At 40.6% G+C, this 469,742-nt stretch overlaps 9 protein-coding genes, 1 long non-coding RNA gene and 2 pseudogenes across 29 annotated transcripts; 7 read left to right on the forward strand and 5 right to left on the reverse strand.

Annotated features, from left to right (window-relative positions):
- Positions 1-1,556: 1,556 nt before the first annotated feature.
- On the reverse strand, positions 1,557-18,607 carry LMLN (leishmanolysin like peptidase). Of its 3 annotated transcripts, none has more exons than XM_070730551.1 (17): positions 18,445-18,607; positions 17,521-17,618; positions 17,306-17,336; positions 16,225-16,307; positions 15,881-15,998; positions 14,904-15,082; positions 12,507-12,612; positions 10,962-11,056; positions 10,595-10,712; positions 9,648-9,755; positions 9,279-9,355; positions 8,553-8,663; positions 8,264-8,333; positions 5,576-5,735; positions 4,183-4,313; positions 3,508-3,721; positions 1,557-3,188 (listed from the first exon to the last, which is right to left on the reverse strand). In XM_070730551.1, exons 1-17 carry the CDS (start codon positions 18,577-18,579, stop codon positions 3,088-3,090), a joined length of 1,935 nt encoding a protein of 644 aa, XP_070586652.1. In that variant the 5' UTR covers positions 18,580-18,607; the 3' UTR covers positions 1,557-3,087. The 3 variants fall into 3 exon arrangements, with proteins under 3 accessions (XP_070586652.1, XP_070586645.1, XP_070586660.1); XM_070730544.1 differs by having other exon boundaries at positions 8,264-8,396; XM_070730559.1 differs by lacking the exons at positions 17,306-17,336; positions 17,521-17,618; positions 18,445-18,607 and adding an exon at positions 16,805-16,891 and having other exon boundaries at positions 8,264-8,396.
- A 2,374-nt stretch (positions 18,608-20,981) lies between these two features.
- LOC139155445 (protein mono-ADP-ribosyltransferase PARP14-like) lies at positions 20,982-61,998 on the forward strand. The gene is made up of 18 exons (XM_070730583.1): positions 20,982-21,365; positions 22,849-22,988; positions 25,346-25,379; positions 27,885-28,082; positions 30,529-30,786; positions 31,843-32,079; positions 37,332-39,589; positions 41,256-41,492; positions 43,263-43,484; positions 45,730-45,826; positions 48,163-48,312; positions 50,679-50,741; positions 51,226-51,393; positions 53,092-53,316; positions 53,411-54,013; positions 55,797-55,945; positions 58,011-58,185; positions 61,113-61,998. Exons 1-18 carry the CDS (start codon positions 21,176-21,178, stop codon positions 61,400-61,402), a joined length of 5,694 nt encoding a protein of 1,897 aa, XP_070586684.1. The 5' UTR covers positions 20,982-21,175; the 3' UTR covers positions 61,403-61,998.
- An 11,872-nt stretch (positions 61,999-73,870) lies between these two features.
- On the forward strand, positions 73,871-123,829 carry LOC139155454 (protein mono-ADP-ribosyltransferase PARP14-like; annotated as a pseudogene).
- A 7,539-nt stretch (positions 123,830-131,368) lies between these two features.
- LOC139155463 (protein mono-ADP-ribosyltransferase PARP14-like) lies at positions 131,369-207,310 on the forward strand (annotated as a pseudogene).
- Positions 207,311-211,790: 4,480 nt separating this feature from the next.
- LOC139155472 (protein mono-ADP-ribosyltransferase PARP14-like) lies at positions 211,791-260,012 on the forward strand. The gene is made up of 17 exons (XM_070730612.1): positions 211,791-212,020; positions 214,417-214,556; positions 220,753-220,786; positions 224,344-224,604; positions 227,674-227,910; positions 229,970-232,203; positions 234,681-234,917; positions 236,062-236,283; positions 241,524-241,599; positions 242,741-242,863; positions 243,611-243,673; positions 244,954-245,121; positions 249,164-249,370; positions 249,473-250,081; positions 253,576-253,721; positions 255,141-255,315; positions 257,599-260,012. The coding sequence occupies exons 1-17, from the start codon at positions 211,831-211,833 to the stop codon at positions 257,883-257,885; spliced, it is 5,409 nt and encodes a 1,802-aa protein (XP_070586713.1). The 5' UTR covers positions 211,791-211,830; the 3' UTR covers positions 257,886-260,012.
- A 969-nt stretch (positions 260,013-260,981) lies between these two features.
- On the reverse strand, positions 260,982-280,392 carry DTX3L (deltex E3 ubiquitin ligase 3L). The gene is given in 6 exon segments (XM_070730681.1): positions 260,982-262,230; positions 264,337-264,554; positions 269,393-269,941; positions 269,943-270,929; positions 271,995-272,215; positions 280,133-280,392. Coding segments are annotated over 6 exon segments (2,235 nt in total). The 5' UTR covers positions 280,323-280,392; the 3' UTR covers positions 260,982-262,160.
- A 76-nt stretch (positions 280,393-280,468) lies between these two features.
- On the forward strand, positions 280,469-304,299 carry PARP9 (poly(ADP-ribose) polymerase family member 9). Of its 7 annotated transcripts, XM_070730639.1 has the most exons (11): positions 284,746-284,830; positions 286,299-286,335; positions 287,717-288,534; positions 290,000-290,230; positions 290,322-290,540; positions 292,202-292,277; positions 293,698-294,060; positions 294,584-294,729; positions 295,785-295,956; positions 298,067-298,371; positions 303,386-304,299. In XM_070730639.1, exons 1-11 carry the CDS (start codon positions 284,807-284,809, stop codon positions 303,404-303,406), a joined length of 2,412 nt encoding a protein of 803 aa, XP_070586740.1. In that variant the 5' UTR covers positions 284,746-284,806; the 3' UTR covers positions 303,407-304,299. The 7 variants fall into 7 exon arrangements, with proteins under 7 accessions (XP_070586769.1, XP_070586754.1, XP_070586740.1 ...); XM_070730668.1 differs by lacking the exons at positions 284,746-284,830; positions 303,386-304,299 and adding an exon at positions 280,469-280,510 and having other exon boundaries at positions 298,067-298,507; XM_070730653.1 differs by lacking the exons at positions 284,746-284,830; positions 303,386-304,299 and adding an exon at positions 280,487-280,744 and having other exon boundaries at positions 298,067-298,507.
- On the reverse strand, positions 300,720-313,213 carry FAIM (Fas apoptotic inhibitory molecule). 6 transcript variants are annotated; one of them, XM_070730735.1, is made up of 6 exons: positions 312,807-313,213; positions 309,771-309,825; positions 308,709-308,832; positions 305,367-305,595; positions 303,697-303,746; positions 300,720-301,680 (listed from the first exon to the last, which is right to left on the reverse strand). In XM_070730735.1, exons 2-6 carry the CDS (start codon positions 309,809-309,811, stop codon positions 301,531-301,533), a joined length of 594 nt encoding a protein of 197 aa, XP_070586836.1. In that variant the 5' UTR covers positions 309,812-309,825; positions 312,807-313,213; the 3' UTR covers positions 300,720-301,530. The 6 variants fall into 6 exon arrangements, with proteins under 6 accessions (XP_070586836.1, XP_070586795.1, XP_070586813.1 ...); XM_070730694.1 differs by having other exon boundaries at positions 312,811-313,158; XM_070730712.1 differs by having other exon boundaries at positions 309,752-309,825; positions 312,807-313,115.
- Positions 313,214-314,438: 1,225 nt separating this feature from the next.
- Positions 314,439-335,692, forward strand: CEP70 (centrosomal protein 70). Of its 2 annotated transcripts, none has more exons than XM_070730751.1 (17): positions 314,439-315,014; positions 317,233-317,295; positions 320,925-321,021; positions 323,195-323,324; positions 323,742-323,922; positions 324,202-324,371; positions 326,680-326,739; positions 327,228-327,330; positions 328,030-328,118; positions 328,430-328,501; positions 328,897-328,999; positions 330,412-330,576; positions 330,919-331,065; positions 331,363-331,531; positions 332,652-332,766; positions 334,090-334,169; positions 335,543-335,692. In XM_070730751.1, the coding sequence occupies exons 2-17, from the start codon at positions 317,287-317,289 to the stop codon at positions 335,602-335,604; spliced, it is 1,752 nt and encodes a 583-aa protein (XP_070586852.1). In that variant the 5' UTR covers positions 314,439-315,014; positions 317,233-317,286; the 3' UTR covers positions 335,605-335,692. The 2 variants fall into 2 exon arrangements, with proteins under 2 accessions (XP_070586852.1, XP_070586844.1); XM_070730743.1 differs by having other exon boundaries at positions 314,751-314,954.
- Positions 335,693-336,079: 387 nt separating this feature from the next.
- Positions 336,080-400,485, reverse strand: ESYT3 (extended synaptotagmin 3). 4 transcript variants are annotated; one of them, XM_070730763.1, is made up of 24 exons: positions 399,865-400,416; positions 393,028-393,069; positions 390,292-390,426; positions 388,929-389,005; positions 382,372-382,438; positions 382,181-382,270; positions 378,459-378,514; positions 376,470-376,590; positions 372,946-373,113; positions 371,102-371,184; positions 369,049-369,097; positions 366,670-366,759; positions 366,296-366,358; positions 364,819-364,887; positions 363,584-363,649; positions 360,616-360,702; positions 358,203-358,352; positions 351,519-352,012; positions 350,148-350,252; positions 348,992-349,090; positions 342,009-342,140; positions 338,972-339,077; positions 338,111-338,160; positions 336,080-337,133 (listed from the first exon to the last, which is right to left on the reverse strand). In XM_070730763.1, the coding sequence occupies exons 1-24, from the start codon at positions 400,213-400,215 to the stop codon at positions 337,097-337,099; spliced, it is 2,787 nt and encodes a 928-aa protein (XP_070586864.1). In that variant the 5' UTR covers positions 400,216-400,416; the 3' UTR covers positions 336,080-337,096. The 4 variants fall into 4 exon arrangements, with proteins under 4 accessions (XP_070586864.1, XP_070586870.1, XP_070586878.1 ...); XM_070730769.1 differs by lacking the exon at positions 350,148-350,252 and having other exon boundaries at positions 399,865-400,485; XM_070730777.1 differs by lacking the exons at positions 336,080-337,133; positions 338,111-338,160; positions 338,972-339,077; positions 342,009-342,140; positions 348,992-349,090 and adding an exon at positions 349,275-349,419.
- Positions 400,486-400,533: 48 nt separating this feature from the next.
- On the forward strand, positions 400,534-406,030 carry LOC139155593 (uncharacterized). Its single transcript, XR_011557097.1, has 3 exons — positions 400,534-400,833; positions 402,084-402,707; positions 404,421-406,030. It is a non-coding gene; the product is annotated as an uncharacterized lncRNA (long non-coding RNA).
- A 4,855-nt stretch (positions 406,031-410,885) lies between these two features.
- On the reverse strand, positions 410,886-452,142 carry CFAP221 (cilia and flagella associated protein 221). 3 transcript variants are annotated; one of them, XR_011557098.1, is made up of 26 exons: positions 452,030-452,142; positions 447,247-447,408; positions 445,740-445,840; positions 444,440-444,526; positions 444,215-444,310; positions 442,228-442,328; positions 438,368-438,471; positions 436,745-436,904; positions 434,165-434,297; positions 433,965-434,076; positions 432,750-432,861; positions 431,350-431,437; positions 429,024-429,113; positions 426,659-426,754; positions 423,732-423,831; positions 422,592-422,728; positions 421,795-421,875; positions 420,768-420,875; positions 420,531-420,671; positions 419,224-419,376; positions 419,044-419,144; positions 417,960-418,065; positions 416,967-417,059; positions 416,703-416,807; positions 415,150-415,215; positions 410,886-411,655 (listed from the first exon to the last, which is right to left on the reverse strand). XR_011557098.1 is itself a non-coding variant. In XM_070730803.1 (25 exons), the coding sequence occupies exons 2-25, from the start codon at positions 447,383-447,385 to the stop codon at positions 411,532-411,534; spliced, it is 2,628 nt and encodes an 875-aa protein (XP_070586904.1). In that variant the 5' UTR covers positions 447,386-447,408; positions 452,030-452,142; the 3' UTR covers positions 410,886-411,531. The 3 variants fall into 3 exon arrangements, 2 of the variants coding, with proteins under 2 accessions (XP_070586904.1, XP_070586912.1); XM_070730803.1 differs by lacking the exon at positions 417,960-418,065; XM_070730811.1 differs by lacking the exon at positions 417,960-418,065 and having other exon boundaries at positions 444,215-444,336; positions 452,030-452,124.
- Positions 452,143-469,742: the final 17,600 nt, after the last annotated feature.

The raw sequence follows: 469,742 nt of genomic DNA on the forward strand, positions 1-469,742 counted from the left end.
CCCCTCACACACGGCGTCTCCCCGGGGAGCACGGCCTTTGTATGTACTTACACAGGTAGCGGGAGATGAGAACGGGCCCCCGGCCACAGCGATCCTTCCCCCGTAACCCAACTCTCCCTGTCCAGTCCCGGAGCATAAGGGGGGCGGAGCAAAGTGGGGAAGGCGGCCTGAGCGATACTGTCCCTGCTTCCTCCGATTGGATGACTCCGTGCAGGAGGTGGGATTGGATTGAGAGTAATACTTTTTCTTCTCAACTCCTCAAGCACCAGGCAACATTTTCTAGGCGCCAGACAACATTTTCTAGGCGCCACTGGCGACCAGGCGCCTGGGTTTGTCGATCCCAGGTCTAGACTGCCTCTACTGGAACATTTCACAAGAAGTTTTAGGAGCCTTCCTAGTCACCATCTCTATAAGGTCACAGCTTTCAGTGAATATGAATCACCATTAAGACTACATAACATTTGCTTTCCAATTGGAAAACAGCATCAACCAATTAAAAGAGAATACAGTGGTACCTCTACCTAAGAACGCTTCTACTTAAGAACTTTTCTAGATAAGAACTGGGTGTTCAAGATTTTTTTGCCTCTTCTTAAGAACCGTTTTCTACTTGAGAACCCGAGCCCGGAAAAGTTTCCCAGGAAATTTGAGAGCAGCATGAAGGCTGTCACCTCCAAGAACACATCCTTTCCGTTAGTGGATTGTAAATGATTTTACTACTGCTCTGCGCATGCATGGTGCTTTCCTGTCATTTTTTTTAAGCTTTAAAATTTTAGATTTTTTTGATTCTCCTCACCTCACTTTCTTCCTTTGGCAGTGACTGTCCTCCTCCTCTTCCTCCTCCTCCTCCTCCCACCCAAATTCCAAGCTTTTCTTTCTTTCCTAATGGGTTGCACGCATTATTTGCTTTTACATTGATTCCTATGGGAAAAATTGCTTCTACTTACAAAGTTTTCTACTTAAGAATATGGCCACAGAACAAATTAAATTCTTAAGTAGAGGTACCACCGTACCACAACTTGGCCCTTGAACAAGGAACTGGATTATAAAAGTTTTCACTACATTTTTATATAATGTGCAGTTTTCTGTGACACAAAAATTAATCTGTGCCCTGTAAACAGTATATATAAGTTCCAATGAAAGAGAATATGTATAATCAGGATTGAATGGTGGAGTCCTTGGTGCTCTCTCTGTTTGGTTGTTTCTTTGCAGTTATTTCATTACCTGATTACCCTGCCTTCATCTGTGTTAATGAGTATGGGGTTTGCTCCTTGTTTATACACAATTTATGTGTAAGAATGGTAACAGCCACTATTTAGGATAGACCGGTAGACAGCCACTATTTAGGACAGACCAAATGTGCAGAGCACATTCATGAATATCGACTAGCAGACAGAAGACATGATGAGCACTCCTCAATCTCACAAAACGTGAACAAACTCAACCATGGTTTCAACTAGGAAACTCTAAGCATCCTAGACCAAACTAAAACCCAAAAGACTGGAGAATTCCTGGACGCTTGGCATTTAGACAAAGCAGACATCCAACAACAAACACATAAAGATAAGCCACATTTATATACATTCAAGAGATTAAAAAAAAAAAAAGCTAAAAAGGAAACATGTCACTTCCAAGAACACATCCTTTCCGTTAGTGGATTGTAAATGATTTTACTACTGCTCTGCACATGCACGGTACTTCTGTACATGCGCAGAAGCATCCCAGGTGGGTGGATGAAGCCTCCTGCTGATGGCGCTACCGGTTCTAAGAACCGGTCCGAACCAGAAGCAACCCACACTGATCCTTTCCAATAACCAACACCTTTCCAATAACTAACACATAAGCAGGAATTAATACCAGACAAAAATAAAGCGGAAAACAATACCCTACTCAAGGAATTACCAAGGAGAGAAACCCCCCACACACACACACACCTTGTAGGAAAAGGTAGTGCTTATAAATAGGGATCAAACCCCACACTTTCTAGCACTGATGATGTTATCTAATCAGATAATGAAATGTCTTCGAGCAAGCAATCAAGGTGAGAGAGTACCAAGGACTCCATGATATATTTAAGCTATTGTATTCCCTAATGTAAATTTAAAGTTAACTGTTCTTTCATTCAAATGGGCTTCCTTGATAGTAAAACTACATTTTTGCTACATTGGAATCCATTTGTTACCTGTAACATTTTCCAATTGCTATCACCTTTTTGCTAAGCATTATGCACTATGGGGAAATGTGTCATCATTTCAATCTTCAAGTCAACTGGGATGGGATGGGGTGCAGATTACCAATCGTTGCATGTTTCGTAACACAATGGAAAAAGTAATTAATTCCTCAAATTACTTGGTATGAAACAAAGTATGGAGCTCAACCAAATTCAGTTACTCAGAAATATTGTTCAACTGACTTACATCCCAGCAGACATATTTTGTTTCTAGCCTTTGAAGAAAAAAGCCATTAAATAATAGTTTTGCTTACTGTTAAAATGAAGATATAAATATTTTCATTCAAATATTCTAAAAGTGCATATTGTGCAGCTATTGAAAAACTCTTTTCATATTTTGAGCAGCAAAAGCTTCATAGAAGAAATAACCTGGAATCATCAGAGTCTACAGAGTAACTCTGGAAGCATCTTGACACCAAAGCCAAGACACTTCTTTTTTTAAAAAAATGCTGAGTTGTTCTTAACAGTAATGGCAACTGATTTTATGGCTTTTGACTGAGGAAACTGAGGTATATCTCTGTCAAAAGAGGCCAAAACAAAAACCCAACTACCAAATTATATCATAGAGAATTGCACATAATAAAAAGTTCATCCTGAATAATGGCACCCGAAAGCATTCAACTACACTGACAAATTCGTTCCTCCAAATTTGTTGTCAATGTAAAAATTACATATTCCGGTCAACACTAGCTCTTCACTGAGATAACCTTCTAAATGTTGTCTCTATCTCTCTAGAAACTTTAATCAGCCTTTCCTAGCTGGATTCTTTCCAAAATGTAGACAATGTGACTGTCCTTCTGGATAGCTGCCTTCAAGATGTGGCTCAGCTGTAGGGGACCTTTGAAAACAATATGCAGATTTTAACTCCATGCACATAGAAGAAATCCAGCTAGTAGTGGAAACAAGTTCACCATCAGTAGCCATAGAGTTATTACCAGGCTGGGCGAACAAGAACACAGATCTAAAATAGAAGCAAATAATACAAAGATGAGAAAAATAATAATTGCACAGATGCTTTTTGTGTACTTTGAAGAGCATTTAAAATATTATCTTCTGCCTCTAAAAAGCGTTAGAAATTGAGATGCTTCAGGAATTTAGGAATTAATTTATGAAATGAAAGACTGAAAAAAATCATAATAGGTTGTGTGAATGTGTCAGAAATATTTACAGCAATGAAAAATAGCTACAATATTTCTTATCCTTTGCCTAAGTGGTTGAAAATCAGAAATAAATATAATTAAATGGAGCAATTCTAAAAGTTTTATTCTGATTTTACTTACCAATAGGTACAACTCTTGTTAAATTAGCAATTGGAGGGGGATCTTGTTCAGGTGGACAGAAATCGCAGAAATCCAAGCAGGCTGGGCAAATTAGATTCCCCATATGTAGCCATCCATTCATCTGAATATTCACTGTGAGAACTTGACCAAAGTGACTGCACAAATATGCTTTGTCCTTGATCCAAACGGTCAGTCCATGGGGAGAGCAAGAAACCTTTGGGATAAAACCAAATATGATACGTTTATAAAATAGATTGCATATTTCATTATAGCTTTTGAACCTTTCATGATGTACTTTTGATCGCAGTATATATTAAAAAAATGCAAACTGTATTGGCATATTCCAAATTTTTTTCCTAAGTAATGAATCTGCTATATCTTTTCACCTTAGTATTAGTAGCTACTTTTAAATTCTTACAAAAGTCTGATGATCCAAACACATTATCTCTATATGCATTTGGTACAAGGTTTTTGAAGGTTCAATGACCATGTACATCTATGTGAAGAGAAAATCTATTACAAATTATTTAATTTATAAATTGATAATTGTGTTTTTTTTTCCTTCAGCATTCTTGGAAATTCTAGTCATATAACACTTCACTTCATTTACAGAAAACATGGAACAAATAATTAAATAATCTAATTAGTTTAATATAAGAGAGTGGTAGCAATTACCTGATAACAGCCACTACCCCAATCAGGATAACTAAGTTTCTTTCTGCACTGTTCCATAATGAAAGCTGACTTTTGAATGAGGCAAATGGAATTTGGCCCATATTTTTCTGCACCATAGTTTCTGAAAGGATCTAGAAAAAATATTGGAATTTTCTGCTAAGATATATCATATTATAGAGACAACAAAATTATCAGATATTGCTAGGATTTTTACATCATAAGCAGAGCTGGCAGTAAAATTATTTTTCTAACTTGTTCACCAACTTTATCATTTATTCAGAGTATACATCCACCGGGCAAGCAACTCAGAAAAAATGTGACATTTTAAAGAATGTATATATAATTTATGATTGGATATAGCAAATTTAAAATCAACAGCATTGTACAGTTATTGAAGTAAATATATTCCCATGGAGAGACATGTTTGGCATGAGCAGGCATTTCTATGTAATGATCAATAGCCATTGTAATCATGCTCTCTGTTAATGCTAGCACTAATTGATAAATCAGGTGTTAGTATTTGAGCAAGCAGTGCATAAAGATCCAAGATATATGCATTTATTCAATTTCTGTTCAAGACACTGAGAAGACATATTGTTTTCTGCCTCATCTGTATATAAAAATAATTTTAATTAACAAAGATTGGTATCAGACAAATACTATTTTCAGGTTATCCCATCAGTGGTGCTAAAAGGGTTTGACAGAAGCTAATCTATGATGACAGAATGTGAGATAACCTCAGACCTGATGACAGAATAGCTGTTTAATCAGTATACATATATGAATTAGGGTATATATAAAATAGGAAAAACTCATAACAAAGCATAGTGCATTCTGTATTTTGGGGAACCAGCTGTCCTTATAGCTGCCATAAACAGCATAACTGTTTCTCATTTAAAAAAAAAAGAAGCCTTGTTCATTTCTGTGCACAGAATACCTGATTCCCCTTTCCAATTCAGGTTCACATCACCCAAATACAGATATTCTACCCACACAACAGCTCATGCATGAACAATTGGCACCTCCCAGGTTAAGGAATGGTTAGGATAGGGTGAGAAGGTGTGGGCAAAGTAGTGCAGGATAAAAGAACACTTCTGCCAAATTCTAAACATTTCAAAGGCAGTGCTGGTAAAAGAAATCTCAACTACAATTTTCAGGGAAGGGAAAAGAATTAACAATTCAGGTCCCCTAAAGATCTATGTAGCCACCATCCATTGACCATAAAGATTATTACAATTGAAAGAGCATATATAAGTTGAAGTCCAGGCTGTCTCGTAGCTCTAAGGCTTCCCTCGGTGTGACTTTGGATCACCCAGCATATTGTGTTAAATATGAATCAAGCTTACACTACTGGATGTGATGAAAGGTAGAATCAAGAACAAACTCAACTGACCTGGTTGGTTTTCCAATATCCGACAATCTGAACTGCGCTGAAATTCGCCGCTTAAGTGCCAACTGAATTCTTGACTAAAAGGGCAGTAGTCAGCAATTTCAACTGACCCACCATAATGAGGCAAATCTTTTGGCAATACTCCATGCAGACTATCAAAATACTGCAAGTAAAAAAATAGTAGCAGATGCAAGAGCAAGGAAAATTTAAATTACAGTAACAGTTTTTGGCAATAATTGCATCTTTGTCTCTAATGGAGATATTGTATTCACATGCAGCAGCTTCGAATGAAAGGAGACTAGATAACCTAGCTGCAATTGTTACTAGAGTTAAATCTGTCTCAGGATATGCGTTTTGATAGTTAACAGCTGTTGACAAATACATTGTATTTAAAAATTCACAAAAACACAAAATCATTTAAAACTGTAACACACCCCAAGAAATACATTTTTATACTAACAAAACAGAAAAAGAAACAAAGTTTCCAAAGAAGTAATATATTTAATTGATATATGTATTTAACAATATACCAAATTACATATAAAAATTCTCTATTCTTATGAAGTAGTATGTAATCTTTGCCAAAGGAGAACATACTGTGTCATATTATGATTAAAATTATCATTTTAGAAATTATGTGTTGTGACATATAAACTTGAGCTGCACTATGCTTTGGAAATGACAATTTGTTTACTGTCATCCTATTAAAATGTTTTCAAGAAAAATATCAAAGGTATAACATTAAATCTATATAAAGCCATACAGTGAGAAATATGATTTTACAATACTGTACAGTGCAGCTCAGTTTGCCCAGTTTGTAACTCTATGTCTGCTTATTGTGAAATACATGTACAACCATGATGTTTCCTTGAAAAAGACCCTGTCTTATAATTTTTTGAACCCTGAAATAAGCAGTTGAACTTATTGCCAGGCACTCAAAAGCCCATTTGGGCTTATTATCAGGGTATGTCTTATTTTGGGGGAAACTATACTATTTTACCTCTAGCTGTGATGTGCAGCCTGCGGCTTGTGGATTAGACATAACCCCAGAGCACTGAGACTTGATTACTGAAATTCAAAATGTCCTCATCTCAGTTGACCAATTTTATAGCTGAAGTGGAATAAGGGTTGAAATAAAAGTTTCCCTACTACATTTTTTTTTACTTTAAACCCTTAAAATAGCCCCAAACCAGGATGTAATATTGAAATCCAAATTGTAATATTGATTTTTAAAATGTCTCTTTTCTCAATATTAAAAGCTATCTAAATAATAGATTTACTTTAAATATACTATACAAACAACAGTGTATTGGAACAACATAATGAACTAAGATTTATAAACATAATAAATAATAAATATATAATAATCAAGTATTATTGTGTTGCCCAATGATCTGCCAGAGCCCTCCAAAAGTTCAAGAGCCTGAGCTACCCATCCCTGATCTCACAATCATATATTGCATTAAAGTGTGTATTGCTTAGTTACAGTGTTGAACAAGAACGAACAAGTGAATTCCTCTGACAGGATAAGCGAAACCTGACAAATCACAATATGGTTTACTTTAGTGTCATGCATGAATTCAGCCAATGATGTTTTCAAATATAATTCTAATCATGCTTGATAGCTCCTACCTTATCTCTCCTATTACTGCTGGAGCTACAAAGATGCTTCCATAGCTGGCTGATCTTTAGATAAGATTAACTTATATTTAAATGCAGTTTAGGTTTAATAAGATTAAGAGCTAATTCATGAAATATGTCTGGTGCAATGGTAAAGGCATCAGGCTAGGAAACCGGGAGATGATGACTTCTAATCTTCCTTTAGGCACAAAGCCAGCTGAGTAAACGTAAGCCAGTTCCTCTCTCTCAGGTGTTAAGAAGAGGCAATAGAAAAATCCTTCTGAAAATCCTGACCAAGAAAACTTCAGAGACTTATTTAGGCAGTCTCTTAGAAGTAGACTGAATGGAAAAAATAAAACACTGACATTTTTAACCTGATATTAAGATGCTTGTAAACTTTCCTTCAGGTATAATTTTACAGATTTCAATTCCTTTTAAGTTCAAAGGAAGTAAATTGGATTCATTAAAAAACACTGATCTAAACTCTTCCTTCTGCAATGCTGAAAGAATAGCCAAGAGGCAGGGATGATAAAAACAAAGGTTGCTTTTATAATTACCGGTATTAGAAGACAAAAGATGCCCTTGTAATATGAAACTTGGATTCACACAAACATGGTGAATGATGATGCATGGCCTTTCACCATGGGTTTAAACCTAATAAATACAGTTTGTAAAGGAGGAGATGCTCATTATGATTTACTATTACATTTTGTCTTCCTGCTCTTTGAATCATCAAGGTATCTCTCTGGGACGTTTTATTTCCTAATTTGGGGATTTAGGTAGTTTTAAGAGGCAAAATGGGTATCCCAAATCTTGCAGAACCTTAAAGCATCTATCTTGCCTCTTAAACCCTTCTCCACTAGACAGAATTAGTGCAACCATGAGTATAGGGAAGGGTACAAGGGAGGCTTTAAGTCCTTGCAATGATAAACCCAAAGTAATTATCACCTAATACATAACTCCTGGTATAGCGCATTGAGGAAATACAGCCTTTGGTTTAACTTTGCTTCTGAATAAGGTTCAATTTAGAAGAATGAGACATATTTTTGTTTCATGTGTCATACAACATACCTGATATTCCTGAGGCAACTGTTGAGGGAATTTCTGTAAATTGCACACTGCTACTGCTCTTTGGTCCTGCCTGCATGTTAATTGTAATGGATTACTTCTCAGAGTGTCACAATATGGGGCTACTGGTTCTTTTCTTAAGATTAAAAACAGAACAGCAGTTAACATGTTATATATATGTTATATATATATGCTTTGGTGTATTAACACTACTCATTATTCACAATAGTTAATGTGTAAACACAATTATAGGGCCATCAATGAACATGCAGCTCACATATATTATTCTTACTTTCTCCGTTGCTGATTGATCCAAAATTTGCAGCTTTTCATCACAAAGTCGCATCCTTTTCCTCGGCCCCATTCTAGTTTTTCTGCCATGCTATAATTCACTTTATACCAGCTGTAAAAATAAAAAAAGTGGAAACAATTCTTTAGAATCCAACTTTTTTGAACCATTAACAACAAAGAAATCAAAATGTTAATAACCTTGGGAGTTATTAGGTTGTAAAAAAGACATTCCTGGCCCTCCTTTCCAATACTCAAGCTTATTCAATATATACTGTAATAAGCAAATGACAAATATGATTTGCCTGCTTTTTTGGGCTATAAACCAAGAGTCCCCAACCCGTGGTCAGTGGCCCAGTACCGGGCTGCAGCCCATTCAGAACCAGCCATGGAAGTGGTGGGTTAGTGCATGTGCAAGTGAAGCTGCATTTATGAAAGCAGTGTACATACACAGAAACCATCCTCTCTCCACCTCCACCCTTTTATTGCTGCCTCCACAGATCCACTGAGCCAGAAAGGTTGCTGCTATAAAGCATTGGGAATGGGTTGCAATATACAGCACAAAATGCACCACAAACACCATTCACTTCTATCTGACTAGGCACCTATCCACCAGCTTGCTGCTATCCTTTTCAATGTCTTTTTATGCATTTCCAATAATGCAGTAATTTAGAAAGCATTACACTATTGTTTAAATAATATTATGTAACTACAATGTATCTTTTATTACCCCGTGTCTTCCATTAATGCCAGAGTAATCCGGGAGAAGACCCTGTTCTGTGTTTGTGATCCAGTCATTGCTTCATTCTGGAATTAACCAACATCAATAATAGTTAATTGCAGTAAAGTAACCGAACAGAAAAACAGTCCTGCCTTTTGTAGAAAGCAAATAAGTGTGAGAGAAAAATAATATTTTTGCCAATAAGGAAGCATATTTCATTACATTAATAGTCACAGAGAAATTAGGAGTCGCTCTTGGGATCCAAATTATATCCAGGATTATTTTCTTATAATAAGAAATAGAGCAATAGAGTAGCTAAATGGAAGAGTGGAGATTCCACAGGCTAAATGTATATGTATATTAATTGACTATACTAACCTCTAATAACCGTTTCTCCCAGTGATTAAGCTCTGTGCCTATGCCACCTTGATTTTCCAGTTCCATTCCTTCTAAACGTGGACAGTCAAAGTGTTTTCTTGCCTCCTCCTTCAGAAAGGTTATTAGACAAATCTCAGCATTTATTTCAAAATAAGAACTGCTTCATTTTACACACAAAGTTTACATTATATTTATCCAACAAATCCAATTTCTTGAAGTCAAGAAATTTCATTTTAAATTAATAGCACTTGGAAACCAGCAAAAGTGTATGTACATCTATGACAGATCACACCACCTCATCCCCTGCAGTACATTATTATGGAGCATTTAGCAATGACTCAATTCTTTAAATCATTACAAATTACAGAGAGCAGGAAAAATAATTTAAACACAATTGGAACCTTCAAGAATTTCCCATAAAGTGGAAGAAGCAGCAATAGTGTGGTACCCAGCATTGGAAGTGGAATAATTTTCCCAGAATCTTTTTCACACACAACAGTGTGTGGCAATTTGGATGTTCATCAATTTAAGTCCCAGGAGCCCTAGGAAGGAACATGCAATAAGGGATGCTGGTTGAACTAAATTAACACCTAAAAGATTGACAAATTTGCTTGTCCTGCTATAGAGAATTGAGGAGGGCAGAATATTGAGGCATTATAATTCTTCCCAATTCTGTGGCAGTGTTTGAAGGACTTTGGGGGTTTGGAGAATAAGCATCGATAGGTACAATATATTTCCTGGTTAATCTTCTCTTGTCATTCAGAGGACCCCAGGCATTTGTTTCCAAGTTAAACTGATTTCAACAGTAAATTGACAATATGTGGAAACATTTTGTCAGTTTGAGCACCAGGGCTGAATCTTAACATGTTAAACATTGCTTCCATCATTATTTGCCACTAAGGGTCTAGACAACCATTTTTGTGAAAGAAAATAAAAATAATACTTACAACTACCTTAGGAGTTACCAAAAGGAATACATTATGAGGCAAAATGTTATTATCCCGCACATCCCATAATCTTACTGCTTTACGTATAACTTTATCACTCCACTGATACACACCAAGGCTGAAAGGAAGACAATTCAGTTGTTACAACTGGGAAGCAGGATCAGTTCTTAATATGATCAATAAGCTGCCTCAACTATTGAATATAAGAGTAGCAATTGTATCTTCAATTGCCTCAACTGACTTCCACTGCAACTACCACTGAAAACTAGGATGCAGATATGCTACTTGCATAATAACTATTTTTAATCATATCCACAGTACTGTTCAGTGAATCAATTTTGTAAAAATTGCAAAAGTCAGTATATACCTTTCATTAAATAGTGGCAATCCATTTGCGTATCTAGCAGTCAAGGGATTTCCATCGTCATCATGATAAAATGCAAAAAGTCCAGCAGAGAAACCCTTAAATAGAACCCCAAAAGTATTTTACGTTATGTTTAACAACTTGACAGAAAATTGCTAGGAAGAGAGGAAGAAAGACACAAACCCACACCAAAGTAGTCCTCAATTAATGATTGCAATTGGGACCAGTAACTGCAAAACTAATGACATAACTAGCATACAAGATATCACATGACTGCACCACACTTATAACCTCACTTTTGCCACTGTCGTTAAATGAATCATCATCAGTCATTAAGCAAGGACGACAGGTGACCACCATATGTAACTTTACTGACAGCTTCTTAATATTGACTCTATTTGTCAGAAGCTGACTCTGACAATGGCAACCACAAAACTTTGGGACACAGCAGCAGTCAAAAGTATGAGGACCAGTCATAAATTTACATTTTCAGCATTGTTGTAACTTTGAACAGGACAGTCATTAAGCAAAAACACAACCATCACAAAAATTCTAGCATAGTCACAGAGAATATGACTAATTATGTTAAATTCCAAACCAAGTATTAGAGCAACGTCTTATTTAGCCAACCTGAAAATAAGACATTGGAAAAAATGCTGAATGAGAAGATATAAAGAGAAGTTGGGGAATTGGACAGGATCAAAAAAATATGTTTATAAGCAGAATTGATTATTAATCCTTTTCCTCTGGTGAACTACTGCCATCTTTTCTTCGTCTTTTAATATTGTGCCTGCTATAAAGATCTAGAGATTATGGCATATGTTGTGGTCATGTCCTATGATACAAAAAATCTGGAAAACAACTCATACCTGGCTTTCAGAGATTACGAAAGAGGAAATAGAATTCACTCAGGAAGCTATGCTATTAGGAGTTTGGAGAAAACACTACTCGAAACAAACAATGCTTCTTACAACACACAAACACCGCAACGAGAATTGCAATAGCACAACTCTGGAAAAATGACCAGACCCCAACGGAAGAATTAATTATAGATAAGATATATATATGCGTGGAGATGGACGAACTCACTAACTCAATCAAGGGAAACAAAATCACAGAATCAAAACGAACATGGCAAAAATGGCAGGAATGGGTTCAAAAGAGAATATAGAAACAATACAATGAGAAGCAACACTACAATGGAAACAATCTACAGCTACCTTGTAAAAAGTTTTATTTACCAGTTATTGAATATAACAAATATTAGAATATAAAAGTATGAAATATAATGTATATAATGGAATGTAACAGGTAAAAATCTATTATAGGAATTTTAATAGAGATGGTTTATAATCTGTAAAACAGAATAATGTGTGATTTGAACTATATGTGAAAACTCAATAAAGAAATTAAAAAAAAAGATCTAGAGATTATGATCTTGTATGTTTTATAGTATTTTTGAGTCCCAGTACTAATTTTTATAAATATTTAAGAAATCTTTTTAAAAATAAATTTTAAAAAACCCCAGCATCAAATACCAGCTCTTACCAAAGCATGAATGATTTCATGTTTTACTGTAGACAACATGCCAATAAACTCCTGTGGTTGGGTTGAAATCATATTTGGACACAGATTAGCATATCCTGCAATTGGTCTGGAAAAAAGGTGATATATTATACAAAATGAGGAATTTAAAAACGTTAAGCTTCACTATTACATGTAAATACTTTGTATTATCATAGTTTTAAAATGTCTTATATACAAAAATGTCCCTGGAGTAATCTTTTCTCATGCAAACATTAAATCTGTGCAATATAAACTCAGAAAAAAAATGTTCTCTCTGAATTAGTGGTACTTATGCATGGACAACTATAGTACCAGTACAGGTTTCATCTATGGAGCTTCCTATTAAATATCAATTTTTTTCTCTTAAGTTGACTTGAGATATTCACTTTTTATTGTACGTAGAAAAAACTCAGTACAGATCATATAACTAACAACACAGGTCATACAGAAGTAAGTTACTCTCACATTTGGGATTTTCTCAGCCATGGATACAGTCTACGATCCTGAGAGGATGACCCTTAAGTAAAACATTTCTCGCTTCAGATTACAGATCTTTAATAATTAATGTGTTAATATCAGGTCTTTCCTCAAGAAGCTTTAAATTATTTTCACACACTTGTTTTTGATTTATTTTTCTTGTAGCAACTCAATGAAGATAGGAAGGCTGGGGGGGGGGGAGTCCAAGTGCAAGATCACAATCATTCTATCACTAGGTCTTAAACTTTTTAGTCTGTAGCAGTCTTTAAATACTGACCGGTGCTTTTGCAACAGAGTTACCATAACTAAATTGATAGTTTGTGGGATATATAAAGCTAACTGAATATAGCCTCACTTTGCATGATATGTCTTATCACTTTTGTCCTTTTCTAGACAGATGAGTATACAGTGTTCCCTCGATTTTCGCGGGTTCGAACTTCACGGAAAGTCTATACCACGGTTTTTCAAAAATATTAATTAAAAAATACTTTGCGGATTTTTTCCCTATACCACGGTTTTTCCCACCCGATGATGTCATATGTCATTGCCAAACTTTTGTCTGCATTTAATAAATATTTTTTTAAATAAACTTCAATAAATAAACATGGTCAGTAATAATCTGAATGGTTGGTAAGGGAATGGAAAATTGCAATTTAGGGGTTTAAAGTGTTAAGGGAAGGCTTGTGATACTGTTCATAGCCAAAAATAGTGCATTTACTTCCGCATCTCTACTTTGCGGAAATTCGACTTTCGCGGGCAGTCTCAGAACGCATCCCCCGCGAAAAGCGAGGGAACATTGTATTTCTAAGCAAAGCCTGTGTTGCAGCAACCATTATGCATACAGTATCCATTTGAGGGTCAGCAGATTCTGGGAATAAAAGTTGGTGTGCTGTTTTTTTTTCATATTTAAAGCAACAACCCCCAAGTGGGATAGGAAGCATGAAAGATATCATTTATTATTTATTTATGTATTATTTAGATTTGTATGCCGCCCCTCTCCGCGGACTCGGGGCGGCTCACAGCAAAATATAACAAATCATAACAAATCCAAATAAATTTAAAATATTTAAAAAAGATTAAAAAGAGAGATTATATAGGCCAACTGCCCACCCCTCCGGGGCACCACAAGGGGAATCACTGTGGAACTACACTATTAAATGTAGCTTCCTAGGAAAGCCTTCAGACCATTGCAAGGATGTTATTCTCCTATTATTCTCACATGGGGAAAAATTCAGCCAGCAGGACTCACTTGGAATCCTGTTTCCTGCTGCTCTCTTCACTGAAGGTTTTGTGTGACCTTTCCTGCAGTGTAATCACAGAACAGTGCATTATCAACTGAAGATCAGCAGGGAAAAAGTGAGTGGGGTAGGATATTTATGTTTGATTCCCTGGCTACATTGTCTTCCCCCTCTCACTGCTCAAAACACGGACATAGATCTTCACTGGAAAGGGGGGACCGAAGTCCCCACAGTATCTACTCTTCACCATACTTTCTGAGATTGGGAAACAATAACTTTGGGAAATGTAGCCAGCTGTGAAAACTAGTTTTTCAGAGTATAAGATGCACCTTTCCCCCCTAAAAGAGGTTGGAAATTTGGGTGGGCCTTATACACCAAATGTAGCCCCGCCCAGTCTCCCAAACAGAGGTTTCACAGGCTGGAAAAGCAAGGCACAGAGCTCACAACCAATGTACCTGTTGCTAAAATTCACCTCTGGAAACAGCTGGTTGAAGGTATTCAGGGAGGCCATCCATCTCCCAATAAGCTTTTTTCTTATTTTCCTCCCCAAAAAACTAAGGTGCGTCTTATACTCTAAAGCGTCTTATAGTCCAAAAAACACAGTAAGTCTTTTAAAAACATTTCATCTGATTGTTCATCAATTTAAAGTGAGCTTGGAGATTACCTGTCCATATCTGCTTCTAGCTGACAATATGCTGCATATGCGATGATGTTTTCTTGGCCACATCTTTCAGTAGTCAGAGCACTAACATACAGTATAAAATCAGCATCTCTAATGCCTTCCTTGTCTGCTTCGCCAACAGTTTGACAATTCCGTCCATTCGTATTACATACCCTACATTGCTAAGACATTAAATTTTAAGAAATCAATGCCAAATAGTTTCAAATACTTTATTTAAATTACATCCTGCCTTTATAAGGCGAGGAACATACTTAATTCTCTTTCCTGTTTCTATTTTTCCCCCAACAATCACCCTGTGAGGTGGGTTGGGCCAAGATTGACTTGTCCAAAGTCATCCAACAGTCATCATGATTAAGGTGGGGTAAGAATATTTGATCTGCTGGCTTCTAACCTGATGCTTTCACCACTAGACCAAACTGGTTTCTCTCTTTTAACGATAAAATGTACATATTTCCTACTTTTTTTTCTTAGGCTGAAGAAACCTTTTGAATTAAGATTCTATTCTAATTATTTTTAAAGCTTTATGCTACTTCTTGTGGTAAAGAAAAAGAGCTTCATAGCTTTCAAAATATTCTAGACAGCAACATTTACAAATCCAAAAGAGCTCTGAAAAGACCCAAAGTTCATAAAGAAATTTGAAAAAGGAGTGTAATATTCAAATATAGATTTGCCATATTTTTTTCTGGGTTAGATTTGCATTTTTAAAAAAGTTAAAAATTTTCAGATGTTGTGGCACATCTGTCTTCCTTTTTTCTTGTGCAAAAGGTAATTGTATGAGAAAATTGCTATTCAAAGCACATCAGGCAAATTAAATTGATATACAGTACATGCTTTAGCATTTTTCTTAGCAAGTTTTGCCAATAAGAAGGAAATGTAGTGGCCACTATATTTGTATGTTTTGTTTATATATATATTCCTGTAAGATCTGAGGTACAAATCATAAAATAAGTCTTAGTTACCTGCAGATGTTCTTCAGGGACTATAACTGGCCCACACTTGGTATGTTCTGCACAGGCTTCTCGACAGTATCTATGAGGATCATCCTTCTTCCTTAAATACTGGTTTGTTACACACTGTCTTCAATTAAATCATAATCACATATTTATGAGTGAGATGAATGTGTATAACAATTCCACATAAAACAATATCCTAATTATAAAATCTATTAAGCATTCTCAGAATATTAAGTTGCTTTATTAAAATTGAATTTTGAGATGAAAATTAATATGCTGACATATGGAATGCATTTTTAAAAATAAATCTCACTGATTCTCTGTGAATCAGTGCTGAAAAATATACATACCTACTTAAGAGGACAATACCCATAGGTTTCCGAACTTGAAATGCCTTCTCTAAGTAAGAAATAGCTTGTGGGAAAAGCTTGTTCTAAACAAAAGAGAAATAAAACAACAAAAAAGGATTTGACACTTTAAAAAATTTCTTTTAAAGACTTAAGTTAAAACTCTAATGACCTTGTAATCATTTTCACAGCCATGAACTCAATGTAATAAGTTATCTTTATTTAAACATATATAGGCCCCCACCAATTGTGAGAGTTCAATTCTTGAAAACTATCATAGTTGGATAATTTGTGGTTAGTAAACTTAAGATCTTAGGGAGGGGAAACAATTCCACCTGATACAAGACCTCAAAGATATTATGTCAAACTTATAATAAAGTAATACAGTAACAACATAAAATGAGAAGAAATTTTAAAAAGAAATAATAACCAGAAAAACATATATATAATTTGGAATACTGGCACTTCTGAAAAGATTATTACCTTTACTGATGTATCTTTTTATGCTGAATCTACTAGTGGATGGTTGAGGCACAGATTCTGGTGTTGAAATAAAAGTTTTGAAGAATGAATAGCTGCCTACCTACTTTTGTTCATCAGCCGAACTAGCTGCATGCTGCAAATATGTAAGGGCTGAAATTGATTGAGGTGAGGATTCACTTCTTTAATCTGGCAGGTAACTTGTTATCTCTGGGATAGAAACAAATTAATCCTAACATATTGTGACTTTTGCTAAATCTAGATTTAAACAAAATGGAATTTTCAAGGAGATGTAAAGAAAGGAAATGGGAAAATGTGAGCCTGTATCTTATTTTTGACATGTTAATCATGATTAAGGAAATATTATATTTATGCTTTATTAGTGACCTAATCCATGCATTGTTTTCAATCAAAAGTGAAAAAACAACATTATGGCTTAGCATTATGGGTGAATTATATCTGCCATAATTTCCTAGAACAATTATAGATGTTAGGCAACTTAGAATGCAACCTTGAAAGTATACATCACACAGATCTTTTAGCCTAAAACAATTAAACCAGCATTTCATGTAAGGAAAGATGAATGTGAAAATAAGTAATTTACCTTTATAAGGTGTTTTTTTTCAGGGAGCAATCTATGAACAAAGACAGCAGTTAGTAGACATTTTTAAATCTTCATAAAGCACCATTACTATACAAATTACTTCACTTCTTATAAAAGCAGCTGAGTTCCATACATTTGTTTTAGCTATTTGCTCAGGTAGGGAAATTGAAAGCTAATCCTGTTAACAATAATAATTTTGGAATTATTATACTTACTCTTCAACACTTCTGTCATATACCGTCTTAATTCTTAGCTGTTCATTAATGTTTCTTTTCGTAACTCGACTTTCTTTAAGATAAACTTTGTAAATAACCTGTTTGGAGAAGAGGCATATTTAATAAAAGTGATTTTATAAGTCTTAAAATCTATCACATTTCCATCTGAATTGAAGCATAAATATAACTGCTTTGTATTCTGTTCCTAATAACCTCAATTAGCCTTATTCCTGAGTAACATTTGAGAAATACAGAAAGAAAGGTAAACATATTTATTCTGATAGATTTTAGTTTTTTTGTATTTTATCATTTGGTTGCACAGCCTTCTATTATTCACCAAACTATATAGACAAAGTTTCTGAAATAGATGGACGAACTAATATCAGGTGTTTTTTGCTTTCACAATTTTCAAATTACTTGCCAAGTTTCTAAAACGCCTCCTTGCATTTTCAAAGTATTTTTCTCTCTCTGAAAAGCCTCTGCCAAATCTTCAGAAAAATAGCCTGACCAATAAAAGTATTGTTGGAAATCCTATTAGGTAAGATGTAAGGGGGACTAACTTCCAAGTAAACCGGATTGGGATTATTATTTCAATAAGCAATTGAGCAAGGATCGCGTTGGTTTTAGAATAAACCGTTTAAAAAGCACCGTTTCAGCCTTTTCTTTCGCAGCCCATAGGTAATTCATGAACCCCAAACGCCGTTTTTGAAATGTGGCTGGACTTCTATTAGTGACACACAAACACACACACATGCAATTTGGCGCAACAATCTGTGGTTCAGTCAGCGAGCAAGAGCGTGGAAAACACACACACACAAATGAAATGTATGGGTTAAGCCCCGCAGGTTCAATCCATCTTTTTCCCTTATTGGGGATATTTTGCCTCCCTCTCTTTCCCCCCCTCCTCCCCCCCAGGATCCTCACCTCCCTGGCACTGGGGATGTGGTGGTGACAGAAGGGAGAGGCTTGAGCCAGCAAAAGTAGCTCAGCCAAAAGAAAGAAAGCCGAGAACGGGCTTGAAAAAAGGAAAACTTCCCGAGCCGCCGAAGCGGCCGCCATCTTGGCCTCCTTCTTCCCGAGTCCCGTATCACCAAGGTGTCGGAGCCGAAGCGAAAGCGGGTGGCTCCTGACAGCCAATAGGAAATCACGGAATCGCGGTAAAATGAATGCTATTGGTCACTCCTCGGCACAGAGGGGCGGAGATAGAAAGGAGCCGGGGCTTCAGGGTACGCGAGGAAAGGCCAAGGTTAAGGGCCGTGTCACGCGCGCTCCTGTTGCCTGCAGGTTGCTGGCGGTTCGATTGAAACGATAGGCAGAGATTCCCGTAGCACCAAATCCAGACAGGAGTCTTATTTAATACTGATAGGATGTTGAATTTTTGAATTCAAAAATTCTTCTTTGGAATTTTCTAATCTTCCAATAAATTAAGTATTGTACCTCATGAATCTTGACAAATGTATCTTTTTCTTTTATGTACACTGAGAGCATATGCACCAAAGACAAATTCCTTGAGTGTCCAATCACACTTGGCCAATAAAGAATTCTGTTCTATTTTATAAATTTGATTCTGTGCCTGCTGAATGTTAAAATAAAAAGGCTTAACGTCTTGGAGACGGGATACTCCGCAACAACTTTTTCAAATCTAAGGCCCAAGTACTACTGTTTCACTTTTGTGTTATGGACCTCTTTTAGATGATGATGATAATAATAATAATAATAATAATAATAATAATAATAATAATAATAATATAATTATTAATATAATAATAATATAACAACAACAACAACAACAATAATAATAATAATAATAATTTATTAGGTTTGTATGCCGCCCCTCTCAGAACTCGAGGCGGCTCACAACAACAATAAGATGCTTTCCTAACCAAATAATAATAATAAGATGCTTTCCTAACCAAATTTTGGAGAGCGTTATTTCAGTTTTAATAAAATCAGATATCCTTATATTTTCCCAACCCATCCAGAAACATCTTTTTTAAAAAATAGGAAGCTTCCTCTTCAGGTTCTGATTCAAACAGCAGATGTTTGAAGTGGCATATAGACAACGGTGGGCTACTAGCTGGAATGCTAAATTCTGCTCGCTGCCGCGGCTCATGATTGCAGGGCCAGCGCAATTTTGCTTCTGCACCTGTGGGAGGTAGCGGCCAACAGTTGGCCTTCTCCAGGTCCCGTCTGCCAAACAATGTTGGTTTGTGGGACTGCAGGGAAGAGCCTTCTCTGTGGCAGCACTGACCCTTTTGTAACTGCTTCCGGAGACCTACACCATCCCTTCTTTACCAGCCTTTTGGAAAGCTGTTAAGACCTGGCTTTTCCGGCGGGCCTGGGACCATGAATGACTGAGAGTATGTATGTTATTTTAAGGCAGTGGTTCTGAACCTGGGGGTCGGGACCCCTTTGGGGGTCGAACGACCATTTCACAGCGGTCACTTTAAACCATGGGAAAAGACAAATTCCCCATGGTGTTAGGAACCAAAGCTTCCATTCTGGCTCCTTGGAACATTTTACAATCTGATCAATCAGGCATTTACAGTGGGTGTATCCCTGTGACCTTCCTGCCAATCAGCTTAAAGCTCTGTTGGGAGAATTGGCACTACACTTATGGTTGGGGCTCACCACAAAATGAAGAACTGTATTAAGGGTTTGCTGCATTAGAAAGGTCAAGAACCACTGTTTTAATGGTTACTGTTTGTTTCTATATTATTATCTTGACATTGTAACTTTTTACCCTTGTTTTATATTTTGTTAGCTGCCCAGAGTCCACTGGAGTTGGGCGGCATATAAATCCTGTTAAATAAATAAAATAAATAAAATATGCTGCTCAAAAAAATAAAGGGAACACTCAAAGAACACATCCTGGATCTGAATGAATGAAATATTCTCATTGACTACTTTGTTCTGTACAAAATTGAATATGCACAACAGCATGTTAAATTGATTGTCAATCAGTGTTGCTTCCTAAGTGGACAGTTTGATTTCACAGAAGTTTGATTTACTGTACTTGGAGTTATATTGTGTTGTTTATGTGTTGCCTATATTTTTTTGAGCAGTGCATATGTATACATGTGTATCCCTCCATCCATCTATCATCAAATGTACACACAGTTTATCTCAGTCAGAAAGCTTATATACTGCTCAAAAAAATAAAGGGCACACTCAAATAATACATCCTAGATCTGAATGAAGGAAATATTCTCATTGAATACAGTACTTTGTTCTGCACAAAGTTGAATGTGCACAACAGCATGTGAAATTGATTGTCAATCAGAGTTGCTTCCTAAGTGGACAGTTTGAGTTCACAGAAGTTTGATTTACTTGAAGTTATATTGTATTGTTTAAGTGTTCCCTTTATTTTTTTGAGTAGTGTAAAACAAAACAAAACAAAAGGAATTAAACAGGACGGTGTACTGTAGTGCCCAAAGGCAAGCAACCAATGGCCTGCCCGTGATCTGGAACACAACTCCCATAGGCGCCATTGGCTGGAGAAGGGAGGGGCGTGGATGAATTGAGCGTGCCTAGAGGGCGCTCGGTCGGAGAAAGCCGGCGCTTAAAACTCTCGCGAGGCGGCCAACTTCCAGCGGAGCAGGGAAATCGAAACTAGAACTTGGGCATCTGTGTTGACTTCGGAGCAAAGGAGGTGATGGCCGAGGCGGCTTGCGGCTTTCCCCTTGTGGTCGAGGGAAACTGGGGTTGCAGCCTGAGCAAAACTCTGAAGAACAAGCTCCTCTGTTACTTCCAAAGCCCGAAGAGATCGGGAGGAGGGGAATGCAAGATCCAGGTGGATCCCGGCAGAGAGGAGCAGATAACGGTGTATTTCGCTCAGGAAGAGGGTAGGTGTAGTAGGGTTGGGAGTCGTTTTCCCGTGGGGGGAGAGGAGAAGAGATGCGATGCGGACCTTTTTCGGTAGAAAATCGGGAAATCAATCCCACAAACTCATACAGCCCGAGCCTAGGGCTTGGATGAGAGACGCCGATTAGAATGAGAAGCAAACAGTGTAAGGTAGTCCCAAGGGTGCTTTTTTTTCTTTTCCTCCCAAGAGGCAACTTGGATTTTCCTTGTTTTTCTTTGAAGTCCTTTCGCTTCTCAGAAGCTTCTTCAGCTCTTGAATGAGAAACGAAACTTCTTCAGTGAGAAATAAGGAAGTCCAGTTGCCTCTTGGGAAAAAAAACAAAAGCACCTTTGGGTCAACTATGACAAGGATGACTTTAGAATGATTTCATAGACAAACCGTAAGGTAGACAGTGCATAAGTGCACCAGCGTACCTACCGTCCCTGTCCTAAGTTTCTCTCTTATTGGTACAATATCATGTATATAAACAGTGTTATATATAGTACCAATACGTACTTGACAAATAAATAAAATAAATATAAAATAAATAGATGACACCAAACCAGGTTCTAAACGTGGCCAAGCATACTTTTTTTTTACCTTTACCTTAAGATTTGTTACATGCCCCCTCTCCCCCTTAATCCAGAATATTATAGTCATCAGAAAAATGTGTGTGTTTCATTTCATTTAGTAGTTCAGGTACCAGGCTAGAAAGTGGGTGACTGAGTTCAAGTCCTGCTTTAGCCATGAAAGCTGGCTTGGGGGACTTTGGACCAGTTATTCCCTCTTAACTCACTTCACAGGGTTGCTGTTGTTGAGAAAATAGGAAGGTATGCTGGCTATGTTTGCCTCCTTGAGTTATTTGTAAAAATAATAAAGGGAAATAAATATACATGTGAAAATGTAGCGGCTCAAAATCATCCTAAAAATATAGTAAACTTGAATGCTGAAGATGTTTGTACACTTCTTTGGGCCCTTTCTTTTATTTCCTTGTATTTGCTGCTAATAAACTGAAACTGAATTCCAGGATTTGTATTTAGTCTTCCAAAGTCTATACAGTATTTACTGCTATTCCAGCACATCTACTGTGTAATCTCAAATAGGGATTTACCTACTTAAGTGATCTTGAAAGCATACTATTATTAGAATATTCTGTTGTTAACTGTAATCCTGAAGTATTACTGAACTTTGAATTTGTTTGAGAGTTGACGTAGTTCTAAATATATTTTGTTCCTTCTAACTAGAAAATGTTTAAACAAAGTTCTCTCCGAATGTAGTCTTATCTGCTTCCACAGATTGGAAGTAGAAAGTAGCTGTATTCAGCCTGGTGTAAACCCAAAGTCTTAGGGGATTTCCTAACCGACTGTACTATAATGTAAACCAGCTTGCTTTCAGTTCCTGGATTCCAACCAATACCCCAGTAGTCCACTTTTGATATAAGATTAACCAGGTCAAATGACACCTATTCCTTTTCTACATTTCAGTGAGAGAGAGTGTCCTTAATATTAAGAGCCATGAACTCAGTCTGCCAAATATGGAGACATTGAAGCTAACTGTCTCACTGCCTCCAGTAGAAGTAGCACCTAATAACAATATGCCTCTGGAAGAACAGGATCCAAGCCAGGTAAGCATGCTAGTATAGTCCAATTACATAGGCATGGGGGAGTTGAGATATTCCTTCCCCCTAGGCCATTACAAATTATGCATGGTATGTTTGTGTGTATGTTTGGTTTTATAATAAGGGTTTTTAGTTGTTTTATTATTGGATTGTCACATGCTGTTTTTATCGTTGTTAGCCACCCCGAGTCTGCGGAGAGGGACGGGATACAAATCCAATAAATAAATAAATAGTATCTGCTTTGTATCCTCCACACATATTTGTTTTGGAGACTACGGCTGTGCTAGTTCACATGTCTCATTCATGATGGTTTGTAGTAGCCTTATGCATGTAATAGAGAACTAGTTTGGTGTAGCGGTTCAGGTCCTGGCCTAGAACCCAGGAGAACTGAGATCTAACCGCCATCCCAGACATGAAAGCTAGCTGGGTGATTTTGAGCTAGTCTCTTTCTCTCAGTCCAACCCTTTTCACAGGGTTGTTGTTGGGGAGAGGGAAAATAGGAAGTAGGAGTATGAAGGATCTAGCTCAGTGGTTCCCAACCTTTTTTTGGCCATGCCCCACCCAAGCATCTCTAAAGTCCTGGTTCCCCGCACGCACACACCCCATGATGTATAATTATTACTATTCAAAAAGTGAACACCTTCTCACACGGAGGAAGCCTAAAAGGCCATTAACTTGGTTTAAACAAGGTTTTAATTGCCCCCATTAAATATCAAGTCCCCCCCCCCGTGGGGCATGGGGCCCACATAGGGAGCCACTGATCTAGCAAGTTACAGACAGAGCGACAGAGGTTAAAAGATAAAATTTTAATAATAACACTAAGACTTATATTGGTATACTACACAGGTGCCAAACTAGATAGAGTCACAGGACGTATACGATATATCATGATGTTTTTTCCTTTTGGGAAACCAGGTTGGGCATGGCATGTGTGTGATGCATTCGGGGCATATTTGGGTCCATACCCCTTTCTGAATTAAACTCACACAAGCTGCATTATGTCACGATATAGGAATATGATGGCAAAGCCTTTATAAGTATGCACTTAGGCCACTTACTAATTCCTGTCATTTTGAAGCCAATAACCATTACTTTGAATATCCTGGTTACACTGTTAAGAATCATGATTTGTTAAAGAAGATATTGTGGCCTCATTTGGACACTAAAGTACAAATATATTATGCTTTAGCAAGATATATACAGTGTTCCCTCGATTTTCGCAGGTTCGAACTTCGCGAAACGGCTATACCCCGGTTTTTCAAAAATATTAATTAAAAAATAATTTGCGGTTTCCCCCCCCTATACCACGGTTTTTCCTGCCTGATGACATCATATGTCATCGCCAAACTTTCGTCCGCCTTTAATAAATATTTTTTTAAATAAATTTTAATAAATAAACATGGTGAGTAATAATCTAAATGGTTTCTAAGGGAATGGGAAATTGTAATTTAGGGGTTTAAAGTGTTAAGGGATGGCTTGTGACACTGTTCATAGCCAAAAATAGTGTATTTACATCCACATCCCTACTTCGCGGAAATTCGATTTTCGCGGGCGGTCTCGGAACGCATCCCCCGCGAAAATCGAGGGAACACTGTACATCAAATCTTGAAGTGGCAAGTTTTGAAACATTCTACTGGAAATGCACAAACCATTGCTAGGAAAGTGAGATGTATGGTCCATAACTTAGCAATACCAATAACATTTAGACTTATACTGCTTCAGAGTATTTTACAGCCCTCTCCAAGTGGTTTAGAATCAGTGTTTTGCCTCCAATAATCTGGGTCCTCATTTTACTGACTTTGGAATGTTGGAAGCTTGAGTCAACCTTGGGCCGGGGAGAATTGAACTGCTGGCAGTCAGCAGAATTAGCCTGCAATACTTCATTCTAATCACTGTACCTCCGTGGCTCAAGATCAAAACCCACATTTAAGATTCCTTGAAAATTTACTGGCGAGTTTGAGTGAAAATGCCCAATAAGTAGGTTTTGCAAAGGAGGAACCTATATTATCCCAAATGAATTGCCCCACCAGTTTGCAAATTCAGGGAACTGTTCTAGAATAGTTTTATTTCTGAACTAGAGGTCTGATTTGGACCTCTTGCAGTTTTTAAAGTGAATTGTATATGTTTCCATTTTGGGAGCCCTAATAATAATTTTGCTTATTTTTTTGAAAATTTATTTGTGTTGGTTATTCAGTTGTTTTGGGCAATATTGTTAGTAATAGGGGTTTTATTTTTTTAATATGGATAGACAGGTTATTTGGTCTTAGTTAAAATCAATAGGAAAAGTAAGCAATGTCATCTTTATTTAAAAAAAAAAAATTTTATGTCATCTTTCTAATGGTTACTTGTTGCCTTACTTTCAGAAGCCCATCATAGCTAAAGAAACCCATCAGCTTGGTAAGTGATATTAATTGTTGTTTCACTTGCTAGCGAAATGCTGGTTTGGTATAGTATAGTATAGTACAGTGATGGTGAACCTATGGCATGCGTGTCACATGTGAAACCATATCTGCCGGTACGTGATCTGTTGCCCTAAATTAACTTCAGCGAGCATGTGCACGCCAGCCAGCTGATTTTTGCCTCACCCAAAGGCTCTGGGAGGGCGTTTTTGGCTTCCAGAGGGCCTCTGGGTGGGGGGTGGGGCATTTTCACTCTCCCCAAGCTCCTGGAGCCTGGGGAGGATGAAAAACGGGTCTAGTGGACCCACCGGAAATCAGGAAATGGGCCATTTCTGGTCTCCAGAGAGCCTTCAGGGGGGCAGGGGAGGCCATTTTCACCCTCCTCAGACATTGAATTATGGGTGTGGGCACTTGTGTGCGCAATAGCGTGCACGCACATGCTTTTGGCATCTGAGGAAAAAAATGTTCACTATCACTGGTATAGTACAGTGATGACAAACCTATGGCACGGGTGCCACAGGTGGCACACGGAGCCATATCTGCTGCCACGTGAGCTGTTGCCCTAGGTCAGCTCCAATGTGCATGTGTGTGCTGGCCAGCTGATTTTTGGCTCTCACAGAGGCTCTGGGAAGGCGTTTTGGGCTTCCAGAGAGCCTCTGTGGAGGATTTGGGAGGGTGCTTTTACCCTCTTCCAGCTTCAGAGAAGCCTTTGGAGCCAGGGGAGGGCAAAACACGAGCCTACTGGGACCACCAGAAATTGGGAAACAGGCTGTTTCTGGCCTTCAGTTTGCAGAGTTTGCGGAGAGGGGCGGCATATAAATCCAATAAATCTAATCTAAATCTAATCTAATCCTTCAGAGGGCCTCTGGGAGGTGGAGGAAGCTCTTTTTGCCCTCCCCAGGCATTGAATTATGGGTGTGGGCACTCGCACATGCACAATACCGCACGCACATGGTCTTTCAGCACCCGAGGGGAAAAAGGTTCGCCATCACTGGTATAGTATATTTCTTCATGATAGAAAAGACAGCTTAAACAAAAGACAGCTACAGTGTTAAGTCGCTCATTTTAGCAAATGTCAGATCTCCAATCAATGTAGTAACCATTGCTGAAAAATCTCCCAGTGACCATTGCTGAAAAATCTTTCTGAAAAATCTGAAAAATCTTTCTAATTCAAACAAATGTTTTTGTTTATGTTTTATATAGCGGAGGTCAGTGATTGCAAACCTTTTTTGGTTTGCGTGCCAAACCAAAAAAAGGGGTTGTTTGTGCACACCGGTGAGCGTGCACATGCCCATACTCATTCCTTTCCCCCATGCTGCCCATGTGCATGCACACAACCCCCTCTGGCCCCTGCACATGTGCACAGGCCTCACTGAAGCCTGAGGTGGTGAAAAAATGGGCAAACTAGAAGTTCAGAAAAACGGACTTCCGGTTTCCCCGTTGAGCTGTTTTTTGTACTCCAGGGCAATGTTTCCCAACTGTGGCAACTTGAAGATATTTGGACTTCAACTCCCAGAATTCCCTAGCCAGCAAATGCTGTCTGGGGATTTCTGGGAGTTGAAGTCCAAATATCTTCAAGTTGCCAAGGTTGGGAAACACTGCTCCAGGGCTTCAGGAAGCTTCCCTGAAGCCTCTGAAGTGCAAAAAACAACACAACGGGGAAACTGGAAGTCTGTTTTTGCTAACTTCTGATTTGCCTGTTGTCCGTTTTTTTGTTTTGACCCTGAAGCCTCTAGAGCAGTGTTTCGCTGGCTGGGGAATTCTGGGAGATGAAGTCCAGATATCTTCAAGTTGCCAAGGTTGGGAAACACTGCTCTAGAGGGCAAAATGGCCTCCGCAAGGTTGAAAAATCAGCTGGCCATCATGCACATGTGCGCTGGAACTGACATAGGGCACTGCCTCATATGCCTTCTGATGTGGCTCTGCATGCCACAGGTTCACCATCACTGATGTAGGTGAACTGAAGGCATGCAGCCCTCCTTCAGTGGGTCGCCCTCTAGGGAGGCACAGCATGCCATGATTGTCACATCAGAATGAAATGACAGAGAAAGTTTTCTCGATGGGAGGACGACCTTGAATGCATCAAGATCTCTCCTAATTATTGTGTATTCACAGTTCTGACATGTACAGAATAACCAATTCGCGAACGCCACATCCTATACCATATAAGGCTTCCCTTTGGGTAATAAACAGAAGCTACATTCCTTGCCTTTTCCCTAGATTTCGTGTTAGCAAAGGAATGTCAGTAATGCATCCTTATATTTCCTTATATGGAAGTTCTATAGGTTTTATACCAAGTCCATACATGACCTGCAGCTTGCTTACTGAGCCTAGACTTTGTTGCATTTCCATAGAGGAAGAATTAAGATTTTATTCAGCACATAATTTAGGCTTAAAACATCACTCTCCAGTAATATTTTATTCCCAAATTCCAGTGCTTAAAAACCTATGATTACAACAGTGAACAGTCTTTTTGTAAATTACAGTTCATATGATGTTTCAGATTGCAGAGAAAAGGAATCGGGGAAAATGGCTGTCCAGGAGGGATTCAGTGTTGTGGTAACAACAGATCCAGGCAGAGAAATTCAGGGGGACATCCTGGAGCTATTCTTTGAGAATAAGAGGCATTCTGGCGGAGGGCCGGTGAAGTCCTGCATTAAAGATGGAGAACAATTCATTGTCACCTTTGTAAATGAAGCAGGTAATTTCTATAATGGCTTTTTATCTGAGAGATACTGTATTTTGAAAGGATGGACAATTCCTACTTTTCTTGCTCTTGCTATGAAGATCATGTCACAAGTACTTGAGGAGGTGCATTTTCTGGTCTTGAACAAAGCACGGCTCCTTAAAAAAAGAGTCAAAATCTCACTCCCCTATTACATGCAAGTTTATAGGAAAATGTTGAGTTTTCACAACATTTGGTCATCTTTCAAGGTGAAAGCCACTTACATTTTGACAATCATTACTGTCTACAGCAGGGTTTTCTAAGTTTTTATCCTCACACCTTCCTTTAGTGTACTTTAGTCTTAATGTACACACTTCACCTAAAAAGTTTGATCACCAAAATGATCCCAAATGAACAATGAACAGGATATAATGAAATTTGGAGAAAGATATATGTAGGTACGTACATACTTTATTATTATTATTATTATTATTATTATTATTATTATTATTATTTAGATTTGTATGCCGCCCCTCTCCATAGACTTGGGGCGGCTCACAACAATAACAAAGACAATGTAACAAATCTAATAATTTAAAAAACACTAAAAACCCCATTATTAAAAGCAAGCATACACACAAACATACCATGTATAAAATATATAGGCCCGGGGGAGATGTCTCAGTTCCCCCATGCTTGATGGCAGAGATGGGTCTTAAGAGCTTTACGAAAGGCAAGGAGGGTGGGGGCAGTTCTGATCTCCAGGGGGAGCTGGTTCCAGAGGGCTGGGGCCGCCACAGAGAAGGCTCTTCTCCTGGGTCCCCCCAAACGACATTGTTTAGTCGACGGGACCCGGAGAAGGCCAACTCTGTGGGACCTAATCGGTCGCTGGGATTCGTGTGGCAGAAGGCGGTCCCGGAGATATTCTGGTCCGATGCCATGAAGGGCTTTATAGGTCATAACCAACACTTTTAATTGTGACCAGAAATTGATTGGCAACCAATGCAGACTGCGGAGTGTTGGTGTAACATGGGCATACCTTGGGAAGCCTATGATTGCTCTCGCAGCTGCATTCTACACGATCTGAAGTTTCCGAACACTTTTCAAAGGTAGCCTCATCTAGAGAGCATTACAGTAGTCGAGCCTCGAGGTGATGAGGGCATGAGTGACTGTGAGCAGTGAGTCCTGGTCCAGATATGTATATGTATTTGTGTGTACAGTGATCTCTCGATTATCGCGAGGGTTCCGTTCCAAGACCCCTCGCGATAATCGATTTTTTGCAATATAGCGGTGCGGAAGTAAAAACATCATCTGCGCATGCACGCCCTTTTTTCCCATGGCCGCGCATGCGCAGATGGTGGAGCCGGGGAGCAACGAAAGTTCGGAAGCCGACAGGTTGCTTTCAATGTCGGCTGCCCCCGCCCCCCCAGCACCCGCTCGCCTGCAGTTCGCCGCTTGCCTGCCTGCCCGGCCACTCACTCGCCGCTCTCCCGTTCGCTCGGCCGGCCGCTGCCCGGCTGGCCGCTGCCCGGCTGGAGAGGTGGATTCGCCGCCCCCACCAGCACGATCTCTCTCCGGTGGCTGGGGGGTGGATTCGCCGCCCCCACCAGCCCGATCTCTCTCCGGTGGCTGGGGAGGTGGATTTGCCGCCCCCACCAGCCCGATCTCTCTCCGGTGGCTGGGGAGGTGGATTCGCCGCCCCCACCAGCCCGATCTCCCTCCGGTGGCTGCCGCCCCCACCAGCCCTATCTGGGGAGGTGGATTCGCCGCTCCTCGCCGCCTTCGCCTCGCTTCGCCTCAGCTGCTGCCCGCTGCCTTCATCTTCTCCCCAAACTCCTCCTTCCCTGCCAAAGCAGCCACCGCAGTCGAGCGCATGAGTGATGCAGGGCAGCCGAATGCCGCCGGGAGGGGAATCCAAGCCGGTGGCTGGGGACACGGATCCACTGCCCTCGCAGCCCGATCTCCCTCTGTGTGTGTGTGTGTGTGGGGGTGACGAACCGACGATCGGGGGCTGTCCGTCCCTGTTGGGTGGTGCAGGGCAGGCACAGGGAGGGAGGGAGAGAAAGGAAAGAGAGAGAAAGGGAGGGAGAGAAAATTAAATGAAGAAGGGAGAGAAAGAAAGAGTAAGAGGTAGAAAGGATAGAGAAAAAGGAAGAGAAAGGGAGAGAGAAGTGACTCTTGGTGATGACGTATGACGTCATCAGATGGGGAAAACCGTGGAGTATTTTTTAATTATTATTTTTTGAAAAATCGCGATATAGCGTTTCGCGAAGATCGAGATCGCGAAAATCGAGGGATCACTGTATACTGCATATACAAAGAGGATATACATACAGAAATCTGAGCTTTCTTTGACTACACACCACACACACACACACACACACACAGAGTTTTGTGAGAGTGGAAGACTGGTTAGCTTGTTTTTCTATAGTTTGTAGAATGATCTTTTTTTTAAAAAAAAAAAATCTTTCTCTTCAACTAGATGCTCAAGAGGTTTTGCAACGAGATTGTCACCAAGTCAGTAAAATTGTACTTCATGTCAAACAATACCAGCAGGAATTGAATCAAGAGCTGTCATCTTCTCTAGTGGTTCTTGAGAATGTGTCGGAAACTACAATTGAGTGCATGCTCATTCTGTTAGTAGAGACTGTGAGTGGCCTCTCAGAAGAAGACAAGGATTTTGATGTGGAACTGATGCCTGAGTGCAGTGCTGCTGTCATCAGTTTTTTAAAGCCAATTGGTAAGAAAGCATCAGGAATAAAATAATAATAAACATGCCTTGCACACCTTCTTTACAGCCATAGCAAGATGTAAAAAAAAAAAAGGAGCTTTGGGAAGACATGACTAATTTAATCATTAAAATAATCACTTTTCACACAGCTAAAAGTTTTAAGAACACAGAAGGAAACTAGGAATTTGCATTAGACTGTACAGATGAAATGAATGCTTCAAGTTGTATTCCTTAGTAGTGATAGAGTGAAGAAACAATCAGGCAGTGGTTGAATTCCAGGCAGTCCTGTATTATTAAATGAGGACACTCTCTGGTTTTCTATGATCCTTGTGTACTACAATATCTGGACTAAGCATTCATGCTTTATTCACAAATGAAATAAGTTTGAAGCTTTAGGCTAAGTTTAGATACACTGTTAATAAATATTGTTACAGCCATCAGACATTGCTTACTCAGAGTTTATACAAAATAGTTTACTCACAAAAAGATTTGATTATCTGAGGGGGTCTTTTGGAAGATACATATGTATTTTATCTAAACCATTGTGCTCACTATGATTTTGGAAGTGGCTCTGTTTACTCTGGTTGTGGTTGGTGGTTATCCAGGGCTGCCATAGTTTGCTGGCAAAAATCCAGATCCCAGAGGACAATAGAAAGATTCAGAAAACTAGTGACTTGTCTGGATTTTTTTAGCCGCCATCTGGTAGCCTTTGTGGCACGGTGAGGCTTTATCTTGTGTAGAATTCCAAAGTTGAATAGTTGGCATTCCAGTTACGTTTATGAGATAAATTGTGAAGTACTGCAAGTACACAAAACAGTGGGATAAATGGATAATTGGACTGATCTGAGCCAAAGTGGTTTCTTGGGTTTCACTAATTTCAGGAAATATTGGTACATGCATGTAAGCAAATGTCAGTTGATTATTGTGAGTTATGTAGACTACAGTTGAGCGCACTTGCCTGATTAGAACAGAAACTTTTACAGGAAAAAATAGAATGAACAGGGGTTAAGCAATCAGTCACATTATCTAACTTTTTTTTTGTTTATGTTTCAATTTTGTTTGCAGAAATAGACAAATTTATCAAAGCATTCAACGAGTACCATAGGGTTCAGCAACTGAAGATTTCAGCTCGATCTTTGGAGATGCCTACAAACATCTTGGTTGAAAATATTCCCCCTGAAATTCCTGAAGACTATATTATTATCTATTTTGAAAGCAAGAAGCATGGTGGCGGTCTGGTGCTGGATGTCAGTTACACCCCTGAAGACAATTCTGCCATAATTAAATTTCAGAAGAACAAAGGTAATCTGTGTGACACTCACTAAATACAAGTGCAAATACTGGATGAATGCAAAAGGCAAATAGGATCCAATTTTTCTTGGCCCTGATGTATGTTTTAACGCATAGTCATGGAACAAAGAGGTATACAGTGTTCCCTCGCTTTTCGCGGGGGATGCATTCCGAGACCACCCGCGAAAGTCGAATTTCCGCAAACTAGAGATGCGGAAGTAAATACACTATTTTTGGCTATGAACAGTATCACAAACCTTCCCTTAACACTTTAAACCCCTAAATTGCAATTTTCCATCCCCTTAGCAACCATTTAGATTATTACTCACCATGTTTATTTATTAAAGTTTGTTAAAAAATATATTTATTAAAAGCAGACGAAAGTTTGGCGATGACATATGACGTCATCGGGTGGGAAAAACCGTGGTATAGGGAAAAAACCCACAAAGTATTTTTTTATTAATATTTTTGAAAAACCGTGGTATAGACTTCGCGAAGTTCGAACCCGCGAAAATCGAGGGAACACTGTATAGGGCACATTTATGGAATACAGTGGAACCCCGACATAAGAGCTGCTCTACTTAAGAGCAACTCGAGATAAGAGCTGGGAGGGGAGAGATATTTTTGTTCTACTTACAAGCCCAAATTCGAGATACAAGCGCCAAGGAGCTGTCTCCTGAAGCCGAACGCTAACTTCCGCGTTCGGCTTCAGGAGACAGCTGCGAAGCGGCGCGCGTGTTTTAAAAGGTTGCAGCCGGCCTGGGGGGCTCGGGGGGGTGCTTGCAGCTTTCTTTCTTGCTCTTTTTCTTTCTCTCTTTTACCTTCCCTTCCTCTATTTCTTCTTTTCTTTCTCCTTCCCACCTTCTTCCCTCCCTCCCTCCCTTCACTCATTCCTCTCTTACTCTCCCCTTTCATAAGTTTCCTTGCTTCCTTCCTCTGTTCCTGTCCCTTCCCTCTTTCCTTCCTTCCTTCCCACCCTCCGTCCATTCATTCACCCATTCCTCTCTTGATCGCTTAAAGCCGGTCCCTGGTGCAAAAAGGGTTGGGGACCTCTGTCCTACAGGATTGGGTGGCAGAGAAGTTGAACATATGTAAATTTAAAAGTTTAAGAAAGTTTACAAGTTAAGTGAAAGAAACTTCATTATTCATTTATATGTACATGTACATTTCTTCATTAAAAACATGTCTTTCTGCATAATTTAGACTAACTTTGTGAGTTTTTTGAGGGCTGGAACCAATTAAAATTATTTACATTAATTCCTATGGGGAAAAGTCGTTCGAGATAAGAGCTGCTCGACTTAAGAGCCCAGGTCCGGAACGAATTAAACTCGTATCTCGAGGTACCACTGTATATAACTTCCTGTTTCAGAAACAGTTGGTCTCTCTTAAGATCTTTGCTGCAGTGGTGGGTTCCTACCAATGCATTAGGGTGCACCGTTCTGGTAATGGCCTGTCGATTGCGCAATTTGCGTGCGACTGCTCCAGTGCCTTCTTCGCTGGTCCATCTCTTTTTTTTGGAATTTTTGGGCTTTCCCCCCCTTCCTGTGCATTCACAGGAGCAAAATCTTGCGAGGGGATGCTCGCACATATGATATTTCGGTGATTTTTTGTTTCCGCACATGTGCGGAAGCAAAAGAATCACCCAAACAACATGTGCGAGAGTATCCCCTCATGAGTTTTCGGTAAATTTTTGCTTCTGTGCATGCTCAGAAAGCAAAATGGTGTGAGGGGACACGTGCATGTGCACAAGCGAAACGTGATGATGGTGCACCGGTAAGCAGGTAAGGAACCTGCCCAAGGGTGGGCTACTGGCCGGACGGCGGGGAACGCAGTGGGATAATGAAAATGGAGCTCCACCCCAGAGCACCCAATTTGCACTGAAAGATTTTGAAAGAAACTGCCAGGCGTCCTGCATAAGCCGCGGCTACAGTGTGGTAGTAAAAATTTTGCTTGCCCTTCATTGGACCCGCCCCTGATTTGCTGGGTAACAACTGGGAGGAAGACATACTGTTATTTATTTATTCATTCATTTTTTTTATGCCACCCTTCTCTTTAGACTCAGGGCGGCTTACAACATGTTAGCAATAGCACTTTTTTTTTTTTTTAAACAGAGCCAGCCTATTGCTCCCACATTCCAGGTCCTCTTTGGTTTATGAATCCTTGTGGAAATAGAAAAATAGATTAGGTAGGCCTTTTGTTGAATCCGGAAAAGATGGATTCAAAGTTTGTTTTTGGTTGTTCTTAATCGTTGATTTCTGTGCGAGAAATGTTTCCAAGGACGGTACTTTCCAATTCAGGGAAGTTTGACATCTGCAAAGTTTTATGGTGATTGCTTTATAGGCAGTCATTGTGAATATTGAAAAGCAGGGAGGTACTGGCTGCCCTTGACTAGTTCCAGTAATTGGATAAGAAGAGAGGGAAGCAGCAACAAGGAAATAAGAAAATTAAATTTCTAATCATACGTCTGGGGAAATTTCCCAGTTCTTTTGCAAAACTCACATTTTAATTCATAATCACTTTATCTGAAAGACTAACAGTGTATAGAAGCCTGCTGATCCTATTCCTGATCTGTACCCTCCATCTCTCTAGCTCAGTTCTGGGCTACAGGTAGTTCTTGACTTATGGCCACAATTAAGCCCACGAGTCCTGTTGTGAAGCCAGACAATTGCTAAGTGAGTTTTGCCCCATTTTATGACTTTCCTTGCCACAGTTGTTAAGTGAAATCACTCCAGTTGCTAGTAACATGGGTGTTAACCGAATGTGCCTTCCCCACCGGCTGGCTTGTCAGAAAGGTCACAAAAGGTGATCACATGGCCCTGGGACAGTGCAACCATTATAGAGGGACGGCATATAAATCCAATAAATAAATGCAAATCCAATAATAATAATAATAATAGTAATAATAATAATAATAATAATAATAATTTATTAGATTTGTATGCCGCCCCTCTCCGAGGACTCGGAGTGGCTCACAACAGGCAATACAAAATACAAATCCAATATTAAAAACAGTTTTAAAACCCCTATTAAAAACAATCATGCAGCCCCAAACAAACGATACATAAAACAAAACAGCCAAGGGGTATATCAATTTCCCCATGCCTGGCAACATAGGTGAGTTTTCAGGAGTTTACGAAAGGCAAGGAGGGTGGGGGCAGTCCTGATCTCCTGGGGGAGTTGATTCCAGAGGGCCGGGGCCACCACAGAGAAGGCTCTTCCCCCGGGTCCCGCCAGACGACATTGTTTTGTTGACGGAACCCGGAGAAGGCCAACTCTGTGGGACCTAATCGGTCACTGGGATTCGTGTGGCAGAAGGCGGTCCCGAAGGTATAAATATGAACCGGTAGCCAGGCATCTAAATTTTGAGGATGCTGCAACTGTCGTAAATGTGAAAATGGTCATAAGTCATTTCTGTCAGTGTTGTTGCAACTTCAAACAGCCACTAAATGAATGGATTGTAAGTTGCGGATTACCTGTATTTGAGTGTAACCGGTTCTGCCCCCCTCCCCTATTGAAAAGTTACATAGGAGCAAGGTAGCTAAATTGCTGCCATCTGTTCTTCAAAGGGAATGTATCTCCATGGGTTGGAATCTGAATGGGGCATTCAAATAAATGGCTGCAGGCTTCTCTTTTAATTAGGCTTACCAGTCCCATGTGATTTGGGGAGCATCTGGTATGCATGTGACAATGGGAGTAACAAGGAATAAATAATGTTTATTTTATTAACTATAAAGCAAGGTCAGCACCTCAGAAAGAAGGCAGTTAAATAAGATAGCAGGGAGCTTAGATCTAAGTGGCGGCCATTAACTTGTAAACATATAAGCCAAACAAGCAAGCAAGCTGAAAGATACAAAAAACAGAGAAGGTAATGCTGAGGTTTCCCATGGGAAAAGAACATGGGCAAAGAAACATGGAAAAGAAATCAAACACATCCGATGCTTTTTTCCCCCCTTGCCAACTTTAACTTCCCAATTCCAGTTTTCCTCAGGATTTGGGGGCAATCTAGCTAACAATTTACCTCTGTAGGGACAAACAATGATAACACACACACACCCAAATCAGTGATGGGCTTCTACGGGTATGGTCAGGTACGCAGAACCGGTAGAAAAAATTTGATTTCCCCCCCCCCCTTCTTTTTCCTTCTGGGCTCTAGGTATGTTTTTCCTCTTGCAGTAAATGAGGTTGAATGTGTATAATTTTAGAAGAGCTCTGTGTGTGTGTGTGTGTATATATATATATACATTTGTATACACTTTATATAGTAGATAATGTATATTTTTGTGTTCCTGTGTGTAATCTGTATGTGCACATATGGCATATATACATGGAATTAAATAGTGTATTTTGGATGTTCAGTAATAGTAAATAGATAGGGAAATTGTTTCTCTTTGAGGCGAGAAGAGTCCAGGCACCCTAACTCTAACCCTTGATGTGAGTGACGTCAAGTTGGCCACCTTTAAGCTAGTCACATGACCTTTAAGCCACCCCGGTCACATGATTGTCAAGCCACTCCCACCTGGTCACATGGCCAGCAAGCCACACTCACAAAATAAGTCACGCCCACAGTGGGGTAGTGAAAAAATTTGCAGCCCTTCACTGCCCCAAACGCATACCAATGTCCTCTTTCTGAAAAAGGATGAAGGGGTTTAGAACCAGTGTTCCCTCTAATTTTGGGGGGGGGGGGGGCGGGGGCGGAAAAGTATAGTGTCTGAGCGGCAGTCCCTTTGGGACTGGGTGGCACAGAAATAATAAACAAACAAACAAACAAATAAAAAACCCACCCTGTTTTGCCTCAGAGAATTTCAAAATAAAATACTGTACTGTGTATCTATAACAGTGAGCTCATAATACGGCAACTCTATCAATATCAAAATGCCACTTAAATAGTTGAGCTAGTTTCAAACTAGATTTTGATTTTCTTTCTCTCTTCCTTACTCCCATTCTTTTTCTTTCTCTTTTCTTTCCTCTCTTTTTTCTATCTGTTTCTCTCTTTTCCTCTCTCTCCTTCCCTCTCACTCTTTCCCTCCCGGCTTCTGGGCAGGTTTGGAAAACTCTGAGTTGATGATGATTTTTAAGTGAGCGATTGCTCTCTGCTCAGCTTAGAGGGAACTATGTTTAGAACTGTAGAAATCTTACTGTTAACAATTACTCAATGCCCTACAATAAATCCAAATGTATTTTAAGTAAAAATTGCAGGATAGGTTTTATGAAGGGTTTATTTTTCTAATTATAGTTTTCCTCTCCTTGTTTTTTTTTTTTTAAAGTTGTAGTTACCGTCTTGCAGCAAAAGCATTCTTTTATGAATGTCCCTGTTTCTGTTTATCCTTACTATGAGTCTCTGGGAGCTGCCGTCTATGGAAAAGGAAGGCTGCAAAGGAAGATGCCCGATCCATTCCCTGTGCCTATTGACCCCTATCACTGGAGATTTCTACAGCAGAATTATGGTTTACTTCAGGATGTAACACACGAAATGGCAGGCCATTGTTGTGAGGTCAAATGGCCTTCCGAACTCTGTGGAAATCCAGAAATCATGGTGCATCCTTCCCTTAACTTGTCAAAGAGAAAACGATCCTTCGTTAAAACGTGGAAAGAAGAAGCGTTAACTGTTCTTACACAGATCCTGTCGCGGCAGAAAGTTGTCAAGCGTGAAATGAATTCTGAACTGTGGGAAGCCATAAGAAACAGTCTAGTCAGAGATGACATTTTGACCATGACAGATGCTTCCAAGAGGGAAGTGGTTTTGGTGGGGGCAGCAGGCAAAGTAAAGGAGGCAGAGGAGGAAATGAAGGTGGTCATAGAAAATGTTGTTAGAAAGATGGAAAGAGAGAAGTCGATAATAGAGGAAACCGTATCAATTCCTTCTTGCAAATATGCCATTTTGTGCAATTCTGGATTAAAAGAGAACATTTGCTCTGCATATCCAGAGCTAAAGATTACTTACAACGCTTCCAAGGAACTTGTAACTCTGCGTGGCTTACCTGCTGAAGTGCTTAAAATAAGAAGTGACATCCTGGAGAGAAAGTTCAGCATGGTTCAGAAGTCTGTTGATATTCATTCCGATATTCTTGCTTTTCTTCAATATGTTGATAATGAGTCTCTGTCTCAGCTCTTATTCTGGACCAAAAAGATAAATGCCCACTATGAACTCAGTGATAAGACTGTGCTACTGTTTGGAGGAATTCTTCAGGACCTTCACAGAGCTGAGGAGGAACTCAAGGAAGATCTGACTCACCAAAGTATTGAACTGGAGGATTGCACCATTACAAAAAAGAAGGAATGGCTGGAGTTAACAGAACAGTTGCACAAGGCATACAATTGTTCTGGTGAAACCATCTTAATTCAAGAACAGGAAGGTAAAATAGTCATTGCAGGTTATTTCAAAGAAGTGACCACTGCCCATCAGAAGCTCTCTGAATTTGTTGACAACCATACATACATTCAGAAAGATATCAAAGCTAAGTCTGCTGCTGTTGTAATGTATATACAACAGGAAAAGAGCCCAAACTGGAACAATTTAAACCGGCAAGGTGTAAAAATACATTTTGGGATCCTGAGAAGTCACAAAGTGATTTCCCTTGAAGGACCCAGAGTCGCCGTTCTGAAGGGAGTCGAGCTTTTTCATAACATCCTGTCTTCTCTCCATGCTATTAGCATAGCCATTGATAAACCAGGGGCCAAGTCATTCTTCAAAGAACGAGAAGAGTTGTACATTAATGGAGCAAGGCAAAGGTTTAACTGTTTGATCAGGATTCAGGAAGGCGCAGAAGAGGTCAAAGAAACTGGAGATGATGGGAACGGCTGTAGGGAGGAGGAGGAGGAGCAGTCGTACTATAAAGTGAAGCTAAGAAATGGTATTCTGGTAGTTCTTCTGAAAGCCGACTTGACCCAGTGTTCCGCTGACGTTGTAGTCAACGCATCAAATGGAGATTTGATGCATATTGGGGGCCTCGCGAGTAGGCTGCTGGAAGCAGCGGGTCCAGAGCTACAACAAGAGTGTAAGGACAAAGTGAGGCAACACGGACCTTTGGAGCCTGGTTGTGCAACAATCACAAATGCTTGGAAGCTGCCTTGTAAACAGGTGATTCATGCTGTTGGGCCAAGGTGGCAAAGCGCCGACAAAGAAAAATGCATACAGCTGTTAAAAAAATCTGTGAGGGAAAGTTTAAAGCTAGCAGACCGCTGCCAGCATCGCTCCATAGCTATCCCTGCCATAAGTTCTGGAATTTTTGGGTTTCCGTTAAAAGAGTGTACCCATTCCATTGTAACTGCCATCAAAGAAAGCTTAGAAGATTTTTCTGAGCACAGCTGCCTAAAACAGATTTTCCTCATGGATATAAGAGATGATACTGTTCAAGCTTTCTCCGAAACCCTGAATGAAGTATTTGGGCCCTCACCTTCTACAGCCTCTCCATTTCCCAAAACTAAGCCACCTCCTGCAAAAATCCAACCAAAACCTAAAATGTTGATGACAGCTGAAGGCTTAAAAATGCTGCTTCTGAAGAAAGGGATTGAAGAGGCAGCAGTAAGTAGACTAATGTTATTTTAATATAGAATTGAGGAGATACGTGTGATTAATGTGACCAAGTCTATCCACATGGGGTTTTTTAAAATGCAACAAGCCAGGATTAATGGTTTGCTTATAGTTAAGCTGACAATAATGTTCCAGAAATATGAGAAAGCATGAAGGAAGATGGAGAAGAACTCTTAACAAACTGCTGTGCAAACATTTGTTTTGTACAAAATGTATTCAGAATGATATGATAGTAGAGATGGAGACAGTTAATATCTCAGTAAGTTCTTCTACATGCCGAAGAGATCTCTTTCTTTTATTTATTTATTAGATTTCTATGCCGCCCTTCTTGAGACGACTCAAGGTGGTGGACAACATTAAATATAACAATATACAGTGATACCTCATCTTACAAACGCCTCGTCATACAAACTTTTTGAGATACAAACCCGGGGTTTAAGATTTCCCCCCCTCTTCTTACAAACTATTTTCACCTTACAAACCCACCACCGCTGCTGGGATGCCCCGCCTCCGGACTTCCGTTGCCAGCGAAGCACCCGTTTTTGCGCTGCTGGGATTCCCCTGAGGCTCCTCTCCATGGGAAACACCACCTCCGGACTTCCGTTGCCAGCGAAGCACCCGTTTTTGCGCTGCTGGGATTTCCCTGAGGCTCCTCTCCATGGGAAACACCACCTCCGGACTTCCGTTTCCAGCGAAGCACTTGTTTTTGCCATGCTGGGATTCCCCTGCAGCATCGCAAAAACACAGTAGTCCAGAGGTGGGATTTCCTATGGAGGGGAACCTCAGGGGAATCCCAGCAGTGCAAAAACGGGCGCTTTGGCTGGCAAAAGGGGTGAATTTTGGGCTTGCACACATTAATTGCTTTTCCATTGATTCCTATGGGAAACATTGTTTCGTCTTACAAACTTTTCACCTTAAGAACCTTGTCCCGGAACCAATTAAGTTTGTAAGACAAGGTATCACTGTATAAGAAATCTAATAACTATAAAAATATGAAAATTTCCTAAAACATTTTAAAAGACCCCATGTACACTCACACACATTCATCCAATCCAATCATATCTCGTATTGGCCAGAGACAGTCTCATCACTCACGGCCCCCAGGCCCGCCAGCAAAAGTAGGTTTTTAAACTTTTATGAAAGACTGGAAGGGGCTGGTACGTATCTCCGGAGGGAGTTCGTTCCCGAGGGCTGGGGCCGCCACAGAGAAGGCTCTTCCTAGGCCCTGCCAGTCAACATTGGCCAACAGGACCTGGAGAAGGCCGACTGTGGGACCTAACTGGCTGCTGGAATACATTTGTATCCTCTTTGAGGGCTAAGGTGGTACAACACAAGTTGTCACTCTCTTTATTTATTCTTTTAATTCCAACAATCTTCATCTATTTACTAAAAAGATCTTTGGGTGTAAACTGGTAAAAAAAAATATATTAACTAGAACTGTATAGTTGAATCTGTAGTGGGAGAAAAAACAGGTAGGTGGGTAGATGCATCATTGGACAATATCCTCCATGTTGATTGATAAAGTTTTGGAGATATCTGTTGAATATCTCAATTATAAAGTTATGCATAATATTTGCATGTGCCTGTGTTTTGTCAGATTAGTACATGTTTCAGTCCTTTCAGTTTTAAATCATCTATTCTATCGTATCATTTTTAGACTGATGTGATTGTCAATAGTATTGCCAGAGATTTGCAGCTGGACAAAGGACTACTTTCCAAGGCCCTTCTGGCCAAAGCAGGAACCGAACTCCAAGTGGAGTTAACCCAAGAAGGTCAAGGAAAAAATATCAAGGAAGGCTGTGTGCTCATAACTGGTGGTTATGCTCTGAGCTGCCATTGCGTTCTTCATGCTATTTTACCTACTTGGAATCGAAGAAAGAAATCAGAAAGCAAGGTAAAGGCCTTTTGTGATACCTTGGACACATAACTTGGCATACTTATCACTGACCTTCACTAGAAATTTTGATAGCCTTTGATGCATTTTTGCATAACTGTTCAGTAAGGCTGCTGCAGCATCCCCCTGGTCACATGATTTATATTTGGATGTTTGGCAACTGTCTCGCATTTACAACGGTGCCAGCGTCCCGGGGTCATGTGATCCCCTTTTGCAACCTTCTGACATGCATAGTCAATGGAGGAAGCCAGATTCACTTAACAGCCATGTTATTAATTTAGCAGTGATTCACTTAACAACTGTGGCAAGAAGAGTCATAAAGTGGGGCAAAACTCGCTTTTAATGAATTTCTCAATTAGCAAATTAAATGTTGGGCTTAGTTGGGGGTCATAAGTTGAGAACTGCCTCTACCTACGTTCGTCCATTTGGGTTTGGAGGTCTGTATCCTCTATTGGTTTGCGATAGTCCAGCATGATAACACAATGTGCTGACAAGTATCCATTTCATTTCATTTTCATTTTATTGGATTTGTATGCCGCCCCTCTCCGTAGACTCGGGGCGGCTAACAACAGTGGTAAAAACAACATGCGACAATCCAATACTAAAGCAGCTAAAAACCCTTATTTTAAAACCAATCATACATACAAACGTACCATACATAAATTGTAGAAGCCTAGGGGGAAAGAATATCTCAGTTCCCCCATGCCTGATGACAGAGGTGGGTTTTAAGAAGCTTACGAAAGGCAAGGAGGGTGGGGGCTATTCTAATCTCTGGGGGGAAGAGAAGGCTCTTCCCCTGGGTCCCGCCAAACGACATTGTTTAGTTGACGGGACCCGGAGAAGGCCCACTCTGTGGGATCTAATTGGTCGCTGGGATTTGTGCGGCATTATTATTATTATTATTATTATTATTATTATTATTATTAATTACATTTGTATTTTATTTATTTATTTATTTATTTATTTATTTATTTATTTATTTATTTATTTATTTATTTATTAGATTTGTATGCCACCCCTCTCCGTAGACTCGGGGCGGCTCACAGCAACAATAAAACAATGTACAACAAATCTAATAATTTAAAAAACACTAAAAAACCCATTATTGAAAGTAAACATACACACAACCATACCATGCATAAACTGTATAGGCCCGGGGGAGACGTTTCAATTCCCCAATGCCTGACGGCAGAGATGGGTTTTAAGGAGTTTGCGAAAGGCAAGGAGGGTGGGGGCAGTTCTAATATCCAGGGGGAGCTGGTTCCAGAGGGTCGGGGCCGCCACAGAGAAGGCTCTTCCCCTGGGTCCTGCCAAACGACATTGTTTAGTTGACGGGACCCGGAGAAGGCCCCACTCTGTGGGATCTAATTGGTCGCTGGGATTCATGCGGCAGAAGGCGGTCCTGGAGATAACCTGGCCTGGTGCCATTAAGGGCTTTATAGGTCATAACCAACACTTTGAATTGTGACCGGAAACTGAGCAGCAACCAATGCAGACTGCGGAGTGTTGGTGTGACATGGGCATATTTAGGAAAGCCCATGATTGCTCTCGCAGCTGCATTCTGCACGATCTGAAGTTTCCGAACACTTTTCAAAGGTAGCCCCAAAGGTAGGATGGTTACATCCTTTTTCCCAATTAGTGCAGCTCTATCCATGTACTAATTTTTTCATTCATACCATTAGTTTAATTAACACAAAGGCATACATATTTTAATTGTAGGCTAATCATTTTAAAATATTCTAAGACAGTTTTGTTTTGTGATTCCCCCAGGATTTAGGGAGCATAATTGAGGACTGTCTGAAAATCACAGAACAGCTCTCTCTGAGCTCCATCACCTTCCCAGCTATTGGAACTGGAAATCTTGGATATCCCAAGCAGTATGTGGCTAAAGTGTTTTTTGATGAAATTTTCAAATTCAGTCAAACTGAAAATCCAAAGTCCCTTAAAGAAGTTCATTTTGTGCTTCATTCCAAAGATACCGCCACCATTCAGGTATTTTTTAAATTTTATTGTGCTGCAGATTTTTGAAATGTGTTGCATGGCTCCAGAAGGTCTTAATTCTGCTGAGAACAATCTCAATTTTTCTCAGCTTTTCTCAGGCCCGTCTCAAAAAACCAAAATATAAAAATAGTCTTGGACGTTTAGCAACGCAATAGACGTTGGCCTTGGAGAATCTACTTGAATAAAGTTCTGTTTGGAGTAGAAAGCAATTCCTCTCTCAAGTTTCATCTCTTTTCTGCAACCTGCCCTGTATTGCTTTTCCTTCCCCCCTCTTATTAGATCTAGGTTGTTTCTTTTAACCATCTGGTCACTGTTCTGTCTGGGTTCCCCCAGACCTCAACACCAACTGGAAAAAACAGCCAGACACGCTGGTAAAAGCAAAAGTACTTTATAGCTTGAAAAATAAACACAGAGAAAAACCTGTTCTTCCCAACAGGCAGGCTAGGAGACTTTACAGCAGAGTCCTGATGTCCAGACAATACAGCAAACTTCTTGCTGGCACACCCACCACTGTAGAGCATAAGACCCCCACCTTTTCCCCCCAAGGTTTCAGTAGTCAAAGTCACAAACCAGAATTCCAAGACGCCAAAGATCACAGCCAGGTCCCAGGACTCCCAAAGATAATACTCCACAAGCCAGGAAGGGTGGGTCTGCCTTTTAGCCTTTCCAGAGAGCACCACACCCAAACCCAGCTGTTGCCTCTTTAGTGCTGAAAGTACCTAGCCAATTGGTCCCTTCTTTGTGTTGCTCTTCTCTGTCGCAGATCAATTATTGCTTGTGCATTTTCCTCTAAGGAATCCAGGCTGCTTGCTGGGGAGAGCTCCCTCTCGGGGGCCTCTGACTGTTCCCCCTCTTCCTCAGCCTGGGATTCCTCCTCCTCGTCTGCCTGCACCTCCTGTTCCTCATCCTCCCCCTCTGAGCAGGAAACCGACAGCCGTTCCCTGAGGGGCCTCGGACGGAATCACAACAGTCACAATTCTAAGAAAAAGATCTAATCATACTACAGCTGTACAGAGCACTGAAATAAGTGGCTTTGCAGGAATGGAAACAGTGTACAGTACCTCTTTTCAGGCTATTAGGTGGTAGGAAAAGCAAGTAGGATGCTTGGCTGCATAGCTAGAGGTATAACAAGCAGGAAGAGGGAGATTATGATCCCGCTATATAGAATGCTGATGAGACCACATTTGGAATACTGTGTTCAGTTCTGGAGACCTCAGCTACAAAAAGATATTGACAAAATTGAACGGGTCCAAAGACGGGCTACAAGAATGGTGGAAGGTCTTAAGCATAAAACGTATCAGGAAAGACTTAACGAACTCAATCTGTATAGTCTGGAGGACAGAAGGAAAAGGGGGGACATGATCGAAACATTTAAATATATTAAAGGGTTAGTTCAGGTCCAGGAGGGAAGTGTTTTTAATAGGAAAGTGAACACAAGAACAAGGGGACACAATCTGAAGTTAGTTGGGGGAAAGATCAAAAGCAACATGAGAAAATAGTATTTTACTGAAAGAGTAGTAGATCCTTGGAACAAACTTCCAGCAGACGTGGTAGATAAATCCACAGTAACTGAATTTAAACATGCCTGGGATAAACACATATCCATCCTAAGATAAAATACAGAAAATAGTATCAGGGCAGACTAGATGGACCAGGAGGTCTTTTTCTGTCGTCAGACTTCTATGTTTCTATGTTTCTATTAAAATAACTGCATCCTCACAGTTTCTCTAGCTCAGGGGTGTCAAACTCAATTTCATTGAGGGCTGCATCAGGACTGTGCTTGACCTCAGAGGGCTGGGGGCGTGGGCGCGTGGGCGTGGTCAGCTCATGTCAGGGGCACCTGTGGTGGCCAAGTGGTAAGGCAGGACTTCCCTAAGATACTCCCTCACTCTCATTATAATCTTCCTTCCTTCTTACTCTTCTTTTTCCTTCCCTCTTCTCTCCCGCACACCCCCCCCCCCCCAGCTCCATTTTCTCTGGCTGAGGCACTATGGGCTGGTCCTTTGCTGTTTCCAGGCCGGCCTCATGGGCCAGATTTAATCACCCCATGGGCTGGATCCACGGGCCTTGAGTTTGACACCTCTGCTCTAGCTGCTTCAAAAGTTGGTCCTGGCTCTCTGCAATTGTATGCATGTACAGCCAGCCATTTCATTTCTGCCTAAGGGTTGTGAAGTTTTATCTTTAATTTGCACTTGCTTTGTAGTCTGTTAATTGTGTTTTCCCCTTTTCTCATTAGGCATTCACGGATGAATTAAACAGTAGGTTGAGTGTAAGCCAAACAAGCTCTTCTGTGTCCAAAGCTTCATCTGAGAATTTTCAGCAGGGAAGTCAAGGTAAAACTTAATTGTGGGTCTTTGGAGGTCTCTGAGCTTGGGTGGGGTTTTTTTCTTTAGTTTTTTTAAAGCAGACAGTTCATTATCAAACTAGATAACATCATCAGTGCATGTGTAATTAAGAAATAGAAATCTTTTGTGAGAAATGATAAATAATAAATATAGTGTGCCAGAACATTGTAAAGCCTTAACTTGGATAAAACAAAAATGACTAATAAGTCTAAGGAAAGAAAGGATATTTTATGGTCTTCTGTTGTGTGTGAGAAGAGTTAGCTTTCCCTTGACAGACAGCTTCTTGCTATAGAGCAGTGTTTTTCAACCAGTGTGCCGTGAAACACGGTTAGGTGTGCCATGAAGAAGGAAGCTCAGGTTCTGGTCTCACAACTTTTTGCTGAGAGAGAGAGAGTGAGTGAGTGAGTGAGAGAGAAAGAAAGCAAGAGAGAGAAAGAGAGTGAAGAGAGAAAGCAAGAGAGTGAAGAGAGAAAGCAAGAGTGAGAGAAAGAGAGAGAGAAAGAGAGAGAGAAAGAGAGAGAAAGAAAGCAAGAAAAAAAGAGAGAGTGTGAGAGAGAGAAAGAAAGAGAGAGAAAGAAAAGGGAGAAAGAGAAAGAAAGAGAGAGAGAAAGAGAGAAATAAAGCAAGAGAGAAAGAAAGAAAGCAAGCAAGAGACAGATTGAGACAGATTGAGAGGAAAGAGAGAGAAACAAAAGAGAGAGAAGTGACTCTTGATTTAAAGCATATGATAAAAGCACCCAAAGAATAAGAGAGAAAACCCCCCCAGCTCTCACCTGTTTTTGGAAATGGTTCAAGATTGTGAACACACACACACACACACAGGTGGGGAGAAGACGGGTGGAAAAAGAGAGGAGAGTGTCTTAGGGTGTCATTTTGTGTCATTTTGGTTGGTGGTGTGCCCCAGAATTTGACTGGCATTTATTTCTGGTTTCTCGCAAAAAAACCGCTCCATGGCAAATAATGAATTCGCTTAACATCAACAACTGTTGCAAAAAAAGGATCATAAAAATTGGGGGCAGTCACATGGTGAACCCATTTAGGGCCGTTGCAGGTTATGACCAATATCGTGGGCTCAGTTATGGTTGTAAATCAAGGACAGTCTCTATTACAGTGGCATTGGGCGCTTTGGAGAATATTTCAGACATTTTCATGCCACGGAAGCATGTGCAGCTCATGGAAGAGGCTTTGATAGAGGGGCTGCAGCCAGAGGTGGGCTGCTAAGGTGGAACGGTGACGTGTGCTCGCCCCCGTGGCTCTGAGTGCTAGCGGAGTCCAACGCAGTTATGCTACTGCACCTGTATAGATAGCAAAATCGCGCACGGAGCGCAGGTGCAGCCGTGTTTCAGTGCAGTTTTTTGCTTCTGCGCCTGGGTGCATCTGCATCTCTGCACGTGATTTTGCTACCTGTACAGGTGCAGTAGCATAATTGCACTGGACTCCACTAGCACTCAGAGCCCCGGGAGCGAGCACACGTCACCGTTCCACCTTAGCAGCCCACCTCTGGCTGCAAAGTCACAGAAACCGCTTCCATTTTTCAGAACGCAAGGTGGGGGCAGCAAAGCACAGCAGAACGCAGTTGCTTCTCTTCCCTTTTAAAGATGTGTGTGTGTGAGGGTGTATGCAGCAGGTTGGAGCAGATGAGATGAGTCATCAAATCAAAGTAGCTCTTTGGAGGTTTGTGCAGCTGCCTCCTCATATCTTTGGAGACTTCTGAGATAGGGGCCAACTTGAGACATGAATTAGTAGATGTAGCTTGGAGTTTAAAAATAGAAAGCAGGTGCTTCCAACAGTTGTGGCTTCAGCAACACTAAATAAAGAGGATGAAAAGGGGGGGGGAAGGTCACATAAGCCTAAAGTCTGTTCTTGCTGGTTTATATACGCCAAAACCCACGGCCATAATTTAAGGCCTCAAGCCACATGTGGCCTGGAACTCTTGGGAGGTTTCATCTCAGAGATTGCCAAATATTCACATACAGAAGAAAATTATTAAACGTCTAACCATAGTGAAATTCAGTTAATTTTATTTCATGTAATTATTGTTCTTATTCTACTGTTAGTTTTTAGGATAGGACACCCATCGGGGCACTTCAGAGCCAAGAAAACGTTATGATTTGCCCTAAATTAAGTGATGTCTAAATTGGACAAACATTTATTAAAATTTTAATTAAATCTTGAAATTTTGTCATCATGTTTAGCGTTCTGAACTATCAGCTGAAACTATATTGAATTGATGAACTTGATAGAGAGAGCCGCAGGTGTTGGGGAGCAAGAATGCAGAATAAATGGATTTGTCTGTCCCAACCTCTCTATTTACCTCCTTACAGATTTTCTTGAGCCGAGTTCAACTCTGAAGTATGGAATTCTCAAAATGCAAATTGACTCAGTTGAACTTCAACTGGAAGAGGGCGATCTTACCGAACAGACGACAGATGCTATCGTAAACATAACCAATCAAACGTTTAATCTCAGAAATGGTATGTTTTCAACACTATAGGTCAGTGATGGCGAACCTATGGCACGGGTGCCACAGAAGGCACGCAGAGCCGTATCTGCTGGCACCCAAGTTCTCCTAGTTCAGCTCCAATGTGCCTGTGTATGCTGGCCAGCTGATTTTTTGGGCTCGCAGAGAGGCTCCGGGAGGGCGTTTTTGGCTTCTAACGAGCCTCCAGGGGGATGTGGAGGGCGTTTTTACCCTCCTCCGGCTCCAGGGAAGCCTTTGGAGCCTGGGGAGGGTGAAAAACATGAACCTACTGGGCCAAGCAGAAGTTGGGAAACAAGCTGTTTCCGGCCTCCAGGGGGCCTTTGGGAGGTGGAGGAAGCTGTTAATGCTCCCCCCAGGCATTGAATTATGGGTGTGGGCACTCATGCACGCACAATGGCATACACACCTGAGGAAAAAAAGGTTTGCCATCACTGCTATAGGTGTTCTCCCTCAAATGTTGTCCTAAAATTTGACTTGTTTTCTAGCTTATTTCCTCGTGTTTGCTGTAGTTAAGAAGTGTGCTCAGTGGTCCAGTCCTGATGGGAGGGGTACAAGGAGGGTAACATTATTTTAAAAAAGTAATAATCTGTTGAAAAAAGTCGGTCATCATATCAGAGGACCTTCTATGGTTGTACAGATAGTTCTTGTTTAATGATCACTTATTCAACAACCATTCGAAGTTGAGTTAGGACCAGTCCATGGAGTTCCCGCTGTCCCAATACGTCTGAGATCACATGACCACAATCTGGGCACTCAACAACTGGTTCATTTTTACCACGGTTAGAACATCTCTCAATCTCGTCTTCCATTTGCAAACTTCCCTACCGACTTCCTGTAAGCAAAGCCAATGGGAAAGTTGGAAGAAAAGATCATACTAGTAGATCACTTATACCCTCCCCTTTCTGGCAGCAGCCACCACTGGCCTCTCCATATTCACGTGGAACTCCCGCACACCCTACACCAGCCCAGCAGCAACTTAACTTGCTGGCATGCTGGCAGAGACTTGCATAGCGGCCTGTGACCCCTGCTTAACAATGGTAACGGAATGCCATTACTAAGCCATTACATCTGCGGTCAGATGCTGCTGCATTATATGACTCCCATCATTTAATAATGGAAATTCAGGTCCCAGATCCTATACTTAACCAAGCGGTAGCCTTTTTTCTTATTTCAGTTGCCGCCCCGACTTTTCAGAAAAGTGAGGCATAAAAATCAAACAAACAAACAAACAAACAAACAACAACCACAACAACAACAATAATAATGAAACTAACAAGTGATGCAGATACTTTAAAGATGGGGAACTATCATATATAGCAAGCGTGTCAAACTCACAGTGTCATGTGACATATTGTGACTTTTCTCCTCTTTGCTAAACTGGGCATAGGTGTGGCCAGTGTGTGGCGCATCTGGCCTGCGGCCCGCGAGTTTGACAGCTCTGATTTATAGGAATAGCCATGCTGAATTATGACAAGGGTCATTTTAGCCCAATATTTACATGTAACCCCTCCTACTGTAGTTCCTATAGCAATATTTGGGGGCAGAGTGGAGGTATAATTGAATTGCAAGATTAATAACCCAGATAAAGCTGTTCTCCTGAAGTGTAACCATTCCTTGTTAACATCTACCCAGATTAGTAGCCATCATTATTTCAGGGAGTAATAATGCCTACAGGTGAATTATGCAGCATGTGAAGAACTGTTTTCTTTTGTCTGCATGAAAACTTGATATTTCAGGAACTGGATTCTCTTAGAGAAGCTTGTATGCTGACCATTTGCATCCTGTTTTCTGAGGCCTGGGTGGAGATCTCTCTTCCATTCCTGAGAGCCAAAGTGCTCCTTATCTCTCTGCACAATAAAGGAGCAAACTCTGAGTAGAGAAAGGCACAAAATAATTAGCAATGGACAAAGAATGATCCTTTATTTTCTCGGAAGGGGAGGGTTTTCTCTATGCCAACAGGAGGTCTTCAGGAGCTAGTGTGAGCCCCTCCGAGTCTCCAGAGAGGGGCGGCATACAAATCTAATAAATAATAATAATAATAATAATAATTATTATTATTATTATTATTATTATTATTATTAATTCACCATAATACATCCATTCTGAATCCTGTGGATTTTGAAATTGGTTCAGGCCTCATTAAACTCTCCCCTTTTTCTGTACGATCATTATCAAGAAGGCTTTTTCTTCCCAACCCTATAAATGGAATTAAATTCTGGGTCTTTATGGACTCTGAACTGAAAAAGATTGTCCATGCCCTCAAGAAAAAGGATGGAGTCAGAGGTTCAGATGTTGAAATAAATGTTCTATTCAATGTAAGTTATCTCATCTGTCCAAACTGACTTTTTTGTTTATAAGGTGTTTCCAAAGCAATTATGGAAAGTGCTGGTCCAGAAGTAGTGAAAGAATGTGATGATCTGGGTAAGCAACAATGTTTTTATAGAATTTTTATGGCTTAATTGATTGTTAATCAATTTCAGGATACTTCTAAAAACAGTTGTGGAAAATCCAATACATTGGAATTGTTTGTACACTGTTCTTACATTGTGAACAAGGTTTCATACTAATCACATATGCCTAAAAATTTATTAATTTTAAAATGTGTATTTGCAGTAAATAAAGTAAAATAAAATTGGAGATATGGATTATGCAGGTAACAAAGGAAGGCATAAGCTGATTCTATCTATTGACTAAACCACACTTGGTTTGAATTAGTCATACCTGTCTGGCTGATACTTACTAACCATAAACCTGTAGTTTGGGGGTTTACTCTTTGTTTTCAGCCAAAACCAAAACAACTTATATCTGTTGCAATATATAATCTAGCTGTTCTCAAATATGGAAATGTGTGTTCCTATTGATTCTGGGCTTGTTTGTGCCTTAGCTGATTTTTGTTTTCATTCAGCTTCCCAGGCACAAAGTAATCTCATATGCACTCAAGGAGGAAATCTACCTTGTAAAAATATAATCCATCTTGTGCACAGTGATGATATCAAACAGCAAGTCTTTCAAACACTCATGGAATGCGAGCAGAGGCAATTTACATCTGTTTCGTTTCCAGCAATTGGGACAGGTCTGTATCGCCTCGTGAAAAATTGTATAAGTAGGAAGGGCTGTAATGAAAGTTCTAGTAATAATAATAATGTTGTAGACTCACCTCATGTTGCATCATAATCCCAAATAGCATCACTGAGAGTTGCAGCCCTATTTGGACCGGGACTCACTACTCACAGTCACTCATGCCCTCATCACCTCGAGGTTCGACTACTGTAACGCTCTCTACATGGGGCTACCTTTGAAAAGTGTTCGGAAACTTCAGATCATGCAGAATGCAGCTGCGAGAGCAGTCATGGGCTTTCCCAAAAATGCCCATGTTACACCAACACTCTGCAGTCTGCATTGGTTGCCGATCAATTTCCGGTCACAATTCAAAGTGTTGGTTATAACCTATAAAGCCCTTCATGGCATCGGACCAGAATATCTCCGAGACCGCCTTCTGCTGCACGAATCCCAGCGACAGAGTCGGCCTTCTCCAGGTCCCGTCAACTAAACAATGTCGGTTGGCGGGCCTCAGGGGAAGAGCCTTCTCTGTGGCGGCCCCGACTCTCTGGAACCAGCTCCCCCCAGAGATTAGAACTGCCCCTACCCTCCTTGCCTTTCGTAAACTCCTCAAAACCCACCTTTGTCGTCAGGCATGGGGGAATTGAGATATCTCCCCCGGGCCTATATAATTTATGTATGGTATGTTTGTAGGTATGTCTGCTTAAAAATGGGGTTTCTTAACTATTTTAAATTTTAAATTGTAAATTATTAGATTTGTCATGGACTGTTTTATTGTGTTGTGAGCCGCCCCAAGTCTACGGAAAGGGGCGGCATACAAATCTAATAAATGAATGAATGAATGAATGAATGAATGAATGAATGAAAAAATAAAATAAAATAAAATAAAATAAAATAAAAATGAAGTTTATATGTGAGCTGGGTTCTTGACCGCTGAAGACTAATTTAAATTTGGCAGTCTATTTAGAAAATTGAGTGGGACTCAAAACTGAATTGCAGGCCAGTAGTTGGTAGATTATATCAAGGGAACAAACATAATGGGCAATCACAGTAACTAACGAGAAGTGTGAAGTTGTATAAAAGTGAACACATCTCTAAAAGCTAAAACCATAAGACTATTTTTTTATTTACTTTGGCCATGTCAAGCATGCAAATTCATTGGTGAAGGCAACAATGCTAGGAATGGGTAGTGGAAAAAGAAGGGGCAAGCAGAGAACACGCTGGCTTAAATAATATCAAATCTGACCAATGATTGAAAGAAGCTATACTTGAGTGCTTCCTTTTGAAGACACCAAAAGTCGGACATGACTAAGTGGTTAAAACGGTAACAATGTCAAGGGAATGGGTTGAGTATGTTGGACTAAAGGCAAGACCTTGTCAAGGAAGAGTAACAATACCTTTTTAAGACTTGTGATCACAGGGAGGAATCTCTTGTTTTCCTGGTCAGACATTTTTGGATTGCAATTCTCCCAAACTTCTGATAATTAGCCATGTTTCCTAAAATTGTTGATTGGAATCCAATATTTGAAGTGTCAACAATTCTTCTCTCCCCTCCCAAAAAAGGAAGTAAAGAACTTTTAGGTCAAATTTCCATTGTAAAGATGTACAGCATTACAAAAATTTTGTCTTCACAAAGAAAGGTGGGTTTTAGTAGCGACCAGTGAAATAAAAGAGTTGGTTTGAAACACCCACTTTTTATTAACCCCCGCAGGAATTGCAAAACGGGATCCGGTTAGGGCAGCGGATAGCATGATTGATGCTGTAGTGGATTATGCAAGTAAAACATCGGCCCCTGGGGTGAGAGAAATTAAAATAGTCATTTTCCAGCCGCATCTACTAGATGTATTTTATGAAAGCATGCAGAGAAAAGAAGCCACGGCTAATAAATCTGGTGATGGTGTGCGTACATCGAAATCCTTTTTCTCAAAAGTAGCAGGTAAGATAACGTCTTCCATTTGGGTCTTAAAGATTTGGCTGGCAAACACATTAATCAGAAGCACTGAATCCTTGAATTTGTTGATTTGTTACAGAATTCTTTACCACCAAAAAACCTGCTGTGGAATTAAAACCTGCCTTATTTTTGGAGCGAACAGTTGAGCCGGTCATTTTTCAGATTTGCGGTGACCACCAGAAAAATGTGGAAAATGCAGCAGCATGGATTAAGAGCCTTGTTTTAGAGTCCCAGAATGAATATATTATCTCGGACGAATGGATCTCAAACTTTGGAGAAAGCGAATATAAAAACCTGGAAAAACTCCAGAAAAAATTGCACATTGCCATTAAACTAGATAATAAAGCTTCTCCTCCCTCTCTTTGTATTTGTGGGATAACTAAAGACGTCTTGCAAGCCAATACAGAAATACAGACAATGATCAGAAGGATCCGAGAGGACAGAGAAGAAAAATCCAAGGCGGATCTTCTGACAAACCTTGTAATGTGGCGGTACGAAGACAATGGGCAATATAGATCTTTTGACAGTCTGACCAATATGCAGATAGAAGCTGCAGCACAACATCACAGTCTGCATGAGCTGACCATAAACAACAAGTCTTACAAAGTGGACCTTCATAAAATGCAGGCTGTCGACAATCAGGGAAGGTGTATTGCCCTTCGGCGAGTTGCAAAAGTAGAAGGTGTGTTCTATACCTTGGCCAACCTTCCTTCCTTCCCTCCTTCCCTCTCTCCCTCCCTCCCTCCCTTTCTTCCTTCCAGATTCAAGTCATGGTTGTCCTGAAGGTGCTTTTCCAAAAAGCAACTGGACTTTTCTTGGTTTCTTCATTGAAAGTGTTTCACTTCTTATTCAAGAAGCTAACTCATCCTTCTTCCTTCCTTCCTTCCTTCCTTCCTTCCTTCCTTCCTTCCTTCCTTCCTTCCTTCCTTCCTCTTTCTTTCTCTCTCTCTTCTTCCTTTCCTTCCTTTCTTTCCTTTCTCTTTCCTTCTTTCCCTCCCCCCTCTCCTTTTCACCCTCCAATTACATGTCCTCTAATTTACATAGCCCTTGATTTTAGTTCCTCTCCACTAGATCAAATTGGCTGCCTACTAGCATCCAAATTCTGTCACTGTGCTATAGAGGTAGTCAGAGGCTCCAGGTGAATCTCTTGTAGTGGCACTAGAACACCTCTGAACACCATTGCTAAACGTCAACACTTTCTTTCTCCCTTTTGGAGATGGAAACATGGCTTTCTAATAGTAGTGGATAAAAATCCAAATCTTACCTCCTAAAAATATAAAACCTTGACCTCACCCACATTCTTACAGTGCATCACTCTGCAATCTACAATCATCAAAGATAGCTCTCATGGTGATGTTTGGGATTCTCCCTCCCTACTGCATACTGATGGACATTTGAGACCAACATGTTAGGGTTTCAAGAAAAATAGTTTCAAGACCAAATAAAAGGGACAAAGAATATGGCATAATTATACCTACATAAAAGCAGTCAAAAATTCTGCATATTTTAAAATATGATTGCTTGTTATCATAGCTTATTTTGGCATGCTCTATGCTGTTGTTTGAGACATGCTTACTACCTGTATTTGAGTTTTGAGGGCAAGGAACTAATGGTGCTTCATCCTTAAATGAGATAGCAATAACAATGGCACTTAGACTTATGTACCGGTTCATAGTACTTTTACAGCCTTCTCAAAGTGATTTACAGAGTCATCATATTGCCCCCAACAATCTGGGTCCTCATTTTACCAACCTTGGAAGGGTGGAAGGCTGAGTCAACCTTGAGCCGGTGAGATTTGAATTGCCGAACTGCAGCTAGCAGCTAGTAGTCAGCTGCAGTATCCTGCAGTACTGCTGAGATAGTTTCCTTCTGTGATTGGTGGCTTTCAGTAGACATCCTTTAAAGATCACTGCCTCCTTTCTTTGTTATTTTGCTTCAGATTAAAGTAACTACCCTTTGTTGTATTTTAATGCCAGGTATAATGCAGGTAATACGGTATTTTTACTTGGTCCATTGCCACCGCCACGACCCCCAATTTGTGAACAGGCAAATGGCAAACAGGTCATACAGGATTGTACCATCTTGTCAGAGGGCATTGATTCATGCAACCAGACATAGCGCTTGGTATTCATTCAGACATAGCTCGTAGAACTTCATAAGGATTAGGTATCTTGAACTTTTCTATCCTGCAATTGAGATTGGCACTACTTGGTAGAAGGCAGTCAGTCAGGTAGCAGCACCACTATTGAATTAGGCCAATTCCTTTTCGCCCAGACCCAATAGATAACTTGCTCTTATTTTCCATTCTCCCCCATCCCAACTGCATGTTATGTTGTAATCCAAGTTGTAAGAGATGTTAACACTGTTTATACATTTGGCCTAATTTCTGTACTTAAAAAAATCAGAATTGGAAAGTGGCGATTTGTAAAGGCTTACGGAATCGTCTCCTTATTCCTTTTACAAAGATAATCCAGCAACCGCAATTCCTGAAGAGTGGGATGCCATGAAGGAAACAACGCGTGTTAAAGTGGTAGAACTAAAGCCAGAAACGAAAGAATTTAAAAAAGTCCAGGATATGTTCAACCTAACATGCAAGGAATGTACCATTCAAAAGGTATGGGGAAGTGAGATTCACTTAACAACCGTGTTACAAACTGAACAACGGTGGTGATTCGCTTAACAATGGCAAGAAAGATATTAAAATGGGGCAAAACTCACTTAAACAATTTATTTATTTATTTATTGGATTTGTATGCCTCGTTTTGTATGTCTCGTTTAGGAACAAAAATTTGGGGCTCAGTTGTCATTTGTTGAGGACTATCTGTACTAAAAGAGGGGAAGGCTGTGTAGAAAATTAGATTCCATGGCCAAAATGCATGCATGGCATATTCATTCATTCATTCAATTTTTATGCCGCCCTTCTCCTTAGACTCAGGGCGGCTTACAACATGTTAGTAGCATTTTTTAAAAATAGAGCCAGCATATTGTCCCCACAATCCGGGTCCTCATTTTACTGACCTCGGAAGGATGGAAGGCTGAGTCAACCTTGAGCTGGTGATGAGATTTGAACCGCTGAGCTACAGATCTACAGTCAGCTTCAGTGGCCTGCAGTACAGCACTCTACCTGCTGCACCACCCCGGCATATTCACATCCATTCCCGATATCTTCTACCAGTCATGGCGAACCTTTTATCCACCGAGTGGCCAAACTGTGCACACATGCCCAAATTAAAAGGTGCATGTATGCGCGAACATGTGCATGCGTATGTGTGAACCTGTGGGGGGTGCAGCAGAGACCCAAAGACCAGTTGGCTGGCAGGAGGTTGGGCATCCCAACACCAGCAGCACAGCAAGAGGTAAGATATTTTAATTTTGCGAGCTTCTGTTTCGTCGTTTGCAAGGAAACAGAGCTCACGAAAGAAAAGCCACAGAAATCTGACCTGTGACGACAGTGCGCGGGCCAGCAGAGAAGCTCTATGTGCCACCTCTCGCACACATGCCATAGGTTCGCCATCATGGTCTTGCGCTCTTCAAATCCAGGCTGCTGCACAGATCTAGAAAGGATCTCAGAATTAATATTTTTTTCCATACTGTCCTTGGTCGAAGGAATTAATATTTTTTTCTATACTGTCCTTGGTTGAAGGAATTACAAAAACGTAGTTAGCATTCTTGCTAGGTGGACATCCATGCATGACTTACATTGCTTCTGCAAAAGATGCTCCATCATTGAAGTACACACCTTTTCCCTGACAAACAGATTGACATTAGGAAATAGTTTGAATGCTTCATTGAAATCTTCTTTATTTTGCAATCTGAGAAAATCAGTCTGTCTCCTCCGAGAGAGTCTTTCTGATAGTAAATAGCATACTTTTACTGAATGGGTATGAGAATATTTTAATTGGTTCTTAGGTTTTTTAGATTATCATTATAGATTATAATCTATTTTATGTATGAGTTGTATGGTTTTAATGATATGGGTTTTAGATGTTTTTAAGTATTGGATTTGCCACGTTTTATCACTGTTGTGAGGAGAGGGGCGGCATACAAATCTAATAAATTATTATTATTATTATTATTATTATCATCATCATCATCATCAATTTTAATTAATTTGATTTAGGATGTATATTGTTTCCTACATGTTGTAAGCTGCCCCGAGTCATCGGAGAGGGGAGGCATATAAATCAAATAAATACATACGTACGTACGTACATACATACATACATACATACATACATACATATGCACGTACATACATACTTCTAAATGATCTAGAAGGGGCTGCCTAAAGAATTAGTCAGGCTCTCTACAATTCCTACAAGTACGACAGTAATCAAGATAGGATTAGAGAAGGGATGTCAAACTCACGCCATCATGGCAGTGTCATGTGACATATCGGGATTTCTTTCCCCTTCATTAACCGGGCGTAGGCATGGCCATTGTGTGACACATCTGGTCTATGGTTTAGAAGTTTGACAGCCTTGGACTAGAATGGGTGATGCCACAGCCCTTTAATAGCAACTATGATGAAAATAAGCTATTGATTGTTTTCAACTTTTTAAAAATTCATTTTAGTAAAGAAAAGTACCTCTACTTGAACTGCAATTCTCCAAAGATCCAAATTGGGTTTTTTTAAGAACATGGCTTATTACTAATTTTTTATCTCTTTTCATTTGCAGATTGAGAGGATACAAAATCCCTACTATTGGCAGGCATACCAAATAAAAAAGCAGGAGATGGATGCTAAGAATGGCAGCATAAATAACGAGAGGCTCCTTTTTCATGGAACATCCAGTACATCCGTAACGTACATAAACAACACTGGCTTTAACAGGAGTTACGCTGGATTGCATGGTAAGTTGTGCGTTAAGGCTGGTTCTTGGTCACAGCTGTTTGTCCTGTTTGATTTAGCTTCAGCTGCCTGGGGTTGTGTATGCAGTGCTTCTGAAATAGTGGGGTGGGCCCCCCTGATGGGGGGACATGAAGCCATGCCAGTGGGGGGGGGGGTGTATGATCCCGGGGAACATGTGTGGCCCCTCTCCATTGATTCCACCAAACTGGGAGTGTTTCCCAGTTGCACGCTGCTCCAAACCCGGAAGAGAAAGCGGCCAGGCGTGGCGGGGCAGCTGCGTGGGTTCTTCTTGTTCTCGGTGTGTGCTGTAGGAGGCATGAATGGTGTGGTGAACCTGCTGCTGGACAAGGAGGAGCATTGTCTAACCCAGGGATAGGCAAAGTTGGCTCTTCTATGACATGGGGTCTTCAACTTTCAGAATTCCTGAGCTAGCATGATTGGCTCAGGAATTCTGGGAGTTGAAGTCCACAAGTCATAGAAGAGCCAGATTGCCTACCCCTGGTCTAACTGAAAACAGACTACACTGAGTTCAGTGTGACTTACTCCTAGGTAAGTGAGTAGAGCAGCCTTCCCCAGCCAATAGGTTGCTTGCAGCTTTTAAGTAAAATAATAAATATTAACACTAAAATTCCATTGGGGCCCAGATCAGAGTTGGGGGGCGCAAAATGTTTACTTCTTCTTAGGAGGGGGGCATAAGAGAAAATAATTGAGAATCACCAGTATATGCTAAAGTGTAACCGTGATTTATGGACCACTGCAGCAGGGGTAGCACAACATGCTAAGCCAAATCTAATCAAGCCACATTACATCACAGCATAATTTGTATACCTCCTGGGGCGGTGTGGTAAGAACAAAAAAAAATTATCCTGCAACCTTTGCTAATCTTGTAGAAATTTGGAAAAAAAAATTGGAAGAAAAATTCTGCCAGGAGTCGAGCAGGACACCTGTGACTTGGTCAGTAGTGAGTCAATTAGATGCCTGGACACACCATGGGTGGGGTCCACTTACCTTTGCTACCAGTGCTCATCGCAACGTTTTGTGCCCACGCACTTGTGCTGCTCGCACACAAGTGTCCCACATGAAATTTCATTTCCGCTCATGCTCCGTAGCGGGATTCATCCCAAAACACAGTTGAGGAGTTCATCAGTGTGCTTCTGGTGAAGAAGTAAAGGTGAGACTATTAGGGGTGGGCAGGAAGGCTCTTTTTGAAGCCGAGAAAGAAGAGAAGCCATCCAAAGATGTACAATTCTGCCGAAAGGTCCCAAAAAAAGATGGCACCCATCGACCAACACCACCCGAACCAGATCCGTGATGCCATTTTCATGTCACCAGCAACGGGTGATCTGATCTGAACTGGGAGGAACCCACCTCTGCTGGACACTAAAGATAGGAGAGAGGAATTCCCATGGAAAAGGAATAATTATTATGACTCCTGAAGGGTTGTTGATCTCCAATTAGTTGTAGTCCAAGCAGGTGGAATGGGCAGGAAGTGCTTTCCGTATGCAGGAAAACCTCTTTGTAAATCTGAGCCCAGAACTCTTATGGGTAATTCTCACCCTAACAACTACAATTGAGCCCAAATTTTTCACTGCTAAGCAAAACAGTGGTTAAGTGAGTTACAACCTCCCCCCCTACACAGTTGTTAAATGAATCACTTCGATAGTTAAGTGAATCGTGCACTTGTTAAGTAAATCTGCCCCCCACCCCCCAATTGACTTTGCTTATCAGAAGGTGGCTGGGAAGATTACAAATGGCGATCGCACGATTCCCCAGGACATAAATGTATTCCCACAGTTGCCAAGCACCTGAATTTTTAGCAGGATACTGCAATGGTTGTAACGGTGAAAACTGGTCATAAGTCGGCTTTTAGTGCAGTTGTAACTTTGAGTGGTCATGAAACAAATGGTTGAAGGCTACCTGTACATTTATCCATTCACGGTGGAAAAGTCGGGTGCTGAGATAAAGTTTAAAGGGAGGAGCCACTGGAGAGTAATAGCACTTAGCAATAACACTTAGATTTATGTATCTCTTCATAGTGCTTTACAGTCCTCTCTAAGCTTTTTCCCCCCACAGTCAGCCTATTGCTCTTAACAATCTGTGTCCTCCTTTTACTGACCTTGGAAGGATGGAAGGCTGAATCACCCTTGAGCCACGGAGAATCGAACTGCCAAATTGCTGGCAGTCAGCAAAATTAGCCACAATACTGCATTCTAACTACTGCATTCCCCCCATCGTAATGCTCAAGATGACATGATGGAGTCCCATCTATTGTAGATAAACTTGGCTTACATCCATTTGTTCAGCGATCGCTCAAAGTTATGGTAGCACTGACTAGTCATCAACCATTGCAGGGTCCCTGTGGTCACGTGAGGACAGACCAGGCACATGGGTGCCCAGGTTTGTTATTATTACGAGGATTGCAGCAAGATGCGTCACATAATCGCCATTTGCAACCTTCTCTGCTGGCTTCTCATGAGCAAAGTCAGTAGGGAACCTAGCAGGCAAGGTTGCAAGGTAGCCCACTAAATTTCCTTTTCTCCTAAGGAATATACTATGCACCCTCACCTGCCTGTACTTTTGTAGCAGCTTGCCCGTATGCCAGTAGCCCTTGCCATCCTGTCTACAGTCTTTAGACTTCTTCTCTTATCCCCCAACCTATGTAACCCTCCTTCCTTTCCTTTCCTCAGGCTCCTGTCCCTTCCCACAGGGATCATTATCACTAATTGATGCATCATGCAATGTCATTCTTTATTATCGCATCATTTAACCTCAGCCATCCTATTCTCAGATTACCCGTACTCAGAAAGTTTGTTTTTATTGAGGTCTGACTTTGGTATGACCAATGTATTATTGGGCAAAGTGCCTTAAAGAGTGAAAAGATAGAACGCTGGTTGTTGCTGACTCTTTATATGTTTTCTTCCTTTTATAGCTGCCTGTTTCGGAAACGGAACTTACTTTGCTGTAAATGCCTCTTACTCTGCCCACGATACCTATTCGCAACCAGATGCATCTGGGATAAAATACATGTACCTTGCCAGAGTGCTTGTGGGAGAATATTGTGTTGGGTCAAAAGGATTACTTCTCCCATATGAAAAAAGTGTGAGCGATCCCACCGATTTATATGACAGTGCAACTGATCACCTAACAAAACCCACCCTTTTTGTAATTTTCAACGACATCCAAGCATATCCAGAGTATCTCATTGCATTTAAAATGTAACTAACCAAGTTTCCATAACTTGGTTAGTTAAACTAGTTCCCAAAAATGTACTCTATATTCATGTGCTTTTGTAAAAAAAAAAAAAAAATGTCACAATGAATTTTAAAAATGTGCTATTCAGAAGATATGAAACGTTCTTCCTTTTCTGTTAAAAATGACATTCCAGTTTTTTCAGGAGGTGCCAAACATTAGTGATAAACTCAGACAAAATAGATGCAAGAAGTTAAGAAGGTTAACAATAACCGTATCAGCATGCTAATAAATAATCAAGAACAGTATCATGCAAATCTTAAGGTCACTAACTTTTATACGGCATCAATCACTTTTAGTGCTGTAACGAAAAGGGAGGCGGGAGCCTGTAAATGGATCACAGACAAGTGGGCCAGTAAGGAGGCTATGATGAAGATGCTGAATTTGATGGAAACCTTCACATTCAGAATCCCCCTGCCATTGTCGTTCAACTCTGCCTACCTCAAGGTGCTGTTGTGAGGGTAAAATTCATGGAGATACTTATGAAAGCCTCTTCAGACACATGGATGAAGGACGGGATGTCAATCTAAGAAATTAATGAAAATTAAACCAAATGCCTTGATAAATACTTTGCCTTGCTTCTTTTTCAAAAATGAATTCATTCAAGTGGCTGAGGTCCATTACTATAAGCTTGGATTTAGATTTTGCCTTTCTGCATTGGATTTTGCCTTGAATATTGAATAATAGTCTTGACTGTCCCCACCTCACCCCCATGTCCATAATTCTTAATAAATTTCAAATGATGGGGAAGGGGGAAAAGCATGTGTACTTTTGACCAACAGTGCTTTCTTTTTTCCTCTTCGCTCTCTCATATATTGATACCTTTATTTGTCAAAGAATGGGGAAGACCCATACACATGTAATATAAATATTAGACTAACTTCATTGTCACTTAGGAATGTACATTAATCGACATATATTAAAATGAAATTCCATTGCATCTAGCTCTCAAAGGATCATTACTTCCAATATACACTACATAAACATGACAAAAATGGAGAGGGGTGTGGCCAAGCACCACGGTGACATGGACTTCCCTGCACTCTGCAGGGGAATCCCGAATTCCTATCGCCTAGGGACCTGGTTTAATCGAAACCAGGTCGGAACTGCCCTGGAGGTTCAGTGAAGAAGAGGGATGCTGTCAGGAATTTGGTAGGGGTTGGCATACCCCACAGAGAACCGACTTGGGATCCTCAATCAGTGGTAGTGGAAATCTGCTTGCAAAAGCTGTTCTAAGCCACAGCGGCTGCGAAACGCAATGAGCGATAGTTTTTGAAGTTTGAAGTCAGCTGGGAAGAGGAACTAAGGAAAAGTGCAGGAGAGACGAAGAAGGTGATTAAAAGTTGTGCTGGTGAGTTTGCCATATTGAAGATTGGGACTTTTGTTTTTTCCCAATCTTAATGGGAATAAAAGGATAGACAAAAAACAAAGACAAAGCAGCAACCTAATATTGAATGTCACTGGAAAAACATTTTAAGAAGGCTGTAAAAGCCCAACTATTGACAACCTTTAATTTGGATTACTGTATTGATTTAACTTTGAAGTGAATATCTGCTTTAATAAAATAAAACTGACTTAAATATAATATAAAAATTAAGAGAAAGTAAACTTTTGGAACTGATGGGGGATGCCACCTGCTTGTTGAAGGAATTATTGCTGTGGAGGATCTCTGGGAGATTTGAACAGCTGTTGGCCTTGGATCTTGAAAAAGCAAAACAAAATTGTCATCTGTTGGAGTTGTGAACTTGGAACGAACGTCTATTTACTTGAAGCTTGCAAGTTGAAAGGAAAAAAAGCTGAAAGAAAAGGACTACTTCAAACTATAAATTGGTGAATGGCAGCTTCAGCAATATGGCATTAGAGCTGAGGCTCTTACAGTGTCTATTAAGGATTACTTTGCAGAATTACAAAGATGCCTTTTGGACTATGAAGAAAAAATTGGACTTTGCAGGTGTTTCGAGCCCTTGTTAGTACTGCACATCCCTCCTGGCTTTGTCCCACCTGCCATAGCACCTGCCTCCACCTGGATGGCGCAGTGCCTGCCTTCCCTCCTGAAGCAGGTGGGGTAGGAGCCCACCCCCAGCCTCTGCCGGCTTGCCACTGCCATCCCTCTCCCCTCTGCCTGAGAGCTGCTTCACTGCCACATCGCCAGCTGGCGGGGAACACAGTGGTGCCAGCAAGCCGGAGCCTTCCCGGATTTGAACAAGGAGACACCACTGGTGCTCCCAAGGTGTAGCGATTTCAGGACCTCCTCGGCAGCACTTCTGTGTCCTATCTGCATAGAGGTTGGCCAGTGACATCATGGCGGCAGAGAAGGTGCACACCCTATCTCCTCTGCTCTCACCGGCCAGAGGTGGGGCTATGCAGCACTACTTCCCAGCTGGAGCACCATGTTAATTTGCTGGCCATCTCTGAGGAAAGAGGGAGAGGGAAGGGTGGTGTTTGTATCCCTAACAGGATCCTGGTTAAAGTTGCCTTATTTTGTATGGATCGCCAACATTTGGCTTTGCCTGCCAGCCTCCATGTCTTTTTCACAGCCCAAGTGGTTGGATTCACTTGACACATGAAGCTGAACAGGAGACCATGGATGGATGAAAGGATGGATGAAAGGATGGATGGATGGGGAGGGCGGGAGAGATAGATGAGACAGACAGAGACACAGAGAAAGAAGAGAGACACAGACATGCCAGTTTCCCATAGAAAACACTGGGAACCACAAAACCCGGGAAGGGTCATGTGACTGGTTGGGAGTGAGTGATGTTGAGTTAGCCATGCCCAGCCAGGTTTTGTGGCTCCTAGCATTTTCTTTGCTCTGGAAAATGAGTCCAAATAGCTTTTGAGTGTTTAAGGCTGCAGATCTCTGGGTTAAACCAACAAACAATGATTTTTTTTGGGGGGGGGAGGGAAATCCAAAAGCAGAGGAGAGGATAAATGTTTGCATTTTCATGGTTAAGAATTTTGAGAACCAGAGATCTGGTAATAGCATCACATCCATAGGACATTTCCACATGAAATCTGTACTATTGATCCACTCATCTGTAGCTTTTTCAAATCTTGGTAGGTAACACAAGGTCAGTGTTGAAAGTGAAAAGTTATTAGCCTTATTAGCAGTTGAGCAACGAATCACCTGGGGATTCCAGTGCTTTGGCTAGAGGGAGAAGTTGAAAAATCATTCTAGAAAAAAGCAATGACAAATGATTTCTGAAACACCGAGAAAACTTGGGTGCAGAGTTGAATTTGCGTCAAAGACATCTTTAGCTTTTACCTTCTCAATTAGATGGGATTCTAACAGCATAGATGGTGTGATGGATCAGTGGTTAAGATGCTGAGCTTGTCTGCTGGAAAACCAACAGCCCAAATTCAAGACCTGAGTGTGGCGCAACAGGGCGAGGTCCTGTCCTTGTCCCAGCTGCTGCCAACCTAGCAGTTCAAAAACATGCACATGGACTTCCGGTTTCGCTGAGGATCGCAGCGGAGTCTCTTGGCAGGGCTCTGCCTCGAGACCCCTCCAACCCTCCCAGAGGTCGCCCCAGCGCGATCGGATCGAGTCCGGATGGCTCGATCCTAGAAAAGGGGATTCCCCTCTGCCCGGGGAGCCATCGCCGAGGCTCCAGGACAGAGGGTTCATCCTGCAGCTCTGGTGCAGGGAGCACCGGTCCTCTCCCAAGAGGACACGGCCATTGCGATCCCACCTAACCAGTGGGAAGCAAGAAACATCAAGAGAGTAAAAAGCAGAGAAACTGAACAACCCTAATCGAAAAAGGAATATTGCCAAAGAAGCTACAATTAAGGTAAAAGTTTTTTCTATGTTCCATGCTAAACAAGAAGTTTAAAAAAACAAGAAAATTGAATCGGAGTTTAAACAAAGGCGAAAGAGAAAGTTGTTAAAACAACATTGTATCCAGGCGCGAATTAACAGCCGGAACTTATTCTAACCACTTTCACTTGTTTTGAATTGTTGAATTTTTGCAAACAAGGAGATCTAGAAGATTTTAGAATGAGACATTAAAGGATTTATTATTCACAAAATGACATTATTTGGTTGAAAAAAAATTTTTTTCCTCTTTTGAAACATTTTTGAAACATTTGGTTACCGAAAGTTGAAAAATGAAGTCCGGGCTGGGATTTTTCTAGCGGAAGGACCAGACTGCTCACTATTTTCCTACAAATTCTGAATAAACATTTATAAAGGGAAAAAAACCTCTTTTCCTACATTTGAGAACTTTAAAATTTGGATTATCTAATCGACGTTTTTTTTGGATTATTCTGTTGGACTATTTCCATTGGATTTCGTTTGGATTAATAGCGGTTTGTGGATTAACAGCATTTTCGTTGGATTTACTGCGGAGAGATTTCTTCCTGGGCTGTGAGAGACGGACCGACTTCATTTTAACTTCGTGAGATTAAACTGCATTTGCTTGGAAAAAGTTTTATAAATTTTCTAAAGACTATACCCTTCTTCAAAAAACGGAATACCTTTGCAGTACTCATTAAGGTGTTTCTGACAACAAATTAGATCTTCAATCAATTGTTTTTTTTTTCTTGCATTTTCCCTTTGATAATTTCAATTTTTGAATTTTAATTCTATATTACATTATATTACAATTGGTTTTGTTTATGCATTGCTAAATTTTCTTTTGGTCTTTGGTCCCCTGTTCCTCCTAATTGAATAATAGTCTTTAACTCTGATTGTCCCCTTTCTTCACATGCTTTTACCCTCCTTCTCACTTTGCTGACTTTTTCTCCTTATCTTTGCAGCTGTGCTAAACTAATCTCTTCCCCTTTTCCCCCTCTTCTTCTTCACATCTTCTTGATATAAACTTTGACTAGAGTAATAAGAATAAATAAGTTGAGCATTAATTAGATATATTTTAAATTTTAAGTGTATTTGAAATTTAGCCTTTTATTTGAATTAGAACTTTTATTGCTATTAATTAATTGCTATTGATTTAGTATAACTGTTACTGTGGGTTTGGAATTTATAGAATCTCTTTACATTTTGCTAACATAAAATACCACTAAATTTAAATTTGAAAATGTCAAGTTCTTCCACCCATACTAAAACAATCAAGAAGCAAACAACTGTCATTTCTTCCCCGCAAAGTTCACCACATCCATCTCCCGCACAGCAGACTTTATCTGCAACTATGTTCACCAAGGAGAAGGACAGGGAGAAACAACCATCTCTGGCTTCAATCCAAGAGACATTAACAACATTAAATGACTTTATGCTAAAATCTCAACAAGACGCAACACAACAGAGAGATGAAATTAAAGCAGAGATGGCGGAAATGAAAGTTGACACAGGTGAAATGAAAGACCAGATGAAGGAGATTAAGCAAGCCTTGCAAGATAATGAAGTACGAATGAAGGCAGTGGAAGAAAAGGCGGAAAAGGTGGAGAAAAGAATTGGTCACTTGGAGGACAAAGCTGCTTCACGTTACAGAGGGTATGATGAATCAATTACACATCTGGAAATGCAACGTGCGTCATATGGACTTCGATTTCAAAACGTAATAGAAGAAAAAGATGAAGATTTAAAGGCCATTATGGCTGACATTATTGGGAAAATCCTTCAGATGGACCCAGATGACATAAAAAGAGAAATCGATGAAGTCTTCAGAATTTCTAACAGCTATATTCGCCGTTTTAATCTTCCACGCGAGATTCACATCAAATTTGTAAGAAAAAGCATGCGAGATGATATATTGCATTGGTCAAGAGCGGGACAACTACAACACCAAGGCAAAGAAATAAAAATATTAAAACAAATCCCAAGACGTGTTCGAGAGATTAGAAGAGACTATCATTTCTTGACCAAACTTCTGATCAAAGAAAACATAACTTTTCGCTGGCTTATTCCACAAGGTCTATCATTGACATGGAAATCAACGAGATATAAATTGGAGAATCTAGACCAAGCAAGAGACTTTTATGAAAACAGTGGAATATGCGAAATGGAACAGATAACAAAAGAACTGGAAGCAATGCAGGCCGAAGCCATGGGGGCACTTGCACAAGTGGAGGACCAGGACCATGGGGCCAGAAGAAAGCAACCTCAACGCGAAACCAAGAAATACAACAAATGACTACATTGAGAGATTTAAAAATCTTTTCAGTAAATGTCAATGGACTTAATGAACCAAAAAAAAGAAAACAAATGTTTTCCAAAATCAAGAATCAAAAAGCTCAAATTGTGATACTCCAAGAAGTGCATATAAAAAAAAGTAATCGGAATTTATTGTTAAATAATAAAATTGGAAAGATGTATGCTGCGTTAGCAGACCAAAAGAAAAGAGGAGTGGCAATGTATGTTGAGAGTTCTATAAATTCCAAACAACTATATAGTGATGATGAAGGTAGAATTTTGATTGTCCAGATAGATATTGAACCCAAATCGCTTGCTATTGTTTCTATATATGCCCCAAATGATGACCAAATTGCATTTTATGAAAAATTACATCAAAAAATTTTAGAATTAAATTTGGAAAATATGTTAATTATTGGAGATTTTAATGCCATAACAAATAGACAATTAGACCATTCGGGGGTGAAGAAAAGTTGTAAAAAGAAAAAAAAGAATTTACTGCCCTCAACTTTCCAAAAAATGAAAGCAGAATTGCTATTGAATGATATATGGAGGGAAAGGCATCCTCATAGCAGGCAATATACTTTTTACTCAAACCCCCACAAAATTTGGACTAGAATAGATATGGTGTGGGCTCCCAAAACAACAGCAGAGTACATACAAGACGTAGAAATAGATGTTAATACTTGGGCAGATCATAATCCAGTTATAGTCTATATGAGAAATATTAAAAAACATCGCAATTGGCAAATGAATAGAAATATTTTGAAAGAGAAAGAATATAAAGAATGGATGGAAAAGGAATTAAAAATATTTTTTGAAATTAATAAAAATACAGACACCACCCCTCAGAACTTGTGGGATGCAACCAAAGCATACATAAGAGGATTAACAATATCCTACACTGCAAAATATAATAAAGAAAGAAAAAGAAAATATGAACAATTAATAAATGAATTAAAACAACTAGAGTTTCTATCACAACAAAATGTGAAAAATAAAGATTTGGGGAAAAAAATAAATTTAATTAAACACAAAATTAGATTACAAGAACAAAATCAACTATTGGAAAAAATAAAGAAAGCTAAGCAACAGTATTTTGAGCATGCCAATAAATCAGGTAGATGGTTAGCATATAAACTGAGAAAGCAGAGACAATCTAAATTAATTAGAAAATTAGAAGATAAAGATGGAATAATAAAATATGACCCAGAGGGAAAAGCAAATATAGTTCAAAACTTTTTTAAAGAATTATATAAAGATGATAATATTGAAGAAGAAGCCGTATTTAAATACCTAGAGAGTGCAGAGTTACCACAAATAACAGAAGAGCAACAAGAAAAGATGGAGAGTCCAATAACGATGGAAGAACTCCTTATAGTTATTAAAAAGCAGAAAAACAACAAAGCCTCGGGACCGGACGCTATCCCGGCAGAGTGGTATAAAATAGAAAATGAAGTATTAAGAAATAATATGCTCCAAATTTTTAATGAATGTAGAGTAGATGGTAAAATTCCTAAATCATGGTCGGAATCTTTGATAACTTTAATTCATAAACCAGATACACCAAAAGAAAAAATTAAAAACTATAGACCAATATCTTTATTGAATGTAGATTATAAAATTTTTATAGCAATATACGCAGATAGATTGAAAAATGTGATAAACAGCAAAATTCACTCAGACCAAAATGGTTTCCTTCCAGGTAGACAAATTAAAAATAATCTTAGGACAATCATTAATGTATTAGAGTATTATGAGCAACATTCAGATAAAACATTATCTTTAATGTTCTTAGACGCGCAAAAAGCTTTTGATAACGTGAATTGGACATTTATAAAGATGCAATTAAATAAAATGAGATTCGGCCCCAAATTTGTTAATTTAATAGACGCTATTTATTCAGAACAAACGACAAAAATTATATTAAACAATGAACAATTAGAAGCGTTTAAAATAAATAAAGGAGTGCGGCAAGGATGTCCCATATCACCTCTTCTTTTCATTATGACTTTAGAAGCACTCTTAATAAAAATAAGATCAGATCCAAAGATAAAAGGTTTAACAGTTAGAAAAGAGATATACAAAGTCCAGGCCTTTGCAGATGATTTGACTTTTATAATGGAAGATCCGTTAGTCACAGCACCAAGATTAATCCAAACAATAGAACAATATGGCAAGGTGGCAGGTTTGAAAATAAATAAAAATAAAACAAAAATTATAACTAAAAACATGAGTAAAATACAAGAAAGCAATTTAGAATGTATTACTGGAATGCAAATAGTTAAAAAAGTAAAATATTTGGGAATATGGCTAACAGCCAAAACAATAACATTAAAAAATGATAATTATATAAAATTAATTAATGAAATTAAAAAGGATCTAGAAATATGGAACAATCTAAAAATATCATTTTTGGGAAGAATTGCTACGATTAAGATGAATATCTTACCTAAGGTATTATTTTTATTTCAAGTGATCCCAATCAATCCAGGGGCTAACTTTTTTAAAAACTTAACAAATGTGGTTAAAAAATTTCTATGGCAAGGGAAAAAGGCAAGAATTAAGATAAATATGTTAGAAGACATAAAAGAGAGGGGGGGTTTTGCGCTCCCAAATTGGAAACTATATTATCAGGCAGCCGCCTTAACATGGATTAAAAACTGGATAACTTTAGAGGACATGAGAACATCAATATTAGAAGGACATGACCTCATGCTTGGTTGGCATGCTTTTGTGTGGTACGATAAAGATAAAAACCATTCTTACTTTAAAAGACACACGCTGAGAAAATATTTATTTGATGTCTGGAAAGACATAAAGAAAAACCACTTTTTAACAATTCCAGATTGGGTTACCCCCCTGGACGCAATAATACATCCAAATTCTATTAATGACTCAAGAAATATAAGATATAAAGATTTGTTAGACAATCAAATGAAATTAAAATCTAGAATTAAACTACAAGATGAAGGGATACAAATTGATTGGTGGCATTACGCACAGATTAGATCCAGATACCAGAAAGATAGTACACTCTATATATTTAACAAAAGTAAAAACCTGTTAAGTGAGTTAATCACTAAAAACCACAACAGAGTAATTGGAAAAATATATAAATATTTGATTACCCACAAGAATATTGAATTAACATTAAAAGATAGTATGATACATTGGTGTAGAAACATAGGTAAAGAAATTGATTTAGATACATGGGAGAAAGTTTGGATGTGCAATTGGAGAATGACTAAATCAGTTTCTTTGAAAGAGAACCAAATAAAAATGTTTTATAGATGGCATCTCCCACCAAGTAGATTAGCAAAAATGTTCCCAAAGACATCACCTTTGTGCTGGAAATGTAAGAAAGAAATAGGATCCTATTATCATCAATGGTGGACATGTAATAAAGCTAAAATGTATTGGAAAATGATAGAAAAAATGACAAAAGAAATTACAAAGCAGAAAATAGATTTCACCCCGGAGTTTTGTTTGCTAGGAATTACTAACCAAAATTATAAAAAAGAAATTTTGTACTTGATTATACATATTTTTACAGCGGCAAGGATTATATACGCGCAAAATTGGAAAGGGGAAGATATCCCCAAAGAAGAGGGAGTTATTGCAAAAATATTAGACTGCGCGGAAATGGACATGATGACAAGACGCTTGAATGAACAGGAAGAAACCAAATTTTACGCAACATGGAACAATGTTTATGAATGGATAGATAAGAATAAAAAAATAAAGAAAGAAGAGTAGTAACAAGTATAGATATTTTAGATGATCTTTTCTTATTAAGATTTATCTTAGATTTAGTTTACATAGATAGAATAGAAATTTGTTTTTTCTAAAGATTTTTTGACTTGAAATTAATTAGAAACTTTTATATGACAGTTAATTTTTTTTTTTACTAGATATTTTTTGTATTAGTAGCATTGAATTAGATATTCAATTGTGTATTCCTTTTTCTGTATCTGCAATTATACTTTTGAGAAGAGCAGGGATGTTACATCCCTACAATGTATGTTAAATGTTTGTAAGTTTGTTTGTCATTTTAAAGAAAATTAATAAAAAGATTTGTTTAAAAAAAACAAAAACATGCACATGTAGGTAAATAGGTACCACTTTGGTAAGAAGATAACCGCTCCATGACTTCACGCTGGCCAAGTGTCTTCAGACAGTGCTGGTTCAATAGCCCTTGAAACAAAGATGATGTACTTTCCCCTAATGTCCACCAATCCATAAGGAGTCTCTTAACCCCTTTTTTTAAACCTAGCATTGCATCAGTGGTCTGACAAAAATCAGATGAGCTTAAAAAGAAATCCCATTTCCATTTGTTGAAATCTTTACAGTACACAAGTCACTTCTGCAGATGGGGAAAATTATATTGATTCACAATCAGATTTACTTGGAGTACTTATGAAGTGCCACCTTGGGCTAATCATGCTGTCAACTAATTTTAATTTGGTTGACCTTGAGGGCAGCAGTGACTTAGAAAAAGCAAAAAAAAAAAGCCTGGAGTGTCATCATATCCCAAACTGCTGTAGCCCCATCTTTTTCCTTAAATATAGTCAGATCCATGCAGAATCATTGTCTGTAATTTGCTGTTCCAAACTTCAGTGACTTTGACTGATTTTCAAAACCAAAACCAGGACTTGGATGGGAGATGAGCATGAAATGCCAGAGATATGGACTGGAAAATGGAGTCGGTTTGGGGAAGTAACAGAAGAAGACAGCAGCAAAGCCTTTTTGAACCATCACCATATTGATCACATGTAATATTCTAATTTTCTGAGATGGGGGATTTGAGGTTTTCATGAGCTTTACCACATAATCATCACAATTATGACATATCACAGTTTCACCTTTTATGTTGCATTACGGAAATAAATGAATGTTTGCATGATATTCTAATTTTTTGAGTTTTACCTGTACATGGAAAACCAGAAGACAACTTTGCATCAGTCCAACAGAGATTGAAGCCTTCTCCACCCAATGAAATGCTTGATGTGAATAAGCAGGCTCTCCTGCTTAGAAAGATCAGGCAGGATTGCCATGTTCTAAACTTTTACATTCTAAACTTTCAAGCACTTCAGTAACTTTCCTTTACATGGAAACTCCCCGAAAGACCTGATCATAGGAAGAAGCTTGATTGATGCTTGCTTGCATGCCTTTGAGAGGGGATAATACTGTACTATAATCTCGGGAATCCACCAGTTGACCCTGGTAAACTGCTGTTTGGAAAGATCATCCGGGCCCGCGTTAATGCTAAATAGAACAATTTTTCCTGCTGCTTCTTTTCAGGATTGAGTGGAGAACAAAACTCAGAATAATTCAATAGAGCAGTTATTGAGCGAGGCATTTACCAGGAGGAAAAGAAAGGGAAGAGATAGGAAGGGGTAGGAAGGGGTGTGCATAAGTGCACCAGAGTGCCTTCTGTCCTCTGTCCTAATGTTTCTCTTTTACTAGTATTAGTTTACTAGTTTCTCTAGTATCATGTATATAAATATTATTATATCTTTGTATACCACCAATACGAATTTGACAAAACAAAACAAATAAATAAAATAGGATTGGAATATGATTGGAAGCAAGCCACACAGAAGTGAAATAGAATAGAATAGAATTTTATTGGCCAGGACACACAAGGAATTTGTCTTTGGTGCATATACTCTCTGTACATAAAATAAAACATTTGTCAAGAATCATAAGGTACAACATTTAATGATTGTCATAGGGGTCAAATAAGCAATCAGGAAACAATGTTAATAAAAATCTTAAGGATACAAGCCTACCGTGTGCCTACCGTACCTGTCCTAATGTCTTTTTTATCTTTTCTATCTCTACTTTATACTGTACTTATATTATGTTAAACATACTACAATACAATACTATATTTGTATGACAAATAAAATAAATAAATAAATAAGCAACAACGAGTTATAGTCATAAGTGGGAGGAGATGGGTGATAGGAACGATGAGAAAAATTAGTAGTAATGGTAGGGGTTTTCTTTTAATCGATGCGCCTATGCGATTTTTAAAAAAGCTTTTTTCCCCAAACCTCCCCAATGTCAAAGGCAGGGGAATGATCTCAGGCTTGCCAAACCTGTTTCGGAAGGGGGGAAAAGGGAGCGCGCTCGATCTGACTGGAAAAAAATAGGATTATCCAGCGACTCGGGGGTGGTATGTTCACCCCGCAGGGAAGCCAAATCCCCAGTTGCCGCCTCTGTTGGTCGCGAAGTGTCCAATAAAGAAATTCGGGGAATCGCGTCTGTCGTGCGAAAATGAAAGCGAAAATGCTACACGGTCGAGGCGGACTGCTGGAAGGGTTTTGCCATAATCCCGCAGGATGGCGGAGGGAGCGGGGGCGCCCTCTTTTCCTGTGCTGCTGCAGGGAGCCTGGGGGAACCCCGATCCCCCCAAAAGTGTGAGAAACAAAATTCTCCGCTACTTCCAAAGCCGGAAAAAGTCGGGAGGGGGAGAATGCGAGATCCAGAAGCAAGGCGGGCAGATCTTGATCTGCTTTGCCCAGGAGGAAGGTAAGCGGATACCCCCCCTCAATTCGCGATGCCATTCCTTGGGAATTTTCACCTCTCCCCCTCCATTTCTGCTCTGCTGGTTTTAAAGGCGCCGTGAGCGGGGAGGAGAGGAAGCTGGGGTGCTAGTTTTCCGGATCACGGTGCCGGGTTTGCTGAGTTAAATACTGTTCTTCTGACCACTGTAGTAAGTCAGCACCCACCCTCCTAGAAAATGAAATATTTTTGGAAATATTAAAAAAAAAAGGCAGGAAAAATAATATTTCCTCTAAAGGAGAAATGTGGAAAAAAAATATTTAATGTTTGGGATTGGGCGGCATAGAAGTAGAAAGAGAGAGAAAAAGAAAAAAAAGAAAGACATAATACACATGCTAAGCAACTATAACAAAAAACTAAACAAGCAACCCCAAAAGAAAAAAAAACCTGAACACTTTAAAAAGAGAGAAATATCCCATTCCTCTCATGACTACCATACATTTGACATATTTCATTGCATATCTTATGCAGTTATGCTGTATCTTTTAGCATGTTAAAGTTATAGAATAGAATAGAATGGAATGGAATGGAATTCTTTATTGGGTAAGTGTGATTGGACACAAGGAATTTGTCATTGGTGCATATACTCTCAGTGTACATAAAAAAAAAAGACATTTGTCAAGAATCATGAGGTAAAACACTTAACGATTGTCATAGGGGTCAAAGAAGCAATGAAGAAATGATCAATATTAATAAAAATCTTAAGGATACAAGCAACAAGTTACAGTCATACAGTCATAAGTGGGAGGAAATTTGTGATTGATGGTAAAGTTATTCAGATTAAATAATAATAAGACTAGTTCTCTTCACATTCATGCAATGGTCAGTTTTCAGTTTCTTTGTCACCCTTCTCTACTTATCACACACTTTTGTCTACAAATTGTTCTACATATCTATATTTTCTCGTTGCTACCTCCTCTATACTACTTATATTATTTTATTTTCTGCTTCTTATGCAACCATTTATACTGTTTTTCCAAGCTTTTGTAGTACTGTAGTCTGTTTCTTCTTTTTCTTTTACTGGCATTGTTAAGGAAGGTAGAAACCAACCCAGTCTCCCTGACCCAAGCAGAAACTGAGGCTGCCAGCTGTTAGAAATGCAGATTTGGTAATCCATTCAGAAAGACTGGGTCAAGACAGAAACTCAGATAAGCAACAGACAAAAGGTTGACAAAATTAGCTCAGAAAAACACCTAGGATTTGCATTTTCACTTTTGCCTTGTAGAGCCAGTCATGACTCCTACATGACTCCATAGGAATCCAAAAGACGTTAAAAAAACCCCACCCACTGGGGTTGCATTGCTGCCTGTTTGTTTTTGGAAGTAGAAATGTTCTAATGATTCCTGCAATGTATTTATTTTTGTGACACAGTGAGGCAAAGAGTTCTCTCCCAGAAGATCCATGAACTTGACTTGACAGGAAAAGGAACAGTAAAGCTGGAAGTCTCCCTGTATGAAACCAGAGACCCAGCTAAAGATAAAGATAAAGAGACCCATCCTTCCAAGGTGGGTAAAGTGAGGACCCGGATTGTGGGGGCAATATGCTGGCTCTGTTAAAAAGTGCTACTGCTAACATGTTGAAAGCCGCCCTGAGTCTAAGGTGGCATAAAAATCAATCAATCAAACAAACAAATAAATAAATAATGCACCCAAGAAGGAAATAATTTCTAAAAAGGTAACAATAATAATAACAATAGAGTTGGAAGGGACCTTGGAGGTCTTCTAGTCCAACCCCCTACCAAGGCAGGAAACCTACACTATTTCAAACAGATGGCCTGGAGAGCGGCGGCAAACAAATCCAATCAATCCAATCAATCAATCAATCAATCAATCAATCAATCAATCAATCTTCTTAAAAACTTTCAATGTTGGAGCACTCACAACTTCTGGAGGCAAGCTGTTCCACTGATTAATTGTTCTAACTGTCAGGAAATTTCTCCTTAGTTCTAAGTTGCTTAGGTGTTTTGGAGAATAGGGTGACTCCTTCTTTGTGGCAACCCCTGAGATATTGGAACATGATAATCATGTCTCCCCGGTCCTTCTCTTCATTAAACTAGCCATGTCCAGTTCCTGCAACCATTCTTCATATGTTTTAGCCTCCAGTCCTTTAATCATCTTTGTCGCTCTTCTCTGCACTTTTTCTAGAGTCTCAACATCCTTTTTGCACTGTGGCGACCAAAACTGAATGCAGTATTCTAAGTGTGGCCTTACCAAGGCCTTATAAAGTGGTATTAACACGTTACATGATCTTGATTCTATTCCTCTATTAATGCAGCCTAGAACTGTGTTGGCTTTTTTGGCAGCTGCTGCACACTGCTGGCTCATATTTAAATGGTTGTCCACGAGGACTCCAAGATCCTTCTCACAGTTACTACTGTTTGAGCAATGTACCGCATATACTGTACCTGCGTTTTGTTTTTCTTGCCTAAATGTAGAACCTGCTGTTTTTCATTAATTAAGGTAACATTAATTCTCATACCTTTCATACCTTGAAAGAGAGATCAACCGAAGTTCCAGGCAGTCTATTGACATGCTAATGTTCTCCTCCACTTTTTATTTTTATTTTTAGGCTCCGAGAGAAGAAAGTCAAGCAAGAGAGATGGGTAAATCCAACTTTTAAACATAGAGAAAATTTTACTTTGGCACCAAGGGGATTTTTGAAAAAGGGAAGCAGTTGCTGATGATAACAAGTTCTTGGTTTTTAACAGGCCAAGAAGCAGATGATCCACCAGGGCAGATATTTTACAATGATCTAGACTTTGAAAAGTATAGAAAATAGCAAATCAGAGGATCAAATTCTTCCAAGTTTCATTGTCTGGAGCTTGTTGGCCTAAAGAAGAAATCAAGAAAAGTGGGGCAGGGTGAAAGATTACTAGTGTGCCGTATACATAAAATGACTACAGAGAGAAATGGTCCATTCAGAATACAGTGGTACAACTACTTAAGAACGCCTCTACTTAAGAACTTTTCTAGATAAGAACCGGGTGTTCAAGATTTTTTTGCCTCTACTTAAGAACCATTTTCTACTTAAAAACCTGAGCTGGGAAAAATTTCCCAGGAAATTTGAGAGTAGCACGAAGGCCCGGCCAGTTTCCTGCCATTCCCCCTTTAATCCCGGCCATCTGGGCTGCCAGAGGAGCCTTTTGGTGGCGTTTAAGGAGGATTTGGCAGTCCAGAGCGAACAAAGCATTTTCCTTTCTCTGGGCGCTTGGAGAGGGAATAAACCTCTGCCAGCGCCCAGAGAAAAGAAATGCTCCCTTCGCTCTGGGCAGCCGAGGAGTCACCACAGTGAAAGAAACATGCCGACTCCAAAGTGAGCGAGCGAGAGGAGAGGGGAGCCCTTCAGCATGGGAAGGAAGAGGCAGCAGCAACAGCCAGTGTATGGGAGGCAGCCTCGTGCCTGGTGTATTGGAGGCGTGTGCTCCTCCTCGCTGCCTCAGAGTCCCTCTTTTTTTTTAAGCCTTAAACTTTTAGATTATTTAAAATTCCCCTTACCTCACCACCTTCCTTCGGCAGTGACCGTCCTCCTCTTCTTCCTCCTCCTCCCACCCAAATTCCGAGCTTTTATTTCTTTCCTAATGGGTTTGCACGCATTATTTGCTTTTACATTGATTCCTATGGGAAACATTTCTTCTACTTAAGAATGTTTTTACTTAAGAACCTGGTCACGGAAATAATTACAGTAGTCCCTCACCTATCGCTGGTGTTACGTTCCAGACCTGGCCGCGATAGGTGAATGGGGAATTTATCGACTGATAGTACTTATTTAAGTATTTATATTGTTATTGTTTGGTAAGTTTTCATTGTTTTAAGTGTTTATAAACCCTTCCCACACAGTATTTATTTTAGATACAGTATTTAAATACAGTATTTACAATTTTAGATTATTTTTTTTTTTAAACCTGCCGATCGAGTTCGGCGGGCTGTTTAAATCTGCCGATTGACTTCCTCAGAAACCCGCGATGAAGTGAAGCTGCAGTAGGTGACGCACAGTATAGCGAGGGACTACTGTAAGTTCTTAAGTAGAGGCATCACTGTATTAGCATATAGATAGTCCTTGATTTACAACCACAATTGAGACCAATGTTTCTGTTGCTAAGTGAGACATTTGTTAAATGAGTTTTGCCCCATTTTGCAAACTTTCTTGCCACTGTTGTTCAGTGACTCACTGCAGTTGTCAAGTTTGTAACAGAGTTTTTCGGTAGATCTGGATTTCTCATTGACTTTGCTTGTCAGAAGGTCGCAAAAGGTGATCACATGATCCTGAGATGCTGCGACTGCCAAAAACACAAGCCAGTTGCCAAGCATCTAAATTTTCATTGCGTGACAATGGAGATGCAGCAATGGTCATAAATGGGTAGGAAATATCAACGTTGCTTTTTTCAGTGTCATTGTAAATTTGAATGGTCGCTAAACAAATTGATGTAAGTCGAGAACTATCTATATATAATTTCCCGATAATAGTGAAAGATGTATGAGAAAATAAAGGTCCTTTTGCAGACAATACACAGTCAACCTATAGAATTTTTCTACTTCAAAATGACTATGTTGTAGCCACTGGCTTGGGTAGCTTGAAAGGAAAGTCAACAAATTCAGCATTTATTTTGATGACTTTTTGTGGATTATGTGCAGATGTAGTTTTTTAGTTGCCAGTAAGAATGAGTAGAATTGAGTTAATATCTCCTACATCAATACTGTATCTGATTAATCTTAGACCAAGAGAATGATAAATAAGCTTGAATGCTTGAAAAAGAGTACTCTGGCATTTAAAAATAAAAATAAATAAATGTAACTTCAGTAACGTGAATAAATTTTAAAGTACTGTGGGTTTTTAATGCTGCCTGTTTAGATACAATTCAGGAGTGCAAAATCAGGATCAGTCCTTCTGTCCATCCATTACTTTGGGGGGGGGATTTTGACCCCCTCAGAGCGGGTCCACAACTTGGAGTCCTCCTAGATCCACAGCTGAGGCTAGAACATCATCTCTTGGCTGTGGCTAGGAGGACTTTTGCACAGGTTTGCCTGATGTGCCAGTTGCAGCCCTATTTGAATAGGAAGTTTCTTCTCATAATCTCTCATGCCTTCATCACCTCAAGGCTTGATTACTGTAATGCGCTCTACATGGGGCTATCCTTGAAGACCGTTCAGTGACTTCAACTTATCCAGAATGCAGCCACGCGAGCTGTTATGGGTGTACCTAGATAAACCCATTTAACTCTAGTACTCCGTGGGCTTCCAATTGGCCCACAAATTCAATTCAAGGTGTTGGTTATTACCTATAAAGCCCTACATGGCTTAAGACCAGACTACCTGCAGGACCGTCTTCTGCCCCATACATCCCAGTGGCCGATAAGAGCCCACAGATTCAGCCTTCTCCAGGTCTTGTCAGTCAAGCAATGTCTCCTGGCAGTGCCATGGGGAAGGGCCTTCTCTGTGGTGGCTCCAGTCCTATGGCAACAACTTCCCCTGGAGATTCGTATGGCCCCCACCCTTTGAAATCCTTAAAAACATGGTCTGCTGGCAGGCTTGGGGCGGTTGAGCGTTACACTCTGCTCTGGCTAGTAGCTATGAATACATGAAGTATGAATGTTTATTATTGGGGGGTTTATATTGTATTTTTATAATTGTATTTCTCTGTATTTAATTGCCATAAATAAATATACCTAATTCTGCTGTCCCCATTTTCCCTTTCAGAACAGCAATCCTAGTGGGGGGGGGGGGGCTGGGAAAGAGGGCCCAAAGTCAGCTTTCAAGCCTAAGAGAGAGTTAGGACTCACAGTCTTTATTGGCTTCTGGGCCAGCCACTTTGCCACTATACTAAACTGACTCCCTGCTATATTTTAAGTAACTTAAAAATATAAATCAATCTTGCACAGCTTGATCTTCTTTTTATTTTGTCCTTTTTGAAATTAGAAATACAAGAAGACTGCCAAACAAAAAATGTTACCCCAACAAGTTGGGTAGCTGAGGAAGTTCCTCCACAAGCTGAGAAGAATATTCTTCACTATCCTCAAAATTTTTCACAAGTACTTCTTGAAAATGTTGAAGAAAATATCCACTTGGACACATTAACGCTCCTAGTAGATAACATCAATGCTCTTTCGGGAGATAGCACCTTCCATATTGAACGCATAAACGAGAAGAAGGCTGCAGTAGTAACCTTTCAGCAAAGCACCGGTAAGATCTCTAAGCTTATTGCTCAGATATTTAATATTTGGAGAATTCTATGGTATACAATATGCTTTCCTACTCAAGTATGTTTCTGATATAATGAACTGCAGTCCCTGTCACCTATAGTCACCTGGGGGGGTCACAGGAGTTTGAACTCCATAAATCAGCATTCTGATTCCTATATTGAAATGGCTGAAATAAAGGACATGTCTCCTGAGTGTGGGGAAGTTCGATAGGAAAATGTCTTAACTAAAACTTGCTATAAATGCTTATTGCTATAAGAATATGGCCATGATTAGTTTGGTACTTTCTTTATCTGCTGTTTAACAACTGTGCTTCCTGCTTATGGAACCAAGTAAAGTATAAAAGCTTGCTGAAGAATCCCCATCCCAATCTCTTAAAAATCGATATTGTAGTTTGAATTATGATCACATGCAACAGTTAATTTTTTTTAGCTTGACCAAATTTAGTGTACTTAAACTAATTTTCCTTTCCTCTATTTTTTATTTTATTAATATATTCATTTAACATAAATGAAAGCCATAATTTGTGCCTTAAAAAAGACAAAGAAAAGATTACATCTCCTTGAACCCCAACAATTTGAATAAACATCCAATTCAACATTCTAATTCTAAAGGAGGAGAATTGATGGTGGATGCTCTTTCTCTCTTTTTAAAAAGGCATCCATAATTAGGGAGATACTGTTCATCACTACTTTTTTCCAGTTCTATGACTTGGTGGTCAAAAGTTTGACAGCCAAGGGGCCCCCTGTAGTCACATGACTGTATTTTGGGCAACTGGCCTGCATTTTATTGTTTTTGTATTTATATTGTTATTATAAGCCGCTCTGAGTCTTTCGGGATTGGGCGGCACAGAAGTTGAATTGAATGAATGAATTGCAGTATCCCGTGGGGACATGACCGCAATCTATGACATTTTTGCTGAAAACCACTTTTCAATTTTCTCAAAAAATGCTTCATAGTGAACAATGGGTTTACGTAATAACTGCAGCATTTGCTTAAAAAGTGCAGCAATCACTTGACAAATCATGATGATTCTCTTAATGGCCATTAAAAATGGATTATACAATTGAGTCGGTTATGACTTATAACCATTATGGGGAGACTTATATATGGTTATAAGTTGAGGACTACCTATGTCATCTGCTAATTTATTCAATTTCTCCAGCCTTTTTCTCAAAAGAGCATTCAGTTCCATACAAATACTCCTGATCTAAGAATTCAGGCTACTTTTAATGTGCTGTGAAATTCCTGGTGAAGGCTAGGTTGTTGGTTTGAGACCAATCCCTGAATACAGCTCATCTGTCTGGAACCCACACCGCAATTCGGACATAAATACTTTAGAAAATGTTCAGAGATACTTTACTAGAAGTGCCCTCCACTCCTCTACTAGCAACAGAATAGCCTACACAACTAGATTTATAATCCTAGATTTAGAAAGCTTAGAACTATGCCGCCTTAAATACGACCTAAGCATAGCCCATAAAATCATCTGCTACAATGTCCTTCCTGTTAATGACTACTTCAGCTTCAACCTCAACAACACATGAGCACACAACAGATGCAAACCTAAAGTAAACCGCTCCAAACTCAACTGCAGGAAATAGGACTTTAGTAACCAAGTAGTTAATGCCTGGAACTCACTATCTGACTCTGTAGTATTATCACCTAACCCCCAAACCTTACCCTTAGACTATCCACTGTTGACCTTTCCCGATTCCTAAGAGGTCAGTAAGGGGTATGCATAAGTGCACCAGCGTGCCTACCGTCCCCTGTCCTCATCTTTCTCTCTTACTAGTATCATGTATATAAACATTGTTATATCTTTGTATACAGTGAACCCTCGATCATCGCGAGGGTTCCGTTCCAGGACCCCACGCGATGATCGATTTTTAGCGAAGTAGCGGTGCGGAAGTAAAAACACCATCTGCGCGTGCGCAGATGGTGTTTTTGCTTCCACTGCCGCCCGCCCTTCGCCCGCCCACCCCGTTGCTCGCGCCTGGGGTGCGCGCGCGTTTGGGGACTCCCTAGATCCGCTCCCCAGCTGGGGAGCGGATCTAGGGAGTCCCCAAACGCGCGCGCTTTCCCCAGCAACGCGCGCGCTTTCCCCAGCAACGCGTGCGCGGTGGGGACTCCCTAGATCCGCTCCCCAGCTGGGGAGCGGATCTAGGGAGTCCCCACCGCGCACGCGTTGCTGGGGAAAGCGCGCGCGTTTGGGGACTCCCTAGATCCGCTCCCCAGCTGGGGAGCGGATCTAGGGAGTCCCCAAACGCGCGCGCTTTCCCCAGCAACGCGCGCGCTTTCCCCAGCAACGCGTGCGCGGTGGGGACTCCCTAGATCCGCTCCCCAGCTGGGGAGCGGATCTAGGGAGTCCCCACCGCGCACGCGTTGCTGGGGAAAGCGCGCGCGTTGCTGGGGAAAGCGCGCGCGTTTGGGGACTCCCTATATCCGCTCCCCAGCTGGGGAGCGGATCTAGGGAGTCCCCACCGCGCGCGCGTTGCTGGGGAAAGCGCGCGCGTTTGGGGACTCCCTATATCCGCTCCCCAGCTGGGGAGCGGATCTAGGGAGTCCCCAAACGCGCGCGCTTTCCCCAGCTGGGGAGCGGAGCTGGGATGTCCCCAAGCGCGTGCCGCCCGCCTGCCCACGCCGTTGCTCGCGCCGCCGCTGGGGTCTTACGGGGGCAAGAGGGGGAAGACCCAGGGAAGCCTCTGCCCGGCGGGGAAACTCCACCATCTATGCATGCGTGGAAGGGCACGCATGCGCAGATGGTGGAGTTTACTTCCTGGTTGAAAACTCGCGAAATAGCCCTTTCGCGATACTTGAACACGCGAAACTCGAGGGTTCACTGTACTACCAATACGTACTTGACAAAATAAATAAATAAAATAAATAAGTTGCCAACAACTGTCGTAATTCTATTAACCACTGTGGCAAGAAAGGTTGTAACCTGGGGAAAATTCACTTCACAATCATCTCATTTAGCAACAGAAATTTTGTGCTCAATTGTGTTCGTAAATTGTGGATTACCTTGTACTCGAATGTTTAAATTCGATATTCACATATGTGCACAGAAATGGTAAGCACATATTTAAGAGCTTCTGATTTCTGTTTTTAGCAGCTGCAAATTTTCTCAAGCAATGTTCCACGAACTACAGATTCCAGCAGTATAGACTTACAGCCAGACCTCTCGAACTGACTCATGAAATCAAAGTGGAGAACATCCCAGCTGCAACATCCATCGACTACCTAACACTCTACTTTGAAAGTCCAAAACATGGAGGAGGACATGTGTCTGATATTCAGCTGTTACCCACAGAAGATTCAGCTCTCATTACATTTGATGACTCTCAAGGTAATGGTTCTATTTTTACACAAAAAGAGCTTGCTACTGCTTGGCTAGAAATAAAAAAAATGATGTGGGAAGTTTGGGCACATAACATCATTGGCCTTGGTGTACGCATAACAATAAAATTTTGAATGGCCCAATTGGCAGAGAAGACACAATAGCTGCAGCCCAAAACTGATTATTAAATCACAAGAGAAAAATTGGAGTTTGTGAGACAGGCGATGTGCATTTTGTAGGATTCTGCTTTACTCCATGAATGTGGTTTGCAGTGTAAAGAAATATGGGTTCATTTATGGAACATTGATTGCAGAGATGGAATTGAAAGTTGTTTGCTGAACGATATAAGAGTAATATGTGGTGAAGGTAAAGTGATAAAAGATAGAAATAAGCATAAATATTCCCAAATCTAGGTTAGTATCTTTGTGGAGCCCCATCATGTTTTACTGTGATGGTTAAGTCTGGACTGTCAAGTTTTGTTTCATGTTTTTAACTTTTTTAAATTGTGTATTTGGATTTTGTAAATTGCCCAGAGTAGGCAACCATAGTACATTTCATTAGTAATTATAAATGGTTCTATTTTGATCAGATAATAAATAAAACATGTATAATGTGAATGAAATACAAAGAGTACTTGCAACAATTAATCTATCAAAGATATATTAAGTAGTTGTGTTTGATGAGAAAATGGACTGAATAATTGCCTTTGTCATGGTCAGATCATTTTCTATTGCGCCTTGATTTTAAGGCTCCAATCCTTCCCCGCAGGGAGGCGGAACCGATTAGGAAGTTCTGCCCCAGATGCCTGATGGATCCAGAATGTTTTCAAAGGGCGCTTGGGGTTTTGCGCAATTTGCTTGTACACAGTTTGGCAGAGTCTCTTGCTGCAGCATGGAATATGGCTGCGATGGACACTCTAGACCGAATTGCGCCTTTGTGACCTCTCTGTGGCAACAGACCCTGGAGATCTCCTTGGTTTACTGAGGCACTCTGGGGAATGAAACTCCAGAAGAAAGGTCTAGAGAAGCGTTGGAGGAAAACCAGATCTGACCGAACACTTGTAAAAGCTCAGGTCGACAAGACATGCATACAATGTCGGCCTGATTGCGTCTGCAGAATCCCACCCAGCCGCCCTGTTTAGCGTGACTCATTCCCTCCTTAACCAGGGGGGAGTTGAGGAACCCTTGCAGGCTAGTGCAGAGAAAATCACTCAGATCCGTACTGATCTTGACTTCAATTGGAATGCAATGTCGGCTGACAATGAGTCAGTTGAGGGGACGGGCTCGTCTTACTCCACCTCTTTTCAGCGAGTTTGACCTGGTGACACCTGATAAAGTGGACAAGTCCCTCCTTGCCTTCCGTAGGAGTCTGAAGACTCATTTATGACACTAGGTCTGGGACCATTAGATCTTTGCCCCCTGCCCAATGAATGTGCGAGAGAATGTGGAGTGCATGGAATGATTGTTTTTTATGGTTTTGGAGGGAGGGAGGGAGGGAGAGAGAGAGAGAGAGAGAGAGAGAGAGATAATGCAAGCTTTGCACGAATGGCAGAGAAATTAGTTTATTATGAGAAATATGATATATCAACAATGAGGAAATGAATAAGATTTGATTGTTAAAAAATGTTGGTGAGGAATCGTTACCATATTTTTCAGAATACATGATGCCCCTTAGTTTTGGGGAAGGAAAATAGGGAAAAAATAATCTGCCTACCAGGTATTCATCTGGCTAATCTTTAGTCTGACCAGTTTCAGCACATTAGTTTGCTGATTTTGAGCCCAGGTGCTTTTTTATCCCCCGGGCTGGGGATTAAAAACATTTTCCAAAACACTTCACTTCTCTCTCTCTTTAGAAAGAAACAATGAGAAAAGTAAGCAAAGAGACAATCACTTCACTAGCAAACTAGCAATGTGATCACTTTTAGCTCTTGTTAGGGCTAAAAATAGCTTAGTAAAAGCTACATTAGGGGTATAAGACGCACCTGAAATTTCAGCCTCTCTTGGGGACGAAGAAGGTGCATCTTATACTGTGAAAGATACAATAATCGATTGTCCCTGCTGTGCTACATAAAATTCAAAAATCTGTATTTGTTTTGTAAATAGTGTACATGGTTTGACTGTTCACTGCATGGAATCTGATTTGTATCTGCTTCTATTCAACTTCTGATACAAATTCTCACTATGTTCTATTTGTGTTTCTTTGGTTTTAGCTGTCCTGACAGTATTGAAAAAGCAACACTCATTAAATGGTCAGTCAGTCCTGGTTTATCCCTTCTACAGTTCATTGGAAACTGTTTTGTATGGAAAGGAGAAACCACAAATCAAGATGCCAGAATCTATCAGTGTTCCTTTAGATCCTTATATATGGCAGTTTCTACAAGAAAAGTGTAAATTAATTGAAGAAGTAGAGAAAGAAATGGCCAATTGTTTCTGTGAACTAATATGGCCCCAGGCAGCTTGTGAGCAACCAAAAGTTGTACTGTCTCCCTCAGTTATCTTAGCTAAACAAGGAACCGCCATTAAAAAATTGGTTAGGTCTTGGAAAGATAAAGTTTCTCAGGAGTTTGAATGCATTATGTCAAAATTCAGAACAGCTGAATGCAAAATCATTCCAGAAGCATGGGAGACCATTGAAAACAATTTGTTAAAAAATGTGTTGGCTGTGCCGGATGACTCAAAAAATTGTGTTACTCTAGCTGGTTTTGCACTCACTGTGGATAGTGTGGCAAAAGAATTGAGGGAATACATAGAACATTTGATGAAGGATGCTGAAATAGCCGGGCAAACATTACAAGAAACATTATCAATTTCCCCAGTGAAGTATGAAGTTTTGCAGCAGATCTTGCTAGAAGAGAATATCTATGAAGAAAGCACTGGGCAAAAATGGTGCTACGATACTTCAGCAAAGCAGTTGAAACTGAATGGAACAGCTACAGAGGTTTACAAAATGAAAGGTGACTTACTAGAGAAGATGTTCAGGATCGGGGAGAAAATTGTCAACATTCATCCTTCCATTTTTCAATTCCTACAATGTGTAGATTCTGACAAGGTGTCAGGGAGCCTGTTTAGGGCAAATAAAATTAATGCTGCCTATGAACTTACACATGATTCTGTAGCATTGGTAGGATATTGTCCTGAAGGTCTCTTAAAAGCAGAAGAACAAATAAAGAAATGCTTAACTCATGAACGCATTATATTGAAGGACCGGGAACTCATCCACAAAAAGCAATGGAAAGAATTAACTAAGCATCTGAAGAAGCAAAACAATTCTGTTGAAGAAAGTGTAATAATTGAGGACTGGGTTGATTCGGATGGAGATGCTGAAATTATTGTGGCTGGTTATACAAAAGTTGTAGCAGATGTCTACCAGCAACTTTCCAATTTTGTTGAAAGAAATACCCACATGCACACTGTAATTCCTGCTAAGTCAATGGCCATGGTGCAATTTATAAAGGAAGAAAAACAGGATTTTTTTGGTGATTTGAACAAGAAAGGCCTGCAAATTGATTTTGGGCTCCTGCCAAAACAGAACATTGTCTTGAGTGGACCCAAAGTAGTAGTGACAGAGGCAGCGGTGATGGTGGAACAAATGCTGTCTTCACTGTACTCTGTGAATGTAGTATTCGATAAACCTGGAGTGAAAGACTTTTTCAAAAACCAAAAACATCACTATGTTAACCTAGTAAAAATGGAATTTGGCTGTTTAATCAGATTGCAAAGAGATGATGAGCAAAATGTAGGACACCTTCAAACCAAGGTAAACTTTAAAAATGGTGTAGTGATAGAGGTCTGTATGGGAGATCTGACCACTTATAAAGCTGATGTTGTGGTCAATGCCTCAAATTAAACACTGAAGCACATTGGTGGCCTTGCCAATGCTTTGCTAAAAGCAGCGGGCCCACAGTTACAAGATGAATGTGATGATTTCATAAAGAAACATAGAGATTTAAAACCTGGCTGCGCAGTAATCACAGGAGCTTGGAACCTGCCGTGTAAACAAGTGATTCATGCTGTTGGGCCAAGGTGGACCAGTTCCAACAAAGAAAACTGTATACAACTATTAAAGAAAGCTGTAAGAGAAAGCTTAAAACTTGCAGAAAAATCCAGTCATCGCTCCATAGCTATCCCCGCCATAAGCTCTGGCATTTTTGGATTCCCAGTAAAAGAGTGCACTCATTCCATTGTAACAGCCATTAAGGAAACCTTAGAAGAATCTTCTGAGAATGGCAGCCTGAAACAAATTTGCCTGGTAGATATGACCCCCCAAACAGTTCAGGCTTTTTCTGATGCTTTACACAAAGTGTTTAAAAGTGGACCAGCCCAGCCCACACCGCTCCCTTCTCCATCAGTCAGTCAATTTTTGGAGAGTGAAGAAGATCTTGTAGTGACTTCTGATGAAGGTCTGAAAATTATTGTAGAAGAAAAAAGCATTGAAGATGCTACGGTAAGCATTTAAATTAGAAGAGAAATTTAAATTTTCTTGTTTTAAATTTATTCAATTTATTTTATTACATTCCTCTTTTTAAAGTGTTTATTAAATAGGCATTAAAACATTGGACACAGTTTAACCGTCCTGGCAATTATCTTTGCCATTTTCCCTATTCAGTATTTACATATACAGTGGTATCTCTACTTAAGAACATCTCTACTTAAGAACCATTCTAGATAAAAACCAGGTGTTCAAGATTTTTTGCCTCTGCTTAAGAACCATTTTCTACTTAAGAACCCGAGCCCAGAAAAATTTCCCAAGAAATCTGAGAGTGGCATGAAGGCCTGGCCAGTTTCCTGCCATTCCCCTGGGTTTCTCTCTCTGGTGCAATGTATGGGAGGCAGCCTTGCGGCGGGTATATGGGAGGTGCGTGCTCCTCCTCCCTGCCTCAAAGTGCCTCTTTTTTTTTAAGCCTTAAAGTTTTGAATTTTTTTTTATTCTCCTCCTCCTCTTCCTCCTCCTCCTCGTCCTTCCACCCAAATTCCAAGCTTTTATTTCTTTCCTAATGGGTTTGCACACATTATTTGCTTTTACATTGATTCCTATGGGAAAATTGCTTCTACTTAAGAACTTTTCTACTTAAGTACCTGGTCACGGAACGAATTAAGTTCTTAAGTAGACATATTTCATTCTATTAACATCCCGTATTTTTTCGCAATATAAGATGCACTGGAATATAAGCTACGCCTTTGTTTTGGGGGAGGAAAATGGGCAAAAATCTGCTTCTGAAATCTACCTCCCAGCAAACGTCACAGATGATGTACACTGCTTGTATGTGTGCCTGACCCATAGAAATAGCAAAGTATTAGAGAAATGTACATTATGGCAGTATATTAATGCTAGAAAGTTTTCTTAATGTAGTCACATTAACTCCTCCAAATTATTTAAATAGATCTACTCCAAACATGACTAAGTCAGGCTTTAACTCAGCTGCCTTATCTTAATACTAAAATGGGACACTGTTACATTTTAGGTTATACTTTTTCAGGTCTTTAAAATTAATGTGGCTTTCTGGAAGTATTCTCTGCTATTTAAAAGAAGATACAATAGCACTGGGCCTCTTCAGATCAAGCATTTATTTTAAAAAGCTTCATCATTTTGTTAAGTTTACTAGAACAATAATAAAGCAGTCATTATAAAATTAGTCTAATAATTTGAACATTCTATAGACATTTATAGTTATTTACTTACCTCCTTGCATCCAATTTCAGCAACAGATTAGCACGTGAAAATAAAATTCTGCCTCTGCCTCTCTCTCCCAGCACTTTGCCTCCTTGCAGTTTTAGTTTCACTTTCATTTTAGCATATGGGCCTGCCTGCAGCTCAATCAGCTGGTGGTTGGGAGGCTAATAAGCAGTTGCTTGTGCTAATCAGGCTCTGCGCTGTTTGCTACAAGGTAGTAAATTGCTGGGAGGCAGAAGCCAGAGGGTGGGTGTGGCTGGAGGGGCTACATTCGGTGTATAATATGCACCCAAGTTTTCACCCTCTTTTGCGGGGGTAAAAAGATACATCTTATACTCCAAAAAATACGGTACATAACTTTAATTCTCCATTCTATAAATTCTAGTTATTTCTTGTTTTGAGTCTCTGTTTTCCATTCCAACCATTGATAAAATTTGTTTCATATCTCGTAATATTCTGTGTCGCCTTTGTTTTTCAATTTCAAAGTCAATCTATCAACTTCAGTGCAACTCAGAATTTTCTTAATCACTCCATCTAGGCTAGGAGGATCTCTAATTTTCCAAATTTTGGGTGAAAACCATTCTTGCTATTATATTCTTAACATGCATTAAGTAGGTTACCTCTTGGCTTCAATTCTCATTTAAAATTCCCAATAAAAATAGTTCTGGTGTGAATTCTATTTTCTGTCCAATTAACTCTTCCAGCCATACTTGATTTTTTTACCAATATTCCTTTGCTTTTCTACATGACTATCACTTCCCTATTTGCTTGGATTAATTCCCTGCTAATTTCATCGATTTCCCTCTTTCTCCATTCTTACTTCCATTTCTTTTAATTTTTGTTCATTTTGTTGCTTAAAAATTTCAAATTTTTAAAAGAATTATTAATAAAAATCCTAAAAAACCCCATATACAGTCATTCCCATTCATCCAATTCAATCATTCACAACATCGGATGGAGACAATCTCATCTCTCACAGCCCCCATGCCCGCCAGCAGTGGTAGGTCTTCAGAACTTTACAAAACACCAGGAGGGAGAGGGTGGTATGTATCTCTAGAGGGAATTCATTCCCGAGGGCCGGAGCAGCCACAGAGATGGCTCTTGCCCTAAGCCCCATCAGATAACATTGTCTGGCCGACAGGACCTGGAGAAAGCTGACTCTCTGGGACCTAACCGGCCACTGGGGTGCATAGCCATGTAGGGCTTTATAGTTCATAACCAGAACTTTGAATTGTGCCCGGAAACCAATTGCCAGCCAGTGCAGCTGGAGTGATGTTGAGATGTGGGCAGATCTTGAGAGCCCCACAATAGCTTGCGCAGCTGCATTTTGCACAATTTGCCATCTCCAAACACTCTTCAAAGGTAGCCCCATGTAGAGAACTTTTTTTAAGTTTCTTCACCAAATCACTTTTTAATAAACACTCCCACTTTTTCTTCACACTAATATAAACCTCCATGTCTCTAGCAATATTAAATTATTAATATTATAATCTGTTTTTAAATATATAATTGTCTCTTATATAAACATATAACAAAGTTAAACAACACAGTCCTATGTCAATATTGAGAACAATAATAGAATTTACAGCAATTACAATATTTCTCTACCACTAACAGCCTCAACACTATTACTATTGTTGTATTGTAATGATGTTGGTTTTGATGCTATATTTTGTGGGTTCTGTTAATGGAAAAGGCATGCTTAAACCTTGAAAATGGAAGGAAGCGCTAGTGATTTATCTGCCCCTCTTGAACTAATAATCAGAACCAATTCATTATAATACAAGTCACAGAGATGGGAGTTGCAAGGAATTAGCAATCCTTTTTCCATACCATACGCATTCCCAACTGGAGTCTCCAGTGGACCAAAGATGTCTCATTTGCTTAGGGACTGTTTTCTCCCTGTGTTAAAATAGCAACAATAGGTCAAAGAATACTCTGTAATATGCATTTCACACTCCTAGGCAGTTGATCTTCTAATATAGTGATGGTGAACCTTTTTTTCCTTGGGTGCCGAAAGAGCGTACGTCGTGCATGCTATCACACATGTGTGAGTGCCCACACCCATAATTCAATGCCTAGGGAGAGTGAAAAGAGCATCCCCCAACCTTGGAGGCTCCAAAGGCTTCCCTGGAGACAGGGGAGGGTAAAAACGCCCTCCCCCTTCCTCCTGGAAGCCAAAAACGCTCCCCCAGAACCTCTGGGCGAGCCAAAAATCAGCTGTCTGGCACACACATGCACGTTAGAGATGAGCTAGGTAACGGCTTGTGTGCCAGCAGATATGGCTCTGCGTGCCACCTTTGACACCTGTGCCATCACTGTTCTAATACATAAAATCATCTTGGAAGTAATTTAATGTGGCTTTGATTCCAGACAGATGTTATCGTAAGCACTATTGGTGATGATCTAAAGCTTGGTGTCGGCCCACTTTCAAAAGCTGTGTTGCAGAAGGCTGGAGTTGAGCTTCAAAATGAGTTCCATCAAATGGTCCAAGATCAAGGATCCCAACAGAACTGTGTAATTCCAACCTGTGGGCATAACCTTGCCTGTGTTTTCTTGTTCCACGTCATAGTTCCACAGTGGGATGGTGGAAAAGGGAATTCAACCCAGGTACTGGTTCATTTTGCTGTAATTGTCTTGGAATGTAATGTTCATGAATTTTAAAAAAAAAATTGTTTACAACCTTTGTTTATAATCTTAGGCAGTTTCAATGGCTCTTATACACGGTTTTGGTTTTAACATTGGTCTTTGTGTGCCAGTTTATACTGAAGTTACAAAGCATGTATGCAAAATTGTCTCTCTTATTCCTGAGTAACTTTATATACTTGCTAAGAATTTTAGTTACAAAGGTGCTTTTTCTTTTCTTTTTTTCTTTTTTTTATTTTTTAATAAGTGCACATACATCAAAGACAGACATACAACGAACATTTGGGTTTCTGTCAGAAGTTATTATCGGATATATACATATCCACATTATACATTACTTTTTAAATGTTTAGATTGCACTTTATTTATACTGCAAATAAAATTACTACTATTTGTTAAATTCCTAAACAATATCCTTGTATAATTTTACTTCAATTCTCGTTTCTTTCTTTTAAACAATTATAGAACTAATTCCATATCATGTAATAATCAGAATCCTCTTTTCCTTTCATTTTCCTAGTGAGCATGTCCATTTATGTGCAATCCATAATTTTTTAAATGATCATTTCCTCTCTTGGTGTCTCTTTGTTTTTCCATTGCTGCACATAAACCATCCACGCCACTGTCAAAATGTGAAACGTCTTCAAAGAAAAACTAGAAAGTCCAGTTGCCTCTTGAAAAAGGTGCAGAAATGTACCTAAAAATTAGTTTGGCTTACCTGCAGATGGATTAATTTATAAGGATTTATTTACAAGTTTTTAAATTACTTGTATATACAGTACTTGTGAATTAAGTTCATCTGGAAAGGCGAATCCTCAAATTTTTAACTAAAATTCCATGACAAATTTGGAACAGTTTATCTAGGGTAGCATGTTTTTCATCGTACTTTTGTTAAAAATGTTGAAGGTTGGCTTATCCCCCAATGGGCTGATACCAGAATATATAAATTATGTTGCCTAATTTTTTTTTTAAAAGGTTTGTGTTAATATTTGGCCTTTTAAAACATAATAGTGAAATATTTCTTTATATTTTACAGAAACTTAAAAATATTGTAAGACATTGTCTGGAGAGGACCGAAATGTTGTCGTTAAAGTCTATCTCATTCCCAGCCATTGGGACTGGAGGTTTTAATTTTCCAAATTCTGAGGTGGCTAAATGTATATTTAACGAAATACTAATGTTCAGTAGAAAGAAGAATTTCAAGTCCCTTCAGAAAGTTCATGTTGTTATACATCCAAAAGATAAAGTTAATATAAAGGTAATGTTACTTTTCGTCCAAATAAGAAACTGCCCTTTGTTTTTAAGAATCCTTGAACTTTAATTTTCAAAAAATAATTGTAAGTTTTGAAGTCAATTCTTACAAAAGTAGCAGGTAGACTGTTGGATGGGCATCTGCTTCCCCAGATACAGTATATTCAATGGTGGGCAACATATATTTCGAAGCTACAATGTGATTTGCTTGATTTGGGCTAAATTCATTCATTTACTATTTTAATGCATAACTTGAGACAACAAATAACCAACACACTTTCCTTGTCCCATTTCCCCCCAAAAAACAACCCTGTGAGGTTGGTTGGACTTGGAGAGAGTGATTGGTCCAAAATAAGCAGGTTGGTTTTTCACGGCTAAGTTAGGACTTGAACTCATGACCACCTGGTCTCTAGCCATTACACAAAACTGGTTCTCTCAGGAAACGTAACATTCAAATCCAGCCAAATGTGGCTTATCCCTTTAACCATGTTTAAACATTCTATGAAATAGTGCACATATGACTCTCATCGTATTTGAATGGCAATATCTTCCATTCAATCATCTCTTCTCAAAGATGAGGATTAGTGATGTCTTTCAGGACAGTTAAATCAAGTAGTTTTATCCAGAGTCTCATGGTTTTGGGGGAGTAATAGTATGGGTAGCAATTTTGCCATAATGTTAGTAAATTTTAGAAAAAACAAAATTAAAAGCTTACTGGCTTCCCCCTATTCTGGCAGCCATTATATTTTATTGAAGAAGTTGGATGCGCCTATTTTTAGTAGTGAAACTCATTGTTTCCAGGGGCATTTAATGACACTGTCCATCAGGATCCCCAAATGTGCAAGTTCACTACCCTCAGTGCCCTTATTGAAATGATTCCATAGTGCTATTGTTCCTTCTTTGCATAGTTTTGGAAATATGTGGATAACTTTTCTCCCTCCAGGCATTTACAAAGTTTTTTCGAACTTGGATTGATGATAATCTCAAGGCTGGGCCAAAGAAAGATGAAGAAAGAGCAGGTAATGGGTGGGCTTAATGGGTCAGACTTTTTTCTCCACTTTTTTCTTATCATGAGTTTTAGAACTTTATTAGGTCCAACTCGGATGTAGCATGAGAGATATGTGGACAGGCCTTCCTTTAAATAATATTGGTAATATCTATTAGATGAATGGAAGGACTACATTTACAAAAGAAGTTTTATACCGGGGGTTCCCAACTCCTGGCCAACTACTGGGCCTTGGCCTATTTGGAACTGGACTGTGGGAGTGGGGTGAGTGTTTTTGCTTGCTTGCCACTCATGTGTAATCATTCTACCTCCCCATTGCGCCATTTGGCAATGCCGAAAAAAGGTTGGGAAATCTGTTTTATTTCATTTCACATATGCTAAGCCAAAGCACGTTATATATCTCCCACTTTGTATTGTGATGCCTTAACCACTGGACCAAACTTACGATTCACAAACTAGGCTAGAATAATTTGTTCAACAAATCCTTGATTCTAATGTTTTATCTGAGTTATTTCAGGTGTGGGGTTTTTTTCTCCAAGAAATGTCCACTTCCTCACTGGCAAAGAACTGTTCCATTGTAGCATCTGCAGTTTAAATGGCCCTTTGTTTGATCATGATCATAAATCTTCTAATTTCACCCTTTGGTGGCCATAGAAAAATCAGCAGAGTTCAGTAGCATGTTCAAGGTGCCACGTTTAAGAGTAGCATATCCCAGATGTGCAGGCCTTATTTCCTTTAAATACACAATACGAAATTGAAGGTTTTTTAAAATGGATCTTGAAATAGGTATTTATATCTTTTACAAAGAATAGAAGGATAGTGCTCAGCCCAGGGATTCAATGCTACAACTCAGTCCTAGTGTTTCTTTTCTCAAACACAGGTTCCTTTGGATCCCTTTCTACCTCAGCTTTAGGGAGTAATGAAATGCAGTTTGGATCCATTACCTTCAAGTCAGTGACTGGAGATATTGTCATGGAAAACACAGACGTCATTGTAAATGTGACCAATGAAACCTTTACATCCAAAGCAGGTACTGAATTTCAAATGGACATCTTCTGAATCTCCTAATAAGCTATGTGCTCATTCTTGGCGAGACAAAAGGCTATTTGGATATATAAAAGTCTGTTTGCATGCGTGCGAATGAATAAGAGGCAGAAATGAAGCTACATTAATTTAAATATTTTCTTGTAACCGGAAACAGTATTTCAGAATATTGTGGATCAATTCGATATAGTAATGCAATATCTAACTCAATCCCCACATCAAAAATAATTACGAATTTTCTTACTATGAAATGTTTACAAGCAAGCAAGGGTTGTGTTTTAAGTTCCTTTATGTTCATACATATTCCTCCTTTACAGGTGTCTCCAAGGCAATTTTGGAAGCTGCTGGACCTCAAATTGAAGCAGAATGTGCAAGACTTGGTAAGATGCAACAAGAGGTCCCATTGGGTTAAGTAATGGAGGATTTGGGGAGTTTCAATTGCCAAATATAGTTTGGATGGTATTTTCTAAATTGTTCAATCACAGTTCTGAATACATTTGTCAGTACAATTCTGTAAACTGGCTGCTGCTGCTGTTCTAATAGAGTGTTGTTGAGTCAAGAAAGACAGGATATAATTAAGCAGTAGATAATTATTTCTAAATCTGACAAGCTTAGGAAAGGTAGCAAATAATATGCAGTAATACCTCGTCTTACGAACCTAATTGGTTCCGGAAGGAGGTTCGTAAGGCGAAAAGTTCGTAACACGAAACAATGTTTCCCATAGGAAACAATGTAAAAGCAATTAATGCGTGCAAGGGGGGGGGAATCGCAAAATGGCGCTCCTTTGGGCGCCGTCGCCCAGCTGTCACCTTTTAAAACAGCCGGAGGGCTTCTCGTCGTTCTCCCAAACCTGAACCCAAACTTTTCGGGTTCGGGAGGCCGCCGAGAAGCGCCGCCGCCCAACTGTCACCTTCTGAAACAGCTGGAGGTTCGGCAAAAGTTCGGGTTCGGGTTCAAATTCCGGAGGCCGCCGAGAAGAACCCAGCTGTTTCAGAAGGTTACAGCCAGGCGCCGCCGCCCAGAAGAGTGCCGTTTTTGCGATTGACAGCGGCGTTTTCGGCAGATCTGGAGGCTGAAATGGAGGTGGGGAATCCCAATAGGGAATTCCATGGGCAGAGCTTTGACGTCACGAAGACGTCCTTCCTGGTTGGCCGAAACGTGGCCTCCAGGAAGGACGTCTTTGTGACATCAAAGCTCCGCCCATGGAATTCCCTATTGGGTTTCTCCACCTCCGTTTCAGCCTCCAGATCGGCCAAAAATGCCACTGCCGATTGCAAAAATGGCGCTCCTCCAGGTACTGCCACCCGGCTGTAACCTTCTGAAACAGCCGGGCGCTTCTCAGTGGCCTCCGGAACCCGAACCCGAACTTTTGCCAAACTTTGCCGAAGCCCCCCGGCTGTTTCAGAAGGTGACAGCCAGGTGGCGCCGCTTCTCGGCAGCCTCCCGAACCCGAAAAGTTTGGGTTCGGGTTCGGGAGAACGCCAAGAAGCCCCCCGGCTTTTTAAAAAGGTGACAGCCAGGCGGCGGCGCCCAGCGGAGTGCCATTTTGTGATCTGTGGTGGGTTCGCAAGCCGGAAAAAGTTCGTAAGAAGAGCCAAAAAATTTCCAAACCCCAGGTTCGTATCTCGAGATGTTCGTATCTCGAGGGGTTCGTATCACGAGGTACCAGTGTACTAGCTAGAAAGTTAATGTAAAGTAAATGTGGTCTTGCCACGGTCAATAAATCTAGAGACGACTGAGGAACACTCAAGAAATATTTCTAGACTGCATCGTAACCTCTTTTAAGGGTTGCAGCTTCATCTCAATTAGTCTTAACCTCAACCCCAAAGTCTGGTTTTCTAGCAATATCTCTTGTTTGGATTTAGTTCTTTCTTTCCGATCATCCCATTATTGGAAATAGGTTAAATTTAAGAGGATCCGATGGTTCCTTAGAATTAGATGATAAGGAAGGGAATGTTGGTGTCAGAATAAACATTCTGATGGCAACATTTCTAAAATGCCAGATACCTTCCTGCAGCTTCTGAAGGTAACTTCCCACCAGAACGCCAGAATATTTATGAAGAGGGAGGAGCAGATTTTGGAAAGAGTGAGAAACTACTTCTCTAGCTGGCACTTCTGATGTATCACAGTCTTTAACGTTCACTGTGAAAAAGGTTTTAAGATTTTAAGATTTAATTGGATTTGTATGCCACCCTTCTTCGAGGACTTGGGGCAGCTCTCAGCATGTACAAAAAACAGAAAACAGCAATCCAATTAATAATACATTAAAACAATCTTTAAAATCTTAATTAAAAAACTATCTACCATTCATTCGACAATCATACTAAAAACATTGGTCGGGGGCAATGTTCCCTCTAATTTTTTTTCGGTGTGGGCGGAAAAGTATAGTGTCTGACCGACAGTCCCTTTGGGACTGGATGGCATGCATGAATGCATGCATGCATGCATAAATAAAGAAAAAAAAATTCCCTTCTTTTTTATTAAAGAAATTAATAATAAAACAAAACCAAAATCTATTTTATTACTATCTTCTCCTCTTTTTCCATCCCTGTCTCTTCCCCCCTTGTGTGTGTGTCTGTGTGTGTGAACTCTTGAACCATTTCTAATAACAGGTGAGCTATTGGAAATGGTTCAAGAGTTCACACACACACACACACACACACACACACACACACACACAAATGGCTGGGGTTTTTTTCTCTGTTATTATTTGGGTGCTTTTTACCATATGCTTTAAATCAAGAGTCATTTCTCTCTCTTTCTCTCCCCCCCTCTCTCTTTCTCTCTCTCTCACGTTTTCTTTCTCTCTCTATATTGCTTTCTTTCTCTCTCACTCTTTCTTTTTATCTCTCTTTCTTTCTCTTCTCTCTCTTGCTCTCTCTCTCTCCCCCCCTTTCATCTCTCTCTCTTTCTCTCTTGTTTTCTTTCTCTCTCTCTCTTGTTATCTCTCTCTCCCCCCCTTTTCTCTCTTTCTCTCAGCTGCAGCATTGGGCAGTAGCCATGGGGCGGCGGCAGGGTGATCAGCTGTGAGGCGGAGCTCCGGAACGGAGGCACCGACGGCGAGGGGGCTGTGAGAGCGCTTTCTCCCAGCGCTTTGGGAATGCCTGCCCTGCCTCTACTGCAGCCCCCTTGCTGGAAGTCTGGGACGAAAGCGCTCCCAGCGAAGGGGCTGTGAGAGGGGCAGGGCGGGCATTCCCGAAGTGCACAGAGAAAGCCCTCTCTCACAGCCCCCTGGCTGGGAGCGCTTTCGTCCCGAGAAGCCGCCGCCGCCGTGGGAGATGTCGCGGCCCAAGGCAGGAGGCGGCGGAGAAGGAGAGGGGCGGATCAGGTGGGTGGGGGGCAGGGCCGAGAGGCCAGGGGCGCGAGGGTGCCGGAGGCACCGTGGGGAGGCAGGGGCGGCCGTGGCTTCCTTCCCTTCTACTGCCGGCACTTCCACGCCCCCCCCCCACGGGCTGGCAGGGGTATGGGGAGTGCGTGCCCGTGGAAAAGGGCGCACGGGGGGTATTTGGGGGGGCGCGCACAGCTTACGGGGAACACTGGTCGGGGGTGGGGTGGGGAATCTAAAAACCCCAGACCAAGTTTTCCTTATTTTCTCTGCATGTGCCAAATGACTTGTAAGAGGGCTATGTTTCTATAATTTGACTTTAAAAAGAACACCCAATTTTTCAGGCAGGCATTGTGCCAAATATATCTGTGCAGTAGGCAACAAAGGGTGAGCAGTTGTCAGACAGAATGCATAGTTGATGCTCTCCCATAAGAAATGTATTTGTAGATACTGTACCTCCAATACCTGTAGTACACTGTATGCCAAAGACAGCTAATGGAGAAGTTATCATTTTCATTTTTACAGCCTCACAGCCTCACAATGGATTTGTAACCACCCAGAATGGCAAACTAACCTGTAAAAAAATTATCCACCTGGCTCCTTACTCCAGCATCAAAACTAGGGTCACCAAAGTGCTTCAGGAATGTGAAGCCAAACGGTATGCCTCGGTAGCCTTCCCTGTAATTGGAACAGGTTTGTATTTTTCCCCCAGATAATCATTTGTGCTTTTCTAGAATAAAGTTTTCATTAACGAGGAATATGTGTCCTGAATCCTAGTGATAGTACTGTATAACTCATTGTTTGAAAATGTGAACTGTTGCAATGGATTTGCTACACTAAGCTAGCATATGGCCAAGTTCCAGTATTCTGCTATGTGTGAACATGGCAAAGGAGATGAAATTCTCCTATATTCCATTCACAAAACAAAGTAGGATTTTTCCATTTCTCTTTCATGACTTCTGTTCATTTGCAGACATCGGCCCCCAGTGTGTTAGGGAATAACAGAGTTATAGACTATGCTTAGAAGTAGAAATAATAGCTTAAAACAATGCAATGGCAAGCTCTTCCTCCATTGTTCTTAAGAAAACTTCATGAAGATGTCCATGAAATCAGTGGTAAGCAGCAAGTAAAATCTCATGTGAAGACACTCTTACACATGAGATTTTGGCAATTTTCAGGAGTGTTTTGCTTCTGCGCATGTGCGGAAGCAAAGAAATAGATGAAAATTGCCAAAATCTCACGTGTGTGAGCATCCTCATGTGAGATTTCACTTCTCTGTGCATGCACAGAAGCCAAATCTCACACCGGGGGTACACACCCACCCACCCACACTGCCAGGAGTGTACCGGTAGTGCTGGTAGTGGGCAGCCCTTAGTGAGCAAATCATAGGCAAACTGAGGGGGCAAGAGGACAAAATGATGATGATACATCATGATAAGGGATGACTTGCATTAGATATGTCGTAACCTCATGAAGTGTGTTGTCAACATTTCATGTCATTACATATTAATTTGTTATTTATTATTTGTTTATTTTGTCATACAAATATAGCATTGTAGTATGTTTAACATAATATAAGTATAAAGTAGCAATAGAAAATGCAAAAAGACATTAGGACAGGGACGGTAGGCACGAAGGTGCACTTATACACGCCCCTTACATACCTCTTAGAAAAAGGGAAAGGTCTATTGTAGATAATGTAAGGTTGAAGGTTTTGCATATCATAGCCTTATTTGAGAAGTTTAATTGTTAAAAATCAGGGTCCGTGTGGACAGCCCAGTATTACAGTTGCACAAATCCTGTACTGTAATTCATGAAACATGGTAAAACTAACATGGTAAACACGTGTCCAAGCAAAGAAGTCCTCGGAGAAGAAAAAAGTCTTACAGATTTTGCATGCAGAATTTGTAAAGGTGTCTGCTGTCCTTGGAGATTATGTTAGAATAACCCAAAAATCTGTGCAGTGATGTTGCAATCTGATCTTCACTGCTTGCAAATGTTTGTGCAATATCGTAGTGGATTTATAAAAGGGATGGATTGGGTATTGCAATCTAGATTTCAACATTTTCCCCAAGTAGATACCCATTGCCCCCCTTATTTTGAATCCAACATACTGCATGATTGTATGTTGCATTGAGGTCCCTAGCCTCTCATCCTGAAAACCATAAAAACTGAGTTCTTAACTACAAAATAATTGCCCATTCCTGTAGAAATATATAGGGGGGCTTTTTTTTCCTTACATGTTTTTTTATTTTATTTTTATATTATTTATAAATATGTCAACATCAATATGAATAGTATGACATCTGTAGTATCATTCATTTTGATACAAATGATACCAATATCAGTTATATTGGTTAAGCTTATATACTAGTATTAATATATAGTTTATAAGATTTGTATGCCGCCCCTCTCCAAAGACTCGGGGCGGCTCACAGCATAGCAGTAATACAATACAGTGGAACCCCGACTTACTAAATTAATTGGTTCCGGAAGGAGGCTTGCACGTCGAAAAGCTCGTATGTCGAAACATTGTTTCCCATAGGAAACAATGTAAAAGCGATTAATGCGTGCAAGCCCGAGGGCTGAGGGGAAAAGACGTCGGCTGAAGCGGGGAAGTTCGCCAGGAGTCAGCAAAGAAGCCGCGCGCGTGTTTTAAAAGATCGGAGCCGGCATGGGGAGGCTTTCAATCAGCCCCCGAGCCCCCAACCCGGACTCGGGGGTTGATTGAAAGCCTCCCCATGCCAGCTCCGATGTTTTAAAACACACGTGCGGCTTCTTCGCTGACTCCTAAAGCGGGGAAGTTCGCCAGGAGTCAGCAAAGAAGCCGCGTGTGTGTTTTAAAAGATCGGAGCCGGCATGGGGAGGCTTTCAATCAGCCCCCGAGCCCCCAACCCGGACTCGGGGGTTGATTGAAAGCCTCCCCATGCCGGCTCCGATCTTTTAAAACACACGCGCGGCTTCTTTGCTGACTCCTGGCGAACTTCCCCGCTTTAGGAGTCAGCGGAAAAGCCGCGCGTGTGTTCTAAAAGATCGGAGCCAGCCTGGGGAAGCTTTCCATGCTGGCTCCGATCTTTCAAAACCGGCGCGTGGCTTCTTTGCTGCTCCTAAAGCGGGGACGGCCCCCCCCCCCACCCCCAAGCAGAAGCCAAGGACCCCCCCACCTCCAAGCAGAAGCCAAGCGAATGCTTACCAAGTGGGATACTACGAGCAGAGAGGAGCCGGGCGCTTCCTTGCCTTCCTTCCTTCGCCGAAAGAGTCAGGGAGGCGTGGCTCGTATCCCGGATGTGAGCTCGGGAGGCGAACGGAAATGACGCTCCCTCCCAAGCTCTTATCTCGAGTTGCTCGCAAGTAGAGCTGCTCGTATGTTGAGGTTCCACTGTACATTACAAATCTAACAATAAAAAATTAGATCCATTTAAAAGACATTAATAACATAATAAAACTCCTAGCTATGCAGTCACACACATTCAACCTAATCTATCATGCAGTAAGGCCAAAAATATAATAAAAAGGAACCAGAAAGGACCCTCCCCTCAAGGAGGCATTGACAATCTCCTGGACCCAGCTCTGAGTCACCTCTCTGCTGGCTGAAACCAGCCAAGAGGGACATGGATCCAGCAAACAGGTGACAGAACTCACAGCTCCAATGGCCTTGTCCACTTCACCAGGTCAAACGCCACCCAGAGAGATGGACAAGGATGGGCCCCAGTCACTCAACTGACTCGTCAGTTGACACTGCTATCCAATTGGAGTCGAGGTCTGTCCGGATCTGAGCGACTTTATCAGTGAAAAACGAGTTAAAATCCTCGGCATTGCTCTGTAAGGGTTCCCCAGGCCCCCTCCCTAATTAAGAAGGGAGCGGGTCACCCTAAACAGAGCAGCTGGGCGGGATTCTGCTGATGCGATCAAGGTGGCAGAGTACGCAAATCTTGCCGCCTTGAGTGCCACTTTGTAAGTCTTAATATGAGTTCTTACAAGTGCTCGGTCAGATTCGGATTTACTCTTCCTCCACCGCTTCTCTAGATGTCTCTTCTGGTGTTTCAACACCTGGAGCTCCTCGTTGAACCATGGAGCTCTATGGGGTCTAGTGTCACAGAGAGGTCGCAACGGCGCAATTCAGTAAAGAGCCTCCGTCGCAGCCCTGTTCCAGGCCACAGCAAGAGACTCCGCCGAGCTGTGTATGAGTGAATCTGGTAAAACCCCAAGCGCCCTCTGAAAGCCTTATGGATCCATCAGGCATCTGGGGCGGAACCACCTACTTGGTTCCGCCTCCCTGTGGGGGAGGATTAGAGCCATGAAGTCAAGCCGCAGCAGAAAATGGTCTGACCATGACAAAGGCAACACTTCTAAGCCCATTAATCTCAGACCATTACTCAACTGCTCTGAGAGAAATATCATGTCGGGTGTGTGCCCCCCTCGTGAGTCAGACCTTGAACTACTTGGGTCAGGTCCATGGCTGTCATGGTGGCTATGAACTCCTGCGCTAGCCCAGAGGATTTGCCGAGCGACAGCAGGTTCAAGTTCCCCAGGACAATAAGTCTGGGGGACTCCACCGCCAGCCCGGCTACCTCCTCAAGCAGCACAGGCAGGGCCGTTGACATGCAGCTGGGAGGCAGTACGTGAGCAACAAGCCCACCTGAACCCTTAGGTCCAACTTCACAAGGAGACACTCACAACCCACAATCTCAGGAGCAGAGAGCCTGCGCAGGCTAATAGTCTCCTTGGCTATAATAGCCACTCCTCCCCCCCTTCCCTGGGGTCCTGGCTGATGCTGCACCTGAAACCCAGCTGGGCATATCTCAGAGAGGGGAACTCCCCCCTCTGGGCCCAGCCAGATGTCAGTCACACATACCAGGTCGGCCTCCTCCTCCAGAATCAAGTCCCGGATGAGGAGAGCCTTGTTAACTACCGACCTGGCATTGAGCATCAGCAGCAGCCTGAGTCCAGGGGCCGGATTACACTCATCACCAATTAATATTTGTATTAAAATATAAACCATTATTTAATTATTCACTATTTCAATGTATCATTCTAATGCCAGTTACAACATTGTTCAAGGATGCATAATAATACTATCTTTCAAACTTTATTCTTTCCATTTAATTCTTTAATTTGTTCTATTTAATCCGGCCATCCTTACTAATCCTAGTATAGTACACATATGGTATTAAAATCTAACACCCTTACCCCATCCTGACAACAATCACCATATTATTTAAACTTACATATTAAATCCATCTTTCAACCGCTAATTTTCCATCTGTTTATTACTTTTAGAATACAGTGATCCCTCGTTTTTTGCGGGGGATGCGTTCCAAACGAATTTCCGTGAAGTAGAAGAAATGTATGCATTTAACGAGTATTTGGAGTTTTAAAATCCACCCTTTGCATTTAACAGTCATTCTATGATGTTTCCCAGCTGGAACTACATGTGATATCCTACCAGTTTCTTTAATAGAGTACAGTAGTACTGTAGAAGAATTTTATGGATTTTTAATGGATTTAAATTTTTTAATGGATTTAATGGATTTAAACCCCCTTTGAAAACCCGTGAAGTAGCGAATCCGCCAAAGATGAACCGTGAAGTAGTGAGGGATTACTGTATGTGTATCTTTATTTCTACTTCTGTTCTAACTTTTAATCAGGCCCCAATTATATTAAAGAAAGGAGGAAAAAAATAAAAATATTTCCTTTCTATCCATCATCTCTTGTCCATTTTATTATTTCAGTTTGTACTTCTTTTTTGATATACCTCCCATACTTCTCTCTTCGATCTTTGTCTCTATCTACCTCTGCATCTTTACTGTTACTCAAAGTATTCCTCCCATCTCTGTTGTATTGTGCTGCCAAGCTTCCAGGGTTTCTGCCCAAACCCCTATCTCTTTTTCAATGCTATCTTTCTATTCCATTTTTGAATATCTTAAAATACTTTCTCTGATTTGTTTCCTTAATCATTATAGTCTTTATTAACTTCTCCATAGAGGGTGGAGCTAGCATCTAGCCATGGGGCATCCTCCTCCATCTAATAGGACTGAGTGTTTTAAGGTTGATTATTCCTGTCTGTGTGCCAGGAACCCTAGCTTCACTTAGTCCTCAGACAAAGACAAACATGTGGTGGTTTGCTCCCCCTCTATTGAGAATTTGCTATTTTTTTCTACTCGCTGATTCTATCCACCTCTTTTCTATGAACTGTGAGTTGTCTACTGATTCCTCTCCACTGGGATCGCTGTTCTCCCTAACTGTTTAGAGGCTGTTTTAAACTGGATAAGCCGATTGCCTCTTTGACCTGTAGGCAGCCCTAATTTTGCCTGATGGACTGTTTTAGCTTTCTGTGCTGTCGCCTGAGTCAATCTCTCTGATTATCAGCTGATGGAAAATTACAGGTTTTTCCTTATAGAAGGGAGCCTGGTGCTCTCGAGCATAGGCTAGAAGAGTGGCTGGAAAGGTTTAATCAGACTGGGAGCCTGATTAAAAGTTAGAACAGCACACACATGCTGTATGTGTGGCAGCTAGCATTCCAAGTCTGGAGTAAGGAGGAAATCCAACTTTTGCAGCTGCGGTCCTGATCGAACTGCTTAGCCACCAGAGTTTATCTTACAAGCTAAAATTGGCTGGGGGTGCAGGCAAATATTTGTTATATTGTTGGAGCTGTGTTCACCTTTGGACTGAGCATTTGGGTGCCATTTTGAGGACCATTGAGGTCGTGGATGCCATTTTAGGAGCTACTAAGGTTGCGGGCACCATTTTGAAAGCCCTCATCGTAACGAGTTGCTGCCATATGACACCAGGAGCCATTTCAGGATGACAGTGCTATCTGTTTACTCCCTTGCCTATTGTGCCTGAATTTTGGGGGGTCAGCTTGGCTTTGGATCAGGATTTTTTCTTCGCCTGGCGTGGCTAGTGCTGGCTACTGAATGGTTTTACAGAGGAGCATATTTTGCCAGGCACCATTTTGAGAGCTCCCATGATAGGCTAATAGGGAGAGGGCCCTATTCTCACTGTTTACTTTGCCCCATCATTGCCGATGGCAATTTACCGGTCTACAGAGCAGTTTGGAGCCCATCAAGGCATTAAGCACTACGATAGCTTAAGGCTCTTATGCCTTTGCCATGACTTTGAATTAAATTTGGCACTTCCTTTTGATTCACGTTAGCTAAAATGATCATTAAAAAGCTAAAATGATAGCTTTTTGAACCAGGTTTATAGCCCACAAACCTGAGCGTTCTAGCCTATGGCTGTCACTTTCTTCTAATTGCCATTGGAATATGCACCCACACAATACTTCCAAAAACTCTTAAATATGCCAGAGATGGTTTCCTCCCATATAGCACTGCACATGGAGTACCATTAATGGCTGAACTCCACCACCTATTAATTAAATAATTAGCAGTCAATATGGCTTCACCCCAATATGACCCGCTCATTTGGTGTTTTTCTCTGCAATCAAACATGCCTTTAATGGTTCCAAACGCAAGTCCTGCTCTTGTTTGCATTCAAAATATATTCAAAAACATATTAATCATAATTAGTACTATTTATTTTCCCATATTAATCCTCCTTTGATAATCATAGCTTTATTATATCCCTTTTCTCTTTCCCCCATTTTTCTTTACCATTATAATTCACATAATAATCTTATAATTTAGTTAATAAGTTCAAAATTATCTCTACCAATCCAATTAAGAACCTTATACAGTTATAAATTTATCATTGTCTAAGTCTTCTTCTACCTGCTCCTTCTCCTTTCAATATTACAAATATAAGCTATCTCACATTTCAATTAGTAGTTCAATTAATAATCAAATGACCATTTATCAGCCTTGTAAATTTGTAGCTTTATCATTGTCCAAATCTTCTCTTATCTGCTCCTTCTTATTTCACTTCTTTTATTTTCTTGCTTTTATTTTTATTATTATTTTAAAATGTTTAGTCTCCTTTCTCAATTCAATTTCTGTGCTGCAGATGAAATCTGTAATATCCACATGTTTCTGCAGTTCTATAAAATAATTCTTGCAGAACAATAGAAATTTTCCTGCAGACACAATAATGTCCCAAGTTTCATCAAGGCTCTTTAATGCTAATAACTCCTTCTGGGACTTGGGAAAATTCATTCTGAATTTGTTGCAGATAATTAATTTCCAGAAGCACACACAAATGACTGATTCAGCTGGATTCATTCATTTATTTATGAACATAGAAATATATTGCTCAAAAAAATAAAGGGAACACTCAAATAGTACATCCTAGATCTGAATGAATGAAATATTCTCATTGAATATTTCATTTGCACGACTATTCCATTTGCACAACAGCATGTGAAATTGATTGTCAATCTTGTTGCTTCCTAAGTGGACAGTTTGATTTCACAGAAGTTTGATTTACTTGGAGTTATATTCTGTTGTTTAAGTGTTCCCTTTATTTTCTTGAGCAGTGTTTGTGGTGTGTGTGTGTGTGTGTATATATATATTTGTTTTCGTATGTATATATATATATATATACGAAAACAAATATATATATATATATCTCTACGAAAACAAATATATATATATATATACAGTGATCCCCCGGTTATTGCGTCCCCGACCATTGCGAACAGGGTAATTCGCGATTTTTCAACCCGGAAGTCAAAACACCATCTACGCATGCGTGCCCTTTTTTCTATGGGCACGCATGCGTAGATGGCACCCGGCAGATCAGCTGCTGGGCGGCTTCCCTGGGTCTTCCCCCTCTTGCTGGCGGGAGGGCGAGCAGCGGGCATCAGCAAGGAATTTCCCCACCGCCCACGCAAACTCCTCGCTGCCGCCCGCCCTTCGCCCGCCCACACCGTTCATTCTCGCCGCTTTGGAGCTGAGTCCTGAAGCGAATTCGCTTCAGGACTCAGCTCCAAAGCGGCGAGAGCGAGCGCGGACAAGCCGTTCGCTGGTGCTAGCTCTCGCCTGCCTGCCCGCTAGCGAGGAGCCGCCTGCCTGCCCGCTAGCGAGGAGCCGAAGATTGGGGGCAGCGCGGCTGTTTTAAAACGTCCCCGCTGACATGGGGGGCTCGCTAGCACACCCCCAAACCCGGGTTGGGGGTTCGGGGGTGTGCTAGCGAGCCCCCCATGTTGGCGGGGACGTTTTAAAACACACGCGCCGCTTTCCAATGAGTCCCGAAGACAAACGTCAAACTTCCCCGTTTGTCTTCGGGACTCATTGGAAAGCGGTGCGTGTGTTTTAAAACGTCCCCGCCGACATGGGGGGCTCGCTAGCACCCCCCCAAACCCGGGTTGGGGGTTCGGGGGGGTGCTAGCGAGCCCCCCATGTCGGCGGGGACGTTTTAAAACACACGCGCCGCCCCCAATCTTCGGCTCCTCGCTAGCGCTGCGGAAGTAAAAACACCATCTGCACATGCGCAGATGGTGTTTTTACTTCCGCAGCGCTACTTCGCGAAATCCCGCTCGTTGCGGGGGGTCCTGGAACGGAACCCTCGCAACGAGCGGGGGATCACTGTATATATATATACACACACACAAACACTGCTCAAGAAAATACGAAAACAAATATATATATATATACATATATATATATATATATATATATATATATATATATATATATATATATATATATATTACTACAAGTAGATTATTTTATGTTTGGTATGACTGTGTTGTTTGGTTTTTTAAATAATGTTAGGGTTTTATATGTTTTTTAATATTAGATTTGTTCTACTACTATATTGTTTTTATTATTGTTGTGAGCCGCCCCGAGTCTTCAGGGGCGGCATACAAATCTAATAAAATTAAAATAAAATAAATAAATAAGCAGAGAGTTAGTTTCATTTCAACAGCAGATAAGCACAGAGTGGGCTAGAGAATATGGAGTAGGCTGAGCCATGCCCTGTCTTCAGCTTAAATTGTCAGTTTCAATTCTCTGCACAGATTTAGAAGTGTTTAGGTCCCATTAGCTGACTTAGTTTTCCTACGTCTATTCATTGGTTGACCTTGCTAACATGGGCTCTCCCAGTTCATGAATATCTTAGCAATGGGTTGTCCATCTTTTTGAGTCCCTCAGCGTAATAAGTACTAACAAGTATATTTTGTTGGGTTTTCTCTGTTGCATCTCATACAGGTCAGAAAGGAAGGAGTCCTGACGAAGCAGCTAAAGAAATTATCGATGCAGTTGCTGACTTTGCAGGAAAAGTGATGCCTGGATACCTGAAACTTGTTAAAGTTGTTGTTTTTCAGCCACATATGCAAAAATCCTTTTCAACCATTTTGGAAAATAAAAAAGGCCGGGCATTGCCCACTTCCGAATCTATATTTTCTAAGGTTAAAGGCAAGTTTAAAGTATTGAATTCATTTACTGTCAGTGTTCTTCATTTCCCCCCACCCCCCATTGAGTGTGCATTTACAGAATTTCTCTTTTGCTTACAGAGTTTATAATGGGTACGAAGTCACCTGCTAAAAAGAATATTATGGCATTGGAGAAGAAGATTGAGACATCATCATTTGTGTTATGTGGCGAAAACAGAAAAAAAGTAGAAGAGGCTGAAACCTGGCTAAGGAAATTGGTTTTAAATGGACAGATAGAAAATCTCATTGTTGATGAGTTGATAGGCATGTTTACTCATGCTGAAATCAGGAAACTGAATGGTCTCCAGAAAAGATTGCATATTGTCATTCATCTGGACAAGATGGAGTCTCCTCCTTTTATTTTGGTATCTGGTGTCCCTAGCGATGTCGTCATTGCTTGCACAGAAATTCAGAACCTCTTAAAAACACTTAAAGCTGACCAGGAAAAGAAATCTAGGGCAGAACTTGCTAAAGTTTTAGTTGAGTGGCAGTATTGTGCAAACAGAAATGTGTTTGTAGCTTTTGATACATTAAGTAACCTTGATTTAGAAGATGCTAAAATCAGCAAAAAGAAAAAAATTCAGGTCCAAATTCAGGGACAGAACTACACAGCTCATCTGGACAAGATGTGTGTTGAAGATAGCCAAGGAAACAGTATGAAAATTAAACGTGTTGGAAAGGATGAAGGTAATGAACATCTTAAATTGAGATTTAAAGTGGCTAGACTACTGTTTTGGTCTCAAAAATGTCTTACTTAGGATTTAAAAAGTGTTTAAAAGGGGTAAGGGCAAGGGTACAAGGCAAGTTAACATGAGTGTATCACAAGGAACTTCAAAAATAATTAAGTGAACAGACCATTTGTATGATTGGCATCAAAACATGACTTTCAATTCAACAATACTGGATGTGCAAGGCTTGTTCATGTGTAGGGCAAGTGTTCCATCTATTCATTTCCCAGCTAGAATTTTAGGCCTGTTTCTACTTTTTAGTAGAAATTGGCAGCACAAGAATCCTTTGCCCAAAAGTGGAAGAATAATTAATAAGTTGATGCAATGGTGGTGACTTCTATAATGTCTAGAAACATCTTTCCTGGCTCATATCGGGCATCCTTTGTCATCTGAATTTGGGTCTTTTTAACTTTTTCTTCAACAGGAATAAGAATAAATAGGAAGATGATTTGTCTTCCAGACTGTAGAATTGTCTTTATTTCTGAAAAAGTATTTTATTGTAAGCGCTTTAGTTATATTTGTAGTATTTAAAAATGGGGACAAGAAGCAGTGGCTGAGAGCAGATGGCTGTTGAGTACATCTTTTGAAGTTGAACATGTCTACTAAGGTAGCCAATTTCTGAAAAAATCTATAATTGAATTGAATTTAAATTTATTAGATTTGTATGCTGCCCCTCTCCAAAGACTCTAATACATAATGTTTGCAAAAACATAAATTATCTTAATTGATTAGTATTTTAAGGACCAAAAACAATTTCTTACCCTAGAAGCACTCTAAAAACATTTGCAATTTGTAAATTGCTCTGCTGAGCAGAACAGAAACTTCCAAGTTTACCAGTAAACTGGTAAAGAAAGGGAAGATGGTCAGTTATTGGTGGAAAAGAGTCAAAAGTAATGTGGTTTATTGAGTGAACAAAATGAAAAGATGGGGATAGTTGTTTGGAAATAACACTTAAGACTCCTGCTATTTAGTTTGTGAGTGCTGACAGGACAGTTGTAATGATGAAAGAAAGTTATTCTGTTCAGAAATGCCAAACTGTGCTGAGGATTTTAATAATAAATGTAATGTTTAAAGAAGAGGATTGTGCACGGTTCTGTTTCCTGCGGGTTATGTCACAACCTTTGTTTATTTTGCAGGCAAAGTATTAGAACGTCTTCCTGAACAGTGGCAAGACATGAAAGGAAGCCATGCCAAATTAGTTCCACTACAGCCTACAGCAGCAGAATATAAGAGCGTTGAAAAAATATTCCGGATTGGCTGCCCTACGTTCAGAATTGAAAAGGTGATGATTGATCTGAGTTTAAGGAAGCAAATAAACCCAACATACTTTCCTTCTCCTTTCTTGCCTAAAACAACAACCCTGTGAGGGTTGGATTTGGCTGAGAGAGAATGACTGGCCAAAATCAGCCAACTAAAAAGGGCCAGTGTTGTGTTCTACTGCTTTATATCCTGTAGAACATCAGTAGGGTTCTGTTTTGAGTTCTTGAGTGATGTTGAGCATCAGTGACTGGCTATAAGATTGGCTCAAGAGTTGGTAGTACAGTGGTGCCTGTACTTAAGAATGCCTCTACTTAAGAACTTTTCTAGATAAGAACCGGGTGTTCAAGATTTTTTTGCCTCTACTTAAGAACCATTTTCTACTTAAGAACCCGAGCTGGGAACTGCCTCCTGCCTTCCCCCGCTTTTTTGCTGGCCACGGGCGATGGGTGGGACAGAGGGGCGGGGTTAAGCCTCCTTCAGCGGCTGGGGAGCTGCCCGGCTTTGCCTTTTTGGCTGGGAGGGCAGGTGAAGCGCCGGACCTCCTGCCTTTCCCCCCCCCAGCCAAAAACCCAAATGTCTCCGCTGTAGCAGCTGCTGCAAGAGGCTTCCCCGACCGTTGCCCGTGGCCGGCAGAAGAGCGCTCTTGCCCAGTGGGGAAGCCTGTTGCAGCAGCTGCTACAGCGGAGACATTTAGGTTTTTGGCTGGGGGGGAAGGCAGGAGGTCTGGCGCTTCACCTGCCCTCCCAGCCAAAAACCTAAATGTCTCTGCTGTAGCAGCTGCTGCAACAGGCTTCCCCACTGGGCAAGAGCGCTTTTCTGCCATTCATTTGTCCCTATTTCTATTGTAGTTATCAAGTTTAGTAACTTTTTATTTGCCTACACCATGTCAATTCTTGACCAGGATTTGTGTGGACAAGAACAAAAAATCTTGTACCTCTGGATTATGCTCTCACCAGCAATCATCTAAATTAAGCTCATAACACATTTCATGGAAAGTTTTTGGTAAAGCGTTCCTTTTTTAAATAATTTTTTATTATCTGTTTTATAGTCTTTTATGGAAGACACAATCCCATTGAAATCTCTAATTAGGCACATATCCTGGTAAATTGTTTCTATTATTTTTTGGTGCAGGTTTTGAAAAAGTTTTTCCTGCTCTTTATTTGGAGCATATATTATTACCAGAAGTATGTGTGTGAAATGAATCTTTATTGAAATAATCAAAATCCTACCTTTATGATCCGCATAGATTTTTTTCCTGCTTCTATCTCTCTCTTAATATAGCTAGCAATTTTTTGTCCAAGGCAATAAACAATTGGCTCAGTTTTTCTTGTTTCAAAATTTTCTCACTTGGCGATTTATGTGGAGTTCCTGTAAACAAACAATGTCCAAATTTTGTTTCAAAATACATGGCAAATACATTTTTCCATTTTCTGTCCAAATTCAATCCATTAATGTTTATTGATATAAAATTTATGGATTGATCCATTATTGTTAGTGTTATTACTTGTGTAGCTGCCTACTATTTATTCTATTTTCTTTCTGAGCTTTTGTTCTAATGCCTTCTATCTCTTGTTCCTTTTCCTCAATATTTTCCCTTTTCTCTGTTTTGGTGTCCTCTGAAATTTGTTCTTCTTGACCTTTACTTTCCAATTCTTCCCATTCCTTTTATCTCTAACATAGGCTGTTCATAAAAGTCTTTTGCCATTTCTATGTTCTCAATCTTAAATCTTTTTCCCTGCCATGTAATCATCATTCCTTCCGGAATCAACCATCTGAACAGTATTTTTTGTTTATTAAGTTGGTTTGCTAATGGGCGGTAGTTCCTCCTGTTGTCTCGCAATCTTTTAGGTATTTGCATCAGAATCCTTATTTGCTTTCCTATATAGGTTATGTTATAGTCTCTTCTTTTGTTGCCTTAAGTATTTCATTACAAAATCCTTTTTGTGTGCATCTTACATGTACAGTGATACTTTATCTTACGAACTTAATTCTTTCCATGATGAGGTTCGTAAGTAGAAAAGTTTGTAAAATGAAACAATGTTTCCCATAGGAATCAATGTAAAAGCAAGTAATGCGTGCAAACCCATTAGGAAAATCATAACTTTAAGATTTTTTTAAAAAGTGGCAGGTGGACAAAGTGAGGGCTAATGGAGTGGAGACGGACAGCGAGGAGAAGCTAGGAATGAAGGTCCTAATGAAGGCTAATGCCACCCCAAATTGCTCCCAAAATCACCTCTGCAAAAGCTTCCTATGCACCAAATCACTTCTAAAATCACCTCTGCAAAAGCTTCCTATGCAGCAAATCGCTCCTAAAATCACCTCTCCAAAAGCTTCCTATGCACCAAATCGCTCCCAAAGTCATCTCTCCAAAAGCTTCCTATGCCACCTCAAATCGCTCCCAAAATCACCTCTCCAAAAGCTTCCTATGCCACCCCAAATCACTCGTTTATCTTTGCTGCCTTTCTTCACTCCATTTGCCTTTGTTAGGACTTCAATTTGGAGTGGCATAGGAAGCTTTTGGAGAGATGATTTTGGGAGCGATTTGGAGTGGCGTAGGAAGCTTTTGAAGGCATGATTTTGACAGAGATGGGGCGAAGTAACTGGAAGGCTAGGGGGGATTTTGGCAGCAGGATGGGGTGGCTGCAGGGAGCAGAGGAAGCGGAGGGCTAGAGGGGAAAGTGGCAGGGAAATGGGGCAGCTCCAGCGTTCCCCGCCTCAGGATTGCAGGTGCAAGCAAAAGGAGGCAGAGAATCCCAGCGGGGGCATCAAACAGTGGCAGTCACAAGGCAGGGGAATCCCTGCAGCAGTAAGAGAGCACATGTGCAGTAAGAGAACCCACACACCCGGGCTCAGGTTCGTAAGGTGAAAATGGTTCTTAAGAAGAGGCAAACAAATCTTAAACATCGGGTTCGTATCTCAAAAAGTTCATATGAAGATGCATTCGTAAGATGAGGTATCACTGTACCTCCCTTGGTAATTTGTTTCATCGTGCATAGTTTGTGTATATTCTGTACACTTCGTTCAGCCCATTCATTACCCCGTTTGTCCTTCTCTAATATGTTTGCTATTATCTCAGTCATATTATTTCACCCAGATTTTCTTCTTTGTTCTCTGTAATGTTCTAAAAACGTAGATAGAATGCCGCTCTATCTAATTCCAGGTTCAGAATTTATTCTTCCAGTTCGCGGTTTAGCATCATCACTTTTTGGTCTACTGCTACTACTGCCTTTTCAGTCTGTTGTGTCTTATTCTCCACTATTTCTATCCTTTGTTCATTTTTTTCCAAGATTTGTTGCAGGTTACTAATTCTACTGTCAACTTTCTGTATGTCCTCTCTCACATTTTCATAGTTTCGGTCCATTTTTTCTTGCATCTTCATAATTGTTTCCTGGATTGCCAATAGGGTCGCCTGCAGTGACTGAGTTTGACCTCCCGCCTTTTCTGCCGTCAGCATATTATCTAATGATCTTTGTGTTGAGGGGGAAGCTGTTGAAAAAACTGGGTTTTATGTTGTTTTCTTGGATAGTTTTTGAATGGTTGCCATGTTACACATCTTGAAGATATTAAAGAGGTCACTCAATTCTACCATTCAATTTACAATAATTTTTTTTCTTTTCTATAGCAAGGTCTACTTAAGTTTGTCTTTCTTGGGGGGGAAATTGGTTATGATGTTATGTTTGTACAAAGCTTAATAGTAATACAATAGGTTATCCAAAGGGAATATGAATTTCTTGAACAAAAACAATATCAACAATTAATATCAACAATTTATCTCCAAATATCTCTATATAACTCTATTACAGTGGTACCTGGAGATACGAGTTTAATTCGTTCCGGACCTGGGCTCTTAAGTCGAGCAGCTCTTATCTCAAACGACTTTTCCCCATAGGAATTAATGTAAATAATTTTAATTGGTTCCAGCCCTCAAAAAACTCACAAAGTTAGTCTAAATTATGCAGAAAGACATGTTTTTAATGAAGAAATGTACATGTAAATATAAATGAATAATGAAGTTTCTTTCACTTAACTTGTAAACTTTCTTAAACTTTTAAATTTACATATGTTCAACTTCTCTGCCACCCAATCCTGTAGGACAGAGGTCCCCAACCCTTTTTGCACCAGGGACCGGCTTTAAGCGATCAAGAGAGGAATGGGTGAATGAATGGACGGAGGGTGGGAAGGAAGGAAGGAAAGAGGGAAGGGACAGGAACAGAGGAAGGAAGCAAGGAAACTTATGAAAGGGGAGAGTAAGAGAGGAATGAGTGAAGGGAGGGAGGGAGGGAAGAAGGTGGGAAGGAGAAAGAAAAGAAGAAATAGAGGAAGGGAAGGTAAAAGAGAGAAAGAAAAAGAGCAAGAAAGAAAGCTGCAAGCACCCCCCCGAGCCCCCCAGGCCGGCTGCAACCTTTTAAAACACGTGCGCCGCTTCGCAGCTGTCTCCTGAAGCCGAACACGGAAGTTAGCGTTTGGCTTCAGGAGACAGCTCCTTGGCGCTTGTATCTCGAATTTGGGCTTGTAAGTAGAACAAAAATATCTCTCCCCTCCCAGCTCTTATCTCGAGTTGCTCTTAAGTAGAGCAGCTCTTATGTCGGGGTTCCACTGTATATCTAATAATATAATTATCTTATATAAAGTTTGCCTCACTAATGCTTCTAATAATAACCCTAATATACTGTTGTTACTATATTTTCTATATGGTCTTATTTTATAATGATATTTAAATAATATCTATCAGAGAGAGGAGAAAAGAATGAGGAAAAGTTAAAAAAAATTGGATTTCAAGGCCATCTATTAAATGTGTTCAAGTATAAATTAATCTAATTATGCAATCGAGTTATTCATATACTTATATGCTATTTAGTCTGGAAATCATATCTTAGATATCCACAAAATTTTTCTTCCAGTTGTTCCTTGGAAGTAGGAGAAGTTTAAATGCTTAAATAAGTCTAGTTAATTTACGTAGATCAAAGTCAAAGTAGGAAAGGTTTAAATGCTTAAACAACAAATCTAGTTAATTTATGTAGATCAAAGTCAAAGTAGTCCATTAAATTCTTCTTCCAGTTGTTGTTCTTCTTTAGAAGTAAGAAAAATTTGAATGCTTAAACGAGAAGTCTGGTTAATTTACATTACAATTTAACACTTACACTCTATTAAGTTTAAAACTGAGTCCATTGCATCAGCTGGATCTGACGTTATTTTAGGGAGGGGGAGTACTTTCTTCTTCTCCATTTTCCCTCAGTCTTAACTTTCACAATATACATCCCACTTTCACCAGCCAAAACAATCCAGTCTCTCTCCACTTCCCTGCTTTTGTTCTGCTTTATTCCGTCTTGCCTGTTGAAAGTCTTCCTTTTACTCCACTCTGCTCCACTCGTTCTCAGTTATTGTAGCTGTCAGATTTAACAATATGCACCTCCTTCCTCATCACTTCGCTCCAATCGCAGCCATTAGGCATACAGGTTGTGAATATTTTAATGACTAATATAGTTACGTTGTTTTTGTAGAAGCTTTTTTTTAATCTTAGCAAATACAGCAGTGATATAGACAGTTAATTTAATAAATAAACAATAAAAGTTAATATGATCCCACACTTCTTGAATAAAGGCAATGCAGGGGACAACAGGATCTTTGTGGGAAGTAGTATCACATAAGAGACTCTCCTTGCCAATTCTCCCTTGCGACCTTTTCTTCTCAGATTGTTTATTTTTAATCTCAGCATAGTTGCCAAGGGAAAATGTTAAAACTCACAACATATGAATATAGATATTGTACAGCAGGGAATGATACTGATAAACGAATAATAATGTTTTACATTTGCAATCTTTGTAGATTGAAAGGGTACAGAATCCTTACCTCTGGCAATCGTATCAAGTGAAGAAAAAGGAAATAGATACACAAAATGGCCATGAAAATAATGAGAAGATCCTCTTCCATGGGACTCCCCATTCCAAATTGGTGCCCATTTACCAGACTGGCTTTAACCGCAGTTATGCTGGCAAGAATGGTAAGATCCTTCAAAGCAGATGTTAAGGGAATATTAGATATACAGTGGTGGGGGGAAATATTTAGTCAGACACCGATTGTGCAAGTTCTCCCACTTAAAAAGATGAGAGGCCTGTAATTGACATCGTAGGTAGACCTCAACTATGAGAGACAACATGAGAAAACACATCCAGCAAATTACATTGTCTGATTTTTTACGAATTTATTTGAAAATTATGGTGGAAAATAAGTACAGTGATACCTTGTCTTACAAACCCCTCTTCATACAAACTTTTTGTGATACGAACCTGGTGTTTAAGATTTTTTTGCCTCTTCCGAATTATTTTCAATTTACGAACCCGAGCTGCCACTACTGGGATGGCCCGAAGTGCTGGGATTTCCCCTCGCCTCCCCTCACTGGGAATCCCCACCTCCAGACTTCCGTTGCCAGCTGAAGTACCTGTTCCTGCATTGCTGAGATTTCCCTGAGGCTCCCCTCACTGGGATTCTCTTCATTTTTGCTGGCGCTGCTTTGAATCACAGCGACAAACTCCCCCCTTCTAAACTGCATGGCCAAGTCTCTTTTTTCCCCCTTCCTTGGCTTGGGAGGCACTATAATAGCAGAATTTAAGGCAAGCAAAGGGGATATCCCGACAGTGGAAAGGATAGATCCAGGAGGATGGGGGGCGGTCGTTTGGATGCCGGTGAGGAAGAGAAAGAAAGGAGGAGGGGGAGAAGGAAGAGGAGGAAAAGAATCCCGTAATTGTTCTGTCGGGCTCTCTGATAGAAGCCTCCCGAAAATTCAAGGGTACAAATTTCAGACACACGCACGTTTGAAAGTTCAAAACAATGTTCTTTATCACAAAATTCAAAAGAAACAAAGCACCCTTTTTGTATTGCAAAGAGCACTCTTCCCCAAAACAACCTTGTAGGCTGTACAAGTCCCTTAATCAGTCCTTAAATACTTAGCTAGTAGCTGTAAAGAAACGTCACAGCCCTCCTTCTTCCAACAAAGTGAAACACTCACACACTTTACTCTGTTTTGGTGTCAAAGGCGTGAAAAATCCACAAAGTTCAGAAACAGCGAGGCACGATTCCTGAAGAACTGCGATCAGATAATCTTCCACAACGGCCAAAGTAGCACACTGCTATTTATAGCAGCAGCCCTAATTACTGGAGCCCCACCCAAACACAGGTGGTCTCTCTTATCTCCTGTAATATGTCCTCAATTGGTCTTTTCTACGCATAACTCTGTGCCTGCATGGGTCCAAGACTTCCTCATCCGAAGCGACCAAAGATAAGGAAGATTGGTTTCCTGGGCTGTGTGCCAAGCCCCCCTCTTCCAAGTCACCCCCACCTTCTTCATCCGAGGAAACTGCACTTCCTGACTCTGCCGGCAACAAAAAAGGCCAAGAACATGTTGATGGTTCCCCTGCCTCCACCTCCACATTCCCTGGGGCAGGAGCTGGGCCAGAGCCAACCACAACAGTAACCAACCCCTCCACCCCCTCCTAAAACCCCTTCCTTCCCCAAGCTGTGCCAGCGCTGCCCTACGGCGCTCCAGAAGACAAAGCGATTGCCTTCCCAGCCCTGCATGCCAGTGAACAAGTGGGGACAGCAGAGGGACAGGAAGAGGGGCGCAGTCATTTGAATGCTGATGAAGGAGGAAGAGAAAGAAAAGAGGGGGACAAGGGGGAGGAAGAGGAGAAGGAGGAGGAGAAAAGAAGGGGGTGGAAAAGGAGAACGAGGCAGCAGGGCTGTCAAGGAGGGCAGAAGCCAAAGTGGGACTGTCAAGGAGGGAGGAAGTCTCTCCCAGGGACCCAGAGAAAAGAAGCCCTCCCTTCCATCTGGGCAGCCTGGAATCAAGGAAGCGTTTTGCATTCTCTGGGCGCTGGGGGAAGGGATAAGTCTGTCCCAGCGCCCAGACAAATGGGAGGCACGGATTCCTGGAGCTCAAGAGGAAAGATGTGGGGGAAATGAGCACAGTGGGATGGACAGAAATGGGAGGCAAAGACTCATGGAGCTCAAGAGAGGAGAAAGATGTGGGGGAAATGAGCACAGTGGGATGGACAGAAATGGGAGGCAAAGAGTCATGGAGCTCAAGAGAAGCTCTTTTCGCCTTGCTTCGTTGGGACTGCCACCTCTTACCACCTCTTGCTGTCCCTCCCCCACTCCGTTCGGCTCAGCTTCGTCCACCCGCCGCTTTTTTTTAAAAAAGCCTTAATGTTTTGGATTTTCCTAATGGACTTGCACACATTATTCGCTTTTACATTGATTCCTATGGGAAACATTGTTTCATCTTACGAACTATTTTTCTTATAAATCTCGTCACAGAACGAATTAAGTTCGTAAGACAAGGTACCATTGTATTTGGTCACCTACAAACAAGCAAGATTTCTGGGTGTCATCGACCTGTAACATCTTCTTTAAGACACTCCCCTCTGTCTTGCACTCATCACCTGTAGTAATGGCACCTGTTTGAACTTGTTATCAGTATAAAAGACACCTGTCCACAATCTCAAACAGTTACGCTCCAAACTCCACTATGGTGAAGATCAAAGAGCTGTTGAAGGACACCAGAAACAAAATTGTAGCATTGCACCAGGCTGGGAAGGCTGAAGCTGCAATAGGCAAGCAGCTTGGTATGAAGAAATCAACTGTGGGAGCAATAATTAGAAAATGGAAGACATACAAGACCACTGATAATCTCCCTCAATCTGGGGCTCCACGCAAGATCTCACCCTGTGGGGTCAAAATGATCACAAGAATGATGAGCAAAAGGGGGGATCTAGTGAATGACTGGCAGAGAGCTGGGACCAACGTAACAAAGGCTGCCATCAGTAACGCACTATGCTGCCAGGGACTCAGATCCTGCAGTGCCAGATGTATTCCCCTGCTTAAGCAGTACATATCCAGGGCCATCTGAAGTTTACTAGACAGCATTTGGCTGATCCAGAAGAGTATTGGGAGAATGTCATATGGTTGGTACCTCTACGTAAGAACTTAATTTGTTCTATGATCAGGTTCTTAAGTAGAAACATTCTTAAGTAGAAGCAATTTTTCCCATAGGAATCAATGTAAAAGCAAATAATGTGTGCAAACCCATTAGGAAAAAAATTAAAGCTCTGAATTTGGGTGGGAGGAGGAGGAGGAAGAAGAGGAGGAGGACAGTCATTGCCGAAGGAAGAAGGTGAGGTGAGGGGAATAAAAAAAATCCAAAACTTTAAGGCTTTTTTAGAAAGGGGGGACTCTGAGGCGGCGAGGTGGAGCACGCATCTCCAATACACCTGGTGCGAGGCTGCCTCCCATACACTGCCTCCCATATGCTGGCTGCTGCTGCTGCTGCTACCTGCTGCCTCTTCCTTCCCATGCTGAAGGGCTCCCCTCTCTTGCTTGCTCGCTTTGTAGCTGGAGCCTTTCCTTCACTGTGGTGACTCCTCGGTTGCCCAGAGCGAAGGGAGCATTTCTTTTTTCTGGGTGCTGGAAAAGGTTTATTTCCTGTCCAAGCGCCCAGAGAAAAGAAAGTGCTTCGTTTGCTCTGGACTGTCAAAGCTTTCTTAAGCATCACCAAAAGGTTCCCCTGGCAGCCTAGATGGCTGGGGTTAAAGAGGGAATGGCAGGAAACTGGCCGGGCCTTTGTGCTGCTCTCAAATTTCCTGGGAAATTTTTCCCAGCTCAGGTTCTTAAGTAGAAAATGATTCTTAAGTAGAGGCAAAAAAATCTTGAACACCCGGTTCTTATCTAGAAAAGTTCTTAAGTAGAGGCATTCGTAAGTAGAGGTACCACTGTACTACCAACTCTTGAGCCAATCTTATAGCCAGTCACTGATGCGCAACATCACTCAAGAACTCAAAACTGAACCCCACTGATGTTCTACAGAATATAAAGCTGTAGAACACAACACTGGCCCTTTTTAGTTGGCTGATTTTGGCCAGTCATTCTCTCTCAGCCATATCCAATCCTTACAGGGTTGTTATTGTAGGCAAGAAAGGAGAAGGAAAGTATGTCTTACGAACGGTTCTTCTAACGAACCTTTCGAGATACGAACCTGCCTCCCTTCTAAAGTTTGGGATTTTCCTGAAGGATTTGCACGCATTATTCGCTCTTACATTGATTCCTATGGGAAACATTGTTTCGTCTTACGAACTTTTCACCTTAGGAACCTCATCCTGGAACCAATTAAGTTTGTAAGACAAGGTATCACTGTACTTATTTTCCATCATAATTTACAAATAAACTTGTTAAAAAATCAGACAATGTGATTTCCTGGATATGTTTTCTCATGTTGTCTCTCATAGTTGAGGTCTACCTATGATATCAATTTCAGGCCTCTTTCATCTTTTTAAGTGGGAGAACTTGCACAACTAGTGTCTGACTAAATACTTTTTCCCCCCACTGTAGCACTATGTTTCAAAAGTGCATAAAGATTTTTAAAAAGCAGCCTAACAGCATCCCCTCCTTTCTCCTTCTTTTTCCCTTCCCCTTCCCTTTCAGTGGCAGCTTGCAAGGTTTAGTGAAGAATCTGGCTTGGTTATTTATTTATTTTCAAATTCCTATAGGGAAAAAAATTCCTTTACTGATGTTCTGTCGGGCTCTCTGGTAGACTCCTCCCAAAAATTCACAGGTACAAAATTTAGACACACACACGTTCGAAAATTCAAAACAATGTTCTTTATAATGAAAATTCACTTAACCTAAGCCCTCTTTTGGTATAGCAAAGAGCACTCGTCTCCAAACAAACTGGTAATTTGTACAAGTCCCTAATCAGTTCTGTGATACTTAGCTTGCATATATGAGGCCATTCACAGTCCTTCTTCTTTCACAAAGTGAAACACACTTTGCTCTGGTTTAGTTTCAAAGCGGGGAAAAATCAGCACACAAAAGGTCAAAGTCAGTAAAGCAGTCATGAAACACAACGATCAGATAATCCTCCACAATGGCCAAACCCACAGGCTGCTATTTACCACAGCCCCACCCAACCACAGGTGGCCTTATTTTCTTTGATAATAATCTCTCAGTTGTTGTTGCCTATGCATCACTCTCTGCATGCGTGGCTGTATCATTAACTCTTGTTCTGAATCCAAGGAGGAGCTAGATAATTGATCTCCTGAGCTGTCTGCCACACTCTCCTCCTCCCTGTCACTCATGTCTTCTTGGTCAGAGGAGCCTTCATCATCAGATTCCACTGGGGGCAAAACAGGCCTGCAGAATGTGGATGTCTCCCCCACATCCACGGTCCTTGGGGCAGGAGCTGGGCCAGAGCTAACCACAACAACTGAAAGGAATACACTGTCAAAAATAGAGATTAAATCCTAAGAGAAGAGTTTTATACTATCACATTCTTCTTTAAAATGCAATCAAAGTGCATTTAGAATCCAAGTGGCTGATATACTGATAAAATAGATACTTCGTGAAAGTATTGAAACTGACATAAGAGAAAAAAGATACAAAGACTGTTATTAAACACACTGGGTTGGTTTGAGTGACTCCTTTCTGTGAACTGTGCAAACTCAACACACAGAGAGAAAGACTCGCACAATCAGCTGCATTTTCACACCAGCCAATCTGATGAGAAGAGTTTGTTTGTTTGTTTGTTTGTTTGTTCGTTCATTCATTCATTCATTCATTCATTCATTTTTTATGCCGCCCTTCTCCTTAGACTCAGGGCGGCTTACAACATGTTAGCAATAGCACTTTTTAACAGAGCCAGCCTATTGCCCCCACAATCTGGGTCCTCATTTTACCCACCTGGGAAGGATGGAAGGCTGAGTCAACCTTGAGCCGGTGGTGAGATTTGAACAGCTGACCTTCAGATCTACAGTCAGCTTCAGTGGCCTGCAGTACAGCACTCTACCTGCTGCGCCACCCCTTGGTTTTCTTTTCCCTCAAGGGAATCTTGGGTCCATCAGGTTGACAGCTCAGGGGAAAAAATAGTTTGACTTTTTTGTTCTCTTGAGTCAGTAGGATTATGGCTGCTGAGTGGATGGATTGTGGGAACAAAAGGCGGCAACATCTTTTTTCAGTTCAGTTATGTTAGCATTCCACACTGGGATTACAACCAATGTTAGAATCCTAGATTTAGAAACAGAGTATATGTGGCAGTGGTGGTTGTTCAGCCAATAACACAGACTAATAAGACTACTAAGTGGAGTATAAATATTATTTACAATATATACAATAGATTAATCAGTAAACAGTCAACTACATACATATCCAAGTCAGCCGTAGCCCTTAAAGTAACATACTAATTCCTCCAAACATACATTGCTGGTTAGTTCAGATATTGACAAATCCAACTGGTGAAGTATGTAGCACTGACGAGTTGAGGAGAATGGGAAAAAAACTAGGCTGTGGTGTTCTTTTTTTCACGAAAGTGATAGTGGTATCAACTCAATTTTATAACTTGCTGCTGACAATGTTTTGTTCACTCTTCATAAAATGAGGTTTCAGATTCCTTTCCACCAATGTGGTGTTACAGAATAAGCAACACAAGCAGTGGCTTTTTAAGAAATAGAACTGGCTAGATAATCTTACAATTCATCACTTAAAGCTGAAGTACCAATATTGGTGGTTTCCACTTTTTTTCTCGAATATATTTTAATGTTTAAACCCTTTTTTTCTTGATTTTCAGCTGCAATGATTGGTAACGGGACCTACTTCGCTGTCAACTCAAACTATTCTGCGCAGGACAGATACTCCACTCCAGACCAAAGTGGCAGAAAATATATGTATGTTGCCCGTGTTCTGACTGGAGATTATTGCCTTGGCCGATCAGGACAGATTACACCACAATCCAAAAATAAAGGTGGCTTTGATTTATATGACAGTGTAACTGACAACATGAATCGACCATCGATGTTTGTTATCTTTCATGATACTCAGGCGTACCCAGAATATCTAATTACTTTTAGAAGATAAAATAACAGGCAAAAGATTATTTATTTTCTTTCCTCTCATATTAACAGCAAGTAATTTGTATGAACCCTTTTAAAATAGTTGTTGCTTGAATCACAATTCAGTATTTAGGTCTTCTCTAGAGCAGCAAAGAATAAAATAAGAATAAATTCCAGTGGAGATCAGAAAATGATGTTCAAGAGAGAGCGGGAACCTGAAGACTTTCTCGATTGAGAATCTAGTTGAAGGAAATGGTAGAAACTAAGAATTCCAATCTTGGAAATACACTGCTAAAAAAAAAATAAAGGGAGCACTTAAAAAACAGAGTATAATTTCAAGTAAATCAAACTTCTTTGAAACCAAACTGTTCATTTAGGAAGCAACACTGATTGACAGTCAATTTCACATGCTGTTGTGCAAATGGAATGGTTGTGCAAATGAAATATTCAGTGAGAATATTTCATTCATTCAGATCTAGGATGTGTTATTGAGTGTTCCCTTTATTTTTTTTAGCATATGAACGTATATAGATAATCTTCAACTTAAGGAATAGTTTGAAATCTACTTAACTAACACTGATCAGATTTTCAAACTGTCCCTTTCAGTTTCAATGAAAGTCATTTTGCAAACCAAATAAAACAATGGGTGTTTTTTCTAAGGGAGACACTGATGCTTGAAACTGCCAAATCAGTATTTTCTCTTAATTTTTTTTCTGGTGGCTCTACCCATGCTTCTGAATTCTGCACTTTGCTTCATGTCACTTTCCCTGTACTCCATTAATTTATTTGCATTTGCTAGGAGCATTCAGCACCTATTTCTGCATGCTCAAAAACTGTGTTTCCCTCTGGTTATAAGCAAGTTATGAACAAGATTTTTAAAAATTATTTCTGGAGAAATGGTTAGCAATTACCCATCAATCAAATATGCCTATTATTACTTGACAAGGTAGTAAGAAACCAACACTCAACTTTAAAGCTGAGACAACATCTTGTTCTTAAATCTTAATTACTCATGTTATGCAGAAGAGAACCGCTTGTAATGTTACTATCAAAATGGTGTCAAAATAGAAGTTGTGCTTTATGACATTGTATCACCCTGAAAAACAGTGGAGTCACCCTACAGCCATAAATTGGTCACCTCAGTTGTAGAAAGTTGGTGGCCTTTTTGAAAGGACTTGGAGTTCACAAAGTAGCCATAGAACCTCAGTTGTTTTCAGAAATTGCCAGGTCTACCTGATGAACTTCACAAGTCAGAAAGTATTAGCCAAAAAGAGCCAGAAAAATCAGTTTCCCAACTTCAAAGGAGCTGCCAGCTCTGATTGATTTTCCTCACCATTTAGAAATATAACAAAGTGATGTCTGCTATCTCATCCTGCCAGATGATGCCACATCTTTATTAACTAGGATTATCTTATCCTATGTACTGAAGTGCCTGTATTTATAATATTTCTAAGAATTACCTCTTGTCATTTAGTCTAATAAACCTTTTCTGGAAAAAGGTGTGTTTGGTCTTCATGGTTATTCTTGGGCTACATATGACAGCTTCAGGGGAGCTTTAGGGGGTTAAACCAGAGTTTAGTTTGGATTCAGATTTTTCCGTTCCTTAATTGGCCATGCTGATACGAACTGGAATTCATTGGATTAGTGAGTTTGGGGAAGCTTACAGAAAACTTGAATGTGTTTCATCTTACACTTGTGCTAATGGTTCTTTTGCATGCAATGTAAACTATGCCTAATCTAATCTGATAATCAGCACAGCAGAAATGATTTTCCTGAAATCATGTAGTTTGAGTAGAAAAAAACATCAATTTGCCATGGAAATTAGAAATTGCCCTCATTGCCTTGTCAAATTCAGGTAGTCCTTGTTATGACAACTTGGGCCAGAATTTCAATTGAGCAAGGTGGTAGTTAGGCAAGAAATCATGCTAGATTTTACCACCTATTTTTTGCATTGTCATTGTGAATGCCGTAATTAAATGGCTCATTACTGTTAAGTGAATCTCTGGTTTCTCCAATGGACTTTGTTAAGCTGCTGGCTGGGAAGATTACAAACAGCACTCACGTGACCCCGTTACACTTTGCCAAGCACCTGAATTTTGATCATTTGAGCATGGGTGAGACTACAATGGTTTTACAGTGGTACCTCTACCTAAGAACGCCTCTACTTAAGAATTTTTCTAGATAAGATTTTTCAAGATTTTTTTGCCTCTTCTCAAGAACCATTTTCCACTTGCAAACCCGAGCCTCCGAAACTGTAACCAGAAAAGGCAGGGAGAAGCCTCCGTGGGGCCTCTCTAGGAATCTCCTGGGAGGAAACAGGGCCTCCACCCTCCCTGTGGTTTCCCCAATCGCACACATTATTTGTTTTTACATTGATTCCTATGGGGAAAATTGCTTCTTCTTACAAACATTTCTATTTAACTTGGTCATGGAACGAATTAAGTTTGTAACTAGAGGTACCACTGTATTAGGTCTAGTCATTTTATTTTTCAATGCCATTTTATTGTTAAAGGAGTGGTTGTAAGTTGAGGACTACCTGTACTTGGCAGTTCATGGTCAAAACAAGGCATGTTTTCTCTAAATCATTGCAAGAGAAAGTCAAAGTCTGAAAGCTGAAGGAGGAGAGTGGTGTAGTGTTTAAAGTGCTATATTAAATAAAGTTGGCAGACTGAGCCCACTGATGCTGGAGAACTTTGGATGCCCCTTAGTCTGAGCTACTGCACAATATTTGTGCTCATGGAGAAAGGCTTGTGATACCAATTTGTACATAATGGCCAAATCACTCCACACATAACCAGAATCAAGATTTTTATTGTTCCTTGATTATATTTCACAATAGGCCCTGGAACAGCCAAACTGGCTGAAAACAAATGAGCCATATAGGACATCATTGTCTGAAACTGGAAATCAATGATTTTGCTTTTGAAAGAAAAGCCTGCCTAACTTAACACAAGAAAAAAAAATCATTTTCTTCCAAATGGTGCTTTAAATGAGGGATTGAATTAGGAAATGCCTCTTCCTGCGTGCCTGTAAGAGAGCGCTATTCAAAATTGATTGCAACTGCAGTTGGCAACTTTAAACTGACTAGTTAGGGAAGCAAGGCATTGAGCAAGATTTTCAGCTGCCCCACTACTCTTTAAGTGGGAGAGAGGCAGGGCACTAATAATGCAAAGCTCTCCAGCCACCATCCCGTTTTAGTATATTATCATATTATAGGTCAGTGATGGTGAACCTTTTTCTTCTTGCGTGCCAAAATTGGGAGTGCACGCATGACTTGTGTACATGTGGGTGCACATCCCCTTCACGCATGCCACTGCGCATGTATGCATCCCCATGCATACACCCCCCCTCCCGGTTGGGCCATTTTTCACCCTCAGGCTTCCCCCTGAAGCCTCTGGAGTGTGAAAAATGCTCAACAGGCAAACCAGAAGTTTGGAAAAACAGATTTGCACTCAGGGAAGCCTCCTGAAACCTGGGGAGGGTGAAAACAGCCTTCCCCAAGGCCGAAAATCAGCTGGCCAGAGTGCATATGTGCGCTGGAGCTGACATGGGCCAATGAATGCCACAGGTTCACCATCACAGTTATAGGTACTCTATTGTAATCCAGTCTGCTGAAATTTAAGACTACACAACAGCTCTCTTTATTTTGAAGATTCTCAACATGGTAAAGATTTCAGATTTCATAAAAGGAAATTACAAGCTGAAATTCAAAACAACATCAAATGTAATCAAAGAGACTATCCCTGCATACAATCATATCTAGGCTTGACAATAACATAACTGCAATGAAGACAATGGAGTTTGTTTCTATTATAATATTTTTGGATTGCAGCTTTGATCAAAAGTATTAACAACTCTTTCAACTCGCATCTATAATTCTGAATACAACACCATTACATCCCTCTGCATACACTGCACATCCCTCCTGGCTTTGTCCCACCTGCCTCCACCTGGATGGCTGAGCCATCCAAATGATGGATAAAAGGATAACTTTGGATAATGAAACTGAATTGAAACAACTGATGGGACGGTGGGACAAAGTAAGAAGATATATGACGAGTAGAATCCGAGACCAAGCTACAAGAAATAAATTGGAATCACACTGTAATATGTAATTAGATATTTTACTCTTGGCTTATAGTGGTTTATATAAGAAACACCCCCAATATGGTGGTGGGGTATGTGTGTGTGTCGTCTGGAAAGATAATCCGGAACAATTTCTTCTGCTGCTTCTTTTTGGGATTGAGTGAAGAACAAAACTCATAGAAACACAGAATATTGACGGCAGAAAAAGACCTCATGGTCCATTTAGTCTGCCCTTATACTATTTCCTGTATTTTATCTTAGGATGGATATATGATTATCCCAGGCATGTTTAAATTCAGTTACTGTAGATTTACCAACCACGTCTGCTGGAAGTTTGTTCCAAGGATCTACTACTTTTTCAGTAAAATAATATTTTCTCATGTTGCTTTTGATCTTTTCCCCAACTAACTTCAGATTGTGTCCCCTTGTTCTTGTGTTCACTTTCCTATTAAAAACACTTCCCTCGTGAACCTTATTTAACCCTCTAACACAGAGGTCCCCAACCGCCGGTCCGCGGACCGGGCCCGGGCCGTTGGGGTTTTCCAGCCGGTCCGCGGCGCCGCTGCCCTCCCGGCAGAGGACATTATGCAGGACAGGGTGGGGCGTCGGGCAGGGCGGGGAGAATCAGGAGGCTCCTTTGGCGGCTGGGGGCTGCCTGGCTTTGTGATTTTGGCTGGGGGGGAGTTAGGAAGGTCCTACTTCTCCCCCCCCCAGCCAAAAACTCAAAGCCTATCTGCTGGATACGGGCGATGAGCGGGACGAGCGGCGCCGAAGCCGGTGGCTGTGGCAGCTGCTGCAAGAGGCTTCCGCGCCGCTCTGTCCCACTCATCGCCCGTATCCAGCAGATAGGCTTTGAGTTTTTGGCTGGGGGGGTGGGAGAAGTAGGACCTTCCTAAGTCCCCCCCCAGCCAAAAACTCAAAGCCTATCTGCTGGATACGGGCGATGAGTGGGACAGAGCGGCGCGGAAGCCTCTTGCAGCAGCTGCCACAGCCACCGGCTTCGGCGCCGCTCATCCCGCTCATTCCCCGTGTCTGGCAGAAGCTGCTTCCCGAGTGCTCTTGGCTGGCGGGATTCAAAGTGCTGGGGTGGGGGGTGTCCTGACAGCCCCCCCACCCGAGTGCTTCGCCTCCCGCTGGGACACCCCCCACCCCAGCACTTTGAATCCCGCCGGCCAAGAACACTCGGGCAGCAGCTTCTGCCAGACACGGACAATTAGCGGGACGAGCGGCGCCGAAGCCGGTGGCTGTGGCAGCTGCTGCAAGAGGCTTCCGCGCCGCTCGTCCCACCCATTGCCCTTGGCCGGTGGGATTCAAAGTGCTAGGGTGGGGGGTGTCCCAGCAGGAGGCGAAGCACTGGGGTGGGGGGGCTGTCGGGACACCCCCCCACCCCAGCACTTTCAATCCCGCCGGCCAAGAGCACTCAGGCAGCAGCTTCTGCTGGATACGGGCGATGGGTGGGACGAGCGGCGCGGAAGCCGGTGGCTGTAGCAGCTGCTGCAAGAGGCTTCCGCGCCGCTCTGTCCCACTCATCGCCCGTATCCAGCAGATAGGCTTTGAATTTTTGGCTGGGGGGTGGAGAAGTAGGACCTTCCTAACTCCCCCCCCAGCCAAAATCACAAAGCCAGGCAGCCCCCAGCCGCCAAAGGAGCCTCCTGATTCTCCCCGTCCTGTGGAGAAGTGTGGAGGGCTGCGTCACTAAGCTCCACCCCTCCATAACCCCACCCCCATATGACCAAAGCCCCGCCCCCCGGGCCGTGGAAAATTGATCTAGCTTAAAGCCGGTCCCTGGTGCAAAAAAGGTTGGGGACCTCTGCTCTAACATATTTAAATGTTTCGATCATGTCCCCCCTTTTCATTCTGTCCTCCAGACTGATTGAGTTCATTAAGTCTTTCCTGATACGTTTTATGCTTAAGACCTTCCACCATTCTTGTAGCCCGTCTTTGGACCTGTTCAATTTTGTCAATATCTTTTTGTAGGTGAGGTCTCCAGAACTGAACACAGTATTCCAAATGTGGTCTCGCCAGTGCTCTATATAGCGGGATCACAATCTCCCTCTTCCTGCTTGTTATATCTCTAGCTATGCAGCCAAGCATCCTACTTGCTTTTCCTACCGCCCGACCACACTGTTCATCCATTTTTGAGACTGTCAGAAATCACTACCCCTAAATCCTTCTCTTCTGAAGTTTTTGCTAACACAGAATTGCCAATACAATACTCAGATTGAGAATTCCTTTGCCCCCAAGTGCATTATTTTACGTTTGGAAACATTAAACTGCAGTTTCCATTGCTTTGACCATTTATCTAGTAAAGCTAAATCATTTACCATATTACAGACGCCTCCAGGAATATCAACCCTATTGCACACTTTAGAATCATCAGCAAATAGGCAAATTTCCCCTACCAAACCTCCCCCTATATCACTCACAAACATATTAAAAAGAATAGGACCCAGAACATACCCTTGTGGCTCACCGCTTGTAACCTGCTCAGAATACTCACCATTAACAACAACTATCTGATGTCTATGCTTCAGCCAGCTGCAAATCCACTGAACTATCCAGGGATTAAGTCCAATCTTCACTAATTGATCTATCAACTCTTTATGTGGAACCATATCAAAGGCTTTGCTGAAGTCCAGATAGGCAATATCCACAGCACCACCTTCATCCAACACCTTTGTGACCTTGTCAAAGAAATCAATGAGATTAGTCTGACATGATTTGCCTTCAGTAAAGCCATGCTGATTTGGGTCCAAATCAGCATGGCTCAGAAGAATTCAGTTGAGCAGTTTCTGATCAAGACATTAACCAGGAGGAAAAGAAAGGGGAGGGGTATAATTGGAAGCAAGCCACAGAGAGAGAAATGGAATAGAATAGAGTAGAACAGAACAGAATTCTTTATTGGCCAAGTGTGGTTGGACACACAAAGAACTTGTCTTTAGTGCATATGCTCTCAGTGTACATAAAAGAAAATATACATTTGTCAAGAATCATTAGGTACCACACTTAATGATTGTCATAAGGGTCAAATAAGCAATCAATTAATGTTAATAAAAAGGAAACAATCAATGTTAATAAAAATCTTGAGACAAGCAACAAGTTATAGTCATAAATGGGAGGAGATGGGTGATAGGAATGATAAACAAAATCTAGTATTAATAGTAGTGGTTTTCTTTGAATCGGTGCGCCTACCCGATTTTTTTAAAAGCCTTTTTTTCAAACCTCCCCAATGTCAAAGGCAGGGGAATGATCTCAGGCTTGCAAAACCTGGTTAGGAAGAGAGGGAAAAAAACGTGCGAGGACCACGCCCGATCTGACTGGGAAAAAATAGGATTATCCAGCGACTCGGGGGTGGTATGTGCACCCCTGCAGGGAAGCCAAATCCCCAGTTGCCGCCTCTGTTGGTCGCGAAGTGTCCAAGAAAGAAATTCGGGGAATCGCGTCTGTCGTGCGAAAATGAAAGCGAAAATGCTGCGCGGTCGAGCCGGGCTGCTGGAAGGGTTTTGCCATAATCCCGCAGGATGGCAGAGGGAGTGGGGGCGCCCTCTTTTCCTGTGCTGCTGCAGGGAGCTTGGGGGAACCCCGATCCCCCCAAAAGCGTGAGAAACAAAATTCTCCGCTACTTCCAAAGCCGGAAAAAGTCGGGAGGGGGAGAATGCGAGATCCAGAAGCAAGGCGGGCAGATCTTGATCTGCTTTGTCCAGGAGGAAGGTAAGCGGATACCCCCCCTCAATTCGCGATGCGATTCCTTGGGAATTTTCACCTCTCCCCCTCCATTTCTGCTCTGCTGGTTTTAAAGGCGCCGTGAGCGGGGAGGAGAGGAAGCTGGGGTGCTAGTTTTCCGGATCACGGTGCCGGGTTTGCTGAGTTAAATACTGTTCTTCTGACCACTGTAGTAAGTCAGCACCCACCCTCCTAGAGAATGAAATATTTTGGGAAATATTTTTAAAAAGGCAGGTAAAATAATATTTCCCCTAAAGGAGAAATGTGGAAAAACATTTTTAATGTTTGGGATTGGGCGGCATAGAAGTAGAAAGAAGAGAGAGACATAAGACACGTGCTAAGCAACTACAGTATAACAAAAAACTAAACAAGCAACCCTAAAAGAAAAAAACCCTGAACACTTTAAAAAGAGAGAAATATCCCGTTTCTCTCATGACTACCATACATTTAACATATTTCATTGCATATCTTATGCAGTTATTCTGTATCTTTAAGCATGTTAAAGTTATAGAATAGAATAGAATTATTTATTGCCTAAGTGTGATTGGACACACAAGGAATTTGTCATTGGTGCATATGCTCTCAGTGTACATAAAAGAAAAGATACATTTGTCAAGAATCATGAGGTAAAACATTTAATGATTGTCATAGGGGTCAAAGAAGCAACGAAGAAATGATCAATATTAATAAAAATCTTAAGGATACAAACAACAAGTTACAGTCATAGGTGGGAGGAAATGGGTGATAGGAATGATGAGAAAAAACTAGTAGTAATAGCGCAGACTTAGTAAATAGTTTTACAGTGTTGTGGGAATTTGTTTAGCAGAGTGATGGCATTCTGGGAAAATCTGTTCTTGTGTCTAGTTGTCTTGTTGCGCAATGCTCTAGCAATGTTTTGAGGGTAGGAGTTCTAATAGTGATTGATGGTAAAGTTATTTAATTAAATAATAAGACAAGTTCTCTTCACATTCACACAATAGTCAGTTTTCAGTTTCTTTGTCACCCTTCTTTACTTATCACACACTTATCTACAAATTGTTCTACATATCTATATATTTTAATTGCTACCTCCTCTATACCACTTATTTTATTTTATTCTTCTTATCCAACCATTTATACTGTTTGTCCCAGCTTTTGTGGTAGTCTGTTTCTTCTTTTTCTTTTATTGGCATTGTTAAGGAAGGTAGAAACCAACCCAGTCTCCCTGACCCAAGCAGAAACTGAGGCTGCCAGCTGTTAGAAATGCAGATTTGGTCATGCATTCAGAAAGACTGGGTTAAGACAGGAACTCAGATAAGCAACAGACAAGGTTGACAAAATTAGCTCAGACAAACACCTAGGATTTGCATTTTCACTTTTGCCTTGTAGAGCCAGTCATGACTCCTACATGACTCCATAGGAATCCAAAAGACATTAAAAAACCCCCACCCACTCTCAATTCCATTAGGCCAGCTGTCCAAGAACTGCATAAACCTTGTTGGTTCTGTTCATCAGTAAACCAATATTTCTTTACAATCATCCTCCATTTTATTTGTGGCTTGGAACGGGGCCTGGATTTTTTATCCAACACTATTTAGGGAATTGCTAGAAAAGTTGTAAGAAAAACTAAGTTTTTGGTCCTCGCAGTCTTTTGCACGCTCTCTGCCTCTTCCACATTTCCAATCTTTCCAAAGCAGTTTAAAAACTTTGTATCTTCAGACCCACAAATTTTGGAATCCCGAGAAAAGAGATCTAAACATTAGTACTTTTTTGGGCATTGTACAAATAGTTTTAAAGTCCAGATCTATAAGTACCATCCTGATCAAGTTTAATATTTAACTGGTTGTTTAAAATTTGGAAAATTGTTTAAAGTAATTAAACTAAAATGCTAACCTTAGATTAAAAATGCACCTCTTAATTTGTACTGATGTAGGAAAACTATGGAGAGAAAGGATTGCTGAACTAATCTATATTAAGCATGATGGTAAAAAGGTTGCATTGCTGCCTGTTTGTTTTTGGAAGTAGAAATGTTCTAATGATTCCTGTAATATATTTATTTTTGTGACACAGTAAGGCAAAGAGTTCTCTCCCAGAAGATCCATGAGCTTGACTTGACAGGAAAAGGAACAGTAAAGCTGGAAGTCTCCCTGTATGAAACCAGAGACCCAGATAAAGATAAAGAGACCCATCCTTCCGAGGTGGGTAAAATGAGGACCCAGATTGTGGGGGCAATATGCTGGCTCTATTAAAAAGTGCTACTGCTAACATGTTGTAAGCCGCCCTGGGTAAGGAGAAGGGTGGCATACAAATCAAATAGATAGATAGATAGATAGATAGATAGATAGATAGATAGATAGATAGATAGATAGATAGATAGATAGATAGAGCAAGCACCTAAGAAGGAAATAATTTATTAAAAGATAACAATAACAATACAGTTGGTAGGGACCTTGAAGGTCTTCTAGTCCAGCCCCCTGCCTAGGCAGGAAACTTATACTACTTCAAACAGATGGCCCGGAGATGGACGGTATACAAATCCAATAAATAAATAAATCTTAAAAACTCACAACTTCTGGAGGTAAGCTGTTCCACTGATTAATTGTCAGGAAATTTCTCCTTAGTTCTAAGTTGCTTCTCTCCTTGTTCAGCTTCCACCCATTGCTTCTTGTTCTACCCTCAGGTGTTTTGGAGAATAGGGTGACTCTTTCTTCTTTGTGGCAACCCCTGAGATATTGGAACACTGCTATCATGTCTCCCCAGTCCTTCTTTTCATTAAATTAGCCATGCAACCACTCTTTATATGTTTTAGCCTCCAGTCCCCTAATCATCTTTGTCGCTCTTCTCTGCACTTTTTCTAGAGTCTCAACATCCTTTTGGCAACCAAAACTGAATGCAGTATTCTAAGTGTGGCCTTACCAAGGCCTTATAAAGTGGTATTAACACTTCATGTGATCTTGATTCTATCCCTCTGTTTATACAGCCTAGAACTGTGTTGGCTTTTTGGGCAGCTGCTGCACACTGCTGGCTCATATTTCAATGGTTGTCCACTAGGACTCCAAGGTCCCTCTCACAGTTACTACTGTTGAGCAATGTACCACGTATACGGTACCAGTGCATTTTGTTTTTCTTGCCTAAATGTAGAACCTTACTTTTTTTCATTAATTAAGGTAACATTAATTCTCATACATTTCATACCTTCAAAGAGAGATCCACTGAAGTTCCAGACACCCTATTGGCATGCTAATGTTCTCCTCTGCTTTTTATTTTTAGGCTCCGAGAGAAGAAAGTCAAACAAGTGAGATGGGTAAATCCAACTTTTAAACATAGAGAAAATGTTACTTTGACACCAAGGGGAATTTTGGAGATTTTTAACAGGCCAAGAAGCAGATGATCCACCAGAATTTACAGTTATCTACACTGGATTGGATTGCTTTAAAGGAGAGTCAACAAATTCAGAATTTACTTTGATGACTTGTTGTGGATTGCGTGTAGATGTAGCTTTTTATGTAGCATGGGTAGAATTGAGTTAATATCCCCTACATCAATACTGTATATTATTTATTTTAAACCAAGAGATTGATAATTAAGCTGGAATGCTTGAAAAAGCATTTTAAAATAAAAAATAAATAAATGTAACTTCAGTAACGTGAATAAATTTTAAAGTACTGTGGGTTTTTAATGCTGCCTTTTTAGATACAATTCAGGAGTGCAAACAAATCAGGACCAGTCCATCTGTCCATCCATTACTTGGGGGGAGGGGGGGAATTTTGATGCCCTCAGAGCGGGTCCACAACTTGGAGTCTTCCTAGATCCACAGCTGAGGCTAGAACATCATCTCTCGGCTGTGGCTAGGAGGACTTTTGCACAGGTTTGCCTGATGTGCCAGTTGCAGCCCTATTTGAATAGAAAGTTTCTTCTCATAGTCTCTCACACCCTCATCACCTCGAGGCTTGATTACTGGAATGCACTCCACATGGGGCTATGTTTGAAGAATGTTTGGAGACTTCAACGTATCCAGAGTGGAGCCGCAAAAGCAGTCATGGATGTATCTAGATAAACCCATGTAACTCCAGCACTCTGTAGGCTTCCGATTGGTCTACAAATGCAATTCAAGGTCTTGGTTATTACCTATAAAGCCCTACATGGCTTAGGACCATATTACCTGTAGGACCGTCTTCTGCCTCATACATCCCAGTCGGCCTTCTCCAGGTCCCGTCAGCCAAGGAATGTCCTGTGGCGGGGCCCCAGGGAAGGGCCTTCTCTGTGGCAGCTCTGGTCCTATGAAACCAACCTCCCTGGGGATTTGTATGGCCCCACCCTTATGGCCTTTTGAAAGGCCTTAAAACATGGCTCTGCCAGAAGGCTTGTAGTGATTGAGCGTTACACTCTGCTCTGGGCAGTAGCTATGAATGCATGAAGTATGAATGTTTATTGGGGGTTTTATATTGTATTTTTATAATTGCATTTATCTGTGTTTTTTATTTTTGTAAGCCACCTTGAGTTCACTCGGAGAAGGGCGACCTATAAATTTAATAAAATAAATAAATTTAATTAAGCAATTGTGCCCCCTATTTTTCCCCCCAGAACGGCAATCCTGTGTAGTGGGCTGGGCTGGGAAAGAAGGCCCAAAGTCACCCCATCAACTTTCAAGCCTAAGAGAGAGTTAGGACTCACAATCTTTATTGGCTTCTGGGCCAGCCACTTCGCCACTATGCTAAACTGGCTCCCTGGTATATTTTAAGTAACTTAAAAATATAAATCAATCTTGTGCAGCTCGATTTTCTTTTTATTTTGTCCTTTTTGAAATTAGAAGTACAAGAAGACTGCCAAACAAAAAATATTACACCGACAAGTGAGGTAACTGGGGAAGTTCCTCCACATGCTGAGAAGAATATTCTTGACTATCCTCAAAAGTTTTCACAAGTAGTTCTTGAAAATGTTGAAGAACATATCCACTTGGACACATTAATGCTCCTGGTAGATAACATCAGTGCTCTTTCGGGAGATAGCACCTTCCATATTGAACGCATAAACGAGAAGAAGGCTGCAGTAGTAACCTTTCAGCAAAGCACTGGTAAGATCTCTAAGCTTATTGCTCAGATATTTAATATTTGGAGAATTCTATGGTATACAATATGCTTTCCTACTCAAGTATGTTTCTGATATGTTGAACTGCAGTCCCTGTCATTTATAGTCACCGGGGGGGATCACAAGATTTTGAATCCTACAAATCAGCATTCTGATTCCTATATTGAAATGGCTGAAATAAAGGACATGTCTCCTGAGTGTGGGGAAGTTTTTTTAGGAAAATCACAAAACGTCTTAACTAAAACTTGCTAAAATGCTTATTTCTATAAGAATGTGGCCATGATTAGTTTGGTACTTTCTTTATCTGCTGTTTAACAACTTTGCTTCCTGCTTATCGAACCCAGTAAAGTATAAAAGCATGCTGAAGAATCCCCATCCCAATTGCTTAAAAATAGATAGTGTATTGTGTCATGTCCATAGCAAGAGCAGGGGGCAATATTCAGCAGGAAAAGAGTACCATCCTGATTGGTTAGCAGGGCAGTATAAACCTGCCATTTTGTAAGTTGTTCTCTTTCTGTGGTAATTGTTCTCCCAATAAAGTTGGTTATTGCATTGGCTGTCTGCCTCTCTTGAATACACTACATTGGGGACGAGGATGTTCTTTGATATCGAGGCTCAGTTTTACAATCAGCATTTCTGAAATAGAAGAGAACTGTGGGGTAAATAACAATGTCTACTCAAATTATGTTTCCCCCATTTGACCCTCAGGCCAAGTCATGGGAGGCATACCTCACCTGTTTTGAAAGTTTTTTGATTTCTAATGAATATAAAGACCTATCGGGGGGGATCGCAAGAGGAGCTATTTTCTAAGTTTCTGTGGCTCTGATATGTTGGAGAATGCTCTCTTCCTTTTTGCCCCTCGCTGCATCCATGATATTCCTTGGGAAGAATTCCTTTCCACATTAGAAAATCACTATGCCCCCCCCCCCTTCTAAATGTGCTAAACAGTATGCGTTTTATCACCGGAATAAGGCAGAAGGATAAACAATTAATCAATATGTGACAGCCCTCCGCCGGGCTGCAAAATCCTGTGAATTCCAGAACTTAGATGATTACCTCTTGGACAGGCTTGTTTTTGGAGTCAGAGACACCCGCCTCCGTCGCCGGCTTTTGACAATGTCAAATTTAACGTTTTCGGCAGCACTGAATGAGGCGAGAGCTGTTGAAATGTCTATTCAATCACTGCTGAAATGGATCTACCAGTTGCTACAGTCTCCACCCACAATACAGCAGCCACAGCCGTTTTGCCAGCAGACATAGAGCAAAGTTTGCGGCGTGAGGAAGAAGAAATCAATAGAGTGGCCAATGCAGTAAAGACAAAACAATAGGCAGCATACAGAGACGCCCGTCCTATTGAAGACAGCCTTTCGGCATGCGGGGGTTGTGGTGACGACCACCCCTGGTTGGCATGCGGGTTCCGGAATGCGTATTGCCGCCATTGTGGGAGGTAAGGGCATATCGCCTGGGTTTGCAGATCCCGCAGGAATTCCTCTACCTTTCAACAGCCTTTCCAAAGGGACCAAGCCGCCCCGCAGCAGAGGGGTTGGCAACGAGATGTTTCTGCCTGACGAGATTACTGCAACACTCCGTCATCCACCAGACTTCGCCTGGCCAGCAGGGGGAGCTAGCTTCAAAGATTTCTGTATTCATTCATTTGGGAGGTTCCTAATGCTCCATGGAGATTGACACTGGGTTGTCAGTCTCCCTCGTGTCATGGAGCACCATCAAAAGGCTGTTTCCAAGTTTTATCTAAAAAGCGTTTGGGGCCGTGTCCTCTATTCCTTAAGGACTACCAGGGACAATTGATTCCAACTGTTGGCAAGGGTTATTTCCCGGTACAATACAAACAATTTCAGGGACGTTTGCCGCTGATTATTGTGGATGGCCCAGTTACGAGTCTATTAGGATTAGACTGGTTTTCTGCTCTGGGGTTTACTATCACAGGTATTAATGCTATAAGTGATGACGATATGTGTGCACAATTAGCTAAAGAATTCCCCTCAGTTTTTGACGGTACTTTAGGGAAATACAGGGGCACTCCAGTGTCTTTAGCTCTTGACCCCTTGGTGCCACCAGTCTGCCTGAAGCCACGCCGCGTACCATTGGCCATAAAACACAACGTAGATGCTGAGCTAGATAGACTGCTCAGCCTGGGCATTCTGGAACCGGTGGACCAGGCGAAATGGGAAACCCCTTTGGTCACGGCCATCAAATATGATCGGTCCATGCGTTTGTGCGGGGATTACAAATGCACCGTCAACAGGGCACTTGCCCACAACTCATATCCTGTGCCCATGGTCTCTCATCTTCTACATTCTGTGGAAGGGGGAAAACTATTTGCAAAAATATATTTATCTAGGGTGTACCAGCAGTTGCCCGTTGACTCTGAGACTGCCGATATTCAAACCATTATTACCCATCGGGGAGCTTTTCGCTGTACCCGCTTACAGTTCGGAATTAGCTTTCTCCCGGGCATTTTCCAAGGGCTTATGGAGCGATTGCTATATGGAATTCCAGGAACCTTGCCATACTTTGATGATGTCATTATAGCTGCATCATTCCACCCCAAATTATTAGATAGGGTCAGGGCCATATTGAAGAAATTTAAAGAAGTGGGGTTAAGAATCAAAACGGAAAAATGCATGGTTGCTTCACCTAGTGTAGAATTTTTAGGGTACTTGATAGATGGAAAGGGGATCCATCTAACCCCAACAAAAATCCAGGCAATCACCGAAGCCCCTGCAGCTAGGTCCAGGGCGGAATTACAATCCTTTTTGGGCCTTTTAAACTTTTATGCAATGCTCCTGCCACATAAAGCCTCTATAGTTGAACCACTACACAGGTTACTCGCCAAGGGAGTTGCATCGTGTTGAGGAAAGATTGAGGCAGGCGCTTTTATGGCCATAAAATAATTGCTAGTCTCCCTTGATGTTTTGATATAATATAGCCCAAGTTCACCATTGACCTTAACATGTGATGCATACCCATACAGGGTTGGGGCCTTTTTGGCCCACCGCCTGCCATCAGGAAAGGAGGCGCCTGTCGCTTATTCAAGAACCCTTGGGCGTCCGGAACGTAATTACAGCCAACTGGACAAGGAGGCTCTAGCATTGGTCACTGGGGTTAAGCATTTCCACCATTACCTGTATGTTCGGAAGTTCCAGTTGGTCACGGATCACCAACCCTTATTAGGCCTCCTCGCGGGGGACAGACAAATTCCTGAAATTCTGTCCCCTAGGTTAACCTGCTGGATAATGTTCCTGTCAAACTACTCCTATGAGTTGGTTTATCAACCTGGGCGAGCTATTCCGCATGCAGATGCACTTAGCCGCTGCCACTGCCCATTGCACTGATTGACCCGGGACCTGTATCTACAGTCTTGGCAATCGATAGTTCCCCTTTTAATATATCAGCAGTTACAATAGCCCAAGAAACGTCAAGGGACTCTCTCCTTTCTTTAATAGCATCCTGGATAATGCGGGGATGGCCATCTGAATGTACTGATCCAGCTGCATCCCCTTATTGGGTTCGCCAGAAGGAACTCACAGTAATGCAGGGTTGTATAGTTTGGGGGTCAAGGGTGGTGATTCCAGCCTCTTTGCAAAGGAGGGTTCTAGCAATGATTCATGTCGCCCATCCAGGAATTGTACATATGAAAGCTTTGGCTAGGGGGTACGTTTGGTGGCCAGGGTTGGACAAGGCAATAGAAGTTAAAGTTGCCAATTGCCAGTTATGCCAAGTGATTAGGGCCGCCCCGCCAGCTGAAAGCCCATCACAGTAGGAAAGCCCCAGTGGACCATGGTCACATATACATATCAACCTTGTGGGGCCGGTCTCTGGAAAAATGCTGTTCATAGTGGTCAATGCGTTTTCTAAATGGCTTGAGGTAAGGGTTATGCGTTCAACAACAACCGCTGATATAATCCAAGTTTAATCACCTCTTTTTGCAACCCAAGGATACCCTGATATTGTGGTGTCTGACAATGGGCCTCAATTTGTTTCCGGGAGATTCGAGGCCTACCTGACAGGGTTGGGAATAAGACATGCAAGGACAGCCCCCTGTCACCCTGCCAGTAATGGAATGGCCGAATGAATGGTGCACAGTACAAAGGAAACGTTATGCCTCCCAAGGACAATTCCATCTGTCCGTCCATTACCCTGGGGGGGGGGAACTACTGACCCCCTCAGAGAGGGTGCGCAACTTGGGCGTCCTCCTCGACCCACAGCTGACATTGGAACATCATCTTTCGGCTGTGGCGAGGAGGGCGTTTGCCCAGGTTCGCCTGGTGCACCAGTTGCGGCCCTATTTGGACAGGGAGTCATTGCTCACAGTCACTCATGCCCTTATCACCTTGAGGTTCGATTACTGCAACGCTCTCTACATGGGGCTACCTCTGAAAAGTGTTCGGAAACTTCAGATCGTGCAGAACGCAGCCGCGAGAGCCATCGTGGGGCTTCCCAGATTCGGCCACGTTTCTACAACACTCCGTGGCCTGCATTGGCTGCCGATCAGTTTCCGGTCACAATTCAAAGTGTTGGTCATGACCTTTAAAGCCCTACATGGCATTGGACCAGAATACCTCCGGAACCGCCTACTACAGCACGAATCCCAGCGGCCAATAAGGTCCCACAGAGTTGGCCTTCTCCGGGTCCCGTCGACTAAACAATGTCGTCTGGCGGGCCCCAGGGGAAGAGCCTTCTCTGTGGCAGCCCCGGCCCTCTGGAATCAACTCCCCCCGGAGATTAGAACTGCTCCCACCCTCCTTGTCTTCCGTAAACTACTTAAGACCCATCTATACCGCCAGGCATGGGGGATTTGAGACACCTTTCCCCCAGGCTTATTATAATTTATGTTTGGTATGTATGTGCTGTTTAGTTTTTAAATTGATAGAGTTTTTAGTTTTTTCTTAATATTAGATTTGTGCCTGTACAATATTGTTTTATCGCTTGTTGTGAGCCGCCCCGAGTCTTCGGAGAGGGGCGGCATACAAATCTAATAAATTATTATTATTATTATTATTATTATTATTATTATTATTATTATTATGCAAAATTACACAGGGAACCTTGCAGGAGAGGGTGGACAAGTTACTGTTAGCACAGCACTCTACTCCATGCGTAACAACAATGAAGGCCCCTTCAGAGTTACTAATGGGCCAGAAATTAAGAATTGCACTGGATAGGCTCCATCAGCTATATTCCACCCCCGTGCTAAGCCTTCCAGAACCAACTACATGTAGTTTTAAGATAGGAGACAATGTGTATGCCCAAAACTTTGTAAGTTCCCCTCGATGGATAGCAGGTACTATTGTTAACACCCGGTGGCCCCTCGCATATACTGTACTGTTACCCGACGGTAGAGTGTGGCATCGCCGCATAGATCATTTAAGGGCCAGGGTTTCTGCATCCGTGAAAACAGAGAAACCTAGCCATGAGTCTAGTTCCGTTGATAACGAATCCAAGGTTGACCCCGCAGGCCTGCTACCAGGATTTTATCAACCACAATTTCTGAATAGCCCGCCGGAAAGTAGTTACCCAAGCAACGAGGCCGGAATTACAGGGTTGCCAGTGCCTTGCGGAGAGGCCTCACCTGGTGGAAATGGACTTAAAGAGGGAGGGGTCCCGACTGGCTCTGCTGTTGGTTGTGATGGGTCGCCCCGCCGTTCGGGGCATGACCGCCAGAGACCAACGTATTTAGAAGACTACGTATGCGCCCCGTATGATAAATGGGTGTCATGTCCCTAGCAACAGCAGGGGGCTATATTCGCCACGAAAAGTGTATGATCCTGATTGGATAGCAGGGCAGTATAAATAACCTGCAATTTTTTAAGTTGTTCTCTTTCTGTGGTAATTGTTCTCACAATAAAGTTGGTTATTGCATTGGCTGTCTGCCTCTCTTGAATACACTACATATTGCAGTTTGAATTATGATCACATGTAAAAGTTAATTTATTTTAGCTTGAGAAAAATTAGTGTACTTAACTAAATTTCCTGTAGTCTTTTTCATTTTATTACTATATTCATTTAACTTAAATGAAAGCCATAATTTGTGCCTTAAAAAAGAAAAAGAAAAGATGACATCTTTTTGAACCACAAAGATTAAAGATAAATAAGGCAATGGGTCCAGATGGCATCCACCCCAGAGTTCTTAAAGAACTCAGATTTGTCATTGCTACCCCCCTGACTGATTTCTTCCTGAGGATTGGAGAATGGCCAGTGTTGTGCCTATCCACAAGAAGGGCAGTAGAGAAGAAGCTGGTAACTACAGGCCAGTTAGCTTGACATCAGTTATAGTTAAAATGATGGAGACTCTACTCAAAAAGAGGATAAATCAGCACCTAAAAAACAATAACTTATTGGACCCAAATCAGCATGGTTTTACTGAAGGCAAATCATGTCAGACTAATCTCATCGATTTCTTTGACTAGGTCATAAAGGTGTTGGATGAAGGTGGTGTGGTGGATATTGCCTATCTGGACTTCAGCAAAGCCTTTGATATGGTTCCACATAAAGAGCTGATAGATAAATTAGTGAAGATTGGACTTAATCCCTGGATAGTTCAGTGGATTTGCAGCTGGCTGAAGCGTAAACATCAGAGAGTTATTGTTAATGGCAAGTATTCTGAGCTGAGACAGGTTACAAGCGGTGTGCCACAAGGGTCTGTTCGGGGTCCTATTCTTTTTAATATGTTTGTGAGTGACATAGGGGAAGGTTTGGTAGGGAAGGTTTGCCTATTTGCCGATGACTCTAAAGTGTGCAATAGGATTGATATTCCTGGAGGTGTCTGTAATATAGTAAGTGATTTAACCTTACTAGATAAATGGTCAAATCAATGGAAACTGCAGTTTAATGTTTCCAAATGTAAAATAATGCACTTGGGGAAAAGGAATCCTCAATCTAAGTATTGTATTGGCAGTTCTGTGTTAGCACAAACTTCAGAAGAGAAGGATTTAGGGGTAGTGATTTCTGACAGTCTCAAAATGGGTGAGCAGTGTGGTTGGGCGGTAGGAAAAGCAAGTAGGATGCTTGGCTGCATAACTAGAGGTATAATAAGCAGGAAGAGGGAGATTGTGATCCCGCTATATAGAGCGCTGGTGAGACCACATTTGGAATATTGTGTTCAGTTCTGGAGACCTCACCTACAAAAAGTGACAAAATTGAACGGGTCCAAAGATGGGCTACAAGAATGGTGGAAGGTCTTAAGCATAAAATGTATCAGGAAAGACTTAATGAACTCAATCTGTATAGTCTGGAGGACAGAAGGAAAAGCGGGGACATGATCGAAACATTTAAATATGTTAAAAGGTTAAATAAGGTTCAGAAGGGAAGTGTTTTTAATAGGAAAGTGAACACAAGAAAAAGGGGACACAATCTGAAGTTAGTTGGGGGAAAGATCAAAAGCAACATGAGAAAATATTATTTTACTGAAAGAGTAGTAGATCTTTGGAACAAACTTCCAGCAGACGTGGTTGGTAAATCCACTGTAACTGAATTTAAACATGCCTGGGATAAACATATATCCATCCTAAGATAAAATACAGGAAATAGTATAAGGGCAGACTAGATGGATCATGAGGTCTTTTTCTGCCATCAGTCTTCTATGTTTCTATGTTTCTAATTTGAATAAAGATTGGAGTTTCTGTAAATGCTGCATGTATGAATGTTTTAATAAATACTTTCTTGAATATTTATGTATGTATTTATTATTTGATTTGATTTCTATATTTTTAAAAACTACATGTTGCACTAATAAAAGAGATTATGCCACCAAAAAAAAACACGGTGAAGAAGTTGTTCAAGTTTTCTTTCTAACCTTATGGGCGGACCCATCTTTGTCTAGATCTGAATAACATGTGACTCAGAGAGAGTTGGACTCTGCCTATTTGTCTGTGCTGGACCAGACCTAGTGCTCCTGTTTAACAGGAGCACCATCACCCTTAGATCTGTGTCGTTTAATATTTTTGTCTTTGTTCTTCTCAGATCTGTGTCCCTGAACTTTTTTGTCTTTTTTTTTTTCAATTTTTTTATTATTTTTCATAAAAACAAATACATACAAACAATAAACATAAAGTGGGGGTGTGTTTCCCCCGCTTCTTATGAAAGTATACATTCAAATATAGAAAAAGAATACATAATTAAATATATGTTAACTATTATAAAAAAAAAAAAAGTTAATAAGTTTGAGTTAAAGTTTTGCAAATCTTAATATGGGTGTTAGGTAGGGTTAGTGTAACATAATTACCAAAAAAAAAAATACCTTTAATATAATCCTAATTGCTATAGTAAAATAGTATCAAACCTTCAATCCGAACAATAAAACTAAATTCAACTATTATGCTTCGAAAATCTTGGTATGTTGCTTATACTTATACATACACTACTATATCATAATCATCAAAAAGTCCTTTTAAACTAATATTAATATTATTATCACCTAGGTAAAAACTAATACAAAAAAAAAACAACAACTAAAGATATATCTTATTTTTTCTTATCTATCCATTTATAAACATTGTTCCATGTTTCATAAAATTTAGTATCCTCTTGATTGTTTAATCTTCTTGTCATCATATCCATTTCGGCGCAATCTAATATCTTAGCTATAACCTCTTCTTCCTTGGGGATTTCCTCTCCTTTCCAGTTTTGCGCATATATTATTCTAGCCGCAGTTAATATGTGTATAATTAAATAAAAAATTTCTTTCTTATAGGTCTGGTTTGTGACACCTAATAAGTAAAATTTCGGGGTATTATCTATATCTTGCTTTATTATTTCTTTTAATATTTTTTCAATCATCTTCCAATATATTTTTGCTTTGCCACATGTCCACCATTGATGATAATAAGTTCCTATATCCTTCTTACATTTCCAGCATATTGGGGATGTTTTGGGAAACATTTTTGCTATCCTATTTGGTGGGAGATGCCATCTATAGAACATTTTGATTTGGTTTTCTTTTAGGGAAACTGATTTAGTCATTTTCCAATTGTTAATCCACACTTTCTCCCATGTGTCTATATCTATTTCCTTACCAATATTTCTACACCATCTTATCATAGTATCTTTTAAAGTCAACTCTATATTTTTATGAGCGATAAGTAATTTATATATTTTCCCTATCATTTTTGTTGAATTAGTGGTAATTAAAGTAGTTAAAGGATTCTTACTTTTATTAAAAATGTAAAGAGTTTTATCCTTCTGATATCTAGATCGGATCTGGGCGTAGTGCCACCAATCTATTATTATCCCTTCTTCTTGTAGTTCAATTCTAGATTTAAGCTTCATCTGATCATTTAATAGTTCTTTATATCTATAAGTTATTTTCTTGTCCTTTATAGACTTTGGATGCGTTATTGCTTCTAAAGGAGCTAACCAATCTGGGATGCTTAAGAAATGATTCTTCTTTATGTCTTTCCATACTTCTAATAAGTATTTCCTTAATGTATGCCTTTTAAAATATGAATGGTTTTTGTCCTTATCATACCATAGAAATGCATGCCATCCAAGCATTAAATCATGTCCTTCTAGGTCAAGTGTTCTTTTATTATCTAAGATTATCCAATCTCTAAGCCATGTTAATGCAGCGGCCTGATAATATAGTTTCCAATTTGGAAGGCCAAATCCTCCTCTTTCTTTAATATCTTCTAAACAATTCATTTTTATCCTTGCTTTTTTACCTTGCCATATAAATTTTTTAACTAAGTTTGTTAAAGTTTTTAAAAAGATACCCCCTGGGTTTATTGGTATTACCTGAAAAAGAAATAAAACCTTGGGTAAAATGTTCATCTTAATTGTTGCAATTCTTCCTAAGAAAGATATTTTCAAATTATTCCACATTGCTAAGTCTTTTTTAATTTCTACTAGTAATTTCATATAATTATCATTTTTTAATGTTATTGTTTTCGCTGTTAAATTTATTCCTAAATATTTTACCTTTTTTACAGTCTTTATTCCAGAAATACTTTCTAATTTAGTTTCTAGTGTTTTATTCATATTTTTGGTCAAGTAATGTGTTTTGCTTTTATTTATCTTTAGACCTGCTACGTTTCCATATTGTTTAATGGTTTGTAGTAAAGTAGGAACTGTTGTAGTCGGTTCTTCAATTATAAACATTAGATCATCTGCAAAGGCCTGGAGTTTGTAGGTTTCATCTCCTACGGTTAAACCTTTTATTTTGGGGTCCGCTCTTATTTTAATTAATAAGGTTTCAAGGGTCATAATAAATAACAATGGTGATATAGGGCATCCTTGGCGAACTCCCTTGTTTATGTCAAGTATTGGTAATTGACTGTTATTCAGTATTATATTCGTTGTTTGTTTTGAATATATGGTATCTATTAGGTTAACAAATTTTGGACCAAATCTCATTTTATTTAATTGCATTTTTATAAATATCCAATTAACGTTGTCGAAGGCCTTTTGAGCGTCCAGAAACATTAGAGATGCCGTCTTGTCTGGGTGTTGTTCATAGTACTCTAGTATATTTATTACAGTTCTAATATTATTTTTAATTTGTCTCCCTGGAAGAAACCCATTTTGGTCTTGGTGTATTATTCCATTTATAACTCTTTTGAGTCTCTCTGCGTAAATGGCAATAAAAATCTTATAGTCTACATTTAATAATGATATAGGCCTATAGTTTTTAATTTTTTCTGGTTCTGTACCCTGTTTATGTATTAAAGTTGTCAATGATTCTGACCAAGATTTGGGGATTTTTCCCTCAAGTCTACATAAATTAAAAGTTTCTAACATATGGTTTCTTATTGTTTCATTGTCTATCTTGTACCATTCTGCAGGTATGGCATCTGGGCCTGTGGCCTTGTTGCTTTTCTGTTTTTTAATTGTTATTAGGAGTTCCTCCATTGTTATTGGTCCATCCATGGTGGCCTGTTGATCTTCTGTTATTTGTGGTAAATTTGAAGCCTCTAAATAGTTAAAAACTTCATCTTCAATAACATGATCTTTAGCATATAACTCTTTATAAAAATTATACACAATGTCTGCCTTACCTTCTGTATCATATTTTATTTTACCGTCTTTATCTTCTAATTTTTGGATTAATTTTGATTGACTCTGTTTTCTAAGTTTATACGCTAGCCATCTGCCAGGTTTATTTGCGTGTTCAAAATATTGTTGCTTTGCTCTTTTGATCTTTTCAGTTAATTGGTTTTGTTCTATAACTCTAATTTTATGTTTAATTACATTTATTTCTGTCTTTAGATCTCTGTTCTTAATGTGTTGCTGCGATAAGGATTCTAATTGTTTTAGTTCGTTTGTTAATTGTAAGTACTCTAATTTCTTTTCCTTATTATGTTTTGCTGTATAGGATATTGTTAAACCTCTTATATACGCTTTAACTGTATCCCATAAATTCTGTGGAGTAGTGTCTGATGTTTTATTAATTTCAAAAAATATTTTTAATTCCTTTTCAATCCAATCCTTATATTTCTTATCATTTAATATATACCTATTCATCCGCCAGTTGTTCTGTTTATTATTCATCGTCATATAGACCACTATTGGGTTGTGATCAGCCCATGTATTAACGTCTATCTCGACCTCTCTTATTTGTTCTGCCACCGTTTTTGGTGCCCATAACATGTCAATTCTCGTCCAAATTTTGTGAGGATTGGAGTAGAAGGTAAATTGCCTTTTGTGAGGGTGTCTTTCCCTCCAAATGTCACTTAGTAATAATTCCGCTTTCATTTTTTGAAAAGTGCTAGGTAGCAAATTTCTTCTTGTTTTTTAACCTTTTCCCCTTTTTTTATTACCTCCCCCTCCTGAGTGGTCTAATTGTCTATTCGCGATAGCATTGAAGTCACCTATTATCAATACATTGTCAATAGCTAAATCTATTATTATTTGGTGTAAATTTTTATAAAATGTCATTTGGTCTTCATTGGGAGCATAAATAGAAACAACCACTAGAGGTCTAGGTTCAATATCAACTTGTACAATCAGTATCCTACCCTCTTTATCCTTATATATTTGTTTGGAATTTATAGAATTCTTAACATACATCACTACACCTCTCTTTTTTTGGTCTGCTAATGCAGCGTACATTTTTCCAATTTTGGGATTCAACAGTAATTTTTGGTTATCTTTTTTAATATGAACTTCTTGTAGTATTGCAATCTGAACATTTTGATTTCTAATTTTAGAAAAAATTTGCTTCCTTTTTCTTGGTTCGTTAAGTCCATTAACATTTACGGAAAAGATTTTTAAGTCTTTATTCGTTGTCATTTAATGGGTTTTTTGGTTTCTCGCTGAGGTTGAACTCTTCTAGCACCTTGGTCCTGCTCTATTACTTGAGCAATTGCCCCCAAGTCTTCTTCTTGCTGAGTTGGTAATTTTTCCCCTGGTTGCTGTTGAGCTGGTTGTAGTTGGACCACTTGTTGCTTACTTGCGTAGTCGGAGTGGCCAATACCACTCTGTTCGAGAAAGTACATGGCTTGTTCTACGTTTTCCAATTTGTACCTTGTAGAACGCCATGTCAGAGAAAGTCCTTGTGGAATAAGCCAACGGTAAGTGATGTTTTCTTTGATCAAAATTTTAGTTAGAAAGTGATAATCTCTTCTGTTTTCTCTGACACTTCTTGGAACTTGTTTTAGTATCTTTATTTCTACTCCCTGTCGTTGGGGCGGGGAGTTTCTTGAATAATGAAGTATCTCATCTCGCAACGCCTTTCTTGTAAACTTAATATGTATCTCTCTTGGGAGGTTGTGCCGACGGATATAGCTATTCGAGATTCTGTATACTTCATCGATTTCTCTCTGTAAAGCTATAGGGTCCTCTTGGAGTATAGCTCCAATAATTTCCGCCATAGTCACTTTTAAGTCTTCATCTTTTTCCTCTTTTATATTCTGAAATCGAAGTCCGTACGAAGCTCGTTGCATCTCCAGCTGGATGATGGATTCATCATATCTTCTGTATCTCTCATCGGCTCTCCCTTCAAGATAATCCATTCTTTTCTCATTTTTATCAGATTGCTCTTCAACTTTTTTAACTCGGTCATCACTTTCTTGGAGTGTTTGTTGGATCTGCTTTATCTGGTCTTTCATCTCGCCCATATCAGCTTTCATTTGGGCCATATCCACTTTAAATTCTGCCAAGTCAGCTTTTATGGCTTCTCTTTGTTGCGTTGCCTCCTCCTTTATGGCTTCTCTTTGTTGTGTTGCCTCCTCCTTTATGGCCTCTCTTTGTTGAGTGGCGTCTTCTTGTGATTTGACCATGAAGTCCTTCAAAGTATTCAAAGTCTCATGTATAGTTGCAAGATTGGACTGCATTGTTTTGTCTTTGTCTTTGTCTTTGGTAGACATGGTTAACACCTGATGCGAGGGAGAAGAATGCGGTGACACTTGTGGAGAGAGGGTAGTTGGTGTAGTTTGTTTTTTTGTTGTTTTAACAAGGGTTGAGGTATGGGACATTATCAAATTAGAATCCACTATTTCAAATTTTAAAATTAGTTTCAATTTTATATGTAGTGAAAAGGAAAAAAATTATTATAAATTCCAAATCTGTTCAATATATTTTGTTTCCCTTATAATATAACTATACCAATTCAATAGCAATTCAATTAATAACAGAATTCAAAAAAGAAGAAGGGAAAAAAAAAAGAAATATTATTATTTAATGCCACAGGAAAAAAGAACAGGTATTAGCCTTTTCAAGTAAAAGAAAGGCAAAAAATAAAGGAAGGGAAGGAATATCAACTATATGTAGAAAACAAAAGAAAAAGAATTGGAGGAGAAACTTTAGGAGGAGGGAAGGAAAAGGAGAAGGGAAAAAAAATAAAGTGAAAAGAGTTGTTCAAAAGGGAAAAGAAGGAGGGTAATATTTTAGTTCAACTATTTAAAATAGAGCAGGAACCCAAGGGTTATTAACAATGCATATAGTTCAAATCAAACTTCTTCTTATAATAGAAATGTCCAAGAGTAGGGAAGAAAGTCAAAGAAGAATCAGGAAGAAAACAAATAATTATTCAAAGACACAATAACAGTATTATATACTTAAGTTCTTCTTATAAATCCTGTAATTTTGCTAGGAAGTAGAGATGAAAATCCAAGTCTCAAAGGGTAAAGTTATATTTGATTTCAATTCAAAATTCAAAGAGTAAGACAAATCCAAGGCTTGCTTGTATTCAAAATGAAGTCAGTTTATTTTCCAAATTCAAGACAGGAACAAAGGAACAGATCCCAAGATGGAGTCAAGTTAATTTCCGTGCAGCAGGCAGATGTTAAACAAAAGAATTCTCAGCAAATAATCCAAAAGGTGTCAGCAAATAATCCAAAAGGCTCAGCAAGTAATCCAAATAGGTTAATCCAACAATAAGTAATCCAAAAAAGAAGTGATTTCAATCTCTTCTAGATTCCATTTAGTTCATAATTATTAAGTTATTTCATGTTATGAAAAAGAGCAGCAGGAAAAAAAAGGCAGCAAGACTGTGTTCCTCCGCTTCAAAAATTAAGTCCAGAACATTATGATTTTAAGAGTCTATTAACAACAAATTCTGATCATCACTAGGAATTTCCTTTAGCAGTTAAAATTTTCTAAATAGTCATGTCAAATTTAAGCTATTTTGTTAAACCATAAAGTCAGAAAATTATTTTATAGGTTCCAAAGTTCACGTTCAAGATGGAAAAGTAAAAGTGAAAAAAGAATTAGGTCCGGCTGTTATTTGCGGATGAGTTTAAACAAGAGAAAACTTTCACTTTCGCCCTGGAGAAAAAAAAAACTTTTACTTAGAACTTTTACGATCTTCTGGTTTTAAACACGAAACACAATGGAAATTTTTACCTTAGGTCCTTTCTCTGCTATATTCTTTTTCAATGTAGATATTTATACTTTCACTTCTTTGATTTTTGTTCTTCCCGCTGAGTGAGGGGAGAAAGCGCTGGCCGGTCCTCTTAAGCAAAGAGGAGCGGTTCTCCCGTCTCCGAAGCTGCGGGGCGAACCGCTGCCTCCGGAGTCCTGGCGATGGGTCCTCGGGCAGAGGAGAGCCCCCTGTTTATGGATCGGGCCATCCGGGCCCGATCCGATCGCAGATGCGACCTTCGGAGGGGGTAGAAGGGATCGCCTGGCAGAGCCCTGCCAGACACGTCCCGCCACGATCTCCACCAAACCGGAAGCCCCCACTTTTTTGTCTTTTAATGCCCATGTTTGCTAACCATTTTCTACCCTGACAAGTACCAATGAAAATCTTCTGCAGGCACTGAAACTGAAGAACATTTCCATGTTATCTATGGATTTGTTCATATCTCAATTGTTTCTCGAAACTTTGTAAAACGTGAGCTCTTCTGCTCCCATACTTGCAGATTCTGAAATGCTGCTTAATCCACTCTTTCTCATTTCAAAATGTCACTTCAAACGGTTTTCTTCTTTCATTTGTGTACCAGCAGTTCAATAGTCCTGCATAACGTTTGTTTATACTTTATATAGGGGAGGAGAGGGCCATGTTATAGATTCTTTTTACATTGCTAAGCCATCTGAGTGACGGCTAAAGGAAAATGTCAAAGGTAACCTGCTGCCCCATGACATCATTTGGCCCTCTACTTAGTAGATGTGTTTCTCATAGGTAGTTATGAAAATGAGCTGCCTTTTTCTACCAGAAAACTACCTAGCTAATTCAACATTCTAATTGTAAAGGAGAAGAATTTATGGTGGATGCTCTTTCACTCTTTTTTAGAAGACATCCATAATTAGGGAGATACTGTTCATCACTACTTTTTTCCACTTGGTGGTCAAAAGTTTGACAGCCAAGGGGCCCCTTGTAGTCACATGACTGTATATTGGGTAACTGGCCCGCATTTTATTGTTTTTGTATTTACAGTAATCCCTCGCTACATCACAGTTCATCTTTCACGAATTCGCTATTTCATTTTTTCCCCCAAAGGGGCTGATTGCCGCTATATCGCGGATAATAAAGGAAAACCTCAGAAAACTGTGAAAGATGAATATCAGAAAAAAATTTTCCACACCATCGGATGCGACGCCATAGTGTAAAGTGCGTTGTAACGGGCTGTGATTGGTGCGAAAATGATGAATCATAGACTCCCATTTTGAATTCTGGCCTGTGATTGGTTATTGGTGATTGGTGGTCGTATTCACTGTGCAATGGCTCCCAAGCATCCTTGTTTATCGAAGGCTGGTAATGAGGCTAAATGCAAACTAAAAATGATGACGATTGCTGAGAAGATTCAACTTTTAGATATGTTGAAGGGAGGGAGAAGCTGCGCAGCCATGGGGTGCCACTTTGGTGTTAATTAATCCACCGTATACTCCATCAAGAAGTATGAGGCTAGCATCAGGAAGATTGCTACTGTCTCCTTTAATAAGACAGCAAAGAGGGTGGTTACAGCTCGTAATAAAACCATCATCCGTATGGAAGGTGCTTTGGCTTTATGGATAAACAATTGCCAAAAGAAGGGCATAGCCTTGAATTCGAACATCATTCGGAGAGGGGTGGCATACAAATCTAATAAATTATTATTAAATTGTTATCCAAACCAAGGCTAGGCGCCTGTACGAGAGTTTGGCAGGTAGCAAGCCTGAAGAGATCGATGACAACGAGGAGGAAGAAGACGATGAACCGCAACCAGGAACGTCCAGTGAGTCTCAATATTGTCATAAAAAAACTTTCACTGCTAGCAAAGGGTGGTTTGCAAAGTTTCATCGACGCTACGGCCTGAAAAATGGTATGGAGAGGCTTCCTCTGCTGACAAGGAAGCTGCTGAAGCATACATGAATGAAAAGTTCAAGAAGATTATATCAGATGATGTTTATAAGCCTGAACAAGTTTTTAATATGGATGAGACTGGCTTATTTTGGAAAAGAATGCCATCAAGAACTTTCCTGTTTAAAGAAGAAGCAAAAGCATCTGGCTTTAAAGCCTTTAAAGATCGTGTAACCCTCGTGATGTGGGGCAATGCTGCGGGATATTTGTTAAACCCAGCGCTTATTTTCAAGTCTAAAAATCCAAGGGCCTTGAAGAATAAAAACAAGAATTTGCTATCTGTACATTGGATGTACAATCCCAAGGCATGGATGACAAGGATGCTGACCTCAGACTGGTTCCACTAGTGTTTCATCCCACAAGTGAAGGTTTATCTATTAGAGAAGGGTTTGCCTTTCAAAGTTCTTCTCCTTATGGATATAATGCTGGTGGCCACGCTACTGATTTACAGTATGAAGGTGTACAGATTGAGTTTCTGCTGCCCAACACTACATCGCTTATTCAGCCAATGGACCAAGGGGTTATCAGGGCAGTGAAGACCTTATACACAAGGAATGCCATGGACAACATTGCTGCCTATGTCGATGCCGCTCAAGTAAACGAGGAAAAGGAAGAGGAAAACATACAATGTCAAAGCGGTACACAATTGCTACATGCCTTCAAAATATCCAGAAGGCATTAAAAGACATGAAGTGTGCTACCATTAATGCGAGCTGGAAGAAGTTGTGGCCGGATATTGTTGACAACGACAAGGACTTTACACCTGCCGAAATCCAACACTCTGCCTTTCAGAAAGCTGTGCAATTGTCATTTATATTGCAGATGCTGGATTTTTGGACATGACAACGCAAGACCTTGATGAGTTGTTGGACTGCCATTCCCAACTGCTAACTGACATAGAACTTGAAGAATTGACCAATTCAGCGAGAAAGAAGAGCAGCAAGAGACCGAAGTTGTCGAGCAACCTGGCTTGACATTGAAGCAACTCTCTGAGATCTTCAGTCATATTCAAAGAGCAAAAGTGGCTAGCCAGGAATGGGACAAGGATATGACTCATTCGTTGCAATTTGCAACAAGCTTGATGAGGTCTTGCAACCCGACAAGGTGCTCTTTGAGCGCAAAAAGCTACAACAACTTCTGATCACAATGTTTTCCATCCTCGCAAATAAGATTTTTAAAAATGTTATATGGCTTAGACTAAAGTTTTTTGTGGTGCGTAAATGAAAAGTGTTTTTTCTTTACTGTATTACTGTAAATAAAAACAGTTTTTTCTTATGAGGTGTAAATTAAAAGTATTTTTATTATTATTTTTTTATTATTTGCATATACAGTGATACATCATCTTACGAACCCCTCGTCATACAAACTTTTCGAGATATGAACCCGGGGTTTAAGATTTCTTTGCCTCGTCTTAAAAACCCTTTCTGTCCTACGAACCTGAGCCCAGGTCCGTGGGCTCTCTTACTGTGCCTGCGCTCTCTGACTGCCGAAGGGATTCCCCTGCCTTGTGACTGCACTGCAGGGATTTCCCATTTGCTTGCATGGGAATTCCCCGCCCCCTTTTGCTTGCACCTGAGGCAGGGAACGCCGGAGCTGCCCCATTTCTCTGCCACTTTCCCCTCTAGCCCTCCGCTTCCTCTGCTCCCCGCAGCCATCCCATCCCGCTGCCAAAATCCCCCCATGCCTGCCACTTCCTTTGCTCCATCTCGCTGCTAAAATCACCCCTCCAAAAGCTTCCTACACCGCTCCAAATTGCCCCCAAAATCACTCTTCCAAAAGCTTCCTATCCCGCCCCAAATTCCCCCAAAATTGCCATTCCAAAAGCTTCTTATCTTGCCCCAAATTCCCCCAAAAATCACCACTCCAAAAGCTTCCTATCTTGCCCAAATTCCCCCAAAATCACCATTCCAAAAGTTTCCTAAGCCACCCCAAATCACTTCCAAAATCTTCCAAACACACCCCTCCTGTCATAATGCCTTGTTTCTCCTTGCTGCCTCGCCCGCTGCCTGAGCCTGTTTACAAGGGGCTGGTGGAAGATCCGATGTTACTTTTGCTCTTTTTTTTGCCTACCTTTAGCAAAAGCGACATCGGGTCTTCCACCAGCCCCTTGTAAATGGGCTCAGGCAGCGGGGCGGTGGAAGAGGAGGCGATGGAGGCAAGGGGCTTGCAAGCACCCCCCCCCCATGGCACAAGGCAAGCATGGTGGTCAGGGCAGCTGGGGCCCCTTGATGTCAAGCCCTGCGATGGCCAGCAAAGCCGCCCGCCCAGGGAAGCAGTGCGCTTTTCAAACATGTGGCTTCCCTGGGCAGCTGGCTTTGCTTGCCGCCGCTGGGCTTGATGTCGGGCCCCCTGCTGACAGCAACCACCCAACTGCTGTGCTTGCTTTGTGCCGGGGGGGGGGCTCAGACCGTCCCCAGGAACAGCGCTTTTCGCTGTGAAGGAGTCTAAAAAGCCTCCTGAGGGGATTTAAAGCAGGGCCTGGAAGATTGCCCCTCTCCCCCGCATTTTGAAATGGGGAATCCAGCAGTCAAAAGATACGTGAGCTGTTCAATGTGAGTGTTGAGACAATGGGAGGAGTTGTGAAATTTTGGAGAGGGGTGTTGGAGAGGGAGGGCAAAGCTTCAGAGAGGGAGGGTAAAAAGGCAGGAAGGGCTGGAGCTGAGTGCCTGGCAGTACGTCTCTTCCCCACCCCATTTCCCTCCAACACGGCCGGGTCCGTCCCCCCTTTGGAGCCAATGGAATCTGCTCCGGGACGATCCTTCCTTTATTTCTTTATTGGCCAAGTGTGATTGGACACACAAGGGAGGAGAGAGAAACAAATGAGAGAGTGAAGGGGGGAGAGAGGGAGGGGACGCAGAAATGAGAGACCTGGAAGGAGAGAATGAGAGAGAGGGAAAAAAGAGAGAAAGAAAAGGGAAAGAGAAGTATAGAGGAAGGAAGCAAGGAAGGAAGCAAGGAAGGAGGGAGGGAGAAATGGAGGGAGGAAGGAGGAAGAATGAAATGAATGGAGGGAAAGAGGGTGAAGGACATTTTTTGGGGGTATTTTTTTTTCTTTCAACATACATTCAAACAATACAGTGTACCATCTAATTTTCCATGAATAAAATGCAGTATTATTTTAGTAACTAATATCAATCATCCCAAAAGTTTTTTTTTCTAATTTTGTCATCCAGTTACATACATTTTCTTTTAGTTAAATTCCCTCCTTAATATTCCTTCAAAAAGTGCACCAATTATATTTCTAACTTATTTATTTATTTATTATTATTATTATTTATTATTTAGATTTGTATGCCGCCCCTCTCTTATTAACCATTATGCCAAAGTGCTAAATTCAATTCCATTTATGCATTAATCCAAATCAGTATCACCTACTGCATATCTTATTATAATCAATACTTCTAACTTTATTAAAACAGATCAGCAATTCCTAAATTCATATACAGTGATCCCTCGATTTTCGCGATCTTGATCTTCGCGAAACGCTATATCGCGATTTTTCAAAAAATATTAATTAAAAATATTTTCCCACCCGATGACGTCACTCTCTTCCTTTCTCATCTTCCTTTCTCTCTCTCTTTCTCTATCTTGCTTCTTCCTCTCTCACACTCTCTTCCTCCCTCTCTCATCTCTTTCTTTCCTTCTCTCTCTTTCTCTATCTCTCCCCCTCTTGCTGGCGGGCGGCGGGCGAGCGGGGGCATCAGCGAGGAAGACCCAGGGAAGGTTCCTTTGGCCGCCCAGCAGCTGATCTGCTCGGCAGCGCAGCGAGGAGCGGAATCGGGGTTTCCCCTTTGCGTGGGCGGCGGGGAAACCCCGATCTTCGTCTGCTTGCTGCTGCTGCGCTGCCGAGCAGATCAGCTGCTGGGCGGCCGCAGCAGCAGCGAGCAGACAAAGATCGGGGTTTCCCCGCCACCCACACAAAGGGGAAACCCCAATTCGGCTCCTCGCTGCGCTGCCGAGCAGATCAGCTGCTGGGCGGCGGAAGGAACATTCCCTGGGTCTTCCCCGGGTCTTCCCTGCCGCCCACGCAAACTCCACCATCTGCGCATGCGCGGCCATGAAAAAAGGGCGCGCATGTGCAGATGGTGTTTTTACTTCCGCAACCCTACATCGCAAAAAATCAATTATTGCGAGGGGCCTTGGAACGGAACCCTCGCGATAATCGAGGGATCACTGTATCTAAATAGAAAAAATAATTGAAGTTTAAAAAGAGCAAACAAAACAATACTCCAAGCTTAATCAACCCTTCTCAAACTCCAATTCCTTTAATCTGAGCAGAACTTGGAACCAAACCCTTTTCTTTTTTATTTTTTGTATCCTTTTAATCCCCTTTTTCATTTTATTCTTTCTATTCTTCCTTCTAGGAAGAAAGGATTTTGTTAGAAAAATAAAGGGGTTATTGGATCAAACTTTGGACACTTGACAAGTTAGTTATGATGGTGGCCATGTCCCAGGGACAGGGTTATGTGAACATCTTTTGGGATCTTCTGACAAGCAGCTGCAGGAATTCACTTAATGACTGTGGCAAGAAAGGTGGTAAAGTGAGGCAGATCTCACTTAATAACCATCTTACTCAGGAGATAGAAACGTTGGCCTCCATTGGGGTCAGAACAGAAGTCGAGGATTACCTGTCTGACCAGTGCACTCTTTTAGAAGCAGATCAGCAGATCAGGAGTCCATTTTGAAGCTCCACAGAAAACATCTAGGGGGGAAGGCAGGTTGTCCTCGACTTACAATGGTTCATTTACTGACCGTTCAAAGTCACAACGGCTCTGAAAAAAGTGACTTATGCCCCTTTTTCATACCGATGATCACAGGATCAAAACTTGGCTGCTGTTTCATTTTTATGAGCGTTGCTATGTGTCCTGAGGTCACGTGACCCCCTTTTGTTTCTAACCGATCCACGCCCAGGCATGGAAATGTGCCGCTCAGACATTATACTTTTCTGCTCACACCGAAAAAAAATTAGAGTCAACTCTGGATTTGGGGCGGCGTTAGCCTTCGTTAGGACTTCCATTCCTTGCTTCTCCTTGCTGTCCGTTTCCACTCTGTTAGCCTTCACTTTATATGCCTGGCGCTTTTTTCTTTAAGCCTCAAAGTTTGGATTTTCCTAATGGGTTTGCACGCATTATTTACTTTTACATTGATTCCTATGGGAAACAATGTTTTGTCTTACGGACTTTTCACCTTACGAACCTCGTCCCAGAACCAATTAAGTTTGTAAGACAAGGCCTGTAGGTGACAAAATATATCATTTACAAGTATTTCTTACATACAGCATGTTTTAAAGGGTTTTAAAAGTCCACATACTTGTTAAATACATTAAAAAATAAATTAAAAGTATTTTTAATTATTTTTTATTATTTGCATGTATTAGACTAGGCCTGTAGGTGACAAAATATATCACTTACAAGTATTTTTACATACAGTACAAGTTTTAAAGGGTTTTAAAAGTCCAAATACTCGTAAAATACATTAAAAAATACATTAAAATATCTTTCCTCTACTTTGTGGAAATTTGTTTTTTCGTGGATGGTCTTGGAACGCATCCCGCACAAAAAACAAGGGATTACTGTATATTGTTATTGTAAGCCGCCCTGAGTCCTTCGGGATTGGGCGGCATAGAAGTTGAATTGAATGAATGAATGAATGAATGAATGAATGAATGAATTGCAGAATCCCGTGGGGACGTGACCGCAGTCTATGACATTTTTGCTGAAAACCAGCTTTTACTTTTCAATTTTGTCAAAAAATGCTAGTGAACAATGGGTTTACGTAATAACTGCAGCATTTGCTTAAAAAGTTCAGCAATCAGTTGACAAATCATGATGATTCTCTTAATGGCCATTAAAAATGGATTGCAAAATTGGGTCAGTTATGACTTATAACCATTATGGGGAGACTTATAAATGGTTAGAAGTTGAGGACTACCTATACCATCTGCTAATTTATTCAATTTCTCCAGCCTTTTTCTCAAAAGAGCATTCAGTTTCAAACTCCTGATCTAAGCATTCAGACTGCTTTTAATGTGCTGTGAAATTCCCGGTGAAGGTTAGGTTGTTGGTTTGAGACCAATCCCTGAATACAGCTCATCTGTCTGGAACCCACACCGCATTTCTAAATACTTTAGAAAATGTCCAGAGATACTTTACTCCTCCACTAGCAACAGAGTACAACAGAATATGCAACTAGATTTATAATCCTGGGTTTAGAAAGGTTAGAACTATGCCGTCTTAAATACGACCTAAGCATAGCCCATAAAATCATCTGCTACAATTTCCTTCCTGTCAATGACTACTTCAGCTTCAGCCTCAACAACACATGAGCACACAACAGATACAAACTTAAAGTAAACTGCTCCAAACTCAACTGCAGGAAATACGATTTTAGTAATCAAGTAGTTAATGCCTGGAACTCACTATCTGACTCTGTAGTATTATCACCTAACCCCCGAAGCTTTACCTTTAGAATATCCACTGTTGACTTCCGGTTTGGACCGGGGCTGCTGCGGAGGCTTCGGGACAGGGCTCTGTCTCCAAGGCCCTCTTTATCCCTCCAAAGGTTGCCCCCAGCGATCGGATCGGGCCCGGATGGACCGATTCTAGAAAAGGGGGTTCTCCTGTACCCGAGAGGTCATCGACGTGGTCCCGAAAGGGACAGGACCATCCTGTGGCTTTGGAGTGCGGAAAACCGATCCTCTATCCAGGAGGTATCGGCCATAGAAGCCTGACCTCACCAGTGGGAAGTGAAGAAGATAAAAGAAGGAGAAATAAATCTAATCTCATCATTGCAGGAAAAGGAGACATCTGGAAAGAAGAATTCAAGGTATAAATTTACTTACATGATAAATCTTTTGTGGAAAGAAAGAATAAGATAAACTTTAAAATAAAAGGTGAAAAGAAAAGTTTGTAAGGAAAGGAAATCATATCCTTACGCTGACAAGGTTTTGCGGCCGGATCTAGTTTTCTACACTTTCATTTCTTTGAATATCACAGTAGAAACTAAGACCTAAAGATTTAAAGACCGGAAAAAAAAGAATCTCACCCCTGAAGAGGCTTCGAGGGGGTGAGAGCGTAAGGCGTTAAGATTTTGGAACTTTTAAATTGGCTGTGAGAAGAAAACGAAGCTAGAAATCTAGGCTCTCTTTTTCTGATTCTGCAGTGGAAGGATTATGATCTACGTCTTTACTTTTGGAGATAATTAAGGGGAAAAAATCAATCGAAATTGGTGGTTTACAACAGTAAAGGGAATAAAAGAATTTTGCACTGATTGATTTCTTCGTTTCCTGCACCTCTTTTCTCAATTAATTGGTGTATTTGTGATATTACCGGCATTTTTAGCAAAAAAAAAAAAAGGGGGGAAGGTTTCTCTCTTTGCCATTTATGTCACTCGGGGGGTTATACTTTTAAAATGGATCAATTGGATTACAACTTGGAACTGGATCATAAGTAATTATTTCATCACAGATTAATTATTGGATTATAATTACAAACATTATACCTGAACTTTGATGGATTAATTGCCTTTAATTTTTTGCTTTGGAATTTGGAATATTTTTTTTCCAGGACTAATTTGCAGTATCACAGACTGGAGAATTGATGGATCCTAGAAGAGAATTTCATACTTAACCTGCAATTAACAAGAGACTCGCTTCATTTGGAAATTATAAGTATAATCTACAAGTATAATATTGATATATTGGTTTCCCTTTTTTGGTTTCCTTTAATATACTGATTGGAGGATTTTATTACAGTATTATTATTAATATAATGAATTGCTAATTTTTTCTTTTACTTCCCCCCTCCCCTTGGTGTGGTGATTTTACGGTTTTTAATTGTATTTTGAATATATTCCTTAATTAAGGGTGTGATAGAGTGAATAATCTCCTTTTCCTTTTCTAAACTTTATTCTGTACCTAAGATATATTGGCTCTTCTTTTTCTCTTCTTTTCTTTTTTCTCTTTTCCTTTCCTAATTATTATTACAAATATAATCTATTGAGTATTTAGTATTAAGTTTAAAAATTCCTTTAAAGTATATATTATATCATACACTTAAAGTATATTGATTGATAATTATAAAATAAGCTGTCTTTTTTTTAATAGTTTAAATACCACATTTATAGATTTTAAAATTAGAAGTTAAATTTTTACTTTGGATGAATTACTGTTGATGAATTTTTCTAAAATTAAGGTGATTTAATAATTAATTTAGTATTAATTACGAAATTTTCGATTGATTCAGAGTTTATTGGGTTTTAGTAAATTTTTAAAACAAGATTTATAATATTGGTGAATTTTTGAGAAAAGGATACACGTATTTGATTTCTATACACAATTAAAACAACATCAAACAGATATCAATCACTTTTAAAATAGGATGTCGAATACTTCTACATACACAAAGACAATTAAAAAACAAACTTTAACTTCATCAACATCTCCACAAGTTTCTCCCTTGCCATCACCTGTACATCAAAGTGTAACTGCAAGCATGTCTGCTAAAGAAAAAGAGAGAGAGAAGGCACAAGCACAACCATCACTTCAGACGATACAAGAAACACTAAACGCAATGAAGGATTTTATGTTAAAGTCCCAAAATGATGCCAATCAACAGCGTGAAGAACTAAAGGCCGAAATTGCAGAATTAAAAGTAGATACTGGAGAGATGAAAGCAGATACAGGTGAGATGAAAGCGAAGATGAAAGAAGTTGATGAGAAAATTGCCAAAATACAACAGACTTTGAAAGAAAATGAACAAAGAATTAAGACCGCTGAAGCGAAAATCGACAAAGTAGAACAAAGAATGGACGACTATGAAGACAGATCAGACTTTTTCAACAAAAGATATGATGAATCCATCACACATCTAGAAATACAACGGGCTTCCTATGGTTTGAGATTCCAGAATATAACAGAAGAAAAAGATGAAGATTTACAAACAAAGATGGCGGAAATAATTGGAGGCATTCTACAGATGGATCCTACAGAACTAGCAAAAGAGATAGACGAAGTCTTCAGAGTGCAAACAAGCTATGTACGAAGGAATAATCTACCGAGAGAAGTCCATATCAAATTTGTAAGGAAGACCATAAGAGATAATATTCTGAAATGGACAAGAAATGAAAAACTACAAGACAAAGGAAAAGAAATTACGATGTTGAAGCAAGTCCCAAGGAGAGTGAGAGAAAGCAGGAGGGATTACTACTTCTTAACCAAAATTTTAATTAAAGAAAATATAACCTTCCGTTGGCTTATCCCAGAGGGACTTTCTCTGTACTGGCAGACACAAAAGTTAAAATAGAAAATATTGAACAAGCCAGAAAATTTTATGAAACAAGTGGAATTCGCAATTTTGAGCAACCAATGAAGGAAATATCTATAAGGAAAGAAGAGGAGGCGAGCAGCGCCGCCCAGTGGAGGGAGGAAGAACAAGGAGCAAGAAGGAAACAACCGCAGCGCGAATCCAAGGATCCCAAGAAATATTATAAATGACAGTACCAAGAAATTTGAAAATCTTCTCAGTAAACGTAAATGGAATTAATGAATGTCTTACCAAAGATATTGTTTTTGTTTCAAGTATTACCGATAAACCCAGGGGGGAATTTTTTTTAAAGATTTAACAATAATCGTCAAAAAATTTCTGTGGCAGGGTAAGAAGGCGAGAATAAAGTTAAGTATACTAGAAGATATAAAGGAAAGAGGTGGGTTTGCTCTACCTAATTGGAAATTGTATTATAAAGCAGCCACATTAACTTGGATTAAGGAGTGGGTTACTTTAGAAAATAGAAGAATATTAATTCTGGAAGGGCATGACCTGATGCTTGGATGGCATGCCTTCCTCTGGTATGATAAAGAAAAAACACACTCTTATTTCAAAAGACATACAATAAGAAAGTATTTACTAGAGGCTTCCCACCTTCCCACTCACCCTTTAGCCTAGCCTTGCTTCTTCCACCCGCCCCCTTTAGCTGCTCCTCCCTGCCCTCTGTTCGCCTCCCTTCTAAAGTTTGGGATTTTCCTGAAGGATTTGCACGCATTATTTGCTTTTACATTGATTCCTAAGGGGAAACATTGTTTCATCTTACGAACTTTTCATCTTACGAACCTCCTCCTGGAACCAATTAAGTTCGTATGATGAGGTACCACTGTATTTAATAAGAGCAAAAAAATTTGAGTAGTTTATTGACCACAAACTCAAAGAAATTAATAGGGAAAGCATATAAATACATGATTGAACATAAAAATATAGATTTGACTTTTAAAGATAATATGATAATTTGGTGTAAAAATTTAGGCAAAGTGTTTGATGTAGAGACATGGGAGAAAGTTTGGATTACAAATTGGAAAATGACGAAATCAGTCTCTTTAAAAGAAAACCAAATTAAGATGTTTTACAGATGGCATCTCCCTCCGAATAGAATTGCCAAGATGTTCCCAAATACCTCCCCACATTTTTGGAAATGTAAAAATGAAATAGGTTCCTATTACCCTCAATGGTGGACCTGCAATAAAGTTAGGACATATTGGAGAATGATAGAAAAAATGATAAAAGAGATTACATTACATGAAATAGAAAAATCCCCAGAATTTTATCTTTTAGGTATAGCTAAACAGAAATATAAAAAATATATTTTTTATCTAGTTGTACATATCTTAACAGCGGCCAGGATAGTTTATGCACAAAACTGGAAAGGGGGAAGATGTTCCCAAAAAAGAAGATGTAGTTAAAAAAATCTTGGATTATGCAGAGATGGATATGATGACAAGAAGGCTGAATGATCAAGAAGAATCTGACTTTTATATTATCTGGAATAAAGTTTATACATGGATAGACAAAAATAAAATTAAAATTAAGGTTACGAAAATTGCATGGATATATCAAAATGTTATTGAATTTTTTTTTGTTGTTGTTGGTTTTTCTTTTTTATTAACTTAATCCTAGGTTTATTAGAATATGTAAACAAAATTCTTCTTTTCACTTAGAATACTATGTTGATTTAAAGATTTAAGAATTTATCCTTTTTTCTGTATTAAAAATTGACTTCAAGAAAAGAGGGGTAATTGTAACCCCTACTATGTGTTTAAAGATTTGTGAGTTTGTATGCCCTTTTATGGAAAAATTAATAAAGTATATTTAAAAAAAAAAGAATATCCACTGTTGACCTTTTTCGATTCCTAAGAGGTCAGTAAGGGGCATGCATAAGTGCACCAGCGTGCCTACCGTCCCCTGTTCTCATCTTTCTCTCTTACTAGTATCATGTATATAAGCATTGTTATATATTTGTATACTACCAATACATACTTGACAAAATAAATAAATAAATTAAATAAATAAGTTGTCAATAACTGTCGTAATTCTATTAACCACTGTGGCAAGAAAGATTGTAACCTGGGGGAAAATTCACTTCACAATCATCGCAATGGAGATTTGCGCATGCGTCGATCCAGATAGACGCACCGAAAGAAAGCTCCCTCATGTGAAGGAAGAAAAGTGAAAGTTAACCCCCGACAACCCTCTCTAGCTTGGTGAATAGCGGATTGAGAGGAAGCGAGTTGAACAGAGCTGTTGAAAACTTTACAAGAAAGAGTGTAAGAAGAAGCAATTAACAGTTTTAAACGTGAGTAAGGGGGAAAAGTGAGAACAAAGGAAAAGATGGCATCTACTTCGGAGCTGGAAGGAAAGATGGATTCATTGCTAACGGCATTTGCCAGTATGGGACAGCTACTCCAAGATATGAAAAAGCAGATAGCGGCTGTCGGAGCTGGGGTGTCGGAATTGAAAGAGCAGTCCAAAACACACGATCAAAGAATTGGGAAACTGGAGGAGGGAAAGTCTCGCCAGGAACTACGATAATTAACTTGGAGGACAGACAAAGGAGGCCCAATCTTCGCCTGAGGGGATTTTCTAAAGATTTCGCGGAGAGTAAACATCTTATTCAAGCAATTTACCAGTGGTTCAGTGACAACAATGTTAAATGTGACCCAGAAGAATTTGAAAGAACGCACTGGGCTTTTGGATCTCGGAACCGAGGTGATCAAAAAGATATTATTGTAAGGTTTACCTCGGAAAGGAGAGCGGCAGAAATATTCAGAGAGTTGAAGCAGATTCCAAACTTACGTTACAAGGCTATTCCAATACGCGTTTTAAAAGATTTGTCTGCTGAAACCCTCAAGATGAGAAATCAGATGAGAGAAGTGACCTCCCAACTTTACGAAAATGGAATCAGGTTCTCATGGCGTTATCCAGCTACAGTATTTGTTTTTAAAGACTCCAAAGTTTTCCAGGCGAGATCTTTGCAGGAGGGAAGAAATTTGCTTCATCAGCTGGGGATAACTCCGGAGGGAACGTCCCAGGCATCGATATCGAAAAGCCAGCCAGAAGCAGGAAACGGTGAGGCGAGACATGAAAGAGGGGAGGATGAGTTGTTTACACTCCAACCGATCCGTGCAGCAGAACAAAGCAAGGAAGAAAAAATTGCAGCTCTCCAGAAGGAACTGGAAATTCTCCAGGAGAAAGAGAAAAAGAAAAGAGACGAGCCAAGAGTTACGCACCAGAAGAAGAAATAATGAACTGAACTGAGCTGATTTGCTAATATGGTACTATGGCTTTTAACTAATTAATCTCTTTTTTGTGTATTTTTTTGTCTTATTTCGCTATCTAATAAGGGGAGAAGAGGGAAGGAGGGAGGAATCTTTTGATATGGTATTAAATGGGGAGAGACGGGGGAGCTTTCTGGTGGAACGCAAATCCAGGGGTGCCTCTCGATAACGAAAGGTTTTTTCATTGCCCCCCCCTGGGGGGGGGTCAGGGAAGAGGCACTAGGGTGGGGATTCATGGTAATTAAAAAGCATTTTTCCGGTAGGCTCTGTTTTGCAGGAGGGGGAAATGTATTTAAAATTATGTAAATGGGTGATATAGGGTTATTGTCGTTGAATGTAAATGGTCTCTCATCACAGAAAAAACGTTATAGAATCATGAAGCTGGCTAGCGGTAATCTATGCCCCCAATGTAAATGCAAAACAATTTATAATGAATGTAAAACGGAAACTAGATACTTTTGCGGAAGGTACAGTGATTTTAGCAGGCGATTTCAACTTGGAATTAACAGCAGGGAGGGGGGAAAAGAAAAAATTACATTTAAATAAAATCAATATGACGGATTTACATGAAAATACAGTAAATAGGGACACCTTTTATTCTGCAAGACATAATAAATTTAGTTGTATTGATTATATGTTAATTAATAAGACAGCTGAGGCAAAGCTCAAGAAAGTGGAAGTGAAAAGTATTTGGTTATCAGACCATGCGCCTTTACTAGCAGTGATTGAGTTAGAGGCTGGCAGGAAACAAAGGATTTGGAGATATAACCCTGTGGTTTCAGCTAATGAGGAAAATAGAATTAAATTACAAAAGGAACTGAATGGATTCTTTTGTATTAATGCAACAGGTGAAATTAAGCAAACAATAGTTTGGGATACACACAAGGCTGTTATGAGGGGTAATTGTATCAGTACTGAAACTTTTATTAGGAAATCCTGGGAAGCTGAAAGGAAAAATTTATTAAGAGAAATAGATTTAATCCAAGAAACTTTAAAAATTACAAGAAATAGAGATTGGAATTCACTATTATTATTTAAGAAAAAGAAATTACAATTACTTGATGAAGAAAGATGGAATAAAATGAAGATGATTATAAAACATAGAATTAGGGGATGGGGGAACAAATCAATGAAGCAAATGGTACACTATTTGAAAAAAAGAAAAGAGAAATCCCACATCTCTGCTTTAAAGGATAAGGAAGGTGTAATTAAACGTAGTAATGTAGAAATGGAAAAAATAATGAGTGACTTTTATGGGAATTTATACAAAAAAGAACATATTACTTTGCAAACCATAGAGGTCAAAGAGAAATTAACGGAAGAAGATAGACAAATGCTAAATGCAAAAATCACAAATGATGTGATATCTAGAGTTATTAAAGGGTTGAAACCTGCTAAAGCCCCAGGTCCAGATGGTTTTACTGCTGAATATTATAAGACGTATATGAATGAATTATTACCGCATATGGAAAAATTGTTTAATGATGTAATTAAGACTTCTGAAACTCCACAGACGTGGAAAATATCAGAAATTATAACTATCCCAAAACCAGATCGTGATTTAACTGATCCAAGTTCTTATTGCCCTATCAGCTTATTAAATCAGGATTACAAAATATTTATGAAAATATTGGCAAACAGGGTGGAGAATATTTTACCAAAAGTAATTGGAGAAGACCAATATGGATTTGTTAAAGGAAGAAAGATTTACGAACCAATAAGAAACATGGTCAATGTTATACACCATGCTACCAATACCAAAAGAAAACTAAGTATTCTAAAGTTAGATGTCTACAAAGCCTTTGATAATGTTAATCATGATTACCTATTTCAACTATGTAAAGATTTAAATATGGGAGATTCATTCTGTAGAATTATAGAAACAATATATAAGGATAATATAGCTCAAATCAGAGTAAATGGTAACAGAACAGAAATGATTAAAATTCAGAATGGAACTAAGCAGGGTTGCCCACTATCCCCAATGTTATTTGTATTAGCAATTGAGACTTTAGCAAACAAAATTAGAAGCGATAAGGAATGGAGAGGTTATCAAATAGGGAAATTTGAATTGAAATTAAATTTGTTTGCAGATGACGCTATAGTGATGTCTGAAACCCCAATCGAAATGATGAAAAGAACAATGATATTGCTCCAGGAATTTAAAGATCAATCGGGACTTATGGTTAATATAGAGAAATCAGAGATAATATGTTTAAATACTGGCCCTAAAGAGCAAATTGAGATACAAAAAATATCAGGATTGAAGTTAGGTTGTAAAAAAATGAAATACCTGGGAATTTGGTTGTTCAAGAATCCAATAAAAATAGTAACGGCCAACTATAATTTAATATGGAAAAAAATTCAGAAGCAGATAAAAAACTGGAAGGGAAAAAAGTTTGGAAGAATTGCCAAGATTAGGGCCCTTAAAATGATGATAATACCAAAAATGATGTATCTATTTCAGGTTCTACCGGGTATCTTTCCTGAGGCAAAACTAAGAGAATGGGACAGCAAATTAAATTTTTGGATTGAAGGAAACAAAAAGCTTAGAATAAGAAAACATTGGTAGTTTGCACAAGAGAAAGAGGGGGGTTGGGGCAGCCCGTGCTTAATACTGTATAGAGAAGCATTTCAAATAGAAAGGTTAATGGAATTACAGTTATGGGGGGGAAAGAAATGGGTAAAGTTAGAAAAGGAAATTAATAATATAAATAATAAAGAGTTATTATTTAAAAATTGGAGTAGAACAGAAATTAGCAATTTAAGTGATCCTCTCAAAGCATGTTTAGAAATATGGTCTAAATGGCAGAGGAAAAGTGGAATTAGGATCTCCAGGCTATCAACGTTATATGTATTGAATATAGGGGATGATGTTAACTTAAGCAGAATTATCAAAGTATTAAATAGTAAAGGGATAACAAGAATTGAACAATTATATGAGAAAGATGGAAGAGTTAGTAGAACTCGATTGGAATGGTGGATTGGTAAACAGAAATGGCTGCAGATTAATGCAATAAGCACATATTTAAATAAAAGTGAGAATAAAGAAGCTCTCTTACGAGAAGAAAATTGCTTAGAAAAAATAATAAGAGAAAAGATAAATGAGAGTAAAGCACAAGCCGGCAATATATATAGAATGCTATTGCAGATGGAAGAGGAAGTAATAAAAAGTTTGACGATGCTGGCAAAATGACATACAAATAGATGAAAGTGAAATGAAAGAAATAATAGAAAATATATATAAGATTAAAAACACAAGAGTTGGAGAGATGAGAAGGAAAATTTTACATAAATGGTACTATACACCAGTACAAATTGCACACTTCCAGGGGAAAGAGAAGGGTAATTGTTGGCATGGGTGCCAAGAAAAGGGAATCTTTATGCATATGTTCTGGGAGTGTGCAGAAATTCAGAAATTCTGGAATGAAGTACAGAATGAAATTAATAAAATGTTAAACATTAACTGGACAATTACAAAAGAAATAGAAATTTTAATTAAATATAGGGAACTAGGAGAATTCAAGGAAATTAAAGCTGCAGCATTGGAAAGTGCTCAAGCGGTAATGGTATTAGGTTGGAAAGACTCTACAAAATGGACACTACAAAATTGGTACTGGTACATGGTGGACCACATACACTTCGAAATTATGGAAATAAGATTAAATAATTTTGACGAGAACAAATTGGAGAAGCTGATGGTACGATGGAATAAGGTAAAAGATTATATGTTGAGTAGAATCTGTGATGTAAATGTGAAAAATAAACTGCAATCACTCTTTTAGTAATATTCGATGCAAGATAGAGCCAAGGAACAATAGATAAACAATTTAAATTCTTTGAATCCTCTCATATGGGTGGTGGGGGTGATGGGGGGTGTCTTGTTGTTAGGTGATGGGCACATGCACTGTGCACTGTTGTATGTTTGTTTTATGTAACTATTTTATAAAATCAATAAAAAAATTTATTAAAAAAAACAATCATCGCATTTAGCAACAGAAATTTTGGGCTCAATTGTATTCGTAAATTGAAGATTACCTTGTATTTCAATCTTTAAATTCAATATTCACATATGTGCACAGAATTGGTGAGCACATATTTAAGAGCTTCTGATTTCTATTTTTAGCAGCTGCAAATTTTCTCAAGCAATGTTCCACGAACTACAGATTCCAGCAGTATAGACTTACAGCCAGACCTCTCGAACTGACTCATGAAATCAAAGTGGAGAACATCCCAGCTGCAACATCCATCGAATACCTAACACTCTACTTTGAAAGTCCAAAACATGGAGGAGGACATGTGTCTGATATTCAGCTGTTACCCACAGAAGATTCAGCTCTCATTACATTTGGTGACTCTCAAGGTAATGGTTCTATTTTTACACAAAAAGTGTTTGCTACTGCTTGGCTAGAAATAAAAAAAACGGATGTGGGAAATTTGGGGACATAACAGCATTGGCCTTGGTGTACGCATAACAATAGAATTTCGAATGGCCTAATTGGCAGACAAGACAGAGTAGCTGCAGCCCAAAACTGATTATTAAATGACAGGAGAAAAATTGGAGTTTGTGAGACAGGCGGTGTGCATTTTGTTGGATTCTGCTTTACTCCACGAATGTGGTTTGCAGTGTAAAGAAATATGGGTTCATTTATGGAACATTGATTGCAGAGATGGAATTGAAAGTTGTTTGCTGAAAGATATAAGGGTAATATGTGGTGAAGGTAAAGTGATAAAAGATAGAAATAAGCATAAATATTCCCAAATCTAGGTTAGTATCTTTGTGGAGCCCCATCATGTTTTACTGTGATGGTTAAGTCTGGACTGTCAAGTTTTGTTTCATGTTTTTAACTTTTTTAAATTGTGTATTTGGATTTTGTAAATTTCATTAGTAATTATAAATGGTTCTACTTTGATCAGATAATAAATCAAACATGTATAATGTGAATGAAATACGAAGAGTACTTGCGACAATTAATCTATCAAAGATATATTAAGTAGTTGTGTTTGATGAGAAAATGGACTGAATAATTGCCTTTGTCATGGTCAGATCATTTTCTATTGCGCCTTGATTTTAAGGCTCCAATCCTTCCCCGCAGGGAGGCGGAACTGATTAGGAGGTTCTGTCCCAGACGCCTGATGGATCCAGAAGGTTTTCAAAGGGCGCTTGGGGCTTTGCGCAATTTGCTTGTACACAGTTTGCCAGAGTCTCTTGCTGCAGCATGGAATATGGCTGCGATGGACACTCTAGACCGAATTGTGCCTTTGTGACCTCTCTCTGTGTGGCAACAGACCCTGGAGATCTCCTTGGTTTACTGAGGCACTCTGGGGAATGAAACTCCAGAAGAGAGGTCTAGAGAAGCGTTGGAGGAAAACCAGATCTGAATTTGACCGAATACTTGTAAAAGCTCATATAGAGATTTACAAAGTGGCGATCAGGTCGACAAGACATGCATACAATGTCGGCCTGATTGCGTCTGTGGAATCCCACCCAGCCGCCCTGTTTAGGGTGACTCATTCCCTCCTTAACCAGGGAGGAGTTGAGGAACCCTTGCAGGCTAGTGCAGAGAAAATCACTCAGATCCGGACTGATCTTGACTCCAATTGGAATGCAATGTCGGCTGACAACGAATCAGTCGAGGGGACAGGGGCTTGTCTTAGTCCACCTGTTTGGAGCGAGTTTGACCTGGTGACACCTGATGAAGTGAACAAGGCCCTCCTTGCCTTCCGTAGGAGTCTGAAGACTCACTTATGACACTAGGCCTGGGACCATTAGATCTTTGCCCCCTGCCCAATGAATGTGTGAGAGAATGTGGAGTGAATGGAATGATTGTTTTTTATGGTTTTGGGTTTTTTTTTAGATTTTTAATCAGTTGATTTGATTAAAATATTATGTATTGTATATTTATATGTTGTGAGCCGCCCCAAGTCCTCAGAGAGGGATGGCATAGAAATCCAATAAAGAGAGAGAGAGAGAGAGAGAGAGAGAGAGAGAGAGAGAGATAATGCACGCTTTGCACGAATGGCTAAAACCTGGAAAAGGTAGATGATTCTGTGGAAAGAGAAAATGTTCACAGATATGTATAAGATGTACAAATGCTGGTAGAGAAATTAGTTTATTATGAGAAATATGGTATATCAACAATGAGGAAATGAATAAGATTAGATTGTTAAAAAAATGTTGGTGAGGAATCGTTACCATATTTTTCAGAATACAAGACGCACCGGAATATATGATGCCCCTTAGTTTTGGGGAAGGAAAATAGGGAAAAAATAATCTGCCTACCAGGTATTCATCTGGCTAGTCTTTAGTCTGACCAGCTTCAAAACATTTTCCAAAACACTTCAAGAGAGAAAGAAACAATGAGAAAATTAAGCAAAGAGACAATCACTTCATTAGCAAACCAGCAATGTGATCACTTTTAGCCCTTGTTAGGGCTAAAAATAGCTTAGTAAAAGCTACATTAGGAGTATAAGACGCACCCGAAATTTCAGCCTCTCTTAGGGAGGAAAAAGGTGCATCTTATACTCTGAAAGATACAATAATCGATTGTCCCTGCTGTGCTACATAAAATTCAAAAATCTGTATTTCTTTAGTAAATAGTATATATGATTTGACTGTTCACTGCATGGAATCTGAATTGTATTTGCTTTTATTCAACTTTTGATACAAATTTTTAGTATATTCTATTTGTGTTTCTTTGGTTTTAGCTGTCCTGACAGCATTGAAAAAGCAACACTCATTAAATGGTCAGTCAGTCCTGGTTTATCCCTTCTACAGTTCATTGGAAACTGTTTTGTATGGAAAGGAGAAACCACAAATAAAGATGCCAGAATCTATCAGTTTTCCTTTAGATCCTTATATATGGCAGTTTCTACAAGAAAAGTGTAAATTAATTCAAGAAGTAGAGAAAGAAATGGCCAATTGTTTCTGTGAACTAATATGGCCCCAGGCAACTTGTGAGCAACCAAAAGTTGTACTGTCTCCCTCAGTTATCTTAGCTAAACAAGGAACCTCTATAAAAAAATTGGTTAGGTCTTGGAAAGATAAAGTTTCTCAGGAGTTTGAATGCATTATGTCAAAATTCAGAACAGCTGAATGCAAAATCATTCCAGAAGCATGGGAGACCATTGAAAACAATTTGTTAGAAAATGTGTTGGCTGTGCCGGATGACTCCAAAAATTGTGTTACTCTAGCTGGTGTTGCATTCACTGTGGATAGTGTGGCGAAAAAATTGAGGGAACACGTAGAACATTTGATGAAGGATGCTGAAATAGCCGGGCAAACATTACAGGAAACATTATCAATTTCCCCAGTGAAGTATAAAGTTTTGCAGCAGATCTTGCGAGAAGAGAATATCCATGAAGAAAGCACTGGGCAAAAATGGTGCTACGATACTTCAGAAAAGAAGTTGAAACTGAATGGAACAGCTACAGAGGTTTACAAAATGAAAGGTGACTTACTAGAGAAGATGTTCAATATAGAGGAGAAAATTATCAACATTCATCCTTCCATTTTTCAATTCCTACAATGTGTAGATTCTGACAAGGTATCAGAGAGCCTGTTTAGGGCAAATAAAATTAATGCTGCCTATGAACTTACACATGATTCTGTAGCATTGGTAGGATATTGTCCTGAAGGTCTCTTAAAAGCAGAAGAACAAATAAAGAAATGCTTGACTCATGAACGCATTATATCGAAGGACCGGGAACTCATCCACAAAAAGCAATGGAAAGAATTAACTAAGCATCTGAAGAAGCGAAACAATTCTGTTGAAGAAAGTGTAATAATTGAGGACTGGGTTGATTCGGATGGAGATGCTGAAATTATTGTGGCAGGTTATACAAAGGTTGTAGCAGATGTCTTCCAGCAACTTTCTGATTTTGTTGAAAAAAATACTCACATGCACACGGTAATTTCTGCTAAGTCAATGGCTATGGTGCAATTTATAAAGGAGGAAAAACAGGATTTTTTTTGTGATTTGAACAAGAAAGGCCTGCAAATTGATTTTGGGCTCCTGCCAAAACAGAGCATTGTCTTGAGTGGACCCAAAGTAGTAGTGACAGAGGCAGCGGTGATGGTGGAACAAATGCTGTCTTTGCTGTACTCTGTGAATGTAGTATTCGATAAACCTGGAGTGAAAGACTTTTTCGAAAACCAGAAACATGACTATGTTAACCTAGTAAAAATGGAATTTGGCTGTTTGATCAGATTGCAAAGAGATGATGAGCAAAGTAGAGGTTCTGCAGAAAATGTAAGACACCTTCAAACCAAGGTAAACTTTAAAAATGGTGTAGTGATAGAGGTCTGTATGGGAGATCTGACCATTTATAAAGCTGATGTTGTGGTCAATGCCTCAAATGAAACACTGAAGCACATTGGTGGCCTTGCCAATGCTTTGTTAAAAGCAGCGGGCCCACAGTTACAAGATGAATGTGATGATTTCATAAAGAAACATGGAGATTTAAAACCTGGCTGCGCAGTAATCACAGGAGCTTGGAACCTGCCGTGTAAACAAGTGATTCATGCTGTTGGGCCAAGGTGGACCAGTTCCAGCAAAGAAAACTGTATACAACTATTAAAGAAAGCTGTAAGAGAAAGCTTAAAACTTGCAGAAAAATCCAGTCATCGCTCCATAGCTATCCCCACCATAAGCGCTGGCATTTTTGGATTCCCAATAAAAGAGTGCACTCATTCCATTGTAACAGCCATTAAGGAAACCTTAGAAGAATCTTCTGAGAATGGCAGCCTGAAACAAATTTGCCTGGTAGATATGACCCCCCCAAACAGTTCAGGCTTTTTCTGATGCTTTACACAAAGTATTTAAAAGTGGACCACCCCAGCCCACACCGCTCCCTTCTCCATCAGTCCGTCAACTTTTGGAGAGTGAAGAAGATCTTGTAATGACTTCTGATGAAGGTCTGAAAATTATCATAGAAGAAAAAAGCATCGAAGATGCTACGGTAAGCATTTAAGTTAGAAGAGAAATTTAAATTTTCTTTTTAAAAAATTATTCAATTTATTTTATTACATTCCTCTTTTTTATTTTTTATTAAATACGCATTAAAACATTGGACACAGTTTAACCGCCCTGGCAATTATCTTTGCCATACATACTAAATTATAAGATAAATATCATATATACCTTACTACTTATATACATTTGCCCTATTCAGTATTTACACATACAGTGGTACCTCTACCTAAGAACACCTCTACTTAAGAACTTTTCTAGATAAGAACCAGGTGTTCAAGATTGTTTTGCCTCTTCTTAAGAACCATTTTCTATTTAAGAACCTGAGCCCGGAAAAAATTCCCAAGAAATTTGAGAGTGGCACGAAGGTCCGGCCAGTTTATTGCCATTCCCCCTGGGTTTCTCTCTCTGGCGCATTGTATGGGAGGCAGCCTCGTGGCCGGTGTATGGGAGGTGCGTGCTCTTCCTCAACACCTCATAGTGTCCCTTTTTTTTAAGCATTAAAGTCTTGGATTTTTTTTTATTCCCCTCACCTCATCTTCTTCCTTTGGCAGCGACTGTCTTCTTCGTCCTCCTCCTCCTCCCACCCAAATTCTGATCTTTTATTTCTTTCCTAATGGCTTTGCACACATTATTTGCTTTTACATTGATACCTATGGAAAAATTGCTTCTACTTAAGAACTTTTCTACTTAAGAACCTGGTCACAAAACGAATTAAGTTCTTAAGTAGAGGTACCACTGTATACAGATTTCATTCCATTAACATACCGTATTTTTCGCATTATAAGACGCACCGAAATATAAGCTATGTCTTTGTTTTGGGGGAGGAAAACAGGCAAAAATCTGCTTCTGAAATCTACCTCCCAGCAAACGTCACAGATGAGGTACACTGCTTGCATGTGTGCCTGACCCATAGAAATAGCAAAGTACAGTAATACCTCATCTTATGAACTTAATTGGTTCTGGAAGGAGGTTCGTAAGGCGAAAAGTTCATAAGACGAAACAATGTTTCCCATAGGAAACAATGTAAAAGTGATTAATGCATGCAAGGGGGAAAAATAGCAAAATGGCGCTCTGCTGGGCGCCGCCACCTGGCTGTCACCTTTTAAAACAGCCGGGGGTCTTCTCAGCATTCTCCCGAATGCTGAACCTGCAGGTTCGGCAAAAGTTCAGGTTCGGGTTCCGCCGAGAAACGCCTGGCTGTTTCAGAAGGTTACAGTCGAGCGCCACCGCCCAGTGGAGCACCATTTTTGCGATCGGCAGCGGCGTTTTTGCCTGATCTGGATGCTGAAACGGAGGTGGGGAATCCCAATAGGGAATTCCATGGGCGGAGCTTTGACATCACGAAGACGTCCTTCCTGGAGGCGAACCCGAACCCAAAAAGTTTGGCAAAAGTTTGGGTTCAGGTTCGGGAGAACGCCGAGAAGCCCCCCGGCTGTTTCAAAAGGTGACAGCTGGGCGGCGGCGCCCAGTGGAGCGCCATTTTGCGATCTGCAGTGGGTTCGTAAGTCGAAAAAAGTTTGTAAGAAGAGGCAAAAAATTTCCGAACCCCAGGTTCGTATCTCGAAATGTTCGTATCACGAGGGGTCATATCACGAGGTACCACTGTATTAGATAAATGTACATTATAGCAGTATATTAATGCCAGAAAGTTTTCTTAATGTAGTCAGATTAACTCCTTCCAATTATTTAAATAGATCTAAACATGACTAAATCAGGCTTTAACTCAGCTGCCTTATCTTAATACTAAAACGGGACACTTTGGCAGAAGCCAAAGGGTAGATGTGGCTGGGTGGGGCTACATTCGTTGTATAATATGCACCCAAGTTTTCACCCTCTTACCAATAAAAATAGTTCTGGTTGGAATTCTATTTTCTGTCCAGTTAACTCTTCCAGCCACACTTGAATTATTTGCCAATATTCCTTTGCTTTTTTACATGACTAGCACTTCCTATTTGCTTGGATTAATTCCCTGCTAATTCATCTACTCTTTTCCTCTTTCTCCATTCTTACTTCCATTTCTTGTAATTTTTGTTCATTTTGTTGCTGAAAAATTTCAAATTTTCCATCCTTCATTTGCATCTTCTCTTTTAGTTCACTTGTGTCATTTCTTACTTCTCCAATCTCTTTCTTTAGTTCATCGTAATTTCGTATCTTCATTTCCTGCATGCCATGTAGATTGGTTGTAAGTCTGTGAATGAGTTCGACCTCTCCCTTTATATGATTTCCTAAATAGAACCATGGCCTGATGGGCAGATGATAACCCCACTTCCTGCATGCCTGGTTTTCTCCCTGTTCCAATCTTCATTAAATTTGTAACATTCGTCATTTTTATTTATTTATTTATTTATTTATTTATTAGACTTCTATGCTTTCTCAAAGTGACTCAAGGTGGTGTACAACATTGTAAATGCAAACAATATGTATGAAGAAATCTAAGTATTTTTTGAAAGAATTTTTCGCCCAAAACACCCCACGCATACCCTTTTTTGAGGCCGCACAAGTAGTCGGGCATTGGAGTTGGGGCTGGGGAGCAACAAAAGTGCTCCCCAGGCCGGCTGCGACCTTTTAAAACACCCGCGCCGCTTCGCAGCTGTCTCCTGAAGCCGAACGCTAAAGCCGAACTTCCGCGTTCGGCTTCGGGAGACAGCTGCGAAGCGGCGCGGCTGTTTTAAAAGGTCGCAGCCGGCCTGGGGGGCTTGCCAGCACCCCCCAAACCCCGAACCCGGGTTCGGGGGGTGCTGGGAAGCTCCCCAGGCCGGCTGTCACCTTTTAAAACAGCCGCGCAGCTTCCCAGCAGTCGCCGAAAGCCATTTTTTTGCGGGGGTTTTTTGGTTGCACGGATTAATTGACTTTACATTGTTTCCTATGGGAAACAATGTTTCGTCTTACGAACCTTTCGTCTTACGAACCTCCTCCTTGCACCAATTAAGTTTGTATCATGAGGTATTACTGTACTTCTATGCCGCCCAGTCCCAAAGAGACTGCCGTTCAGACACTATACTTTCCCGCCCACACCGAAAAAAAATTAGAGGGAACATTGACTCACACACATTCATCCAATCCAATCATATCTTGTATTGGCTGGAGACAGTCTCATCACTCACAGCCCCCATGCCCACTAGGAAAGGGATGTTTGTAAAGTTTTACGAAAGATGAGGAGGAGGGGGCGGTATGTATCTTCCAAGGGAGTTCATTCCTGAGGGCTGGGGCCACCACAGACAACATTGTCTGTGCCCCACCAGACAACATTGACTGGCCGACAGGACCTGGAGAAGGCTGACTCTGTGGGACCTAACCAGCTGCTGGGGTGCATAAGCCGTGTAGGGCTTTGTAGGTCATAACCAGAACTTAGAATTGTGCCCGGAAACCAATTGGCAAGCAGTGCAGCTGGAGTGATGTTGAGATGTGGGCAGATCTTGGAAGCCCCATAATAGCTTGTGTGGCTGCATTTTGCACAATTTGCAGTCTCCGAACACTCTTCAAAGACAGCCCCATGTAGAGAACTTTTTAAGTTTCTTCACCAAATCACTTTTTAATAAACACTCCCACTTTTTCTTCCCACTAATATAAACTTCCACGTCTCTAGCAATATTAAATTATTAATATTATAATCTGTTTTTAAATATATATATAATTGTCTCTTATATAAACATATAACAAAGTTAAACAACAAAGTTAAACAACAATTTTTGAGAACAATAATAGATAACAATAACTTACAGCAATTACAATATTTCTGTACCGCTAACAACCTCAACACTATTACTATTGTTGTATTGTAATGATGTTGATTTTGATGCTATATTTTGTGAGTTCTGTTAATGGAAAAGGTAGGCTTGAACCTTGAAAATGGAAGAAAGCACTAGTGATCTGCCCCTCTTGAACTAATAATCAGAACCAATTCATTATGATACAAGTCACAGAGATGCAAGTTGCAAGGAATTAGCAACCCTTTCTCCATACCATACGCATTCCCAATTGGAATCTCCAGTGGATCAAAGATCAAGTGGGTCATTTGTTTAGGGACTGTTTTCTCCCTGTGTTAAAATAGCAACATTAGGTCAAAGAATACTCTGTAATATATATTTCCCGCTCCTAGGCAGTTGATCTTCTAATACAGTGATGGTGAACCTTTTTTTCCTTGGGTGCCGAAAGAGCGTACGTGCATGCTATCACACATTTGTGAATGCCCACACCCATAATTCAATGCCTAGGGAGAGCGAAAAGAGCATCCTCCATCCCCGGAGGCCCTCTGAAGGCCGGAAACAGCCTTTTCCTGATGAGCGCAGTAGGCTCATGTTTCACCCTCCCCAGGTTGCAAAGGCTTCCCTGGAGCCAGGGGAAGGTAAAAACGCCCTCCCTCTTCCTCCTGGAAGCCAAAATCGCTCCCCCAGAGCCTCTGTGCGAGCCAAAAATCAGCTGGCTGGCACACACATGCACGTTAGAGCTGAGCTAGGTAACAGCTTGTGTGCCAGCAGATATGGCTCTGCGTGCCACATTTGACACCTGTGCCAATACTGTTCTAATACATAAAATCATCTTGAAAGTAATTTTAACGTGGCTTTGATTCCAGACGGATGTTATCGTAAGCACTATTGGTGATGATCTAAAGCTTGGCGTCGGCCCACTTTCAAAAGCTGTGTTGCAGAAGGCTGGAGTTGAGCTTCAAAATGAGTTCCATCAAATGGTCCAAGATCAAGGATCCCAACAGAACTGTGTAATTCCAACCCATGGACATAACCTTGCCTGTGTTTTCTTGTTCCACGTCATAATTCCACAGTGGGATGATGGAAAAGGGAATGCAACCAAGGTACTGGTTCATTTTGCTGTAATTGTCTTGAAATGTAATGTTCATGAATTTAAAAAAAGATTGTTTATGACCTTTGTTTATAATCTTAGGCAGTTTCAATGGCTCTTATACATGGTTTTGGTTTTGACATTGGTCTTTGTGTGCCAGTTTATACTGAAGTTACAAAGCATGTATGCAAAATTGTCCATCTTACTCCTGAGTAACTGTATATACTTGCTAAGAATTTTAGACACAAAGGTCCTTTTTCTTTTCTTTTCTTTTTTCTTTTCTTTTCTTTTTTAATAAGTGCACATACATCAAAGACAGACATATAATGAACATTTGGGTTATTTACAACCCCGTTTCTGTCAGACGTTATTATCAGATATATATACACATTATACATTACTTTTTTAATATATTTTTTAAAAAGGTGCTTTTTCTTTTCTTTTTTTATTTTTTTTTATTTTTTAATAAGTACACATACATCAAAGACAGACATACAACGAACATTTGGGTTTCAGTCAGAAGTTATTATCGGATATATACGTATACACATTATACATTACTTTTTAAATGTTTAGATTGCACTTTCTTTATTTATACTGCAAATAAAATTACTTCTATTTGTTAAATTCCTAAACAATATCCTTGTATAATTTTACTTCAATTCTCGTTTCTTTCTTTTAAACAATTATAGAACTTATTCCATATTATGTAATAATCAGAATCCTCTTTTCCTTTCATTGTCCTAGTTAGCATGTCCATTTATGCGCAATCCATAATTTTTTAAATTATCATTCCCTCTTTCGGTGTCTCTTTGTTTTTCCATTGCTGCACATAAACCAACTAGAAAGTCCATTTGCCTCTTGAAAAAGGTGCAGAAATATACCTAAAAATTAGTTTGACTTATCTGCAGATGGATTAATTTACAAGGATTTATTTACAAGTTTTTAAATTACTTGTATATACTTGTGAATTAAATTCATCTATAAAGACCAACTCTCAAATTTTTAAAAGGTTGGCTTATCCCCCAACGGGCTGATACCAGAATATATAAATTATGTTGTCTAATTAAAAAAAAATGTTTTGTGTTAATATTGGGCCTTTTAAAACATAATAGTGAAATATTTCTTTATATTTTACAGAAACTTAGAAATATTATAAGACATTGTCTGGAAAGGACCGAAATGTTGTCATTAAAGTCTATCTCATTCCCAGCCATTGGGACTGGAGGTTTTAATTTTCCAAATTCTAAGGTGGCTAAATGTATATTTAACGAAATACTAATGTTCAGTAGAAAGAAGAATTTCAAGTCCCTTCAGAAAGTTCATGTTGTTATACATCCAAAAGATAAAGTTAATCTAAAGGTAATGTTACTTTTCGTCTAAATAAGAAACTGCCCTTTGTTTTTAAGAATCCTTGAACTTTAATTTTCAAAAAATAATTGTAAGTTTTGAAGTCAATTCTTACAAAATTAGCAGCTAAACTGTTGGATGGGCATCTACTTCCCCAGATAAAGTATATTCAACAGTGGGCAACATATATTTCGAAGCTACAATGTGATTTCTTGATTTGGCCTAAATTCATTCATTTACTATTTTAACGCATAACTTGAGGACACAAATAACCAACACAACTTCCTTGTCCTATTCCCCCCCAAAAAACAACCATGTGAGGTTAGTTGAACTGAGAGAGTGTGATTGGTCCAAAATAAGCAGGTTGGTTTTTCACGGCTAAGTTGGGACTTGAACTCATGACCTCCTGATCTCTAGCCATTACACAAAACTGGTTCTCTCAGGAAACTTAACATTCAAATCCAGCCAAATGTGGCTTATCCCTTTAACCATGTTTAAACATTCTATGAAGTAGTGCACATATGACTCTCATCGTATTTGGCAATATCTTCCATTCAATCATCTCTTCTCAAAGATGAGGATTAGTGATGTCTTCCAGGACAGTTAAATCAAGTAGTTTTATCCAGAGTCTCATGGTTTTTGGGAAGTAATAGTATGGGTAGCAATTTTGCCATAATGTTAGTAAATTTTAGTAAAAACAAAGTTAAAAGCTTATTGGCTTCCCCCTATTCTGGCAGCCATTATATTTTATTGAAGAAGTTGGATGCGCCTATTTTTAGTAGTGAAACTCATTGTTTCCAGGGGCATTTAATGACACTGTCCATCAGGATCCCCAAATGTGCAAGTTCACTACCCTCAGTGCCCTTATTGAAATGATTCCATAGTGCTATTGTTCCTTCTTTGCATAGTTTTGGAAATATGTGGATAACTTTTCTCTCTCCAGGCATTTACAAAGTTTTTTCGAACTTGGATTGATGATAATCTCAAGGCTGGGCCAAAGAGAGATGAAGAAAGAGCAGGTAATGGGTGGGCTTAATGGGTCAGAATTTTTTTCTCCACTTTTTTCTTATCATGAGTTTTAGAACTTTATTAGGTCCAACTGGGATGTAGCATGAGAGATATGTGGACAGGCCTTCCTTTAAATAATATTGGTAATATCTATTAGATGAATGGAAGGACTACATTTACAAAAGAAGTTTTATACCGGGGGTTCCCAACTCCTGGCCAACTACTGGGCCTTGGCCTATTTGGAACTGGACTGTGGGAGTGGGGTGAGTGTTTTCGCTTGCTTGCCACTCATGTGTAATCATTCTCCCTCCCCATTGTGCCATTTGGCAATGCCGGAAAGGTTGGGAAATCTGTTTTATTTCATTTCACATATGCTAAGCCAAAGCACGTTATATTTGGTTTTGGTAGTTAATGCAGCGTATAAATACATCCAATGTTGTTTGTGAATCATAGCTTAGTATGGTTTATTTGTTTGCATCCTGCCTTTATTAATAACCCAAGGAGGTGAACGCCTCTTTTCCCAACAACACCTACCCTGTGAGGTGAGTTGGGCTGAGAGAGAGCGATTGGGCCAAAATCACCCAGCTGGTCGTCAGGCCTAAGGTGGAACTTGAACTCACAATCTCCCACTTTGTATTGTGATGCCTTAACCATTAGACCAAACTTATGATTCACAAACGAGACTAGAATAATTTGTTCAACAAATCCTTGATTCTAATGTTTTATCTGAGTTATTTCAGGTGTGGGGGTTTTTTCTCCAAGAAATGTCCACTTCCTCACTGGCAAAGAACTGTTCCATTGTAGCATCTGCAGTTTAAATGGCCCTTTGTTTGATCATGATCATAAATCTTCTAATTTCACCCTTTGGTGGCCATAGAAAAATCAGCAGAGTTCAGTAGCATGTTCAAGGTGCCATGTTTAAGAGTAGCATTTCCGAGGTGTGCAGGCCTTATTTCCTTTAAATACACAATACGAAACTGAAGGTTTTTTTAAATGGATCTTGAAATAGGTATTTATATCTTTTACAAAGAATAGAAGGATAGTGCTCAGCCCAGGGATTCAATGCTACAACTCAGTCCTAGTGTTTCTTTTCTCAAACACAGGTTCCTCTGGATCCCTTTCTACCTCAGCTTTAGGGAGTAATGAAATGCAGTTTGGATCCATTACCTTCAAGTCAGTGACTGGAGATATTGTCATGGAAAACACAGACGTCATTGTCAATGTGACCAATGAAACCTTTACATCCAAAGCAGGTACTGAATTTCAAATGGACATCTACTGAACGTCCTAATAAGCTAAGTGCTCATTCTTGGCAAGACAAAAGGTTATTTGGATATATAAAAGTCTGTTTGCATGCGTGCAAATGAATAAGAGGCAGAAATGAAGCTACATTAATTTAAATATTTTCTTGTAACCAGAGACAGTATTTCAGAGTATTGTGGCTCAATTTGATCTAGTAATGCAATATCTAAATCAATCCCCACCTCACAAATTATTAGGAATTTTCTTACTATGTTTACAAGTAATCAAGGGTTTTATTTTAAATTCATTTACGTTCAAAATATTTCTCCTTACTTTTTCACTTCTTTACAGGTGTCTCCAAAGCAATTTTGGAAGCTGCTGGACCTGAAATTGAAGCAGAATGTGCAAGACTTGGTAAGATGCAACAAGAGGTCCCATTGGGTTAGGTAATGGAGGATTTGGGGAGTTTCAATTGCCAAATATAGTTTGGATGGTATTTTCTAAATTGCTCAATCATAGTTCTGAATACATTTGTCAGTACAATTCTGTAAACTGGCTGCTGCTGCTGTTCTAATAGAGTGTTGTTGAGTCAAGAAAGACAGGATATAATTAAGCAGTGGATAATTATTTCTAAATCTGACAAGCTTAGGAAAGATAGCAAATAATATACTAGCTAGAAAGTTAATGTAAAGTAAATGTGGCCTTGCCACTGTCAGTAAATCTAGAGACTGCTGAGGAACACTCAAGAAATATTTCTAGATTGCAAAGTTACCTCTTTTAAGCATTGCAGCTTCATCTCAATTAGTCTTAACCTCAACCACAAAGTCTAGTTTTCTAGCAATATCTCTTGTTTGGATTTAGTTCTTTCTTTCCGATCATCCCATTATTGGAAATAGGTTAAATTTAAGAGGATCGTGTTGTTTTTCAGTAGCCTGCGTTTTTCTTTTGATATTTGTTATTTTTCTTTTTAATTATAGCTACCAAAGATTTTTACACAGCTGAGAGTCATGAAAATTAAAGGATATTAAGAAATTGGATGATTGATATTGTTTTACTGATCTTAATCTGCAGTAAAGAAATTTTGGTTTTTAAAAAACCCACCATATTTTGCCTCAGAGAATTTCAAAATAAAATCAATATCAAAATGCCACATAAATAGTTGAACTAGTTTCAAACTAGATTTTGATTCTTTCTCTCTTCCTTACTCCCATTCTTTTTCTTTCTCTCTTTTCCTTCCCCTCTCTTTTTTCTATCTGTTTCTTTCTCTTCCTGTCTTCCTGTTTCACCCTCTCTTCTTTCTCTCTCCCTCCCTCCTTCCCTCTCACTCTTTCCCTCTCTTTCTCTTCCTCCTTTCCTCTGAATTTCTCTCTCTCCCTTTCCTTCTCTCTTCCGTCCTCTCTTTTTTATCTCTCTCTTCTCTCTTCTTTTTTTTCCTGCCCTGCAACACCACTCACGTGCACAAACACGTTTTCGGAGCCAAAAATGCGGGGGCTTCCTGGGAAACTTTCCCTTTTCCCACCCGGGACCGAGAGAAGGCAGCCGTTGGATTCGGGGCAAAAAGGCTGAGGCAGCAGCAGGAGCCCCACCATCAGCCCGAGCAATTTGCATGACAAAGTAGGAGTGGGAGGGTGCTGGGCACTAGGCAGTAGCCATGGGGTGGTCAGCTGCAAGCGGGAGCTCCAGGACAGAGGCACTGATGGCAGCTACAAATGCTACATTGCTGGCTCTGCGCTGAGCATGGGCCCAGTCTGCCTGCTGCAGATTGAGGCGGCAGAGTCGGCCCGGAAGATACCCTGCCAGCACCTCTTCCCCGCCGGCTGCCTCCTGCCCTGGCTTGGGAAGACCAACTCCTGCCCGCTCTGCCACCGTGAGCTGCCAAAAAAAGCCACGGAAGTGCAGGCAGCCAGCGCAAAGCATTTATGAGGAGGAGGAGGATAAAACCAGGCCGGAGCCAGAGCGCGTTCCTCCCATCAGCCAGGAAGGGAGCATGGCAATTGCCTCCCCAACAGGCGGCAGGAAACTTTTGCAGCCCCTGGAAGAATTGAAGCGGCGCCACCTCTCCAAATGGGGATGTAGCTGCTCTTCACTTGTCCTGCTCCGGCTTGTCCTGGCACCACCTCCGAGCGCTCGAGTCGGCGCACTCTTCAGACCTATCCAGGCACTTGATCTGGAAGCCTTCCACCCAGCCGCCCTGTCCCGCTTCCCTGCCCGCATCGTTGCTTTCTCACTGCGCTTCATCCCCGCCACCACAGGGGCTCAGCACTGATGTCAAGGCCAGCGGCGGCGAGCAAAGCTGGCTGCCCACGGAAGTGGTGCATTTGAAAAGCATGTGTTTGAAAAGCGCGCCGCTTCCCTGGGCAGCCGGCTTTGCTGGCCGGCACAGAGCTTGATGTCAGCGGGCCCTTGCTGCCCCGACGGGAACCTCCCGACCGCCATGCTCCCCTTGTGCCACATGGGGGGGGGGCGGCTGCAAGCCCCTCGCCTCCACCGCCTCCTCTTCCAGCACCCCATTGCCTGAACCTGTTTACAAGGTGCTGGTGGAAGATCCAGTGGGAGAACCTTTTGCAAAAGGTAGGCAATCTGCTTTTGCAAAAGGTTGGTGATCGGCTTCTGGGCACGTTTAAAAAACTCTGCGCTGATGACTATTTTTAAGTGCGCCATGGCACGCTGCTCAGCTTAGAGGGAACATTGGTCAGGGATGGGGTGGGGAATCTGAAAACCCCAGACCAAATTTTCCTTATTTTCTTTGCATGTGCCAAAGGACTTGTAGGAGGGCTATATTTCTATAATTTGACTTTAAAAAGAACACCCAATTTTTCAGGCAGGCATTGTGCCCAATATATCTGTGCAGTAGGCAACAAAGGGTGAGCAGTTGTCAGGCAGAATGTATAGTTGATGCTCTCCCATAAGAAATGTATTTGTAGATACTGTACCTCCAATGTCTGTAGTACACTGTATGCCAAAGACAGTTCATGGAGAAGTTATCATTTTCATTTTTACAGCCTCGCAGCCTCACAATGGATTTGTAACCACCCAGAATGGCAAACTAACCTGTAAAAAGATTATCCACTTGGCTCCTTATTCCAGCATCAAAGCTGGAGTCACCATAGTGCTTCAGGAATGTGAAGCGAAACAGTATGCCTCTGTAGCCTTCCCTGTAATTGGAACAGGTTTGTATTTCCCCCCCAGATAATCATTTGCACTTTTCTAGAATAAAGTTTTTATTAATGAGGAACATGTGTCCTGAATCCTAGTGATAGTTTATCTCATTGTTAGAAAATGATAGTTTAGCTCATTGTTAGAATTTATACATGGTATGCTTGTGTGTGTGTATGTTAGTACAGTATAGGGTTTTTTTAAAACTTTTAATATTTTAATTAATTGGATTATGTATTGGATTGTTTTTCACTTGTTGTGAGCCGCCCCGAGTCTTCGGAGAGGGGCGGCATACAAATCCAAATAATAAATAAATAATAAATAAAATGTGAACTGTTCCAATGGATTTGCCATGCTAAGCTAGCATATGGCCAAGTTCGAGTATTCTGCTGTGTGTGAACATGACAGAGGAGATGAAATTCTCCTGTATTCCATTCTCAAAACAAAGTAGGATCCATCTCTGACCTTCCATTTTTTAATTTCTCTTTCATGACTTCTGTTCATTTGCAGACATCAGCCCCCATGTGGGGAGGAGTTTGATCAGAGGCTTTTAGGGAATAACAGAGTTATACACTATGCTTAGAAGTAGAAATAATAACTTTTAAAAATGCAATGGCAAGCTCTTCATCCATTGATCTTAAGAAAAGTTCATGAAAGTGTTCATGAAATCTGTTGTAGGCAGCAAGGACAATCTTGCGTGAGGATGCTTGCACATGCAAGATTTTGGCAATTTTCAGGGGGGTGGGGTTGCTTCTGTGCATGTGTGTAAGCAAACAAATCAATGAAAATTGCCAAAATCTCACGTGTGCGAGCATCCTCATGTTAGATTTTGCTTCTGCCACGCATGCGCAGAAGCCAAATCTCATGCCGGGGGCGCACCCGTGCTTCCGTCTACCACCAGGAGTGTACCGGTAGTGCTGGCAGTGGGCACATCATGATTAGGGGTGATATGCGTTAGATATGTCATAACATCATGAAATATGTTGTCAACATTTCATGTCATTACATATTGATCTGGATCATGCTGGATCACACAGCCTTATTTGAGAAGTTTAATTGTTGAAAATCAGGGTCAGTCTTTGCGTGGACACCCCAGTATTGCAGCTGCACAAATCCTATACAGTACTGTAATTCACCTAACATGTTTAAGAAACAGTGGGGACTAAAACTAGCGTGGTAAACACATGCCCAAGCAAAGAAGTCCTCGGAGAAGAAAAAAGTATCACAGGCTTTGCATGTAGAATTTGTAAAGGTGTCTGTTGGCCTTGGAGATTTTGTTAGAATAACAAAAAAAACCTGTGCTGAGACTGACTCAGCTGGATTCATTCATTTATTTATAAACACAGTAATATATATATAGAACAAGGACAAGCACCAGTCTGAAGATGACGAGGGGATCTCGTCGAAACGTCACCAGAAATTTCTGAAGCCTACACGGGAAGAAACCCGAATATGCCAAGACCGTCATACCTGTACCCGTGAAAATCTACAAAAACATATGTGCGTGTGTGTATCACATGTTTTTGCTGAATATTTAAAATTAAGGGAGACTATTTTGGCCTTGTTCTGGCCTCATCAGCTAGCCATACCCTTACTGGGATTAGATCTTGTATGTATCTATGTATACATACTTACTTACATACATACATACACACACACACACACAATACCACCAGTAGATTATTTCTTCAAGTAAACATAAGCAGGAGAGTTAGTTTCATTTCAACAACAGACAAGCACAGAGTGAGCTAAAGAAAATGGAGTGGGCTGAGCCAAGCCCAGCCTTAAGCTTAAGTTTTCAGTTTCAATTCTCTGCACAGATTCAGAAGTGTTTAGCTCCCATTAGCTGACTTAGTTTTCTATGTCTATTCATTGGTTGACCTTGTTAACATGGACTCTCCCAGTTCATGAATATCTTAATAATGGGTTATTCATCCTTTTGTGTCCCTCAGTGTAATAGGTACTAACAAGTATATTTTGTTGGGTTTTCTCTGTTGCATCTCATACAGGTCAGAACGGAAAGAATCCTGACGAAGCAGCTAAAGAAATTATCAATGCAGTTGCTGACTTTGCAGGAAAAGTGATGCCTGGATACCTGAAACTAGTTAAAGTTATTGTTTTTCAGCCACATATGCAAAAATCCTTTTCAACCATTCTGGAAAATAAAAAGCCTCAGGCATTGTCCACTTCCGAATCTATGTTTTCTAAGGTTAAAGGCAAGTTTAAAGCATTGAGTTCATTTACTGTCAGTGTTCTTCATTTTTCTCCAGAGTGGGAGGAGCCAGCAGTCAGGATGGGTTGTCCTTGCACGTCAGCCAATAGAGACCGAGTCACAAAGCTTCCAATAGGATCCACTCTAGCCTGGCCATCCCAGTTAGTGTCTCAGTCCTCAGCTTTAAGACGTGGCGAAAAGACTCTAACTGCTGGCTTCATTGTGTAAATTTTTTTAAAAAAAATTAAAAAGAAGGAAAGGAAAAGAACAGCCTTTTAACCATTCAGACTGATGGCATAGATGGCAGGGCTCTCCAGCCAAGTCTGCCACTAGGAGAATAAAGGTTTCGAGCTTCCTCCAATCAGTCTCTCACTCCTGATCAGTGAGTGAGAGTCTTATCTTGCTAATTGCTTTCCTTTGTTTGTTTGAATAACTTTTTGCTCTCAGTTTCAGCCCTGGCTAATTAACTTGCTAGCCTTCTTTCTCCGAGGAGTTCTTTTCTATGAGCAGAAGCACCCTTGCTGAGAGCTGTTTACCAGAATCTTTTGTGTGTGTATGTGTGTTTTATTTTATTTTGGTGGAGACTCAGCTGAAATTCACCCAGGCAGTCTGCTGGCTTTATTTAAAGGGAAAGCTTGCAATTAGCATGCAAATTGCAAGAGAGGTTGCAGCCTGCCTTCACACATTTTCCTCCCCCCTCCCCCCCTTCACTCCCTTGTTTGCTGGATTGTGGGGGAGGAGCCGTTTTGCAGCCTGGTGCCTTTTTTGCATTCTTCTGGTGGCTGCTTCTCCATTGTTAGATTACACTGGGAGGATCCAGCCTTTAAATTGATTAATTTGTGTGTGTGTGTGTGTTTGTTTGTTTTGTTTTGTTTGTTATTTGCCAATGCATCCTGTGCACTATTTTTTCCTTTTTTTGCTTAATCTGGTTACATTGCAGCTGAAATCATGTCTGAACTGTCCATAGTCAAGGCTGCAGACAAACGCAAGGCTAAAACAAAGCATCTAAAATATAATTCTGTTACTAGACCCCCTAAGGCAGAGGTCCCCAACCTTTTTTGCACCAGGGACCGGCTTTAAGCTAGACCAGTTTTCCATGGCCCGGGGGGGGGGGGGTTGGTCATATGGGGGTGGGGTTATGGAGGGGTGGAGCCATGGCCGCCATCAGGAATTTTGGGGCTCCATACAGCCTAAGTGTCTGGGGGCCCCCCTCCCCGCCATTTTAAAACTACTTTATTTTGCGACATACCAATTATGTATGAAATTTACCTTCTTTGGGGAGGGGTGAAAGGGGAGAGTAAGAGAGGAAGGAGTGAAAGAAGGGAATGAGGGAGGAAAGAAGGGAGGAAGGAAAAGGAAAGCAAGAAATGGAGGGAGGAAAGGAAGGAAAGAAAGAAAGAAAGAAAGAAAGGGGGAAGGGACAGGAACAGGAAGGAAGCAAGGAAACTTATAGGGGAGAGTAAGAGAGGAAAGACTGAAGGAAGGGAGGGAGGGAAGAAGGTAGGAAGGAGAAAGAAAAGAAGAAATAGAGGAAGGGAAGGTAAAAGAGAAAGAAAAAGAGCAAGAAAGAAAGAAAGCAAGAAAGAAAGAGAATGAAAGAGAAATAAAAATAGAGAGGGGGAATGAAAGAAATGGAAGGAGGGAAGGAAGGAAAGAAAGCAAGAGAAAGAAAGAAAGCAAGAGAGAGAAAAAAGAATGAAAGAGCAAGAGAGCAAAAGAAAGAGAGAAAGAAAAAGAAAGAAAGGCAATTTCAAAGAAAGGCTCACTGAGCATCTCTCACTCTCTTTCTATCCCTCTTTCTTTCTCTCTCTTCCTTTCTATCTCTCCTCTTCCTTTATCTCCTCTCTCTCTCTCCCTCTCTCTTTCTCTCCCCCCTCTCTCCCCCTCTTTCCCTCTCTTGCTATCTCTCCCCCCTCTCCCTCTCTCTTTCTCTCCCTCTCTCTCTTTCTCCCCCCTCTCTCCCTCTCTCTTTCTCCCCCTCTCCATCTCTCTTTCTCCCTCTCCCTCTCTCTCTCTCTCTCTCTCTCCCTCTCTCCCTCTCTTGCTATCTCTTTCTCTCTCTTTCTCCCCCCTCTCTCCCTCTCTCTTTCTCCCTCTCCCTCTCTTTCTCTCTCTCTCCGCCCTCTCTCCCTCTCTCTTTCTCTCTCTCCCTCTCTTGCTATCTCTTTCTCTCCCCCCCTCTCTCTCTTTCTCTCTCTCCCTCTCTTGCTATCTCTTTCTCTCTTTCTCCCCCCTCTCCCTCTCTCTTTCTCCCTCTCCCTCTTTCTCTCTCTCCCTCTCTCTTTCTCTCTCTCCCTCTCTTGCTATCTCTTTCTCTCTCTTTCTCCCCCCTCTCTCCCTCTCTCTTTCTCCCTCTCCCTCCACTCACCCATCCCGGGGGTCTTTTTCGGACTTCCCAATCCAAGTCACGCAGCCTTGCGGAGCTCCTGGTGGTCTCTCATCCCCGAATCAGCCAGGTAAACACGGCCCCCTCTTCCCTGGCCCGAAACCAGCGAAGGTTGGGGGAATTTCTGCGCAACCCCGGCCACTTTCGGGGTTAAATTCCTCTCCCCGCCCTCTCCGCACCTCCGAAGGGAGCAGGGCAGCATTGCTGGGCTGGCCAATTCTGGGCAGGGGGCGAATTCCTCCCGGGGGGGTGGAGGTGTGGATGTGTGCGTGCGCCCGGAAGGCGTCCGAACTTTGCCCGGCGGAGCTCTGCAAACACGAGGCAGGGAGGGAGGGAGGCCATTGCCCGGCCGGCGGGCACCAAACAGGGCAGGGCTCCATGGGAGGGGAGGGGGCACCTCGCGGCTGGGGGCTGCCTGGCTTTGTGATTTTGGCTGGGGGGGGGGGAAGTTAGGAAGGTCCTACTTCTTCCCCCCCAGCCAAAAATTCAAAGCCTATCTGCTGGATACGGGCGATGAGTGGGACAGAGCGGCGCGGAAGCCTCTTGCAGCAGCTGCCACAGCCACCGGCTTCGGCGCCGCTCGTCCCGCTCATCGCCCGTATCCAGCAGATAGGCTTTGAGTTTTTGGCTGGGGGGGGGAGAAGTAGGACCTTCCTAACTCCCCCCCAGCCAAAATCACAAAGCCAGGCAGCCACCAAAGGAGCCTCCTGATTCGCCCTGCCCAACGCCCCACCCTGTCCTGCATAATGTCCTCTGCCGGGAGGGCAGCGGCGCCGCGGACCGGCTGGAAAACCCCAACGGCCCGGGCCCGGTCCGCGGACTGGCGGTTGGGGACCTCTGCCCTAAGGTGCCAAAGACTCATTCTTCTGCCACTGCTGAATATAGAACAGACAGGGTTCTTCAGCAAATATGCCAAAGGGCCTCTGAAAACCTTAGCCTAGATCCAGCTGGTTCTAGCTCCCTTCCAGAGGATCCCTTGTCTCAGGGTGACACTGCTCTTCCTCTGCTACTTCTGTGGAGTTCAGGAACCCCTGGCTCTGCTATTATCCCAGATAGGGGCCAGTCAGGCACAGTTTCTCCTAGCGCCTAAGCATCTCCTCCTGGGGTGATAGATCCTTCCCCTTCCTACTTTCCCTTTGATCTGGCCAGTGTCCAATTTTGGATCACTGTGGCTATATACCAGAATATCTCTGATAACCTGCAGTCTCTGGCAACTTCTATGCCCCCCCCCCCAACAAAGGGAATCCAGTGCTGTTTCCAGGAGCCCTCATTTAGAAAGGGAAGTAGAGCTTGGAGAATTAACTGATTTCTCTGGAAGACGAAGGAGGGTGGCAGGGCGTCAGGTTCTCAGGATTCTGCCCCAACTAGTGAGGACCTTTGGGCCCTTTCAGAAGATGAGGATCCCCAGCCGGACCAGTCTCAATCTTCAGTTCTTTTTGACCAGGGTTGTTCAGGTCCTTACTAGCCAAAGCTAAGACAGCAACCGGTCTGGCTTCCCTAGCCTCTGAGGAGGCCCAGTCCTCGTCCCAGGTGACGTCTCTCTCTTTGGAGAAACTGCTCACTGAATCTAAAGACAAACATAAGATTCTTCCTCCGATCTCCCATAAGAGAACTCCTAAGCAAGTACAAACTTTCAAGTGGCCCTTTCATCAGGCTGATCGGGAATTTTCCTATGCCTGGTCTACAGGTCAGTATGCCTCATCAGGTAACTACAGTTCCTCGAACCAGTTCATTCCCCGCTCCCATTTCTCCTATGATGAGGCGGCTTGGGGGAGGGAGGCCACATTGAGGGTGGCTGTCAAACAAGCCATCATGGAGGAGGCTATCTTACATCCAAGTCATGGAGGAGGCTATCTTCGGGACATCCAAGTCATCCAGCGGGTATTCCGAAAACAGTGTTTTCAGGGATTTTATTCAGTCCTTTCTGTGGTGGCCAAACCCTTGGGGGACTGGAGAGCTATCCTAGACCTTAAGTTCCTCAATTCCTTTCTCCTTTTCCATAAATTCAAAATGCATTCCCTTCATTCCATCCTTGCCTTTATCCGTCGAGGAGACATTATGGTCTCCTTGGACCTAAAAGAAGAGTTATTGTTAAAGCCCTTCATGGCATCGGACCAGAATATCTCCGAGACCGCCTCCTGCCGCACGAATCCCAGCGACCAATTAGGTCCCACAGAGTGGGCCTTCTCTGGGTCTCGTCAACTAAACAATGTCGGTTGGCGGGTCCCAGGGGAAGAGCCTTCTCTGTGGTGGCACCGGCTCTCTGGAACCAACTCCCCCCGGAGATTAGAACTGCCCCTACTCTTCCTGCCTTCCGTAAACTCCTTAAGACCCACCTCTGCCGTCAGGCATGGGGAAATTAAACATCTCCCCTGGGCACGCTTAATTTATACATGGTATGCTTGTGTGTGTGTCTGTTATTACATGGGGTTTTTCTTAAATCTTTAATATTTTTAATTAATTGGATTTTGTGACTGTTTCACTTGTTGTGAGCCTCCCAGAGTCTTTGGAGAGGGGCGGCATACAAGTCCAAATAATAAAATAAATAAATAAATAAATAAATAAGCCTACCTGCATATACCCATTTACAAATAGCATCGCAAATACTTTAGGTTTTGCCATGCAGGCATGCATTACCAATATAGAGCTCTCCCATTTGGTCTCTTCAGCTCCCAGGGTTTTGACAAAGATTCTAGAGGCGGCTGCTTCTCATCTTCATTCTATCCCCATCAAAGTTCAGTGTTATTTCGAAGATATCTTGGTCCACGCGCCTTCTTATGTACAAACTCTCCATCATCTCAGGATAACAATGCATCTCTTGAGAGATCTTGGGTTTTCCATTAATGAAGAAAAGAACCAATTAGATCCCTGTACCAGCATTCTCCACTTAGGAACCATAGTTAATTCTCTGGAGTGTAGCATTAGTCTCTCCCAGGAGAGGCTGGATAGCCTGAGAGACCTGGCAGCTCAGGTACAGCGAGTTAGCTCCCCCGCTGTTTCCTCCTTGTCTTCCCTTCTGGGGAAATGGTCTCATGCTTTTGTATCGTTCCCTGGGCCTGGCTACACTCCAGGGAATTATAGTGGTTCCTTCTTCCTTCATAAAGGCAGGACTAGGCAGCTCAAATCCAAAAGTTTTCCTTCCTCCTCAGATCAGGCGTTCCCTTCGGTGGTCCCATACATTGATCTTGACAGACAATGTAACAGCAAAGGCCCATGTGAATTGCCGGGGGTAGCAGAGACTAGGCCTATGGGCAGAAAACCTCCTGGCGCTAACTGCAGATTTCATCTCTGGAGCAGCGAACACTCAAACAAAACAACTCAGCCGAACAACAATTAGGCACAGTGGCATCTGGATCCAACCATCTTCCAGGCCATATCCCATCCCTTTGGTCGGCCTGCAGTGGATCTCTTCGTGACCCGTGAAAACACCCAACTAACCAGGTTTTTTCTCCAGGTTCAAAACACCATCAGTGGAAGCAGTGAATGCCCTCAGAAGCCCCTGACCTCGGGGTTGCTGTATGCCTTCTCTCCATTACCCATCATTTCTCAGGTGTTACAGAAAATGTTGGAGGAATGGGCCCAACTCATCCTTGTTGCTCCATTCTGGCCCAGAATGGTTTGCAGAGCTCAGGGCCTTCTCGGTTCTGAACCCTGGAGACTCCCAGTGATTCCCACTTTGCTGTTTCAGGGGACTCTGCTACACCCAGACCCGCAATGGTGTCAGCCGCTTGGTGATTGAGCAGAGAACCATGACATAACAGGACTTTGATGACGGTGTAATCTTGACCATCTAAGCTTCAAGATGTCCTTCCATGAAGAGAATATATTCAGCCATGTGGAAGGCCTTTTGTTCATGGTGTTTCCAACAAAGACTCTCTCCATCTGTCATTCCTCTAGCCAAGGTGTTGAAATTCCTACAACCAGGGTCTTTCCAAGGCCCTGTCTCCCAACACCTTGCGGAGACAGATAGTGTCCTTGGCCACTGTGCTATCTTGTGGTTTTGCAGATTCCCTCTCGCATCTGCTTCTTGTGGGGCACCGCCAACCTTAGCCCACCAGTCATTCACCGGTATCCCACCTGGGATTTCACCGAGGTTCTTCTTTGAACCTCTCAGGGAAGTCTTGCTTTGACACCTATCTATAAAAGTGGCGTTTCTCATTGCCATCACCTTGGCGCAAAGGATTTCGGAGCTAGCAGCCTTATCAGTATGCAATGACCTCTGCATTTTTCATGATGATTAGGTGATGCTTCATCTTGACCCTTCCTTCATTCCCAAGGTTAACTCCACCTTCCATCGGGCACAAGAGCTGATTCTTCCTTCTTTTTGTGCCCGCCCCTCCCACCCCTCTGAACATCTATAGCATACCCTTGACATCTATAGTAAAGCCCTTAAAATCTATATACATAGAACCCGAGCTTTCCAGCAAACAGAAGCTCTATTAGTGAACTTTCACCCTAGATCCATGGGACTCAAGGCCTCAGCTGTGGTGATTGGAAGATGGATTAGAAGTGCCATTGCCATGGCCTACGAAATAGGTGGTCTCCCACACCCAGCTAGTATTACAGCTCATTTGATGTGCAGTGCCGCCACCTCGGCAGCCTGGGCTACTCAATGTCTTTTAGAAGAGCTTTGCTGGGCCGCCACTTGGTCCTCTCCATCCCAGTTTATTAAGCATTATAAAATTGATAAGTATACTTCAGCCTCCGCCGCCTTTGGGCACAGAGTGCTCCAGAGAGTTATTGTTCAGAATTAGTCTAGGTTACACAGTTTAGGAGTTGGGGTCTTCCCTCCCTTGGGACTTAGGGCTTTGGTAGGTCTCACCCTGACTGCTGGCTCCTCCCACTCTGGAGAAGAAGTACTTGCCATGAGACACTGCCTCCAAGAGGGAGGAGCCAGCAGTCAGTCCTGCCCTAGGGGTTTATTACTTTCTTCTTTAATTGAAGGGTTCCTGTAAATTCCTCCCTTAGAGTTTTTTTCTGCTCTGGTTAGCCGCCTTTATTGCCTTATGTGAACATCTAACTCTGCAGTTCATATATGGAATTTTTTTTTCTCTTCGCCACACTGGGTAAAGCTTCGGATTCACCACAAACTGGAATGGCCAGGCTGGAGTGGCCAGCGTGGCCATTGGAATGGCCAAGCTAGCTATTGGAAGCTTTGTGACTCGGTCTCTATTGGCTAACATGCAAGGACAACCCATCATGACTGCTGGCTCCTTGCTCTTAGCAGCAACGTCTCACGGTAAGCACTTACCAACGCCTCTTTTCCCCCATTGAGTGTGCACTTACAGAATTTCACTTTTGTTTGTAGGGCTTTTCACTGGTAGGAAGTCACCTGATAAAAATAAAAGTTTTCTAGCATTGGAGAAGAAGATCGAGACATCATCATTTGAGTTATGTGGTGAAAACCGAAAAAAGGTAGAAGAGGCTGAAGCCTGGCTAAGGAAATTGGTTTTCAAGGAACAGACAGAAAATCGCATTGTTGATGAGTTGATAGGCATGTTTGCGGATGCTGAAATCAAGAGACTGAATGATCTCCAGAAAAGATTGAATATTGTCATTCATCTGGACAAGATGGAGTCTCCTCCTTTTATTTTGGTATCTGGTATCCCGAGGGATGTCCTCACTGCTTTTACAGAAATTCAGAATCTCTTAAAAACACTTAAAGGTGAGCAGGAAAAAAAATCCAAGGCAGAGCTTGCTAAAGTTTTAGTTGCGTGGCAGTATTGTGCAAACAAAAATGTCTTTGTAGCTTTTGATGTATTAAGTAACCTTGATTTAGTAGATGCTAAAATCAGCAAAAAGAAACAAATTCAGGTCCAAATTCAGGGACAGAACTACGTGCGTACTGTAGATTGCCAAGGAAACAGTATGAAAATTAAAGGATGAAGGTAATGAACATCTTAAATTGAGATTTTAAATGGCTGGATTACTGTTTTCAAAAATGTCTTACGTAGGATTTAAAAAGTGTAAATGGGGTGAGGGGCAAGGGTACAAGACAAGTGAACATGAGTATATCACAAGGAACTTAAAAAAAATAATTAAGTGAACAGATCATTTATATGATTGGCATCAAAACATGACTCTCAATTCAATACTGGATGTGCAAGGCTTGTTCATGTGTAGAGCAAGTGTTCCATCTATTCATTTCCCAGCTAGAATATTAGGCCTGTTTCTACTTTTTAGTAGAAATTGCCCAAAAGTGGAAGAATAATTAATAAGTTGACGCAATGGTGGTGACTTCTATTATGTCTAGAAACATCTTTCCTGGCTCATATCGGGCTTCCTCCACCATCTGAATTTAGGATTTTTAAACTTTTTCTTCAACAAGAATAAGAATAAATAGGAAGGTGATTTGTCTTCCAGACTCTAGAATTGTCTTTATTTCTGAAAAAGCATTTTATTGTAAGCACTTTAGGTATATTTGTAGTATTTGAAAATGGGGACAAGAAGCAGTAGCTGAGAGCAGATGGCTGTTGAGTATATCTTTTGAAATTGAACATGTCTACTAAAATAGCCAATTTCTCAAAAAAATCTATAAAGTTTGCAGAAACATAAATTATCTTAATTGATCAGTATTTTAAGGACCAAAAACAATTTCTTACCCTAAAAGCATTCTAAAAACATTTGCAATTTGTAAACTGCTCTGCTGAGCAGAACAGAAACGTCCACGTTTACCAGTAAGTAGAAAGAAAGGGAAGATGGTCAGTTATTGGTGGAAAAGAGTCAAAGGTAATGTGGTTTATTGCGTGAACAAAATGAAAAGATGGAAATAGTTGTTTGGAAATAACACTTAAGATCAACGGTGGGCTACTAGCCAGAACGCTAAATTGCGCTCACTGCCGTGGCTCGTGCTTATGGGGCCAGCGCGATTTTGCTTCTGCACCTGTGGAGATAGCAAAATCATGCACAGAGCCACAGGTGCACCTATGTTTCGCAGAAGCAAAAAAACTTTGTGGCTCCATGCGTGGTTTTGCTACTTCCACAGGTGCAGAAGCAAAATTGTGCTGGCCCCGCAAGCACTTATGAGCCGCCGTGGCGAGCACAATTTAGCATTCCAGCTAATAGCCTACCTCTGCTTAAGACTCCTGCTATTTAGTTTGTGAGTGCTGACGGGACAGTTGTAATGATGAAAGAAAGTTATTCTGTTCAGAAATGCCAAACTGTGGTCAGATTTTAACAATAAATGTAATGCTTAAAGAAGAGGATTATGCACGGTTCTGTTTTCCGCAGGTTAAGTCACAACTTTTGTTTATTTTGCAGGCAAAGTATTAGAACGCCTTCCTGAACAGTGGGAAGATATGAAAGGAAGCCATGCTAAATTAGTTCCACTACAGCCTACAGCAGAAGAATATAAGAACGTTGAAAAAATATTTCGGATTGGATGCCCTACATTCAGAATTGAAAAGGTGATGATTGATCTGAGTTTAAGGAAGTAAATAAACCCAACATACTTTCCTTCTCCTTTTTTGCCAACAACATTGTGAGGGTTAGATTTGGCTGAGAGAGAGTGACTGACCAAAATCAGCCAACGAAAAACACTTTTGTGTTCTACATCTTTATATCCTTTTTTTGCCTCTTCTTAAGAACCATTTTCTACTTAAGAACCCGAGCCCAGAAAAAATTCACAGGAAATTTGAGAGGGGCACGAAGACCCAGCCAATTTCCTCCCACTTCCCCGTTAATCCTAGCCATCTCGGGCTTTTCTGGGCTAGCAGAGAAGCCTTTAGGTGGTGCTTAAGGAGGCTTTGACCGTCCAGAGAAAACAAAGCATTTTCCTTTCTCTGGGTGCTTGGAGAGGGAATAAACCTCTGCCAGCGCCCAGATAAAATAATTTCCTTTCTCTGGGCGCTTGGAGAGGGAATAAACCACTTCGCTGTGGTGACTCCCTTGCACTCGGCACGAGGTTGCCTCTCGGAGCGTCTGGGCATGAAAAGGCAAAAGGGGGCACTTTGCCCCGGCCGGATCAACTCAATTTAATCCAAACTCAGGTGTCACCACAGTGAAGGAAAGGCACCGGCTACAAAATGAGTGAGCGAGAGGAGAGGGGAGCACTTCAGCATGGGAAGGAAGAGGAAGCAGGTAGCAGCAGCAGCCGTCTTTCAGTCAAGGAAGCAGGAGGTTCCCCCCTCTTGCCCGCCTGGGTTTCTCTCTCTGGCACAGTGTATGGGAGGCGCGTGCTCCTCGCCACTTCAGAGTCCCTCTATTTTTTAAGCCTTAAAGTTTTGGATTTTTTTTATTCCCTTCACCTCACCTTCTTCCTTTGGCAGCGACTGTCTCCCTCCTCTTCTTCCTCCTCCTCCCCCCCCCCCAAATTCTGCACTTTTATTTCTTTCCTAATGGGTTTGCACACATTATTTGCTTTTACATTGATTTCTATTGGAAAAATTGTTTCTACTTAAGAACTTTTCTACTTAAGAACCTGGTCACGGAACGAATTCTTACATAGAGGTATCTACTTTCATGTGAAAAGGATTAAGCGGAATAATAGGTAATATCCTGAAAGTGAAAATTTTTAGATACACTCTGTATTTATATCACTGGAGTGTAAAAAAGAGGAAGAAGAAAAGAGCTAGAATAACTAAGAAATATGTCACTGAGTTAAAGTCAATGTCCATACTCCTTGACAATTTTACAATCTTAAAATTAGATTCAATCTTAAAAGCCTTTAATCTAGAGGTCAGGTAGTAACAATAACAGTTAGATTTAATATGGTGCGTTATAGCATTCTCTCTCTGAGCATATTGCCCTCCAAAATCTGAATCCTCATTTTACCAACCTTGGAAGGCTAGGTCAAGCTGCATTATTGCACTTCAACCACTGCACCATCAGGCCTCCTTAAGTTTGGAGTCTGCATTGCAGCCTCCCTGGTTCTTGGTCTGCTACATCTACCTATGAACTGGGTCATAATGCTTAACAGCCCTTGCTGACACATTCTTTCTCCACCATCTGGTGTCTTCTGATCATAAAGTACATCAATATTGACCATTGATACTGGTGCTGCTGTCTTAGTAATTCCATCTTCTATACTTCCAAATGGTGGGTGCAATAAATGTTTTTTCAGTGCAGTTGAACAATAAAAATTAATATGAACCCACACTTCTTGAATAAAGGCAATGCAAGGGACAACAGGACCTTTTTGGCAAGTATGTTAGTATGTCTCAGTGCAGCTCTGTGCAAAACCTTTGACATACACTCAGCAGAGTTATTGCAGTGGTGTAGATATGTGGGCTAGCCAGTTAAAGATTCAGACTTAGTATTAACAATATTATTATTTACAAATATACAAAAATATTAAAAGTAGATTACAAACAGCACACGGCTAGAATAATACAGACTCACAATCAAAGATATCTAAAAATAACTCCCCCCACAGGAAACGGTACTGGCGCCCTCTTATGGCCAAACCAGTCAAAGCTCTTAAAGACACAGTCTTTACATTCATAGACTAACATTGTTAGTTTACTATACGGCAACCCCAAAGTAGGTAAGTACCATGTACTAACAAAGTAGTAACACATAAGAGACTCTCCTTGCCAATTCTCCCTTGCAATCTTTTTTTCTCAGATTGCTTATTTCTAATCTCAGCATAGATGAAACTGCCAAGGAAGAATGTTAAAACTCACTGCAGATGAATATCGATATTGTACGGCAGGGAATGATACTTAGAAATGAATAATGTTTTATATTTGCAATCTTTGTAGATTGAAAGGGTACAGAATGCTTACCTCTGGCAAGCCTATCAAGTCAAGAAAAAGCAAATAGATACACAAAATGGCCATGAAAACAATGAGAGGATCCTTTTCCATGGGACTCCGCATTCCACACTTGTGCCAATTAACCAGACTGGCTTTAACCGCAGTTATGCTGGAAAAAATGGTAAGATCCTTCCAAGCAGATGCAAGGCAGTGTTTTTCAACCAGTGTGCCGCGGCACACTAGTATGTCATGGCACACTAGTATGCTGTGAGACATGGTCAGCTGTGCTGTGGGGAAATTAAACATGGGTCCCCAAACTATGGCCTGCGTGCCAGATACATCCCGTGAAGGGCATTTATCTGGCCCGCCGCCAGCCGCCTCTATCTGAACATAAACATTCCCCTCACAATCCCTCCAGCTATCAGCGACAGGAAGAGTGGAGGCACCGGGAACACTTACTAACCAATCACCTTCTAGGATTCATCCTGACCACTAGAAATGAACCAATAGCAGGCCACCTCTCATTCACACCCAGGAAGGTCCACGCTCAGGCTGCCGCACACTTCTGTGTCCGCGGCGAGTAGTTGAAGCTGCTACTCCTCCCCATGGTCCCGATTTCTAATCCTGGTCAGGACTAGAGGTAAATGTTGCCACCACTAGATGAAACTGCAGTGTTAGCTGGTTATGTCTATCCTGATGGTGTATAATATGTACTGTGTTACAGTGTCATTTTGGTTGGTGGTGTGCCCCAGGATTTTCTAAATGTAAAAAATGTGCCACGGCTCAAAAAAGGTTGAAAATCACTGATGTAAGGGAATATTAGATATAGCACTATGTTTCAAAAGTGCATTTTTTTAAAAAAGCAGCCTAGCAGCCTCCCCTCCTTTCTCCTTTCTCTTCCCTTCCCCTTCCCTACCAGTGACAACTTGCAAGGTTTAGTGAAGAATCTGGCTTGCTTGTCTTTTTTGCAAATTCCTATAGGGAAAAAAATCCTTTACTGAAAGGAATACACTGTCAAAAATAATTAAAATCCTAAGGGAAAAATAATTAAATCCCTTAGGATTTAATTATTTTTGACAGTGTCACATCCCTCTTTAAAATGCAACTAAAATTTATAAAATAAAATTTAGAATCAAAATGGCTACATTGCAATGGCATCCTTCAGTCTCGAAAGAACATTGGTATCATGCTCTGAATTCCCCTTCATGCTCTGGGGAATCGAAGTGGCTAATAAAAGTGGCTGATAAAAATAGATACTTCATGAAAGTATTAAAACTGCCATAAGAGAAAAAAGCTACAAAGATCTGCAAACATTAAACACACTGGGTTGGTTTGAGTGACTCCTTTCTGTGAGCTGTGCAAACTCAACACACAGAGAAGGACTTGCACAATCTGCTGCATTTTCACACCGGCCAATCTGATGGCAGAAAAAGACCTCATGATCCATCTAGTCTGCCCTTATACTATTTCCTGTATTTTATCTTAGGATGGATATATGTTTATCCCAGGCATGTTTAAATTCAGTTACTGTGGATTTACCAACCACGTCTGCTGGAAGTTTGTTCCAAGGATCTACTGCTCTTTCAGTAAAATAATATTTTCTCATGTTGCTTTTGATCTTTCCCCCAACTAACTTCAGATTGTGTCCCCTTGTTCTTGTGTTCACTTTCCTATTAAAAACACTTCCCTCCTGAACCTTATTTAACCCTTTAACATATTTAAATGTTTTGATCATGTCCCCCCTTTTCCTTCTGTCCTCCAGACTATATAGATTGAGTTCATTAAGTCTTTCCTGATAAGTTTTATGCTTCAGACCTTACACCATTCTTGTGGACTACAAGAATGCTCACCCATTTTGAGACTGTCAGAAATCACTACCCCTAAATCCTCCTCTTCTGAGGTTTTTGCTAACACAGAACTGGCAATACAATATTCAGATTGAGGATTCCTTTTCCCCAAGTGCATTATGTTACATTTGGAAACATTAAACTGCAGTTTCCATTGCTTTGACCGGTTATCTAGTAAAGCTAAATAATTTACCATATTACAGACGCCTCCAGGAATATGAATCCTATTGCACACTTTAGAGTCATCGGCAAATAGGCAAACCTTCCCTACCAAACCTTCCCCTATGTCACTCACAAACATATTAAAAAGAATAGGACCCAGAATAGACCCTTGTGGCACACCGCTTGTAACCTGTCTCTGCTCAGAATACTCGCCATTAACAATAACTCTCTGATGTCTATGCTTCAGCCAGCTTGAAATCCACTGAACTATCCAGGGATTAAGTCCAATCTTCACTAATTTATCTATCAGCTCTTTATGTAGAACCGTAGAAGCCCTTCTCCAATCCTCAGGAACATCTCCTATTAACAGGGATTGGTTAAACAAATCAGGGGGGTAGCAGTGACAAATCTGAGTTCTTTAAGAACTCTGGGGTGGATGCCATCTGGACCCATTGCCTTATTTATCGTTAATCGTTCAAGTTCTTCTAAGACATCGGCCTCTAAGATCACTAGAGCTGAATCCCTACAGCTGGAAGCCATGCTATATCCATCTATAGTATTATATTGTAAGGTGTCTTTTTAGAAAACTGAACAGAAGTAGCTATTGAAATGGTCAGCGATCTCCTTATTCCCATAAATGCATGTATTATTCCTGGTACTAAGCTTTGTGATGCTGCAGTTCTTCTTCTTCCTATCACTAATATATCTGAAGAAGGTTTTATCCCCCTTCTTTACAGATTTGGCAATTTCTTCCTCTTTTGAGGCTTTAGCAGCATATATTATCTGTTTCGCCTCCTTCTGTCTCATTTTATATACCTCTCTATCAGCTATACTTCCAGACTCTATACCTCCTATAGGCAGCATTTTTTTCATTGACTATAGCTCTTACATCATTGCTAAACTATAGCAGTTTCTTCTTCCTTTTACCTTTAATTATTTGCCTTATATACAGTCCAGTGGCTTTTAAGATGGCCTTTTTTAATACAGTCCACTGGGTGCTCGCTCCTGCTAGTTTATCCCTCCCCTTTAATTCATTATTTAAATATTCTCCCATTGCATTAAAATCTGTTTTTTTTTAAATCCAATACTTTGGTTGCAGTATAGGATTACTCACAGTTTTTACATCAAACTACAAACATAGATGGTCACTGCAACCTAAATTTTCTCCCACCTTAACCTCTGAAACCCAATTCCCATTCGTAAAAACTAAATCTAGAATATTCTCCCCTCCAGTCGGTGTCCAGCTGTGCCAGAGCTGCTCCTATAATGTCCTCTACTATATTCTTACTTTTGCGTGTAAGGGCACTGGGGATATTCCACTCAACATCAGGCATGTTAAAATCACCCATAACCACAATATTTCCCTTTACTGCCATTTGGGTAATTTCATCCACCATCTTGTTGTCATATTCCTCAGATTGCCCTGGAGGCCTATAGATCACCCCAATTCTAATGACAGAACCTTCTTTATTTTGCATGCAAACTCAGAGAGTCTCCAGATCTTTACATGTATTTTGAATTAGTGTTGTTTTTAGACTTTCCTTAACATAAATGGCTACTCCGCCTCCCCTTCTCTCTATTCTATCCTTCCTATACAATGTATATCCTGGTATGGATATTTCCCATTCATTAGAATCCTTAAACCATGTCTCAGTTATGGCAACCAGATCCAAATTAACTCTAGATATTATGGCCATTAACTCACAGAGTTTGTTGCTCAAGCTTCGAGCATTTGTGCACATTATCCGAAGAACAGTATTTTCATTATTAGTTTGCCCCTTATCATCAACAACTACATCTATTTTATTTACAGCTCCCTTTTCATAAGCTTCCAGAAACTGATTTATCCTCATTGGTCGGGGAGAGAAATCATCCACATCAGTTACATCTCTGTCCCCTTTACCTTGTTTAAATGCCTGTCCAAAAAAAGTTCTGAACTCCTCATCGAGCACCTGGGTACTGCAAACCATCCCTCTTAAACAACTCCCTATTAGACCACCTACTGACATCATGACTTACATAGCCAAAACCTTCAGCTTTACACCACTGCCTTAACCACACATTAAACTCTTTGATACAAGTTGTTTTATCCTCCTGGCCACAAACTGGTAACACCTCTGATAAAGTCACTGAATCAGTTATTCTGCCCAGCTCCATGCTTAGACATTGGAAATCTCTTTTTACTACATTAACATTTCTCTGGGACAAATCATTTGTGGCAAGATGCACTACCACATCAATGTTATTACCTTTACTTGCAGCCTTAACAATATTTGTAATCCACCTCCTGTCCCTGCTGGCAGTGGCCCCTGGGAGGCACCTCATCAGCTTCTCCACATCCTTACTCTGTCCTAAATCAACACCTCTAACAGTCGAGTCACCCACAAGAAAATGTCTCCACTTTTTATTTCTACTAACTGCACTTGATGGTTTGGTGACACTATGCACCTCACTTACAACAACTTCCCTTTGGAACATCCCCTCATTCTCCGCCTGAGGGGCCTCGCTAATATCTACAACATCCTTACCATTTAAATCTGCAAAAACATTATAGGAATTGCTCCACTGCACATAATCTTCCTGAACCAACAGTTGTCCACATAGCCCTCCTCCTCGGGGGCGCTATGGAAGTGGAGGCTGCACACATGGCTGCATTACAGCATGTGACTGGGACAATCTTTCCATTTCTGACTGCAAGCTACAAACTAAGGACTGCAATCTAGAGATCTCGCCATATAAACTAGATGTCTTTATGAAAAGAGGGCAAGCACGCCAAGTTCCACAAGGTACTATGGAACACAACAGCCAAACAAGTGTTACACTGCACCAAGCCAGACATCTTAACAATTTATTGAAATACAAGTACTTAGCAAGAAAATCAACAACCCCTATCGCTACTAAACTTTGCTGATTTTGGTTTATAGTTATATGGGCCACTACCTTTCTCTCCTCCTTCTCTGTGATCTGAAAGTGCGATTTAAAATGGTTTCCCCCTCCTTATCATCCTTCCCAGTCTAGTCCCACCCCAGCCTAATCTGTGAGTGGTCTGTGCCTGAACTCAAACTGCCAATAAAATTGTCACTTTCTTGCCTTTCTCCTTCTTACCAGCCAGTAATATCTGCCCAAGCTCTTTGAATTCAAAAAATAGAAAATATCTTAAAGAGCACTACCTTTCTCTCCTCCTTCTCTGTGATCTGAAAGTGCTGAAAGAAGACTTTATACGTGGATTTCTTTTCCCTCAAGGGATCTTGGGTCCATCAGGTTGATAGCTCAGGGGAAAAAATAGTTTGACTTTTCTATTCTCTTGAGTCAGTAGGATTGTGGCTGCTGAATGATCAGCATCTCATTTTGCTTAGTGGATGGATTGTGGGAACAAAAGGTGCCAACATCTTTTTTCAGTTGAGTTGAGTTGAGAATGGAAAAAAACTTGGCTGTAATGTTTTTATTTTTCATGAAAGTGGTAGCGGGAACAACTCAAATTTTATAACTTGCTTCTGACAGTGTTTTGTTCGCTCTTCCTAAAATGAGGTTTCAGATTCCTTTCCACCAATGTGGTGTGACAGAATAAGCAACACAAGCAGTGGCTTTTTAAGAAATAGAACTGGCTAGATAACCTTATAATTCATCACTTAAAGCTGAAGTACCAATATTGGTGGTTTCCACTGGGGCTTTTTTTCTTGAATATATTTTAATGTTTAAACCCTTTTTTTCTTGGTTTTCAGCTGCAGCGATTGGTAACGGGACCTACTTTGCTGTCAACTCAAGCTATTCTGCACATGACACATATGCCACTCCAGACCAAAGTGGCAGAAAATATATGTATGTTGCCCGTGTTCTGACTGGAGATTATTGCCTTGGCCGATCAGGACAGATTACACCACAATCCAAAAATAATGGTGGATTTGATTTATATGACAGTGTAACTGACAACATGAATCAACCATCGATGTTTGTTATCTTTCATGATGCTCAGGCTTATCCAGAATATCTAATTACTTTTAGAAAATAAGATTGCAGGCAAAAGATTATTTATTTTCTTTCCTCTCACATTAAAACAAGTAATTTGTATTAGCCTTTTTAAAATACTTGTTGCTTGAATCACAATTCAGTATTTAGGTCTTCTCTAGAGCGGTGAAGAATAAAATAAGAATAAAATCCAGTGGAGATCAGAAAATGATGTTCAAGAGAGAGCGGGAACCTGAAGACTTTCTAGATTGAGAATTTATTTGAAGGAAATGGTAGAAACTAAGAATTCCAATCTTGGAAATACACTGCTCAAAAAAATAAAGGGAACACTTAAAAAGCAGAATATAATTTCAAGTAAATCAAACTTCTTTGAATCCAAACTGTCCATTTAGAAAGCAACACTGATTGACAGTCAATTTCACATGCTGTTGTGCAAATGTAATAGTTAGGCAAATGAAATATTCAATGAGAATATTTCATTCATTCAGATCTAGCATGTGTTATTTGAGTGTTTCCTTTATTTTTTTGAGCAGTATACAATGAAGATATATAGATAATCTTCAACTTAAGGAATAGTTTGAAATCTACTTAACTAACACTGATCAGATTTTCAAACTGTCCCTTTCAGTTTCAATGAAAGTCATTTTGCAAACCAAATAAAACAATGGGTGTTTTTTCTAAGGGAGACACTGATGCTTGAAACTGCCAAATCAGTATTTTCTCTTAATTTTTTTTTCTGGTGGCTCTACCCATTCTTCTGAACTTTGCTTCATGTCACTTTCCCTGTCCTCCACTAATTTATTTGCATTTGCTAGGAGCATCATCACCTATTTCTGCATGCTCAAAAACTGCGTTTCCCTCTGGTTATAAAAGCAAGTTATGAATATGATTTTTTAAAAATTATTTCTGGAAAAATGGTTAGCAACACCCACCAATCAAATATGGCTATTATTACTTGACAAGGTAGTAAGAAACCAACACTCAATTTTAAAGCTGAGAAAACGTGTACTAGTTTCCATCTTGTCCTTAAATCTTAATTACTCATGGTATGCAGAAGAGAACAGCATGTAATATTACTACTATCAAAATGGTGTCAAAATAGAAGTTGTGTTTTATGACATTGTATCACCCTGAAAAATACTGGAGTCACCCTACAGCCATAAATTGGTTATCAATTGTAGAAAACTGGTGGCCTTTTTGAAAAGACTAGGAGTTCACAAAATAACCATAGAACAGCCATAGTTGTTTTCAGACATTGCCAAAAAAACCACATCTACCTGATGAACTTCACAAGTCAGAAAGTATTAGCCAAAAAGAGCCAGAGAAGTCAGTTTCCCAACTCCAAAGGAGCTGCCAGCTCTGGTTGATTTTCCTCAATATAACAAAGTGATGTCTGCTATCTCATCCTGCCAGATGATGCCACATCTTTATTAACTAGGATTATCTTGTCCTACGTACTGAAGTGTCTGCATTTATAATCTTTCTAAGAATTACCTCTTGTCATTTAGTCTAATAAACCTTTTCTGGAAAAAGGTGTGTTTGATCTTCATGGTTATTCTTGGGCTACATGTGACAGCTTCAGGGGAGCTTTAGGGGGTTAAACCAGAGTTTAGTTTGGATTCAGATTTTTCCGTTCCTTAATTGGCCATGCTGATACGAACTGGAATTCATTGGATTAGTGAGTTTGGGGAAGCTTGCAGAAAACTTGAATGTGTTTCATCTTACACTTGTGCTAATGGTTCTTTTGCATGCAATGTAAACTATGCCTAATCTAATCTGATAATCGGCACAGCAGAAATGATTTTCCTGAAATCATGTAGTTTGAGTAGAAAAAAACATCAATTTGCCATGGAAATTAGAAATTACCCTCATTGCCTTGTCAAATTCAGATAGTCCTTGTTATGACAACTTGGCCCAGAATTTCTATTGAGCAAGGTGGTAGTTAGGTAAGAAATCATGCTTGATTTTTGCCACCTATTTTGCCATTAAGTGGCTCATGATTGTTAAATGAATCTGGTTTCTCCAATGGCTTTTATTAAGAGCTGGCTGGGAAGATTACAAACAGCACTCACGTGACCCTGTTACACTTTGCCAAGGACCTGAATTTTGATCATTTGAGCATGGGGGAGACTACAATGGTTGTACAGTGGTACAAAACTCTACCTAAGAACACCTCTACTTAAGAACTTTTCTAGATCAGAACCAGGTGTTCAAGATTTTTTGGCCTCTTCTCAAGAATCATTTTCCACTTGCAAACCCAAGCCCCCAAAACTGTAACCAGAAAAGGCAGGGAGAAGCCTCCGTGGGGCCCCTCTATGAATCTCCTGGGAGGAGACAGGACCGGAAAAGGCAGGGAGAAACCTCTGTGGGGCCTCTCTAGGAATCTCCTAGGAGGAAACAGGTCCTCCACCCTCCCTGTGGTTTCTCCAATTGCACACATTACAGTAGTACCTGGTGATACAAATCCTTCGTCACACGAACTTTTCGAGATACGAACCCGGGGTTTGGAATTTTTTTGCCTCTTCTTACGAACTTTTTTCGCCTTATGAACCTGCCACCGTGAACACCGAACCCAGAGGTTCGGCAAAAGTTCGGGTTCAGGAGGCTGCTGAGACTCGCCGCCGCCTGTCTGTCACCTTCCGAAACAGCCGGGGGGCTTCTCGGCGTTCTGAACACCGAACTGGAAGTTCGGCAAAAGTTCGGGTTTGGCGTTTGGGTTCTGGAGAACGCCAAGAAGTGCCGCCGCCCAGCTGTCACCTTCGCAGAAGAGCTGTGGAGCTGTCTGCCGGTCGTGAGGCTCAAACGGAAGTGGGGAATCCCAATAGTGAATTCCAGGGGCGGAGCTTTGACATCACAGAGATGCCCTTCCTAGCCGGCCGAAACGTGGCCGACAGCTCCACGGCTCTTCTGCGAAGGTGACAGCCAGGCGGCGGCGCTTCTTGGCATTCTCCCAAACCCGAACGCCGAACCCTTGCTCAACTTCCGGGTTTGACGTTCAGTAGAATGCCGAGAAGCCCCCCGGCTGTTTCGGAAGGTGACAGACAGGCGGCGGCGCTTCTCTGTATGTCTTATTTTTCTGGAACACCAAAATAGCAGCTGGAAACCCCCAAGCAAACCTTTTTCCACTTTGATATTAACGGCTTGAAATTGGGTGTAAGGCAGCTCTCACTCTCAAGGTTTCCCAAGAGACATCCCTCAGAACTCTTATCTTGTTCCCATCTTGTTTAAGGCTGGCACAACTTTTCTAAGACTTATAAACTACTTTTTTTTCACTGGCCAAAGCCATAACAATGTCTCTTTGCCTCTCCCTGTTTCTGCGTGGGGCAGCCGAATGGACACGTATTATATCATCAGAACCAACTTGGACACCAGCTTGCTTATTAATCCAATCAGTTACTGCTTCATTTAAATTTAAACCTGAAGCAAAGTCTGATCTGAACCCACGCAGACGTAAATTTCTTCTCCTTTGACGGTCCTCCAAATTAGCAATTCTATAATTCATTTGTTTAATTATTTCTTCGTGATCCTTCGTTTGTTTTTCAACTTTCTGAATTTTTCCAGTAGGTACTTCAGCCTCTTTTTAAACCAATTTTTACATCTGAAGCCAGATTTCCCAGTGCTGACTCCATTGTAATAAATCTCTGCTCAAATCCTGAGATAATTTCTAACGATCTATCCAACTTTTCTTCGATTTTCCCGAGGCTTGAGTCACCACCTTCAGCCATTTAAAAATTTATTATACTCACTGTATCGCTCCTTCGTTATAGCAAAAGAATCCCGGTCTTTGCTTAAAACCATAAATCTTTTGATTCTCTTTGATGTCCTGTGGATTCTCTTTCCCTCTATTTTTCTTCAAGAAAGATTTATAGTATTTTGGGAGAGACATTTCCCCTTACATAATAAATCACCATGGAGCTCGAGGCAGAGTGCCTAGAAAAACCTTTGGCACATGCACAATTGGCGAGGAAAGGTCTCCACAAAAGGCTGGCGGCTCCTCTTCTTAAACAATGTTGGTCTCTGGCCCCTTGGAATCTGGCCACGCAGGTCAGGGCTCCCTGCCTTGCGACACCCTGTCATGAGGGCAGTACTGGTGCAGAGTAGAGGCCCTGACTGGGGTTTTTGTTGCAGGTTTAACCCACAGGGAAGGGACCTGAATCCTTTCATCAGGATAGGAGGGAATTTTCTTCTTAGCCTCCTGCTTCATCTGCAGAAAAAAAGGAGAGAAAAAGACAAGGTAAATTAAACACTTTATTTCTTTATTTTAGAGAGGAAAAAACTCATAGGCATCACACTATGATTGAATTTTTAAAACATTGGGACTCTCCACAGCAGTGCAGTGGAGAATATAATTCTTTATTGGCCAAGTGTGATTGAACACACAAGGAATTTGTCTTCGGTGCAAATGCTTTCAGTGTACATAAAAGAAAAAGATACATTTGTCACAATCCTGAGGTACAATACTTAATGATAATGAGGTATAATACTTAGTCATAAGGGTCAAATAAACAATCAGGAAACAATCAATATTAATAAAAATCTTAAGGATACATACAACTAATTACAGTCATAAATGGGAGATGGGTGATAGGAATGGTGAAAAACAATCTAGTAGTAATAGTAGTGGTTTTTCTTTGAATCGGCGGGCCTACCCGATTTTTAAAAAAGCATTTTTTCAAACCTCCTCAATGTCAATGGTAGGGGAATGATCTCAGGCTTGCAAAACCTGTTTCGGAAAGGGGGAAAAAAAGAAGAACGAAATCGGGCGAGGACTGCGCTCTAACTCTGTTTCCCAACCGTGGCAATTTGAAGAGATCTGGACTTCAACTCCTAGAATTCCCCAGCCCTGAGTGGAAAAAAATTAAGATAATCCAGCGACTCGGGGTGGTAGCGTGTTTGTGCAGGGAAGCCAAATCCCCAGTTGCCGCCTCGTCAACTTCCGTAGATCACGAAGATCACATGACCAAGAAAGAAACTCGGGAATCGCGTCTGTTGTGAGAAAACGAAAGCGAAAATGCCTCGCAGTCGAGGCGGGCTGAGGGAAGGGTTTTGCCACTATCCCGCAAGATGGCGGAGGGAGCGGGGACGCCCGCTTTTCCTGTGCTGCTGCAGGGAGCCTGGGGGAACCCCGATCCCCCCAAAAGTGTGAGGAACAAAATTCTCCGCTACTTCCAAAGCCGGAAAAAGTCGGGAGGGGGAGAATGCGAGATCCAGAAGCAAGGCGGGCAGATCTTGATCTGCTTTGCTCAGAAGGAAGGTAAGCGGAACCCACCCCCACCCCCAAATTCTCGATGCGATTCCTTGAGAATTTTCAACTCTCCCCCTCAATTTCTGCTCTGCTGGCTTTAAAGACGCGGTGAGCGGGAAGAAGAGGAAGCTGAGGTGCTAGTTTTCCGGATCACAGTGCCGGTTTTCCTGAATTAAATACTGTTCTTCTGATCACTGTACTAAGTCAGCACCCACCCTTCTAGACTAGAGAATGAAGTATTTGGGGAAATATGTTTTTTTTAAAGGCAGGAAAAAGAATATTTCCCCTGAAGAAGAAATGTGGAAAAACATTTTTCAAAATATTTTTAATTGAAAATCGTAAAAAAACATGTACAATAACAAAATGAGTCCTTTGGGATTGCGCGACATAAAAGTGGAAAGAAAGAAAAAGGGAGAGAGGGAGAGAGAAAGAAAGAGAAAGAAAGAATACACATGCTAAGCAACTATAACAAAAAACTAAACAAGGAACCCAAAAAGAAAACGAAAACTGAACACTTTAAAAAGAAAGAAATGGGATATTTCTCTCTTTTTAAAGTGTTCAGTTTTTGTTTTCAAATGTATGGCTACAAATCTTATGCAGTTATGCTGAATCTTTTAACATGTTAAAGTTATAGAATAGAATAAAATTCTTTATTTTATTGGCCAAGTGTGTTTGGTCACACAAGGAATTTGTCATTGGTGCATATATATATTTGCCAAGAATCATGAGGTAAAATACTTAATGATTGTCATAGGGGTCAAAGAAGGAACAAAGAAACAATCAATATTAATAAAAATCTTAAGGATACAAGCAGCAAATTACAGTCATAAGTGGGAGGAAATCGGTGTTAGGAATGATGAGAAAAAACTAGTAGCAATAGTGCAGATTTAGTAAATAGTTTGACAATGTTGTGGGAATTATTTGAGTGATGGCATTTGGGGGGGGAATCTGTTCTTGTGTCTAGTTGTCTTGGTGTGCAGTGCTCTGTAGGGCACTGAGGGTGGGAGTTCTAATAGTGATTGATGGTAAAGTTATTCATATCAAATAATAATAAGATTGTAGTTCTCTTCACATTCATACAATAGTCAGTTTTCAGTTTCTTTGTCACCCTTATCACACACTTTTGTCTACAAATTGTTCTACATATCTATATATTCTCATTGCTACCTCCTCTATACTATTTATATTATTTTATTTTCTTCTTATCCAACCATTTATACAGTTTGTCCCAGCTTTTGTAGTCTGTTTCTTTTTTTGCTTTTAGCTGCATTGTTAAGGAAGGTAGAAACCAGCCCAGTCTCCCAGGCCCAAGCAGAAACAGGCTGCCAGCTTTTAGAAATACAGATTTGGTAATCCATTCAGAAAGACTGGAGTCAAGACAGAAACTCAAATAAGCAACAGACAAAAGGTTGACAAAATTAGCTCAGACAAACACGTAGGATTTGCATTTTCACTTTTGCCTTGTAGAGCCAGTCATGACTCCATAGGAATCCAAAAGACAATAACCCCCCCCCACCCATTCTCAATTCCATTAGGTCAGCTGTCCCAGAACTGCACAAACCATGTGAGTGTTGGTTCAGTTCACCAATAAACAAATTCTTTCCAATCATCCTCCATTTTATTCCCGGCTTGGAAAGGGGCACGTACAAGTGCACTAGAGTGCCTTCCGTCCCCTGTCCTATTGCTCTCCTATATCTCCTATACCTTTCTTCTATTCCTATATCTCTTCTATTTCATTGATATGTTCTATTACTATATCTTCTTTTCTATTATTTCTTATATATATTTTAATATGAGTATCTCCTCTATAATCTTCATCATGTATTTTACTATGTGTATATAGATATATACCCACTAAAACCCTCATTATGTATTGGACAAAATAAATAAATAAACAATTTTTTAAATCCAGGGGATTGCTGGAAAAGTTTTTAAAAAAAATTACTGGTATGTTTTTGGTGGGGAAAAGTCACTTATTTCTCCTCCTCATGGTCTTTTGTCCCTTCCACATTTCCAATCTTTCCAAAGCAGTTTAAAAACTTTTTATCTTCAGACCCACAAATTTTGGAATGCTGAGAAAAGAGATGTAAAGATTACTACTTTTTTTTGGCATTGTACAAATAGTTTTAAACCCCAGATCTATAAGTACCATCCTCATCAAGTCTATTATTTAACTGGTTGTTTAAAATTTGGAAAATTGTTTAAAGTAATTACACCAAAATGCTAACCTTAGATTAAAAATGCACCTCTTAACTTGTACTGATGTAGGGAAACTATGGAGAGAAAGGATTGCTGAACTAATCTATATTAAGCATGATGGTACAAAGGTTGCATTGCTGCCTGTTTGTTTTTGGAAGTAGAAATGTTCTAATGATTCCTGTAATGTTTTTATTTTTATGACACAGTGAGGCAAAGAGTTCTCTCCCAGAAGATCCATGAGCTTGACTTGACAGGAAAAGGAACAGTAAAGCTGGAAGTCTCCCTGTATGAATCCAGAGACCCAGCAAAAGATAATGCACCCAAGAAGGAAATAATTTCTAAAAAGGTAACAATAACAATAGAGTTGGAAGGGACTTTGGAGGTCTTCTAGTCCAACCCCCTGCCTAGGCAGGAAACCCTACACTACTTCAAACAGATGGTTATCCAACATCTTCTTAAAAACTTCCAGTGTTGAAGCACTCACAACTTCTGGAGGCAAGCTGTTCCACTGATTAATTCTTCTAACTGTCAGGAAATATCTAAGTTACTTCTCTCCTGGTTCAGCTTCCACCCATTGCTTCTTGTTCTACCCTCAGGTGTTTTGGAGAATAGGTTGACTCCTTCTTTGTGGCAACCCCTGAGATATTGGAACACTGCTGTCATATCTCCCCAGTCCTTCTTTTCATTAAACTAGCTATGCCCATTTCCTGCAAACTTCTTCATATGTTTTAGCCTCCAGTCCCCTAATCATCTTTGTCGCTCTTCTCTGCACTTTTTCTAGAGTCCCAAAATCCTTTTTCCATCGTGGTGACCAGAATCGAATGCAGTATTCTAAGTGTGGCCTTACCATAAAGTGGTATTAACACTTTACATGATCTTGATTCTATCCCTCTGTTAGTCTAGAACTGTGTTGACTTTTTTGGCACCTGCTGCAGACTCCTGGCTCATATTTAAATGGTTGTCCACTAGGACTCCAAGATCCCTCTCACAGTTACTACTGCTGAGCAAAGTACTGCATATACTGTACCTGTGTACTTTGTTTTTCTTGTCTAAATATAGAACCTTGCCTTTTTCATTAATTAAGGTAACATTAATTCTCTTTTTTTAATTTTTTATTTATTTTAACAATAAACAAAACAGACAGACAGACACCCCCCCCTATATATATATATATAAATATAAATATAAATATATATATATATATATATATATATATACACACACACACACACACACACTGGTACCTCGAGATACGAGTTTAATTCGTTCCGGACCTGGGCTCTTAAGTCGAGCAGCTCTTATCTCGAACGACTTTTCCCCATAGGAATTAATGTAAATAATTTTAATTGGTTCCAGCCCTAAAAAAACTCACAAAGTTAGTCTAAATTATGCAGAAAGACATGTTTTTAATGAAGAAATGTACATGTACATATAAATGAATAATGAAGTTTCTTTCACTTAACTTGTAAACTTTCTTAAACTTTTAAATTTACATATGTTCAACTTCTCTGCCACCCAATCCTGTAGGACAGAGGTCCCCAACCCTTTTTGCACCAGGGACCGGCTTTAAGCGATCAAGAGAGGAATGGGTGAATGAATGGACGGAGGGTGGGAAGGAAGGAAGGAAAGAGGGAAGGGACAGGAACAGAGGAAGGAAGCAAGGAAACTTATGAAAGGGGAGAGTAAGAGAGGAATGAGTGAAGGGAGGGAGGGAGGGAAGAAGGTGGGAAGGAGAAAGAAAAGAAGAAATAGAGGAAGGGAAGGTAAAAGAGAGAAAGAAAAAGAGCAAGAAAGAAAGCTGCAAGCACCCCCCCGAGCCCCCCAGGCCGGCTGCAACCTTTTAAAACACGCGTGCCGCTTCGCAGCTGTCTCCTGAAGCCGAACGCGGAAGTTAGCGTTTGGCTTCAGGAGACAGCTCCTTGGCGCTTGTATCTCGAATTTGGGCTTGTAAGTAGAACAAAAATATCTCTCCCCTCCCAGCTCTTATCTCGAGTTGCTCTTAAGTAGAGCAGCTCTTATGTCGGGGTTCCACTGTGTATATATATATATATATATATATATATATATATATATATATATATATATATATATATATGTATGTTTTCGTAGATTTTCACGGGTACAGGTATGACGGTCTTGGTATATTCGGGTTTCTTCCCGTGTAGGATTTGGAAATTTCTGGCGACATTTCGACGAGGTCTCACTCGTCATCTTCAGGCTGGTGTTTCTGTTCTTGTTCTCAGGCAAACACTGCAAGACCTAAGCTGCCTTCCTTCCAGTATTTATAGAAGGAAGGCAGCTTAGGTCTCGCAGTGTTCGCCTGAGAACAAGGACAGAAACACCAGCCTGAAGATGACGAGTGAGACCTCGTCGAAACGTCGCCAGAAATTTCCAAATCCTACACGGGAAGAAACCCGAATAGAACAACACCGTCATATATATATACATATACATACATACATACATACATATATATATATATTTGTTTGTTTTCGTAGGTTTTCACGGGTATATGTATGTAGATTGTTCTGAGTTCGGGTTTTGCCCCGTGTAATATTTTGAGTGTCTATGCGACGTTTCGGTGAAATCACATTCACCATCATCAGGCTGAAGTTTTAAGCTTCGTGCTGTTGTAAATATGGAATGTTTGCAACTGCCATTTCTTCCTTATATATAGTGTTAGGAGTGGAGATTTGGTTTGAATGTAGCAAATAGAAAAAACCACCAAATCCAAAATAAAAGCCTCTCCCATCAGTGAAGAAATCCAACAAAGAATCATCCCGAGAGAAAAATCTTCCATATGTCCAAAACTCTATGGCCTTCCAAAAATACACAAAGAAGGAATACCTCTCAGGCCAATAGTCAGCTCCATAGGCTCCCCTCTACAAAATCTTGCCAAATTTTTAGCCAAATATCTTCAACCCTATACAGAAACTATCACCTCATATGTACAAAATTCATTCCACTTTATACAAATAATTAAAAAACAAAACCTACAACCTGGTGACCTACTTGTGAGTTTTGATGTCGTATCCCTTTTCACCCAAATACCTATTAAAGAAGCCTTAACAGCTATCCAAAACAAACACAAGCCCCCCAAATATATCTTAGATCTAACCAACCACTGCCTGACTAATACATACTTCATCTATAATGAACAAAGATATAAACAGATAGAGGGAGCCCCCATGGGATCGCCCCTCTCACCTGTCATCGCCAACCTCTATATGGAATATTTTGAAAATAATGCATTAGAGCAATCTAAACACAAACCTAAACTTTGGCTGAGATATGTTGATGATACTTTTGTAATTTGGCCACATAGAAGGGAAAAACTAGACAATTTCCTCACACATCTCAATAGCCTACACCCCAAAATACAATTTACTATGGAAACAGAAGCCAATGATCAACTTCCCTTTCTGGATGTACTAATCTATAAAAAACCCAATGGCACCCTAGGACACACCATCTACCAAAAGAAAACCCATACCAACCGTTATTTAAATGCACACTCCCACCACCACCCCGCACAGATCACCTCAGTAGCCAAAACTCTCATCACCAGAACCAAACGCCTAGCTGACCATGAGCACTTAAAAACTGAATTGAACAAACTCAAAGATGTATTAATTTCTAATGGATTCGAAAGGAAAACAATCACAAACCTAATAAAAAAAGAGACACCCCCCAAAAATCAAGATCAAGAACAGGATAATGGTACCACCCTCCTCCCTTACATCAAGGCACCACAGACAAAATTAGTAAAATTCTGCACAAACATAATATCAAAACTTCAGTTAAAAAAGAAGAAAAGACTTCCTCCCTTGTCCAGCACATTAAAAAAACAGGGCACGAAATGGACTTTGAAAAAACTAAATTACTTTCCAAAACAGAAAATTTATACAGAAGAATTACTATGGAAGCAATAGAGATAGAAAAACACCCCCTCTGCATAAATAAAAGAGATGACACGTCCCGCCTAACAGAGATTTGGAAACCAGCCTTAAACAAAAAAACATTTCATAATAATCACCATGTCAATCCTTCAAGTAATTGTGATTCCACCAACCAATCAAATCACTAAAACATAGTCACCCAATCTATTTGCTACATTCAAACCAAATCTCCACCCCTAACACTATATACAGTGGTACCTCAAGATACGAACCCCTCGTCTTACGAACAACTCGTGATACGAACCCGGGGTTCAGAAAAATTTTGCCTCTTCTTACGAACTTTTTTCGAGTTACGAACCGGCATTCGGAGACTGCTGGGAAGCCGCGCGGCTGTTTTAAAAGGTGACAGCCGGGCAGCGGGGCTTCCCAGAAGCCTCCCGAACGCCGGTTCGTAACTCGAACAAAGTTCGTAAGAAGAGGCAAAATTTTGCTGAACCCTGGGTTCGGTTCGGGAGGTTGCTGGGAAGCCCCCCAGGCCAGCTGCGACCTTTTAAAACACCCGCGCCGCTTCCCAGCTGTCTCCCGAAGCCGAACGCGGAAGTTCGGCTTTAGCGTTCGGCTTCAGGAGACAGCTGGGAAGCGGCGCGGGTGTTTTAAAAGGTCGCAGCCGGCCTGGGGGGCTTGCCAGCAAGCCCCCCAGGCCGGCTGTCACCTTTTAAAACACCCGCGCCGCTTCCCAGCAGTCGCCGAAAGCCGTTTTTTTTTGCGGGGTTTTTTTTGGTTGCACGGATTAATTGACTTTACATTGTTTCCTATGGGAAACAATGTTTCGTCTTACGAACCTTTCGTCTTACGAACCTCCTCCTTGCACCAATTAAGTTCGTATCATGAGGTATTACTGTATAAGGAAGAAATGGCAGTTGCAAACATTCCATATTTACAACAGCACGAAGCTTAAAACTTCAGCCTGATGATGGTGAATGTGATTTCACCGAAACGTCGCATAGACACTCAAAATATTACACGGGGCAAAACCCGAACTCAGAACAATCTACACACACACACACACACACACACACACACAAAATGAATATGGTTAATACTTTACAATTCTGTTTCCATTGATTCATTCTTTTTCTTAAATGTTAGTTCAATTTTTTTTCTTTTCTATCCAGGTATATAATTTTCCCCAAACTGTATAGTAGTCTTTATTTTGTTTATTCTGTAATTCACATGTTAATTTGCTTAATTTAGCACAATCTAGCATTTTCCTAATCACCATTTCTTCATTTGGTATGCAGTGATCCCCCGGGTATTGCGACCCCGATCATTGCGAAATGGCTATATGGCGATTTTGCAACCCGGAAGTAAAAACACCATCTGCGCATGCGCACCCTTTTTTCTATGGGCACGCATGCGTAGATGGCGCCGGGCAGATCAGCTGCTTGGCGGCTTCCCCCTCTTGCTGGCGGGAGGGCGAACGGCGGGCATCAGCGAGGAGTTTCCCCACCGCCCACGCAAACTCCTCGCTGCCGCCCGCCCTTCGCCCGCCCACGCCGTTCATTCTCGCCGCTTCAGGACTCAGCTGGGAATTCGCTTCAGGACTCAGCTGGGAAGCGGAGCGAGCGAGCGTGAGCGAACGGCTTGTCCGCCGCCCGCTCGCGCATCGCCCACCCACGCCGTTCATTCTCGCCGCTTCCCAGCTGAGTCCTGAAGCGAATTCGCTTCAGGACTCAGCTGGGAAGCGGCGAGCGCGAGCGAACGGCTTGTCCGCCGCCCGCTCGCGCATCGCCCGCCCACGCCGTTCATTCTCGCCGCTTCCCAGCTGAGTCCTGAAGCGAATTCGCTTCAGGACTCAGCTGGGAAGCGGCGAGAATGAACGGCGTGGGCGGGCGATGCGTGAGCAGGCGGCGGACAAGCTGAGTCCCCTTCCCAGGAACCCCAATCTTCGGCTCCTCGCTAGCGCTGCGGAAGTAAAAACCCGATCATTGCTAGGGGTCCTGGAACGGAACCCTCGCAATGATCGGGGGATCACTGTATTTTCCTTTTTCCAGGTTTGTGCAAACACCAACCTTGCTGATGTTAATATATGTGTTATCAAGTAGTAGTCTTCCTTAGTATGCTGTCCTCTAATTATTCCCAAAATATACATTTCCGGTTTCATTTCCAATTGATAATTTAACATTTCTTTCAACCAGTTTTGAATCCCAGACCAAAATTTTACTGCTTCTGGACATAACCACCAAATATGATAATACGTACCTATGGCAGATTTGCATTTCCAGCACTTATTACTTATGTTTGGATGAATTTTGGCTAAACGTGCTGGAGCATAATGCCACCGATAAAACATCTTATGTAAATTTTCTTTATACGATACCGACAATGTCATCTTATAATTAATTTTCCATGATTTTTGCTAATCGTCTAACTGAATAGAATAACCCAAATTTGTCATCCATGCTATCATATTATGTTTAACTACTTCCTCTGTATTTTCATAATTTAGTAAATAATTGTACATTTTGGAAATAAATCTATTTTGTAAGGTAACATTAATTCTCATACCTTGAAAGAGAGATCAACTGACGTTCCAGACTGTCTATTGACATGCTAATTTTCTCCTCCGCTTTTTATTTTTAGGCTCCGAGAGAAGAAAGTCAAGCAAGTGAGATAGGTAAATCCAACTTTTAAACATAGAGAAAATTTTATTTTGACACCAAGGGGAATTTTGGAGATGGAAGCAGTTGCTGGTGATAGCAGGTTCTTGGGTTTTCACAGGCCAAGAAGCAGATGATCCACCAGGAATTTACAGTGATCTAGACTTTGAAAAGTATAGAAAACAGCAAATCGGAGGTTCAAATTCTTCTGAGTTTCATTGTTTGGAGCTTGTTGGCCTAAAGAAGAAATCAAGAAAAATGGGGCAGGGTGAAAGTCGGTGAAGTCCGGTGCTGGGGCCATGCAGAGCTGCTCATCCAAGGGGCCATGGACCGGCAAGCTGCCCTCCGCTCTCTCTCTCACTCTCTCTCTCTGTTGCTGGCGTGGTGTACGAGAGAGAAAGAAAAAGGAGGGGAGAGAGAAAGAAAGCAAGAGAGAGAGAAAGGGAGAGATAGAGAGGGAGAGAGAGGGGGAGAGATAGAAATAGAGTGAGAGAGAGAGAAAGAAAGCAAGAGAGAAAGGGAGAGAGGGAGAGAAAGAGGGAGAGATAGAAATAGAATGAGAGAGAAAGAAAGCAAGAGGGAGAGAGAAAGGAAGAGGGAGAGATAGAAAGGGAAAGAAAGAAAGGGAGATAGAGAGAGAGGGAGAGAGAAAGAGGGAGATACAAGGAGGGAGAGAAAGAGTGAGGGAGAGAGAAAGAGGGAGAGAAAGAGAGGGACAGAGAGAGGGAGAGAGGAAGAGAAAGGGGGATAGATGGAAAGAGAGAGAGAAGAAAGAGAAAAATGAGAAAATGAGGGAGGAAAATGAAACATGAGAGAAGGAAGAAAAGAGAAGAGAAGTGTAGAGGAAGGAGGGAAGGAAGGAAGGAGAAATGGAGTTTGCTGATTTAAATTTAAATTTACTTATTAATAACGAAGTATAAATTATTACTTAATTACTTCTTTATTTTAAATATTGTATTTGTTCCAATTTTGTTTTTTACTTTAAATAAGATATGTGCAGTATGCATAGGGATTTGTTCATAGTTTTTTTTAATAGTCCGGCCCTCCAACAGTCTGAGGAACAGTGAACTGGCCCCCTGTGTAAAAAGTTTGGGGACCCCTGATATAGATAGCCCTTGACTTACAACCACAATTGAGCCCAATGTTTCTGTTGCTAAGTGAGATATTTGTTAAGTGAGTTTTGCCCCATTTTGCAAACTTTCTTGCCACTGTAGTTCAGTGACTCACTGCAGTTGTCAAGTTTGTAACAAGAGTTTTTCAGTGGATCTGGATTTCTCATTGACTTTGCTTGTCAGAAGGTCGCAAAAGGTGATCACATTACTCTGGGATGTTGCAACTGTCAAAAATACAAGCCAGTTGCCAAACATCTAAATTTTCATTGCATGACTGGGGATGCAAAAATGGTCATAAATGGGTGGGAAATATTAATGTTGCTTTTTTCAGTGCCATTGTAAATTTGAATGGTCGCTAAACAAATTGATGTAAGTTGAGGACTACCTGTATATAATTTCCCGATAATAGTGAAAGATGTAAGAGAAAAGAAAAATCCTTTTGCAAAAAATGCACAGCCAACCTATAGAATTTTTCTATTTCCAAATGAGTGTGTTGCAGCCACTGGCTTGGGTTGCTTGAAAGGAAAGTCAACAAATTCAGCATTTACTTTAATGACCTGTTGTGGATTACCTGTAGATGTAGCTTTTTAGTTGTCAGTAAGCATGGGTAGAATTGAGTTAATATCTCCTACATCAATACTGTATCTGATTAATTTTAAACCAAGAGAATGATAATTAAGCTGGAATGCTTAAAAAAAGAGTGGCATTCTGGCATTTTTAAATAAAAAATAAATGTAACTTCAGTAAAGTGAACAGAATTTTAAAGTAATGTGGTTTTTTATGCTGTCTTAGATACAATTCAGGAGTGCAAACAAATGAGGACCAGTCCATCTGTCCATCCATTACTTGGGGGGGGGTTGACCCCTTCAGAGTGAGTCTGCAACTTGGGAGTGCTCCTAGATCCACAGCTGAGGCAAAACATCATCTCTCGGCTGTGGCTAGGAGGACTTTTGCACAGGTTCACCTGGTGCACAGTTGCGGCCAGTGTTCCCTCTATTTTTTCCCCGGTGTGGGCGGAAAAGTATAGTGCCTGAGCGGCAGTCCCTTCGGGACTGGGCGGCATAAAAGTCCAAATAAATATATATATACATATATATATATATATACATACATACATACATACATACATACATATATAAATATAAATATAAATAAATAAATAGGAAATTTCCCTTCTTTTTTATTAAAAGAAATTAATAATAAAACAAAACCAAAACCTATTACTATTAAAACTAAAACAACCAGCAAAACCAAAAACACAACTATCAATAAATCCATGCTTTAAAATCTTCATTTCTTAAATATTTATCATGGTATTATAGTAATCTAATTTCATTCAATATTTCTAAGCTCAATTAATTTTCAGGCACTTAGCATTTACTATTATTAACTATCATCACTGTTCTACATTTCCAAGTATATTTTAAATTCATAATGCAAACTCATAAAATCATACAGTTTATATCATAAACCCCTGATAAACATGTATTTCCCATTAATTTTACCTATGTAATTATATATAGTTCTAAAATTCTAATCCAATTTTACAATTTTACGATACATCCTAATATTAAACACCTAAATATATCTTTTACGATCATGCTCAATCCATATTTAATAATCAAACATGCCTCCTCAAATTTCTACCACTGTCTCATTCCTTCCCCCTCACCTCTCTTTTTCCATTCCTGCCCCCCCCCTGTGTGTGTGTTTGTGTGTGATTGTGAACTCTTGAACCATTTCCAAAAAGAGGTGAGGGCTGGGTCTTGGTTATTACCTATAAAGCCCTACATGGCTTAGGACCAGATTACCTGTAGGACCGTCTTCTGCCTCATACATCTCGGTTGGCCTTCTCCAGGTCCCGTTTGCCAAGCAATGTTTCCTGGCAGGGCCACGGGGAAGGTCTTTCTCTGTGGCGGCTCTGGTCCTATGGAACCAACTTCCCCTGGAGATTTGTATGGCCCCACCCTTATAGCCTTTCAAAAGGCCTTAAAAACATGGCTCTGCCGGCAGGCTTGTAGTCGTTGAGCATTACACTCTGCTCTGGGCAGTAGCTATGAATGCATGAAGTATGAATGTTTATTGGGGGTTTTATATTGTATTTTTATAATTGTATTTATCTCTGTTTTTTATTCCTGTAAGCCACCTTGAGTTCACTCGGAGAAGGGCGACCTATAAATTTAATTAAATAAATAAATTTAATTAAGCAATTGTGCCTCCTATTTTTTCCCCTTCAGAATAGCAATCCTGGGGGGGTGGGGGGCTGGGAAAGAAGGCCCAAAGTCACCCAGTAAACTTTCAAGCCTAAGAAAGAGTTAGGACTAACAGTCTTTATTGGCTTCTGGGCCAGCCACTTCGCCACTATGCTAAACTGGCTCCCTGGTATATTTTAAGTAACTTAAAAATATAAATCAATATTGCGCAGCTTGATCTTGATTTTATTTTGTCCTTTTTGAAATTAGAAGTACAAGAAGACTGCCAAACAAAAAATGTTACCCCAAGTGGGGCAGCTGGGGAAGTTCCTCCACAAGCTGAGACGAATATTTTTGACTATCCCCAAAAGTTTTCACAAGTAGTTCTTGAAAATGTTGAAGAACATATCCACTTGGACACATTAACGCTCCTGGTAGATAACATCAATCCTCTTTCGGGAGATAGCACCTTCCATATTGAACGCATAAACGAGAAGAAGGCTGCAGTAGTAACCTTTCAGCAAAGCACCGGTAAGATCTCTAAGCTTATTGCTCAGATATTTAATATTTGGAGAATTCTATGGTATACAATATGCTTTCCTACTCAAGTATGTTTCTGATATGTTGAACTGCAGTCCCTGTCACCTATAGTCACTGGGGGGGGGGGTCACAAGAGTTTGAACCCCACAAATCAGCATTCTGATTCCTATATTGAAATGGCTGAAATAAAGGACATGTCTCCTGAGTGTGGGGAAGTTTGATAGGAAAATGTCTTAACTAAAACTTGCTAAATTGCATACTTCTATAAGAATGTGGTCATGATTAGTTTGGTACTTTCTTTATCTGCTTCTTAACTGTGCTTCCTGCTTATGGAACCAAGTAAAGTATAAAAGCATGCTGAATAATCCCCATTCTAATCTCTTGAAAATTGATATTGTAGTTTGAATTATGATCACATGCAACGGTTAATTTTTTTTAGCTTGAGCAAATTTAGTGTACTTAAACTAATTTTCTTGTAGTCTATTTTTCATTTTATTACTATATTCATTTAACATAAATGAAAGCCATGATTTATTCCTGGCAAAAAGACAAAGAAAATATTACATCTTCTTGAACCACAAGAATTTGAATAAAGATTGGAGTTTCTGTAAATGTTGCGTGTATGAATCTTTTAATAAATACTTCCTTGAATATTTATTTATTTATTTATTTTATTTGTTTTCTATATTTTTTAAAACTACATGTTGCAGTAATAGATTATGCCACCAAAAAAATAAAGCACGGTGAAGAAGTTGTTCAAGTTTTTCCAACCTTATGGGAGGACCCATCTTTGTCTAGATCTGAATAAACATGTGACTCAGAGAGAGTTGGACTCTGCCTATTTGTCTGTGCTGGACCAGACCTAGTGCTCCTGTTTAACAGGAGCACCATCACCCTTAGATCTGTGTCTAGTGTCTTAACTTTTTTGTCTTTGTTTTTCTCAGATCTGTATTCTTTAACTTTTTTGTCTTTTAATGCCCACGCCTGCTAACCATTTTCTACCCTGACAAGTACCAATGGAAATCTTCTGGTGGCACTGAAACTGAAGAACATTTCCATATTATCTGTGGATTTGTTCATATCTCAGTTGTTTCTTGAAACTTTGTAAAACATGAGCTCTTCTGCTCCCATACTTGCAGATTCTGAAATGCTGCTTAATCCACTCTTTCTCATTGCAAAATGTCACTTCAAAAGGTTTTCTTCTTTCATTTGTGTACCAGCAGTTCAATAGTCCTGCATAACGTTTGTTTATACTTTACATGGGGGAGAAGAGGGCCATGTTATAGATTATTTTTACATTGCTAAGCCATCTGAGTGACGGCTAAAGGAAAATGTCAAAGGTAACCTGCTGCCCCATGACATCATTTGGCCATATACTTAGCAGATGTGTTTCTCATAGGTAGTTATGAAAATGAACTGCCTTTTTCTACCAGAAAACTACTTAGCCATTCAACATTCTAAAGGAGAAGAATTGATGGTGGATGCCTTTTCTCTCTTTTTTAAAAGGCATTCATAATTAGGGAGATACTATTCATCACTACTTTTTTCCAGTTCCACTATACAGGTAATCTTCAGTGTATGACTTGGTGATCAAAGGTTTGACAGCCAAGGGGCCCCCTGTAGTCACATGACTGTATTTTGGGCAACTGGTCCGCATTTTATTGTTTTTATATTTATATTGTTATTGTAAGCCGCCCTGAGTCCTTCGGGATTGGGCGGCACAGAAGTTGAATTGGATGGATGGATGGATGGATGGATGGATGGATGGATGGATGGATGAATTGCAGTATCCCGTGGGGACGTGACCGCAATCTATGACATTTTTGCTGAAAACCAGTGTTTACTTTTCAATTTTCTTAAAAAATGCTTCATAGTGAATAATGGGTTTACGTAATAACTGCAGCATTTGCTTAAAAAGTGCAGCAATCACTCGACAAATCATGATGAGACTTATATATGGTTATAAGTTTAGGACTACCTATACCATCTGCTAATTTATTCATTGCTCCAGCCTTTTTCTCAAAGGAGCATTCTGTTCCATACAAATACTCCTGATCTAAGAATTCAGGCTGCTTTTAATGTGCTGTGAAATTCCTGGTGAAACAGACGTATCTAGGTTGTTGGTTTGAGACCAGTACTTGAATACAACTCATCTGTCTCGAACCCATACTGCATTTTGGACATAAATACTTTAGAAAATGTCCACAAATACTTTACTAGAAGAGCCCTCCACTCCTCCACTAACAATAAAATATCCTACGCAATTAGATTTATAATCCTAGATTCAGAAAGCTTAGAACTATGCCGCCTTAAATACGGCCTAAGCATAGCCCATAAAATCATCTGCTACAACGTCCTTCCTGTCAATGACTACTTCATCTTCAACCTCAACAACACATGAGCACATAACAAATGCAAACTTAACCCTATACACTTGTTCTGTTCCCAGGTCTATTTGACCCGGACTAAAAAAAGGTTGATTATAGCTACTTAAGTGTTTTTTTGAATACCTATTACATTGGTATACTAATGTGAATATTCCTGATCATAAACAAATGAGAAATGAAATGAAAATTTAATGTTTATTTATTTATTTTGCTCAGACAATCCCCCCCCCCCGCTGTGTGCAATTGTGTTCATTTTATATAGAGATTAGGCTGCAAGTTCCAAATTTTTTGAATACCTATTGCATTGGTATACTAATGTGAACATTCCTGATCATAAACAAATGAAAAATGAAATGAAAAAATTAATGTTTATTTATTTATAGACCCAGGAACTGAACAAGTGTATAGTCTTTGCACCCAGCAAAAGCTAAGCAAGCACAAAAAAAACTCATAGAAAGAACCTCTCAAATGACGCAATGTTGTTTAATTTCAAGTTTCAGATATGCAGGGAAATTTTTTTACAGGGTCTCAACCTTCGTTTCGGGTCAAATAGACCCGAACAGAACAGCAGAGTTTTTAAAGTAAACCACTCCAAACCTGACTGCAGGAAATACGACTTTCATAACCGAGTAGTTAATGCACATATTTAAGAGCTTCTGATTTCTGTTTTTAGCAGCTGCAAATTTTCTCAAGCAATGTTCCACGAACTACAGATTCCAGCAGTTTAAACTTACAGCCAGACCTCTTGAACTGACTCATCAAATCAAAGTGGAGAACATCCCAGCTGCAACATCCATCGACTACCTAACACTCTACTTTGAAAGTCCAAAACATGGAGGAGGACATGTGTCTGATATTCAGATGTTACCCACAGAAGATTCAGCTCTCATTACATTTGGTGACTCTCAAGGTAATTGTTCTATTTTTTTTTTTTTAAGTTTGCTACTGCTTGGCTAGAAATTTAAAAAAACCTGATGTGGGAAGTTTGGGCACATAACAGCATTGGCCTTGGTGTACGCATAACAATAGAATTTCGAATGGCCCAATTGGCAGAGAAGACATAATAGCTGCAGCCCAGAACTGATTATTAAATCACAAGAGAAAAATTGGAGTTTGTGAGACAGGCGATGTACATTTTGTTGGGCTCTGCTTTACTCCACGAATGTGGTTTGCAGTGTAAAGAAATATGGGTTCAATTATGGAACATTGATCGCAGAGATGGAATTGAAAGTTGTTTGCTGAAAGATATAAGGGTAATACATGGTGAAGGTAAAGTGAGTTTGAGTAATAAAAGATGGAAATAAGTATAAATATTCCCAGATCTAGGTTAGTATCTTTTTGGAGCCCCATCATGTTTTACTGTGATGGTTAAGTCTGGACTGTCAAGTTTTGTTTTACGTTTTTAATTTTTTAAAATTCTGTATTTGGATTTTGTAAATTGCCCAGAGTAGGCAGCCATAATACATTTCATTAATAATTATAAATGTTTCTATTTTGATCAGAGAATAAATCGAACATGTATAATGTGAGCGAAATACGAAGAGTCTCGGGAGAAAGGCAGCATAGAAATCGACTTAATAAATAATAAATAAATAAAAGAATTTTTCAGAATATACGAATATATATGCTCTCTCTGAAGAGTGTTTGGAAACTTCAGATCGTGCTGAATGCGGCCGCGAGAGCAATCATGGACTTTCCTATATATGCCCATTTTTTTCCAACACTCCGCGGCCTACACTGGTTGCCAATTAGTTTCCGGTCACAATTCAAAGTGTTGGTAATGACCTATAAAGCCCTACATGGTATCGGACCAGAATACCTATGGGACCGCCTTCTGCCGCACGAATCCCAGTGGCCGATTAGGTCTCCGGGTCCCGTCCACTAAACAATGTCGACTGGCGGGACCCAGGGGGAGAGCCTTCTCTGTGGCAACTCTGGCCCTCTGGAATCAACCCCCCCCCAAAGATTTGAACTGCCCCCACCCTCCTCATCTTCCGCAAGACTCTGAAGACCGTTTTATGTCGCCAGGCATGGGGAGGCTAATGCGCCCCTTCCAACTAATAAGATTTGAGTATGTATGATTGTGTAGTATTGATTGTTTTTTAATGATGGTGGGATTTTAATTTTGGTTTTAACTATTAGATTTGTACTATACTGTTATTGTTGTGAGCTGCCCCGAGTCCGTGGAAAGGGGCGGCATACAAATCAAATATATTATTATTATTATCATCATTATTATCATCATTATCATCATTATTATCATTATTATTATACACACTGGAATATTAACTTTGGGGGAGGAAAATAGGGATAAAATAATCTGCCTATCTGGCTAGTCTTTTGTCTAGTCAGCTTCAGCACATTAGTTTGCTGCTTTTGAGCCCAGGTGCTTTTTAATCCCCCTGACTGGGGATAAAAGACATTTTCTAAAACACTTCACTTCTCTTTCTCTTCAGAGAGAAACAATGAGTAAATCAGGCAAAGGGAAGATCTCTTTGCTAGCAAAGCACAGAAGATTGCTTCACTTGTTAGTACCACGTTAGGGCTGAAAAAAAGGTGGAAGATCCCTTGTTAGCAAAGGAGGCAACACTTCACTTTTCTCTCTCTCCAGAGAAAAACATTGAGAAAATCAGGCAAATGGACGATCACTTCGCTAGCAAACTAGCGAAGTGATCACTTTTATCCCGTGTTAGGCCTAGAAAAAAGCTTAGTAAAAGCTACATTAAGAGTATAATATGCATCCAAATTTTCAGCCTCTTTTAGGGAGGAAAAAGGTGTGTCTTATACTTTGAAAGATACAATGATCGATTTTTCCAGCTGTGTCACAGGAAATTCAAAAAACTGTATTTGTTTTGTAAATAGTGTACATGGTTTGACTGTTCACTGCATGGAATCTGATTTGTATCTGCTTCTATTCAACTTCTGATACAAATTCTCACTATGTTCTATTTGTGTTTCTTTGGTTTTAGCTGTCCTGACAGTATTGAAAAAGCAACACTCATTAAATGGTCAGTCAGTCCTGGTTTATCCCTTCTACAGTTCATTGGAAACTATTTTGTATGGAAAGGAGAAACCACAAATCAAGATGCCAGAATCTATCAGTGTTCCTTTAGATCCTTATATATGGCAGTTTCTACAAGAAAAGTGTAAATTAATTGAAGAAGTAGAGAAAGAAATGGCCAATTGTTTCTGTGAACTAATATGGCCCCAGGCAGCTTGTGAGCAACCAAAAGTTGTACTGTCTCCCTCAGTTATCTTAGCTAAACAAGGAACCTCCATAAAAAAATTGGTTAGGTCTTGGAAAGATAAAGTTTCTCAGGAGTTTGAATGCATTATGTCAAAATTCAGAACAGCTGAATGCAAAATCATTCCAGAAGCATGGGAGACCATTGAAAACAATTTGTTAAAAAATGTGTTGGCTGTGCCGGATGACTCAAAAAATTGTGTTACTCTAGCTGGTTTTGCATTCACTGTGGATAGTGTGGCAAAAGAATTGAGGGAATACATAGAACATTTGATGAAGGATGCTGAAATAGCCGGGAAAACATTACAGGAAACATTGTCAATTTCCCCAGTGAAGTATGAAGTTTTGCAGCAGATCTTGCGAGAAGAGAATATCTATGAAGAAAGCACTGGGCAAAAATGGTGCTACGATACTTCAGAAAAGAAGTTGAAACTGAATGGAACAGCTACAGAGGTTTACAAAATGAAAGGTGACTTACTAGAGAAGATGTTCAGGATAGGGGAGAAAATTGTCAACATTCATCCTTCCATTTTTCAATTCCTACAATGTGTAGATTCTGACAAGGTGTCAGGGAGCCTGTTTAGGGCAAATAAAATTAATGCTGCCTATGAACTTACACATGATTCTGTAGCATTGGTAGGATATTGTCCTGAAGGTCTCTTAAAAGCAGAAGAACAAATAAAGAAATGCTTGACTCATGAACGCATTATATCGAAGGACCGGGAACTCATCCACAAAAAGCAATGGAAAGAATTAACTAAGCATCTGCAGAAGTTAAACAATTCTGTTGAAGAAAGTGTAATAATTGAGGACTGGGTTGATTCAGATGGAGATGCTGAAATTATTGTGGCTGGTTATACAAAAGTTGTAGCAGATGTCTTCCAGCAACTTTCTGATTTTGTTGAAAGAAACACCCACATGCACACAGTAATTCCTGCTAAGTCAATGGCTATGGTACAATTTATAAAGGAGGAAAAACAGGTTTTTTGGTGTGATTTGAGCAAGAAAGGCCTGCAAATTGATTTTGGGCTCCTGCCAAAACAGAACATTGTCTTGAGTGGACCCAAACTAGTAGTGACAGAGGCAGCGGCGATGGTGGAAGAAATGCTGTCTTCGCTGTACTCTGTGAATGTGGCATTCGATAAACCTGGAGTGAAAGACTTTTTCGAAAACCAGAAACATCATTATGTTAACCTAGTAAAAATGGAATTCAGCTGTTTGATCAGATTGCAAAGAGATGATGAGCAAAATGTAGGACATCTTCAAACCAAGGTAAACTTTAAAAATGGTGTAGTGATAGAAGTCTGTATGGGAGATCTGACCACTTATAAAGCTGATGTTGTGGTCAATGCCTCAAATGAAACACTGAAGCACATTGGTGGCCTTGCCAATGCTTTGCTAAAAGCAGCGGGCCCACAGTTACAAGATGAATGTGATGATTTCATAAAGAAACATGGAGAGTTAAAGCCTGGCCGCACAGTAATCACAGGAGCTTGGAACCTGCCATGTAAACAAGTGATTCATGCTGTTGGGCCAAGGTGGACCAGTTCCAGCAAAGAAAACTGTATACAACTATTAAAGAAAGCTGTAAGAGAAAGCTTAAAACTTGCAGAAAAATCCAGTCATCGCTCCATAGCTATCCCCGCCATAAGCTCTGGCATTTTTGGATTCCCAATAAAAGAGTGCACTCATTCCATTGTAACAGCCATTAAGGAAACCTTAGAAGAATCTTCTGAGAATGGCAGCCTGAAACAGATTTGCCTGGTAGATATGACCCCCCAAACAGTTCAGGCTTTTTCTGATGCTTTACACAAAGTGTTTAAAAGTGGACCACCCCAGCCCACACCGCTCCCTTCTCCATCAGTCAGTCAATTTTTGGAGAGTGAAGAAGATCTTGTAATGACTTCTGATGAAGGTCTGAAAATTATCGTAGAAGAAAAAAGCATCGAAGATGCTACGGTAAGCACTTAAGTTAGAAGAGAAATTTAAATTTTCTTTTTTTATTTATTCAATTTATTTCATTACATTCCTCTTTTTAAAATTTGTATTAAATATGCATTAAAACATTGGACACAGTTTAACCTTTCTGGCAATTATCTTTGCCATAACTACTAAATTATAAGATAAGTATCATATATACCTTACTACTTATATCCATTTAGCCTATTCAGTATTTACATATACAGTGGTACCTCAAGATACGAACCCCTCGTCTTACGAACAACTCGTGATACGAACCTGGGGTTCAGAAAAAATTTGCCTCTTACGAACTTTTTTCGAGTTACGAACGCCAAACCCGAACTTCCGGGTTCGGCGGCTCCTGGGAAGCCGCCCGGCTGTTTTAAAAGGTGACTGCCGGGCTGGGGGGCTTCCCAGCACCCCCCCCAACCCTGAACCCGGAAGTTCGGCAAAAGTTTGGGGTTCGGGGGGGTGCTGGGAAGCCCCCCAGCCCGGCGGTCACCTTTTAAAACAGCTGGGCGGCTTCCCAGGAGCCTCCGAACGCCGAACCCGGAAGTTCGGGTTTGGCGTTCGGCTTCGGGAGGCTCCTGGAAAGCCATGTCTTTAAGGCTCCCCCCATCTCTCGCAAGGGAGGGCAAGGGGTGGGCGGCTCTCCTACTCTCTCGGCTCTGCTACGTGCATTTTCCCTGCAGTTGATCCAAGCACTGGCAGGGAAGGAACGAACTGAAATGCGAGTCAGGAGTCCTGGAAACGTAACAATAAGGGGGCTGGTGGAATAATCATTGGGAATGGGGTGTCCTGGAAGTTGGGATACAGGCTCTCCCAGCCTCCTCATTCCCCCCCCCCCGTTTCTTTAAGTTTTCTTTATTAGATTTGTATGCCGCCCCTCTCCGTAGACTCCTTAAAGAAACGAGAGAGGGGGGAATGAGGAGGCTGGGAGAGCCTGTATCCCAACTTCCAGGACACCCCATTCCCAATGATTATTCCACCAGCCCCCTTATGGTTACGTTTCCAGGACTCCTGACTCGCATTTCAGTTCGTTCCTTCCCTGCCAGCGCTTGGATCAACTGCAGAGAAAATGTACGTAGCAGAGCCGAGAGAGTAGGAGAGCCGGCCACCCCTTGCCCTCCCTTGCGAGAGAGGGGGAGGCTTAAAGAAATGGGGGAGGGTGTAAATGAGGCTGTGAGAGCCTGTACAGGACAGCCCACTCCCAATGATTATTCTACCAGCCCCTTTTTGTTAGGTTTCCAGGACGCCTGAAATTTGTTCCTTCCCTGCCAGCGCTTGGATCAACTGCAGGGAAAATGTATTGTAGCAGAGATGAGAGGAGGGTAGGAGAGCCAGCCACCCCTTGCCCTCCCTTGCCAGAGAAGGGGGCAGCCTTAAAGAAACGGGATTAGGAGGCTGTGAGTGCCCGTATCTCAACTTCCTCGTGAAGTTTTCAGGGCACTAAACAATCACGCAGCCCCAAACCTGATGGAAGAAATGTGCCCCCCTGCCATCCTCAGAGCCCCCAGTGCTCCAGTTTTCCTCTTCTTTAGTTGGCAGATTGACCTCTCTCTACACCGCGTCTCCATTGCCTGCGCTTCGCTGAGGACCGGAGCTCAGAGGCTTGGTCCCCCTGAGCAAAGGGGAAGGAAAGGAGCCTCCCCCTGTTCTCTACCGGCATTCAGGGACCCATACACACACAGCAGAGTGAGAGCCAGGGAGCCTTGTCTGAAGCCGAAGCTCCGGATTCCCCTTTGCTGCCACCTCCGAAAACACTTTCAAGGAGGGTGTAAGCCCTGCCGGCTGACAAGCTGCGAGGCAGCTTCCCACGTGTGTTAATCACCCACAAAGCTCCCTACGCAGCCTCTGCTGTGTCCCCCTTCCCTCCTCCCCCTGTCCCCAAACAAGGATCAGAATGCCGGTTGTCATAAGGCAAAAGGGGCGAGTTTTGGACTTGTACGCATTATTCGCTTTTCCATTGATTCCTATGGGAAACATTGTTTCATCTTACGAACTTTTCACCTTACGAACCTTGTCCCAGAACTAATTAAGTTCGTAAGACGGGGTACCACTGTATACAGATTTCATTCTACTAACATATCCTTTCCCCATACCATTCCCATTCCCAACTGGAGTCTCCAGTGGATCAAAGATGTCTTATTTGTTTAGGAACTGTTTTATCCCTGTGTTACCTTAATAATAGCAATAATAGGTCAAAAATACTCTGTAATATGCATTTCCTGTTCCTAGGCAGCTAATCTTGTAATACATAAAATCATCTTCAAAGTAATTTTAACATGGCTTTGATTCCAGACGGATGTTATTGTAAGCACTATTGGTGAAGATCTAAAGCTGAGCTAGGTAATGGCTTGTGTGCCAGCAGATATGGCTCTGCGTGCCACCTTTGACACCTGTGCCATAGGTTCGCCATCACTGTTCTAATACATAAAATCATCTTGGAAGTAATTTTAACATGGCTTTGATTCCAGACGGATGTTATCGTAAGCACTATTGGTGATGATCTAAAGCTTGGTGTCGGCCCACTTTCAAAAGCTGTGTTGCAGAAGGCTGGAGTTGAGCTTCAAGATGAGTTCCATCAAATGGTCCAAGATCAAGGATACCAACAGAACTGTGTAATTCCAACCCGTGGGCATAACCTTGCCTGTGTTTACTTGTTCCACGTCATAGTTCCACAGTGGGATGATGGAAAAGGGAATGCAACCAAGGTACTGGTTCATTTTGCTGTAATTGTCTTGGAATGTAATGTTAATGAATTTAAAAAAAGATTGTTTATGACCTTTGTTTATAATCTTATGGTTCTACATGAGATTAACAATTCAGGTTAAAGAATAGTGGGAACCAATACTCCCTTTTATGCTCCTAGTGTGTAATCAAGGCAGTTTATTAAGCTCAATGGCTCTTCTACACTGTTAGTTTTAACATTGGTCTTTGTGTGCCAGTTTGTACTGGTTACAAACCATGTATGTAAAATTGTCCATCTTATTCCAGAGTACTTTGTATATTGCTAAGAATTTTAGTCACAAAGGTGCTTTTACTTTTCTTTTAAATTTTTTTTAAATAAGTACACATGCAACAAAGACAGACATACAACAAACATTTGGGTTATTTACAACCCCGTTTCTGGCAGAAGTTATTATCGGATATATAGATAGGCATACATTACTTTGATGTTTAGATTGCACTTTCTTTATTTATACTGTAAATAAAATTACTTTGTTAAATTACTAAACAATATCCCTGAATAATTTTCCTTCAATTCTCATTTCTTTCTTTTAACCAATTATAGAACTAATTCCATATTATGTAATAATCGGAATCCTCTTTTCCTTTCATTTTCCTAGTGATCATGTCCATTTATGTGCAATCCATAATTTTTTAAATGATCATTTCCTCTCTTGGTGTCTCTTTGTTTTTCCATTGCTGCACACAAACCATCCTCGCCACTATCAAAATGTGAAACGTCTTCAAAGAAAAACAAGAAAGTCCAGTTGCCTCTTGAAAAAGGTGCAGAAATGTACCTAAAATTAGTTTGGCTTACCTGTGGATGGATTTATTTACAAGGATATATGATCATAGTTTTTAAATTATTTGTATATACTTGTGAATTAAGTTTATTTGTAAAGGCCAACCGTCAAATTTTTATTTAAAATACCACGACAAATTTGGAATAGTTTATCTATGGGTAGCATGTTTTTCATCGTACTTTTGTTAAAAATGTTGAGGGTTGGTTTATCCCACAATGGGTTGATACCAGAATATATAATATTATGTTGTCTTATTTACAAAAACGTATTGTGTTAATATTGTGCCTTTTAAAGCGTAACTGAAATATTTCTTTATATTTTACAGAAACTTAAAAATATTATAAGACATTGTCTGGAGAGGACCGAAATGTTGTCGTTAAAGTCTATCTCATTCCCAGCCATTGGGACTGGAGGTTTTAATTTTCCAAATTCTGTGGTAGCCAAATGTATATTTAAGGAAATACTAATGTTCAGTAGAAAGAAGAACTTCAAGTCCCTTCAGAAAGTTCATGTTGTCATACATCCAAAAGATAAAGTTAATATAAAGGTAATGTTACTTTTCTTCCAAATAAGAAACTGTCCTTGTTTTTAAGAATCCTTGAACTTTAATAATTGTAAATTTTGAAGTCAATTCTTACAAAAACAGCAGCAGCATAGCTAGACTGTTGGATGGGCACCTACTTCCCCAGATATATTCAAATGTAAACAACATATATTTCGAAGCTACAATGTGATTTGCTTGATTTGGGCTAAATTCGTTCATTTACTATTTTAACAAATAACTTGAGACAACAAATAACCAACACAACTTTCTTGTCCTATTTCCCCCACAAAAACAACCCTGTGAGGTTGGTTGGACTGAGAGAGAGTGATTGGTCCAAAATAAGCAGGTTGGTTTTTCACGGCTAAAATGGGACTTGAACTCATGATCTCCTGATCTCTAGCCATTACACCAAACTGGCTCTCTCAGCAAACTTAATGTTTCATTTTGTTAGGGTTTGTGACATATGTTCAAATCCAGCCAAATGTGGCTTATCCCCTTAACCATGTTTAAACATTCTATGGAATAATGCACATATGACTCTCATCGTATCTTCCATTAAATCATCTCTTTCTCCAATGCACTTGCAAGGAGAGTCCAAGGTGGCTAATACTCTAGTCTGATTGGTAGGGACTGAGTTTAATTTTAATATTAGGTAGGCACCGCCCCCTAGCCCTCCAGTCTAAAAAAACTCAGTTGCAGTAAAGGGACTATGAGTTTCTCCTCTTAAACTTTCAATAGTTTAAAACAAGGAATTTTTTAAGTAAGTTTATTCTAACGTTTCATTTGTTTTTATTACAGGAAGAAAACGACAGTTACAGGCCCCCTCCTTCGCAGCGCAGGGTCACTACCCTCAGAGGGTGACACCCTCAGAGCTGCTGTTCCCCGCAACCCCCCCCCTCGTTCCACAAAAAGGGGGCAATATTTATTGGATAAAGGGAGCTACCGGGTCACTGACCTCTGCAGTCACACCCGGGAAAGAGGAGGCGGTTGACGCTGGGTGGGTTCGGCACCCCCAGTGAACATACCGGGCTGGAACGGAAGGATCCCAAGGACTCCAAAATCGCCATCAAGGGCCGATCCTATTTGGGATGTAAGGATCCAACCAGAGTGAGGGGGAGTCTTTGGTGCCATAACGAGGCGGGAAACCTTGGGAGCAACGGTTGCCTTGGCGACTGGGCGTCGGCCATTTTGGAAGCTCCAAAAGGGGGCGCATCAGCTCACGGCCCATTTTGGAACGCCTGCGGTTGCCTTGGCAACAAGAAAGCCGGACGTGTTAAAAATGCCAAAGAACGGAGGCTGTTTTGAGGGAGGTGGAGCAGAGTACCTCCTCATTAACACGTCACTTGGAGGACACTGAAACCTGCCCTGGAAACACACAGGTGTAGTAACGAGCCATTTACTCTTCCCCACAATGTGCATGCAGCAAGTGGAGGTGCCACGGACTGCTAACACGTTGAATTGCCACCGTGAGTGTTTTAAAGGGAAGAATTATGGCAGATCAAGTGGGGGAGGAATCTACCACCACTGCTAGACCTAACACCCCGAGGGAGAAACCTAAATCAGACAAGCCAAAGTCCAAATCTTCTCAAGGTTCCTCTCTTAGAGAGGCAGAAAAGAGAATCAAGGCACTTGAGAAACAACTAGAGGCAACCCAGAGACAGCTGATACCAGTAAATTCACCATCACAGGCTAGCCTCTCTTTGGGACTTATCCCACCACCTGCCTCCCCCATGATTACAACAGGGGTAGCAGGCTCGGCAACTGATAAGGACTGGTCACCGGATCGCCCTCTCCTACCAGCCCCTCTCCCAGTACCAGAGGCCTGCACCCCTCTTAGACAGACCTCCGTTTGGCCTAACATTCCACCGCTTCCACAAACATCTCATGTAACGCAGTATGGCCAAATTCCAACCGCCACATTTACGCCAACAGTGGCGGGACTGCGCACCTCGCAGGACACATGGCAGAACATGCCCACAGCCCTGCAGGATATCATTGCCAACACTTATTCATATGGCCTGGCAACAGGGGCACAACAATATGTAGCAGCCCCTGCTCCCCACCCAAGAGCTAGAGATCCTTGGATAGTTCAAGCCCCTCCATCCTTACCTGAATCTATGGAGGAGGATGTAGCACCAAGGTGCAGGAACAGCGATGCGGAAGAAGACCTGTCTGTTGAGGAAGATATCCCAGAGCCCCCGGCCTTTATGTGACTTTTTAAACAATCCCTGTTTCGGGTCTTACTGAACAAGGAAAAACAGACCATTAAGGAAGCAGGTGAGGGAAAGCAGGCCGGGACATCAGCCATGACTGTCACAACAGGTGGCCTGTTTAAAGTGCACCAGAGGGAGACAGAACACATCCCCTCATCTGAACTGTTCATAGAAAACATAAAACGACCACGGCAGCACCCGACAGCAGCACATGGTTCCTCTATAGTGGAACAAAAGTTTTACACGTTCGACCATGAGGTTGAAGCCTTATTGGGCTCTCCGACAGTTGACAAACCAGTGGCCAGTCTTGTATACAATGCCTTGGTCCCCTCAGAAATGGCAGACAGTCTGAAGCCCGAGGATAGGAAGACGGAAAATTTAGTGTGCACCAAATGGCGGCATGAGCCCTCCGCATGGCTTCCACAGCCTCGTTCTTTAATCGGGCCACCATTTTATGGATTCAAGAAATGCAGACTAGAGTCAACCCGGAGGACGGGCGCCTTCGACAGGATCTGAACAAACTCCTAGCAGCTATGGAGTTTTCGGCAGACGCCACAGTGATGCAGCAAAGTTCTCCTCCAGAGCCATGGCGGTATCAGTGTCATCACGAAGGATGATGTGGCTCTGAAGTTGGCAAGCAGATGCCAAATCAAAATGGCGCCTGGCGGCCACACCCTTTCAATTATAGACACACAACTATGCATAGTTTACCTATCACTGGAAAGACAAACCAATATACGAACTCTGTTGGACTCACTGAGGACTTATGAAAGGATCCCACTTTCCTTTCTATCAAAGCTATTAGGCACACTGGTGTCTTGTATAGATATAGTACCATGAGCTCGACACCATCTGTGTTCACTCCAGTGGTTTCTACTAGCCTTTCAAAAGAGGAAGTCCAGCCAAACACACAAGAAAGTCACCCTCAACCCCTAGCTGAGAAGATCTCTTCAATGGTGGGCCTCACCAGCGATTCAAGAGGGCTCATCTTTCCGTGGACACACCCTAATAACGATAACAACAGATGGCAGCCTGACAGGCTGGGGAGCCCAGGCCTCTGGCCAAGTGGCCCAGTGCCTTTGGATGCCACAAGACCTGCAAGTGGTGAACACCAATTATCTAGAACTCAAGGCAGTATCCTTAGCTCTACACAGCTTTGTCCACCTAGTCCAAGGACAGCATGTCTTAGTCCTTACGGACAATGTTTCAACATGCTCACACATCAACCACCAAGGAGGCATGAGATCCCAAAGGTTGATGCGGGAATCAGAGGCACTTTTCAGGTGGGCCGACGTTCACCTTGCATCCCTCACAGCAGAACACATCTCCGGTCAGGAGAATGCTCAAGCGGATTGGCTAACCGCACGATCATAGATCCGGCGGAATGGTGACTAGAACCCAGAATTTTCCAGGAAATAACCCGTCGGTTCAGCCACCCGTGATTTTTGTCAACATCAGGGAGTGGACCCCCAAAGGGCTTCTCCGCGCACTGTATTGATTTTCCTTCAGGCAGGTTTGGATAAGGGTCTCGCTCCAAACACTCTGTGCAGTCATGTAGCAGCCTTATCCACCATACTCGCTCAGGACTACTACCGCCCCCTAACTCGTCATCCGTGGATCAAGGGTTTCCTGAGAGGGGCCTCTAATGTCCGACCAGCAAGACTGCCTTCCTGGTAGCAATCACGTCAGCAAGACATGTCTCAGAGATATAGGCTCTGTCGGTAAGATCGGACCTTTGCCAGTTCCATCCAGACTGGGTCGTCTTACGATGGGACCCGGCCTTGGTACCAAAGGTAAACTCCTGGTTCCACCGAGCCCAGGAGGTAGTTCTACCAGACTTTTGCATACACGGGACTCATCCTTCTGAGTTAAGGTGGCACAAGTTAGACGTGCGCCGAGCTCTAAAAATTTACATACGTAGGACACAGTCATTCAGGACTTCAGAGGCCTTATTTGTGTCATTTTCGCAGAGTTCTAGGGGAAACAAGTTTCATCTCAAACAGTTAGCCGCTGGTTGCGTGACTGTATTGCTGAGGCATATAAAGCGAAGGGACACCAGGTTTCACAGGGAGTGACTGGACACTCCACATGTAGCGCAGCCGCCTCGGCAGTTTGGACCACGCAAGCATCCCTCAAAGACATCTGCAGGGCAACTACATGGGCGGCGCCATCTACGTTTATTAAACACTATCACATAGATGCCTTTGCCTCATTGGAGGCAGACTTTGGGAGGCGGGTGTTACAAGTGGTATGCTCTACTACAGCGCCCCTGGTCCAGCCTATCCCTCCCTCTAACAGGCTTAGGCATATCCCACGTTGGACTCTCCTTGCAAGTGCATTGGAGAAGGACCGTTGAACTTACCTGAACAGTCTTCTCAATGCACTGCAAGGAGAGTCCAAACCCTCCCGGCTTTGGGACCAGGGTTGTGGTATTCAGCTAAATCATTATGGGTTGACAAGTTAATATTTGCTGTCTAGTTATTTAATAAAAAATTCAATGGTTTGCTGCTCCTTTGTTTTGTTATGGACTGGAAGGCTAGGGTGCGGTGCCTACCTAATATTAAAATTAAACTCAGTCCCTACCAATCAGACTAGAGTATTACTCACGTTGGACTCTCCTTGCAGTGCATCGAGAAGACCGTTCAGGTAAGTTCAACGGTCCTTTTCTGAAAGATGAGAATCAGTGATGTCTTTCAGGACAGTCAAATCAAGTAGTTTTATCTAGAACCTCATGGTTTTTGGGGGTAATGGTGTGTGTAGCAATTTTGCCATAGTGTTTTAACAGAGTTAAAAGCTTACTGGCTTCCCCCTATTCTGGCAGCTGTTATATTTTATTGATGTTGGATGCATCTAGTAGTAGCGGCACTCATTGTATCCAGGGGTATTCAGTGACATTGTCCCTCAGGATCCCCAAATGTGCAAGTTCACTACCATCCGTGCCCTTACTGAAACATTAAAAGAATGGTTCCATAGTGCTATTGTTCCTTCTTTGCATAGTTTTGGAAACATGTGGATAACTTTCCCCACTAGGCATTTACAAAGTTTTTTCGAACTGGGATTGAAGATCTTCTCAAGGTTGTGCCAATGAACGATGAAGAAACAGCAGGTAATGGGTGGGCTCAATGGGTCAGACTTTTTTCTCCACCTTTTTCTTATGAGTTTTAGAAATTTACAGTATTAGGTTCAACTGGGATGTAGCATGAGAGATATGTGGACAGACCTTCCTTTAAATAATATTGGTAATAGCTACTAGATGAATGGAAGGACTACATTTACAGAAGATGTTTTATATCAGGGGTCCCCAACTCCTGGCCCACTAGTGGGCCTTGGCCTGTTTGGAATCAGGCTGTGGGAGTGGGGTGAGTGTATGTGCTCGCCCACTACTCACATGTAATCATTCTCTCTCCCTCCCCCCTTGTGCCATTCAGCAATGCTGGAAAGGTTGCGTAAATCTCTGTTTCAGACTTCATTTCAGAATGCCTCTGACCACATATGCTAAGCAATAGTGTGTTATGTTTGGTTTTGGTAATGCAGTATATAAATACATCTAATGTTGTTTGTGAATCGTAGCTTAGTATGGTTTATTTATTTGTTTGCATCCTGCCTTTATTATTTTTGCAAATAATCAAAGGAGGTAAACTCCTCTTTTCCCAACAACGCCAACCCTGTGAGGTGGAGTTGGACTGAGAGAGAGTGACTGGATCAAAATCACCCAGCTGGCTTTCAGGCCTAAGGTGGAAGTTGAACTCACAGTCTCCCACTTTGTAGTGTGGTACCTTAACCACTAGACCAAACTTATGATTCACAAACTAGACTAGAATGACTTGTTCAACAAATCCTTGATGATTATAATATTTATCTGAGTTATTTCAGGCGTGTTTATTTCTGCAGTATTTCTGCAGTATAAGTGGCTCTTTTGGAGGCACCTCTATTAAAATTTGAGGGATATTTGTTTGATCTTGATCATAAATCTTCTAATTTCACCCTTTGGTGGCCATAGAAAAATCAGCAGAGTTCAGTAGCATGTTCAAGGTGCCACGTTTAGGAGTACCATTTCCTAGGTTTGCAGGCCTTATTTCCTTTAGATACAGAATATGAAATTGAAGGGTTTTTTCAGTGGATCTTGAAATAGGTATTTATATCTTTTACAAGGAGGATAGTGCTCAGCCCAGGGATTCAATGCTACAACTCAGTCCTAGTGTTTCTTTTCTCAAACACAGTTTCTTTTTGATCCCTTTCTACCTCAGCTTTAGGGAGTAATGAAATGCAGTTTGGATCCATTACCTTCCAGTCAGTGACTGGAGATATTGTCATGGAAAACACAGATGTCATTGTGAATGTGACCAATGAAACCTTTACATCCAAAGCAGGTATTGAATTTCAAATGGACATCTTCTGAATGTTCTAATAAGCTAAGTGCTCATTCTTGGCGAGACAAAAGGCTATTTGGATATATAAAAGTCTGTTTCCATATGTGCGAATGAATGAGAGGCAGAAATGAAGATGTGTTAATTTAAATATTTTCTTGTAACCGGAGACAGTATTTCAGAGTATTGTGGCTCGATTCTGTTCGATATCATTATTATTATTTATTAGATTTGTATGCCGCCCCTCTCCATAGACTTGGGGCAGCTCACAGCAATAGTAAAAACAATATACAATGGCAAATCTAATAATTAAAATATCTAAAAACATTAAAAGTTATTTAACATTTAAAGTTATTTAAAAACAAGACATATACACAAACACATCATGCATAAACTATATAGGCCAGGGGAGATGTCTCAATTCCCCCATGCCTGACGGCAGAGGTGGTTTTAAGGGGTTTACGAAAGGCAAGGAAGGTGGGGGCAATCCTAATCTCTGGGGGGGAGCTGGTTCCAGAGGGTCGGGGCCGCCACAGAGAAGGCTCTTCCCCTGGGTCTCGTCAAACGACATTGTTTAGTCAACGGGACCCGGAGAAGGCCAACTCTGTGGGACCTAATGCAGTATCTATCCCCATCTCACAAATTCTTAGTAATTTTCTTACTATGAAATGTTTACAAGCAAGCAAGGGTAATGTTTTAAGTTCATTTACGTTCATACATGTTCCTCCTTCCTTTTTCACTTCTTTACAGGTGTCTCCAAAGCAATTTTGGAAGCTGCTGGACCTGAAATTGAAGCAGAATGTGCAAGACTTGGTAAGATGCAACAAGAGGTCCCATTGGGTTAAGTAATGGAGGATTTGGGGGATTTCAATTGCCAAATATAGTTTGGATGGTATTTTCTAAATTCTTCAATCATAGTTCTGAATACATTTGTCAGTACAATTCTGTAAACTGGCTGCTGCTGCTGTTGTTGTAGTAGAGTATTGTTGAGTCAAGGAAGACAGGATATAATCAAGCAGTGGACAATTATTTCTAAATCTGACAAGCTTAGGAAATGTAGCAAATAATATACTAGCTAGAAAGTTAATGTAAAATAAATGTGGCCTTGCCACTATCAGTAAATCTAGAGACTGCTGAGGAACACTCAATAAATATTTCTAGATTGCAAAGTTACCTCTTAAGCATTGCAGCTTCATCTCAAATAGTCTTAACCTCAACCTCAAAGTCTGGTTTTCTAGCAATATCTCTTGTTTGGATTTAATTTCAGTTCTTTCTTTCCGATCAGCCCATTATTGGACATAGGTTAAATTTAAGAGGATCCTCTGGTTTCTTACATGACAAGGAAGGGAATGTTGGTGCCAGAATAAACATTCCGATGGCACCATTTCCCAAATGCCAGATACCTTCTTGCAGCTTCTGAAGGTAACTTCCCACCAGAACGCCAGAATAGAAAAGAGCCGGGGTGGCGCAGCAGGTAGAGTGCTGTACTGCAGGCCACTGAAGCTGACTGTAGATCTGCAGGCCAGCGGTTCAAATCTCATCACCGGCTCAAGGTTGACTCAGCCTTCCATCCTTCCGAGGTGGGTAAAATGAGGATCCGGATTGTGGGGGCAATATGTTGGCTCTGTTAAAAAGTGCTGTTGCTAACATATTGTAAACCGCCCTGAGTCTAAGGATAAGGGCGGCATAAACAAACAAACAAACAAATATTTATGAAGATGGAGAAGCAGATTTTAGAAAGAGTCAGAAACTGCTTATCAAGCTGGCACTTCTGATGTATCACAGTCTTTAACCTTCACTATGAAAAAGAGAGGAAAACATAAGAATTTTCCTTATTTTCTCTGTAAGTGCCAAAGTACTCATGAGAGGGCTATATTTCTACAAGTTGACTTTAAAAAGAACACCCAATTTTTCAGGCATTGTGCCAAATATATCTGTGCAGTAGGCATCAAAGGATAAGCAGTTGTCAGAAATAATGTATAGTTGATGCTCTCCCATAAGAAATGTATTTGTAGATTCTGTACCTCCAATGATTGTAGTACACAGTATGCCAAAGACAGCTCACAGAGAAGTTACCATTTTCATTTTTACAGCCTCGCAGCCTCACAATGGATTTGTAACCACCCAGAATGGCAAACTAACCTGTAAAAAAATTATCCACCTGGCTCCTTACTCCAGCATCAAAGCTGGGGTCACCATAGTGCTTCAGGAATGTGAAGCGAAACAGTATGCCTCTGTAGCCTTCCCTGCAATTGGAACAGGTTTGTATTTTTCCTCCAGATAATCATTTGTACTTTTCTAGATTAAAATTTTCATTAACGAGGAACATGTGTCCTGAATTCTAGTGATAGTTTAGCTCATTGTTAGAAAATGTGAACTGTTCCAATGGATTTGCCATGCTAAGCTAGCATATGGCCAAGTTCTAGTATTCTGCTGTGTGTGAACATGACAAAGGAGATGAAATTCTCCTGTATTCCATGCACAAAACAAAGTAGGATCCATCTCTGACCTTCCATTTTTTAATATATCTTTCATGACTTCTGTTCATTAGCAGACATCGGCCCCCAGTGTGGTGAGGAGTTTGATCAGAGGCTCTTAGGGCATAACAGAGCTATAGACTCTATAAGCTCTTCGTCTATTGTTCTTAAGAAAACTTCATGAAGGTGTCCATGAAGTCAGTGGTAGGCTACAACCAGTTTAACAACTGGTTCGCATAGCGTTCCAAATATAGCAATTTAAAGCTCAGCTACTTACATTCTAAGGCAGCCCCGATAAGTAGAACAGCAGAGGCACAGAAATCAGCAAATCAGCTAAGCCAGAAAAAAGGAAATATAGGACAGGATAGGGCAGGGGCCAGTGGGAGAGGCCAGCTGATAATCGGAACTACTGGTTTGCCCGAACTGGCAAAAGCCCACCACTGCAGGAAGTCCTTGGCAGTTCAACCTTGACTTGGAAGAGATTTGACTTGACTTTGCTGTTGCCTTTGTCCTGCTTTCAGGCTTTTATCTTAGATCTAGAGTTAATCACTGGGGGTCTATTACTTCTTTTCTTGTAATCTTTTGAACCCATATCCAGTAATGGGCCGCAGCCAGTACGACTGGGATCACCGATTAGTTAATAAAAATGGCGATGTGTGCGCAGCTGTGTGCTCCTGACGCATCCGCTTCCGCGTGAGATTTGGCTGCTGAACATGTGCAGCAAGTGAAATCTCACACGAGGACACTCGCATGTGCAAGATTTTAGCAATTTTGGGGCTTTTTTCACTTTTACACATGTGCGCCAGCAAAGAAATTGATGAAAATTGCCAAAATCTTGCACGTGCAAGTGTCCTCGTGCGAGATTTCACTTTGTGCATGCGCAGAAGCCGAATCTTCCAACAAGGGGATACACTCGTGCTAGATGCGCACACCTGTCCATGCCCGCCGCTGAGAGTACCAGTAGCGCTGGCGGTGGGCGGCTCTCAGTGAGTACATCATAGGCAAACTGAAGGGGCAAGAGGACAAAATGATGATACATCATGATACAAAGGTGTGACTTGCATTAGGTCATAATATGAAGTGTGTTGTCAATATTTCATGTTATTACATATTGATCTGGATCATGCATTGTTGAAAATCAGAGTCATTCTTTGCATGGACAGCCCAGTATTGCAGCTGCACAAATCCTATACTGTACCATGCTAGTTTTAGTCCCCCATCGTTTCTTAAACATGTTATAAGAAATGATGGGGGACTAAAACTAGCGTGGTAAACACATGCCCAAGCAAAGAAATCCTCGGAGAAGAAAAAATTATCACAGGCTTTGCATGGAGAATTTGTAAAGGTGCCTGTTGGCCTTGGAGATTTTGTTAGAATAACAAAAACAATCTGTGCAGAGACTGACTCAGCTGGATTCATTCATTTATTTATGAACATAGTAATATATATACAGTGATACCTTGTCTTAGTTTAGTTTAGTTTATTAGATTTGTATGCCGCCCCTCTCCGAAGACTCGGGGTGGCTCACAACATAATAGTGATACAATACATTACAAATCTAATAGTAAAAGTTAAATCAGTTAAAAACATTAATACATATTAAAAACCCTAACTATACAATCATACACATTGAACCTAATCCATCTTACAGTGAGGCCGAAAACATAATAAAAAGGGGGAGAAGGTGGTAATTATCCCCACACCTGGTGAGAAAGGTGGGTCTTCAGCATTTTACGGAAGGCAAGAAGTGTGGGAGCTATTCGAATCTCTGGAGGGAGTTGATTCCAGAGGGCCAGGGCCACCACAGAGAAGGCTCTTCCTCAGGGTCCCGCCAGCCGACATTGTTTGGTCGACAGGACCCGGAGAAGGCCAACTCTGGGACCTAACCGATCGCTGGGATTCGTGCGGCAGAAGGCGGTCTCAGAGATATTCTGGTCTGATGTCATGCAAGGCTTTATAGGTCATAACCAACACTTTGAATTCTGTCTGAAAACTAATTGGCAGCCAGTGCAGGCCGCGGAGTGTTGGTGAAACGTGGGCAGATCTTGGAAGCCCCACGATGGCTTTCGCGGCCGCGTTTTGCATGATCTGAAGTTTCCGAACACTTTTCAAATGCAGCCCCATGTAGAGAGCGTTGCAGTAGTCGAACCTAGTGGTGATGAGGGCATGAGTGACTGTGAGCAGTGGGCAAACGCCCTCTTCGCCACAGCTGAAAGATGGTGCTCTAATGTTAGCTGTGAATTGACGAGGACGCCCAAGTTGCGAACTCTCTCTGAGGGGGTCAGTAATTCCCCCCCCAGGGTAATGGACGGACAGATGGAATTGTCCTTGGGAGGCAAAACCCACAGCCACTCCGTCTTGTCAGGGTTGAGTTTGAGCCTGTTGACACCCATCCAGACCCTCACAGCCTCCAAGCACCAGCACATCACTTCCACTGCTTTGTTGACTGGACATGGGGTGGAGATATATAACTGGGTACCATCCGCATAATGATGATACCTCATCCCATGCCCTTGGATGATCTCACCCAGCGGTTTCATGTAGATATTAAATAGCAGGGGAGAAGACCGACCCCTGACGCACCCCACAAGGGAGCAACCTAGAGGTCGACCTCTGACCCCCCACTAACACCGACTGCGACCGACCGGAGAGGTAGGAGGAGAACCACTGCAGAACAGTGCTTCCCACTCCCAACCCCTCCAGCCGGCGCAGAAGGATACCATGGTCGATGGTATCGAAATCCGCTGAGAGGTCAAGAAGCACCAGGACAGAGGATAAACCCCTGTCCCGGGCCCGCCAGAGACCATCCATCAGTGCGACCAAAGCAGTTTCCGTGCTGTAGCGGGGCCCGAATCTAGTCTTACGAACTTAATTGGTTCCGGGAGGAGGTTCGTAAGGTGAAAAGTTCATAAGATGAAAAAATGTTTCCCATAGGAAACAATGGAAAACCGATTAATGTGTACAATCCCCCCCCCAAAAATCGCAAAAATGGCGCTCCGCTGGGCACCGCTGCCCGGCTGTCACCTTCTGAAACAGCCGGGCGCTTCTCGGCATTCTCCCAAACGCTGAACCCGAAAAGTTTGGCAAAAGTTCGGGTTTGGGAGAATGGTGAGAAGCGCCGCCTCCCGGCTGTCACCTCTGAAACAGCCGGGGGAGGGGGGCTTCCCGAATGCCGAACCTGAATTTTTCCCGAACGCCGAGAAGTGCCCCGGCTGTTTTGGAAGGTGACAGCCGGGCAGCGGCGCCCAACAGAGCGCCCGTTTTTGCGATCCTTGGAGGTGGGGTTTCCCATGGAGGGGGGCCTCAGGGGAATCCCAGGATTGCAAAAACGGGCGCTTTGCTTGCAACGGAAGTCCGGCGGCGGGGGTGGCAGGTTCGTAAGGCGAAAAAAGTTCGTAAGAAGAGGCAAAAAAATTCTGAACCCCGGGTTCGTATCTCAAAAAGTTTGTATGACGAAGGGTTCATATCACGAGGTACTGTACAATACCACCAGTAGATTATTTCTTCAAGTAAACATAAGCAGGAGAGTTAGTTTCATTTCAACAACAGACAAGCACAGAGTGAGCTAAAGAAAATGGAGTGGGCTGAGCCAAGCCCAGCCTTAAGCTTAAGTTTTCAGTTTCAATTCTCTGCACAGATTCAGAAGTGTTTAGCTCCCATTAGCTGACTTAATTTCCTATGTCTATTCATTGGTTGACCTTGTTAACATGGACTCTCCCAGTTCATGAATATCTTAGCAATGGGTTGTCCATCCTTTTAAGTCCCTCAGTGTAATAGGTACTATCAAGTATATTTTGTTGGGTTTTCTCTGTTGCATCTCATACAGGTCAGAAAGGAAGGAGTCCTGACGAAGCAGCTGAAGAAATTATCGATGCAGTTGCTGACTTTGCAGGAAAAGTGATGCCTGGATACCTGAAACTAGTTAAAGTTGTTGTTTTTCAGCCACATATGCAAAAATCCTTTTCAACCATTTTGGAAAATAAAAAAGGCCGGGCATTGCCCACCTCCGAATCTATATTTTCTAAGGTTAAAGGCAAGTTTAAAGTATTGAGTTCATTTGCTGTCAATGTTCTTCATTCCCCCCCCCCCGCCCAAAATTGGGTGTGCACTTACAGAATTTCTCTTTTGTTTCTAGGGTTTCTAACTGGTAGGAAATCACCTGCTAAAAAGAAAAGTTATATAGCATTGGAGAAGAAGATCGAGACATCATCATTTGAGTTATGTGGCAAAAACAGAAAAAATGTAGAAGAGGCTGAAGCCTGGCTAAGGAAATTGGTTTTCAAGGAACAGACAGAAAATCGCATTGTTGATGACTTGATAGGCATGTTTGCTGATGCTGAAATCAAGAGACTGAATGATCTCCAGAAAAGATTGCATATTGTCATTCATCTGGACAAGATGGAGTCTCCTCCTTTTATTTTGGTATCTGGTATCCCGAGGGATGTCCTCACTGCTTTCACAGAAATTCAGAACCTCTTAAAAACACTTAAAGCTGACCAGGAAAAAAAATCCAAGGCAGAACTTGCTAAAGTTTTAGTTGAATGGCAGTATTGTACAAACGGAAATGTCTTTGTAGCTTTTGATACATTAAGTAACCTTGATTTAGAAGATGCTAAAATCAGCAAAAAGAAACAAATTCAGGTCCAAATTCAGGGACAGAACTACATAGCTGACCTGAGCAAGATGTATATTGTAGATAGTCAAGGAAACAGTATGAAAATTAAACGTGTTGTAAAGGATGAAGGTAATGAACTTCTTAAATAATTGAGGTTGGAAGTGGCTAGATTACTGTTTTGGTCTCAAAAATGCCTTAGCTTGGATTTTAAATGTGTTTAAATGAAGTAAGGGCAAGGGTACAAGACAGATGAATGTGAGTGTATCACAAGGAACTTTTAAAAAAATTAAGTGAATAGACCATTTGTATGATTGGCATCAAAACATGAATCTTTTGAAATTGAACATGTCTACTAAAATAGCCAATTTCTGGGGGGGGAAATCTGTTTGCAAAAACATAAATTATCTTAATTGATCAGTATTTTAAGAATCAAAAACAATTTTTTACCCTAGCACTCTAAAAACATTTGCAATTTGTAAATTGTTCTGCTGAGCAGAACAGAAACTTCCAAGTTTACCAGTAAGTAGAAAGAAAGGGAAGATGGTCAGTTATTGATGGAAAAGAGTCAAAAGTAATGTTGTTTATTGAATGAAAAAAATGAAAAGATGGAAATAGGTGTTTGCAAATAACACTTAAGATTCGTGCTATTTACCGTATTTTCCGGCGTATAAGACGACTTTTTAACCCCTGAAAATCTTTTCCAAAGTGGGGGGTCGTCTTATAGGCCGGATACTGCGCCCATTCCACAGCCGCGGGCGGGAGGAGGCCGGGAGTGGGATTGGGGGGGGGGGAGCGGACCCGCGCTCACTTTCGGCTCCGGGGACTGCGGGTGGCTATGGCGCCGAAAGGAAAAAGCGCTGCTGTTGCTGCTGTCGCTGCCGCCTGAGGCGGCGGCACTCGAATCTGGCGTGGTGGAAAATCTGGAGGCAGGCAAAGATTTTCCACCACGCCAGATTCGAGTGCCGCCGCCTCAGGCGGCAGCGACAGCAACAACAGCAGCAACAGCAGCGCGTTGATGAAGCCGGCGAGGGAGCTCCGGAATCGGTTGGTGCTCGCCCGACGCCTTGTTTTTTTATTTCCCCCTTTGGTTTCTCTTCACAGGCGGGAGTTCGGGAGGCAAGGGAGCGCTCGAGGAGACAGCGTCTTGCGGCATCACGCAGCAACTTCTTTTTCCTTTCGGCGCCATAGCCATCCGCAGTCCCCGGAGCCGAAAGTGAGCGGTTTGCAAGCGGCGGAGATCCCGGAGCGAGGCTTCCATTCAGGACGGGGGCAGGAGGGAGGGAGGGAAGGGAAACGCAGCCCTTTGCCTCAACCCACCGGCTCTGGGGACTGCGGGTGGCTATGGCGCCGAAAGGAAAAAGAAGTTGCTGAGCGTCCCTTCGTCGTAAACCCGATGGGAGGCGATGCCACAAGACGCTGTCTCCTCGAGCGCTCCCTTGCCAAAGGGGGAAATAAAAAAACAAGGCGTCGGGCGAGCACCAACCAATTCCGGAGCTCCCTCGCCGGCTTTGCTGGGGTGGAGCGCCACTCCCGGCGGCAGGAACTGCGGGGGGTAGCCGGCATAACGAGCCCTTGCTGCAGTTATCCGCGGCTTCTTTCTTCTCCGCCTTGCCTCCGCTACCTTTGCCTCTTGCCCGGCGGGGAGAGCAAAGGCGGCGGCGGGAGTAGCGGAGGCGAGGCGTTCCTGCCGCCGGGAAGCAGCCCCTTTACATTAGCGGTGGCTGCAACGGCACTGGCGATGTGGCCGCTAGCCGCTCCGAGCGGTGTGGGGGCTGCTTCCCATCCTCCTGCCAGCTTGCTCAGAAGGAAACCTTCTGAGAAGGAGGATGGGAAGCTCGGGACCGGACTGCGAGAGAGGTGGGCGTTCCCACAGCGCTCGGAGCGGCTAGCGGCCGGATCGCCAGCGCCGCTGTAGCCACCGTTGTGGGAGGAGCCTCAGAAAGAAAATAAGAGAGAACAAGAGAGAGGGAGAGAGGTGATTCTTGAAGCATATGGTAAAAAGCACCCAAATAATAAGAAACACCCCCCCCCCAGCCCACACCTGTGTTTGAAAAGAATAAAAGAGAAAAAAAACCCAGCCCTCAACTGGTTTTGGAAATGGTTCGAGTGTGTATACACACACACACACACACACGTAAGGGGGGGGGGGGAGAGACAGGGATGGAAAAAGAGGAGAAGTGAGAGGGAGAAGGAATGAGGGAAAAAGGGAGGAAGAGAGAGAAATGAGAAACATAAGAGAGAAAAGGGGGAAAGACAGGAGAAGAACCCAGAAATGAGACAGTGGTATAAATTTGAGGAGGGATGATTGATGATTGACTGTATTTATAAGGGGATGTTACATGGGATTGTATATATGAGGGGGTTATTTATGTGTGTGTGTGTGTGTGTGTGTGTATGTATGTATGTATTTATTTATTAGATTTGTGTAATTTTGGTTGGTGATGTGCCCCAGGATTTTGTAAATGTAAAAAATGTGCTGCACCTCAAAAAAGGTTGAAAATCACTGCTCTAGCAGGTGGTAAATCAGCACTCCTTTTAACTGACAAGGGACCCATTTCTCAGACTTTGATAATTTCCCCAGGTATTTTTGTACCTACTTGACCAACATTATTAGTGGTTGCAAAATTGAATGTTAAACTGGATGCATTTATTTCTGCCTGTTTGTATTTGTTCTTATGTTTAACCATTGAAAATGTACTTTTCCTCCAAAAAGAATCATCTTTCCATATTTCTTAGGCAACATTTTAAAATAACTTTAAAAGCTGAGGTCATATTATTCACCCTGCTCTGTATCATAGCACACTGCACAGTACTGAAAATTGGCAGGGTCACTAATTAAACCCGACAAGTTAAAATCTGTTTAAGTGACATTGCAAGAGGATAAAGACAGAAAGTGCGGAAAGAGGAAAAAATGGATGGGCTGTTTGGATTGCCATATCATGATATCACATACAGATTCTCATTCCATAATAGATTCTCACATAGGTGTCAGCATGCTGCATGTTAGACTGAAAGATACCTGCAGAATAGATGGTAGGAGAAAGAAAAATAGCCAGGTTCACCTTTTTGTGTTGACAAATTATGATGAGTTATAATAATAAACTTAATTGTGGTGAGGAGAAATATGAGAGGCAGACAAGACAGATAGACAGAGACATATGGAGAGATAGACAGAAGAGTGTTCCCACTTGGCTCTCTCTCTCTAAATAATTCATTCATAATTTTAACAATAAGATCTTCATCATTAGTAATTAAAATATTGTGTTATCATGTTCAGAAATGATTTTTTTCTCAATGCAAGTACATCATAGACCTAGACTCAGTCAGGTCTATGATGTACAGAAGAGGGGTAGTCTTATACGGCGAGTATATCTCAAATTCTATATTTTAACTGGAAAAGTTAGGGGGTCGTCTTATACGCCCAGTCGTCTTATACGCCGGAAAATACGGTAGTTTGTGAGTGCTGACGGGACAGTTGTAATGATGAAAGAAAGTTAAGTTATTCTGTTCAGAAATGCTAAACTGTGGTGAGGATTTTAACAATAAATGTAATGTTTAAAGAAGAGGATTATGCATGATTCTGTTTTCTGCGGGTTATGTCACAACTTTTGTTTATTTTGCAGGCAAAGTATCAGAACGCCTTCCTGAACAGTGGGAAGATATGAAAGGAAGCCATGCCAAATTAGTTCCACTACAGCCTACAGCAGAAGAATATAAGAACGTTGAAAAAATATTCCGGATTGGCTGCCCTACGTTCAGAATTGAAAAGGTGACGTTTGATCTGAGTTTAAGGAAGCAAATAAACCCAACATACTTTCCTTCTCCGTTTCTGCCTACAACAACTCTGTGAGGGTTGGATTTGGCTGAGAGAGTGACTGGCTAAAATCAGCCATCTAAAAAGGGCCACTTTTGGGTTCCACAATTTTATATCCTGTGTAGAACATCAGTGGGGTTCTCTTTTGAGTTCTTGAGTGATGTTGAGCATCAGTGACTGGCTATAAGATTGGCTCAAGAGTTGGTAGTACTTTCATGTGATAAGAATTAAGTGGAATAATAGGTAATATCCTGAAAGTAAAAATATCCAGATTCACCCTGTATTTATATCACTGGAGTGTAAAAGAGGAAGGAGAAAAGAGCTAGAATAGCTAAGAAATATGTCACTGAATTGAAGTCAATGTCCATACACCTTCTCAATTTTATAATCTTAAAAAATAGATTCAGTCTTTAAAAAGCCTTTAATCTAGAGGTCAGGTGGTAACAATAACACTTAGACTTAATATAGTGCGTTACAGCACTCTCTGAACAATTTACAATGTCAGCATATTGCCCCCCAAAATCTGAGACCTCATTTTATCAGCCTTGGAAGGTTGAGTCAACCTTGATCACATCAGGATCAAACTCCAGGCTGTGGGCTGAGATAGCTTGCATTATTCCACTTCAACCACTGCACCACCAGACCTCTTTAAGTTTGGAGTCTGTATTGCATTTATAGTGTTCAAATCCTCTCCATGCCCTCCCTGGTTCTTGGTCTGCTACATGTACCTATGAACTGGATCATAATGCTTAACAGCCCCTGCTGACAAATTCTTTCTCCACCATCAGATGTTTTCTGATCATAAAGTACACCAATATTGACCACTGATACTGGTGCTGCTATCTTAGTAATTCCATCTTCTGTACTTCCAAATGGTGGGTGTAATAAACCTAGTTGTACAGTGGTCACTTTTTTCAGTGCAGTTTAACTTTGGTCACTAAATGAACTGTTGTAAGTCGAAGACTATCTGTATTTTGCTTGCAGTGAACGACAGGATATTAGGCATACAGCTTGTGAATATTTTAATGACTAACATAATTGCATTGTTTTTGTAGAAACTTTTTAATTTTTTTTTTAGCAAATACAGCAGTGATATGGACAGTTAATTTAATCAACAAACAATAAAAATTAATATGATCCCACACTTCTTGAATAAAGGAGACAACAGGACCTTTTTGGCAAATAGTAACATATAAGAGATTCTCCTTGCCAATTCTCCCATGCGACCTTTTCTTCTTAGACTGTTTATTTCTAATCTCAGCATAGTTGCCAAGGGAGAATGGTCAAACTCATGGCAGATGAATATTGATATTGTATGGCGGGAAATGATACTGATAAATGAATAATAACGCTTTAAATTTGCAATCTTTGTAGATTGAAAGGGTACAGAATCCTTACCTCTGGCAATCCTACCAAGTCAAGAAAAAGCAAATAGATACACAAAATGGCCATGAAAACAATGAGAAGATCCTTTTCCATGGGACTCCCCATTCCACACTTGTGCCAATTAACCAGACTGGCTTTAACCGCAGTTATGCTGGAAAGAATGGTAAGATCCTTCCAAGCAAATATAAGGGGATATTATATATAGAACTATGTTTCAAAAATGCATAAATATTTTTAAAAAGCACCCTAACAGCCTCCCCTCCTTTCTCTTTCCTCTTCCCTTTTCCTTCTCTTCCAGTGGCAGCTTGCAAGGTTTAGTGAAGAATCTGGCTTGGTTGTCTTTTTTTCAAATTACTATAGGGGGAAAAGTTCTTTACTGAAAGGAATACACTGTCAAAAATAGAGATTAAGTCCTAAGGGAAGAGCTTTATACTGTCACATCCTTCTTTAAAATGCAACTAAAACTTTTAAAATAGCATTTAGAATCAAAGTGGCTATATTGCATTGGCATCCTTCAGTCTCAAAAGAACATTGGTATCATGCTCTGGATTCTCCATCATGCTCTAGGGCAGCGTTTCCCAACAGGTGTGCCGCAGCACACTAGTGTGCCGCGAGACACGGCCAGGTGTGCCGCAACAGCTCCAGCTGGGCGGGGCGCTGCCGGTGCCTCCGACCTCCCGGCTCCTGCCCGATGCCGCGGTTTCTGGCGCTCTCCTGCTGGGCCCCAAAGAAGGAAGGCAGGAAGAAGGAGAGCTTCATTCTTCGCGCCTTTTTCCCGCCTTCCCTGGCGTGAGGGCACTGGCAGCGGAAACAGGCTGCCGGCTGCAGCGGCCCCGGGCACCGTTCCCTGTAGGCTGCGCATGCCAACGCACCCCAAAATGCCCCCCCGCGCACCCTTTTCCAGGGGCGCGCAGGGAGCCGCGGCCGCCCGCCTGCCCGATTTCCCTCCGCGCGGCTGGGGACGCGGATCCACCGCCCTCGCCAGCCCGATCTCCCTCCACCATGGTGGGGAGGTGGATTCGCCGCCCCCGCCAGCCCAATTTCCCTCCAGTGGCTGATCTCCCTCCGTGTGGGGGGGGGGGGGGGACGAACCGACGACCGGGGGCTGTCCGTCCGTGTTGGGTGGTGCAGGGCAGGCACAGGCAATCCCAGGGGAGAACAAGGGAGGGAGAGAAAGGAAAGAGAGAGAAAGGGAGGGAGAGAAAATTGAATGAAGGAGGGAGAGAAAGAAAGAGTAAGAAGTAGAAAGGATAGAGAAAAAGGAAGAGAAAGGGAGGGGGAGAAAGGAAAGAGGGAGGAAGGGGGGAGAGAAAGAAGATATGAAGGAGGGAGAAAAAGAAAGAGAGATAGAAAGGAAAGAGGGAGAGAAAGGAATGAGAGAGAAAGAAAGGGAATGAAAGAGGGAGAAGGGGTGAGATAGAAAGGATAGACAGAAAGGGAGAGAAAGGAAAGAGAGAAAGGGAGGGAGAGGAAGGAAAGAGAGATGAGAGAGGAAGGAGGAGACAGAAAGAGAGGAAGGAAGGAAGAGAGAAAGAAAGGGATGGAGAGAGAAAGGAAGAGAGAAAGAGGGAGGGAGAGAGAAATAGAGCGAAAGGGAGGAAGAGAGATTTTTTTTGTCCAAACTTTTTTTAGCGCCCCCCCCCCTCAATGTTCCCCAGGGTTTTGAAAATATGTAAAATGTGCCGCTGCTCCAAAAAGGTTGGGAAACACTGCTCTAGGGAATCAAAGTGGCTAATAAAAGTGGCTGATAAAAATAGATACTTCGTGAAAGCATTAAAACTGTCATAAGAGAAAAAAAGCTACAAAGATCTGCAAACACTTTATTAAACACACTGGGTTGGTTTGAGTGACTCCTTTCTGTGAGCTGTGCAAACTCAATACACAGAGAAGGACTCGCACAATCAGCTGCATTTTCACACCGGCCAATCTGATGAGAAAAGTTCATACATGGTTTTCTTTTTCCTCAAGGGAATCTTGGGTCCATCAGGTTGACAGCTCAGGGGAAAAAATGGTTTGACTTTTCTGTTCTCTTGAGTCAGTAGGATTGTGGCTGCTGAATGATCAGCATCTCATTCTGCTTAGTGGATGGATTGTAGGAACAAAAGGCACCAACATCTTTTTTCAGTTCAGTTGAATTGAGAATGGAAAAAACTAGGCTGTGATGTTTTTATTTTTAACGAAAGTGATAGTGGTGTCAACTCAATTTTATAACTTGCTGCTGACAATGTTTTGTTCACTCTTCCTAAAATGAGGTTTCAGATTCCTTTCCACCAATGTGGTGTGACAGAATAAGCAACACAAGCAGTGGTTTTTTAAGAAATAGAACTGGTTTGATAACCTTATAATTCATCACTTAAAGGTGAAGTACCAATATTGGTGGTTTCCACTGGGGCTTTTTTTCTTGAATATATTTTAATGTTTAAACCCTTTTTTTCTTGGTTTTCAGCTGCAGTGATTGGCAACGGGACCTACTTTGCTGTCAACTCAAGCTATTCTGCGCTTGACACGTATGCCACTCCAGACCAAAGTGGTAGAAAATATATGTATGTTGCCCGTGTTCTGACCGGAGATTATTGTATTGGCAGATCAGGACAGATTACACCACAATCCAAAAATAATGGTGGATTTGATTTATATGACAGTGTAACTGACAACATGAATCAACCATCGATGTTTGTTATTTTTCATGATGCTCAGGCTTACCCAGAATATCTAATTACTTTTAGAAAATAACAGCAAAAGATGATTTGTTTTCCTTTCCTCTCATATTAAAAGCAAGTAATTTGTATAAACCTTTTTTAAAATACTTGTTGCTTGAATCACAATTCAGTATTTAGGTCTTCTCTAGAGCGGCAAAGAATAAAATAAGTATAAAATCCAGTAGAGATCAGAAAACGATGTTTAAGAGCGACGTGGAATCTGAAGACTTTCTGGAATGAGATTCTACTTGAAGGAAATGGTAGAAACTAAGAATTCCAATTTTGTAAATACAATGAAGATATATAGATAATTTTCGACTTAAGGAATAGCATGAAGTCTACTTAACTCACACTGATCAGATTTTCAAACTGTCCCTTTCAGTTCCAGTTTTTGAAACTGCCAAATCATTGTTTTCTCTCATTTTTTTTTCCTGGTGGTACCCATTCTTCTGAATTCTACACTTCACTTCATGTCACTTTCCCTGTCCTCCACTGGTTTATTTGTATTTGCTAGGAGCATTCTGCGCCTCTTTCTGCGTGCTCAAAAACTGCATTTCCCTCTGGTTAGAAGCAAGTTATGAACAAGATAAATTATTTCTGGAAAAATGGTTAGCAACACCCATCAATCAAATATGCCTATTATTTGACAAGGTAGTAAGAAATCAACACTCAACTGCAAAGCTGAGAAAATGCACTAGTTTCCATCTTGTCCTTAAATCTAAATTGCTTACGGCAGGGGTCCCCAACCACCGGGCCGCGGACCAGTACCGGGCCGCGGGGCATGTTGCACCGGTCCGTGGAGTCAGCAGCTGCCGGCCCTCATGCCGCCACCCCCTCCCTCCAGCGCTTCGCCTCCCGCCGGGCAAGAGGCCTCGGGAGGCAGGTTCTGCCGGCCACAGGACGATGGACGGGACAGAGGGGCGGGAAGGACCGAGAGGCTCAAGCCTCTTTTGGCTTCTGCCGCGGGGCGCTTTTGTGTTTTTGGCTGGGGGGAGGCAGGAGGGCCAGCCTGACCCCCTCTCCAGTGCTTAGCTCCCGCTGGGCAAGAGGGCTTGGGAGGCAGGTTCTGCCGGCCACAGGGCGATGGCGGGAAAGGGGCGGGGAGGACCAGCACCCCCATGCTTAATCCCACCCCCAACCACACCCCTTTCCGCCCCCACCGGGCCATAGAAAAATTGTCTTGCTGAAACTGGTCCCTGGTGGAAAAAACGTTGGGGACCACTGGCTTACGGTATGCAGAAGAGAACAGCTTGTAATGTTACTATCAAATGGTGTTAAAATCAAAGTTGTGCTTTATAACATTGTATGACACTAAAAAACAGTGGAGTCACCCTACAGCCATAAATTGGTCACCTCAATTGTAGAAAGCTGGTGGCCTTTTGAAAGGACTTGGAGTTCACAAAGTAGCCATAGAACTTCAGTTGTTTTCAGACATGAAAATATTTACTGACCTCTCACATGCTGGACACAAAGTGTTTCAACGCCTACCCGCAAAACGTCGCTAGAGCACTGCACGCCAAGACAGCTAGACACAAGAACAGTTTTAACCCCAAATGCCAACATTTTACTAAACAATTCCCTCAACACTCAAACTTTTTACTAAGTCTGCACTTCTATTTCTACTAGTTTTTTCTCATCATTCCTATCATCCTTTTCCTCCCACTTAGGACTTTTTGACTGTAACTTGTTGCTTGTATCCTAAAATTTTTATTAATATTGTTTCTTCATTGCTTATTTGACCCCATGACAATCATTAAGTGTTGTACCACATGATTCTTGATAAATGTATCTTTTCTTTTATGTACACTGAGAGTATATGCACCAAAGACAAATTCCTTGTGTGTCCAATCACACTTGGCCAATAAAGAATTCTACATTGCCAGAAAAAGCCACATCTACCTGATGAACTTTACAAATCAGAAAGTATTAGCCAAAAAAAGCCAGAAAGGTCAGTCTCCCAACTTCACAGAGGATCAACCTCTGATTGATTTTTCTCACCATTTAGAAATATAAGTGATGTCTGCTATCTCATTCTGCCAGATGATGCCATGTCTTTATTAACTGGGATTATCTTGTCCTTCGTACTGAAGTGCCTGCATTTATAATCTTTCTAAGAATTACCTCTTGTCATATATAGTCTAATAAACCTTTTCTTGAAAAAGGTGTGTTTGATCTTCATGGTTATTCTTGGGCTACATAAGTGACAGCTTCAGGGGAGATTTAGAGGTTAAACCAGAGTTTAGTTTGGATTCATATTTTTCAGTTCCTTAATTGGCCATGCTGATGCAAACTGGAACTCATTGGATCAGTGAGTTTGGGAAAGTTTACAGAAAACCTGAATCTGTTTCACCTTGCACTTGTGCTAATGGTTCTTTTGCATGCAATGTAAACTATGCCTAATCTAATAATATAATCGGCACAGCAGAAATGATTTTCCTGAATCATGTAGAGTAGGAAAAAACATCAATTTGCCATGGAAATTACCCTCATTGCTTTGTCAAATTCAGATAGTCCTTGTTATGACAACTTGGGCCAGAATTTCTATTGAGCAAGGTGTTAGGTAAGAAATCATGCTTGATTTTTGCCACCTATTTTGCCAGTCATTAAGTGAATGCTGTAATTAAGTGGCTCATGATTGTTAAATGAATCTGGCTTCTCCAATGGACTTTGTTAAGACTCTGGCTGGGAAGATTGCAATAGCACTCACATGACCCTGTTACACTGCAGTTTCTGTAAATATATGAAGTTTGCCAAGCACCTGGATTTTGATCATTTGGGCATGGGGGAGGCTAATGATGGTTGTGTTAGAACTAGTCATCTTATTTTTCAATGCCATTTGATTGTTAAATGAGTGGTTGTATGTTGAGGGCTACCTGTACTGGCATGTTTTCTCTAAATCATTGCAAGAGAAAGTCAAAGGTCTGAAAGTTGAAGGAGGAGAGAGGTATGATGCTTAAAGTGCTACATTAAACAAAGTTGGCAGACTCAGGTTCAAGCCCACTGATGCTGGAGAACTCTGGATGCCCCTTAGTTTCAGCTATGTTTGTAAGAATAAAAGTCATCTTTGTGCTCATGGAGAAAGGCTTGTGATCCCGATTTGTACATAAGGTCAAATCACTCCACACAGAACCAGAATCAAAATTTTTATTGTTCCTTGATTATATTTCTCAATAGGCCCCGGAAGAGCCAAGCTGGCTGAAAACAAGGACATCATTGCCTGAAACTGGAAATCAATGATTGCCTAAGAAAAAAAAATCATTTTCTTCCAAATGGTGCTTTAAATGATGGATTGAATTAGGAAATGCCTCTTCCTGTGTGCCTGCAACACAGTGCTATCCAAAATTGACTGCAGCTGCAGTTGGCAACTTTATACTGACTAGTTAGGGAAGCAAGGCATTGAGCAAGATTTTCAGCTGCTCTGACTACTCTTTAAGTGGGGGAGAGGCAGGGCACTAATAATGCAAAGCTCTCCAGCCACCATCCCGTTTTAGTATATTATCGTATTATAGGTCAGTGATGGCGAACCTTTTTCTTCTTGCGTGCCAAAAATGGTGCACACATGACTTGTGCACATGTGGGTGCACATCCCCTTCATGCACATCACTGCACATGTATGCATCCCCATGTATGTGCCCTCCCCATTGGGCCATTTTTCACCCTCAGGCTTCCCCCTGAAGCCTCTGGAGTGTGGAAAATGCTCAATGGGCAAACCAGAAGTTTGGAAAAACAGATTCTGGTTTGCCCATTGGGTTGTATTTTACACTCGGGGAAGCCTCCTGAAACCTGGGGAGGGTGAAAACAGCCTTCCCCAAGGCCAAAAATCAGCTGGCCAGGGTGCAGATGTGCACTAGAGCTGACATGGGCCAACACATGCCATAAGTTCTCCATCACAGTTATAGGTTACTGTAATCCATTCTGCTAAAATGTAAGACTACATAGCAGCTCTCTTAATTGTGAAGATTCGCAACATGGTAAGGATTTCAGATTTCATAAAAGGAAATTACAAGCTGAAATTCAAAACATCAAATGTAATCACAGAGACTATCCCTGCATACAATCATATCTAGGCTTGACAATAACGTAATTGCAATGAAGACATTTTTGGATTGCAGCTTTGATCAAAAGTATTCACAATTCTTTCAACTCGCATGTATAATTCTGAATACACCACCATTAATTTAACAATTGTTCTGAAATTCTAGAAAATAATACTGCCAAAGCTATTTTTATTAATCCTTCTCCACTAAATTAAAGTGATATATATGTAGGCAAGCTAGATGTTCTGGATTGCTCACAGAAATAAAAATAATCATTCAATTCCTTTTGCCTTCAGCTCTTCTCTAACACGTTTCAGATAATTAGGATCAGGGTAACCAAAACTGAAAAGGAGACAAGAAAGAGATTTGTTTTAATCAAGGAAGCACTAAATCCAAATGTTTGATAATACTATCCAATGCTGAATTGAGCTATTTTTAAAATGATTTGCAAAGATAAACTAATTTACCTTTTAAATTATATTTGAGAAAAAAATAATCTAATTTAACTGATGAATGAGTAAGGAATAAGTTTATCTACATAATAATGTTGGTACAAAGATATAATAGAAGAGAAAATTGTAGCCCAGGGTTGATTTGTGGGGTTCTTGATGCTGAGTTTGGTTCTTTTCTTGCAGATGTTTGCAAGAAAACAACCAAGTTCAGAGACCACCAAGGGCCCCACAACACAAGAGCCCCTGATGTTTACAGTTTCTACTGAAAATATCTTATCATTATAATTCCTTAAGAAACACACATAGTGTACTTGGTGAACTTCAATGATTGCTTTAAGATTGCTTTTAAAAATATACTTATATTTTAAAACAGATTCTATCCCAATGAAGATAGTTTTAAAGAGAGAAGCTTGGATTCAGTGTCCTCTTTTTCAAAAATCAGTGGTCCTACACTCCGGAAAGTTTTCAATGTACAGTAGTCCCTCGCTATACCGCGCTTCACCTACTGCGGCTTCACTTCATCGCGGGTTTCTGAGGAAGTCGATCGGCAGATTTAAACAGCCCGCCGAACTCAATTGGCAGGTTTTTCAACAAAAAATATATATCTAAAATTGTAAATACTGTATTTAAATACTGTATCTAAAATAAATACTGTGTGGGAAGGGTTTATAAACACTTAAAACAATGGAAAACTTACCAAACAATTACAATATAAATACTTAAATAAGTACTATCAGTCGATAAATTCCCCATCGCGGATTTCACCTATCGCGGCCAGGTCTGGAACGTAACACCAGCGATAGGTGAGGGACTACTGTAGTACATTTTCTTCCTCTAGCCCAGGAATGTCAAAACTCAAGGCCCACGGGCTGGAACAGGCTCAGTGCTTAGATCTAACCTGCATGGCTACCCTGGAAACAGTGAAGAATTAGCCTGCAGTGCCTCTGAAAGCGAAAATGGAGATTGGGAGGGCTGCATGCGGATATCCTGAGCTCGGTTTTCACTGGCAGAAGGTTGCAGGAGGCCACTGCAGATGAAAACAGAGGTCGGGAGCCCATTTTTGCTGATAGAGCAATCAGGCTACCACAGGCATGCCCAACACCATTAACATTGAGCTACGCCTACCCTGGCCACACTCACCCCAGCCCCATGAGGTCCAACACAACCCTGGTGCGGCCCACAATGAAATCGAATTTGACACTTTTCTTCTAACCCAATATTGGCTGAACGAGCCAATGGAGAGCTTGGATTTTTAAGGATGGTTAAGAAACCACATGGAAGGAAAGCACCCCCACATTCTTCCAGGCCTACACTTCATGCGTGGGTTCTAACTTACCTCGCTGCCAGTTCCCTTTCTTCCGTGCCACGTGGTTGCGCCTCATGGGCGCACACTTCCCAGCCAACGTGCTTCTTACTGCTTACCACGTTTTCCTCTGGTCCTCCCTGGGGGAGGTTGCCTCCCTGCCAGAGGCTCTCCTGCTGGCTGCATACACACATACACAGTGATAGGCTCCTACAGGATTTTTTCCCTTCTGGGCTCTGGGTATATTTTCCTATCGCAGTAAATGAGGTTGAATGTGTATAATTTTAGAAGTTCACCATCACGGTCTTAGAGTCTGCTCAAGGCAGGCTGAGAAATTCTCGGAGTTGAAGTCCACAAGTCTTAAATGTTGCCAAGTTTGGAGACTCCCTGTATTAAATCAACCATTCCTAGCATACGCTGGATTATACATCTCATGTTCCTAGAACATGGGTATTATAATCCTATATACCTAAAAGGCCCCCAACAGGAAACTACTGTTTTATACTATTTCGCTGACAGCAAAATATCTCTTTGTAATGAAAACCAAGGTATGTTTGCTTCACTCGGTTACCACTTGGTAGCAACATGGATTTTATCAACACTTGACAAGTTCCAGAACAATAAAAATTGCATGCAAAATTATATCGGGAAATCTATACTTCTTTATCTGAAAAAATGTTTTTTTGAACTTACTTTTTTTCACCTCCATGAGTACTAGTTTTGTGATGAATGTCATTCCAAGTAACGACATCATTGGCGCCTGTTGTTCGCGACTGGCCCACTGTGAAAATCAAACCTTGGTCAAACGCCCGTTCCAGTAATTTCAGAATTTCTCTTCCTTCTTTGTTGTCAGGTAGGTATGCATAGCGGCTCGTTCCATGAAACTTTTTCCCTGGGTGAGGATGCCTTTCCTGGTTTGGAAAGAGTCAGAAATATTAACGTATTCAACTTGTTTCAGATTCCATTTCAAGAGGCTAACTATTGTTTACTTTTTCTGATCTAAGGTTGAAAAGATACAGCAGAAGAAACAGGGCCATCCATATCTGTTGCACTGTTACTGCATTCTTTAATAAGCATTAGCTCTCCCTGTCAATGACAGGGCAGAACTGCATTTCTGGGAAACCCTGTGCTTGAGTTACAGAAATAGTAAGGAGGCACCATAATCTGGGTGCATGCTGCCATCCTCTTCTTGAATTGGACACATATTTTCCTGGAGCTGAAATCTTTCTGTAAACCTAGGACAGTGACAGTGAATCTAAAAAATGCATGTCAAAAGTAACATGTCACAACATCTTGGGGGAACACTTAACTCCTGACAATAACTACAGTGGTACCTTGCTAACTCAACTGCTTGGAAACGCATAGAATTTGGTATTCAACGCATTTTTATGTGGAAATTTCATCCTGGTACTCATCATTTGTTTGGTACTCAATACACAGGCTAGAACCTATCTATGTCTGATGCCTTGTGACTCACTACATTATTCCTTATGGGAAAAATCTGTTTGGTACTCATCATTTTTGATACCGATAGTGCTTCCTGGAACCAATTAATGGAGTACTGTACCACTGTACCTTGGTACTCATTGTTAATTATCAAAGCCTTGACTTGTTCTCATGTGATTTCTGAAGGCTGTGCAAGAAAGGGTTACGGTTAGGATTATCTCTTTGGTCAATCTCAGTCAGTATTAGTAGGAGGACAGAGATCGACCCCTAGACCCATTTGTGGGGTACCTCAGGGTTCAGTTCCCCCCCCCCATTTAATATCTACATGAAACCACTGGGTGAAATCGTCTGACGATTTGGGGTGAGGCATCAGCAATATGTGAATGATACCCAGTTATATATCTCCACCCCACATCAATTCAGTGAAGGAGTGGATGTGATGTCCTGGTGCCTTGAGGCTGTGAGGATCTAGATGGGAGTCACAGGCTTAGACTTAACCCAGACAAGACTGTAAATATTGCCTCCTAAAGACTATGTCAACTGTCCCTCCTTGGCTCTTGGGAGAGGGGAGAAATTGTCCCCCTCAGAATGGCTTTGAAATTTGGGTATCCTCCTAGACTCAAAGCTAAAACTAGATCAATATTTGACAGCTGTTGCTAGACCTTTGCACAAGTTTGTCTAGTGTACCAACTGCAACCCTACTTGGATCAAGAGACACTCCTCGCAGTCAATTATGTCCTTGTCACCTCACAATTAGATTATTGCAATGTGCTCTACATGGGACTACCCTTGAAGAGTACTCGGAGACTACAACTTATCCAGAATGTAGCTGCACGAGCTATTGTGGGTGCACCTAGGTACATCCATATTACACCAATCCTCCGTGAATTGCACTGGATTCCCATGGGTCTTGGGCATAGTTCCCTCTAAGCTGTGCTGTGGGCTGGAGCGCACTAAAAAAATGATGCCTGGCGCATGCTTTTCTATGGCTGCTCAGAGAAGAGGATGGTGGAGGGCCCCCCTCGCCCCCGCCGCCACCACCAGGTCTTTGCCTGGACCGGCAAAGCGGTGTTTCACTCTTCCTCCTCTGCCTCCTCCTCAGCAGCAGCTCTGCAGGGCTTAACGGCACATTTTTCAAATGCCACGTCGTCCTGGATTGCGGGGAGGAGAGCTTTTCCCCGGCCAGGTGATGGCGAGGCCCTCCCGATGCTCACCAGCCGCCCAGGCCCTGCGCTGGGGGCTGCCCCTTGGAGCCGGGGGCGACAGGCCTAGCCTCGGCTTACTTGGCCCCGGTGCGGCCGAAGCGCAGGGCGGAGTAGGTGGCAGCTGCTGCTGCTCTGAGCCCGCCCCCGAGCTGACCTTCCTTTGGCTTCCTTGGAGGCAAAGCTGCCTCCCACCCCCTCATGCCCCTGGCCTCTTCCCATTGCCCCCGGCCGCCCCATCCACCCCTCTCCCCGGTTTTCTCCTCCTCTGCCTGCCACCTTGGGGTGTGGCTCCTCCCGCAGCGGTGGTGGTAGCTTCTCCTCCTCCTCATCCGCGCGCCCAGCAAGGGGGCTGAGAGAGCGCTTTCTCGGGGCGCTTCGGGAACGCCCCCCCCCCCGACAGCCCCTTTGCTGGGAGCACTTTTGTCCCGGGCTGTCAGCGAAGAGGCTGCAGGAGAGGCTGGGCAGGCTTTTCTGAAGCGTTCTCACAGCCGCTTCGCTGACAGAGAAAGAGAGAGAGCAACAGACAGAGCGAGATAAAGGAAGAGAGAGGAAGAAAGTGAGAAAGAGAGATAGGAAGAGGGGGACAGAAAGAGAGAGAACAAGAGAGCTAGCAAGAGAGAAAGAAAACAAGAGAAAGAGTGAGAGAGAGAGAAGAGAGGAAGGGAGAGAGAGAAAGCAAGAGGGAGGGAGAGAAAGAGAGAACGAAAGAGAAGAGAGGAAGAGAGAAATAATAGAAAAAAGAGGAGGAAAAAAGAGAAATGTTTAGTTTTAATAGTAATAGATTTTGGTTTTGTTTTATTTTGAATTTCCTTTAATAAAAAGACGGGATTTCCCTTTATTTATTTATTTATATTTCTATGCTACCCAGTCCCAAAGGGACTGCCGCTCAGACACTATACTTTTCCGCCCACACAGAAAAAAAATTAGAGGAAACATTGGTCTTGGGTATTCAAGGTATTGGTCATTACTTTTAAAGTCCTACATGGCTTAGGTCCGGGTTATCTTCAAGACCATGTATTGCCACACAACTGCCAGTGACTAGTGAGATCTCAGAGTTAGTCTCCTCCAGGTCCCGTCAGCTAAACAGTGTCGGCTGAGAGGACCTTCTCTATGGCTGCTCCAGATCTTTGGAAGCAGTTACCTCAGGAGGTCAGGACTGCCCCCACCCTATTAGCCTTCCAAAAAGCAGTTAAGACCTGGCTTTTCTGGAAGGCCTGGGGCCGTTGATCTTGTGGTTGCAATTGGCAAGATCCAGCCATGGAATGATGTGTATGAGTTTTAATTGTTTTAACGTTCAAGATGTTTTTAATACTGTATTTTATTCTATTGTTAAGCTGCCAGGAGTCCTTTGGGAGTTGGGTGACACATACATGTACATTTAATAAATTAAATAAATAAAAATAAAATAACCACTGCGCCACCATGCAGACGTTTTCTACAAATAAACCTGTGTTCCCAACATGTCATTAAGGACTCTAGTGCAGCAAATTATCTCATAATATTCTAACCAGCACTGTTACCTCTAAGCTGTGCGGGTGCCCGCCCACATAGCCATTAAACCCCCCCACATGCAGAAACCTTTGAAGTGGCGCAAAGCCACGCAGTCCTGGATCGCTCGCTTCTCTGGCCAGCAAAGTCGGCTGCCCGGGAAAGCGGCATGTTTGAAAAGCGCGCCACTTTCCCAGGCAGCCGGCTTTGCTGGCTGGAGAAGCGAGCGATCCAGGACTGCGTGGCTTTGCGCCGTGACGACAATAACAGTGGCGCCGTGGCGGCCTTCAAGCGCAGCCCTTTGCGGCGCCCCACCACCCATTCCTGCAGATAGACGTTGGGCGCGCTATGTGGAGGCAGCGCGGGGCCAGGCACCGTGGATGCCTGGCAAGGCGAAGGGGTGGACCTGGCTGCTCCCTCTTAGCTGCAGAGCTGGATGGGGCGGAGGCGACGCCGGAGTCCGGCGCTGGGGCCATGTGGGGCCACTCATCCAGGGGGCCGCGGACCGGCAAGCCGCCCTCCGCTCTCTCCGCTTTCACTCTTTCTCTCTATGTTGCCGGTGTGGTGTATGAGAGAGAATGAGAGAGAAATTGAGAGAGAAAGCAAGCAAGAGAGAAAGAGTTTGAAAGAGAGAAAGAGAGAAAAAAGGAGACGAAGAGAGAGAGGAGAAAGAGAACAAGAGAGAAAGCAAGAGAGACAGAGAGCAAGAGACAGAGCAAGAGAGAAAGAGAGAAGGAGAGGAGAGAGAGGAGAGAGAAAAAGAGAAAGAGTGAGAGCAAGAGGGGGAGAAAGATAGCTAGAGAAAGAAAGAAAAAGAGTGAGTGAGAAAGAAAATGAGAAAGAGAGAGAAGGAAATGAAAGCAAAAAGGGGAGAAAAAAGAGAAATGAGAAATATTTATTTATATTTTTTTGATTTCTGTGCCGCCCAGTCCCAAAGGGACTGCCGCTCAGACACTATACTTTTCCGCCCACACCGAAAAAAATTTAGAGGGAACATTGCTCACCAGGCTCTTGATTTTGTTTCTGTAACATTTATTTTAATTCATAATGAGCAAGAAACCTGCCTGTCAAAAATAGAAAACCAGCCTCTCACAGAACTCAATAAAATATCTGGAACCCATATATACCCTTGCCATTTCAAGCATGTGGCAAATACGGTGAGGTGGTTGCAACCAGACTTTTTCTCCTATCCAGAACCGAAGACCTCCTTCCCATAAAAAAAGAAAGACCTTTGGTACAAAAGGCAGATTATTAGGTGAAGTGAGTTGAAAGGAAGTAGTGGGTAATCTGAATTGGGAAATGAACCCAGGGAGAGAAATTTACCTCCATCTACCACATGCGTCACCACTTTCCTAGGATAATCATGGTTCAAAATATTCATTTTCAACTCTTGAGGGGACCTAATGACAGATCAGTATGCATGTCATTCTAGCCTCTGCATTGATGTTTAGACAACTTCTAAAGATTTCTATATCTCTTGCTTTTACACTCCCAACTGAATTGGTATTAACATCATTTCATTGGAATGTAAATATTTTTTTAAAAAACCCTGAAACACAAGAGGGCGACTAATTATGGCACGGAAACGTCATACTGTTGCTCCAACTTACCGTCTGAATGCCGTCAAATATACAGTAAGTAATATTGATGGTTCCAGAATTGTTATAACCAGGCAGGGAACTTCTAGTTTTCAAAACGTCCATTTTTCCCGGGGGCTGATTTCCTTTTACATCCCCATAGACAACATTGCACAGAGGGCAGACCGGTTTGTAATTCATTGCTGTTCCTATGCAGGCGGCACAAAATGCGTGCTTGCATTTGGGCAGCACTTCTTTCTTCTGGATCGTATTAAGGCAGATGGGACAGCAGTCCTCTGGTTGGACTTCTGTTGCCTTCCCCCCTAGCGGCTCTTGAGAAGAGGCACGCTGCATTTTGTGATATCTTTGGGACTCAAAAGATGTGCTGGTGGCAGCCCCAACACTGGAATCAGGAATGGCTGTTTTTTCACTATTTATAGGTACAAATTCCTGACTATTCAGAATATCCATGATGTGCATCTCAGCAAACAATATGTTTTCAGGAGGACCCGTAATGTACAGGCAGTTTTCCTTTAGAGACAGTTTTACTTTGGGATGTTGACATTCTATATATGCAAAAAAAATCCTCCGGTTTACTTTTCAAAACTTCCAGGGATTTCAAAGGAATTCCTTTTGTTAGTGGATAGTCTAAATACATCAGGTACTCATACTGAAAAACCTCAGAAGCTTGTGAAGACTGATCTATAGGTGCATACCTCTGGGATATAAAAATGATGCGTGTTAAGCGACCATCAGGATAATGTTGCTCCTCCATTCTAGTACAATATTTGTTGTTTATTAATTCAATTTTCGGATTTAACACTGGTTTGAGTAATGCAAATACAGCAGCATCAACTTCAATAACAGATGGAGGCATGTCAATTTTTTTTTTATACCAGTTCTTTGCTGTCATTCCGTCTAACAATGCCTTTGCATCAGAAACTTCCTTTGTGGGGCCTTGAAGAACAGTTGTGTCATTGCATTCTTTAGTAATAATGTGTTTGCATTTGCTTTTTATCATCTCACATGTGTAGCTGTCAATGAAAGGAACTGTTTCCTGTTTTAGACCTCCTGCTACTTTCTGGAAAAGCAGGACAAAATCCTCCTGAGCTTTTTTAGTCAAGTTTGGCACTCCCATTGAAGAAAACCAGATAGAAGTAATTCCATTCTCAGTGTTGCCCGTTACTAATTTTACATTGAACATCTCCTCCTTTTTTTTAATTTCTTCCTTGTAGGCTTGTCTAAAATATTCAAAGATCCCTGAAGGAACTTCCATCTTGGCCAGTTCTTCTACATCACCCCTGTATTTTCTGTTGTGATCTTCCTTTCTTTCAACACAATTGTCCTGTTTTTTAGATTGCAAAAATTCACTATCGCGGTGGTCTCTAAGGAGCTTCTCAAAATGGCAGTGTAACTTTTCAATATCCTCATAGTGTCCCGTTACCTTTTCAATACCAAGATGACTTGATGCTCTGTATATTTTTAAGTTGGGACATGCAAGGATCACCTGATTTCTCTGCTCTTTAGTGAACAAGTCAGTATTCAAGGTGGCAGAAACCTCAAGAAATATCTAAAAGTAAACAAACAGGAGGAGTACACAAGAAACGTGAGCCAGTACAATAAAAATGATACACAAGATTTAACATAAGAGTTCATTTTCTACAATGGAGAATTTCACTAAGATAGCGCTTTCCTAGTTTAATCATTTTGTGTATCAATCTATTCCTTCTAACAAGGTTTTCCATCATGGCAAATATACTCTCCTACACTTTGGCCTTTAAGGAGGCCTAACTGTTTATAAATATTGCAGATTAGCAGTTACATAAAAAGGAGGAAATCAGAAACTTAGTACAGTGTTCCCTCGATTTCCGCGGGGGATGCGTTCCGAGACCGCCCGCGAAAGTCGAATTTCCGCAAAGTAGAGATGCGGAAGTAAATACACCATTTTTGGCTATGGACAATATCACAAGCCAACCCTTAACACTTTAAACCCCTAAATTACCATTTCCCATTCCTTTAACAATCATTTACTCATCATTATTACTGGTACTCACCATTGAATAGTGATCCTGATATTTATAAACATAATTATTTATTAACAATAATTATTTTTTTTGTTATTTATTTGCAAAAATTATTAGTTTGGCGATGACATATGACATCATCGGATGGAAAAAACGTGGTATAGGAAAAAAACCGCAAAGTATTTTTAAATTAATATTTTTTGAAAAACCGTGGTATAGGCTATCCGCGAAGTTCGAACCTGCGAAAATCGAGGGAACACTGTAGTTGTAATAAAGATGATTTTTAAAAAGTTTTAAAAACTTTTTGGTATTTTGAATTTCTTACATTTTGTTCATCTGTATTTTCTCCTATCAATATTTATGAACACATAGATGTGCACATTAACGCACATGTACACATACACTTGTAACAAATAACAATATCAAACAAATAACAACTCTGGGGCTTGATTTTGCTAATTGGTAGGATGGAAGCATCATTAGTATGTAAAATTAATTTATAGAACATACAATTTCTCACAAAATTGAAGATTCAGGATTTGCTATGGTCGCTTGTAATGTGGAGACAGTTGGGAGCTAATATAAGCAATCTAAGTTAAATAGAAACTTACCTTTTTTCTACCACTTTCATGACCAGTTGCATAGATGTTCTCATGCTTGTTTTTAGAATCATTGTGAAGGGGCAAAATGTTTGAAGAAAGTGAGGCTGCATTGTTCGTAAATACTGTTTCTGCAGCATCAACTTCAGGCAAATTTGTAATAAACTTTATGTACAAATTTTTCCCCCCAACTTCTATAGTATGTCCAGGATGAGCCTTCACACGCTTCTTCACTATATCATGTTAAGAAAAAAAACCAGAATTATTAAAATACATGTTTGTCTTGCTTATATTTTTAGTTAACACCATAATAGGATGAACACATCGCGCAAAGGCCCTCTTTGAAGGAGATGAACAATTTAGAAATATAAACAAACAATAAGAAATTATTCAGTTAGTAATTAGCATATGGTATCAACTCAATCACAGAGACACAGAATTTATAGAAATGTTATAGAAATAGTTTATAGAAATCTAACTTGCACATCTAAAGCAAAGTACTCCTTAGGCCCCAGAAATACGACATCCTACATCAGTGATGGCGAACTTTTTTTGGCTCAGGTGCCAAAAGGATGGGTGAGAGATAGCATGTGTGGGCGTGCCCAAACCCACAATGCAACACCCCACCCATACATGTGCACAATCCCTACACTGCCCTGCAACTTATGCGCACAACCCCACTCACTGTCTCTCCCGTGTATGTGCACAGGCCTCGTTGAAGCCTCTGGATTTCTGTTAGGTTTTAGGACATTTTTTGCCATCCCCAGGGTTCAGGAGGCTTTCCTGAAGTTTCCTGAGAGCGAAAATGACCAAAAAGAAGGCTGAAAATCAGCTGGCCAGTATGCGTATGTATACTGGAGCTGACATAGGACAATACCTCGTGTGCCCTGAGATATAACTCCACATACCACCTGTGGCATGTGTGCCACAGGTTCACCATCACGTCCTACATGATTCATATCGAGGACAGTTTTGAAACCTATATAAGGTGAAACTCAATTTAGTTTGATAACGGAATACTGTATGTAACAATTTGGCCAGGCGTCCTGGAATTTCTTATAAGCCCATTTTTGAAATTTTGTGATAAAAGCGGATAAGATTGGTCTCTCTGCCCTGATGATTTCAGGGCCCCCATGGAATAAGTCCCTGTCTCTTTGACCACTGCAGGAATTGGTCATGGAGGCAAAAGATAAATAGACCATTGCAACCTTCCCTAACATTGCTTATATTAACTTTGCAAATGACTATCTTGGTTTGCCCCTCCCCCCCCCTTCCTGGCTTTCTGGCTTCTATGCACTTTACAGAAGATCCATGCCCCCTAATGGACCGGCTGGAAAAAGCAACAGCAACTTTTTAAGACTTTTTAAGATCTAAGTTATATTGAAGACCTACAAAGACACTACACCTGGGCCGACTGATTAACCGATGATTAGCTAATAATTAATATTAAGAACTGATTTTATACCATTTTTACCATTTTATACTATTTTATACTATTAATTATTAACCTTGTGAAATTTTCTATTTTATTTATATGTATTTATACTATGTCATATTTTATCAGTATTTTTATCTATTATTAATTTAATCCTTTTTTAACATTGGGGGGGTTCTAATTAATGGATGATTGGAGCAGATTCAATGTTGTGCATGGAATGAATGATTGGTATGAGTGTGATGGTTGGGGTGGGTGGGAGTATGGTATGGATGGGATGAGCGACAGTAGTATGAGTGATAGATTTGGCCCACCTGACGCTCGGGAGACAGGAGAGGAAGGGGCATTGATCTCTGGGGTGGCAGAGGGCCGGAATATCCCTGTGTTGCTGGGGAGAGGCAGATATGGCGGGGGTCACAGAGCTAGCCGTTCCAGGGGAACGAGAGACCGTTGCTTAATAACGGTCCCTTGTTCCGGCTCTGTGAGCCCAATCTTGGGTACTGGTGATGAGTGTAACTCTGGCCCTGGACTCAGGTTGCTGCTGCTTAATGCCAGGTCGGTGGTCAATAAAGCTCTCCTCATCCGGGATCTGATCCTGGATGAGGAGGCCGACCTGGCATGTATTACTGAAACCTGGCTGGGCCCAGAGGGAGGTGTTCCTCTCTCTGAAATTTGCCCAGCTGGGTTTCAGATATGGCACCAACCTCGACCCCAGGGAAGGGGGGGAGGAGTGGCTATTATAGCCAGGGAGAGCCTTTGCCTACGTGGACTCATTGCTCCGGAAATTGCGGGTTGCGAGTCACTCTTGATGAAGTTGGACTTAGGGGTTCAGGTGGGCTTATTTCTCACGTACCTGCCTCCCAGCTGCGTGTCAAAAGCCCTGCCTGTGCTACTCGAGGAGGTAGCCGGGTTGGCGGTGGAGTTCCCCAGACTTATTGTCTTGGGGGACTTCAACCTGCCGTCACTCGGCGAAACCTCTGGGTTGGCACAGGAGTTCATGGCCACCATGACAGCCATGGACCTGACTCAAGTAGTACGGGGTCCGACTCATGAGGGGGGGCACGCACCTGACATGGTATTCCTTTCCGAGCAATTGAGCAATGGTCTGAGACTAAGGGGCTTAGAAGCAGTGCCTTTGTCATGGTCAGACCATTTTCTACTACGGCTTGACTTCCTGGCCCCAATCCTTCCCCGCAGGGAGGCGGAACCAATGAAGATGTTCCGCCCCAGACGCCTGATGGACCCAGAGGGCTTTCAGACGGCGCTTGGGGTTATTCCAGATGCACTCATCCACAGTTCAGCGGAGTCTCTTGCGGAGGCCTGGAATACGGCTGCTGCGGAGGCTCTCGACCGGATTGCGCCTTTGCGACCTCTCCGTGGCGCTAGACCCCGTAGAGCCCCATGGTTCAACGAGGAGCTCCGGGAGTTGAAACGCCAAAAGAGACGTCTAGAGAAGCGATGGAGGAAGAGCAGGTCTGAATCTGATCGAACACTTGTAAGAGCTTTTATTAAGACTTACAAAGTGGCGCTCAAGGCGGCAAGATGCGCATACCATGCCGCCTTGATTGCATCAGCGGAATCCCGCCCGGCCGCTCTGTTTAGGGTGACCCGCTCCCTTCTTAACCAGGGGGGAGTTGGGGAGCACTTGCAGAGTAGTGCCGAGGAGTTTAACACGTTTTTCGCTGATAAAGTCGCTCAGATCCGGGCTGACCTCGACTCCAATTGTAAAACAGAGTCGACTGACAATGAGTCAGTCGAGGTGACTGGGGCACGTACTTGTCCACCTGTCTGGGAAGAGTTTGATCTGGTGACACCTGATGAAGTGGACAAGGCCATTGGAGCTGTGAGTTCCGCCACCTGTTTACTGGATCCGTGTCCCTCCTGGTTGGTCTCGGCCAGCAGGGAGGTGACACGGAGCTGGGCCCAGGAGATTACCAACGCTTCCTTGGGGAGGGGAGTTTTTCCATCACTCTATAAAGAAGCGCTTGTGCGCCCCCTCCTCAAGAAGCCTTCCCTGGACCCAGCCGTACTCAACAACTATCGTCCAGTCTCCAACCTTCCCTTCATGGGGAAGGTTGTCGAGAAGGTGGTGGCACTCCAGCTCCAGCGGTCCTTGGAAGAAGCCGATTATCTAGGTCCCCAGCAGTCGGGCTTCAGGCCCGGTTACAGCACGGAAACCGCTTTGGTCGCGTTGATGGATGATCTCTGGCGGGCCCGGGACAGGGGTTTATCCTCTGTCCTGGTGCTCCTCGATCTCTCAGCGGCTTTCGATACCATCGACCATGGTATCCTTCTGCACCGGTTGGAGGGGGTGGGAGGCACTGTGCTTCAGTGGTTCTCCTCCTACCTCTCTGGCCGGTCGCAGTCGGTGTTAGTGGGGGGTCAGAGGTCGACTCCGAGGTCTCTCCCTTGTGGAGTACCTCAGGGGTCGGTCCTCTCCCCCTTGCTATTTAACATCTACATGAAACCGCTGGGTGAGATCATCCAAGGACATGGGGTGAGGTATCATCAATATGCCGATGATACCCAGCTTTACATCTCCACCCCATGCCCAGTCAACGAAGCGGTGGAAGTGATGTGCCGGTGCCTGGAGGCTGTTGGGGCCTGGATGGGTGTCAACAGACTCAAGCTCAACCCGGATAAGACGGAGTGGCTGTGGGTTTTGCCTCCCAAGGACAATCCCATCTGTCCGTCCATTACCCTGGGGGGGGAATTACTGACCCCCTCAGAGAGGGTCCGCAACTTGGGCGTCCTCCTCGATCCACAGCTCACATTAGAGAACCATCTTTCAGCTGTGGCGAGGGGGGCGTTTGCCCAGGTCCGCCTGGTGCACCAGTTGCGGCCCTATCTGGACCGGGACTCATTGCTCACAGTCACTCATGCCCTCATCACCTCGCGGTTCGACTCCTGTAATGCTCTCTACATGGGGCTACCTTTGAAAAGTGTTCGGAAACTTCAGATCGTGCAGAATGCAGCTGCAAGAGCAGTCATGGGCCTACCCAGGTATGCCCATGTTTCACCATCACTCCGCAGTCTGCATTGGCTGCCGATCAGTTTCCGGTCACAATTCAAAGTGTTGGTTATGACCTTTAAAGCCCTTCATGGCACTGGACCAGAATATCTCCGAGACCGCCTTCTGTCGCACGAATCCCAGCGACCGATTAGGTCCCACAGAGTGGGCCTCCTCCGGGTCCCGTCAACTAAACAATGTCGGTTGGTGGGCCCCAGGGGGAGAGCCTTCTCTGTGGCGGCACCGACTCTCTGGAACCAACTCCCCCCGGAGATCAGAACTGCCCCTACTCTTCCTGCCTTCCGTAAACTCAAAACCCACCTTTGCCGTCAGGCATGGGGAAACTAAACATCTTCCCCTGGGCACGTTGAATTTATATATGGTATGCTTGTGTGTGTGTATGTTAGTATAGGGGTTTTTCTTAAATTTATAATATTTTAATTAATTGGATTATGTATTGGATTGTCTTTTCACTTGTTGTGAGCCGCCCCGAGTTTTCGGAGAGGGGCGGCATACAAATCCAAATAATAAATAAATAAATAATAAATAAACCTGATGATTCTCCACTTCAAGACCCAAAATTCTCAGGAGCAACCACGCTGGCTGGGAATTTGAGAAGTCCAAGGATTTGGAGAGGAGCTTGGCTGATTATTCCAGCTTCACCACCATAAATGCACTTGGGTGATGGATTTATTTGGGAAGTTAGTTGCAATCCATAGTTTTCTCATTCTCCATGTCTAGCATGAAAATGCAAGCAACTTTCCCCTGGATAATAAATGCATGTTGAAATTTGCAGCAATCGTAAGGCAACATCACATAAAAGGTTTTGTGATTACTGCCATATTGCAAGTCTCAATCTAATCTAAAGATCTTAAAAATTCCTAATACAATTTGTTTCCATTTCCATTTTTTTTTTGGGGGGGGGGGGAAGACATAAGATAGTTTAACCTTGACTGGTGATCAGCATCTACAATCTCTATCAATATTTTTTTAATTTGTTTGGGACCTCCCACAATTTTTCTCTTAGCTCAATGATTCCCAAAGTTAGCAGCTTCCAAGGTGGCCTCCCAAAGTTCCTCAGGCAGCAGGGCCATTTTTGAGAAGTTTGGGAGTTGACATCCAAATCTTGGGAAGTTGCCACAGTCGAGAAACATGGCTAGTTCAGTGACTTCTTTTTCGGTGATTTCTTCTTAGAAAGAAGCTCCCTAGTCTGTAGCTTCTGGAAAACACATGAAACACATTGGCAAAACACACTGGCTCCTTCCTTACTCCTAGCAGCTGTGTACTTTCAAAATTAATGCAGTTGTTTGAAGGTCATCCCCGCTGCCTGCTCCTATCTAGGTATTCAGGAACACACGTTTCAGCCGGGGATATCGCCAGGCACGGGGGAACTGAGACACCTTCCCCAGGCTTTTATACTTTATCTTTGGTATGTATGTATGATAGGGTTTTATATGTCTTTTTCTCTTTTAATATTAGATTTGTTCCACTGTAACATTGTTTTTATTATTGTTGTGAGCCGCCCCAGTCTTCGGAGAGGGGTGGCATACAAATCTAATAAATTATTATAAATTATTATTATTATTATTAATAATGCATAAATACACCTACGCAAATTCCTGAAGAAAGCCTTTGAAGCAACTTTGCTGCTGAGTCCAGAGGATGTGTCGGTGTTAAAGCTCCAAGGGATGTTTCTCTCACACAATAAACACTGTGCAAAGGCCCCTTCTAAAATGCCAGCCTTATCATACCACAAGGCAGCTGATTATAAAGATCATCCATTCCACAGTAATGCAAAAAGCTCATTACCACTCCCTTGACAAAAAAAATTTTCATGGGAATTCAGGGAGCTGCAAGCTCTAGGCCTAACCCCCCAATATAAACCAAGTATGCTTCCTGCAGCTGTAGGGTGGTGTCTCAGAAGAAGACTGAGTTTGATCAGAAGTGTTTTATACTGAAAACAATCACACAATTTAAAGGGAATTGTGCTATTTTGGCTCTGAATGTGCCTGTACATCATGATTTAACTAGACTTATGATATCTCAGCATGTCCTGACTTGCTTGTAACCTGGATTATCTTAATCACAAACTTAAGTGTATCACAACAATCAATAGGGGCAAATATTGGGATTGGAATCAAATGATGTGTGGTCACCCCCCCCCCCCCCCAAACACCTCAAGGGAAAGGAGAAAATGGCATTGCCCTAAAATGCTCCTTTATAAAATCCAGAACTGGGAGGCTGTGAAGCCTCTCTACTACATTTAAAAAAAAAACAAAGATGACAGGCATAATTTCTACCCAGAGATCAGGTTCCAATGGGGTGTGTGTGTGTGTTTCCTCCCTCTCTTCCAGGCTTAATTTCCCACAGGTCACATTGAGAAGAAATAAAAAATACTCTTTTGAAAGGGGGGTCCTGAGGACAATCAGGGTTTGCAATTACCCATAATTGGGGTGTGGAACAATTCTGCAAGCTGATTGGCTAGCTAAGTTAGGTGGGGCTGGGTTACACAGATATAAGCAGCCAGTCTGACCAGCCCGGAGTTCGTTCTTCTTTGTATACCTGTTACCTGTTTTTAACCTGCAATAAAGAACTGTCAACTGCTCCCAGGTCTGGGTTTTATCTGTATGCGGATCTAACAATAACAACAATAACAATAATATTCACGAAAAACCAGTAATATTTATATGCTGGATTTTGCATTATTAAATAATAATAATAATTATTATTAAAACTACTACTACCACTACTGCTACATTATGATTATTTATTTATATATTTTCACCAAAAAACCCCAGTAATACACAGCAAATGAGATTTATATGCTGGATTTTGTATTATTAAATAATAACAATTATTATTATTATTATTATTATTAAAACTACTACTACCACTATTACATTATATTTATTTATTTATATATTGTCACCAAAAAAACCCCAGTAATACACAGCAAATGAGATTTATATGCTGGATTTCGTATTATTAAATAATAATAATAACAACAAATTATTATTATTACAACTACTACTACCACTACATTATAATTATTTATTTATATATTTTCACCCAAAAAAACCCCCAGTAATGCACAGCAAATGAGATTTATATGCTGGATTTCCTATTATTAAATAATAATAATAAATTATTATTATTAAAACTACTACCACCACTATATTATAATTATTTATTTATATATTTTCACAAAAAAAAAAACCAGTAATACACAGCAAATGAGATTTATATGCTGGATTTCGTATTATTAAATAATAATAAGAATGAATTATTATTATTACAACTACAGTACTACTACCACTACCATTATATTTATTTATTTATTTATTTATTTATATTATTATTATTATTACAACTACTACTACCACCACTACATTATAATTTTTATTTTTTTATTTATGTATGTCAAACAATTATAGGGTGGTAATTTGTATAATTTGTATTTAGAAAAGTAATGATAAAAGACAGTAGGACAGGGACGGTAGGCACAGTGGTGCGCTTATGCACGCCCCCTACAGACCTCTTAGTAAGGAGGAAAGAATAATAAGTATTATTAAGTCTTAACGGAGCTTATCCTTCACAAACTATCATGATATTTATCGCCATTAGCTACAAGAGGTGGGGAAAAAATCCCCGCCGAAGCCCATGGATTCCCCTCCCTATCGCTCCCTTCTCGCTGCGCAGGATTACCTTCTTCCGAGCAGAACTGCACCGAATAGACGCCCCATTCGCGGTTGTACACTCTCACGTTGCATTCGCCGCCGCCCGACTTCTTCGCCGACTGGAAATAAATCTCCAACTTTGTCTCCAGTTTCTCTGCGCTGGTGTCCAGAGGATAAACCTCGATATACAGCGGACGAATGTTGCTCACCGCCGCCATAGCTCCCCTCTCTCCCCCCACCCAGCTTCGACGAAGGGTTTCGCTTTCGTTTCTTTCTGGTCCGAGAGTGAGAGCAAGGCGCAGCTCCACCCTCCTTTGCACGGCGCGACGTAAGTCAGCCTCGCCCGCTGATTGGCCGACAGAGAGCGCGAGCGAGTGGGCGCGAGAGAGAGGCAACCAACTGGGGGGTAAGTTCGCCGCAGAGATTTCTCAGAGAAGAGTCTCGTAGAGCAGTGTTTCCCAACTTTGGCAACTTGTATCTGGACTTGAAGTCCCAGAGCTGGCTGGGGAATTCTGGGAATTGAAGTCCAGATATCTCCAAATTGCCAAGGTAGGGAAACACTGCCGTAGAGAGGAACAACGAGTGAGCGAACTTTCCCCGCTTCAGTTCTCTTTCAGATCTCTCCGGTCCTCCACAAAGAGTGAGACGTGTTCCTTTTTTTTTGGGGGGGGGGGCTCTCTGTGGGAAGTCCCCCCTCCCAACAATGAAATATTTTGGACAATATTAAAAAAGGCTGAATATTTATATCACTAAGTCTACATTCCTATTACTATTAGTCTTCTCATCGTTGCTATCACCCATCTCCTCTCACTTAGGACTGTATGACTCGAACTTGTTACTTATATCCTTAAGATTTTTATTAATATTGTTTCCTGATTGCTTATTTGAACTGTATGATAATCATTAAGTGTGGTAGCTAATGATTCTTGACAAATGTATCTTTTCTTTTATGTACACTGAGAGCATATGCACCAAAGACAATTTCCCTGTGTGTCCAATCACACTTGGCCAATAAAGAATTCTATTCTATTCTGTTCTATTCTAAAATTGAATACAGTATTCTGTTCTCTACTGTACTCTACTCGAGAAACATGCTCCAGCCCCAATTTCTTCCATAGTAAAATAGCTTCCAACAGAAATCTTTAGAATCCAAGATTTTGATCCCATTAGAAATCCTGGCCAATTGGTTCTTCAGCAAAATATCTTCAGCTCCAGGGTGATGGGATTAAGGACAGGACGTCACATGACCTTTTAAGATATTTATTTTATATTAATGATATTATATTCTATATTTTAGGATATACCATTCCAAGGTGGTATAGGGTCTCCTGCTCGAGCAGGGGTTTAGACTAGATGACCTACAAAGTCCCTTCCAACTCAAACAAACAAACAAATGATAGGATTAACTCATCACCATTTAGCAAAATATGCCCCTTCATTGCAAAATCTCCAGAACAGTTCAAACTTCAGAGTCACAGAAAACCTATCAAGTTCCATCCATTCATTAAACCATTTTTTTGGTGTGGGGTGTGTGTGATTTTTTTCCCCCCTCCAATCACGTGTACAGAAAAAAGATACCATTACTTTCAAATTAATTTACAATATATCATTTTTGCAATTTTGGTATACACAGATTAACCAATGCCACCTCCTTACCATTTAACATCTGGATCAAAAAATAATTATTCCAATTCCTCATATAGTAAAAAAAGTTTTTTTTAAAAAGGCTGTATACATAACAAGCTGTTACTACTACAAGTGTTCCCTCGATTTTTGTGGGTTCGAACTTCGCGGAACGTCTATACCACGGTTTTTCAAAAATATTAATTAAAAAATACTTTGCGGTTCCCCCCCCCCATACCATGGTTTTTCCCGCCCCGATGACATCATATGTCATTGCCAAACTTTCATCTGCCTTTAAAAAATATTTTTTTAATAAACTTTAATAAATAAACATGGTGAGTAATAATCTAAATGGTTGCTAAGAGAATGGGAAATTGTAATTTAGGAATTTAAAGTGTTAAGGGAAGGCTTGGGATACTGTTCATGGTCAAAAATACTGTATTTACTTCTGCATCTCTACTTTGCGGAAATTCGACTTTCGCGGGAAGTCTCGGAACGCATCCCCCGCGAAAATCGAGGGAACACTGTATTCTTAATCACATCGAATTAATTAGATCAAAATGTTTCAATTTTTTCAAACATCTCCATATCAATTTTCATATATACTTTAAACCCTCTTTCATAATAAATACCCTTTAAAATAAAAGAGAAAAGCAAAAGAAACTTAAGGGGAAAGAAAAGGAGCAAATATCTCCAACACAGTATTTAAATTACTAAAAAAAAAAGCTAAAATATATATAGAAGGGGCAAAAAAAAAGGAGCTCACCATATAGTATATCCCAAATATCACCAAATTAATAAACCAAATTTAAAAAGAACCTAATAAAAAATAATTACCTTTCATGAATAGAAATACAGAATAATAATAAAGATGAAAGAAAATTAGATAAAAACGGAGAAAATAAGAGAAGAGGGAAAAAAAGAGAAAGATAAGAAAAAGGAAGGATAAAAATAGAACTAAATACTCCATACATTCATCATACCCTGTTCTGGTTATAAAGCTTTCAATCCATAACACTTTCAATCCAATAATGTCATCCTACCCTATTCTACAAAAAGAAAAAAAGTCACTGTATAGTCAGTGTAATCATCTTCCCTATACTAATTATAACACTTTCAATCCATCATCATACCCTATTCTGGGGACATTATTAGGATAATGAAATAATACTACTGAATATGAAATTGAATTGAAAATGTTTAGGTTCGCTTAGGTTTGGTAGGATGATTAATATTAATGATTAATGTGTAATGATTAATTTGGTTAATGTTGTCGATTCAAATATATAGATGAGAAGGACTATGGACTACAGTATAAGCAGATAAACTATGATGAATATAAAAAGAAAAAGCATGGAAATAGAAAATATTTTAATGATATTTGCTGATATTTTTTAAAAAGTTAAAGAAAAGGGAATAATGACATACTACAAATGTTGACTATATTTTTAATATAATTTGAAATATGATTATTAAAACTAATTTAATGATCTTCTTTCCCCCCTCTTTTTTCTTTTTCTTTCTCCTTTTTTCAGAATGGAATATGTTGATTTTACTGGATTGAAAGTGTTATAATTAGAGTATTTATTTATGTCATGTTTAGAGTGGACCTATTTAAATAATTGGGAGGAGTTAGTGTGACTACATTTAAGATAACTTTGTGGCATTAATATACTGCCATAGTGTACATTTCTCCATTTCTTTACTATTCCAATGGGTCAGGCACATATGCACAGAAATACAGAGCAAACAGTGTATATCATCTGTGAGGCCTTTTTTCCTTGTTTTCCTCCCGCAAAACTAAGGTGCATCTTATACTATGGTGCATCTTATACTCCAAAAAATATGGTAATTAAAGTACAGTTGTCCTTGATTTATGACCACAATGGACCCCAGAATTTATGTTGCTAAGTGAGAAATTTGTTCAGTGAGTTTTGCCTCATTTTACGACTTTTCTTGTCCCTTTGCAGTTCACTGCAGTTCTTAAATGAGTAACCTGGTTGTTAAGTGAATCTGGCTTTCCCCATTGACTTTGTTTGTCAAAAGATGGCAAAATTTGATCATATGACCCTGGAATACTGTAACTTTAATAACTGTGAACCAGTTGCCAAGCATCTGAATTCAAATCACATAAACGTTGGGTTGATGTAACTGTCGTGTGAAAAGTGGTCACAGGCCACTATTTTTTCAGTGCCATTGTAACTTCTGATGGTCACTAAATGAACTGTTGTAAGTCAAGGACTACCTGTATATTGATTGAGAGAATTGGCAGACACCCAAGTATCCCTAGTATTTTCCCCCCCTGCCAGATTGGAGATCTTCAGTTGTCCATAATTTGTTTGTTTATTTATTTGTTTATTTGTTTATTTATTTATTTCATTTATTTGTTTGTTTATTTATTTATTTCATTTGTTTGTTTATTTATTTATTTAGTAGACTTCTATGCCATCCTTCTCAAACGACTCAGTGCAGTGTACAACCTAATAAATACAAAATACTACAAAATACTACAAAAAAATACTACAAAACTAATAAATTTCTTTAAAAAACCATCTATCCCAACACAAACATCCAATCCTCATCCAATCCAGTGACTCACAGCATCAGCCGGAGGCAATCTCAATGCTTACAGCCCCCATGCCTGATGGGGGGAAAAAAAACCAGGAAGGAGGGGGAGGTACATATCTCCAGAGGGAGTTCGGTCCAAAGGCCCGGGGCCACCACAGAAAAGGCTCTTCCCCTAGGTCCCGCCAGATGACATTGTCTAGCCGACAGGACCTGGGGAGGGCCGACTGTAGAACCTAACCAGTTGCTGGGTTGAATTGTGATCCCCCTTATCTTTGATCAATAGCCTGATGGGAACTGGCCCAGCATTTCCTCACCCCTGAATTAGTGCTAAGTGCTAAGAAGCAACTTGACAATGGCATGGAGTTCCTGGCAGGGATCTCCATAGTAACCGAGCCACAAGATTCTAAGGGAGGTAGCTGGTGAGTTGAAGGCAGTTCCTAGCTCTCAACCCGGGGAAATGGAAGAAGAAAATAAGGACAACTAAGAGGCTACCAGGAAGAACAGGATCAAAATGGGGAACATGATGAAATTACTAGTAAGTGAATAGAAAGAAAGATTCAAACAGAGCTTTCCCAGCCTATATTGGAAGGAGAGCCAGTGGACATAGGCTTGGAAAAGGCAGAGGCTTAAGCAAAATTGGTGTGAAAGGACCAAACTGACAGATCTAACAGATTAACAGAGTTGGAAGGGACCTTGCTGCAGGTCATCTAGAAATCTAACCCTCTGCCCAAGCAGGAGACCCTACATCTGCCTTTTCCTAGGATCAAACTCACAATCTCCTGATTGTGAGGCAAGAGCTCCACCTCTAGGCCTTAAAATGTTCCAAAATATTTTTCCCCCCACTGAAGAGGCCCAATTACACATTTAGATTAGATTTCTCCTTGGAATTAAATGTCCAAACAGAAAAACTGAAGTTTATCGGCATTTGTAATCACTGACATATCCAGCTACCTATAGTAACTAGCATAAATATTAGTGCTATCAGATGGTAAAATTTCACGCTGATATATGTGGATGGGTGAAGGAGTTCCTAAGTCCTGAAGCGGTTATTAAAACTCAGTCATGGAGAAGGAATTTGAAGAATTTGCTTCTTGGTATTGCTTTTCCATGGCTGAGTTTTAATAACCTCTTCAGGCTCAATAACCTCTTCAGGACTATAGCCTTTGGGAGCAAATATGGAGGATGCTTTTTGCAGTGTTGCCAAATTGCTTAAAGGAACCTGTAATCCTCTTTCAAAACATATATTCTCTCTCTCTTCCCCTCTCACCTAACTTTTAGTTATTTTTTAAATCTCTTGTAAGTTTCAGTGTTGTTGAAATGAGTGTAATTTTTTTCTGATTGTATTTTATACTATTGTATGATAGAAATGAAGATTAAAAGTAGGTAGGTAGGTAGGTAAGTAGGTAGGTAGGTAGGTAGATAGGTAGATAGGTAGATAGGTAGATAGGTAGGTAGATAGATAGATAGATAGATAGGATAGATAGATAGATAGATAGATAGATAGATAGATAGATAGATAGATAGATAGATAGGTAGATAAATAGATAGGATAGATAGATAGATAGATAGATAGATAGATAGATAGATAGATAGATAGATAGATAGATAGATAGATAGATAGATCTAAAATATATTGTTAACTTTGTCAAGCTTATATGGTCACCCATCTCAAAGTAACCCTGGATGGGAAAGGAAGGAAGGAAGGAAGGAAGGAAGGAAGAGGGAGGGAGGGATAATGAATGAATAAACCTATGTTCATTAAAAAAAGAAATCTCATTAAATTCAATCAGGGTTACTTATAAATAAATACTGTTACTTTGGCATATGGTTTTTACAGCATAATGGATTAAAACCTTTGCCTCTTTTTCATGTGTAGTTTCAGAAGAGAGACGATTAAACTAAGGATTTGCAACTAAGGATCACATTCATAAACATTAATGTCATTGGCTCTAGTTTATACATTAGGAAAGACTATTCTGATTGCTCTGCTATTATTTTCACAGACTTCCAGTTCTGAGACGACTAAAAAAGCCAATGCAGGTAAATAGTCTTTGTGTCTTTTAGTCATACAATTTTCATTGAGGCTCCTTGTAATTTCTCTCAGGATTTCTATGCTCCCCGTACTAAAAATTTCCATCCTGTATCATCAGGTTGTATGTACAAGATCATGCATGTACTGCGAAATATAAGCAGAGCCCTGAATGTATCCATAATTGCTTTTCTTCTAGCTCTCTAATTCACTTGCGATGTAATTCTAATATACGAGCTGTTCAACAGTTTTGAAACCATTTTGTTATGGCAGTGATGAAGAACCTTTTTGGGATTCACGTGCCAAAAGGGGGGAATGTGGGGCAGTTTGCAGGTGTGCGTGCCCACACCCATAATTCCACGTGGGGGGGCCCACGCATGCACACGTGACCCCCCCACTCCTAGCACACAATGGCATGACCATTTTTTGCTCTCCCTAGGCTTCAGAGCCTTTGTAGGTGCCTGGAAAGGGTGAAAACAGCCTTCTCCAACCTTCTCTGGAAGCCAGAAATAACCTAACTTGATAGGGGCCATTTCTAGCCTCCGGCAGGCATCCGGAGAGGTGAGGAAAGCCATTTTCGCTCCTATAAAGGCTCTGAAGCTTGAGTAGAGGAAAAAAAACAGGACACCTGGTCCAACCAGAAGTCAGCAAACGGGCCATTTCCAGCCTCCAGAGGACCTCTGGGGTGGCATTTTTGTCTTCCCTAGGCTCCTAGAAAGGCTCTTGAGGTTGGGGAGAGCAAAAAAATGGCCCTTCACTCGGGAGGCTGGAAATAGCCTGTTTTCCAACTTCGAGTGGGCCCAGAAGGCCTGAAAATCTGAGCTTGGGTGCCCACTGATATGGCTCGGTGCCATAGGTTCACCATCACTGTGTTAGGGTGTCTAAATCTCTAACAATAATCAAGAAAGCTACAGTAAGATTTCACAAAGTGTCAATAGGAGGAAAAGGGGGATAGGTTACAGAATCTTTGCAATCTAAAACATCTGTATTTTTGTCCCCATTTTATCAGCAAATACATTAAGGTTGATTCTTCTTGATATTTTTGACCCTCTTTTTGACTGTGGATTTGAGGGATAAACAGCTCCCTGTTTATGAGAACGGAGTATCCACCTGCTCTTGGCATTACAAACATCCCTTCTCATTCCAGGCGCAAATCCCATTGTTGGCATTCAGCTGACTTCCTTTGTATTCATAGCAAACGAGTGGGAATGCTTAATGTCACAAGATCGCTACATAATTTATGTTAGGGAAAGATGGCATTCTGCAGAAATGATATACAGTACTGGCAAGTTGTTTTATTTCCTGGAGTCAGAAAGGAGTAAAATCTTCAAAAATGAGAATCTATGTACATATTCACACAACCCAACCAAAGGTTAATTTCCATTTTCCTAGAAATTAGGATCCCGATGGACGAGGAAATGCTGTCGATTCCCATCAGTAGCAGCATTTATGCAGTTCTTAAGAGGAGAGAGAATTACTTGTCCACTCTGCTTCAGAAGAAGTTTGGATGTATCTGTGTCCTTAAGAGCATCAGGAATCCCATGGAAGTGTACAGGAAAAGCCTGAAGGAAGGAGTGGAGGTTTCTGTCTGGGTAGATGATCTCACGAGACATGAGGCCGATGCTTTGGTGAATGCAGCCAATGAATACCTACACCATTTTGGCGGTCTGGCATTTGCTCTCCTGAAAGCTGGTGGGCCAGAAATCGAAGAGCAGTGCAAACTTTTTATTGAAAAGAACGGTCCACTCAGTGCTGGCCAGATTGTGATCACCAGCGGAGGAAGACTGCCCTGTAGGCAGATTATCCATGCAGTAGGTCCAAGGTGGTCAGAACATCAGAAGGAGGAATGTTGCCTCAAGTTGGAAGCTGCCATAATAAATGTTCTGAAATATGTGAACGCTCCAGAAAACAATATCAAGTCTGTGGCCATTCCCGCGCTGGGTTCAGGGATCTTCAATTTTCCACAGGAGTGGTGTGCTCGAGTGATCGTACAGACAATCAGGAACTTTGTTCAACTTGCTCCACTATTTGGCTACTTGCAAGAAATCCACCTTGTAAACATCGATGAGACCACAGCTGAGGTCATGAAAAGGGTTTGCGAAGATCTTCTGGGGGCTAATGATATTGTGCCTCAATCAGGTATTACTGATTCTGTCACAGTCAATGAACTCTGCCTGCAGATCAAAAAAGGAGATATAGAAACACAGCAAGTAAGTCTTTTGGCTTATAATGTTGTATCTGTATTGGCATGCCAAGAATATTTTAATTTTAATTTATTTATTTTAGTTGTCGAGCACATATTGGTAGTATACATAGATATAACGCTGTCTATCTACATGAAATGGGTACTAATAAGAGAGAAACATTAGGACAGGAACGGTAGGCACGCTGGTGCACTTATGCATGCCCCTTACTCACCACTTAGGAATCGGGTGAGGTCAACAGTAGATAGTCTAAGGGTAAAGTTTGGGGGTTTGGTGAGTTCCAGGCATTAACTACTCGATTGCTGAAGTTGTATTTTCTACAGTCAAGTTTGAAGTGGTTTACTTTGGGTTTGTATCTGCTGTGTGCTTGTGTATTGTTGTAGTTGAAGCTGAAGTAGTCGTGGACAGGAAGGACGTTGTTAGCAGATGATTTTATGAGCTATGTTTAGGTCATGTCAAAGGTGACGTAGTTCTACGCTTTTGAAGCCTAGGATTTCAAGTCTGGTTGCGTAAATTATTCTGTTGAGAGTAGAGGAGTTGAGGGCTCTTCTCGTAAAGTATCTCTGGACACTTTCTAATGTCTAAAATGAGGTGTGGGTTCTAGACAGATGAGCTGTATTTAAGGATTGGTCTGGCGAAGATTTTGTATGCTCTGGTTAGCAGTGTGATATTACTGGAGCAGAAGCTAGGTAAGATTAGCTTAACAATTCTTGAAGCCTTTTTGGCGATGATGTTGCAGTGGGCTTTGGCACTTAGGTCATTTGATATGAGTACTGTATTCCAAGACCTTTGACAGAGAGAGGGTCATCTGTAAGGTCTTGTGTACAGTATTTGGCTTGTATTTGGTGTTCTGATTCTTTTTGCCAATGTGTAGGGCAGAGCATTTGTTAGTTGAGATTTGAAGTTGCCAGATGTTTGACCATTCTGACAGAAAATCAAGGTCTTTTAGGAGGGTAGCAATGTTATTGGTGTGGAAAACCACTAGACATGGTGTAGCTCTATTAAAAATTGTGTGATGTGGAAGATATGTGGGCCACATCCAGTGAAGGGCTACCAAAATTTTTACTACCACACTGTGGGTGTGGCTTATGCAGGACGCCCTGCATTTTCTTTCAACATCTTTCAGTGCAGATTGGGTGCTCTGGGGTGGAGCTACCGCACTGCGTACCCCCCTTCCCATCTGGACAGCAGCCCATCCCTGGCCACATCCAACATTAAATTTGTTGCTAATTATTCAATAGGATATTCTGTTTGAACATATCCTGGGATTCGCTCTGTGCATGCCTCAAATTACTGCTAGAAGTCCCTGAACCTTACAGAACCTTTCTTGCAGATATACATCCTGAAAGTCTAAAATGGGGAAATTATTAAGATTTCTTGCCCCTGATGGAATAGTATAGAATTTCTTGTTTGTAGAAACTTAGCATGAAAACGGCATGAAAAGATTCACATTTAAATTGCTCTCTTCCAGGCTGCTATAATTATTAATTCTGTGACTGTGCAAGATGATCTTTTTCAAGGAGTGGTTTCAAGAGCAATTTTGGAAAAGGCAGGCCCAGCTATGCAGGAACAATTTATCTCCGAGTTACAAAAACTTCCATCAGAGAGGCCCAATTTCATATACACAAAAGGATTCAATCTCGATTGTGAACATGTGCTCCATGTGGTTTGGCCATCTTACATTGAAGGCAGCAGGCAAGAGGTGATGTTATTTCCTATTCGCTTTACAGCGTTTCGTTTGTATACATTTGGGAGAAAACCAGCTTATATATAATTGAATTTCTTTCTGGCAGCTATTAAAAACAGCCATTTCCAAAGGGCTTTCCAAGGCTCGGGAACGGCACTTGTCATCCATTGCTTTTCCTGCTCTTGGAATTAAAGACTTACATTTACCAAATAAGGAGGTGGCCGAAATTATGGTGGAAGAAATCATGTACTTTGCAGCAGAACAAACTGGGAAGAAGCTGGATGTATTCATTGTGATATCTCTGGACAACATTGATGTTTATGAAGTAAGCCATTAAATATTTCATGCAAGTAGATTACAGGGGCCCAAGGAAAGCGTGCGGTATTATGTAGTTAGTATAGTACCCATGAGTTACTCTCCTTGCAATATTATGAGTGAAACCATTATGAGATAGAGAGTTGCTTTTTGATGCTCTAGAAAATGTAGATATTGGCATTATTTGATGATTATTTAATGAGCCATGGTGGCACAGTGGTTAGAATGCAGTACTGCAGGCTACCTCTGCCAACTGCTGACAATTCGATTCTCACCGTCAGTTTGACTCAGCCTTCCATCCTTCTCTGGTTGGTAAAATGAGGACCCAGATTATTGGAGGCAAGAAGCCCACTCTGTAAATTGCTTGGAGAGTCTCCAAATATACATCTAAGCATTATTGCTATTTGCATAGCCTTTGAAAATATTGATATCTGCTAATATTTTGTCCTTTGTAAGAATTTTTTAAAAACACACTTAAATCCTATGAATATCGTAGAATCAGAGGCTTAGGTCTGCAAACACAAATAGAGTTAATTAAATTAGGTCTCTCTGCAGAACTGTATGTTCACAACAATTCATACCTACACAGACTCATGCCCCTCACGTGTCACCCTAGAATCAGCATGCAAACACTTCCCTACCCTGGATAAGCTCCCCCTATAAAAATCTGCTGTTCTACCACATTTCTCTGAAGCCTTATTTAGGAATAAATATATTTATTCTTTCCTCACAGCTGTCTGGATCTCATTTTTATTTATTCTTGGAGTTGGAACCCCAAATTATTTTTCTGATAGCTTGTTGACTGCAAAATACCTTGCTTTAGAAAGTGAAGATCCTTTCTTCGCTGGCAGCATTCACTAAAAAAGCTGATTAAGAATTTATCAATTTGTAATAGAGGATTTCCTTCATTGGCCAGAAACTGGATTAGATAGTTTTAGAGATCCTTTAGATTCTTTGATATAAGAACAATCAAGAAGTTAATAGACCAAGCATGGAGAAAAGTCTTAATGACAAAAAGGCTCCCTGCCCAAAGAAAATAGCTTCCTGAACATCATTTTACATGTTTGTTTGTTTGTTTGTTTGTTTGTTTGTTTGTTTGTTCGTTCGTTCGTTCGTTCATTCATTCATTCATTCATTCATTCATTCATTCATTCAACTTCTGTGCCACCCAATCCTGAAGGACTCAGGGCCGCTAAAGAAGTGCAATTTCAAAAGACATTGTCAATATACATTGTTGTGACCAGAATCCTTTGAAGTCGGCATAAGTTCTAGACTTTTCCCTACTAGTTGAATTTCTTGGTGGGTTATCCAAAAATCCCAGTCAAGGAAACAGTGGTAAAAGTCCTCTGAGAGTAACTATTTCATTTACTAGTTAGTATGAATGACATATCACATATCTTCTGGAACCTTAAATCAGTCTTATATTCTAAATGTCAACTAAACTGTTGACATCAGATGTATCTTCTTAGTCTTTATGTTTGTGTCTGTCAACATGATTTCACCAACTGAATTTCCAAACTATTCCAAACATTCAATAAATATTGGGGAGAAACATCCTATCTAATTGCCATTTGTTGTAATGTCCATGACATTATATGAGCAAAAAAATTAAAATAAAAACATCCAAACTAGTAAGTATGCTGATTTATTATTATGTCTCCCTTTTTAAAGGCTTTCTGTGCCAAGCTTATGTCGGTGAAGAACAAACTAGAAGAAAAGATGGATTGCAGCAATATTGACACAATGGGTAAAAAAATAAACCGGAGGCTTAAAATTTATAGGAACTCTTGGCTTAATTAGGTTCAACAACCTGAAATAGATTCTTTGTCAAGAGATTGAAAGATTAAGAGTAGGGAGCAACTCTTGAAATGATTGAAAATTTAAATGATTGAAAGATTAAGAGTAGGGAGCTCAACAACTTTGAATTAAACAATTCTGTTGATAGTGACTTATGATTAAATATATCCCACTTACTCATTATCAATGCCATTGCTTTTGACAATGATGGTGATCCTGTATATTGTGTTTGCAAATGCTGGGTTTTGGTTTAATATGGAAGGTGAACCCTGCTAACAGTAGCTTAGTCAACAACCAATGATCTAAGAAGTTGTGTATTGGTATGCTGTGAGAACCCAGCCATAGAAGGAGAAGCTGAAAGGTGGGTAGGATAAAAGAAGGGGTGGTGGGGGAGGGAATTAGTCAAGATAGGAGGGAGGAATCATTTCAGGGAGGGGAAATTTCCTTTAGTTTTTAAAGGCTGGAAAACCTTAAAAACTCTCAATTCTTAGTCTTATATAAACGTGTCTAAAAGCAAGATTTTACTCAGTGAAAGCTCCGAATTGTAATTGTCTCTTAAAAACTGCAAAAGTTGTACAACATGTATTGTATAAAACCATATTAAATATCTCAAAATTATGACAACACATCCACTTCATATATTGTTCTTTAAACTTTTCACTTGTTTTTGAGAATTTCATCTACTTCATCTAAAGAGTTCCCTTACCTCTTGACCAATTTTTTTTTCTCCCTATATCTGTTTTGCAATTGATTCTTAGTCATTCTTGCCACATGCCTCCCAGAGACCTATAAACACACAGAGTTGGCCTCCTCTAGGTCCCATCAACTAAGCAATGCAGGTTGGCGGGACCGCAGGGGAGGGCCTTCTCTGTTGCTGCCCCCGGCTCTATGGAATCAACTCCCCCACCCCGATGTCCATACTGCTCCCACCCTATTGGCTTTCTGTAAGACCATGAAGACCTGGTCAAATCATGGTCAAATTGTATGAATGTCAAGTATGCATGTTGGGTTAGTTTACTATAGCTTTTGATTAAGGTTTTATAGCTCAGATTTTATATTTGACCTATTTTTACCGTTTTGTATTTATATTGTTGTAAACCGCCCTGTGTCCTTCGGGATTGGGTGGCATAGAAGTTGAATTAAATAATAATAAATAAAATTCTCCCTTTATGACCAAATTATCTCAATGTTCTGGTCATTTTCATTCCTTTTTGAGTCTCCAAATGGACACCACTTTTTTGGAACACTCCAGTCTTATTCCTAGCTATCCTTTCCTGTCACCTACCAGCATAATTCCCCCCCCCCCATGTATTGCACCCATTTGGATGCAATCATTCAGCAGTGCAAATTTTTCTTTCTTTTTTTTAAAGCAGAGCTACAGACTGACGTCCAAGCCAGTCCAGATTTTGAAAGAAATGGGCCTTTTGTGGAACTGATAGGACGCAGCCATGATATTTTGGAGAAAGCAGGACAGTGGCTCAGAGATATGATACTGGTTGAGGAAACTGGACGGATTGTTATAAGAAACCACAACGTTTTAAATTTGAGTAGTGTCCAGCCTCTTGAGCTGTCTCATCTCCAGCAGCATTTTGGCATCACTATTCTGGAGAGTGTAAGTGAAGCAGGGACAGCACTAGAGATTGAAGGGTCCCCCCGAGCTGTGATTGATGCAGCCTTTGCAATTGAATTCATGCTGCAGTCAACAGCCAAGCAAGAACCTCTTAAGATGGAAGGTACGTAGAGTTATATAAGCATATTCCATTGATAACAGATATTAATCTAAGCTTTTAACAATTGACAGAATAATTCACTTGGTTTAATTAACCTTTTAAAGGCAGACTTGTAGTTCTTAGAAACAGCAATTTTTCAAAAAATTATGCAATCATCATTAAACTTAAAATGAGCTTTGTTTTAGCATCTCACTCTGAATTGGCCAATACTTGAAAAGAATGGGATGTACATATACCCTCAAGTTTTATTCTCTATATTCTCTTTTCTACAGTTGCTGTTGGTATTAGTTTGGTTATTTATTTTTAAAATGTATTTTAATTATATTTTTATTTTAGCACAAAATGTTTAAGGGCAAGTTATAGCAGATCATTATTCTATGTTTAATTCCCCCCCCCCTTTTAATAGAACAAATGGAATTAAAGGACATCATTCCATTCCTTTTACATTTTCAGTTTATTTTTCAGTCTGTTTTAAAGCTTTGTTTAATTTTTATTTTTTATTAAGCAATGTATTATTTGCATCCAGGACCTTTGGAGAGCCATCCTCATCAGGAAGGGGATCTGGAAATGGCAAACAGATGCTTTTATCAAATCACCCCAATAGAGTCTTACCTTCAAGAATTCAAGGACAAAGAAAAACAGCTCGAAAAAGTGGGCCTCCAGGTTCTAAAGGTGAATGGCAAAGTAATGCTAGGAGCCGATTGTGTTGCGTTACAGATGTACCAAATTAACCGAAACATAAACAAGATTGAAATCAATCTAATGATTAGCAGTTTCATTGACACAAAGTTTCTGGATGACCCAAACTGCAAGTTAAACTGGACATTAACTGCTTGTTAACTTCTCCCTTTCTTTGTCAGCGGAGAGGGGCGGCATACAAATCCAATAAATTATTATTATTATTTGAAGTAGCTGACTGTTCAATGCTAACAATGTCAACTTTGGATATTGGGTTAGCCTTCCATGAAGGGGAGGGGGAGATTATTTAATCCATTTGGCTTGCTGATTTCCCATTTTGCAACTCCAAACCTGATCTTCCCTATAGCTCTGGAGGGATACCAGAGCTTTCTTGAGTCATGTTGGTCTGTATGAGTTAGCATAACTTGTTTTTTTTCTCTCTTATCAAGAGCATCTTAGAATCTGAGATTCCTTGCTCCTGGAAACTTGGGAACTAATTTTAAACCCAATACAAACATAGCTTATGTGTGTATGTATGTGTGTGTTCAATCAAACACCAACCTTGGGAGGAATTGAAAATGTATCACTCAGAGCAAATCCTAAGATGACATCAGTCTCCTATAAATCATAAACTCAGGCTAGACTTCATAAGAGGCTACCGAATTCCAATATATGCATCTAAATAAAACTAATATATTTATGACAAACTTGAAAAAGGATAACAACTAACAATGACCTAATTCCTATTGTGAATGGAAAAATAAACATGTTTAATATTTCACAGAAAGCAAATCCATATTCTGGAACAAAATCTTAGTTGAACATTGATTTATTTGTACAGAAAACAGATAATCCTTGAATGAGATGTTTCTTTGATTCAAATACTTGGATTTCCTCCAGGATCCTGGAGACACATACCAGGCAGCATCACTCATGTGAGGAAAGGTTTGCTGGAATAGGCAGTTTCTGCTGGTTGGCAGGTGAATTACACTTATAGTCATTATGCTACCGTAATAAACAGGGCACATCCTTGTTCATTTTTATTGCAGATAGAGAAAATACATAACCCTCTTTTAGAATCTACTTTCCAAAGGGTGAAAAGAAAAATAGAAGGAAGAAATACTGGAATGCCTGTATGTCATAGATTATACCATCATGTCCCGGCTCAATATTGTAGCCTAGTGTGCAAAACTGGATTTCAGAAAACGTACTCATCACAAGGTAAAGCATATACATTTCTGTAATGTTGCAAGGAAATATTTTCAGCCATGTTAAATGCCCTATTCATGTGCAAATTGAATACCCTTGAAACAGCACAAAGATGTTTTAAAAGTTGGCATTTTACAAGTGGTTCTTAAATTTTAATTTCTATGCTGGTGAGAAACAAGACTGGAGTTTTCATTCTTACGTGTAAGGAACCCAAACTAAAAGGGCTAGATTGTGGTGCCTCTCCTGTGTCCTCTTGGGCTTTATATTCAGACTAAGCAATGAATTACCGACTAGCAGACATATAACTCTTAATTCACTTCTCAGCTATTCTAGGTAGAAGATTCCCAGAAAGATTAGAAAGGTAAGCAAGAATTCAGCCTCAAACATAGTAGCCAATTCCCCATTGCAAACCATATATCTATATACCAGAGTACCATATAAATTTTATGCTTCTTCCTCTTGTCAGAGGTGGGTTGCTACTGGTAGAGTATGGTTCTATGAACCGGACCGGTAGCAGCTGGAGGCTCTGGCCACCTGCCCCAGATACCGTGTTTCCCCGAAAGTAAGACAGTGTCTTACTTTCTTTTTATCCCCAAAAGCCCCACTATGTCTTACTTTCGGGGTATGTCTTATATTGGGAAAAAATTGTCGAATTTTTTGTTTTAACCATAAAATTAACATTTATTAACAACCTGAACAGACGGAGGCGGCAGATGCGGTGACGTATGGAGGAGGGGCGGTGCGGAAGTGGGCAGGAGGCGGCGCACAGCTAGATGAGAGGGAGGCGGCAATACCCCCGTGTTTCCCCGAAAGTAAGACATATGTCTTACTTTCGGGGTACGGCTTATATTAGCCGACCCCCCTGAAACCCCCGATATGTCTTACAATTGGGGGTGTCTTACTATCGGGGAAACAGGGTACTTCTGTGCGTGCTCAGAAGCATTGTGTGCAGGTGCGAGTGTGCAAATGGGTAGCGATGGTATTTAAAACCCATCACTGCCTCTTGCCTATCTGTATTAACTGATTAGCTTGTTGTTTGTTTGCTGTGGTATACCAAAATACAATTACATAATGCCTCCCACCTAGAATTAATGACACTCACCTCTCCAACCTCAGCTTTAATGACTTTATTTCTAATTATTATGTGTGATTATTTTAGTGGCTATTTTTAGCATGATTCCTACATTTTTTTACTGTAGTCAAATTAGTCCTTCCAATTCTACCTAGTATAGGGCTGAAATCTGAAAGGTACTGTAGTCAGAGACTCATTTAAATTGCTATAATAATAATTTAAAAAATGGTAAAACTGGCACACATTTATTTGGTATGGAGGAAATAAAATACATAGCTGCTTCCAGAGACATAGCATAAGGACCTCGTTACTCTTAGTTTGGGGAAAAAATCAAAGCTAAATACTACCTAAAATATCTTGTTGGATATCTGTAATAGAAACATTGATGCTCACAAGTGGAATGAATTGGGATAAGATGCCAAGATATAACAATATCTTGACAAAGGAAGGCAAGTTCAAGTCTGCATCAGAGCTTGAAAAACAGGATATAAAAATGGACTGATATATGAGGATGCAATTATAAGCAGGATACGAAAAGGACAGTAAAAGATAAAGAGGGCTCACAGTTTTACAAAGCTTGGGTGAAATTTTATGAATGGTTTAAAAAAGAATATAAAGTTTTTCATGTTAACTTTATATAAATAAAGAAATGAGAAATATGATTGCTGTAACCCAGATGACAAAAATAGATAAGGAAGCAGCATTAAATACAGTAACATATCCTGAAAATTAAATTATAATAGAATGGAAATAGAAATAAAGATTTAGGATTATGATTAAAAGAAGTAAAAATTGAGAAAAGTCTTCTAGTCTGTCGCTTAATATAAGCACAATTAGCCATTTGAAATAAATAGTTGGACAGACTGAACTGTTGGGAACTTAATATGTAATTCGGGTTATTTTATTACTCTTTATAAGAGATGATATAAACATATGGATTGGTATTGAAGGTATATATGTTGTTATGCATGGTTTTCAATGTGGAGAAAAATAAAGAACCTTTTCAAAAAATATATGGTAAAACAGCCTGCATTTTGTGTTGTTTTTCAGATCAGAAATATGGAGCTGGCATATATTTTAAAAAGAACCCCAGGAAACTTATAGCAGATACCAAAGAAAAATGTGAAATGGACCATTTGATCTGTATGTTTGAAGCAGAAGTTGTAACAGGGTCATACACAAGGGGAAATCGGAGTTATGTAGCACCACCACTAATTAACGCAAGCAGTATGAAACTCTACGACAGCGTGGTTGATGATATTCACAACCCTGAAATCTTCGTCATTTTTAATAAGGAACAAGCTCTACCGCTGTACTTATTGACATGTTCTCTGCTGTGGAGCCCTGATCAGAAGGCAAGTTTGGAACCATCATCCTAGAATATCTGAAGCCTTAATGTTAATTGAAACACAGACACTAGTTCTGTGTTAGATTAGATAATAAACATATGGCAGTTCTGTAATGCAATGAAAAAAGAAATCCCTGCAACATGATATTCTTGAAGTCTCCTTATTCTTTAATGTTATTTCAACAAAAGGTAGTTAAAAATCAAGCCTTTGTTTTATTTAAAACAGAACTATAGCTACAAGTCCTTATGTTAAAGTATTAATTTTAAATCTTAACACCTATGGGAGGGGAAGGAGGTTTATATTTACTTTATATTTACTTACTTAACTTTACTGTGGTCATTAGCCAGTACCAGAGAATTCATATTCAAATATCCAAAACTAAATTGACCATGTCAGGATTGTTAAGGAAAATACATACAGACAAAAAAGAATTGGTTGAAAGATCATATTAAATCCAAATATGCTAAATGGTTTGTTTAGATTACACATGTGCAACAAGAAGAAATTAAAATTACCAACCTGGATGGTATAAACTTTGAAATAACAGCATAAAATACAAATGCAATGCAAATACACACACACACACAGACACACACACACAAAGAGTAATGGCCTGCTGCCCCTATGGGGGGGGGACACCATGGGGATAGTAAGTTTATGCACTATTTATTAAATACTTAATAGTTTTTTATTGTCTTTCCTTCTCTAGTACCTTGGTACGATCCTTACGGTAATTACTTTTAAAATAGGAAATAATTAAATAGCATGTTTTTACCCATAAAGGCTTTAATCATTTTAATCATCTAGAACTGAACTTTTATAGCAATTAAAGAAAATTGAGCTACTTGCCTAATCCGTTATCATACTGAACCTTGTAGATTCAGTACAAAACCTTAAAATGTTAGTGTGCTCCTCAACAAATAATCCTGTCTATCATTTGTCCTTTTTGTGGCTATTCAAATAATGTGACTTAATCAACTGAAAAGAGTCCAAGCACCTATCTGAAAACTTATCTTGGTCGGTAAGCCACTGTGTTTATTGTATTTTGCTGGTCATGAGTAAAGTCAGAGCATTTCAGTTTTGTATAAAACTGGAAGGACATGTCACAAGGACCTACAGTCATTACTGTCATAAGGACCTACACATATGGAGTATGGTGTTTTGTTGTTGTTTTGTATTTTTGGGGCCAGAGGAAATGAAGATAGAGTATTTACATTGGGTTAAGGTTTCTGATATGGGATGTCAAGCTGTTCTGGAATCAAAACCCAAAGAAAATAATTAGACTCACTACTGTGATTTATTACTACATTCTGGAGAGGTTCTCCTCCAGAATAATGGAGACACATTCCTACAGACAAAGAGATGAACCCATATTTATGTATTTCAGAAGGGGAAAATAATGCAAAAAGCAGGGTGAAATGATGCATGCATAAATAATTTTAATTTACCTAATCGATATCAGATTACTTTCTACCTTTTTGTTATCTACAGAGAACAGTGGTGTCAGAAAAACATTTGCATCTTAAAAGATTCGGGGTTGTTTTGGATTGTTCTGATAAAACTTAACATACGCCCTGAGAGCTGCAAAACTACAGTACATTCATATCCTAATTTATGTATTGAAACAGTTGCACTCATTTAAAACTTATTTTTCTTACACAATTTAAGAAACTATTGTCAGTTTATCTCCTGCTGTCTGCCATGGGAAGCTGAGTGATATTACAAGTATCCTTTTGAGAGTCTATGTTAAGCATATGTTACTTAAGTTTGATCCCTTTTTGCTCATAGTCGAAAGATAAGTGAGGGAAAATCCAAGGAGACTGTCTGCTGTAAGCTGCTTGTTTCTACCCCACCCCCATGTATATAGTAGTTAAGTGTGTATGGGAGGGAGGGAAGGGAGGGAGGGAGATAGAGAGGGGGAGAGAGAGAGATAGAGAGAGATAGAGAGGGGGAGAGAGGGAGGGAGGGAGAGAGAGAGAGAGGGAGAGGGAAGGAGGGAGGGAGAGAGAGAGAGAGAGAGAGAGAGAGAGAGAGACAGAGAGAGAGAGAGAGATTCAATATTGGATGCCACAAGTTATTTATCAAGAATATTTAGAACCTAATAAGACATAAGAATAGAATGATACCTTGGTATTCAACTGGTTTGAAACTCATTGAATTTGGTGCGCAACACATTTTGATGTGAAACATTTGTTCTAGTACTCGTTTGTTTGGTACAAGCTAGAACTTGTCAAAGTTAGTTGCCTTGTGACTCACTACATTGTTTCTTATAAGAAAAATTGTTTGCTAGACATATTTTATTCACTTTAAACCTTCCTGATAACTATATAAGAAAGCCATTGAAAAGAATAGCCTATTGTTAAATCCCTTGATTTTATTTTACAATCCTTTCAGTACATTTATGCTTATGCTTTTTCACGTCTATTATGCTTTTTGTGCTAGGAACCATAGAAGTATTTAGGCACAATCTAGATTTATATTTATTCCACAGTTTTGTTTACATTCTTAAAACTACAGTACATGGATTTTGAAAATACTGTATAAGACTTGATTTTACTGTGTTAAACCTTATATATGCACTTATAGAGTTGTCAAAGGACATTGTGATTTCACCATTTCTGAACACAAGTACTCATCGATCATTCAATCAAACTCATTAGATAGATTTCCGTAGGCCCACAGAATGAAATGGCTACATAGGAAAGGTAGTTATGGGGCTCTTATAGCAATCCCAGTACACAGAGCTGAAAATTGACTTCACAGGCATACAGATGTCTGGTATCAGTTTCACCAGTCATAAATCTCAAAACGATACGTTTAGCCTTTCACTGCAGTAACACCAAGGTTTTTTAAAATTAAGTTTAATTTAAAGTAATTTAAGAAACCTGATATGTAAATGAACAAACTGACTCTTTAATTCTGCACTATTTTATTAAAATGTCCTTTGTAAATAATTTCTACATTAGTCAGTTCCCATTCAATGTCCCTATATAACAAAATAATAGATTATACATGACTTTACATATTTGGTCCTCTAGTAAATTTTCTGTGTACTAACTTAAAAAATCCATCCTAGACTCAATGAACAAGTACACATTAAAGTTGTCAATTATACCACACTAATTGAAAATCCCTGATATTTTTATCTGCATTAGTCTCTGAAAGCTATTCCAAGACTTCTGGAATTTCTCCATCATCTACAATGAGCATATGAAGAATTCCTTCCCTTCTCTTCCCACTGCTGATAGCTTTGATACAACAGTTGTGCTTTCCAATACTGAAATGTGTTTCTGTCCCATCTTCTACAAATTCACCCTGACAAAAAAAAAAGATTAAAAAGCTATTTAATGATTCACAAATGTTTCAGACTTTTACTAGCTATCAAATTATTTTAATTTCAGCAAAGCATAAAACATTCAGAGTTACAGCAAACAAACATGACAGCAAGCTCAACTTTTAATTTTTCTGTGACTAGGAATTTCAGAAAAGATGTCAATGCCATTTGAACTATAAGCATGCAATTGTTTTATCTCTTTATGTACTGTATGAAATTTCTCAAAGAAATGTTCCATTTGTCTTGTAGTAGAATCTAGCCTGGTAAAAGGTTGGGAAAGAGCAAACCTCTTATTGCTCTTGTGAGCTATTTTGATCTGGAAGCCAATACCAAGGTTCTGGAAGAGGGAAGTCCTTCCTTTTTGTAAGAGGATAAATATTCTAGAAAATGCATGGATATTTCTATTTTTTTCCATCTCCCAGCCATTAAACTAAATGATAAAAGGAGCTTTTGCAGTAGCAAAGGTCAGTAGGACCTTTCCAATACTGACGTATACCAGTATGATTTTGGTTTTCTGCTGAAGTAAGGAAGAAAACTCAATTTAGGGTGAGAACCTGTGACAAAGGTCTATGCAGATTGTCAGTCATCCAGGTCATGGTTGTCCCAAAAGTGCTTTTTCAAGAGGCAACTGGACTTTCCGGGGTTTTTTTTTTTTTTAATGTTTCACTGAGCTCTGAAGAAGCTTTTTGGATGAGAAGTGAAATAAATGTCTTCAAAGAAAAACCAGAAAGTCCAGTTTCCTATTGAAAAAGCACCTTTTTATGAAACAGTAAAAATGAATTGGAGTATTGAAAGACTAAGAGGAAGAGAAGGAGGAGCAAGAGCCTGGTTAAAGGAAAAACAGTTTTTAGGTCAGGCCATGTGAGGACTTTTGTGAGTCCCATATATTTTTTGCTTTGGTGAGGCCCCTTATTTCATAACAACATTCCATAGGATTTTCAGGATTTTCTTTTTTTAACAAAGAAACAGGTTGTAAATAATAAACATTCTGTAATAATAATAAGTTATGGCCAGTTATGTTTGTCACACATGGTTACAAACAAGATTTTTTGTTCACATTTTGTGAGTTTCTTGCATGTTTTATTAAAAGATGGTGAAATCAATATTTTTTTTAAAGGCACCAAAATAAGTAACTTCTACTTCACTTTTTTCTGATTAAAAAAAATCATATTAAAATATTTTTATAAACTCTTTGCCTATTATGCCTAATGCATAAGTCAATCCTACTTTCAATAGTGAAACAAAGATTTATTTATTTAGCGTATGGCAGTGAAACAAAGAAGAGCTGATTGTTCATTCCAAATGACTCATCTCATTCAACAGAGATACACTGTATAAAGTACACAAGGAGGGAAGCAGTAACCTGATGGCTGACAAGAGAAAGAAAAACGAAAGTGAAATTTGATAAAGTGGCTGAGGAGAACTCAGCATCACTTAGAGATAGTCATCAATTTGGAGACCTATAGCAGCAGCTTGATTCTTAGCTTATTTTGTTTCCCGGCTGATAACAGATATGGAAACAAAAAGAAGCCTTGTTAAGATAAAGTTGCATTTTCATATTTGCTCAACTACACTGAGTCCTGCATGTAAAAATGCAAATCTGCTTACCTTCTTCCTTGTGTCTGTATCATGTAAAAATGAACCCATGACAGCATCACAATTGTTAATTTATGTCTTATTTTATAGTGGGCTGCTGCAGAACTATAACTTCCACAACAAGTAGGACTATTGGAAGGGTTTGCTGAAAGTGTACTTTTTCATCAGCAGCATTTGGAAGGCCACAGGTTTCCTACTCGTAATAACGTTTAAAATTCTATAGGATTATGCTCGTTATGATTGCTTGTTAAGCTATTCACCTATCTCAATTATTTTGTCTTAATTGTCAATTTCTTGGGGTAAAAGAGAAATATGCTATGAAGTACCTTCTCTAAATTATGACTTAATTATTTTCAACTAAAATAATTTACTTAAAATTATGTTTTTTTGATGTTACATACCGCTGTCTCTACTTTTTTACCGTTACACCAGACATCCATTGTATCTTTCTCTGAAAAACAAAATCACAAAAGAATTGTTATATAAATTATTATATACAATTTTAACATCTTAGGAATAAAAGTTATACCCAGACCAAAGCTGTTTTGCAGTGTACATTATGTTTTATTTTGATTTAGGTAGTTCTACAAAATACTATAAATACATTTCTAATTGAATTCTGGTCCAGATAAAATTTCATTATATGCATGGCAGTTCTCCAAGAATGCTGTTTGTATAGTTACAATATACTGTAGTGCTTTTGCAGAAAATAAAAAGTTAACAGCAAACCTATACAATGTCAAGTGGCCACCAAATGCTGATGGAATATTGCGAAACAGAATCCAATGGAAGAAGAATAGAATGAATCCTTAAGAGAAATGCACTAAACTGCAACACTCTGAAGTTCTGCTTATTTATGATTGCAAGAATGTTAAATGTCTATCAATTTAATAGAATAGATTCAATCTGAAACAGGGCAATCTTTTCTATGTAAATAATGCCTTATGAAAGTAACTTGTCAATTAAAAAATACTTTAAAAAACGTATTTCTGAAAAACTCAAAATCGTCTAAAAAGTGTGATGTTTTGAAAATTTGAGTGGCTATTGAATTGGGGGGGCAGATGAGTGTAATTATTATCAAATCTATAGTTGATGCCAGTTTGACAGAAGGACTTTGATTCTGGTAATTCTTCTGCAATTAAAAGGCTTCTACCATTTGGAAAGGGCTAGAGAATGTTGCATGTAACTTTTAAAAAAAATATTATAGTAGCAGATACAGGTTGATAGTAGATCCAGATTTATTTACAAAATGCTGCTATTATCTTAAAACCAGCCTGTTAGTCAGTATCCGTAATTCTCATAGTTATGCCCATAGCCACATACATGTCCAACATGAGGTTTTCTGGATTTATATTCCCAACAATACATAGTTAAGATTCAACACTAAATGTAAACCAATGCTAGTAAACTACAAACAGCTATTAACACTAATTTGACAAATCCATTTCGGATCCAAGAGATCTTGTATGTAATCCCAAAATGTCTCCAAGGTAAGGGAGTCAGGCCTAGAAGCCATCTTGGGCACTGGATCTTCAGGCCTGCCACATTTCATGCTGTGGGAAACTGGGAGGTAGGGATTGTATGGAGCTGTGGAGCTACATAGTCAAAACAACATTCCTTTCTCTTGGAGTCAAGGTCACTCTAACCTGCACTTGGAGAAGATGTTCCCGAGAGGCATCTCCAGTTGGGACAGTTCATTGATTGGACCATGTGATGGACATGTGGGTACTGGGACAGGGGCTTGGACTTTCTTTTGGGCTGGGAAAACCCAGAAGCTTTCAGATTCAGGTTTTCTCATGTGACAATATGACATCTCTAATATATGAAACTTTGAGGAAGCTCAAGCCTCGGAGTTTTCTTTTGTTGGGGATGTTACTTGTAATGCTGACAAAGGATATATAACTAACTTGATTTTGTGCCATGAAGACATCATCAACTCTAAGCCACCACACACATTGATTTTCTATATAGTTTTCCTGAATAAATGGGTTATAGAATTTATATTGGATAAGTACCAAAATACAACTAAAATAGTACATGAACCATACAAGACTTCAGGAAACTAACATACCTAAAACAACTCTAAAATCTGTACCATCGAGGTGTAATATCCAAGTGTTTGTTGTTTTTGACCGATTCTCCAAATATTTTTTGAGACTTTTTCCATCTATTTCCAAAGTATATTCATATGCAAATCCACTGACCGCATCAATATTAATAGTAGCCTTTGTGTTGGCTGCTCCAACTGTAAATGTTTCCTTTCCCACTAATTTAAACATCCATTCTTTTCTTATTATTTCCTAAGGATGAAGAAAAGACATTTAATACAAACATATTTTTACTTCAGTTTTGAAAACATGATTGCCATAAAACCGGTCAACTTTTTTGTTTTGTTATAAGAAAAAATGATCAAATCAGATGTAATCAAATTAATTATTATCCTATCATACGGTAATATTTCCTTAACAAGAACATACAATCCAAATCATTAGAAGTAGTTATTAAATGCTAATCTAATCTGATTGTATCCCATTTCTGAGACATTTTACACTTCAGAAACAAAAACAAACTGAAGAGCAAGTTCAGAGGATGTTTACTAACATGGTGAATTATTATGGTTAATTGCAGTCAGTGAAATGTTTAGACTGGATTTAACATTTTATCCATCCATCGAGTCCTTCTAAGGATGTAGGATAGATAGATGTTGTTTGGTGGTGTTAAAGTACTGTCACGGGATGTTGATGATGATTATTATGAGTATTAAAATTTCTAGCATTTTCCCAAACGAGTAGGGTCCAGAAAGTAAACTCTATCAGGAAAGATAAATGACATGTATATAGGTTTAGATAACTGTGAGGGGAGACATGATGGCAGACTGCTAATATCTAGGGATTGTCACCAAGAAAAGGGAGTAGACTTAGAACTATCATCTAACAGGGCTGCATGAATTAAAACTATAAAAATAAGATTTAGGTTAAACTTAATCTAGAAACTGTCAGCTGTAATGTAGGTTGCCTTGTAAAGTGATGAATTTTCCTTTGATACAAGTTTTTAAAAAGAAACTGGATATCTTTATTAGAGGTGCTCTATTGGATCCTGCACTGAGAAGGAAGTTGGACTATGTTATCTCTAAAATATCTTTCAAGTCTAAAGTATAATAGTCCTGAAGAATAGATATATATGTACCATAATATACATTCTGTGAACATTTTTTCAAATATTCCTGCATACACCTCATTTTTATGTATTTGTAGATTGAAATGCTCTAGAATATCTTTTTCCTATCTGTAGGACTAATCCTACAAATGAACATTAATGTAGTTGTGCTAGGGAACTGGGTTTATGGAAGGATAGTAATTTAATTTGCTGTAAAATAAAGGTAGTGGCAGAGGGGTAGAAGCACTTGTAAGATTTGCTGTCTCAGTAACATAAATTCTTTGATCTTGGGTACTATGCTTAACTTGGACATGGGAGAAGATAAGGTATTTATTGCTGTTGTAAAGGCAATACAGTACCTCAAATCATATTTTTAAAAATATATGCTACAACAATATGCACTCACCAAAGAAAACAATGTAGCTGACCCTGACTTTTTATTTGGACAAATGTGATAGGAAGCTGGAAGAAGATGTGCTACCTCTTAGATTCTACTCACATACTTATTCCCTCAATTTGGGTTAGAAGCATTTGCAGCACTGTGTTGGTCATTTGGATGAAATAGATCTAGTCTCCTCTTCCATCTTCTACTGCATGTGCTTTTCTGCCCCCATAGAGAAGGAAACCCTACTCAGGATTGATCTTAAAGGATCATTCAAATACACTGGCAGGAGCTGGAGTTCAGTTCCCAAAAAACAAAAAGAGAGGAATCATCATAATGTCAGGATGCCCTTTTATTTACCCTTCTACTTGAAAAAAAAATACTATAGTGGGAAATGATAAAAAATGGAATGAAAGGATTTAGATAGGAAAAATTATGCCTAAAAAGCAATCTGATAAATTAAGCCATCTCTCCAATTAACTGGTTGCTCATTCATATCTGCAATATTTCTCAATTTCCCAATTTACATCTGTGTACCTTAAATAATGATTTTCTATATAATAACTGCAGCAAAACTGACAGCAAGATTCTAGTACCATGAGGCATTCATTCCTTGCACTATGCATTCAAGTGATTGTGTTTTCAAGAAACAACTGAATTTCCAAACTGATATTTGCATATTTTTCGCCTATATTAGCAAAGAAAACTAATTGATAGATTATCAGTTTAAAGCTATGAATAAATATTCTTCTAATAGTTGAACTCAACATCTGTTCAGAAGAAAGATATTTCATAAAACTTCATTGTTTATCTTTAACAATAAATTTTCAGAACTTTAATTCAACATTATTATTTATCCAATATATTTGTATACTGTGTCCCAAAGCGATTTCCATTAAAAGCAATAAAATTTAATGTTTTTGTATTTTCAAATTTTTGTAATTTCAAAAAGAATGAAATTTTTATTTAGTCTAAGCCTCCTTCTATAATTTTGATTTCAAATAAAAATTGGGTAGCTGAAAACTGTTGAAAAGACTCATTTCAGTATGTGTAAAGGGCAGTGTACATAACAATAGTGTTTCAAGTGATAGTTATTTAAGGGAACCTTAATCTATAAATACCTATCCCTCATACTTATCAAGGACCCTTCATACTTATCCCTGAAATCGATGGGTTAAAATGCTTTCTTGCTTATTTTCTTTTGGGGTCTTTTGTGAATTCTCCTGCCAGTGCTAATATATTGCCCAAATCTACTAGATAATGGTGCAACCCATCTCCTTCTCATTGTAATAATGACAGTAAGGATCTGGATTCTTGAAAAGTCTCACAAAATAACTCTCACTTTTGGCCTCAAAATTACTGCAGAGAACAAGAGCAAACGACTGGTACAGGAGAAGACAGTTGAGGAACTTTTTGATGTTATGGGCCACTTTTCTATTTATGGTAATGAAAAGAGGATTGGCTCAGTGGTTCAACAGGGAAGATCAACAGGAGAGAAAAGAATTGAAAGAGATTTATAGGATACTGACAACAATAAAGAAATAAAAAAAGAGAGAAGAAACTGGAAGTATGGCCAGAAAAGCCTATTCTCAATACCACACCTGGACATTTTACAGCCCGTAGGCCGCATCTGACTAGCAGGTGATCCCAGTCTGGTCCATAGCATTAGCAGCATTGAGGCAATGTCAATGGCCTTCCACAACAGTCCCAGTTTCTCATGTAGCCCCTTGGGAAAATTAATTGCTCAGTCCTACTCAACACCAATTAGAAAAGCTTTCTTGAGAAGTACTCTTTCAGTGAACTATGTTTTACATACACAAATTGCTAACTTGTTATTTTCCAAAGAACTGAGTGCTTTTTATGCAATTGTCTTACCTTTCCGTCTACATACACAACACGCTTTCCTGATGTGGTCCCATGTTCAAATTCAATTTTGTGAACACCATCACTCAGGCCTACTTCCCAGACAGCCACCAGGTCTGCCATTCTGTCTAGGTAACTGTAATGAGAAGAACAAAACATTTAAATATGTATCGACCTACTTCAAGCAGTATTATTCAAAAGTGAAATACACTTCTAAAGTGGCTCCAACTTAGCCCGACTCTCTTTTTGGAGGCTTAAATTATATTTACAAAGCATACTATGAAGCTCTTTAAATTATGAATTTAGCTTTTAGTAAATGTTTTAGTCGCTCAGGTATATGCATACCCTTGTCTGTGTACCTATTTATATTTTTATTACACCTAATAAGGAAAAAGTGACATTTTAAATTATATGTAACAAAAATCACTCAGGCCAATTTTTATTTTTAAACACCTTGTTAAATCCCAATCATACAGTCATTTCATTGTACTGATACAAAATCTGTTTAGAAACAGTAAGTGAACATATTTAATTGTTCCAAGCCTAAAAGATTTATTCCCAGATACCAGTACTGTATTTAAAATAATTTAAACAAATAAACCTCCAATTTTTACAATTCTCATTTAAACTCTTAAGAAAATATATTATTTGATTAATTGAGTAACCTAATGATTTGCCAAATGTAAAACTTACAAAATAATTATTAAACTTAATATACCACAGGTTAACAATAATGTGTTCAATCCTAGCCAGTTAAATCCAAATTATGTCTTGTCTTTTTGATAGATAGACATATGAGTTCCAATATCAAATTAAATACAGTAAGAGATAAAAGTCATTTCTTATCAAAACATCTTGATAAGAAAATTATATTAAATTTAGCAGAGAAATTAAAGAACCACATATATGAACATTGTATTTATTAAATTTTATTTGGTGTTTTTATTGATATTCACCATTGGGAACCTTTGTTGATTATAACACTATATACAATAAAGAGAGAAAATTATATTTGGCTAAGATTTGTTTCAAAAATAACTTTCTAATTATCTTACCCTATGGGGTATATTTTACCTTACATCTTCATTGTAATCAGTCTCCATCCAAGTTGCCATTGCATACAAAATGGCTTTTAATCCAATTAGCAGCAAAAAGAAAAAAGAAAAAAAGAAAGCAAGAAAGAAAAAAAAGCAGAAAGAAGTAGCAAAAAAAAGGTAAAAACTAAGTTACAGAGGTTTAGAATAATTGTGTTCATGACAAATCTTTTGTCCTGAGCTGGGGGAAAATGCTAAGAAAAGCATTCTAATTTTATTTCTTGATCTTGTCAATCTGTCAATGACTTGAAATTAATTTTGATACGCAAATACAGTTCACCTAGAAATTACCATAGTTACAACTTACAATCATTCACTAAAAGGCAGGCTAAACCTGTTCTTCAAATATTTGCAAGTGTGCCAGTAGAATTTGACCTTTTGACCTAGCTCAAAAGATCTTGAACCTCAGTTAAGGAATGCAACAAGATGTTACAATCACTCATTTAATGAAAATAAGAAATTTCTCAGCTGCTTTTCCAACATATCAAAGCTAATGTTAATAGTCAGCATTTTTTTCCTTCTGGTTTCTGCTTTAAACTTTTTCATTTCTGACACTTTTGGAACACAAGGCGGCACATTAAAAATATATAAATAAGGTTTAAAGCAGAAGATGTTATAGCAGCACCCACATATTTGCCCCCATGACTTGAAAAGTAAGTTACTTTTATTATAAACAAATAAGCAGAAAACTGGCATGCAATTAAAAAACCAAGCCCAATATTATATACATTTCCATGTTTTTCATTAAAGTGGCGGAAGGATTCCATATGCATCTCTAAGAAATAAAAGTTGGGATGGCAGTAATCCAATATTTGGAAGATACTTATCAATCTACATAAAAAAGACAAATGGGTAATACAGAATGCTGACAAATTAGTGAAAATGGAGTTGAATTCTAATTAATGATGTTTCATGGTAGAAAACATTTTCCACAGCAGCCACTTTAATCTGCTATTTTCTGACTTTGGCACTTTTTACATATCTGACAAGAATAGAGTAACCTGTATAAATACTGTACTTCTCTACTATGAACTAAAACAATCATTTCTATACTATGCAGGCTATAGATTTCTTTCTGTTGATGCAATGCTGAAATTTACAGAGGAATTACAGTGGAGTAAAGGAATCATACACTCCACATTAGTCTGCGGAGAGAGGCAGCATACAAATATAATTAATAATAACAATAATAATAATAATAATAATTTATTTCTAATAATTTTTATGCAATAATAGGATTTGAGATTTATATACGTGTAGTCCTCAACTTAACGACCACAAGTAAGGCCAAAATTTCTGTCACTAAGCGAGATATTTAAGTGAACTTTGCTCCAATTTAGGCTTTTGCTTGCCACAGCTGTTAAGTGAATCATTGAAGCCAGTTGAGTTAGTAACACAGTTGTTGTTGTTGTTATTATTATTATTATTAATTAGATTTGTATGCCGCCCCTCTCCGAAGACTCGGAGCGGCTCACAACAACAATACACAATACAAATCCAATAATTAAAAACAGTGTAAAACCCTTAACATAAAAAACAGTCATACATCCCAAACCATACATAAAACCGAACAGCCCTGGGGAATCAATTTCCCCATGCCTGACGGCAGAGGTGGGTTTTAAGGAGTTTGCGAAAGGCAAGGAGGGTGGGGGCAGTCCTGATCTCCGGAGGGAGTTGATTCCAGAAGGTCGGGGCCACCACAGACGACATTGTTTCGTCGACGGGATCCGGAGAAGGCCAACTCTGTGGGACCTAACCGGTCGCTGGGAGTCTTGCGGCAGAAAGCGGTCCCGGAGATATTCTGGTCCTATGCCATGAAGGGCTTTATAGGTCATAACCAACACTTTGAATTGTGACCAGAAACATATCAGCAACCAATGCAGATTGCAGAGTGTTGGTGTGACATGAGCATATCTGGGAAAGCCCATGATTCTGCACGATTTGAAGTTTCTGAACACTCTTCAAAGGTAGCCCCATGTAGAGAGCATTACAGTAGTGGAACCTCGAGGTGATGAGGACATGAGTGACTGTGAGCAGTGACTCCCAGTCCAGGTAGGGCTGCAACTGGTGCACCAGGCGAACCTGGGCAAATGCCCCCCTCGCCACAGCCAAAAGATGGTTCTCTAATGTTAGCTGTGGATCGAGGAGGATGCCCAAGTTGCAGACACTCTCTGAGGGGGTCAGTAATTCCCCCTCCTAGGATAATGGACGGACAGATGGAATTGTCCTTGGGATGCAAAACCCACAGCCACTCCGTCTTATCAGGGTTGAGTTTGATTCGGTTGACACCCATCTAGATGTGAATCTGGCTTCCCCCTTGATTTTTGCTTGTTAGAAGGTCGCAAATGAGGATCACAAGATCCCAGGCCACTGTGCAACTGTTGTAATTACAAGTCAGTTGCCAAGTTTTTGAATCACTATTGGGATGTTGAAACAGTGGTATCACTATGGGGATGCTGCCACTATGGGGATGTTGCCCAGTGACCTGGGGTCTTGTGATCTATTTATGAAAAACAGTCCTAAGTCACTTTTTACACCATTGTAACATTGAACAGTCACTAAACAAACTCTTGTAAATTGAAGATTATCTATATTCCTGTTTCTAGGGGTATGTCAACAAATATTTGGATTAACTCCTTCTGGATCGGGGCAAAAAGACTCCCCCTTCCATGTCATTTTCAGACTTAGAATAACTTTATTGTCAGTTTGAGTGTACAGTACATTAAAATGAAATTTTGTTGCATAAAGCTCTCGAAGGATCACCACTCCATAAACCTGACACTACATAAGCAGGACTAAATAAATAAATAAATACAAAATTTATGCATACAAATACAACGTTATGCACATTTGTAGGAAACGACCATTCGGCCCACTTCCCCCATCGCCCAACCATTAACCAAGACTCATGGTAAGGCTGTTCTGGGTCCGGTTTTAAACAACGCGGGATTGACTCCGGTCCCAGGATCTAAAATAAGCCGCAAGAGCGATGGAGTTTATAAGGGCCCGGCTCTACCTGCCTCAGGGACAGCGCTACTCCCGCCCGCCCGTCGAAAGCGAGGCCTCGTCCGTGTGTGGGAAGTGGGCCCCGCCGGCTGAGGAGGAGGATAGCACGCCTCCCAGCCGGAGGAGGAGAAAGGGACGGGGGGGGGGGAGCCGAGAGAAGCGGCTTCGCCCCTTCCTCCCCCCGCAAACCTCTGCGCCTCCCGCGGGCCTTCCTGTGAGCCCTGGCGAGTCTCAATATGGCGGTGCGGCCCGGCCGAGGAAAGCCGGGAAAGCGTCGCTTGGAAAGCGCAGCCGGCGCATCCCTCCTTCCCCTGGCAACAGGCACGAACACATGCGCGGCCGCTTGAGCGCCTCCTCAGCCCTTGACCGGCGCCGAACTTTCTCCCCAGGCGCCGCCTTTGGAAACGCCTCACCGGCTGCCCAACGGAGCGAAGCTCCTCCTTTGCTTCTTTCTGGGCCTTCGCCGGCTTTTCCGAGGCTCTCCCTCAGCACCGGGGCTGCCTTTTTCTTCTCGACGAACTCCGGCGATTTTGGGGGGCGGGGGGCTGTTGCCGCGAAAGGGCTTTATTTTATTTTTATTTATTTATTTGTTTTGTTTAATACACAATGAGGGTTATAGAGGATATAATCAAGTACAATGTATTAAAGGGGGAATAGAGGAGAAAATAAAGGAGTGAAATATAATAATGAGAGAATAGCAGAAAAAGAAATAGGTATAGAAGAGAAGATATATGAGATATAGGATATAGATATTACTCCGAGGAAGCCTGCAGATCCTCACAAGGATCTCTTTCCGTTCCAGCTTCTATGGTGGATCTTCTAGGGAGGGGGTGCTTTCCCTCCAGAATGTAAAACAAGCAACCGTTCCTTGGTTTAAATGGCAAGGAAATAGATTTTGTTCCTAAGAGGTCTGCAAGGGAGGTGCATAACCACCGTCTTGCCTGAACCCCCCTGTCCTATTGTCCAAATTTACCTATGCCTACTTGCTTTTGTTTATGTTTATACCATACCTATTATTTTGTACATGTTTTGATCAAACAAACAAATAAGGGGGTGTAATCCTCACGGTGAGAGCCAATTAAAAATAATAAAACAGATGACTTTGTGAGGTAAATTCTCTTTCACTGCAGTTGTTATACAGTATATATATCTTTTAGGGGTGCTGCAATAACGGATTCCGGCACTGAATTGAGTTTTGGACTAGATGATCTTTATAGACCTCTTTACAGTCTACGGTTCTAACATGCTAACCTGTAATTAGCACTCAGTCCAACTGTAAGATAACTGAGTATATTGCCTTTATCGTATGTTATTGTTAAATCTTTTTATTTTATTTATTTGTCAAACGTATGTATGGTAGTAGCTTGTATAAACCTAAAAAAGTAATGATAAAAAAGGACAGTAGGACAGGGACGGCATGCATGCCCCTTACAGACCTCTTAGGAACGAGGTGAGGTTGGCTAGACCAGTGTTTCCCAATCTTGGCAACTTGAAGATATCTGGACTTCAACTCCCAGAATTCACCAGCCAGCATTTGCTGGCTGGGGAATTCTGGAAGTTGAAGTCCAAATATCTTTAAGTTGCCAAGGTTGGGAAACACTGGACTAGACAGTCGACTCGAAGGTTAAAGTTTTTGGGGTTTGGGGAGAAACCACAGAGTCAGGCATTGATCACTCTTGCTGAAGTCGTATTTAGTGTTAAAGCCTAAGAACTACGGTAGCCAAAAAAAAAAGGGGGGGGCGAACCTGAAACGTGCCTAGCAAAGTACTTCTAGGCCTCTGAGGGGTTCAGTTGAGCTCAGCGTAACTTGGCACAACTGGTAAATTTTGTATACGGACGCTTGCAAAGCAAGTCTTCCTCCCGCCCCGCCGCCTGAGAAGAGGCAAAGAAGAGACTTAAAAGCCGAGGAGGTGGAGACTGGAAGCCAAACCCAGGGGCGGCTCTGTCTCAGCTTGTGAGCCCGCCTTTAACGGCCGCGGAAGTTCTCTCGCCTTTGCCTTTTCGCAGCGGGAGAGAAGGCGGCGCCTGCCTCTGCCAACTTCTTGCGGGAAAGCGGAGCTGAGGAGACGGCGTAAAAGAAGCCTCGAGCAGCCTGGAGACGCCGGGCCTGGTGGGCTTAAGGCGGGGAGCCCTGGTCCATTTAAAAGCAGCCTCTCCGGTGAACCTTAGTTTCTTATGGGTTGAAGGCTTTGAGGAGAGAGGCCTCTTGGCGTCGCTAGTAAGGCTTTTGTTTCTTTGTAGAGATGTGAGCCTCGGTTATTTTTGTTTCGTTTCGTTTCGTTTTGTTTGCCGGTATTTAATAACAGATGAGTTCGGCACTGCGGTTTTATCAAGTTAGGATAGAACATAAATAGACTTGCAAACCGAAACCGTAAGAATAATCAAGATTGTATTAACTCAACCTTTGCTGCTTTCTGTTGTGGGTGCAACTTTCTTATTTGGGGTCTGGCTTCATTGGAATAAATACCCATGCCCTGCCTCACCAATCCCGATCCAATTTCAGTTTGCATTATTTTTTATCTATTTATCCTATCCTATCTATCATCTATCTATCCATCTCTCTCTCTCTCTCTCCCCATCCATCCATCCATCCATCCATCCATCCATCCATCCATCCATCTATCTATCTATCTTACCTACCTATCTATCTATCTTCCATCTATCTATCATCTATCTATCCTGTCTGTCTGTCTATCTAATCAATCTATCAAATCTATCTATCTAATCTATCTCTTTTCCTTCCTTCCTTTCTATTTTTATGCCACCCAACTCCCTAGGGACTCTGGGCAGCTTACAACCACTATTCCAAGCCATGTATTAGGCAGCGCTAATTAAGGGGAGAGATATCCAAAATTTTCACCAGATGTAGATGTAGCTCTTTGTTAGTAAGCCTTGCTTTCAGTGTTGACAATGACGATGAGATCAAAACTTGGTGGTGCTTGGATTACCATCCTAAAAATGCATTTGAGTTTCACCTCTCAAAATATTTGGGATATGTACGATCCTATGAAAGGGAATGCTTAATCGTGTACTTAGTTCGAGTCCACTAGTAGAGACTGATTGATGAGCCATCAATTGTTTTTACTCCTAGCAACCATATAGAGTTTCTCCATGGCAACTTATATATACCTTATTCTGGTATTTCAGGTCATCCAGAAGAGAAAGAGTGTACAATACAGGTAGTCTTTGACTTACGACCAGTCACTTAATGATCAAAGTTACAATGGCAATGAAAAAGTGACTTATGCCTGTTTTTCCACATTTACAACTGGTCATGTGATCTAAATTCAGGCGGTTGGCAAGTGGTTCGTATTTGTGGCACTTGCAGTGCCCCGGGATAATGTGGTCACATTTTGCACAAAGTCAATGGGAAAGCCAGATTCACTTAACATCCATATTATTAACTTAATGAGTTGCAGTGATTCACTTAACAACTTCAGCAAGAAAGGTTGTAAAATGGGGCAAAACTCACTTGACAAATGTTTTGCTTAGAAAATCAATTGGACTCAATTGTGGTTGTAAGTCGAGAACTACCTGTAAATGATTTTCTTGCTTGGATGCAGTTTCCCCACCAGCTTGGAAATTGTTTGATACCTTGTGGGTACAATCCTGATTGATTTGTAGACCACTGATAGCCACGGGAGGCTCTTAGAAAGACACAAGTAAAAGTTTTGTTTCTTCGTTTAAAGAAAAATGAGCAATCCTAGTTTAGTTTTAGGGATGCTAAGTATAATTTCACATTTTTCTTGAGTAACAATGCAAGCATATCCTATTAATATTCTTTATTATGCTATCCCCATGTTATGTCTCTATCTGTTAGCTTGCTGTCTTAATATTAAAGAAGTGTTACCTCCTTTTGTGACATAATCCGAGGAAATCCTAAGGGGGGAATTGAATTAGATTTTGAAACTTGTTAGGATTGTGAAGCATTTTGGATCTCCCATAGGTTGCTTCAATATGTAAATATGACACCTGCTTAGAACACCTTGGAGCAGCTCTTAACTTTTCCCAGAAATATGCAGGCGCTACCACATGTTTTAAGGACATTTTGAAGATTAAATGTAAATGCTGCATAGCTATATCACCCATTAATATGGGGTGAAGTCAGTGAGCTGCTGCAGCTTAAAATAGAGATTCAGTAGAGCTGGACAATGGGGACAACCCAGCTTTCATGCCAATACAGATAGCTTCAACTCAGTTGTGGGAAGGGCCCTATATTAAGTGAATCTCATTTCAAAATCTGGAAGGGTCTGATTTGTCTTCGAAGGCTTCTTCTGGCAAATTATTTTTTGTATTTTTTAATATATGTACTGTATATTGGAGCCATTTAAGCCATAAAACAAGTGCATAGCTAACTTTGATTAGTTTTCTCATGCTGTAATGTTATTTATTTATTTTTTGCTTTTCCTATGTCATTTTCCATTCTTAAATTTCAGAAAAAATTGGCACCCTACCCACTGGACAACTAAAGTCAAGAGTTCAAAATTGCAATGACAGAGGTATATCTTTGTTGAATCAAGCATAAATAATAGCACATGTTAAGGTCACATAGAATTAAATTACTTTCAGCAAAAGTTCAATAGTTCAAAATGTGTTCTTTCATATTTTACATAGTTCAATTTTTATTACATTGTTCAGAATGTTTTACAGTGGTCCCTTGACTTTCGTGGGTCTGAGTTTCGCGGAAGGGTTATACCATGAGTTTTCAAAAAATATTAATGGAAAAAATACTCTGCGGTTTTTTTGAACACCACGGGTTTTCCCTTGGCTGCTCGATGTACTGTGCATTTTAACAAACTCCCCCCAGAGATTAGAATTGCCCCCACCCTCCTTGCCTTTCGTAAGCTACTTAAAACCCACCTCTGCCGCCAGGCATGGGGGAATTGAGTTACCCTTTCCCCCTAGGCGTTTACAATTTTATGCATGGTATGGCTGTATGTATGTTTGGTTTTTTTATTATAATGGGTTTTAATTGTTTTTAGTATTGGATTGTTTTTATACACTGTCTTATTATTGCTGTTAGCCGCCCCGAGTCTCCGGAGAGGAGCGGCAAAGAAATCCAATAAATAAACAAACAAACAAATAAATAAATAAATAAATAAATAAACTCTCCTCCCCCCAGCCGTCCTGCTTCTTTAAATAAAAGCTCCACTTCTGCCCCATTTTCCAGATCCCTCCCCTTTAATTCTCGGAGCGTTGGTACACTCCACTTGAAGCCAAACCTTGCGGTCGGACAAGACCACCCTAACTTGTCCGAGGGGGAGGAACTGAGGGCATTGTTGGGTCAAGGGGCCGCACACTAATTGCAGGGATGGCTTGTGGTGGGCCCATCACAGCCCTCCGGTAGCCTCCGCCCGTAGCTCAGTGTCATCTCAACCACCAAAGGGCGCGGCTGCCTTTTTTTCCGCCGTCGTCCCTTACTGCTGCCCACTGCCGCCACCGCCTCTTCTTCCCCCATCCACCTAAACCGTCTCCCTTAGCGGTAGCGTCCAACCTCCCAGCTGACCGGCCTGGAATCCCGGCTTCGAGTCCTGGCCTGGATCCCTCTTGCCTAGAGCTTCCCCTTCTCCTGCCCTTCCCCTGAGCACCGGTGCTACCGCCGCCTCCACCATACGAGATGCCCCATGGGAGACACCGCCAGCGAGTGCAGCAAATCCCCCCAGCTTGCCACCCTGTTGCCCCTGCGGGTTCTGGGGGTAAGTAAAACCAGGAATGGAGGAGGGAGGGGGAGGAAGGAAAGAAGGAAGGAAGGGAGTGTCTCCACTTCAGAAATTTGACTTTCGCGGGCAGTCTTGGAACGTATCCCCCATGAAAGTCAAGGGAACACTGTATTTTACTAATTTTGCTGCATTGTTTTTATATTAGTATGATATTATATAGAAATAATAAGTTACTAAAGAGCAACTGGAACTTGCAAATAAGAGTGCCCATAACTCAGTGTATAATGTTGGAGGTTCAAACTCATATCTACTATAGGCAATATGCCAGTATTGTGGTCTGATGACAGTCTGAGATCAGTAATACTTGCAAGGTCTTTTGCTAATTGTGTATTAAGCCATCTCAGATTTTTAATAAAGATTTAAGACTCTAAAAGCACCTTCTCAATTTGTATTATGAATGATCATATCTCAATACTGTATAAGCTTTAGAGCTGTTATGTATAATCTGCTTCTGCATAACATTGTTCATGTATTACGTTAAATGTAAGTCCAGTTTCCTAGAAATAAACTCAGTAGGATTTCATTGCTAAATAGGATGGGAAGAATTGTCACATGTGTATTTGGACATAATAATATAAATCCTAGCTTTTCAAGAGAGGATTCCGCTTATTGATTCTGTCCATAGACTGAAACAGAGAATCAGTCATAGACATAGAGAATCTTATGAAAAGGGAAGGCGGCAATCTGCATTGATTTCCTCTCTCTAACATCTTCATTAGTGTTTCAGAGTTTCAGTCCTTTGGAACAAAGTGCAAAAAGAGCTGTGAGGAAAGGGATAGTTGTTAAATTTGGAAGCCCTCCTTCAGTTTATGAGAGTGACTTAATGAGTCTATTGAGATGAAATTCTTATCTGTGGTTCATTGGTTACAAGTCAAACCTTAGTGATAAATAATTTTGTGGACATGCTTTTCAAAGCATCTAAAGTTGCAGACTACCTAAAGAAGACAATAGAGGGTCTGTGATGGTGAAATCTAATATATGCATGAGCTGCGATATATAGCTACAATAATAAAATATTTTGTACTATGCTGTTTTTAAATATTTTGAAGAGTGAGTTGAAAGGATAGAAAAAGATCATTGGAGAGAATTGTGGAAATACCTAGCGATTTTGGTTTCCCCTTTTCTGTCTCTCCCACTTGCCTCTTGGTTTACTTTCTTTTTCATCTGTGTATGCCATTTTGAATGGATCTGAGAGTAGTTAAATGCATATCTATTCCATAGATAGAGCTGAAGTGTTTAATTGGAGGTACAGCATTGCAATGAAAGTTCAAAAGGGGAATGCTAGAAAAACCGAGCTTGTGGAACAAACTGGAAAAATGTGATAAATGATGTTACTGGCTCACAAGTCTATATTAAATTTGGTAAAATAGAAATGTTATAAAACTCTCAACTTTTATGTCACATGTAAAACTGAGGAAGAAGTAAGGCTCTTCTTTCACTGTTAGGATGAAAAAGCAAAGAACATAAACTTGAGAAAGCTTTGTGTTATGTATCAATCTCTCTCTCCCCTTTGTTTGCTACTGTGTCTGTAGCAATATTAGGTGATTGATGAGGAGGAATTTCAGAGGATTGCTTTAGAGCAGTGATGGCGAACATATGGAGCCATATCTGAGGGTAGCTGTGGAGTCATATCTGAGGACACTCCAGCATATGCCAGATGATTTTTGGCCTGATTTTTGGCCTGCTTTTTGCCCGTTTTCGCTCTGCCCAGGTTTCAGGAAAGCTTCCAAAACCCTGGGGATGGCGAAAACGGCCCAACCGGAAGTTCACTTGCGTGCTCACCCCCAGCCTCCTTTTCGCTGTCAGAGGTTTTCAGGAACTTCTTCAGCTTTGGACATTTGCAATCAGGCTTTGCACATCTGGGGCCATTTCTTCTGCAGCAAGGCTTTCTTAAAAGCCTCTTCAGTTGATAGCAGAGCTCCGGATCAATCCAGAGCTCTGTTATTGGATACAGAGGCCTTCAGGAAAGCCTTGCCGGCTACAGAAAAAATGGACCAAGATTTGTGGGGTCTGGTTGCAACTAACTGTAGGTAAGTAGTAGGGCAGCTCCACTTCCACCTCATTTCCAAACTTCAAGTTGGCCCATTGGGTCATTTTTCACTGTCCCCAGGCTTCAGGAGGATTTACTGAACCCTGGGGAGAGCGAAAAACAGCCCAAGAGACCTACAGGAAGTCCGGAGGTTTCAGTGAGGCCTGTGCACATGTGCAGGGAGCAACAGAGGTTGTGCACATGCACGGGGGGAGAGCATTGCATTATGGGCGTGGGAACACCAGCACACACTGTCGTGCACTTGGATGAACCCTTTGGCACCCAAGTCAAAAAAGGTTCATCATCACTGCATTAGAGAAAGAGCTGGCAATGCATTGTGATTATAACATGAGAAACTTTCTATTTTTTTCCACTCTAGCAAGAGCAAGAATGGGAAAACTTAAACAAGTTATTAAGACAACATGGCTTAAGGCCGGTGTGCCTTGATATGCCTGGAACCTCCGGAAATGTGCCAGGTAATCCTACTCTTTACTAAATAAATTAAACTCACTATCAGTAGAATCTTGCACTTCTGTTACTGTTTGAAGATTTAGATACTTTAAGTACTCATACATTTATAAAATATTATTTATTACTGACATTTCTATGCATATTCACTCCAAATGGTTCTGAGCAGTTTGTGATATAAGAGAAACATCAGTGTAAGAAAGACATTTAGGACAGTGTAAAGTGATTTTTCACTAGTTAAGGGCAATCTCAAATGGTCCTATCCCATAGGATACAACGTGATCCCTTATCATATAGAACTATGCAGGGCATTCCTCAATATGAAATGGCTGGAACATAATTACATGGGAAAAAATATAGCTTGTAAAAGATACAAATACTAAGTTATGAATACTTGAATTATGCTTACAGTTTTCCTTTAAGCAATGATCGGTGATAACACTACTTTGTTCAGGTCTTAAGAATACCACATCTAAACTTCTTTCTCCCAAATTAAGAATCCTCCACTAGCCCCAAACAGTGCTCCTTCCAGGCCTTTTACAATTGAATGGCTTCCCCTTTGCCAATACAAGTGCCATCCCTTAGATTCAATATGCATAACTCCAGAAATTCCCCAGATAGCCATTGCTAAAAATGTTAAAAGAGTTGATGTCTGTAAATTGCTGAGGTTGGAGCATTTATTTTGATGAGAATGATGTAGTTTATATGTCAGGTTGGGATTGAGCTGCTAACTCTTAATCATCTTTGTTTTATACACTGAAGTATGTCACTATTAAGGGATATGGTGGCTTAGTATGTCACTATTAAGGGATGTGGTGGTTCTATTGTTCTACTTGCATTTTTAAATGCTTTCGAACTGCTAGGTTGGCAGAAGCTGAGACAAGTAATGGGAGCTCACTCCATTATGTGGCGCTAGGGATTCAAAGCGCCGAATTGCTGACCTTTCGGATCAACAAGCAGAAGGTCAGCAGTTTGGTGGTTCGAATCCCTAGTGCCACATAACGGAGTGAGCTCCCATTACTTGTCTCAGCTTCTGCCAATCTAGCAGTTCGAAAGCATTTAAAAATGCAAGTAGAAAAATAGAAACCACCTTTGGTGGGAAGGTAACAGTGTTCCATTCGCCTTTGGCATTTAATCATGCCGGCCACATGACCATGGAGATGCCTTCAGACAGCGCTGAGTCTTAGGCTTTGAAACGCAGCTGAGCACCACCCCCTAGAGTCGGGAATGACCTATGTGCGAGGGGAATTTTACCTTTATGTTATTGTTAATAAGCCAGGCAATGCTTGGCTTATGGTTATGACCTGTAAAGCTTTACATGGCATCAGACCAGAATACTTATGGGACCGCTTTCTGCCGCAGAGTCGGCCTTCTCCAGGTCCCATCAACTAGACAATGTCGCTTGACGGGGACTTAGGAGAAGAGCCCTCTGGAATCAGCTTCCCCCTAGAGATTCATACTGCCCTCACCCTCCTTGACTTCCGTAAGAGTCTGAAGACTCATTTATGTCACCAAGCTTAGGGCTATTAGATTTCTGTCCCCTGGCCAACGAAAGTTATGCGAGTTGGTGGACTGAATGGGTATGAGAGTTTTTATGGTCTTTGGGTTTTTAGGTTGTTAGTTACTAATTGGATTCAGGATGTTATATATTGTTACTTCATATGTTGTAAGCCGCCCCGAGTCCTCGGAGAGGGGCGGCATAAAAGTCCAATAAATAAATAAATAATAAATAATAATGGTGATTGACATGCCATCAAATTGTTGGTAACTCTTAGTGACCATGTAGATAAATTATCTCCTTGAGGATCTATCCCTAACCTTGAACTTCAGCTCTTATTAATACTGTTCCTTTGAGGAAGTGTCTAACATTGGATGCAAATGGAGTCCATTTGTGTTTCTTTATTCGTTATTTATTTAAATCATATATGCCATCTAATGTCAAAGTCTAGGAAGCTTCAGTGATAAAGTATTATGGTAATGAATCAGGCAGCTAGGAATTAAAGAGTTACTGTTTTCTTAATCAGTATCCTTAAAATCTGAATTATTTCAGTCTATAAAGAATTTTAATTATATTGAATTTAGACTGTTTTACACTTTTAGATACACTTTTAGCATTCTAGTTGATTTCAGAGATGCTTTAAAATAATGTGTTTAAAAGGCATTTATTTTTAAAAATACCAGACGGAGAGAAAATTGTTATGGACAAACAGTCTTCCGAAGCAGTACAGCATGCACTGAAAACATTACTGGAAGAGACGGAGCGTCAACGAAAAATTATTCGTGGCTTGATAGAAGACAATCACCAACTTAGGCAAGATATTTTCTTAGACCTCAATTGGATTAATTTTTGCAACAATCCGACCAATCAGGTGTATACAGTGGGGATGTCCCTCTGACCTTCCTGGCAATCAGCTTAAAGCTCTGTTGGGAGAATTGGCACTAGACTTACGTTTGGGGATCACCACAACATGAGGAACTGTATTAAGGGGCTGCGGCATTAGAAAGGTTGAGAACCACTGCTAGAGTAATGATAATTTAATATCTGATCAGCTGATGTAAGGCTGTAAACTGAAATGATTTAAGAAACTGTCCTTCGTATTATAGTTCACTGTGTATTTTGCTCCTGGGTTGTCTCAAAATAGTAGTCACGCTGTGCACGCTCTGACACTATATTTGGGGATAGCCAATTGTTTCATTAAAGGGGTTTTTTGGTTTGGTTTGTAATTAGAGATGAATTACGCTTGGAAAGAAGTCGGGCTTCCCGACAGGAACAACGAGCTAATGATTTGGACGTTATTGTGGAAAATGTCAAACATAAAATACGTCAACTAGAAGACGAGTCAATAGCCAGTGCTTCTCAGCAACATAACCAAATCAGAGATCTTCAAAAAGATCATGAAATTTCACAGGTAATTCAATATTGTTTGGAGTTTGACATTCTGAGAAGGTTTGTTTATTATAGATGAGAGGCTTTTAAAGAACTACAGCAGCTACAAAACTAATTCTAAATTGCATTGTGTCAGGAGCAGCAGGTTGTTATATGATCAGAGGTGCACAACCTTGGCAACTTTAAAATTCTCCAGTGAGCAATGCTGTCTTAAGTTGCCAAGGTTGGAAGCTCCTGCTTTAGACATGCAAGGAAAAAAAAGCGAAAAGTGTTTTGCAATTTTCTGGTTTTTTGAACCTAGGCAGTGTACTGCCACCAAGTGAAACGGTTGGAGGAGCAAGAAGAGATGATTGCCCGTTTACAAAAGGAGCTTTCCAAGCTGGGTCTGGAAGAGCAGCAGCGTATCGCTACTCAGAAAAAACTGTTCCGCCAGTTTTGTAAGCAGGCCCCAAGAACTCATGTAGATCAGCAGTAAGAAATTCTGCGTGCTTTTTTAAACTAAGTGTGTGTGTGTTGCATATTAAATGTGATTTTACATGGGAATTTACGTTAGGTAGTTCTTTTCTGCAATACACATTGTACTTTTTCTTTTTAAAAATACACTGCTCAAAAAAATAAAGGGAACACTCAAAGAACACATCCTAGATCTGAATGAATGAAACATTCTCATTGAATACTTTGTTCTGTACAAAGTTGAATGTGCTGAAAACATGTGAAATTTATTGTCTGTCAGTGTTGCTTCCTAAGTGACAGTTTGATTTCACAGAAGTTTGATTTACTTGGAGTTATATTGTGTTGTTTAAGTGTTCCCTTTATTTTTTTGAGTAGTACAGTGTTCCCTCGATTTTCACGGGGGATGCGTTCCGAGACCGCCCGCGAAAGTCGAATTTCCGCGAAGTAGAGATGCGGAAGTAAATACACAATTTTTGGCTATGGACAGTATCACAAGCCTTCCCTTAACACTTTAAACCCCTAAATTACCATTTCCCATTCCCTTAACAACCATTTATTCACCATTATTACTGGTACTCACCATTGAATAAGACAATTAGTGATCCTGATATTTATAAACATAATTATTTATTAACAATAATTATGTTTTTGTTATTTGTTTACAAAAATTATTAGTTTGGTGATGACGTATCAGGCGGGAAAAACGTGGTATAGAAAAAAACCCGCTAAGTATTTTTTAATTAATATTTTTTGAAAAACCATGTTATAGGCTATTCGCGAGGTTCGAACCCGCGAAAATCGAGGGAACACTGTATATTTATGCTTATGCATAATTGTTTTGATGTGCAAATATCCTATTGCTAAGCATATATAGGCTTTTTGTTGTGTCCCAGAGATTTTGCAATGATGTATCTTTTTTATATTTAGTTTTAAAAATATTCTTAACTCCTTTTCCAACATTTCTTAATATTCTTTATCTTTAACTAGAGATTGGTTTATTGTCTATCTGATTTCCTTTTCTGTCCTTTCCAGGTTATTTTTAAAAGGCTATGATCAGCCCAAATATTAGTTTCAATTTCAATCTCCTGTACCTCATTGCTCAATTCCAGGGTCACCCAAACCCTATAAATATTGGACCAGGATTTATGCGGATTTGGGGGGGGAAAGTATATTGCTCTTTTGTCTTGTATGCTTCTCTCCATACACCTTTAAACCCAAATTCTGCTGTCACTTCCCAAAATGATTTTGGAAGTATATTTTTCTTTTTCTTTTTTCTTTTTTTGCTTTTATAATCTACAGTTCTGTCTACAATTGTATTTAAGTCCCCAATTATACAAATGTTTTTGTATCCTAGCTCTTACTTTTTTGTGTATTTTAATAGAATTCCAATTGGTTATTATTGGGGCATATATTATTATTAGTAAGATGGATTTTTGTCCTATTTCCAATTTAATCATTAATTTTCTGCCTTCCTCATCATTATTGTTTCTTTTACTTATGTCGCTATTTCTCTTTTTTTTAAAAATTGTTAAAGTCGTATAGAGTTTCCCTAATTTTGGACTTTCAAGTAACATATGATCTTCTTTTTTTATATGTGATTTGTCTGCAAGAAATCCATACAAAAAACAGAATTCCAAAATTTAAATAGGATTATTAATTAGTAAAATATGAAATATAATGGATGACTCCATCGTGGAAATACCATTTTAGATTTCATATTTTTAAAAACCAGTTTCTATTTTTTCCTCCAGATGTTTTGGCCCTTCATGCTCATCAGCCACAAGCGGCAACAGCAGGATGAAATTTACATAGTCTTTAGCTTCCTATATTCATCCAGCAGTTACTTGGATTTAATTTAATTTAAAAAGGAAACCCCTATTATGGAGCTTATGTTGCATATGTATGTACTGCTTAGGTGTAGATATTAGGGAAAAACAGTTCTTATTTTAATTTTTAAATTGAGAATTATTGCAATTATTTGCTCTGTTTTAATTTACATTGTACTTATTCAATATTACTTTCTTGACTCAATGGATTTATAAATGTGGATATTTTTTCTGACATATTGTAATATTACATTTTCTGCAAAACCTAATCTTTCTCAATGGCATACATATAACTTAAAAATTGTTACCTTTGTATTTAATGGCTGTCTTTGATAGTTGAGCTTATATTATTAAGGAAAGATATTGCAGTGAACTAAACTTTGTCTACAAGTTCACATTTTTTCTTATAAAAGTTATTCTTAGGGCAGAGTGAGATGTCCACGTTTAACGTTTGATGATTTATATTGACCAAATTAGAGTACAGTATTCTTCTTTTTCAGGATTTGTTGTCTAATTGATCATTACGAATCTCAGATCAGCCATGTGAGAAAAGAACTAAGGTGGGTAAAATGGTTGATCTTATACAATTTTGTGGACTTATCTTAGGACTGCAAGGTATACAAAAGTGTTAAGAGAGACATGGAGGCGAGAGATCCCCAAGCACTCTCGGACTGTAATTCGCATCAGCCTTCATCACTAATCATTTTGTCAAAGACTGATGAAAGTTCAAAGTTCAAAACTGTTTGGAACATCACATTACCCATCTGAATCACAATTGAATATTTTCAAAGTTTTATTTAAAATTCATAGGGTCAACCAGCTGACATAACAATCTTACATCGCATCCAAGATTTTCTGAATAGACTTTGCTTCTTTTGCATGTGTTCAAACCCTTTGGAGAAAACTTGCAATGAGGGAAGGGAAGGAAAATAGAAGGAAAGCAGTTTTTCGGCTGAACAAATTCACACTGTTAAATGTAAAATTTTGTTTTGCACTTCACTTAAGTGTAAATTTACACTTGTGAAACATATCCCGATTTCTTTCATAGGAAGTATAAGAAAGAGATCAATCATTTACAAGATGAAGGAAAAGATGGTGATGAATTCTTGAAGAATATAGATGCTACTGCTAATTACAAAGCTCTGCTTATGGTAAGGAACTACAGTACTGTATAATCCTACAGAGGTACATCTAGGGATAAAATTATAACTTTCCCAGTTGGTAAATTTAGATTATGCTGAAGGTATTGTTTGATAGTCTTCAAATGTATCCCACTAATGTTTTACAAATGAAAGTCTAAGCTTAGAAAACCCACACAACCCTAAAATCAAATTCTGAGCTACATATATCTTCTATTATCATAGTTTGTAAATACTATGTATATCCAAAACCCATTTTACTTTTTTCAGCAAGTTTTCACTTTTTGCAGCATCCCTCTCATACAGTCTGCTATCTTTCAACTAGAATCTTCCTAATTTTTCCCTCCATTTCCCCATTTTTTTTGGTAAACATCCTGCCAGATACAGAAATTCATCTTCCTGTTCTGATTTACCAATTCAATTTGAAAGATAAGGCATTGCCCATTATATTTTATATCTTCAGATATTTTCAAGTAGTTAAATACATGGATTTAAATCCCTGAAAAATTTATTTTAAGGAGTTTTTAATTAAAAACAAAACAAAACACTTAACTAGATTTCTTGGGTCAAATGTTATGTAAGTCATTATTTTTCAATGTCTATTAGTGTATCTTATTCATTAACCATATACTTAATTATTAGGGCAAATGAAAAGATACTTTGTTTGCATGCATATGCATGAGTGTAATATTTATAATAAATATTTCCAAGTCTTTCCAGACGCAGATAATTGAAACAAAAGCTCGAAATGAACAACTTGTGCATGAAAATATTAATCTCAAGAAAGAGGTGGAATTTAGGTGAGTGGGCAAAACAATTTCAGCACAGCATGCATGCATGGATTTGATTTTAATCCTGAATCTCAAATTCTGTGTGAAAACATTCACTACTGATTATCAAACAATCTCTACAACCCATTTTTCAAGTATCCGATTCATGCGCTCATAGCAACCGATGACCATTTAATAAACTTACTGAAAGCAACAGAAGCATGATCTGGTGAATGTTTGGCAGGGGTGTTACCGACCTTGTAAAAGCAACAAACAGCAATAAATCTACAGGGCAAAGGTTTTCATTGTAAAACTTGACAAAACCGTTTTCTTTCCTTCAGGCCAACTCTGCAAGAATTTAAATTTTATAAGCACCAAGTGAAGAAGCTGGAAAAAATATTGAAGAACATCAAGTAATGAATTTTGAATAAGCCGTAATCATTAGCCTGTTTTGCAGATGGATAAAAATAGGGATGATGTAGTGATTATTGATCTGAAATCTGGGGTTAGACATTTTAAAAGAGAGGAAGCCAAAATGGGAGCACAGCCAAAGGGGAAAACGGGTATAACCTGAGCCAGTGAACTCATTTGTTGTTATTATAATTTGTAGTTTTTCTTTGTTTTGAAAGCTACGATTTGTGTAAAACATCTTGTGAAAGATTGCATTCTAATTATTATTTTTTCTTATTTATTAGATGTTGACCATATACTGTAGTTTACTTTTGATTTTGTGTTTGGTCTATAAGGCATAGATTACAGAGTAATTTATTTAATGTGTCCCCCTTTCCTTTCTCTGGTTGCTTGTTAGATCACTGGAGAGCAGCGAAGAAGAAAACATGAAAGAGAACAAAGAACTTAAAAAGGATTTAGGAGGTAGCCAACTGCAGGAAGTTTGCAGAAGATATTTACAGGTGAGTGGATTTCTGTTGCAGAAATTCTGCAAAAAAAAAACCCCAACACATCCTATTATAAAATTAAGAAAAGTTTTTTTCAGGTTTAATATTTGTTACTGTTTTCTTCTTTCATGGCTACAAGGATATACAGAGAACTGTGGTTTGTTTTGGAGTCTCAGGAAAAGAAAAACGTGGCAGCAAATCAGGGCTTCAGCTCCTGATTTGTTCCCCTACTTGAATTTTGACAAATTATAATTCCTTGAATTTATACGACATCTTATTTAAATGAGAAAGCGAAAGAAAAGGCAGTGAGCTGCATCTTTTGGCAGGAGCCATATCTTCCCAGTTAAGTTTGTAACTGAGCCAGAAAATATGCCTTTATTAAAAGCTTCTGTTCATTTAACTCCCTTTTCCTCTAAAAATGCCATCTGGCAGCAATAGAATTGAAACCTTTCCTGAATCATCCGTCGTAATTCTTGATTGTATTGAGAATCATCCCATTGGGTTACCAGCTGACAGCATGTATTTTCAGATTGCAGAATTGTACCACTCTGATAACTGCTAAGACTATAGTTTCTATGTGGGAATGCCATATTTCTTACAGTGTAATCTACTTGATGTTGCTGTTTAACAAAAGTAATATTTGCAGTATGGAATACCTCTTTTCTTATCATTTGCATTTCAGGGAGAACAAAACTACCACACATATCAACTCTAGTCAGGTGCAAATGAAATCATGCTTGTGGCTTTTTTCATTGTGACTTCCCTGACTACCAGTCTGTCTTCCAGTTTAAACCATTTTTATTACTTGTGTGAACTAGAATTTGCTTAAAAATTACCTCCAACAGAAGCTTGAAAAAACAAAACAATAATGTAATGTTGCTTCCCAGATGAACTGATTTGGCTTAGTGAAAGTACATAAGGAAAAATTGGAGCAGGCTTGTTCGTGCAGTGTTAAATTATGGTTTGCTCTTGTGCCTGGACTGACCAACTATATTGGTCAAAACAGTGTACTTAATAAATATAATATAGCTAGAAAACCAACTTCACTGACTAGTACTGTGCATGTTTAATTAAATCATATATTCTGCATTAAAAATGTAATTTCCTTCTAAATACAGAAACCACAGGGACGTAGTGAAAGATTAATACATTTGGGAGTTGGTGAATAGAAAGAAGCGTGATTATCACATACTTCACAATAGGAGGTCTATCCTAATTGCTGTTGGATCATAACCCAACAGAAGTGTAGCTCTCTGAGACCTTATTATTTCAATAAAAGAGTTGCTAAACTGTCCATTTAAACCTGGAATTTTAACTATGAGTGGATTATGCTCAGTATTCCTCAGATAAAATCAATGTGGCTCTCTGGAACATTATATAAAGATTAGTGAATAATGTTTCTTCTTTTTAATATTTTAACTCTAAAGGTATTATCCAGCATTGACTCTATTATTAGAAGCCCAAGAAGAGCTCCTCTAATAACGCTTATCCGGGAAAAGGGTCTTGGGAAAAGGTGGGCTGAGGAAGAAAGTGGATTTGAGCATCTCCCTGCTGTGATTGAAACCTGGGCAGACCAGCTAATGTCCCTGAAGGTACTCGTGATTTTTGACTGCTCTCTTCAGCCTAAGGAAGTGCCCTTGTCCCTGGTTCTTCCAATGTACATCCTTTGTGTTTCCCACATATCTTTGTATCCATTTTCAGTTAGAGTAATTTCAACATGCAAGTAGTTAAATTATAAATGTATTTTGCAGCAAAGAATCTTTTACACTTTAACCTGACAAGTCTTTCTCCCGTCCTGATTTGAAATGATTTGATTTTAAACAAGGAGAAGGATATAGGGAACCTGATCTTCCCATAGTATGTATTAAATTCTTACATTGAAAGCCCAAAAGTATAAGAGTAGTGCATCAATATTTTTCTTTTGTTCTTTCAAGATTTTGCACCACTCCCTGAAAAAGCTATTTCTGAAGTTAGTTCCTGGTCCTTCCAAAGCTATACAGGACACTAATGAATATATTAGAGTTGAGGATCTTCAGCAAATAGTGGAGGAAATCTCTGAAGAAGTAGACAATGAAGAAAAGGTAATCTTGTTCAAGAATTCTGATTATTCATTCTTAGTCTAATGTGTTTCTGTGGAAATATGATAATAATAGCATGTCATTTTGGTCCTGTAAGCACATATGCATTCATATGTAATGTGTGCTTATAATGATCTTAATTTGCCTATCCATTTAGAAAATGACACCCTCGTTCTTTTCCAGTTATTATATCTGGGAGAATCCTAGGCTTTAGATAGAATGTATCCCCAAGGCTCTATTATGTTTAATCATGATTGAAATGAACATTGGGCTCCTTTTGCTTTTATTCATATCCTGTAGAAAAGTCTGATTCCTTCACAACAAACCTTGTACGCCATCGTCTGTCATTTTCAAAAACTGTTTGATGTGAAGACTCTAAATGGCGTTTACCCTAGAATGAATGAGGTTTATACAAAACTTGGTGAAATGATCAACGCTATGAGGAACCTTTGTGACCTCTTAGAGCTAGGTAAGAATCTTTTGCCCCTTCCTCTAACCTGCTCAGAGTCAAAACAGGGTAATGGGATGAGGAAAAACTCAGCTATGTTCTTTGAGTTGGGGGACTGTCTATATATCGAAAGGACATGATAATTTACCATTGGTTTTGCAGGAAGAGAATGGCTGCCATAATTTTTTTACCTTGGAGAAATGCTTTTCCTACATCTTAAACTTAATGGCAAATGTACTTCAACTGAAATAAAAATTAAGGATGGAATAATAAAGCATAGAACACAGCACCAAATCACACTGAACTCTACATATTTTGTTTGGTTTCATTTTAATATTCAAAGTTTGGTCACATATAAGCTCAGCAACAGCATGTTGCAAAAGACCATTAACCTCTCTTACATGGCTGTAAGAAAGACTGAATTACACTTTGGAGGAGATCTGAAATCTTTTTTGCCCTACAGAAGATCCCATCATTTTTTGAGATGCGGAAGGATGATAAATGGGAAGCAGGTTAAAATGGTTATATATTCCCCATGTGCTTTCCATCCTTCCCTTCTTTTAATTGTATATTGTATATCGTAATTGTATATTATTATTATTTACAGTTTTAATATTTACTGGCTTTTAATGTTTGTAAGCCACCCAGAGTCGTCTCTAGACAAAATGGGTACCATAAAAGTTTAAACAATCAATAAATTGCTCAAGTAAATCCATTCAATCTCCACATACAGTGCTAAATTGTCTGATAATCCTAGAGCTCTGTTCTAAATACCTTTTCCCTCATTGCCTATAAAAGAAGGTTTTCTTCCTGTAAAGAAATGACAGGAAGGAAACTTTTTCCATCCCATCCTGTTGGCATGAACCAAGCCAGCCTTGTGAAATATCGGGGCCTCCAAAATGACAGGATTGCTCTCTTAATCCTGTTGGTCTTATCCTTCCACTATCAGCACCACAATCGTTGTAATGGCTTGTTGGTTTCGCCTTCCTATTGAAAACTCTGGCATGCCAGTCTTGCACAACCTTTTCCCGTGTTGTTTACTTTGGTTTCTTTGAGTTGGCAACCATTTTGAGGAGCTTGGTGTTTCATTTTTACCTGTTGTGAAATGTTGCACAGAAACCGATACAATGTTTCTTCATAGATTGCTCAGCACCACCTAGTGTCCTGGTGAATACTGTTGGAAAGCTATGCAATTTGTTCAATGAGAATGTGGCCTGGCAGGTGGAACAACTGCTGGGCACACAAGACATAGAAAGGTATGCAGATCTTCATAGTTAACTAATAGTAGCTTTACAAAGATGCCTTTAGCCTTATGTTCTAAGTGCATAATGGAGAGAGAATGGTGTGACATCCTGTCAGGTATTTGAAGAACACTGTTACGACCATCACAGTCATGTTATTCAAGGAAAATCTTTAAAAGTTTTCCCAGTTATTATTGGGCTTAATTTCTAGTGGCATAATCCTCTTTGCCTTTCTCTGGACATCTTCATTTTCTCACAATGCTCCTTAAAAGTGGGGGTGTCCAAAAGTGGATATGGATACTTTAGGTGAGGCCTGATCATAGGAGAAGGGAATGCTTCATTCTTGTGATATCTCAAGTAGTCTTCACTTAATGATACTAATTGGAACTAGCAACGCTATCCCTAAAGATGGGGTCATAAAGCATGATGTCACAGGACCACACTAATTTATGATTGCCGTTGCAGCAGCTCCAGTGGCCATTAGTAGGTGAATGCCACACAATCAGAGTGTCCTGCAATCATGTGACCACCATTTGTAACTTCCTGCTGGTTTCTCCATTGACTTTGCCCATTGGAAACTGGCCATGAAAGTCACAAATGGTGATGACATGGCTGTGGATATTGTGATACTCTTAATTGCCAGCCAGTTGCCAAGTGCCCGAATCACAATCATGTGATTGCAGGGATCCTGTGACAACTGCAACTACGAGGAATAGTTGTAAGTCCCCTCATTCATTGCCACTATAATTTCAAATATGACTTATATAACTTATAATATCCCCTTCTGCGGGGAAGGGTCTTCTCTGTGGTGGCTCCGGCTCTCTGGAACCAGCTGCCCCCAGAGATCTGTACCCTCTCCACCCTACTGGCCTTCCGCAACACTGTAAAGACCTGGCTTTTCCAGCATGCGTGCGGCCTTTGATCGAATGAGATACCATCTAGATCCAGCCATGAGAAATATTGAGAGATATGTATGGTTTTTACTAGTGTTTTGTAATTATTTTTTTAATTGTTCTTTTAAATACTGTTTTTATTTGTTGTAAGCCACCTAGAGTCCTTGAGGAGTTGGGCGGCAGATATATAGATAGATAGATAGATAGATAGATAGATAGATAGATAGATAGATAGATAGATAGATAGATAGATAGTCAGTCAATCACTGAATGAGTGATAGTTGAAAGACTACCTGTACATTTTTGCTGATTTGAGTTTAAAACTACATTTATCTTTTTTGCAGCCACATTGCACTGCTATCTCTTACTCCATTTGCAGTCAATTGTAATGTTGTTTAAATGACAAAATGAGAGAATGAATATTTGCCAAATTGATATTTTTCAGCATTATTTACAAGTTAGAAGAACATGATGATTTTTTCCCAGCATTTCATGCTCTTATTAACAACTTGCTCCATGTTCTAGGTAAGTACTTTCTACAAATAAATGATAATAGAGAAGGCGAAGGTTTTCAGTACATTATTCCAAATAAATTTTGTTTTCACCAGAATTCAAGGGTAACATTTAGCTGTCTTTTGACATACATCTCAAAGAAATTTGTAATCATGTGGGATTATCCTGGTAAATCACTGTTGTATATCCCGCGTCAAAAAAATATTAAGAAAGTTCGGCGTTCGGGAGGCCCCCGAGAAGCCCCCCAGCTGTTTCAAAAGACAACAGCCGGGTGGCGGGGCTTCTCGGCAGCCACCTGAACCCAAACCTGGAAATTCGGCAAAGTTTGGGTTTTGCGTTCGGGTTCGGGAGGACGCCAAGAAGCCCCCCGGCTGTTTCAAAAGGTGACAGCCGGGCGGCGGGGCTTCTCGGCGGCCACCTGAACCCAAACCTTTGCCGAACTTCTGGGTTCGGCATTGGGAGAACGCTGAGAAGCGCCCGGCTGTTTCAAAAGGTGACAGCCAGGCGGCGGTGTTTTTTTGCGTTTTTTTTCCTTTCACGCATTAATTCATTTTACATTGTTTCCTATGGGAAACAATGTTTCATCTTATGAACTTTTCGCCTTACGAACCTCCCCCGGGAACCAATTAGGTTCGTAAGACAAAGTATTACTGTATATGCCAGCATGCTATATACCCTCCTATCAGAATCAAGTAAAAAGTGATCTTAGCAAAATTCAGCAAAATTTATGGTGATTACATAAAGGTTGTACACATGGTGTTTTATATTGGCTACTTATTTTATTGAGGATTGCCAACCATTCAGCAGGACAATTCAGTTATAATGTTGCTGTGAGTGATTATGTTGTGATTTACTCTTTTGAGAGGCTCGGTACATTTGCTTTGAAAGCATTTGAAGGTCTTCCCAGGACCTCAAAACACTTCCCCTTGGATTGCCACTGTGGGTTGCTTGTTTTTACTGCCATTTTCATTGGAGGAGTCCACTCTGAAAGTAGGTGAGGCAACCTTGGGGGAAAACCCTGAAATAGCCATGTTCAGCCTTCATGTGGACAAGCTTTTATGAATTATAGCAGTATTGCAAGCAATGAAATCTTCCATTTCAGAAGCTGATGAATGTAATTTAAGAAATCCTTAGAATGTATATTCAACTCTGGTCATTTTGAATGTAGGGTTCTATACTGTCCCGACTGGAGTTTTGTAAAGTAATTATAGCCTGGTTTGTTTATAGTTCACTTCTGAAATGTAATGGAAATTTTACATATTTTTACAATATTAAGCATAAATATAGTGCCATAACCTTTAAGTACTCCATTGGATATTTAAAAATAGGTGACTATTGAATTAAAAAGGCAAAATAATATTTGCAGAATTTCTTTTTTTCCCCAGAAGTCAGAAGTCTTGAAGAAATATTACCTGCTGTACAAAAGCTGATATGGATGGTCCAATAATGTAAACGAAATGTAAACCTTTAACATGTTGACTACCTCTTATGTATTTTTAAATATTTTTATTAAAAGTGTCTGAATGGAATCTTAAGCATTTGTTTCATTCATTCATTCATTCATTCATTCATTCATTCATTCATTCATTCATTCATTCGATTTTTATGCCGCCCTTCTCCTTAGACTCAGGGCGGCTTACAACATGTTAGCAATAGCACTTTTTTAACAGAACTAGGCTATCCGGGTCCTCATTTTACCCACCTCAGAAGGATGGAAGGCTGAGTCAACCTTGAGCCGGTGATGAGATTTGAACCGCTGACCTTCAGATCTACAAGTCAGCTTCAGTGGCCTGCAGTACAGCACTCTACCTGCTGCGCCATCCCGGCTATTTGCTTTCAGTAGCATAGGAACCAAGTTTTCAAAGGTGATTAAGAGTATTAGTGAATAGAATATTGGTAGTTAATAAGTCGTAAGCAGCTACTGTATCATAACTTAGTTTATTCTTTAAAAGCACATTACATCAGTAATTTAGAAAAAAAGCTTCTGAATTAGATTCTTTGGCATAAATAATGCAAAACAGAGTCTGTTTTATGTACAAAATTTAAGGCAATGATTAGATAATAGAGCATTGGCCTCTTCGCCAGCCATCGTCTTTCATTAATCCCTTGGATCAGTGGTGAAATCCTATCAGTATGCCCTGGTTCAGGCCCACCAGTAGCAGCAACCACCAGTGGTTCAGAAAACCAGTAGCAGCGACAGTGTGACGCTCCGCCCACCCACCTGGATGTTGCCATTTTCTTGTTTTTCATTCTCTGCGCATGTGCAGGGGGTGAAAAAGTGCACACAACAATGATGTACATGTGCGCTTTCACATCGGTAGGGAAGGTACCTAAGTGGATTTCACCGTTGCCTTGGGTCATTTAAAAAAAAATCAGAGGATCCTTTAGAACAAGATCCAATGAAATGCTGCTTGAAGGACAAGTCCCCACACTCTAGCTGCAGGGATGAGGGATAGTTTTTGTCTGCTCACCTCTCAGAAAAAGAGGCTTCAATCCAGATTTTAAAAAGTACGTTCTGTAAGCCAGACCAGCACACTTGTCAATGTAATTTCAACTTGATGTGGACCCTGGTTTACTTGTGGCACTTTGTGTGGTGGGATAGAGCTGGGGAGGAAAAACTAAGCAGCAACGAACAGTGCTTGGTCAGTAAAGCCTGGGAATATGGAAAGTGGAGCCTTCTACCTCAGCATATCCCACCTGTCTTTGGTTACTCAATTGAGGAACTCCTCAAGTACACATTTACTGTTACAAACTTTTCTGTTAAAAGTTAAATGCAGGATGATGCCAAATTCATCCCTTGAAGAAGTCAGAGTTTTAAGAAAGTGATAGCAAAGTATTAAATAAGTTAAGCATTATTATTAACATTTACAAAATCTTATAGCGACCTTCAAAAGTTCCAAATATTACATGAAGTGTGTTGTTGATCAGGTGTGAAGGAATCAACTCTTGGGCTGCCCAGTTATTGTCAACTGATACCTGTAAAAACAAAAGGTGGCATGATGAGTTAAGGCAGATACCCCTCCACTAACTAGCATGTTATGTTATATCTCTGCCTTGGGTGTGTGAGTGTGTGTGTGTGTGTGTGTGTGTGTGTGTGAGAGAGAGAGAGAGAGAGAGAGAGTCAGACAACCAAAGAATCACAATGGAATTAATCTTGTCTGGCCTAGATGTGGTTGCATTATCTGGCAGTGTGAGGGTGAAATTATCAGCTGAATAAAGTGCGATTAAATCAGTGCACTGATCTAGTTATCTTAAAAACAGCCTTCTAGATATGTCTTCCCAGTTCCAGGCCCTTCTGTTAGAATCACTTAACCTAAAATATTCAAAATGTTGCATCATCATTCTCAGCCTGTTTCAAAGCAAAACATTTGGCATGACAAAAAAAAATCTGGCTTTTTCATATTTTTCAGTGTTACTGTGTCCCTCCCTATTTTGTGACATCAAGTTTTTAAAACTGACAATGGTGAAAGCAGCAGAGCTGCAGGATCAAGTCCATGCCTAACTAGTACTCGGGCAATCGTTTCTCGGTTTATCATTACTAAATCGCAGAGATATCCAATTTTTCATTTCTTACTGCTCTGTTGGTATTAAAAACTTCTTTGCACGATACCAATTGGCATAAATATTCACACTTATCACTAGAGATCTTAACACCTTCTCAATAGCAAAATTAAACTGACAGCGAGATTGCAAATTGAGTTGTTGCTGAATCCCATAGAAAGCAAAGGGGTGGAATATTGTAAAGGACAGCCTAAACATATGAAATTCTCCCTAGATTTTCCACTGCCTCTTTTAGGAGGGAGAAGAACCCGTATTTGAAACAAGCGATTATTATTTCTTCTGCTGAGTCCATTCTGCAATATACAGATCTAACAGTTAATCCTCTCATTGCATCTGGCCCTGCTGAAAAGGTTGTATTGCTACCTTTTTATATGCTGACCATCCAAACATACCATTGAGAGAAGCCCTTGACTAAATCTTCCTTTGATAAGTCAATCAGCACCTTTAAAAAGAAAAGTCAGAACTGTTAAGCTGCTTAATTAAATGTTACATTTATAAGGACATGATTTTAAAAAAATAAAGTGTATTTCTGTGTATAAACTGCCTAACCAGTTAATAATGCTATTGTATTGTATACCTCTTTATTTTTTAAAAGTACTTCTTCTAGAGCAGGGCCCCCTCAAACTACGGCCCATGGCTGGAAATTAATTAATGGCCCGCTGAAGCCATTAATCCGGCCTGCGCAGGACTACGAGGCTGCCCCACTCACATGCTAGCCCTCACCCACTTTCTGGAGGCCGGGAAGGCGAAAAATGGGATGTGTGGAGACCTTGGGAGGCCAAAAATGCCCCCATGTTTGCCTCCTTGGCCTCCAGAGAGAGGGGAGGGGAGAGGGAAGGAAGGAGTGGGAGGGAGAGAGAGAGAGAGAGAGATCCCTCATACATACCCCAAGGCACCCATATTCGTTCACTAACCTGCTGTCCACTCCCAGGAGCAAAACAAAGTTTAATTTGTGTATATTGTTTAGACTGCTAAATTGGCCATGCCCACCCAGTCACATGACCACCTAACTACACCCACCCAGCTAGTTTTCCCCCCCCAACAGTCTGAGGGACCATGAATTAACCCCCTGTTTAAAAAGTTTGAGGACCCCTGCTCTAGAGAGTAGCAACATTTGAAGTTGTAGAGCAATCCATAGTTATTGTCTAAATAATGTATATAGCAAGTTCTTAACTTCAAGCGTATAAGGGTGGAGAGAAGGGGAAACAAATCCATAGGAAAATGTAAATAGCATCTTTTAAAGAGCACCTTACCTTTCCAAGTTCTTTCCTTTCATGTGAAATAAGTGACTTTCTGTTTTTCACAGCAACATCTAAGGCTCGTTTCTTAATGTCTTCCAAGGTGTCATTAAATTCAAATCTAAACGTATGAAAAAATGCAATGTAAATAACAATAGCAATAGCACTTAATATATAACCAGGGGGGAGTTGGGGAGCCCTTGCAGAGTAGCGCCGAGGAGTTTAACACGTTTTTCGCTGATAAAGTCGCTCAGATCCCGGCCGACCTCGACTCCAATTGTAAAACAGAGTCGACTGACAATGAGTCAGTTGAGGTGACTGGGGCACGTACTTGTCCACCTGTCTGGGAAGAGTTTGATCTGGTGACACCTGATGAAGTGGACAAGGCCATTGGAGCTGTGAGTTCCGCCACCTGTCTACTGGATCCGTGTCCCTCCTGGGTGGTCTCGGCCAGCAGGGAGGTGACACGGAGCTGGGCCCAGGAAATTACCAACGCTTCCTTGGGGAGGGGAGTTTTTCCAACACTCTATAAAGAAGCGCTCGTGTGCCCCCTCCTCAAGAAGCCTTCCCTGGACCCAGCCGTACTTAACAACTATCGTCCAGTCTCCAACCTTCCCTTTATGGGGAAGGTTGTCGAGAAGGTGGTGGCACTCCAGCTCCAGCGGTCCTTGGAAGAAGCCGATTATCTAGGTCCCCAGCAGTCGGGTTTCAGGCCCGGTTACAGCACGGAAACCGCTTTGGTCGCGTTGATGGATGATCTCTGGCGGGCCCGGGTCAGGGGTTTATCCTCTGTCCTGGTGCTCCTCGATCTCTCAGCGGCTTTCGATACCATCGACCATGGTATCCTTCTGCACCGGTTGGAGGGGTTGGGGGTGGGAGGCACTGTGCTTCAGTGGTTCTCCTCCTATCTCTCTGGCCGGTCGCAGTCGGTGTTAGTGGGGGGTCAGAGGTCGGCTCCAAGGTCTCTCCCTTGTGGGGTGCCTCAGGGGTTGGTCCTCTCCCCCTTGCTATTTAACATCTACATGAAACCGCTGGGTGAGATCATCCAAGGACATGGGGTGAGGTATCATCAATATGCCGATGATACCCAGCTTTACATCTCCACCCCATGCCCAGTCAACGAAGCGGTGGAAGTGATGTGCCGATGCCTGGAGGCTGTTGGGGCCTGGATGGGTGTCAACAGACTCAAGCTCAACCCGGATAAGACGGAGTGGCTGTGGGTTTTGCCTCCCAAGGACAATTCCATCTGTCCGTCCATTACCCTGGGGGGGGGGGGAATTACTGACCCCCTCAGAGAGGGTCCGCAACTTGGGTGTCCTCCTTGATCCACAGCTCACATTAGAAAACCATCTCTCAGCTGTGGCGAGGGGGGCGTTTGCCCAGGTTCGCCTGGTGCACCAGTTGCGGCCCTATCTGGACCGGGACTCATTGCTCACAGTCACTCATGCCCTCATCACCTCGAGGTTCGACTACTGTAATGCTCTCTACATGGGGCTACCTTTGAAAAGTGTTCGGAAACTTCAGATCGTGCAGAATGCAGCTGCGAGAGCAGTCATGGGCTTACCCAGGTATGCCCATGTTTCACCATCACTCCGCAGTCTGCATTGGCTGCCGATCAGTTTCCGGTCACAATTCAAAGTGTTGGTTATGACCTTTAAAGCCCTTCATGGTATCGGACCAGAATATCTCCAAGACCGCCTTCTGCCGCACGAATCCCAGCGACCGATTAGGTCCCACAGAGTGGGCCTCCTCTGGGTCCCGTCAACTAAACAATGTCGGTTGGCGGGCCCCAGGGGAAGAGCCTTCTCTGTGGCGGCACCGGCTCTCTGGAACCAACTCCCCCCAGAGATCAGAACTGCCCCTACTCTTCCTGCCTTCCGTAAACTCCTCAAAACCCACCTTTGCCGTCAGGCATGGGGAAATTAAACATCTCCCCCTGGGCACGTTTAATTTATACATGGTATGCTTGTGTGTGTGTCTGTTAGTATATGGGTTTTTAAAAAATCTTTAAATATTTTAATTAATTGGATTATTTATGATTTGTTTTCACTTGTTGCGAGCCGCCCCGAGTCTTCAGAAAGGGGCGGCATACAAATCCAAATAATAAATAAATAAATAAATAAATAAATAAATAAATAAATAAATAAATAAATAAATAAATACTGCTTCTTAGTGCTTTTACAGCCCTCTCTCAGTGGTTTACAGAGTCAGCATATTGCCCCCAACAATCTGGGTCCTCATTTTACTCACCATGGAAGGCTGAGTCAACCTTGAGCCTGGTGAGATTTGAAGTACAGCTAGCAGTTAGCTGAAATAGCCTGCAGTGCTGCACTCTAACCACTAGCACCAATCCTCTAATGCAGCCATTTCCCAAGCTTTCTGGCTTGGGTGGACAGGCAGGATGGAGAGGGGATGGTTCAGTGTGAGTGGCAGGTCCACGTCTGTCACTCATACAAATAGAGCTTTACATGTCCATGCACACTTGCCTGCCTCTTCTGGTTTTTTTATACAACGTATTTCTGTTTATTTATATCCTACTTTTATTTTTTATAAGTAATTTAAGGCAATGAACAAACGTAATACACGTACCTCCTCTTATTTTCCCCAACAACAACAGTCCTGTGGGTTGAGTTGGGCTGAGACAGAGTGGCCCAAAGTTACCCAGCTGGCTTTTTTGATTTCTCAAATTCAAAATGTGAGATTATAAAAGGTGGAATTATATAGGTCATATTTCCATTTACTTAATTACTGTGCAATCTCTAGATAGTGATCTTTCTTTCTCAAGGGGAAAGGTAATGGGTCACTCCAAATCCTTTTTTGCCTCCAAGAAACGCGAGGGATATTAAAAACCTCAGATTGCTTCATCTTGCACCCAGGACTGGATGTTTTGAAAACAGCACCAGAGAAAAGTTGTGACCCTAATAATAAAGTAAAACTTAAACCTAATTATGTCACCTAATGAGTATTGCATATTTTTGACAAGCATTATGGGGAAATGAGCTGCAACATCTAGGCATCAGCTGGAAGCAGTGTCATTACAGCATTTACTTACTTCTCATCATACCGAGGATTCACTGTTCTTTTCTTCACAGTAGTTCTTCTTCGGGTTATCCATCTTTTGTCTGGGAGTAAGTAGATCCGAACATATGGATATGCCCCATGCCGAGAACATGGCATTAAATTTCTTATGGGTAGAAAATGATAGCATATTTACAATCAACAGATTAAGAAAAACTCCAGAAGAAAAGATTCAGTCAGGCTAACCTTTTTCTTGAATTTTAATATTATTATCATTATTATTATTATTATTATTATTATTATTATTATTATTAATTAGATTTGTATGCCGCCCCTCTCCGAAGACTCAGGCCGGCTCACAACATGATCCACCCCAAGTCTTTGGAGAGGGGCGGCACACAAATCTAATAAATTGAATTGAATTGAATGATAATAATACAATGCATTACAAATCCAATAATAAAAATTAAAACCAATATAAAACATTTAGAGCATAACCAATATTATAATAAAATCCCCAACTACACAATCATACACATTCAACCAAATCCATCATACAGTAGAGGTTGAAAAAAGGGGTGGTGGTGGTGATTATCCCCATGCCTAGCGACAGAGGTCAGTCTTCAGCATTTTACGGAAGGCGAGGAGGGTGGGGGCTATTCGAATCTCTGGGGAGAGTTGATTTCAGAGGGGCGGCATACAAATCTAATAATAATAATAATTATTATTATTATTATTATTATTATTATTATTATTAGTATTGTTATTATTATCATCATCATAATATCTGATTTTGAGCACTGTATAAATTTAAACAATATGTTCAGCCAAAAATAGTTGCAGATTCTCCCATGTCTCTGGAAGGAGAGTCCAGCATGGGATTTAGCTCAATCTTATTGGTAGGAACTGAGTTTTAAATTAATATAATTAACATATTAATTAGGTACCGCCCCCTTGCTGCCCCAGTACCTCAGTTTAAAAAAAACTCAGTCTAGGATAGGGATACTGAGTTGTTTGCTCCTGAAGGAGTAATTTAAAATAAAGTGTATGGTTGTAAAATTTATGTTTACAGTTTTAATGTTTTTTGCTTGTGTCTTTAACAGGTTTCTACAGGATTAAGGGGTTTCTGCCCTCCGCGGGCAGCGCCCCCATCGTTCTCCTTATGGGGCCTCTTCTCTCCGAGAGTACTGCCCTGAAGAGGAATGTTGAGCCGGAGATCCCTGTCCTCCGCGGTCATATCTGGCTTTCACCCCGTGTGGGAGGGGTCCGCCCCCTACCCACTTAAGGGGGCAGCGGAAGGACTTCAAAGCAGTTCCGATCTGCCTTATTGGAAAGCCGCGCTTCTCAGCTGATGCCGGGGAAGCCGTCCCGAGCGCCTCACAGCTGGCGGCTAATTAACTGTTTAAGAAAAGAAAGAAAAAAAGCTGCTGAAGTCGGGAAGAGTGAGAAGCCGCTCGAAATGCAAGCGGCGAGCAAGGGGGGGGGCAGAGTCGGCGTTTCGGCCGTTTACGGAGCCATGGAAGCCGCGCCCCCCCCCCTTTTACCCCGAAGCGGCAATAGCTTGCGCCCGCCATTTTGGGGCTTAATTGGCGCGCGGCAGACCTGACAGCCTCATTTTTGGCGCGCTTTGGCACCGCGCCAGGAGCCAGGCCGGTGATCTACCCAGCAACAGGCTCATTGGCTAGGTCGCTCACGTGAAGTGAGCAACTGCCGACAGCCATTACAGGCACTCACGAGTGGAGGCAAAATCGGTTTGAGAGTGTGTTTGGATACTGCTTTCAAGGAAATTTGTGAGTAAAGCTGCCCCAATTTCTGACAGGATGGCTGACCAGCAAGGGCAGGAGCAGTCCCAGTCTGCTCAGGGTTCCTGCAAAAGCAAGGAGAAGGCTTCCTCTAAGGCCAAGGCCAAATCTTCCCAATCGTCTTCCTCATTAAGAGAAGCAGAGAGGAAAATAAAAGCGTTAGAGCAACGCTTGGATGCAGCATTAGCTTCTCCAGCTGCAGGGGCCTTCCATATACCCCCATTTCAGCCACTTCCACCAGGGGGGACACTGCCAATGGGGGCCTTAGGCTCTGCCTCAGAAAAAGATTGGTCCCCCGACCGTCAGGCATTACCTGGTACAATTACACCATTGCCTTCGCCTCAGGTCAGGCCAGAGAGGCCTGCCTCAATCAGCCAACCATTGTATGGGCCTTCTACTGGTCCACAAACACTTGCAGCTCCCTCGGCATCCTTCACCCCTACGGCTGCAGGGCTTAGAGCCCAAGGTGATGTCTGGCAAGCCTTTCCTCCATCCCTGCAGGACATGATTGCTAACATATATGCGCAGGGAATGGTGGCCGGCGCCCAGCAAGTAACACCTCCATTGCCACAAGCTTACCAGCCCAGGGATCTTTGGTCAGCACCACCGCCCCCTCCTGGGTTGGATTCTTTTGCGGGAGACACTGGCTTTCTGGAGGAAGACAGCGAGCATGGGCACAATGAACTATCTGATGATGATTATGCCTGCCCTGAACAGCCAGCTCCCGCAGGACTATTTAAGCCAACTTTATTTAGGCTGCTGTTGCATAAGGTGAAGCAAACCTTAGATGTGCCAGGGGCGAATGCACCCACAGATGCAGGGGATGGACTTAGGACTTCGGCTTCCCTGTGTAAGGAGCAACCTAAGGAATCCGAGAACGTGCCTGCAATGGAGATATTTTTGGAAAATATCAAACGCACCTGGCAGCACCCAGCAGCGGCACAGGGTCCCTCCATGATGGAGCGTCGCTTCTATACGTTCGACGAAGAGATGGAGAACCTGCTGCAATTCCCGCCAGTGGATAAGCCAGTGGCCACACTGGTATCCAATGCTGTCGTCCCTTCGGAGACTGCGGACAGTCTCAAGCCGGATGAAAGACGGGCTGAGACACTTCTAAAAAAGGCCCATCAAATGGCAGCATGGGCCCTACGAGCGGCATCTACTGCATCCATTTTCAATAGGGCCTCCATCATGTGGCTTCAGGAGGTGCAGTCTAGGATGGGGCCTGAAGACTCCCGCCTCAAGCAGGACTTAAACAAGCTGCTAGCGGCGGCCGAGTTTTCCGCGGATGCTACCTTGCATGCGGCAAAGTTTTCTGCAAGGGGCATGGCTTCCACTATATCTTCCCGGCGCCTCCTGTGGCTTCGACATTGGCAGGCGGACGCCAAGTCGAAGTGGCGCCTGTCGTCTGCCCCTTTCCAGGGCACGAAACTGTTTGGGGAGGTGTTGGAATCCGTCCTTGTGGAAGACAAGGATAAGAGGAAGATCCTTCCCAGATCCTCTAGAAGGCAAGATCGCAGTAACACCCCGTATCGACGTCGGCAGCCCTTTCGATGGGACCCAGCCTCCGGAACCACCCAGGCCTCCCGACCCTACTCACAGGGTCAATATGGGCAGTCCTACTCGTACCGGGGCGATAGGACCTACTTTCAAGGCCGGGGCAGGGGATACCAGCAGGCGAGACGCCCCTTTCGGGGTTTCAATCAACGAGGGTTCCGTGGAGCCAAGTGACTCCATAGGGCAGGTCCCTTTGGGGGGAAAACTCCAAAGGTTTTGTACCGCCTGGAGGACCACATCCTCCGACGCCTGGATCCTGGACACGGTAAGCCGGGGCCTACGCCTGGAGTTCCTTTGTATTCCGCCTACCCATTTTGTGTCATGTCCAGTACCCAAGGACATTATCAATCGGACATTACTAGAGCAAGAGATTGCGCATCTCCTAGAGATTCAAGCCATCGAGAGGGTGCCAGCCCATATGGAGGGCATGGGGTACTACTCCAAGGTCTTCATAGTACCCAAGTCATCAGGAGGTTGCAGGCTCATCTTGAATCTGAAACATCTAAACAAGTACGTGTTATACCGAAGATTCAAGATGGCCTCCCTCCGCACGATCCTGGCATCCATCCGGCCCAGAGATCTCATGTCATCCATCGACCTGAAGGAGGCGTATTTACACATTCCCATCCACCCAGAGCACCGGAAATACCTCCGATTTTATGTCCAGGGGAGGCACTATCAGTACCGGGCGATGCCCTTTGGCCTCTCTTCCGCACCGCGCACCTTTACCAAGATCCTGGATTCGTTAATCGCCGCCTTACGGTCCCGATCAATAAGACTTTTAGCATACTTGGACGACATCCTCGTATTGTCCAGGGATCGGGCGACCGCGCAGAAGGATCTGCGGGACACGGTAGCGCTGTTGCAGGAGCATGGCTTTACGATAAACAACGAAAAAAGTCATTTTTCGCCCACCACAATTATAACCCATCTTGGCTCGGTTATCGACACCATCTCCATGAGAGTTTACCTGTCTCCGGAGAGAAAGCGCAACGTCCAGGGCTTAGTCACCAAATTACAACATCAGAGGATGGTGCCGCTGGCCTTCCTTTCCAAGGTCCTAGGGACTCTAGTGTCGTGCGTGGACATCGTTCCCTGGGCACGGTATCACTTTCGCACGCTACAATGGACTTTACTTCCTTACCAAAAACGCCGTGTCAGTCACACACGCAGGTCAATTACGGTGCAACGAGGCCTGCGAGACTCCCTAAGGTGGTGGAAGTCCCGGGCGATACATCAAGGGTCTCCATTTGGTCACCTACAACACATCATTGTGACTACGGATGCCAGCCTCCTGGGTTGGGGAGCCCATGTGGACCATCATGTGACCCAAGGAGTGTGGCTGCCTCAGGACTTGGTTCCTGTGAATATCAATTTCCTGGAGCTAAAAGCGGTGCGCCTTGCCTTGTCGACCTTCGCAACGCTCCTCCACGGGAAGCATGTGTTGGTCCGCACGGACAATGTTGCAACCAGGGCGCATCTCAACCACCAGGGAGGGACCAGATCCCTCAGGTTGATGGAGGAAACACAACTCCTTTTCGACTGGGCGGAGATCCATCTGGCGTCTCTTCACGCGGAGCACATTGCGGGGGAAGCCAATATTCAGGCGGATTGGCTCAGTCGGCAAGCAGTGGATCCCGCGGAGTGGAGTCTGACCCCGCACCTGTTCCAGCAAGTGACCAAACGGTTTGGCAACCCACAGGTAGACTTATTCGCGACTTCCCGCAATGCCCAGCTCCCGAGGTTTTATTCCAGATTTCCCACACCGGGAGCCGAAGGGACCAATGCCCTGTACCTTCCGTGGCCAAAGGAATTGCTTTATGCCTTTCCACCAATACCACTTCTTCCACGGGTCATCAAGAAGATCCTAGTGGAACGGGCGGAGATCATACTGATAGCACCGCACTGGCCACGCCGGGCTTGGTTCGCAGACCTGATGGGGCTCTCGATAGTCCAACCCTGGAGGATCCCAGACAACCTAATCACCCTCACTCAGGGAGCGATTGTCCATCCAGAGCCGCAATGGTTCCACCTGACCGCTTGGCGCTTGAGGGGGACAGATTAAGAACCTGGAACATTCCTGAGAATGTCATCGCTACGATACAGTCGGCCAGGAGGCCTTCAACGACTAGGATATACCAGGCTACGTGGGCCGCATTTACAGCCTTTTGCGAGGTCAAACATCAACGGCCACAGGATGCTAATTTAGTCTTGGTGTTGGAGTTCTTACAATCCGGTCTGGAGAAGGGATTGGCCCCCAACACATTAAGGAGACAGGTAGCGGCTTTGGCAACGATCATTCGATCTGAGGATGGGGGATTATTGTCCCACCATTCGTTGATTAGAGACTTTCTAAAAGGGGCTACCAATAGTCATCCCCCACCGATACGACGTTTTCCTACTTGGGATCTTACGACGGTGTTGCAAGCGCTCACAGCTCCTCCGTTTGAACCGCTGAGAACTGTGTCTTTGAGGATGTTATCTCTTAAAACAGCATTCTTAGTGGCCATTACATCTGCAAGGCGGGTGTCAGAGCTGTCGGCCTTGTCTGTGAGGCCTGACCTTTGTACATTTCAACCTAATAGGGTGACCTTACGTTTGGACCCAACGTTCATACCTAAAGTTAACACCCACTTTCACCGGACACAGGAACTTGTCTTGCCGGATTTCTGCGTGCATGGGTCACATCCATTGGAACTTAAGTGGCATAAGGTGGACGTGCGCAGAGCTCTTAAACTCTATATTAGGCGCACGGCATCTTTTCGCAAGTCAGAGGCCTTATTTGTATCCTTCGGCCAACATCGACTGGGTCTCAAGGTGTCATCCCAGACAATTAGTCAATGGTTGAAGCTTTGTATAGCAGAAGCGTACAAAGCATGTTCCCAGCCATTACCCAGTGGAATCACGGCTCATTCGACTCGTAGTGCCGCTACTTCAGCGGCATGGGCCACACATGCATCGATAGAGGACATCTGTAGGGCGGCCACGTGGGCCACCCCTACCACCTTTATACGGCACTATAAATTGGACACGTTTGCTTCAGCCGAGGCGGCTTTCGGGAGGAGAGTGTTGCAACGAGTGTGTGACACTACAGGGTCATGATTCAATGATATCCCTCCCTTGAACAGTGGAACTTGGGTATATCCCATGCTGGACTCTCCTTCCAGAGACATGGGAGAAGAACCGTTGTACTCACCTGAACGGTCTTCTCCAGGTCCTGGAAGGAGAGTCCATACCCTCCCATTGAACCATGGACAGTTGTTACGTTCAGTTACTGTTTGTTGTTGCTTATTAAATAAATTCTGTTTATTCATGATATTCGTTTTTTTTAAAACTGAGGTACTGGGGCAGCAAGGGGGCGGTACCTAATTAATATGTTAATTATATTAATTTAAAACTCAGTTCCTACCAATAAGATTGAGCTAAATCCCATGCTGGACTCTCCTTCCAGGACCTGGAGAAGACCGTTCAGGTGAGTACAACGGTTCTTCTAAGTGAATCCTCCAATCTAGAAAATTTAAAAGGGGAAACTGCTATGCATATATTCATTCCATTAAGGAAAGATTAAAGTAAATTAATTGCCATTATACCCAAGATGTATTAAGGGTAATCTAAATATTACAAACAATCAGTGATCGATTGCTAAACGTTACTGTACCTGCATGAGTTGACAAACACAATGAGAGATTGCCTTAAGGAAGCATACCGAACAGTGATGTGAATCTCTCCCATAGACCTGCCATCAGAAAGTGTCCCACTGCAAGATACAGTAATTGGCTTCATTAAAGGAAGGTTTGTGACTGAAGTAGCCAGCTACTTCCTGCTTGCTTCAAAGCTAAACTTCAAGTCTAATCCCATAGAAGAGTTAAACTATTTTTGTTGATTGATATTATAAACAGATCAAAGAGGAAAAAACAAAACCATCAGAAAAAGAAAAGAAAGAGATACTTGTGCATTTTATTGTATAAAAGCCAAACTGCCTTTAAATCATTTCCCAAAAGAAGTATTCTGTATTTCAACTAAGATACTGCATATCTCTTGGTAGTTGTGGCAGTTCATTTTTCTCTCTCTGGTGCGTTTCCGAGTCTACGGAGAGGGGCGGCATACAAATTTAATAAATTTAATAAATAAATATTCCAAAAACAAACTAATATTAAAAGAAAAACGGTTAGTGACAGAGGCATACATTATTCTGAGATTAAGAAAAGCAATTACTGTATATTTCGGAATATAAGATGCTCCCGGGTATAAAATACACCTTAGTTTTGGGGGAGGAAAACAATGAAAAAAGGCCTCTGCCTCTCAGCAATTTGCCAAACAGCAAACAGCACAGATGATATACACTGTTTGCTGTGTATTTCTGTGCATATATGCCTGACCCATAGAAATAGCAAAGAATTGGAGAAATGTTGGCTATGTCTACATAATATATTGCCATAACATACATTATGGCAATATATTAAGGCCAGAAAGTTTTCTTAAATGTAGTCACATTAACTTCTCCCAATTATTTAAATAGATCTACTCCAAACATGACTAACTCAGGGTTTAACTCAGCTGCTTTACTAAACAGAACACTGTTACATTTCAGATTATACTTTTATAGATCTTTAAATTTGATGTGGCTTTCTGGAAGTACAGTTATTATCTGCTATTTAAAAGAAGATACAATAGCATGAGCCTCTTCAGATCAAGCATTTATTTTAAAAAGCTTCTTCATTTTGTTGAGCTGTCCAGAGCAATAATAAAGCAGTCTTTAAAAAACAAGTCTAATAATTTGAACATTCCATAGACATTTATAATTATTGACTTACCCCATTGCAGTTTCAGCAGTCCAACATTGCCAGCAGTCTACCTGGTAGCAATTTGACTCCTTGCAGCTAGTTTCACTTTCAGTTCTAGCAGGCGGCTTACCTGTGCTGAATCAGATCAGCTGTGTGTTGGGAGGCTGATACTCAATTGCTTAAGCTAATCAGGCTCTGTTCTGTTTGCTTGAAGGAGGTAAATTGTTGGGATGCAGAGACCAAAGGGTCAGGGTAGCTGAGTGGGGCTACATTCGGTGTATAAGACCCACCCAAGTTTTCACCTTGTTTTGGGGGGGTAAAAAAGGTATGTCTTATACTCCGAAAAATATGGTAAAACCTGGATATTTCAACAGGTCTTTGAGGAGAAATTGATCTGATAAGGATTTGTGCTTTGTTAACAGTATATGGGTCATGATTCCTCAGCACAAGAATATTTAACTGTGTATAACGTTGGCTGTTTTTAGTTTTGCTCTTTTAATCTTATTTATGGTTTCTTTATAAGCTACTTTAATTCAGTTGAAGACTGAAACAGCCTAGTCAAGTAATAAGTAAAATTCTAACCATGGAGAATTAAGAGCACTTACACAGAAAAATATAAAGTGCACAGTAACTATGACACTAGTCCTCAAGAAGCTATTGCATTTCTGTAGCTTAATGTACATCACATTTGTTGAACTACTACTTCTATCATCCTCAATCAGGATGGGCAATGTTAGATAATGACATAATTTATAGGCCAACTGTTACAGATGAACTATTTTCTTAAGAGTTCTACATTAATTATTCTGTCTCTATTCTCTGATACTGAACTATAATTTTAATTATCAAATAATCTTTATATAGATGACTTCCTGAAATAAGAACTCTGATTCTTGAAGCCCTTCTTCCAAAAGCACTATTGCATTTCCCTAATTCTCAGGTGGGAAATACCTGAAAATTATAATAAAAGATAAAAGTTATCCCTCAGAGAACACAAGCAAAATACCAGCTCTTTTCATGTATATATAATACAAGGTCCCACTCACATTATATTGTAACTTCATCCTTTGTGGCTCTTTCTGCACAAAAACCACAATGTATGGCCTCTGCCAATGAAAGGTTGCCCAGATGTATTCTAGCCAAAACCTAGATCTTAAGAAACGCAAGCCCTTCCTTATGAGGCTTTGAGTTGACCTAGTTAGGAACCTCGATTTTTCTATAATGCACATCTACAATTTAGACACAAATATTCTGGTATATGGTGTTCACCCTACCTATTTTCAATACTATATAAACAATTAAGGAAAGAGTGAAGTAAATATTTGGGCTAGAGAGGTCAGTTTTGTGTTACCAAATACAACTGTGAAATAGAATACCCAGCTGATGTCCTGTCTGACTTACTTATTGAGGTTCAGATTGCTGCAAGTTATATCCATGATTGAAGAGGCTTCAGTGCCTAAAGATGCAAGGCTGGGGGCAATCTGGAGTCTCTGCAGAGCTGGCAATGTTGGGGGCACACGAGTGACCACTGGAAGTGTCAAGGACTTGGGGTCTGAGCCACCTGTAACTCCTTGCTCATTGATTCCAGCAACTGCCTCTATGACAATGGGCTCGGACAATTTCTCATTTCCATTCGGTTTAGCATTAGTATCCACATTGTCATTTTTGCATTCAGGAACATTAGATTCTTTGTTCCCTTGGACTGCATTGGGCACTTCTACCGGTGGTGGTGGTGGAGGTGGAGGAGGAGGAGGAGGAGGAGGGGGAGGACGAGATGGTGGCAGCTCTGTCTTGTTTTGGTCTTCATTCTTTTCTGGGGCTGAGGCAGGAACTTGGTTTAAGGCATTAGACCCATTGTTGGTGTTTTCTGAATCAGGGACCTCTATGTCCAGAGCCTAAGATTAAAAAAAAAGGAAGTTAGCCATGGTCATATTGTTTATTAAACAAACCACACTCTTTATAACCCCTTCAAAACTGCTACCAGGTTGTTGATGCTGAGTGTGAGTAAATGCAAAAATTATTAAACATATAGCAGGTAATTGTGTTAATTATAAATAACATGTAGTTTCTGACTTGGCCTCATCCATCCATCCATCCATTCTAAACCACAAACTACTATTAAAATCACACTCTTATGGCACTTCTAGACCCTTTCACAAGCGGATAGCTTTGTTCCTGTCAAACAGACAACAAGTAGTCAAAATAAGAAGCACTCTACCAAACCCTGCACCACTTAACAGCGGTGTCCCCCCCAAAGCAGCATTTTAGGACCTACACTCTTTTTAATTTACATAAATGACCTTAGCAATCATATTATAAGCAGCTGCATCTTTTTCACTTATGATGTAAAATTATTTAATGCCACTGACAATACTACTGCCCTACAAAGCAATCTTGACTATGTGTCAGAATGGTTGAACAATTGGTAACTTCACATCTCAGTCTATCATCTGTCTGTCTGTCTGTCTGTCTGTCTGTCTGTCTGTCTGTCTGTCTGTCTGTCTGTCTGTCTGTCTGTCTGTCTATCTATCTATCTATCTATCTATCTATCTATCTATCTATCTATCTATCTATCTATCTATCTATCTATCTATTTATTTGACTTCTCTGCCACCCAATCCTGAAGGACTCAATGTGTCTTACATATTGGCAACAAAAATCAGAACACAAAATACAAGTTGGGTGGACATGACCTTTTAGACGACTCTCACTCTGTCAAAGACAAAGCTGCTATGGCCTAGAGGTGGATCTTTTGCCTCACAATCAGGAGGTTGTGAGTTTAGGTAGAGGCACATGTAGGGTCTCCTGCTTGGGCAGAAACTTGGACAAGATGACCTGCAAGGTCGCTTCCAACTTTGTTAATTTGTTAAAGACCTAGGAGTACTCACTATAACATCATTGCCAAAAAAAGCATCGTTAACTTAATTTTGTGAAGCTTCTTCACTGGTAACAAAAACAAGATGGTGGCATCTATAGCACTGCATAGAGAGCCAATTCGGGGGCATGGACAGCTGGTCATTGCTCCCAATTCAGTGAGCGGGGAAAAATTCCTGCTACCGGTTCTATAGAACCGGTCTGAAACAGGAGCAAACCACTCTGGGTTGAGGTCCATGGTAGACAGTTTAAAGTTAAAGTTTTGGGAGTTTGAGGATGTAACAATAGAGTCAGGTAGTGCATTCCAAGGCATTGACTACTTTGTTGCTGAAGTCATATTTTTTGCAATCGAGTTTGGAGTGGTTTACCTTGAGTTTGTATCTACAGTGGTACCTGAAGATACGAACCCCTCGTCTTACGAACAACTCGTGATACGAACCCGGGGTTCAGCAAAATTTTGCCTCTTCTTACGAACTTTTTTCAAGTTACGAACCGGCGTTCGGAGACTGCTGGGAAGCCGCGCGGCTGTTTTAAAAGGTGACAGCCGGGCGGCGGGGCTTCCCAGAAGCCTCCCGAACGCCGGTTCGTAACTCGAACAAAGTTCGTAAGAAGAGGCAAAATTTTGCTGAACCCCGGGTTCGGTTCGGGAGGTTGCTGGGAAGCCCCCCAGGCCGGCTGCGACCTTTTAAAACACCCGCGCCGCTTCCCAGCTGTCTCCTGAAGCCGAACGCTAAAGCCGAACTTCCACGTTCGGCTTCGGGAGACAGCTGCGAAGCGGCACGGCTGTTTTAAAAGGTCGCAGCCGGCCTGGGGGGGCTTGCCAGCACCCCCCGAACCCCGAACCTGGGTTCGGGGGGGTGCTGGGAAGCCCCCCAGGCCGGCTGTCACCTTTTAAAACTGCCGCGCGGCTTCCCAGCAGTCGCCGAAAGCCATTTTTTTTGCGGGGGGTTTTTTGGTTGCACAGATTAATTGACTTTACATTGTTTCCTATGGGAAACAATGTTTCGTCTTACGAACCTTTCGTCTTACGGACCTCCTCCTTGCACCAATTAAGTTCGTATCATGAGGTATTACTGTATTGTTTGCCCATGTATTATTGCAGCTGAAGCTGAAGTAGTCATTATTATTATTATTATTATTATTATTATTATTATTATTATTATTTAGATTTGTATGCCGCCCCTCTCCAAAGACTTGGGGCGGCTCACATTAACAGGCAGGACATTGTAGCAGACAATTTTGTATACTAAGTTTACGTCAGACCATAGGTAACATAGTTCTAAATTGTCCAAGCCCAAAATTTCAAGCCCAGTGGCATAAGATATTCTATTGTGAACAGAGGAGTGGAGTACTCTTCCCATGAAATACCTCTGGACTTGCTCAATAGTGTTATTGTCTGATATACAGTGTGGAGTCCAGGCAGATGAGCTATATTTGAGAATTGGTCTGGCAAAGGTTTTGTATGCCCTAGTTTGTATCCCGTTTTTTGCTTCTGCGCATGCTCAGGAGCTGGGTTTTCAGCATTGCACAAAGTGCGCATGTGCCCACAATGATGCAGGAGGAAGTGAACTGGTGGTGAGGTAAGTTAGAACCATGAAATACCTCTGGACTTGCTCAATAGTGTTATTGTCTGATATACAGTGTGGAGTCCAGGCAGATGAGCTATATTTGAGAATTGGTCTGGCAAAGGTTTTGTATGCCCTAGTTTGTATCCCGTTTTTTGCTTCTGCGCATGCTCAGGAGCTGGGTTTTCAGCATTGCACAAAGTGCGCATGTGCCCACATGATGCAGGAGGAAGTGAACTGGTGGTGAGGTAAGTTAGAACCCACCCCTGCCTCACCCCAATCCTAAGAGGTCTGTAAAGGGGGCATGCATAAGCACACTAGCATGCCTACCTTTTCTTATTGTTCCCATTTATTCATACCCATTTCCTGCATTCGTGTCCATGTTTATACTTATGTCTGTTTCCTCATACATGTTTGACAAACTAAATAAATATAAATAAATAAAATAAATTATTGCTACCCATCTCAAATGCATGACTCTCTGGGTGCCTAATAATTTAAAACAAATTAAAAACAATAAGCTAAAGTATAATAATAATTAATAATAATAATAATAATTTATTAGATTTGTATGCCACCCCTCTCCAAAGACTCGGGGCGGCTCACAACACAATAGCAATACAATATAGATACAAATTTAATGTTAAAAAAATTGAAAAAACTAATTTAAAAATACATTATAAAAATCTATCTACTACACAGTCATACATACTCAGTCCCAGTAAATAAAAAAGATAATAAACATAATAAGGTCAGCAAAAAAGGAGGGGGGAGATTAATCAATAAACAACATAAAATAGCAATGTGATACCAACACATAACAAATATCTGCTGTTAATCCAGCCCAGAAATTCCATTCAAAGACCAAGTTTTTTCAGCCTGAAATAACTGTAGATCATTGTCTAAAGACAGAATTTTGTCTAATCACATTCTGGTCAATTTAGCAAAGAAGCGGAAGGCCTTTAGCTGATGAATCTGGAAAAGGGGAGGTATCACCTCTCCAGTGAACATAATGACTGAAAAATTACAAGATTTCTATGTTGAACATGTGACTATGGAATATAGTTTAGCATATACTGTGTTTACAACTTAATGTTCTTGTCATTCACCCTCATTGCTGCACTTGCACAATTATCTACATAGCACACCATTACTGTTTAATCTTATGTATTATTTATGTTGGTTTTCATTCTGTACAATGAATGTTTATTAACTTTAGTGGTATATCTATGCTGCAGTAAATGTAAATATCTTCAGGCAGATATTTCCTTGCAAAGGATGCCATACTTAATTATTTCATCATATTTTTACAGAGAATTTTATCTTGATTCTGGATTATATAAGCAACTCTTATTATAGTAGAAACCACCGTTGCCCTAATTCTTCCCATTTATGAATTGTATTAGAAATAGCAGGAATTATTTTATTAAGAGTGAACGTGAGACAAATGTAAACTGTTGTATAATTTGTAGCATATAAATAAACCCAGAAACAATTTGGACCCAGGTGTGTATGGGTTGGCTTCAAACCAATTTCCATTTAATTGCTCACTTGGGAAAGAATGCAAATCATATGTTGAAAATGTATGTATCACATATCCACTCAAGATTACCATATTTTTCAGAGTATAAGACGCACCATAGTTTTGAGGAAGGAAAATGGGGAGGGGGGCCCCAAATCTACCTACCAGGTATTCATCTGGCTAGTGTCCTCAGTCTGTTCAGCTTCAGCACATTATTTTATCCCCTGGTTAGAGCTGAAATAATTTTTTTCAGAGGAAGTAGGAACGAAAACAAGCCTGCAAAGACTTAGGGTGGGAAAAAAGCTTTCTTCGGGAGGGAGTAGAAAGCAGGGAATATCTTTAGCACCTAGTTAGGGCTGGGGGGAAAAGCTTCGAAAAAGCTACATTCGAAGTATAAGACACACCCAAATTTTCAGCCTCTTTTAGGAAGGAAAAAGGTGTGTCTTATGCTCCGAAAAATACGGTATTTCTTTAAAAATGTGTGAGACTTCTGTTCCTAAACTCCCTATATGTCCTTTCAAAGCCCCAAATCCATGTTCTGGAAAAGAAAATTTTCTATTTTAAAATATGGCAAAGTGGTAGTATATAGAGTCAAGCTAAGAAATTCATTTTTACAATTAATCATTCACCTGATTTAAAAAAACTGTTTCCCACACCCAACGTGGAAGCTCTGCAGCTAGCTAATTCTGCTTTATTGCTAAGATGCCCCAGCGATCATCTTTTTGGGCTCTGGATGTCAATAGATTTAGGTGATCTTTTCAGTGTTATGACTTCAGACATGCAGCAACTTAATCTTTAAAATGTTAGTGAGGGTGAGGATATAGGACTTTAATTCCTTTAATTGCTGCCCCTGCCTCTCCAAACCAGTCCATTTATTTATAGAATTCATATGTATTTATTAGCAATAGAAAGGAAGGACACTCTTGGAAAGAATGCAAGCACCAATAAACGTTTAAATCTGGCACATAGGACTCTAGGACTAGGTCTTTCTGTAGTTTAATCCTGTTTTGCTCAATGGCATTCAGCATACAAACATTCATGCATGTAGAAATTAATGCAGAAATTGCCTTCAATTTCTAATTAAGCCAAGGTTCAGAAAAATCTGTTTTTAATTAAAATCATTTTAAATTTATTCAGAATTGCTGCTTGTGTGTAAAACTAACAACAGTTACTGAAATAACTTCAGATGGAAAGTGTTGTATAACAGGAGTCTCCAACCTTGGCAACTTTAAGACTTGTAGACTTTAACTCCCAGAATTTGGTGGGACCCAGAGGAAGAGCCTTCTCTGTGGCGGCTCTGACCCTCTGGAGTCAGCTCCCTCCAGAGATTAGAACTGCCCCCACCCTCCTTGCCTTTCGTAAACTTCTTAAAACCCACCTCTGTCGTCAAGCATAGGGGAACTGAAACATCTCCCCCTGCCTATGTAGGGTTTTTTTGGGTGTATGATAGGACTGTATGTATGTTTTTATATATATTGGGGTTTCTTGTTTTTTAGACTTTTTAAAATGTATTATTGTTATTTTAAATTCTAACTATTAGATTTGTCATTGTATATTGTTTTTATCATTGCTGTGAGCTGCCCCGAGTCTACGGAGAGGGTTGGCATACAAATCTAATTAATAATAATAATAATAATAATAATAATAATAATAATAATAATAATTCCCCAGCCAGCTTTGCTAGTTGAGGAATTCTGAGAGTTGAAGTCCACAAGTCTTAAAGTTGCCAAGGTTGGAGACTCCTGTTCTATAAGACTTAGGGAAGAACTAACAGCAGCTAACATGCCCTCCTATTTATGAACAGATACTCCACCTATATAGTGTTACATTTATATAAAGAAGCAAGATCAATAGATACCTTTGAAGCATTAAAATTCATAATCCATTTGGCATGACCTATTTATGATGTAAGTTTGGTTTCAGTATAGTTCTCCAAAGCTCATTATCCTTAGAAGGAATATTTAGTCAAATTATTATATATTAAATCTGATGATAAGGCCACAACCATCTCTTATTTCATAGGAAAAAAAATATTAATTTCATAGACACAAAGAAAAGTTTCCTACAAGAGCTGAAAAAATTACAGTGGGGGCAAAAAAGAAAACAGAAGAAAGCTAAGCTTACTCTCAGGACAATTTTCAGCTTAACAGAACTATCCACACCAGAATGATCCAGCTGAAAATTTTGTTCAAGTGTCATCTCAGGGTTCTTTAATAAGCGAGCAAGAGAAATCACCAAAGTCCCAAGGGCATTCTCCTTCTCCTTATCTTTGATCTAGAACAAGGAAAAAGAGAGGCAGTACAAATAAACAAGACAAGTGACTCTTGGCAGTGATGCAACCCTTCCCTTTTCAGATTACATATACCGCCTTTATGCGAATCAGCATCAATTTCTCCATTTCGCATGGGAGCATTGAAACAAGATATATTGAAAGGAAATTCACCAATTAACGGAGCCATTTAAACCTCTTTATGGGAAATGACTACATTAACTTTCATAATGGATGAAGAAAAGCTAATGGTCATGGTAGGAATGCACTAATAATAAGGGCAGAATCAATTGTATCTGGGCTGCTAGAAACCTATCAAAGCATTCAAAGCTGACTTAAAAGCTCATTCGGTCAATATAAGGCTTGAAGGCACTGGAATAAAAGATTTAAAAACAAGACTAATTAATTCAGTGGTACCTCTACTTAAGAACTTTTCTAGATAAGAACCGGGTGTTCAAGATTTATTTTGCCTCTTCTTAAGAACCATTTTCTACTTAAGAACCCAAGCCCAGAAAGTTTTCCCAGGAAATTTGAGAGCAGCATGAAGGCCCGGCCAGTTTCTTGCCATTTTCCCTTTAATCCCGGCCATCTTGGGCTTTTCTGGGCTGTCAGAGGAGCCTTACGGTGGCGCTTAAGGAGGCTTTGGCAGCCCAGAGCTGACAGAGAGAGATACGTGTGCTCTTCCTCGCCGTCTCAGAGTCCCTCTTTTTTTTTAAGCCTTAAAGTTTGGGATTTTTTTCATTCCCCTCACCTCACCTTATTCCTTCAGCAGTGACTGTCCTCCGTCTCTTCTTCTTCCTCCTCCTCCCACCCAAATTCTGAGCTTTTATTTCTTTCCTAATGGGTTTTCACGCATTATTTGCTTTTACATTGATTCCTAGGGAAAAATTGCTTCTACTTAAGAACTTTTCTACTTAAAAACCTGGTCACGGAACAAATTAAGTTCTGAAGTAGAGGTACCACTTTATTCCCCAAATAAGACTGGAAGTCGGCCATAATGCCACATACTAATTTTCATCCTGCAAATTGATGTCGCAACTTACATTTTCACAAAAGTGACTATATTTGATAATACATAGAACTGTGGGCTATTTGTAAAATTGATCCATGTTTTCATAGGGGTGGATCAGAATCAATCAAAGACCTGTTAGGAACCAGGTTGCACAAGCAGCGGGCAAGCAAGTGAAACTTCATCTGCACACGTGTGTGATCTAGGTTGTGAGTGAAACCACCTCCCCGGAATTCCGCAGAAGAATTGTTTCCCACAAAACCTGTCCCCGGTGCCAGAAAGGTTGGGAATGCTGCTGTAGAACATGATGTGGGTCACTGCCTTACTGGCTGGAAGTGTGGTCATTAAAAACATTTCCACATGTATCATAAATGTATATCCTCCCTCACAAAAAAAACCCCCAATAAGAGGAGACTAAATAGACTAAATCAGTGATGACGAACCTTTTTTTCCTCGGGTGCGGAAAGAGCATGCATGCACTCTATTGCACCTGTGTGAGAGCCTAAACCATAATTCAATGCCTGGGGTGGACGAAAACAGCTTCCCCCACCTCTCGGGGGCCCTCTGGAAGCTAGAAAAAGCTTCTCCCAATTTCTGGTGGGCCCAGTAGGTTCGTGTTTTGCCCTTCCCAGGCTCCAAAGGCTTCCTTAGAGCTGGGAGAGGTTAAAAACTCTCTGCCCCATCTCCCCGGAGGCTCTCTGGGAGCCAAAAACCCCTTCCAGAACCTGTGGGTGAGCCAAAAATCAGCTTGCCAGCACAAACATGCACATAGGAGCTGAACTAGGGCAATGGTTTGCGTGCCAGCAGATATTGCTCCGCGTGCCAGCATAGGTTCGCCATCATTGGACTAAGTGAATGTTCATATTTGAAATATCCTGTCAAATCAATCATAGGGTTATTAAGGTATATCTTTTAATACTTCACTACAAATAATTAATCTGTAAATGTTTTTTTCTATTAAACACCTATCCCCAAAGGCTAAATAAATAAATAAATAAATAAATAAGCAAATAATAAACAAACAAACAATACATAAATAACCACTCAATCCATTGGAAGCAATACTTTTTGAGATTCATTGGTGCTGCCAGACAAACTGAGCAATATCTTGAATTTTGGCCAGATTTCAGGGTGTGGTAGGGGTGGAGAATCCTCCCTCAAGCCCAACAATCTCCTTCTCTCTCAAGTGATGGACTTGAGTGTAGATTTATAAATCCCAGTTCTGCAATGATATTAGGGAGAGAAAAAAACAAACTAACCTCCAAATGAAGAGACTGAGACGCAGCACTATGGACAAAGAAAGTGAAGGCCTGCCTCCACGCAGGATCTTTAGTGAAATTACAAGTCTGAAGGAAAAGAAACCAGAATTGACATCTGGACGTTAGATCAAAGAGGTTTAGGCTGCAATCCATTTTACAAAGGCATACTTCTAATTAGAAATGGATTTGAATTGCTCTATTCTGCATTCAAATCAGCTCAGTTTCCCTGGGTTCAAAGTGTACAGAGCTGTTCTCTAGAGCAGTGTTTCCCAACCTTGGCAACTTGAAGATATCTGGACTTCAACTCCCAGAATTTCCCAGCCAGCGAATGCTGGCTAGGGAATTCTGGGAGTTGAAGTCCAGATATCTTCAAGTTGCCAAGATTGGGAAACACTGCTCTAGAGGATGGAATATTCGGTTTCCCAGGTTTACTGAATTACAACTCTATGAGTCTCTGCCAGTACAGCCTATTTGGAGGAATGGTGGGAATTGCAGTTCAACAACATCTGGAAGGCATCATTTGTATTACCCAAAGGAGATATGACCTCAAGCTTTATGTAGCAATCACCCTGAGTGCCAGTTCATTTTCTTTCACCAGAGCTATTCGATTTTTTTTTAAATTTAGCAGATCCAGAATAGCATACAGGTAGTATTTGACTTACAACGGTTTTTAGTGACCATTTGAAGGTACAGTACATTGGTGCTGAAAAAAGTAATTTATAACTTATGACCGCTTGCGTTCGTTGCAACACCTGCAGAGTCATGTGATCAAAATTGTGACTCATATTTTCGACAGTTTCAGTGTCCGAGGGTGATGTGATGATCCTCTTTTGTGACCTTCTGACAAGCAAAGTCAATGGGGAGGCCAGATTTACTTAACAGCTGTGTGATTAAACAACTGTTGGGATTTACTTATCAACTATGTCAAGAAAAAAATCATGAAATGGGGCAAAACTCATATAACGAACGTTTCACTTAGCAACATAAATTTTGGGGTCAATTGTGGTCATAAATTGATAACTACCTGTGTTAAACGTTCATGCTAAAATCTGACACTTAATCCTTGTATAATTGATGCTCTGAGCAAGGTGACTTACTTTGACCCTGAGGGTAGAGGAAGAATTTTGCTCCTTGTACAGAGGTTTTAGCCATTAACAAGGCCACAGTTGATCCTGAGACTAGATCAATTAATCCTGAATTTAAAATGGAGCAATAGGGTGTTTCCTTTCCACCCCTTTAGGAGTGATAATTTGCTACATCATAAACTGTTTCCAAAGAACAGGTCAGATTTTGACAGGCTGGTTGTAATCTACTCCCAGCATACATAATCCAGACAAGACTTTCAATCACCTTGTCCCTGCATAGGGGCACAGATCCCCATCTACCATGTCAACATAATGTCTGCTGGGGAAAATCAAGGACTTCAGTAGTGAGGGCTTCATTAGAGCTTGGATGTACTAGCAGCTCTCAAGATGGAGCTCAGGGAAAGCTTTCTCAGCCATCCAGTTGCTTCAAAGGATGCTTTTTTTTCAAATTGGGAACTGTTTTATCCTTCAAGAAGAAGACAACGATGGCAGCATTTCGCTTCTCATCCAAGAATCTCCATCGGTCCTAGCAATTCTGACAGGATGGGGCAGGGGTTGAAAAAGAGGATGTTTCTTTGCAGTCATCTGGTGACTGGTCATTAGTACTCTTCCTCAAGAGTGAATTCAAAAGCTCTCAGGGAGAGTGCCCACAACCACATGGCTGCAAAGAAATATGATCTTTCCAACCACCCTGGTATCCTGTTGGAACTAATTCTTCCATCACTCCCACCATCCTGCCAAAAACTTCTTGGATGAGAAGCAAAAGGTCTTCTTCTTCTTCAATGAAAAATAAAACAGTTTCAAAAAAAAGCACCATTGAGACAAGCGTACCACATCTATTTATAGATGAATGCCACACTTGATCAAATATTTGCTGAATGAGTATACTAGAGTTGAAATCCAGCAGGTTCTAACATGATCTGGACAACCGGTAGAGGAAATTTTGAGTAGTTTGGAGAACTGGCAAATACCACTTCTGGCTGGGGTGGGAATGGAGATTTTGCAGTATCCTTTCCCTGCCACTCCTGCCAAGCCACACCCACTGAACCGGTTGTTAAAAATAATGGGATTATACTGAGATCCAGCAGTATTGATACAGTGTAGTGGCCTTATACAGTATTCAGATTCTCTACAGCTCACATATTTGATATTTGATTTAACGAATACCAAGTTCCTCCCTCTTCTCTTTATTACTTTTCACATCAGTAAAAATATTTGGGCTTAAGTAGGACGCTTGAGGCTGTGTGGCTGAAGTTGCATCCGCTGAGCACTTTTGAAGGGTCTTTTTCAAAACTTCTCAGCAGATGAAAATGGAATCAAGCAGCCTCAAGCATTCAATCCTTTAGTAATCTGGGTTCAAAGCAGAAACCTCTCAAGATGTCCCCTTGCTCCGCCATTTGGGAAACATTGAGCTTTTTTAAAAAAAATAGCATGGCAAGTGTATTATTTTATTTTAATCCATGGTGGTTATATGCTTTACAGGATCTCATCCAATCTCTTGTAAAATTACTTAAAATAAAGCAGGAGGGTTATTTTATCAATTTATAAAGTTTCTTTCTTTTTCTTGATTAAAAAACATGGAGATATTAGTTAAAACAATTAGCCTATCTTCAGCACATGAGGACCAGATACTACTATACTCCATAGGAGGAGGGGACCAAAAATTTGTATGTTTTCTGTTGCCTTGAACTTTAGAAATTTTAACTCCGTCTTGCAGTATTCCTCAGTTTTGGTCATGCTATTTAGGCTATTGAGCTGTTTGGGTTCCCCAGCCTTTCTTTTATCTTAAAAACATCTTGGATACTTTTGAAACATTTTTTTTTCAAAAATTAGTTACCTCAAATTCTATTTTACCTTATGAAAAAAAAGTTGATGTCTATTACCTTGCTTTTGTGAGTTTTGTTGCCCACTGTCAGCAGGACAAATGAAGAAGGTTCTCTTTCTATTTTCTGTCATGTTTAGAATTTTGAAATAAAAGACAGTATTAATAGCAAGATAACATTCACAAGAGAGAATGAGAGAGAGGACATAACATTTACTAAATTGTTTTAGAAAGATTGGAAGAAGGGTTAGAAACCTAAACATGAACCAGAATTTAGTATTTACGTGTTATTCAGCATTTATTCTTCGCAACCCCATGTGTATGTATGTGTGTGTGTGTGTGTATGTTTCTGTATGTATGTATGTATGTACACACACACACATGTTAGACTTGTTTGCTACCTTGAGTTATTTATAAAAAATAATGGAGGCAAGAATACACATAAATAGATTGCCTAATCTTTGTTTCAACATTGTTTCTACATAGCTGTGCTTCACTTATACATTTATTTCAAATATGTAGTATGAAATGGAAAGGCCGGCCCCATCTCCATTTATTTATGGTGTAACTGAGGTCAACTTGGACCTTTTGACCATCTAATTCAAGATCAAACAGGGAGGTGAGCAGGTTCACAGCTCTCCCCAATTTAGCTAGGTTGAGAATTAGCCGGCACTTAGCCAATTATGGCAGATAAGTATGTCATCTGTTCAGATGATGCTTATAATTTGGCCTAGCCACTTGCTATGATTAGATATTTCAGCCAGAAGGTTGGCTGGCTCAAAACTGAAATCTTTGGCTGATGCTGTACCAAACATTACATCATTCATTCATTCATTCATTTATTTATTAGATTTGTATGCCACCCCTCTATGCAGACTCTGGGCGGCTCACAACAACAATAAAACAATTCATGACAAATCTAATAATTAAAAAAAAACATTTAAAAAAAAACCCCATTATTAAAGCAGACATACACACAAACCTACCATACATAAATTGTATAGGCCCGGAGGAGATGTCTCAATTCCCCCATGCCTGACGGCAGAGGTGGGTTTTAAGGAGTTTACAAAAGGCAAGGAGGGTGGGGGCAGTTCTAATCTCCGGGGGGAGCTGGTTCCAGAGTGTCATGTAGCCAATCTCTTGTATTTTCGCTTTGCACAAATCTTGGCATTGAGCATATCTTTGGCAGTTTGTGCATTTAGAACCTTTTCTTTAAAAAAAAATCTTTTAGCACTTATTAAATCCTTATTGTAGCATTTTTTGTTCAATACCCATTCAGAAATAAGAGATATTTACCTTGAGATATCTGTCTTTCTTGTATTTCTTTGCTTCATTTTCGCCATTGGAATATTCCAATTGATTTTTCTACATTAGGAAAGGATTTTGAAATGAAAAAAGAGTTTCAGAAAATTAAGTGACATGACAGTGTTGGACTGCTTCCCCAAAAAACCTTACCTAGGATTTTTGTAGGACTATTTTCTATCTGAGCTATTTTATTTGGGTTGGTTGGCTTTGTATTTTTATGGTCCTGTTCTAGTCTCTGCTGCTTTTAGTTTATTTTCACCATTTTCAACTCAACATGTTTTCAAAATTAGTATATCAATTGAAGGGCAGCCCAAGACAGGGTAGTACACATCAGGAATGAAAAGTGTATTAATGCTGTCAGCAATGAGAATCTTAGAAGACAGCTAAAAATGTCTTTTTTTTAGCATGGATAAGCTAAGCATTTAGTAGGAAAAAAGTTCTTCCACCAATGAAACAAAGCTAAAATTCTGAATTATAGAAAAACAGCAAATGGTTGATGCCAATAAGTTGGGAAATCCAACACCTATTGTAGACACAATAGGAATCCTGTGACTTTCTTGAAGTTGCTGAAATACAACTAATAGCAGTCCCAGGTAATATAGTCAATAATCAGGAATGCAGGGAGTGATAAATCAGCAACATCTGGGGAATCTCTGAAAAACATACAAAGCTTAGAAAAGGGAAAACATCATCAGTTCACTTCATAATACTTTGCAGCCTTTATCATTTCCATTGACTGGCTAATTAGATACTGTTGATTCTCTGCTTTGTCTTTTGAAACCTTGATTTCCACAACATATACCCACTATATTGTTGTTTGTTACATAGGCATATGTACCATGCATTATATCCAATTTTGGCTGGGCAAGGCATCGAACAAGAAATACTGGAATTAGACAATTTACAACTACGTCGCCTCCAATCTGATCTAAATGTAGTTCATAAAATCATATATCAGAATGTCCTTCCTGTTAATGACGACTTCACCTTCAACTGCAGCAATACATGAGCACGTAATAGATTCAAACTAAATGTAAACCTCTCCAAACTTGACTTTACGACTTTAGCAACAGGGTGATAAAGGCCTGGAATGCGCTACCTGACTCTGTGGTTTCTTTCCCAAAACCAAAAACTTTAACTTTAGACTGTCTACAATCGACCTCACCCCATTTCTAAGAGGTCTGTAAGCGACGTGCATAAGCGCATCACTGCCTACCGTCCCTGTCCAACTTGTCCTCTTTTATTCTTACCTTTTAAACTTACGTTATATTTATACAAACTACTACTATCCTATACATGTTTGACAAATAAATAAATAAATAAACAAATAAACTTATGTCAGATATACAGCTGTGCTTTGCCACTGCAAACCACATCTTGAACAAACAGCAAGCATACTAAAAATGTAAACATTTAAATTTGTGTTGCCTGAGAATATGTGGAAATGTTATTTATTTGGTTTACTTACAGGAAGGTTTAAAGCACTGTCCAAATACACGATGAGCATTCCGGTGGCAAGGCCATTCCTACACTACAAACAAACAATTCCACAAAAAATTAATATACATATGTGAACACTGCAAATATTTCAAGGCCCTCCTCCATCCCCTAACAATTAGAGGGTAATTCAAGCATTACCCAATGGTGTGATATTATCCCAAGTTCCTTAGAGATGCAAATCCTGCCCAATCAACACAACTGTATTTGCTACAGTGATGTTTTATATATAGCTCAAGGAAGAAATTACACAAGATGGCAGGAACACTGGGTTATTTCTTTGTTCTGAATCCTTTCAGTCGTTTTGAAGCACGTATTTCTTCTCAAGTCCCAGAAAGCACTCACCTCGCTAAGTTTCTCTTGATTGGTGACCAGAGAAAACCACTCGAGCTTTAAATGGACATGCCCACTTGCTATCTTGCTCAAGGGAAACCACTTCACAAAAAGAAAGAAACCACATCAGTGCCAGAAATACACATAAATTGCCTCTATGTTGATCTGTATTCAGGGAGAAATTGAGGAACTCATCGATCTTGATACTTTATGGGAACTGCCTTGAGGTGATACACAATATTGTAGAGTTTCCTGCCTAAGCAGTGGGTTGGACTAGAACAGTGATTTTCAACCTTTTTTGAGCCGCGGCACATTTTTCACATTTACAAAACCCTGGAGCACATTGGGGGGGGGGGGGCTAAAATAAGTTTGGACAAAAAAATTCTCTCTCTCTCTCTCTTCCTCCTTTTCACTCTATTTCTCTCTCACTCCCTCTTTCTCTCCCTTCCTTCCTCTTTTTTTCTCTCTCCCCATCTTTTCCTTCCTTCCTCTCTTTTTTGCTCTCTTTCTCTCTCTCTCCCTACCTCTATGTCTTTCTCTCTCCCGGCTTCCCACCCTCTCTTTCTTTCTCTCTCTTTCTTTCTTTCTTTCTCTTTCTCTCTTTCTTTCTCTCTCTCCCTCTTGCTCTCTCTCTCTCCCTCTTGCTCTCTCTCTCTATTGCTTTCTTTCTCTCTCTTGTTCTCTTTCTCCCTCTCTCTCTCTTTCTTTCTCTCTCTCTTGCTTTCTTTCTCTCCTTCTTTCTCTCTCTCTTGTTTTCTTTCTTTCTCTTTCTTTCTCTCTTTCTTTCTTTCTTTCTTTCTCTCTCTCTCTCTCTTTCTTTCTTTCATTTTCTTTCTCTCTCTGAGCATCGCAGCACACCTGACCATGTTTCATGGCACACTAGTGTGCCGCGGCACACTGGTTGAAAAACACTGGACTAGAAGATCTCCAAGGACCCTTCCAACTGTGATATTCTATTCTATTCTACCTTAAAACCTGCTCCTTTTTAACTGTATTTGTTCAGCTGGAAAAGGAAAAACCATGATTGCTGAGGCACAATGAGCCCTAATTTGAAAAACAGATGGAATTTAATTTTACAAGAAATGACAATACCCAAACTGCGCAGGAAATTAAGAGGTGAGCCATAAGAACAGTTCAGCACCTTTTATTAGCTAGTGCTAAAGGTAAAACGGAGAAGGGAAGCCATGTTTAAAGGCTTCCCTTAAGTCGGCCAGCCCCCTGACAGCCCGTTGAATCTCCCGCCATTATAATAGACAATCAGCGACGGGTATGCTAATTTGGTCACACATGGCTGTACGTAACACAAACAAATTATTTTTATGCTGCAGAAAAAAAGGATAGCCCTCCATTATTTTTATAGAAAGGCTCCTCCTGATTAAATGGGCTATAAGAGGGAGGAGCAATAAAGCACAATCAGGTCTGAAAGATTCTGTTTCAGATAATCCTTGACTTATGACCATAATTGAGCCTGGAATTACTGTTGTCTGCACTAGCCATTAAGCAGATCATCACATGACTGCCCAATTTTAGGTCCTTTCCTTTGGTGTGGTTAGTGAATACAGCAGATTGTAAAATAACACCATGGTCATTTAGCAAATGTCTGTAATGGGCATTTTTGCTGAAAACCAGAACTTCAAATGGTTGCTAAGCAGCCAGTTATAAGTCAAGAATTACCTGTCGTAATAAAGAATAGTTCTAGAATTCTTATGGAGTCTGTTTTTGATCTGGTCTACTCTGAAGAGCTGACAGGTGCAACCTATCTAGGTCTATGTTCTACTCAAAAGCAAACTGCTCCTCCATTTAAATACTCTCACAATGTTCAATCGATCCACTTAGTCTCTCAAGAATCAGAATAAGATCAGTAATCATTGTACTACATGTGCACTCATTTACTTGATGATGCAAAGATTCTTGCACCATTTGATCTGTATATTTGTACATATACATATATGTGGTCAGTAGTGGGTTCTAAAGCCTGTCGCTAGTGGTTCACCTGTGCGCACGATGCTTCTGCGCATACGGGTGGGCGGAGCTTCCCACCACAGTCACTACTGGTTCGCTGAACCAGGACGAACTGGGAGCAACCCACAGCTGCTTGTGGTGCAACAAACTCTCAGTATAATGAAATTTCCCTTTGAAACCAATGCTATCACAAACGAATAATCTGCAGAGATTTTACAAGACCTTGTAATCTCACAAGACATACAAACATTTCTAATTTCCTCTAAGAGCAATGAGAACTCACATGTCTGGGGGGAAAAACTCCCTGTCCTACTTAGGTTTTACATTTTGTAAAACCTTATGTTTTTATAGTGGATAAGACTCTCATAAAATATGGCACAACTTTTAAAGAACTACTGCCGCATATGTTCAGCCAAAACCAAAACATACCTCATCAACAATTCTGTCTTTCATCACATCTACAAGGTTTATAACCAAGCTGTGAAAAAATAAAAGAAATCACACAAAGGAAATCATTTGGGACAGCTGTATTTGTTTTCATAATGAATAGCTACCAGATGCTGCTATGGAGACGTATAGCACCTTACACTGAACTGTGATTTTTAAAAAAAAATTATAGTAACGCCTGGAGTTCCATGAAATAGTCTGGCTTGTAGCCTGTGAGCAAATTTCAAAAGAATCTCATAGATTCTAATAACTGAGTGCTCCTAAGGGAGTTATCATATTTTTTGGAGTATAATATGCACCTTTTTACCCCCCAAAAGAGGGTGAAAGCTTTGGTACATCTTATACATAGAATGTAGCCCCACCCAGCCACACCCACCCTTTGGCCTCTGCCTGCCAGCAATTTACCTCCTTGCAGAAAACAGAACAGAGTCTGTTAAGCCAAGCAACTCATTATCAGTTTCCCAACCCTCAGCTGATTTGAGGCTGCCACTTGCTAAATTGAAAGTGAAACTAGCTGCATGGAGGCAAATTGCTGGAAGGGAGAGGCAGATTTTATTTTCTCCTAAACCGGATGCAAGGAGATAAGTCAACAACTATAAATGTCTGTAGAATGTTCAAATTATTAGACTTATTTTTAAAGACTGCTTTATGATTGTTCTAGACCAGTGTTTCCCAACCTTTTTTGAGCCGCGGCACATTATTCATGTTTTCAAAATTCTGGGGAACACTGAAGGGGGGGGGGGGCTAAAGAAAAGTTTGGACAAAAAAAATCTCTTCCTCCATTTCACTCTATTTCTCCCTCCCTCTTTCTCTCTCTTCCTTCCTTCCCTTCTTTCTCTCCATCCCTCTTTCTTTCTTTCTTCCTCTCTTTTTTGCTCTCTTTCTCTCTCCCTCCTTCCCTCCCTCTATGTCTTTCCCTCTCCCTCCTTCCCCCCTTTCTTTCTCTCTCTCTCTTGCTTTCTTTCCCTCTCTTTCTCTTTCTTTCTTTCTCTCATTCTCTCTCCCCTCCTTTTTCTCTCTCTCTCTTTCTCTCTCGTTCACCACGCCAGCAACAGAGAAAAAAAGAAAGAGCGAGAGAGAGCCGGAGAGAGAGTGGAGTGCGCAGCAGCCATCAGCCTCCTTGCCCTCCCAGACGTCCCCAGCGCCCGGCCTCGCGCCGCCTCCCGTTAGCCCGGCCGAAAGCCACACAGTCCCGGACTCCCGGATTGCTCGCTTCTCCGGCCAGCGCGGTGCTTTCCTGGGCAGATGGCTTTGCTGACCGGAGAAGCGAGCGATCCGGGAGTCCGGGACTGTGTGGCTTTGCGCCATGAAGAGAAAACGGCAGCAAGGAAAAGTCGGCCGTTTTCTCTTCATGGCGCAAAGCCACACAGTCCCGGACTCCCGGATCGCTCGCTTCTCCGGCCAGCGTGGCGCTTTCCTGGGCAGATGGCTTTGCTGACCGGAGAAGCGAGCAATCCGGGAGTCCGGGACTGTGTGGCTTTGCGCCATGAAGAGAAAACGGCAGCAGGGAAAAGTCAGCCGTTTTCTCTTCATGGCGCAAAGCCACACAGTCCCGGACTCCCGGATTGCTCGCCCCAAGGCAGGAGGCGGCGGCGGAGGAGAGTGGGCGGATCGGGCGGGCAATGGGGCAGGGCGGAGAAGCCAGGGGCGCATTTGGCCGGAGGCACCGTGGGGAGGCAGGGGCAGGGAGGTGCGGCAGTAGGTGCCTCCGGCCAAACGCGCCCCTGGCTTCTCCGCTCTGCCCCATTGCCCGCCCGATCCGCCCACTCTCCTCCGCCGCCTCTCGCCGCGGCACACCTGATGGTGTCTCGCGGCACATTAGTGTGCCGCGGCACACCGGTTGGGAAACGCTGTTCTAGACAACAAAATGAAGACGCTTTTTAAAATAAATGCTTGATCTGAAGAGGCCCAGTGGTATAGTATTTCTTTTAAATAGCACAGAATAATCTGGCCCATACTTCCAGAAAGCCATATAGCAGAAGAAGACCCAGTACAACATTACACACATTAAAAAAAAGGAATCTGTGTCCCTTACCTGCCCAAGAAATCATCTTTATCTGGATCTTCATCATAAATATCAACTTCTAGATCTTGGCCAGGTACTTCATGAACAACAAACTGAAATGATTGGAAGAAAAAATTAGTAACGAAAGAAAATAGCTAGTAATTATTTTTATAAAATGGCACTATGTCAGGTAAAAAGTCTTTCAGTTCTCCTGTGCAGGGCAGGGGTGTCAAATTCAAGGCCAAGGGGCTGAATCTGGCCCATGGAGTGCTTAGAACTGGCCCTTGGGGATGCCCTGGAAATAGCAAAGGACTAGCCTGTGGTGGGTCTTCCAGCAAAAATGGGGCTCGCGAGGGCTTCTGGCAGCCATTCTGAGCTCCATTTTTGCTGGCAGAGGGTTGAAGGTCTTTACAGGCGAAAACAGAGCTCGGAAGCCCATTTTTGCTGGCAGAGCACTTGGGCCACCACAGGTGCTCCCAACATGATTGATATTGAGCTAGTCATGCCCAGCCTGGCCTCACCTACCCCGGCCCCCCAAGGTTACATACAGCTCTGATGCGGCACTCAATGAAATTGAGTTTGACACTCCTGGTGTAGGGCATTAAATTAAAAGTCTTCCAGTTCTTCTGAAGTTACTCGCATTGTAATAGGAGTCTCAGTGACACAGTGGTTAGAGTGCAGTACTGCAGCCTACTTCTGCTGACTGCTGGCCGCCTGCAATTTGGCACTTTAAATCTCACCAGGCTCAAGGTTGACTCAGTCTTCCATTCTTCCGAGGTCGGTAAAATGAGGAGCCAAATTGTTGGGGGCAATATGTTGGCTCTGTAAACCGCTTGAAGAGTGCTGTAAAGTACTGTAAAGTGGTACATAAGTCTTAAATGCTATTACTATTGCTATTGCCACACACCAACTGAAGTGGCGGAAGAATAAAGTTGCTCCTCGTGGTCTTTATAATCAATTAAATTGAGATGAGTGTAATAGGAGCAATGTTTCTCTTTGAAACAGAATTCAATCCATTGCAAGAAAAACATTAAAGAAACCATTAATGCATAAACACAACTTGTTGGTGAAACAACAACAGTAAACTCTTTCAAGTATTCTTTAATTAATTATATTGTCTTAATTGGAAAGTTTTTTTTTCTAGAGAACGTACTACAGTTATTCCAAAAGCTTAATGAAAAAGCCTTTCAAATAGCCTTTCACTCACTTTCTTTAAAAAGGACAAAGCAGACAATATTTAGAATGGGGTTGTTTTTCCCTTTGTAAATTAGTTTTCTATCATTCCGGTAAACTGTTTAGTCCTGTGAATTAGTTTGCAATTAATCCATTTCTGTTGTTGACAACAAGACATATATTTTAATGCCTTTTAGATACTTAGAATTACAACGCCCTTAGACACGAAGCAAAAATATTCAGTAATTGTAGAAATTGCAGTCAGAATAGTATTTGTTTGCCTATTCCTGCTGAAATATTGTTTCCTCAATCACTTTTATATTCCTTATTCAAACTATTTACAGAAACAAAAAAAAATCCTTTTAGAACACATTTAGTTTCAAAACTATATTAAAATAGTTTGTAAGCCTACATTCACTTATCATACATTCTTTGGGGCTTAATTTGGAGAAGACATATAGAGAATTGTTGGTAATATAGGTAAAATTCCAGACACAACCACCCAATTGTTTCAACTGATCTAGCATTATGTTAGTCAACTTCCACAATAATTTGTTTCCCCTCCTTCATCCTCCCCTTTTCTCCCATGCATGCTTTAAGATATGTACCATCTCAAATCTGCTACATAAGATTCAGGAGGTGGGATATATTGTAAACAATCCCCAACACTTTGTTTCTAAATAGGCAAGGAGAAATATCACCTCAAATTTTTCATGCCAGATGGGATTCAGGTCTCTTTGTATTGTTTTGCTCCGGAGTTGAACCAGGCCGACTCGAAGGAGAGCATAAGGGTCCGATTTGCCCCTGCCAAGGAAGTTGTCTTTTTGGACAAGATTTTCAGCTTCCAAAAGATACACTCTTAGGACTCCCTTGAAAAAAATACAATTGTTAAATATTATATAGGATCTTCATCCCAAAGAAGGAAATACTGCCGGTGGTCTTCCTCCCCCGGCGCATTTTGCAGGAGGCCCGGGGGACACGGAGATCGGTGGCCGCCGCCATTTTGGATTCGGCCGAGATCTCGCGAGGCTTCGCGAGATCTCGGCCGATAATCAGGCCAGAGTGGCCTGATTGATGACGTGTCCGGGTGGGGCCTGCCAGTCCTATAAAAGGGCGGGCAGGCCCAGGGCTCAGCCTTTTCGCCCGGACTCAGCGTCAGAGCAGACACCCGACCGCCCTCCCTATCTTGCAGTATGCTATTCTGGGTCGCCCTAGGGGGCCGAATAGGAATTTTTGGTGTTCTGGCCTTTTAGCCATGACCGTTTTTTCGCCTATTCCACACTGTGGAGACGGATAAGCGGTTAGGGGGTGCTTGCACCTGTTTTAGGTTAATTGGCTTACCTTTGGTCATTTGGGTAGGCAGGTTATGGGCGGAAAACTGGGTGGTGGTTTAGCAACTGTGTGTTCTCCGTTGGGCATCTTTGGGGATGATTGACAGGTTCTCTCCAAAGGCTTGTGGTATTGGCGACCTGAGCAGTTGGGGGGAACCTGTCTTTGGGTCCCGCCCATTTAATTCCCCTTCTAGGGGTTAGCTGGCGGGACCTCCCACATGCAAGTGCATGGCAAGGTCTCAGGTGAAGGAGTGGTCCCTCACCTTGATTAGCATGGAGCTACGCCCATAAGTTGCCCCGGAAGTTTATTATACGTCATTTTCCGCCCCGGAAGCAATTGTTTGACCCTGCGGGTCCTTGTTAGGGTTATAGTTAATTATGCTAATTATGCTGATTTATTTAAAATAAATATGCAAATTTATTTTAATAAAAATGACCCAGTTTTAAATCCAGCTCTTGTGTCCGTGTCGTTACTCTGCCTCTCCTGCAAATGGGGAATGTCTCTAACCACAACCCACAGAAGCAACTTAAATGAAATCTGGCAGTAAAACATTTAAATTTATTAGAATAATCTATGTTGTTATTTTGCATTTTGCTTTTATTATGAGCCTTTCATCAATCTTTGTGCCTTTTATTGTGATGGATAAGAAGAGAAACCAATTAGTTTGCTTTTAATAATTCTCTGGTGAATTGGATGGGTGGGGCACAAAATGCCTTTTTTGGCAATCTTTTTGCAATCAAAAAACCATTTACCAAAATAAACTTGCACTAATTCAAAGTTTGCTATATATTTACTGAATTTTATTCATTCTGAATGGATTCCCACCATGCCTTTGTCTGTTCAAAAATTCTTTCCAAATCAGGATGTGGGGTTTTTTTTAATGATAAGGAAACTTTCCCAATCTTTTAAAGATTAGAATAGAATAGAATTCTTTATTGGCCCAGTGTGATTGCACATACAGTGGAACCCCGACATAAGAGCTGCTCGACTTAAGAGCTACTCGAGATAAGAGCTGGGAGAGGAGAGACATTTTTTTATTTTATTTTATTTATTACTTGGATTTGTATGCCGCCCCTCTCCGCGATACGAGCCGAGAAGAGCCGGGCTGGCTTACTTTCCTTCCTTCCCGCGCTGATGCAGAGCCACTCGAACAAAGCGTCGCGCCCCTCTGATGCTTTCGGCGGCTTCCGAAGCGACGCTGGGCTCTTTTGCCGCCAAAAGCGTCAGGGGGGCGTGACGCTTTGTTCGAGTGGCTCTGCATCAGCGCGGGAAGGAAGGAAAGTAAGCCAGCCCGGCTCTTCTCGGCTCGTATCCCGGCACTTGGTGAGTGGAGAGGCGGTCGCCTCCCCTGCCGCCCCACTCTGGGGGTCCTTGGCTTCTGCTGGGGGTGGGGGGATCCGAACGCTGTTTTGAATTTCACATTCCGAGTGGCCCAAACGCCAAAGGCGAACTTCCGCACCTCAGGAGTTAGCTCGCAAACGGCGCGGCTGTTTTAAAACATCGCTGCCGGCCTGGGGGGGGAGAGGGAAAGGGGGGAGAGAAAGAGAGAGGGAGAGAGAGAGAGAAAGAGAGAGGGAAAGGGGGGGAGAGGGGGGAGAGAAAGAGAGAGGGATAGAAAGAGAGAGTGAGTGAGAGATGCTCAGTGAGCCTTTCTTTGAAGTTGCCTTTCTTTCTTTCTTTCTCTCTCTCTTTCTTTTTCTCTCTTGCTCTCTTGCTCTTTCATTCTTTTTTCTTTCTCTTTCTTTCTTTCTTTCTCTTTCTTTCTTTCTTTCTTTCTCTTGCTTTCTTTCTTTCTCTTGCTTTCTCTCCTTCCTTCCCTCCTTCCATTTCTTTCATTCTCCCTCTCTATTTTTATTTCTCTTTCATTTTCTTTCTTTCTCTCTTGCTTGCTTTCTTTCTTGCTCTTTTTCTTTCTCTCTTTTACCTTCCCTTCCTCTATTTCTTGCTTTCCTTTTCCTTCCTCCCTTCTTTCCTCCCTCTACAGGATTGGGTGGCAGTGAAGTTGAATAAATAACTACAGTTTAATGAATAAAAATAAAAGTTTGCCATGTTGATTGTTTTGGGTAAAAAGAGGAAGGGAAGGAAAGCTCTCAGCTTATCATCTTATTAATAAGTAAAGTTACATTTATTCTTGCAATGTCTTTTTGCATAATTTAGACTAACTTTGTGAGTTTTTTGAGGGCTGGAACCAATTAAAATTATTTACATTAATTCCTATGGGGAAAAGTCGTTCGAGATAAGAGCTGCTCGAGTTAAGAGCGCAGGTCCGGAACGAATTAAACTCGTATCTCGAGGTACCACTGTACAAGGAATTATGTGATATTCTGGATAAAGATAGGGATCAAAAAGAGAGGAAAAGGCAAACACTAATTAGTTAAAACAACTAGACCAGAGGTGGGTTCCTACCAGTTTTAACCATTTCTATAGAACTGTTAGTAAACTGGTGATGATGCTATGAAATCGGTTCTGTCAGTACCAGTTTGTGACCACCGCCATCTTGTTTTTGGCTTCTGCGCATGCACAGAAGCAGTTTTTTGCTTCTGTGCATGTGCAGAAGCTGAGTTTTTGGCACTGTGTGACTGCATCTTCATGGCACAGCCACGTGGCACACAATATGTATACAGCCATGTAGCGCGGGAAGCGTAGGAAGCGAATGGGTGCTGAGATAAGTTAGAACCCACCCCTGAGCTAGACAAATCTTTGTCTCCACTGTGCTGATTCAAATACAAGCATGGTACAAGTTTGCAACCTCCCCTTCAAGTGTCACAGCATGACAAGTGTGTCGAAGAACAAACAAGTTGGGAAAAGCCTAATTCTTTCTATATTTTTCTATATTTTGAGCCAGGCGCCTCACTAACAAATCTTCAAAGTGCAACTCTGACCCCAGACTTACACGTGGAATAGGAAACCGCAACTGAGCCACATTCATGTTCTTTTTCAATGGGATTGTGACTCTATTTGGCAACACCAGCCGGGCAGCAATTTGATCTTGAATTAGTGAGTCTGAAAATAAACTGAAATAATAAAGGAGACATTTAATTCAAAACAAAACAGAAGTCATATGTGTGTAACACTGCTCTATTGAGCTTGTGACTCTTGTATTATTTATAGATATCATCTTAGCAGACTGCCCAAGTCTGTTGCCCATCAAAAGATATGGGATGCAGGGTTTATTATAGAAGGGAGGCTGGCTCAGGTTTATTTTCAGCCTGAGAGTTTAGGATGCTTTGTTACAAAGAGGTAAGTCGTTTAAGACATAACATCTTGAAAAAAACATAGAAAACAAGGCTATTTACTGATGTGCAGATAAGCCTGAGGTAGTTATACCTCTTCTATCACTCCTTCAAGGTGCACTTGACTCTGGCAAGTGCCCGAACAAGTTCCTGCTCTTGTTTTCTTGGCAAGATTTTCAGAAATAATTTGTGCTTGTCTTCTTCTAAGAAAGAGAAGAACTGGAACAAACACCTAGCTGGCTTTGTGCTGAATGAAGGTGGAAGTAGAATCTTTTAGATTCCAGGCTGGTGCTTTAACCACTATACCAGTGTTTCTCAATCATGTCAACTTGAAGAAATGTGGATTTCAAGTCCTAGATGTTCTATTGATGAGCCAAGGTGGCACAGCAGGTAGAGTGCAGTACTGCATGCCACTAAAGCTGACTGCTAGATCTGCAGGTTAGCGGTTCAAATCTCATCACCGGCTCAAGGTTGACTTATCCTTCCATCCTTCCGAGGTAGGTAAAATGAGGACCCGGATTGTTGGGGCAATATGCTGGCTCTGTTAAAAAGTGCTATTGCTAACATCTTGTAAGCCGCCCTGAGTCTAAGGAGAAGGGCGGCATAAAAAAATTGAATGAATGAATGAATGAATGAATGAATGAATGAATAAATAAATAAATAAGTATTGCCAACTGACTTTGTGGGTACCAAATTGATATCCATCCTCATCTCATGTTAAATTCTTTTATTTCAACAACTTTTACTTTTCCTATCAGTAACGTAAAACATCAAAACTCCTAACGCCAACAAATCTACAGGTAATTATTTTGGGGAAGCAAAAACTCTTCTTCTTATGAGGTAAGAAGAATATTTTTCCTTCATTAAAATAACCAAACCAAAATCAATAAAAAGAAACATAAGCACTCAAAGACATCTTTATTTGTTGAGATTGTCAAAACCATAATAGAATTATTTTCTTGTGGATGTGAAAATTTATTTTGGTTAGTATGGACATTACTTTTGCGGTGACACAAGGTGTGGTAAAGTAGCAAAGCAAGCAAAAAACTCCCATGGGAAACCAAGAAGCTCAAAGGCTCCTGACAGTTCTAAGTGGAATTACAAAGAAGACTCTATAAGAATGTTACTAGTGGGTTCATTGTGTGGTCTTATGCCCATGGTTGCTGGGATGTCTATGAAGGACATTAGTTCTGTTTGATTTGCCCTGTGCTCACCCACAATAGAATGGCCATAAAGCATCTCTTTTGTTTAATCTCCATTTTGAGATTTTATTTATTTTATATTATTGTTTTATAAATAATGCAAGGTAGTGGACATTCTTAACACTCCTTTCTCCCCCTGACAACAACAGCCCTGTGAGGTGGATTGGGCTGAGAGTGGCTGGCCCAAAGTCATCAAAGTTTTTTCATATTTATTTATTTATTTATTCATTCATTCATTCATTCATTCATTCATTCATTCATTCATTTGTCCAAATACATAGGAAGAAAAATAGACATGTAGTAATATATATAAGGGAGGTAATATATATCTAAGGCAGGCCTAGAACTCACAGTCTCCTGCTTCCTAGGACAGCAAACAAACCACTAGACCAAACTGGGTCTTTAACGGTTAGATGATTCCCAGCTCATTTGGAGAGAGGCACTTACCTAATGCCTGGAGCATCCAACAGGTTTGTTAGCCCCGCCCAATTGATTTCCAAGTGCTGCAATAAGAATTAAGCCAACAGCAAAAAATGCAAGATTAGTAACTGGAAACAGAGCTGTTTTAAAAAGTAGGAACATGGAAATCTAGTTTATATCAAATTAGATTTTAGATCCTACTGAGATCCTTGAGATCCTTTTGAAATCCTATTGGAAATACCAGAAAAATGAACCTGCAATTTTTTCTTGATGCATGTAGCATACTATTGAAGAAGTCCAGAATATTGAGTACAATAAAATCACCATAATTATAACAATAAAATTATTCAAACATTTGACAACAAATAATGAAACATCCTTCATTCCTCTAATATATTTACGGCATTTTAATTAAGCATGAGTATTGTATCACCGTTCTGAGTGAATTCAGACAGTCAACCAAACGAGCCTTGAGGAATTATGTCGTCATTTATGTTACCCATCCATTATAGCAGAGTAGCATTTTGGCTACTGCTACAAGTTCCATGTGTAAGAAAACTAACCAGCTAGCAAGGCAGCCTCAGGGCAGGAACATGATTTGTGTTCAAAGGAGATGAATAAGCATCACCAAAGCATTGGTTCATTTCCTTCACTGGAGCCTATGGCACTGACTGGATTCTTCTCATGCCTTTGCAATGAAGGGTTGAGACAATCGGCATGTGTCAACGTTCTAAACTTAACACATGTTTGTCAGATGTATATACTTGGCCAGAACTCACATAGCTAGTTTCAGGAATAACAGTGCACTCTGAGTGCTGAATTATCATAGCAAGGCAGGGACCTTCTCTCCTGCTTCCTCCTGCTTCCTCTATGGCAGTGATGACAAATCTTTTTTGGCTTTTTGCACACATTGGATAGTAAGTGTTGGTTATGACCTATAAAGCCCTTCATGGCATCGGACCAGAATATCTCCAGGACCGCCTTCTGCTGCATGAATCCCAGCGACCAGTTAGGTCCCACAGAGTCAGCCTTCTCTGGGTCCCGTCGACTAAACAATGTCGTTTGGCGGGACCCAGGGGAAGAGCCTTCTCTGTGGCGGCCCCGACCCTCTTGAACCCGCTCCCCCCGGAGATTAGAACTGCCCCCACCCTCCTTGCCTTTTGCAAAGTCCTTAAAACCCATCTCTGCCATCAGGCATGGGGGAATTGAGACATCTCCCCCGGGCCTATACAGTTTATGCATGGTATGGTTGTGTGTATGTTTGCTTTTAATAATGGGGTTTTTAGTGTTTTTTAAATTATTAGATTTGTTGTACATTGTTCTATTGTTGCTGTGAGTTGCCCCGAGTCTTCGGAGAGGGGCGGCATACAAATCTAATAAATAATAATAATAATAATAATGGTAATGGTAATAATAATAATAATAATAATAATAATAATAATAATAATAATAATGTGCCCACGTTCATAAAGCAATGCCTTGTGCATGCACACAACCTCTTTTCTCCCCCTGTGCATGCATATCCCCACCCCTGTGGTGTCCCCCGCATGCATGCACACAGGCCTCATTAAAACCTCCAGACTTCCAGTAGGCCCATTGGGTTGTTTTTTGCTCTCCCCAAGTCTCCTGAAGCCTGGGGAGAGCGAAAATGGCCAAAAAGAAAGCCTAAAATCAGCTAAACAGCGGGCGCATATGCACTGGAGTTGACAGAGGGCAATGCCTCACGTGCACTCAGATATGTGCCATAGGTTCTCCATCACTGCTCTGTGAGTTTGGAGATGAGTAACAAAGGTACAGAGACTTCTTCAGAGACTTCTTCCATGAATGAATCCTCCTGTGCAATAAAACATCTCTTTCAATGCTTTAGCCATCTGAATTTTAACGCTGATTTTTGTTTTTCCTTGTAAGGAAAATTTGTAATTTGTTCTTAACTCTGTTTTCAAACAGCGTTTGATTCATGTGCTTATATGGTTTTATTATGGTGTTGTAAACCACCCAAAGTCAGTTAAACAAGTTGAGTGGTGTAGAAATTGAATCAATGAATTTAAAAAAATTACAGCATATGGGTGAAGAATGGTGTCTGAACATACAAGACTGGAACATCAATTTCAGGGCAATGAGGGCAAAGAGGAGGCTTAAGGATCTTGAACCAAACCAACCTTTTGAACTGATACTATTTTTCCCCCTGGAATACAAAATAATTGAAAACTCAGAGTGAGCACCATATAAAAGCTGTGACTTTATGCATATTTGTGTGATATTAGAATGCTTCAGATTATCTATCTATCTATCTATCTATCTATCTATCTATCTATCTATCTATCTATCTATCTATCTATCTATCTAATCTATCCATCCAACCACCCACCCACCCACCCACCCAGGAAGTTGTGGAAGATGGAATGAAATACGGTCATTAGATAAATTTGTCTACACTATTTTCACCAAAACGGAGAAAAACAAAATCTCCTTTAATACAAAGCAAGAAAACTTGAGAAGTTGCTTTCTCAATAGGTTAGTGATGGACTGAGGCAGTTCAGCACACCTGAAATGACTCATATTCACCCTGAGGCAATCTGGCAGCACACATGTCCTTTTGGAAATGGTTTCACATATATGCAACTCATGCTGAAGAAACATGTGGTTGGCTTATAACATTCATTTATTTAGATGGATCTCAAAAACCCACTTGGTTCTTGAAAGCTAATATAAATAGAATTCTTTACAAACACTATTAAAGATTGGGTTAATAGCTTTTAAATGGTTTCATTTTCTTTTATAAGAGATATACTGTACTAGGTTACATACTATTCTAATTTGCTCTTTCAGTGCTGATTTTATTCCTTAAAGTTTTTGTGTTTTTATTTCTATCAATGAGCTACCATGGAGGGTACTTCCTTGAAGAGCTACAGTAGTTAAATTAACTGAGCTTATTAAATACTACTGTCTCTGAATAATAGTATGTTGGCATATTTTAAAACCATCTTCCAGCCTGGTTTGGTTTGGTTTGTATTCTTTGTTTAAAATGATGTTTGGGAAGAAGAAATAATCTTCCACATTCTATTTTATTTATTTATTTGTTTTGTCCAATACACAATAATACACAATTCAATTTATTCAATTTATTAGATTTGTATGCCGCCCCTCTCCGAAGACTTGGGGCGGCTCACAACAATAATAAAAACAATGAAGGTTATAGAGGATATATATGAGTAGAATGTATCAAAGAGAGTATAGAAGAGAAAATATAGGAGTAAAATATAACTAGGGAGAATAGCAGAAAAGATATAAGAGATAGAAGGGATAGAAGAGATAGAAGAGAAGATATAGGAGATATAGGAGAGACTGTAGGACAGGATACGGTAGGCACTCTGGTGCACTTGTGTACGCCCCTTACTGACCTCTTAGGAACCTGGTGAGGTCAACCATAGATAGTCTAATGGTAAAGTGTTGGGGGTTAGGGGATGATACTACGGAGTCTGGTAGTGAGTTCCACACTTGGACACAGAAGCACATTTTCAATTTTATTATAAACACACTGACTAATGTGTAAATGGAAGGACACTATTTTTTAAAATTGGCAAAACATGAAGAGAGTTAACTTGTTCCTTTGACTTACAAATTAAAAGTCTTTTCATAAAATTTGTTAATTGGAAAATGTGCTACCAGACTCCTGATTAGCCTGTTATGTCAGACTAACACAGCTGCCTTCCTCCTATTTCTATAATGGTGTATCAGAATTGACTTACAGGTTTCTGTAGAAAAAACATGGTTACAGCTCCAAAAAAGGGTACATCTGTCAGAAGAGGCTCCAGAATTACTCGCAACGTTCCATACAACTGAAGAAAAAAAAAGTTGAAGGAACATTTATGTTTTCCCCCAAGAATAATAAAAAATAGGAAATATCTACAAATGTTTCATAAAGTTGTTCTGTACTTACCTGTAGTCCTTTCACTCCTACTTTAAGTTTGGAGATCTCCATGTGAATTTCACAATCCCCTATATAACTGAGAAGGTGTTACAATTAGTAGTGTATTAATTAGGGGGGGGGAGAACAAAAAGATCAGTCTTTTCTTATCATTTTAAAGGGATTTATTTTATTGTAATAGTATAAGATGAAGAACAAAACTTTGATTAAAAAGGTGTAATAAGAGTCTGTGTGAATACAGTTTTAGACCAGAGATATTTTACACATTTGATTCAAGAAGCAGACAATTTATTTTAGTACTTTACTTTCTTATATTATGGTAATGCAGTATTTTTCTGCTACATATAAAGACCATAACATCTATCTATCTATCTATCTATCTATCTATCTATCTATCCATCCATCATCTATCCATCCATCCATCATCTATCTATCTATCTATCTATCTATCTATCTATCTATCCATCCATCCATCATCTATCCATCCATCATCTATCTATCTATCTATCTATCTATCTATCTATCTATCTATCTATCTATCTATCTTTCTATCTACACATCTCAAATAATATATTTGCCAGATTAATCCTATTTCTTTATCACTATATAACTTTCAAAAAATCTTACATTTAATCAGTGTGTATATGTATGTATGGTATTTATTTCTACATACAGTACCTACACATGCATGCACAAATACACACACAGATACAGAGTACAACAAGAATTATGGTGAAAATTTCCCCCCATTTTTGTTTGCCATTTTGCTAAACAATAACATACCATTCATTGTTTTTATTTTTTCCTCCCATTAAAGAAAAGGGGATACAATAACTGCACAGAATCTACTACCGGTAATTGTAATAATGAGTATGAGTCCTGGATGTACAAAGAAAGACGATGACTCATTCAGATTAAAGTATTACACTGAAATAAGATTTACATTGCTTAATAATAGGACTCCAATAAAATTCTGCAAATTGTAACTGCTATTCCTGTTACTTAGCTTCTCAATAAATTTTGCAGAGAAATTGAAACAGGAATAGCAGTTCACACATAAAATACTAATGTCATTCACTGATTAACCAAAGTTTCAAATCTTTAAACTGTTTTTAACATTAAGTATGAATGCACGTGACATGAGTTTATATTCATTACTTCAACTGATTACAGACAAACAGTAAATGTTGAGCAATACGATTCTTAATGCTTGAAGGCAAAAAAAACTTAATTCATCTGGACAGGAATGTAGATGGCATAATCAATCAATCACCAATACATATTGTTTCTTACAAATTCCATGTTACAAAAGTCCTAGCTGTAGTAAGCTTTTACATACAACAGTTCTTCCCTTGTGGAGATACAAGACAACTATCAAGTGTGAATTTTCAAATCTGTGTTATAGGAGCATTTGGGAATCCAAAAACACAAAATTATAATAAATATGACATTGTCTTACAGGCAGAGCCAAAAATTTATTTTGGATTTTAAATTTTCTAGTGGAATAGAATGTCCAACTGAATGACTCAAAATAGTTTGGTCAATAATGTGGCTTAAACAAGTAGATTCCCACCTTCAATTCTTTGCCTGTTCCCTTCAAAGGTTTTAATCCAACTACAGTACTGAGCTATTTATGGTCACATCAGTTTTACTTTCAATCTTTGCTAATAATGCACTGACATGTCAGAATGAAATATGGAAAGCATTTGCAAAATAGAAGCTAAGTCAAGTTTAGTTGACCTCACATGTCACAAAACCTTGGAACTGTTTAAAATAAATATGCATTTCCTGTGAAATCCTTTCTGCTGTCAAAAGGTTTAACAGAGATGTCATATTCTGCTGTCAAACTGTTTTTACATTAACTTGATGACAGCATGCTTATTCTACTCCTGTTGCCTTCTAGTGTGTAAAAAGCTCTACTTAAGACTGTATTGTTATCTAAGGCAACAAGAGGTAATAATTTATTTTAGGATACCATCCAAAGTGTATTTGCAATAATGTATGTTTTATTTAAGTGATCTGAGTGTCCATTAGAAAAATCTAACTTCGTTTTCATTTTGGACTCAAACTACTGAAAATAAAAATGTGTGTCTTTCTAACCAAAGAAAGCAGATGCAAATACACAATAATTGTAGAGTCCTTGGTACTCTTTGGACTTGGTTGTATGCTTGGAGACATTAACCAACTATGGTAAGTAATAAAATCAGTGCTAGTGAGTGTGGGATTTGTTCCATGTTTATGTAAAGTAGGTTGCACTGCCATTTTTGGTGGTGATATGGTTTTCTTCTTGGTAGTTTTCTCCTTGATTAGGATAATGTTTTCTACTTAATTGTTTGTCTGGTGTTAAAAAATTAAATAAAAATTTCCTCGGCCTTTGATTGGCTGGCTAAAAGTATTGAGTAGCCAAAGATAAGGTTAATAAGGTTGGGGCGGAAAGGATATTAAATTATATTTAATTAAGTTTAATGTCTTCATTATAAGTTAACACTTAATCCAAGAAAGGAGAATTCAAGACTTCTGAGTAACAGCAACTATAAGAAAGTCGTCTAGCTAGTTCTCTACTTTTAAATTAGACATCTAATTTAAATATGGCAGCAAAACTTCCCACTTTTTCAATTCTTTTCCAGAAATGAGATATGTTATTTGTATGCAAAACAACTTTAACTGTTAACTGTTTTACGCTCTCTCTATATTTAATCATTTCCCCATTCTCATTAAAAACCCCACAATTTGGTGCCAACCTCTGTCAAGCCTGCTGAAACCACACCCCAAAAGAATGGAAAAGTGCACCCCATTACAATAGAAATTATTTCCCTTGTGCTATTTCTACTGTGAAACAAAACAAATATGCATATTTCATAAGACTGCATGAAAACTAAATTCCGCTGAACAGAGAGCTACAGTATGTGCTGAATGCCATCAAAGTTGATCCTCCATCTTCAAGCAGTGAGAATTAGATCACATTACCAAAGTGGAGAACAAGGAAATACATCATGCGTCCATATAATAACTTGTAATGTGACTCGATGAGTTAAGAGTACCACAATTATGTAAACCTTTTTCACAAATATTTGAACAAGGCAATATTCAGAGATTATGCAAACCAAATAGAAAGTCAATTATAAGTAGCAACACACTCATATACTGTTTATATATACTGTAGGTAGCTATTAATATTGCACTTGCCTGTCTAATAATCTAAACTACTTAAGATAAGCAAGCATGGTAATGTGATAATGGAGAAACAAACACCTATAATGTTGCTGTAAGAGGATGTTGATCATTTGTCATGTCGCCCCCATCTTTTCATATTAGTAACATGCACCTTGTTATCTCCCTGACAGTCTAAAAGGAACTAAAGTAGCAATGAGTCAAGGAAGCAATGTGGACAATGCATAAGGAGGTGGCTTGAAGATTTGAATAGCTCCATCTTTTTTTGTCAGAACTGGAGGAAGAACTCAGCACCTACTCCCAATCAACACACAAGGATGTGTCCTCTGGGAAGCCCAACTGGACGAGCTGGTTTTGAATCCTTCCCCCTTGACTAGGCATCCTCTGTGAATCATGCAAGATTGTGGATTCCAGTTGAACAAGACAGGTCTCTTTGCAATGGAAAACTACCTCCTCACTCAAACTCTTAAGTGGGAAAACACCCATACCACCTTTTCATAAAAAGAGCCAGAAGAGAAATACTGTAGCTATTCAATGCTAATCCAGATTTTTCCTACAGTCAAATATACAGTAATACCCTCTTGAAGTATTTCAATAATGCATGTTATAAAGAGAAGGTTCCCGCCAGAGTTCCCTCTAATTTTGGGGGGGGGGGCGGAAAAGTATAGTGTCTGAGCGGCAGTCCCTTTGGGACTGGGCAGCACAGAATAAATAAATAAATAAATAAATAAATAAATAAATAAATAAATAAATAAATAAATAAATAAATAAATAAACAAACAAACAAACAAACAAACAAACAAACAAACAAACAAAAACACAAAAAAACCCCACCGTTTTGCCTCAGAGAATTTCAAAATAAAATACTGTACTGTGTGTCTAGAACAGTGAGCTCATAATAGGGCAACTCTATCAATATCAAAATGCCACTTAAATAGTTGAGCTAGTTTCAAACTAGATTTTGATTTTCTTTCTCTCTTCCTTACTCCCATTCTTTTTCTTTCTCTTTTCCTTCCTCTCTTTTTTCTATCTGTTTCTCTCTCTTCCTCTCTTCCTCTCTCTCTCTCCTTCCCTCTCACTCTTTCCCTCTCGGCTTCTGGGCAGGTTTGGAAAACTCTGAGTTGATGATGATTTTTAAGTGAGCGATTGCTCACTGCTCAGCTTAGAGGGAACTATGGTTCCCGCAGTACTTAGCTAAACATGGCTTCATGGAGTTCTTTGTATTTATACTGTATATTCAGGGCATCCGAGGACATACATCTCTATAAATAAAAATGAAAATGTTTGTTTGTTCAAAATCTTAAATCTCCAAAAGTTCTTCACTGATTGCTTGAAAATTTTGGCACAGCGTTGCACTCAAATACACATGTTTTTATGTACCTATATTATATAGATGTCACACCTGTGACTGGTAAAAATGGGGAGTTTGGCATTGAGGCTGGTGAAAAAGATAGGAGGTGTGTTTTGATTGGCTGGTGAAGAGAGGAGGTGCATTTGGATTGGCCGGTGATGATTTGAATTAATGAAAATGGTCTGTTTATATGGAGTAAGCTAAGTGTGGTAAAACATCAGATCTTCCAACGAGTCCCTATACCCAACGTACCTTTTCTTGATTTAATTCTCGATTTCCTATGGTTATTCCTATTTTTACTAAATTCCTTTATTTATTTTGACACAGCGAACAGGGTGTTGCTTGGCAATGAGGCTGGTGAAAAAGATAGGAGGCACATTTTGATTGGATAATTAAAAAGATAGGAGGTGCGTTTGAATTGGCTGGTGATAATTTGAACCAATCAAAATGGTCCGTTTATATGGAGTAAGCTAAGTGTGGTAAAAAAATCGGGTCTTCCAACAGGGCCCTAGCCAAGTGGCAGGCTTAGGGGTGTGAAGTTCCCAGTGCTGGGGGTTCAACTCCTACACCCAACACACATTTTCTGGATTTAATTCTTGATTGCCTATGATTATTTCTACTTTCACTAAATTCCTTTATTTATTTTGACATAGCAAACAGGGTGTTGCTTGGCATTGAGGCTAGTGAAAAAGATAAGAGGCACGTTTTGATTGGCAGGTGAAACAGCGTTTGAATTGGCTGATGATAATTTGAACCAATGAGAATGGTCCATTTACATGGAGTTAGCTAAGTGTCGTAAAAGATCAGGTCTTCAAATGGGTCCCCAGCTGAGTGGGAGGCAGAAATATTCTCTTTCTCATTTCTTTCTTTTCCATTTAACCAAACTGAGCCACAGCAAGTACAAAATTTAATGCAAATGGGATTGGCCACTACTATTATTAATTACTAATAATTACATGTCCAATCATTAATGTATTTCTAGACAGAAGCCCAATAAACCTTTCACATCAAAAGTATCAACTTTTGTTATATTCCTAGTGAATACCATACCTAAGATATTTTTCAATGATTCTGTTTCTGTTTCAAGATATTGGTGACAACTTAGTTTAATCAGATGCACATTCTCTACTAAATATGGACTCTGTCGAACAAACTGCAGGTTTCCAATCAGCGTTATTTCAGCCCATTTCCCCCCTATAAATATAGCCTGCAATCATTATCCTTCCTAGATGATCTCAATCTAGGTTTCCCCATTTGAAGCAAACATTCATCTTTATGCATTTGTTTGCATCCTGGACACTTAGAGAAACACCTCTCTAAAACCATCTTTACTGTGATAAATGTACCTTTGCAGGTTCGCATACCATGCATGAGGTCATGTGGGACCATAAGTTGCCTCTATTCCATTTTTATAGCATAATTTTAGGAAAAGCAAAGCAATCTACGAGACCACCTTTTGCCACACGAATCCCAGCGACCGGTTAGGTCCCACAGAGTTGGTCTTCTACGGGTCCCGTCAACTAAACAATGCCATCTGGCGGGACCCAGGGGAAGAGCCTTCTCTGTGGGGGCCCCGACCCTCTGGAATCAGCTCCCCCTGGAGATTAGGACTGCCCCCACCCTCCTCGCCTTTCGTAAACTCCTCAAAACCCATCTCTGTCGTCAAGCTTGGGGGAATTGAGACACTTTCCCCTTGCCTATGTAGTTTCTGTGCACAATATGACTGTATGTATGCTTTTATTTACTGGGGTTTCCTCTTTTAAATTTTTTATATGCATAATTGCTATTTTAGATTCTAATTATTAGATTTGTCATTATGTTTGGTTTTATCACTGTTGTGAGCCGCCCCAAGTCTATGGAGAGGGGCGGCCTACAAATCTTAATAATAATAATAATAATAATAATAATAATAATAATAATAATAATAATAATAATCACTGTTAGCAACAAGACGCATAGAAAAATTCACTGTTCACTGCTTATTAATGATACCAATTGTGCCCTTTCCCAATGATAAACCATAGGAAACAATGCAGTTCTATACTACCATATTTGCAAGTCCAGGATTATTTGTCTTCGATCAACTTCTTTGGTATAGGTTTTCACTCCTTTAATTTTAGGGCACTGAAAGCAAAGAAATGAGAAAACCTTATTTATATTAGCACAAACATAACAACAGCCAAATATCAAGCTAGAGCCATCATAATTTTTAAAAACTCCGCAAAAAGAAAAGAAAATAATGGGCAGGAGCGAAAGATTATAGAATCTTTATCTCCTGCCCATTGTTTTGTTTTCTTTCTGCAGAATAAAATATAGAATATTTTCTAATCTGATACCCTTCAGAGGTGTTGCAACTAAACCTGATATCATTTCCGGTCACTAGGGAATTGAAGAATTTGCCACCGCGGCTCGTAAGTTCTTGCGGGGCCAGCGTGATTTTGCTGCTGCACCTGTGGAGGCAGCAAAATCGTACATGGAGCCACAGGTGTGCCCATGTTTCGGCATGCGCGGAAGCAAAAAAACCTCGCCGAAACACACCTGCGGCTCCGTGTGTGATTTTTCTGCCTCCATAGGTGCAGCAGCAAAATTGCGCTGGTCCCGTAAGAACCTACGAGCCACGGCAGCGAGCGCAATTTAGCGTTCCGGCTCATAGCCCACCACTGGATAACCCCTATAAATAGAGACTACGTAACATTTACATATTCAAAACTGGTGGGAGAAAACATCATAAGAATAATTCTAACTTTTAGCAGGAGTTAGATTTTATTTATTATTTATTTTATTTATTTATTTATTGGATTTGTATGCCGCCCCTCTCTGTAGACTCGGAGTGGCTAACAATAATGATAAAAACAGCATGTAAAACTGCAACATCTTTTTGTTCTCTTTTTATACTAACATCTTGAGGATCCAAGTATAATATGAAAGATTCTGAAAACAAATACTTATTTTGAATAAAATGGACAGAGGTTCACAAAACTGCTGCACAAACATCTACGGTACTCTTTGTTATCTTGCCTGCACTTTTATCTTTTAGTGGGGTAACTTAAGGAATGGGTTTGAACAAGACCATTTTATTACAGTTATAATTAATAAAGTGAATATCAGAAATCATTGCGCCACAAATAACCAGAAATTAAAATAAATGGATCCAGATATACCTTAAACTTATGTAGACACAGAAAATATACTATGAAAAACTGGACTGGATGTGGCTGTCATTTTCTTTATTTTCTATTTTTTATATCTTTATTGAATATTTATATTAAAAAGAAAGAGAACACATGATACACAATATAACAATAATATAAATTGGACAGAACAAAGAATAAAGAAAATATTAGAAGTAAATGAAATAAAGTGAGAGGTGAGAAAAGAAAAGGTTTTCATTTTCAAAGACATGATCTTACCTTATCTCCAAGATGGATTCTAGTAAATGTACATGTTTTCAGATGTACATGTTTTCCTCTGATTTTTGGTTCAAGGATTTCCTTAAATGTCTTCTCCATGATTGCTCCAAAGTATGGCCAGAACTGTTCAACAATCTAGTCATAAAGCAGTAAAAGGCTAATATTACCACTTGTATATTACCATTGTTTACTATTTTTATTTTGAAGATAGAATGCCAACTTTGTATATGTTTTTTTTCCAATAAATTTTATTAATTTTCATAAAATAGACAAAACTGATAAACATACATTTAACATAAAAATGGGGTTGCATCTTCCCCGCTTATTCTAGAAGTAAAATTTTAATACAGAAAAAAGAATACATTAAAAACACTTTAAATCTACTAATTACTTTAAATGAAAAGAAGAAATTTGTTTAACCTTATATAGTAAGTCTTCATATATAAACTACTTCCAACATAACGTTTAAATCATATCCATACTTCTACAATTCTCCTACTCTTTTTACTTTTACTTTTTCTTCTTATTTATCCATATATACACTTCGTTCCAAATCGCATAAAATTCTGTTTCCTCTTGGTCTTTTAACCGTCTTGTCATCATATCCATTTCAGCGCAATCCAATATTTTCTTAATAAACTCCTCTTCTTTGGGAACATTTTCCCCTTTCCAATTTTGCACATATACTATCCTGGCTGCTGTCAAGATATGAATAACTAAATGTAGAATTTATTTCTTATACTGATTAGTTATACCCAGTAAGTAAAATTCCGGGGGGTTTTCTATCTCCTGTCTTACTATTTCTTTTATTATTTTTTCTATCATTTTCCAATAAAGCTTAACTTTATTACACATCCACCATTGATGATAATAGGAACCTATTTCTTTCTTGCATTTCCAACATAGTGGAGAGGTCTTAGGGAACATTTTCGCTATCCTACTCGGTGGGAGGTAAATGTTTTTATGTTTCTACAGTGGTAGAACATACACTCCTGAAAATGAGCAGATTAAATATTGTGATATTTCTGAATTCAAATTGATAGTCTTGGCATATCACACACACCAGATTTAACTATTGTTGTAAAGAAGAAAGTGTGCATAATTGATGTGGTTATACCAGAGACAGTAGAATAGAAGACAAAGAATTGGAGAAGACCACAAGGTATCAAGATCTGAAAATAAAAGCTGAAAGATTATGGTGATGATCCCAGTAATTATTGGCATGCTGGGTACCATACCAAAAAATCTTGAATAGCACTTAGAAAATCTGCACATCTACAAAAGTTCCACCTGTCAATTACAAAAGGCCAAAACGCCACAGTGCTTGGATTCACATATATTACACACTGATACATCACAACAACCTAGGTTCTTGGGAAGAACTGGATGTGTATTAAGGTCAACACCAGATACAGAACTGGCAGCTATGATTTCACATTGCTGGGGACAAGATTAAAAGATTCAGAAAAATGATTTTCAAAACACACATTTGACAATGCTGCTTTAATTTACGCTGTGAATTATATTCCCTCATGATTTCCCTGGGATGCATACAATTTCCCAAAGTACTGAATAATTTTCACCCCAGGCATGTTTTCTCTCTTTCTCTCTATTCTCACTACTGCTATGAACTCCTAACATGACATTAGGCACAGTAGTTCAATATTTCACTTTTCTTCCAAATCTAATTTGGATATGGGGGCAGTGATGGGCTCTTACTAGTACAGTCAGGTATGCAGAACCGGTAGAAAATTTTTGAATTTTTTTTCTTTTTTCCCCCTTCTGGGCTCTGGGTATGTTTTCCCTATCACAGTAAATGAGGTTGAATGTGTATAATTTTAGAAGAGCTGTGTGTGTGTGTGTGTGTGTGTGTGTGTGTGTACATACACATACAGTTTACACAGCAGATAATGTATATTTTTTTGTGCCTATGTGTAATATGTATGTACACTTATGGCATATATATAGAGAATTAAACAGTATATTTTGGATGTTCAATAATAGTAAATAGAGAAATTGTATCTGTTTGAGGTGAGGAGAAGGCAGGCACCCTAACCCTAACCCAAACCGTTGACGCGGGTGACGTCAAGTAGGCCACCTTTAAGCCAGTCACATGACCTTTAAGCCACTCCATCACATGATCATCAAGCCACTTCCACCTGATCACATGGCCGGCAAGCCACACCTACAAAATAAGCCACCCCCATAGTGTGGTAGTAAATTTTTTTTGCAGCCCTTTACTGCATGGGGGCATTTCATTCCATATGTCATATGAGATCAAAGTCTGGGGCTGATGACAACTCTTTCAGTCAGTGTAATAGAGTTTGACTGACTAACATTGAAGGTATTATAGATTTGGGCCGGCAAGGAAGACTCAGGATAATTTTCAGTTTTATCAAGATCTGCCTAAGAGATGAGCATATATTATAATATAAATGCTGTGGCTACTTAGTTTTGGTAACAAAGATTGCTGCACAATTTATTTTGGAGAGATCCCAGCAAAGGCAGATGGTAATTTTTTTCTTCTTCGGCAGAACAGAATTTTGATCAAACAAACTTCAGGGCAAACCCTGAACGTGATACAAATGATACCCGACTTACCCCAGCCACTTAACTAGAGCAAACAAGCTTATTCATGGTTGATTCAACAGCCAAGTTACAAAGCAAACTTTGAACCAGAAACATTCCAGCCTTACTTTTATCAGATACAAGCTCCTTTCATATCCAATGCCTTACCTTGTTCAGCCATTCGACCCGTTCAACATCTGGGAAATGTACCTGCAAAGCAAGGCAAAGAAAGAACAGGTGAAAATGGACTGGACTATGAGAATTAATACACAAAATGCAATTAAAGTAATATGAGTAACTAAGGGCTATTGTATAGCATGATTCTACAGCAATATCAAAAATGTCCCTGCAAATTTATATACAGTATTTCATTTTCAGATTTATATCCATTATGAGACAATTACAGTTACAAGCAGAGCTCCATACTGAAAATGGAAGACAAGATTAATCCAACTCAAAGAAATAACTACATAAAAAGTTATATACAAGCAAGCTAACTTCTGCTTTTCTGTTTATTATCTTGTTCTGTTTATTATCTTTTTATTTTGTGGGAACTTGATTATTAGTTGCCCTTGAGCCTCCAGAAAGAGGAAAAAGAAGGAAGGAAGGAAGGAAGAATGGATAGAGAGATAGATTGATTTAATTTGTGGAATTTCCAGTTAAAAGTCAATCAAGCAATACTTTTTAAAAACATTATACCTAACATGCAATCCAAGCCCTCACACATTTCAGGGTGGCGGCATTAAAACACTGGGATTTCTTTACCTTCAATTTTTGTCACCACACTAATGTGAAATAAAGTGATTTATTTCACCTTCTTAGCCTTAGGCTAACACTTCATAGTGAACTAGATTTATTGTACAGATAAAATTTGCTTACCTCCTCAATTTATTATAAAGGAACAACAATAAAGGCCTATTTTGTATTTATATCTTAAGATAATGCTAGTAAATAGAATTGCTTTTCCTTAAAGACTGTGAGTAAATATCTTAATTAAAAGGACCATACATTCTTTTTAAAAAAAGTACCACTGTAGAATTAACTGGAAGTCTGATCTAAATTAAGATTAGAGGATAATATTTTTGTTTTTAATTGTATTAAACATTACAATTAAATAATTGTTATTTAAGCTTTCTAAGGGCCAGAGATTACATATCTCATTATTATACAAACCAACGTAGCTTTAAAAACAATAGAACAGAACAGAACAGAATAGAATTCTGTATTGGCCAAGTGTGATTGGACACACAAGGTGATACAAGGAGGAGAACCTGTGGCCTAGAGGTTAAAAGCTACTGACTTACAGGTAAGCTGCCCAGGTTAAAATCCCAGTTAAGGGTATGGCTAGCTGATGAAAGCTAAATAGCTTGAAATAAATCTATACTAGTCTCCCTTCATTTTCATTATCAGCAAAAATATGTTACACATATAGAATATAATGTCAACTATAAAATTAACTGCCTGGATGGCCCCTGGAGGGGCTGAGAGGCAAAAATGAAGCAGTATGCTCTCTTCCATATTTGGGTATAGCAAAGTGATTCAACAGAAACAACACACATGTACATACACTCACACACACACACACACACACACACACATCTGTGTATTTGTGGATGTGTGGATGTGGATGTGTATATCTCTATCTCTATCTCTAGATCTACAGTGGTACCTCTACTTAAGAACTTAATTCATTCCGTGACCAGTTTCGTAAGTAGAAAAGTTCATAAGTAGAAGCAATTTTCCCCATACGACTCAATGTAAAAGCAAATAATGCGTGCAAACCCATTGCAAAAGTCACGCTTTTGCCTTGCACTGCTGGGAATCCCCGCCTCTGGACTTCTGTTGCCACCTGAAGCACCCATTCTTGCGCTGCTGGGATTCCCTTGAGCCTCCCCTCACTGGGAATCCCTTCCTCTGGACTTTCGTTGCCACCCAAAGCACCTGTTCATAAGCTGCTGGGATTCCCCTGAGCCTTCCCTCGCTGGGAATCCCTTCCTCTGGACTTTCGTTGCCACCCAAAGTGCCCATTCTTATGCTGCTGGGATTCCCTAGAGCAGGGGTAGGGAACGTTGGCTCTTCTATGACTTGTGGACTTCAACTCCCAGAATTCCTGAGCCAATCATGCTAGCTCAGGAATTCTGGGAGTTGAAGTCCACAAGTCACAGAAGAGCCAACGTTCCCTACCCCTGCCCTAGAGCCTTCCCTCACTGGGAATCCCTTCCTCTGGACTTTCGTTGCCACCCAAAGTGCCCGTTCTTATGCTGCTGGGATTCCCCTGAGCCTTCCCTCGCTGGGAATCCCTTCCTCTGGACTTTCGTTGCCACCCAAAGCGCCCATTCTTATGCTGCTGGGATTCCCATGAGCCTTCCCTCACTGGGAATCCCTTCCTCTGGACTTTCGTTGCCACCCAAAGCGCCCGTTCTTATGCTGCTGGGATTCCCCTGAGCCTTCCCTCGCTGGGAATCCCTTCCTCTGGACTTTCGTTGCCACCCAAAGCGCCCATTCTTATGCTGCTGGGATTCCCCTGAGCCTTCCCTCGCTGGGAATCCCTTCCTCTGGACTTTCGTTGCCACCCAAAGCGCCCGTTCTTATGCTGCTGGGATTCCCCTGAGCCTTCCCTCACTGGGAATCCCTTCCTCTGGACTTTCGTTGCCACCCAAAGCGCCCGTTCTTATGCTGCTGGAATTCCCCTGAGCCTTCCCTCGCTGGGAATCCCTTCCTCTGGACTTTCGTTGCCACCCAAAGCGCCCATTCTTATGCTGCTGGGATTCCCATGAGCCTTCCCTCGCTGGGAATCTCCGCCTCCGAACTTCCGTTGCCACCCGAAGCACCCGTTCTTGTGCTGCTGGGATTCTCCTGAGGCTCAGCAAGAATGGGCGCTTTGGATAGCAATGGAAGTCCAGAGGTGGGGATTCCCAGAGAGGGAAGGCTCAGGGGATCACATAATCACATGATGACTTGCTTTACAACCATTGCAACCAAAATTGTGGACATTATTATGGCTGTATATCGAGGACTATCTACAAATTATGTGAGTTTATGCTTACATGGGTAGCGGATTTGGGAGAAAAATAAAATAAATTCTCAGCTCTCAGCAGAGTTCAATAAAAATAATAATAATGTACTAGCAAATCCTGCAACATAAATTGCATATGATTTGCGGAGGTAGGGAGAGAAGTTATGGCAGATACATTACAAAAACTACAAAATGAGTGAGTGCACGAATACTCAAGATGCACCCACCCCAATTTCCTCCACCCCACCCCAATTCTCAAAGATAGGCTTATAACATTTATAAGCTTGGCTCCATGTCTAAATATATTAGCACCATGCACAATGCCATTCAGACAAGAGGGCGAGGGGATCTCAATGTGAGTAAAAGTTGATGTTAGATGTGATGTGGGTATTTATTTATTTATTGGATTTGTAAGCCGCCCCTCTCCGAGGACTTACAAGACCTTTGATGGGAGGGAAAGAATAGTCCAAGGAGTAGTGGAATTCAGGAATTAAATTCAGTACCCTGTTTTAGAGATCCATGAGAGAAATGATGGCATTTCTCATTTATCACTCTACTTTATAGGAATGCCTGCATGGACAATTAGCTCCTAATCAACCCTGAAAGTCTCTTGCCCATGATCTGTTATAGAAGCATGAGAAAATTACAGGTGTAAGCAGAATATCTTCACTGCCACAATTTCCTGTTACTCAGTAAGAAAGATCATTAATATGATGGAACCATTGTAAGAAGCTATCAAATGCTACTGATCAACACCAGAGTCCCACTCCCACTCTCAACTATAACTTTGAAGAAAGAAACAAGCTGTAGTCTACTTGCATAGGAGAAGATATATCCAGCCAAGCAAAAGTCACTTATGAGTAAACACATGCACTCGTATACTTCTACCTTACCATGAAACCTAGATTAAGCATGTAGGAAACAAACCCGTCCCTAATGGTAAAGTGATTCACAGAAGATTGCTTTGTAAAGCAAAACAAAAATGCAAAGTCAACGAAATGATGAGCCATGTCTGATTTACAATACTTCAGGTATTTCTTACTCAGCCTCAGTGTCCCTCACGTGTAACAGAGGAGTAGAGCAACAGGAAAAAAAGGGAGCCTTAAGGCAATTTTAAAGAGTGTTTGTCAGACTACGTCACAAGAATCGATACAAATGTGGACTTGATTTGTACAGTACTTGTATGTGATTTATCATACACGCTTCCTTTTGTTCCTGATCTCACCCATAACTTTGTATCTCTCTCCAGATGGACTAACTAGCAGGATGAAGCTCACCCAGGCAGAATTGGACTGTGCCACTCATGATCTTAGCTAGGTCATAACACAAGGAAATGCCGCTGGTATACTATAAAAGAATAACGTGCATAAACAACCAGGTGTTTTGTGATTATTCCAGTGAACCAATGTGACTTGTCAGATTCTGTTGCTTTTTAATTCCAAGGAAAAGGGTCCTTCTATTGTAGGTGAGCTTCAAAATCTTTTAAAATACAGAGTGGAGAGTTCATTAGTTGTTGGCAAGTCCAGCTCTAAATGGATCTCACTAAAACAATTGTTCTTTATTTACCCTGCACTAACATTCACACTAATGGTGTAACAGCTACTATATTGTCTCTGTGTAATTGAGAGAGGTCAGACTGAGGCATTCTGTTCTGAAAGTATCACATTCTCATGATAACAAATTCAACAGTTCATAATTGGTCATATTTTCCTCTTTACTACATAGCTTTTATACAGAAGAAGAAGGAATGCTGTACTTAACCTTTCACATTAAGTTGGCAGGAGAAACAGACACTTGAAATACATTAGTAATTCAATAGGCTGTTTTCTAAGATGTGAAGTACTTGGGTCAGTTAAGATTTCTAAGTGCCAAATTCACCATGTGCCTGGTGCTTGAGATTTAGATAAACCTAGGACCAGCTCCTGATTCAAAGAGCTAAAGGAATGCTCTTTGCATAAGGCCCATATGAATTAAATCTGACACTCAAATCTTTTCAAAGTCATAAGACATGATAGGTCTCAGGAGGTCTGTAAAAACCCCATTTAATTTTCCTATTCAAGCTGACTACTTTAGCAAATCCTGTACTGCAATAATATGATATTTGTAAACAAGACGTTAACCCAATAGAAATAACTATACAGCTGTTTCATTGCACCCTAAATTTAGTTGAGCAGGCAGTCAAGTTACCAGTGCTAAGGCAGTCAGTGTTTATACACTGCATTAAACTATAATATGATTTTTTTTGGCTTTGCTTAGCATATTAGCATTATAGCAGTAGCATTTAGACTTATATATCGCTTCATAGTGCTTATTACAGCCCTCCCTAGGCGGTTTACAGAATCAGCCTATTGCCCCCAACAATCTGGATCTTCATTTTATCACCTAGGAAGGATGGAAGGCTGAGTCAACCTTGAGCCTGTGGTGAGATTTGAACTGCTGAACTACAGCTAGCTACATCCATATTGAATAGATGTAATCAAACTTGGTTTACTCAACTTTCTGACAGTTATAACAATCAACAGTGGAACTTTCTGACAGTGAGAACAACCAACCAATGGAATAGCTTGCCTTCGGAAGTTGTGAAAACTTCATCACTTAAGACTTTCAAGAAAAGATTGGAGTGCCTTTTGTCTGAAACGGTAACAGGGTCTTCTGCTTGAGCAGGGGCTTGGATTAGGAGACCTCCAAGGTCTCTTCCAACTCTGTTAACTTACTTCTGATGAGTAGGATCAGTAAGCAAGTAGCAGTTTTGATTGATGTTAATTTGTCAGGTGTCCCCTTGAATTCCAAACCAGTGGTAGAGAATGGCAAGCTTCCCTCACCCCCCCCCCCCACCTGCAAAGAATAATGGACAAGATAGAACTTTTTCACTGCCAGTCTCCTACCTCTGGTGGCACATAGATTATTTGGTGGGAAGGTGTACGTTTCCCCTACTCCATACTATAGAGCCGGGGTGGCACAGTGGATAGAGTGCAGCATTGCAGGTTACTTCAGCTAACTGTTAGCTGTAGTTCAGCAGTTCAAATCTCACCACCGGCTCAAGGTTGACTCAGCCTTCCATCCTTCCGAGGTGGACAAAATGAGGACCCAGGTTGTTGGGGGTAATATGCTGATTCTGTAAACTGCTTAAAGAGGCCAATAAGGGCCCACAGAGTCGGCCTTCTCCAGGTCCTGTCTGCCAAACAATGTCTCTGTGGTGGCTCCAACCCTATGGAATCAACTGCTCCCAGAGATTCCTTATCGATCTTCTGGAAAGCCGTTAAGACCTGGCTTTTCCGGCAGACCTAGAATTAGATTGACTGCTGTGTGTGTATAGTTCTTTTAAAGTTATTATTTATTGTGATTATTGATTTTATTATGTATTTGTGATTGTATTTTAATATTATTGTATTTATTGCATTTGCTAGCTGCTCTGAGTCCGCTTTGGAATGAACGGCATATATGCAAAAAGGAACTGTGACATTCCTTCAATATACCAGGGTGATCTGACAGAAAAAACCATATAGCCCCTCCCTGGTACAAAACTGAAGGGATCAGATCCTGTGGCCTAGAGGTTAATTCTCTGCCTTACAAGGCAGAAGCCCCAGGATCAAAGTAAGGGTATGGCTAGCTGATGAGGCCAGAACAAGGCTGAAATAGTGCTATCCTAGTCTCCCTTAGTTTTAAAAATTCAGCAAAAACATGTGATATATATACATATATATATATACACACACACAAATAATAAATAAATAAATAAATAAATAAATAAATAAATAAATAAATAAACAAACAAATAAACCAACAGACAGACAGACAGACCGACAGCACTATGAGCGGTAATACCAGGTCCCAAGGAACAAAGAGGGAACCAACTCAAGCCTCTGGAGCTACCAGGTGATGCAGGTGCTCATTTGCAGAGCCGGCTCCAGAAGAGCAACCTCCTCAGCTCCCAGGTTGACCCCCGCGGGCCAGAAAGAGCGAGCCAAGTCTCGTTTGGGGCTACTCACCCAAGCTGGGAGCTGCTGGAGGGCGATGCCTTGGCTGATGGCTTGCTTCTCATCCTCAACCAGCCCGAAAGCCGCCAAGAGCCGGGACTTCTTCTCCCGCCGGTTTCTTCGCCACCACATCCACAAGAACAAGGCGATCCCCACCCAGATCGTACTGAGCCCCAGGTAGCCGGCCAGGTAGACCGGCGCGAGGCACAGCACCGCCCGACTCACGAAGGAACGCAGCTCCCGGAGCACCGGGGGCAACGGCTTGGCTTCCCACCGCGAGAGGGGGTCTTCGCTTGGCTCCACCGGGGCAGCGGAGCCCGACCGCCCCGGGGCCGCCGTTGCACTGGGAGCCGCCGGCTGCATGGCAGGTGGCGCCCGAGCGAAATTTGACGAAGAAGAACGACGGCGCTGCTCCCGGGCGGGTCAGCGGGCAGGTGCTCAGCACCTTAGCGCAGCTCCCTCAGGCAGCCCGTCAAAGAACATCCGCGGGGTTGCTACTGTTGCTGCTGCGGCTGCCGCCGCCCATTAACTCGCCTCCGCCTCCCTCAGCGCCGCCCTAGCAAAGCAAAGCGAAGTCTCGCTCAGGTGTGTTGCTACTGCTGCTTTTCGGCCCCGCCTCTTCCTCCTCCCAGCGGCCGGGCCAGGCAGGTGGAAGAAGATGTCGGGTCGCTGCTGCTCTTTGGTGCCCCCTAGAGGGTCTCGCGCAAGCGTAAAGGAAAAGGCGCGATAGGTTTTGTCTGTGGAGATTCTCAGTCGTTCAGGTTCGATTTATCAATCAATCAATCAAACAAGCCGGAAGGACCGTGGAGGTCTAGTCCATCCGCCTGCTTAAGCAGGAGACCCTATACCAGGGGTAGGCAAAGGAGCTGGGAAGGCGCTGTGGTTAGAGTGGAGCACTGCAGGCTACTTCAGCTAGTTGTAGTTCAGCAGTACAAATCTCACCACCAGCTCAAGGTTGACTCAGCCATCCATCCTTCCAAGGTGGGTAAAATGAGGACCCAGATTGTTGGGGGTGATATAGCGATACATACAGAGAGAGCTGTAAATACAATATAATATAAGTCTAAATACTACTTCGATTGCTATTGGCTCTTCTCTGGCATGTGGACTTCAAATCCCAGAATTCCTGAGCTAGCAGATTGGCTCAGGAATTCTGGGAGTTGAAATCCACAAGTCATAGAAGACCCAACTTGGCCAATCCCTGTGGCCTATACCATTTCAGACAGATGACTGTTCAGTCTCTTCTTAAAAACCTCCAGTGAAGAAGCACCCATAACTTGTGATGGCAAACTGTTCCGTTCCTGGAATTAAGGAGGGAGAACAATTATGTTCTCACTCCAATTAAGGACATAATTGTTCTCACTCCTTAATTCCAGGTTGCTTCTCTTCTTAACAACATGAGTCAAGCATTCTGTGTCGCACAGTGGTCCACCATTTGTACATGGGGATCTTGAGCAGAAAAGGCAAAACCCTCCCTTTCCCTTGACCCCCAACAAATAGTACCCAAGGGAATCCTGCCTGCCTCAACCAACATAGAGGCGGCACTTGGACATCCATTTCAATAACTTGGCATCCATGAATCTGTCTAATCCTGCCTTACAGCTATCCAGGCTGACAGCTGTCACGACCTGTTCTGGAAGTGAATTCCATAAACCAATGACTTTGATTACTTTCTCAATTACTTTACCTCCATTGTTTCTTGTCCTGCCCTTTGGTGCTTTGGAAATTAAATTGACCCTCTGTTGTTGTTGTTGTTGTTGTTGTTGTTGTTATTATTATTATTATTATTATTATTATTATTTATTAGACTTGTATGCCGCCCCTCTCTGCAGACTCTTGTCTTTGTGGCAGCCTTTCAAATGCTGGAATATTGCTAACATGTCCCCTTAGTTCCTTTTTTCACTGGACTAGCTAAACCCAAATCCTATAACCGGTATTCATATATTTTTGTCCCCAGGCCTTTAATCATCTTAGTTGCTCTTCTTTGCACTTTTTCTAAAGTCTCAACATCTTTTTTGGTAATATGGTGGCCAAAACTGAATGCCGTATTCCAGGTGTGGCCTTACTAAGGGTTTATAAAGCAGTACTAATAATGTACTTCACATGATTATGCTTCTGTTTATACAACCAAGGACTGTATTAGCTTTTTGGGCTGCCACTGCTGACTCAGGTTTAAGGGATTGTCCACTAGGAGTCCAAGGTTCCTTTCACAGTTACTATTTTTGTTTCAGAGTGAAGAAGCTTCTTGGAGGAAAAGTGAAACGTCTTTCAAGAAAACAGGAAAAAGCACCTTTGGGAAATTTGCACAGTTCCTTTGTGAAGTTTGCAAAGGCAGACAAAGCTGTTTTCACAACTCCATTGTGCTTCACACCTGTCGTTAATAAACTGGAGTTGTTACAGCGGTTTAGTGGAGCCCTTGATGCTTTCTCACATTGGTTGTTTGCCTACAGACATTTCTTACCCAACCAGATATTTATCTGTTTGTTAAATTTATTTGCTACCTATCTCGTGTGGGGCTACTCCAGGCAGCTTATATCAACAATGGACTGACGATTTTATAGTTGGGTAATAAAGCAAGTTGGTTACAAGCAAGCAACCAAGTTCAGAGAGTACCAAGGATTCCCAGTAAATCCTGAGATGCAAATGTTCTCTTATATTGGAATGGTAGTTTATCCCACTTGAAGATATCAATGAGCCTTCAAGTTGCCTTTCCATCAAGTCTTGTACTGGGCCAGCAAATATGTGGAACATTTTATGTGGGGCACAAAATCACCCCCAAGCCACATTTTCTGGATGAAAGAAGCCCTTGTTTTGACAGCATAGCTTCTGCCTGAAGTTATTCACAACATTCTAAGGTAATTTTATTATTGGTTATATGCATGCATGAACCTGTCTATGGAATTGGCATGATTGTAGTAGTGACAGGCCATTCCCATCTTCTGGAATGTTTTATGGTCCTCAATCTGTCCTAAACCCTGGGAACTTTTTGACAAGTCTCCTATTCCAACTACTAATGGGATACAACCCCATTTACTTTCCAGGAAGAATCTGAGGTTTCTGGATTATAATTTTAGCAAACATTAATTTAATTTAAATATCTTGCTCCTAAATTTCTTGATTTCTATGACACACTGAATCATATTATGTATGCAATTTTTTTGGCCAAAATATGAATGTAGTTTGTCATAGCCTTGTTCTGGGATTATTTTTAGTTTTTCTTTTAAATTTCTTTGAGTTTCAAGCCTAACTTCTGCCCAGGATTTTCTGAAAGTTTTCCATTCAAGAATGAAATAGATTTCATCTGTTTTTTAGAGATGAACTAAACTGAGCAGAGAAGTGATAATAATTTTTGTTGAAAACTCAGACTTAAATAATAATAATAATAATGATTTATAATAATAATTTCTTAGATTTGTATGTCACCCCTCTCCGAAGACTCCCAGCTTGTCCCTCGGGCCAGAAAGAGCGAGCAAAGTTGGGAAGATTTGGATAGAGAATTTATTCCTTTTTTGCTTTGACATATAACTGCAGATTGAATTCTACGAGGACATACCATAATTACATTGCAAGAGAACTAGATTTCATAGACTTCTATTTTATTCTATAGGATTTGACAGTAATATGGCTGCTGGCTGTCAGGGAGGGATTGGAGAATTTTTCTTTGGAATATGCTGGACTTTAAAAAAAAAAATCTTGTGTATTTTATTCCTTTGCTCTTAATGCCATCTGGTGCTTAGATGAAAAAATGCAAGGGAAAATAGATTAACAGTGACTGTTTTATATAGTCAACTCATAGACTGTTAAGGGTACAGAGCATTAACCTAATTGTTAAAATATATTTCAATATTAGAAGTTAAATTGTGAGCACTACTTGTTACTTACTATTTCTGCAACAATAAATGTGTGCTCAAATGTGTGCTCTATACAATAAAAGAAAAAGTACACTTGTATTATTTACCCAACCAATTTAGCAAACCGGCAGAACTAGAATTCCTGCATTTTATTATGGTAGTTCGTCCCACGCATGCAGTAACTAGGAACGTTTTCATATTTTAATGATGCTATAGGATAAATGGCTTTTGGATTAACTTGTATTTATACCTTTCTAAAAATATCTAGCATACATACAGAGTGCAGGAAAGAAAAGAAGAAGAAACAGGAAAGGCTAATTCCAATGCCATTCTATATACTGCCTTTTGCTCTTTAAACCTCTTGCTTTTTACCCTGTAAGAATAATATCAACTCCATCCAACCTTGACTTTCCCAGTCTTCCCTTCCACTCTACCACCGCCATATGCAGAGAGTCAAATTAAGCAAAGTAGCAATCATGCCTTTAATCAAAGATCACTTCTTTTGTATGTGTGCAATATTGGTGTGCATGCAAAAGGGGCAAGATGTAAGTTGCAATATGTAGCCTCTATCTTTTATTTATTTGTTTTTATTTATTTGTCAAACATGTATAGAATAGTAGTTTGTATAAACATAAGTAATTGTCTACTCTTTCTGCATCCCTCTCTCCAAAGATGCTGATGCCTTCAACCCTTACTCTTCACTTTTTTGTTTTGCAGTGCAATCCTATCTGTTCTGTCTGGGTCACTCCGGAAGCCAAGACCAACCCAAAAAGAGAAGCCAGACACACCGGTAAAAGACAAAGGCAGTTTATAAAATTCAAGAAAAACACAGGTAACAGAAAATGTCCTTACAAACAGGAAAACGCTGTATCTTCAAATATCTCCACGAAAGCAAAAGTCCATGCAGCAATACAGGATTCGTGCTGCCAAGACGAGGCTGTAGATAGCAGACCTACACCCCGCACAGGTCTTCCAAACTGCTGGGCCACAAGCCAGGAACAGAGACGCCGAGAACAAAGCAGGACACCGTAACTCCAATTGATAACACTCCACATGGCTTCAAGGGCTTGCCTGCCTTTTAAACCCTGCTAAGGAGGACCACACCCAAGCCCAGCTGTTCCTAATTCAGTGCTGATAATACTTCTTTAATTGCTCCTTTCTTTGATCTGAACGTCTCTGTCGCATGCCAATGACTGCTTGTGCTTCATCACCTAATGACTCCAAGCTACTGGCTGGGGAGAGGGCCCCCCCCGGGGCTCTCATGCTGTTCTCCTTCGTCCCATTCCTGACTTTCCTCTCCCCCATCTGACTGTTCAGCCCCCTCCTCTTCACTGTCATCCTCCTCCGGGCATGGAGCCAGCAAAGACGCAGCTGGACCCTGATCGGCCTCAGGCTGAACCACAACACTATCTATATGGCCAAACCACCTTAACATCTTGAATTGGACACACATGTTGGTATTCCGTCCACATTTGTTCATTATCGGTTCATTTCTGACTTCATCTTGTCTGGTTTTAGCACACATACTTCTTAATCAGCCAACCAATTCTTAGTGCATTTAATTATGTTATCCATATGGGCACTGCCACTTTAGATGAAGTTGAAGATACTATCATCTTTTGCCCATGCTGGGGGGGGGGGGGGCTGTTGGGATTTAGGTGGGATGAAACAGAGTAAAGCTGAACTCAAGAGAGGTGGAGTGTTATTCTTGGTTCACTGAGGTTCTCTATCAACCCCAGTGTGGTTCTTGCAGGAAAGGCAAAACTCCAGAAGGATCACATCTAGGATAGATTTGGGCATGGTTCTGGACTGGATTATACTGTGCTGGATGGACAAATGAAGGTGATACAAGAAAGATTGCAAGTGGAATCAACTGGTCTGATTTGTGATTTCAGTGGAAAGAGGTTCCTCACTTTTATGAGGAAAAGGAGGATGAGCTTCAGAGAAGCTAATTTTTCTTAATACTGGCACCTGGATTGTAAAGGCTGCCTGTTAAAAATCAGTTTAGCCCACCTTTGCTCACTGCAAGCTGTTGAAAACAAAGATGTTCTGGAAAGTATTTGGAGAATAACACAATGCTGTCTGTGCTGTTAGAATGTTATTGTCGCTACGTTGTTTATTTTAATGTTTTTAATTAAATACATTTAATTTTTTATGCATACCATCTGTTATTGTTAACCAGCAGGAATCCTTCCAGATTATAAACAAAAAATAAAATGTGTGTGATTATGTTTTAAAATCACCAATACACTGCTGGCCCTTGGTAACAGTGAATTTCATAACGCAATTATCCACTTGCGAATAAATATTTCTTTCTGCCTGTTCCTGATTTATTGCTAATTTAATTGCTAGTTTATTGGCTTACATAAGAGTTTACTATTAGAATTATGATGGCACCAACTATTATTTATACAAGTTAAGAAGACTTAACCTTATTCACATCTTAATTCAGTTTTTAAATGTCAATTTTTATAAAAAACCAGGCTACAAATAGGACATGCCCACTTGATATAATAATTAGTTTAATATGAATCAACTTGAGGAAGTCAACACTTTAATTTCTGAAGAATGGTGCAGGAATAAATAACGCTTGAATGGTTCAATGGGTCTAGTTAAAAGAACAAAGAGTCCTTTATGTTACATTTATTTTTAAATAATAAAAGATGGGGGTATGAGAAATCTCAAACCAGATTTAAAATCTTTGCTTAAATGAAGTCTGCAAATCCCAGTTTAGACAACATTTTAAAAGCATTGTTAAACACAGGTCAACACATAGTAAAATCAGTGCTGTGTAAACATCCTTGATAGAAGGGATTTTAAAATTGAGATACCCACCTCCACTGGGAAAAAAATCTCAAATTTTTGGTTACTATTGTGTTTCCACAAAATTAAGGCATCCCCTGAAAATAAGCCCTCCTCCAAAAATCACCCCCCCAAATAATCTCTTCCCCAAAATAAACCCAACAAGCCCTCCCTGAAAATATTTAAATGCATGTGCAACTGGTCCCCACATCATCTTGCTCCATGTGCCCCCAAATAAGACCTCCCCCAAAATAAGGCCAAGCACTTATTTCAGAGTTAAAAAAAATAAGACGTGATCTTATTTTTGGGGAAACACGGTGTTCTCTTTATTTCTTAATAGATCTTAATATCCAGCAGATTTGTGCAGGAGCAATTGTTCTAGATAATATATTGATCCTAAGCCATACTGGAAGTCAAAGATACAAATACTCTGAATCTTGCTTTGAAGAGAACTACCAAGTTTAGTAGTTAAGGCTGGTGTCTTTAAAAAAAAGGCAGCACAGTCCTTTATTTGTCACAGTCCTTTATTTGCCTTTTGTGCATGGGCTGAGATTTGTAATCGTTTTGCAAAGCAGCCACATTAGAGTCATGCTCATTTATAAATCACAAGTCATCTGAAAAGCTTTTGGCCTTAGAGCCCAGCCAACCCTTTGGTTATTAACTGGATTATTTGTTCAGTTAACATTTAAATCATTTATACTCCCACTCCCACTTCACAAATAAAAGAATCCGGGTGTGGTAGTTTACAGATTGCTAACAGGAGGAACCCTAGAAAGCGGAAATGGAAAAAAGGAAGAAAAAAAAGAATGGAAACAAGAATGGTCCCTGAAAATAGAATGGCTTTGGTTGCTTAGATTTATTAAATTTATTTACATCTAAAAACATCATATAGAAATCAAAAATTATAAATCGTAAGCATAATAACACCTAACACATCTCAGCAAAAAAAGAGGGAACAAAACCACAGAGAGTACAAAAAGGAAAAAAAGGGGAAAAAAGAAAGAAAAAGAAAAAAGGACAGAGATTTGCTGTCTATATTGACAGCTCACCCTTTCTTGGTTTACCGTACGGTGCTAGATATCAATGGTTTGCATTCAGTTTTTATATAAGACCTATCTCATAAATACCATTTGTATTATCCCTTTTTTTAAAAATAATTTATCATACTTCTTTTACTTATCCTCCATCTTATTTCAAACATTTACTTATCTGGTTCCTTTACAATCTCATATCTATTAAACATACTGTAGTTTTGAAGCACAAGAGACACCTTTCCCCTCTAAAAGAGGGTGGAAATCTCAGTGCGTTTTATTCAACAAATGCAGCCATTTTTGCTGTCCTGAAGTCCCACTCCCACCTGCAGTGAGCTCCTGGCTATTGTGGGGTGGCAAAAATGCCTGTTTTTGCAAAAAACAGGCCGTTTTCCACCCATTTTTTTCACAAAAATGGGGTGGACAAGGGGGCTGAGGAGCTTGCAGAGAGCTCCTGGAGACTGGGGGATAGCAAAAAAGCCTTAATTTTTGTGAAAAAACAGGCAAAAAATGGCCCATTTTTCACTTTCTGTGAAGAAAGTTTGTTATTTACGTATTTATTTATTTATTTGATTTGATTATTTGTGTGCTGCCCCTCTCCGTAGACTCGGGGCGCTTCCCTGAACCCTTCGGAGTGCAAAAACACAGCACAACGGCAAACAGGAAGTGTATTTTTCCAAACTTCCGGTTTGTCCATTGGGTGATTTTTTTTGCCTGCTGGGCTTCAGGGAAGCTTCCCTCACAGAAAGTGAAAATTAAGCAAAGTACACAGAAATGACTGCAGGTCTGAACCTGACACTTACAGTTGTAGGAAATTATTCACTAGAATTTTAAAAAGCTTAAATCTATTTGTTATTCAGCTCAGTTTATTTTTCTCCTCTCCCTATAATCCTGCAGTTTAAGATAAACCACATACTACACCTGCTAAGTGTAGTTAGCCATACAATTCACCCCAATTATGAAGTAATTCTAACAGTAGAAAACTCAGTGCTTTTCTTTTTATCATCAAGCATAAAAACTCACCAGCATTTTCCAATTCTTAAGGCATGAATAAACACCATAAATCCATCCCTGGTAACACAATTTCACATGAATGAAAGCCATGAATCAATATGTATATTAATAAACACATGATGATTTGCCAGGTGAAACAGATATGAAGCAACAAGGTAACAGATATGAGGCAACCTGCTTAACAAATTAATCCTATTACAAAAAAGGGAGAAAATGAAGCAGATTTATTTATTGCGAATTAACAGGAGCAAGCTTATTTGCTGACATTTTGTTTGCATGGTATTTTTCTTGGCTTTGCTGGAAGAACAAATAAGACGACCTCTCTGTTTTGATTGCTTCTAAGACAACTTTTATGTATCAACTTAAACTGGTTCTGAATGGATACTTCAACAAAGTAGTCCACAACTTACTTCTTCATAAGCTAGAAAAAAGTGGGATGGACAGCTTCACCACCAGATGGATTCACAACTGGCTGACAAACTGTCCTAAACAGGTAGTCCTTAATGGGTCTACCTGGAGAGAAGTAAGCAATGGGGTGCCACAAGATTCTGTCTTAGTACTCTTCAGTATCTTCATAAACAACTTAGATGAGGGAATAGAAGGGGAATTTACCAAATTTGCAGATGATACTAATCTGGCGTGAATAGCTAACACTCTAGAACAGTGATGGTGAACCTTTCTTTCCTTGGGTGCAGAAAGAGCGTGGGCGTGCACAATTGCACATGCAAGAGTACCCACACCCATAATTTAATGCCTGGGGAGGATGAAAACAGCTTTCCCTGCCCCCCCCCCCGAGGCCTTCTGGAGGCCAAAAACGGTTTGGTTTCCAACTTCTGGTGAGCCCAGTAGGCTCGTGTTTCCCCCTCCCCAGGTTCCAAAGCTTCCCTGGAGCCAGGGGGAAGTAAAAATGCCCTCCCCCATTCCCCGGAGAGCCAAAAATGCTCTCCCAGAGCCTCTCTGAGCCAAAAATCAGCTGGCAGGCACACACATGCACATTGGAGCTGAGCTAGGGCAATGACTTGCGTGCCAGCAGATAGGGCTCCGCGTGCCACCTGTGGCATCCGTGCCATAGATTCATCATCACTGCTCTGGAAGATAGGCTCAAGATTCAGATGGATCTTGACAGACTTGAACACTGGGCCCTATCTAACAAAATGAAATTCAATGTAGAGAAAAGTAAAGTCCTACACTTAGGTAAGAAAAACCAAAAGTACATTAAACTGGGCGAAACCAGGCTTAATAACAGTGACTGAGAGGGATCTTGGAATCTTAATGGATAACCAGCTAAATATGAGCCATTAGTTCTTCAAAAAAAGCCAATGCAATCCTAAATTGCATTAACAGAGGGATACAATCAAGATCAAGTGAGGTACAAATACCAATCTATAAAGTGGTCTTTAGTAAGACCACATCTGGAGCATTGCATCCAGTTTTGATCACCACACTATAAAAAAGATGTTGAGACTCTAGAAAAAGTGCAGAGGAGAGCAACAAAGATGATTAGGGGATTGGAGATTAAAACATATGAAGATGGTTACAGGAACTAGACATGGGTAGTCTAGTGAAGAGAAGGACCAGGGAGACAGATAGCAATGTTCCAATATTTGAGGGTCTGCCACAGAAAGGAGAGGGTCAAACTATTTTCCAAATCACCTAAAGGCCAGACAAGGAATAATGGATGGAAACTGATCAAGGAGAGATTCAACCGAGAAATAAGAAGGAACTTTCTGACAGTGAGAACAAACAACCAATGGAACAGCTTGCTTTCAGAAGTTGTGGAAGCTTCATCACTTTAATCTTTCAAGAGGAAATTGGACTGCCATTTGTCAGAAATAGTGTAGGGTCTCCTGCTTGAGAGGGGGATTGGACTAGAGTCTTCGGAGAGGGGCGGCATACAAATCTAAATAATAATAATAATAATAATAATAATAATAATAATAATAATAATAATATATTATATATTAATATTATTATTATTTGACCTACAAAGTCCCTTCCAACTCTGTTAATCTTTTATCTGGATTCATGTTGTGAGCAGGGCCATGTGTTTGCTTATTCCTGACTACCTTTTCTACTTAATGTGCTTTTTCCAGGGGTTGGCAAATTAGTGCAACTCTTGTAAAAGTGTAAACTCCGCTCCTGGTCCCTTGTCCATGGTTGCACTGGATACAGCTAACAAGAAATGAAGTTCAAACCATCTGATCCTACCTACTACTGACCTAATTTATTTGACTTGTAGTTAGACTCAGGAATATAAGAGAATCAAATAATTCACAGCAGTCCAGCTTTTACAACTATTCATATTATAGCCACTCAGCACAAATACAGAATGTAGTACTTTTTCTATGTTTTATTGGAAAGTGCTAAGTGTTCATTCACAGGAGACTGACAACACTATACATGCACAGATATAAAAATAGTTTAGGTGGTTTTATGCATACATTGGCCAATCTAGGAATTTTAACAGGATGGATAAATATATACATATTAACAGCAATAATTAAAGAGGTCACATAGGATATGAAAGTAAGAAATAAGGAACACAGAAGATCAAATTGGCAATTACCCAAGGAGGATTATCATACACTTAACAACTTATTTGACACTTTTCCCTGCGATAACATACAAAATTAATTCTCAGTAGCTAGGAAATATATGCTTCATTTTGTATAGCAGAGGCTCCTGCACAAATACAATTTAATTTGCAAAGTTATAATATCTTGCATGGAAGTATAACAGTAGGGGCACTAAGGCTAACCAAAATTTGACAATTTAGAAGTGGGAAAAACACTGGAATGTTCTATTTCTTCTCAGTTTGACATAATCTAGAAGGGGAACAGAATGTTTTGGAGCTCTCTGGAATGTTCTGTTCCTGAATCACTAGAATGTTGTGTGTCCCTACTGGGTGACTCACATTATAAGAAACATAGGAAAATGTGAATGGCACTTAAAAACATTCAAGCCTGTCCCAAAGAGGCAATCTAATTTAGGACCATAGTCTTGTCAATTGTCTTCTCTTTCAGTTTCTCCGAAGTTTCTGAAAACCTTCGGCCATATATATTTTTCTCACTCCCAATATATGAATCCACAAGGTCCCTCACATCACTAGAAATAAGAATACAGAAAAAGGTTGAACATGTGAATTAGGTTGTTTTCAGACTAGCAAAAGGAAACACTGTTTTAAATAAACAAGGCTAGGTAAATAATGATTTGGAAAATAAAAGATTTGCTGCCAAAGTTATATATTTGGATTATACCTTGAAGTCTCAAAATATAATCTTATATTATCATCCATAATCTGCTGTTGTTTAAAACTGTTCTTAGAATTCAAATAGAATCAGACTAACAAAATAAATTCTATTTTTACCATAGATTCCGTTTTAATTAGGTTGTCTTAGTTTTGCTTTCCAAACTGGATAGCCTGGCCAACTTATAAATATATGAGCCTGGGTGGTGCAGCAGGTAGAGTGCTGTACTGCAAGCCAGTGAAGCTGACTATAGATCTGAAGGTCAGCGGTTCAAATCTCATCACCGGCTCAAGGTTGACTCAGCCTTCCATCCTTCCGAGGTGGGTAAAATGAGGACCCAGATTGTGAGGGCATTAGGCTGGCTCTGTTAAAAAGTGCTATTGCTAACATGCTGTAAGCCGCCCTGAGTCTAAGGAGAAGGGCGGTATAAAAATAAAATAAATAAATAAATAAATATAGATTTTTTAAAAAAACAGTTCTGTAAAAATTGGTTCTACAGACCTTCAAGGGGAAGGATGGATTACTTATTTGGTACAATTAAATTTCCTCTGTACAGGAAAAGATGGAGTGAGTTCCCTGGTGTGCTTCATCATGAGTTTAGCAATCTTGACAAAATTAACTGCTCCTTAAGGAGCAGCTTTTATCAGAAGGCTAAACCAGTTTTCTCTTTCTGCCTCAGGGAGCAGAATCAATTAAGTGGCTTCCATATGTTCTAAGTCAGGGGTGTCAAACTTGTGATGTCACATTGTCATCACGTGACCCCCCCCCCCATTTCACTAAACCAGGAGTGAACATGCCCAGCATATGACACATTTGGCCCCTGGGCTGCGAGTTTGACACCCATGTTCTAAGTGTTATTGACAATGAGGGAAGGAACAAAAATCTTCTACATGCTTGGAAAGAACTCACTACCAGACTCACTACCAGACTCTGTGGTATCATCCCCTAATCCCCAAAACTTTACCCTTAGACTATCCACTATTGACCTCTCCCAATTCCTAAGAGGTCAGTAAGGGGCCTGCATAAGTGCACCAGAGTGCCTTCCGTCCCCTGTCCTAATGCAGCGTTTCCCAACCGGTGTGCCGTGGCACACTAGTGTGCCGCGAGACACGGTCAGGTGTGCCGTGAAGCGCCTAGGGAAGCTCCAGCTGGGCGGGGCGCTGCCGGTGCCGACCTGGAGCTCCCGCTCGCAGCTGTCCCCCGGCTCCTGCTCGATGCCGCAGTTTTGGGCGCTCTCCTGCTGGGCCCCAAAGAAGGAAGGCAGGAAGAAGGAGAGCTTCATTCTTCGCGCCTTTTTCCCGCCTTCCTTCTTTGGGGCCCAGCAGGAGAGCGCCAGAAACCGCGGCATCAGGCAGGAGCCGGGGAACAGCTGCGAGTGGGAGCCCCAAGACGGAGGCACCGGCAGCGCCCCGCCCAGCTGGAGCTTCCCTGGCGTCGGCGGCAAGTGTCCTTTGTGGCCCGGCGGGAGGGCACTGGCGGTGGGAGTGGGGTGGTGGGGTGGTGGCTGCAGCGGCCGCAGGCAGTCGCGGGGAGATGGCGGCGGCAAGAGGGAGCTCCAGGCGGCGGCGAGAGGGAGCTCTCTCTCTCTCTCTCAGCTGACTGCAAGCGGGAGCCCTGACGGTGGCGGTTGGACATGCTGCTGGACGTCGTACATGTTGGTGCTGCGGGCCTGGCATATACGGTGTCCAGCAGCATGTCCAGCTGCCGCCATCAGGGCTCCCGCTTGCAGTCAGCTGAGAGAGAGAGAGAAAAAAAGAGAGACATATAAGAGAGGCAGAGAGAGAGAGAAAGAAAGAGAGACATAGCAAGAGAGACAGAGAAAGAGAGACAGAGCAAGAAAGAGAGACAGCAAGAGAGGCAGAGAAAGAGAGATAGAGAAAGAGAGAGAGAAAGAGAGACATAGAAAGAGAGGCAGAGAGAGAGAAAAAGAAAGAGAGACATAGCAAGAGAAAAAGAGAGACTTAGCAAGAGAGGCAGAGAGAGAGAGAAAGAGAAAGAAAGAGAGACATAGCAAGAGAGACAGAGAGAGAGAAAGAGAGAGAAAGAGAGATAGCAAGAGAGGCAAAGAGAAAGAAAGAGACATATAGCAAGAGACAGTAAAAGAAAGAGAGAGAGCAAGAAAGAGAGAAAAAAGCAAGAAAGAGATAGCAAGAGAGAGAGAGAGAGAGCAAGGGAGAGAGAAAGATATAGAGGAAGGGAAGGAGGGAGAGAGAAAGAGAGCAAAAAAGAGAGGAAGAAAGAAAGAGGGATGGAGAGAAAGAAGGGAAGGAAGGAAAAGAAAGAGGGAGAAATAGAGCAAAAGGGAGGAAGAGAGGTTTTTTTTGTCCAAACTTTTCTTTAGCCCGCCCCTCCCCTTCAATGTTCCCCAGGATTTTGAAAATATGAATAATGTGCCGCGGCTCAAAAAAGGTTGGGAAACACTGTCCTAATGTATATAAATATTATTATATCTCTGTATACCACCAATACGTACCTGACAAAAAAATCCTGACCATAAAAAACAAAAAACAGCACTGGAGAGAGGGGAAAGATCTTGTATGTTGGCAAGTGGGAGATATACGATAGGATGAGGTGGGGTGGGATGAGAGAAGTAGAGAAAGAAAAGTATGTTTTGAATGTCTGACCCTAAAGAACTGTAGAATAAAAAGAAAGCTTATGTTCATATCCCATCTTTATTTTGTATTGAAGTGGTAGAGTAGGGTTTTTGGAACCTGACAACTTTAATAGATACAGTATGGACTCCAACTTCCAGAATTCCAAACCTCTTAAAGTTGCTAAGTTCCAAAAAACTCTGCCCTAGGGCAAAATAATGGGATTTTTTTATTAAAAAAAGTGACATCGCTTTCCCTTTTTGTGAAAACAGCCATTTTATGATGGCATTTTTTTTTAAAAAAAAGCAACACTGTAACATGATAAAAAGACCAACCCCATTTCTTTGAAATATACTCTAGTTTCTCTTTTATTCTATAATTGCACTAGCGGCATTATTGAGTTTTTACAGAGACAAATAAAGCAAGAAACCTTCCAATCTCAATAAAATCAGTTAAGGAAGCCCAAATTCGAAAAAAACTTGTAAAGAATGAGAAATCACCAAACATTATTAGGCCTTTTTGGAAGTAAGCCCCATTGTTTAGCAATATTTGCAATTCTTTGCTGAATTTTACTAAAATCCAGTCTTTATTAGTTTTCTTACTAAGTGCCTTGAGGGCATCCAGCCTTTTGCTCTTTTGAATCCATTGAATATGGCCATAAGTAACCTCTGCACATCTAACAATGTACTTCAGTATGATTTCTATTAGCAATAATATCAAAGCAATCTATTGGCGTTTACAATTCAGATAATTCCATTACCTGGAAATAGACATAGGTTTATATAGAGATGAAAAAGAACCAACTTTCGCTTCTGTATTTCCTTCACTAAAAGAGAAATAAAAAAGAAATAATTGTCAAAAAAACCCCCACCACCCCTCCATTACTGGGTAATAATTTTATTATGAGCAATAGAATGACATAAAGAAATGTGCAAACATTTGACTTTTCTGGAATGTCTTAGAAGGCCTGGTGTTCAGAAATAAATGAATGAATGAATGAATGAATGAATGAATGAATGAATGAATGAATGTATTGATTGATTGATTGGATTTGTATGCCGCCCCTCTCCGAAGACTCGGGGCGGCTAACAACAGTGACAAAAAACAGAATGTAAAAATCCAATACTACAACAGCTAAAAACCCTTGTTATAAAAACCAATCATACATACAAACATACCATGCATAAATTGTAGAAGCCTAGGGGGAAAGATTATCTTAATTCCCCCATGCCTGATGGCAGAGGTGGGTTTTGAGGAGCTTACGAAAGGCAAGGAGGGTGGGGGCTATTCTAATCTCTGGGGGGAGTTGATTCCAGAGGGTCGGGGCCACCACAGAGAAGGTTCTTCCCCTGGGCTCCGCCAACCAACATTGTTTAGTTGACGGGACCCGGAGAAGGCCCACTCTGTGGGACCTAACTGGTCGCTGGGATTCATGCGGCAGAAGGCGGTCCCTGAGATAAACTGGCCCGGTGCCATGAAGGGCTTTATAGGTCATAACCAACACTTTGAATTGTGACCGGAAACTGATCGGCAACCAATGCAGACTAATAAGTGCAGAGATGGGACAAAGAATGATGGACCAGTCTTCTTTCTCAACTCTGCCTGTAGGGAACATCCCTGCATGAAAAAGCTTGTCGCCAATATGTTTTATTAGTGTGAATGTGGCTTAAATGAAATGAATTATATATCTGACAGCAAGCTCTCCAGAACTAAAGCACTGGCAATTTATGGTGGCACAGTGTAGCAGTTTGGGCACAACGGTTGGTTGCCTGGAACACACTTTTAAGGGACTTAGTTGTCTTGAGACTTAAGAACAGAAAAAATTAATCAAGCTTAGATAATAAATATTTATCAGTCAGCATTATAAAGCTTATTGCTTTGGCACAAAAATCCAAGCAAGGTTGGGTTGAACACAGGGAAAGTGGCAACATTTCCCCCCCCAAATAACTATTATTTAGGAACAAAAAATGCCTTTCCCCAACTCCAGACTGTAACTCAAGGAAAGGTTGGTTAAATATTTTATTTCCTTGCTATTAATCAGTGCTACAAAAACCACACTTCTGAGTTTGAATCTATTGTGTACCTAACCCTATCAGATTTTGTGCTTAAGGGCAAAACCATCCATAAATAGTTATGGACTATTCCTAAGGTTCACTAAACACTTAAACCACTCTTTCTCTCATACAAAAGCTATCCATTCATAATATTCCACCCCTGCATTTCCTGTTCAGAACAACTGCATGTTGCCTGCAATCCACATTTTAAGGTCTAGGGCATAGGTTTTCCATGACATTTCAGTGGACACAGACATACCTTCCCTCTTTTGATTTATTCTCTTCTACTAAGAAGTCAATCTGTGGAAATTCAGCTTTTATCATCTGCGGTGTAAGGAAGACGGCAGCCTCTCCTTCAATCGCTCTAAAATTTAAGTTGTCGATTATTTTACTTTTCAAGTTGTCTGATGGCAAATCTTGTGAGCTTTTATATGCGCCCACACATAAACACCTGCTTATGTTAAATCCCAGTGCTTGATACGTAATAGAATTATTCGGAATGAATAGTGGCGAGAAAACTTACTCGTCCACCATATTTTCCTTGTCTTCTTGTGGTAACCCATGCAAAATTGGAGGCACAACATCTGGAAGCACGTAGGGGTTGAAAGGATCAATGCTGCAGAAAGTAGAATCATATTGAGAAGTTAAGGGAAGCAGGTGGTAAGGACAATTGAAATTAACCTTTTAGCTGGCTCTTCCAGTTGTATTGGGACTACACATCTCCTAATCCATAGAAGCATTGCATTCTAATACAAGGGTTTCAGGTTGAATATGGATGAACTACAGCACTGATGTCATTTTCCTGGCTTTGATCCCTACATCTTTTTTTTTCCAAAATAAAAAAATAAATAAATGAAGCATGTTATCTTATTCTAAGTCAATACCAAGCAATTAAAAAGTTTTTAAAAAAATGCATTACAACAAACAAGAACCACATTCCTTACAGGATCTTTCCTACTTGTAGTCCTTGACTTATCTATCACAATTTAACCCAAAATTTATCTTGTTAAGTGAGACATTTGTTAAGTGAGTTTTGCCCCATTTTACAACCTTTCTTGCCACAGTTGTTAAGTGAATCACTGCAACTGATAAGTTAATGATTTGGTTATTAAGTGAAACTGGCTTTCACCGTTGATTTTGCTGATCAGAAGGCTCAATCACGCGACCTTGGGACACAACAATGGTCATGTAGATATGAACCAGTTGTCAAGCATCTGAATTTTGATCCCATGATCATGTGATCATGCTACAAAGGTCCTAAGTGTGAAAACTGATCAAAAGTCACTTTTTTCAATGCTGTTGTAACTTTGCATGGTTGTTAAATTGAGGGCTACATGCAGTAATGGGCAGCCAAAATTTTTACTGCCACACTGTGGGTATGGCTTATTTTGTGGGTGTGGCTTGATGGTCATGTGACTGGGTAGGAGTGGCTTGCCGGCCATGTGACCAGGTGGGAGTGGTTTGAACGATCATCATCGTTCAAGTAAACTGTTAAGTCCTTGACTTACAACCTCACCAGTTTCGCTCTCTGGGGTGACAATTTGCTTCGCGTTTCCCGCGCTCTCCTTCCTGGGTTGCACCCTGTCTCAGGCTCGATAGCTAGGCGAAAGGGTGCCAATCAGCTGTTGAGAAAAGAGGGGGGAGGAAATGGTCCCCCTGAAACACCTGTTGGTGCTAGTCTCCCTGCCGCTTTCTGAGGAAGAGGAGGAGGATGGGAGGGGGAGATGGTCAGCTAAAGCTGGGCACACAGCTTCATTTCTGCCAGTGGAACTGTGTTCCACCCCATCCTACCTGCTGCCCACCCCTGGCTATGTGTATACCACTACTCTTCCGTGCTTTACTTCTGTTTCCTCTTAACGATCTAGAATGTATGGTGTCTGACATCACACATTGCTAAGCTCAGGTTTGTTTTAATTATGGCCTGTGGAATAAGCCACACTTGTTCACTCACTGTATTAAGTCTTCAATCATTTTGCCATTTTGCTGAGAAGCAAAGTATAACATTTCTGGTTTCTGAAAACCATTCCCAATGCCTTACACTTTAACTATGCTTGATTTTCTATTAAAAATGCCTAGTATAAGCAAACTAAGTAAACTCCAGGAATTGTACCTATAGCTAAATATGAGCCATGCACTAAATGATCAGCAATAATAATTGTTTTCAACTGACTTTAGCAGACAACTTTAAGAACCTAAAAAGCTGAAGAGTAGGATACTAAAAGTATTCCACTTAATCAACTTATATAATGTGTTTTGAAGCAGTATTATTTATAGCAGAGGTATCAGCTTAATCCTCTCTTGATATTTTTGACTTTAACCAAACCTATAAAATATGACCAATTTTGGGGGGTGGGTGGGTGGGGAATATAGGGGATCTAAAACACCCAGAAGGCATTTTTCTTCAAGAAAAACAGCCTGTAAAAATCCAGAAATTTGGGGAAAAGGCTTTCCACTGCTTCTTACAAAGTCAAATACTTCCAAACATTTTCTATTATGTTTCTGAAACTCTCTTTACCATTTTAGCAGTATTCCAAATGAAAAAGGACCACTTTGGTCTGGCGAGTGAAGATGCTTTTAATGAGAATGATAATTATTCTTACCAAAACGGCATTGCCATGCTACTCAGAGGCAGTGTGCCCGATAGGGTTGAATTGATAACTGGTGGGAACTTTCTCCAGTTAGTCACACCACGAATCACTTCCTGAAATGACCAGAAACGTGTTAGGAAAAGCTATCCACTATCCCTGTCAGCTGTTAAAACTTCCAGTGACAAGTTTTACCCTATGATGAAGAAACCTCTTTTGTGTAACTGTAGTGCCGTTTGGAAATTTATTGCAATTTGGAAATTTTGGAGCAGGGCAAATGTGATATTCCATGTTGGTTTCTGCATAGGGCAAGGGTAGCTTGAGTTCAAGCAGTCCTGGACAAGGATTCTGAAAAACAAAGAGGAGAAACATTGAGGCAAGAAAAACCTTTGGGCCAACTGGGGGGAGGACTTGACAAGTAATTGTGGAACAGAAAGAAAGAAAAATTTACAGTTATCTTGCATAGCTTTTACTGCCATCAAAAAGAAAACATACAGTGATCCCTTGCCACTTCGCGGTTCGCCTTTCGCGGACTCGGTGTATTGCGGGTTTTTATAAAATATTAATGGAAAAAATATATTGCAAATTTTCGCTACTTCGCGGGTTTTCTGCGGAACTCGATCTGAGACGCTACTGGCCTACATGAGATTGTAAATTATACACGATTGGTTGATTGATGGAGAAGTGACCAACCAGAGAGTGCTGCTTTGTATCCCAGAGCTTGATTGGCTCAGTATAGTAGTGCGTTTACTTTTCATCTGTGCGCAGCTTCCCCATCTCATAGTCTGCTCCTATATTCGGCCATTTCACGTGGAGCATCATTTCATCGCATAGGTTTAGGAATTCAAAACATTTTACAGTAAGTGTAAAGGTACAATACATGCACAGAACAGTGTGCGAATGGTTATTAAGGGAATGGGAAAGGTTTATGTAGCATAAAAGTGTGGGGGAAAGCTTTTAAAGCCTTAAAATAGTGTATAAATACTTAAATAAATATAGCGTCCCTACTTCGCGGATTTTCCTTTATTGCGAGTAGTCCTGGAATGTAACACCCACGATAAATGAGGGATCACTGTATTAGCATATAAAACCAAGTCACACAGGATGACATGCTGATTCTGTTAAGAAAGACTATTAACCTAGCAATTCTGAACGTTGTGATTAGTGATTCGATATTTTTGACTGAGTTCATTCACCATAGCAAAATACAGCTGCTCCTTTTCTACTGTGGGAAAGTAGCCTCTTTAGGCTGAATCTTAGTGGACTATGCAAACCTCACCAATGATGCTCAAATAAATCATGCTATTAAACTTTTATAGTTGGAAGTTGCATTTTAAAAAAGGCTTCCATCCAAGGGACAAATGAAAATTGGCTGCTGATGGAGAGACATCCTTGGAGTGAAAACGGCTAAAATACAACTGTTCTAAAATTATGTAGCAACAATTTTATCTATGTGCATTCCTCATCCTTTGTTGGTTCCTTACTCTGTCTGTTTTACTCACAAAAATTTGAACTGGATAATGGTTTGGAGGGTGAAGCAAAGCTTCAGGGGCTTTCAGGTTTAAGAGGGAAGTGTCCAATTCCTCAGCCTGGGCAACTGAGGGTTCTTCTTTAGAGGCAGATATTAGTGGAATCAGCTCTCTCTGAAAAAAAAAAGGCCGAAAATTAATTCATGGACATAGCATGACCAAAACAACAGACCCAGAAAAGAAAAGTAAAACACAGAACAGACTAATTACCTCTGCGCCTGACTTCAGAGTTTGAGAATACTTTGGAACCTTGTAACAAGTGGCTGCATGATGTACACAGAATGGTTGGTATGCCATGCTACTGAAATGCTGGGGTACCTTGAGATAAAAGAAAACAAAACAAAAACAGATAGCCCTGAAAATCAAATGAATGAACCAAATTAAATTTGAAAAGCACCTGGCTGTTCATGATTCACACACCCCGCATATAACTTGCTACAAAAGATCTCTTGGTACAAGGAAAAGTGTTGTGCCATGGATGCCCTGTGCTTTGAATCTGAAGCAGCAAAGATCCTTCATAGGCACATGTGGGCATCCATGCCTCTCTTGTTGGGCTCCTTCAAGAGGTTGCATCTCTTCCTGGACTCACAGAAGCTGTACAGTCCCAAAAATGTACAGGTGGTCCACAACTTACAATAGTACATTTGGTAACCATTCCATATTGCAATGGCACTCAAAAAAAGTGAGTTGGAACTGTATGTCACACTTAACGGCCCCACACATCCCCATGGTCATATAATCAAAACTCAAGTCAATGAGGAAGCCAGATTCACTTAACGACCGTGTTACTAACTTAACAGTGGCAAGAAAGGTCGTAAAATGGGGCAAAACTCCCTTAACAAATGTCTCACTTAAGAACAGAAATGATGGGCTTGATTGTAGTTGTACACTGAGGACTGCCTGTGTGCATTTGAACTAAGGGGTACTGATAGGGTGAGAGAAGATCCTTGGGAGTAGGTACAAAAGCACTCTTGGACCCTCCTTACTGATAGGTGGCATGGTTACAGTGGGAGCCCAGCAGGGGCAGTTTCTTTAACTGGCTATATTCAGAACTGCCTATATTCTGCTCCTCTAAAATTCCAACCCCCCCAATTAAAAATGAACTTACTGTCATCTCGGGCTGCAATTGAAATCCTACATACTTGGAGATGCCAAATTGGGCACAGCCACTAAACTACTGCTTGCACAGAATGCATTAATTTGACTACCAAACATGATTCGATCAATTGCAGCTAACCTTTAGATCATAAAAGTGGTGGAGCTGTTTGATTTTCACTGAAATAGACTTATGAGGAACTATGCCCAAAACTTCTGGTGCCTGGAGGGAGAAAATAAAAAGAAGCAACAAATCAAGTTGTTATGTGGATTTGCAAAATCAAAACCAAACCAATCCCCAAAACTTTAAAAGTTAGCATTGTATCAGCAAAATCTTGATTTCCATTTTTTAAAAAATTCTTCCAACTTGACCCTTGGAAAAGTAAGCTACTGAAGGGAGCAAGCGTCAGAGATTCATTTTTCCTTCCTCACTTCCTATTCTATTTCTTCTTCCGTGATAAAAATGTCTATTTTTCACCACCATTCCCTTGACTCTGTTTCAATATACCCCAACCCTTTACATTCTATGTATAGTTTGTTTGGTAATAGGGGCTATAGGTTTTTTTTAATTTTTTTTTTTTTTGTTATTTGGTTGCTAGCTACCCAGAGAATATATTTTAATATGGATGGCCATATATATTTTCTAAATAAATAAATTTATGAGAACATTTGGTGAATCAGTTTTAACTTGAATAGCCATATTGGTTCATGGAAAGGAAATAAAAAATCCAACAACTGTTTTAGGATAATACCTTTAACATCTAAAAGTACAATTGTGAAAAATTAAGAGAATTGAGATTTAGTGCTCATAATGTTCACAAACTTGTTTTGACAGCTTCATTGATGTTGGTTCTATATAGATTGGTGACTTCAGAAAAAAGAGGGTTCAAAAAGGATTCATAGGGATTGCATTGTTGATATCCTCCTGGTGGTACTTACCAGTTCATCAGCCCATTGTGGAGGATTGTAAGTAGGGAATTCAAATGGCTGTATTCGAGCTGCAATCATGGCAAAAGGCATTCTCTTCTCCTCTTCGTTTATGGCAGCTGTGCTGGATGTTTTAAAACTGCTGCATTCTGCCACATGGAGACAGACATGGACAAATGCTAAGATCTGAAGAAACATTGGATGGGTGACAGATGCATTCTGGTGCTTCATCTAGTCATTTACCTTTTGATTCCAAAGATGAGGAAGAAGAGGACAAGCTGTATCTTTTCACTTTTTCCTTGTGCTCTATCATTTGATTTTTATGTGTCAAATGGGACAACCTATTTACCCATCTTCTATGGCTTCAATAATTGTGAGTTATGGCCCAGCAACAAAGAACTGGGGAAATGCAGAACAATGAAAAAAACTGGGCCCACTTGACAATGGAAATTGCCTTCATGGAAATGTTTTTCTAATTACTTACATCTAATAAATTCCATGTTTTCATCACACATTTTACACATTGTGGCGGTAAATATTTTAATTGGCCTGTACTTGTAAAACAGTGTTTCTCAGTTATTTTCTGTTGTGCACTCCCTTGGAAGAAGTAAACATTTCGTGTGCCCCCAACTCTTCACAGGGACGATTGTTTGAAATATTCAGCACGTTTTTGTTGAAAAAACTCAAGCGGCTTATCAGTATGATTGGGGTGTAGTGTGTTTAAGTGACGCCTTAATTTATTTGGCTTTATGCTGTCCGCTGCCAACATTTTTAGACATGGTAAATATACCATGTCTTTCCTTATCTCCCACCATAGTCACAGTGAAACCAAGCACTACATACGCTTCATCACATTTCCTTATCGTAGCTTTCACGAGACGTACATTTGTCACATTATCTCCATCTCTCTCCTCCTTTCTTTTCATCCCTGTGAAATATTTTTCCACAGTGTCTCTTAAGGGTTTGTTATATGCACTTCATATCTCTTACTCTGTGCTGTGTGCTATTGTTTGGTGAAAAATCCTCTACCCCCTGTGGCAAAAAAGCATGTTCCCTAGGGTCATGCACCCCCCAGGGGGCCCACTCCACTATTAGAGAAACACTGTGTAAAAGAAGCAAAAACTGGCAGTAGTTTGTAATTCTGAGAGTTACCTGTTATCAATCTCTTCTCTTCCTCTTCTTGTTCTTTGTACTTCTTAAATACGTTATGAAGCAAATTTATCACTTTATCTAGCCGAATCTGAATCAGGACCTATAACAATGATTAAAACCTATTCAGTGGGGTTTTTTAGTAATTCTGTAAAGTGTTCTTTGAGTGGTCTATCTTTGAGATATGTTCAGCTAGGTGCCATCAGTCGACTAAAAAGTGAGGCTCAGCTTTTCTCTATTAAAAATATAAATGTTTATAGAACATAAATGTTTATAGAACAATCTTGAAAACAGTTAAACAAATAATTCTTTGGCATATGTTTTTAAACTAAAGCACAATAAATAAACACTGAGATATCACAACAATATATATTGGAGACAACAGGCCAAAATACTGTTTTTAACTTTTTGCAAACAAGTCAAAAATTGCAAAATGTTCCTGAAATTATATAAAATAACTGAAAGATGATGGATGATCACCAATGCATTATTGTAATTACTCAGAACTTGGTGGCTACAACTCCCAGAATCCTCAGTAATCCTGGTATTTAGCTATGTAGGCTATGACTGTGGAAGCTGCAGGTCTCAAATATCTGGAAAGTAGCATAACGGGGAATAATAGACTAAACACATTGGGAGTAAATAGATTGCAGTGCATACCTCGGCTTATCCTAGCTGTAACTGAACACCCAAATTTCTAAAAATAATCTTTCAAAATTATAGGAACAAAAGGTTTAAAGGAACACAAAACTTTCCATAGTAAATATTCTGATACTCATTACTAGACAATGACTAGTTGTAATTTGTCAAATTAAACATGATATGAAGCCAGTTAAGCTTCATAACCATGATATCTAGATTTGAGCCAATTAAAAAGCAAAAAGTGCAGGGGGGCGTTTTTATTATCATCACTTATTTATTTGGAGAAATTAACTATCTCATATTAATTTCGCCAAATAGTTACCTCAAAAGGTACGGTAGTGCTGTATTGAAAAGAGTAAACATAACAACTGCAATAGCGAATTAAAACTAGTTAATAGCATGAATTTATTGAAATACAATTTGATCAGCAGAATAGTATGACCCATGGGGAGAAAATAAATATAATGTCTTGTTAAAATCAAGAATTGAATTACTGCATTTTATTTATTTATTTTATTATTTATTTATTACATAGATTTGTATGCCGCCCCTCTCCGAAGACTCGGGGCGGCTCACAACACGTGGAAACAAATCATAAATAATCTGACAATTTAAAATATTAAAGATTTAAAAAAGACCCCATATACTAACAGACATACACACAAGCATACCATATATAAATTAAACATGCCCAGGGGAAGATGTTTCAGTTCCCCCATGCCTGACGGCAAAGGTGGGTTTTAAGGAGTTTACGGAAGGCAGGAAGAGTAGGGGCAGTTCTAATCTCCAGGGGGAGTTGGTTCCAGAGGGCCGGTGCCGCCACAGAGAAGGCTCTTCCCCTGGGGCCCGCCAACCGACATTGTTTAGTTGACGGGACCCGGAGAAGGCCCACTCTGTGGGACCTAATCGGTCGCTGGGATTCATGCGGCAGGAGGCGGTCTCGGAGATATTCTGGTCCAATGCCATGAAGGGCTTTAAAGGTCATAACCAATACTTTGAATTGTGACCGGAAACTGATCGGCAGCCAATGCAGACTGCGGAGTGATGGTGAAACATGGGCATACCTAGGTAAGCCCATGACTGCTCTCGCAGCTGCATTCTGCACAATCTGAAGTTTCCGAACACTTTTCAAAGGTAGCCCCATGTAGAGAGCATTACAGTAGTCGAACCTCGAGGTGATGAGGGCATGAGTGACTGTGAGCAATGAGTCCCGGTCTAGATAGGGCCGCAACTGGTGCACCAGGTGAACCTGGGCAAACGCCCCCCTCGCCACAGCTGAGAGATGTTTTTCTAATGTGAGCTGTGGATCGAGGAGGACGCCCAAGTTGCGGACCCTCTCTGAGGGGGTCAATAATTCCCCCCCCAATAATATCCTTCGATAATAAGATATTATTCTTTGGAGTGCACAAAACAGTATTAATACTGGCTAAACAGAGATGATACATTTCAAATTATTTCAATTTAGCAGAGCATTTTCTTATTGAAAATTGAGACATATTTTTCTAAACTTAGAAGATTTATCAGTCGATATTTTAAAAAAATTAGAGCCAAGTGTTGCGAATATTAAAGGTTATAATAGCTTTATAATATATATTGGAATTTCTTCATTTTAATGCTTAGACTTTTTTATTTTAATCAGATCTTAGAACTTTTCATACTGGAGCAAAATACAAAGGATGATGTTTCTATTTTATGAAAAATAAATCATAGAGAATATTTACACGATCCTATTATATGTTCTAAAAAGTGTGTGGGGGGGGGGAAACAGACCTCCACAGAGTTTAGCCCAAAGGAAATTACAAATATAGACTCTACCCTTTCCATTTCAACTAAATGGAAAGTATTTCTGGGAAAAATACACAACTCTATTCATGCACGTAAACACTGTGAATCTACAATAGCGCAGAGGTGGGTTCCTACCAGTTCTAAATGGTTCTTTAGAACCGTTAGTAAATTGCCAATGATGACACAGAGCCACTTCTTGGATTTTGTTTCTGTGCATGCGCAGAAGCGATTTTTTCATTGCTGCAGGGGGCACACACGTGTGAAACGCATGTGCGCACCCGGCACCACCCAGCGCAACCGAACTGGCAGCAAAATGAACCGGAACACACCCCTGCAATAGCTCCAATAAGTACAATTTTAAAAAGCGCTCATCTCTTAGGCAAATTGATCAGGTACCACCGTATATCTATAGGATCAGAAAAAGTCTGTGCAAAAATGAATAAGTATATCTGCAGCTGGTATCTGCATATGCGTATTTACCTGCAGCAATTTTGTTTCAGTACCTTTCGTGCAGCTTGTTGGAATCGCTGTTGAATTCTGTGCTTGTGATACCAAGGATTATTAAGCAGAAGGTCAAAAGTCGGCTGAAATTGGGGACTCTATTGGCAGACAAGAGAAGAAAGTTGCAGCCACATAAATGCTCAGAGTTTGGAATTTTAAACAGTGATACTACCAAATTAATGTACTACATTTAATTTAACAATGGAAGATTAGTCAGGAATCCTGAACTTTGTATCTGCCCAAAATTGGTAAGCAGTAAGCAGTACAAAAGTAGGGAAGAACCCTGAAGCTTGCACCAGTTCCTTAAAGGTAAAAAGGTCAAGGTTTTCCTCGCACATATATGCTGGTCGTTCCCATGAACATACATGCTAGTCATGCTCATCTCCATTTCAAAGCCGAAGAGCCAGGGCTGTCTGATGAGGTCTCTGTGGTCCTGTGAGCAGCATGACTAGGTGCCAAAGGCGCATGGAACGCTGTTACCTTCCCACCAAGGTGGTCCCTATTTTTCTATTTGCATTTTTACATGCTTTCGAACTGCTAGGTTGACAGATGTTCCTTGAGCAAACCAGTTCCTTAAGCAGTACCTATTAATAACTACAGGTAGTTCTCGGGTTACAACCATTCACTTAGTGACTGTTTGAAGTTACAACAGCACTGGGAAAAAAGTGACTGATGAACGTTTTTCACATTTGCGACTGTTGGTAGCATACCCACCGTCATCTTGTCAAAATGCTTGGCAACTGGCATGTATTTATGACAGCTGCAGTGTCCAAAGGTTATGTGGTTAGGACCACATTATTTACGGGACTGCTTTTTGTCTCACACGTCCCAGCAACTGATTAGATCGCACAGAGTGGGCCTTCTCCGGGTCCCATCAGCCAAACAATATTAATTGGCGGAACCTTGGGGAAAAGCCTTCTCTGTGGCAGCTCCGGTCCTCTGGAATCAACTTCCCCCAGAGATTCACACTGTCCCCACTCTCCTGGCCTTGGAAAAGACTCTAAAATGTGGCTTTGCCGGTAGGCCCTGGGCTGTTGAGCGACAACACTCTGCTCCGACCAGCAGTATGAATGATAGATGGATGAATGTATTTTAATATTGGGGTTTTAAATTTTAAATTTGGTCTTTATTGTTGTATGCCACCCTGAGTCTATCAGAAGAAGGGTGGCTTATAAATCTAAATGAATGAATGAATGAATGAATGAATGAATGAATGAATGAATGAATGAATGAAGATAAAAAGAAACAAAGAAACAAAGAAATAAATGTGATCCCCTTTTGCAACAAGCAAAGTCAACGAGGAAGCTTAACTTTGCTATGAACTTAACCACAGCGATGATTCACTTAACAATCATGCTAAGAAAGGTCATAAAATGGGGCAAAATGCACTCAAATGTCTTGCTTAGCAATGGAAATTGCTAAGCTTAGCAATGAAAATTTTGGGCTCGATCATGGTCGGAAATCAAGAACCGCCTATAAATGGGTTTATCTTTGAAGATCTAAACTCTGTGTTCTTCAACCTGCTTCCTCCCAGATGTTTTAAGCTTCAGCTCCCCTGAATTTGGCCATGTTAGGTGGGGATTGTGATGAGTTAAATATCCAGCCCATCTAGAGGCAGGTGGCTAAAGAAGTTTATTAAAAGTAAAATTAAAGAATTTTAAAAAAAATCTAATCTAAATCATATTCAAAGATTTATGATGGCAACATAGTTTTTTTCTTTTTTTTAACCAACTTCATATGAATTAAATCTAGGAGACTTCTGCTAAACCTGGTATCTTCCACCTGATCCCTGTGCAATACTAATCTAATTGTGTTAAGATATTCATGAATTGGGAGAGCTGATGGTAACAAGGTCAGCCAATGAATAGGCATTGCAACTAAGTCAGCCAATGGGAGCTAATCACTTCTGAGTCTGTGCAGAGAATCAAAACTGAATGCTTAAGATTAAAGCTGGGTGTGGCTCAGTCCACTCTGCTCTCTGCCCACTCTGTACTCTCTGTGTTTATCTGCTCTGGTGAAATGAAACTAACTCTCCTGTTTTTGTTTACTTGTAACTACGTTGAAGAAGAATCTATATTGGTATTGTAAAATTTACTTCATCTTTATTCTGCTATATAAAGAAGTTAATGAATCCCGTTGAATCAGTCATCTGTGTGTGCTTCTGGAAATTGATTTTTCTGCAACAAACGCTAACGAATTCTCAGTTGTGCAACTCCAAACATCTAGACCTTCCCGCCGATTAATATTCTGACAAGAGTGCAAGACAATGGAAATAAACATTTACTGGTATACTTTAATTTTAAAAGTATGATTGCATCTACTTTTAACTCTATTTAAACCTTTTAACCCTTTTTAACAAAACCGTACCTCACTGATGTGTCGGACGATACGTCTCAGCAATATTTCAATATGCTTTCTTTCAAACTCCTTTTCCAGAATGGGGACTCTTCTTTTAATCTAGTTTGGACCATAAAGAAATGAATAAAAGACATCAATCAAAAGCATTGTGTTTAGTAATATAAGCAGAGCTGATTAGCAAAATGTTGCATACCAAATATATGTATCTTATCCACACGGTTCCTACTATTAGCATCCACACACAAACTGCTGTGAACATAGAGCAGGAATAGACATACAACCTGCCAGATGTTTTAGACTATAGTTTATGTATTTGCAATTATCATATTGGTTGGAGCTAGAAGTCTAAAACATCTAGATGGTCCAAGTCTCTTAATTCTCATGACAGATTAGGACTGTTTTCAGACACAAAGCTCCAAATATTGTGCCATCGTTGCTTTCCTCCAAAATTGAAAATTTAATTGTAATGTTATAGCTCCCAGGAATCTAATGAGATCTATATATGGAAAAAAACAGTTGCCTTTTGAAAGAGGGGAAGCCATGACCTGGATGACTGAGAGTTGTCAACAGACATTTATATATGACTGTTTAAGCTAACTCAAAATGTTTCTTCTCAGAACTATTTGAAAAATTCACTTATGACCTGTCCTCAACGTTACATCTGTCACACCACCCACCTGGTCCTATGATCAACAATTCAGGTACTTGTCAACTAGCTTGCCTTTAAAATGGTTGCAATGTCTTGTGGTCACATGATCATGGTCTTCCCAGTAAGGTTCCAACAAGCAAACTCAATCGGGGAAGTCTGATTTGCTTATCGACCATGAGATTCACTTAACAACCATGGTAAAAAAAAATGCCGCTAAAATTGACTCTGGTCATGTGACTTTACAACTGCACCAATGTATGATGGAAATTCCCATCCCAGTTGTGGACTACCTGTATCTAACAGAGATAGATATTGACAAAAGAGGGATTTTAATTAGAAGAATTAAAAGAAAAAAGTAATTGCAGATGATATGTGGATTCCTTAGATAATTTTATACAGCTGAAAGCAATCTTAATTCGAAGATCTTCAACCTATTCAGAATAAAATCCAGCTATATTCAGTGAGATTCCTTTCAGAATCATAAGATAAGGCCTGCAGGGATAATAATCAAAGCCCTGCAGCAAGCTACACTTGAAGATGAGAAGGTGATTTGGAATCTTCATGGAAGCTCAAATAAGGTCCACTGACACTTTCTTAAAGGCTGATCACGTGCCATCTTTGACGTTGGCTCTTAGTTAAGCAGCACCTTTCCCTGGTTTTATGCCATCGTAATCCAACAAAGCCAAGCAATTTTCTACTTTCAGACTGGATTGCTGCACAGCCCTAATAATCATTTCAAAGCGCTTGGGAAGGGATTATAATTTTAACACCATCTATCCGGTTTCACATTCCTGCTGTTCATTAAAAAATACCTCTTTCAAGGAAAATTGACTGGGAGTACAGAGTTATGTTTTGGAAAAAGTAAATTGAGAGAAGATGTGAGAGACGATGGAACTCACAAAATTGTAATAAAGAATAGAAATTAAAAAAAACACAAAGGGTTGGAAAGCGACAGATCTCTGGTTTCACAGAAGAGCTCATATTCTTCTATGGCAGTGTTTCCCAACCTTGGCAACTTGAAGATATTTGGACTTCAACTCCTAGGAATTCTGGGAGTTGAAGTCCAGATATCTTCAAGTTGCCAAGGTTGGGAAACACTGTTCTATGGGACAGGACACCATCCAAGTGCATATACCAAATGAAAATGAAGGACTCCGAAAGAAATAAAGCAGTAGTGTTATCTTTGGATCCAAAGGGATTGTCCAGCAGACTCTCCCCATTTCTCTTCTGCTTGCTTGCCTTTTCTTTTGACATTGCATGTGAACTCTGGAGTTAGGAAAATAAACCAATTTTTAAAATAAGAATAAGATATACAAAAGATTATGGCAACAAGAATGATGTCTGCTGTGTTTCAAAATAAGACCCCATCTTTTTTAATCTAAAAAATTATTCTACCCTCCTGATATTTCCCAGAATATATGAAGCCAGAGTTCCAAAGCTGTGTCTTTTCTGAAGGCAAATGGACTTTTTTAGTGTTTTCTTGGGAAATGTTTTGCTTTTCATCCAAGAAGCTTTTTCAGCTCCTGAAGCAAAAGAAAACAACAAGAAAGTCCAGTTGTCTTTTTTTTTGGGGGGGGGGGGGGAAGGGGGGGAATCAACTTTGGGACAACCATGACCCGGATTATTTAGAATAGCCATAGATATATAAAGCCAGGGATTATTTTTATATTCTATAACTCTACTCACCTTGTAAATTTCTTCTTCCTTCACTCGATCTTCAAGGATTTGCTTCTGAAGAGTTGGACATATTGGATCTTTACCTAAATGAACTTGCCTATGTTTTAAATTCAAAAAAGAGTTTTGTTATAAAAAAAAAATCCATTTTTTTCCATTTGAAGAAAAATAAACGTAATATAAAAATGACTTGTAGATTACCCTGTCACTTCACTACACACATCAAATTAATCAATCATATTAATGCACATTACTGACAGTGAGGTGACAGGATATATAACAATATTCTAGTGTTGAACATTTTAAAAATCCACCTATTTTAGTCAAAGAAATGAGCTTCTTCTTAAGTCACACAATTTTAAAATGCTTGGCTGACTTTCGCTTCATAGGGTTTTTACAAATTTAAAACTGTGGGACTGGTAATTAATAATAGATAAGCCAGCTCAAATATCCTAATGGCTAATTCATACATATGTAAAATCATGGCTTGTTTCAACTCTGGTAATTAAACATCACAATGGCTAGATTCACAGAGCGCAGTAAACCACAAATAATGGTTTGAAAGTAATAAATTAGGTTAACATACAGTATTATACTTTGCCAGGATTTGGTTTTACATTTTTTAATGTCTTAAATGCCGCAACCCCTTAATACAGTTCCTCATGTTGTGGGGACACCCAACCATAAGTCTAGTGCCAATTCTCCCAACAGAGCTTTAAACTGATTGGCAGGAAAGTTACAGGGACATCCCCACTGTAAAAGTCTGATTGGTCGGATTATAAAAATATGTTCCTAGGCACCAGAATAGAAGCTTTAGTTCCTAACACTATGGGAAATTTATCTTTTCCCATGGTCTTAGGCAACCCCTGTGAAACAGTCGTTCGACCCCCAAAGAGATCCTGATTCCCAGGTTGAGAACCACTGTCTTAGCATTGGTTTAATCTAGTCAATGGATTGTATCCATTGGTGGCTTGTAACGATGCTTCTCTTCATGTTAAAGCAATCAATCAATCAATCAATCAATCAAATGGTCAAGCAATGCACTTTATTATTTATTATTCTTCCTTATTACTTCTACTTTTCCACATTATTCTAAAACCTCTATCAAGCCTCTTTATTACCATTGGATGTATGTGTTATTACACCTAGAGTTAATACAAGGCCACCAACAGATTTTAAAATCTTTCTTCCCACTTTTGTTGGTATCTGCAGCTTACCTACAATGAAAAAAACTAACCACAATTTCTGGAAAAGTAATAACTGCAATCAGATACAAACTGAGAAATGATAATTATGTAACTTTTATTGCAAAACCTCTTTTGTTAATATCCTAAGTGGCAAAATGATTTGATTGAAAGAGTTACAGTATTTTAATTTCCTGCCTGTTTGATATGAAGTGTGCCATCACTCACCACTTAAGTTGATTAATTTCCTCTTCTTGTACATCCTGCTTGACTTTTAGTTGAAAAACAGCTTCTTTTACCTGCCGTGTTTTAGTTCCTCCATCACCTTGAGCTCCTAGGACTGCATAACACAGAAATAAAAAACTGTAAATCAAGATATTAAAAGGGCACTGAATTACTTGATTCAGGGTAGCATTAAGCATATTTCCCATTATTAAATATCTGACAGAAGAAGATTATTATTGAGAAATTGCAAGATTTCAAAACACTGCACTGATATCAGGAGCATCCTAAAATAATTAACTTAATAATTATTAAATTATTATCATTAACTACATTTTATATGACTTCCTACATGATACACACACACACACAAACACACACACAAAGAATAAATGCTAATTTATTATATACATGATAAATTTGTGGAGTCCTTGGTAAAATAAATTTAAACTGTATATACGGTAATATGGCAGGATAAAATCTAATATTATGTATAATAAGAACACACGTTGGAATTGACAAAAATCACTGTCAGTTAATTGCAAAAGGCAGCTTACATATTTTCCGGAGTATAAGGAGCACCCTTTTCCTCCCTAAAAGAGGCTGAAAATTTGGGTGTACCTTATACTACAAATGTAGCTGTTTTGCTTTTTTCCCAGCCCTAAGTAGGTGCTAATGATCTTCCTAGCTTCCTACTCCCTCCAAAGGTTTTTTTCCCCCTAAGTCTTTGCAGGCTTTTCATTCCTACTCCTTCTGAAAAGGCTTTTTCAGCCCTAAAGCAGTGCCGATAATTTTCCTGGCTTAGAGCATTTATTTTTATTCCTACTCCCTCCGAAGCAGTTCTTTCCTTCCCTAAGTCTTTGCAGGTTTGTTTTCATTCCTACTCCCACTGAAAAAGGTTTTTTTCAGCCCTAAGCAGGGGATAAAATAATGTGCTGAACAGACTAAGGACGCTGATCAGATGAATACCTGGTAGGTAGACTCCCCCCCCCCCCCCTATTTTCCTCTCCTAAATGTAAGGTGCATCTTATACTCCGGTGCGTCTTATATTCCAAAAATACGGTAACTGGAACAGCTTCCATCCTGTGATGAGACCTTTAACACCATCAAACGACGTCTGCCTAACTATTTTTGAGGACTTGATTGGTGGATAAAAATGCCAAATCGAGTCTAAATATAGGGCTGATTGTGCAACCAAACAACAATAATAAAAGTTATTACCTTCCCTTAAATGTTTAATCTTCAATTTGCCAGGTTCCTGAATCAAAACTGTTCCCACGGCGTAAGGATTTGACAAATCAACAGGGAACCTCAAGTTTTTATATTCAACAGTCTATGGAAATAAATAGGTTATGTCAAAATGACTGTTGAATGTTATTTCCTTCCTTTATAGCAACCATTTATCTTTGTCCATTCTGTACCTGTCCTTTTTGTGGAGGCCTGGGTTTTCTGTCTTTCGGCGATAGCGTTTTCTGTGACAGGCACACTACTGCTCTTTCAGCAGACTTTGGTATTCTTTGCAAAACTGACTCTTGGTTCTCCAAATCTCCTCTTCTGGAATGGGGGGGGAGGGGGAATACAGAAATTTTCAGGGAGGGGGACATATTAGCATTATTATCTGGGTAATGAAATATCGCTCTAGAAAAGTAAATCTCTAGTAAAGAACGGAACCCTTGGGAAAATTACATATATGTATTCATGCAGCACAAACGGAGACATTTCCCTTTCCACCGTATACATTTGAACCGGTTCCTGCTATTTTCAAGGAAAAAGAGATGTGCTAGAGCAGAGGTGGGCAACTATGGCCCCTTTATGACTTGTGAACTTCAACTCCCAGAATTCCTAAGACAGCATGTTAGGTTCAAGAATTTTGACCTCATCGCTCTAATGATCAACTGTACCCTCTTGGCACTTGTCAATGCTTCCTGCAGCCAGTTTATAGATGAGAGTATCAAAAAGAGGAAACAGATGGTTTTCTACTGCTTGTCTGCATCACATAGCCTGCTGCATTAGCTAAATAAGGGAAAGAAGAAGAAAAGGCAAGCTGACCTCTCTTTAGGGAAAAGTAAAGCTGCTTCTATGTGCAGCTGGGATTGTGGAGAAGTCATAGCTCCATGGCTTTTTGGAGGAAGAGGAGGAGACCGATGAAGCTGGCATTCTCAACAATGTGAAAGCCACTTCACAAGTTTGGAGACGGTACTATGATCACAGTGTTTCCTCTGGTGTTGGGCTGAGTTGATTAGCTTCTGTTAATCATCCTGAGTTAATCAGTTTAGTTTCTGAAGACAACTGGAATCCATAACACAGCAGTGAGTCCCTTGCAGGTGGAAGGGGTCTATGACTAGTGTGATAATAATTCAAGCTCTCAATGTAAAAGTTAAAAGAACTATTTTATAATGTCCTAGTTCCATTTGTCTCTTTTTACAGGTAGTCCTCGACTTAGGATGACAATTGAGGTCAGAATTAAGGTTGCTAAGTGATAAATTTGTTTTGTCCCATTTCACAACTTTTCTCACCGTATTTCTTAAATGAATGAATCACTTCAGTTGTTTACATTAGTTAACATGGTTGTTAAGTGAATCTGGCTTCCCCATTGACTTTGCTTGTCAGAAGGTCACAAAAAGTGATCACATGACACCGGGACACTGCAACTGTCATAAATATGAAACAGGTGTCAAGCATTCAAATGTAAATCATGTGACCGTGGGATACTACAGTGTGAAAAATTATCATAAGTCATTTTTTTCAGTGCCGTGTAATTTTGGTCACTAACCAAACTGTTGCAAGTCAAGAACTACCTGTATATTAAGTGATTCTATTGCTGACATGCTGCACTGCACTTTACAACTCAAATGACAACCTTTCACCTAAATTTGCCCTCCAGGCATTAGTTCATTAGGTCCAAAGACGAACTACAAAAATGGTGGACGGTCTTAAGCATAAAATGTATCAGGAAAAACTTAATGAACTCAATCTGCATAGTCTGGAGGACAGAAGGGAAAGGGGGGACATGATCAAAATATGTGAGCCACCCTGAGTCTATGGAGAGTCTAATAAATCTAATCTAATCTAATCTTTAAATATGTTAAAGGATTAAATAAGGTTCAGGAGGGAAGTGTTTTTAATAGGGAAGTGAACACAAGAACAAGGGGACACAATCTGAGGTTAGTTGGGGTAAAGATCAGAAGCAATGTGAGAAAATGTTATTTTACTGAAAGAGTATTAGATCCTTGGAACAAACTTCCAGCAGATGTGGCTGGTAAATCCACAGTAAATGAATTTAAACATGCCTGGGATAAACATATATCCATCCTAAGATAAAATACAGAAAATAGTATAAGGGCAGACTAGATGGACCATGAGGTCTTTTTCTGCCGTCAATCTTCTACGTTTCACAAAACAATTGTTTTGTGAAATAATTCAGCTTTGCTACTTTCCTCTACTAGCCAGTGTCAGGAAACACAGTTGAATAATGTTATCTTTTCACTAGTCCATTACCTAGGAGTCTTAGTAAACATGGTCTAATACCATGATGGTGAACCTTTGGCACACAAAGCCCTCTCTGTTGGCATGTGTGCCATCACTACCTGCTCTTCTGGTTTCCGGCATGCCAACTGGTCTTCCCATGCGCCAGTGCAGCAGAAACCCAAAGATCAGCTGTTCAGTGTGCATGCCAGCCAGCTGGTCTTCGGGCTTCTGGTACTTTGGCGCATGCATGCACATGCGTTCCAGTTTGGGCACTCAGTGCCGAAAAGGTTAGCCATCACTGGTCTAGTCAAATTATCATTGAGGCAATGCAAAAAAAGAGTTTAACCAGGACTGATATTTTATAGTACATCAATTTCAATGGGAGATAAACATAATTAACATTTTCAACATATGTTTTTGGGAGTTTGACTTACTCAGTTGATATTTTTTTCAATAGGTAACCCTCAGTTGCAAATATTATCTAATGAAGATCTCTCTTAACTAATATTCAAAGCATTATGAGCTTCACATACATTAAGTTTAGGTGTGGGGTAGATGTTCCTGTGAACGTACAACTGTAAGGTTTTGAATTAAACTGCGAAATCCACAACTGGATTTTTATTTGGGCTGTCCCATATTCAAAAGGTGCAAAGGTAATCATCACTTCTGTTTTCCCACTGGCTGGAATTATTCCTGTAATAAACAAACAAAATGTTACATTGGAATTAATGTACTTATTCTAAAAAGCTGCTATTCTTTTCCTGTCTAAATACATATACTCTCTCTCTCTCTCTCTCTCTCTCTCTCTCTCTGTGCGTGTGTTGTTCCAGGTGCTGCAAGAGAGAAAATATTTTGATCATCTGATTGGAAAATGGAATGTTGCTAGGCAAAGCAACCTTCGACTACTTGGGTTGATTTCCAAAGAATTAAAATGTCCTTCTCTGGACCTTTGTACATATCATACATTGACTGCTCTTGTGGCCCAATGTATCAAAATAGGATTTTGGAATAAAAATAGCTTTGAATTAAATTATTTTTGAATTCAAAAGCCTTTTGTTTCCCTGGAAAGATTTGGAATCAAGTTTCCCAAATGATCAGTTTAGAGCTAATATATTTAATTTAATTTGTTGGTTTTCGCATTTATGAACTGCCCATCTCCTTCATATCATTCTGCTGTTTTGAATTGGTGGGTAGGGTTAATTTCCCCCAAATTAGATGCACTGCCCTGAAAAGCCCAATAAAAGTATTTCTGCCTGTGTGAATTGGTAGTTTTTGACAGTTTTGAGTATGTTGCCTCCCCCTGCATTTCAGTTAGGATTGCTTTCTTAGAAATTCATGACATGGCTTTCCCAATTCATCCCTTTTTCAAATCCTCCCCGTTATTTCCCTTATTTTTCATTCCAATGTCTGGACACAATTATAAAGAGGATTTGAAATCAAAATAAAGTGTTTTGATTATGAGAGGTCAGTTTTGGTTAGCTTTACAAAAAGAGGCTTTGTGAACCTTTCCTCTCCTACGGAGACTGCCATCCAAGGCAGGCTAAATTTTGAAACTATATTTCAAAAATCTATGCTTGAGCAAATGTCCCCATTATCAAGGCAGAGAAAGAAATAAGTATATTAAGGAGTAGTGGACAGTCCAGTGCACAGTCCCAGTTGGAAAAATGGAGATCCACATGCATCTCCACATTCCCGATGTGTGCATGTGCCTGCCCTCATGAGATTCAGCTTCTGTGCATGCCCAGGAAGCGAAATCCTGCGCGAGGATGCTCACATGTGTTGAGATTTTGCCGATTTTCTGTGGGTTTTTGCGTCCTTGTGTGAGATTTTGCTTCCTGTACATGTGCAGAAGCCAGCATGCGCATCCGTGCACACTGAACGTGCCCGCACCCGTTGCCGGGAGCACACCGGGAGTGCCGGCGATGGGCAGCCCTTCACTGATGTTAAGTTGATTTGCTTTGGATGTATAAATTAGAAACCTATGGATATGTTCACAGAACATGCTCAGTGAAAATCAAACAGAGCTTGGGAGGACTTAAGGTTACACATGAAATCATCCCAGAAGACAGCAATTTAACATTCACTCACTCACTCATTCATATGATTATGTAAAATTGTAAACATTCATGAAACACTGCTTCCCTTTCAGAACTTACCTGATGCGGGTTGTACAGTAAAGGCTTTGTGGGATTGAAGGTACTCAATCTGAAACTCAAAATCCATGGGGCAGCTACACTGCAGAGGGATCACATAAGACTTACTGAAAAAGAAGAACAGGACAAATTAGCAAATAGTTATATTCAAATTTTTAATATTATCATTCCAGCAGTAGCATGGCAGAAAATATGCTGATAGGATGGCATAAAACCCGGAACCTGTAAACAGAAGAGCAATTTTCAAAAAAATGACGGTGATATGTGAAATTAAAGCCTGTTCCAATTTAAATGATTTGCACCCAAATTTTATTTAGTTTCCAGAGGACGAGCTACACGAATATGCAATAATCAAGCCACTATATTAGGTAAGTTCTGATTTCATATTTTATGAAAGTTGGCAGTCTCGTATTAATAATTGAAAACATACCTCTGTATGTGTGTAATTTATTTTAGTAAGGTTTGAGCTTTTGCATTACGAATTCATATAAAAGGCAGCTTCCTGTTTTCAAACACCCAAAATAGACCTCACTTGATTTTAATTTAAATATTCTTCCTTTTAAAAAATTCACTGCTCTAATTTATTTATTTATATTTCATATTTCTATGTCATCCATCTTCCTGCTAAATTCAGTGAGACTTACTTCTTTAATAGGTCTGCAATATTGCACTGTTATGATTTAAAAATATGCAACCTCACAGACTTTGTTCTGTTTTTAAAACATGGCAAAGTCTATGAAACTGCACATTTTTAATTCAGTAAAATTAATTCTGTAAAGTAACCTGAAAAAACCCCCACACTAATGGCTGTGGATAGAAGACTACAATTTTTCACTTCCATTAATGGGATTCTTCAAGTGGAATGACATGAATAATAAAAACGAACGCCATGTCACAGAAATAACTTGCTGGAAAGTTGCTTTACTGTAACAAGGGATATTTGATAACTAGATTTCTTTACCAAAAAGGGTAGAATTGAGGAAAACTAAACCTAAAACTTGACTCTTGCTTGTAATACATACTGCATATACTGTGCCATATTTATAAAGCCTTGTTTGATAATTGATATGATTATGTGCATGAGTTCATTTCTTGTTTAGGACAACAGCTGAAATCAATAAAAAGCTTGAAATCAATAAAAAAATCTTTACTCCAAACCTCAATATGGAATGCAAGGGTGAAGCCCAGAATGCAATTCTGCCCTGACCCTCTAGGTGGGCATCGGGCAATGGAGCTTCAGGGAATGGACTTCATAAAATCCAATGCTATTTTAACTAGCTTTTAACTTCAATCCGTAGCTTCAATTTGTACCTTCTTCAGTATCTTGTAATTTCCTCCAAGTTTACTTTTCTGTGTACTTTTCTGCTTTACTATTATTTAGGAGGGAAAAAAAATCTGAATATTCTGCATGCATGTATATTTCATTCCATGAACTCCAATATAAACAAACTGTCTCACTTGAATCCTGTCTAGCCGATTACAATGGAATGTAGTTTACATACAGAATTTCCTAAAAACAATCCTTTCTGTCTTTCTTGTTTGTGTGTGTGAATAGTAACAATAGCATCTTTCTTTGATGGGCGTTTAAGAAGTTCAACCTGGGAAGCATTTCTTATCCTTTGAAAATAAAGGAAGCTATGGATGTATAGACTAGAGGGTATGGGCCAAGGATTAAAGCAGAAGGAAAGAAAAGGAAACAAAAGACAGCATTTGTAATGAAAAAAAAGTAAGATTTAAAAGTTAAAAAAAAATCTAAGAAAGAATAACACTCTAATCCTACTCAGATGCACTCAGAAATAATTCTCAGTTCATTTAACAAGTATACTGCTCAAAAAAACAAAGAGAACACTCAAATAACACATCCTAGATCTGAATGAATGGAATATTCTCATTGAATACTTTGTTCTGCACAAAGTTCAATGTGCACAACAGCATGTGAAATTGATTGTCAATCAGTGTTGCTTCCTAAGTGGACAGTTTGATTTCACAGAAGTTTGATTTACTTGGAGTTATATTGTGTTGTTTAAGTGTTCCCTTTATTTTTTTTGAGCAGTGTATATTAGATGGAGAATTTGAACATTCTCCAGAATAATACAAGAGTATCCTGAAAGCTAGAGATAGGCAGGGCTGCCATAAATTTCAGACCTTGCGCCAACAAGAGATATGTGAAATTTATAGCAGAGAGAACTTTTATAACTTTCGGATTATGTATACATCTGCTTGTACAACAGGAAAGAAGTTCAATGTTTGAATATACAATTGAAGTTGGCATCATGAACTCCCTTCAACAGACAGAGATGGTATAGTTGAGTATAAAAAGGGCATTGGTCTTACCTGATATGCCTTTTCTCTCAGTAATGGACATAGCATCCAGGAATGGGTTAACTCCATCTCGAATCTGATTGGACTGAGTCTGCAATCTTTAAAGTCAGTTCTCCTCCACCGTCTTCCCCAGCTTGTGACAAAGCTGCATACAGATGTGTGGTCCTTGATGATGACAGTCCAAAATATTCCAGGGCAGGACCAGCAGCTGGGTGATACTTAGTGATGGGCTGCTACTTACATGGTCCAGTGCTCCGTCCCAGTAGAAAATTCTGTGCATCCCCGATGCATGCACAAGCACCACCCGCATGAAATTTGGCTTTTATGCATGCACAACAAGCAAAATCTTGTGCGAGGACGTGCGCATGGGTAAGATTTTGGCAATTTTCCCAGGTTTTTTTGTTTCTGCACACTTAGTCACTAAGATCAACTGAGTCAAAAGAGGGGAAGATGGCAGAGAAGGAGTGACTTTAAAGATTGCAGACTCAGTCCAAACAGATCCTAGACAGAATTAACCCATTCCTGAATGCTATCTCCACCCACATTGGAGAACTTACTACTACTTCTACTAACTTATACTACTCATAAAGGAGAACATTTGTAGTTCAGGAATGAAATGAGGGGTCATTGGTGCTCTCTGAACTTGGTTGTTTTCTTGCAGATGTTTCATTATGTATACTAGGTAAAATCGTCATTACGGTCAGTAAAGGGCTACCATTTTTTTTACTACCACACTGTGGGTGTGGCTTATGTAGGATCCCCTGCATTTTCTTTCAACATATTTCAGTGCAAATTGGGTGCTCTGGGGTGGAGCTCCATTTTTGCTACCCTACTGCGTAACCCACCCCCCTTCGGGCAGTAGCCCCATCCCTGATTATGGTGTTACCTAGTTTGGGTAATGAAACGTCTGCAAGAAAGCAACTAAACTCAGAGAGCAATAATTCTACTCAATTTATACTATGAACACACTATTACTTCATAGCAATTATCCATAGGCATATTCTTTCTCGGTATATAATCATTTATCCCCACCAATATAAAAGCATTCAGATGGGAACGCTTTACCCAGAGTAAAAGATGAAACAAATCCTGGTGGGGTTTTTTTTCAGAACAGTAAGATCAGAGGAAAATAAAAAGAGAGAGAAATACCTCCCCACCAATCACATTTTCTTAACAGATTTAAGACTCCAAACCCCAATAATAATAATTAGATCTTTTGTCTCCCACTTTTAGTTTCTCTCTTTACAAATGTTCTTAGAGTCATCAGTGAACACAACCAGCGTGTAATATCTAGCAATAATTTTACAAAGTAATTCCAGAATTACATTTCACTGTGCCTCGTTACCAAATGAAAAATATATAAATATGGTTAGAAAACAAAACACCCTTCAACTATAATTGCATTCCCCGATTGAATTAATGCTGTAGATGAGGCATTCTGTTCTTTCGCTGCCCACCGGCCAAAGTCTAATTATGCTCATTCTTTTTATCATGCATGAAGAAGAGATGAAAGCAAAGTTATTGCTTTAATAGCCACTTGCCATTGTCCCAAAGGAACATCCGACATATTAATGTGGGATGGAAAATCTACATTATTCATCACAGGATAGGCATGAAGAGGGATCAGCAAAGTTTCATCTCCCTGAGAAGAGAAGAAGAGAAGGATACAGACAGTCTCAGGAGAATTGTGATATAGGGTGAAACTAGTTCTGCTCTCTTACACAGTTACGGCTACACTACTCATATGACTTAAATAATTATGGGGATATTTTAATTCCCAGCTAATATAAAACATGCAGCATATGAAAGGCTAATTTTATACATTTTCCTGGATTTAAGCCCTGGGAGGACTAAACCTGTTAACATTCCTGTTCCTTAAGATTTTGACACCCCAAATTAACATGATCTAATTTTTTCCACTTGCGTGCATGCACACATATATGTAAACCATGCTATTTTTTTTAGGATGAGAAACATTATAGACTTTCTATGAGTTAAATACAATATTAGATCGTTAACAGAGGACTTTGGTATTTAATTGTGCTGTTGGCTTACCTGTTAACTACCTTTTCTTAGATATATGGTATTAGATAGATAGCAGGTTAAATTAGAAGTAAATAGATATGCAGAACTTTATAAATTGTAGGCCTGCTTTGCAAGGGGCAGAAACAATTATTGCTGCAATATATTTATTAGTACAGTATTCAAGTAGGGGGACTATATCTATCTCTAGTCAGTCAGTCCGTCAGTCTATCTGTGTGTGTTATCTTTTCTAATCACATTTTTTAAAAGAAACATTTTGTCTGTTTTATTTCATTAAAAAAATTGGAGCTTGTATTTTAACTTTCTAGATAAAAATTATTGTATTAAAAATAATAAATATTATGCTGAGTTCAGAAAAGGTGTAAGAAACAGGATGCCAAAGTACTTGGGAAAATGAGTTATAAACAGAAAAAAGAAACAGTGAAACTTAGTTACAATTCACTATGCATCAATGTATTCCATAGTTGGTGGCATGCAACCAGTATCTTGTTTTGCAAGAAAATCTCTAAATCAGAAGAATAGAAGAAGAAAAAATTTGGAATAAAACTGAGCTTCCGGTGAACTTGTGATGAATTGGCCAAAATGTGCCAAAGTCATCACTTTTGGCACATTTTGGCCAATTTAGTAACATTCATCACAATTAGTATGAAAACTGCAGGTAGCACAGTGTTAAAGCTGATAACCTAGTTTACAGGTTCCATATTAGGTTCATAAATGTTTTTAAAGAAGCATCCCAGTTCCTAGGAAAGCAATAAAAAAATGCTGGAAACCTGTCACCTACTTTATTTTAAACTAAAGTATAATATTTCTTTTGAGCGTCTATTTCCCTCCCCCAAACAGGGTGCATTCTTTTTTGATTGGCCTTGGAACAAAATAACTTGTAGAAAAGGAATGAGTCAAAGAAGTTGATCATTAAAGTGTCTAAAGAATCTTCAATCTAAGCATAGTAAAAGTATTATTTGTGTGTGCTGAAATCATGAACAGTCAGCACTATCTTGATATCATTGGGCTCTAGCTACCAGCCCTGGACAATATCTTCGCATCTCGGTGTTTTAGGAAATTACTCAACATAGTCAGAGACTCTTCTCATCTTGCTTACAATCTTTTTGGACTGTTGCCTTCTGGCAGAAGATACAGAACAATTAAAACTCGGACCACATGTTTTCTGAATAGTTTTTATCCAAGAGCTATAATTGCACTCAGCCATGAACAATTAGGTCAACTGGTCACCATCAGTGAGCTGTTGGACAATATTACTTAGTCTGTTGTGCGGGTAGTTCAGGGTAGGGAATTTGTGGTGTGTGTGTGCGTGTGTAGGGTGATGTTTTCAGGATTATTATGTATGTTGGGCCTGATCTTTGGGCATTATGTAAATTGTGTTGCCTTAGTATACTGTGTATATACGTTCAATGACAATAATAAAGTATTAATTAATTTGCATTTATAGGAAGAGAATTCCTACCTAGATCTATTGTCTTTTCTTACCTGAGAATGGATTCGGATGCAGTCGTAATAGTATCGCCATTCATCAGGGCAAAAATCAACCATTACTGTAAAGGACAAGCCAGGGACAAGACGCTGCTATAAAAACAGAGCAGAACAATTTCCTATGGAAGATTTCAAATTATTTGTTTTGCAATTTGGTGAAGTTCAAAAAGGAAGGGACAAAATAAATGTGAGCATTCTCAAGGTTACTGAACCCACACTTACAATTTTGTTGTATTTGATCTGGAAATAGTTTGTATCCGGTGGAAGAATATGGATGTTTATAACTTCTCCGGAAATATTTACCAGTTTCTGTAGGATAAAGCAAATAATTCACAAAGAAAGAAAAAAAAGGTGTTCCTGTCAGAATTTTTGGCACAATTACAGACAGAAAGTGATGTAGATAAAATGGTTAACATATAAGTTAATGTGGAGGACACTAATGGAACAGAATACAGTTTGATAACTGGCACTAGTCAATTCAGCTGGGTAATGCCCTTTTTGCTGGAGCTGCATTGGTTGACTCTGGCTTCTGAAACAAACCTACCTACCTACCTACCTACCTACCTATCTACTGTATCTATGTATCTATCTATGTATCTATCTACCTTATCTATCTATCTATCTATCTATCTATCTATCTATCTATCTATCTCTCTCTCTCTCGACGTACCTACCTACCTACCTACCTACCTATCTATCGCCCCGAGTCCTTGTAGAGGGGTAGCATATAAATGTAATAAAATAATAATAATAGTAATAGTAATAGATAGATAGATATTATTATTATTATTACTATTACTATTACTGTTACTATTATTATTATTTTATTAGATCTATCCATCCATCCATCCATCCATCCATCCATCCATCCATCCATCCATCCATCCATCTATCTATCTAATTTATAAGCTGCCCAACTCCTTCCGGACTCTGGGCGGCATATAATATCTAAAAACAGTATAAAAACAATTGAAAATCCATAACAAGAAACTAAAAGTCATTCATATCCTTTGGTCAGAGCTAGGTTCAAAGTCCTGAGTATTACACCATATATAGCCATTATCTTTGGGACTTTCTTCTTCTTGTAGAACCCCTCTGCTCTACTCTGTCTGGTAGAAAGGGAATACAAAACAAGTGGGATGCCGGGATTTGGAGAATTGTATTCTCAGGAATAGCTCCCTCCCTCTAAAATCATGCCCCCCCCCCCAAGGATATCTCCCAAGGACAACAATAGCTTTTATGAACGATAATTAATTTATTGCTTTTAAATGTTTTATGTATGTCATTATCTTTATACACTGTAAGTGGCTTTTTGTCATAAGGATGATACCGGTAATTTATAAATTAAGCAAATTTATATGGCCACCTAACTCACACATAGGATGAATTACAACATTAAAAACCATAACATTAAAACCCTTAACCTACCCACCTTGTATATGTATGTGGATAAATAATAAATAAGTTAATAAATGCATGGATTCATTTCAGGGTGTCAGTTCTCAGTTCTTTTGTTCCTTACCAGCACTTGCTGATGATGTTTTTCTATCTCAAATCCCCCATAATGCATGATGGCAGGTTTAGCTTGTATATAATTATTTCTTACTAGCTTTGTATAAATCTCTGAAATAAAAGAAGAAAAAAGAAACAAAACAATAATTGGCACAGCCAGAAAATAGCTCCAGGAGTTCACTATGACTAATTTTATTTTATTTTTTCTCTAATATTAGATGGACTGATATAAACATGCTCAAGATTTTCCCTGCACAAAAGCAATCCATTTAGTCTACCGAACCACAAACTACCCCATTCCTCAATCTGATGGTCTTTTTTCCCCTGGCCATTAGGTCTCATCCTAAGGTAGCATTATGTATGGGATTCAACTGCAGATCAATTATATTGTATTATTCAATTGCAGTGCTTGCGTTTTGGAGCATCTTAAGATCTAAGATCTGCTTCCACCCTCTTATCCTTCTGCAAGATCATGGGGATCAAATGGGGGGAGTTCCAAACTGGAAGTCACTGTTGGATTGATGGTAGAGTCCCCTTCCCCTCCCTTCCCCCCACCCCACTCTCTGTTTTCCACCTGTCCATCTTTTTGGTTATCATATTGTTGAACCCTTGTTGTATTGCTTTCTCATTGTTTGTTCTATTGTTTTATTGTTTTATTTCTCTTCTGTTTATGCTCCTTTCATTTTCTTATTATTGCAAACTGCCTAGCGTAACCCCAAAGAGAGATGAGCAGGCAATAAATTTAACAAATAACTAATATTATATGTTCATTCAATATGAATGTCTATATAAGGGACAGGCAAAATTGGCTCTTCTATGACATGTAGACCTCAAGTCCCAGAATTCCTGAGCTAGCATGACTGGCTCAGGAATTCTGGGAGTTGAAGTCCACAAGTCATAGAAGAGCCAACTTGGCCTATCCCTGGTCTAGATAGAATGTCAGAAACAATGCTGTTTCCATCTATGTTTCTCTCAGTGCTGTATTACCTATGTAGTATGGGTGAAGTGTTATTATTTATCCATCTTATTATCTTCTTTACTACCTCCTCTTATTGGTATTATGATCGCCCCGAGTCCTCAGAGAGGGGTGGCATACAAATCCAATTAATAAATAAATGGTTATTATTATTCTGTTGGTTTGCAACAGTTTCTGCACTGGAGAAATATTCCTTGTGTGTCTAATTACGCTTGGCTAAACAAAGTATTCAAATTCAGATTATTTTACATGATGATATATATCTTGAAAGAATATAAAAGAGGACTGTGAGTGCAGTGAGATTCTCTTTTCTCCACCGGCAATGCCCTATGTTTTTACCCTTTCTCGACCACTGGAAAGCATCTTCCAACCTTAGCAACAGCAACAACTGGCGATAATCTACTGAATTATTATACTTTGAAATGAATTTAGGTGCAACAAGACTCTTCCTATAAGCAGAGGTGGTAAACGATCAAGTTCGTCAAGATTATTAAGGTAACCAACAATTCTTCTGCCTAAGAATTGTCAACTAATCACTCACTTGAATCCAGGAGGTGATTGGGAACATCAGTTGTTTGCTGGGCTTCCTCCACAAAGCTGTCCAGAAGAAAGGATGAGAGGTTTCTGCAAGACCCTTTGGTGCTGTGGTAGTCAGTCTGAATATTACTCTCAACTTCCATCTTCTTATTGGAATTTACGGTTTCTAGAATAGCAAAAAAGATAACTCATTGTTGCTTGATACAAAACATGTAACATTAAAAAAACACCCTCCCTGTAATCTAGGAATGTTAAACCTCATTATCAATCACACTGCAGGTCATATCATGACATATTGGGATGTTTTCTGCTTTTGCACAGCCAGGGTGGGTGTGGCCCGTGTGGGCCATATCTGCCCCATGGGCCACCAGTTTGACAGGCTTGCTGTAATCCCTTAATTCAGGGTAGAGTCAGGGCAAATGGATGAAACTGAGCGCTTAGTGGCCAGATGCCCTTCCTGATACCATGTGGAGTTTGTAGCAGGTATTTTTTTCTTTATGCCCAGGAGAGAAACATCTGCTGCTACCTGGGATTGAACTCTCAACCTTCTGAGTGAGAGGTGAGCATCCTCACAACTAGGCCACCATGCCACTACGTATAGAAATTCTACCTGCTCCAATACATTTATACAACTGCATTGTGGTATACAAATTAGTAAGATTTTCCATTGAAATTAAATGATAGCTGACCAAAGCTTGAAATTATCCCACCCCCATCCCCCTAGAACTGTCTATTTGATAATTATTCTCCTCAGGCAATATTTACTGTAGACCAGTGTTTTTCAACCAGTGTGCCGCGAGACATGGTCAGGTGTGCCGCAAAGCTTAGCAAGAGAGAGAAAGAGAAAAAGAAAGCAAGAGAGAGAGAGAAAGAGAGGGACGGAAGGAGGGAGAGAGAAAGAGCAAAAAAGAGAGGAAGGAAGGAAGAGAGAAAGAAAGAGGGATGGAGAGAGAGAGGAAGGAAGGAAGAGAGAGAAAGAGGGAGATTTTTTTGTCCAAACTATTTTTAGCCCCCCCATTCCACCCCCCTCTCAATGTGCCCATGATTTTGTATATGTAAAAAATGTGCCGGAGCTCAAAAAAGGTTGAAAATCACTGCTGTAAACGTATCTTAACTTTTTCATTTTTTTCTTCATTCGCTTAATACGTGGCACAATAGTAGCATATAAAGTTTAAAATAACTTTAGAATGAGTTGTTTACATAATGAAATTAAATATAAAACACAGCAGAACCTAGAAGAAATTATATGTCCAATTGGAATAAGGTGAATTATTTAAATGCATCATGCCAAATCATCAAACCTAGTTTACAAGTGACTGCGTGGTTGAAAACACCCATTCAGACTTCGAACAAATTACATCAGAGTATGGTTAATATGATGCGTGAATCAATTTTCCTAGGCTTGTTCTATTAAGGCTTTAGGTTGCTGAGCTAGCTGGCAAAAGGAATAAGCAAGAGATCCCATATTGAGAAGAAACAGAGTGAGGATGCAGTTTTTAATTTATTACTGTGCCATAGCTTCTGTAATTCTCTTCCAAGGAAATATAATACTGACTTGCCTCAGCAGGGAGCATCACCTAGCTCAGGAATGGCAAAGTTGGCTCTTTTTTGACATGTGGACTGTAACTCCCAAAATTCCTGACATGATTGGCTCAAGAATTCTGGGTGTTGAAGTCCACAAGTCATAGAAGAGTCAGCTTTGCCTACCCCTGACCTAGCTAAAGGGTTACAGTGGTTCTCAACCTTTATAGTGCCGTGACCCCTTAATAGTTCCTCATGTTGGGGTGATCCCCAACCATAAATCTAGCGCCAGTTCTCCCAACAGAGCTTTAAACTGATTGGCAGAAAGGTCAGAGGGAGATCTCCACTGTAAACACTTGATTGGTTTGGATTGTAACAATATGTTCCGAGGCAGCGGAATAGATGCTTTAGTTCCCAACACCATGGTAAGTCTGTTTTTCCCCATGATCTTAGGCGACCCTGTGAAATGGTCATTCGACTGCCAAAGGAGTCCTGACCCCCAGTTTGAGCACCAGAAAGCTCAACAAGACTGTGTAGCAAAGTGACATAAAAAAGCTACTCCTTCTTTCCATTTAGTGGTTGTCTTGATTAGATATGGTGAGTAGTACTTGAATACAGTAAGGCTTAGATGGCTCAGCAATTAAAGACTGCTGACAGTCTTTAGGAGAGTTGTTAAGAGAGCTAATAGCCCAGGTTCAAGAGCCTAACTCCACACAACAGAGTGAGCTCCTGTTATTTGTCCAGCTCCTGCACACCTAGTAGTTGAAAGCATGCAAATATGATTAGATTGATACCACTTTGGTGGGAAGGTAACAGGGTCATTCTTTGTCAAGTGGACCAGGTGTCCAATTGACTGATTTTTGCAGCCTTATTTGAAAAGAAACCATCACAAAACCAAAAAATATGCTCTTTCTAATGAAATAAAAATGAAGATGATTGAAGGTGAGAAAAGAGAGAGCTCGTCTTCATTAGAAAGAGCAAGATTTTTTTCCCTATCGCTCTGTTTTCTCACCTTCAATCATCTTCATTTTTATTTCATTAGACAGAGCACGTTTTTTTCCTATCATATATGCTGTTTTTGTGGTGGTTTCTTTTCAAAGAAGGCTTGAATTTCACTTGGTCCACTTGACAAAGAATGACTCAACAGTGTTCTGTACGTATTTGGCATATATTCACATAACTGGCCACATAACCATGAAAAATGTCTTCAGATAACACTGGCTGCCTTGGCCAAGAAATGGAGATAGAATTGGACATGTGCCAGTTAGTTTCTGTAGTTTTCCTTTTCTATTATGACATAGCTGTGATGGCCAAACTGCATATACAGGTAGTCCTTGAATTATAACAACAACATTTCTGTTGTTATACAAGATAGCTGTTAAGTGAGTTTAGCCTCATTTTTTGACTTTTTTTGCCCCCAGTTGTAAAACGAATCACTACATTTATTAAGTTACTAACATGGTTAGTAACTGGCTTTTGCATTGACTTTACTTTATCAAAAGGTTGCAAAGGTGATCACATGACCCGGGACATTGCAACCGTCATAAATATGAGGCAGTTATCAAGCGCATGAATTTTCATCACATGACCATGGAGATCCTGCCATGGTTATAAGTGTGAAAAATAGTCATGTCACTTTTTTCAGTAGCATTGTAACTTCTTCACATGCCTATAGATAGAATCCAGCTGAGTGGGAGTGCTGATAATTTAACAGCAAGCAAAATGCTTGCTAAAAATATCTTCAGTATAATGCCTAGCATTTCCAATTAAAGACCCCTGCATGTGTGTGTAACTATACAGTGATCCCTCGATTTTCGCGATCTCAATCTTCGCGAAACGCTATATCGCGATTTTTCCACCCGATGACGTCACTCCTTTCCTTTCTCATCTTTCTTTCTCTCTCTCTTTCTCTATCTTGCTTCTTCCTCTCTCACACTCTCTTCCTCCCTCTCTCATCTCTTTCTTTCCTTCTCTCTCTTTCTCTATCTCTCCCCCTCTTGCTCTCGAGCGGCAAGCGAGCGGCTGGGTGGGCGGGTGACGGGCAAGCGGCAAGCGAGCAGCCGGGCGGGCAGGTGAACGGGCAAGCGGCAAGCGAGCGGCCGGCCGGGTGACGGGCAAGCGGCAAGCGATCTTGGGGTTTCCCCTTTGCCTGGGCGGCGGGAAGACCCAGGGAAGGTTCCTTCGGCCGCCCAGCAGCTGATCTGCTCTGCAGCGCGGCAGCAGCAAGGAGCCGAAGATGGGGTTTCCCCTTTGCCTGGGCAACGGGGAAACCCCATCTTCGGCTCCTCGCTGCTGCCGCGCTGCGGAGCAGATCAGCTGCTGGGCGGCCGAAGGAACCTTCCCTGGGTGCCGCCCGCCGCCCACGCAAACTCCACCATCTGCGCATGTGCGGCCATGAAAAAAAGGGCGCGCATGCGCAGATGGTGTTTTTACTTCCGCAACCCTACATCGCGAAAAATCGATTATCACGAGGGGTCTTGGAACGGAACCCTCACGATACTCGAGGGATCACTGTATATTAAATATATGTATATGGTTTTTTTTGTTTTTCCCCGTCGAATCACTCTGGTATACCCAAATATGAGAGGGAGCATACTAATTTCTTTTTTTTTTCCTCTCAGCCCCTCCAGGGGCCATATTCAGGACAGTTAATTTATTATATTAATAATAATTAATAATTTATTAGATTTATATGGCACCCCTTTCCTATGTTATATGTGCAACATATTTTTGCTGATAATGAAAATGAAGGGAGGCTAGTATAGATCTATTTCAAGCTATTTTGCTTTCATCAGCTAGCCATGTCCTTATCGGGCAAGCTGATGAGAGCAAAATAGCTTGAAATAGATTTATGCTAGTCTCCCTTCATTTTCATTACCAGGAAAAATATGTTACACACACACACACACATTACATATACATAATTTAATACACATACACACACTTAAGGGAGATAAGGAGAAGGAGTTTGGACTAGAAGATCTCTAAGGTCCCTTCTAATGCTACTATGATTTTTTGACCTGGGGACTAGTTAAAGCAGAGAGTTCTGGTGAAATGGGCAAAGAACCTGTAGTAAAAGCTACAAACGGTAACTTTTAGTCTTAAGGCAAAACAGAAAGAAGTCACTACTAGATCAAAGGGGGCAGGCGCTGCTCCGAAGGAGAGGAGTTTGCATTTGCAGCGGACCCCAGAAACTCTCAATTACTCCCCCCCACACCCCCTCCCAGTTTTGTTTTGTCCTTCGCTTGGAGGACCGGCGAACCTACCAGCAGCGAAGGTCTTTCAACAGAGGAAGGACTGAAATGGTGAACCGGCCAGGTGCGATCAGTAGCTTACAAGCCACTTCGCGCCCGCCCGCCTCAAAAACTTCGGTTGCTATGCTGGTTGCTATGCTGCGACGTTCTAGAGCGCCAAGCGGGCTTTGGACCATACCATTCTCTAACCGTGGGAGGGGAGAAAAGGAGAAGAGATGTAGCATTGTTGGCGGACGGTCACCAAATCGTGCAGCGTCTCTCTCAGCTGTGGAAAGCAGGATGGTTTTGTCCTTCTTTCGCGTTGCGTTGCAACTCTTAGAAAAGAGTTGGAGTTGAATAATAGAGACGGCACTGTACAATTAATTACTAGGAATTAATCAGTAGCAAATTGTGGCAATTAATTATTTAGCCGAGACGGCCAAGGGATTGCAAGATTTGAATTTGTTTGAAAGGAAATGGGGCGGGTAGAATTAATAAAAGAAGGATACGGTAAACACCCTAATTCCTTGTGCCTTTATTATCTCAGCTACATGTATATTGGTTGCTTATTTGTACCCTATGGAAATCATTAAGTGTTGTACCTCATGATTCTTGACAAATATATCTTTTCTTTTATATACACTGAGAGCATATGCACCAAAGACAAATTCCTTGTGTGTCCAATCACACGGCCAATAAATCTATCTGTCTCTCTATCTCTCTATCTCTCTATCTATCTCTCTATCTCTCTCTCTATCTATCTATCTATCTATCTATCTATCTATCTATCTATCTATCTATCTATCTATCTATCTATCTATCCTTCAGAGTTATTTTCCAAAAATAAACTATATCCAAGAAAACATCAAATAAAAAATAAAACAGTGGGGAGTTGAGAAGTAAATGTGCCAGTACAGTCACTGTAAAAATATGCCGATACATTTTTAGCTGCTAAGACTTCATATTCAAAAGGATATATACAGTAGCCCATATTGTGCAGTCAATATTATGTATTGCATAGATATGTGTATCCCTCGCTGAGCTTGGTAGCAGCAAATAACTGACAACTGATCTTGAGAGCACTAGGATAGAAGACCACCAGAAAATTGCAGGACTGTAGGCTGGTTGTACTGAAACAATCTAGTAAAGTGCTTTAGTACAATTTCCAAAATCCCTTTTAAGGACATGTCTGTGAAGTCACTGGGATCTGAGCAGTGAAGGGCTACCAAAATGTTTGCTACCACACTGGGTGTCGCTTATGCAGGACGCCCTGCATTTTCTTTCAAGATCTTTCAGTGCAAATTAGGTACTCGGGTGGAGTTCCATTTTCACTATCCCACTGTGCCCCCCTCCCATCCGGCAGTAGCCTACCCCTGGATCTGAGATTCATTTAAAGATTTTGCCTTTAAAAAAAAATACAGTACAGTTAACTGCACTGCATATATTTTCAAATCAAACCAGAGGGTAGTGTAGCATCAAGACATGACCTCCACCACCAGATTATTTCCTTTAGGCTCTCCATGGGCCTATCTTCTTGCCATCTTCTGATTTATTGCATTTTTCTCTGTGTCACAGTGGAGATTTTATGGCACTCTTAAAACACAGCTTGCAGCTGCTCCAACTAGTAGTCAAGAAATGCTGTGGGATGAAGCTCAGCAAAGGCTGCCCATTACCCATTTCTGCCAAGATACAGCTTCTTTCCAGTTGAAAAAGAGCAGGTATACTTCTAGGTCTGGATTATATCTATTTTTTCAAATAGGTCTGCGGAGGGCAGGCAGGATATAAACATTTGAATAAATAATTTGGAACTGTTTCAGCTTCTGAGAAAAAAAAGGTTCCCTGATAGTAGCAGGTTTGCAAATGAACTATGCTCGTTTTTTATCATTTCTACAGGATTGTGATAAGATAAACAGCATTATCTGCAATAAATATTTTACCCAGATACTGGACACCAGCCTAGTGGAAGAAGAAACTGTGCTGCCACCTGTAATATATAAACATGAAACTGTAAATTAAACTATTGCCTTATTCCAAGCAAAATAGAGCCAATTTTCACTTGTAAAATGTTTGACTCCAACTTCACTATCTGATACTGTAGAAAGTCAGTACCCACCCCTCTCCTAGAAAAATGAAATATTATAGGAAATATTAAAAAGGTGGAATATTATACCTGAAAAAAGGAGAAACATGCTCTTGGAAAGCAGCCCCCACCATTGTTAATAGCCCCAGAAAGACTGGGCTATCCTATCTACAAATGGCCTCCAGCTCCAGGGTGATGGGATTAAGGCATGACCCACAGGACATGATAGGATTAGCCCTGTACCCATCTAGCAGCAGAGTTCACCATTTGGCACCTGGGGATATTACATCACCCAGCACAGTATAAACCAGGCTTATCTAAGACAAAACTGCTAGGATCTGCAAGTGGCCCCTACAGCAACCAATAGGACACATTTCTTGCACAGGAACAGGAAGCTCTAATGCAGCGGTTCTCAACCTGGGGGTCGGGACCCCTTTGGGGGTCGAACGACCATTTCACAGGGGTCACCTAAGACAAATTTTCCATGGTGTTCTATTCTGACGCCTTGGAATATATTTTTACAATCTGACCAATCAGTTGTTTATGGTGAGTATGTCCCTCTGACCTTCCTGCCAATCAGCTAAAAGCTTTGTGGGAAGAATTGGTGCTAGATTTATGGTTGGTGGTCACCACAACATGAAGAACTGTATTAAAGGGTTGTGGCATTAGAAAGGTTGAGAACCAGTGCTCTAGGGCAAGGCCCAAAAGGGTAAAAAATAACACTCACTCTCGACTCTATGTGTTCATCTGAACCAGGACCATGTGTCTAATGGGACTGCTCCATTAAAACCAGCTTTCCCAAGCAGTCTTGGTGTCTTTCTCCCCACTTGGAATTGAACCCAGATGGACATTTGTTTCAACAATGCAGAGTTAAGGCTATATTATTTTGTGCAGGGGTCTTTGAATACTGTGGGAATGTTAAACCAGTGCTGGAAATGATTCGGATACTGAAAGATTGCAAAATCTACATTCTCTAACCATCTCATCCTCTGCCATCACTTTTTCTTTTCTTCAATCTTTCCCAACATCAGGGTCTTTTTCAAGGAGTCCTCTCTTCTTATTCGGTGGCCAAAATATTTGAGTTTGAGCTTCAGTTTTTGTCCCTCCAAAGAACAGTTAGGGTTGATTCCTTTGGGATTGATTGGATTGATCTCCTTTCATTCAAGGGACTCTCAAGAGTCTTCTCCAACAGCACAATTTGAAAGCGTCATGTTCTTTTGTGCTCAGCATTCCTTATGGTCCAACTCTCACAGCCATACATTACTACAGTGAAAGCCATAGCTTTGACTATACAGAGTTTTGTTGACAAGGTGGTGTCTCTGCTTTTGAATATGGTATCTAGATTTGCCATAATTTTCCTCTCAAGAGCAAGGGTCTTTAAATTTCATAGCTGCAGTCACCACCTTTACTAATCTTGTAGCCCAAGAAAATAAAATATGTCCCTTTATATTTGCCAGGAAGTGATGGGACTGCATGCTTGCCCAACACACTGTTCATCTTTATCCATCTTGAACTTAACAAAAGAAAATTCCAATACATTCTGTTCTGTAAGAAACTGTTACAGGTCCTTTGTACCAAGTGGCATCATCAATATATTACAAACTGTTATCGTTTTGAAACTTTTATTCCAGCTGTCATGTCTTCCCCACACTATGAGTATGATGCATTTGCTATGTAAGTTAAACGGAAACAGAACAATATGTGTTCTTGTCTTATTTTCTTTCCTCTTCTAAACCATTATGTTTCTGAAAATTATCTTGTTATGGTAACTTTGAGTTCTGGTTCATATAATTTCTCTTTCTTTGTTTCTCTCTCTCTTTCTCTCCCTCCATCCCTTCCCCCCTTCCATTCCTCCATCCATCCACATCAATATATCCTGCAGTTATTTATTTATTTATTTATTTATTTATTTATTTATTTATTTATTTATTTAGTCCAATACACAATGAGGGTTTTAGTGGAGATATATATACATATATACATATACATATACATATACATATACACGAAAACATATATATATATATATATATATATATATATATATATATATGACGGTCTTGGTATATTCGGGTTTCTTCCCGTGTAGGAATTGGAAATTTCTGGCGACGTTTCGACGAGGTCACACTCAGCATCTTCAGGCTGGTGTTTCTGTCCTTGTTCTAAGGTGAACACTGCGAGACCTGAGCTGCCTTCCTTCTATAAATACTGGTGGCTGGGTGTGGTTTGATGGCTCAGCAATTGCCTGCTGTGTAGAAACTTCCTGGTGAGTCAGTGGGGTAACATCTGGGGTTGTTGATGTAGCTGAAGTATGCTGATTAGTTAATGGTTGTTGATTAGGTGTGATATCCTGAGTAGTTGGAGTTTGCAGGCTATTTGATTGTTTTGCAATGTGTGTTCTGAGTCTAGTTTCAGTTTTTATGGCTGGGTTACTTTTGAGGGCTGGTTTCCAGATGTCTGGTAAGCGGGAGGTATCATCCCGCTTGTTCATATTTTGGGGATGTTTTTCCAAGCTCCAACTACTCAGGATATCACGCCTAATCAACAACCATTAACTAATCAGCATACTTCAGCTACATCAACGACCTCAGATGTTACCCCATTGACTCACCAGGAAGTTTCTACACAGCAGGCAATTGCTGAGCCATCAAACCACACCCAGCCACCAGTATTTATAGAAGGAAGGCAGCTCAGGTCTCGCACTGTTCGCCTTAGAACAAGGACAGAAACACCAGCCTGAAGATGATGAGTGTGACCTCATCAAAACGTCGCCAGAAATTTCTAAATCCTACACGGGAAGAAACCCGAATATACCAAGACCGTCATACCTGTACCGTGAAAATCTACAAATATATATATATATATATATATATATATATATATATATATATATATATATATGTTTTCGTAAATTTTCACGGGTATATGTATGTAGATTGTTCTGAGTTCGGGTTTTGCCCTGTGTAATGTTTTGCATGTCTATGCGACGTTTCGGCGAAATCACATTCACCATCTTCAGGCTGTAGTTCCTATCTTTGTGTTGTTTTAAAACATTTAAAACAACACAAAGATAGGAACTACAGCCTGAAGATGGTGAATGTGATTTCGCCGAAACGTCGCATAGACATGCAAAACATTACACAGGGCAAAACCCGAACTCAGAACAATCTACATATATATATATATACAGTGGAACCTCAAGATACGAACTTAATTGGTTCCAGGGAAAGGTTCGTAACACGAAAGGTTCGTAAGACGAAACATTGTTTCCCATAGGAAACAATGTAAAGTCAATTAATCCGTGCAACAAAAAAAAAACAACCGCAAAAAAACGCTGCCGCCCGGCTGTCACCTTTAAAAACAGCCGGGCGGCTTCCCTCTCTCTCTCTCTCCTTCCTCCCTCCTCCTCCTCTTCCTCCTCCTCCCGTATTCCACCTCCCTCCCAGCCCGCTAGGCAGGCCAGTGGTCCCCGTCACGGCGGCCCGATTGAGGGGCCGGCGGTCTCCGCCAGGGAGAGCTTCCTGGCTTTCGTTCTTGTTGGATTCGCGCGTTTTCATGCCCAGGAAGCTCTCCGAAGTGAGGAGAACCGCCGCTGTCGCCGCTCGGCCGCGCCTCCTCGCCCGCCGCCCGCCCGCCTGCCCAGGATGCAGACCTGCTGCCTCGCCCTGCGCCTGCTGCCGGCCCGATCCTGCGTCTATTGCTTCTGGGCTGGTTCCATTCTGTTCCCTACCGGCCCGATTGAGGGGCCGGCGGGAGGAAAGCGAATGCCTCTCTTCGTTGCGCTGCCTGGCTGGCAGCGGAAGATGTAAACGAGCCCACGGGGCCGGTCTCCGTGGCCGACAGGGAACGGAGCCTTCCATGGCGGCTGCCTGCTGGGCTGGTAAGAGGGGGAGCCGAGCCCAGCCCCGTGAGCTCGGTTACATCTTCCGCTGCCAGCCAGGCCATGCTGGTGGAAGCGCAACAAAGAAAGGCATTCGCTTTCCTCCCGCACGCAGCCATCTGACCGTGGGCTCCTTCCCGATCTCGGAGAGCTTCCTGGCTTTCGTCCTTGTTGCATTCGCGAGCTTTCATGCCCAGGAAGCTCTCCGAGATCGGGAAGCCGCCCACGATCAGTCGGCTGCGGGCGGGAGGAAAGCGAATGCCACGGGGCTGGGCTCGGTTCCCCCCCTTACCAGCCCAGCAGGCAGACGCCACGGAAGGCTCCATTCTGTTCCCTGCCGGCCACGGAGACCGGCCCCGTGGGCTCGTTTACATCTTCCGCTGCCAGCCAGGCAGTGCAACGAAGAGAGGCATTCGCTTTCCTCCCGCCGGCCCCTCAATCGGGCTGGCAGGGAACAGAATGGAGCCTTCCGCGGGGAGAATCAGGAGGCTCCTTTGGCGGCTGGAGGCTGCCTGGCTTTGTGTTTTTGGCTGGGGGAGGAGACAGTAGGACCTTCCTAACTTCCTCCCCCCCCAGCGAAAACCCCAAAGATTGTTTGCTGCCACACGATTTAGCGGCGAAGTGACGTGAAGGGATGGAAAGCTGAAACCGGGCTGTTTCAGCTTTCCATCCATCCACGTCACTTTGCTGCTAAATCGTATGGCAGCAAACAATCTTTGGGGTTTTCGCTGGGGGGGGAGGAAGTTAGGAAGGTCCTACCTCTCCCCCCAGCGAAAACCCCAAAGATTGTTTGCTGCCATACGATTTAGCAGCAAAGTGACGTGGATGGATGGAAAGCTGAAACAGCCCGGTTTCAGCTTTCCATCCCTTCACGTCACTTCGCCGCTAAATCGTGTGGCAGCAAACAATCTTTGGGGTTTTCGCTGGGGGGGGGAGGAAGTTAGGAAGGTCCTACTTCTCCCCCCAGCGAAAACCCCAAAGATTGTTTGCTGCCATACGATTTAGCAGCAAAGTGACGTGGATGGATGGAAAGCTGAAACAGCCCGGTTTCAGCTTTCCATCCCTTCACGTCACTTCGCCGCTAAATCGTGTGGCAGCAAACAATCTTTGGGGTTTTCGCTGGGGGGGGGAGGAAGTTAGGAAGGTCCTACTTCTCCCCCCAGCGAAAACCCCAAAGATTGTTTGCTGCCATACGATTTAGCAGCAAAGTGACGTGGATGGATGGAAAGCTGAAACAGCCCGGTTTCAGCTTTCCATCCCTTCACGTCACTTCGCCGCTAAATCGTGTGGCAGCAAACAATCTTTGGGGTTTTCGCTGGGGGGGGGAGGAAGTTAGGAAGGTCCTACTTCTCCCCCCAGCGAAAACCCCAAAGATTGTTTGCTGCCATACGATTTAGCAGCAAAGTGACGTGGATGGATGGAAAGCTGAAACAGCCCGGTTTCAGCTTTCCATCCCTTCACGTCACTTCGCCGCTAAATCGTGTGGCAGCAAACAATCTTTGGGGTTTTCGCTGGGGGGGGGAGGAAGTTAGGAAGGTCCTACTTCTCCCCCCAGCGAAAACCCCAAAGATTGTTTGCTGCCATACGATTTAGCAGCAAAGTGACGTGGATGGATGGAAAGCTGAAACAGCCCGGTTTCAGCTTTCCATCCCTTCACGTCACTTCGCCGCTAAATCGTGTGGCAGCAAACAATCTTTGGGGTTTTCGCTGGGGGGGGGGAGGAAGTTAGGAAGGTCCTACTTCTCCCCCCAGCGAAAACCCCAAAGATTGTTTGCTGCCATACGATTTAGCAGCAAAGTGACGTGGATGGATGGAAAGCTGAAACAGGCGAAAGGCGAGGAAGCCTATTGTAGCAGCTGCCACAGCGGAGACATTTGGGGTTTTGGCTGGGGAGGGAGGGGAAGGCAGGAGGTCCGGCCCTTCATTTGCCCTCCCAGCAAAAGGCAAAGCCGCGCAGCTCCGCATCGCCGAAGGAGGCTTAACCCCACCACTCTGTCCCACCCCTCGGCCGTATCCGGCATAACTTCCTCCTGCCTATCCCCGCTCTTCTGCCGGCCACGGCCGAGGGGTGTGAAGTAGACCCAGAGACAGGGTTTGAGCAATCGGTACTTTTATTCAGCTCAGAGAATAAGTGACAGCTCAGCAAGGTAAAGTGACGATTCAGCGAGTACCGACTGGCTCTGCAGGGAGAAGCCGCTTCTTTTATACTTTTGCGGTTCCCGCCAAAGCGAGAGCCGGCCGCGTCTGAGCCAATCAGGAGCGACTTCCTGCTTGGGCTCAGACAGCGCTGGAAAAGAGGAACAAACTATTTACAGCGTTACAAGGTAGCCATTTCAGGATACAACACCCCTCCCCTCATAGTTGGACCCATCCATCAAGAAAGCCACGTGACGAAGTCGTCCAATCGGTGAGGCCTTCGAGACTCTCGCGCTGACCTGCGCAGTCCATTTTCTCCTTCGCCACTGACCGTGGAGGATGGCTCGCCGCTGTTCTCCCGGTGCGGTGGACTAGGCCTGGCGGGCCCAACGAAGGCCTCGGAGGACGAGGATGGCTCGGCGTCGCTGGATGGTTCCCCCTGGCCCGATAAGTCTCTCTGCGTGTTTCTTAGTTCGGGCAATGTATAAAAGTCTGTTGAGGGGGGAGAGTCCGAGTCAGCGGGTTGTTGTAATTGGTTTTCAGTTCGTTTCCGAATGTGGTCTATGTGTCGTTTCCACAAACGACCATCCTCCAGTTTAACAATATAAGTCTTGGGTGCATTTTGCTTAACAATAATTCCCTTCATCCAGTTTACATTTCCATCAAAGCATTTTACATATACATTTTGACCCAAATACATTTCTCTTTCTGGTTTTATGCACATTTGGTTATTATTCAAACAGAACCTTGGGTTTAACCTGTCTAGTGGTGACCTCAACTTTCTCCCCATCAATAACTCTGCAGGGCTTACATGTGTGTGCGAGTTAGGGGTAATGTGCTGGGTTAATAAGAATTGGTCCAAGTTCTGTTGCACATCTCCAGGGCCTGACCTGTGCAATGCCTCTTTTGCCACCCTTACGTAACGTTCTGCCAACCCGTTAGCCCAGGGCGAGTAAGGCGAGATGAGGGCATGTCTGACCCCCAGGCCATCTAGGAATAATTCGAATTGCCTGGCTGTTAGTTGCGGTCCATTGTCAGACACCAATAGATCAGGGCAACCATGGGATGCAAACAGTCTGCTCAATACCTTGATAGTGGCACTTGTGGTTATGTTGTTCATTGCTATTATTTCCAACCATTTGGAGAAAGCATCAACCACTATTAGGAAATACTGAGACCCCACTGGGCCAGCAAAATCAATGTGGATCCTAGACCAAGGGCCAGCAGGCTGTTCCCACTCAGCCGGAGTTGTTTTGGGGGGATTGGGCCTAGACTCTTGGCACGGGTCACACTTTGAAACCCAACTTTCAATATCAGCATCAAGCCCTGGCCACCATAAATGCCCCCTTGCTAGGCTCTTCATCCTGACAATCCCAGGATGGCCCACGTGTAACATTCTGAGTACCTTTTCCCTTAGGCGTTTGGGGATGATCACTCTATCCCCCCACAGCAAACAACCTTTTACATATGACAATTCAAGCCTTTTGTTCTTAAAATCACACAATTCAGGTTTAACAATATCATTTTGCCATCCCTTTAGAACACAGTTCACTACTTGTTTCAGGATTTGGTCTTGCTGCGTGTGTGCAGCTACCTCTTTTGCTGTGGTTAGTGGGTTTTCCTCGAGTTCTATCATTAGCACGTCTGTGGTTGGAACAGGGTCTTCTACCAAGTCTGCTATGGGGCATCTGCTGAGGCCGTCTGCATGATTGATTTCCTTCCCCCCCTTGTGGGTGAGCTCATACTGATACCCAGAGAGGAAAAGGGCCCATCTGATTAGTCTTGGAGACATAAAAGGTGGAGTGGGCTTGTTGGGGGCTAGCAGGCCTAGTAGGGGTTTGTGGTCAGTGACTAGCTCAAAATTTCTTCCAAAAATGTAATTGTGAAACTTCTTTACCCCTGCCACTAATGCCAGAGCCTCCTTGTCTAACTGGCTATAATTTCTCTCCGTGCTGGTCATGGTTCTTGAAAAAAATGCTATTGGGGCCTCTGTCTGATTAGGTAGAACGTGAGCTAGGACTCCTCCTATGCCGTACGGCGAAGCGTCGCACGTGAGCCTAATGGGTAGTGAGGCACTATATTGGACTACTACACTTTTAGAAGTTAGTAAATTTTTTATTTGAGCAAAGGCTTCACGTTCAATTTTCCCCCATGTCCAGCGGGCTTCCTTCTGGAGTAAACGATGGAGAGGCTCTGCTACTGTTGCCTTCTGCTTTAAAAAAACGGAATAAAAATTAAGGAGGCCCAAAAATGCTTGCAACTCACTCTTATCTCGTGGCTCTGGGGCTTCTCTAATTGCTCTCAGCTTCTCAGTTGTGGGGTGGATACCTTCCTTATCTATTTTATATCCTAGGAATTCAATACTGTTAGTTCCCCAGACACATTTATCAGGCTTGATTCGTAACCCTTTGTCCTGTAGCCTCTTAAGTACTTCCCTTATTCTTTTGTTCACTTGTTCCTGGTTTTCCCCTGCAATTAAGATGTCATCAAAATATGGGATGGCCCCATTTACCCCTGACAATAGGCGTTCCATGATGCTCTGGAATATCCCTGGGGCTATGCTCACCCCAAACTGTAACCTCGTGCATTTGAAAGCCCCCCTGTGCGTTACAATTGTTTGAGCGTTTGCTGTTTGTTCATCGACCGGAAGTTGCTGGTAAGCCTGCGCCAGGTCGATCTTTGCGAACCTTTTCCCCTCCCCCAGGGAGTGTAAGAGTTGTTGCACAACCGGAATGGGGTAGGGGTGGTGTTGGAGTGCCTTATTCAGGGTTGATTTGTAATCAGCGCAAACTCTTAAGGAGCCATCTGGCTTCAGGGGTGTCACTATGGGAGTTTCCCATGGCCCCTGTTCCACAGGGACCAAGATACCTTGACTAATGAGTTTGTCCAGCTGTAAGTCTAGCTTGGGGAGAAGCGGGAGGGGAACCCTGCGAGGTTTCAGTCTAACTGGTGGGACCTTGGGGTCAATAGAGAAAGATATGGGGGTTCCCTTATACAATCCTAAGGTGGGGCTGAACACTTCAGGGAACTCTTTCACAAAGTTAGGCATAATATCACAGTTTACATTATACACACCCGAAATTTCAATCCCCAACGGTTCCATCCATGCTAGCCCTAGCAGGGAGTGTTTGGCCCCCGTCACAATAAGCATGGGAAGGGTACATTTGACATTCTTAAATACAATAGGTACATTTGCAGTTCCCAGGACCGAGATTACCCCCCCTTGGAAGTCTCTGATCACCAAAGAGGTTTGAATTAGGTCAGCCTCAGACACATTAGGCATATATAGCTTAAATTTTTCCCAGGGCATGATGGTATATCTCGAACCCGTATCTAGCTCCATTGAGCAAGGCTGGTTATTTAGCAACAACGAGATAACAATTTTAGCCCCCTTTTTGGTTGCCGTGTTATTCACGGAATATTGAGAGTTACCTCTATTGTAGTCTCGGTTAGCGGTGGGGTAATTCCTTTGACCCGAGTTGCGGAACGGTCTCCTTTCTCGCGATTGGGGGGGGTGGTTTTGGGGTCGCTGGTATTGTTGTGTGGCAAAAGTTTCTTCTGGTGCCGTTGCCCTGCATGCGATGGCGATGTGGCCTCTCCGGTTGCAACGGCGGCAAGTGGTGTCGCGGAACGGGCATCGATGGCGCTGGTGATTTCCCCGGCAGCCCGCGCAGGGGGCTGGATGAGTAGCTCTAGGGTGTCTCGGTTGGTCTTGCAGGAGGAGGCAGTCGTCCCCGTTGCTAGTTAGCTGGCCGCGGACGTCTGTTCCCATGGCGCTGGGAGACTCGGCGTCGATCTTGGCAATGGTTTCTCGCCTTCCGTGCTCTTTTAATTCTCTTGCCGCTGCGTCGGCTGCTTCCGCGGTTTGCGCTAATTTGATTACGGTTTGTAGAGTCGGCTCATCTTCGGTGAGGAGTTTACTTCTCACTGTGTGGTTCTTCATGCCGAAAATCAAGGCGTCGGTGAGGCGAGCTTCCGGATCTTGAAACTTGCATTGAGCGAGTACCGTTCGAAGCCGCGTTGTGAATTGGCTTATCGACTCGGTTTCTCTCTGAGCCATCATGTGAAATTGATGCCGGTAAACCACGGCTGGTCTGGTTGGTTTAAAATGGCTCGCTAGTTTCTGTTGAAGGACGTCCCACGCTGTGGCTCTTGCTTGTTCTGGTTCGGTGAGAGTTTGGGCAAGTCTACGGATCTCTGCGCCGCAGTAGTTTAGAAAAATAGCCCGTCTGCGATCGGCTCCGGCGTCCTGCATTCCCGCCGCCTCGAGGAATATCTCGAAGGTGGCCATGTACTCGTCCCAAGTCATTTTCTCGGCATCGAAAAGTTCTGGAGCCTGGCCGATCTGGATTTTGTCCATGTTGCACGCGAAGTTCTTCCGTTCGTTCGTCGCCAGTGAAGTAGACCCAGAGACAGGGTTTGAGCAATCGGTACTTTTATTCAGCTCAGAGAATAAGTGACAGCTCAGCAAGGTAAAGTGACGATTCAGCGAGTACCGACTGGCTCTGCAGGGAGAAGCCGCTTCTTTTATACTTTTGCGGTTCCCGCCAAAGCGAGAGCCGGCCGCGTCTGAGCCAATCAGGAGCGACTTCCTGCTTGGGCTCAGACAGCGCTGGAAAAGAGGAACAAACTATTTACAGCGTTACAAGGTAGCCATTTCAGGATACAACAGGGTGGGACAGAGGGGTGGGGTTAAGCCTCCTTCGGCGATGCGGAGCTGTGCGGCTTTGTCTTTTGCTGGGAGGGCAAATGAAGGGCCGGACCTCCTGCCTTCCCATCCCCCCCCCAGCCAAAACCCCAAATGTCTCCGCTGTGGCAGCTGCTACAATAGGCTTCCTCGCCTTTCGCCCGTGCCTGGCGGGAGCTGAAGAGTGCTTTGCCCAGTGCAAAGTTGACAGCAAGCAGCTCCGCAGTCCCGAAAGGAGGCTTAACCCCACCCCTCTGTCCCACCCCTCGCCCGTGGCCGGCAGAAGAGCGGGGATAGGCAGGAGGAAGTTATGCCGGATACGGGCGAGGGGTGGGACAGAGGGGCGGGGTTAAGCCTCCTTTGGGGACTGCGGAGCTGCTTGCTGTCAACTTTGCACTGGGCAAAGCACTCTTCACCTCCCGCCAGGCACGGGCGAGGGCGTGGAAGCTTATTGTAGCTCGCCCATGGCCGGCAGAAGATCGCTCTTGCCCGGCTTCCCCGCGAGGCATCAGGTCAGCATTCTGGGCGGGCGGGCGGCGGACGAGGAGGGGGAAAGCCTCCTGCAGCAGCTGCCACAGCCGCCGGCTTCCCTGCCGCCCGCCCCACAGAATGCTGACCTGATGCCTCGCGCGGAAGCCGGGCAAGAGCGATCTTCTGCCGGCCATGGGCGAGCGGCAGGGAGTCGGGGCTGCTGGCAAGCGCCCCAGCCTGGCTGTGACCTTTTAAAACAGCCGGGGGGCTTCCCAGGAGCCTCCGGAAGCCAAACGCCAAACCCGAACTTCCGCGTTCGGCGTTGGGAGGCTCCTGAGAAGCCGCCCGGCTGTTTTAAAAGGTGACTGCCGGGCTGGGGGGCTTCCCAGCACCCCCCCGAACCCCGAACCTGGAAGTTCGGCAAAAGTTCGGGATTCGGGAGGTTGCTGGGAAGCCCCCCAGCCCGGCGGTCACCTTTTAAAACAGCCCGGGGGCTTCCCAGGAGCCTCCCAATGCCGAACCCGGAAGTTCGGGTTTGGCGTTCGTAACTTGAAAAAAGTTCGTAAGAAGAGGCAAATTTTTTCTGAACCCCGGGTTCGTATCACGAATTGTTCGTAAGACGAGGGGTTCGTATCTTGAGGTACCACTGTATATATATATATATATATATATATATATATATATATATATATATATATATACACACACACACACACACACACACACACACATAGAAAAATACATGATGAAGGTTATAGAGGAGATACGCATAGTAAAATATATCTAAGAAAGGATAGAAAAGAAGATATAGTAATAGAACATATCAATGAAAGAATAGAAGAAGAGATATAGGAATAGAAGGAAGGTATAGGAGATATAGGAGAGCAATAGGACAGAGGACGGAAGGCACTCTAGTGCACTTGTACTCACCCCTTACTGACCTCTTAGGAATCTGGATAGGTCAACCATAGATAATCTAAGGGTAAAGTGTTGGGGGTTTGGGGATGACACTATGGAGTCTGGTATTGAGTTCCACGCTTCGACAACTCGGTTACTGAAGTCATATTTTTTATAGTCAAGTTTGGAGCGTTTAATATTAGTTTTAAATCTGTTGTGTGCTCTTGTGTTGTTGTGGTTGAAGCTGAAGTAGTCACCGACAGGCAGGACGTTGCAGCATATGATCTTGTGGGCAATACTTAGATCTTGTTTAAGGCGTCTTAGTTCTAAACTTTCTAGGCCCAGGATTGAAATTCTAGTACATTCTGTTTCGAGTGGAGGAGTGAAGGGCTCTTCTGGTGAAGTATCTTTGGATATTTTCAAGGGTGTTAATGTCTGAGATGCGATATGGGTTCCAAACAGATGAGCTGTATTCGAGGATGGGTCTGGCAAAAGTTTTGTAAGCACTGGTAAGTAGTATGAGATTGCCAGAGCAGAAGCTGTAATTATTAAAAAAATTCTTGGTGTGCATCTCTGAAATTTATATCCTGTCTTTCCCTTTTGTTTAGAGAATCATATTGGTATAGATGTAATTCTGTAGTTGTCATACCAGAATAAATGGCTTTGTACTGATGTTGCTTTCTGCCCAAGTAAAAAGGCAAGAGTGCCTACTACTCCATCCAACAGCCATCCTGCGAGATGGACAATACATTTTTGTCTGTCAAAGATACTCCTGAGTAACTGTGTTCCAGTTTGCACAGGGCAGATACTAGCAGAGTGTTTCAGCCTAGCTGAATCACCCCATGGATAGCAGCTTTTCTCCTGCCAAAAATTGGTTTGTGCCGCCACTTTATTCCTTCCAGGTTCTGGAACAATTTCTGTTATTTTCCATGCCTTGACAGATTTATCTTTCATTTGGTGAAATGAATGCAGCGTTGTCCCATAACCAGACTTGTTCCCCTATCCATGGGAACACAAAGGATTTATCTTTTTTCTTGACACGGGGTGATAACAATGAGTAATGGAAGAGAGAGGTGGAAATATCTCGACTGCACAAACCCTAACATTGCCTGTGACTGGAGGTGTAGCACCCTGCTGGTACTCAGGGACAGATATAACAGTACCAGCAAGATGCAGAGAGCCACGTTATCCAGGAGAGTGGAAAGCCCACCTAGGAACCCATGGAGGTAACTTTTGATCTGTGTGCAAGGAGTGAAGGGAAGAAACAAGCACCAGCCATGTGGGTGTTTACATTAATTATCTTCACATCTCTGGAGCTAAAGGTAAGGACTGTAACTGATCAGGGGAATACCGTGTTTGGTAGCAAGGAAGCTAGATGTCTCTGTCCACCCACTTAAAGGAAGAAGGTGAAAAATATGGGAGAGAGAAATTGGAGCAGTCCAGTATACAGAACAACTTCTTTAAATTTTAATGGCATTTGCTTCTGAGCCAGTATCTATATAGGATTGTGATGCAAAATGGAGGGAAAAATCCAAACCGGGGATTTGGAGTGACTTAAAATATCTTAGAACTTTTTCAGTGGGATTACAAAAAGTATGAGAATGCGCTTTAGAGACTCCGCTCTGCCCTGATCAAAGTTTGAATGTATAGGTTGGATAAACTCCTGCTTGGTTGTGCTTCAGAGACCAAAACGCATCAGCTCTGTGCATTATAGCGACAGGACAATCAGCTTGGTACGCAGTCTGTAAAAATATAATTTATGACAGCAATTTTCTGGATCGTCAAGGAGCATATAAAAAGAGTTGCTAGTCAAGCATAAATATTTTATTGTATTCTGCATAATAATTTATTGTAATTGATACCCTAATTTCGCTCTATAAATAGGAACTGTGCTAATGTATGTCTGATTAAAAAGTTATTTCTTCACAAATTGCTTAGAATGGGCTAGAAGGATCAGTTTAAACCGAGGCCCAAAATATAGAGATGGAACAAATAGTCAAGCACATATTAAAGATATGAATAGCTGTTAGGTGAGACTGCATGCAAATAATGGTATAAATAAATAGAAATTATTATTTTTCTAATAGTAAAAAAAGATGAATTTGTAAACATTTATATAAAGTTTGGGTGAATTATTCAGTTTGTAACAATTTATTTAATTGTTCATTTTGAATTTTTTCTGTTCACAGAGGATCAACACTTAAGGGAAGCTAAATAATAAATGGAAATAAAAATGAATGGAATAAAATATTGCATTCCTTTTTATAAGTTTTAAATGACATATACATTTTTTTTTGCTATGATAGTATTTGATAAATAATAAGTATCAGAAAAAATTCATCTTGACTTTTCTGGTCAAGTATTTTGGCCACAATCAACAGCATTTACAAAACCTGTGAGTTTTGTGATGTAATTGTGCCTTAGTTCTGCGTAAGCCGAAATAAACTTATGATTTAGCACTTTGGTTCTAAAATGTTAACTTCCATAATTTTTTCCTATTTGCAAAATGATCCTATTGGCAAAGTGCCATTGTGAATTTGCTTCTTGGGAGAGCCAAATGCCACGAACTGAAACAAGACAGAAAGTTTCTCTTGTGAAGAATCACCTGCCCTGTGGATCTCTCTCTCTCTCTCACACACACACACACATAGACACAGAAACACATTTTATTTGAAGTACAACCAAGAAGAAAGAAAAAATGAAAGAAAAGAGTGTGGGTGTGTATGTATGAATGTGTGTGTTGTGGTTAGCTTTGGCCCAGCTCCTGCCCCAAGGACTGTGGATGTGGGGGAGACATCCACATGCTGCAGGCCTGTTTTGCCCCCAGTGGAATCTGCTGATGAAGGCTCCTCTGACCAGGAATACATGAGCGACAGGGAGGAGGAGAGTGGGGCAGACAGCTCAGAAGGAGATCAATTATCTAGCTCTTCCTTGGATTCAGAACAAGAGTTAATGATACAGCCACACATGCGAAGAGCGATGCATAAGCAACAACAACTGAGAGATTATTATCAACGAAAATGAGGCCACCTGTGGTTGGGTGGGGCTGTGGTAATTAGTGAGGCTGGTATAAATAGCAGCCTGTGGGTTCGGCCATTGTGGAGGATTATCTGATTGTTGTGTTTCGTGACTGCTTTACTGACTTTGACCTTTTGTGTGCTGATTTTTCCCTGCTTTGAAACTAAACCAGAGCAAAGTGTGTTTCACTTTGTGAAAGAAGGACTGTGAATTGCCTCAAAGCTGCAAGCTAAGTATCACAGAACTGATAAGGGACTTGTTTGGAGACCAGTGCTCTTTGCTATACCAAAAGAGGGCTTAGGTTAAGTGAATTTTCATTATAAAGAACATTGTTTTGAATTTTCAAACTTGTGTGTGTGTGTGTCTGAAATTTGTACCTGTGAATCTTTGGGAGGAGTCTACCAGAGAGCCCGACAGAACAGTGTGTATATAGGTAGCCCTCAACTTATATTTGTTCATTTAGTGAACATTTTAGTGCCATTACAATGGCACTAAAAAGTTAACTTATGATTGTTCTTCACACTTACGACCATTGCAGCATTCCATAGTCATGTGATCAAAATTTAGACTCTTGGCA

Source organism: Erythrolamprus reginae, chromosome 1, assembly GCF_031021105.1.
Source record: "Erythrolamprus reginae isolate rEryReg1 chromosome 1, rEryReg1.hap1, whole genome shotgun sequence".
NCBI lineage: Eukaryota > Metazoa > Chordata > Lepidosauria > Squamata > Dipsadidae > Erythrolamprus > Erythrolamprus reginae.

Excerpts from the sequence above, each read along its gene's own strand:
- PARP9 (XM_070730625.1), top strand. The coding sequence starts at position 284,807 with ATGGGGAACATGATGAAATTACTA. Across the intron at positions 286,336-287,716 it reads GACTAAAAAAGCCAATGCAG|AAATTAGGATCCCGATGGAC; the intron begins GTAAATAGTCTT and ends CCATTTTCCTAG. Across the intron at positions 294,730-295,784 it reads TGGGCCTCCAGGTTCTAAAG|ATAGAGAAAATACATAACCC; the intron begins GTGAATGGCAAA and ends TTTTTATTGCAG.
- LOC139155445 (XM_070730583.1), top strand. The coding sequence starts at position 21,176 with ATGGCCGAGGCGGCTTGCGGCTTTCCCCTTGTGGTCGAGGGAAACTGG. Across the intron at positions 32,080-37,331 it reads TAAATTTCAGAAGAACAAAG|TTGTAGTTACCGTCTTGCAG; the intron begins GTAATCTGTGTG and ends TTTTTTTTAAAG. Across the intron at positions 41,493-43,262 it reads GAAAGAAATCAGAAAGCAAG|GATTTAGGGAGCATAATTGA; the intron begins GTAAAGGCCTTT and ends TGATTCCCCCAG.
- LOC139155472 (XM_070730612.1), top strand. The coding sequence starts at position 211,831 with ATGGCGGAGGGAGCGGGGACGCCCGCTTTTCCTGTGCTGCTGCAGGGA. Across the intron at positions 227,911-229,969 it reads TACATTTGGTGACTCTCAAG|CTGTCCTGACAGTATTGAAA; the intron begins GTAATTGTTCTA and ends CTTTGGTTTTAG. Across the intron at positions 236,284-241,523 it reads AAGATAAAGTTAATATAAAG|GCATTTACAAAGTTTTTTCG; the intron begins GTAATGTTACTT and ends TTTCCCCACTAG.
- FAIM (XM_070730735.1), bottom strand. The coding sequence starts at position 309,811 with ATGGCAACTTGGATGGAGACTGATTACAATGAAGATGTAAG. Across the intron at positions 308,833-309,770 it reads GATTACAATGAAGATGTAAG|TTACCTAGACAGAATGGCAG; the intron begins GTAAAATATACC and ends TTCTCATTACAG. Across the intron at positions 305,596-308,708 it reads TTGTGTATGTAGACGGAAAG|GAAATAATAAGAAAAGAATG; the intron begins GTAAGACAATTG and ends CTTCATCCTTAG.
- CEP70 (XM_070730751.1), top strand. Across the intron at positions 323,923-324,201 it reads AAGATCATGAAATTTCACAG|GCAGTGTACTGCCACCAAGT; the intron begins GTAATTCAATAT and ends TTTTGAACCTAG. Across the intron at positions 327,331-328,029 it reads ATTACAAAGCTCTGCTTATG|TCTTTCCAGACGCAGATAAT; the intron begins GTAAGGAACTAC and ends AATATTTCCAAG.
- CFAP221 (XM_070730803.1), bottom strand. The coding sequence starts at position 447,385 with ATGGAAGTTGAGAGTAATATTCAGACTGACTACCACAGCACCAAAGGG. Across the intron at positions 426,755-429,023 it reads TCGTCCGACACATCAGTGAG|AGTCCCCAATTTCAGCCGAC; the intron begins GTACGGTTTTGT and ends GTCTGCCAATAG. Across the intron at positions 420,672-420,767 it reads CTCTGAAGTCAGGCGCAGAG|AGAGAGCTGATTCCACTAAT; the intron begins GTAATTAGTCTG and ends TTTTTTTTTCAG.
- LMLN (XM_070730544.1), bottom strand. The coding sequence starts at position 18,579 with ATGGCGGCCGCTTCGGCGGCTCGGGAAGTTTTCCTTTTTTCAAGCCCG. Across the intron at positions 17,337-17,520 it reads TATGACAGAAGTGTTGAAGA|ATTGCTCCCTGAAAAAAAAC; the intron begins GTAAGTATAATA and ends CTTTGTTCATAG. Across the intron at positions 9,356-9,647 it reads GGGAGAAACGGTTATTAGAG|AATGAAGCAATGACTGGATC; the intron begins GTTAGTATAGTC and ends GGTTAATTCCAG.
- ESYT3 (XM_070730763.1), bottom strand. The coding sequence starts at position 400,215 with ATGCAGCCGGCGGCTCCCAGTGCAACGGCGGCCCCGGGGCGGTCGGGC. Across the intron at positions 382,439-388,928 it reads ATCCTGGACTTGCAAATATG|TTATATAGGGGATTGTGAAA; the intron begins GTAGTATAGAAC and ends ACACCTTCTCAG. Across the intron at positions 378,515-382,180 it reads TGTTTTTTCTACAGAAACCT|CACTTGGAAATCAATTGGGC; the intron begins GTAAGTCAATTC and ends TTCTTATTGCAG.